Source organism: Ranitomeya variabilis, chromosome 2 (assembly GCF_051348905.1).
Source record: "Ranitomeya variabilis isolate aRanVar5 chromosome 2, aRanVar5.hap1, whole genome shotgun sequence".
NCBI classification, from domain to species: domain Eukaryota; kingdom Metazoa; phylum Chordata; class Amphibia; order Anura; family Dendrobatidae; genus Ranitomeya; species Ranitomeya variabilis.
The window spans coordinates 268104241-268644373 of NC_135233.1; the positions used below are offsets into that span (position 1 = coordinate 268104241).

The window sequence follows — 540133 nt, forward strand, 5'->3', positions numbered from 1 at the left end:
AGACAGCTCTCTCCAGCGACCAACGATCAGGGGAACGACTTCGGCATCGTTGAAACTGTTTTCAACGATGCCGAAGTCCCCCTGCAGCACCCGGGTAACCAGGGTAAACATCGGGTTACTAAGCGCAGGGACGCGCTTAGTAACCCGATATTTACCCTGGTTACCATTGTAAAAGTAAAAAAAAACCACTACTCACCTTCTGATGTCTGTCACGTCCCCCGCCGGCGGCTTCCCTGCACTGAATGTGTCAGCGCCGGCCGGCCGTAAAGCAGAGCACAGCGGTGACATCAAAGCGGTACCTTAAGCCTCCAGAATTGTGATCTTATCTTGGTAGATTCTATGGAATTTTTTTTTGTCTGGTCCCAGATGATGTTTTGTTTTCAATGGCTAGAGAGTCAGGAGGCCATCGGTCAGTTGGCAGCCGAGTTGAGCTGAATTGTAGTAAGTAGGGATGAGCAGTATGACTGAATAGTAGTAATATGGGAAAAATCAACCAATAAAATCCAACTTTTATTTGGTCTTTGCGTGAGTTTTCAGGATTTTAGTGCACCAACCTTTGTTGAGATGACATTATAGTTGTTGAGCATTGGTCTTGCATCAGATAAAGCAGAAAGGTTTATTGAAATCAGTCCTTTTCAAGACCATTCAGAATGGTAGGTGCAGTATTTTACTTAACCACTAGATGGTGGTATTGCCTTATAAATTAATGCTTATAATCTGAATGCTGCTACTTCTTGGCTAAATGCTCAGTGAGCCCATGATACAGACCTGGGCAAGCAGGAAATTCCCCAGTCTGATAAATGTTGTGCCCACAGGAGGTAATAAGATATAGGATAAATGCTAGGATGCACGTCCAGCAGGCAATTAGATAAAATGAGGCAAATCAAAGTTGTAGGTGTCTTATCTGTCTGTGGTGTCTTGGATGCAGATGCATTACCCCCAATGGACACTGCAGAGAGAACCAGCATTGTTAGGCTCCGCTGCAGGAGTCCCACAACAGTGAAAGGGAACTTGACATGTCAAAAAGCGGTATTAACCAGCAGATATATGGGGCTAATCTGTAGGTTAAAGGGGTTCTAGAAAAATGGAATAAAATAACCAATAAATATTTAAGCATTTTTCAAAATACCTTTATTATTTAGCAAAAATGTATGCTTTATGTAATGCACTCTCAGGACACGCAGTAGGACGGGCAGCGTGATGAACAGCGGTCAGGTCAGGGCAGCGTCCTGTCAGGCATGGTGAACCAAAAAAGCAAAATGGGGGCACCACGGTCAGTGGGACTCAAACCTAGGCCCAAGGACCATTGTAAAGCATATAGAGAGAGAAAAGGGTAGGCCTAACAAAGCGGGAGTCACCACCATATAAATAACAGGATAACAACTTTATTTCACACATATGCAAGAGACAGAACATTTAAAAACATTAAAAACAAAGGGATGTGACATATCCCTAAGTGAACCAAAAGGCCCATAATACGGCCACAGCACCGCACCACCCTCAAAAGGGTATTATTTACACATGCCCAAAATAATGAATAGCCTATCCTAAAAAATAGTTTGATGGCTTGAAATAATGGCTGAAAATAACCGGCTCCCCCAATGCTCACCAACACCAAATTGCAAAGGTAAGGTGCATGCCTAATGATGACATGCAATCTGGAAAAAGACAAAAATGCACATAATCCTAAGCATTATATGTAATCAGACTTGGACAGCATATAATAAGCTGACATGGATGAAATACCCACCAGAAAATAAAGGACCATGACCTGGAGCACGAGGGTAAAATAGAACAGCCAAAAGATTCCACAGAATGCTTACACGGGCATGTGCACCCTAAAGGAGGTTAAGTGCGGGCAGCAGACACCCAACGCGTGTCGCCACACTGCGGTGGCTACGTCAGGGGTGATGTCTGCATGCCCTGCCTCCAGCTTAAATACAAGTCACAAATGACTTACCAATATTCAGCTGTGTGGGCGGCCTGAAGGGCCGCATGGAGCAGCGGTGATGGCGTCTGTTTACCTGCCGGGCCCGGCATGTGGTTACTGCGCACGCGCCGGCGTCCCAGAGCGGAAGTGTGAGCTCCGCTCCTGGTCGCCGTAGCAACGCGTACACAGCGGCAAAGAGCGCTTGCGCTAGGGGACTGAGATAAAGGACAAATACTGTGAAAACAGCAGGGGCCTGCCTAACATATTAATTTGCAGCGGAAAATCCTACCACTACTTGGCAGACCAAAAAGCCATGGATAACCTTAATAGATAAAAGGAGAAAAACGTGAAAAGAGTCTTTTGGAAAAGGGGCTCTCTTTTTGCCCTACCAGTGGGCTTGACAAATTTATGTTTATCAAGGATGTGTATTTATTTTGCAGGCAGCTCACCTTTAAACTCTTGTATCATCGTCCCTCTGCTCTAGATGACTTGCCCATTGCTGACCGACTCGTTTTGAGGGATCTCCTAGAACTTTTGGATGAGGGAGAGGAGTGCCAGCCCAGAAGAAAGTTCACTGGAAGGCTTCCCTTACAAGCCACTCCCCCGTTTACTTTGTTCCCGGCAGTACAGAGTTTCTTCAACGCCGTGTGTAAAGAGGTACATGATCTCAAACTGGATAGTACGAGGGGGAGAAATATCAGTCAACAGGACCAGGTGATTTTGGCTAAACTGGGCTCCAATCGGGACTTCGTTATTCGCGAGGCGGATAAGGGGGGCAATTTGGTCATTTGGCCTGTTGATTTGTATATCCAAGAAGCCAGGCGCCAATTGGGCAATACTGAGTGCTACCAAGTGCTTCCCTCAGACCCCACTTATGTTTTTCAGGCCAAGTTGAATCGCTTACTGGAGGCTGCATTCACACGTAGTATCATTAATAAACGTGAAAGGGATTTCTTAACCAACCAATACCCTAGGACTCCCACCTTCTACATGCTTCCCAAGGTGCACAAATCCCTACAGGCTCCTCCCGGTAGGCCCATAGTCTCTGGGATTGGTGGGTTGCTTGAAAAGCCGTGTACTTATGTTGATTTTTTTCTTCAACCTATAGTTGTGTCCCTCAAGTCATATGTCAAGGATTCTACATCCCTTATCTTACAACTTCAGGACCTTGAGATTCCGCCAGGGGCGTGGCTTGTCACGCTTGACGTCGAGTCTCTGTACACGTGTATTGGACACGATTGGGGTATAGGTGCTGTATCGTACTTTTTGGACCTGAAGACTACGGGAGATAGAGGACATGATTCGTTCATTTTGGATCTTTAGCATTTTGTTTTGGATCAAAACTACTTTGTGTTCGATCGTGTCTACTACAGGCAAGTAAGGGGGACGGCCATGGGGGCTCGTTGTGCCCCTTCTTACGCCAACTTGGCCTTGGGTTGGTGGGAAACTACAAGGGTATATGGTTTGGAACTGTTCTCTGAGTATGTCATGAAGTGGTCACGTTATATTGACAACGTTGTGTTTATTTGGACAGGCACTCTGGAATTGTGCAATGAATTTGTGAGCGCTCTAAACGATAACCCTTGGAATATTCGTCTTTCATCACATTACTCCCAGACGGAAATTGACTTTCTGGATCTAAAATTGCAGGTGAGGGGACAACATATCCAGACAACACTTTATCGGAAGCCAACGGCTACGAATAGCCTCCTCCACTTTGATAGCTTCCACCCCCTGCATTTGAAAAATGGTATTCCCAAGGGTCAATTCTTAAGAATTAGGAGGAATTGCAGTGAGCACGAGGAGTTTACCAGACATTCCCGTGAGCTCACTGCACGCTTCCGAGAGAGGGGTTACCCAAGGCGGATTATTTCCCGGGCCTACATGACAGCCAATAACAGCAATAGGGATGACCTGTTACAGGGCAGGCACAGGATCAGTGACAAGCCGCTGGGTATAATTACAGCTTTTAATAACCAGTGGCAAGACCTACGGGGGATCCTGTCCAAATACTGGAGTATCTTACAGAGTGAATCAAAACTCCTCCCCCCACATTGCCCCCCAGCCTAATCTGGTGGCCAGAAGGGCCAGAAGTCTTAGGGACCAACTTAGCCACAGTCATTTCCAGCGGCCGGTCACTAGGCTGGGTAGAGGGGTTAGACTCAGGGGCACCTTTCCGTGTGGTAACTGCAGCATCTGCCCCTTTACCAGTCGTGATGAAAAAGTGATGGTGCCTTTTTTGTCTTCACAGACGCCCACTAAGACCTACTTTAATTGCAGGACTCGGAATTTGGTCTACGCGTTGGTGTGCCCTTGCCCTAAGGTCTACGTGGGCCAAACCACGCAGGAACTCAGGAGACGTATGCAGCAACACTTCTCCAGTATCTCTACAGCACAAAGGGACAAGTCAAAGGGGAAAACCCTTACATCAGTAGCGGCACATTACTTGGCTCAACATAATTCACAGTGGGCTGGCACGAAGATTTTGGGACTTGAATCAGTGAATATGAACATGAGGGGTGGAAATATTACCATTGAACTTCTAAAACGGGAATCCAAGTGGATCTTTGACCTGAACTGTGTAATTCCCTTTGGCATTAATGAAGATCTACTATTTTAAAAGCATGTTCATATGTTTATTGTTTTAAGTGATGTTTTTGCCCCTCAATGTACTCTGTTTTCAGTGATTGCCTATACTAGGCATTCTACTGCTCTATTTATGCTTTCTTACATATTCTCTTCTAAGGGCATTTGTGTGATCTCTGTGCCTTTTGCCTATTGAGTGCACGATGTGGCCCCCCTCCTTCTCTTCTTTCCTTCCCCCCCCCCTCCCTTCCCACCTTTTGTTTCCCCTGTCGGGGGCTGCGTTTTCATCTTTATGCACTCCTGTGTACTTTTTCTCCTTTTATCTATTAAGGTTATCCATGGCTTTTTGGTCTGCCAAGTAGTGGTAGGATTTTCCGCTGCAAATTAATATGTTAGGCAGGCCCCTGCTGTTTTCACAGTATTTGTCCTTTATCTCAGTCCCCTAGCGCAAGCGCTCTTTGCCGCTGTGTACGCGTTGCTACGGCGACCAGGAGCGGAGCTCACACTTCCGCTCTGGGACGCCGGCGCGTGCGCAGTAACCACATGCCGGGCCCGGCAGGTAAACAGACGCCATCACCGCTGCTCCATGCGGCCCTTCAGGCCGCCCACACAGCTGAATATTGGTAAGTCATTTGTGACTTGTATTTAAGCTGGAGGCAGGGCATGCAGACATCACCCCTGACGAAGCCACCGCAGTGTGGCGACACGCGTTGGGTGTCTGCTGCCCGCACTTAACCTCCTTTAGGGTGCACATGCCCGTGTAAGCATTCTGTGGAATCTTTTGGCTGTTCTATTTTACCCTCGTGCTCCAGGTCATGGTCCTTTATTTTCTGGTGGGTATTTCATCCATGTCAGCTTATTATATGCTGTCCAAGTCTGATTACATATAATGCTTAGGATTATGTGCATTTTTGTCTTTTTCCAGATTGCATGTCATCATTAGGCATGCACCTTACCTTTGCAATTTGGTGTTGGTGAGCATTGGGGGAGCCGGTTATTTTCAGCCATTATTTCAAGCCATCAAACTATTTTTTAGGATAGGCTATTCATTATTTTGGGCATGTGTAAATAATACCCTTTTGAGGGTGGTGCGGTGCTGTGGCCGTATTATGGGCCTTTTGGTTCACTTAGGGATATGTCACACTCACATCCCTTTGTTTTTAATGTTTTTAAATGTTCTGTCTCTTTCATATGTGTGAAATAAAGTTGTTATCCTGTTATTTATATGGTGGTGACTCCCGCTTTGTTAGGCCTACCCTTTTCTCTCTCTATATCCTGTCAGGCATGGTGACTGCACAGTCCTCTGTTCTGTCCACCTGACAGGACACTGAGTGGAGCCGGAGTAACGGGAAGATAAAGGTGTTTATCTGACTAAAGGCTCATACCCATCTGTGAGGGGAAAAAAGGTCCGATTTCCGGACCGAAAAAATGGTTGAGTGTAATGCGATTTCAATGCTTTTTTTATTATTATTTTCTCCACGGAACATCCGTATGACATCCGTATGCAATGCCATCTTAACATGAGGTTTTACATGCAGCCATTCTCTCAATGTAAAAGCTCATGTTAAAATCGCATAGTAAAATACAGCTGTACACATCGTTTTAAAACCAAATAATCTTCAAAACAAACCATAGATTAAAAGTTGGCAGATGCTGCGTACAGTATAGAATAGATATACACACACATATATATATACACACACATATATCTATTCTATTCTTACTGTCAGTGTGATTTTACTGTACACCGCGCTGAATTACCGGCTTTTCAAAGGACATGAGTGCTTAAAAATCGGACAGCACTCGCATGGTGCGAGTGCTGTGCGATTTTTTTTTTTTTTTTTTTTTTTTTTTTTTTTATTATTTATTTATTTTTTTCTCCTCGCACCCATTGACTTGCATTGGTGAGTCTCATCCGAGATACCTCAGCAAATCGCTTTAATTTTTTCTCAGTCCGATTTTGGCTGAGAAAATCACAAATGAGATGTCACCCATTGAATAACATTGGTCTGAGCGCAATCCGATTTTTTTTTTTTTTAATCAGATTGCACTCATCCGTTTTTCTCACAAGTGAGTATGAGCCCTGAGAATGAACATTCATCTCAGTGAGCCTGACAGTTTGAGTGCATCTGTCTCCTGTGTGTCTGTGTCGCGCAGTCCGTCCTGCTGCATGTCCCCTGAAATCTAAGATGGGCTGCACAATGATATATGGCAGTTGCTATTTTTGAAATCCTGACAGTGCGCACAAAATAAAGCATACCTTTTACTAAATATACGTATTTTGAAAAAGTTTCATATTTAAATGTGTATTATGTATTTTATTTCTCGGAGAACCATTTTAATAGGTTTTCGAAGCCATGTAGCCACCGCACTGGACGCCTGGCTGCCAGGAGGAAATTACCTTTATTCTTCCCAGCAGCTTAGGCTGCTTTCACACATCAGTTTTTTGCCATCGGGCACAATCCGTCGAATTTTGAAAAACGGATCCTGCAAAAATTGCCACCGGATCTGTTTTTTTTCAGTAGACTTGTATTAGTGACGGATGGCCTCACGTTTCATCCATTTTTCGCCAGATTCCGTTGCTGCCCGTTTATTCGCTGTACACAACAAATGGACATAGTGACGTTTTTTGTGTCCGTCGTTTGCTATAATGGAAGCCTATGGCGCCGGATCTCTCTCTGGAGCAGCTTAAACCGCACACTGACTGACTGCCGGCTCAGTAGTGTGTCTATAGAGACCGCTGTCAGTCAGCGTCAGTGTAGTTTCCCTATGCCTTGAGTGGGGACTAACCGCTCCTCTATGACCGAAAGCTGGAGGTAGCTGGGCTTTCACTGTGGTGGCCGCATGGCTTCAGAACACTATTATCCTGCAGATGAACACCATATATATAATAATTTAGTTCTTCTATTTTCAGTGAGAAAAAGGGGCAGGGGTAAATCACACTTTTATATTGTTTTTAATTAATTTTTCACTTAACTCCTTCACTTGCGGTCAATTTTTTTTGTTTTTTGCTCTCCTTCCAAGAGCCATAGCTTTTTTATTTGTCCATCGATATGGCCGTATGAGTGCTTGTTTTTTGCGGGGCGAGTTGTAATTTGGAATGACGCTATTGATTTTACCACATAGTCTACTGAAAAACCCGAAAAAAAAAATGCAAGTATGGTGAAATTGCAAAAAAAAAAATGCAATTCCACAGTTTGTTTTTAATTTTTTTTTTATTTACAATTTTCAATATATGGTAAAACAGACCTGGAAATAATGATTCCCCATGTCTGTATGAGTACCCAGATAAAAAAAAAAAAAGCAACAAACAAAACTATACATTTTTTGTAAGTTGTGAAAAAAATTCAGAAATTTGTTAAAAAAATAAAATAAAAATAAAATAATAATACAAATATTTCCTTTTGTCAACATTTTCCGAAAACGGTAATGTTTTCATTTTTTGGGATCTGGGTCTGTATGACAGCTTGCTTATTTTTTGCACTGACGTTCACAAGAGGATTGTGATAACTTTAACAGACCCCTGACAACCTATAGGCGCCCTGCGATCACGTGACTGACGCGCTTCCTGTCTGCGCGTGTTGAATGCCATTGTCAGTGATTGACAGTGGCACTTAACCCCTTCACCCCAAAGCCTGTTTTCACCTAAGTGACACGGCCAATTTTTACAATTCTGACCACTATCACTTTATGAGGTCATAACTCTGAAACGCTTCAACGGATCCTGGTGATTCTGAGATTGTTTTCTCGTGACATATTGTACTTCATGATAGTGGTAAAACTTCTTCGATATGACTTGCATTTATTTGTGAAAAAAACAGAAATTTGTCGAAAATTATGAAAATTTAGCAATTTTCAAATTTTTCTTTTTTATGCCCTTAAATTAGAGAGTTATATCACATAATATAGTTAATAAACAACATTTCCCACATGTCTGCTTTACATCAGCACAATTTTGGAAACATAAATTTTTTTTGTTAGGGAGTTATAAGGGTTAAAAGTTGACCAGCGATTTCTCATTTTTGCAACAAAATTTGCAAAACCATTTTTTTTATGGACCACCTCACACTTGAAGTGACTTTGAGGGGTCTATATGACAGAAAATGCCCAAAAGTGACACCATTCTAAAAACTGCACCCCTCAAGGTACTCAAAACCACATTCAAAAAGTTTATTAACCCTTCAGGTGCTTCACAGGAATTTTTGGAATGTTTAAAAAAAATTGAAAATTCAACTTTTTTTTCACAAAATTTTTACTTCAGATCCAATTTGTTTTACTTTACCAAGGGTAACAGGAGAAATTGGACCAAAAAAGTTGTTGTACAATTTGTCCTGAGTACGCCGATACCCCACATGTTGGGGTAAACCATTGATTGGGCACATGGCAGAGCTCGGAAGGGAAGGAGCGCCATTTGACTTTTCAATGCAAAATTGGCTGGAATTGAGATCGGAACCCATGTCGTGTTTGGAGAGCCCCTGACGTGCCTAAACAGTGGAAACCCCCACAAGTGACACCATTTTGGAAAGAAGACCACCTAAGGAACTTATCTAGATGTGTGGTGAGCACTTTGAACCTCCAAGTGCTTCACAGAAGTTTATAATGTAGAGCCGTAAAAAAAAATTAATATTAATTTTCACAAAAAATGATCTTTATGCCACCAATTTTTTATTTTCCCAAGGGTAGCAGGATAAATTGGACCCCAAAAGTTGTTGTGCAATTTGTCCTGAGTACGCTGATACTTCATATATGGGGATAAACCACTGTTTGGGCGCATGGCAGAGCTCGGAAGGGAAGGAGCGCCATTTGACTTTTCAATGCAAAATTGGCTGGAATTGAGATCGGAACCCATGTCGTGTTTGGAGAGCCCCTGACGTGCCTAAACAGTGGAAACCCCCCACAAGTGACACCATTTTGGAAAGAAGACCCCCTAAGGAACTTATCTAGATGTGTGGTGAGCACTTTTAACCCCCAGTTGTTTCACTAAAGTTTAGAATGTAGCACTGTGAAAATTAAAAAATCATTTTTTCTTTCCACAAAATGATGTTTTAGCCCGCAATTTTTTTTCCCCAAGGGTAACAGGAGAAATTGGACCACAAAAGTTATTGTCCAATTTGTCCTGAGTACGCTGATACCCCATACATTGAGGGGAACCACTGTTTGGGCACACGGCAGAGCTCGGAAGGGAAGGAGCGCCGTTTGAAATGCAGACTTAGATGGATTGGTCTGCAGGTGTCATGTTGCATTTGCAGAGCCCCTGATGCACCTAAACAGTAGAAACCCCCCACAAGTGACCCTATATTGGAAACTAGACCCCCCACGGAACTTATCTAGATGTGTTGTGAGAAATTTGAACCAACAAGTGTTTCACTACAGTTTATCACGCAGAGCCGTGAAAATAAAAAATATTTTTTTTTCCATGAAAATTATATTTTAGCCCCACGTTTTTATTTTCTCAAGGGTAACAGGAGAAATTGGACAACAAAAGTTGTTGTCCAATTTGTCCTGAGTACACTGATACCCCATATATGGGGGGGGACCACTGTTTGTGCGCACAGCAGAGCTCGGAAGGGAAGGAGCGCCATTTGAAATGCAGACTTAGATGGATTGGTCTGCAGGTGTCATGTTGCATTTGCAGAGCCCCTGATGTACCTACACAGTAGAAACCCTCCACAAGTGACCCCATATTGGAAACTAGACCCCCCACGGAACTTATCTAGATGTGTTGTGAGAACTTTGAACCCCCAAGTGCTTCACTACAGTTTATAACGCAGAGCCGCGAAAATAAAAAATATATTTTTTTCCACGAAAATTATATTTTAGCCCCCATGTTTTTATTTTCCCAAGGGTAAGGCTGGTTTCACACTTTCATTTTTATCTGCATATAAACGCATGTAAACGCGGTAAAACGCATGCGTTTTTTAGACGCATGCGTTTTTATAGAAAAACACAAGAAAACAAGAAAAAACCAAAAAACCCTACCCCTAACCCTAACCTGAAATACGTGGCACTGAAATACGTGGCACTGAAATACGTTTATATACGTATATACGTATATAAGTGCCACGATATTTCAGTGGCCACGTATATAAGTGCCACGTATATAAGTGCCACGTATATAAGTGCCACGTATGTCACGTAAATGCCACGATATTTCAGTGCCACGTATTTCAGTGCCACGTATTTAAGTGCCACGATATTTCAAAGACGTGGCACTGAAAGACGTGGCACTGAAATATCGTGGCACTGAAAGACGTGGCACTGAAATATCGTGGCACTGAAATATCGTGGCACTGAAAGACGTGGCACTGAAATATCGTGGCACTGAAAGACGTGGCACTGAAATATCGTGGCACTGAAAGACGTGGCACTGAAATATCGTGGCACTGAAAGACGTGGCACTGAAATATCGTGGCACTGAAATACGTGGCACTGAAATACGTGGCACTGAAATACGTGGCACTGAAATATCGTGGCACTGAAATAACGTGGCACTGACATATCGTGGCACTGACATATCGTGGCACTGAAAGACGTGGCACTGAAAGACGTGGCACTGAAATATCGTGGAACTGTGACTGTCAGAAAATGTTCATTAAACGGTTAGGGGTGAGTTTAGGGGTAGGGTTAGGGTTTGGATCCCTTTATCACCTTGATGGTGGTGGGTGACTTTTCAGTGTGTGTTCTGTTTTTTTTCTATAAAAACGCATGCGTTTTTTACGCAAACAAACGCGTTGAGATCGGATGCCATGTCGCGTTTGGAGAGCTCCTGATGTGCCTAAACAGTGAAAACTCCCCAATTCTAACTGAAACCCTAACCCTAGCCCTAACCCTAGTCCTAACCCTAGCGCTACTTTCACACTAGCGTTTTTTTGCATACGTCGCAATGCGTCGTTTTGGCGAAAAAACGCATCCTGCAAAGTCATCTGCAGGATGCGTTTTTTCCCCATAGACTAACATTAGCGACGTATTGACACACGTCGCAAGCGTCGTGCGACGGTTGCGTCGTGTTGTGGCGGACCGCCGGCAGCAAAAAACGTTACATGTAACTTTTTTTGTGCCGACGGTCCACCATTTCCGACCGCGCATGCGCGGCTGGAACTCCACCCCCACCTCCCCGCACCTCACAATGGGGCAGCGGATGCGTGGAAAAACAGCATCCGCTGTCCCCTTTGTGCGGCGCTTGCACAGTATGCGTTGGTATGTCGGGCCGACGCAGCGTGACGGCCCCGTACCGACGCTAGTGTGAAAGTAGCCTAACGGGAAAATGGAAATAAATATATATTTTAAAATTTTATTATTTTTCCCTAACTAAGGGGGTGATGAAGGGGGATTTGATTTACTTATATAGCGTTTTTTGGGCGGATTTTTATGGTTGGCAGCCGTCACACACTAAAAGACGCTTTTTATTGCAAAAAATAGTTTTTGCATCACCACATTTTGAGAGCTATAATTTTTCCATATTTTGGTCCACAGAGTCATGTGAAATCTTGTTTTTTGCAGGACGAGTTGACGTTTTTATTGGTACCATTTTCGGGTACATGACATTTTTTGATCGCTTTTTATTCCGATTTTTGGGAGGCGGAATGAACAAAAACCAGCAATTCCTGAAATTCTTTTAGGGGGGGCGTTTATACCGTTCCGCGTTTGGTAAAAAGGATAAAGCAGCTTTATTCTTCGGGTCAGTACGATTACAGCGATAACTCATTTATGTAATTTTTTTATGTTTTGGCGCTTTTACACAATAAAAACTATTTTATATAAAAAAATAATTGTTTTTGCATCGCTTTATTCTGAGAGCTATAACTTTTTTTTATTTTTTTGCTGATGATGCTGTATGGTGGCTTTTTTTTTGCGGGACAAGATGACGTTTCCAGCGGTACCATGGTTATTTATATCCGTCTTTTTGATCGCGTGTTATTCCACTTTTTGTTTGGCGGTATGAGAATAAAGCGTTGTTTTTTGCCTCGTTTTTTTTTTTTTTTTACGGTGTTCACTGAAGGGGTTAACTAGTGATATAGTTTTATAGGTGGGGTCGTTACGGACGCGGCGATACCAAATATGTGTACTTTTATTGTGTGATTTTTTTTATTTAGATAAAGAAATGTATTTATGGGAATATTTTTTTTTTTTTTTCTTTATTTAGGATTTTTTTTTTTTTTTTTTTACACATGTGGAAAATTTTTTTTTTTACTTTGTCCCAGGGGGGGACATCACAGATCGGTGATCTGATAGTGTGCACAGCACTCTGTCAGATCATCGATCTGACAGGCACATTGCAGAGGCTTGCCGGCGCCTGCTATGAGGAATTCTCAGCAGACGCCGGCAAGCAGGGTCATCTCATGACCCGGAAGGAGTCCCGCGGCCATCTTGGATCCGGGGACTCCTTCCAGGTCACCGGAGCAGCGTGATCTCATCGCGCTGCTCCGGTGGGAGAGCGCAGGGAGCCCCCGTCCCTGCGCGACCCCCCTCTATGCCGCTGTCACTATTGACAGCGGCATCAGAGGGGTTAAATGCCTGCGATCGGCGACCGCGCTGATCGTGGGCATTGCTGCGGGGTGTCAGCTGTCATATACAGCTGACACCCGCACCCGATCACCGCGGCGCTCAGCGCGAGACCGCGGTGATCGATGCGCCGTACTAGTACTGCGGCTGGCACTAATGCAGTGCCGGCAGCGCAGTACTAGTACGGCGCATGTCGCGAAGGGGTTAACTGGCTAACTGTTAGGGTATGTGTCCACGTTCAGGATTGCATCAGGATTTGGTCAGGATTTTTCATCAGTATTTGTAAGCCAAAACCAGGAGTGGAACAATTAGAGGAAAAGTATAATAGAAACTTATGCACCACTTCTGCATTTATCACCCACTCCTGGTTTTGGCTTACAAATACTGATGGAAAATCCTGACCAAATCCTGATGCAATCCTGAACGTGGACACATACCCTAAGAGGCACTCGAATGCTGATTAAGCCATCAACTGTGGGAAAGATGCGAGCTCAGCGTGCAAGCCCACATCAAAGCAGGGATATGGCTGATGACGTAAATGGGTCATTGGTCGTGAAGGGGTTAATTATTTTAGTTCACATGGATTTGTTTGATTTCTTGAACTATATATTGCAGAACCCCAAATATTTTTTGTTGTGGAACACCCTAATCCTCTCCAGTGCTTAGTAAATAGCAGAAATAATAGAAATAAAAGGAGGTGGATGTTAAGCTGCCATGGTACTCATTGGCACCATGAAATCGTGTCATGGGAAGGGAAATGGGTGACAGAACAGTCACGATTTTGCCGTTAAAATGCTGCGTTCTTAAGTATTTAAGTGATGAACAGCGATCGGATCTAGCGCTAGAAGCAGTGCAGGCTGTATAACACAGCCAGCGCCTGCCTTGTACGAGCCTGCACCATAACCCCATGAGCCCATATTTCTGTTATATCACATACATTTCTTAGCAGTAGTCTTTTGTATAGGACAGCGCAGTCTGCTGTACGGTCATCAATGGCAATGTTACAGAATATAATCTCCTGATATATATTGTAGGCTGCATGCATAAATGAAGTGTGTATCTGGCCTTAGTCTTTTTATCTAAAAACATGGATTATTATTTATTTATATAGCACCATTAATTCCATGGTGCTGTACATGAGAAAGGGGTTACGTACAGAGTTATAGATATCGTTTACAGTAAACAAATTTGCAATGACAGACTGGTACAGAGGGGAGAGGACCCTGTCCTTGTGGACTTGCATTCTACGGGATAATGGGGAAGAGACAGAAGGTTAGGAGTGCTGCAGCTGTGGTGGTGGTGAGGCAACAGCTCTGGTGGTGGTGAGGCGGCAGCTCTGGTGGTGGTGAGGCGGCAGCTCTGGTGGTGGTGAGGCGGCAGCTCTGGTGGTTGGTGAGGCGGCAGCTCGGGTGGTGAGGCAGCAGAATGGCTATTGCAGGCTGTAGGCTTTCCTGAAGAGATGGGTTTTCAGGTTCCGTCTGAAAGATCCGAGGGTGGTGGATAATCGGACGTGTTGAGGCATGGAATTCCAGAGGATGGGGGATATTCGGGAGAAATCTTGGAGGCGGTTGTGTGAGGAATGAAAGTGTGGAGGAGAGTAGGAGGTCTTGGGAGGATTGGAGATTACGTAAGGGAAGATAGTGGGAGATTAGTTCAGAGATATAGGGAGGGGACAGGTTGTGAATGGCTTTGTAGATCAGTGCTAGTAGTTTGAACTGTATTCGTTGGGGAATTGGGAGCCAGCGGAGGGATTTGCAGAGGGGAGAAGCAGAGGAGTAGTGAGGAGAGAGGTGGATTAGCAGAGCAGAAGAGTTGAGGACTGATTGGAGGGGTGCAAGAGAGTTAGCAGGGAGGCTACAGAGGAGGGTGTTGCAGTAATCGAGGCGGGAGATGATGAGGGCATGCACAAGAGGTTTGGTAGATTGTGGGTTGGAGAAGGGACGGATTCTGGCAATATTTTTGAGTTGAAGGCAACAGGAGGTGGCAAGAGTTTGGACGTGCGGTTTGAAGGGCAGAGTTGAGTTACCCCGAGGCAGCGGATTTCAGGTGCAGGAGAGAGTGTGATGCCGTTTACCATAATAGATAGATGGGGTAGGGGGGATACGTGAAATGGGGGAAAGATGATGAATTCGGTTTTGTCTACATTGATTTTTAGGAAGTGAGAATTGAAAATGTAACAATTTTTTTTGTATACCAGAAAAATCAGACATTAGCTATTTTATTTGGTATGCAAAAAAAGTGGTTTTGATTTTCATCAGTATTCAGTCAGTATTTCAGTATTGAACATCAGTAATTTTGATGCATACAAAAAAACCTGCAAAGCTTTTTATGCCCATTACAATGTTAAAAATGGACAGGACGTGCATGGCAGTGTTGTGCCGTCCTAAATTTTCACAGACTTGGTAAGTTTGATATTCAGTTTTCATCCGAGTCGCATATGTCCCATTTTCTGGACATGTGGACAGCACTATAGACATTAATTGGTAAGTTTGCATTACTCCTATACCAACATATGCATAGACTCACTTTTTTTGGTTTATTCTTTTGTACCTTGTGCAAACAAGGGTACTGGCACCGTTTTGTTTTTTTTTGTTTTTTTTTTTGGGGGGGGGCTATTCATTTTGTTTATATAGCTTTCCACAGGCAGGCAGGTGTGTGAACATTTGGTCTTTCTCTGCCGTCATCTTTCTTTTATGTCTGCTGACATATAGTAAGGTGAACTACAAGCGTCAGGTCATCGCTATTACTGTTTGCAGTGAAAAAAGTGGCGAAAATGATCACATACAAACTTGATACTGTCGTGCTAAGCAGCTAGTGGCTGAACATGGAGGGGGGGAGATTTGCAATGATAAATATATCATTAAGAATTGCATGTATAATGTAATGCTCAGATAATCCCTTCAAAAATCATGGTAAATCAAACTTACACACAGGTATTTAAGATCAATACCTCTCTGTAAAACATTTTGTAGTATTTCTGCTAACGCTACAATTTTAAAGTTTGGCTGCAGATCTTATCATTAATTCACTAAACTTTCTATTAAAAAAAACAAAAAAAAAAACAGTCAGTTTATAATGCTACATATAGTTTCCACAGCAGACCGAGTATTCAGATAACAATTATGCATGTGAAACATAAAAAGAACAAAAAGATCTGCAGTTTACTGATATACTGTCCTTTTTATAGTTCACTGGAGGAAGGGAGGTTATCCTTGTACGGCTGGGGTCACACTTGCGAGTGCAATGCGAGAAACGTGCCCATCTATACCTCGTGACCAGAGAGTGCGGTTACATGTATTTCTATGCAGCTGAACGCTCCGGCCAGAGTGCTGGCGGCAGTGCCCGGTATTGATGCGAGAGACTCGCGCGAGTTTCTCGCACTCGCAAGTGTGACCCTGGCCTACCTCTGAGTGCCCCTGTGCTTACTGGTGTCTGCTATGGGGATCCTGTATCCAGAAGTAATTAGAAATGGGTGCTGGGCAGCAAGATGCTGTGAGTCAGTTAACTGATATAGTGTCCTTGTTATAGTTCCCCAATCTCTTTCTATTAAAAAGTGTCAATTTTATATGGGCAGAGCTGGGAGTTTTAAATCTTCTCTTGTGGTCTTCACTTCACATACCCTGACGAAGGGGAGCAGAGATTTTCTCACAATGTGTAGGTTATGGAAACCGCAGGACTTCATGGCTTCTTACAGGGACGTCGAACACTACTGCAGCATTCTCCCGCTCAGTTACCAGGGACACTACCGGCAGGTGTACCCTAGCCGCCAGACTTATTAGAATTACCAGAGGACTCACAGCGTCTTGCTGCCTCTCGTCCATTTTTTAATTATTTTTGGATACAAGAGTCCTACAGCGGACACCAGTACACACAGGAGCATTCGGAGGTACAAGGATAACCTCCATCCTCCAGTGAATTATAGCTATTGATATAGCTAGTAGCTGAGCAGAAATGATGGCCACAAATGATGTTGAAGATGTCAAGGAGACCGCTATGCATTAGTCACTGTGGTCACCAGACGAGCCGGTGGTGATGTAACAGTGTGGGAAGGTGGTTTAGTCAATACAGAACTGTTCTACACTTTGATAAGCCCCTACTACTTGAATAACATCATTAATCCAGTCATTGTGCCTTGGTACAAAAAATACAGGCCTTATTTAATCTTCATGGATGACAATGCTCGAGCTCATCGTGGTCACATCATTAGGGAACGTCTGCTGGTAACTTGGGTAAATCAAGTGGAGTGGCCTCCACTTTCTCCAGACCTGAACCCCATAGAAAATCTATGGGATCAGTTGAGTCACTGTGAAGAGGCTTGTAACTCAGTACCCCAGAACCTCAGTGAGGTGAGGGCTGTCCTTCAAGAAGAGTTAGATGCCATGCCTCAGCAGACAATTACTCAACTTGTGAACAACATGAGCCGTTGTCAAGCTGTAATTTACGTTCAAGCCCACATGACAAGTTATTGAGACATTGACATTTTTGGGGATATACCCACCACTGTTTTTGTCTTTTGTTTCAATGCATTGTTTGAGATGAAGACCTCACCATTGCATGCTTCTATATAAGTGCCCTACTTTCATGGCAAAATATCACTGTAGCATGAACTTTTTACGTTTTCCATAAATTTCGTCTGAAAGCCAAATATCCTTAACCTTTTTTGAGCAATGTAATACATTAGCATCCATAAGGATGAAAAAACGGTGTTTACTTAACCCTATCAATATACTGGAGATATTTTTTAAACATTTTTCTTCAGAAACAAAAAAATATCAGAAATGAAGACACATCATTAGCAGTAAACATCATGAAAGAACAGTGATAATAATGGAACACTAGTGAGTTCACACCTTTTGGATAAATTGTATCCAAAGTGAGCATTCAGAACACCTCTCTATCCAGAAGGTGTCTCCTTCAACTTTGAAATACAGAATCTTAAAAAAAATAAATAAAAAAATCCAGAAAATCACATTGTATGATTTTTACATAATTAATTTGCATTTTATTGCATGAAAAAAGCATTTGATTCAATGGGAAAACAGAACTTTAATATTTGGTACAAAAACCTTTGCTTGCAATTACAGAGGTCAGACATTTCCTATAGTTTTGGACCAAGTTTGCACACACTTCAGCAGGAATTTTGGCCCACTCCTTCGTACAGATCTTCTCCAGATCTTTTAGGTTTTGGGGCTGTTGCTGGGCAACATTGATTGTCAGCTCCCTCCCAAGATTTTCTATAGGGTTCAGGTCTGGAGACTGTCTAAGCCACTCCAGGACCTTGAAATTCTTTTTATGGAACTTCTCCTTAGTTGCCTGGGCTGTGTGTTTTGAGTCATTGTCATGTTGGAAGACTCAGCCATGACCCATCTTCAATGGTCTGAGGGATGGAGGTTGTTGGCCAAAATCTCGCAATACACGACCCCACCCATCCTCCCTTCCATACGGTGCAGTCGTCCGATACCCTTTTCAGAAAAGCACCCCCCAAAGTTTGATGTTTCCTCCACCATGCTTCACGGTTGGGATTGTGTTCTTGGGCTTGTACTAATCCTTCTTTCTCCAAAGATGGTGAGTGGAGTTGATATCAAAAAGTTCTAATTTGGTCTTGCTGACCACATGACCTTTTCCCATGACTCCTCTGGATCATCCAGATGGTCATTAGTGAACTTCAAATGGTCGTGGACATGTGCTGGCGTGAGCATGAGGACCTTGCGTGCCCTGCAGGATTTTAATCCATGATTGTGTAGTATGTTACTAATGGTAATGCTTGAGACTGTGGTCCCAGCTCTCCTCAGGTCATTTTTTTTAAAATCCGATACATTTTTATTAACAAAATTCAAATTAACAGAAAAGTGCAATTTTGTCAAAATAGAAATGTTTACATATTTCAAATTACTCCCTTACTCCCCACTCCCTCCCCCCTTATTATATATAGTCCTCAGGTCATTGACCAGGTCCTCCCATGTAGTTCTGGGCTGATTCCTGACTTTCCTCAGAATCATTCTTACTCCATGACGTGAGATTTTGCATGGAGCCCCAGACCGAGAAAGAATGACAGTTGTTTCTTCCATTTTCTAATAATTGTGCCAACAGTTGTTGCCTTCTCACCAAGCTGCTTGCCTATTGTCCTATAGCCCATTCCAGACTCGTGTAGCTCTACAATTTTGACTCTGGTGTCCTTAGACAGCTCTTTGTTCTTGGCCATGGTGGAGAGGTTGTAGTGTAATTGTGTGGACAGGTGTCTTATACAAGTAATGAGATCAAACAGGTGCAATTAATACAGGCAATGAGTGCAGTGTATGGGGGCTTGTTAAAGAAAAACTAACCAGAGTTCCTGCTGGTTGGTAGGTGATAATAAACGTATTTCATGCAATAAAATGCAATTTAATTATTTAAAAATCATAGCATGTGATTTTCTGGGGTTTATTTTTAGATTCTCTCTCTCACAGGTGAAGTGTACCTATGATCGAAAATTACAGACCTCTCCATTCTTTGTAGGTGGGAAAACTTGCAAAATCGGCAGTGCATCAAATACTTATTTTCCCGACTGTATATACAGTATATGTATTTATATTACAGTATATGTATTTATATACTTATACAAAATGTAGAATGAACATACAAAGTAAACACTGCATTGATCCTGCTGTACTGTGTGAATGAGGGGCAAACGAGCATTATTACTAGCATTATACCTGGTGTCTGGTATGAATATATAGCAATGCAGGTTTTGTCTTGTAATACTGATGTACAATATAACAAATTGTATTGCGGTACCGTGTTAGCCAGAAAAAACCATGTGAATACTTTTCTGCCCAATGATGACAGAAGTATCACTCCTAGAATACTTCTGTCATCATTGGGCAGAAAAGTAATCACATCGTCTTGTAATACTGTGATTCTTTGAACACTAAATGCGAATACTATGCATGCAGGAGATATATGAAATTCCACAAAATAAAACCACAATGATTAATATAACGGTCACATCATAGAGATGTTGAAAACACTGAGTTTGCTCATAGAAAGCTACCGCTGCTGAAAGTGCTCATAAACAACTGCTGGGGCTCCTCTGTTAATTATATGCACAATAAGTACTGTGCAAAAGTTTTATGCAAGTGTGGGAAAAATACTGCAAAGTTAGGTTATGGGCACACAGCGTCTTCTAGACACTTGCTTACCTCCTGAGTTTTTGGTCATTTTTGGAGCGGCTTTGATGCCAAAGCAATTTCTTTTCTCTTCATGTAATCCCAGACAGACTCGATAATAATGAGATCAGAGCTGTGTGTGGGCCATATCATCACTTCCAGGACTTTTTTTTTTCTTTAGGCAAAATATAGTTTTTAATGACATTGGTTGTATATTTGGGAATGTTCTGCTGCAGAATAAATTTAGACCAATTAGATGCCTCCCTTATAATATTGCATGATGGATAAGTATTAGTGATGAGCGAATATACTCGTTACTCGAGATTTCCCGAGCACGCTTGGGTGACCTCCGAGTATTTTTTAGTGCTTGGAGATTTCGTTTTTCTTGCCGCAGCTGAATGATTTACATCTGTTAGCCAGTATAAGTACATGTGGGGATTCCCTAGCAACCAGGCAACCCCCACATGAACTTATGCTGGCTAACAGATGTAAATCATTCAGCTGCGGCGAAGAAAACTAAATCTCCGAGCACTAAAAAATACTCGGAGGACACCCGAGCATGCTCGGGAAATCTCGAGTAACGAGTATATTCGCTCATCACTAATAAGTATCTGTCTGCATTTCTCAGCACTGAAGACACCAATAATTCTGACAAAATCCCCAACTCCATTTGCTGAAATGCAGCCCAAAGGTTCTTCCACCATGCTTCATTGTTCCTTACAGAATCATTGCTGTGCAGCTCTTCAGACCTTCAGCGAACAAACGGACTTCTTTTATAACCAAGTATTGCAAACTTCGACTCCTCAGTCCAAAGCCCCTGCTTCTATTTTTCTGCATCCCCAGTTTCTATACATATGAGTCGCTTGGCCTTGCCTCTACAATGAAGGTATGGTTTTTGGCAGCAAATTTATCATGAAGACCATTTCTGGCCATACTTCTCTTAACTGTAGATGGTTGTAGCTGGATCCCACTAGTTACTGCCAGATCTGCGCTGAGGGCACTCCTGGACATCTTCCTACTTCAATTGGAAGAATGAATGATGTCTTTTATCGGCTGCACTGAGTTTCCTTAGCCGATCATTGTGTCTATGGCCCTCAAACTTGCTCAGTTCTTGGTCTACTCAATGCTGAGAAATATAGGTAAACACTTATCCATCATTTAATACCCTTAGGGAGGCATCTGATTGGCTCCAAATTTAGTTTCAACAAGTTTTTATTTTATTTTCAAGATAAATCCAGAAAGCTTTACAACAAAATCCCGCGCAGGGGAATATACTTAAATATTATCAAATTCCAGAATAACTTTAATGGTATTTAAACAATACAAATAAACACATAGACAAAGACAGGTAAATGGAAAAAAACAAGAAGGAAAGGGGGGAAATAAGAGATCCATAACTGCATCATAGCGGTACCAATCAAACAATCAATGGTCAGGTATAAGGAGCAAGTCTAATAGAAACCATCGGATATTAGATTAGCCTCATAGGGATAATGCTAAAATTTGATCAAGATTACTGTTAGGATTCCTTTCAATCCATGGTCTCCACATTTTATAATATGTCTCCCAGGAGTCCTCTCTTGTAGCTTGTATTCGTTCACATAGCATGATAGTGTTCATCTTGTCAATTACTGGGGAGAGAGATAGGGTAGCTGTTTTCCATTTCGCTGCAATGTGCAGCTTAGCAGCAAGAAATAGTTGATTAACTAAATTATGAAGCTTGTTGGAGAAGCCCGGATATCTGGCCCCCAGTAGGAACACTGTTATTTCTAACTGGATCGCTCCACCATACAGCTCTTCTACAATAGATTTGATTTTTGACCAAAAGGCGGACACAACCGGGCAATCCCACCACGTATGCCTCAGGTCTCCCAGAGCGCCACATCCTCTAAAACACCGATCCGATATGTTTGAAAAGATAGCATGAAGCTTGCTCGGGACCAGATATGTTCTATGTAGAAGTTTGATAGACGTCTCAACTATAGAAGTCTGGAGACTGCCCTTAGTGAGGGAGCAACAACATTTTTGCCAATCTGATGGGGACAATATCTTATTGAAGTCATTTTCCCACTGTACCATATATTTCAGTTTTACATCTTCTGGTATTGCATTTAGGTTCGAATAAATTAAAGAGATAGCTCCCCCGCCCAGTGGGTCACTTAAGCATATTTGTTCATAACCTGATGGGCAGTGTGTGGTACCATGTCCCAGAATCTGTTCAGCAAAATGAAAAATTTGGATGATACGTAATATTTCAGAGCTTGGTGGAGAGTATTTTTGGATGAACTCTTGCTTAGTGAGTAGAGTGTTAAATGGAGAGGTAAGCTGTTTGAGGGTAATTAAACCTCTAGATGTCCACCAATTGAAAGGGCGAGGATCCAACCCTGGGGAGAAAGCCGGATTGTGAAAAATATGCGTCATTAAGGAGGACCTGGACTGCAGGGAATGTTTAAATCTCTCCTTCCTCCATAGCATCAGGGAGTGTGCTGTAAAAGGGGCTGACTTATGAATCCCTTTCGGGAGTCTCTGCAGCGTCCACATGAGGCCCGGAAGGGTAAATGGGGAAAGGAGGTGTGATTCGAGATTCACCCATCTGGGTGTGCTGTGTTTGTCTGCATTAGCACCTATTAGCTGGGCTAGTTGGGCCGCTCTATAATATAAGGTGAAGTTGGGTAGGGACAGACCCCCCCGTCTCCTGTTGATAAACATAGTCTTAAGCCTTATTCTAGGCCTCTTCCCCTGCCAAATGAATTTAGAAATCATGTTGTGGATATCAAGCAACGTTTTGGCGGGGAGAGGAATGGGCAAGGATCGAAAAACATACAGAAAACGTGGTAAGGAAACCATCTTGATGGCATGGAGTCTACCCAACCAGGATAAGGGCATGGATGACCATCTGGCAAGGTCCGATTTGAGGTTAGAAATTAAGGGAGCATAGTTCCATTTAAATAAAGTCGACCTATGGGAAGTTAGATTAATGCCGAGATAGGTTAAGTATTGCTCATTTCTGGTAAAGTTGAATTGCGCTGTTATGTTGTTTTGTGTGTCCCTGGGAGTGTTAATAAACAGGGCTTCAGATTTATCTACATTAATCTTGAGGCCTGAGACCAGTTCAAATTCATGGAGGGCGACAAAAAGATTTGGGAGTGTAATTATGGGATTAACTAAGGATAAAAGCAGATCATCTGCAAAGAGGCTAGCCTTGTAGTGGTCACCTTTAATTGTAGGTCCATTAATGTTAGGGTTAGTTCTGATGGCTTCCGCTAATGGCTCCATGGCTAGGGCGAATAAAGCTGGGGAAAGCGGGCATCCTTGCCTGGTGCCACGTTGGATGTTAATAGGGGTAGGCTGATTTGAGGGTAACTTTAGGTAAGCCGTGGGGCGGTCGTATAGGAGTTTAAGGCAGGAAGTGAAACCGCTTGGAAAGCCAAATTTCGCAAGTACTTCGAACAAGTACGACCACGACACCGAATCAAAGGCTTTCTCTATATCGAGTGCTAACAAGAGTAGGGGCTGTTTGGAGTGATTAGCTAAATGTATTAAATTAAGGTTCCTCCTAATATTGTCTGGACCCTGTCTTCTGGGAATGAACCCCACTTGATCCCGATGAATTAGGGTAGGCAGTATTTTATTTATTCTGGCTGTGATTATAGATGTAAAAATTTTTAAGTCTATGTTTAGTAGTGAGATAGGCCTGTAGTTTTTGGGGTAAAGGTGATCTTTCTTCGGTTTTGGAATTACAGTGACGTGGGCAACGTAAAATTCAGATGGCATTTGGGCTCCGTTTAATAAAGCGTTACAGAAGTTTTGTATATGAGGTATAAGTATGCTGTCCAATTTTTTGTAGTACTGCGCTGTGAGCCCGTCAGGCCCTGGAGCCTTATTTTTTTTTAAATTTTTGATCGTTGTTTTTATTTCTTCAGAGTCGATTGGAGCTTGAAGATGTGCTATATCAGAATTTGGGACTTTAGGTAACGTCAGGTCTTTGAGGAAATTCTGGATGCGAGTTGGAGAAGGAGGCCGTGGGAGGGAGTAAAGATTTTGATAAAATTGGTGGAACGTTTTATATATTGCATCAGGGTGGGCTGTGATACGGCCTGAAGAATCTTTAATGTGGGGGATATTATTCAGGAGCTCTCTACTCTTAAGTTTACGGGCCAACATGCTGCTTGGTTTGTTTGCATGTTTGTGAAAAGTAGATTTAGTCCAAGCCAGGGCTCTTTCTGATCTATTGGTTAGAATGGTATTGAGTTGTAATTTAGTTTCACGAATTTTCTTAATTAGATAAAGTGAGGGGAGGTTTTGGTTTGCCTGTTCTAATTTTGAGAGTTTATTTTCTAATTGTGATTGTAGCTCGGACCTTTGCTTTTTTTTGCTAGAAGCAATTTTAATTAGGGTCCCTGTTATAAATTTTTTGTGTGCCATCCACACATTTCCCGGGGACACCTCTGCAGTATTGTTGGTTTGGAAATATAGATTCAGCTCATCCTTTATGGAAGACAAAACCGATGGGTCTACTAGTTGGGATTCATTCAGTCTCCACCTGAAGAGTCTAGAAGAGGTAATGGCAAAGTTAAATGCAGACAGGACAGCATCGTGGTCTGACCAAGACGATACTATATGTCGGGAGAATAAAACCGAAGGGAGTGTTCTGGAGGATGCGAGATGTAGGTCAATCCTGGAATAGGATTTTTGTGCAGGTGAAAAGTATGTATACCCCCTCTGAGGGCCATTTTGTTCTCGCCAGATATCGGCCAGACAATTCACTTTCAGCATTTGTAGGATCTTTTTCCTGTCTATTTTTGATATGTCTACTCGATTCAGAGAACTGCTGTCGAGCGACGGGCTGAGAGTGAGATTAAAGTCGCCACACCAGATAAGGTGATGATATGAGAGTGAGGCTAACTTTGATAAGATTAAACGCATGACCCGAGTCTGAGTGGCCGTTGGCAGGTAACTATTAACAATGCATATATTTAGACCTTGCAGGGTTCCCATCAAGATAATGAATCTGCCCTCAGGGTCGGAATACGTGTTGGTGGGTTGGAATGGAAGGCTGTTTTTGATTAAAATAGCCACACCCCTAGTTTTACGGTCCCAAGTTGAAAGGAAAAATTTTGAATAGTGTGTGTCCAGGAATTTGGGTTGGGATGAATTGGAAAAATGGGTTTCCTGAATGCATATTACATCCGGATTGTGCTTCTGATAATCTAGAAAGGCTTTTTTGCGTTTTACAGGTGAGTTGAAGCCCCTGACATTATGGGAGAGCACCCTACACATGTTTGGTTAAGTGAGCATTGCTAAAAGAAGGCAAGCCATCATCCCCCACCCGACCTCGGCCTACGAATCCACCATCACAGTCAAAATCTCTAAGTAGAAACAAAGGGAAAGAGACAAACAGGGGGAGGACGTCGACACAAAACATAACATAAGTTTTCCAAAGGGCATTGAGCCCACAAAATATGGCGATCTGGGGTCCCATATTAAAAGGGACGCCAAAAATCACCAGGGTTGGGCAGCATGATACAACCCTTAGAACCCCAACCCTTGAATCATATAAGGTTGACTGTATAATAAGGGGATGGAGGGGGAGAGAAGGGGAAGGGAAAAGGGATGGGAGAGGGGAGAGAAAAAAAAAAAAAGAAAAAAAGAAAAAAAAAAAAAGGGGAGAAGAGGGAGGGAGGGGGGGAAGAGGATAAGAAGAGGGGAGAGAGGAGGGGGGGAAGAGGATAAGAGGGGGGAGGGGGGATAAGAGGGTGAGAGGGAAAGGGGATAAGAGGGGGGGAGGGGAAGGGAGTGGAAAAAAAAAAAAAAAAAAAAGGGGGGGGGGAGAGAGGGAGGGGAGGGGGGAGGGAAGGGGGATGGGGGGAAGGATGGGGAGGGAGGGGGAATTACAAAAGAAGGAGGGGTAGGGAAAAGGGAACTGAATAATGCATTAGTAGGTAATACAACTGTAGGTAGACCGAACATTAACTGCTAGGTGATTAGTCTAAATCCAGAGCAGGGCAAGTTCAACAACAGGCCCCATAAACATAACCTAGAAAAACATGAATGATTTTGGGGTTATCAAATCTTGAGTTATGCAGATCAGGTAATCTGAGTGTCTTGACTTCTTGTTCTGGGATGGGCTGTCCATTCCCTTGTTGGCCTGGGTTTTCTTTGCGGAAGCGAGGGAGTCTCTGAAGATAGTGGAATATTAGCCTTGATCAAGGCCTGGGTTCCTTCCTCTAGTGACCGGCATGTATAGAGCTGAGACTTGAAAGTGAAGATAAGAGCGAATGGAAAACCCCACTTGTATTTAATCTGAGCCTCTTGTAGGGAGGTAGTAATTGGCCTGAGGGCCCTTCTTCTGGCCAATGTAGAGGGCGCAATGTCTGCATAAATGTGCACTGAGTCTGGTAGGCCAGGTAAGGTAGGTTGGTTTCTAGCCGCTAGCAAGATCTGATCACGGGTCTCCTCATAGTGCATCTTTAGTATTACATCTCTGGGCATAACAGTAGATCTTGGTTTACCCAGTGCCCTGTGTATTCTTGTAATATGGAGAAGGGCCGGGTCTAGGTCAGGCAGGAGGGCTGTAAAAAGGGCTGCTGCTGTATCTTTAAGGGCAACCACATGTTCAGGAAGCCCTCTAATTCGAATGTTGCTTCTTCTGGACCTATTCTCATAATCTTCACATCTCAATTCCAACTCAGTAATACGGTCAGTATGTCGTTTGAGGGTCTCCTGGTCCTCCTCCAGTGCGTCAGAGACAACGTCCATTTTTTCCTCCAAATTGTTTGTGCGCTGTGCCAGGTCTTGCAGCTGGGATGAGATACCCTGCATGGCGGTGGTAAGCTCCTCTCTAAAGGTTTCTTGTAAGGACCTCGTGAGGGCGGCCGTTGAAATCATTGCTTCAGAGTGTGAGGAAGTATCGTCCCGCTCTGTACCCCCGTTACCCTGAGTTGCAGAGGCAGACGGAGGATTAGTTGCTGCAGCCATTTTGGAGGGGGTGCCGTTCGTAAAGAGGTCTGGGATGGTGCGGCCCGTCGGCTGTGCTGCGCCCCCTTTTCTCGGCATTACGGATTGCCCTGCTCTTAAAGACAGACCGCCCCCGAGAGGGGAGTTTTTAGAATGCTTCGGTCGATGGAAAGGGTTGAATGGGGTCCGTCGGGTAGCGGAGCTCAGCACAACATGTCTGTCATTGCCGTACTCTGCACATGCGCCCCGTCAATAAAGTTTTATCTATTTGCTGATTTCACTTATTTGCAAGATGAGCCTCATGTAGGGGATGGCCGCGTGGATTGGAAGCTACTGTTACAGCTCTCAGTGCGGTCAGTCCCGGCTATAGCGCCCACTGCTTTCTGCAGAATTGAAAAGCCTCGTTCTCAGAGCAGCAGTAGGATTCCGGGGGTCTCACACTAATTAGTTTGTGTTTGTGACTAAGCAACAGTAATTTCAGGGGGGAGGATCGTGTCACCTCTTCCTATAGCTGTATCATCAGAGCCCACAGGGACTTATACCTCCCAAAATTGCACACCCCTGCTGAGAAGTGAGCCAAGCCCCCAAAATCAGGGATATGATATACAGAGTGCAGGGGCTCCGGTGTGCTGGATTCGGGACCTCCTATCTCCGGCTCCTCTGATCTGGTCTGCAGCACTGAGGTGGCGCTAGGTGCAGACTATGGGCTCTCAGGGAACTTCACCTTCCTCTGTTAATGTCCCCTGTGAGTAGCCGCTCAGCCGTATCAGGTCACAGAGCGGTCAGGGAGACTTTTTTTTTTTTTTTCTCTCCCTCTCGTCGGTATGCTGTGTAGGAGGAGGGAGGGGGAATGTCTGCGGCAGCGATCGTTCTCTCTGGGTCTTCTATGCTCGACCGCTCTGCTGTGTCAGGCCACAGTGCAGGCAGGGAGATTCTTTACTTTTGCGGGGTGTTATGGAGGAGGGGGAGGGGGCGCTCCTGCTTGTAATGGCGGCGATTAGCGCCAGAATACAGTCCTAGAGACGGGGGAGGGGCCAGCACCTCTGCCGCTCTGATTCCCCGCAGGCTTCCTCTCCTCACCCACGTCTGACAGGGCTGGGATGGAGGAGGTGAGGGTGGGGGGACGATAAGGACGGGCGGTGAGGTAGTCCTCCCCTGGGTGAGTGGACCGGACTGCTGCAGCCTCTGTGTAATGCTGGCTGCTGGAGGACGGGCGGTCTCCCCCTGCGCCGCTAATGATTCCCGACTCACCGGACCTGCCGTTAGGTGCCGCGATCCCCCTCCCCTCCTCACGACTTTGTGCTCGCTTCCGGGGCTCTGCGGTGTGGTGCTCTTCTGTTGATGGAGCTCCTTCACTGAAGGGGCGGCAGAGGGAAACAATGATGGTGCCGTCTGACTGCGGCACCGCGTGTTCCTGCTTGCGCCTTCTCTGTGAGGTGCTGAGCTTCTCTCAGCGCTGGGTTCAGGTGGCGTCTCTTCACAGACACCTTGGGCTCTCCGTGGTGGAATTTCCAGGGGCTGGAACACGATTTTGGGGTCCCTAGGTACAAAATACTAGGGAGCTCTTGCCACACACGTCTGTTCCTCTCAAGCTCCAGGCCACGCCCCCTGATTGGCTCCAAATTTAATCTGCAGCTAGACCACATCCCTAAATATACAACTAATATCAATAAAAACTATAGCATAAAGAAGAACAAAGGGTCCTGGGAGTGATGAAACACACAGCCCTGATCTCAACATCATTGAGTCTGTCTGTGATTATGAAGAACCCGCTAGGACCGTGGGGTACTCGGTACCGGGTCGGCACAGTTCTTAAAGGGGATGTGTCACAGCAGCAGTGACCCGATCCATGGCCCTGGGCATCCAATAAAAGGGATTTAAATTGTGGTGGAAAAATAAAGTCTAATGCTCGTGACGCCACCTGTGGTTCTCGACCAGAGGTAGCTGACGCTGCTTAAAGGGGTCCACTAGGGCTGATGGTATTGCAGCAAGGTTGATACAGCTCCCCACAGGTACAGCTTGGTCCCCAGGGCTCCCAGTGGATTTGGTAAGGGATGATAGATGATGAAGTGCAGGAAAGAATTGGAAGACACCGGGTTGCAGTCTCTTTACCTTTTACTGGTGAAATTGCAGTCCAAAGCACAGGTTACAGGTGATCTTGAAATCTGGGAAGCCTGGAAGCTATTTGGAATCCCCCTAGCCAGGAGAGGTTGGAAGTCTTCCTTTCTGCACTGAATTCTAGGTTCTTGATGCATTAGCTTTCCTCAAGTCCCCCTCTCAATCTGTCCCTTAGATGGAACACTACCCGCATGGCAGGCAACTCGAGTCTTTTTACAGGTGTCCCTCTCTCGTGGTGACTCCGGGCTCTAATCTGTTGCTGTGCCTTCTGGTGTAGTTGTAGCCAGGAGACCTGCAATCTCCTACCCTCTGGTTTCTGCTGTAGGACATACAGTTCCCACACAACCTCGGACCCTGGGGTCTGGTTTCTTGCGCTCAAACATGGAGTGAGCCCAATCGCAGCTCCACTCCAGTTTCTCTCTCCTCATGTGCTTCCTCTCTCTTCACTGTCTCACACAGACTGACTTCTAGCTCCTCCAAGCCAGAACTTATAGGGAAGCTACCCTGAAAACGGGTCTAGAGCTCCCCCTTCTAGCCTGGAGTCAGAAAAGTGATTGTATGTAAGTGTTACCTGCCAAGGGGATTCCTTCTTGCTTCCAGGCATGGCATCACCCTCCCAGAGAGGCAGGCAATACTACTGTGACAACCGGATTCCTGGGGTGTCACGATTACCTGAAGAAATAGAAGAATTCGTACAAGATCCATCCACAGAAGATGCAGTAAACTTGTCTTTATTCAGCAAGTAGTAGGATGCGTTTCAGACCATTCAAAGCTTTTATCAACCATTGAAAGAGTGAACATACAGCATATATAAAGGAATCATATGGAAGTGACATTAGTTTGTGTTGAGAGAATAGTTTATGGATCTGAAATAAAAAAAAATATAAATTGATATTAAGCAAAAAAGTTCTCAACAGGCACCGATATATTGTGAAAATATCTTATGATTGTTTACAAAAATACATATCAAATCATATCATAATTCTAATGATTAAGGATGATATAATGAAAAATCATTCTTTAAATTGACAATCCCTGACATGTATTATATTAAATTCTATCGATATACAGTGAGCATTAGTACCATCCATCAATCGAGCCTAACTCCATAATAATTAATGATTCTCAATTTTGAATTACTTGATCAGCATATCTGTAATGTCTAAAAGGGAAAAAGGAGTTTTATATATCATATTAATCTACTAATCTCATATTCTTTGTTAGGGTAAGTTCACACTAGGTGTTTTTTTTGTTTTTTTTCGTCAGCAAAATTTGATCTCTTGGCTTTAATAAAGCTGCAGAAAAAAATGTTTCCTTGGTTTATTTTATGCATTTTGTGTGGCTGTTTTGGCATGCTAGATTTGTCTCTTGTGCATGCTAATAGGGTTTAGTGTTTTAAAAAAGTCCAATTCTATAGAATCAGGTTTTGGCACGAAAAACGATGCAAAACCTGATACCTGCGTTTTTGGTGCGTTTCTTTAGCGTTTTTCACCACCCATTCAAGTCATCGAGTGAAAAACACCGAAAGAAGTGACATGCTCTGTTGTGTAAAAAAAAAACCACGCAATGTGAAAAATCCTGATGACAAAAAAACAAGCTGTGTGCATGAGATTTTATTAAAAACACAGCTGAAAATTTACATTAAAAAAGTGCAAAAACGCCTAGTGTGAACTTAGCCATAAGCCCCTTTGAATCTAATGTCTGTCTATTAGTGATGAGCGAGTGTGCTCATTACTCGAGTTTCTCCGAGCATGTGGTCTTCACAATAACTGAGACACAGTCCAGTTTAACTTCAACATCAACAGCTTTACTCAGCGCATCCAGGGTATTTCCAGTATCATCAACAGGCAATGTTCTCTCTGTCCCTTTTCTTCTTTCCCTTTCAATAAGCTCATTACCGGAACAGACCGTACCTTTCGGTCCCTCAGCATCCTCTCTGTCCAGACCTTGTCTCGTGTGGGGGTGTCCTCAGCCGCTTCGCTCCAGATCTAAGGACCGCTGCCCGAGCAAAAATCTGCCACATGATGAGCGACCTGACCGTTCTGCTTAGCCTCTTAGCAAATACAGTCCCAGTAATATTGTATCCACTAGCACTGCTGCTGCTGTTCCTTCAGATGAGAACTGGCCCCAGGATGCTATAGTTTGGGTCTCACTATCCTTGAACATTGCATGGCACAGTGTTGCCCTGAGCTAGCCAGCCCACATGAGCTACACGGGTGCCCAGCCCCAACTGAACTGACCAGGATGACATCACTTACTTTATCCCACTGTGCCCCTCCTATGTTAACTATATCCTATCCTACCTAACACTGTGCTATAAGGCTAACCCTGTAATGCCCTCATCTAGTGACCAAACTAGAGTAATACTTCCCCTTTAAAATATACTCCCATCTAGTGGCCAACCCAGGGTAAATCCCTTTCCCTATATATAACAGGGATATTATACACATTTTTCATGACATTAAATATTCTTAAAGGGGTTGGGGAAAAGTGCCAAATACATTTAGCACGAATGGTAATACACATTATTAGTGTAGCAGTACCAAACTATAAAAGTGATAATACACCAGTGAGTGTAGCAGTATCACATTACATAAATAAAGGATATTTAGCAAAACATATTAGATAAATGTCACATCCCTACATATGATGTATATTCACTCTTGCAATTGTTGATTAAATCTTTGGATGGGCTGAAACTCGTCCCATTTGCCAAATAAAGACAAATGTACTCCATCATGTGTCCTTAGACTTTGGTAAACTTTTATTTGTTTCCACATGCAGCACCCACAATTGGCGTGACAGTTAACCTGAGTCATTATTTTACATCCACAGATGATATTTGGAACCTACCTCCTTGTCTACTTCATAATGGAATGCAGATTTATTTCCAGATTTTACACATAAATTGAGAATTTTAAGAATGATTATTCAGTCCTGGCAGAGAAAGAAGCAGATTTATCTAATAATATATACCGTATATACTCGTGTATAAGCCGAGATTTTCAGCACAATTTTTTTGTGCTGAAAACACCCCCCTCGACTTACACGATTCAATTGTCCATAACGCTGGTGGGGGAGCAGTGTAGCAGTGGCAGGAGCTGGCGGCTCTGGCACAGTGACAGCTGCAGCCCCCGGCTAACAGAAGACATCATACTCATGCTCTGTCCCTGCATCTCCTTCCCTGCACCTTCGTTGTCCCAGCTCTCCTCTCCTGATTGGTCACATGGTACCGCTCATTAAGGTAATGAATATGGACCCATCTCCACTCCCATAGGTGTGGAGCGCATATTCATTACTTTAATGAGTGGTACCACGTGACCGCTGAGCCGAGGAAAGGAGAGCCGCCAGCACAACGGAGATGCATGCAGGAGAGAGGAGGGCAAGTATGATGGGGCAATGTGAGCCATGCATACAACGAGGGGAAGGGGGGAAGCCGAGCCATGCATACAACAGAGGGAGCCACGCATATCAGGACAGGACAGGGAGAACCACACATAGCAAGACAGGGATGAGAGGGACAATGCATACCCGGCTTATACTCGAGTCAATAAGCTTACCCAATTTTCCGTGGCAAAAGTATAGTAAGTGCCTCGGCTTATACTCGAATATATACGGTATTACAAAGTTTCTCATTTCTGCGAGCTCTATTAATTTATGAAATAAAAAGCGAAGCAATGGTTGCTTTTTAAAAGAGTCTTTCATTATTTTTAACGATTAGCAGAATACAAAATGAATCTACAGGGTGGGCTATTTATATGGATAGACCTGGTGGACCATGTATCTGGATACACGTAAATAAAATGGGAATGGTTGGTGATATCAACTTCCTGTTTGTGGCACATTAGTTTATGGGAGGGGGAAAACTTTTCAAGATGGGTGGTTACCATGGTGGCCATTTTGAAGTCATCCATTTTGGATCCAACTTTAGAAATGGCCCACCCAGATGTATCCATACAAATGACCCACCCTGTATTAACATTAACACACTATATAATTTTTTTTTTTTTTTAATTCTCTTTGCAGCATTTTTTTTCCCACACTTAAATAAAACTTTTTGTACAGGACTGAATATACACTCATCAACAACGCTATTGCAAAACTAAGAAGGAAATGTCATAGAATTATGGAAATCACAGGATAGATAAACATATTAATAATACGCATATGATGAAAAATGGAAACAAAATGTTTAAAACACCAAGATTTATTCAGTATCGAGTATGAACGCCACCGTAGAAATACACGTACTTACATGACTTGGCAAGTTATCAATGATGTTATTAATGGTTGTCTGAGGAATGTTCTGCCAAGCTGAATGCACTTGAGCATGTAAATCATCAAAATCCGCAGTTGGCAGCTTCTTTTTCAATTTCTGACGACTAACGTCCCAGATGTACTAAACTGGAGACATGTCTGGAGACACAGCGGGCCATGATAGCACGTTTAAGCCATGCAGGCTGATTACAGTAGCATGAACAACATGCGGCCTGGTGTTGTCATGTTGAAAAACCGGCTGTACAACTGGTTCTATGATCCATTCTATTCTTCAAGTGAAATCGGACGTCACATAGCAATTTAACTGAAGTTTTTTTTTCTTTTAAGCCTTATCAACTAAAAGGATATCCCAGGGTTTTTTTTTTCTTAGCATGCCCCTGATTTCTTTATGGGCTTCATCAAATATTCTGATTACCCAGATTTCCTTGTACCTAAAAATGTATCCCTGTAGATGATACAGAGTGGCTGCCAAAAATGCTTCCCACAAGATCTTATCTGATTAGCCTTGTTCAAGGAAATGGTTCTTCAAGTCCTCCATCTGCCTAGAAAAACTGGAACAGTTGGAGTAATTTCATTTTGCCCGTAAGTCCTGAGGATGTCATTCTTTACTGAATAGGATAGACTATTTGTGGCGATTTTCTCACTAAAGATCTCTGTATTTACTTATTTGGGCCTCTGGAAATTAAGACATTCAAAAACAGAAGTGTTTCTGGCTAAGTGTCATAAAACAAATCTTAGACCCAGTAAGTTAATGAATTTTGTACTCCTCAATAAAACAAACATATTAGCTATGAACCTGAGCCAGAAGCCAATGTTTGGATGCCACTAGCTCATTGGTTCTGCAAAAATGAATGTGGCTTTCTATTTGCCCAGGAACGACTGTGCACATGATGGAGCAAAGGACTGTCGATCATGATAGGGAGTCTTGTTTGCACTTTTTTCTCATTTTTGGAGAACATATTTATACAAATAATTTAAAGCCATTTTATTTCTTAATCCTGGAACTTCTATCAACATACCAAAATAAAAACTAACTAACCTATTACAAAAAAAAATATTTAAGAAACTTTAAGTGGAATACCTTAGTCCGCTCTATTATGAGAAAACAAATCTATTTTGTCTTCAAACCTTTCAGTTTTGGGCAAACTAATCAATACTTCTGATGTTTTACCAGTTTGAGCATATTAAACTGGTAATATCATGGAATAGTGGCTGCAGAGCTGAATAAAGCTTAGTTTTTAATCCTAATTTTTTGCCTTCATTGTGGAGATATTATCCTGTAAAGTTTAGATGATAATTCATGATGCACCCAATGGTGCGGTACTATAGATTTTTTTCTGGGGCTGTGTACTTCTTCCTTACATGATGTTGACTAATCATAAGCTGGAGGCATCATGCAGGGGGGAAAAAAAGAAAACACCAGTAGGACAGAAGAACTGACAGCACTTTGAGAGGAGAGCTGCAGAAGTGTTTGTGATCACATTTAGCTCAGCTTCCCCCACACTGGCTGAGATCAAAGCTGAAGGTCTAATCACACTCAGCTCTGCTCTACAATACTCAGAAGCTGCAGGTATCAGGGCTGAGAGCAGAGCTGTGCCTCATAACATGTCACAGGAGAATGTTTGTTCTTTTGACCTTCAGTGGGCGTGTTCTTATTTACCCTGTATGAAACCTCCTGTCTATGATTGGACAGCTTCATGTAGGGGCAAAAGTTCAAGTAACCAGAGGAAAATCTCTGGTAATGCCCTGTTGGGTTATCATAAATTATAAACTAAACTTTGCAAGCTAATATCTCTGCAACGGAAATGAGAAATTAAAAAAAAAGTACATTTTATATCACTTCTGCGGCCACTTATTCCGTGATGTGGCCAGTTTAGTATGCTCAAACTGGTGAAATATCCTCTTTAAAAGCATATCAATATCATACACCTAGTTGTCAAAATTATAATACATCAGATCTCTTCATAAGAAATGTTATAAATATATGTACAGGTCTATTTATACAGAATTCACATTGGTTTTCTCTTACAACAGCTTAACGCTCTATAATCTTTAAATCCAACCATTGACCTTGAGTTTGAGGATAACTGGCAAGATCCTCTATGATTTTCTTTTATAATAAAAATTGAGCCTCACAGTCAAAGGGTTCACCTCCAGGTGATTCTATGCGTGTTTCTAGTCTCATAGACCAGGACGACCTTCTTGACATATGAGTACAATCTTCTGTTTTTATGTTTCTGATTGATGATTAGATGACTCCAGTACTCATCATATCTGCTCAGTGGTCACTTATTCATTGTTTCCATAGGAAGCAGGGGCATTCAGTAGAGCTCTTGGTGCTTCCAATCAGCCATAGCTTTAGGAGAAAACTCATTGTGTTATGAGAACTCTCACTCTCTCGGCATCGGTCACAAGACTGGATGGATGCCCATGATTTTATGAAAGGCACAAAATTAAATCATGAAATGAGTACTACAGGTTTCAAGCAAGTGTTCAAAGGTCAACCAGGGCTAAGCTGTGTTGGTGTGAATGGATACCAATGTAAAGCTTTTTCCCGACTCCTGCAGTTGGTGTCTTTTACTTTGTAAACATAGTTTGAGCTTCTCCTGGAAGGAGGAGGTTGTCATTGTGTACAGAATGGGATTCAGGGCACTGTTTATTGGCAAAATAAAGATGACCACCCAGGAGGTAATTGTACCTAGGAATAGAGAGAAGCATTACAGTGCATATCAAAATTTGAAGGAACCAAGCATACTAATCTTGTGGTAATGTAATAGGGTCAATTCATCAATACTGGTGTTATGTATGCCAGTCTTGATCCAGAGTGCGTTGAAGTAAGATGTGCCAAAATATTTACGAGAAATGTGCCTCCAACTGAATTTGGGGCATCCTTCAGCTGCCAAGCGACAGCATAATAAATGTACTTGGGTAATTTCTGACACAATTTACACTACTTATGATGGATTTGTTGGGTCGCACTTAGACACTTCCTTCCAATTTAACTTTTCAAAAATTTGACGTAGCTGGAGTAAAAACTCAAAAACCTTTTTCAAAGAGTTCCACACCAAATTTCTGGCATTAGCTGTTTATTAAATTAGCTCCTTTTGTGAAGTGAAATTATCAAAGTCAGACATTACATTTAAAAAAAGAACGATTGTTTGTGGCTTTTGCGTTCGCAAACTTTCACTTATGCTAGACAAGTGTGTACACTAACAACCTATTCAGCCACTGCAGTTTTGAATGTACCGGTAGTTTTTTTTTTTTTTTTAAGCAAAAGCAGTTTCAGTAAGAAGAAAAGTCACTTCTGTCTTTGGCTCCAAAACAGCAGCAACAACAGACAAAATGTGTTGCGTTTCCCCAAACGTGTGTAAGCCCACTCATTTCTTTAAAACATTTGAATTTCAGGGCTTACTCATATATGAAGTTTATTTAGGAGTGAAGTTCTTTGAAAGATTTTTGGCAGCTAGCGATCTAGATGTGTAAAGCAGCCTAAAGCTGTTGATACCACAGGTTACTATGCAGAGCACAGCAGTCTAGATGATTTTATCCTTGGCTGCTGAGCTCTGCACAGTCAGCGGCCGGGATCACATCTCTCAGTATGATGAAGTGAGCTTTGTCATCTTGGTCACCACCTATGCAGAGCAAAGCAGGCGCAGCTCATGACAAATTCATCTTGAATGCTAGACTATGGCTAGGGTTAGGGCTACGACGAAGGTCAGAGATAGAGGTATGTTTAGTTCTACGATATTAACACAGATTCATAGAGAAACACAAAAATACAATAAGAAAAGTAAATAGAAATAACAGCACAAATTCTTTTTTTCAAAATTTAAGGTTGGATTTCAGCAAAAAGCTGAAGAAAACTAGAGGGTCAAATCTCAAACTAAAATTATAGGAGTAATCGTGTTCTTGGGGATTAGGGGCAAGCACTGGACTGGTGGAAGCTACTGAAAAACAAGTAATGATCCACCGGTTAGGAGATGCAAAATACTTGCCTTGACCTGTGCACTGACAACCCTTGCTACACCACTTAGACTATATTATATTTCTTCCATTTCAACTTCACTTACACTATATGTTAAAGTTTTATTAATCTAAAGTAACACTTTGGGGAGAATACGGCAGATTTGAGGCACTATATAATGTTATCCTATACTGGATTTCTATTCACTATTTCGATCTAAGTTATATGATGATCTTACCTGGAATCTCTGCCTCTGTGAGTGAAACAGCCTTCAATAAAAAGATGGGAATCCAGCAGAGGGCATCGGTGAACACAATGAAGAAGAACCTCTTGGCTATGGTCACCTCTCGAGAGAGTACACTGCGCTCTGCTGTTTTGGCACCCGTCTTGTGAATAGAGTAAAACATGCTGCTGTAGGAAAAGACGATGGTGACAAAAGCCAACAAATTCAGCCCTGGCAGGAGAGAACACAGGTGTATTATGGTCTCGGCAGCATGATGTCCATAACAAATACTGTACAATACAAAATAGTAGAACTTTCTCAGCTTGTCCCCCTCATGGAGGAAATATCTAAAATATGCTTGTAGAAAGAAGAGGGGAACTGTTTTGCATAATATTCATAATTATACAAGGGTGTTTTAATCATCTTTCAAATAGCGATATACAGTATTTTTTTATTAGAGATGTCTATTTTAGTCATGTATAAAACACTTGTATTCCCTACAGAACAATACATCTGGATCATCTTGTCCTAGAATCTGTTCCTCTGTTTTTCTCCAAGAAATATATAAATAAATCGATAATTGGGTGTTACAAATCACCCTGTCAAAGGAGTGTGTCCATACATTGTGCGGTACTAGCAGGCAGTATGTTATGGACACCCCCTATCTTTTACAGGTAACACAGAACTATCAATTTATTCAGAATTAATGAGGAATGTCACATTGTAAAGTCCTCAGAAAAGATGCTCTACAACTATTTCATAGTGTTTGCAATTATTCACCAAAATAGCAAGTCAGAAGAGAATTGTAGAATATGGAAGTCAGTTACGGTATATTTCATTTTTAGAAAAAAGTGACGTGTTCAACTTCTTACAATCATTTCTAGCATCCATGTTCTAGTGCTGTTTAGATAACAGAATTCTGAGTATGTTGGTGAACTGTGAAGAACACATTACACAATCATGGACAAAAGTATTGACACCTTTGAAATTGTTCCAGAAAATGAAGTATTTCTCCTGGAAAATTTTTGCAATTGCACATTTTGTTATACACAATTATTTCCTTTGTGTATTGGAACAACACAAAAAAAACAGAGAAAAGAAAGGCAAATTGGATATAATTTCACACTAAATTCCAAAAGTGGGCTGGACAAAATCAAATTGTTAGCACTGTTCAAAAACTAGGGTAAACAACTTAGTTTCAAGCATGTGATGCTTGTCCAAACTCACCTGTGGCATGTAACATGTGTTGGCAATATTAAAATTACACATGAAAGCAGATAAAAAGGGGAGAAGTGGATTCAATCTTTGCATTGTGTGTCTGTGTGTGCCACACTAAGCATGGAGACCAGAAAGAGAAGTGAACTGTCTGAGGATTTGAAAACCAATGTTGTTGAACAATAGCAACAAATTCAAGGTTACAATTTCATCTCCAGAGATCTTGATGTTCCTTTGTCCACGGTGGGCAACATAATCAAGAAGTTTACAACCCATGATCTCAAACATATTTCAAGAAGCACCCAGAAATGGATGGAAACAAAGTGATGGAGTGTTCTGAAGTGGCCAGCAATCAAGATTCTGTGTCAGGCAGAAAGCGGCCGGCGACGATGGTGCTGCAGCTGCAGGGAACATGCGGAGAAGTGTCTGTGAACGTGCGGAGAAGTGAGTAGTGTGTGTGTATGCGTGTAGGTGGTGGAAAGGACAATGATGGAGGTGGAGGGGGAGAAGGCAATGATGGTGGTGGTGGAAAGGGCAATGATGGGGTGGTGGGGTAGGAGGCAATGATGGAGGTGGTGGAATGGGCAATGATGGGGGTGGGTGGGGGAGAAAGCAACGATGCAGGTGGTGGAAAGGACAATGATGAGGTGGAGGGGAGAAGGCAATGATGGAGGTGGTGGAATGGGCAATGATGGGGGTGGTGTGGGAGAAAGAAATTATGGAGGTGGTAAAAGGGCAATGATGGGGGTGGTGGGAGAGAAGGCAATGATGAAAGTGTGGAAAGGGCAATGATGGAGGTGGTGGAGAGGGTATTGATGTAGGTGATGGAGAGGCCAATTGTGGAGGTAATGGGTGGGTGCAATGATTGGGATGGTGGGGAGGGCAATGATGGAGGTGAGGGAGGGGACAATGATGGGATGCGGGCGGGAGGAGGACAATGAGGGATGTGGGGGATTGGGATGGGAGGGATGGGAGGAAGTTGGACTTATAATGACTTATAAACATACGAACAGGGGGAAGTGGAGGAAGATGTTAGATATGGATGTAAAATGAATTGGGTGGTGGAGGAGGATGCTAAGCCACCGATAGCATCACAATGAATTGTGAGATGGGGTGGACGCTATCGGGACTTAAAATTTATTGGGGAGTGGGAGAGGAGGCAATAGGGTACATAGGACACTTTATAATGAACTGAAAGGTGGGAGAAGATGCTGTCAGGGACTTGTACTGAATTGGGAGGTGGTGGAAGATACTCAGTGCCTGATAGCGTCTTCTCCCACCCCCAAATTCATTATGATGCTATCAAGTACTTATAGTCAATGATGGGGACACATGACAGGGACCAAGGCTCTGTGCACACGTTCAGAATTTGCAGGAGAAAATTCTGCTGCATATCTAATGTGTTGGCAGGAAGAAAATTGAGTAAAATACATTTATTTTTTTTCCAACATTTTTGCCATGCTTTTGTTTCGTATTTTTCCCCATTAGTACAGGTGAAATACGCTGCAAGAATTGACATTATGCAGATTTTAATCTGCTGCAAATCTGCAAGGAAAAAATATGTAGCGTGTGCATGAGACTTCAGGGATCTCATTCACTTTTCCTGTACTGTAAAACCTTGCACATTTTCCATGTGTACATTGCCTTACAGTTAATTGGGGAGAACCACAGACTGAATAATTTATTTTATTGGGAGTCTGTATTTTAGGCAATATGTATATTGCCTAAAATACAAAAGAAATCTGTCAGCTTTAACTTTAGGCCTTTTAGAGATCATTTCATCTTCAACTTGCTTCACTGTTCACAATAACATTTTTGATCAGGGATGCCCAAACTTTTTCATGCCACTGTCCATAAATTGTTCAATAAAAAATCAAATCGAATTAGAATGTGTCATGCTCCGTTTAGCCATACACGAGGATGCGGCCTAAGAGTAAGGCTAGATGGAGTGTTTTACCACCTAATCTGTGCGATTGATTGTACCATATTTTTCGGACCCCAAATTTTGGGGCAGAAAATAGCAGAAAAAAGATTTTTATAAGATGGGGGTCAGTCTTATTATCCAAATTTAAGGTATCTTACCTGAGAGCTAGCGGTGGTACAGCGGGGTCACAGAAGGCATGGTCCCTTCTCAGGACCCCAGCGGTGGCAGAAGTGGGGCACTGCTGCAGTCCCGGGGTGCGATGTTGCGGGTCGGGTTTCGGTGGCGTGGCAGAGCTAGAGTTGGGTCACATCCTCAGGATGTTGATGGCGGCAGAGGTGTGGAGATGCTGTGGTGGTGCGGAGTGCACCTGAGCAGGGTCCCTTCTTCAGGATGCCGGTGGCAGGAATGTGGCAGCGCCACGGCCCGGTGTCCACGGTGAGAAGAGCGTATCACCGGTTTCCCTGCGGCCATCTTCCTGAAGCCGTGGGATGCCGGAGGCTTCAGGAAAATAAGCGCTGGAGGCCGCGCGTGCGCATATTGAGATCTCTGCGTCCATTTTCCTGAAGCCTCCTGCAGCATCCTGAAGAAGGGACACTGCTCAGGTGCACTCTGCACTGCCCACCGCTGCAGCATCGCCACAAGCCTGCATTCGCACTATAAGATGGACCCCCCATTTTCCTCCCAAATTTTTTTGGGAAAAAGTGAGTCTTGTAGTCCGAAAAATATGGTAATTGCCTGGCGGTTTTGTGGATGAAACAGGTGTCCATCTGTGAAATCAAGCGCCTTTTTGACAATCAATTTAACTATTATGGGCCTAAGCACTATTCTGTCCACTGCTGATTTCCACCAGCTCAGAGAGGTCACAGACTGCTCCTGCCAGCGATTCTGCAGCTTCCACTGATGCCACGTCGACAAAGCAGTTTCTTCTCTTCCACTCTGCTCTGTTGACAGGGAGTGCATGACAATGTCATATTAATTGACAGCCAGCTCCCTTCTGACTAACTGCAGGAAGCAATCTGTCAATCAGCATAATGTTTCCAGTTATGCCCCGTCAACAGAGGTGTTCTGTTGACATGAAGCAATAAAATTGCAGGCAGGAGTGGTTCATGATTAGAGCTGAGTGAATTTGTTTGGATTTGGGTCCAAATACGATCGGCAGCGAATATTGTTTTTGCAATGTTCGTCGAATACAGCCGAACGTCAGAGTCAATGGGAGCAGAAATTACCGAATATGTTCAGAACCAATCATCAAACATATTCGGCAGGAATAGGGTACCAATATGGCATGAATATGGCAAACTCTATTCATGATTGCTTTTAGCTGGCGTCAGGCAAAAAAGCCACGTAAGTAAGGCACTATTACCTGATACCTGTGAAGTGATCTACATTTTGGTTAACAGGGTTTTCCAGTTTATAAAATCAGACATTCTTTTAGGGTTAGGCCAGATGGCGTGTCACTGAGTTGGCTATATTGCAGCCAAACCCTACCCATTTTTAAAGGGGTTTTCCAGGAGGTAGTTGCTAACTACTGTTACGATTCTGGATCATTATTTCATGGAACTCTGCATTGTGCCAGTTCTCTATTTTTCTTATAGAAAGGTATGAATAATTTGACAATGGGTGTTACCATTTGGAGGCATCCAACTAGTGCTGCTAATGCCGGGCTGTGTAGGGACATGCCCCCATGTTGTACCACCCAATTGTTAATACATTCACAAATTTCTATAGGTGACCACATCGAGTTCTGAGAAGTGATGTTGGGCTGCCAAACCAGATATGGATTGCCGCCAGTGCAGTTTTCTATTCACTATGAACTCATAACATCTTACCTAAGAAGATGCTGACAGAATATCCCCGGGCTCCTGATTTTTCTGTGCTATCTGACTGTAGTGGGAAGCACACCCCATTTCTTCCATAGAAATTGCCAAATGTGTCATAGCTGAAGAAAGGAATGACGGTGATGAAAAAGCCAAGAATCCAAATGGCCGCAAGTGCTCCTAAGGTTTGCGCACGTCCTGCTCGGAAGTGACTGAAAGGAAAGACGATGCATAGGTACTTCTCTAGTGTCATGTATGTAAGCATGAGAACAGAGACCTCAGAAGACAGCATGGCTAACGAGCCAACTAGTTTACACTCCCAACTCTCCATCCAGACCTGGGCATGTTTGTTGTATTCTCCCTGAAACTTTATATCATATGCACCTAGACAGAAGAGGTAGAAGCCCATCAGGCAGTCTGCACCTGTAGACAGAAAAGTAGTGTTAGAATTCAGCATTTTACAATGTGAGATTCTGTAAGATGTTCAAAAAATGTTTGTCAAAACTTGAAGAATAGTGGGGTAAATGGCAACTGAATAAAATGAACATGATGGCAATGAAAGCGTCTACTAGAGGAGTCTGCATATCTATAATATAGGCGCATGGTCCCCCTTTCTGAGCTAAGTCATCTGTATAGCTTCCCATGGATGGGTGTCTGTCGGGACCTATCCTGCTCAGCCCTTATTCACATTGATGTCGTTTGACACATGGTAAGGTTTTAATACTAGAGACAGGATAGGACCATCCCGATGGATACACCTTGTCGTGGTGGGATGGCTTTTATGCATTTTGATCAAAATAGTGTTAAGTAAGTACCCTATGTTATTTACATGTACTATTAACATTTACCTATTTATTTGCTGTAGGATATATGCTCATTTTGTTTTTTTGTTGGGTTTTGTCTGTGAAATGGCCACAGTGTGAACGTGTTCTTATTTATCACACGTATACCAGCTAATATTCAGGCTCATGTCTTTGGTTCTGCCGTTATCTCTATAATATTGTAATGTCTGCAGCTGAAATCCAGGGCTGACTCTTGAGTATTTGCCTTGGACATGAAGGTTTGCCAACCGTCCAGAAATTCCAGGACAGTCTGTAAAGATAGGGCACTTTATTGTCTGTAAAAAACGTCATATTAGAATTATTGGCTGTAGAAATGTATCACTTATCATAATAATTTATTGTGGTTTTCCAATGTGTCCATAAAAAATATTATCTGTCCGTGATTTTTTTGATAAGCTGTCCAAAAATAAGGTCAGGTTGGAAACCCTGCTGCAGGTATGTATGAGATACATGAGGTATGTATTATCTCTTTTATATGGCGTTCTTACATTTTGGGCTTAATTGAAGGACTCTCCATGCCAAATTCAAGGATAAAGTAGCATGCTATTATTTTAGAGGTTATTTTTCACCTTAAAAATGTCTGTAGCATTCTAATAGGGCTGCGGAAACTCCAAACACCATGCATAGGATGATTGAAGAGATTCCAAGTCTAAAATGCTGCTCCCTGTCTCCGTCTTATTATAGAGTCTTGAAAACTAACTTTAAAGGGGTATTTTGATCTTCATGTTATTAAGTTGCTGTAGTTCGTTAAATAGCATGTAAATGAGCAAGTTACTTGCTTTTTCGATCTATTGTTATTCTCCTGCTGAAAGCTTTTATTTTACATCGTGTACAGCTTGTTGCCATGGAGACTGATGACCAGAGCCTGGTCAGGTACGCACAGTCTGAGATGTTAATTCGTGTGTTCCTTTTGCAACAGTTATATGCTCTCCTACCTCCACATCTCTGTCAGCTCCTTACTGGTTATCAGTCTCACAAAATCACCTGCTCTCAGGCCATGTATTTTTTGCGGTTTTTTTGCGTTTTTTCGCTATAAAAACGTGATAAAAACGCGAAAAAAACGCTTACATATGCCTCCCATTATTTTCAGTGTATTCCGCAAATCTTGTGCAACTGTTGCATTTTTTTCCGCGAAAAAAATCGCATCGCGGAAAAAAAAGCAACATGTTCATTAAATTTGCGGAATTGCGGGGATTCCGCACACCTAGGAGTGCATTGATCTGCTTACTTCCCGCACGGGGCTGTGCACACCATGCGGGAAGTAAGCAGATTATGTGCGGTTGGTACCCAGGGTGGAGGAGAGGAGACTCTCTTCCACAGACTGGGCACCATATAATTGGTAAAAAATAAAGAATTAAAATAAAAAATAGTCATATACTCACCTTCGATGTCTTCCCGCCTCTCAGCGGTGCATGCTGCCGCTTCCGTTCCTATAGATGGTGTGGTGAAGGACCTGCGATGAAGTCGCGGTCTTATGATTGGTCGCGCGACCACTCATGTGACCGCTCACGTGACCGCGACGTCATCGAAGGTCCTTCACCACACCATCTATAGGAACGGACGCCGCTGAGGAGATCGGCTGTCTGCAGAGGGTGAGTATAACCATTTTTTAAATTTTTTTTATTATTTTTAAACATTCTATCTTTTACTATAGATGCTGCATAGGCTGCATCTATAGTAAAAAGTTGGTCACACTTGTCAAACACTATGTTTGACAAGTGTGACCAACCTGTCAGTCAGTTTTCCAAGCGATGCTACAGATCGCTTGGAAAACTTTAGCATTCTGCAAGCTAATTTCGCTTGCAAAATGCTAAAAAAACCGCGAAAAAAACGGGAAAAAACGCAAAAAAAAATGCGGATTTCTTGCAGAAAATTTCCGGTTTTCTTCAGGAAATTTCTGCAAGAAATCCGGACGTGTGCACATACCCTCACAGTTGGCATTTTCCAGAGCAGTTCTCATAATCACTGTTCAGTTGTTCAAAGGCATTTGTTATCTCTATGTTCAAAGATAGTGTAGACTCCAGAGCAAACACTGACCAACCATTAATATGTCACAGTAGCATAAGATCAGCAAGAGGAAACTGCCCAGAACTTTCACTCAAGTAGAAGTGCCTGGCTCCAACAACCAGGAGGTAAGCAGACTGCAGAGCTGTGTACTGCTGCAAACAGAACTTGAGAACAAGCCTTCAACAAGGGTTGCTGTTTTTTTTGGCAATACATGCAGTATGTGTATATACTCCATATGTATGCATTACGTGTATACTGTGTATGTATGCAGTTTGTGTATATACTGTAAATGTATGCATTGTGTATACTGTATATGAATGTATACATTGTGTTTATTTACTGTATGTGTCTATACTGTTTTTGTATATATGCAGCATGTGTATACTGTATATGTATATAGGCAGTGTGTTTATATACTGAATGTGCAGTGTGTGTCTATATTGCTTATGAATGTAGGCAGTATTTGTATACTCTACATGTATGCAGTGTGTGTATTTCGTGTATGTGTGTGCAGTGTGTGTATATTGTGTTTTTCATGTATGCAGTGTGTATATTTCATGTATGTGTGTGCAGTGTGTGTATATTGTGTTTTTCATGTATGCAGTGTGTGACTATATGTGATTAATGGTGCTATATAAATAAGTAAATAATAATGTGTGCAGTGTGTGTTTGCATAGTATTTTGTTTATATGCAATCATTGTATATACTGTACGCATATGTATGTATTGTGTGTATATACTATATGTGTGTGCAGTGTGTTTATACAGTTGCATGTATTCAGTGTGTCTATACTGTATATGTGTGTGCAGTGTGCGTATATACTGTTTTTGTATATATGTAGTGTATAATGTGTGTAAAAAAAAAGGCATGTGTGTGTGTATATATACAGGGTGGGCCATTTATATGGATACACCTAAATAAAATGGGAATGGTTGGTGATATCAACTTCCTGTTTGCGGCACATTAGTATATGGGAGGGGGAAAACTTTTCAAGATGGGTGGTGATCATGGCGGCCATTTTTAAGTCGGCCATTTTTGAACACAACTTTATAAATAGCCACCCAGGTGTATCCATATAAATGGCCCACCCTGTATCTATCTATCTATCTATCTATCTATAAACAGTGCCTTGCGAAAGTATTCGGCTCCCTAGAACTTTTCAAGCTTTTCCCACATATCATGATTCAAACATAAAGATACCAAATATAAATTTTTGGTGAAGAATCAACAAGTGGAACACAATTGTGAAGTGGAACGAAATTTATTGGTTATTTTAAATTATTGTGGAAATTCAAAAACTGAAAAGTGAGGCATGCAATATTATTCGGCCCCTTTACTTTCAGTGCAGCAAACTCACTCCAGAAGTTCATTGTAGATCTCTGAATGATCCAATGTTATCCTAAATGCCTAATGATGATAAATATAATCCACCTGTGTGTAATCAAGTCTCCGTATAAATGCACCTGCTCTGTGATAGTCTCAGGATCCTGTTTGAAGCACAGAGAGCATCATGAAGACCAAGGAACACAACAGGCAGGTCCGTGATACTGTTGTGGAGAAGTTTAAAGCCGGATTTGGATGCAAAATGATTTCCAAAACTTTAAACATCCCAAGGAGCTCTGTGCAAGCGATCATATTGAAATGGAAGGAGTATCATACCACTGCAAATCTACCAAGACCCGGCCGTCCCTCTAAACTTTCATATCAAACAAGGAGAAGACCGATCAGAGATGCAGCCAAGAGGCCCATGAACACTCTGGATGAACTGCAGAGATCTACAGCTGAGGTGGGACAGTCTGTCCATAGGACAACAATCAGTTGTACACTGCACAAATCTGGCCTTTATCGAAGAGTGGCAAGAAGAAAGCCATTTCTCAAAGATATCTATAAAAAGTGTCGCTTAAAGTTTGCAACAAGCCATCTGGGAGACACATCAAACATGTGGAAGAAGGTGCTCTGGTCAGATGAAACCAAAATCAAACTTTTTGGCAACAATGCCAAACGATATGTTTGGCATAAAGACAACACAGCTCTTCACCCTGAACACACCATCCCCACTGTCAAACATGGTGGTGGCAGCATCATAGTTTGGGCCTGCTTTTCTTCAGCAGGGACAGGGAAGATGGTTAAAATTGATGGGTAAGATGGATGAAGCCAAATACAGGACCATTCTTGAAGAAAACCTGTTGGAGTCTGCAAAAGACCTGAGACTGGGACGGAGATTTGTCTTCCAACAAGACAATGATCCCAAACATAAAGCAAAATCTACAATGGAATGGTTTACAAATAAACGTATCCAGGTTTTAGAATGGCCAAGTCAAAGTCCAGACCTCAATCCAATCAAGAATCTGTGGAAAGAGCTGAAAACTGCTGTTCACAAACGATCTCCATCACACCTCCCTGAGCTCGAGTTGTTTGCCAAGGAAGAATGGGAAAGAATTTCAGTCTCTCGTTGTTTTTAAAAACTGATAGAGACATACCCCAAGTGACTTGCAGCCATAATCGCAGCAAAAGGTGGTGCAACAAGGTATTAAGTTAAAGGGACCGAATAATATTGCACGCCCCACTTTTCAGTTTTTGAATTTCCACAAAAATTTAAAATAACCAATAAATTTCATTCAACTTCACAATTGTGTTCCTCTTGTTGTTTATTCATCACCAAAAATTTACATTTGATATCTTTATGTTTGAAGCATGATATGTGGGAAAAGGTTGAAAAGTTCCAGGGAGCCGAATACTTTCGCAAGGCACTGTATCTATACTGTATGTATACATACTGTATCTCTATCTATCTATCTATCTATCTATCTATCTATCTATCTATCTATCTATCTATCTATCTATCTATCTATCTGAAAATCCAGCTGTAGAAACATGCAACACAGACATGTTAGAATGTTAGAACTTGGTAGATATTTCAAGCAGATTTTTTTCGCTAAATCTCATGGATTTTTACAGTAAGTATACCATCCTCATCAGGTCTAAGAGACTTATTTAGCAATGTATACAGTCTATATTGGGAAATCTGGTGACAGATCCTCCTTAACTCATTATTCATGTGTGTACTGTTGTAAGGGGTTACAAAGAATGGTACATGCCCCTATCCCTTTAATCATGTCCTGGTTTTTGATGTAGTGAGAGTGTGAACACCTAATGTAAATGTGATTTCAATCTGCTATGTATACAGTGTTTTCCAACTGTTTACTGCTATATAAATGTTATATAATACTGTGTATAGTATAGTTTTTCCATAGTTTTATAGGGACAATGTAGTTCCTTAGTTGGGCCACTAGATGGGTGCATGACATCTTAGTATAATAAATAGTTGATTATAGGAGGAGTTAACTGGGGTAAGGCAGGAACAGTTTCCTGGTTAGAGGCAGAGGGGCTAGAGAGCCCGAACAGCTTGGGAGGGCCTTAGAGCCCGAGCTACTCAGTAGCTCCGTAATGTTCAAAGCTAGGAACCCAGCCATCCAGAGCCCAGTGTTCCAGAAGTACAGCCTTAGCAGCAGTGTGACAGCAGTAGTTGAACAGAGGCTACAGCGGAGGTCACAACAGTACCGTGATGCAGGTGGCTCTATAATGTGGCAGCTTACTGCATGGGCAGATGCCCTCAAGTCTGGGGTGAAACGGACAAAGGAACTCCTTAGTGTAGTGAATCTAAACAGGGAGGACGCTGCAGTACCGCAAGAGACGGTAAGACCTGGTCACGTACTGAAGGCCGTAGGAAGCAGTGCAGGGAAAGTGGAAAATGTGAACTGTTTGGAACCCTATGCTGATGTTGTATCTAATAAGGATGTGTTACGAAGAGGAAAAAGTAAAGTTCTACATTTTAAGTTACAACTGGACTGTGTCTCTGTTTGTGCGCAAACGTATGGAGAAGGCCTACAGCAACTCAGAGGAGATCCTGAAGGTGCAGAGAGCAAAAAGGCAAATACACTTAGTAAAGGACAGTCTTTGTATGCGAAGGGAGACCAGGGCGCGCAAGATCCGATATTCTCAGCCATGACTACGGCCCTGGCTCTCCCTCACACTGTGATACACAGCATTTCACTTGCTGTAAGCATTAGTTTAGCATGATGTTGTGATTCTTATGGATGTTGATGGGAACTCACAGCAGAGAGACTTGATGGACATGGCATGCTGGCAGTTTTCAGTGACTATGAATGATCTCATACAGATCACAAACAGGTTTCCAAAGCAGGTGACACAGGCCATCACCCAGACAAAGACCCGGAGAAGGATATTGGCCAACATGTTCTCGAAGGAAGATATGCCGTCACTATTGGGCTTGCAGCTGCGCACATGAGGAGCATGGCTACAGTACTGGAATTTTTTAAAGTATCTGCAAAAAGAATATGATAAGATTAAAGAAGCCATGCTAAAATTGTACTATTACATTCTCTATAGTGTTTTTACAGCCTTGATGCAACCACGTGGAGAAAACAAGGCACCAGAGACATCAGTCTTCTTGTGTTCTATGGAAGCCACTCTGCAACGAGAACGACAACAATCCGTGACGTTGCAGCGTCCTGGATAGCGATCTCGTTGTGTTTGACACGCAGCAGCGATCTGGATCCCGCTGTGATATCGCTGGTCGGAGCTAGAAGTCCAGAACCTTATTTTGGCGCTGATCACCCGCTGTCCATCCCTGGATCGGCGTGTGTGACGCCGACCCAGCGATGTGTTCACTTGTAACCAGGGTAAATATCGGGTTACTAAGTGCAGGGCCGTGCTTAGTAACCCGATATTTACCCTGGTTACCATTGTAAAAGTAAAAAAAAAACCCACTACATACTCACCTTCTGATGTCTGTCACGTCCCCCGGCGTCCACAGGGTTACATGCTGCTGCTCAGAGCCTCCTGCACTGAATGTGTCAGTGCCGGCAGTAACAGCCGTGATGTCACCGCTGTGCTCTGCTTTCCGGCCGCGCTGACACATTCAGTGCAGGAAGCTCTGAGCAGCAGCGCGTAACCCTGTGTACGCCGGGGGACGTGACAGACATCAGAAAGTAAGTATGTAGTGTTTTTTTTTTCACTTTTACAATGGTAACCAGGGTAAATATCGGGTTACTAAGCGTGGCCCTGCACTTAGTAACCCGATGTTTACCCTGGTTACCCGGGTGCTGCAGGGGGACTTCGGCATCGTTGAAGACAGTTTCAACGATGCCGAAGTCGTTCCCCTGATCGTTGGTCGCTGGAGAGACCTGTCTGTGTGACAGCTCCCCAGCGACCTAAACAGCGACGCTGCAGCGATCGGCTCATTGTCTATATCGCTGCAGCGTCACTGAGTGTGACGGTACCTTAAGTCCTAGGACTGTGGATTTCACCTTATATAGGGAATCTGACAGAACAATCCACCCTCCTATCTGTTCTATGGTCATTCCTGTGCTTGACAGCTCATTGGCATGATTACGCAGTCAGTGAGCTGTCAGTCAAGCAGATTACGGTGGGCCTGAGCGGGGAACAGAGCAAGAGGCTTGGAAGTGCTTTGACACTCCTAGAGCTCTCAAGCTGCATTTGCATACTCATGAAAACAAAGGTTTTTTCATTCAGGAGATAGCAGATTACATCAGGAAATATTGGGATGACATTTTCTTTCAGAGAACAACATGGCCATATCAACAGTTGGCGTGAGGGGTGGGGATCGTGCTGACATACTCCCTTTAATAAGCCACTGATTTCCATCTTCGAACAGCAATTACGTTTTATTTCTACTTACATGTGAGACAGGTTAACCAGACTGGAAAACATGCGGTTGTGGATATTTGGAATCTCTATATCCTCCATGATTCTATGAACGAAAAATTAATCTAGATGAGATAAATACAACCGAACACATTTCATCTGATGCAAGTTTATCAAATGTTTCCCTGTTACTTTTGGCAAAGTTTTCATTGCTGCCTGGTCAGTACACTGATTTAAAAAAAAAAAATAATAATAAAAAAAAAAAAAATGTAGTATCTGCCATCTTAACTTGGGTCCGCTGCACCTTGGTTAGTGCAATTGTTGGAGGCCTCGAACAGGTAAGCATCTCTGCCTGTATACTGTTTATTTTTCTTTTGTCTAGAATAGTGGAGGTCTTTCCTCTTATGGTGTTTTTTCAGTACACTGATTAACACACCATGGAATTCTACAGCAAATTCTACCCTGAGACTTGATCATCTAAACAATAGATCTGGACTATAATGTGGTATATGTGCAAAGTGTAAGAGCACGTTCACACTGTGGCTAGTTCATAGAATAGCCACAGTGTGAGTGTGCTCTTACACAATTTTCATGTATACCAACTTATAATCCAGCTCATTTTTTTTGTTTTGCTGTAGTCTCTTGCACTTTGTACAAATAGGGTAATGGCACCTCTTTCTGAGCTAAGTATTTCATCTGTATAGCTTCCCATGCATGGGTGTCTAAGTCAGGCCCTGTCCTGCTTTGCTCTTATTCACATTAACGTTGTTTGACAAATAGTAAGGTTTTAATATTAGAGACAGGTTAGGACCATCCCAATAGGTGCATTGTGGTGCAGGTGGATAGCTTTTATGCTTTTCTAATCAAAATTGCATTAACTTAGTACCATATGTATATATGTGTGTGTATATATATGTATATATATACACAGGGTGGGCCATTTATATGGATACACCTGGGTGGGCTATTTATAAAGTTGCATAAATAATGGCCGACTTCAAAATGGCCACCATGGTCACCACTCATCTTGAAAAGTTTTCCCCCTCCCATATACTAATGTGCCACAAACAGGAAGTTGATATCCCCAACCATTCCCATTTTATTTAGGTGCATATACATGGCCCACCCAGGTGTATCCATATAAATGGCCCACCCTGTATATGTGTGTATATATACAACAGTATTGCAGTATATAGTATAAATCATGGTCGCCCATGAATATCAGCCAAAGGCTGGGTTTCAATGTAGCACTGTCATGGCAGGTATGGGGGTCTTAAGCAAATCCTCGGGTGACATGGTAACCTATTGGCACTTCATGATGTCCCTCAGTTCACTTGCTTTAAGAGCCACTGTCAGAAATTGACAGCGGAATTTAAGAGGTAAAAGGGGTGGTCCAGCACTTAAAATGTATTTTATAACTATATCATTACACCCTAGCCACTTTTGTAATTTGCTTTGTAACACAATACCCTGCACTTCCCTCTATCCAGATAATCCCTAAAAGTGTTTTTTTACTTCACTTCTTGTGAGGTTTCGTTTACTAGGAGTCTCAAATGTGACATCATAGGCGGCTGGGGCTTCACACACTCTTTGCAGCGTCCATCGCCCCTCCTGGAACAGGATGTCAGTAGGAGGCAGCGCTGCAGTTACTTACTAGTTTCTTGCATCGCTGCTCCCTCTGAAGACATCCTGGATCCTGGGTGATGACGCTGTGGGAGATATGAGTGCAGCATCGGCACTCTGCTTCAATATCTGCTTCCGCCTTAGCGTCTGTGAAACAAGACGCTATCAGAGGGTGGAGATAGAAGCAGTGAGTGACATCAGTGCCACAACCTGATGACGAATCATTTGAGGTGGTGCTAGAAGCTGTGATGCAGCGATGGTGTCACTGCTTCTATCAGAAAATATGGCAGAGATCAAAACAGACTGCGAGGGCAGCACTTACATCTCCCACAGCATCCGTCACCTAGAATCCCGGTTGATTCAGAAGGGGCAGTGATGCAAGAAACTAGTAGCTGCAGTGCAGGCTCCTGATGATATCCTGTTCCAGGAGGGGCAATAAATGCTGCGAGCTGTGAGTGCAGACTATATGTGAGCCTAATTGGTGCTTTAAATTACATTCTACTTTACTGTGCACTTTATTACTTGCTGCTGCTACTGCTCCCCATTTGTTTAGAGGCTTTACTCTGCCCTGTCTTTTTAACTATATTTTTTTATCTTTGTTATTTAATAAAGTATTTCTTTTAATTTTAATGCTGTGTTTCTTCTCACTTCTTATCTACATGGCACCTACCATAGTAGATTATGTTGTTAATAAAGCCAGAGGTTACTAAGATCTGCCTGTCTGCAGGTACACAGCAATCATCAACTGAGTGTAATCCTGTACCTCAGTTTCCTGCTGTTTGTAAATAATAATTTGCCCCATTACCTTCAACAAAAAGAATTCTGTTTTAAATTCTTACGGCTGCTTCATGACTGGAGCTCAAATGCACCAACTACTACCACCATCATCATCTTCTGCCTAGAGGCAGTTGCTGTGCAAACATTGTATTGTGGAGTTTCCGCTGTGCATATAATTTGAGAAGGAAAGACTCTTCTCCTGACAGAAACCTTGGCCACAATAAGATACATCATATAAGGCCCTGTTCACATCTCAATCAAAGACCAATTAAAAAGTCTCCGTCACAGATTCTACTGTACAGTTAAAATATTCAATCTCCATTGTAAATGAGGATTATTAGCAAAATTTGCTAACATTCTGCTGTTTGAAATAAACCAATCGAACAAGAACAATGTAACTGCCTGAACAATATAATAAGTGGTTTCTAGTAATTCAGTGTAAAATACCACTTTCACTGACTACTGCAGTCTCAAAAATATTCAACCCCTTTATGAAAATGTCTTCACTACTTAGTAGAGAACTCTTTGGCTGTTAAAACATGTTGCAAAAGTAAGACATAGGCAGAATCTAGCTTCTAGCAGCATCCCTGAGGAATCTTAACCTAGTTCACGAATATTCTTGGCTTTGTGTACAGCAATGGCTTTCTTCAAGTCCCACCAAACATTCGATATGACTTTTAAGTTAGGTAACTGTGATGGTCACTTCAGAATATTTTGGGAGTTCTTTTGAAACCAAGCCTTAGTGGACTTTGAGTTTAGCTCAGGATCATAATCCTAATGGATGTCCATTTTCCGCACAGAAGGCATGACATTTTCTCCTAGAATTATATTTGATGAAGTCCATTTTGCGCTCCAAACACTGCAGATTTCAAGTCCCACATGAATAAAAACAGCCCCAGAACATCACTGATCCACCACCATGCTTCTCTGCAGGCAGGTGTTGTTTTCAGTGTTTGCTTCACTTTCCTCCTACAAACATGCTGCTGATTGTAGGCCCAAAAAGTTCCAACTTTTTTCATCAATCCACAGAACAGAATCTCAAAACATCTGACTTTTTATATGGTATTGTGCATATTGCAGCCAACTATTTTTGAACTTTGGGTCCGTAGACATGTTTGGCTTGGAATTCTGGTAGGGAGACTTCCAGCATTTAGTATGCTACATACTGTATGAACTTAAACCCTGTTACCTGCTGACACATAATCTTGCCAGTCTTTTGCAATTACTCAAGAGGTTTGGTGGCAGCCAATGACCATGTCCTCTTTCTCCTATGTCCAAGTAGTGTAGCCAGTGTTCCATTAGCTTTGAACTTGTGAGCTCTGCTTCCACCCAGATGTTTTGTATCCTTTTGTTCCTTTTTTGTGCAAGGCCATAATCTCTTCTCTTAATTAACTCTTTGCACAACATCATTGCCTACCCAAGCATGTTAGTGAACATGAGGACATTGCCTATGAAGAATCAGCTAAGAAGAGTCCTCAGGTTTCTACTCGAAGGTGGTGTCAGGCTAGGTATCATGTTTGCCGGAGGTCATAACAGCTTAAGAGGCTCTACTAAACATGCTCATCATAAAGTGAATGATTCATTTTGAGATTACAGTAGAAATTAAACATTGCATTTTGTGTTGAATATGGAGAACACTTGTTATATTAACTGTATTTTCCCATTTGTTTTAAAGCATACAGGAGAAAGCTTGTACATTTTGCACTCCATGAGAACGCATGAAGGGTTCATGTTTATGGCTTTGCCAGAAGTATTAATCCTAACACTAAGGGCCTGATTCATTACGAGTCTGTTTCGTATGCCAGTCTTAATGATGGGTGTACTGGAATAAGATTTGTCTAATTTAATAAGAAGTATGCATTTCCATGCACATTACCAGAACTGTTATGAAAATGCCAAAAGTAGCAAAACTGTTGTAAAACTCCTAGTTGCCTATAGGTTTAGTGCCTTTCGAAGTGTTTAATCCCAGAAATCTGGAAATTGGGGCCTATGGCTTTGTTCACATGTCCGTTTATCTTTTTAGTTTGTCTCATTCAGGACAGATAAACATCTCTAGGAAACATGGTATAATTGCTTCAGGACAAAAGCAGAGTGGCCCTATTAATTCATACAGGGTTTGTCTGTTTAGATCTGTATAGGGGGTCTCCATTGTCTCCTGACAGATGGATAAGGATTGTGCAGTGTGAATTCAAACATCAGACCCTTTTGTTATCTAGAAGGTATGAGGCTGCCAGAGCCATCTACAGCAGCTTTCTCCTATCTCGCCATTGATAACACACAAATGTTTGGTTGAGGAAGAGATGACGGTCAGCTGCCATTTATCAGATAAGTATGACCAACTTTATGCCTCTCTTACAAGGTTGGCCTTCTAATGCAATTCTACACCACGTTCCAAATTATTATGAAAATGCTATTTCTCAAATTTTCCTAAATGGTTGATGTAAATGAATTAGCATAATGTTCAAATCAGCCATTAGAGAAGAAACCAAATTTTATTTGTACAAATTTCTCAATGATAGTAGTATTTTTTTCAAAAATTGGTATGCACGATAGAGATTCCAAACATTTTATAGGCGGTAAGAGACTGAAATGGTCATTTGTTGAATTTACAGCATTTAAGAGATCACATTTACTGAAATCAAAAGCTTTTTCAATAAAAAAAAAATCTTAACAGACCTAGTTACATGATAACATAGGACCCTTCTTTGATATCATTTTCACAATTCTTACATCCAATGAACTTGGATGTTTTTGGAGAGTTTCTACTTGAATTTCTGAAAAGCTGCCCAGAGCTACTGTTTTCATGTGAACTGCCTCCCAACCTCCTAGACCTTTTGTTTTCAAAGGTTTTCAATAGGGTAGGGATCAGGGAAGAACGGTGGCCACACCATGAGTGTCTCGCCTTTTATGCCCATAGCATCCAAAGACTGCATGAAGAAGATTTTGCTACGGGTGGCATGGTTCTTCTTTTTGTACCATGGAAGAAAATGGTCAGTTAGAAACTCTATATACTTTGCTGATGTCATTTTCATACCGTCAGGGACCCTAAAAGGGCTTACCAGCTCTTTCCCTATGATTCTGGCCCTAAACACTATTCCATTACCTCCTTACTGACATTGCAATCTTGTTGGAACAGGGTGGTCATCCACCAACCATCTTCTAATCCATTGAAGAGAGAAAAAAAAAGTTGAGTTCCAGCTCCTTAAAACAATTCTTTTATTGAATCCAAATATAAAATCCAAATGTCCATGGTGTATGACTCCCACCAATAAGTGCCCAGGATGACAGAGCTTTAACGGCTACGCGTTTCGATCAGAATGATCTTTATCAAAGCCTTTGATAGGGCTTTGATAAAGATCATTCTGATCGAAACGCGTAGCCGTTAAAGCTCTGTCATACTGGGCACTTATTGGTGGGAGTCATACACCATGGACATTTGGATTTTATATTTGGATTCAATAAAAGAATTGTTTTAAGGAGCTGGAACTCAACTTTTTTTTCTCTCTTCAATGAACATTACGTCTGCCTGCAGCAGAGTTCCGTGCATCTGCGGTGATTACTGGTGAGCTGGCTACCTCCCTTTTTTTGTTTCATCTTCTAATCCACCCATCTGGACTATCCAGGGTTGCACGTCACTCATCAGTAAACAAGACTGTTTTAAAATTAGTCTTCATGTATGTCTGGGCCCACTGCAACCATTTCTGCTTGTGAGCACTGTTTAGGGGTGGCCAAAAAGTAGGTTTATGCAAAAATGCTGGAAGTTTCTACATCATGATGTTAATGGGACTCTAGAGGCACCAACAGCTTCAAATATCTGTTAGTTGCTTTGTAATGATATTTTAGCAGCCGCTCTCTTAATCCGTTTAATTTGTCTGGCAGAAACCTTCTTCATTATGCTTTTATCTGCACAAACCCGTCTTACTCTGTATCAAACACAAATCTCCAGTACCATGATCACACTTACATTTTGTGACTTATCTAATGTTTTCACACTTTCTCCAAGGCATTGCACTAATTTGATCCTTTTCTTCAGAAGACAGATCCTTTTTCTTTCAAATATTGCTTGAAATTAGGTGGTCTGCTTAATAATAGGGAACATCCTTCTTAAGTAGTTTTCCTTTAATTGGGCTCACCTGGCAAACTAATTATCATAGGTGTTTGAGATTGATTTCAGTGATCCAAAGATCTGTCCATGAGTTTATTTTAAAAACAAAAAATTACTTCTTTATGACACTTAAATCCAATTTGCATAATAATTTGGAAGGCGGTGTACAATTATAAATCTGGATACTAACAAAATGGGATGTTATTGAGCAGCAAACACTGATACAATATGACATCAAGTTTCTACTCTGAATGTTGAGTTGATCTTTATACATTTGAAGCTATAATAATAATAATAATAATATACTAATGTGCATTGTTGTCATCTAATGTGTGTAACATTTTAGAAGAATTATTAGGTCCAATGATTGGAGCCACAAGTGCTGTCGCCAATAACACAACCCACAAGGTGAGTCATAAGCCATGATTGTTGAAAGTGCGACACTCTGGACGATACAGATTCAGCTTGTCTGTACGCCTTTCAATCTCATGTTACAATGACCCATATTATAGTTTCCTCTCTAGATCAGCTGAGTAAAGGCGAGGGCAGAGTTCTTCACAGTCAAGAATCAGTAATTGGACAGTGCCATTTAATACCCTATATATCCACAGTGACATTATGATAAAATTGTGGCATTACTGATACTGTCAGTGACTTTTCCAGGTAGTATTAGGTGTCCTTGGAGATGAGGATTTGCTCTGAACATCATATACAATATCTGGGTTTATTCTACTCATATGGATCACAACAATGTCATACAAGGTCATGGTACTTACAGAGACTGAAGATTGGTCAAAAGATCAAACTGATTGTGGGGGATGTGGCTCAGAGGGTTGAAGGAAATATTCCTATAAAATAGAAACATGATAAAAGTAAGTACCCGCTAGTCACAGCTAGTCTGGGCAGCTGGGAGTTTCACAACAGCTGGAGCATATCTATTAGATATATTATACATATACCATATATTTATGTGTATGTTTTGTATTTTATTTTAATTGGCTTACAACCTAGGTTCTCACCCGGAAGTGCACACATGAAGGTGGGTGTAACATGTTGATGTATCCAGGACAGTGTATGGTTATGTTTGAGTAAACGTGTGCACAGCTGTGTCGTGGTGCCAAGGTAGGTTCCCAAACCATAGTAATATACAAAGAAAAGAACCTGGCACTCAACTTAGTAATAATGTTCAAGTGATTTATTCAGTGGTATGATAAGGTATGGCAAAACGTTTCGGTCACATAAGAGGACCTTCATCAGTTGCCGTAGGTGATAAATCTGAGATAATTTCAATCTAGGCAAAAAGCTTACACGGATGCAGCCTGGAAGGTGATGCTGCAGACGCGGGTCCACCGGTGTATGTTTATAGCCACAGGAGTGCTTTGATATAATTAATATAAAGAAATACTCCAGCTAATTGTTTTTTTCTTGTATAGTCTAGCAGAGACCATTATTGATGAAAGTAGAGGTTTTTGTGCAAGCCTTGTGTACACCTGTTTTAGTTATTGTGCCATGTCTGGGTTGTCAGTCATCTTAATGTCTTCTTCCCTCTGATATGGTTCCACTAATCATAGACTACTTTTCCCATGATGCCAGTCTAATAATGCTCAGATCTGTGACACTAGAGGCGTTATTGATTTTATTTACTTAAAGTATACAGCGCCATTAATTCCGCTGCGGTTTACAGACACTATCATCACTGTCCCCATTTGGGTTCACAATCTAAATTCCCTATCAATATGTAAACGGGAGTACCTAGGAAAAAGCCACGCCAAAAAGGGGAATCCATTTCATACTCTCAGGACAGAAATGTCACCCCCTTCCTATAATTTCTTGCTCAGGTGCCATGTTGTGGCATTAGTTATAGTCATGAAGTGGCTGACAGCCACAGTGGTAAGCGTTCTCCGTAAATAGAAAAAAAAATAACAAAAGGAAATATCATTATAAATAAATTCTTAAATACATTTAATTAACAAATCACAATCATTTTGTCTAGAGAGGTAATCGCTATAGAATTAAAATGGCCATCATCTTGTTGCATAGACAGAGACCTGTCCTAGAATGTTAGAACCCGACCTCTGAGCATGTGCAGAAGGGAACTGACGCTGTGACCTGGAGATACTTATGTTGTTATTCAGTACCTCTGCACCTGTGGTGCCTCCAGTAGTATCAGTGCAGCACATCATCCTACATATGAAGGAGGGCGGAGACTCTACTGCACATGCTCACAGGCCCCTGTCCTAACATTCTGGGACAGGTTTCTCGCTGTGAAATAATGTGGAAGCCATTTTAATTCTATTGCGATAACCTCCCTATACAAAACAATTGTGATTTGCTAATTAAATCTATTTAGGAATTTATTTATAAATTACATTTCCTTTTCATTTCTCCTATTCCTGGAGAACCCCTTTAAGGAATCTCCTCATCAAAAGGGTCTGACACATTCCCCTGAACACTTTTTACCAACACAGTCCACATTCCCAACAGAAAACAGGATTATACAATTCTAGATGTGTTCTCATGTATATCCTTTAATGTGGTGTACACGATACAGTGTATCAGGTGCTCCCTGAAAATACCTTTATAGGGGAAACTAAACAAAACGAGGATGAATCTACAGACACACAAGGAATAAGCTGGACACGCCTGTGGGAAAACATTTCCCTGGACCGGGACTCAATATGAAAGATTTAAAGTCTTAATACTGAAAGGTAATTTTGAGAAAAATAGAAAGAAAGAAAAATTTTGAAATGTAGTCTAATAAGAATTTTCAAGTCTTTGACCATAGGACTCCCCCCAGACGGACTAAGGATCACTGAACCCTTAAGTAGAGAGAGAGGACCCCACTCACCAGGAGAGCTTACAAACTAATGAAGAGAGAGAGAGCAATAGCACCCTGTTGCCTATGAGAGCTTACAAACTACTAAGATAGAACCCCACAATCTACTGAAGACAGAGAGAACCCTGCTGATCATTTTTGCTTACATGCTACAAATAGAGAGAGAACCCCGCTGATCATAAGAGCGTACACACTAGGTATCACTTCTAAAATACTTCTTTCTGTTTTGTGCATAAAAGTATTCACATGCATTTCTCCTATAATCCCTTTTTGTGAATGAGGAATACTGTATTTTTTGGATTATAAGACGCACTTTATTCCCCTCCAAATTTGGTAAGAAAATAGGGGTCAATAATCTTATAATCCAAGCTGAGCTTCCCGGGTGCTGGCAGCGGTGGTGTGGGGTCACAGAAGGTTGGGTCGCTGCTTCAGGAGGCCAGCGGCGAAAGCAGGAAAGGGGCGAGGCAGCGGTGCCTGCGATCTCAGAAGGTGTTGGCGCCGGTGAGCGGAGCCCATTTTCCTAATAGTATCCTTGTCGTGGGCTTCAGGAAAATTACCACCAGAGGTGGTGCATGCACAGATTGAGATCTCTGTAAAACAAGCTCCTGCCGCCGCCGGCCTCTTGAAGCAGCGACCCTGCCTCCTGTGACCCCGCTCCACAGCAGCCACCTCCCAGGCAAGGTGCCATTAATAGAAAATATAAGACACACCACCATTTTACGTCAAATATTTTTTTTTTCGTATTTTGCACACAAAAATTTTGAGTGCGTCTTATGGTTTGGTGTATATAATCTGCAAAATATGGTAATTGCTTTTTAAAAAATAAGAAAAAAATTCCCATAAATCCAGACACCTGTTTTACTAATCTAATTTGATAACCGTACATGTCACATCTATACTGCAGCCTGCTGCCACATTTTGCTTTCTATAGAATTTCTTGTTATGTTCTCTTTGACAAGGGTTGAATAATTGGGGTTGAAAAGACTGTCGAAAGTTAATTATATTGTTGTACAAAATACTTAATAAAAGAAAAAGTGGCAATGACAATGGACAGAGTAGTATAAGTTAATGAAAAAACCCATACCACAGCTAAAAATGCAGGAACACTAGCAGCAGAATGAGAACCACCACAGGCACCAGCAGTAGTAATGCTAATCATGAACCTACTTTTGCCTCCTGCAAGTACATTAGTGAGGAGAAAAAAGAGGGTATTATGGAATATGGTTAGTTGAAAAAGCATTCATACCACGTGAATTTTTTCCACATTTCTTTACACCCACAAAGTTACTAAATGTTTTTTATTTGGATTGTGTGTGATATATCAACACAAGGATAGTTCTGCATTTAGCTCCATCCATCTTCTCATCAACTGTGACCAGCTTCCCAGTCCTTGCTGAAGAAAATCATCCCCACAGTATGATACTACGACCACGTTGTTTGACGTTGGGCATGGTGTTTTCAGAGTGATGTGCTACAGTATGTTGATGTGCAACACCCGCTAGGGCCATGGGGTACTCGGAACCGGGTTGTATGGCTTTTAAAGGGGCGGTTACAGCAGCAGTGACCCGGTCCGTGGCCCTGGGTGCGCAATTAAAGGGGATGAGTGATGGAAAGGAATAAAGTTTATATAAAAAAAGGGGATTATTCATGACGCCACCTGTGGTACTCAGCCAGGAATGGCCAACGTTGCTTAAAGGGAATCTGTCACCTCATTTTGGCCCTTTAAACTGCAGCCACCAAAATCAGGGGCTTATCTACAGCATTCTGTAATGCCACGACAGGAAGCAAGGAAGAGGATGACATCGCATGAAGATGGAAGGCGCCGGACCCGGTTGTGATGCCCATCGGACCAGACCGCACCAGACCGCCCCCAGGTGAGTATAATCTAACTTGTTTTTCTTATCTTTCAGGTTACATCCGGGGTTTATCTACAGCATTACTCCTTTAAAGGGAGACCGCTGGGGCCGATGTTGATGCAGCTGGGATGGTTCTGCTCCCCTCAGGACAAGCGGGGGCCCCAGGGCTACCAGGACAGTCTATGAGGTGTTGTGGATGTTGAAGTGCCGGAATGATTGGAGGACACAGTGACTGTAGTTTCTTTACCTTTAATTGCAGATGCAGTCCAGGGCACTGGTGACTGGTGAACTTGGAGGTCCGGGCAGCCTGGAAGCATTTCAAGATCCAACTAGCCAAATGGATTTGGAGGCCTTCCCTCTGTGCTGCTCCCTAGGTCCTTGATGCCTTATGCTCTATTCAAGTCCCTCTCTGAGTCTGTCCCTTAAGTGGAACACTACCCGCATGGCAGGCAGCTCAAGCCTTTTACAGGTGTCACTCTCTCGTGTTGACTCTGGACTCTAGTTTGCTGCTGTGCCTTCAGATGTCAGTTGTGGCCAGGAGACCTGCAATCTCCTGTCCTCCGGATTCAGTTGCTGGGCATGCAGTCCCCACACAACCACGGACTCCGGTGTCCAGTCCTTTAGCACTCAGTCCTGGGGTGAGCTCAGTTGCAGCTCCACTCCCAGGCTCTCCTCACTTCTTGTCTCCTCTTCCTTCACTGTCTCTCACTGCACTAACTAACCCTGCCTCCTGACCAGAACTTATAGGGCAGCTCCCCTGAAACTGGGTTTAGAGCTCCCCCTTCTGGTCTGGAGTCAAGAAAGTGTTGCATGCTAGTGTTACCTGCCAAGGGGATCCCTTTCTGCTTCCAGGTATGACATCACCCCCTGTGAGGGAGGCAATGCCACTGTGGCAACCGGACCCCTGGGGTGCCACATATGCATTTAGCCCTAAGGGTTCTACTTTGGTCTCATCTGACCAGAGCACCTTCTTCCCCATGCAAGCTGTGTTCCCTACATGGCATTTTTCAAATTGCAAACGGGACTTCTTATGGCTTGTTTTCGTAAATGACTTTCTTCTTGCCATTCTTGTTCGGTGAGATGTTTAGAGCTTGCGCTATTTTTTTTTATTATAACTAGTGTTGAGCGATACCTTCCGATACTCAAAGGTATCGGTATCGGATGGGATCGGCCGATATCCAAAAAATATCGGATATCGCCGATACCGATACCCGATACCAATGCAAGTCAATGGGACACAAGTATCGGAAGGTATCCTGGATGGTTCCCAGGGTCTGAAGGAGAGGAAACTCTCCTTCAGGCCCTGGGACCTGGGATTCATATTCATGTATAAAATAAAGAATAAAAATAAAAAATATTGATATACTCACCCCTCCGGCGGCCCCGGCTCTCACCGGTCCAAGCGTCTGCCTCCGTTCATAAGAATGCAGGGAGTGAAGGACCTTCGATGACGTCGCAGCTTGTGATTGGTCACGTGAGCGGTCACGTGACCGCTCACGCGACCAATCACAAGCCGCGACGTCATCGAAGATCCTTCACTCGCTCATTCTTAGGAACGGAGGCAGACGCTTGGACCGGTGAGAGCCGGGGCCGCCGGAGGGGTGAGTATATCCCTATTTTTTATTTTTATTATTTATTTTTTACATGAATATGGATCCCAGGGCCTGAAGGAGAGTCTCCTCTCCTCCAGACTCTGGGAACCATACATTGGGAACTTCCGATTCCGATTTCCGATATCACAAAAATATCGGAACTCGGTATCGGAATTCCGATACAGCAAATATCGGCCGATACCCGATACTTGCAGTATCGGAATGCTCAACACTAATTATAACCTAACCCTTCTTTACTCTTCTCTACAACTTTATCCCTGACCTGTCTGGTGTGTTTATTTGTTTTCATGATGCTGTTTGATGCGTAATGTTTTCAAACAATCCTCAGAGGCCTTCACAGAATAGTTGCAGTCAAAATGAGAATATATTACACACAAGTGGACTCCATTTACTAATTATTTGACTTTTGGTATGAAAACATTTTCAAGGCACTGTATATGACACATCACTCATTTCAGTCAGATCAGGATGATGTTAACTCTACTAGCCACTCTGTCAGGTTGTTTTAGTGTTCAGCACAGAACGGTCTTTTTGATCACAAATGACTAATGACTCTTATTGAACGGGCTACTGGATACTACTGGGTTATCATCCATTTTTAAGTTTGAGGGAGGTCACTTTGTCAATAATAATGCTGTGTTTGTGTTAAAAAAAAGTTTTACAGTCCTAGGACACCTCAAACTTTGCAATACTGTGATTTGTGGCAGATCGATTGACTGCAAATAGAATATTTGGCAAACTTGGTAAATTCGAATTTCAAAACATATGTCCATATCTAGTACTGCACTTTGAATGCATGTACTGAAAAACAGCAGATACTTAGAATTACATCAGTATATGGAAAATTTCCAGAAACCCATCCAAGAGGAAAAAAATATTAAAAACAACAAAATTTATTAGATCATCTTTAAAAATATGATAGAAAAAGATGGGAGTGCTAGAGGGAATTATCCGGGGATATCACCCTTTCCTTTTTTTTGCATGTGCACTGCCTGGAGACTATGTCTGCTAATCCACTATACAGAGGGTGAGATGAAATATTTTTTCTCTTTTGTTGGGTTGAGAATTGCATCCAGTATGCAAGACAGGAGAAGTACTACTGCATAGTGTCCATATATACAGCATAAGGGCAGATAGTATACAGGACAGGAGAAGTGCTACTGCATAGTGTCCATATATACAGCATAAGAGCAGATAGTATACAGGACAAGAGAAGTGCTGCTGTGCAGTGTCCATATATACAGCATAAGAGCAGATAGTATACAGGACAGGAGAAGTGCTACTGCATAGTGTCCATATATACAGCGTAAGAGCAGATAGTATACAGGACAGGAGAAGTGCTGCTGTGCAGTGACCATATATACAGCATAAGAGCAGATAGTATACAGGACAGGAGAAGTGCTGCTGTGCAGTGTCCATATATACAGCATAAGAGCAGATAGTATACAGGACAGGAGAAGTGCTACTGCATAGTGTCCATATATACAGCATAAGGGCAGATAGTATACAGGACAGGAGAAGTGCTACTGCATAGTGTCCATATATACAGCATAAGAGCAGATAGTATACAGGACAAGAGAAGTGCTGCTGTGCAGTGTCCATATATACAGCATAAGAGCAGATAGTATACAGGACAGGAGAAGTGCTACTGCATAGTGTCCATATATACAGCGTAAGAGCAGATAGTATACAGGACAGGAGAAGTGCTGCTGTGCAGTGACCATATATACAGCATAAGAGCAGATAGTATACAGGACAAGAGAAGTGCTGCTGTGCAGTGTCCATATATACAGCATAAGAGCAGATAGTATACAGGACAGGAGAAGTGCTACTGCATAGTGTCCATATATACAGCATAAGAGCAGATAGTATACAGGACAGGAGAAGTGCTACTGCATAGTGTCCATATATACAGCATAAGAGCAGATAGTATACAGGACAAGAGAAGTGCTGCTGTGCAGTGTCCATATATACAGCATAAGAGCAGATAGTATACAGGACAGGAGAAGTGCTACTACATACGGTCCATATATACACCGTAAGAGCAGATAGTATACAGGACAGGAGAAGGGCTACTCTGCAGTGAATATGTGCACAGATACTGAGAATTACACACCTCAACACTATACTATTATATGCACAGCTGCACACTATATACTACAACCTCAATTCGAAAAAGTTGGGGCGCTGTGTAAAATTTAAGGAAAACAAGAATGCATTTATTTGGAAATCTCACTATAGATATACACTGCTCAAAAAAAATAAAGGGAACACTTAAACAACAGAATATAACTCCAAGTAACTCGAACTTCTGTGAAATCAAACTGTCCACTTAGGAAGCAACACTGACAATCAATTTCACATGCTGTTGTGCAAATAGAATAGACAACAGATGGAAATGATTGGCAATTATCAAGACACTCAATAAAGGAGTGGTTCTCCAGGTGGGGACCACAGACCACATCTCAGTACCAATGCTTTCTCGCTGATGTTTTGGTCACTATTGAATGTTGGTTGTGCTTTCACACTCGTGGTAGCATGAAACGGATGCTACAACCCACACAAGTGGCTCAAGTAGTGCAGCTCATCCAGGATGGCACATCAATGCGAGCTGTGGCAAGAAGGTTTGCTGTGTCTGTCAGCGCAGTGTCCAGAGGCTGGAGGCGCTACCAGGAGACAGGCCAGTACACCAGGAGACATGGAGGGGGCCGTAAGAGGGCAGAAACCCAGCAGCAGGACCGCTATCTCAGCCTTTATGCAAGGAGAAACAGGAGGAGCACTGCCAGAGCCCTGCAAGATGACCTCCCTCAGGCCACAAATGTGCATGTGTCTGCACAAATGGTTAGAAACTGACTCCATGAGGATGGTCTGAGTGCTGATATCCACAGATGGGGTTGTGCTCACAGCCCATCACCATGCAGGAAGCTTGGCATTTGCTACAGAACACCCGGATTGTCAAATTCGCCACTGGTGCACTGTGCTCTTCACAGATGAAAGCAGGTTCACACTGAGCACATGTGACAGACGTGAAAGAGTCTGGAGACGCTGTGGAGGGCGAACTGCTGCCTGCAACATCCTTCATGACCAGTTTGGCAGTGGGTTAGTAATGGTGTATGGTGGCATTTCTTTGGAGGGCTGCACAGCCCTCCATGTGCTTGCCAGAGGTAGCCTGGCTGCCATTAGGTACCGAGATGAGATCCTCAGACCCCTTGTGAGACCATATGCTTGTACGATTGGCCCTGGGTTCCTCCTAATGCAGGACAATGACAGACCTCATGTGGCTGGAGTGTGTCAGCAGTTCCTGCAAGATGAAGGCATTGAAACTATGGACTGGCCTGCCCGTTCCCTGTTGTGAATTCTGCTTCTGGGCTCCCTCCGGTGGTAGTAGGTGGTAATGCAGTTGTCCCTGGGTTGCAGTCCTGGTCAGGTGTGTCTGCTGATTGCAGTTCTGACTGGGGTATTTAGGTGTGCAGGATTCATTAGTCCTTGCCAGTTGTCAATTGTTGCTGGGAGGTGTTGGACCTCTTCTTGGTTCCTCCTGTCTTTCTGCCAAATCAGCAAAGATAAGTGTCTGGTTTTCTTTTCTGTGGCACACATGCTGTGTGCTTCATAATTCAGTGCTACTCTCTGTGTTTTCTTGTCCAGCTTAGATTGTGTCAGTATTTTCTCAGTCTTGTTGGATTCTCTGGGGTTGCAGATACTCATTCCACGTCTTTAGTTAGATTGTGGAATTTTTTGTATTATCTGCGGTGGATATTTTTGGAAGGGTTTTATTACTGACCGCCTAGTAATCTGTCCTATCCTTTCCTATTTAGCTAGAGTGGCCTCTTTTGCTAAATCCTGTTTTCTACCTGCGTGTGTCTTTTCTTCTCCTACTCACAGTCAATATTCGTGGGGGGCTGCCTATCCTTTGGGGGTCTGCTCTGAGGCAAGGTAGTATTCCTATTTCCATCTATAGGGGTATTTAGTCCTCCGGCTGTGTCGAGGTGTCTAGGGTTTGTTAGGCACACCCCACGGCTACTTCTAGTTGCGGTGTTAGTTCAGGATTGCGGTCAGTACAGGTACCACCGACTCCAGAGAAAGTTTCATGCGGCTCCAAGGTCACCAGATCATAACAGTACAACTGGCCAATAATGAGATAAATGCATCTCAGAAGAAGGGAAGAAAGGTGTTGAGCCATTTTTTTTTCTGTAGTCTGCTCTTCCCTCTTTATCTATGGGTGGCTGAGGAGTCTTGTAACAGCATGGATGTTCAGGAATTAGCTTCTCGTGTAGACCAGCTTGCTGCTAGGGTACAGGGTATTTCTGATTATATTGTTCAGACTCCTGCTTTAGAGCCGAAGATTCCTACCCCTGATTTGTTTTTTGGTGATAGGTCCAAATTTTTGAGTTTTAAAGACAATTGTAAACTGTTTTTTGCTCTGAGATCGCGATCCTCCGGTGATTCCATTCAGCAGGTTAAAATTGTCATCTCCCTGCTGCGTGGCGATCCACAGGATTGGGCATTTTCCCTGGAATCTGGGAATCCGGCCTTGCTTAATGTAGACTCCTTTTTTCAGGCTTTAGGATTATTATACGATGAACCGAATTCTGTGGATCAAGTGGAGAAAACCTTGTTGGCCCTGTCTCAGGGTCAAGAGGCGGCAGAATTGTATTGTCAGAAATTTAGAAAATGGTCTGTGTTGACTAAATGGAATGATGTTGCTTTGGCGGCAATTTTCAGAAAGGGTCTTTCTGAATTCGTTAAAGATGTTATGGTGGGGTTTCCCACGCCTTCCGGTCTGAGTGATTCTATGTCTCTGGCCATTCAGATTGATCGGCGCTTGCGGGAGCGTCGAACTGTGCGCGCTGTGGCATCGTCCTTAGAGCAAAGTCCTGAGCCAATGCAGTGTGATAGGATTTTGTCTAGAACGGAACGACAAGGATTCAGACGTCAGAATGGGTTGTGTTATTATTGTGGCGACGCTTCTCATGTTATTTCAGTCTGCCCTAAACGGACAAAAAGGATCGCTAGTTCATTTACTATCAGTACAGTACAACCTAAATTTCTGTTATCGGTGTCCTTGATCTGCTCATTGTCATCATTTTCTGTCATGGTGTTTGTGGATTCAGGTGCCGCCTTGAACTTAATGGATTTTGAGTTTGCCAGGCATTGTGGTTTTCCCTTGCAGCCTTTGCAGAATCCTATTCCTTTAAGGGGGATTGATGCTGCACCTTTGGCTAAAAATAAGCCCCAGTTTTGGACACAGGTGACCATGCACATGGCGCCAGCCCATCAGGAAGATTGTAGATTTCTGGTGTTGCATAATCTGCATGATGTTATCGTGCTGGGTTTTCCATGGTTGCAGGTACATAATCCTGTGTTGGATTGGAAATCTATGTCTGTGACTAGTTGGGGTTGTCAGGGGGTTCATAATGATGTTCCTTTGATGTCAATCTCCTCTTCTTCCTCTTCCGAAATTCCAGAGTTTTTGTCTGATTTTCAGGTTGTATTCGATGAGCCCAAGTCCAGTTCCCTTCCACCGCACAGGGACTGTGATTGTGCGATTGACTTGATTCCAGGCAGTAAGTTTCCTAAGGGCTGACTTTTCAACCTGTCTGTGCCTGAACATACCGCCATGCGGAGTTATGTTAAGGAGTCTTTGGAGAAAGGGCATATTCGGCCATCTTCTTCACCGTTGGGAGCAGGTTTTTTTTTGTTGCTAAGAAGGATGGATCCTTGAGACCTTGTATTGATTATCGCCTCTTGAATAAGATCACGGTCAAGTTTCAATACCCTTTACCTTTGCTTTCCGATTTGTTTGCTAGGATTAAGGGGGCTAGTTGGTTTACGAAGATTGACCTTCGGGGGGCTTATAATCTTGTTTGTATTAAGCAGGGTGATGAATGGAAAACTGCGTTTAATACGCCCGAAGGCCATTTTGAATACCTTGTGATGCCATTCGGGCTCACTAATGCTCCATCTGTTTTTCAATCCTTCATGCATGATATCTTCCGGACTTATATTGATAAATTCTTGATTGTATATTTGGACGATATTTTGATTTTTTCCGATGATTGGGAGTCTCATGTGGAACAGGTCAGGATGGTATTTCAGGTCCTTCGTGACAATGCTTTGTTTGTGAAGGGGTCTAAGTGTCTCTTTGGGGTGCAGAAGGTTTCTTTTTTGGGCTTTATTTTTTCTCCCTCATCTATGGAGATGGATCCGGTTAAGGTTCAGGCTATTCATGATTGGATTCAACCCACATCCGTGAAGAGCCTTCAGAAATTTTTGGGTTTTGCAAATTTTTAGCGCCGTTTCATTGCTAACTTCTCCAGCGTGGTTAAACCCTTGACTGATTTGACGAAGAAAGGCGCTGATGTGGCGAATTGGTCCTCTGCGGCTGTCTCTGCCTTTCAGGAGCTTAAACGCCGATTTACTTCTGCTCCGGTGTTGCGCCAACTGGATGTTTCTCTTCCGTTTCAGGTTGAGATTGACGCTTCTGAAATTGGGGCAGGGGCCGTTTTGTCTCAGAGGGATTCTGTTGGTTCTTTGATGAAACCGTGTGCCTTCTTCTCCCGCAAGTTTTCGCCTGCTGAACGCAATTATGATGTCGGCAATCGGGAGTTGTTGGCTATGAAGTGGGCGTTTGAGGAGTGGCGACATTGGCTTGAGGGAGCTAAGCACCGTATTGTGGTCCTAACTGATCATAAGAATTTGATTTACCTCGAGTCTGCCAAACGGCTGAGTCCTAGACAGGCTCGATGGTCCTTATTTTTTTCCCGTTTTGATTTCGTGGTTTCTTATCTTCCGGGTTCTAAGAATATTAAGGCTGATGCCCTCTCTAGGAGTTTTTTGCCTGATTCTCCTGAGGTCCTTGAACCGGTCGGCATTCTGAAAGAAGGGGTGGTCCTTTCTGCCATTTCCCCTGATTTACGATGGGTTCTTCAGGAATTTCAGGCTGATAGACCTGACCGCTGTCCTGTGGGGAAATTGTTTGTGCCTGACAGATGGACTAGTAGAGTGATTTCTGAGGTTCACTGTTCTGTGTTGGCTGGTCATCCTGGTATTTTTGGTACCAGAGATTTGGTTGGTAGGTCCTTTTGGTGGCCTTCGTTGTCACGTGATGTGCGTTCTTTTGTGCAGTCCTGTGGGACTTGTGCGCGGGCCAAGCCTTGTTGTTCGCGTGCTAGTGGGTTACTTTTGCCATTGCCGGTCCCTGAGAGGCCCTGGACGCATATTTCTATGGATTTTATTTCTGATCTTCCGGTTTCCCAGAGGATGTCAGTTATCTGGGTTGTTTGTGACCAGTTTTCTAAGATGGTTCATTTGGTGCCTTTGCCTAAATTGCCTTCCTCTTCAGAGTTGGTTCCGTTGTTTTTTCAGCATGTGGTTCGTTTGCATGGTATTCCGGAGAATATTGTGTCCGACAGAGGTTCCCAGTTTGTTTCTAGGTTTTGGCGGGCCTTTTGTGCTAGGCTGGGCATTGATTTGTCTTTTTCTTCTGCATTTCATCCTCAGACAAATGGCCAGACCGAGCGAACTAATCAGACCTTGGAGACTTATTTAAGATGCTTTGTGTCTGCTGATCAGGATGATTGGGTGGCCTTTTTGCCATTGGCCGAGTTTGCCCTTAATAATCGGGCTAGTTCGGCTACTTTGGTTTCGCCTTTTTTTTGTAATTTTGGTTTTCATCCTCGTTTTTCTTCTGGGCAGGTTGAGCCTTCTGACTGTCCTGGTGTGGATTCTGTGGTTGACAGGTTGCAGCAGATTTGGGCTCATGTGGTGGACAATTTGGTGTTGTCTCAGGAGGAGGCTCAACGTTTTGCTAACCATCGTCGGTGTGTTGGTTCCCGGCTTCGGGTTGGGGATTTGGTTTGGTTGTCTTCCCGTCATGTTCCTATGAAGGTCTCTTCCCCTAAGTTTAAGCCTCGGTTTATTGGTCCTTATAGGATTTCTGGGATTATTAATCTGGTGTCTTTTCGATTGGAGCTTCCGGCCTCTTTTGCTATCCATAATGTCTTCCATAGATCTTTATTGCGGAAATATGTAGTGCCCATTGTTCCCTCTGTTGATCCTCCGGCCTCTGTTTTGGTTGATGGGGAGTTGGAGTATGTGGTTGAGAAGATTTGGTATTCTCCTTTTTCGAGGCGGAGGCTTCAGTACCTTGTCAAATGGAAGGGTTATGGCCAGGAGGATAATTCTTGGGTTTTTGCTTGTGATGTCCATGCTGCTGATTTGGTCCATGCCTTTCATCGGGCTCATCCTGATCGGCCTGGGGGCGCTGGTGAGGGTTCGGTGACCCCTCCTCAAGGGGAGGGTACTGTTGTGAATTCTGCTTTTGGGCTCCCTCCGGTGGTAGTAGGTGGTAATGCAGTTGTCCCTGGGTTGCAGTCCTGGTCAGGTGTGTCTGCTGATTGCAGTTCTGACTGGGGTATTTAGGTGTGCAGGATTCATTAGTCCTTGCCAGTTGTCAATTGTTGCTGGGAGGTGTTGGACCTCTTCTTGGTTCCTCCTGTCTTTCTGCCAAATCAGCAAAGATAAGTATTATAGTTTATTAAGAACCATTAAAACAGTAGATAACTACACAAATATACTATATGATAAGAAAAAAGTTATTATTAAATAGTAAATAGTAGAAAGGCAACACTAGTGCCGCATAGGTATATATCCTGCTAGGGGACGAAAATAAGAGAAGGGGAAGTGTACCATAACAAAATACACAGTAATTAATATAATATAGTAATATAGATTATTAAGTGGTAACACACAACCAATAAGGCGTCTGACAGCAATACAATAATTGCTAACGAATAACAAGCAGGTAGAGGGGGACAAAGGATGTGCATGTAAGTCAGAGAAATGAATAAATAAATAAAGTGCCTCATGCAAAATATAGAATGTCAGCAAAACCCCTATATATTAATATTGGTCACAGCACATATGTGCAGATATACCGGGGAAGGTCCCAAAAGCTGCCATCGATAGAGCTATATACATACTTACAAAGATAGAGAGAAGGCACGCACATGCACATGCAAGGTCCCACCTTGTAACCGTACGCGGAAGGAGGAGCCCCGACGCGCGTTTCGCAAGTATTGCTTCCTCGGGGGGCGCCCCCCGAGGAAGCAATACTTGCGAAACGCGCGTCGGGGCTCCTCCTTCCGCGTACGGTTACAAGGTGGGACCTTGCATGTGCATGTGCGTGCCTTCTCTCTATCTTTGTAAGTATGTATATAGCTCTATCGATGGCAGCTTTTGGGACCTTCCCCGGTATATCTGCACATATGTGCTGTGACCAATATTAATATATAGGGGTTTTGCTGACATTCTATATTTTGCATGAGGCACTTTATTTATTTATTCATTTCTCTGACTTACATGCACATCCTTTGTCCCCCTCTACCTGCTTGTTATTCGTTAGCAATTATTGTATTGCTGTCAGACGCCTTATTGGTTGTGTGTTACCACTTAATAATCTATATTACTATATTATATTAATTACTGTGTATTTTGTTATGGTACACTTCCCCTTCTCTTATTTTCGTCCCCTAGCAGGATATATACCTATGCGGCACTAGTGTTGCCTTTCTACTATTTACTATTTAATAATAACTTTTTTCTTATCATATAGTATATTTGTGTAGTTATCTACTGTTTTAATGGTTCTTAATAAACTATAATTTTTAGCTTTGGTGTCCATTTTTCTTTTGGTATATCATATATTTTGATGGCGAAGCATTGACTTATAGTGCCCTCGTTTTAGGTTAACAGCAAAGATAAGTGTCTGGTTTTCTTTTCTGTGGCACACATGCTGTGTGCTTCATAATTCAGTGCTATTCTCTGTGTTTTCTTGTCCAGCTTAGATTGTGTCAGTATTTTCTCAGTCTTGTTGGATTCTCTGGGGTTGCAGATACTCATTCCACGTCTTTAGTTAGATTGTGGAATTTTTTGTATTATCTGCGGTGGATATTTTTGGAAGGGTTTTATTACTGACCGCCTAGTAATCTGTCCTATCCTTTCCTATTTAGCTAGAGTGGCCTCTTTTGCTAAATCCTGTTTTCTACCTGCGTGTGTCTTTTCTTCTCCTACTCACAGTCAATATTCGTGGGGGGCTGCCTATCCTTTGGGGGTCTGCTCTGAGGCAAGGTAGTATTCCTATTTCCATCTATAGGGGTATTTAGTCCTCCGGCTGTGTCGAGGTGTCTAGGGTTTGTTAGGCACACCCCACGGCTACTTCTAGTTGCGGTGTTAGTTCAGGATTGCGGTCAGTACAGGTACCACCATCTCCAGAGAAAGTTTCATGCGGCTCCAAGGTCACCGGATCATAACAGTTCCCCAGACCTGAATCCGATTGAGCACATCTGGGACATCATGTCTCTCATCATCCACCAACGTCATGTTGCACCACAGACTGTCCAGGAGTTGGCAGATGCTTTAGTCCAGGTCTGGGATCTGGGAGGAAATCCCTCAGGAGACCATCCGCCGCCTCATCAGGAGCCTGCCCAGGCGTTGTAGGGAGGTAATATAGGCACGTGGAGGCCATACACACTACTGAGCATCATTTCCTTGTCTTGAGGCATTTCCACTGAAGTTGGATCAGCCTGTAACTTCATTTTCCACCTTGATTTTGAGCATCATTCCAACTCCAGACCTCTGTGGGATATTAGTTGTGATTTCCGTTGATAATTTTAGGTTTTATTGTTCTCAACCCATTCCACTATGTAATGAATAAAGATTTACAACTGGAATATTTCATTCAGTGATATCTAGGATGTGGGATTTTAGCGTTCCTTTTATTTTTTTGAGCAGTGTATTTTATTTACAATAGAACCTAGAACACAAATCAGAAGATGAAAATTAGACACGTTTCCATTTAATTTAATGGCAGCAACACATTTCAGAGACCAACGGTCAATATCGAAAGCTTGTGATCTATGGATCCCTGGGTGGCACTGTTTTGTTTTTTTTAAAAAAAAAAAACATGATTCGGGCATGCTAATCACTTCATGAGCTCAGCAATAGTTCAGGGAATCATTTTCTGTGAAGACAGTTCACTGTGCAATCCATAAATGGAAGTTAAAGCTTTATCATACAAAGAAGCCATATATCAACACAATCCAGAACCGCAGCCAACAGTATGGCTTCACAGAAGAAGTTTATCGTGATGATGACCTGGCCACCTGCAGTCCAGACCTGTCACCAATAGAGAACATTTTGGCCCATTATAAAATTAAAAATCCAGCAAAGAAGGCTCCAGACTGTTGAGTAGCTTGTACCCTAGATCAAACAAGAATTGGCAACATTTTTCTCCCAAAACTCCAGCAATTGGTCTCCTCAGGTCTCAGACATTTACAGACTGTTGTAGAAAGAAGAGGGGATACCCACACAATGTAGACATGGCCCTGTCCAAACTATTTTGATAGGTGTTGCTGTCATTAATTTCTAAATGAGTTAAGTTTTCAAATGAAAAATGTCAAACATTCATCTTCTGATCTATGTTCTGCTGTGAAAAAAAATATGACTAGAAGATTTCCAAATCTTTGCATTCTTGTTTTTTTTTTTTTTTACATTTTACACAGCATCCCAACTTCTTTGGAATTGTGTTTGTATACACACTTTATACAATTATATCCACAATACTACACTATTTTCTGTTGAGAGAGGGTCGCGAGCCACATCCAGCTCCTGCCCCACTCACAGTAATAACATGCAGAGCCCCCATTACCAGTGTAATGACAGCCAAAGCTTTTCCATTGAAAACACACTTCGGCCCTATGCCAAGCTCCAGGGTTTCCTACCTTACCCCATTCAGATCTGCATTGCTACACACAATAGTCACCATCTGGAGATATGCTCTTAATTGCTGTTTGGTACACCTGGTGCTAATACACCAAGCTGGCAGACAGCCACAAGCAACACATCATGGGCCCGCAAGCTACACGTGGACTGTGAATACTGTGGACTCCACACTGTACAGGCAAAGGTCCACACTGACACACAGGACAGGGCAGGAGTCTAAGAGCTGCCCGGAGGGGTTTGATCACCAATGATGGCGGAGACGGACTTCCTGTCTACACATTAGTGCATGTACAAGACTGTCAGACTGGAGATCATATGACCCAAATTCTTAAAATGAAGGTGGGAGATCTATAGATGTAACTTAGGTGGTATGAAATACATTATACAGCGAGGGTTGGTGAGTAAGTTGAGTTTTCTTTAAGTAGAGGGGAATTGGTTTCCATTGAGAAACAGTGGCACAGGTTATATACAGTTAGGTCCATATATATTTGGACAGAGACAACATTTTTCTAATTTTGGTTATAGACATTACCACAATGAATTTTAAACAAAACAATTCAGATGCACTTGAAGTTCAGACTTTCAGTTTTCATTTGAGGGTATCCACATTAAAATTAGATTAAGGGTTTAGGAGTTTCAGATCCTTAACATGGACAAGAAAACACAGAGAATAGCACTGAATAGCATCACAAGGTATTCAAAATGGCCTTCGGGCGTATTAAACGCAGTTTTCCATTCATCACCCTGCTTAATACAAACAAGATTATAAGCCCCCCGAAGGTCAATCTTCGTAAACCAACTAGCCCCCTTAATCCTAGCAAACAAATCGGAAAGCAAAGCCAAATGAATTCTGAGGTATTCAGAGCCATACTGTGTGCTCAGATCCAGCCAAATGCAGCCAAACTGATTGGTCGTCGGTTCATACTACAGATGGACAATGACCCAAAACATAAAGCCAAATCAACCCAGGAATTTATTAAAGCAAAGAAGTGGAATATTCTTGCATGGCCAAGTCAGTCACCTGATCTCAACCAATTGAGCATGCATTTCACTTGTTAAAGACTACACTTCAGACAGAAAGGCCCACAAACAAACAGCAACTGAAAACCACCACAGTGAAGGCCTGGCAGAGCATCAAAAAGGAGGAAACACAGAGTCTGGTGATGTCCATGAGTTCAAGACTTCAGGCAGTCATTGCCAACAAAGGGTTTTCAACCAAGTACTAGAAATGAACATTTTATTTAAAATTATTGAATCTGTCCAATTACTTTTGGTCCCTTTAAAAACAGGGTGGCACATGTTAAGGAGCTGAAACTCCTAAAGCCTTCATCCAATTTTAATGTGGATACCCTCAAATGAAAGCTGAAAGTCTGAACTTCAACTGCATCTGAATTGTTTTGTTTAAAATTCATTGTGGTAATGTCTATAACCAAAATTATAAAAATGTTGTCTCTGTCCAAATATATATGGACCTAACTGTAGTATAATGCTCACTTTTAACATAACAAAAATGCAGTACCATCCTGACAGGAGCAACATATAGTGTGGAGGGGCTGTAGGGAGTTTTCCTGTGAGTGAGATATTGAGGGGACATTACATTTCACATGAAGGACACTGAGGGTATGATATTATACGTGGAACTATGGGGGAATCACAATGTGGGGGGGAATAATACTAGGTGTGCGGGGACTATAGAAATCATACTGTGTAGGAGAGAATGTCCTGTTGGTGCATCATACTGTGAGTGGGGCATCATACTGTGAGTGGGGAGTACTCTGTGCTGAAGGCACTGTGAGGACATAGTACTGTGTGTGGTGGTAGCTCTAGGAGACATGAAAAGGGGCATCATACTGTGTGGGACCCTAATAAATAATAATACATAATAATACATAATACACTAGGAGCAATATTTATGTGTGGGCACATATAGAGTACTGGATGAGGTTAGGGAAGTGGCTTGCCATGAAGTAAAAGTTGATGCAGTGTGTAACGCAGTATGTGTGTCACAGGGTTACCGCAACAGTGTGGAGCCAGAAGACTGCAGCATCTGTGTTTGTGTTTTCTTGTTTGTTGGGTTGGTGTACTATGATGCACTGAAGCGTCCCTCTTCCCTGGGTGGGGGAAGAGAACAGACAGAGGGCTAACTCAGGAGATAAGGCAAGGTTGGAGGCGAGTAGGGCGAGCTAGGGTGCCCCCTGTGTTAGGGACAGGGAAATAGCCCCTGGTCCCGGGTCCCCAGACAGCTGTGTTGTAACATTTGCTCTGAACGCAACCATTTTTTCTGATCCATTATGCTCTGACAGGGCAACTGCGGCAGCTCAGTCTGGAGGTGGTGGATTTACACATGGTGGTTTTGAAGCACCCTGATACATCTGATGTAGGACTCCCATTTCCCTAGCAAACCATAGTGGAGCCCAAGATCACTTTACCTGACAGGTTCTTTGGGGGGGTGTGATAAGTTTGCTGTGTTCCGGGAAGCCTGTAAACTGTACTTCAGGTTACATCTGGTTTCCTCAAGTACAGTGGAGCAACGTGTGTGGATAGTAATCTCGCTCCTCCAGGGGACCCCGAAATGTGGGCATTTTCTTTCAAGTCTGACTCTGTGTCACTTCAGATGGTGGAGGGGTTTTTCTTGGCACTGGCCCTTTTATATGATGACCCCTATTGCGTCTCCTTAGCCGTGTCCACACTGCGCTAATTTCAGCAGGAAGACTGGCCGGCAGAAGAATATTGCTCTGAGTTCCGGAGGTGGGCCAAGGACACCAGGTGAAATGACCCTGCACTCCATAGTCCATTCTGTGAGGGGCTCACAGTAAGGGTGAAGGATGCCTTAGCTCTATATGAGACTCCAGACTCCCTTGAGGCAGCCATGTCTCTGGTGTTCCGTGTTGATCGCCGTCTTCGCCAGAGACATAGGGAGTCACCTCTGTGTGCGGGAGGTCCAGGGTCAAGGGAGGTCAGCACTGAGCCTACTGTGGAACCTATGCAGGTGGGGGTGTAAGCGGCGAGTGTGTTTCAATTGTGGTAAAAAGGGCCATTCGTGGGTACGTGTCCCTCCCGATCATATAGAAAACAACTGCCAGGAAAACCAGGTGGCCAAGGTTGCTGGGAGGTTAGCAACCCGGGTGTCCTCATCACCTCTGTGGGTAGGACACAATATTTCCTACCAGCTATAATCCACCTGGGTTCGTTTAAGGTGGACGTGTCTACATTTCTGGACAGTGGGGCATTTAATTTGATCGATGCTAGGTTCGTCTAGGTCCCAGGCAACATCCCACATACTCTGTCCAGACCCATACCCAGAATCGCCATTGACTCCGCCCCCTTGAGACAGGGGCCTTTTACTCAAGTTGTCCGAGACTTACAGGGGAAGGAGCCCCTGGTCCCGGGTCACCCGACAGCTGTGCCGTGACAATGTGTTCCTTTTCAATTTGGGAAGTACTGTATATTACATGTACAATAAATGACCCTGTCCAAGGGCAATACTCACAATTGTTGTAGATCTTGTAAATTAGTAAACAGTGATGGCGGCAGGTCTACTATCCGATTAACAGAAAGATCTCTGTAAAAGGATACAGCAAAATAATTACACAGGTTAATTTTTGTGTTGTGAATGGTGTCTCCAATTTCAGTTCTCATCTAATATATTTTTTCAGAGTTACCTTTCCTTAATTTTCTGTAATACACAAAAGACATAAGTGAAATGCATTTTTGGCTATCAGTTTATGTGTATGAATATGCGGTCAAGGTCAAAGATCCTCTTTATAGCTGCTCTCTGCAGTGGCTAATAGACAGTGGCCCTTAACAGGGTACCTCCTCTAAGAACACAGAATTTATTAAAGGGAATCTTTCTCCAGGTTTTTGCTATTCCATGTGAGAGCAGCATGATGGAAGGGAAGAAACCTGGATTCCAGCGATGTATCACATACTGAGCTGCTTGCTACCTTTTTTATACAATCACTGTATTACCTGCTGCAGTTCTAGCAGTACTCTGAATGCCGAGCTATGTATAGCCATGCCCACACCACTGATCGCCAGCTTTCTGCCCATGAACAGTATACACAGAAAGCTGACAATCAGTGGTATGGACTGAGTTATACAGAGCTCATGAATATGGAGGACTACCTGGCAGCAGGTTTACTAGTCCTCTAGTGAGAATCTCCTGCTGACAAAACAGTGATTCAAAACTAAACTGAATGTGTTCACAGACAATGATTTCTGGAACATTTCTGACCCTATGCAGTGATTTTCATGACTGAATCACGCCTGTTTCTTAATGCGGTGCCGCATGATGGCCTGTAGATCATGAGCATCTAATATTGATTGTCAGCCTTGTCCTTTGTGCACATGGATTTTTCCAGAATACTTAAATCTTTTGAGGATATGTATTGTAGATTGTGGAATACTCAAAGATTCAAAGTCTTTGCAATTATACAAAGAGGAACATTTTTCAGAAATTGTGCTATTATTTTTAAACGCAATTGTTCACCAACTAATGATCCTCTGACCATCTTTGCTCATGAAAGACTCTGCCTCTCTAACATGCTCTTTATATACAGTCATGTGACTTAGTTGAAAATTGACCATCTGGCTGTTTTTCATTGGTACTGCTTACAGTACTTTTCCATCTTATGGTTTAACCCTGTCCCAACATTTTTGAGATGTGTTGCTGCCATCAATTTCTGAATGAGTTATTTTTTTCAAACGAAATGGAAAAATGTCTGATTTTCCACTTATAACCAGTTTTTCTAACCTGTTGCTAATAAAATATGGCTACAAGAAATTTCAAAATCATCATATTTTTCATTTATTAACCCCTTTCTGTCAGCTGACGGAATAGTACGTCAGCTGGCAGTATCCCCCGCTTTGAGGTGGGATCTGGCGGTGAGCCCACCTCAAAGCCGCAACATGTCAATTGTTTTCAACCACGATCCGCCCGCGCCTATTAACTAGTTAAATGCCGCTGTCAAACTCTGACAGCAGCATTTAACAAACGCTGCCGACTGCGCGGCCAGAAGTACGCGCACCGCTGACGCCCGTCACATGATCGGGGGTCATTGGTGCATTGTCATCACAACCAGAGGTCTCCTCGCAACCTCAATGGTTGTTGATGGCAGATTGCTATGAGCGCCACCCTGTGTTCAGTGCTCATAGCAAGCCTGTAATTCTGCTGCATAGAGGTGATCTGTGCATCTATGTAGCAGAGGCGATCGAGTAATGGATGCTTCTAGCCTCCCATGGAGGCTATTGAAGCATGCAAAAAAAAAAAAGTGTTTAAAAATATAAAAAAAAAAATATATATATATACACTCACCGGCCACTTTATTAGGTACACCATGCTAGTAACGGGTTGGACCACTTTTGCCTTCAGAACTGCCTCAATTCTTCGTGGCATAGATTCATCAAGGTGCTGGAAGCATTCCTCAGAGATTTTGGTCCATATTGACATGATGGCATCACACAGTTGCCGCAGATTTGTCGGCTGCACATCCCAAAGATGCTCCATACAAGGCAGGATGGATCCATGCTTTCATGTTGTTTACGCCAAATTCTGACCCTACCATCCGAATATCGCAGCAGAAATCGAGACTCATCAGACCAAGCAACGTTTTTCCAATCTTCTACTGTCCAATTTTGATGAGCTTGTACAAATTGTAGCCTCAGTTTCCTGTTCTTAGCTGAAAGGAGTGGTACCCGGTGTGGTCTTCTGCTGCTGTAGCCCATCTGCCTCAAAGTTCGACGCACTGTGCGTTCAGAGATGCTCTTAGGCCTACCTTGGTTGTAACGGGTGGCGATTTGAGTCACTGTTGCCTTTCTATCAGCTCGAACCAGTCTGCCCATTCTCCTCTGACCTCTGGCATCAACAAGGCATTTCTGCCCTCAGAACTGCCGCTCACTGGATTTTTTTTCTTTTTCGGACCATTCTCTGTAAACCCTAGAGATGGTTGTGCGTGAAAATCCCAGTAGATCAGCAGTTTCTGAAATACTCAGACCAGCCCTTCTGGCACCAACAACCATGCCACGTTCAAAGGCACTCAAATCACCTTTCTTCCCCATACTGATGCTCGGTTTGAACTGCAGGAGATTGTCTTGACCATGTCTACATGCCTAAATGCACTGAGTTGCCGCCATGTGATTGGCTGATTAGAAATTAAGTGTTAACAAGAAGTTGGACAGGTGTACCTAATAAAGTGGCCAGTGAGTATATATATATAAAAGTTCAAATCACCCCCCTTTCGCCCCAATCAAAATAAAACAATAAAAAAAAAAATCAAACCTACACATATTTGGTATCATTTAGTTCAGAATCGCATGATCTATCAATAAAAAAATGGATTACCCTGATCGTTAAACGGCATAGCGAGAAAAAAAAATCAAAAAGCCAAAATTATGTTTTTGGTCGCCGCGACATTGCATTAAAATGCAATAACAGGCGATCAAAAGATCGTGTCTGAACAAGTGTGGTATAATTAAAAACGTCAGCTCGGCACGCAAAAAATAAGGCCTCAACCGACCCCAAATCATGAAAAATGGAGACGCTACCGGTATCGGAAAATTGCGCAATTTTTTTAATTTATTTTTTTAGCAAAATTTGGAATTTTTTCTCACCACTTAGATAAAAAGTAACCTAGACATGTTAGGTTTCTATGAACTTGTAATGATCTGGAGAATCATAATGGTAGGTCAGTTTTAGCATTTAGCGAACCTAGCAAAAAAGCCAAGCAAAAAACCAGTGTGGGATTGCATTTTTTTTGCAATTTCATTGCACTTGGATTTTTTTTTCCCCTTTTCTGTTACAAGACATAGTATTGATGGAAAAATAAAAAAAGTTATGGCTCTGGAAAGAAGGGGAGAGAAAATAAAAACACAAAAAAAGCTACGGGGGTTAAGGGGTTAATATTTTACAAAACATCCCAACCTTTTTGGAATTGGTGTTGTAAAAACATTACTTATAAAAAGAGATTTATATATTATATTTGTATTATTTATTTATTTTACAGTGAGTGTATGTTGATTCTTGCAACTTCACTGGGGTGCCCATGGTCAAATTTTTGCTGTGGGACATGAATTAAAGAAATAAAGCAGAAAAAAGGCAGCTGTATTTACCAACGCAGGTCAGAAAACTAATGCACTTACAAGACGCAGCAGCCCCCATGATAAAGGCAAGGGGGATCACAGGTACAAAATATTGATGAAACAACCACTAGCACACCTACTAATTCATGGAGGGGGGTGGTTGTGTAGTATTAAAATTACACCCGGTAAGACTTGTGTGGGGCGCCAGTCACACAGATGGTGTGCACAGTGTCTGGCTCACAGCCTGTTAGTGACGCCCATACTGTAAGGGTAGGTGCACACATCAGTAAACGCTGCCGGTTGGACGTTGCGTACTTGCGCAGCGTCCAACCTGCAGCATCCAGATGTTACAGCATAATGGATGGGATTTCCCAAAATCCCATGTCCATTATGCCTCCAGAGATGCCCACGGATCACCCGCGGAGACAGACATGTGGCACGTCTTTTCAGACGGCAGCATATTTATTTATCTTGCAGAGACGTGAGTCTCCACAAGATACATTTTGCCTGTACAATGTATTGGAGGCGGTTAATCTGCACGGTTCAATGAACACATGCAGAATCACCTGCGTTTGATAGCCAGCAGCACCTTGGACGCAGCGGACATGTGCTGCATCCAAAGCGCTGCCAATTCCTGAACGTCTGCACATACCCTTAGATTAGGTGGGCTGCCCAGCACTATTTAAATACACCCCACAGGGACAGGCATTAATGGGCTTGGCTGCATCCTGCATGAAAATGAAAAAAGTGCAGTAAAATAAAACATAATTTGCATGAGATATTGGTCAATATTTTGGCCAAAATACACACGCTGATAACCCGCATCAAGGGTCCGCCTTGTTTTGAGAATCCCTACAGTATAATCAAGAGCAAAGCCACAGCAAAAGGACATAATACATTAGAAATATAGCAGAAAGAAGGTCTACACAACATTGATATCCACCAGTAACATGTTGTTCTGATAAACTTAGGTATTTGTAACGTAACATATATAAAAATATTAAACCCTCACACTCATAGTTCTATGACAAGACATCTATACTCACAGATCCACTAGTTTGTTCATTTGGGTTAATGCCCCTTGATGAATTTTGCTTATCTTGTTCCTGCGCAGGATGCTGTAATGAGAAAATGACAAGTGACTGAGTCACTGATAGATGAAGAAGCTGATTATTTTTAAGCACATGTTTTTATTAGGGCTGTCCCACACGTCCAGATAATTCCGGTACCGGAAACAATCGGTACCGGAATTATCCGTGTCCGTGTGCCCCTGCGTTTCTGGTGAACATCAGTGTGGCACACGTGTGCCGCCCGTGTGCCCACTGGGTACCACACGCACCGTGCTGGGTACCACACGTACTACCAGCATCTGGTGCTGAAGCCGCGATTCATATGTTCCCTGCAGCAGCGTTTGCTGCAGAGAAAATATGAATAATAGTGTTTAAAATAAAGATCTATGTGTCCCCCGCCCTCCCACCCCCTGTGCGCCCCCCCGCTGTTCTGAAAATACTCACCCGCTCCCTCGTTGGCTGATGCTGCTTCCTGGTCTGGCCCCATCTTCTCCTGTATGCGGTCACGTGGGGCCGCTCATTTACAGTCATGAATAGGCGGCTCCACCCCTATGGGAGGTGGAGCCACCTATTCATGACTCTAATTGGCGGGCCCACGTGACCGCATACAGTAGAAGGGGCGGCCAGGACAGAACACTGCGAGGGAGGCGGGTGAGTATTTTCAGAACAGCGGGGGGGGCGCACAGGGGGTGGGAGGGCGGCGGACACATAGATCTTTCTTTTAAACACTATTATTCATATCTTCTATGCAGCAAACGCTGCTGCAGGGAAGATATGAATGGCGGCTTCAGCACCATGTGGGGGGGACAGCGCTTACTGTAGCGCTGTCTCCTGCACGCCACACGGACTGCACACGGAGAAGGTCCGTGTGTGGTCCGTGTTTTACACGGACCCATTGACTTTAATGGGTCCGTGTAATACGTGCGCTCCCACGAACACTGACATGTCTCTGTGTTTGGCACACGGAGACACGGTCCGCAAAAAATCAATGACATCTGCACAGATGCATTGATTTTTATGGGTCTACGTGTGTCAGTGTCTCCGGTACGTGAGGAAACTGTCACCTCACGTACTGGAGACACTGACGTGTGAAACCGGCCTTATAGGGAAATCATGGGCCCCTCACCATGTTCCATGGACAACCATGTGTGTTCAATATTGAATCACAGCTCATTTAAAAGGAGGAAATAATAAAATATCCTAAAATTTTGCTTCTGAATAACAAACTGTGATTTTATGGAATACAAATGCTCTACCTAAAAAGTCATTAAGGTTTTATTGAGCTTTTTCTTTCCTAGAAAAAAACCCCACTTGAAATAGGCTCACATCTTGAGTCAAAACATTGTGTACCTTTATCATGGAATACATTATTTTCACCTGTTTTTTGCTATGTTTGGAGTTCGATCTTTTTTCTCCTATATGTTACCATAATTTCCATTTGCCAGTAGATTTGGAGGACCGCTCCAAATCTACTATATATACAACATATATACATACACACATATCTGTATCTTTATGCATAGGAGTGTGTTTTTATATATAGGTATGTGTGTGTGCATACAATTTCTCCCCTTGTGCAATGTGTAGCAGACAAGAGGGAATCCCTGATATTGGTAAATTGTTAAATCTAAAGACAACAGGCATAAATACAGTGTGTCCTTAAAGTCATGGTGCACTTTTGACCAGTCACAGGATCTTTTTATAGTTTACATTTTGGCGTCCTTTCTCTGGCCCAATCATATCAGACCTGTTCATGAGGAGAGATAACAAGAACTAATCAAACAACACAAACCGATTTAAGCATAAAAGGAGAATAGAGAGTCAAAACTAGCCAAAAGATGTACACAAAAACTTCTTTTTATTGACAAAAATCAATCATATAAATTAATGTGCCATATCATAATAAATACTTGATCATAAGGGTATTAAGTTACTGTATCCATATATACATCAAAAAGGGATCCAGATACTCAGACAGGACAAAAGTGAACAAGTTCAATTGTTTGAATAATATATATATATACACAAAGATGGGTTTGGCTTGTCTGCAGACATGGATTAAATCCAAATCATATGCTAATGTGCTGAGAGTCACCACATGTCCCCAGAACGCCGACAAGGTTTAACAGTTGGCGCTAATACGATTAAGTTTAGTTAAATTAAATTACCCATATGTGTCCGAACGTCCTGCAGAGATCCTGGATTCCGTTCCCCAACGCGCGTTTCGCGTGCAGTCTCACTCGCTTCCTCAGGGGGAAACCGATTTAAGCTGTTGCTGAGCCCCCAGTCAGATTAACCCCTGATAAACTGAACTCTGATTAATACACTGTCAGGTCTGTGACATCATGCAACCACAAGCTTATGCTGTGTGGTTTTCCATGCCAGTCGAGATGTGGACGGTATAGAGGAAAGCTCAGTGTGTTCTGTGGCTCGCTAAATTCGAACCCGTGACCAAAGTGCTACATGAATATCGGCGCATTTATAACGAAGCGCCACCACATAGGAATAACATTACTCGGTGGGATAAGCAGGTGAAAGAAAACCGGCAGTTTGGTGGAGAAACCCTGTTCTGGTAGGCCATCAGTCAGTGACAAGTCTGCAGAGGCTATACGGGATAGCTACCTAAGGACCCCTAAAAAATCTGTGCGTGCATGTGCTTGACAATTACAACTACGAAAGACTACAGTTCATAAGGTGTTAAAGAAACATCTCTGTTTACGGGGTACAAATTTTGGCTGTTGCACACTATCAAACCGGCGAATAGACCCAAACGATGCGCGTTTGCTACAGATATGCTTCATGAGATTGACAATGATGCAAGATTTTTGCCGAAGATTGTGTTTAGCGACAAGGTGTCCTTCCATAAAACAAAATCACAGACGTTATTCACTCTGTTACACCAAACGTCCTTACCCGTGTGTGGCAAGAACTTCCCTATCATTTGGATGTGTGTAGGGCAACAAATGGAGCCCACATCGAACTGCACTGAATAGGTATGAAACTGGGAGAGTTTTTCTTATATTTGGAGCAGATTTCACATTTCTATTTTTTTTGTTGCTTTCCAGTGACTGGTCAAAAGTGCACCATGACTTTATGGACACACTCTATATTGATACATTTCCTTAAACAGCTCTAAATCTCCTACTCCACATTTGGACAAAATGGTGGAACTGACTACCTACCACCATACCTCCCAACTTTTCAAGAACAGAAAGAGGGACAAATCAGGTGATTCACGTAGCGTGCCACACCCCAATCCATGCCCAACTACCAATTCTTTCTCCCCGGGCAGGAGGAGATGTCAGAGGGGTGCTGGCAGTGAAGGAAATTCTGCAGCCCCAAATCCAGGACTGTATCCAGGACGTTTGGGGCTAGGACAGGAGGCCCAAGAATCTCTTACCTTCCGGCTTTTGATTAGCCAGGGCTGGCATGACACTAAGTGTGCATCCTGCTCATCTTTACTTAGAACCTGTGGATGTATTTTTGCTCACTCGTTTACAGTAGGAGCTGCCAGAACGTTCTCATCTTTATGTAGCTTCACTATATGACATCTGGCTCTTTTGTGTCTGTAAGGCCGTGTTCACACATTGCTTAAATATTGTGTTTTGTGTTTTCTGCCGGTATCTGCACCAAACTTTGCAATAACAATCTTATTCCATTATTCCATTTTGCTGTATTATTTTATAAATTTTCCCTGCTTTTTTGGTGCAGATGTGAAAGTGTTTTGTAAGTATTTTTTATAGTAAGACGAAGCTTTGATTCTGCACCTAAAAAAGGAACTGCAGTTTTTTACATGAGGTTTTTTATGGTCTTTACAAGGCAACCTTCCAGAAAACCAAAAACATCAAAACCGCACAGTTCAGCAGCGTCTTTAGATGCACAGGGGCGCAGTTTTCATGAAATCACATCTTCTTTGCTTGGACAGTTAAACACAGCAGAATTTCTGCGCAAAAAACAGCAAAAAACAACTTGCGTTTCCGTGCGGTCAGCGGGCGCGTCAAAATGACGCATCCGCATACATCCGCATGTCATGCATACCCAATGTTAAAGATAGGTATGCAGGACACATGCAGAAGTAGGCGGACCTAAACGGAAGAAGTACAGAAGTGGGCGGTGCTTCAGGGAGGAAGTACGCAGCCATCCGCAAAGTCCCAATACGCAAGTGTGAACCTAGCCTTAGTGATACAGGTGCTTTTCATAAAATTAGAATATAATCAAAAAGTTAATTTATTTCAGTTCTTCAATACAAAAAGTGAAACTCATACTATATAGAGTCATTACAGAGTGATCTATTTCAAGTGTTTATTTCTGTTAATGTTTATGATTATGGCTTGCAGCCAATGAAAACACAAAAGTCATTATCTCAGTAAATATGAATAATTAACGAAAAAAACACCTGCAAAGGCTTCATAAACATTTAAAAGGTCCCTTATTCTGTTTCAGTAGGCTCCATAATCATGGGGAAGACTGCTAGCTTGACAGATTTCCAGAAGGCAGTCATTGACACACTCCACAAGGAGGGTAAGCCACAAAGGGTCACTGCTAAAGAATCTGGCTGTTCACAGAGTGCTGTATCCAAGCATATTAATGGAAAGTTGAATGAAAGGAAAAAGTGTGGTAGAAAAAGGTGGACAAGCAAACGGGATAACCACAGCCTTGAAAAGATTGTTAAGAAAAGGCCATTCAAAAATTTGGGGGGATTCACAAGGAGTGGACTGCTGCTGGAGTAATTGCTTCAAGAGCCACCACACACAGACGTATCCTGGACATGGGCTACAATCGTTGCATTGCTTGTGTCAAGTCAGTGTCACTCATGACCAATAGACAACGCCAGAAGCGTCTTACCTAGGCCAAGGAGAAAAGGAACTGGACTGTTGCTCAGTGGTCCAAGGTGTTGTTTTCAGATGAAAGTAAATTTTGCATTTCATTTAGAAATCAAGGTCCCAGAGTCTGGAGGAAGAGTGGAGAGGCCACAATCCAAGCTGCTTGAGGTCTAGTGTGAAGTTTCCACAGTCAGTGATAGTTTGGGGAGCCATGTCATCTGCTGGTGTAGGTCCACTGTGTTTTATCAAGACCAAAGTCAGTGCAGTTGTCTACCAGGAAATTTTAGAGCACTTCATGCTTCTCTCTGCCGACAAGCTTTTCGGAGATGGAAATTTAATTCTCCAGGAGGACTTGGCACCTGTCCACACTGCCAAAAGTAACAATATCTGGTTTAAAAACAACAGTATCACTGTGCTTGATTGGCCAGCAAACATGCCTGACCTTAATCCCATAGAGAATCTACATTATGGAGTATTGTCAAGAGGAAGATGAGAGACACCAGACTCAACAAAGCAGATGAGCTGAAGGTTGCTATCAAAGCAACCTGGGCTTCCATAACACCTCAGCAGTGCCACAGGCTGATCGCCTCCATGCCAAGCCACATTGATGCAGTAATCGATGCAAAAGGAGCACCGACCAAGTATTGAGTGAATTTACTGAACATACATTTCAGTAGGCCAACATTTCGGGCTTTAAAATCATTTTTCAAGTTGGTGTTATAAAGTATTCTAGTTTACTGAGATAATGACGTTTGGGTTTTCATTGTCTGTAAGCCATAATCATCAACATTAACAGAAATAAACACTTGAAATAGATCACTCTGTTTGTAATGACTCTATATAATATATGAGTTTCACTTTTTGTATTGAATAACTGAAATTAATTAACTTTTTGATGATATTCACATTTTTTGAGAAGCACCTGTATCTCCGGAGGTTGCGGCTTACAACTTTGTTGCCTACAATGATGTAGGTTGTTATTTCAATAACCGTGGAGATTAAAAAAAAAAAAAAAAAAAAAAAAAAACGAAAATGACATTTTTTGTAATTGTTTTTCATCATTAATTAGTAGAGGATGAAGAGCTACAGAGCGATGAAGATGCTGGAGTGTAGTGAGTATTGGAAGTCAGGACAGAGCAATCATGTTCCGGAACAAAGGGACTGACCCTTCACATTGGGATAGTCCCGCTGAATCTGGGACGGTTGGGAGCCATGCCTACAGCAACCATTAGAGAGAGCACAGTTATACAGCTACTTTTAATGGAAGCTGTAGAAATCTGCCCCTAGCTGTAGTTGCAAAAAAATATTTAAAATCCCTTGTACTTTCCAACATGGAGTTAGAGTCAGGCCCCATAGCAGTGCTGAGGTTTGCCTTTATGGTGAAGAATCAGCATCTAAAGTCTGACACAAGTATGTGTGTGTGAACATGGCCTTACAAAACAATCTGTTTAGTCTACACAACAAGTTAAACGGAATTTTGAGTTCTACAATGAAAAAACCAAACAGTGCACCAACCAGCATAAAGATAATTAATCAAATGAATCAGCATAGAGGGTTCATACAGGTCGTCAGATACACTATATGCTGACAATAATTACATACATTTACTATACCTTTAACGCCTCCTTCACACATCTGTGTTTCCAGTACGTGTGGTATCCATTTTATTTCACAGACAACACATGCATCCATTATAACTTATGCATATCTGTGGTTTTACACGGACCATGTATCCATGTAAAACACACGGAGACATATGTGTTTTTTCTGGTATTGTAGGGGATGTGATACTTTTTGCCTTGTTCCCCCAACCCCCTGTTCAGATGTCATGTGATCCTGCTACATTACTTAATGCATTATCACTATTCGTATTGAGTACCGCTACGCATAAAGCGTATTACTCTGCATTTATATACTTGTCTAATGTATAATATGTTTTGCCATAATTGCACATGTACTAATGTTAGGGAAAGAAAGTTCCCCGGGCCCGTATAGTATCAGGGGAGTAGTACCCCAAGTTGGCTACTAGATGGGGGCATCTTAGATATTAGGTATAGCATAGGGAATAGTTAAGATTGGAGGGGCACGATGGGGATAAGACAGTTAGGTCTTCCTGTGTCAGTTCAGTTGTGGCCTGGGCACCCACACAGCTCAAAAGGGAGCTGGCCCAGGGCACATCGTGCCCCGCAACCTTCTTCTAAGAAGAGTGGGTCCAGCAGTAGTATCCAGGGGACCAGAACTAAGAACAAAGAGTACAACAGCTATAGAATCAGCGGAGCAGCTGCTGGACAGAAGAAGGCTGAGCAAAGGGGGAGAAAGTGCACCAAGATGTGGCAGATTTTTGAGTGGGCCGCCATTCTCAGGACAGGTGCGAAATGGCAGGGAATGCACCCATGACAGGTAGAAATAGTAAACATTGAGGACACTGCGGGACCATATGTATGGACCGTCCCGAACGCAGGCTTAGCGACAGGCAAGGGTCAGAGACACCGATGCCCGATGCTGTAACAGTGTGTGCTCTGGATGACAAGTTGCTGAGTAAACATGTTGAAGTTGAAGTGAAATCGGACTGTGACTCTTTATTCTTGGAATCATCTGCAGCGGTAATTGTCCCGTACTGGGAAAACCCTGATGGTGCTGAGGAACAACACCGAGGTACTCAGAAAGATATACATGTTAGTATGAAGGGGGAAGGCCAGAGAGAGATAAGGGGATGGCTATCGGTCATGATGGCAGCCCTGGGCTCTCCATCATACAGCATCACGGATGTCAAGGGCCACTACAAGCCTATGGGTCTGTGAAAAACGCCTTCAGTGCACAGATGGCATCAGTGCACAGTCAATGTCCTGTCCATGTTTAACATTGTATAGTATAGGACAAGCTTTGTCATTTACTTATTTATCGATAACGGATAAACACTGATGACTGGTAAAAAGGGATACACTGATGGAAAGCACAGATGACACTGGTACCGATTCTTCACATACATGTTTTATACAGACTTGTGAAGGAGGTCTAAGGCCATGTTCACACATTCAGTATTTTGTCAGTATTTTCCATCAGTATTTGTAAGCCAGAACCAGGAGTGGGTGATAAACACGGAAGTGGTGACGTGTTTCTATTATACTTTTCCTCTGATTGTTCCCCTCCTGGTTTTGATTTACAAATACTGATGTAAAATACTGACCAAATACTGAACGTGTGAACGTGGCCTAAATGTGAGGTTCTTAGAGCACATTTTAATCAAATAATGTTGGCCCGCATCCCAAACAAGGCATCGTCCCTCAGATATACCTCTACAACAAACCTCACAGTCATAGGTATAGTAAATACACTCACCGGCCACTTTATTAGGTACACCATGCTAGTAACGGGTTGGACCCCCTTTTGCCTTCAGAACTGCCTCAATTCTTCGTGGCATAGATTCAACAAGGTGCTGGATGCATTCCTCAGAGATTTTGGTCCATATTGACATGATGGCATCACACAGTTGCCGCAGATTTGTCGGCTGCACATCCCAAAGATGCTCCATACAAGGCAGGATGCTTTCATGTTGTTTACGCCAAATTCTGACCTTCTGCTTTCATGTTGTTTACGCCAAATTCTGACCCTACCATCCGAATGTCGCAGCAGAAATCGAGACTCATCAGACCAAGCAACGTTTTTCCAATCTTCTACTGTCCAATTTCGATGAGCTTGTACAAATTGTAGCCTCAGTTTCCTGTTCTTAGCTGAAAGGAGTGGTACCCGGTGTGGTCTTCTGCTGCTGTAGCCCATCTGCCTCAAAGTTCGACGCACTGTGCGTTCAGAGATGCTCTTAGGCCTACCTTGGTTGTAACGGGTGGCGATTTGAGTCACTGTTGCCTTTCTATCAGCTCGAACCAGTCTGCCCATTCTCCTCTGACCTCTGGCATCAACAAGGCATTTCCGCCCACAGAACTGCCGCTCACTGAATTTTTTTTCTTTTTCGGACCATTCTCTGTAAACCCTAGAGATGGTTGTGCGTGAAAATCCCAGTAGATCAGCAGTTTCTGAAATACTCAGACCAGCCCTTCTGGCACCAACAACCATGCCACGTTCAAAGGCACTCAAATCACCTTTCTTCCCCATACTGATGCTCGGTTTGAACTGCAGGAGATTGTCTTGACCATGTCTACATGCCTAAATGCACTGAGTTGCTGCCATGTGATTGGCTGATTAGAAATTAAGTGTTAACAAGAAGTTGGACAGGTGTACCTAATAAAGTGGCCAGTGAGTGTATATAAGTGATGCAAGTTAAAATAATCTATTCCATGTTGCTCCCACAGTGTGTTGCTGTATTCTTCTCGTTCCCCTCCATCTGCATTACAGACACAGCTGCTTCACCAGTTCATTAACTTTGCATTGTACGGAGGTGCTAAGGTTCTGTGCACACAGCATTACTGTCCTACGTACAGCACATATGCTGCGTATATATATATATATATATATATATATATATCCATTCACATGATAGGGTGCAAAACATTTATTACATGCATCAGTGGACCTTTTTTGGACCAACTGTGCCGGAAAGCGCAGCAGTAAGCACTTTCCCTTATAGAGAGCTGACTTGGACTGGCCCACGGGAGAACAGGAGAATCCTCTGGTAGGCCCCCACGCCATCTATATGAATTATTTCACTATATACAAACAAAGGAAGCATCTCATCATTCATTTAAAAAAAAATACACAGTTTATTATTATATAGAAGCATAGGAAAATTAGTAAATGGGTGTAATAAAAGATTGATATGTTAATGGACACTGGGTTCCCAAGTCAGTGTTACTGGTGGGCCCTTGGCATCCCAGTTGGACACTGTCAGAGGGATACTGCAAAAGACATTTACTATGCCGTCTACGTTTATGCCCTATGAGCAATGTTTGCTACTGTATACCTATCTCAAAAACCAAAGGCAATAGTGTGGGGTTTTAGTAATAGGAGAGAACCAAGTGTCAAAACAAAAAACATTTATAAATTAACTTTTAATACATTTTTTAAAAAGGATCAAAAAATACCACAGTTCTCAAAAAAGGAATCAGTAAAGGGTCTCGAGGCAATGATCCCATGAAAGTTATCCACTGGGACATGCAACAATGGCACAATAAATTCAAAAATTGACAGTAATAGGAAAGATCTAGGGAAGATAGATTGTGCCAATCCCTGAAGGTAGCCCTTCCTATCAGCGGAGGTTGGCACCCTGGGTAGTGAAGTGGCACCCCCGCTCCACGTCGACTGACCCTCAATGACCCTCACCAGGACTCCTTATCAAAGCCACCACCAAACACCCGATAAGGTGCTATAGTGCAAAATCAACTTATTTGTGTGTTTCTTGATGCCTGATAACTACTGAGCTGTGCAGACAATAGAGCTCAGCATGTTAGAGACATGCAAAATTACCACATAACTAAAATCTGTCATGAGCCTACTAGGGCAATAAGTACATGTGATGAGAATAAGGGGGGGGGGTAGTGTATAATCTCTAATTAGAGAAACACTCAGAATATATAGATATATTTTCAAATAGGTTTCTTATATAACACACCCCAACACAGAAGAGATGGTCAAATGACAGATAGTCAAATATAGAAATTATGTGGTTTCAGGGGTACAGTGCCATTCTGTCTCCAACCAAAAGACACCACACGTCCTTCAATTAAGGAACAACACAAATTATTACAGGCAAAATAGAAAAACACACCTCAAAAGGGGCTGGTACCCTGTTTTTCTATTTTGCCTGTAATAATTGGTGCCGTTCCTTAATTGAAGGACGTGTGGTGTCTTTTGGTTGGGGACAGAATGGCACTGTACCCCTGAAACCACATAATTTCTATATTTGACTATCTGTCATTTGACCATCTCTTCTGTGTTGGGGTGTGTTATATAAGAAACTTATTTGAAAATTCATCTATATATTCTGAGTGTTTCTCTAATTGGTGATTATACACTAACCCCCCCCCCTCTTATTCTCATCACATTGGGATATTAGTGATAACAGAAGGATTAACCAAGACATACTTATTGCCCTAGTAGGCTCATGACAGATTTTAGTTATGTGGTCATTTTGCATGTCTCTAAAACGCTGAGCTCTATTGTCTGCACAGCTTAGTAGTTATCAGGCACCAAGAAACAGACAAATAAGTTGATTTTGTACTATAGCACTTTATTGGGTGTTTGGTGGTGGCTTTGATAAGGAGTCCTGGTGAGGGTTATTGAGGGTCAGTTGACGTGGAGCGGGGACGCCACTTCACCACCCAGGGTGTCAACCTCCGCTGATAGGAAGGGCTACCTTCAGGGATTGCACAATCTATCTTCCCTAGATCTTTCCTATTACTGTCAATTTTTGAATTTATTGTGCCATTGTTGCATATCCCAGTGGATAACTTTAGATCACAGCAAAGGCACACATAGGGTGTATATACCCAACAGAAAGCTTCAACTCTGTATGAACAAAGCTTTACCTTGCTTTGAAATTCACATGGGTTTATTCAAAATCAAGAGAAATATATTAATTTATTCATAACTCAATCTAAATTGATGGATGTTTCATATTCATACAGAAATGTATTGAAAACCTGCCTAGGACAAAGTCAAAGTAGGCAAGTGCTTTATCTAATATTCATGGCAATGACAAACAAACCTTTCATCTCTAAAAGAATTATGGAAAAACAAGATGGTGGACTACGTCATTTTTTTGTGAACATTTTCTAGACCTCTTTTTTGAATATTTTTTTAGGTTGTATGCTTTCTACTTTACTCTTACAAATTTATGAATAAGCAGACATCTGGGTTCGAGATGAGCAGATTTGCTCATATAATCAGCAAGCTACTCTCTCTTTCTTGCTCATGTGGAGTGTAAGCTATTATGGTCCGCAGGGTTCTCTCCTCTCCACCACACGTATTTTCTGATTAATTACAAGCTTTCCAATTTTGAGATTCACATAAATTTATTCTCCGCAAATTAAATTTTTTGAGAAATTTCTGCAATGTTGTCGAATTTAAATTTCAAAAGATTTGCTCATCTTCAATCTGCGTGTTATCAGTTGGGAGAGTCTCCTTACACAGTTTGCTTCTTTCCAAAAAACGGTGAAGGTATCAGCGTCTGTAGAAACATGTCCCTATTGACAAGAAGAGTGGTATCACATTCAGCATTGGTCAATTTACACTGGCCTTTCTAGGGGAAATAACAGAGGAGTAAAACAACACAAAGGTGAAAATTTAGAACTGTGGAAAAATATTGACATAGCGGTTCCTTGTGTAGGGATCATCAAAGGTAACACGTAACAGGTTTGCTGGCCATCCAAGATTCTAATATGGATGATAACCTGTTTTATTTGTGTATATACACAACAACTACTATTAGTACAGGTATAATTCAGGGAGCTGCAGTTACTGGAAGTTATCATCATGATATCCATAAAACCAGATGTGAAGTACAGGATGGCCTTCCTCTACTTCCTCACAATACAGAGGAATGTATTTACTAAAACTGTGATTCTGAGACAATATACTATAAAGTCTTAAAATGCACCAAATTAATCAATGTGGTTCATGCTGGTTCGATACATGTATACATGTGAAATTTTAAAACTATCCAGTCTAAGTTTACATAAATTATTAAGACCCTCTGGAGAGGGACAGAAGCGCATACAAAATAGGGCAATACCATGTGGTGGAGGAAAAGTGGCAGCGATGGTACCGCTTACCTGAAGGTGTTGTGTGCACACATAACACCTATAGAAGTGTGGAAAGCCACTGCTGCTGCCACGAGGCTGGAAGAGGGTTCTTCCAGATGTACAGTCATGGCCGGAAGTGTTGGCATGCTTGAAATCGTTCCAGAAAACAAAGCATTTCTTCCAGAAAATTATTGCAATTGCACGTTTTGTTATACATGTTTATTTCCTTTGTGTGTATTGAAACAACACAAAAAAAAAAAAGAAAAAAGGCAAATTGGACACCTCAGTTGGAATTTTGGACCACTCTTCTTTTGCAAACTGTTCCAGGTCTCTCATATTTGAAGGGTACCTTCTCCCAGCATCAATCAAGATCTCTCCACAGGTGTTCAATGGGATTTAGATCCGGACACATTGCTGGCGACTTCAGAACTCTCCAATGCTTTGTTTCCATCCATTTCTGGGGGCTTCTTGAAGTATGTTTGGGGTCATTGTCCTACTGGAAGACCCATGAAGACCATGTCCTTGGTTTTTGTACCTTGAGAAAGGCGCTGGTACGGCGCATAAGTTTGTTGGTATTAATAATAACCAATTTGAAAATCTCAAGGCTCTATTATACATCAATTGTTAGTTGCTTTACTTTGTACCAGAAAAATGCGGATTAATTTTGGCACAATTTTTGGTGCATTTGGTGCCACAAATTAAGCCACGTCCTCTTTCTGACCAGCAACGTCATAGAAAGTGTCTAGCAGACATCATAATTAAAGGGGTTCTCCACTACTAGGACAACCCCTTCTTGATCAAAATGTTTGGCCCCCATAAAATAAAACCGAGACTCACCTCCCGTGCTGGCGCCATTTCAGCGGTGTCTGCACTCTTGATCCTGGGGCTGGCATGCGGTTGTTGTGACACATAACACCGGTGCCCAGTCAGTTCCGGCATCACTGTCCCCAACTTCGGACAAATCAAATATGAAGAGGAAGTACGGGCTGCACTTCCTCTTCTTGCTCAAAACCACAGAAGGCAAGGACAGAGATGCCAGCACTGATTTGGAGATGGTGTCATGTGTCACCACAACAGCACAGGAGCCACAGGAGACAGAGTGCTGACACCGTGGGAATGACACCGTGGGAACAGCGCCAACATGGGAGGTAAGTGTAAGCTTTATTATTTTATTGGGACCAAGCGAGGGGTATCAGAAGAAGTTGTCCAAGTAGTGGAGAACGTCGTTAAGGTGCAAGTCGGGAAAGAAAGTTTTTGGTGCAAAATATGCTAGAATTCTGGTGCATTTAGCTTCCTAAATATTCTCTAGAGTTCTAAGAAAAGATGTTCCATACCTTTATGGTGAATTCAAGTATTTTCTAAAACAGACATGACAGGAGAGGAGTGATAACGGGTCTATTATACCTATTAAACCGATAAAATGCTATTGTTTTGCTGGTACATCACACAGTACCAGAGAATGTACATATTATGTATATCGGCAACAAGACAGGGTGGCATATAATCTAATTGACTTGATAGCCTTTAACCAACTGTCAATATGGTCATTAATATAAATCAACAAGAAAGTGTGCCCCATGTACAGTATGTCCCTCGTAAACTCATTCCCTGCCATGATCATATAAGAATATTCCATTCTCTTTTCTCTCCTCTTCCCTTTCTTATTTGGCAGCCCTCTCCCTTGGCCTCAACTCATTTGATTTTACTTAAAAACCCCTAAAAAAGTTCAGAAATGACACAAATAATGAACAGATTTTCACCATGTAGGCGTTGAATAGTATCAAGGTGAACTCATTTCTGTCCATTCTCTTTCCAACTCACCTTAGATCTATCAGCTACATGTTTGGCTTGTAGCTGGGGTTAGCAGTGCCAGCCTTACACTAATCAGAGACCTGGGAAATGTTTGCTGGACAGGCCAGATTCCTGGCTATGTAGAGTATAATAAGGATAGGAGATGTGTATAAAATGGTCTATCTGATTTTGTTACATTTACTGAGCAAACACACCTTATTTACACCTGGTTGTGATCCATATGGGTCGTTAGTGAAACGTCCATGTGTAAAACACAAAAAGTCACAAAACAAAGTCTATTGTGAGAATGACGATTCTGGATGCTCTAGGAAGAAACATGACTCCATGTGAAGAGCTATTCCGTCTGTTCTTCTTTTGCAATATTTCCCAGTAAAGTAGTGTTCAGAATTGACTATCTTTGGCATGAGGGAGTTTGGTTTCCATCAACCTTTTAATTTTTAGCTTCTAATTATATCTCTGTCAGTAAAACAGCACGTAGAAGATCTGAGTATAAACATAGTTTAGTGTTCGAATTCATGGACGTTGGTGTAGTGACTGCGCTGACGGTTTTACGACGATGTAAAGCAGTTGTTGGAAGGGAAGAAGCTGGCTGTGGGAATCAGCAAATACCGTAGGTTGCTGAATTACTGCCTGTTTATTTAGATGTGAGGGGTACTTTGGAGGGAAGACACTGATAGCTAGCCTGTTGATGACTAAGATAGAAAGTGACTAATTTGTTTGAAGTAAATAAAACGGTTCAAAATGGAGGGACAAGCTAACTTGGTGCCAAAGACATACATTTAAGAATGAGCTTTCACTCCTTCTTTGGTTCCTGAAATACAGCATGATAGTATCAGATGGACAAGCCTTCATTAAATTGCCCCAGTCCAGCTCTCCAAACCCATACCAAATCTTACTATTCTTATTTATAATGAATTCCGCCTCAGTTATATCTCCCCTTTACACATTTCTTAATTTAGTGCCATCCTACCACATATCAATGGTGGGGTTCTCCAGTTCTTGCAGCTTTTCTCCCAGCTCCACCACTTACCGCTTTATAAAGTCTATTCCTATATGACACATCCTTTTCCTGTAACTCTCCCAAGGGCTCTGCAAGTGACTAATCTGTAGATGCGCCATTTTATATAATATTTATTACGGTTCTGGTAATTTAATTTACAGACAATCACTAACAAGCCAGAATCTTTTTATCTCATTCAATTAACGAGACAGAAATAAAACCAGAAAATGTGTTTCAAGAATTTATTTTGAACCATAGTTTCCCATTTACAATCACATATGTAATACATAGATTATTTCCAGAGACACATTTTTCAGTCTTACTAAAAATCCCACAAACAAGCTGATGTAGATGAAACATTGGGTTTACTGAACCCTGTGATGGCTCAGGCTCTGATGATAAAAAATGCTTCTCTTTTATTGTAAGAAGTGAAAATCTAGAAGCGTCAATTATGATTTGATGCCTGTAGGTTATAATAATGATAAATCCATAATAGTTGCCATTGTGAATTTGCTAAATCTGTGGAGCTGTATTTTTCTCTAAGATATCATAAATGATTTACTATTATTCTGAGCCTATGTTTGAAAAAGATTTATGAAAGTTATTTGATTTTTCATGATACATACTTGGCAGAAGAGAGTCCAACAAATGCCCCTATGAGCAATGATAATGAATTGTTTTTTGTTATGGCAGATAATTGATGCCACTGAAGAGGTAATCCATGACAGGACATACCTAAAGCTCCACCATGAAGGGTAGAAGTCATATTACTGGTATTCCCTACAAAATACATGCTTTTTTTTCCTTTGTGCTTTGCAATACCTACTGTAGATAAATTATAGTGGCTTGGTAGAGTAATCACTTCCTTGGCTTTTTACCTATTTTGTTACATTACATCCTGTGTTTCAATATTTTTGCAATCCGATTTGTGTGTGATGCATCAGCACTAAATAGTCTAAGTTGATGATGTGAAGTGAGAAAAATATAAGCATAAATTAAATTTATGGGATCAAATAATTAAAAATTGACATATGAAGCCCCTAAAAATTGCTGGTGCTAGCAATTACCTTCAGAAGTCACATGCTTAGTGACAGGATGTCTGCTTGTGTGCAATCTAAGTGTCACATGTCTGTCAGTATATACACTTTACCTTTTCTGAAAGGCCACAGAGGCTGCAGCACCATTAGCAAGAGGCACCACTAACCAAACACCATGAAGACCAAAGACATCTCCAAACAAGTCAGTCACAGAGTTAAAAAGTAGAAGTCAGAGTTGGGTTAAAAACAAATATCCCAATTTCTGATGATCCTCCGAAGTACCATCAAATCCATTATCATCAAATGGAGAGAATATGGTATCATAACAAACCTGCCAAAAGAGGGCCGCTCTCCAAAACTCTCAGCCCAGGCAACAAGGGAATTAAACAGAGAGGTAGTGCAGAGACCAAAAGGTAACCTTGAAGGAGCTGCATAGCTCCCAAGCAAAGACTGGTGTATCTGTCCATAAGTCCACAATAAGCCATACACTCCATAGAGGTGGCCTTTATGGAAGAGAGTGGGCAGAACAAAAATTCTTTACTTACAATTTTTGTGTGTAAGGCTCATTTTGAGTTTGCCAAAAGACATGTGAGAGACTACCCAAATGTATAGAAGAAGGTGCTGTGATCAGATGAGACCAAAGTTAAACTTTTTAGCCACCAAAATGGCACCAAAGCAACACAGCCCATCACCCCAAGAACACCATCCCCACAGTGAAACATGATGATGGCAGCATCATGCTGTGGGGAAGTTTTTTGGCAGCATGGACAGGGAAAATGGTCTTTGTTGAGTAGAAGATGGATGGTGCAAAATACAGGGATATGCTTGAGCAAAACCTGTTTCAGTCTGTTAATGATTTCAGACTGGGACAGAGGGTTTACTTTCAACAAGACAGTGACACAAAACATACTGCTAAAGCAACACTCGAGTGTGTTAAGGGGAAACGCGTAAATGTTCTGGAGTGGCCTAAGTGGTCAATGCTCAGACCTTAATCCAATTGAGAATCTGTGGTCAGACTTGAAGATTGCTGCTCATTAGAGGAAACCACCTAACTTGAAGGAGCTGGAGCAGTTTTGCCTTGAGGAATGGCAAAAACTCCAGCGAAAAGCTCATAGAGACTTACTCAAAGCGGACTTGCAGCTATAATTGCTGCAAAAGGAGGCTCTACAAAAGTTCCAACTTTAGGGGGGTGAACAGTTATGCACAATGAAGTTTTCAGTTACTGTGTCCTATTTGTTTGCTTCACAATAAAAAGAAAACCCAATATTCACAGTTCTAGGCATGCTCTTTACTTGAACTGATGCCAAAGTGGTGAATACTACAGTAGAACAAGCCACTGTATGTTTCTGGGGAGTTGAATGGGGTTCTTGGGATATAATATATATATATTAGCTTACCGGTCTTCGGCTTGATCTCGAGCCATGGCGATTTGATGTATGGACTATCTGTAAGAAGATTGATCTTGTGCAAGCCTAAATAGGTCCACCAGGGTCTTCTCCGCAGTTATCTTGATAGTATCAAGCCATCGAGGTTATGGTCTTCCTCTTCACTTTGTTCCTTTTATTCTCCTGATCATGATGTCCTTTTCCAGTGATTGCTCTCTTCGTATGATGTGTCCAAACTAGGCAAGTTGTAACTTGGTGATTATTGCATCAAGTGACATGTCTGACTTGATAGAATATATCCTGAAGTTTTTGTTTTACAGCAAGGGGGAGACTTTCATACAATAATCATACAATAATCTCATGAAAAAAACCTCCTTAAAAATCAATTATTATTTAACTGTTAAAATGATTTCCTGATATCCTATGTTGACTGTCTAAGTTTTGTAATTTTGGCATGTCTTTTCTCCGATTAGAAAACTAGTCACCAGGCAACCTGAGATTTAATTACTTTTAAGTGGTTCCTTATATTTTATAGTAAGAAAGAGAACATCCATTGATCTTCCTTTACTTGTTACATTTCCATTGCAAAATCATTTGACCTTCCTTATTGGAATGGAAATGGTTTGAATATTCCTCTCACTGTATACCTTGAGAAATTGGGATCTTCATATTGTGCTATAGTTTTCATAGAGAGAATCGGATTACAAACTCAGCTTTCCTCAAAAGTCTGATAAGTTATAGGTATTATAGCATGTAGACTGTAGTGGAATTGCTTCTTCTGTAACTGACAGAACAATATCTCCTTCTATTACATCAGTCGTGACAATTCAGTGTCTAATTTTGCCCTCTTCCCAGTAACTTTGTGAAACAAATATGAGGATTAGTGTCATTTCCTCATACAAACACTTAAACTATGACTATAAAAAGAGAAATAGGTAATACGTGCAGTATAATAGTACATTTTCAATTTAGAATTACCAGACATATATGTGACAGTCGTCTAACAGCTAAATACACATTGCTCTTGTATAAAAGCTCCATAAATGTGTCATTGCTACTAATTCAGCTCATATCATAGCGTCACACTGAGCTTTGAGGATCCAACTTGTTCCCAGCATCTGATTCTCAATTTGTGTGTGTGCTGTCATGATCCAGTCCTGAGTTTGCTTTCAGCTGTCTTGTCTCTGGACTGATCATGCGGGAGTTAAACCGCTCTGCCTCGTTTTCAAGCTGCCTGGGCTATTTCAGTCCTGTACTTGTGTATGACTCGACCTGGTCTGTGGACTTCGCCCCTTGTTTTCCGTCTTTGATACCACGCTCTCTGACTGGCTTCGACTCTGGCTTGTACCCCAACTTCATCTTACATCTCACGTTTTGGTTACCATGTTCTCGGTAGGCTCTGACTTCTTGCTTGTCCCTGACTATGTGTTTGCTGTTATCTTTGGCACTTTGTCTCCCAACAGTTTTGGATTCGGCTTGTCTGACTACTCTTTCATTACCTGTGGCACCTGTGCTGCTGCTTAGTGTTGCTATGCTGTGTGTGCAACCTCTCTTCCCTCACCAGCACCCCCTGGTGGAGGTTGCACTATACTGCACTGCAGCACATTACATGTGCCTTATAGAATGCTTGTATTGTGATATTACCAGGTTTCATTTTGAGCAGAAAACAAATGTTATAAGGGATTTTAATATTGATGCCCTGACTTTAAGATGTGAGCTGTGTCCAGAAAGCCTTGCCCCAAAATTATAGACTGGTTTGCCTGCACTGAAAAACCTTTAAAACCACTATTTTGCAATCAAGAGTAGAAATAATTATATTTAAAGCACTTTGGTACTAAGTTGTAATTGATATAAAAATACAAATGAAAAGAAGACTTCTTTTTTGTACAGTTTACAGTGTGTAATTTATCAGAAAGTGGGAAAAGAAGCAAAACTTATCTGAGAAGGTTAGACCATGACAACCTCAAGGCTAGAAATGATTCTTCAGAGATCCAATGTTGCTCAATTTTTAAAGACAAAAATCACAATATTCTGAACAAAAGTGCCACCATTTAGATGCAGAGTTTTAATCTGTATACTGTAACTCTTAGTGACCAGGTGGTTTTTATACAATACATATTGTCCCCAGCATAAATAAGTGCACCCCTTTAACCCATTTCTGACATCTGACGTACTATCCCGTTGAGGTGGTGTGGGCCCGTATGACCACCGATGGGATAGTAGGTCATATGCAATCGGCCACGCTCACGGGGGGAGCGCGGCCAATCACGGCCGGGTGTCAGCTGACTATCGCAGCTGACATCCAGCACTCTGTGCCAGGAGCGGTCACGGACCGCCCCCGGCACATTAACCACCGGCACACTGCGATCAAACATGATCGCAGTGTTCCGGCGGTATAGGGAAGCATCGCGCAGGGAGGGGGCTCCCTGCGAGCTTCCCTGAGACCCCCGGAGCAACGCGATGTGATTGCGTTGCTCCGAGGGTCTCTTACCTCCTCCTCCCTGCAGCAGGCCCGGATCCAAGATGGCCACGGCTTCCGGGTCCTGTAGGGAGGTGGCTTCACTGCGCCTGCTCAGAGCAGGCGCCCGGAAGCCTGGATCTGTGCACTTCACATCGCCAATCTAACACAGTGCACAGCAAAGTGTCAGATCAGCGATCTTACACTATAACATGATGCCCCCCCCGGGGCAATGTTATAGTGTAAAAAAAAAATATTCACATGTGTAAAAAAAATTAAAAAAATTTAAAAAAAAATTCCCCCCCAAAAAATATATTGTTCCTATAAATACATTTCTTTATCTAAATAATAAAAAAAACAATAAAAGTACACATATTTAGTATCACCGCGTCTGTAACAACCCGACCTATAAAACTGTTGCACTAGTCAACCCCTTCAGTAAACACATACCACCAAACAAAAAGTGGAATAACACGCGATCAAAAAGATGGATATAAATGACCATGGTACCGCTGAAAACGGCATCTTGTCCCGCAAAAAACTAGCCACCATACAGCATCATCAAAGAAAAGATAAAAAAGTTATAGTCCTCATAATAAAGAGATGCAAAAATAATTATTTTTTCTATAAAATAGTTTTTATCGTATAAAAGCGCCAAAACATAAAAAAATGATATAAATGAGGCATCGTTGTAATCGTACTGACCCGAAGAATAAAACTGCTTTATCCATTTTACCAAACGCGGAACGGTATAAACGCCTCCCCCAAAAGAAATTCATGAATAGCTGGTTTTTGGTCATTCTGCCTCACAAAAATGGGAATAAAAAGCGATCAAAAAATGTCACGTGCCCGAAAATGTTACCAATAAAAACGTCAACTCGTCCCGCAAAAAACAAGACCTCACATGACTCTGTGGACCAAAATATGGAAAAATTATAGCTCTCAAAATGTGGTAACGCAAAAAATATTTTTTGCAATAAAAAGCATCTTTCAGTGTGTGACGGCTGCCAATCATAAAAATCCGCTAAAAAACCCGCTATAAAAGTAAATCAAACCCCCCTTCATCACCCCCTTAGTTAACAAAAAATTAAAAAATTAAAAAAATGTATTTATTTCTATTTTCCCATTAGGGTTAGGGTTAGGGCTAGGGTTAGGGCTAGATTTAGGGTTAGGGCTAGGGTTAGGGTTAAGGCTAGGGTTAGGGCTAGGGTTAGGGTTAGGGCAAGGGTTAGGGTTAGGTTTGGGGCTAGGGTTAAGGCTACAGTTAGGGTTGGGGATAAAGTTAGGGTTAGGGTTTGGATTACATTTACGGTTGGGAATAGGGTTGGGATTAGGGTTAGGGTGTGTCAGGGTTAGAGGTGTGGTTAGGGTTACCATTGGGATTAGGGTTAGGGATGTGTTTGGATTAGGGTTTCAGTTATAATTGGGGGGTTTCCACTGTTTAGGCACATCAGGGGCTCTCCAAACGTGACATGGCGTCCAATCTCAATTCCAGCCAATTCTGCGTTGAAAAAGTAAACCACTGTTCCTTCCATTCCGAGCTCTCCCGTGCGCCCAAACAGGGGTTTACCCCAACATATGGGGTATCAACGTACTCAGGACACATTGGACAACAACTTTTGGGGTCCAATTTCTCCTGTTACCCTTGGGAAAATACAAAAATGGGGGCTAAAATATAATTTTTGTGGAAAAAAAAAAGTTTTTTTATTTTCACAGCTCTGTGTTATAAACTGTAGTGAAACACGTGGGGGTTCAAAGTTCTCACAACACATCTAGATAAGTTCCTTGGGGGGTCTAGTTTCCAATATGGGGTCACTTGTGGGGGGATTCTACTGTTTAGGTACATTAGGGGCTCTGCAAACGCAATGTGACGCCTGCAGACCAATCCATCTAAGTCTGCGTTCTAAATGACGCTCCTTCCTTTCCGAGCTCTGCCATGCGCTCAAACTGTGGTTCCCCCCCCACATATAGGGTATCAGCATACTCAGGACAAATTGGACAACAACTTTTGGGGTTTAAGTTCAACTGTTACCCTTGAAAAAATACAACACTGGGGGCTAAAAAATAATTTTTGTGGAAAAAAAAAAGAATTTTTATTTTCACGGCTCTGCGTTATAAACTGTAGTGAAACACTTGGGGGTTCAAAGCTCTCACAACACATCTAGATGATTTCCTTAGGGGGTCTACTTTCCAAAATGGTGTCACTTGTGGGGGGTTTCAATGTTTAGGCACATCAGTGGCTCTCCAAACGCAACATGGCGTCCCATCTCAATTCCTGTCAATTTTGCATTGAAAAGTCAAACGGCACTTCTTCCCTTCCGAGCTCTCCCATGCGCCCAAACAGTGGTTTACCCCCACATATGGGGTGTCAGCGTACTCATGTTATGACAAATTGTACAACAACTTTTGGGGTCCAATTTCTTCTCTTATGGAGCGGCCCCCAAACGCAGGGCAGCGGGGTACTCGGTACCGGGTCCCTCGGTCTCGGTTCTAGGGGTGTCACGGTGGCCCGACCCGGTCCATGGCCCTGCTAAGGGGCACCCAAATAAAAGTATAGGTGAGAGTTTGTCAAGTGTTTGTGACGCCACCTGTGGTATTCAGTCAGGGTGACCGACGCTGCTAGGGGTCCGCTGAGGTGATGGAATGGCAGCTAGATGGTGTAACTTCCCACAGGTGAAGTATGTCCCCAGGGCTTCCCTTGATGAGTAGATGGTAATGGTATAGGTCGCAGTAAATGACGAGGACACAGGGTTGCAGTCTCTTTACCTTTTTACTGAAGGCTTCGGCATCCACAATCCAGAGCACTGCTAACAGGGCTGGCTGAGACCGGCTGGTCCGAAGGCACATCCAGAGTTCCCTTTGCAGGTGGAAATCAGTAGCCTTCCTACTAGCGCCTGTGTGTTGTAGTACTTCCCTGCTGAGCACCACGGGATAGTCCTCACAACTGTCGTGTATGTTTTTGTTCTCTCTCTCCGTCCCCCAGATGGTATGGATAGGATGCACCCGTATGACGGGGTAGGCCTGGAGTTATTTTATAAGGACCCTAGAGACGCCCCTCTCCCACAATTGCCTCCATTTTCTTCATGTAAAGGTGAGACATCCAACCTAGAGTTAACTGCCCTGCCATAGTTCAAAGTAATGCATAGAGCCTATTACTTCCTCTGCGTTCCGGCCGCCGGCTACGCGCCTCAGAAGGATGTTGCCGATCTTGGGGCACGACTCCTCCTGGTTCTATCTCCTTTGTGCTGTGATCTCGTTTCTCACTTCTCTACAATATACTTCGCTTTGTGTCCTTTCTTAGGATGCCGCCGCAATGAGATGCAGGCACGGCTTCGTAACGATCTGTCTTGTGCTAGGCCACTGTCAGGATCCCACCCCTGACAGGGACCTCCCTGAGTCTTCCCAAGCAACTCTCTCTCTCACTAGATGTTACCTGGGCAATACCCAGTCAGCTTCTCTCTAACTTCCTATCCGACTCCCAGTTTTACCAGAGTGTGAGGAGTGGCCTAATACATAGAACCTTTTGCTCCCCCTGGTGGCCGGAGTGTGAAGTGTAGTGTGTGACTGTGATACCTGGTCAGGTGAACTCCTTTAGTGCCATCAGACGTACCATCACTCCCCCTTATGGAAGAGCGACAATACTGCAACGACCAGGACTCTGGGGCGCTGCACTTACCCTTGGGAAAATAAAAAATTGGGGGCGAAAAGATAATTTTTGCGAAAAAATATGATTTTTTATTTTTGCGGCTCTGCATTATAAACTTCTGTGAATCACTTAGTGGGTCAAAGTGCTCACCGCGCATCTATATAAGTTCCTTAGGGGGTCTACTTTCCAAAATGGTGTCACTTGTGGGGGGTTTCAATGTTTAGGCACATCAGGGGCTCTCCAAACGCAACATGGCGTCCCATCTCAATTCCAGTCAATTTTGCATTGAAAAGTCAAATGGCGCTCCTTCGCTTCCGAGCTCTGCCATGCGCCCAAACAGTGGTTTACCCTCACATATGGGGTATCAGCGTACTCAGGACAAATTGTACAACAAGTTTTGGGGTCCATTTTCTCCTGTTACCCTTGGTAAAATAAAACAAATTGGAGCTGAAGAAAAATTTTTGTGAAAAAAAGTTAAATGTTCATTTTTATTTAAACATTCCAAAAATTCCTGTGAAACACCTGAAGGGTTAATAAACTTCTTGAATGTGGTTTTGAGAACCTTGAGGGGTGCAGTTTTTAGAATGGTGTCACACTTGGTTATTTTCTAACATATAGACCCCTCAAACTGACTTCAAATGAGATGTGGTCCCTAAAAACAAATGGTGTAAAAATGAGAAATTGCTGGTCAATTTTTAACCCTTACAACTCCCTAACAAAAAAACATTTTGGTTCCAAAATTGTGCTGTTGTAAAGTAGACATGTAGAAAATGTTACATATTAAGTATTTTGTGTGACATATCTCTGTGATTTAATTGCATAAAAATTCAAAGTTGGAAAATTGCAAAATTTTCTAAATTTTCGCCAAATTTCCGTTTTTTCACAAATAAACACAGGCAATATCAAATAAATTTTACCACTATCATGAAGTACAATATGTCATGAGAAAACAGTGTCAGAATCATCAGGATCCGTTGAAGCATTCCAGAGTTATAACCTCATAAAGGGACAGTGGTCAGAATTATAAAAATTGGCCCGGTCATTAACGTGCAAACCACCCTTGGGGGTAAAGGGGTTAAATACCAAGATTTTAATTAATATCTCACTGAACACAGGAACATTTTCTTTGCCCCATAACATAAAAGTAAGGTTAATAATATAAGTTTTACTACAAAATCTTCAGTTTTAGTAAAATTAGTTGATGCAAAAATGAATACACCCTACATAAAAAAATACTACATCTAGTATTTTGTATGACCTACATAACTATTAAGGACAGCATTGAGTCTTCTAGCCATGGAATGAACAAGATGGTGGCATATTGCAACATCTATCTTTTTCCATTTTTGAAGATCGACCTCTTCTAGAGCCTGGATGCCGGATGGAGAGTGATGACAACTTGTCTCTTCAGAATTCCCCATAGGTGTTCGGTTGGGTTCAGATCAGGACACACTTGGTGGTGGCAATGTCCTTATGTGGCGCTACATGAGTGCTGCAGATGTGGAGGAACTAAGGTTCATTGATGGTATCATGGGTTCACAGATGTACTACTCTATATTGAAAAAGAAGATGCTACCATCTCTCTGTGGCCTTGGTAGATGTGCACTTTTTCAACATGAATGCGATCAAAACACAGATCTAAAGCCACTGTTACATTTCTGAAGATGAACAAGGTGAAAGTGATTCAGTGGCAAAGTACGGTTAGGTCCATATATATTTGGACAGAGACAACATTTTTCTAATTTTGGTTATAGACATTACCACAATGAATTTTAAACAAAACAATTTGTATGCAGTTGAAGTTCAGACTTTCAGCTTTCATTTGAGGGTATCCATATTAAAATTGGATGAAGGGTTTAGGAGTTTCAGCTCCTTAACATGTGCCACCCTGTTTTTAAAGGGATCAAAAGTAATTGGACAATTGACACCAAGGCTATTTCATGGACTGGTGTGGGCAATCCCTTTGTTATGTCATTCTCAATTAAGCAGATAAAAGGCCTGGAGTTGATTTGAGGTGTGGTGCTTGCATTTGGAAGGTTTTGATGTGAAGTAAACATGCGGTCAAAGGAACTCTCCATGCAGGTGAAACAAGCCATCCTTAAGCTGCGAAAACAGAAAAAACCCATTCAAGAAATTGCTACAATTTTATGAGTGGCAAAATCTACAGTTTGGTACATCCTGAGAATGAAAGAAAGCACTGGTGAACTCATCAATGCAAAAAAACCTGGGCGCCCACGGAAGACAACAGCGGTGGATGATTGCAGAATAATCTCCATGGTGAAGAGAAACCCCTTCACAACAGCCAACCAAGTGACCAACACTCTCCAGGAGGTCAGCGTATCAATATCCAAATCTACCATAAAGAGAAGACTGTATGAAAGTAAATACAGAGGGTTCACTGCACGGTGCAAGCCACTCATAGGCATCAAGAATAAAAAGGCTAGACTGGACTTTGCTAAAAAACATCTAAAAAAGTCAGCACAGTTCTGGAAGAACATTCTTTGGACAGATGAAACCAAGATCAACCTCTACCAGAATGATGGAAAGAGAAAAGTATGGCAAAGGCGTGGTACAGCTCATGATCCAAAGCATACCACATCATCTGTAAAACACGGCGGAGGCAGTGTGATGGCTTGGGCATGCATGGCTGCCAGTGGCACTGGGTCACTAGTGTTTATTGATGATGTGACACAGGACAGAAGCAGCCGAATGAATTCTGAGGTATTCAGACCCATACTGTGTGCTTAGATCCAGCAAATGCAGCCAAACTGATTGGTCTTCGTTTCATACTACAGATGGACAATGACCCAAAACATAAAGCCAAAGCAACCCAGGAGTTTATTAAAGCAAAGAAGTGGAATATTCTTGAATGGCCAAGTCAGACACCTGATCTCAACCCAATTGAGCATGCATTTCACTTGTTTAAGACTAAACTTCAGACAGAAAGGCCACAAACAAACAGCAACTGAAAACCACCGCAGTGAAGGCCTGGCAGAGCATCAAAAAGGAGGAAACACAGCGTCTGGTGATGTCCATGAGTTCAAGACTTCAGGCAGTCATTGCCAACAAAGGGTTTTCAACCAAGGACTAAAAATGAACATTTTATTTAAAATTATTGAATCTGTCCAATTACTTTTGGTCCCTTTAAAAACAGGGGGGCACATGTTATGGAGCTGAAACTCCTAAACCCTTCATCCAATTTTAATGTGGATACCCTCAAATGAAAGCTGAAAGTCTGAACTTCAACTGCATCTGAATTGTTTTGTTTAAAATTCATTGTGGTAATGTCTATAACCAAAATTAGAAAAATGTTGTCTCTGTCCAAATATATATGGACCTAACTGTATGTCTCCTGAGCTGAACCCAATGGAACACTTATGGAGAACTCAGAAGAGACAAGTTGTCATCACTCCATCCAGCCTCTAAAAGAGGTTGTTCTTGAAGAATTGAAAAAGATAAATGTTACAATATGTCGCCAGCTTGTTCATTCCATGACTAGATGACTTGGTGCTGTCCATGAAAATCATGGCGTTAATACAAAATACTAGATGTAGTCATTTTTGTTGCAGGGTGTATTCATTTTTGCTTCAACTAATTTGAGTAAAACTGAAGATTTTGTAATGAAAGTTACAGAAATCTTGTTTTCATGTTACGTGTTAAAAATGTTCTATGAAACTCAGCTTTGTAAATTATTTTTTTATTCAGTGAGATGTTGATTAAAACCTTATTTTTCAAATAGGTGCACTCATTTATGATGAGCACTGTATAAATTACATAATTTTATAAAATGAAAATATTATTACATGATTTATGTTGCACAGTTTGTCCCCTGAGAGATCATAAAAGATATCTAGGGAACATATATATTTTTTTCTTTATTACTCATTCTTTCCATTATAACTGGGGGCATCCATAGGAATGGTCCTATGTATGGATGTTATGGATGAGTGTCATCCTATGGTAGCTTGGACAATGCTAATGCTTCTGTTTGCTGCATATTGCTCACTAAGCACTATGTAACTGACAAAGGAGCAGACAGAATTGGTAATAATCCATTTCTGTTTCTTCCCCATGGTCTCCAGCAATGTATGACAGCTGGGGACCATACCTACTCTTCCTAGATTGCAGAAGCAGGAGATTTACAGTACTTTGAGGTAAAAGCCCAGGACTAAGGGCCATAAATTGGTCATTACTGAGTTAAAGCAGTTGTCTGGCAGTAGAATATTTTTTTAGGCATGGATTGATTAAAAATAATGAATGGAGACATACTCGCCTTTTAGTACCTGTTGTTGATTCCAAACAAGGTGCTCTATAATGTCTACATTGCCTCCGGAAGCAGTGTCCGCCCCGTTCGGATGCCACAGCACCTCCCTACAATCCAGGAAAGTGTTCCCAGGTCTCTGTGGCGGTGCACCCAGACAATTGGCCAAAAATGGGCACCGCTGAATATTAGGACATCATTACATCCGGGAACCTTCATTACTAAATGTCAGGCAATTCTGCCTTTCTTGTGAAAGAGTGTGATGGACCACATCTACCTGCACCTTATTACTGTATGTATTGCAGTCTGTTACTTTCCAGTATTGGCGGATTCTTATTATGAGATCATCATAGATTAGCACTGATTGTAATCCAGCTTGTTTAAGCAAATTGTGCCTGAGTGTTATGTCAGTCAGGACTTTTCTATCGCTGGAGGTGAAAACTGACATGGTGCCTCCTCCACTCTCCCTCCAAAAAAAGCATGAAGCGATGAACAAATTGTACATACAAATATACATTAGAATGAGGAAATCATATGCATAAGTATATACGAGCATCCAACAATGAATGAACCACACACATAAATATATATCAGCTGCTAAGAAACCATATACATAAGTGTATACAATCATCCAGCCATAAAAAAGCAACACATGAATATATATCAGCAGGTAATGGTGAATAAACCATACACTGTACGTAAATACAGCAAATATTGCAGTAATCAGGGATCATCTTCCCCCATATTGTAATATCAGTAATCATCCATTCCTCCCACCCAGGTTTACTATCATATGAACAATAATTTGCAGTTATGATCCATCATGTGCTCTTCGCCATTCCCACTGCCCCCCACCAGTTGTCACAGGCAGTAACTATGATTACAAGCAGTTATAACCCAACATACACTGTTATTGCGGATTCATAATGTGCGAATATCGTTTCCCAATAATCATGTTGGTGTAAGCAGGCTGCCAATCACACGTTGACTGAGCTAAACACTAGTTTATTGCTCCAAATATTGTTTAGGTTGGCTTAAAAACCATTATTCTTGGCAACCCGAGCATGTGAGGTCAAGAACAATGCCAGTCTACTGTATATTCTCAGAACGATCTATTACGGTAAGAATTTATTACTAATTGTTCTGTCTGCATATTAAATGTCTAACCAGGTTGCTGAAAGACCACTGGTAGGCTACATTTAAATTAACGGCACAAGTCAGCTAGTGTTGACCTCTAATGTCCTCCCTTTGAGACCCATCAATTAATAATGTTTTATTATTGAACAACTACATTGCTGTCTGTTAATCCTAAAGGTTGATAAACTTGAAAATTTAACAAAGTAGAAGTGAACTTTTGTCTTTCTTAGGAGAATATTGATGTGTATATAATTATTGGGCAACTATTAGTGTGCAGAATTATTATGTAACTAAATGAAAAGCATACATTTTTCATCTCAATTGTTTATTTTCACCTGTTAAAGTGAGAATAATAACAAAACAACACAAAATTTACAAAAATATACATCTGTCATTTAAGCAAATATATCAGTAACCAATGTAGAGCTTCCTTTCCTTTCAATAATAAATATAAAAAAGTGGGAGTTCAATAAATAATTTTTCAATATGAAAGCTATAAAACGGGAAATCTGCAGTGGCAGGTATTCCCCCAATCTAGGCGTTACCGTTTGCTTCACTGGCCCTATTTTAAGTGTTTTATAGCTTTCATATTGAAAAATGATTTATTAAACTCCCAATTTTTGATATTTATCATGAGATTCCCCTCAATGGGGAAGAAACGCGTAGGGAATACATACACTATTTGAGTGATGGTAGGTACCCCATAGTAGCATATATCTGGGGACTGTCCTTGTCAGGACGGGAGCAATACAGGAGCACCACAGGGAAGAGTAGACCTCCCCCCCCCCATAAGCGAATACAAGTAGGCACATATTTTGCTCCTGTCCAGGGTGGATTTGATATGGGAGAACGAGATTTGGTGAGACCAAACCATTTTTTTATTGAGCACTGTTAAGCACACGCACTTTATGTTATGGTTTTATCTTTGTGTTGCTGTTGTGGATGGCCCAGATTTTAATTTAAGAGTTGTTAATAAAGGTTAGATTTTATCTTTATTCAGATAGGACCCTCATTACATTGTATTAATACCACGGGGGCAATTTATTAGTGGACAGACTAAACCACTAAAGCCGATTATCCTTAGGCCTCGCCCTCCATCATTACACAAATACACATTACCTGATCTGCTTCATCCAATAAGCAGTCCAGTTAATGTAGCTTTGAGTTGGAAAATCTGTATAAAATTAATGACAAGGTAAACACTCTCTTGCCTAATAATTCTTCACACATCATATTATATAATCCTATCCTATCATTAGATTTTTTTGTTAACTCAATGTACAAATAATATATTGACATGCGTGATTTTCATGTACCCTATGTTATACACTGCTCTTGTCTATATTTCCTACAGGCAACACCATACAGTTATATGAAAAAGTTTGGGTACCCCTATTAATCTTAAGCTTAATGTTTTATAAAAATTGGTTTTATTGCAACAGCTATTTCAGTTTCATATCTACTATATTATTGTCTAAGGGTCACTTCCGTCCTTCTGTCTGTCTGTCACGGATATTCATTGGTCGCGGCCTCTGTCTGTCATGGAAATCCAAGTCGCTGATTGGTCGCGGCAAAACAGCCACGACCAATCAGCAACGCGCACAGTCCGGAAGAAAATGGCTGCTCCTTACTCCCCGCAGTCAGTGCCCGGCGCCCGCATACTCCCCTCCGGTCACCGCTCACACAGGGTTAATGCCGGCGGTAACGGACGGCGTTATGCCGCGGGTAACGCACTCCGTAACCGCTGCTATTAACCCTGTGTGTCCCCAATTTTTTACTATTGATGCTGCCTATACAGCATCAATAGTAAAAAAATATAATGTTTAAAATAATAAAAAACAAAAAACTTGCTATACTCACCCTCCGTTGTCCGCCGAGCCACTCGCACCGGCCGCCATCTTCCGTTCCCGGCGATGCATTGCGAAATTACCCAGAAGACTTAGCGGTCTCGCGAGACCGCTAAGTCATCTGGGTAATTTCACAATGCATCCTGGGAACGGAAGATGGCGGCCGGCGCGAGCGGCTCGGCGGAGCTTCGGTGGATCCCGGGGGTGAGTATATAACTTTTTTATTTTAATTATTTTTTTAACAGGGATATGGTGCCCACACTGCTGTATACTACGTGGGCTGTTAGATACCGCGTGGCTGCTATATACTACATAGGCAGTGTTATATACTATGTGGGCTGTGTACTGCGTGGGCTGTGCTATATATTACGTGGCTGCTATATACTGCATGGGAAATGTTATATACTACGTGGCTGCTATATACTGCGTACATGGGCTGGGCAATATACTACGTGGGCTGTGCTATATACTACATGGGCTGTGCTATATACTACGTGACTGGGCAATATACTACATGACTGGGCAATATACTACGTGGCTGGGCAATATACTACGTGGCTGGGCAATATACTACATACTACGTGGCTGTGCAATATACTGCGTGGCTCTGTGCTGTATACTACATGGGCTGGGCAATATACTACGTGGGCTGTGCTATATACTACATGGGCTGTGCTATATACTACGTGGACATGCATATTCTAGAATACCCGATGCGTTAGAATCGGGCCACCATCTAGTATCCAATAACTGATGGACACAGTAATGTTTCTGCCTTGAAATGAGGTTTATTGTACTAACAGAAATTGTGCAATCTGCATTCAAACAAAATTTGACAGGTGCATAAATATGGGCACCCTTATCATTTTCTTGTTTTAAATACTCCTACCTACTTTTTACTGACTTACTAAAGCACTTTTTTTTGTTTTGTAACCTCATTGAGCTTTGAACCTCATAGCCAGGTGTATGCAATCATGAGAAAAGCTGCTTAAAGTGGCCACTTGCAAGTTTTTCTCCTGTTTGAATCTCCTCTGAAGAGTGGCATCATGGGCTCCTCAAAACAACTGTCAAATGATCTGAAAACAAAAATTATTCAACATAGTTGTTCAGGGGAAGGATATAAAATGCTGTCTCAGAGATTTAACCTGTCAATTTCCACTGTGAGGAACATAGTAAGGAAATGGAAGAACACAGGTACGGTTCTTGTTAAGGCCAGAAGTGGCAGGCCAAGAAAAACATCAGAAAGGCAGAGAAGAAGAATGGTGAAATCAGTCAAGGACAATCCTCAGACCACCTCCAGAGAGCTTCAGCATCAACTTGCTGCAGATGGTGTAACTGTGCATCGGTCAACTATACAACGCACTTTGCACAAGGAGAAGCTGTATGGGAGAGTGATGCGAAAGAAGCCGTTTCTGCAAGCACACCACAAACAGAGTCGGCTGAGGTATGCAAAAGCACATTCGGAGAAGCCAATTTCTTTTTGGAAGAAGGTCCTGTGGACTGATGAAACCAAGATTGAGTTGTTTGGTCATACAAAAAGGCGTTATGCATGGTAGCAAAAAAGCACAGCTTTCCAAGAAAAACACTTGCTACCCACAGTAAAATTTGGTGGAGGTTCCATCATGCTTTGGGGCTGTGTGGCCAATGCCGGCACCGGGAATCTTGTTAAAGTTGAGGGACGCATGGATTCCTCTCAGTATAAGCAGATTTTTGACAATAATGTTCATGAATCAGTGACAAAGTTGAAGTTACGCATGGGATGGATCTTTCAGCAAGACAATGATCCAAAACACCGCTCCAAATCTACTCAGGCATTCATGCAGAGGAACAATTACACTGTTCTGGAATGGCCATCCCAGTCCCCAGACCTAAATATCATTGAACATCTGTGGGATCATTTGAAGAGGGCTGTCCATGCTCGGCGACCATCAAACTTAACTGAACTGGAATTGTTTTGTAAAGAGGAATGGTCAAAAATACCTTCATCCAGGATCCAGGAACTCATTAAAAGCTACAGGAAGCGACTAGAGGCTGTTATTTTTGCAAAAGGAGGATCTACTAAATATTAATGTCACTTTTCTGGTGAGGTCAAATTTCGTTTGAATGCAGATTGAACATTTTCTGTTAGTACAATAAACCTCATTTCAAGGCAGAAACATTACTGTGTCCAACAGTTATTAGATATATGAAACTGAAATAGCTGCTGTTGCAAAAAAAACAATTTTTATAAAACATTAAGCTTAAGATTAATAGGGGTGCCCAAACTTTTCCATATAACTGTATATACGTAGTGATAAATCCAGTTACATATATATGGTAATTTCTATCAAATATTATTATCATTATTATTTATTTATATAACACCATTAATTCCATGGTGCTGTACTTAAGAAGGGGTTACATCAAAATACAAATATCACTTACAGTAAACAAAACTAACAATGACGGCTGATACAGAGGGAAGAGGACCCTGCCCTTGCGGGCTTACATTCTACAGGATTATGGGGAAGTAGACAGTAGGTCGAGGGTAGCAGTAGCTCCGATGGTGTTGAGGTGGCCGTGTGGTCATTAGAGGCTGTAAGCTTTTTTGAAGAGGTGGGTTTTCAGGTTTCTTTTGAAGGATGCAAATGTTGTGGATAACCGGATGTGTTAGGGCACAGAATTCCAGAGGATGGGGGATATTCGGGAGAAGTCTTGGAGGCGATTGGGTGAAGAGCGAATAAGCGTGGAGGAGAGAATGAGGTCTTGGGAGGACCGGAGATTACGTGAGGGAAGATATTGAGAGATTAGTTTGGAAATATATGGAGGAGAAAGGTTATGGATGGCTTTGTAGGTCAGTGTTAGTAGTTTAAACTGGATACGCTGGGAAATTGGGAGCCAGTGAAGGGATTTGCAAAGAGGGGAAGCAGGAGTGTAGCGAGGAGAGAGATTAATCAGGCAGCAGAGTTAAGGATGCAATGGAGGGGTGCGAGAGTGTTAGAAGATAGGCCACAGAGGAGGATGTTGCAGTAGTCATGGTGGGAGATGATTAGGGCATGCACAAGCATTTTGGTAGAGTGAGGGTTCAGGAAAGGACGGATTCTGGAAATATTTTTGAGCTGGAGGCGACAGGAGGTGGCGAGAGCTTGGATGTGCGGTTTGAAGGACAGGGCAGAGTCTAGGGTTACTCCGAGGCAGCGGATTTTGGGGACAGGGGAAAGTGTGATTTCATTTATTTTGATAGATAGATCAGGTAGGGAAGATTTTTAGTTCAGATTTGTCCACATTGAGCTTGAGGAAGCAAGAGGAGAAGAAGGAGGATATGGCTGATAGACACTCTGGGATTCTGGAGAGCAGAGAGGTGACATCTGGGCCAGAGAGGTAGATCTGAGTGTCATCAGCATCTAGATGGTACTGGAAGCCACAGAAACTTATGAGTTGTTCCAGGCCGAGTGTACAGAGCCTTGAGGGACACCAACAGAGAGGGGGCGAGATGAAGAGGTAGTATAGGAGTAGGAAACACTAAATGTGCAGTTGGTAAGGTATGAGGAGATCCAAGATAGGGCGAGGTCTTTCACCCCAAAGGAAGAGAGGATCTGTAGTAGGAGGCAATGGTCAACTGTGTCGAAGGCAGAGGACAGGTCTAGAAGGAGGAGTATGCAGAATTGTCTGTTAGCTTTGGCTGTAAGTAAGTCATTAGTAATTTTGGTCAGGGCAGTCTCAGTGGAATGGTGGGGACAGAAGCCAGATTGTAGGATGTTGAAGAGAGAGATGTAAAGTGAGAGGAAAGTTCAGCATGGTCGTGCTGCTTAAGGAGTTTGGATGCAAATGGGAGCAAAGATATGGGGCGATAGCTGGACATAGTGCTTGGCTCAAGGGATGGCTTTTTGAGGATAGGTGTGATTGTGGCATGTTTGAAAGCAGTAGGGAAGGTACCAGAAGTTAGTGATAGGTTGAAGAGATGGGTTAAGGATGGGATTAGTGTGGTGGTGAGGTTGGAGAGGTGGTGGGATCGAATGGGGTCAAGTGCACAAGTGGTGAGGTGTGATTTGGAGAGAAGATGAGCAAGCTCACCTTCAGTGATTTTGGAGAGGCAAGTTATGGGGTTTGGGCATTGGTCTGGTATACAAAGGGGTTGTGGTGGTTTGACAACAAAGATTTGCCTTGTTTGGTCAATCTTATTTTTGAAGTGCGTGGCAAAGTCCTCGGCAACAATTAGAGAACTCAGAGGGGGCAGTGGTGGGGGTAGGAGGGAGTTGAACAACTGTTTGGGGTTGTGGGATAAGGAAGATACGAGGGTTGTGAAGTAGGCCTGTTTAGTAGAGGTGAGAGCTGATTTGAATGCGAGTGTTGCTTGTTTGAGTGTAGTGAAATCATCTTGCGAATGTGTTCTCTCCAACGCCATTCTGCAATTCTGGATACTTGCTGAAGCTTTTTAGTGATGTTATTGTGCCAGGGTTGTCTATTGGTTCGTCGCACTCTGCTATGCATGACAGGGGCGACCATGTCTATAGCTGATGCAAGAGTGGCATTGTAGAAAGCAGTGGCAGTGTCTGTGTCATGGAGTGAGGATATGGATGCTCATCTGCTGCATATCTTCCAACAAGAAAAATGACTGAAGTACAATGGGTTGAGCCTTACAGTAGTCTATAATCCAAATAGAAGGAGAGAGGAAGGACTTGACATTAAAATGACAAAATCGCCAAAGTGACATCTTATTGTAATGAATCTCCATAAGACTAACCTTATCTGTTACAAGTTATTTCTATGAATTCTCTGTATAGTTTAGCACAGCCCTAATTGTGTAATGCTTTAACTATGTATAAAGACGGCATCACACACCTACCACGTCTTTCCTACACATTATAGACTAATGACTTGTCAAAATTTCACTCAGAACTCCCTGGAAATTCCTTGCACTCCTAAATCGTTTTAAGATGACCATATGACAAGTGTGAAATCTCTAGATCTTTATTTGACATCTACCAGGGATAAAGTTTGGCAAAGTAGTTATGACATATATCACATCGCAATCTTTTCTTCATTCCTTTAATGTTGTGAACTCAATGCAAACATCATAGCTAATAAAGCAACATTGTGCAGTGTTACTTATGTCAGATGGTTGATCACAGATTCTGGAGAAGGTTACCAAGGCAAAATAGTGCCACCATAATAAAATCAATCAAAGCAATAATAAGCAGTGATGTGACTACTAGTAAACCTTTACATGGGGATAAACAAGCCGTAAAGTACTTGAGATCTCAATAAATATCTAAAACAACAAGTGGGTGGAGGTAATAATCTGAAAATCATTGCAAGATGGAGGAAGTGGGACGTGTGTCACAATAAGACTTCTATAGTTGGTGGCCTTCATGATGGGCTGACGGTGTTGGCACCCAATGGTACACATATGTGAAGCAACTCTACATGCTTTCAACATGCACAGAGGGTGCTGATTGATAAGCAGGAACTAACTGTTGCTGGATGCTATGAACTTTTGCAGGTGTTATATGCCACCATTGTAGAAAGTAGTAAATATTTAGTGCAGTGTTTTAGCATGTCTGTCTGGGAATCATATCAGATACAAGACCCAGCATGATGGCAGTAGTGTAGTTAAACTAACTGCCAAGCTGTGTGCCCAATTCTATAACTGCCCAGCTGTGTTCCCAATTCTATAACTGCCAAACTGTGTGCCCAAGTCTATAACTGCCAAGCTGTGCCCAAGTCTATAACTGCCAAGCTGTGTGCCCAAGTCTATAACTGCCAATCTGTGTGCCCAATGCTATAACTGCCAAGCTGTGTGCCCAATTCTATAACTGTGAAGCTGTGTGCCCAATTCTATAACTGCCAAGCTGTGTGCCCAAGTCTATAACTGCCAAGCTGTACATCATAGACTGTAACCACTAAGCCATGGTCTGTAACCTGTCAAACTGTGTTGTAGGCTGTAACCTGTCAAATTATGCAATCACCAAGCTCTGTGAAAAACTTAGGACCATTGTCAGTAACCATTATGATTTGTGCCCATCTAATTTATTGCTAAAGTGGTTGTCCACTACTCTGACAACCACTTATCAATCCCTATGCTTTCTCCATGAAAAAAAAATAAAACACCGGTGCCAGTAGTATTCCAGCGGTGTTGGTACTGGCTCTTCCAGGGTTTGCATGACACTGTTAGGTCACGAGATCCTTGCAACCAATCAGCGCTGGCTTTACTCTCCTGTACTATGGATGAATCATATACATCGGGACTAAGTTAGAGCTGCTGCTCCATCACTTTCTACAGATGTATGTGATTTGTTCAGAGTGGAGAGTGAAGCCAGTGCTGAGTGGTCGAAGAGTTTGCATGACATCTAGGGAAAAGCCAGTTTTGACACTGCTGGAATGGCACTGGCATTGGAGGTGAGTGTAAGCATTATTATTTTATAAGGGGGACTCATGCGGATTGAGAAGGGGTTGTCCAAGTATTGGACAACTCCTTTAAGTTAGTTGGAACTAGAACTTAGCCAGAGTTAATGTACAACCCTCATAAGGGATCAGGTAACAGGCCACAAGGCTTTAAACCCATCCCTTTTGCAAACAGCTAGTGAAGAAAGTCACTAAGTAATGATTTTTTTCATTAATCATTAATATGCCCCCTTAATTACTTTTTTAGGCAATTGCATCGTGTGGAACTGAAATCGCAGTATCACATTGTGACTTAGGACCTAATGGCTTCCTATTGTATCACACTGCGACCTCCTGCGACTGAGACACAAAATTGCAAATGTTTCCAAATGTGTTGGATTTTCTGTCGCTGGTTGCAAGTTGCATGGAACTGTCTTTCCATAGACTACAACGCAAGTGACATGTGACTGCGATTTGGCCACTTTTCTTCCATACAAAATCCTAGCGTTGTGTAACAGCAAATTGCACAAATGGAACTTTTCTGAGAATTGATGTCGCTGTGTTGCCTTATTGTGTATTCAGTAGATATTTGAATTGATGCTCCTATTCCCCAAATTAAAATGCATACTTGACTTATCCAGCTATGACATGATACATTCTGTCCTCTTATGTGGCAGAAGTCAATAAGACATCCTTACATGAAATTAATCTATTAACAACTAGTAAGGAATTTGCTTTGGGTTCTGAATGTAGGGGGGAAAGTGCCAATAAGCCAATCTCACGTGTCCAAAATAATTAAAAATAGAGATTGAATAGTGAGTTACAACTCTAACTATCACTAGACATGTCATGATTTTTATGTTTGAAGACTTCTAGAAATAACAGACCCATAGAAAGAAAAATGGTCATATTCATATAAGAAATTACAGGTGGTGGTGGGTATAGACCGTGAAAAGTATTTTTATCACTTATTTCCGATGAGTTGAAGGCTGACTCGTTTGCTCTTGACATACAGTATATTTTAGGTGTCCATAAAATGCATTTTACTTTCTCTATTGATTGATAAGATTTGTACTTCAACTTTGACCCTTTAGAAATTTAAGAGTTATTTTATTACTTTTTAGTAGTGTTGAGCGATACCGTCCGATACTTGAAAGTATCGGTATCGGAAAGTATCGGCCGATACCGGCAAAGTATCGGATCCAATCCGATACCGAAACCCGATACCAATACAAGTCAATGGGACTCATGTATCGGACGGTATCCCTGATGGTTCCCAGGGTCTGAAGGAGAGGAAACTCTCCTTCAGGCCCTGGGAACCATATTAATGTGTAAAATAAAGAATTAAAATAAAAAATATTGCTATACTCACCTCTCCGACACAGCCTGCACCTTACCGAGGGAACCGGCAGCGTTCTTTGCTTAAAATTCGCGCTTTAACTTCCTTACGCGAAGTCCCGGCTTGTGATTGGTCGCGCGCCGCCCATGTGGCCGGGACGCAACCAATCACAGCAAGCCGTGACGTAATTTCAGGTCCTTCAGGATTTTAAAATTACGTTCCGGCGTTGTGATTGGTTGCGTCGCAGTCACATGGGCGACGCAACCAATCACAAGCCGTGACGTCACAGGAGGCATGTCGCATTTTAAAATGCGCGTGTGTCCAGCCTCCCGTGACGTCACGGCTTGTGATTGGTTGCGTCGCCCATGTGACCGCGACGCAACCAATCACAACGCCGGAACGTAATTTTAAAATCCTGAAGGACCTGAAATTACGTCACGGCTTGCTGTGATTGGTTGCGTCGCGGTCACATGGGCGACGCAACCAATCACAAGCCGTGACGTCACGGGAGGCTGGACACGCGCGCATTTTAAAATGCGCGCGTCTCCTGCCTCCCGTGACGTCACGGCTTGTGATTGGTTGCGTCGCCCATGTGACCGCGACGCAACCAATCACAACGCCGGAATGTAATTTTAAAATCCTGAAGGACCTGAAATTACGTCACGGCTTGCTGTGATTGGTTGCGTCCCGGCCACATGGGCGGCGCGCGACCAATCACAAGCCGGGACTTCGCGTAAGGAAGTTAAAGCGTAAATTTTAAGCAAACAACGCTGCCGGTTCCCTCGGTAAGGTGCAGGCTGCGTCGGAGAGGTGAGTATAGCAATATTTTTTATTTTAATTCTTTATTTTACACATTAATGTCGTTTCGATACCGATACCCGATACCACAAAAGTATCGGAATACCGGTATCGGAATTCCGATACAGCAAATATCGGCCGACACCCGATACTTGCGGTATCGGAATGCTCAACACTACTTTTTAGATATCTTTATTATATCATAGTACATAGAAATACATAGAGAAATACATAGAGAAATTAGTATGTTATGTTCCCATAAGTCCACCCCTTACGCTCCATAGAAAAGTACAATTCTCAATCTGCTTAGAAAAAGAGAAATGTATTTCATATGCAGTACATCTGAAATATATGTCAAGAGCACATACATCCATCTTCACCTCGTTTGACATCCGTGATAAAATTCATTTTTACCCCCCACTATCTGTTAGATATAAAGGACCCGTACAAAAAAAATGTTGTTTAGCTTATATGCGTGTTAATTTTAGAATGAAAAGTTATAAAATGTTGTCATATACTAATAATTTTTAATTTATTTCTGCTTGCCACCAGTGAATACAAATTCTCTTTTACAGACAACCAACTGCTGGTAACTGAAGGTTTGATACGGTGCGTCCTCTTTGGATACTCTGGCACAGTAGATGCTCAGAGGCAGCAAAAAGAATGTCTTTGGTGGGAGTTGGGATCTAAGGGGTAAGGTTTGTCCTCGTAGAGAGTGACATGAAAGGTCTAGCATTCCAGTATGACGAGACTATATACACACTGCCTCTACAGAGAAGAGGACTTGAACCCTAGTGCCACTTATTGGAAGTAGCAATTCTACAAGTCATTATCGATCCTGTAACAAACCTTGAAATATGACAGGCTAAAAGCCAAATCAAATGGCTTTTATCCTAAGTCATATTGCAAAGCTCGTTAAAGGGTTGATAATGACTTGTAGAATTGCTACTTCCAATAGGAGGCACTAGGGTTCAAATCCTCTTCATATTTAATGGTAGGTATAACCATAAAGATAAGAAAGCAAAGAACAATCATATAACTTTAATGATAGATTATGTCTTTATAGTATTTGTAAAATAAGTAAGGAATGCAGTAGAATTCATCATCTGCAACATCAGATATAACCCACAGGAAAATTGCCCCGTGTATAGGAAGCAAAAAATAACTGGGTCATACTCACAGGACCGTTATACACTCTTGAAAGACAGATTCCTGGATGGTATGCATCTGATTTCCCTCCAGGTCTCTAAGAACAAGAAAACTATAGTTTAGCGAGAACATTTTTGCATACCAGGGAAAGATGTGGAGAGAATAGCAATCTATACACAAGTGACTTATAATCATATTTTTTAGGACTCCTATACATCATGCACAAAAACTATATGATATTTTCTTTGTGATTACTTTAGTACATTAAAAGGTTTGTCCACTAATGGACCACTCCTTCTTGACAGTTGCAGTGTGGGGGAAAAAAATAAAAAAATATGTTCTTACCTCCTGGACAGGCCCTGCTCCTGTGATCTCCCCGGTGTCTCTCTGCGGCTGTTGACTGTCTGCAGCAGTTACTTGATAAAACCATGTCATATGAACACCAGGAGAGATCACAGGAGCCTCACCAGTCTTTGAAGTAAATATGCACTTTTTTATTTTTCTGCTCCCAGGACAGCTATTAAGAATGAGTTATTTATTAGGAATAAGTTGATCACAACTTCATTTATGCTGACAGCATTTACCTTTCTTCACTCGAAGTATTTTGAACAGCATTAAGACATTTAGGGGCTACAAGGAGGGCATCAGCGGTCGAGACTTACTATGGGGAAGCAGGCTTTATCTCTTATGGCAGCGTACGTTATTGGTATACAGGGTACATCTTATAATTAATTGCATTGTCTACGATTTGGTGCTGCCTATACTCATGCTGCAGGGATCTTTTTGTCCTGCTTCCCCAAGTCTTACTCTGTCTTCTACCCTCTCCTTTGCCAACCTTCATATCTCCTTCACAGTTCTTTAATTGATATCATGTATTTTTTGTCTGACATGCTTTATTGTGATGTTCTAATAGAACTGACTTGATTTATATTATCCTTTGGTGGATCTCGGTTTACTCCATTCTATTTCCAATTTGCTATAGTATTAGGAGTACTCCACTGTTGTAATTAGGTGCCTGCCATATGTTGGGAGAGCTGTACTTTAATATGCTGTCAGCCCCAATACAAAAAATTGTGTTTTTTGATTATTGTTTTAACATTGAAACATAGGCAAATTAAACATTTCTTGGATATCAGTTTTTAATGTCTTCACAACCTAAGACAAGGGAAATAAATCTGTACAACAGCAGGAAACTAGACCTCTAGACCAGACCTTAGCAAAGTGCAGACCGTGGGCCACATGCTGCCCTATGGCGGTTCTAGTTTGGCTTGCGGACCAAGACAGCAAAAAGTCTGAAAACAGTGGCCCATGATGCCCTCCACCGCCTCGTGTCCCAATATACATTGGTGGAGGATGGCGTTGCCCACCCCTTCTTCCACCAATCAGCATGTATGGCTGGGACCGCAGTCGCGATGACATCACTACATCGCGCCTGCTATGCCAAGCGTCATTAGATAAAAACTATTCAAACAATTAGTTTAAAAATGAAAAAATCTGTAAATTATAATGTTTACAATGGATACTTACAGCCAGTTAAGACGAGGCATTTCTGCACATAAAGAATTCTTTGGAATTTCACTAATAGAATTGTTCAGCATGTACCTGATTGAGAACAATGAAATATGATTATATTCATACTACTTTATGACCAACTCTCTTCATCTGTTGGCTCTCACTGAAACCTGAATTCAGGATTCTGACAGTCTCCCCTGCTGCCATTTCCCATGGTGGCTTACAATTCTCCCATTTCCCGAGACCCAAAAACAGACCTGGTGGTGGAGTCGGCATACTCCTGTCCCCACAATGCATCTTCCAGGTCATCCCCCCTGTTCCATCACTCTTTCTTTTCTTTTGAGCTCCACTTTATCAGGCTCTTCTGTCCCCTCTCCCTCACAGTAACAGTCATATATCGGCCCCCAGGCTCACCCACCCAATTCCTTGACCATTTCTCTGCCTGGCTGCCGCATTTCATGTCCTGAGAACTCCCAACCCCTATCCTGAGAGACTTCAACATCCCCATTAACAGCCCCACTTCCACATCTGCATCCCAGCTTCTATCAATAACCACTTCTCTAGGCCTCTCACAGCTCTCAACCTCTGAAACACACAAAGACGGTAACACCCTTGACCTGGTCTTTGTCTGGTTCTGTTCAATCTCCTACCTAAATAACTCACCGCTTCCCCTCTCTGACCACAACATTCTCTTCTTCACGCTCACAATTCCTTCCCCAGCCCATGGCTACCTACCACATATTCAGAAATTTACATGCCATTAACCCTCATACACTTACAGACTCCCTACAATCATTACTGTCTTCAATCTCCTCTTTTTCCTGTTCTGATCTGGCTGTACACCACTACAATGACACTCTCAGAAGCACCCTTGGCCAGGTAGCTCCCCTCACCCTCAGAACCTCCAAACACAGAGCAAAGCAGCCCCGGCTCACATCACAAACTTGATTTCTCCAGCGACGCTCTAGGAGTGCTGAACGCTTATGGAGGAAAACTCGCACACCAGAAGACTTCAACCACTTCAAATTTATGTTAAGAACCTATACCTCTGCCCTTCTCCTTGCCAAACAGACCTACTACACCACCCTGATCTCCTCACTATCCAACAACCCCAAGAAACTTTTTGACACCTTTCACTCCCTTCTCAGGCCAAAAGCACAAGCCCCTATTCACAGACATATGTGCTGATGACCTGGCCTCCCACTTTATACAGAAAATAGATAATATATGTCAGTAAATCCACTCCCAGCCACCAGGTGCAGTGACTCCCTGCATTTCTCCTGGCTCACTTTCCACATTTGATCCCATCACAGAAGAAGTCTCCAGGCTCCTTTCTTCTTGTCCGACTACATGCACTACTGACCCCATTCCCTCACATCTCCTCCAGTCTCTCTCTCCAGTCATCACTACCCACCTAACTACAATCTTTAATCTCTCCCTCTCCTCTGGCATTTTCCTATCCTCCTTCAAGCACTCTATCATTACTCCATTACTAAAGAAACCCGCCCTCGACCCATCCTGCACAAACAGCTGCAGACCAGTCTCCAATCTCCCCTTTATCTCTAAACTCTTGGAGCGCCTTGTCTACTCCTGCCTTACCCGTTACCTCTCCACTCATTCCCTCCTAGACCCTTCACAGTCCAGCTTCTGCCCCCTACATTCGACAGAAACTGCACTCATCAAAGTGACCAATGACCTTCTGACAGCAAAATGTAACGGTAACCACTCGCTGCTAATTCTTCTTGACCTTTCTGCAGCTTTCGACACTGTTGACCACTGTCTCCTACTCTCTAGGCTCCAGTTACTAGGCATTAAAGACACTGCCCTCTCCTGGTTCTCTTCCTATCTTTCTGACTGCTCCTTCAGTGTTTTGTTCACTGGCTCCACTTCATCCCCTCTTCCTCTCACTGTTGGGATACCTCAGGGCTCAGTCCTTAGCCCCCTTCTCTTCTCTCTCTACACAGCCCCAATTAGACAGACCATCAGCAGATTTGGCTTTCAGTACCATCTTTATGCTGATGACACACAACTATACACGTCAATCCCTGACATTAACCCCTGCTGTACTACAGAACGCCAGTGACTGTCTGTAAGCAGTCTCCAACATCATGTCTGCCCTCTATCGGAAACCCAACCTCTCCAAAACTGAACTTATCCTGCTCCCCACCATCTACTAACCTCCCTAAATCTGACATTTCCCTCTCTGTGGGTGGCACCATAATAACACCCTGGCAGCAGGCGTGCTGTCTGGGTGTTACGTTTGACACAAATCTGTCCTTCACCTCCCATATACAATCTCTTGCCCGCTCTTGCCGCTTACACCTAAAGAACATCTCTAGAATCTGCCCTTTTCTCACTATGGAAACAACAAAAACCCTCACTGTTGCCTTGATCCACTCCTGACTGGACTACTGTAACGCTCTATTAATTGGCCTTCCCTTTACTCGACTTTCCCCTCTCTAGTCCATCCTTAATGCAGCAGCCAGGGACATCCATCTGGCTAATCGGTACTCAGACATGTCCACTCTTCACCAGTCCTTACACTGGCTACCCATTCACTACAGGATCCTATTCAAAGTACTTGTTCTCACCCACAAAGCTCTCCACAGTGCAGCACCCCCTTACATTTCCTCCCTTATTTCTGTCTCTCAGCCTAGCTGATCGCTGCGCTCTGCAAATGACTTTCGACTAACCTCTGCACTAATCCATACCTCCCACTCCCGACTCCAAGATTTCCCCAGCGCTGCGCCAATCCTCGGGAAAGCTCTACCCCAAGAAATTAGGACCATCCACAACTTGCACAGTTTTAAGCACTCCCTCAAAACACATTTGTTCAGAGTGGCCTATCATATTCCCTAATCAAAGTCATTTTATTTGTAAGGGTGTGTGTGTGTAGCCCATTCACTATCTCTATCTATCCCCCACTCCCTCAAGATGGCTGAACCATCATTGTAAATACACACCTGTACCCTGTTCGGCCCACTAGATGGGGCCCATGACACCATATTGTAATAAGTGGTGTAAATAGTTAACCATAGGAGGAGCTAGCTGGGGTAAGGTAGGAACAGTTTCAGAGTTAGAGTCAGTAGGGGCCAGGGTGCCCAGACAGCTTGGAAGGGCACCAGAGCTCAAGCTACCCCTTAGCTCAGCAACATTAAGATGCAGGACCAAGCCATCCAGGGCCCACTGGGCTAGAAGTATAGCTGAGCAGTGGGCTTAGAGCAGTGTTGAAACGGAGGCTAAAAGCAGGGCCAGGACAGTACGGGGATGCATGTGGCTCCATAATGTGGCAACTTAACTCATGGGCTGATGCCCTCAGATCCGGAGGGAAACGGCTGAGGGAATCCCCAAGTGGATGAGTTTGGACGGGGAGGATGCTGTGTTACCACAAGAGGCGGTACGACCTGGGCGCATACTGAAGGCCATAAGAGGAGAAGCAGGGAAAGTGGAGGATGTGAACTGTATGGAATTCGATGCTGTAGATGTAACTGAGAAGGATGTGCTGCGAACAGAAGCAAGTAAAGTTTTGTGTTTGAAGTTAAAGCAAGACTGTGTCTCAATTTGTGTGCAATCGTATGAAAAGGGTCTGCAGCAGCTCAGAAGAGACCCGAAAAGTAGGGATAACAGAGAGGCAAGTACTCTCATAGAAGTACTTTCTTTGCATGTGACGGGAGGCCAGGGTGGGGTGCGCAAAGGCCTCTAACCTCAGCCACGACTTTGGCCCTGGCTCTCCCTCCCACAAAGTGCAAGAAATACTACCTTAAAGAGTTGATAGGATAGAGCCTTGTCACATGACTTAGGATAAAAGCCAAAAAACAAAATCTCAACTTGCAGACACTGTTTCGGGGTAGAGAGTTGTAGTCATCTTCCTCTCTGAAGAAACAATTTGCATATTTCCAAGAGGACCATTACAAGGCTTAAAAGTCTCTTCACCTTGGAATGTCAGGCTTCACATGTCACTCTCTGCAAGTTGAAGTGTTACCCCTTGGATTAAAGTTAATAATAAGTGATTTTCCATTTTCTTTGTGCTGCTAATAAATTTAAGAAATCAATGTAAAGTGCAGAATTTTTTCTATCAACTGTCAGAACTTTAAGCGTAAGTATTCCTACTGACTGGAGTTATATTCCCTAATGAATCAATCTTTAACAATGATTAAGTATAAGTAAAAAGACTTACAAGAAATACAGAGAACTCAGTCCAGTGAATGCTCCAGGATTGATGTTAGCAACTTTGTTATTATCTAATATCCTGCAAGAAAATACGAAAAAAAAAATGTAAATAATTCTGAAAAACAAAAATAGAAAAATTGTTTTGAGAAAAACAGCTATGATCAACTGCAGAATGTATAGCCTAAAGGAGTGCGGTAAATGAATCTAAGGAACGGGAGTCAATATTTGATGCTTCCTACATAACAACATTATCAGTACTACCTTACAGTAGTCCATCTTAAGGGAAATAGTTATTTTAGTGATTAAGTGTGGCAGAATGTCACATACCCATCCCACTTGCTGCATACGGGACTTGGATGTGACAGTACAGGGGACTCTGCTACTAACACTCACTGACCTATCATCTAGCATTAGGCTGACAATGAGCTTTGTGCTCCCCCTGGTAGCTCGCACATCTCATCTCATACTGCCACCACTCGCCTTTGCTTTGGTTAGCAAGATGCTTGCCTTGGGTAATACGCCAATCCTCTCACACCCAGCTTTTCCAATAACCTGGTAGGTACACTTCTTGCACTCTGGCATAAGAAGGTCACACAACCAGGGTACACTTTCCATCTTCAAGGTTGCTTAGAGCAGCAAGAAACAAACTTATTCAATTTTCGATTTAATATACAAAAAGAAATACAGTGCTTATAGAAATGACAAAAACTAGCAATAATTACATATACACAAGGCAAAGGATTAGAAAGCAAAAAGTTCTAAAGAAAGCCAACAGATTAGATCGGTGAGTGATTGTTTGCATAGGAGATCACCGCAGAAATTAGAACACGTGGTCTCACCTGGATCTCACAATGAGTTTTGGAGGAGATATTATAAAGAGTCTCTTGGTCATGTTAGAGGAGGAAGGCTAATTGTATGCATAATTTGGTTTAATCTGTGGTTGCATAAGGCTGAAAATCCCAACGTCTGAATCCACAGAGCTGAACAAGTTCCCGATCACAGATATATCTGTGGATGATGTTGATATTAGATTATTGATACGGCATGGAAATAAGGCAGTTCCATTACCATGGGAGGACTCGGATATGGGCTAGAGGCGACCCATCTACATTAGGGCACGTATCTTCTCCTTTGATGAAGCACCTATTTGGTAATAAGGACATTCACAGAATAAGTTTGCTCTTCCAGAAACTGTCAGTTACTAACTAATACAATTATCTATACACAGGAGATGCTGCCAGGCATCCTGTGATATTGGATTTATTTTCCTAATTTATAAAACAATCCTTGAGTAATGAATTGAAAAAAGCAGGATGAGTCAGCTGGACTCATCCTGCTTTTTTCCATTCTATTAGAACAATCTTCCATAGAACCTACAGTGATTAACTTCTTAATGGAACTACTCAAGTTGGTACTTACAGAGAATTATTTTCTATTTGAAGACACTTATTATTTACAAATCCAGGGCACAGCCATGGGGTCCAAGGTGGCCCCACCCTATGCGAACGCCTACATGTCTTATTTTGAATCTGAATTCATCTATTCTAAATCTCTGTATCATGCCCATTGCCAACTATGGCTAAGATACATAGATGTATAAATAATAATAATAATAATAATAATGATGTGTTTTGCATTTGGGGTGGTACACCTGAAAGTTTTGAATGTTTTCATAATCACATTAATTGTGTCTGGCCAGAATTGATATTTACAATCCACATTAGTCTCAAACAGATTAATTTTCTGGACACAACAATAATTAAGAATATGGATGGCACGTTGTCTGCTGACTTGTTCATTAAAAATACGGACTGTAATAATTTGCTTTTATATCATAGTTGCCATCCAATAGCAATTAAAAAATCTATTTCAGAGGATGAGGAGAATTGTCAGTGATCAAGTGACATGTCAACAAAGACTTGATGAAATGGAGACTAAGTTTCTACAAAGAGGTTATCCTCAAAAATTACTTATGGATTGCCGAACTAGGTCTAGCTCTACTCGGAATAGAAATACCTCACATAGAATCCCATTCGTCCACACTTTAAATATGTTTGCTTACAGACTACACCAGAAAATTTGCAAACATTGGCCTCTTTTACATACCAGTTATCCCGATCCTTGCGCTGCTTAAGGGCTCTCTGTAATTCACTGCAATCCGGTAAGTTTACCATCAATTTGGCTTGTGGTTCTATACTACTAATGGTGATTATTTGACTGCTAAGCTCTCCTGACTGCTATGAGATTTTTTGACTATGAATGCACTTTTACAGTTTTGTTATTTTTCAACTTTTTTTATTCTTTATTATTTCTGTTATTTTATTTGAATTATTTTTTCATTATTTTTTTAATTTTAATTTTTATATTTTATTTTATATTTATTTATATTTTATATTTTTTATATTTTTTTCATCCAGGATTTTCCAATGTTCTGTTTTTCTTTATTTGATCTATTTTTTCATACATGACTTCATATGGGTGCTTATATCGCCATACCTCCTATGTCTTGCGCAAGTTCCCATGCAGAATTTATAATCACTGTGACAAGCATGATTCATATCATTGATGTATTAAATACAATGAATTGCTACTTTCGTGTATTTTTTCCTATTGAACACTATATGTATTTTTGCCTATTAAATAACTAAGTGTCTTCACCGGGTGTTTTGTACATATATATCGATTTATTTATGTTTGTTTCTTTATTTCTTTGTTTCTATCCTAGTCTGATGAAGGTCTGATTGTAAGACCGAAACGTTACATGAATTTGCCAGATTGTTTATATTTGAAAGTATACCAAGAAGGCCGCTGGACCAGGGGCATGCAAACATTTTTGCATAAGTTTAGCAGTCGATAGAAATATTATTATTATTTACTAGTCTAGGGACACATCTAATGCTGTTACTATTTTGTGGGCACTCTATGGCACTATTATACTTATAAAAGTAAGTGCTGTGTTATGGAAGATATGGCCAATCCATCAAGTTTACATATTCTTTGCACTGAAAGCAGAATGATAAAATAAACTGCACACTCTTGTTTTCAGAATTCATCTGATGAGACACAGAGCTGTCATTATTCTGTTTTCCAAAATAGGAAGCCAATTTTAAAAAAAAGTCAGACTCCTAACATACACAGCCATCAAATTTTAACAAAGAAGGAAAAATGAAAAAGCTTTCATGTTAGAAGTCCAAAGTAAAATATGTACCTAAATAAAAATACTAGAAGAGGTGCCCAGATAAAAACGAGTTATGAAATGTTAATCAAAATTAGTGATGCACCTAGGGATGAGTTAATCAATTGGTCATGGTTATGGATTCATTAATTTTTTTCTTATTTTCCGGACCTTATCTGATAGCAAGTTATTTGATGTGCAAAAACAGCTGCCAGTCATTACAATGATTATTGACATAAAACATATGCAGAAATTCCCCTACAGAGTCTTTATTTTTGTTTGATATTTATAGGACTTTTCCTTGGCAAATGATGTGAAAACATTACAGGTGATTGATTTTTTTGAAATTTGAATCTGTCATCTTTCTCAAAATGTTCCTAAAAATTTGATTTGCTGTGAATTGATTCATCGTGAATCGCAAGTATTGCAAAGCCTCTAATTGCCTGGAAAGGGTTGTAAGATACTAGGACATCATTGATCCCGTTTTGAGTTCTTTAATGCAAACTGAGCCTGAGAAATGTGAAAGTGACCTTAGCATATCTGGTTATGACTAAATGGATAGTAACTGGTAGTAATCAATAGGCAGTTTAACAGAACATCACACTAACAGATTATTACGCTTTTTAAATTCTACAAATGTCCAGGAAATCATCACTTGACTGAAGGCAGATGCCTGCCTTGCTGGTGTTTTTACACAGGCGGTGTAGATGGAAAATGCCATGACTTGTTGACAAGTGCTGGTCCAAAAATTATCCTTCTTTGGGGAGCATCAAAAGGATTGTTGATTGTTAGAAAAAGAAGCTATAGCTTTTTAACAAGTCAACCAAAATATGTTCCAATTTTGGGATTAATAACAGGTTTGTGGGTTGCAAAATTAAGAAACGATGGCTTTTTTCCAAGGCATCCAAAAATGTTCCTTTTTTTTAAAGCAATACTGTCTTAAAAAGATTTGAAAATGTTATCCTTTTTGTGGGAGTCGGTTCAGGTTTATTTATCCTGTGCAGGGTAGAATTCCAGCAGCAATACTAAACAGCTATCCAACACTATGGACAAATAGGAGATCTGTGAGCCCAGCTTTTGGCAGCAGAAGTGGAATTTCAGTTTAGAATATGACAGCAGGCAAGGAGATGTCTGGCAGTGGAGGACTAGCACTGACAGTAATGGAAGCCGAAGTACAATATAGCTGTAAAACACAGTCATGCCAGCCATACATCTGCCAGTCACTATCAGCAGTGGTGGTGGCAGCCGCAGAATCTGCAACCACAGTAAGGGCAGAGAAAGACTGCCGTATAATTTGTGCGATGATTGCATTACACTGAACAGACTGGCCCAGCATCTCTCCTGACCTGAGCATGACAGCATGATGGATTTCTATGCAGCTGCCATGCTGAGGTCAGGAGAGCAGAGAGCCAGTACGAGGTTTGCGATGCGATCCTTGCACGAGTTTTATGGCAGTCTGTCTTTGTCCTAAAGAATAAGATGGGGCAGCAGTGTATAAACAGCACTGGCAGCCCCAGCAAGATTACTATACTTACACATATAACACAATGAATAGGTTAGAGATGCCCGGCCGAGCGGGGAGATCTGCAGTGGTGGCAACAGAGCAGTGTAGAACAAAATGGACAGCCAGGAGGCTGATGCCATCTAAACATTGGCATCAGCCGTAGGTAAATTAAAATCATCACTGATCCATAATTGACTTACTTTGGCAAATTGAAAGTTTTCCACATTTATGAAGGACAAACTAGTACACGTCTGTTTGTTAAAGGGAACATGTCAACAGAAAAAAAAACCACTATTGACCTGCAGATACGGCATTAATCTGAAGGTTAATAGCATTACTAACATGCCCAGCGCCTGCCTGTAGCTGAACGCTGCGGGGAGAAATTCGCCTAAAACTTTTCACAAGTAGGCAAAATTGATTTAACTTTTTTTCTTCAGCAGAAAAAAAAAAAATGTGCGGAGTGCCTTAAACTGGCTTTGGATTCTGGTACTTGAAGAATTAACTAAACATGTGTAATCAATAGGAAACAAACCGAACTGAATACAACCAGGGTATATTTAATTAGAAAACCACATTTTTTGCCATTATGGTTTACTCCAACTTATGGTCCCCTGATGAGCCCCTATACTAGGAGGGGGTGAAACGCGTTGGGACAAGGACACTGGGACCAAGAATGCTGTTTTTACCCAGATAAGTTTACCTATTACGGTGTTTCTAGCATGCTGCTGTCTAAATTTATATGATGACATATTTATGAGGCTTAGTAAGAAAAAGCACCTTGGTGTATTATGTTCCACTGAGAAAGGAACAAGGTGTTAATTATTTTTAAGCATGCTAGGCCAAGCTGTTGGTCACTGAGGTATATTACTGTGTGTCAATCTACCATATATGTAGACCTGAAATACAGGGACTGTATAAGCGCTGAATAACTTGTTTGCCTGTATACATACCATATTACAGTCAACAGACACTATTAATCTATAGAATACCCTGGTGTTTATCTATCTTTTTTTTGGCTGTATTATCACCTTTTTGAGCATAAATATATGCAGGTGTGGTCCACATTTGGTTGACACATTGTTAAAAATAACTAGAGCCGCATTTGATTGGCAAACCTTCCTTTTTTCTGGCCCATTGTTTAGGCAGAATTTTTTTTTAAAGGTTAAGATTACTCAGCTAGATCTGGTTTTTCTGTGTGCATGGTGTGGAGGGATTTGGGTTTGGGTAGTGGTTAGGGCGGTGTAGGGACATAAGGGACAGTCGACGTGGAGTGGGGGCTCCACATCGTGTGTTAGGGTGCCAACCTCCACTGTTAGGTAGGGCACAGGTCATTTAGGATCTTATTAGGGTCTTAGTAGGAATTTTTCATCTTATTTTTTTCTCCCCCTTGGCCCTTTTGGTCCACTGTACCGGCCCACCAACACCCAGCCCTACTCTCTTATGGTGTTAGTTCACATATTTGACTTTTTATTGATGTAATTTTAAATAAGAATAAATAAAGGTATTTTTTAAGGTATTTTTTTTTTTTTTGGTTTTGTAATCAATAGGAAGCAGGACCAGTTAATTTACTGAAAAGGACATTAAGTCCAGATAAAAAGGCATGTGAGCACTATCTGATGCAATCGTCATCAATGTGTAAAGTGACGCAGAAGGTTGTTTTGGCAACTTGCGCAATTCGAATAGCAAATTTTACGAATTCTCCAAGACTTGCGAATTTCATAAATTCAGCACAAACTCGATTTGCATCTAATGGATTTGCTGATCTCAAGGAAATATATTAAACAACTGATTCATAAAATAACTAAAGTAGCACCAGCATTTTGTACTTTTTGTCTTCTGTTTAAAGTTAGACTGCAAAAAAGCTTATTTTCTTCTGCATCTTTAAAGTCAAAAGAGGGTTATAGGGAGTTCTGTTACTGTTCCAATTTGTGTCCATTAAGGACAAAACTGATGCAATTGATAATACCCGTCATATATTCATAATGCAGCAATCTGCCTGGATTACACACAAGTATCACCTTGTTTAATATGTCTCGAGTGATATAGTCGCCAATAGCTGGTGGTTCTGCAGCTGCAATCAGAAAAGTACCAAAACTAGGTGTAATCATGGCATAAAAAGAAATGTAATAGAAGGCTGCTTTTTGGAGCAATTTGGCTTATGAACATAAAATGTACAAACTATACCAAATATACTAGATTTCCCAAATCTAATGGAATATGTGACAACTTATAATATTAGCAATAATAGATCACAAACTGACTCATAGTTCATTTAAATTTTGTGTTATTATTATATAAGAAATCAGATCTTAAAATAATAAAACAGATGGAATGATAAATCTTGAATTGCACTCAATACCCATGATGTCTGGTCAAGGAACTACAGAGGGAAATCAGACACAGATTTTAATGCTAGTTGATAAATTATACCGAAGTTGATTAAATAGGACGATTTCAGCCATTTGTCCAGTGAAATGTAACAATTTGCGATCATAGGTGAAATGATAGATTACCAGAATGTGATTTGTTTTCCTATTCATAGATTTGGCCACTTTAAGATTTTGCTCATATAATCAGGAATATGAAAATGAGGTCAGCATGAATACATTGTTACCAACGCACAGCCATTCCAACGAGTGAAGATCGCGGAACACGTCAGCCTTCAGACTCCTGATCCGGTTATCACTGAGGAAGCTAAAGCAAAAAAGCAATAGTTAGGGAGGCGAAGAGAGATTAGGAGGAAAACGGGGCAGAAAGAAACACCAGAGCCAGAAACAAACTATACAGATTCATACATTTGGGGCATATGCTGTGAACTTAGACAAATTATTTGGTACAGCGGATTTGCACATGCAGGGAGTCTAGATCTAGGCCTGTGCCATTAGATCTAGGAACAAGCCACTTTACACTTATTGTAGCCTCTTGGGTAGAACTGGTGGTTGACTGCCGGCTTCCTCTCTAAACCTGCTGTAAAGTAGTCATGTCTGCTCACATTATGTCCTAAGGTTGTAATGAAATTAATGGAAGATGTATGGAGGCTGTACATAGATGGTGGGTGGGGTGGGGCTCAGAATCATTACTTTGTATAAACTTCTGAATATCTTCTACTAGTCATAAACAATGTCTTAAACATGTTTTAGCTTCTTGCCTACTTTCCTACATGGAATGTGTCAGCAAGATCATCCCCCTCCCCCATCAATGGCCATGTAGGTCTTTGAAAAGTAAATCCACCAACATCTTTATGGTATACCTTATATCTGTTGCGGCATTCCTGACAAATTAGAGTTTACATCTATATGCAAATTAGGCATTACGTGTTCTGGATGTGACAGAGCACTTCTCCAACCTTTGTCTTCCCAGGTTATCTCCCTGCCTAGCACCAGCCTCTTTAGCTGGATTGATAGCTCACTGTTTGATGCCAGGCAAGAAAATCAGACAGTGAGCTTCGTAAGTGCCCTGTCACACCTTGAGCACTTAACACTTTATCTGCATATGAATGAAAACACTAATTTCTCATTAAAGCGGTTGTCTGGTCAAAACCGATAAGTCTGCAGTCACTCTGTGTGATTGCAGACTTATGAATCCCCCCAGCACACGCACTGCGGAGATTCGCCGGTTTTTGATCCGGGACTGGAGTGTATGTATCAGTTATACATTCTGCCGGCCAGTGGGTACAGCCTCGGTCAACATACACTTGTATTGAGTGAGTGTGCTCTTAGATTAGTGACACGGCTGGACGACTACAGGGCGCGACCTTGCTGCATACAAGTGTATATTGACCAAGGCTGCTCATACATACCCTTCGGTCTCAGGTCTGAAACCAGCAAATTCCTGCACAGTGTGACTGCAGACTTATCGGCTTTGACTGGACAATCCTTCTAATGCAGCAATAGATAGAAGACAAAAAGGTGTTAATGGACTTACATGACCTGCCTGTTCATATATGCTTATTTTTGGGGGGTTGGGGTAAAGGAGGGTTTATCTTAATGATAGATTCCCTTTAAATGTGATTCATGTAAGAATTTAGAGCCAAGCAGTCTGAGTCCTGGCTGACAGAATGATTACTAGTCTTTTCTTTGTGCAGTCTTATAAATAAATGAAGCTAATTAACACGGTTGATTACCTGTTTTTTACATTTTTACATAAATCATTTATTTCTGTAAAGCATCTAAATGCCTCTCACTGCCTTGACACAACATATGCGGTAACTCACGACAGCCGAATCATTGGATATATTGCCACTTACAGCATCTTTAGGTTGAAAAGTCCCGAGAATGTCAAGTGTGAGATCGATCGCAGTCTGTTGTTTTGAAGGAGCCTGGTACAAAAACATAGAATTGGAGCATTGCTATTTGGTTTTAATGAAATACAAGTCTAGATTTGCTTTAGGCAGAATAGCACAAGATTATTAAGTGTAGATTAAAGACAAGGAGATCGTTGCCAGGCTGAGTCACCCCATTGGGTCAGGTGATCAGCATTGCTTACTGTGCTCGGTTTGTGTGGCTTCAGTTCTACAAATGTTCTCAGGCGAATTTAAGAAGCAGATAAGGGAATTTACATTACTACTGTAAAATGATGTGTTTTAGGGTTGTGTAGCATTATACAATTGGTAAATCAAGGTGTGATGATGGACTGCCAACATTTTACAAACCCAAGTTATGAAGTTCTGATATGTATATGTTGCCAGAATTAGTAATTAAAGCTTTGTATTTGTTTCCATTCATTTAGTCTAGGCCTACTGACCTGTAGATACTCAATAGAGGACTGCAATCTTGCACTACTACGTTATAACGCATGACACAGGATGCGCTCGTGTTACGACCAGCAAGTTGTGTAACTGCAATTTGACAGTCATCAGAAACCCAGCCCTGATGGTAGTCTGCACTATTAATTGTGATATTTGTGATCTTACTGATGCACATCCACATCCGATCCTGTAGCCTTAACCTTTGGCGATGTTCACACGTTCAGTATTTGATCAGTATTTTACATCAGTACTTGTAAGCCAAAACCAGGAGTGGGTGGGAAATGCAGGAGTGGTGACAAGTATCTATTATACTTTATCTCCGATTGTTCCACTCCTGGTTTTGGCTTACAAATACTGATGTCAAATACTGACCAAATACTGAGCGTGTGAATGTGGCCTTAGTGTAAAGCTTTGACCGCGGCCAACCAATGTAACTCTACAAACCATAGCTCTGATGGATTTAGAGGGAACCTGTCACATGCATTTAGCATCCCGGACCTCCACCCTGCTGCTCTTCTGCCATTCTCCAGAATTTCTATCATGTCCCTCATGCCCATAACAGGTTTCGCTGCTTTAATTGCCTAAAACAACTTTTTTTTTCATAGTGAGGAAACATAACAGACAATGTAATATCGTAATGAAAGGCACATCCTCACAATGACAACCTTATGGCACTCATTGTTAAGGCATGCCTCAAAAATTTAAATGAGATCAATGCAAATATGTGATCTCCAAAAATAGGCTTTAATGCAGCCAGGAACCCTATGCTAATTACCCTCTTTCAATTATCTGTAATTACGACCTCCTGGACATGATTGATGTTTTCATACAATAAGAGTCCAGTCCCAGAGCTTGCAATCAAGTCTCCCCTATGGGTGTTATTGGGGTCCCTTATACAGTCATCCAAAACAATGTTTACACATAAAGGCTGAAAACCTGTCCTAATCATATCGAATTGATAGAGCCACTTGGACACCTCTGTTATTAAAGCGCTACTTGAGGATACATTGTTTTATGTCTATCGACTTGTGGAAACTGAAAATAATTAACTCAGCAGTAACTTGTTTCCATTCATTACAAGCAAAGTTCTAAGCTTTCATTATACAGTATAATTGAAAAATAGGTTCAGACTGATAGTGCTCTATCCATACTTCTATGCGAGTTCTGCACTTGTTCGGCCATAACCTAGAGACAAGTGCAGATTCCAGAAGTGGGACCTGGAAAGTTAGACATCCTCAGGATCTGCCAGAAATGTCTATCATGAGACAACACTTTAAAGTGCTCAATTACCATGTTCCGCTGTGTAAAATATAAACAGGCTATACCATGTTTGGTGCTGGCACCATTCCATCAATTTTCCAGTGTTGTTGGCGGCAGGTCTTCCTGAGCTGCTTCAGCTCTACAGTTGAGAGAATTTTGCAAAATTCGGTTCGAATTATAGTGGCCGGTGAATATTGTATTGGCAATTCGTCGAACAGAGCTGAACGTGATTGGGGTCAATGGGAGTAGAGTTGAGCAATTATGCTCGGAACTGATCGTCAAACATAAACTTGGCACGAATAGGGAACAAAAAAAGCATGAATATAGCAAATTCGGATTTGGCGATCGTTTCCGAACATATTCGCTCAACTCTACTCAGCTCTCACTTTTTCTTGTTGTCAGTTGCATCAGAAGGAAGTGAGCATGAAGGAGCCAATGACTGGCAGCAGGGCTCACATGGCAGAACAGCCACACGAGTCAAGGAAGACCCGATACTAACGGCACCAGCTCTGAAAGTTAGCAGAAGGTGTTCGTATTTTACACAGAGGAAATGTAGAAATTTTAAGAAGGGGGAGTAACAACTCTGCCGACTTCACTGCATGGCCTCCCATCCCCCACCTGCCTTACACACCAACTTACTCACTACTCTGGGCCATGCTGTGAGTTCTGTCTTCTGCCGGCTCCATGCTGTGTGCCTCTTGTCTCCTGCCTGCTCTCTACATACTTCCTGGCTGTGTGCATAGGGGGCAGCGCCGGTTTTCTCTGACTCTTATTGAGATTGTGTGCATTCTCCTAAGTTGTCCCCAGCCAATGGCCAAGAGGCATCAGGTACTTAAGGCATTCCCACCCCTGGGGGAAGGCCTGAGCAACTTACTTCCTCAGTTTCTCGCTGTTGAGGTGCCAGGTCCCGTCTCTATCTCTTGTGTTAGCCAGCCAGTGGGGTTTCGTACCCTGGGCTGTACCTGTGTTTTGTTACTCCTGTCTCTGCCACCCAGTGGGGCTTTGTACCCTGGTCAGTGCCTGTATCTCTTGTTTCCGCCATCTGTATCATTTCCGTGCCTTGTCTCGTACCTGTCCTTGTCTGAACTAAGTCCTATACCTGTCCATTTGTGTTCCTGTCTTGAGTCTTCCCTATTTCTCTGTGTTTTCTTGTGCTCACCCCTTTTGCTCTCAGCTCCGCACTCTGTGACCTTGCTCTGCTCTTTGCCCTGCACCCTGCGGCTTTGCTCTGCTCTCAGCTCTGCACTCTGTGACTTTGCTCTGCTCTTTGCTCCACACCCTGCAGCTTTGCTCTGCTCTCGGCTCTGAACTCTGTGACCTTGCTCTGCTCTTCGTTTTGCGCCCTGTGGCTCTTCTCCGCTCTTTGCTCCGTTTCTTGTGGTTCTGCTCTGCTCCGCTCCTTGCGATTTCGCGCCGCTCTCGTTCCGCACCCTGCTGGTCTTTGTCCTCCCTGAATCAGTCCCTGCTCCTACAGTCTGAACAGGTCCCTACCTGTTCCCATTTATCACTAACACCTGTTCGTGTTCCTGTGCCTTCTGAGTCAGTTCCTGTCCCTTCTTTCTCCGCCATGCCTGCCTGCCAGTGTCTCAGCCGTGCCCGCCTGCCATTGTTTCAGCCGTGCCTGCCTGCCGGTGTCTCAACTGTGCCCGCCTGCCTGCCAGTGTCTCAGCCGAGCCTGCCTGCCAGTGTCTCAGCTGTGCCCACCTGCCTGCCTGCCAGTGTCTCAGCCGTGCCCGCCTGCCTGCCAGTGTTCCGTTCCCCAGTGGGATCAGCAGCCACAGCCACACACTACCCTGGTGTGGTACCTGGCAGCTACCTGCCACACAAGCCTGACCTCACCATCAGAGGCTACAGTGAACACCAAGGTAGCTGCTTAGTTACGCCCCTTCCAGGGTAGTCTGGTTTGTGGCACAGTGGGGCAACATCCTCTTGCTCGTGCCCACCAGTCAGGGCGTGAGCGTGACAGAGGGTATCTGAATTATAAACAACTCCTTTAAGCTCTAAATAGCAGCCTATGGTTAGTGTTTTAAAATGAGATTAAAAAAAGTGCAGAATTGTGTGTTATTCCAACAGAGCGATTATTGTTTTTTTTTTGTGGTTACTCACAGTTTCTCCAAATCCTGGTATAAACGAAAGACACCATCTGGTAAAGATTTGATTTTATTGTCCTTCAGATCACTAAAGGAACAAAGACAAAAGTCACTCAAATCATCTTATACAACATATAACACATCACATCATTGCTCACAATAAGTTGGAGAAAACTGCGATGTCTTGGCAGACATTTTTAGATATTGCATTTTTTTTAGTCATATAGAGGTTGTCCATCTGCTTAAAAAGTTGTTTAAAGTTTTTGGAAATGTGAACTAATTAAAGGGGTTGGCCACTAATCCTTTATTCATGGCCTATCCTTAGCATAGCTTCAGGATGGCGCTGGTAACTGTTGGTTGGCAAGGGTACCAGGTGTCACACCCTCATTGATCAGATATTAATGGCCTATTATAAAGATAGACCATAAATAAAAAAAATAGTGACCAACTTCTTGAAACTCATTAACATACTTTGATTATGATGGCTGTTCCGATGTCTCCATTTACGCATAGGTGTGCTCCTCTATGACTCGCTCCGATTCAGAAAGGGAACTTTCCTCATCTGTGTCAGCAAATGACAAGATATCAGCCTGAAAAGGGCTGACTTTCCAGCTCACTTAAATAACTTGCCTAGCCCCATTTTTTTTTTATCTCTGCATCAACCATGATGGAAAATTAGGTTGCCTAATGAAATGAGCTACATAGACAACACTCTTCATCATGTGCCAACACATTTTAATGGTTAGGTGAAGAAGAATATGGTTTAATCTTTAAGGCAGACTACATTCCCTTTACAGACAACACTGCATCCTGTGGCTTGGTGTTAATGTTTCTGCCTCATACAGAGCAGGTCTTGAGTTTAAAACCAGGCAAAGATCTACAGCTAGCACTGTCAGAGGGCTGGTGGGGTCCCTTTCCCAAAGTGTAGAAGACACAACACATTACCTCCTGTGTTAATAACACTTTACACTTCATAGGATTTAACTTCAGCAGTAGACCCAAGCTACAGTACTTCCCAACCATGCCAGGTGCTGATGAGGGCCAGATCAATAATGGCAAAAGTCACCCTTGAATCACTACACTTAATACTTACAGAGCTGTCACATTCACAGATACTGGAGGGACAAACTGAAATTCCTGACTGGAACAGTTTACAATTCTCTTCTTACATTCACAGTTCTCAGGGTAGATATCCAACTCTGTAAAGATAAGGTATACATAAAGGTACCTTCACACTAAGCGACTTTGCAGTGAGAACGACGACGATCCGTGACGTTGCAGCGTCCTGGATAGCGATCTCGTTGTGTTTGACACGCAGCAGCGATCTGGATCCCGCTGTGATATCGCTGGTCGGAGCTAAAAGTCCAGAACTTTATTTCGTCGCTGATCACCCGCTGTCATCGCTGGATCGGTGTGTGTGACACCGATCCAGCGATGTGTTCACTTGTAACCAGGGTAAATATCGGGTTACTAAGCGCAGGGCCGCGCTTCGTAACCTGATATTTACCCTGGTTACCATTGTAAAAGTAAAAAAAAACACTACATACTCACCTTCTGATGTCTGTCACATCCCCCGCCGGCGGCTTCCCTGCACTGAATGTGTCAGCGCCGGCCGGCCGTAAAGCAGAGCACAGCGATGACGTCACCGCTGCTGCCAGCGCTGACACATTCAGTCAGTGCAGGAAGCTCTCAGCAGCAGCGCGTAACCCTGTGGACGCCAGGGGACGTGACAGACATCAGAATTTGCGTATGTACTGTTTTTTTTTTTAACTTTTACAATGGTAACCAGGGTAAATATCGGGTTACTAAGCGCGGCCCTGCGCTTAGTAACCCAATATTTACCCTGGTTACAAGTGAACACATCGCTGGATCGGCGTCACACACGCCGATCCAGCGATGACAGCGGGTGATCAGCGACCAAAAAAAGGTCCTGATCATTCCCATCGACCAACGATCTCCCAGCAGGGGCCTGATCGTTGGTCGCTGTCACACATAACGAGATCGTTAGCGGGATCGTTGCTACGTCACCAAAAGCGTGACGTTGCAACGATATCGTTAACGATATCGTTATGTGTGACTCAGCCTTTAGCTACTGATCATTATTTACAGAGTACGAAAGTGGTAGTCTGAGAATGGTCTTGGCCATTAGGTAATAAAAGGCATGGGTCCTTATCAACCATCATCGAGCGTGACAACACCAAACAGAGTAATTTGGAATGACGGTAAGTATTGGCCATGGGCCACCAACAAATCAAGATTTGCTTTGGACATACCAGTGTGGACACAACAGTAAATGCAATGCCATTGCTTGTTTTCCTATTGGAATGTGTACATTATAGATTCAGACAGAAGTCACCAAAACCAAGAAGTGAAACATGTTGAAACAAGGAACATATTGCAAAACAATGGGGAGACAAAGAGCGCAATAGGGTCTTATTCACGTTACACAGAGGAGAATATACACCAAATTTGCTCACCTGGTTAGGATGAGATTAGAGCATATAGATAGCGGCTGCTGCAGATCCACAGGTTTTCACCGACCAGGGGAAATAATGTCTTCAAGGGGAGATTTGTAGTTAAAATTCTGTGCTGCCGCTAAGATGAATTTCAGGAGAGTATAGTTGATTCACAGTGGTTTTATTCAATGCGTTTCAGGGGTCTCATGCCCCCTTCATCAGAAAATACCACCATGCAACAAGGAACATAAAATTTGTAAAACAAACCAGAATGTGTAGGTTCCCATTGCGTTAAGTGCAGTCCGTTCAATGCATGCGTTGAATGGACTGAGCAACGCAAGTGACTTTTAAAGATCGCGTTATGCGATCGCGCTAGCGCAGATGCTCCATCTGTGCTAGCGGTGACGGACCCGAAAACGCTGCAGACCGCGTCCGAGGGTCTGTCACAGAATGACGGCACATCGCTAACGCATGCCGATTATGACATGCGTTAGCAATGCGCTACATAATGGCAATTAAAGGGTGCGCTAACGCATCCGTTACATAGCGTTAGTGCCGCTGTGTAACGGATGCCGTCAGCGGATTGCCATTAACACAATGTGAACCCAGCTAATAAACTTTGGATATCTCAAAGTATTCCCATTTTGCTCTGATGTCCTCTTTAAACCCCTAGGCATTTCTCATGGAGATTCATCAGGTAGCCACTTGGAATGGCTTTGCAACAGCATTGAAGTTCTCAGAGGCACTGAGCTCTTGTTGGTTGCTTGCTTTCACTATGCACTCCAGCTTATTCCAAACCATCTCAATTGGTTTGAAATTGCATGATTATGAAGACCATATCATCTGATGAAACACTCCATCCCTTTCCTTCTTGGTCATAGCCATATTGGGCTTTTCTGCTTTCAATTTGGAATACATTAATACATACCAACACACTGACCAGCAAAGAACTCTCACAGCATCACCCCTTACCCTATATGGTTCAAAGTGGATACCAGACATGTAGAAACCATCCGCTCACCTTTTTTTCGTCTCACAAAGATATTGCGATTGGTACCAAAAATCTCAAATTTTGATTCATTACACTACAGTACAAATTTGCACTGATTTAATGTCTTGCCTTTGTGTTGCTTGGCCTAAACAAATCTCTTCATATTATTTGCAGTGCTCAGTAGTTCTTAGCAGGAATTTGCCTCTCACAGACTTCTCTAGACAGTTGATGTTGAGATGTATCTACTACTTGATGTACTTCAAAGTTCTATTAATTTTCCCAATTGACTGACCTTCATGTTTAAAGTATTAATGGATTATCATTTCTCTTTACTTTCTTGAGTGTTTCTTGTCATATTTTGGCTTTCAAAAGTTATGGAATATGGCTTAGCACTGTATGAAACTGTGTACCAAACTTGGCCCTGCAATACACACCTAATAGTCGCAAAAACTTTCTAAAGACTGGCAATTCCAAAAATAAACTATTGATGAAGCATAGCTGTTCATTGGGAGCCATTCCAGGTGACTACCTGATGAAGCTACTTGAGAAAATCGACAGGTTGTATAAGCTCCAAAATAAAATATGGAACAGCATCCAGTCCAGGTGAAAGATTGGAAAAAACTTTATTCCGCCATCATACAACGTTTCGACCAAATGGTCTTTATCAAGTATAACCAAAGACCATTTGATCGAAACGTTGTATGATGGCGGAATAAAGTTTTTTCAAATCTTTCACCTGTACTGGATGCTGTTCCATATTTTATTTTGGAGTTGCTACATCCAATTGGGCCTGTGGACTTGGAGCGTGCATCTTTTTTTCTGATGTTATGTCAGCTGTCTTTTTTTCTTAGGTTTAACGCACATTCTTGTTTGTTTTACACATTTCTTTACTCCTTGTTTCCATGCTTGTTCCCTTGCGGCTTTGCTGCCTTCCGTTTGAATATACTATGAGCTCATTCCAGTAAGAACATCCATTGCATGAATAGATTTGTCAAAACTTTTGACCAGTGCCATATATTGCTTTATTCTCAAACGAGTCAACGGCAACAGGATGCAAATGTATAGGCATCCATCTGTATCCTGTTAAAACGGTATACTTTTTTGCTTTGAGTAATAAAAATTCCCCAAATCCTTAGTTGCTATCAACTTGGTCACCCACTTCAACCCAACCCACTCAGTAGTCATACTAGAGAGGCCTCAGTTTTATTTCCACTGATTCTAATGTATACCACCCTTTAAAAGAGCCCCAACATTCTTGAAATCAACTAAATTGTTCTTTAGACATTGAGGAGCCCATCTCATGATTAATAGTGATAGTAATTCATGATAGTGAGTAATCAGGGGGTTGCTCATGTTTACTATTGCTTCATTCACATACAAAATCTTGGTTATCCCTTCTACTGAATGGTGGGGGTCCCAGCAGCCTGAACTCCAATTGTCAGTCTTCTATCCCCCATTTTATATATAGCTGATGAAGGTTGTTTAAGTTATAGTCAGTCATGAATGCAATTGCACAATCTCTAAATCTAGAATTATTTTTTGTATTCTCTCTAGTACAAGTAGGTAACTCATACAATGCTGGTTCTTGTCTCAAATGTCAGAGTATTGTCTCATTTGCCCCACGGAGACAGTTCACACTATGTGGGTTAGTCAGAACATATGTCTTCAGGAGTACTCCGCTCCTTAGCCTACTCAATTACTCCTTGATGGAGATGGGTGCAGGAACTCATTCTTCAGTGATAGTTGAGATTGAGCAAAATTATACTTTGTAAGACCTGAAAGTGCTATTGTGACTCCATCAGGTTTGACAGTGCTTCTTATAAAATGTACACTGTTATCTCTATATTTACATACAGAGATAACAGTGCCTTTGAATATGGGTACCGTCACATTAAGCGACGCTGCAGCGATAGCGACAGCAATGCCGATCGCTGCAGCGTCGCTGTGTGGTCGCTGGAGAGCTGTCACACAGACCGCTCTCCAGCGACCAGCGATGCCGAGGTCCCCGGGTAACCAGGGTAAACATCGGGTTGCTAAGCGCACGGCCGCGCTTAGTAACCCGATGTTTACCCTGGTTACCAGCGTAAAAGTTAAAAAAACAAACAGTACATGCTCACCTGCGCGTCCCCCAGCCTCTGCATCCTGACGCTGACTGAGCTCCGGCCCTAAGGCTACGTTCACATTAGCGGCGCCCGCCGCAGCGGCGGGCGCCGCAGCGGCGCCGCATGCATCATGCGCCCCTATATTTAACATGGGGGCGCATGGACATGCGGTGCACTTGCTTTTTGCGCCGCATGCGTCCCTGCGGCGCCCGCGTCGGGTCGCGGAGGACGCAGCAAGTTGCATTTTTGCTGCGTCCAAAATCAATGAAAAAAAGGACGCATGCGGCGCAAAAAGCTGCGTTGTGCATGTGTTCACATTTGCGATGTGCGTTGCGGCGGCGACGCTGCGGCGCACACCGCAAATGTGAACGTAGCCTAACAGCAGAGCGGTGACGTCACCGCTGTTGCTTTCACTTTCAGTTTAGGGCCGGCGCTTTAGTGTCAGGAAGCAGAGGCTGGGGGACGCGCTGGTGAGTATGTACTGTTTGTTTTTTTAACTTTTACGCTGGTAACCAGGGTAAACATCGGGTTACTAAGCGCGGCCCTGCGCTTAGTAACCCGATGTTTACCCTGGTTACCAGTGTAAAATATCGCTGGTATCGTCGCTTTTGCTGTCAAACACGGCGATACACGGCGACCTAGCGACCAAATAATGTGCAGACCTTCTAGCAGCGACCAGCAATTTCACAGCGGGATCCAGATCGCTGCTGCGTGTCAAATACAGCGATATCGCCATCCAGGTCGCTGCAACGTCACGGATTGCTGGCGATATCGCCTAGTGTGACGGTACCTTAAGGCTCAGGAGCTTATGAGGAAAGTGAGTAGTACTTAGGAGAAATGCACTGGCTAAGCAACCACAAAGTGGGGGTATGGGAGCTTTTGATTTTGCAGGACTGAAAACATCAGTTCCAGATCAGGAACTGACAAAAAGGGAGAGATCAATCAAGAGCAACTGGTAAGCAGCATCGTCTAAAGGCCCCGTCTCACATAGCGAGATCGCTAGCGAGATCGCTGCTGAGTCACAAGTTTTGTGACGCAACAGCGACCTCCATAGCGATCTCGCTATGTGTGACACGTACCAGCGATCAGGCCCCTGCTGCGAGATCGCTGGTCGTGTCGGAATGGCCTGGACCTTTTTTTGGTCGTTGAGGCCCCGCTGACATTGCTGAATCGGTGTGTGTGACACCGATCCAGCGATGTCTTCACTGGTAACCAGGGTAAACATCGGGTTACTAAGCGCAGGGCCGCGCTTAGTAACCCGATGTTTACCCTGGTTACAAAAAAAAACAAACACTACATACTCGCCTTTCGGTGTCCAGGTCCCTTGCCGTCTGCTTCCTGCTCTCACTGACTGCCGGCCGTACAGTGAGAAGTGAGAGCACAGCAGTGACGTCACCGCTGCGCTCTGCTCTCAGTGTACGGCCGGGAGTCAGTGAGAGCAGGAAGCAGACGGCAAGGGACCTGGACACCGAAAGGCGAGTATGTAGTGTTTGTTTTTTTGTAACCAGGGTAAACATCGGGTTACTAAGCGCGGCCCTGCGCTTAGTAACCCGATGTTTACCCTGGTTACCCGGGTGCTGCAGGGGGACTTCGGCATCGTTGAAGACAATTTCAACGATGCCGAAGTCGTTCCCCTGATCGTTGGTCGCTGGGGAGAGCGGTCTGTGTGACAGCTCCCCAGCGACCACACAGCGACTTACCAACGATCACGGCCAGGTCGTATCGCTGGTCGTGATCGTTGGTAAATCGCTAAGTGAGACGGGGCCTTTAGGGTACCGTCACACAGTGCCATTTTCATCGCTACGACGGCACGATTCGTGACGTTGCAGCGTCGTATAAGTATCGCTCCAGCGTCGTATACTGCGGTCACACGTTGCAATACACGGCTCTGGAGCGATAATTTCATGACGTATTTGCGATGTAGAAGCCGTTGGTTACTGTGCGCACATCGTATACAACCTGTGTCACACAATGCAATCATGCCGCCACAGCGGGACACTAGACGACGAAAGAAAGTTTCAAACGATCTGCTACGACGTACGATTCTCAGCGGGGATCCGGATCGCAGTAGCGTGTCAGACACAGCGATATCGTAAATGCATCGCTGGAACGTCACGAATCGTGCCGTTGTAGCGATCAAAATTGCACTGTGTGACGGTACCCTAACTGCTTTGTACAAATTAATAGGCTGGAGAGAGGTGGCCAGGATCTAATGAGTTAACTCCGTAGCCTGGACTGTAATGCAAATACTTGATTAGGCTCTGGTGGATGTTCTCCTTGGCGACAAGTTGAAAACAATGTATGATAGAAGCTCATGTGGAAGGAGAATGACAACAGATAGAAAAAGCAAGTCACTTGCAAACTTGGTTATTTTCATGCTAACTATACAACTTTCATAATCAAAGCACATGCTCTTTCACCTGACCCACAAATGCAAGTGTATGGGGTGAACAAGACATAGCTTTCTGCCGAAGAAGCTTACACTTTTTATTATTTTCTAATCTAACAATTGCCTGCAGATATAAATGATCTTAATTACAGGACATATCTTCTGTTCCATTTATTGGAAACATATCCAAACAGTCCATGTATTCATTGCTGACTTACCACATTCATATTCATGCATCTCCTCGTCCTGGTCTGCTTGATTGCCTCTGGCACTCTGGATGGTATCAAACAGTTTCGGCCATCCACTGTTATCCACTGTGAGCAGTAATGAATCATTAGCACAGTGATATACCGACAAACATGACATGATCATATTGGTTATATTTTTCAATCACCCACCTTATACAGCATAATAATTTGGTTTTCTTTGAATGCTCTTTATGATTCAGGGCCTTTGAGTGTGATTAATGAATACATGAATTCCACTATTCCACACATAAAAAATGTGAGGAACTTCATTAACATTTTTTGATAAAAAAAGGTAAAAGCCATCCAATTATGATGTAGTATGGATGGTCCCTTACTGTAATGACACACCTCTTCATGTGCCTAGCCAGGCCTCAACTGAACGGGGAGGGGGAGAGATAGAAACCAGGCTTAGCTTTAATTAAAACCTTTCTTCTAAAGACCACTTGAGACATCTTTCCTCATTAAACAATAAAAACATCTTTATGGAGGATTCACCATAAATTGCTGTTGCTTATTTGGCCACCAACTGTCACTTGGTGATATCCATCCTTATATGTATTTTATGTCCACTGAAAGTTTCCAGTCGAAGTGTCAGGAAAAGTTTATACTAATAATGAGACTCAACAAATCACATCTCTCATGGTTCTCCACATGAGCTGCCTACCTCCCGATAAATGACACAAAAGCTAGAGTGAAGGAGGGATTGCAATTTGCTGGCAATGCAATCTTCTCTCCACCACTGAGAGCCAAAGCATTCCATTTATGCTCTATCAATATATATCACTGCAGGGACTAGCAGAGAACCCATTACATAATGTTTCATGTATTTTCAACAGGAAATGATCATGAGTTGATGGCTATTATTTTGTGCACTAACGTGTGCACAGAAAGGTCAATTGACTGGTTTAGATTCACCCACAGAAGCAGCCACAATCTATATCTTGTATTGATGAGCCTAAGCAAAGCCGAGGCTGCTGTGTGGATGTGCTGCATGTTCCATGGTATATATTAGAAACCTGAAAAACTTTTGTAAAAGCAAATTAAGTGAATTTAGAATCAGAAACCGATGACAGATGAGAATGTATACAGCTTCTTGACATCCAGGAGTTCTAGAACAGACTATTATCCTGATCATTTGTAAATATACCCATAAAAACGCCACATACATTAAAAGTAGAGATGGGTGAATGCCTGGATGTTTCAGTCTGGCGGGTTCAGCCAAACAGTTTAAAAAAAGTTCAGTTCTGGTACCAGAACAGTACCCGAACCCAGACCTAATTCATTTGAATGGTTGGCCCGAACATCCAGTGTTTTCCACGCTGTCATGTACATGACAGCTCGGCAACACCTGCCTCTTATTGGCGGTAAAATAACTACCGTCGGTCAGAGAGCTGCAGTTCCCTCTCTGTCAAATGACAATGTGAGCCTGCAGTGGTGATCGGAGGTAAAACGTTTACCTACGATCACTGGCGTCAGCTGATGTGACTACTACTCCTATCAGAGTACGTCTGCTGCCGCTAATAACAGCAAGAGCAAGCAGTGACTGATAGGAGTATTCATCAGCCGATGCCTGCGCACTAAATTTAAAAAAATTATGTGGGATCCCCCCATTTCTGACAAACAGCCATGCTAAATCAGGTAGCTGGGGGCTGGAATTCTCAGGCTGGTAAGGGGCGATGGATATTGGCCTCTCTCAGCCTAAAACTAGCAGCCCACAGCCACCCAAAAAATGTGCATCTATTAGATGCGCCAAATCTGGCGCATTACCCAGGCTCTTCCCACTTGCCATGTGGCGGTGGCAAGTGGGATTCATATTTGAGGGGCTTTGAGTATAACTGTGTTTTTTATTTTTAACTAAAAAAGTAAAAGTGTGTTTTATTATTTCAAATAAAAGACTTTATTCTGGTTGTGTGTTTGTTCATAAAATAACTACAGGATTATAGATGACTCTCCATTTCTAAGCAGTGGGCTTGATGTCACTGGACAATAAAAAGGTGATGCCAACTCCACAAATATGAACCTCACTTGTTACCACCACAAGGCAATTCGGAACAGCCAGGAAAAGTGCCAGCATTGGCGCATCTTATGGATACGCCTCTTCTGGGTGGCTGTGGGCTGCTATTTTTATGTAGAAGAGGCCCAATATCTATGGCCCCTTACTAGCCCCCAGCTGTCTGCTTTAGCTTGGCCAGTTGTCAAAAATGGGAAAGATCCCATGCCGTTTTTAAAATTAGGATAAAATTAAGCACACCAGTAGCGCTTCAGAAACTGTGAATCCTGCAGCGGATACAAATACAGTGCCACCCTTCTGTATTAGTAGCTATAAACAGGTATATATATAAAAATAACCCAGCGCGGATTATTTTTATATATATACCCGTTTTTAAAATTAGTTACTTAAATCATTAAAAAAAAGTGTGTGACCCCTCTATTTTTAATAACTAGCAATTATAAAGCCAACAGCTGAGGGTTGCACCCCGCAGCTGTCGGTTTTGCCTTACTGGTTATCAAAAATACAGGGGAACCCACACCAGGTTTTTCTTTTATTATTTATTTAGAGCGCAGGCGTCGACCGATAAATACTCCCATAAGCCACCTCCTGCTCTTGCTGTTATTAGAGAAACAGTCAAAGGCTGATGGTAGTTGTAGTCCCATCAGCTGCTGCCAGTGACCAGAGGTAAACTTTTTACTTCCGATCACAGGTGCAGGCTTACTCTGTCATGTGACAGCGTGAGAACCGCAGTGCTATGATCGGTGGTATGAATCTTATGGCTGTTCAGAGCTGCCGTAGTTTCAGCGTGAGAAACACCCGATGTTCGGGGGGTTCCAAACCCGAACAGTAACATGGACTTCCTTGTGAAGTCCGTGTTTGGGATCCATGCCCGATCCACAAACTTTACTGTTTGGGTTCAGCTATCTCTAATTACAAGTCATACAGAAAACTAGGTATTTATTACAGCCATACTCTCAGAATGTGTTACAGGCTGTTCACTGTTAGCTTTTCCTAGTGGTATAATCACTGTATTTAGAAAATCAGCTCATTCTAAGGTGCCCAAGCATTAAATCACACATCACCTAAAATCAGGCCAGCCATCCCTCGTCCCAGGAAGAGATACACTGGTTTGACCATAATATGGTAATATTATGGCTCCCTGTCACACTGTAAGAGTGATGGACTGTTCTGCTGCGTTCCTACCCCTGAAGACAACATTCACATCATGTAAATAACATCATGCGTTTTATGTAGATAATGTGTCATGTTAAGTGTGAACTATGTACTGTGTTTTAGGGTCTCTTGTAACTAGACTGTTAATGTAGTAATGGAAGGTATTATATTGCATAGTGTTAGTGTAGGTTAAGATATAGATTAGGATCTAGGGCATAAGTTAAGGACAATAGGTTTAGAACATACTGTTATGGATAAGATACAGTTAATGCTTGGGTCTAGCACACAGTGGGAGTGGGATAATGTTAATCAAAGGGAGGGGCATTTACTGATAGAAAGATAGATATGGAAACACCATGACAAGATCAACTTGAGGAACAGTGGGCTGCTATGGCCAATATGTACAAAACGTTCAAGGCATGGGACACCGTACTGGAATCCCAAGCGGTCGCTCTTTTCATGTCGGGTGCCCAAAGTCTGGCATAGGGGCTGCCGGACACATCATGTCCTCTGGCATACCGTAGAAGATGGACAGGGACCCATATAGATGGAAGCTAGTGGATCCCGGTGCACTGCTGAAGTGTAATGAAATCCCTGGGGCTGATGGAGTCAGTGGGCTTAGGGATAGTCCAGGACGAACTAGTGGTAGGGCTGAAGATGTGTTGTGCTGAGGAAGTAAGGAATATGAAGTATTGTGCCCTATCCCACGTGTTACAACCTGATTAACTGATATTGACCAGTAAATGTTTTCTTGTTGCAATGAACTTGTTGTACCCTGAATTGTGTGCGGTGGCTCCTGAGGATGGAGGCCCGAAACAGCGGCCTACAAGGTAGTGTGATGAACACTTGGACTGGGACACTGTTTTCCTGTGAAGTGCCAGAGCGTAGTTTGACAGCAGCTCAGTCATGACTACCGCTCTCGACACCTTTACAACACTATTACCGGAATAATTAAATTTAGTGACAGATTGATATGTCACGAGCCTGTATGTGAAAGATTGTCTAGTGCCTTTGGACGCTGTCCATCAAGCTTAAAAAGGTTACTGTTTTGCAAAGAAAATTAGGACATATCAGTGCATGTTTTATAACAAATTTCCTCCAGTGCTTCTTTATGTGTTCACCTCACATTATTGTAAATTCAGGGCTACACTGCATGAGATTTTCTAATTTTACCAATTGTAATGGAATGGAGAGCAACAATCTGCATGACACAGCCCTGTAAAAGCTGCACAAATAAACCAAAAATAAAGTCAGGCTTGGATATCTTAGCATTTTACCTGTGGAAAACCTGTATGAGAATCATGTTGTGATAAGAGTCACACTTTTTGGCCTATTTGAGTCCACTGTAAACTTCTCACATTTACAGATTACTCCAGTAAAACTAGTAGTCTATAATTCCCAGAGTATATTGTCTCTTGGTCAAAGGATCAGTCATGTGTGACAGACACATTTTAAATGCATTGAGACAATTTTCAGAAGCCCATGCTAATATATGTGTATATTGTGCACAGAGATGGTGATGCGGAGCGCTGCAGAAATGATACATCATCTACTGGAGATTACTAACAAAACAATCTATATCTAAAACAGTCAAATAAAAACTTCCACATTGCAGTATATCGGGACTTCAGAGATAAGCTAAAATAATGTGTAGTCAGGATATCTGTGTGGTTTTAATGTGCATTATTATACATATATTTATTCTGTGCATTTAAGAAGAAACAATTTAATTATCTTTTTAAAAAATGGCATTATTTGAAACATTGCCTCTCAACCACCCTCCAGTGGATAAGAAATAAAGGAGCATGCAGAAAATGCCCATTAGCTCACGTTCCCATAATGAGTTTTTGACATTGCACATTTTCATTGCGTAAAAAATGCAGCGTCTTACAGTTCCCGCAAAGTGGATGGGATTTATAGAAATCTCATGCCCACTGTGCTTTTTTTAGGCTGCGTAAACTGACCTGAGGTGCATTTTTGAAATCCACAAGATTACAATTTTTCTTGAGGGTATGCTGAGTTTTATGTGTGAAATAGATATTGGCATGCACAGTGAGGTATTTCACTAACGGAGATGCCAATTGAGACGATTGGTGAGATCCCTCGTAGACTATGTAGAGAAATATCAATTGTACACTCCTTTTGAACGCAAACAAGATTTTCTTTATTAAAGTTCAAGACGAAAGAGCAACCTTTGAGTGTCGTCAATGCGTTTTGGCCAATTAGGCCTTTTTCATGACAGTTGCATTCAGAAGGTATTCTCTTCTAGACAAGGGTTTTCTCTTTGCTGGTGGTGCAATTTGTTAAGTCTGAAGGGTATTGTTCAAGAGTAGTGATGAGCGAGTGTACTCGTTGCTCGGGATTTTCTGAGCACGCTCGGGTGACCTCCGAGTATTTGTTATTGCTCAGAGATACAGTATAGTTTATCACCTCAGTTGCATGATTTAGGGCTTCCAGATACACTGAATACATGTGAGGAGTGGCTGTTTGTTAGAGACACTTGCCCCATATAGTGCTGCACAAATGTTGATTATGGCCCCATACAGACTCTTGCCCCATATAGTGCTGCACAAATGTTATGGCCCCATAAGATGCCCCATACAGACACTTGCCCCATATAGTGCTGCACAAATGTTATGGCCCCATAAGATGCCCCATACAGACTCTTGCCCCATATAGTGCTGCACAAACGTTATGGCCCCATAAGATGCTCCATATAGACACTTGCCCCATTTGCTGTTGCTGCGATAAAAAAAAAATCACATACTCACCTCTCCGTCGCTCAGGCCCCCGGCACTTTCAATATTCACCTGACTTCGTTCTAGCACCGCTCCATCTTCAGCGTCTTCTGCACTGATGTTTAGGCAGAGAGCGCGCACTAACCATGTTACCGCACCTTCTCACCTGAACGTCACTGCAGAAGACCCTGAAGAAGGAGCGGCACTGGAACGAGGAGCAGGTGAATATCGCACAGCACTGCGCTTCCCTCCCCGTTATACACACCTGCTCCTGGCGCTGTGCAGTCCCTGCTTCCCCGGCGCACGCAGCTTCTTCCTGTACTGAGCGGTCACCGTTACCACTCATTACAGTAATGAATATGCGGCTCTACCCCTATGGGAAGTGGAGCCGCATATTCATTACTGTAATGAGCGGTACCATGTGACCGCTCAGTACAGGAAGAAGTTGCCCTCTGTTTGTTTCCCACTGCTTTCTAAATGTGGTATGTGCTTCTGTAAAAATTGAAAAGACAGCGGTGCTCCTCCAAGGCAATATGCTTAGTATAAATGAATTTTTTAATAAAACCGTTACTCACCTGTAAAAGTAGTCTAGGCTCTACTCTGATCATCACTTGTTTGAGCATGAGTCTCAAGGTTGCATCTTCTTAATTCCAATGGTAATATGATTAGCAGAGAGAGGAACTATGGGAACCAAGGACTTTGAATCATGGAATTGAAACAATAATGTTTGTTGTTCCCACTAATGAAAACGGTTTTATTGATTAGAAATGACACAATTCAAAAGTGAACTGCTAACTTCCTCAAGCCAAATAAAACATACTGATATACAAACATTTATGACCCTTCATGACCGGAGATATTTTCGGTTTTGCGTTTTCGTTTTTTGCTCCCCTTCTACCCAGAGCCATAACTTTTTAATTTTTCCGTCACTACAGCCATGTGAGGGCTTGCTTTTTGGGAAACGAGATGTATTTTTGAACAACATAATTGGTTTTAAAATATCGTGTCATGGAAACGGGAAAAAATTTCAGTGTGGTGAAATTGCAAAAAAAGTGCAATCCCACAGTTTTTTTTTGTTTTGCTTTTTTACTAGGTTCACTAAATGCTAAAACTGATCTTCCATTATGATACTCCAGGTCATTATGAGTTCATAGACACCAAACATGTCTAGGTTCTTTTTTATCCAAGTGGTGAAAAAAAAATCCAAAGTTTGTTAAAAAATAAAAATTGCACAATTTTCCGATAGCCGTAGTGTCTCTATTTTTCCTCATCTCAGATTGGGTGAGGGCTTATTTTTTGCGTCCCAAGCTACCATTTTGGCGCAGATACAATCTTTTGATATCCCGTTATTGCATTTTAATGCAATGTCATGGTGACCAAAAAAACATAATTCTGGTGTTTTTACTTTTTTTCTCGCTACATCATTTAGCGATCAGGTTAATCTTTTTTTATTAATAGATTTGGCGATTCTGAACGCGACAATACCAAATATTGATTTTTTTTTATTGTTATATTTTTTAGTGGGGTGAAAGGGGGGTGATTTGAACTTTTATAATTTTTTATATTTTAAAAACTTTTTTTTCACTCTTGGCATGCTTCAATAGTCTCCATGGGAGACTACAAGCTGCCATAACCTGATGGTTCTGCTACATGCAGGCGATGATCAGATCGCCTGCATGTAGCAGAATACCTAACTTGCTATAAGTGCCGACCACCAGGTGGCTCTCATAGCAATCTGGCAGTGACAACCATAGAGGTCTCCAGGAGACCTCTGGTTGTCATGCCAACCCATCGATGACCCGCGATCACGTGACGGGGGTCACCGATGGATGGATTTCCGGTGCGATTACCAGAAATGCATGTTAAATGCTGCAATCAGCGGCATTTAACGGACTAATAGCTGTGGATGGATCGCGATTCCACTCGCGGCTGTTCCGGGCACATGTCAGCTGTTCAAAACAGCTGACATGTGCCAGGAAAGATGTGGGCTCACCGACGGAGACAACATCAAATGGATGGAGTCCAACGTGGGCCTACTATTAGGCTCAATGTCAGAAAAAGTTTAAATAATAGAAATGACACGGGTTTGATATCCATCACCCCCGCTAAACATCAAAATTCCAATTTTCATTACCAGTATGGCATATATAATAAAAACTGTTAAAATATAATAATTTTTATCACCATAATTAATGCATTTTACTTTTCTTTCTTTTGATTTTCTATTTTTTAGTATATATTGTAAGAGTTTGTACTCACTCCACTGCGGTTGAAGTAGGCACAGGAAGCAGTATTGCTGAAATATCCAGGCAAGTTTATTTAAACTTCTTAAATCACTCAGGATAGTAAACAAAAGAACAGCCTTTTCTGGCACAAAGTTTAAACACAAAGTTTAAAGCCCATACAACATATAGCAGGTCCTCCCGCTTAGGATAGGGTCCGGTTGTTTAGGCCCTAGCACAGACCAACACACAGGAGATCCACACATCTCCAGGTCTAGACACTGAATGAGACACTCGGTTTCCATTTTATCTGCCAAACCACGCCCCTGGGGTAGGGATATGTAAGCAGTCATTCCCACCAATCTTTTATGACTGCTTGTAAATCCCGGTCCTGGAATGGCCTAATAACTCTCTCAGCACTATATGTGCTGGAGCATGCTTTCTGAGCTCACATCACCGAAGCTACCAACCGCGATATGACACATATCTCCCCTCAAGAACCCATCTGGAGGCCATCTTATAATATGAAACAACTGCTCTATAAATGTTTGCTATAAAATCTGAAGAAGCTGACATGAACTAAATTGCATTCATTATAGTGATACAATAATTTCTATTTGATCAGTTTTTTATTATAGGCAGAATCTTACTGTCTAGTGGGCGTGATGGAGATCAAACCCACACATTTCTATTATTTAAATGTTTCTATACATGTATGTTTATTGTGGCCTTAGACAGAAAGTGGTTCACTTCCTAAATGCAGCGCCTCTACTAAATTAAACTCAATTTTTAATTTGTGTGAACAAGATACATGATCATTCTGATTCCTTGATTCCAAGTCCTTGCTTCCCACACTCCTCTATGTGCTTTTTTCCTTCTCTGCTAATACTAAATGTGATATGTCTGTGTCAAACTAAGATAACCCATCTCGAATGGTAGCTAATTTTACATATGTATACTGTAGTTGAGAAGCAACCCTCCATCCTGTGGCTGAAAAAATACTTAACGATTTTCACGTATAGTCACTCCATCAGATGCCCTCCGTTTTCCTTCTGCTGCCTCCACTGCTCACATTAGTGTCCAATTTGTACTGCTTCCAAGATTTAGTAAATCTAAATCACAACTCCCCTGCATTTCCTGTGCTATGGAATAGCAAAGGCAGAAGTGTGGTTTATAGGGTTGAGCGAAACGGATTGGTCATTTTCATAAGTCGCCGACTTTTGGCAAAGTCGGGTTTCATGAAACCCGACCCGATCCCAGCGTGGGATCGGCCATGCGGTACACGATTTTCGCGCCAAAGTCGCGTTTCCTATGACGCTTAAAGCGCCATTTCTCAGCCAATGAAGGTGCACGCAGAGTGTGGGCAGCGTGATGACATAGATCCTGGTCCCCACCATCTTAGAGAAGGGCATGGCAGTGATTGGCTTGCTTTCTGCGGCATCACAGGTGCTATAAAGGGGCATTCCCGCCGACCGCCATGTTACTGCTGCTGATCTGAGCATAGGGAGAGGTTGCTGCCGCATCGTCAGAAGCAGGGATAGCGTTAGGCAGGGTAAATTAAGCCTCAAACCGCTTGTGCTGTAGCAATTTCCACTGTCCAACACCACCTTTTCTTTTTGGGACAGTGGAGGCTCGATTTCTGTGCAACAGCTCTGTAGGTTATAAGGCTCCCTGATAGCTGCGTTGCTGTGTGTACACCGCTGTGCAAACCAACTGCTTTTTTCAAAGCACAAATCCTGTTGCTCCTTCCTTTCTACACAGCTATCTTGTTTGTTTGTCCACACTTTTGACTTTTGTGTGTAGCAGTCCTTTTTATTGCTGCCTGACATACTTTTCTGATATAACTGTAGGGAGATAGTAATTGTAGTACAGTCCCTTTTTTTTTTTTTTTTTTTATATCTCTTCAAGCCACTTTTTGCCACAGAAAATATACTCTAATACAGTGTCCCAGATTTATTCACAATTCTCCCAGAAAAAAAAATAAAAGTGGGAGATTAAGATTGGCAAATCTGCATTAGTGCCAGTCCTGTGTGTGGCATTTTTTTTTTCTGCCACAGAAAACCTACTGTGTAACAGTGGGCCTGATTTCTTCACAATTCTCCCAGAAAAAAAAATAAAAGTGGGAGATTAAGATTGGCAAATCTGCATTAGTGCCAGTCCTGTGTGTGGCATCTTTTTTTTTTCTGCTACAGAAAACCTACTGTGTAGCAGTGGGCCTGATTTCTTCACAATTCTCCCAGAAAAAAAAATAAAAGTGGGAGATTAAGATTGGCAAATCTGCATCAGTGCCAGTCCTGTGTGTGGCATCCGTCTTTGTTTTTCTGCCACAGAAAACCTACTGTATAACAGTGGGCCTGATTTCTTCACAATTCTCCCAGAAAAAAAAATAAAAGTGGGAGATTAAAATTGGCAAATCTGCATTAGTGCCAGTCCTGTGTGTGGCATCTTTTTTTTTTTCTGCCACAGAAAACCTACTGTATAACAGTGGGCCTGATTTCTTCACAATTCTCCCAGAAAAAAAAATAAAAGTGGGAGATTAAGATTGGGAAATCTGCATTAGTGCCAGTCCTGTGTGTGGCATCTTTTTTTTTTTTTTCTGCCACAGAAAACTTACTGTGTAACAGTGGGCCTGATTTCTTCACAATTCTCCCAGAAAAAAAATAAAAGTGGGAGATTAAGATTGGCAAATCTGCATCAGTGCCAGTCCTGTGTGTGGCATCCGTCTTTGTTTTTCTGCCACAGAAAACCTACTGTATAACAGTGGGCCTGATTTATTCACAATTCTCCCAGAAAAAAAAATAAAAGTGGGAGATTAAGATTGGCAAATCTGCATTAGTGCCAGTCCTGTGTGTGGCATCTTTTTTTTTCTGCCACAGAAAACCTACTGTGTAGCAGTGGGCCTGATTTCTTCACAATTCTCCCAGAAAAAAAAATAAAAGTGGGAGATTAAGATTGGCAAATCTGCATTAGTGCCAGTCCTGTGTGTGGAATCTGTCTTTGTTTTTCTGCCACAGAAAACCTACTGTGTAACAGTGGGCCTGATTTCTTCACAATTCTCCCAGAAAAAAAAATTAAAGTGGGAGATTAAGATTGGCAAATCTGCATTAGTGGCAGTCCTGTGTGTGGCATCTTTTTTTTTTTTCTGCCACAGAAAACCTACTGTGTAGCAGTGGGCCTGATTTCTTCACAATTCTCCCAGAAAAAAAAATAAAAGTGGGAGATTAAGATTGGCAAATCTGCATTAGTGCCAGTCCTGTGTGTGTCATTTTTTTTTTCTGCCACAGAAAACCTACTGTATAACAGTGGGCCAGATTAAATCACTTGTCTCACATATCCCCCCAAAAAATTAAAATAAAGGGAGAATAATCTTGCCAAACCTGTGCATCTGTGCGAGTGCTGTCTGTGGTATCTGTCAGTCATTTTGTGCCACAGGAACTATACCGTGATATAGTGGGCCTGATTCAATCCCTTGTCTCCCATATCAAAAAAAAGAGGGACATTTCTATTGCCAGTGTGTGCATCTGCGTCACTCCTGTTAGTGCCATATCTGCCAGCCTCTTTCTGCCAATCAAACTGTGTTGTTGTGTAATACAGTGAGCCTGATTTTTCACTGCATTCTCCCACACATAAAGAGGGACATTTCTATTGCCAGTGTTTTTATCTGCGTCACTCCTGTTAGTGCCATATCTGCCAGCCTCTTTCTGCTAATCAAACTGTGTTGTGTAATACAGTGGGCCTGATTTTTCCCTGGATTCTCCCACACATAAAGAGGGACATTTCTATTGCCAGTGTGTGCATCTGCGTCACTCCTGTTAGTGCCATATGTGCCAGCCTCTTTCTGCCAATCAAACTGTGTTGTTCTGTAATACAGTGGGCCTGATTTTTCACTGCATTCTCCCACACATAAAGAGGGACATTTCTATTGCCAGTGTTTTTATCTGCGTCACTCCTGTTAGTGCCATATCTGCCAGCCTCTTTCTGCTAATCAAACTGTGTTGTTGTGTAATACAGTGGGCCTGATTTTTCCCTGGATTCTCCCAAACATAAAGAGGGACATTTCTATTGCCAGTGTGTGCATCTGCGTCACTCCTGTTAGTGCCATATCTGCCAGCCTCTTTCTGCCAATCAAACTGTGTTGTTGTGTAATACAGTGGGCTTGATTTTTCACTGCATCCTCCCACACATAAAGAGGGACATTTCTATTGCCAGTGTTTTTATCTGCATCATTCCTGTTAGTGCCATATCTGCCAGCCTCTTTCTGCTAATCAAACTGTGTTGTTGTGTAATACAGTGGGCCTGATTTTTCCCTGGATTCTCCCACACATAAAGAGGGACATTTCTACTGCCAGTGTGTGCATCTGCGTCACTCCTGTTAGTGCCATATCTGCCAGCCTCTTTCTGCCAATCAAACTGTGTTGTTGTGTAATACAGTGGGCCTGATTTTTCACTGCATTCTCCCACACATAAAGAGGGACATTTCTATTGCCAGTGTGTGCATCTGCGTCAGTCCTGTCAGTGTCATATCTGCCAGCCTCTTTCTGCAAATCAAACAGTGTAGTGTAATACAGTGGGCCTGATTTTTCACTGCATTCTCCCACACATAAAGAGGGTCATTTCTATTGCCAGTGTTTTTATCTGCGTCACTCCTGTTAGTGCCATATCTGCCAGCCTCTTTCTGCTAATCAAACTGTGTTGTTGTGTAATACAGTGGGCCTGATTTTTCACTGCATTCTCCCACACACAAAGAGGGACATTTCTATTGCCAGTGTTTTTATCTGCGTCACTCCTGTTAGTGCCATATCTGCCAGCCTCTTTCTGCCAATCAAACTGTCCAGTGTAATACAGTGGGCCTCATTTTTCACTGCATTCTCCCACACATAAAAAAGGGAGATTTGCATTCCCAACAAGTTCACGCACACCTTGTACCTGGTTTTACAGGACCACATAACGGTTGTTAGTTTGGTAACATTTTTCCAAGAATGAGAAAGTCTGGTGGAAGAGGTCATGGCCGTGGGCGGTCATTGGCAGCTGGTAATGATGGTAGTGTTGGTGGTCGTGGAGCATCAGGTGGTCGTGGGAAAAGCAGTATAGCCCCTAAGTCTCGAGTTGTTGAGCCAGCGTCCTCGTCTGGCTACACAAGGCCTCGAAGGCTCCCTTTTCTGGGAGTAGGAAAACTGCTTTTGAAGCCGGAGCAGCAGGAACAAGTATTGGCTTTCATTGCTGACTCTGCCTCTAGCTCTTTCGCCTCCTCCTCGAAAAGTGCCAAATGTCAGAGCAGTGCATCGTCAGTGGATGCTTCCGGTCAGGAACAAGTCGCTTCCTTGTGTCCTTCACCCAGAACAACAGTGAAGGATGCGTCAGGCGACACAACTGGTTACTCCATGGAGCTCTTTACACATACCGTGCCTGGGTTAGAAAGGGAAATTGTTAACAGGCCATGCCCATTACAAGATGAATCGGACATGGAGTGCACAGATGCACAGCCACAGCCAGATTATTATGCTGTTCCTTTGACTCAGATCAGAACATTGCCCTCGCAGTGTACTGATCCAGAATCTGACCCCGATGAGACTATGGAGCCCCGTCATGAACGTTATAGCACCGGCTTACACGGTGACCCAGAGGAAGGTGCACAGAACATAGAAGAGGAGGTCATAGATGACCCAGTTGTTGACCCCGATTGGCAGCCATTGGGGGAACAGGGTGCAGGCGGCAGTAGCTCTGAAGCGGAGGAGGAGGAGCCGCAGCAGGCATCAACATCGCAACAAGTTCCATCTGGCAGGCCCGTATCTGGCCAAAAACATCTGGCAAAACCAAAACCAGTTGTAGGACAGCGTGGCCATCAGGTTAAAGTAGGTCAGTGTGCAATGCCTGAAAAGGTATCCGATAGGAAGAGTGCAGTCTGGAATTTTTTTAACCAAGATCCCAATGATCAGCGCAAAGTCATCTGTAAGAAATGCTCAAGGACCTTCAGCAGAGGTCAGAATGTTAAAAATGTAAATACAAGTTGCATGCATAGACATTTAACCACCATGCACTTGCAAGCCTGGACAAACTACCAAATGTCCCTTAACGTTGTAGCACCCTCTCACAATGAAGCTAGCCAGCAACGCGACATCCCTTCCCTCACTGTAAGCCCACCGTTTACCACACCACCTGCAGGTAATGTTGCGGTTTTGTCACAAGGCCAAAGCAGTCAGGGAATCACCAGGTTTGTGGTCGGAAAAACTGTATGTAGGGCACCATCAAGAATACCATCACCAACCCTCTCTCAGTCACCCATGTCCACCGGCACCCCCGCTAGTTCCACCGTATGCAGCTCTCCAGTCCAGCTCACCATACATGAGACTCTCGTTAGGAAAAGGAAGTACTCATCCTCACATCCGCGTACACAGGCTTTGAACGCCCACATTGCTAGACTAATCTCGTTAGAGATGATGCCCTACCGGTTAGTTGAAACCGAAGCTTTCAAAGCCCTGATGGACTACGCTGTACCACGCTATGAGCTACCCAGTCGACACTTCTTTTCGAGAAAAGCCATCCCAGCCCTCCACCAGAATGTAAAAGACTGCATTGTCCATGCGCTCAGGCAATCTGTGAGTAGAAAGGTGCACCTGACAACAGATGCATGGACCAGTAGGCATGGCCAGGGGCGTTACGTCTCCATCACGGCACACTGGGTTAATATGGTGGATGCAGGGTCCACAGGGGACAGTAATATTGGGACAGTTCTGCCTAGCCCACCGTCTAGGAAACAGTTGGCTGTAGGCGTTCATCCCCCCTCCTCCTCCTCGTCCTCCAGCAGAAGCGAGAGCTCATCCACAGACCGCAGTCGCACGACCACTCCATCCGCAGCTGCCACTGTTGCACACAAGGTGTCCAATTATGGAACAGCTAGTGGCAGGCGTCAGCAGGCTGTATTGGCAATGAAGTGTTTGGGCGACAACAGACACACCACGAAAGTTCTGTCCGAGTTCTTGCAGCAAGAAACTCAGTCATGGCTGGGCACTGTACATCTTGAGGCAGGCAAGGTAGTGAGTGATAACGGAAGGAATTTTATGGCTGTCATAGCCCTTTCACAACTGAAACACATTCCTTGCCTGGCTCACACCTTAAACCTGGTGGTGCAGTGCTTCCTGAAAAGTTATGCGGGGTTACCCGACCTGCTGCTGAAAGTGCGCAGACTTTGCTCTCACATCCGCCGTTCGCCCGTACACTCCAGCCGTATGCAGAACCATCAGCGGTCTTTGAACCTTCCCCAGTATCGCCTAATCATCGACGTTGCAACAAGGTGGAACTCCACACTGCACATGCTTCAGAGACTGTGCGAACAGAGGCGTGCTGTTATGTATTTGTGGGAGGATACACATACACAGGCAGGCAGTTGGATGGCAGACATGGAGTTGTCAGCTGTGCAGTGGTCGAAGCTCCAAGACCTGTGTCAAGTCCTTCAGTGTTTTGAGGAATGCACACGGCTGATTAGTGCAGACAACGCCGTAATACGCATGAGCATCCCCCTAATGCGTCTGCTGATGCAAAGTTTGACGCACATAAAGGAACAGGCGTCTGCAGCCGAGGACGAGGGAAGCCTTGATAACAGTCAGCCATTGTCTGCTCAGGGAAGTCTACAGGACGAGGTGGCGGGCGAAGAGGAGGAGGACGAGGAGGATGATGGGGATGACTATTTTTGGATGAGGAAGCTTCTCAGGGGGCAATAGAAACTGCTGGCGGTGCAAGGCCAGGTTCAGGGTTTTTGAGGGAGACAAGTGACGTTGATTTGCCAGAAAGTGCTCCTCAACCCAGCATATGCACTGACTTGACAACTGGAACATTGGCCCACATGGCGGATTATGCCTTGCGTATCCTCAAAAGGGACCCACGCATTATAAAAATGATGACAGATGACGATTACTGGTTGGCCTGCCTCCTTGATCCTCGCTATAAAGGCAAATTGCAAAATATCATGCAACATGAGAACCTCGAACAGATATTGGCAACCAAACAAGATACTCTTGTAGACCGTTTGATTCAGGCATTCCCAGCACACAGCGCCAGTGATGGCTCTCACACGAGCTGCAGGGGGCAACAGGGCAGAGGTGTTAGAGGTGCACAGATCAGAAGTGGCATAGGACAGAGGGGTTTTCTGACCAGGTTATGGAGTGATTTCGCAATGACCGCAGACACGACAGGTACAGCAGCATCCATTCAAAGTGACAGGAGACAACATTTGTCCAGTATGGTTACTAACTATTTTTCCTCCATTACCGATGTTCTCCCTCATCCGTCATTCCCCTTTGATTACTGGGCATCCAAAATAGACACCTGGCCTGAATTGGCTGAATATGCATTGCAGGAGCTTGCTTGCCCAGCAGCTAGTGTGCTATCAGAAAGAGTATTCAGTGCTGCTGGTTCAATACTGACCGAAAAAAGGACTCGTCTGGCTACCCAAAATGTTGATGATCTAACCTTCATTAAAATGAACCACTCATGGATTTCAAATTATTTTGCCCCACCTTTCCCGGCTGACACCTAGCTTTCCTGAAAAAAGGTCTTGCTTTGGGACTGGTGTTACTGACTGTTCCAATCTCTTAATTTGCAGCTGCTGTTTGTCCAGCATACGACATGTTTACACCTCCCTAAATGGCCTAACTCCCCCCACGGGGCCGTGGTCTCGCCACTTGTCGCAAGCACCCGTCAGAGTGCCGTTTGTCTGAAGAGGTGGGTGTGCCCACTTTTGGTCGACGACACTGGCACTGGGTCCCTCATAGTACAATGAAGTGTCTCTGGCGGTGGTGGCGCGCACCCAACGTCAGACACACAGTTGTAACATGAGGAGCCCTGGGCTTGTACCACCAGCCAGGAGAGAGTGTCCCCCCCAAGGTCAAACAGTGCTCTACCACTTGCAAAATTATCTGTCGCTGCTCCACCACTGTTTAGTCTATGCGCTGAAATCCTTCCATGCCTGGCACAGACAATAACAATTTGTTGACATGTATGATGCTATTTAAAATAGTCAGGGGCCCTGTCCTACATTTACACCAGTAAATACTTTGCGCCAAACTACAATGTCTGAAAGTCAGCATAGGAGCACACCCCTGTACCTAAGTATGCCACCCTTTTTTTTGGGGGGGGGGTTTGTTTTTGTTTGGGATACATTAACATCAATTTAGGTTTTGGGACTCGGAGTGCTTACTGTGTCAGACACTCCTTCCAATTGTCCTACGTTGACCACACCAATGCTGCCTGTGTACCCCTGCCACCTAATGGAAGCTGCACAGAGCCTATTTTATTATTTTAGGCCTAGGAAGTCTGTGTGCGGTCCCTCCTTCCAATTGTCCTCCACTGACCACACCAATGCTGCCTGTGTACCCCTGCCACCTAATGGAAGCTGCATAGAGCCTATTTTACTATTTTGGGCCCAGGAATTCTGTCTGCGGTCCCTCCTTCCAATTGTCCTCCACTGACCACACCAATGCTGCCTGTGTACCCCTGCCACCTAATGGAAGCTGCATAGAGCCTATTTTACTATTTTGGGCCTAGGAATTCTGTCTGTGGTCCCTCCTTCCAATTGTCCTCCACTGACCACACCAATGCTGCCTGTGTACCCCTGCCACCTAATGGAAGCTGCATAGAGCCTATTTTACTATTTTGGGCCTAGGAATTCTGTCTGCGGTCCCTCCTTCCAATTGTCCTCCACTGACCACACCAATGCTGCCTGTGTACCCCTGCCACCTAATGGAAGCTGCATAGAGCCTATTTTATTATTTTAGGCCTAGGAATTCTGTCTGCGGTCCCTCCTTCCAATTGTCCTACGTTGACCACACCAATGCTGCCTGTGTACCCCTGCCACCTAATGGAAGCTGCATAGAGCCTATTTTATTATTTTAGGCCTAGGAATTCTGTCTGCGGTCCCTCCTTCCAATTGTCCTCCGCTGACCACACCAATGCTGCCTGTGTACCCCTGAAACTAATTTAAAACTGCATAGAGCCAACTTTTTAAGTTAACACATACTACCTTTGTCTGTCTGCGGCGCCAATCAATCACGCTGCCCTCCACTGAAAAAGCTGAACTTCAACCTTCAGGCTCTCATTAAGTAGTTGTTTATATAAGACAGCAGTTGCCCTACTACTTTGGTTGGGTCCTAGTAATGGTGTCTGCCACTCCTTGGTGTTCTCCTCCTCCAGGTTTCCTTGTCCGAGCTTCAACCTTCAGGCTCTCATTAAGTATTTTTTAATGTCACACTGCAGTTGGCCTACTACTTTGGTTGGGGCCTAGTAACGGTGTCTGCCGCTCCTTGGTGTTCTCCTCCTGCTTGGTGTTCTCCTCCAGGTTTCCTTGTCCGAGCTTCAACCTTCAGGCTCTCATTAAGTATTTTTTAATGTCACACTGCAGTTGGCCTACTACTTTGGTTGGGGCCTACTAACAGTGTGTGCCGCTCCCTGGTGTTGTCCTCCACTGTATAAAGCTGAGCTTCAGTCTTTAGGCTTTCGGCCTATAGTATCAGATATTAAACTGCATTTGGCCTTCAACTTTGGTTGGGCCCTACTAACGGTGTGTGCCGCTCCCTGGTGTTGTCCTCCACTGTATAAAGCTGAGCTTCAGTCTTTAGGCTTTCGGCCTATAGTACCAGATATTAAACTGCATTTGGCCTTCAACTTTAGTTGGGCCCTACTAACGGTGTGTGCCGCTCCCTGGTGTTGTCCTCCACTGTATAAAGCTGAGCTTCAGTCTTTAGGCTTTCGGCCTATAGTATCAGATATTAAACTGCATTTGGCCTTCAACTTTGGTTGGGGCCTACTAACAGTGTGTGCCGCTCCCTGGTGTTGTCCTCCACTGTATAAAGCTGAGCTTCAGACTTTAGGCTTTCGGCCTGTAGTATCAGATATTAAACTGCATTTGGCCTTCAACTTTGGTTAGGCCCTACTAACGGTGTGTGCCGCTCCCTGGTGTTGTCCTCCACTGTATAAAGCAGAGCTTCAGTCTTTAGGCTTTCGGCCTATAATATCAGATATTAAACTGCATTTGGCCTTCAACTTTGGTTGGGGCCTACTAACGGTGTGTGCCGCTCCCTGGTGCTGTCCTCCACTGTATAAACCTGAGCTTCAGTCTTTAGGCTTTCGGCCTATAGTACCAGATATTAAACTGCATTTGGCCTTCAACTTTGGTTGGGCCCTACTAACGGTGTGTGCCGCTCCCTGGTGTTGTCCTCCACTGTATAAAGCAGAGCTTCAGTCTTTAGGCTTTCGGCCTATAGTACCAGATATTAAACTGCATTTGGCCGTCAACTTTGGTTAGGCCCTACTAACGGTGTGTGCCGCTCCCTGGTGTTGTCCTCCACTGTATAAAGCAGAGCTTCAGTCTTTAGGCTTTCGGGCTATAGTATCAGATATTAAACTGCATTTGGCCTTCAACTTTGGTTGGGGCCTACTAACGGTGTGTGCCGCTCCCTGGTGTTGTCCTCCACTGTATAAAACTGAGCTTCAGTCTTTAGGCTTTCGGCCTATAGTACCAGATATTAAACTGCATTTGGCCTTCAACTTTGGTTGGGCCCTACTAACGGTGTGTGCCGCTCCCTGGTGTTGTCCTCCACTGTATAAAGCTGAGCTTCAGTCTTTAGGCTTTCGGCCTATAGTATCAGATATTAAACTGCATTTGGCCTTCAACTTTGGTTGGGGCCTACTAACGGTGTGTGCCGCTCCCTGGTGTTGTCCTCCACTGTATAAAGCTGAACTTCAGTCTTTAGGCTTTCGGCCTATAGTTTCAGATATTAAACTGCATTTGGCCTTCAACTTTGGTTGGGCCCTACTAATGGTGTGTGCCGCTCCCTGGTGTTGTCCTCCACTGTATAAAGCTGAGCTTCAGTCTTTAGGCTTTCGGCCTATAGTACCAGATATTAAACTGCATTTGGCCTTCAACTTTGGTTGGGCCCTACTAACGGTGTGTGCCGCTCCCTGGTGTTGTCCTCCACTGTATAAAGCTGAGCTTCAGTCTTTAGGCTTTCGGCCTATAGTAGCAGATATTAAACTGCATTTGGCCTACTAGTGTGGTTGGGCCCTTAAAACGGTGTCTGCTGCTCCTGGGTTTGCTCCTCCACTGAACAAAGCAATGCCGCCTGTTTAGTCCTGTTACCAATTTTGAACTGCATTTAGCCTACTTTATTCTTTGGCCCTATATCTGTGTTTCCTCCTCATCCTGCCCATTGCCCAGCCACTGCTAGATGAGTCTGCTGGTACATTGACCCAGACCACTACATTCCCCTTGCACTCTACACAGCCAGAGTCTGACCCTGCTGAAAGTAAGGTTCCCCTTCCCACATGCTACACCATCTTACACAGGGACAAAGAGGAAGGTGCAGATGAAAGTGCAGGTTCCTTCATCAGGTGGGATGGCATACTCGTTGGCGACGTCACTGGCACAGGGCCCCTCAGAGTACGCAAAAGTGTCGCTGCCGGTGGGAGGCGCCCCCGCCGTGCAAACACACCGCTGTACTTTGAGGGGCCCTGTGCCAGTGCCAATGCCAACGAGTGGGCCCCCCCTGCTTGCTCAGGATCACAGCACTTGCAAACTTGACATACTTACCTCTCACTGCTCCACCGCCGTGACGTAGTCCACGTTTCCTGGGCCCACTAAAAACTTGAACCAGCCCTACCCCCCACAACTTTAGCCAAATGACCCCCAATTTCCAATGCCTATCTATTATTATAAAGTAAATTAAGATTGACAAGCTTCAGTAACAAGAATGGATGTTTTTGCCATTAAAATGGGCACTGTAGGTGTTTTCCTGGCCTCCACTCACTGCCGACTATGCTTCCCCATTGACTTGCATTAGGTTTCATGTTTCGGTCGATCCCCGACTTTTCGCGAAAATCGGCCGACTTCACTCGACTCGACTTTTGACAAAGTCGGGTTTCGCAAAACCCGACTCGACCCCAAAAAAGTAAAAGTCGCTCAACCCTAGTGGTTTACACTTCTCACTGTGGTGGCCATTTAGGAAGCAGGATAATCTATATATCAGCAATACAGCTAATAAAATTGTGGATTTTACAGAATGTGATATATGAGGCAGCCAGAATTGTAAGATTAGTGATTGGTAAGAGAAAGAGCCAATGTTCTTTCTGAAGTGATGTGCTCCACCTGTAATTTACACACACAAAAACAAATCTCCTTCTTACCACAGTTTTCCTCATCAGCTCCATTCGCGCAGTCTTTATGTCCATTGCAGTGTAACAGTTGAGGTAAGCACACTGACAGATTTCCACATGGAAACTGCCCCAAAGGACAGGTACCACTGTCTAGGTTTGAGGGTATCATTAAAGTGTCTGTAAATAAAAAAGACATTGGAGAATTTGATTAAAAAAATCAATAGTAATTTGATTAAAGCAGATTTAGCAGCTGGGTATTCTACCCTCCTTAAGGGAAGCATAATGCAACTATCAGTCCATACTCCTAGGAGCCACAATTGCAAAAAAAATGTTGTACAGTTCAGCTAATAAGGTTGGTGACGAAACCCGGGAGGATAGATACATATATACAGTGGACTTATGACTTGTCTGAATTCATGAGATCGGTCTTTGACAGGCTCCACGCTATACTTACCCATCATCCAGGCAATCACCACAGAGAATGGTAGGGGGCATGGGATACCTCACTAATAAACACAGAGGATGTTAGCTGGGTTCAGATTACGTTATAAGCAGTCCTTTAGATGGACTGTGTTACACCGCTGCATAACGTGGTGTAACGCAGTCTGTTAATGCTGCCATTAAGCCCTATTTCGGGTGCATCTCTAGCAGACGCCCTAAATGGGCGTGCGCTAGTGATGTGCCTTCAATGAGTGACGGACCTTGGGACGTGGGCTGCAGCGTTTCCGGGTCCGTCACCGCTAGCGCAGATAGAGCATCTGTTAGCTCTATCTGCGCTAGCGCGATGGCATGTCGGCACTTGTGTTAACACAGCCCGTTTAACGCATGTGTTGAATGGGCTGCTTTAACGCAATGTTTACCTAGCCTAATTACACTGATGAGCAAAAGGGTAACAATGTTGTGAACTTTTGACTTTCAGGCTCTATATCTCACCATGTACTGCTGCTTCAAACGTGAGACTGCCATTGTTTTATAGACAATCATTTTAGCTATGTCATACATAAACTTGACTTGCAAGTATTTCACATATGATTGGTTCTGCAGATTCTTGTCATGTCATTGCATTGTTACTGTTTTTCTCCTGATGGTGGCAAATGTTTTTCTTCCTGTATGCTATAAATTACAACCTGTTCTCACATTCCCTAATAGCTCAGTGTGTTATTAGGTTAATTCACAAGCGAAAAGTCACCGATTCAAATCAGGGAGCAGCCATGAAGAATATTTCCCAAGAAAAGAGAAACAGCAACATCCAGCTCTTCGATAGTGGTCTGTCGGCCAAGAAAATTGACAAACTGCTTCTTGTGAGTGCTATGACAGTTATAAGAATACAAAATGAAGTCTGCCCATCCATTGAAAAACCAAGAGGTGGACATCCAGGCAAAAATCGGAATCAACAAGTCAGCTCATCACAAGGTCTATAATTTCTGATATGAAAAACATGGCAGTGGACATCACTCATATGCTTCATAAGAGTGAGATCACAGACATCCATGCAAGCACTGTGCGAGGTACGTTACAGAAGTTTGGAATGGTGGCCCGAAAAAAGCCGAAGAAGCCTCGACTTCAGTATCATCAGAAGAAGCGGCAGCTCGAGTTTGCAAAAAAGTACAAAAAGTGGACAGTAGAAGATTGGAAACGGGTAACTTGGAGCGATGAGACAAAAGTCAATAGACTAGGGTCACATGGGTGCAAATGGGTCTGGAAGAAACAAGTGAAAATTGGGGTAATGGATCGAGAAATTGAAGGAACAGTCAGTTTGGTGGAGGAAGCCTCACGATATGGGGTTGTTTCACAGCCAAAAGCATTGTATACTTGACCAGGATCAATGGTGGTCTCACTGCTGAGCTATATGTGAGCATCCTACAAGATGAGTTACTTTGTACACTTGAGTATTATTGGCATGAAAAGGATGACATAGTGTTCCAGTAGGACAATGACTCAAAGCATACTTTGGGATTGGATAGGAAATGTTTCAATAATAATGAAGTGAAGGTGTATTAGGCCCCATAGTCCCGCACCTCAACCTAATTGAACACTTCTAGGTAGAGTTGAAGGAAAAGCTATATACATAACCGAGTGACCAGTATGCACCAACTTTGGGAACGTGCAGAAGGGACCTGTGATCAGATTTCAGTCGAGACATGTTTGACTTTGTCTTCAGGGGAAGGTGTACGAATGCGACAGTCATTGTCCATCACCTTTACACTATCATAATAAGTATTGTATGAAAACCGTCAGTCATGCCCAAGAAAATATAATTAAAAGATCCAAGGCAGGGCTGTTAAAGTTGAAGAGATAATTTGTTGGACTGCCTCATTTGTATGAGGTTATTTCGGGATGAATCTACCTTCTTCAAAGATTACCATACAGATCATACAACATGTACAGTGCCTACAAGTAGTATTCAACCCCCTGCAGATTTAGCAGGTTTACACATCTGGAATTAACTTGGCATTGTGACATTTGGACTGTAGATCAGCCTGGAAGTGTGAAATGCACTGCAGCAAAAAAGAATGTTATTTCTTTGTTTATTTTTTTTTAAATTGTGAAAAGTCTTTTCAGAGGGTCATTTATTATTCAACCCCTCAACCCACCAGAATTCTGTTTGGTTCCCCTAAAGTATTAAGAAGTAGTTCAGGCACAAAGAACAATGAGCTTCACATGTTTGGATTAATTATCTCTGTTTCCTGCCTTTTCTGACTATTTAAGACCCTCCCCAAACTTGTGAACAGCACTCATACATGGTCAACATGGGAAAGACAAAGGAGCATTCCAAGGCCATCAGAGACAAGATCGTGGAGGGTCACAAGGCTGGCAAGGGGTACAAAACCCTTTCCAAGGAGTTGGGCCTACCTGTCTCCACTGTTGGGAGCATCATCCGGAAGTGGAAGGCTTATGGAACTACTGTTAGCCTTCCATGGCCTGGACAGCCTTTGAAAGTTTCCTCCCGTGCCGAGGCCAGGCTTGTCCGAAGAGTCAAGGCTAACCCAAGGACAACAAGGAAGGAGCTCCGGGAAGATCTCATGGCAGTGGGGACATTGGTTTCAGTCAATACCATAAGTAACGTACTCCACCGCAATGGTCTCCGTTCCAGACGAGCCCGTAAGGTACCTTTACTTTCAAAGCGTCATGTCAAGGCTCGTCTACAGTTTGCTCATGATCACTTGGAGGACTCTGAGACTGACTGGTTCAAGGTTCTCTGGTCTGATGAGACCAAGATCGAGATCTTTGGTGCCAACCACACACGTGACGTTTGGAGACTGGATGGCACTGCATACGACCCCAAGAATACCATCCCTACAGTCAAGCATGGTGGTGGCAGCATCATGCTGTGGGGCTGTTTCTCAGCCAAGGGGCCTGGCCATCTGGTCCGCATCCATGGGAAGACGGATAGCACGGCCTACCTGGAGATTTTGGCCAAGAACCTCCGCTCCTCCATCAAGGATCTTAAGATGGGTCGTCATTTCATCTTCCAACAAGACAACGACCCAAAGCACACAGCCAAGAAAACCAAGGCCTGGTTCAAGAGGCAAAAAATCAAGGTGTTGCAGTGGCCTAGTCAGTCTCCTGACCTTAACCCAATTGAAAACTTGTGGAAGGAGCTCAAGATTAAAGTCCACATGAGACACCCAAAGAACCTAGATAACTTGGAGAAGATCTGCATGGAGGAGTGGGCCAAGATAACTCCAGAGACCTGTGCCGGCCTGATCAGGTCTTATAAAAGACGATTATTAGCTGTAATTGCAAACAAAGGTTATTCCACAAAATATTAAACCTAGGGGTTGAATAATAATTGACCCACACATTTATGTTTAAAATTTATAAAAATTTAACTGAGCAACAAAACTTTTTGGTTTGTAAGATTTATGCATCTGTTAATAAATCCTGCTCTTGTTTGAAGTTTGAAGGCTCTAACTTATTTGCATCTTATTAAACCTGCTAAATCTGCAGGGGGTTGAATACTACTTGTAGGCATTGTAAGTCACAATGAAATCAAAAAGTGTTTGTACAAAAGCAATATAAGCATCAACACTTTATTTATAACAGTTTAAAAGCATGCAATTATAATTAAAAAGGTGCCTCAAGCACAAACACTTCTTGATTTAAATGCGACTTACATGTCTTATGATCTGTATGGTTCTCTATGGTATGGAGTGTTGCCTTCTCTTTAGTTGAGCGAATGGGCTTGAGTAGTATGCTATTATTTCTTCAAAGATTGCAGCGCTAATAAGCTACATTTACCACCTTATTGAAATAACAAATTCTGCCTCCATACCACAGAAAAAATGGATGAGAGTCAGGGGACCTGGGAAGTACCTTGTAAGGCTTCATTCACATGCCCGTGTTTAAACATGTACATGAAAATGGTATAGATGTCATCATTGTTTTGGATCCATGTGTCGTCAATGTACTTGTGTTCGTTTTTGCCATGAGTATTTGGTCAGCATGTCTGTTTTTACCATCAGTGTGGTCATTCGTGTTCTTCATGGATGGATAAATAAATATATTGCGAAGAATCTCCTATCCTTTGCAATTCTAAATACATACAGCACATAGATGTGTGTTTTTTTCACTGAACCATATACTTGTATTGGCCATTTCCATACATGATACTTGAAAAAAATGGACATGTCTCGATGAGTTTTTCATGGATACAGGGTTTGTGGAAAAATATGGACATGTGAATAGCAATGTACATTGCAATGTGTAGGTGTTGTATCTGTGAAAAAATGGAGACCTTATAGAAGTCTTACAACTTTTGAATAATGTGCATTTCATTAGTAACAGCCGGCTGCTTAGTACTCTCTGAAAATCATACTAGTGAGAAGAGCGGGCTTATTTTTTTTTCTCCTGGTTTCTAAATGTTGGTTTACTGAAAAAAATATTGCAGAAAATACTTATAATTTGGCATTTATCCCACGCCATAAAATAAGAGTGCTCTTTGAGGAAGTCAGATCATACAAATAGTAAGAACAACAGGAAGTGAGCCCAAATAAGTAACCATGAGCTTTGGATTTCATGAATCTGGAAAAAAACTGTAGCAAATGAGAGGATGTGAACTTTACAGAAGGTTTAAAAGCTAAAATGAAAGTGCAGGTTACCTAACAACAGAAAACTGCTACAAACGTGTTCAGGACTATTATATGTAGATGAAATAGTAAAGCACATTATGCAAGCAGATAAACTGCAGCAATTATTCCTAATCTGACAAACTTGCGTTTTTTGTACGCACCCATATGCTGGCGTGGACTGTAATTTAAATTATTAATCGTAAAGGCTTTATAAATTTTCACTGCAATATTTATTACACCAATTCATCAAAAATAATCAGAAGCTAGCTTATACAATATGCTGCAGTTTATATTCCAACCTACCAGTCAGTCCAAATAGTCACAGACAAGAAGCAAACTTTCAGTTACCTGGCCTGCAGTCATAATCTGTCATGGTTCCACCCCTCAGGGTGTCTGGGATGCAGTTACTGACTGCTCAGTCATCCAATCTGGTACAGGAGCGTGCTTAAGCTGTCGGTACTTTGATTGACAGCTCAGTCATCCAGTCTGGTTCAGGGGCGTGCCGAGCTGTCCGTGTGTTGATTGACAGCTTGGCCGTCCAACCTGAGACTGGAAGACCCTGTTTTCAGGTGTTAACTGTCCCAGGTGATTGCCAAGCTACTTAACTTGGCTATTACTCTCAGGCCCCTGTCAGAAGTACATTCAGACACTGCTTTATTTGTTTTCACTGTGCCTTGCGATCTGTTTGTTGATCTTTTGTTGGCTGACCTTGGACCTTGTTCTGACCATCTGTCTGTTTAACCTCTTCTCTTGGTATTCTAACCTCAGAACGTTACCTGACTACGCCTTTGTCTCTTCCTTCTGTTTATGATGTACCCTCCTGGCTTCTGACCTCGGACTCCTTACCTACCCTATCTGATGGCTTGGCCGTGAGAGGTGACTCAGCATCACTGGATCTCATCCATTTCTTTTCTACTACTTGCTAGCCAGTTGAATGTGAGTTAGCAATTATGAGGGGGCAAAAAGAATATGGGATGACTACAAGATCAAACTACACAACATTTGTTATGTAATTTGTAATCATGGGAACACATGGACCTACTTATCTTGTAGACAACAGTGTTACCAACTTAGCTTTTTATTTTTTCTGTACCGTTTAACAAAAAAATCACAGACTGACAATATTCACAAAAACTTAGGTGCACCTCTGCGTTGTGCCTAAATTTTGCAACTTTTGCAACTTTTCTGGCTTGAAAACTTTGGTGAATCGATCCCAAAGAAGGTTGAATTTTACAGCTTTTGCTGCCCCAAGCACTAAGCCTAAATATGCCTCATATAAAGCACATTCACAATTTCCTTAATAATAATTGGTTGTTGTTAGACAGGTTCACATATTAGTTTCGCAGTCCAGGTACAGACCACGGTGCCAGGACTGTCCTTGGGACTTCTGTCTTTACCTTGACAACTTTATGAGGCTGTCGAGTTTGTGTCTGGAGACCTGCAGTCAGTCCATGAGTCATGGATCATGACACATGGCATGGATTTGTGAATGCAGTGTTATTTGTATTTTGAACATCCGTTTTTTTTCCTGTAATGGAAAAAAATGGACCATTATTCATTAGTATTTGGTCAGTGTCAGTTTTTACCAACAGTTTTCATGAGTGATTTTCTTGTATGCCAAAATATTTTTTTTCTCCTATTCATTAGGAGAGTGATCTGACACCTAGGATGTAAAATGGCGCTGCATTGGCAGCTCATCGTTTATACTAGATGTGATAGTCCTCCCTGTTTGACTGTGATGGATTATTTGATGTGATAGCTGCAAGATATGATGGGGAAGGTCGCACAGTTGTGCCTGACATCATTAGCCCATTCTTTGAGTTTGGCATTTTTTTTCAATATTTGCAAATCAAATTGCAAAGTGTTAGAATTGCTAATTTTTCCTGTAAAATTTAAAATTCAGTTTGAAGTCGATCCCCTGTGCATCAATCCCCTCATCTCTATTTCAAGCAGCTAACAGACCCCAAACAGTAAGCCACTTTCTATAGATACTTAAAGGGTAGATTAGCTTGATGAAGTGCCAATTATATTCATCAAAATTGAAACTGCAACACCAACTTGGAAAAGTTGTGGAATTCTGGAAATCACATGATCGATAGACAAGTTAATTATATGCAACGGATGATAAAGTGGAAACTAAATATTTTTAACACTTCAATTTAATCCATAGACCAAAAGAAACAAAGGACTACACTGTCTGAACAAAGCTGAGGCTGCTCCACTCCTGGAGCCAGGTGTTAACCCCTTCCCGCCGCGGCCCTTTTTCGTTTTTGTGTTTTCGTTTTTCGCGCCCCTCCTACCCAGAGCCATAACTTTTTTATATTTCCGTCAATATGGTCATGTGAGGGCTTATTTTTTGCAGGACGAGTTGTAATTTTGAACAACATAATTGGTTTTACCATGTCTTGAACTAGAAAATGGGAAAAAAATTCCATGTGCGGTGAAATTGCAAAAAAAGTGCAACCCCGCACTTGTTTTTTGATTGACTTTTTTGCTTGCTTCACTAAATGCTAAATCTGACCTGCCATTATGATTCTCCAGGTCATTACGAGTTCATAGACACCTAACATGTCTAGGTAATTTTTTATCTAAGTGGTGAAAAAAAATGCAAAACTTTGCTAAAAAAAAAAAAGCGCCATTTTCCGATACCCGTAGCGTCTCCATTTTTCGTGATCTGGGGTCAGGTGAGGGCTTATTTTTTGTGTATCGAGCTGACTTTTTAATGATACCACCTTTTTACAGATACGTTCTTTTGATCGCCCGTTATTGCATTTTAATGCAATGTCGTGTGTTATGATCCTTAGTGGTTGAGGATCACAAATTACTCCAGCTAAGTAACAAACATAGGACAACTCTAGGGAGGTGGCAAACTGGACTGACCGCAAATCTGAACCTATCCAAACACACTAGAAGTAGCCGGTGAACGTGCCTAAAAATCCTAGACGTCTCGAGCCAGCCTGAGGAACTAACTACCCCTAGAGAGAAAGAAAGACCTCTCTTGCCTCCAGAGAAATAATCCCCAAAGATATAGAAGCCCCCAACAAATAATAACGGTGAGGTAAGAGGAAGGCACATACACAGGGGTGAAAGCAGATTCAGCAAATGAGGCCTACTAATACTAGATAGCAGAAAATAGAAAAGGGAATCTATGCGGTCAGTAAAAAACCCTTACAAAATATCCACTCTGAGATTTCAAGAACCCCTACACCAACTAACGGTGTGGGGGGAGAAACTCAGTCCCCTAGAGCAACCAGCAAGCGAGGAAATCACATTTTAGCGAGCTGGACTAAAAATATAATGAACGCTGATAATCAAAAAATGATCAAACAAAAACTTAGCTTGTCTTGGAGAGACTGGGAGCAAGGTAGACACAAGGAATCTGAAGAGCACTGAATACATTGATAGCAGGCAAGGAACTGAGTATCCAGGTGAGCTAAATAAGAAACCAACCAAGGATAACGAACCAGCTGATGCTGCCAACCTGCAGAAAGACAAAACTACACAGTACCGCTTGTGACCACTAGAGGGAGCCCAAAAATAGAGTTCACAATAGTACCCCCCCCTTGAGGAGGGGTCACCGAACCCTCATCAAGACCCCCAGGGCGATCAGGATGAGCCGCGTGGAAGGCACGAACCAAATCGGCCGCATGAACATCAGAGGCGACAACCCAGGAATTATCCTCCTGACCATAGCCCTTCCACTTAACCAAATACTGAAGCCTCCGTCTAGAGATACGAGAATCCAAAATCTTCTCCACCACGTACTCCAATTCGCCCTCGACCAGCACCGGAGCAGGAGGCTCAACAGAAGGAACCACAGGTACCACATACCTCCGCAACAAAGACCTATGGAACACATTATGAATGGCAAACGATGCTGGGAGATCCAAACGAAAAGACACCGGGTTAAGGATTTCCAAGATCTTATAAGGAACGATGAAGCGAGGCTTGAATTTAGGAGAGGAGACCTTCATAGGAACATACCGAGAAGACAGCCACACCAAATCCCCAACACGAAGTCGGGGACCCACACCGCGGCGGCGGTTGGCAAAGCGCTGAGCCTTCTCCTGTGACAACCTCAAATTGTCCACCACATGGTTCCAAATCTGCTGCAACCTATCCACCACAGAATCCACCCCAGGACAGTCAGAAGGCTCAACCTGACCCGAGGAAAAACGAGGATGGAAACAAGAATTGCAGAAAAAAGGCGAAACCAAAGTAGGAGAACTAGCCCGATTATTAAGGGCAAACTCGGCCAATGGCAAAAAAGTCACCCAATCATCCTGATCAGCAGAAACAAAACATCTCAAATAAGTTTCCAACGTCTGATTAGTTCGCTCGGTTTGGCCATTAGTCTGAGGATGGAAGGCCGACGAAAAAGACAAATCAATGCCCATCTTAGCACAAAAAGTCCGCCAAAACCTGGACACAAACTGGGATCCTCTATCAGACACAATATTTTCAGGAATGCCGTGCAAGCGAACCACATTCTGAAAAAATAGAGGAACCAAATCGGAGGAAGAAGGCAACTTAGGCAAGGGCACCAAATGGACCATCTTGGAAAAACGATCACACACCACCCAGATGACAGACATTTTGTGAGATACTGGAAGATCCGAAATAAAATCCATGGAAACGTGCGTCCAAGGCCTTTTCGGAACAGGCAAAGGCAAAAGCAAACCGCTGGCACGAGAACAGCAAGGCTTAGCCCGAGCACAAATCCCACAAGACTGCACAAAGGAACGCACATCCCGCGACAAGGAAGGCCACCAGAAGGACCTAGCCACCAAATATCTGGTACCAAAAATCCCAGGATGACCCGCCAACACCGAAGAATGAACCTCGGAAATAACTCTGCTGGTCCATCTATCCGGGACAAACAGTCTCTCTGGTGGACAACGGTCAGGTCTATCCGCCTGAAATTTCTGCAGCACTCGTCGCAAATCTGGGGAAATGGCAGACAAAATCACTCCCTCTCTGAGAATACCAGCCGGCTCAGAAACTCCCGGAGAGTCAGGCACAAAACTCCTAGAAAGTGCATCAGCTTTCACGTTCTTCGAACCAGGCAGGTATGAGACCACAAAGTTGAAACGGGAGAAAAACAACGACCAACGAGCCTGTCTAGGATTCAGGCGCTTGGCAGATTCAAGGTAAATCAGATTTTTGTGATCAGTCAAGACCACCACACGATGTTTAGCTCCTTCGAGTCAATGTCGCCACTCCTCAAATGCCCACTTCATAGCCAACAACTCCCGATTACCAACATCATAATTCCGCTCGGCAGGCGAAAATTTTCTTGAAAAGAAAGAGCATGGCTTCATCACAGAGCCATCAGAGCTTGTCTGCGACAAAACAGCCCCTGCTCCAATCTCAGAAGCATCAACCTCGACCTGGAAGGGGAGAGAGACATCTGGCTGACATAAGACTGGAGCTGAAGAAAACCGGTGCTTCAGCTCCCGAAAGGCCTCCACGGCCGCAGGAGACCAATTAGTCACATCAGAACCCTTCTTGGTCAAATCCGTCAAAGGTTTAACCACGCTAGAAAAATTAGCGATGAAACGACGGTAAAAATTAGCAAAACCCAAGAACTTCTGAAGACTCTTAACAGACGTGGGCTGAGTCCAGTCATGAATAGCCTGGACCTTGACTGGGTCCATCTCCACAGTAGAAGGAGAAAAAATAAAACCCAAAAAGGAGACCTTCTGTAGTCCGAAGAGGCATTTTGAGCCCTTCACAAATAAAGCATTAGCACGCAGGACCTGAAACACCATCCTGACCTGCTTCACATGGGACTCCCAATCATCAGAAAAGACCAAAATGTCATCCAGATAAACAATCATAAATTTATCCAGATATTCTCGGAAGATGTCATGCATGAAGGACTGAAACACAGAAGGAGCATTAGAGAGTCCAAAAGGCATCACTAAGTACTCAAAATGGCCTTCGGGCGTATTAAATGCTGTTTTCCATTCATCTCCCTGCTTAATGCGCACAAGGTTATATGCACCACGGAGATCTATCTTGGTGAACCAACTGGCACCCTTAATCCGAGCAAACAAATCAGACAATAGTGGCAAAGGATACTGAAATTTGATTGTGATTTTATTCAGAAGACGATAATCTATACAAGGTCTCAAAGAACCGTCCTTCTTGGCCACAAAAAAAAATCCTGCACCAAGAGGGGAAGAGGATGGGCGAATATGTCCCTTCTCCAAAGACTCCTTTATATAACTCCGCATCGCGGCATGCTCTGGTATAGACAAATTAAAAAGTCGTCCCTTAGGGAATTTACTACCAGGAATTAAATTTATAGCACAGTCACAATCCCTATGAGGGGGCAGGGCACCGGATCTGGGCTCATCAAATACATCCTTGTAGTCAGACAAAAACTCAGGGACCTCAGAAGGAGTGGAAGAAGCAATAGACACCAACGGAGTATCGCCATGAATTCCCTGACAACCCCAACTTGACACAGACATAGCTTTCCAATCTAAAACTGGATTATGAGCTTGCAGCCATGGCAGACCCAAAATGACAACATCATGCAAATTATGCAGAACAAGAAAGTGAATCACCTCCTGATGTATGGGAGTCATGCACATGGTCATTTGCGTCCAATACTGAGGCTTATTCTCAGCCAATGGCGTAGCATCAATTCCCCTCAGAGGAATAGGAAATTCCAAAGGCTCCAGGACAAAACCACAGCGCCTGGCAAACGACAAATCCATCAGATTCAGGGCAGCACCCGAATCCACAAAAGCCATAACCGGGTAGGACGACAAAGAACAAATCAAAGTAACAGACAAAATAAATTTAGGCTGTATAGTACCAATGGTGACAGGTTTAGCGATTTTTTTTAAGTGTTTAGAGCATGCTGAGATAACATGAGTAGAATCACCACAGTAAAAGCACAACCCATTTTGACGTCTATGACTTTGTCGCTCAATTCTGGTCAGAGTTCGGTCACATTGCATAGACTCAGGTCTCTGTTCAGAAAATACCGCCAAAGGATGAGCAGATTTGCGCTCCCGCAAACGCCGATCAACCTGAATGGCTAAAGCCATAGAATCACTCAGACTTGTAGGGATGGGAAACCCCACCATAACATTCTTAACGGCCTCAGAAAGACCTTCTCTGAAATTTGCAGCCAGGGCACACTCATTCCATTGAGTAAGCACCGACCATTTCCGAAATTTTTGACAATACACCTCTGCTTCATCCTGACCTTGAGAGATAGCCAGCAACGCTTTTTCTGCCTGATTCTCAAGATTAGGCTCCTCATAAAGCAGTCCAAGAGCCAGAAAAAATGCATCTACATTAAGCAATGTAGGATCTCCTGGTGCCAGAGAGAAGGCCCAATCTTGAGGGTCGCCACGCAACAAGGAGATAACAATTTTAACTTGCTGAGCGGAATCACCAGAGGAACGAGGTCTCAGAGATAGAAATAACTTACAATTATTCTTAAAATTTAGAAACCTAGATCTATCTCCAGAAAACAACTCAGGAATGGGTATCTTTGGTTCTGACATAGGGCTATGAATAACAAAATCCTGAATACTTTGCACCCGTGCAGTAAGATGATCCACACTAGAAGTCAGAGTCTGAACATTCATGTCTGCAGCTGAGCTCAAAACCACCCAGAGTTCAAGGGGATGAAAGAAGCTAAACAGACTGCAGCAAAGGAAAAGCGGGAGGAAAAAAAAAAATGTACTCAGGTCTTCTTTTTATCCCACTTCTGCGATGCATTAAACACTTTTTGGCCTGCTATACTGTTATGATCCTTAGTGGTTGAGGATCACAAATTACTCCAGCTAAGTAACAAACATAGGACAAGCTCTAGGGAGGTGGCAAACTGGACTGACCGCAAATCTGAACCTATCCAAACACACTAGAAGTAGCCGGTGAACGTGCCTAAAAATCCTAGACGTCTCGAGCCAGCCTGAGGAACTAACTACCCCTAGAGAGAAAGAAAGACCTCTCTTGCCTCCAGAGAAATAATCCCCAAAGATATAGAAGCCCCCAACAAATAATAACGGTGAGGTAAGAGGAAGGCACATACACAGGGGTGAAAGCAGATTCAGCAAATGAGGCCCACTAATACTAGATAGCAGAAAATAGAAAAGGGAATCTATGCGGTCAGTAAAAAACCCTTACAAAATATCCACTCTGAGATTTCAAGAACCCCCACACCAACTAACGGTGTGGGGGGAGAAACTCAGTCCCCTAGAGCAACCAGCAAGCGAGGAAATCACATTTTAGCGAGCTGGACTAAAAACATAATGAACGCTGATAATCAAAAAATGATCAAACAAAAACTTAGCTTGTCTTGGAGAGACTGGGAGCAAGGTAGACACAAGGAATCTGAAGAGCACTGACTACATTGATAGCAGGCAAGGAACTGAGTATACAGGTGAGCTAAATAAGAAACCAACCAAGGATAATGAACCAGCTGATGCTGCCAACCTGCAGAAAGACAACACTACACAGTACCGCTTGTGACCACTAGAGGGAGCCCAAAAATAGAGTTCACAACAGTCGTGGCAACCAAAAAACGTAATTCTGGCGTTTCAAATCTTTTTCTCGCTACACCGTTTAGCGATCAGGTTAATACTTTTTTTAATTGATAGATCAGGCGATTCTGAACGCGGCAATACCAAATATGTGTAGGTTTGATTTTTTTATTGTTTTATTTTGGATGGGGCGAAAGGGGGGGTGATTTAAACTTTTATATATTTTTTATTTTTTCATATTTTTAAAAACCTTTTTTTTAACTTGTGCCATGCTTCAATAGCCTCCGTGGGAGGCTAGAAGCTGGCACCACTCAATCGGCTGTGCTACATAGCAGCGATCATCAGAACGCTGCTATGCAGCAGAAATGCAGGCTTGCTATGAGCACCGACCACAGGGGGGCGCTCACAGTAGGCCGGCATCAAGGACCTCTATGGTAACCATCCTGATGCAACGCCGACCCCGATCATGTGACAGGGTCGGCAATGAGGTCACTTCCAGCCGCGCGGCCGGAAGCGCCGGTTAAATGCCGCTGTCAGTGTTTGACAGCGGCATTTAACAGGTTAATAGCGGCGGGTGAATCGCGATTTCACCTGCCGCCATTACGCGCACATGTCAGCTGTACAAAACAGCTGACATGTCGCGACTTTGATGTGGGCTCACCGCCGGGGACCCGACATGCGCCGTACTAGTACGGGGCATGTCGGGAAGGGGTTAATCCCTTCCCAACCTGTGATGCCACGTAGGCATCATGAAAGTCGGTGCCAATCCGACCTGTGATGCCTATGTGGCGTCATGGAGGGATCGTGTCCCTGCAGATCGGGTGAAAGGGTTAACTCGAATTTCACCCGATCTGCAGGGACAGGGGGAGTGGTACTTCAGTCCCACCCCAGTGCTCCGATCCCTCCCCCGTGCTCCGATCCCCTCCTTCATACTTACCGAGCCTCCCGGTGTCCGTCCATCTTCTCCATGGGCACCACCATCTTCCAAAATGGCGGGCGCATGCGCAGTGCGCCCGCCGAATCTGCCGGCCGGCAGATTCATTCCAGGTACATTTTGATCACTGTGATGAACCTATCACAGTGATCAAAATAAAAAAAAAATAGTAAATGAACCCCCCCCCTTTATCACCCCCATAGGTAGGGACAATAATAAAATAAAGAAAATATATTTACTTTTATTTTTCCACTAGGGTTAGGGTTAGAACTAGGGTTAGGGTTAGCGTTAGAATTAGGGTTAGAAGTAGGGTTAGGGTTAGAAACAGGCTATGTGCACACGGTGCGGATTTGGCTGCGGATCCAATCAGCAGCGGATTGGCTGATGCGGATTCATTGCACTTTTCCATTAGGTTTACAATACCATGTAAACCTATGGAAAACCAAATCCGCTGTGCCCATGGTGCGGAAAATACCGCGTGGAAATGCTGCGTTGTATTTTCCGCAGCATGTCGATTCTTTGTGTGGATTCCGCAGCGTTTTACATCTGTTCCTCAATAGGAATCTGCAGGTGAAATCCGCTCAAAAAACAATGGAAATCTGCGGTAAATCCACAGGTAAAACGCAGTGCCTTTTACCTGCGGATTTTTAAAAAATGGTGTGAAAAAATCTCACACGAATCCGCAACGTGGGCACATAGAGTTAGGGTTGGAATTAGGGCTAGGGTTGGAAATAGGGTTAAGATTAGGCTTGTGGTTAAGGTTATGGTTAGGGTTAGGGGTGTGTTGGGGTTCGGATTGTGGTTAGGGTTGGGATAAGGGTTAGGATTAGGGTTAGGGTTGGGATTAGGGCTAGGGGTGTGTTGGGGTTAGGGTTGTGGTTAGGGGTGTGTTGGGGTTAGGGTTGTGATTAGGATTATGGCTAGAGTTGGGATTAGGGTTTGGGGTGTGTTGGGTTAGTGATGGAGTTAGAATTGAGGGGTTTCCACTGTTTAGGCACATCAGAGGTATCCAAACGCAACATGGCACCACCATTGATTCCAGCCAATCTTGCGTTCAAAAAGTCAAATGGTGCTCCCTCCCTTCCGAGCCCCGACGTGCGCCCCCACATATGGGGTACTAGCATTCTCAGGACAAACTGGGCAACAACTATTAGGGTCCAATTTCTCCTATTACCCTTGCAAAAATAAAAAAATTGCTTGCTAAATTATAATTTTTGAGGAAAGAAAAATTATTTTTTATTTTCAGGGCTCTGCGTTGTAAACGTCTGTGAAGCACTTGGGGGTTCAAGGTGCTCACCACATATCTAGATAAGTTCCTTGGAGGGTCTAGTTTCCAAAATGGGGTCACTTGTGGGGGGTTTCTACTGTTTAGGCACATCAGGGGCTCTGCAAACGCAACGTAATGCCCGCAGACCATTCCATCAAAGTCTGCATTTCAAAACGTCACTACTTCCCTTCCGAGCCCCGACGTGTGCCCAAACAGTGGTTTACCCCCCACATATGGGGTATCAGCGTACTCAGGACAAACTGAGCAACAAATATTGTGGTCCACTTCTCCTGTTACACTGTGAAAATGAAAAATTGCTTACTAAAACATAATTTTTGAGGAAAGAAAAATGATTTTTTATTTTCACGGCTCTGCGTTGTAAACTTCTGTGAAGCACTTGGGGGTTCAAAGTGCTCACCACATATCTAGATAAGTTCCTTGGGGGGTCTAGTTTCCAAAATGGGGTCACTTGTGGGGGATTCCTACTGTTTAGGCACATCAGGGGCTCTGCAAATGCAACGTGATGCCCGCAGACCATTCCATCAAAGTCTGCATTTCAAAACGTCACTACTTCCCTTCCGAGCCAAGACGTGTGACCAAACAGTGGTCTACCCCCACATCTGGGGTATCAGCGTACTCAGGACAAACTGGGCAACAACTATTGGGGTCCAATTTCTCCTGTTACTCTTGTGAAAATAAAAAATTGTGGGCTAAAATATAATTTTTGAGGAAAGAAAAATGATTTTTTATTTTCATGGCTCTGCGTTATAAACTTCTGTGAAGCACTTGGGGGTTTAAAATGGTCACCACACATCTAGATTAGTTCCATGGGAGGTCTAGTTTCCAAAATGGGGTCACATGTGGGGGAGTTCCAATGTTTAGGCACACAGGGGCTCTCCAAACGCAACATGGTGTCCGCTTACGGTTGGAGCTAAATTTTCATTAAAAAAGTGAAATGGCGCTACTTCCCTTCCGAGCCCTGCCGTGTGCCCAAACAGTGGTTTACCCTCACATATGAGGTATCGGTGTACCCAGGAGAAATTGCCCAATAAATTTTAGGATCCATTTTATCCTGTTGCCCATGGGGAAATGAACAAATTGAGGCTAAAAAAATTTTTGTGAAAAAAAAGTAGTTTTTCATTTTTACGGATCAATTTGTGAAGCACCTGGGGGTTCAAAGTGCTCACTATGCATCTAGATAAGTTCCATGGGGGGTCTAGTTTCTAAAATGGGGTCACTTGTGGGGTAACTCCAATCTTTAGGTACACAGGGGCTCTCCAAACGCGACATGGTGTCCGCTAACGATTGGAGCTAATTTTTCATTCAAAAGTCAAATGCCGCTCCTTTCCTTCCGAGCCTTGCCGTGTGCACAAACAGTGGTTTGTGACCACATATGAGGTATCGGTGTACTCAGGAGAAATTGCCCAACACATTTTTGGATCCATTTTATCCTGTTGCCCAAGTGAAAATGAAAAAATTGAGGCTAAAAGAATTTTTTTGTGAAAAAAAAGTACTTTTTCATTTTTACAGATCAATTTGTGAAACACCTGGGAGTTCAAAGTGCTCACTATGCAGCCAGATAAGCTCCTTGGGGGGTGTAGTTTCCAAAATGGGGTCACTTGTGGGGGAGCTCAAATGTTTAGACACACAGGGGCTCTCCAAACACGACATGGTGTCCGCTAAAGATTGGAGCCAATTTTTCCTTGTAAAAGTCAAATGGCGCTCCTTCCCTTCCGAGCCCTGTCGTGCATCCAAATAGTGGTTCCCCCCACATATGGGGTATCGTCATATTCAGGACAAATTGTACAATAACTTTTGGGGTCCAGTTTCTCTTTTTACCCTTGGGAAAATAAAAAAAATTGTTGCTAAAATTCATTTTTGTGACAAAAAAGTTAAATGTTAATTTTTTCCTTCCATGTTGCTTCTTCTGCTGTGAAGCACCTGAAGGATTAATAAACTTCTTGAATGTGGTTTTGAGCACCTTGAGGGGTGCAATTTTTAGAATGGTGTCACTTTTGGGTATTGCTGACCTGTAGAAGCGCAAGCACAGCGCGAAACGGCCGTCGTTTGCTCCTGCTCGCAAGAGCTCCTTTTCTCACTCCCCCGGCCATGAAGCTTTTTATGAAGATTGAATAAAGATTGCCAATTTTAGACCGGTGAGTGCCTTCATTTTTCTTGCATATACCACTTCAATTTATTCAGTAACAAGGAGAAGTGCATCGCACTGAAATACAAAATATACATTATTTTTCAGACTATCAGATGTACCTGCTGTGACTGTGGATGGGGGGTGGGGGAGCGGCAGCGGCAGAGGAGCGGGTCACAGGGGGTAGGAGCCGTCGGCTGCAGCTAAAGCCTGTGCCTGCTGTTAAAGAGAAATGAATATTAACTGCTCTCCACATCCATAGTGCCTCCCACCTCTATGCACTGGCCCGGCTCTGAGAGTTGGGAGGGACTATGGGCATGGATATCAGTGAATATTAATTTCTCGTTAATAGCCTGCACACTGTACTGTTAGCCGCAACAGCCTGCTACTGCAGCGGCTGGGCTATCACGTGTGCTCGCTACTAAAAGGGGGTGGAGAGCAGTGAATATTCATTACCTCATAGGTTGTAAGCTTGCCAGCAGGGCCCTCATTCCTACTGGTATCTGTTTTGAACTGTGATTTCTGTTATGCTGTAATGTCTATTGTCTGTACAAGTCCCCTCTATAAGTTGTAAAGCGCTGCGGAATATGTTGGCGCTATATAAATAAAAATTATTATTATTATTATTATTACCTTTAGTTGCATGCACACGTAATCGCCCAGCAGCTGTAGGAAGCCAGTGGCTGCGGCTAACAGTGTGCCTGCTATTAGATTAGATGAATATTCACTGCTCCTCACGCCCATAGTCCTGGGCGTGGGGAGCAGTGATTAATCTGGAAGCTGTCCTCGGCTTGTAAGCAGCGCATGATGTTACAGCTTACAAGCTGAAATCAGCTGCTGGTATCAGAACATAATGCTGCGAGGGAGCGCAGGGAAGGTAAGTAGATTGGCTTATTTTTTAATGTTTTTCTGATGGGGCCATGCATACCAGGATGGGGATGTAGGGACTGTACATACCAGGATGGGGATGTATGGACTATGCATACCAGGATGGGGATGAGGGGGCCAGGTATACAAGAATGGAGATGAGGGGGGCCATGTATATCTGGATTGGGGACATATATATACCAGGATGGGGGATATTAGTACAGAATTGGGGGACATTACCCCTGTAGCAGTGTCATCAGCAAATTCTCCCCCCCCCCACATAACAGCACGTCATGACCATATTTTTTTGCTTCAATTCTTTTCTCTCTTCCTCCTCTAAAATGTAGGTGTGTCTTATGGTCTGCTGCATCTTATAGTGTTAAAAATATGGGCTCTCATGGCTGGTTCTTGTCTGCAGTACAGCACCAAGGAGCCGCAGACAAGAGCCAGTGATGAAAGCTTGTAACAACACTAGGGGAGCATGGCTGAATGCTTGCCTTGCCACTGCAGGGGGCAGAGCTGCTGACTGAGTTCAGATAATGCTCGCTTGAGTGCTGGCAAAACAAAATATGACAAAGAGCTCAATATGCAAACTGAGGGGGCAAAACAGTGCACGGAGCCCTTTGCTATTTGCCATTTGCATTAAAAATATATATATATATTTTGCAACTAAACCACTAAAATCTACAAGATTGAGATTTTTATAGGGGCTTGGTAAGCTATATACTTGTATAAGTGGTTTAATTAGCATGCTGGGAGTGACAGACTCCCTTTAAATGTGACAAATCAGCTAATATGGAAGAAATGGTGAGGTGAAATATACAGGGTAAGTCTCCTCACTCTGACATGCCAGGCCTGACTTGTCACCCTCCGTAAAGAGAAATGTTACCCCTTAGATCCCACAATTGTATCTGTTACACAGGAATATTAATCCATTGTTACCATTTGCTATGTTTACAGTGTTGTGAAAATACAGGATGCGCCCTGTATATGGATACACCTAAATAAAATGGGAATGGTTGGTGATATCAACTTCCTGTTTGTGGCACATTAGTATATGGGAGGGGGAAAACTTTTCAAGATGGGTGGTGAACATAGCAGCCATTTTGAAGACAGCCATTTTGGATACAACTTTATTTTTTTCAATGGGAAGAGGGTCATGTGACACAGCAAACTTTTTGAGAATATCACAAGAAAAACAATGGTGTGCTTGGTTTTAACGTAACTTTATTCTTTTATGAGTTATTTACAAGTTTATGACCACTTATAAAATGTGCTCAAAGTGCTGCCATTGTGTTGGATTGTCAATGCAACCCTCTTTTCCTACTCTTGATACACTGATAGCAACACCGCAGAAGAAATGCTAGCACAGGCTTCCAGTATCCGTTGTTTCAGATGCTGCACATCTCGTATCTTCACAGCATAGACAATAGCCTTCAGATGACCCCAAAGGTAAAAGTCTAAGGGGGTCAAATTGGGAGACCTTGTTGGCCATTCAACTGGCCCACGATGACCAATCCACCTTCCAGGAAACTGTTCATGTAGGAATGCTCAGACATGACACCCATAATTGATGATATGGTGTGGTATATGGGGTACAAAAATAGTGGGTCCATTCTTCATCAATGGAAACCTTTAATGCCACTGCATATCTGAAATTGCTGCATAATGATGTGTTGCCAATTTATGCACTGAAGATGGCACGTTCCCTGAGTTTTTCCAGCAAGATGGTGCACCACCACATTATGGGTGTCAGGTCTGAGCATTCCTGCAAGGAATCTGACCCCCTTAGACTAGTATTTCTTCTGCGGTGTTGCTATCAGTGTGTCAAGAGTAGGAGAAGAGGGTTGCATTGACAATCCAACACAATGGGCAGCACTTTGAACACATTTTATAAGTGGTCAGAAACTTGTAAATAGCTCATGAAATAATTAAGTTATGTTAAAACCAAGCACACCATTGTTTCTCTTGTGAAATTAGCAATAAGTTTGATGTGTCACATGACCCTCCTCCCATTGGAAAAAATAAAGTTGGATCCAAAATGGCCGACTTCAAAATGGCCGCCATGGTCACCACCCATCTTGAAAAATTTCCTCCCTCCCATATACTAATGTGCCACAAACAGGAAGTTGATATCACTAACCATTCCCATTTTATTTGGTGTATCCATATAAATGGCCCACTCTGTATTCTCACAACACTGTAAACATAGCAAATGATAACAATGGATTAATATTCCTGTCTAACAAATACAATTGTGGGATCTAAGGGGTAACATTTCTCTTTACAGAGAGGGACAAGTCAGGCCTGGCATGTCAGAGTGAGGAGACTTAAAAGCTATGCATGCTCCTCTGGGAAATTAAATATGAAAATTGTCTCTTCAGAGAGGAAGAGAACTAGAACTCTAGCGCCACCTATTGAAAACTCCAATAGTGTAGGCAAAAATTTGATTATTATATTATTTTATTTCTATACTTTCTAGAAATGCTTTTGCATGTTTTCTAGTTCTTCTCACAATAAGCCTTTATAAAGGGAAAAGATTGCCATGACCGGCGTTCCCGAGCATGGTGCGATATACAATAATCATACTTAAATGGAAAATGTGCTTCCTTAATCTTACTTAATAAGGGTTTAACACTAAGCGGCAGTTTCACAGCTTAATGTAAGAAAATAGTGTATGTTCTCTGAAATTATAGAAATGATGGTCTGCGGTAATAGTTTGCTTGCACAATATATATTTTCGGGTATTGTCCTTGAGTACTATGACTAAGTCCATAATATTTGTATATATAAGTGTGTATGTAATTTGTCTGTATTCGCACAGCATGATTGACTTTCACTTATGTTATTTCTCTTCTCTAAAACGCTTCATAAATGTAATAACCACATACTATGCGCAAAATGATTATTTATATTTCATGTAAGGAAAATATAAACCTAGGAAGAAAAGTAAATATACATTATTCCGCTAAAGACGATAAAACAATCATTTTTCGATTCCCGTAGCAGAGAGAGAGAGAGAGAATGAGTGGTAGACATCAATTTCAATCAGTAGTGGAGAACAGTAATAGCTATAACAATGTACTTTGAAATTGTCATTTAAAGCAATTAGTACAAAGTTCTCCTTGAGGAAAAAAAAGAAGCTATTATCCCCGTGAACAATGCATGCTGACGGGGTCACTTATTAATGTATTATGTTAGTTAAATGCAAATAGGAATTTCTCAGATAAAAGCAGCACTAGAAGGGTATGTGCATTTATGCAGTTTTCAGGCAAATTTGGAGCAGGTCCACTCCAAATCCCTTGTGAAAAGAGCTAACAAAGCACTCAAAAGAATGAGAGACATTTCTAACTAAAAATGAGTTGCTGTTCACATGTTCGGGCTTTTGAGCATCTTTCAACTGCAACCATATGCTCCATATAATATATAATATTATTTCTTGATGAAAAAGCTCTTTTTTCACTTTTTCTGAGCTTTTGGAATTGCTCTTCCACACGGCTGTCTATGAGTTCAGACCATTCAATAAGAGAATGATGGTTTTTGAGCCATAGTCTTGTATTGCCTGTAGGAAATTCACTTTTTTTTCGTGGATTTTTGCACCAGTGTTCTGTTATGTTTCTGTTAACTCAAAAAAGATTACACCGTGGATAGACTCGACAGAAGCCACTCTGCTTATAACATCCTAAGGGCACCCAGATGTTCCCCGGAGTCTGTACATGTGGCGTTGTCCTCCACTAAGAAGCACTGCTTCTAGGTCCAGAGAGCCCTGGATGACTGTGCACGGAGGATATACACCTGAATCCATCAGGACACCAGTAAATATTAGCGTCCTCTTTGTTCTATGATGTTTATTTCCTCTCGCTTCCTCAAACTCAATGTGGACAAATCTGAACTCATCATCTTTCCTCCATCTCATAGATCTTCCATACCTGACCTATCTATCGGAATTAACGACCCTCGTACCCGAGGTCCGTTGCCACGGAGTAACCCTTGACTCTGCCCTGTCCTTCAAACCGCACATCTAAGCTCTTTCCACCTCCTGTCGCCTCCAGCTTAAAAATATCTCCAGAATCAGTCCTTTTCTCAACCGTCAATCTACTAAATTGCTTGTGAATGCCCTCATCATCTCCCGCCTTGACTACTGCAACATCCTTTTCTGTGGCTTCCCTACTAACACCCTTGCACCTCTCCAGTCCATCCTTAACTGCTGCCCGACTAATTCATCTCTCTCCTCACTACTCCCCTGCTTCCTTCCTCTGCAAATCTCTTCACTGGCTCCCATTCCCTAAGCCTATCCAGTTCAAATTACTAATACTGACCTCCAAAGCCATCCCTAACCTGTCTCCTCCATATATCTCTGAACTAATCTCCCGATATCTTCTCTCATGCCCGGACAAACATTCATTTGGTTTCTCTTCTCCCTCTACAGAGCCATATGGCTCAGTAGTACAGTACTAAAGGTGCAGTAAGGCTCTGTGCCAGTGTGTATGAGCCCTAAAGTGTAGCATTACATCGCACGCAAGATACGTGTGTAGCAGAATTCTGTACTTATCATTCCGTGTCCTCCTAATTTCCTGCAGAATCTTAAACAACCAGCAGGAAAAAGCCTCTTAATAACTTCCTTTACTCAGCAAGTGCTAAAAGTAATGACGTCAGTTATAAGAGGGGGGAAGATTGGTGCCATAAATCTTTTGGCATCTTTGTACTGCACATACTTCAAAACAAGTCAGACAGGATTCAGACTTTTTCATTAGGAGCTAGCAGAAGGAATTTTATTTATAGGGATGTCCATATGTCTCTCCCTCATTTATGTGGTCATTATAGTTTCTGCTGAAAGAAGCCATGCCACATGTGGCATAATTGTTCTGATACAAAGTACTATGCAAAAGTATTAGGCAGGTGTTGGAAAAATGCCGCAGAGTAAGAATGCCTTAAAAAATGAAAGTGTTAATAGTTTATTATTAATTAACAAAGTGCAAAATAAGGGAGCAACACAAAAATCTAAATCACATCGATATTTGGTGCGACCACCATTTGCCATCAAAACAATATTAAATCAGCAATTCTTCTAGGTACACTTGCACATAGTTTTTGAAGTATCTCAGCAGCAAGGATATTCCAAACATCTTGGGGAACTAGCCACAGATCTTTTGTGGATGTCATCTTGTATTCTTAACTGATTTGTTCTAATCCATGAAAATAGAAGGCTATTCCTGTGACTCACGCGCATTTTTTCTCAGATTATAGTAGTGCAAATTGTACAATTTAAGATAAATTTTGTAGCATGTATGATAAGTGTTTGGAGTGACGGTCAGATTACTGGTGATCAGAGCCTACAGTTTTAAGTATTTATATGTTTATGGCCAGTTTAAAAGGGGTTGTCCACTGCTCAAGCAACCCCCTCGCAATTACATTATTTCCCCTCGTAGAATAAAAACAGTTTATATCCACCTCTATTGCTGGCACTGTTCCAGGTTTCCCAGGGCTCTCGTGACATTATGTCATGCGAGCCCTGCAGAAAATCAGTAGCCACCAGTGAGATGTTTCACTCGCATTTAATTTGTTTCCTATGACTATATCTGAGGAACCAGAGCAGCTCTCAGTTCTTCCCATTGTCAGTTTTGTCCGAAGAAGTGAGCGTGACGCGGCTCATTAGCAGCTGCCGATTGGCTCCAGGGCTCACCTGACATAACACCATGCTATGATATTGCTGGAATGATGCATATAAGATGCTTTTACCCCTTTGTGGGTAATATTATAATTAAGAAGGGGCTGTCCGAACAGTGGACAACCCCTTTAAATCAATGTTAATCAATGGCAGTGTTCTGATAGTCCTGAACAGTATAATACAGTATATACACCAGCAGTTATTTATGTGACTGATTTATTACAAACTGTTTTTAGCACTATCTTATCTACTGACCATGGCAGCTTTTATTGCACGTGATATGTCATTTTTTCCATATCAGATGTAATACCTAGTGACCTCCAGGTTTTTTGTCTATTTACTTCTGTGCTTTTGGTTGACTGAACGATTTTATAAAAGCCAGGGACAGGGAATGTACGGCGGACACGATGACAGCATCTCATTGCACTTTCAGACCCAGCACATTTTATACTAATGAGTGACTAAAAGTCAAATCTTATCTGTTCCTCCGCATCCCCGATAATGTGTGTGTCTATTTCCTCTACAACAGGTTTTATTCCGCAGCAAACTCAAGTGTTTCTGTTTATCCGCGGCTTTTATTTGGTCTCTTCATGGCAGGAGGGGTAGGAGCAGATACAGTGCAGACGGGGTATATACAGTACGTGTGGCTGAAATTACCACACAGCGCGTCTATGGGAAGACGTCTCCCATATTGTAATAGGTATCACCAGATATTTAGCACAGCAAGTTTCTCATTGATACAAATGCAGATGGTGTGAAAATAGCTGCCATCTCTCATGTATAGGCTAAGTTCACACTAGGCATTTTTGCAGCGTTTTGTTTTTATGATATTTTTCAGCTGCATTTTACAGTACCAGAAAAGCCTATGAGATGTCAGAAACGTCATGCACACACTGTTTTTTTGTCATCAGTATTTTGTGCTTTGCATGTTTTTTTGGACGTAGGGCATTTTTCACCCATTAACTTGAATGGGTGGTGAAAAAACACTCAAAAAATGCAGGTATCATGTTTTTCTGTGTTTTATGTGCCAAAACCAGATTCTATGGAATAGGAGTTTTTTTCCAACACAAAATTTTATCAGCATGCACAAGAGACAAAAGGCGTGGAACAGTGTAGCAGCTCGAGGATTTTATGGCTGTGTTGAGTTTAAATTCTTATAATATAAGAGTAACATATAGGTATGATCAGCATAAGATCGACTTTCTGGACATCGGTCTGGAGTTGGATGCAGCCTCGTCCATTCACACTGATGTGTTTCGAAAGTCAACTTCGGTTAATTCGTTAATTCGTGCAAAATCACTACACAGCCAAGCCACCATTAGGGCTGAACCGGTCAGACTGATCTTGAAGATGAAGCGTATATGCTCTACGGATAATAGATTTGAGATAAAGGTAGATGATCTCAAGACTTGATTTGAACAGAGAAGTTATAGCAAGCGGTGTGTTCGATATGGGTATAATAGGGCAATATCTACCCCACGTAGCCATCTTCTATATCAGAATAAATGTAAGAAGAAGGGGGATGAGAAAATTTGCTTTATCTCAATATTTAATCATGAATGGGATAATATGAGAGCTGTCCTTAAAAGGCACTGGCCTATATCGAGTACAGAGGCCTAACTGGGACCTTTTCTAGCTGATCGTCCACTTATGACCCCATGTAGATCTAAAAATCTTAGCGATCTCTTGGTTAGAAGTCATTATGTTGCACCGTCTGCTAATCCCTTTGGAACAAGAGGACCTCTGAAGGGTTGCTACACCTGCGGCCACTCTCTTGCCTGCGCCAATGTCCTCCGCAGCACTTCATTTCACTCTGCAGATGGCAAGAAACAATTTCAATTTAGGGAGCATATCTCCTGCAGTAGTATGAATGTTATATACTACGCCACTTGTAGTTGCCCACTAATTTATGTGGGGCTTACATCCAGAGAACTTAGAGTAAGGGTGAGGGAGCATGTGCGGGACATTGGCGCGACCAGGACAGTGGCCGACCCCTCACAGTTAAAGACCATCCCTAGACATTTTAGAGCTGTTCACATCTGTGATCCTAAGGGATTTATGGTTAGAGGGATTGATATGGTTCACACTGGTATAAGGGGTGGGAATATCAAACATCTCCTGGCCAAATGTGAGCTTAAATGGATAGTTACTTTGGAAACAGTAAGGGTATGTGCGCACGTTGCAGATTTGCTGTTGTAAAAATGTGCACGGATTCTTCCTCTTTTGGCAGAAAACACAGTTGTAAACCTGTGCGGATTTGATGCATTTTTATATGGATTTTCAATAACAGTTTAATTTTCAAAAACTTTATAAGGGTATGTTCCTACAGTCAGTAAACGCTGCGGGTTGGATGCTGCATACATCTGCAGTGTCCAACACGCAACAGCCTGATGTTACAGCATAGTGGATGGGACTTTAAAAAATCCCATCTCCACTATGCATGTACCGGCGCCCGAGGCTTCCGTGGTGAGATGGACATGTGGCGCGTCTTTCCAGACTGCAGCATGTCAATTTATCTTGTGGAGACGCTCAGTCTCGACAAGATAAATGTTCCCGTACAATGTATTGAGCATGGTGATTCCGTACTGTTCAATGAACACATGCGGAATCACCTGCGTTCAAAAGCTGGCAGCACTTTGGACAGAGTGGACATGTGCTGTGTCTAAAGTGCTGTCGGTTCCTGACCGTGGGATCATACCCCAAAAAAAACTGGGTGGGCTCCTGCCTAATTTTCTTAACCAGCAGAGGGAAAGCCGATGGCTGAGGTTAATATTCTGGGAAGGAGCCAATAGCCATAAAGGTTCCCAGGCTATCAATATGAGCTCACATACGTTTGCTTAGCCTTTACTGGCTAGTTTACAGGGGAACCCCAGAAAAAAATTGACATGGAGTCCCCCTATAAAATCGAACCAGCAAAGGCTAGGCAGACAGCTGCGGGCTGATATGGCCTTGGAAGGGACTATGGATATTGGCACCCCGCCAGGCAAAAAACATCAGCTCTCAGCTGCCCCAGAAATGGCGCATCTTATAAATGTGCCAATTCTGGCACTTAGCCTCGCTCTTCCCACTTGCCCTGTAGCAGTGGCAAGTGGGGTTCATATTTGTGGGGTTGATGTCACCTTTGTATAGTCAGGTGACATCAAGCCCACGGATTAGTAATGGAGAAGCGTCTATAAGACACCTATCCATTACTAATCCTATAGTTGTATGGTAAATAAAGACACGGCCAGAATAAAGTCCTGCAACAAAAATAAAATAATAAACCAACATAAATACTCCCTGTCTGCCGTAGTCCATTTAATATAGAGTGTCCCACGATAATCTCCAGTGTAGAACAGCCACATCAGGAGATGTGACTGCTCTACATGGCCTCCGGTTATACAGAGAGCTCACCAGAGTTCGTGCTCTCACTTACGGCACTGCTGTGTGAGAATTTTCACATGCAGCGGTGCCGCAGATAATAGCACAAACTCAGTTGAACTCTCTCTCGGCGGCGCAGTGATACACTGGGGAGGATGTGATGTGACTGTTCTACATGTGAGATCGCCGTGGAACACTCGTTTTTTAATGGACTACATCAGACAGGATAGTATTGATAGTATTATATGTTGGTTTATTATTTTATTTTTGTTGCAGGAGACAAGGGTGTCGGGGAATTAGATGTTTGGTGAATATGAATGTTCTATGTTATTGTGTAAATGTGGTTTTTTGTTTACACTTGAACACAGTTGCCGGATGACGGCAATACTGTCCCATCATCGGTTCATGTTGTCACTGTAATATGTGACAGCAGACATAGCCGGATGGGAGCAGTAGTCCCTTCAGACAATGCCTGGCTACACACACAGACACCTGCAGACAGACACACAGACCCGCACACACACAGAGACACCCGCACACAGACACCCACAGATACCCACACAGATCCGCACACAATCACAGACACACAGAGACACAAACACCCACAGACACACACATAGATACACACAGACACCCACAGACAGACCCGCACATATTCTCCGCTCACACATAGTCTCCGCCCACACATTCTTCCTCCATCCTTTCTGCAGCATTTTTGGCACGCAAATCCCCAGCAAATCCGTAAACCTTTTTTACACCTGCGGTTTTGCTGTGGATTTGACTGACTCAATGGAAGTCAATGGGTGCAGAAACGCTGCAGATACGCAAAAGGAATTGAAATGCTGTGGAAAATAAAACACTGCGAATCCGTGAGGAATTTTCCGCAACATATGCACAACAATTCTGGATTCCCATTGATTAACATTGCTTGGGCAATACATTGTGGATTTGGTGCAATTCTGCGCAGAAAAAAATGATGCAGATCCGCAACGTGTGCACATAGCCTTAAACCGGATGGTATGAATGAGTCCCTGAACTTTGCTCCTTTTTTGTAATAGAAATCATGTGATCGACTAGAATTACTAATCCCCTCCTGTTGCAGTTTTTACCTGGTTTTATAATTTTGTGTTGCTTATGTGTTATTTATATGTTTTCTGATCTGTTCTTATTTACAGTCTTCTGCATCATAATTAGTACCCATAACTAAACCTTCTGATCCCATTTTTGTCTCATAGTATGAGCTAAGACAAGCCATATATAAAGTAATTGGTTATGAAGATCTATTACCTGAATTTACAGTTCTATATAGAAATGTGGATTTGAGGATTAAACAATAATGGACCAAAGGAATGTTGATGAGTATCACTGGAATGGGATATGGTCCACTTACATGAAATCCTCCTCCTTTCTCTGTGAATTGTTATGAGTAAATGACGGTGGAACTGTACTGATGTTTGCTCTGGTTGTAGTGCACATGCGCCCTCTTGGTCCCTGCATTCACCCCGCATCATTTGGCAACTCATCATCCTTGGCACCCAACTCGGAACTATGGCAAATGCCTTGCTCCTGCTCGCGTGCACTTGGACGCCTGGCCGGGTCACGAGTTTGTGGTGCGGCTGGCCACGGGCGCATGCGCTGCTAGTATACAACCTGTTAGCAAGCCGATCACGTGACTAACAATTGATCAGTTACCTGGGATACAAAAGGTCCTGTTTGGGAAGTACTACAACACCTCCCCTTGAGAAAGCATGGCGTATTATCGGACAAAACGTGCGTCGGGGGTCTTCAAAGATCTGTGTGGCGTGCCCCAAGCAATTGGTAAGATGATACATGTCCATACTTTTATGTGTACACATGATGGTTCTACATGACATTTTTGTGTGTTACCTTTTCTACCCGATTGTGTTAACATGCCTCTATAATTCTATTGATTCTTACTGTATATATTAAAGACTGCATCTTTTTATGGTAGATATTTACTTTTCTATTAGAGGCATTGTGTCACAAAAACGGTGAAGAAGTTACATGGTACATTTTACCAGTACAAATAATTATGTATTGTAATATGGGATTAAATTTTTATATATTGCTGAACGCCACTACTGTGTGTCCTTACTTTCACTTTTTATAAATGCTATGTTGTCTATTGTCTAAATGTGTTAAAGATTTTTGTACTTTTACATAAACACTCCTATGTTTCTCCTTTTTGAATATGCCATTTTTTGGAGTTTTTTTTTGTTTTGGCTAAGAATACTGTACTTTGTTCACAAATCAATATCAGACTGGGTTTTTGTTTAACAACCAAGAACTAGACTTAACATCATGTGTGAAGCCATTTCTATGATTTATTCAGGGAATATTCCATCTGGCAGACTTATATACATCGATATACTGGGTTTACCACATATTCAAGAAGAAATATTAGCTATGAAGTCTTGGTAAACAGCCCTGAATATTATGAAGTCATCTTCCTCTTTTAACAAATGGGTCTGGTACGTAAAAGGATGTGTAGAGAACATTTGTTTCTTTATATTTGCTTCTATACCTTATTTATGGTAATACTAGTGGAATGCTCCACTTCTTTTATACAATTTACACATGGTGTTTCTACTAAGTAAAGGGGTATTTTAAAGTGGAATTTGGTTATATGTTTAAAAAGGGATTGTTAGGTGGCGGGGGGCTTTTATAGTCAAGAGTAGGGTTGAGCGAAACGGGTCGTTCATTTTCAAAAGTCGCCGACTTTTGGCTAAGTCGGCGTCTCATGAAACCCGATCCGACCCCTGTGCTTGTCGGCCATGCGGTACGCGACTTTCGCGCCAAAGTCGCGTTTCAATGACGCGAAAAGCGCCATTTCTCAGCCAATGAAGGTGAACGCAGAGTGTGGGCAGCGTGATGACATAGGTCCTGGTCCCCACCATCTTAGAGAAGGGCATTGCAGTGATTGGCTTGCTGTCTGCGGCGTCACAGGGGCTATAAAGGGGCGTTCCCGCCGACCGCCATCTTACTGCTGCTGATCTGAGCTTAGGGAGAGGTTGCTGCCGCTTCGTCAGAAGCAGGGATAGCGTTAGGCAGGGTCCACTAACCACCAAACCGCTTGTGCTGTAGCGATTTCCACTGTCCAACACCACCTTCGGTGTGCAGGGACACTGGAAGCTACATTTTTTTTTTTCTCTCAGCGCTGTAGCTCATTGGGCTGCCCTAGAAGGCTCCGTGATAGCTGTATTGCTGTGTGTACGCCACTGTGCAAACCAACTGCTTTTTTCAAAGCACATATCCTCTTGTTCCTTCCTTTCTGCACAGCTATCTTTTTTGTTTGTCCACACTTTTTATTTAATTTGTGCATCAGTCCACTCCTATTGCTGCCTGCCATACCTGGCTTACATTACTGCAGGGAGATAGTAATTGTAGGACAGTCCCTGTTTTTTTTTTTTTTGTGGAAGATTAAGATTGGCATTTCTGCTACAGTGCCATCCCTGTGTGTGCCATCTCTCACTGAGTGGGCCATAGAAAGCCTATTTATTTTTTTTCTTGATTTGTGTTCTAAAATCTACCTCAACACAAAAACACTACATCAATCAGTGGGAGAAAAATATTGGCCTCAGTCAGGGCTTGTGTGCCACTCCTGTGTGTGCCATCTCTCATTCAGTGGGCCATACAAAGCCTATTTATTTTTTTGTTTTTTTTAATATTATTGGGTTTCTAAAGTCTCCGTGAAAAAAAAAAAAATACATAAAAAAACAGTGGGAGAGTAATATTGCCCTTTCAGCTTGTGTGCCAGTCTTGACTCCTGGGTGTGCCACCTCTCTCTCTCTAATTGTGGGCCATAGAAAGCCTATTTATTTTTTTGCTTTGTTTAATATTATTTGGTTTCTAAAGTCTCCCTGAAAAAAAAAAATACATAAAAAAACAGTGGGAGAGTAATATTGCCCTTTCAGCTTGTGTGCCAGTCTTGACTCCTGAGTGTGCCACCTCTCTCTCTCTAATTGTGGGCAATAGAAAGCCTATTTATTTTTTTGCTTTGTTTAATATTATTTGGTTTCTAAAGTCTCCCTGAAAAAAAAAAATACATAAAAAAACAGTGGGAGAGTAATATTGACCTTTCAGCTTGTGTGCCAGTCTTGACTCCTGGGTGTGCCACCTCTCTCTCTCTAATTGTGGGCCATAGAAAGCCTATTTATTTTTTTGCTTTTTTTAATATTATTTGGTTTCTAAAGTCTCCCTGAAAAAAAAAATACATAAAAAAACAGTGGGAGAGTAATATTGCCCTTTCAGCTTGTGTGCCAGTCTTGACTCCTGGGTGTGCCACCTCTCTCTCTCTAATTGTGGGCCATAGAAAGCCTATTTATTTTTTTGCTTTTTTTAATATTATTTGGTTTCTAAAGTCTCCCTGAAAAAAAAAAATACATAAAAAAACAGTGGGAGAGTAATATTGCCCTTTCAGCTTGTGTGCCAGTCTTGACTCCTGGGTGTGCCACCTCTCTCTAATTGTGGGCCATAGAAAGCCTATTTATTTTTTTGCTTTTTTTAATATTATTTGGTTTCTAAAGTCTCCCTGAAAAAAAAAATACATAAAAAAACAGTGGGAGAGTAATATTGCCCTTTCAGCTTGTGTGCCAGTCTTGACTCCTGGGTGTGCCACCTCTCTCTCTCTAATTGTGGGCCATAGAAAGCCTATTTATTTTTTTGCTTTTTTTAATATTATTTGGTTTCTAAAGTCTCCCTGAAAAAAAAAAATACATAAAAAAACAGTGGGAGAGTAATATTGCCCTTTCAGCTTGTGTGCCAGTCTTGACTCCTGGGTGTGCCACCTCTCTCTCTCTAATTGTGGGCCATAGAAAGCCTATTTATTTTTTTGCTTTGTTTAATATTATTTGGTTTCTAAAGTCTCCCTGAAAAAAAAAAATACATAAAAAAACAGTGGGAGAGTAATATTGCCCTTTCAGCTTGTGTGCCAGTCTTGACTCCTGGGTGTGCCACCTCTCTCTCTCTAATTGTGGGCCATAGAAAGCCTATTTATTTTTTTGCTTTTTTTAATATTATTTGGTTTCTAAAGTCTCCCTGAAAAAAAAAATACATAAAAAAACAGTGGGAGAGTAATATTGCCCTTTCAGCTTGTGTGCCAGTCTTGACTCCTGGGTGTGCCACCTCTCTCTCTCTAATTGTGGGCCATAGAAAGCCTATTTATTTTTTTGCTTTTTTTAATATTATTTGGTTTCTAAAGTCTCCCTGAAAAAAAAAAATACATAAAAAAACAGTGGGAGAGTAATATTGCCCTTTCAGCTTGTGTGCCAGTCTTGACTCCTGGGTGTGCCACCTCTCTCTCTCTAATTGTGGGCCATAGAAAGCCTATTTATTTTTTTGCTTTGTTTAATATTATTTGGTTTCTAAAGTCTCCCTGAAAAAAAAAAAAAACATAAAAAAACAGTGGGAGATTAATATTGCCCTTTCAGCTTGTGTGCCAGTCTTGACTCCTGGGTGTGCCACCTCTCTCTCTCTAATTGTGGGCCATAGAAAGCCTATTTATTTTTTTGCTTTGTTTAATATTATTTGGTTTCTAAAGTCTCCCTGAAAAAAAATAATACATAAAAAAACAGTGGGAGAGTAATATTGCCCTTTCAGCTTGTGTGCCAGTCTTGACTCCTGGGTGTGCCACCTCTCTCTCTCTAATTGTGGGCCATAGAAAGCCTATTTATTTTTTTGCTTTTTTTAATATTATTTGGTTTCTAAAGTCTCCCTGAAAAAAAAAATACATAAAAAAACAGTGGGAGAGTAATATTGCCCTTTCAGCTTGTGTGCCAGTCTTGACTCCTGGGTGTGCCACCTCTCTCTCTCTAATTGTGGGCCATAGAAAGCCTATTTATTTTTTTGCTTTGTTTAATATTATTTGGTTTCTAAAGTCTCCCTGAAAAAAAAAAAAACATAAAAAAACAGTGGGAGAGTAATATTGCCCTTTCAGCTTGTGTGCCAGTCTTGACTCCTGGGTGTGCCACCTCTCTCTCTCTAATTGTGGGCCATAGAAAGCCTATTTATTTTTTTGCTTTTTTTAATATTATTTGGTTTCTAAAGTCTCCCTGAAAAAAAAATACATAAAAAAACAGTGGGAGAGTAATATTGCCCTTTCAGCTTGTGTGCCAGTCTTGACTCCTGGGTGTGCCACCTCTCTCTCTCTAATTGTGGGCCATAGAAAGCCTATTTATTTTTTTGCTTTGTTTAATATTATTTGGTTTCTAAAGTCTCCCTGAAAAAAAAAATACATAAAAAAACTGGGAGAGTAATATTGCCCTTTCAGCTTGTGTGCCAGTCTTGACTCCTGGGTGTGCCACCTCTCTCTCTCTAATTGTGGGCCATAGAAAGCCTATTTATTTTTTTGCTTTGTTTAATATTATTTGGTTTCTAAAGTCTCCCTGAAAAAAAAAAAAAAAAAAAAAAAACAGTGGGAGAGTAATATTGCCCTTTCAGCTTGTGTGCCAGTCTTGACTCCTGGGTGTGCCACCTCTCTCTCTCTAATTGTGGGCCATAGAAAGCCTATTTATTTTTTTGCTTTGTTTAATATTATTTGGTTTCTAAAGTCTCCCTGAAAAAAAAAAAAACATAAAAAAACAGTGGGAGAGTAATATTGCCCTTTCAGCTTGTGTGCCAGTCTTGACTCCTGGGTGTGCCACCTCTCTCTCTCTAATTGTGGGCCATAGAAAGCCTATTTATTTTTTTGCTTTTTTTAATATTATTTGGTTTCTAAAGTCTCCCTGAAAAAAAAAATACATAAAAAAACAGTGGGAGAGTAATATTGCCCTTTCAGCTTGTGTGCCAGTCTTGACTCCTGGGTGTGCCACCTCTCTCTCTCTAATTGTGGGCCATAGAAAGCCTATTTATTTTTTTGCTTTTTTTAATATTATTTGGTTTCTAAAGTCTCCCTGAAAAAAAAAATACATAAAAAAACAGTGGGAGAGTAATATTGCCCTTTCAGCTTGTGTGCCAGTCTTGACTCCTGGGTGTGCCACCTCTCTCTCTCTAATTGTGGGCCATAGAAAGCCTATTTATTTTTTTGCTTTGTTTAATATTATTTGGTTTCTAAAGTCTCCCTGAAAAAAAAACAAAAAAAACAAAACAGTGGGAGAGTAATATTGCCCTTTCAGCTTGTGTGCCAGTCTTGACTCCTGGGTGTGCCACCTCTCTCTCTCTAATTGTGGGCCATAGAAAGCCTATTTATTTTTTTGCTTTGTTTAATATTATTTGGTTTCTAAAGTCTCCCTGAAAAAAAAAATACATAAAAAAACAGTGGGAGAGTAATATTGCCCTTTCAGCTTGTGTGCCAGTCTTGACTCCTGGGTGTGCCACCTCTCTCTAATTGTGGGCCATAGAAAGCCTATTTATTTTTTTGCTTTTTTTAATATTATTTGGTTTCTAAAGTCTCCCTGAAAAAAAAAATACATAAAAAAACAGTGGGAGAGTAATATTGCCCTTTCAGCTTGTGTGCCAGTCTTGACTCCTGGGTGTGCCACCTCTCTCTCTCTAATTGTGGGCCATAGAAAGCCTATTTATTTTTTTGCTTTTTTTAATATTATTTGGTTTCTAAAGTCTCCCTGAAAAAAAAAAATACATAAAAAAACAGTGGGAGAGTAATATTGCCCTTTCAGCTTGTGTGCCAGTCTTGACTCCTGGGTGTGCCACCTCTCTCTAATTGTGGGCCATAGAAAGCCTATTTATTTTTTTGCTTTTTTTAATATTATTTGGTTTCTAAAGTCTCCCTGAAAAAAAAATACATAAAAAAACAGTGGGAGAGTAATATTGCCCTTTCAGCTTGTGTGCCAGTCTTGACTCCTGGGTGTGCCACCTCTCTCTCTCTAATTGTGGGCCATAGAAAGCCTATTTATTTTTTTGCTTTTTTTAATATTATTTGGTTTCTAAAGTCTCCGTGAAAAAAAAAAATACATAAAAAAACAGTGGGAGAGTAATATTGCCCTTTCAGCTTGTGTGCCAGTCTTGACTCCTGGGTGTGCCACCTCTCTCTCTCTAATTGTGGGCCATAGAAAGCCTATTTATTTTTTTGCTTTGTTTAATATTATTTGGTTTCTAAAGTCTCCCTGAAAAAAAAAAATACATAAAAAAACAGTGGGAGAGTAATATTGCCCTTTCAGCTTGTGTGCCAGTCTTGACTCCTGGGTGTGCCACCTCTCTCTCTCTAATTGTGGGCCATAGAAAGCCTATTTATTTTTTTGCTTTTTTTAATATTATTTGGTTTCTAAAGTCTCCCTGAAAAAAAAAATACATAAAAAAACAGTGGGAGAGTAATATTGCCCTTTCAGCTTGTGTGCCAGTCTTGACTCCTGGGTGTGCCACCTCTCTCTCTCTAATTGTGGGCCATAGAAAGCCTATTTATTTTTTTGCTTTTTTTAATATTATTTGGTTTCTAAAGTCTCCCTGAAAAAAAAAAATACATAAAAAAACAGTGGGAGAGTAATATTGCCCTTTCAGCTTGTGTGCCAGTCTTGACTCCTGGGTGTGCCACCTCTCTCTCTCTAATTGTGGGCCATAGAAAGCCTATTTATTTTTTTGCTTTGTTTAATATTATTTGGTTTCTAAAGTCTCCCTGAAAAAAAAAAAAAAACATAAAAAAACAGTGGGAGATTAATATTGCCCTTTCAGCTTGTGTGCCAGTCTTGACTCCTGGGTGTGCCACCTCTCTCTCTCTAATTGTGGGCCATAGAAAGCCTATTTATTTTTTTGCTTTGTTTAATATTATTTGGTTTCTAAAGTCTCCCTGAAAAAAAAAATACATAAAAAAACAGTGGGAGAGTAATATTGCCCTTTCAGCTTGTGTGCCAGTCTTGACTCCTGGGTGTGCCACCTCTCTCTCTCTAATTGTGGGCCATAGAAAGCCTATTTATTTTTTTGCTTTTTTTAATATTATTTGGTTTCTAAAGTCTCCCTGAAAAAAAAATACATAAAAAAACAGTGGGAGAGTAATATTGCCCTTTCAGCTTGTGTGCCAGTCTTGACTCCTGGGTGTGCCACCTCTCTCTCTCTAATTGTGGGCCATAGAAAGCCTATTTATTTTTTTGCTTTGTTTAATATTATTTGGTTTCTAAAGTCTCCCTGAAAAAAAAAAAAACATAAAAAAACAGTGGGAGAGTAATATTGCCCTTTCAGCTTGTGTGCCAGTCTTGACTCCTGGGTGTGCCACCTCTCTCTCTCTAATTGTGGGCCATAGAAAGCCTATTTATTTTTTTGCTTTTTTTAATATTATTTGGTTTCTAAAGTCTCCCTGAAAAAAAAAATACATAAAAAAAGTGGGAGAGTAATATTGCCCTTTCAGCTTGTGTGCCAGTCTTGACTCCTGGGTGTGCCACCTCTCTCTCTCTAATTGTGGGCCATAGAAAGCCTATTTATTTTTTTGCTTTGTTTAATATTATTTGGTTTCTAAAGTCTCCCTGAAAAAAAAAATACATAAAAAAACTGGGAGAGTAATATTGCCCTTTCAGCTTGTGTGCCAGTCTTGACTCCTGGGTGTGCCACCTCTCTCTCTCTAATTGTGGGCCATAGAAAGCCTATTTATTTTTTTGCTTTTTTTAATATTATTTGGTTTCTAAAGTCTCCCTGAAAAAAAAAAAAAAAAAAAAAAAACAGTGGGAGAGTAATATTGCCCTTTCAGCTTGTGTGCCAGTCTTGACTCCTGGGTGTGCCACCTCTCTCTCTCTAATTGTGGGCCATAGAAAGCCTATTTATTTTTTTGCTTTGTTTAATATTATTTGGTTTCTAAAGTCTCCCTGAAAAAAAAAAAAACATAAAAAAACAGTGGGAGAGTAATATTGCCCTTTCAGCTTGTGTGCCAGTCTTGACTCCTGGGTGTGCCACCTCTCTCTCTCTAATTGTGGGCCATAGAAAGCCTATTTATTTTTTTGCTTTTTTTAATATTATTTGGTTTCTAAAGTCTCCCTGAAAAAAAAAATACATAAAAAAACAGTGGGAGAGTAATATTGCCCTTTCAGCTTGTGTGCCAGTCTTGACTCCTGGGTGTGCAACCTCTCTCTCTCTAATTGTGGGCCATAGAAAGCCTATTTATTTTTTTGCTTTTTTTAATATTATTTGGTTTCTAAAGTCTCCCTGAAAAAAAAAAATACATAAAAAAACAGTGGGAGAGTAATATTGCCCTTTCAGCTTGTGTGCCAGTCTTGACTCCTGGGTGTGCCACCTCTCTCTCTCTAATTGTGGGCCATAGAAAGCCTATTTATTTTTTTGCTTTGTTTAATATTATTTGGTTTCTAAAGTCTCCCTGAAAAAAAAAAAAAAAAAAAAAAACAGTGGGAGAGTAATATTGCCCTTTCAGCTTGTGTGCCAGTCTTGACTCCTGGGTGTGCCACCTCTCTCTCTCTAATTGTGGGCCATAGAAAGCCTATTTATTTTTTTGCTTTGTTTAATATTATTTGGTTTCTAAAGTCTCCCTGAAAAAAAAAATACATAAAAAAACAGTGGGAGAGTAATATTGCCCTTTCAGCTTGTGTGCCAGTCTTGACTCCTGGGTGTGCCACCTCTCTCTAATTGTGGGCCATAGAAAGCCTATTTATTTTTTTGCTTTTTTAATATTATTTGGTTTCTAAAGTCTCCCTGAAAAAAAAAATACATAAAAAAACAGTGGGAGAGTAATATTGCCCTTTCAGCTTGTGTGCCAGTCTTGACTCCTGGGTGTGCCACCTCTCTCTCTCTAATTGTGGGCCATAGAAAGGCTATTTTATTTTTTTTATTTTTTTTATTAGTATTTGGTTTCTAAGTTGTCCCTGAAAAAAAACATTTTATCTTATTTGGTTTCTAAAGTCTCCCTGAGAAAAAAAAAAAAAAATTAGGTGGGAGAATAATATTGACATTAGTGCTTGAGTGACAGTCCTGCGTGTGTGTCATCTCTGTGATTTTGTGCCACAGAAAACAGAGTGTGTAACATTGTGCCTGATTTTCCTTGTGGTCTCACCAACCTGTTAAGGGATATAGAAATCATACTGAAGTTATAGCTCACCGTGTAAGTTGTTTGACAGCAACAAATAAAGTTACTTTGGTTAATTTTTTAAAACAATGAGGAAGTCTGGTGCAAGAGGTCGTGGCCGTGGGCGTTCATTGTCAGCTGGTAATGATGGTAGTGGTAGTGGAGCATCAGGTGGTCGTGGGGATAAAAATATTCCACCTAAGTCTGGAGCTGTGGAGCCAGTTTCGTCGTCTGGCTACACAAGGCCTCGAACGCTCTCTTTTCTGGGAGTAGGAAAAACACTATTAAAGCCGGAGCAGCAACAGCAAGTTTTGGCTTACATTGCAGACTCAGCCTCTAGCTCTTTTGCCTCCTCTTCTGAAACTGGTAAATGTAAAAGCAGCGCGTCGCTTGTGGATGTTCACGGTCAGGGACAAGTCGCTTCCTTGTCCTCCTCAGCAAAAACTACAACAAGAGAGAAGGATGCAGCAGGCGACACAACGGGTCACTCCATGGAGCTCTTTACACATACCGTCCCTGGCTTAGAAAGTGAAACACTTAACAGGCCATGCCCATTACAAGTAGATTCTGACATGGAGTGCACTGATGCACAGCCACAGCCAGAGTACTATGCTGCTCCTTTGACTCAGACCACCACATTGCCCTCTCAGGGTACAGATCCACAATCAGACCCTGATGAGACTATGTTGCCCCGCCACGAACGCTATACCACAGACCGACACAGTGACACAGACGAAGTTGCACACGAGCTCGAAGAGGAGGTAATAGATGACCCGGTTGTTGACCCCGATTGGCAGCCATTGAGGGAACAGGGTGCAGGCAGCAGTAGTTCAGAAGCAGAGGTGGAGGAGGGGCCGCAGCAGGCATCAACATCGCAACAGGTTCCATCTGCCGGGCCCCTATCTGGCCCAAAACGCGTGTCAAAGCCAAAACCTGTTGGAGCACAGCGTTGCCATCCGGTTAAAGCTCAGTCTGCAATCCCTGAAAAGGGATCCGATGCTAGGAAGAGTGCAGTCTGGCATTTTTTTAAACAACATCTGTTGTGAATTTGGATTCTGGGCTCCCCCGGTGGCTACTGGTGGAATTGAACTTGTGACATCATCTTCCCTGTTCACCTGTTCTGATTAGATCTGGGTGTCGCTATATAACCTGGCTTCTCTGTTAGATGCTTGCCGGTCAACAATGTTATCAGAAGCCTCTCTGTACTTGTTCCTGCTCCCAGACATCTACTAGATAAGTTGGACATTCGTCCATGTTTTGTTTTTGTATTTTGGTTCCAGTTCACAGCTGCAGTTTCGTTACTGTGTCTGGAAAGCTCTTGTTGATCAGGAATTGCCACTCTGGTATTATGAGTTAATGCCAGAGTCCTAAAGTAATTTCTGGATGTGTTTTGTTAGGGTTTTCTACTGACCATGAAAGTATGCTTTCTGTCTTCTGCTATCTAGAAAGCGGACCTCAAATTTGCTAAAACTATTCTTCTGCTGCGTTTGTTGTTTCATCTCATATCACCGCCAATATATGTGGGGGGCTTCTGTCTCCTTTTTTTGGGCATTTCTCTAGAGGTGAGTCAGGTCTTATATTTCCCTCTGCTAGCATTATTTAGTTCTCCGGCCGGCGCTGGGCATATAGGGATAAAAAGTAGGACATGCTACCTGGCTACTTCTAGATGATGCGGTAGGTTTAGTTCATGGTCAGTATAGTTACATCTTCCAAGAGCTTGTTCCTATAGAGGCTTATGCTAGTTCTCTGGCCATGGAGATCATGACAGTTTGACCGGCCCACTAAAGGGTTAAAATCCTTGGCTGAGAAAGGAGAGAAATAAGAAGTCTGCTGAGAGTTTTTTTTTTTTTTTTTTTTTCTGTGCTCTTAATTGGATCACTTGCCAGTCTGTCTATGCTGCAGTCTTTCTTTTTTTTCTCTCTCCTTATAATCTTTGAATGGCTTTGTGTTCACCTGTTAATAATGGATCTTCAGAGTGTAACTGCAGGTTTGAATAATCTCACCACGAAAGTACAAAATTTGCAAGATTTTATTATTCATGCTCCGGTATCTGAGCCGAGAATTCCTTTGCCGGAATTCTTCTCAGGGAATAGATCTAGCTTTCAGAATTTTAGAAATAATTGTAAGCTATTTTTGTCCCTGAAATCTCGTTCTGCTGGAGACCCTGCACAGCAGGTTGGGATTGTGATTTCCTTGCTCCGCGGCGACCCTCAAGACTGGGCTTTTGCATTGGCACCAGGGGATCCTGCGTTGCGCAATGTGGATGCGTTTTTTTTGGCCTTGGGCTTGCTGTATGAGGAACCTCATTTGGAACTTCAGGCAGAAAAAACTTTGATGTCCCTATCGCAGGGGCAAGATGAAGCTGAAATTTACTGCCAAAGATTCCGTAAATGGTCTGTGCTTACTCAGTGGAATGAGTGTGCCTTGGCGGCTACTTTCAGAGAGGGTCTCTCTGATGCCATTAAGGATGTTATGGTGGGGTTCCCTGTGCCTGCGGGTCTGAATGAGTCCATGACAATGGCCATTCAGATCGATAGGCGTCTGCGGGAGCGCAAACCAGTGCACCATCTGGCGGTGTCCACTGAGAAGACGCCAGAAAGCATGCAGTGTGATAGAATTCTGTCCAGAAGCGAGCGGCAGAATTTTAGACGGAAAAATGGGTTGTGTTTCTATTGTGGGGATTCTACTCATGTTATATCAGCATGCTCTAAACGTATTAAAAAGCTTGATAAATCTGTTTCCATTGGCACTTTACAGTCTAAATTTATTTTGTCTGTGACCCTGATTTGCTCTTTGTCATCTATTACTACTGACGCCTATATCGACTCTGGCGCCGCTTTGAGTCTTATGGATTGGTCCTTTGCCAATCGTTGTGGGTATGATTTAGAGCCTTTGGAAACTCTTATTCCTCTGAAGGGGATTGACTCCACCCCATTGGCTAATAATAAACCACAATACTGGACACAAGTGACTATGTGTATTAATCCGGATCACCAGGAGACTATTCGTTTTCTAGTGCTGTATAATCTACATGAGGATTTGGTGCTGGGATTGCCATGGCTGCAGTCTCACAACCCAGTCCTTGACTGGAGAGCTATGTCTGTGTTGAGCTGGGGATGTAAGGGGACTCATGGGGACGTACCTTTGGTGTCCATTTCATCATCTATCCCCTCTGAAATCCCTGAGTTCCTGTCTGACTATCGTGACGTCTTTGAAGAACCCAAGCTTGGTTCACTACCTCCGCACCGTGAGTGCGATTGTGCTATAGATTTAATTCCGGGTAGTAAATACCCAAAGGGTCGTTTATTTAATCTGTCTGTGCCTGAACATACTGCTATGCGAGAATATATAAAGGAGTCCTTGGAAAAGGGACATATTCGTCCATCGTCATCTCCCTTAGGAGCCGGTTTTTTCTTTGTGTCAAAAAAAGACGGCTCTTTGAGACCATGTATTGATTATCGGCTTTTGAATAAAATCACGGTTAAATATCAATACCCATTGCCGTTGCTGACTGATTTGTTTGCTCGCATAAAGGGGGCCAAGTGGTTCTCTAAGATTGATCTCCGTGGGGCGTATAATTTGGTGCGGATCAGGCAGGGGGATGAGTGGAAAACCGCATTTAATACGCCCGAGGGCCACTTTGAGTATTTGGTGATGCCTTTTGGTCTTTCTAATGCCCCTTCAGTCTTCCAGTCCTTTATGCATGATATTTTCCGCGATTTTTTGGATAAATTTATGATAGTGTATCTGGATGATATTCTGATTTTTTCGGATGACTGGGACTCTCATGTCCGGCAAGTTAAGAGGGTTTTTCAGGTTTTGCGGTCTAATTCTCTGTGTGTCAAGGGTTCTAAGTGCGTTTTTGGGGTTCAGAGAATTTCCTTTTTGGGATATATTTTTTCTCCCTCTTCCATTGAGATGGATCCTGTCAAGGTTCAAGCTATTTGTGATTGGACGCAGCCCTCTTCTCTTAAAAGTCTTCAGAAATTTTTGGGCTTTGCCAACTTTTATCGTCGATTTATTTCTGGTTTTTCGGATGTCGTTAAGCCATTGACCGATTTGACTAGACAGGGTGCTGATGTTGCTAATTGGTCCCCTGATGCTGTGGAGGCCTTTCAGGAGCTTAAGCGCTGTTTTTCTTCTGCCCCTGTGTTGCGTCAGCCTGATGTGACTCTTCCTTTTCAGGTTGAGGTCGACGCTTCTGAGATCGGAGCTGGGGCAGTGTTGTCGCAGAAAAGTTCTGACTGCGCCGTGATGAGGCCTTGTGCCTTCTTTTCCCGTAAATTTTCGCCCGCTGAGCGGAATTATGATGTTGGGAATCGGGAGCTTTTGGCCATGAAGTGGGCGTTTGAGGAGTGGCGCCATTGGCTCGAGGGGGCCAGACATCAGGTGGTGGTATTGACTGACCACAAAAATTTGATTTATCTTGAGACCGCCAGGCGCCTGAATCCTAGACAGGCGCGCTGGTCATTATTTTTTTTCTCGGTTTAATTTTGTGGTATCGTACCTACCAGGTTCTAAGAATGTTAAGGCGGATGCCCTTTCTAGGAGTTTTGAGCCTGATTCACCTGGCAACTCTGACCCCACAGGTATTCTTAAGGAGGGAGTTATCTTGTCAGCCGTTTCTCCAGACCTGCGGCGGGCCTTGCAGGAGTTTCAGGCGGATAGACCGGATCGTTGTCCGCCTGATAGGCTGTTTGTTCCTGATGATTGGACCAGTAAAGTCATCTCTGAGGTGCATTCTTCTGCGTTGGCAGGTCATCCTGGAATTTTTGGTACCAGGGATTTGGTGGCAAGATCCTTCTGGTGGCCTTCCCTGTCACGAGATGTGCGAGGCTTTGTGCAGTCTTGTGACGTTTGTGCTCGGGCCAAGCCTTGTTGTTCTCGGGCTAGTGGATTATTGTTGCCCTTGCCTATTCCTAAGAGGCCTTGGACACACATCTCGATGGATTTTATTTCAGATCTGCCTGTTTCTCAGAAGATGTCTGTCATCTGGGTGGTGTGTGACCGTTTTTCTAAGATGGTTCATTTGGTTCCCCTGCCCAAATTGCCTTCTTCTTCCGAGTTGGTGCCCCTGTTTTTTCAAAATGTTGTTCGTTTGCATGGTATTCCTGAGAATATCGTTTCTGACAGAGGAACCCAATTTGTGTCTAGATTTTGGCGGGCATTTTGTGCTAGGATGGGCATAGATTTGTCTTTTTCGTCTGCTTTTCACCCTCAGACTAATGGCCAGACCGAGCGGACTAATCAGACCCTGGAGACATATCTGAGGTGTTTTGTGTCTGCTGACCAGGATGATTGGGTTGCTTTTTTGCCATTGGCGGAGTTCGCCCTCAATAATCGGGCCAGCTCTGCCACCTTGGTTTCCCCGTTTTTCTGTAATTCGGGGTTCCATCCTCGATTTTCCTCCGGTCAGATGGAATCCTCGGATTGTCCTGGAGTGGATGCGGTGGTGGAGAGATTGCATCATATCTGGGGGCAGGTGATGGACAATTTAAAGTTGTCCCAGGAGAAGACTCAGCTTTTTGCCAACCGTCACCGTCGTGTTGGTCCTCGGCTTTGTGTTGGAGATTTGGTGTGGTTGTCTTCTCGTTTTGTCCCTATGAGGGTCTCATCTCCTAAGTTTAAGCCTCGGTTCATCGGTCCGTATAAAATATTGGAGATTCTTAACCCTGTTTCCTTCCGTTTGGACCTCCCTGCATCCTTTTCTATTCATAACGTTTTTCATCGGTCGTTATTGCGCAGGTATGAGGCACCGGTTGTGCCTTCCGTTGAGCCTCCTGCTCCGGTGTTGGTTGAGGGTGAGTTGGAGTACGTTGTGGAAAAAATCCTAGACTCCCGTGTTTCCAGACGGAGACTCCAGTATCTGGTCAAGTGGAAGGGATACGGCCAGGAGGATAATTCTTGGGTCACTGCATCTGATGTTCATGCCTCTGATCTGGTTCGTGCCTTTCATAGGGCCCATCCTGATCGCCCTGGTGGTTCTGGTGAGGGTTCGGTGCCCCCTCCTTGAGGGGGGGGTACTGTTGTGAATTTGGATTCTGGGCTCCCCCGGTGGCTACTGGTGGAATTGAACTTGTGACATCATCTTCCCTGTTCACCTGTTCTGATTAGATCTGGGTGTCGCTATATAACCTGGCTTCTCTGTTAGATGCTTGCCGGTCAACAATGTTATCAGAAGCCTCTCTGTACTTGTTCCTGCTCCCAGACATCTACTAGATAAGTTGGACATTCGTCCATGTTTTGTTTTTGTATTTTGGTTCCAGTTCACAGCTGCAGTTTCGTTACTGTGTCTGGAAAGCTCTTGTTGATCAGGAATTGCCACTCTGGTATTATGAGTTAATGCCAGAGTCCTAAAGTAATTTCTGGATGTGTTTTGTTAGGGTTTTCTACTGACCATGAAAGTATGCTTTCTGTCTTCTGCTATCTAGAAAGCGGACCTCAAATTTGCTAAAACTATTCTTCTGCTGCGTTTGTTGTTTCATCTCATATCACCGCCAATATATGTGGGGGGCTTCTGTCTCCTTTTTTTGGGCATTTCTCTAGAGGTGAGTCAGGTCTTATATTTCCCTCTGCTAGCATTATTTAGTTCTCCGGCCGGCGCTGGGCATATAGGGATAAAAAGTAGGACATGCTACCTGGCTACTTCTAGATGATGCGGTAGGTTTAGTTCATGGTCAGTATAGTTACATCTTCCAAGAGCTTGTTCCTATAGAGGCTTATGCTAGTTCTCTGGCCATGGAGATCATGACAAACATCCAATTGATCAGCGCAAAGTCATCTGTCAAAAATGTTCTACTAGCTTAAGCAGAGGTCAGAATCTGAAAAGTCTCAATACTAGTTGCATGCATAGACACTTAACCACCATGCATTTTCAAGCCTGGACTAACTACCAAACGTCCCTTAAGGTTGTAGCACCCTCGGCCAATGAAGCTAGTCATCAACGCAACATCCCTTCCGTCACTGTAAGGCCACCATTTTCCGCACCACCGGCAGTATCTGTGCAGGTTTCTTTGCCAGCCAAAAGCAGTCAGGGTCAGGGAATCACCAGTTTTGTAGGCGGAAATATTGCATCTAGGGCACCGGCGGAAACAATACCGTCTCCAACCGTCTCTCAGTCTGCCATGTCCACCGGCACACCCGCAAGTTCCACGATCTCCATCTCTCCAGTTCAGCTCACACTACATGAGACTCTGGTTAGAAAAAGGAAGTACTTATCCTCGCATCCGCGTACACAGGGTTTTAACGCCCACATAGCTAGACTAATCTCGTTAGAGATGATGCCCTACCGGTTAGTTGAAAGCGAAGCTTTCAAAGCCCTGATGGAGTACGCTGAACCACGATACGAGCTACCCAGTCGACACTTTTTTTCCAGAAAAGCCATCCCAGCCCTGCACCAGCATGTTAAACAGCGCATCGTCCATGCACTCAGGCAATCTGTGAGTACAAAGGTGCACCTGACTACAGATGCATGGACCAGTAGGCATGGCCAGGGACATTATGTTTCCATCACGGCACACTGGGTGAATGTGGTGGATGCAGGGTCCACAGGGGACATCAATTTCGGGACAGTTGTGCCTAGCCCACGGTCTAGGAAACAGTTGGCTGTAGGCGTTCGCACCCCCTCCTCCTCCTCCTCCTCGTCCTCCTGCAGAAGCTACACCTCTTCCACAGACCGCAGTCGGCCAACCACTCCATCGGCAGATGACACTGTTGCACACCAGTTGTCCCATTATGGGCCAGCTACTGGCAAGCGTCAGCAGGCTGTATTGGCTATGAAGTGTTTGGGCGACAACAGACACACCGCGGAAGTTCTGTCCGAGTTCTTGCAACAAGAAACGCAGTCGTGGCTGGGCACAGTAGATCTTGAGGCAGGCAAGGTAGTTAGTGATAACGGAAGGAATTTCATGGCTGCCATCTCCCTTTCCCAACTGAAACACATTCCTTGCCTGGCTCACACCTTAAACCTGGTGGTGCAGTGCTTATTGAAAACTTATCCTGGGTTCTCCGACCTGCTCCTCAAAGTGCGTGGACTTTGCTCACATATCCGACGTTCGCCTGTACACGCCAGCCGTATGCAGACCTATCAGCGGTCTTTGAACCTTCCCCAGCATTGCCTAATCATAGACTTTGCAACAAGGTGGAACTCAACACTGCACATGCTTCAGAGACTGTGCCAACAGAGGCGGGCTGTTATGTTTTTGTGGGAGGATACACATACACGGGCAGGCAGTAGGATGGCAGACATGGAGTTGTCAGGTGTGCAGTGGTCGAAGATACAAGACATGTGTCAAGTCCTTCAGTGTTTTGAGGAATGCACACGGCTGGTTAGTGCAGACAACGCCATAATAAGCATGAGCATCCCCCTAATGCGTCTGCTGATGCAAAGTTTGACGCACATAAAGGAGCAGGCGTCTGCACCAGAGGAAGAGGAAAGCCTTGATGACAGTCAGCCATTGTCTGGTCAGGGCAGTGTACAGGACGAGGTAGCGGGCGAAGAGGAGGTGGAGGGCGAGGAGGATGATGGGGATGAGTATATTTTTAATGCGGAACCTTTCCCGGGGGCACTGGAAATTGGTTGCGTGTCAAGGCCGGGTTCTGGTTTTTTGAGGGACACAAGTGACGTAGATTTGCCTGCAACTGCCCCTCACCCAATCACAACCGGAGATTTGACAACTGGAACTTTGGCCCACATGGCGGATTATGCCTTACGTATCCTAAAAAGGGACACACGCATAACGAAAATGATGAACGATGACGATTACTGGTTGGCCTGCCTCCTTGATCCACGCTATAAAGGCAAATTGCAAAATATTATGCCACATGAGAACTTGGAACTAATATTAGCAACCAAACAATCAACTCTTGTTGACCGTTTGCTTCAGGCATTCCCAGCACACAGCGCACGTGATCGTTCTCACACGAGCTCAAGGGGGCAACAGACTAGGAGTGTTAGGGGTGCACACATCAGAAGTGGCGTTGGACAGAGGGGTTTTCTGACCAGGTTGTGGAGTGATTTTGCTATGACCGCAGACAGGACAGGTACTGCTGCATCAATTGAAAGTGACAGGAGACAACATTTGTCCAGTATGGTTACTAACTATTTTTCATCCCTTATCGATGTTCTCCCTCAACCGTCATTCCCATTTGATTACTGGGCATCAAAATTAGACACCTGGCCAGAATTGGCAGAATATGCATTGCAGGAGCTTGCTTGCCCGGCAGCAAGTGTCCTATCAGAAAGAGTATTCAGTGCTGCAGGTTCAATATTAACCGAAAAAAGGACTCGTCTGGCTACCCAAAATGTTGACGATCTAACATTCATTAAAATGAACCACAACTGGATTTCGAAATCTTTTGCCCCACCTTGCCCGGCCGACACCTAGCTTTCCTATGAAAAGCTCTTGCCTGTGAATTACTTTTCTAATGTCTAATTTGCTGCAGCTGATTGTACAGCATACGACATGTTTACACCTCCCTAAATGGCCAAACTCCCCACATGGGGCCGTGGTATCACGACTTGGCGCAAGCACCCGTGAGACTGCTGTTTGTCTGAAGAGGTGGGTGTGCTCGCTTTTGGTTGATGGCATTGCTACTGGGTCCCTCATAGTACAATGTAGTGTCTCTGGCGGTGGTGGTGCGCACCCAACGTCAGACACACCGTTGTAACATGAGGGGCCCTGGGGCGGTCCCGCCGGCCTCAAGAGAGTTCCCCCCTCCCCCAGCTCAAACTGTTCTCTACCACGTGCAAAATTATGTCGCACAGCTCCACCAATCTTTAGTCTATTTGCTGACATCATTCAATGTCTGGCACTGACAATACAAATTTGTAGACATCTATGATGCAACTTAAAGTAGTCTGTGTCTGTGTCCTATATTGGCACCATTAAATAGTTACTGCCAAATTACTATGTCAGAAACTCAGCAGATGAGCCCACCCCTGTACCTAAGTATGCCACCTTTTTTTTTTTTTGGTTGTTTTGCGAGACATTAACATCTATTTATATTTTGGGAGTACTGGGACAGACACTCCTTGCAATACTCCTCCACTGACCACCAAGCTGCCTGCCCGTGTATCCATGTAACCGATGTAAAACAGCCATGAGCCTATTGTTTGTTATTTTAGGCCTTTGATAGCCTGTCTGCGGTCCCTACTTTAAATACTCCTCCACTGACCACCAAGCTGCCTGCCCGTGTATCCATGTAACCGATGTAAAACTGCCATGAGCCTATTGTTTGTTATTTTAGGCCTTTGATAGCCTGTCTGCGGTCCCTACTTTAAATACTCCTCCACTGACCACCAAGCTGCCTGCCCGTGTATCCATGTAACCGATGTAAAACAGCCATGAGCCTATTGTTTGTTATTTTAGGCCTTTGATAGCCTGTCTGCGGTCCCTACTTTAAATACTCCTCCACTGACCACCAAGCTGCCTGCCCGTGTATCCATGTAACCGATGTAAAACAGCCATGAGCCTATTGTTTGTTATTTTAGGCCTTTGATAGCCTGTCTGCGGTCCCTACTTTAAATACTCCTCCACTGACCACCAAGCTGCCTGCCCGTGTATCCATGTAACCGATGTAAAACTGCCATGAGCCTATTGTTTGTTATTTTAGGCCTTTGATAGCCTGTCTGCGGTCCCTACTTTAAATACTCCTCCACTGACCACCAAGCTGCCTGCCCATGTATCCATGTAACCGATGTAAAACTGCCATAAGCCTATTGTTTGTTATTTTAGGCCTTTGATAGCCTGTCTGCGGTCCCTACTTTAAATACTCCTCCACTGACCACCAAGCTGCCTGCCCGTGTATCCATGTAACCGATGTAAAACAGCCATGAGCCTATTGTTTGTTATTTTAGGCCTTTGATAGCCTGTCTGCGGTCCCTACTTTAAACACTCCTCCACTGACCACCAAGCTGCCTGCCCGTGTATCCATGTAACCGATGTAAAACTGCCATGAGCCTATTGTTTGTTATTTTAGGCCTTTGATAGCCTGTCTGCGGTCCCTACTTTAAATACTCCTCCACTGACCACCGAGCTGCCTGCCCGTGTATCCATGTAACCGATGTAAAACTGCCATAAGCCTATTGTTTGTTATTTTTAGGCCTTTGATAGCCTGTCTGCGGTCCCTACTTTAAATACTCCTCCACTGACCACCAAGCTGCCTGCCCGTGTATCCATGTAACCGATGTAAAACAGCCATGAGCCTATTGTTTGTTATTTTAGGCCTTTGATAGCCTGTCTGCGGTCCCTACTTTAAATACTCCTCCACTGACCACCAAGCTGCCTGCCCGTGTATCCATGTAACCGATGTAAAACTGCCATAAGCCTATTGTTTGTTATTTTTAGGCCTTTGATAGCCTGTCTGCGGTCCCTACTTTAAATACTCCTCCACTGACCACCAAGCTGCCTGTGTATCCATGTAACCGATGTAAAACTGCCATGAGCCTATTGTTTGTTATTTTAGGCCTTTGATAGCCTGTCTGCGGTCCCTACTTTAAATACTCCTCCACTGACCACCAAGCTGCCTGTGTATCCATGTAACCGATGTAAAACTGCAGTATTTTGCTTATAAAAAAGAAAATACTGGAGAGATATCAAATGCAGACATTTTAACATTAAAAACAAAAACACATACAACAAAAAACTGGTACAGTACAAAAATTGGCCACCAGCTACAAAAACTTTCTCCTGCAAGTAGGTAACTGAAAGGTTTTTTTCCATTGAAAACACAGATATGGCATCCACCGAGTGTTGTCCTGTCGCGTCTTCTTTATATTATTGCCAAGAAGCTGCAACTGAATAAAGCTGAGCTTCTACCTTCTGCCTCTTATTAACTGCTTTTTTTAAAAAAAATTGTCCACCAGCTACAAAAACTTTCTCCTGCAAGTAGTTAACTGAAAGGTTTTTTTCCATTGAAAACACAGATATGGCATACACCGAGTGTTGTCCTGTCGCGTCTTCTTTATATTATTGCCAAGAAGCTGCAACTGAATAAAGCTGTGCTTCAACCTTCTGTTCCAAATTACCATTTTTAAAAATGCCATTGGCTGTTCCGGCCTACTAAAGGTGTCTGTCTGCCCCTGCCTGGTGTTGTCCTCAACTGAATAAAGCTGACCTTCAACCTTCAGTTCCAAATTACCATTTTTAAAAATGCAATTGGCTGTTCCGGCCTACTAAAGGTGAATGTCTGCCCCTGCCTGGTGTTGTCCTCAACTGAACAAAGCTGAGCTTCCACATTCTGGCTTTCGCCCTATACTATCAGATATTAAACTGCATTTGGCCTACTAGTGTGGTTAGGCCCTTGAAACAGTGTCTGCTGCTCTTGGGTTTGCTACTCCACTGAACAAAGCAATGCCGCCTGTTTAGTCCTGTTACCAATTTTGAACTGCATTTAGCCTACTTTATTCTTTGGCCCTATATCTGTTTCCTCCTCATCCTGCCCATTGCCCAGCCACTGCTAGATGAGTCTGCTGGTACATTGACCTAGACCACTACATTCCCCTTATACTCTACACAGCCAGAATCTGACCCTGCTGAAAGTAAGGTTCCCCTTCCCGCATGTTATACCACCTTACACAGGGACAGAGAGGAAGGTGCAGATGAAAGTGCAGGTTCCTTCATCAGGTGGGGGGGCATACTCGTTGGCAACGTCACTGGCACAGGGCCCCTCAGAGTACGCAAAAGTGTCGCTGCTGGTGGGAGGCGCCCCCGCCATGCAAACACACCGCTGTACTTTGAGGGGCCCTGTGCCAGTGCCAATGCGAACGAGTGGGCCCCCCCTGCTTGCTCAGGATCACAGCACTTGCAACGTTGAAATACTTACCTTTCCCTGCAACACCGCCGTGACGTAGTCCGCATTTCCTGGGCCCACGAAAAACTTGAGCCGGCCCTACTCCCCCCACAACTTTTGCCAAATGACCCCCAATTCCCTATGCCCAACTATTATTATAAAGTTAATTAAGATTGACAAGCTTCAGAAACAAGAATGGATGTTTTTGGCATTAAAATGGGCACTGTAGGTGTTTTCCTGGCCTCCACTCACTGCCGACTATGCTTCCCCATTGACTTGCATTGGGTTTCGTGTTTCGGTCGATCCCCGACTTTTAGCGATAATCGGCCGACTGCACTCGACTCGACTCTGGACAAAATCGGGTTTCACAAAACCCGACTCGATCTTAAAAAAATGAAAGTCGCTCAACTCTAGTCAAGAGGTCTCCATAGCAGAACTTTGCATTGAAATTTCCTCTTGCATTGATTTTCAATACAGATTTTTTTATGTATTACATTGTTAGATAAAAAAAAAAAAGATTTAGAAATCCTTACAAATTATAAATTCTACATTTCACAGGGAATCTGGCATTAAAATCAATTCTTCCGAACTGCATATATGGGCATGCAGAAATCCATTGACACCTTTATATGTTATATTTACCTGCAGATATAGAGTTGATCTGTTGGTAAATAGCATAAAAATCATGCCTGCCTTACTGCAGCATGGCTACAGGGAGAAAATGAACTTATATCTTACCTGAAGCCACCAGGGATGCCAACTGTCCAGAAGAGTTACAAACAAAGGTTTCTGCACCGAATATTAAGTTCTGTTTTTCTATTGCATCAAATACTTATTTCATGTAATAAAATGCTAATTAATTATGTAAAAATCATTCAATGTGATTTTTTGTTTTTAGATTCTGTGTCTCACAGTTACAGATGAAGTGTACCTACGATAAAATTACAGACCTGTCCATTCTTTGTAGGTGGGAAAACTTACATATCGGTAGTGTATCAAATACTTATTTTCCCCACTGAAAATGGGATTTAAAGGCAGAACCACACTGCCACAAAGCAACAGTGCTAGCCACTGAGCCACCATGCTTTCCGATAAAACTTAATGAAGGACCACATACATGCCTTCAGCCTGTGAATATAGTGGCATTTACAGAAAGCATAGCTGCCTAATACATAGCTATAGTGGCCAGCAATGATCCTTTTCCTCCAGCAAGAATCACCTTCATGGAAGTGACCATCAGATCCCTGTTTAAAGCAACCCTCCATCCACTGAAAGGTGACTATACATTTCTCATCTATAGTTACCCTACTTGTAGCCCTCCATTTGGCTTCTGCTGCTTCTTCCGCTCAGAACAACATTGTGTTCCTCTCGATTCCAAGATGCTCACCACAGTGGTTAGCGCAGTGGTAAGCCTTAAGGTACCTTCACACTCAGCAACTTTACAACGAGAACGGCAACGATCTGTGACGTTGCAGCGTCTTGGATAGCGATCTCGTTGTGTTTGACACGCAGCAGCGATCTGGATCCCGCTGTGATATCGCTGGTCGGAGCTAGAAGTCCAGAACTTTATTTGGTCATCAGGTCGGCGTGTATCGTCGTGTTTGACAGCAAAAGCAACGATGCCAGCAATGTATTACATGGAGGTAACGACCTGTGAGAACGATAAGTGAGTCACCGTTACGTCACAGGATCGCTCCTGCATCGTTCTGGAGCTGCTGTGTTTGACGTCTCTACAGCGACCTAAACAGCGACGCTGCAGCGATCGGCTCGTTGTCTATATCGCTGCAGCGTCGCTAAGTGTGACGGTACCTTAAGTCATGCCTTTCCAGCATCTCCTGTTTTGGGGTAAGAAAGGAAGAGGAAGCATTTTATAGAATTACCATTTTGCTCTCCATGGTGTCCGTGGTTCTGGTGGCATTTATATGTTACCGCCATGTTATTTTTTAATTTTGCCACCATCGAAGTTGAACGACAGCATTTTGTTAACAGGTATAAAATGTTTTTGTGATGACCCTTTCATTTACATACACTGCTCAAAAAAATAAAGGGAACACTTAAACAACAGAATATAACTCCAAGTAAATCAGACTTCTGTGAAATCAAACTGTCCACTTAGGAAGCAACACTGTTTGACAATCAATTTCAACAACAATTGGAAACAATTGGACAACAGATGGAAATTATTGGCAATTATCAAGGCACCCTCAATAAAGGAGTGGTTCTGCAGGTGGGGACCACAGACCACATCTCAGTACCAATGCTTTCTGGCTGATGTTGTGGTCACTTTTGAATGTTGGTTTTGCTTTCACACTCGTTTAACTAGAACCACAGTACTCAAGATAATAATGTGGCACCCCAGGAGTTGGGGTACCGCAGTAGTGCTGCCTTCCTCTAGGGGGGGTAGTGCTATGTCCGGAGACAAGTAGGATTTCCTTTGGTAGGTTTACACACACACACACACACACACACACAACACCTTCCAATTCCAGGCCAGGAGGGGGAGCTCAAAACCCTGTTTTAGGGCAGCTTCCCTGAATAAAAATCCTGGTTTGGAGGCGGAGTGAGCTCAGTTTGGAGTAGGAGTCTGTGTGCAAGGACAGACAGGACAGGAGTACAGAGGAAAGTGAGAGCCCAAAGAGGTCACGAGCAGGCCTCTGAAGGGCTTAAGCGCGAGGAGCCGGGAACCAAGAGCCCGAGGCTCAGGTGGACTCTACGTCACAGAGCAGAACCGGAGGGCATAGTATTACCAAAACGTTGCCCACAATTACCTGTGGCACAGCAGCACTTAGGAGCCCAGAGTCACCAAGAACGGACCCCAGAACCTACGGCTCGAGCTGCCTGCCATACAGGTACCTGTCCTAGGACAGCAGAACGATTAAAGACCTTGTTGAGACACTAAGTGGCAGCAGGGACTTAGAGACAGAAAGCGCAGAGTGGTAGGCTCCCACCTGACTTACCCAGGGGAACTTGCTTGTCTCTGGACTGCCCGGACTTCTCTGCCTGCCCTGTGGTCTGGTGCCCTGGACTGTGGCTGCTGAAACTAACAGTAAACGAGGTAAAGAGACTGCAATCCTGTGTCCTCATTCTTCTCTGCACCTCTCACTATACCACCATCTACACACCGGGAGCCCTGGGGATATACTTCACCTGTGGGAAGATATACCATCTAGCTGCCATAACCTCACCCCAGCGGACCACTTAAAGCAGCGTCGGTCCCCACTGACCGAACACCACAGGTGGCATCACGAACATAAACTCTATCCCTTCAAAGACCTTTCCCTTTTACATGGACACCCAGGGCCATGGACCGGGTCGCCACCGTGACATCCCCCTGTGAACCGCAGGACCCGATACTGAGTACCCCATGGCCCTGGCGGGCGACCCAGTAATATAAAATCAATGAGTATAAATTATAATAAAAATATCTTTATAATTAATTATATAAGATATATCAAGTGTGCAGCAAAAAAAAAGTGGTGACCACCCAGTAAAAAGTGAAACCAAGGCCAATGCACAAATTAAAAGAAGGAGAAATACCAGACAGGAATCAGTATAATATTAATTAATTTTTATTTATATCTATGGCAATAAGACAAATCACAGTAAAAAGTTTTAAAACCACAGTGTGCACTCTCCAGGATGCATAAAAAATATAATCAATCATTAAATTCTAAAATAAATAAATGCCCTCTCAGTAGATTGTTAAAAAATCCTGATTTTCGGATAAAAAAACAAGTGTGTGAGAATAAAGTGTTGAAATTAAATAATTATATAAGTACATATGTGCTCCAGGTGCAAGCGCTAGCAATAAAGTGTCAAAATAACAGGTACATCAGTACCCAATGTGCAAAAAGTGCAACATAGAATCAAAACCAAATGCCAGAAATGCATAGAAGACCAGAACAAGTGTGTTAACGAAAGTGCCAATAGAAAAGTATAAGAACAAATATCACAATATACAGGATACCTTGAGGGGTTTAAGATCCGTGTGTGCACACGCGCCCTGACGCGCGTTTCGGCTTGACTTCCTTCGTCAGGGGGAAGCATGTCACTCGTGGTAGCATGAGATGGACTCTACAACCCACACAAGTGGCTCAGATAGTACAGCTCATCCAGGATGGCACATAAATGCGAGCTGTGGCAAGACGGTTTGCTGTGTCTGTCAGTGTAGTGTCCAGAGGCTAGAGGCGCTACCAGGAGACAGGTCAGTACACCCGGAGATGTGGAGGGGGCCGTAGGAAGGCAACAACCCAGCAACAGGACCGCTACCTCAGCCTTTGTGCAAGGAGGAACAGGAGGAGCACTGCAGAGCCCTGCAAAATGACCTCCAGCAGGCCACAAATTGGCATTTGCCACAGAACACCAGGATTGGAAAATTCACCATTGGCGCCCTGTGCTCTTCACAGATGAAAGCAGGTTCACACTGAGTACATGTGACAGACATGACAGAGTCTGGAGATGCCGTGGAGAGCAATCTGCTGCCTGCAACATCCTTCACCATGAGTGGTTTGGCAGTGGGTCAGTAATGGTGTGGAGTGGCATTTCTTTGGAGGGCCTCACAGCTCTCCATGTGCTCGCTAGAGGTAGCCTGACTGCCATTAGGTACTGAGATGAGATCCTCAGACCCCTTGTGAGACCATATGCTGGTGCGGTTGGCCCTAGGTTCTTCCTAAAGCAGGACAATGCCAGACCTCATGTGGCTGGAGTGTGTCAGCAGCTCCTGCAAGATGAAGGCATTGAAGCTATGGACTGGCCCGCCCTTTCCCCAGACCTGAATCCGATTGAACACATCTGGGACATCATGTCTCGCACCATCCACCAATGCAACGTTGCACCACAGACTGTCCAGGAGTTGGATGATTTAGTCCAGGTCTGGGAGGAGATCCCTCTGGAGACCATCCGTCGCCTCATGAGGAGCATGCCCAGTGTTGTGAATTCTGCTCTTGGGCTCCCTCCAGTGGTTATAAGTGGTAGTGCTGCTGTCTCTGGATCGCAGCATTCATCAGGTGTGTCAAGTTTTTGCAATCCTGACTGGGCTATTTAGCCTTGCTTGACCCTTTAGTCAGTGCCAGTTGTCCATTGTTCCTGGAGGATTCACATCCCTGCCTGCTCTCTCCTGCTTTGCTGTTCATTTCAACAAAGATAAGTTCTGGCCTTGATTTTTGCTGTTCACATGCTGTGGCCTTATTGTTCAGTTCTTTTCCATGTTTTTGTCTTGTCCAGCTTGGTCTGTATAAGGATTTGTTTAGCCAAGCTGGTATCTCTGGAGATGCAGATATACCCTCCATATCTTTAGTTAGCTGTGGAGATTTTGTATTTTCTGTGGTGGATATTTTCTAGTGTTTTAATACTGACCGCATAGTATTCTGTCCTATCCTTTCTATTTAGCTAGAAGTGGCCTGCTTTGCTAAATTCTGATTTCAGTCTGTGTATGTTTTTTCCCTCTCCTCTCACAGTCAATATTTGTGGGGGGCTGTCTATCCTTTGGGAATTTTCTCTGAGGCAAGATAGTTTTCCCTTTTCTATCTCTAGGAGTAATTAGTCCTCCGGCTGTGTCGAGATGTCTAGGGAGTGATAGGTACATTCCACGGCTACTTCTAGTTGCGGTGTTAAGTTCAGGGTCTGCGGTCAGTACAGGTACCACCTTCTCCAGAGTACGTCTCATGCTGCTCTTAGGCCACCAGATCATAACAGCCCAGGCATTGTAGGGAGATCATACAGGCACGTGGAGGCCACACACACTACTGAGCATCATTTCCTTGTCTTGATGCATTTCCACTGAAGTTGGATCAGCCTGTAACTTCATTTTCCACTTTGATTTTGAGCATCATTCCAACTCCAGACCTCCATGGGATATTAGTTGTGATTTACGTTGATCATTTTAGGTTTTATTGTTCTCAACACATTCCACTATGTAATGAATAAATATTTACAACTGGAATATATCATTCAGTGATATCTAGGATGTGGGATTTTAGTGTTCCCTTTATTTTTTGAGCAGTGTATATATATATATATATTATATATACACAGTATATATATATATATATATATATACTCCATTGTTTTCATGTCTAATAATAAATAAACATAATGCATACTATACATAGCACATAAATAAATATATAGGAGTACTGTGCCTTAGCTCTAGCTCCAAGGAGCTGCCATGTTAGAAGGCATGCCGAGTATTACAGGCAGTCCAGGTAGGGAACCTATGAGGCAACAATTTACATATGGATGCATATACTATACACTATAGGTAGTGGTCAGATGAATGTTTTTACACTCCTTTTCACTTCAAAAGACAAAGTAAGCAGAATGTTACCCTTTAAAAGCTGATGATTTATATAAAGAACGATGGAAATTAAAGGAGTAAAACAAATGGATAATTCAATAAAACAACTAGTGTACTCCATTTTTGCATTTACAACGATCTTTGCAAGTGCTCAGATCGGCATTTCACAGCAATGGTGTTCAGTTTTAACAATACAATCCATTTGGCCCAAATGATATCCAAGTGAAACAAGTCAACGGCACTCACCCACCTTTTTTCTTAGTCTTTATTTGTTGCAAGTGTTACAGGTAGCTACGCTGTATCAAATTTTTCATTGGAACAAAAAATTGGGCACCTTAAAATTCAACGTGTTCAATCCTTTGTTGTCAAACAACAGTGGTTAGGGAATGCCTGGTGACCGCTATACCGTGTAGTGACCACTGCCGCATACTGCAGATCAACCCTTTTCTAATGAATAGTTCATGCCACTACATGGTTGATGGTGTTATGATGTTCAGCTTCGCAGCTGCTATGGTCTGGCCACCTCCGGCATCACCAACATCAGCTGATTGGTGAGGGTGCATGGTGTCAGACCCCTACGGGTCTTATGCTACGGACAGGTCATCAAGATGAAAGTAGTGACACACCCTTTTAAGGCTTCTCTATTTATGACCAATAATAAATGATTGTTTTATCAATGATCTACTCCAGTTTTATATCCAGTTTTTATCGTTTCAATTTTCATTAGAAATAATGATGATAATGGTTTAGCATAAATGGGTCTTTAAGGAGGAGAATTGAGGCATAACGCCTAGTGTACTGGAAGCTGTAAATATTTCTAAGGCCTTTCTCACAGTGGCATATAACTAGAACGAGTGATATCCGATGTTTTATCGGATTGAACTCACACCAATGTTATACTATGGAGCAGTGTATAAATGTGTTTTTTATATACATCAAATTGGTCTGTGGAAAAGATCACGTGCAGCCATTCAAGTCTATGGATGCATGGAAAATATTGGACTGCACACGGATGTCATCTCAGTAGAGTCCAAGTTACACAAACAATTGGGAAAATGGAAAAATTAAGTTCTCAGTTTTTGATTCTTCACCTCATCTGTGATACGGATCACAGTAAACTGACACTCGGATCAAACTCTGATCAGCGCTGGAGCCGAGTGTCATCACCAAAATTGAGAGGAGAGAATCATCACTAGTGTTGTCGAGCTCTACAACTGTCTAACCAACTCAGTTTCCCTGATTAGTGCAAGTATGGAGACGTTTTTACCTACAGGATATACAGTACACTATTATGACTTTGAAACACTGTATTAAAGCAATACTTGAGTGGAATGGATTAAAAAAGTGTTAAATGGACTGAAAACCTATGTAGGATCAGAACAATGTACTTCAATTTGATGTTTCATAGATTAAATTTTCAATTGTGGGATTTAGCGGTGCCTTAAAGGTGCAGAGTGACCGACCCAACTTCTGTTTTCTGAATTTTGAAGATAACAATGAAAAGCTTATTTCTACACTCGGGAGAGAAAAAAAAAACAGATTTTATCTAGGGCGCATCATGGCAGTGAATAAGAGAATGTCACTGTTTTGTTGCCCGATAGAAGATTTCTCTGTTTGGCTCCCGTGCTGTAGAACACTTCACCGTCAAAGCAATTTGTGCGACATATAATCCCAGTGAAATATCTCATTGTGTCAGTAATGCACAGAAAGCCATAAAACTCTCCAAATCAAAATCCCCAACTGTACACAGACAGCACAAAGCAGAAACACACTGGGGGATATTACACTAGTGGAGACTGCGCCATGTCCACTAATGTATCAGGGAGTATGGTATCGGGACATCTGTGACCCTCTACTGCATTCCCCTGTGGAACCGGACAGGAGATAAGAAGAGGGAAGAGCACAGGGATTGGATGTATGGAGGATAGCAATCATCTACATACCGTATTTTTTGGACTATAAGACGCACCGGACCATAAGGCGCACCCCAAATTTGGGGTGAAAATTGCATAAAAAAAAGATTTTTTATAAGATGGGGGTCCGTCTTATTGTCCAAATTTACAGTATCTTACCTGAAGGCTGGCGGTGGCAGAGCAGGGTCACTGGAGGCATGGTGTCGGCAGAGGTGGGGTGATGCGGTACGGCGTGCACCTGAGCAGGGTCCCTTCCTGCTTAGGCAGGCGACGCCACGGCCTTGTGTCCATGGGAGGGTTGCAGCACTGGTTACCGGCAGAGGTGCTGGGATGAGGAGGTGCTGGGATGAGGAGGTGCTGGGATGAGGAGGTGCTGGGATGAGGAGGTGCTGAGATCAGGAGGTGCAGGGATCAGGAGGTGCTGGGATCAGGAGGTGCTGGGATCAGGAGGTGCTGCGATCAGGAGGTGCTGGGATCAGGAGGTGCTGGGATCAGGAGGTGCTGGGATCAGGTGGTGCAGGGATCAGGAGGTGCTGCGATCAGGAGGTGCTGGGATCAGGAGGTGCTGAGATCAGGAGGTGCAGGGATCAGGAGGTGCTGGGATCAGGAGGTGCTGGGATCAGGAGGCGCAGTGACAGGTATGGTGTGAGAGGGTCCCTTTCCCCGGTAAGGTGATGCAGCAGCCCGGTAAGCAGCAGAGCCGGGTGAATGCTGTTGTTATCGGTGGTGGCGGCCATCTTCCGGGGGCCGCGCGTGCGCAGATGAAGCGCTCTGCTTCCCGGGGCTTCAGGAAAATGGCCGCGGGAGGCCGCGCGTGCGCAGATGGAGATCGCGGCGGCCATTTTCCTGAAGCTAAGAACTTCAGAAAAATGGCCGCCGCGATCCCCATCTGCGCACGCGCGGCATCCCGCGGCCATTTTCCTGAAGCCCCGGGAAGCAGAGCGCTTCACCTGCGCACGTGCGGCCCCCGGAAGATGGCCGCCACCACCGATGACAACAGGATTCACCCGGCTCTGCTGCTTACCGGGCTGCTGCATCACCTCACCGGGGAAAGGGACCCCGCTGACTGCGCCTCCTCATCTCCGCACGTCTGCCGCCGCACCTCTGCCGCCGCACCTCTGCCACCACACCTCTGCCGCCATGGGTAAGCCTACATTTCGACTATTAGACGCACCCCCCATTTTCCCCCCTTTTTTGGGGGGGAAAAAGTGCGTCTTGTAGTCCGAAAAATACGGTACATTAAAAGGGATCTATTACTAAGAAAGTAACCAAAACTGTACTTTTTTGTATCATCAATGATGTGGGTATATCTTCTGTTTTTCTATTAGCCAATATTTTTATGTATTAAGAACTAACAGGAATTACAGATGTGGAGTTATTATTACAGATATACTTTTTTTGCTGTTGCATACCATTAACCCATTATCTACCAATGTCCTTTTTTTGGGACGCCTAATCTTTAGCTTCTAGCAGCTATGATTTTATAATTTTTATAATTAGGTCCAATTTTTGGTGTAGTGTTTGTAAAATGAATGTTTTCAAAATAGGAAATCATGTCATTGTCATTTTTAATTGAATATTGGGACGCCCTTTTCTGAAAAATGCGTACTTTTGCAAATTATGTTTCTGATTCATTAGGACCCAAAACATTAAAAATCTGTCATTAAAAAAAAATAAAAATAAAAATTGCTAATTTGGCAAGTAATGGGTTAAGTAGAAATTAGTCCATTTAATGCCTGCTGCATGCACTTTAGCAATATAGAACATTTCCTAAATAAGATACTACTGTGCTAATTATTTACGGATTTAAGTCTCACTATGTTTATTGATTTTTGAAAAGTAAAAGTGTATATACTATCCTTTCCCATTTATTTTCAGAAAGGCTTCAAACATTAAAAAACACACATTTCATTACTTGCTTATCCTTCACTGTAAACGCTGTGTAAAAAAGAATAATTAAAATTCCAGTTGTTTGTGTGCCAAAATGGTACCAATTAAAACTGCTACTCATTCCGTAAAAAAGGGGGGAAAAAATTATTTGTCCAGTAGAAAGGATTATAATAATGACTAACATTTTACTATTAGTTGAATCATATAAGAAGCTTGGACATAATGCCTATAGCTTATGATTTTTTTTTAATTCATTGTATCTGAATTTACGGTATCTTGGGGCTATCACATATCAGTAAAGATCTATATATCGGTTACATTTTATAAAATCATGGAGGCACAACAAAGAATTTTGGAGGCAGAATAGCTGCTACTACTACTAGCATTTTCTTCCATTTCCTCCTGTTCTATTTCTTCCATATCCACGAGTGTAGCCAAACACAGCAGTATATTGGTACTGTAGCCTTGCAGCGTTGGGGTCTTGGGTTCAAATTTTTGTATGCTTGTGTGGGTTTCCTCCGGGTTCTCTGGTTTCCTCACACAATCCAAAGACATACTGATAGGGAATCTAGATTGTGAGTCCCAATGGGGACAGTGATGTAAGTAATAATTATGATCGTGCTATACTGTATAAGTGAGAAAAATAAATAACAACACAGACTTTACTGATAAAGCAAATTTCAGTGAATATTGTAATATAAATTTAATGAAAATAAGGAGATAAAGAAACTATGCTTGGACAGCCACATCCTAAAATTTAATATTTGTATTCGGTAATAAAAAAAACACAAGATACAGGCAAATTAAAACTAATTAAAAACATGCACAAAACCAATGTGCCCCAATGAGAATATCAGTTTAACTCAAATAATGAGGCAAGAAGCTCCCTTACAGGAGGTATCGGTAAATATCCAAGGAAAACCAACTGGACTGTTAGGCAAACATGTGACCAACACTTGCAAAAACTACAAGAAAAAAAATATATAAACAATAAAGGAAAAAAATAGCACAGCATCAAATATCACATGATCAGTACCAGTAATAAGAAAAATGAGAATCAACAAATTGGAAAATACCAGTCCAGGGGAGAGGATAAGGAAGTTAAATTGTAAGAAAAATTTCCTGTGAGGGACAAAGAAATCCTCAAGTGTATAGCTGAAAGTCAGCTTCCTCAGGGGGTGGACTTGTTGTAAGTGCATCTGTGTTTTATTACACATCTAGTAACTAAAGTCACAATCAAAAAATGTGAAAGATTTATCAGAAAAAAAAGGAAAATAGGATGGCATAACCTGGGGTGTATAAATTCCTACCCGTTGCTCCGGGTCTTCCTGACAGCTAGTGTAACGTGATATCAGGTGCGTCCACAGGGAGGTCGGCATGGGACGTGCTACTAAGAGAGGGTCGTATGTGCATGAGTAAATGACCCACTGGCAAAAGTGTGAAGGAGTTTCTTGTCTCATTATTTGAGCTTAGACTGATATTTTCATTGCGCCACTTTGGTTGTGTGTATGTTTTAAATTGGTTTTATTTTGTCAGCATCTGTTTTTTCGTATTACTGAAGAAAAATCTTACATTTTGGGATGTGCCTTTCCAAGCATAGTTTTTTTCCTCCTTATTGCTGTGATTCTTTACTATGCAGTGAGCACTCTCTACTATTTTGGTGGCGCCCGCATTCTCCAAACTAAGTATGTGTGTAAATAAGTTAATGTAATAACAATAAGTCGTTAATTTACTGCGACACTATAGACTTTTCATAGCAAAAATTCCATCTTTAGTACATTTGGACTCTGCGGAGGAGCACATAAGTCCCCATAATATAGACCTGAGGACACTTAGTGCGCTACTTTGTGCACTCCTAAAAGCTGTACTTATGCAAATTCTACACCATTCGTCTTTGTCATGTTTGATGAAGATCATTGAATATTTGAGGATAAAATGATCCAATTAAGAACCGTGTTGGTGTGATAGTCCTACAGCTATTATTTTCTGATGGGAGAAGATTAAGATGTGGCATCATGTTGATACAGCAGGATGCATAAGCATTTCCTTTCATGCCCTTGTAAATAACCTGCTCTTGAAGTGGACTCAGCTTGAACTTCCCACAGATAAATCTGCCATATTTCCTGAGAGTTAATCAGACAATTCTGGGTTTGCAAATCTTAGTTAGTAAATTCTCAGCTTATTATCACAAAACCTATCTCCAAAGAAGGTTTGGATCGAAGGTGACAAGTAATATTTCACTGTAAGAAGCAAAAGGTGTCCGACACATTAACTTCTGTAAAGGCATGATAATAATACCGAAAGACGACTCGAATTTCATTGTGTCAGCTAAAATAAAGGAGGTTCATCTTTGGAGAATATTTTCTACTGTCTACATTCTTTTTAACATATACCGTATTTTTCGTTTTGTAAGACGCTCCAGATTATAAGACGCACCCCAAATTTTGAGGAGAAAAATAGGAAAAAACTTTTTTTAATAAATTGGTGGGGCATCTTATAATCCATGCGTCTTATTACTTACCAGGGGTTGTGGCTGTGGTGGATCAGGGTCCCAGGGTCGTTGCTGGAGGCAGGAGTGGAGCATTGCTGCAGGCTGGGATGAGGGGTCCGCAGGGGGTCTCCGGTGCTTCAGGGGGGCTCCTGTGCTGCAAGCTCGGATGAGCGGGTCTGCAGGGGGGCTCCGGTGCTGCAGGGGGGCTCCGGTGCTGCAGGCTGGGATGAGGGGGTCCGCAGGGGGGCTCCGGTGCTGCAGGGGGGCTCCAGTGCTGCAGGGGGCTCCAGTGCTGCAGGGGGGCCCCAGGGCTGCAGGGCTGTCTCCGGGGCTGCAGGGCTGTCTCCGGTGCTGCGGGGGCTCTGCCGACATATTGTGAAAGGCCAGAGCCCCCCAGCAGTTCGTCCATGTGTTTCTGTATGACTGACTCCGGGAAAATGGCCGCCAGAATCTCGAGAGATGAGATCTCAGCGCTGAAATCTCATCTACCGAGATTCCAGTGGCCATTTTCCCGGAGTCAGTCATACAGGAAATAACGCATGGACGAACTGCTGGGGGGGGGGCTCTGGTCTTTCACAAAATGTCGCCAGAGCCCCCCACAGCACCGGAGTTTACAGCATCACCCGGGGCAGCAGCGGGCGACAGCGGTGGCGGGCGGCAGCAGTGGTGGCGGGTGGCAGCAGCAGCAGTGGCGGGCGGCAGCAGCAGCGGTGGTGGGCGGCAGCGGCGGCAGCGGACACCCCCTCATCCCAGCCTGTAACGGTAAGCGGTATATCCGCTTTGTAAGACGCACCCCCATTTCCTCCCCAAATTTGGGGGAAATAAAGTGAGTCTTACAAAGCGGAAGATACGGTACATCAGTGAATCAAAATGGCAAGTTTAAGATTCAGAATTTGCAAACCTATTTTGCCTTAATCATTAACAGGTAAATTGATAAATTTGAAGGTGTTGTCTCGTCTTCTATAATAGGTACATTGTAAAGTTCTTGTAAAAATAAGAAACTTTTCAATTTACCTCTTCCCTCTTATTTCGCTCTCAAGAATGGAGGGACTTAATTTTTTTGTGTACTTTTTCATTGCCTAAGTTTCCAGCCACTTAAGAGTGGCCAATAACATAGGCAAAAAGCACACGTGGGTAGGCTGTATGCTTTAGAGCCTGCAAGCGCTGGTCTGAAGTTGGTGGGATCACTTCATTCAGACCATCTTGCTGGTCTGAACTGTTAATCTTCATCAGTGGTGCACTCCTGAAGAAAATAAGATGAGACAATCCCTTTAGTTAATTGACTTCTAGGAATGGCTTGAGACTTAAAGATTATTCCCAACTTTAAAAGGCATCAACTTATCAAAGGATAATTGATATCTTGCAAATATATGGGGGTCCAGAAATGCCCTTTGGGAAGGAGCAGTGGCCACGCATCTTTGCCTCTCCATTCATTCTTTTTGGTTCCTGGAGGTTTCAGAAACAATTAATCACATGAGCATCAACCGCTCCATTCAGACAGCTAATTTCAGTGCCCCGTTCTGGAGTCCCACTCATAGGCCCCCCATGGATCCTCAAGTTATCACCTTATTATCATTCTTGTATAGGGGATTACCTTTAATTTTGAGAATAACCCCTCTAAGGCCGGCCTCACACTAGCAAGTTTTACGGACGTATGAGTGCATAAACTACATCCGTAAAATTCGCATTACACACGGCCCAATGATTCCCTATGTCCCAGCTCCTATCAGCCGTATTTTACTGATCCGTATTATACGGTCTTGTACGGCCGTAGAAAATCGCAGCATGCTGCGTTTGTCGACGTATTGCGCAAAAAAATCGCCAATAAAAGTCTATGGGGGCGAGAAAAATACGGATTCCACACGGACCAGCAGTGTGACTTGCGAGAAATACGCAGCGGTGTTAGTGAAAAGCCGGTAATTCAATTGCCGGCTTTTCATTTCTCCTTCCCAAACCCGACAGGATATGAGACATGGTTTACATACAGTAAACCATCTCATATCCCTTTTTTTTTGCATATTCCACACTACTAATGTTAGTAGTGTGTATGTGCAAAATTTGGGTGCTGTAGCTTCTAAAATAAAGGGTTAAATGGCGGAAAAAATTGGCGTGGGTTCCCGCGCAATTTTCTCCGCCAGAGTGGTAAAGCCAGTGACTGAGGGCAGATATTAATAGCCTAGAGAGGGTCCATGGCTACAAACATCTGCCCCCAGCCACCCCAGAAAAGGCACATCTGGAAGATGCACCTATTCTGGCACTTGGCCACTCTCTTCTCACTCCCGTGTAGCGGTGGGATATGGGGTAATGAAGGGTTAATGTCACCTTGCTATTGTAAGGTGACATTAAGCCAGATTAATAATGGAGAGGCGTAAATTATGACACCTATCCATTATTAATCCAATTGTATGAAAGGGTTAAAAAACACACACACACATTATTAAAAATTATTTTAATGAAATAAACACACAGGTTGTTTTAATATTTTATTGCTCTCTCAATCCACCTGAAGACCCTCGCTTGGCAAAATAATAAACCAACAATATACATACCTTCTGATGAACTGTCACGTCCCACGAAGTAAATCCATCTGAAGGGGTTAAATCAATTTACAGGCAGGAGCTGTGCTAAAGCACTCGCTCGTACCTGTAAACCCCGGGTGCTGAAAGGAAAGTTGGGTGATCTGTACTTACATTGAGTCGCGGTGAGGCGCCCTCTGCAGGATGAACTCACATGAACTCGAGCGTGGGAACTTTTCCAAGGCTGCAGTTCATGAGAACATCCAGCAGAGGGCGCCTCACCGCGACTAGAAAGAAATGTACAGTGTTTCATATGATCAATACAACAATCCACTGTATAAATAATGGTTTGGCCACTTATTAGGCCTTCATCAAAACTATAATGGTAAAAAAAAGTTATGTATAATATGTACAATGCATATGTTCACATTAACTTATTTAAATAATGAAGACATTCACTAATCTGTTGGCTGAGAAATTATTACAAAAGATATTGGCTTCCAATTATATATATGTATATGTCAATCATTAGAGGATAACATGATGAAGAAGTCTGTAATACTTTGAAACTTGTAGACTAAATAAAGTAAACTGCCATTACCACTTGGCCTGACTTGGATCTATTATATTGTTGATGAGCTGCGCGATTCATCCACAAATCCTTCTTAACTGTATTACACTGTTGTAACGCAGACAATCAGAGGGCCTATCACAGCCAGTAGAAAAAAAAGAAATGGGCCGGCCAAGGCATACCTTTTTTTGCTTGTACAGCGTAGGGATAGGCGATCAGAGTGCACATAGTGCCACCCGCACGAGCTCTTAGTTTATGAATCACAATCCAAAAATTCAAATGATATAGAGAAATGCTGTACCTACTCTGATATATTGAAATAACAGGTTTGTTTCTGTCTTTCTATTACATTTTTGGGAAAACTTGACAAACACTACAAATTTGAGTTTCAAAAGATCTGATCATCTATAATCACACTGTCACAACTCTCTCTTTTCAGGTGTCCCAGGACAAGGGGATCCTTGCCAGTCCCTAATGTTGGGGGCGCCTTAGCTAGCCCTATTCCCCGGATTACTTCTGATGGAGAAGACACCAGGGCCACATACCTTGCCTTAGCTCCTGAATCCATCCTCAGTCTGTACCCTCCCCAACCCAGGGAAGAGAGGAGTAGTACCATAATACACCAACCAGACTAACAATGTAATACAAACAGGGGTAACAAAAAATACCAAATATACTCACACATGTAACAGAGGAATGCACCAAGCAGTGAAGGATGGGGTTACACCAAAGTAGGAAAAGAAAGGGAATTATCACACACTCAAAGCCTAGCAAAAGTCACAGATAAATCCACCAAACACCTTCTCCAATAACAACCACCAACAACCTCCAGCCATGCAGCATAAGCTACTCTGACAATGAGTGCTACCCAGGACCCAGATTATATAGGAGATGGGAGTGGCTAACAGTGTACAGCTGAGTACCTTAATGCAGGAAAGCTTCCAGGAGCTCTCAACTGAGCAGATTAATTCCTGCACTGCTAACAGAAACCTGTACCATTTAATATGAAGGTGAAGTGCTTCTAATCAGCGCAGGTGTAGGAGAAATCAGACGCTGCAGGCTTCTGGCTCCTCTCTGTTGCAGTAAACCCACGACACACACAGCGCCTGACTCTATACTGCAGATATATGGGACTGGCTTCTCCAGCCATAAAACCTGTGTGAAATTGGCTTCACCTTGTACATGAGGCCTCAGGCAAATGTAGATCACTTTGTCACACAAAGCTGTTTTTTTCTTGCGGTACATATAAAAATATATTTTTCTGGACTTTTTTTTCCATTTTAGGTCACATTAGACGCGCTGTATAGGTTGAAGAACTCCTGTAAAAGCAGGCAATTATCAGTGATGGAAACCACTATATGGTGGTCTGCTCATCCTCATTTCCGAATTTTCATTTTCTGACATTCAGTGAAGTACCATAGTAAAAGGATTCCTGACTCTCATGAGAGAACATATTTCTATTCTGTACACTGCTAATTCATTCCTGTAATATGTGGATGGATTTGTACCTAAATTGGGCAAGTCTAGTACCAAAATGTCATTATTAATCACAAGTATGAGTCAGATGAAAAATACAGATACCAGATAAATATAGATCAAAGCGCAGAATTGATGGGATGGAAAATAACAAAGTAACCACAGTTATTGGATTGGTGATATATCCTGGCTTTTTACAATCTAGGTAAGGCACTGTTTAGATCTAGCTTTTCCCGATGTTCTTGTCTCCTATGTTAGGCCCACTTTAGGCAATGGATAGGTTTTGCAGACATGGTGAATGTGGGCTGGCGAGTGTAAACAGATATCTAATTACAGACAATTAGTCCTGGAGACTAGGAAGCATAATGGTATTTAGATTTTCCATTAACCTATTGCACTCCATAATAATGAATGCTCAGGTTTGTGCGTTGTGTAAATAGTTTCTTATAATAACAGCATGTGATCTTAATCCACACCGCACATGCTCAATATCATGATCTGCCCGCTGTCTAAACACAGAGCTCGGAGCCCACCAGACCTGACACACACTTGTATTTTACTGCTGTGAATTCATGCCCTGTATTATACCTCCGTCATTTACAATCATCAACAGTCTGGTATAGAAATATTTTATTACTGCTCTAAAAAGCTGCAGATAGTTGTATAAGACACAATTCTGACCTCATACGAGGAAAATATTAAGCGTGAAGGATCAGTCTGAAGGACGCAGCTCTGAAGCACATTATGGAATCCGTGAGATCTACTCGGCTTTAACACTTTGGGTTTGGTCAGGCGGCTAATGTGCATGCAACGAGCACCATACAGTTCACACTTTGATGGTCCTGACAAACACATGTAACGCTTGACGTGAAGTCTGACATTTTTGCTGTCTTGTTCAGAGTCTCTCTGTGCTCTATTTATTTCTTCTTAACCATCCAGCCCATAACAAGTATGACTTCCATATTAGAAATGGTTTGTACATTTATTATTATTGGCTGATGTCGTACGCTTCATCTAAACTACAACGCTATTGAATTCTTGATGCAGAAAAGTATTAACTCGTATTGTATTTGCCAACTGTCCCTGAACATTCAGGATGCACATGGAAAATTGAAAGACAGCTCAGTGCCCGATGAGTTGCCAGGTTCTGCTGAAGCCTCCTGAAACGTTTGGCCACCTCACGTCCTTCTCTGTGCATCAGATTTTTTGCCCAGATTTTGTAGGATAAAACATTTGCTACCTATTATTACAAACAAACCAAAAGACGATGGTCTTATTTTACTGCCCCCTTAATGAAGCCAACCATAGATAAAATTCTAGTTAAATTTTATTTAAAGACAATAGAAACAATTAACATACGTTTTAAAAAAAGCTACCTGCATATTACATCAGAACAATACCCCATGGTGGAACCATCGAGAAAAACAGACAGCAATATCAATTAAATAACAGCAGGCGTCCTGGAAGAAGCAGAAAGGAAGAAACGCGCGTTGGGGCACTGGGGAAACTACGGAATTACGGACACCACGGGATATTCATACATAGGTAACTTTGCATTTATGGTTACATATTACTGGACCTGAGACATTGGAGTCACCTGTATATGCTGATTACAACGCTACTGCACTCTATAATACTATTGCACTTTATGAATCGCACTTATACCGAAATCACTTGAATATAGATATAGAAAAGGATGCCGTTAGCACCTAATAAGGGATCTATGTGTTGCATGTGAGTTGGTGGGTTTGAATAATTGGTACATGTTGCAGTTTGGTTGTTTTTCAGTACTTCTGTTGTTATTTCATTGGTATTGCTGTCTGTTTTTCTCGATGGTTTTCAGTTAGCCATTAAAAGGTATCAACCACTGAGGACTCTCAATTCTAAACATTTTAGTAAAAGTGTAAACTGATGTGTTGAGGAGTGGAACACCTCAGTATGCCACATCCACAGCACATCCCTGACAAAGGCCACAACAAAATCTCTCCATTTCAGTGCAGATTTCATTACAGATTTTCTGCTGGAGAATACACACAGAGCTTAGGCTCTGTATGGACACGCTCTTAGACCTACACCTGTGACTCTCTAGCATCCTGCTTCATATATCGTAATCACCTCATCATATAAAGATCCAAGCAAACCTGCGCCAATATTTACGTCCAGAATGTTAGTGGTATTCACTTATTAGGAATATAATTTTATTGGTCATGAGAGGCATTTGTCCTGACTGCATGTTTGCAGCTCAGATCTTTGATCTGTGTTGCAGGTCAATCTACTTAAAGGGGTTATCCAGTCAAACTAACCAGCCTGCAGTCACTATGTGACTGAATACTTCTGAATTCTCACATTGCACATAATTTACGCTGTGAGGGTTCTCCGGTGTGGGTAACGGCAGTAATATGATCGTAAGTATATGATATACATACTCCCGGGCACATTACAACTAGACTGTTTTCAGCCTTGCTCAATTCACTTGCAATGAGCGAGGCCGTCCATCTAGTCAGAATGTAGTTGGGAGTGTGCATATCGCATACTTGTGATCACATGATCGCTGACACCAGATAATCCTCTTCGCTCACAGTGCATGTGCGTCACCCGTCAGGGCAGTGGGGTACTCGGTACCGGGTCCGGTCCTTAAAGGAATGTGTCATGGTGGCGGCGACTAGGTCCGTGGCCCTGGGTGCCCATGTTAAAGGAAAGGTCTTTAAAGAGATTTGTGAGATAATAAGAGTTTGTGACTCCACCTGTGGTATTCGGTCAGTGTGGTCTGACGCTGCTTAAAGGGGTCCTCTGGGGTGATGTTATGGCAGCCGGATGGTATAACTTCCCAAAGGTGAAGTAGGTCCCCAGGGCTTTTGATGAATAGATGGAGGATGTTGAGTGGTGCAGTGAAGAACAAAGGACACTGTTGTGCAGTCTTTTTACCTGGTTTACTGATGGTAGCAGGTAGCCACAGTCCAGGGCACCAGATCACAGTTACAGGCAGGGTCCCGCCGGCATGGAAGCGAGTTCAGAGTCCAGCTTTATCAGGTGTAGTTAAAAGCCTTCCTTCTAGCGCTGTGTTATAGTCCCTTACTGCCTATGGCTTTGTAGCAAGGTCCTCTCAGTTATCTCTGCCCTTTGTTGAACTGGGACAAACCCGTATGACAGGTGACTCGAGCCTTTTTACAGGGTCTCTGTCATGACCCAGGCTCTCTGTGTCACTGTGTCTCCTGGGTGTTAGGGCGAACAGGTGATGTATAATCCAGCTGTCCTGCCGGTTTCTGCTATGTGTCTTAGAGTCCCACAAAAGCCTCAGTCTTCTGGCTACCGGTGTCTGCGCTCTATCAGGGATGTAGCCCAGTCACAGCTATTCTCCCCTGTTGTCACACTCCTGTGCTTTGCTCTCCGGCATGTTAGCTGAAGGCTGTTCTTCCTTCTGTATCTCACTATCTAGGAGCTACAGCACCTTAGGCTGTACGGCCCCTCACCCGTCCTTCTGCCTCAGACTGCTCCAGTCTGCTGTCCAGCACCAACTGTCTAAATCTTCCTAACTGCCTAGCAACTGCCCAACAACTAACTCCTCCTCCTTACCAAAGAGAGAGCAGCTCCCCTGAAGTTGAGTGTAGAGCTCCCCCTTCTGGCCTGAAGTCAGAATGGTGTTGTATGTGCTAATTACCTGTTAAAAGGAATCCTCCATCGCTTCCAAGCGTGACATCACTCACCCCATGAGGAAAGCAATGCCACTGTGACAACCAGGACCCTGGGGCATCACACATGCGAAGTGAAGATTCAGAAATCCAAGGTTACATATAGTGACTGCTGAATTGTAGTTTAAGACAACACCTTTAAAGTAAGCACACCCATCTATATTTTTTATTAAATGTGTGTACACATGCATTCAATATAGTGTGAGTGTATTAATATACTCACCTACCGGTGCTCTCTCCGGTGTCCAGGGCTGTTCTGCTCTTCCTTTCCGTGACATCACCGCTCTGCAGAGACTAACAGAGTCACGCTGTGCTCTGTGTGACCCAGAAGTGGCTTTAACAATGTAAGTCTATGGAGACTTCCGGCTCACACATAGAGCATAAAATAAGCCAGCTAATCGGAATTGTAGTGATGTCACTGAGAAGCGAAGACGAATGGCGCAGAACATCGGAGAAAGCGGCGGTAGGTGAACATATTAATACATTCACACTACATTACAGGCACATGTACATTCATCTAATAATAAAAGTATATATGGGAGCACTTTTTTAATTAGAATCATACTCTTTTGGAAACATCAGGACTGCAAGAGGGTCTTCCAATTAAACTGTTAACTAGGGTTGAGCGAAACGGATCGTTCATTTTCATAAGTCGCCGACTTTTGGCAAAGTCGGCGTCTCATGAAACCGAGCCGATCCCTGTGTGGGGTCTGCCATGCGGTACGCGACTTTCGCGCCAAAGTCGCGTTTCAATGACGCTAAAAGCGCCATTTCTCAACCAATGAAGGTGGACGCAGAGTGTGGGCAGCGTGATGACATAGATCTCAGTCCCCACCATCTTAGAGAAGGGCATTGCAGTGATTGGCTTGCTTTCTGCGGCGTCACAGGGGCTATAAAGGGGCGTTCCCGCCGACCGCCATCTTACTGCTGCTGATCTGAGCGTAGGGAGAGGTTGCTACATCTTCTTTGGAAGCAGGGATAGTGATAGGCAGGGTACATAAAGCTACAAACCGCTTATGCTGTAGCGATTTCCACTGTCCAACACCACCTTTTGATTGCAGGGACAGTGGAAGCTACATTTTTTTTTCCTCAGCGCTGTAGCTCATTGGGCTGCACTAGAAGCCTCCCTGACCCTGATAGCTGCGTTGCTGTGCCTGTGTGTACGCCGCTGTGCAAACCAACTGCTTTTTTCAAAGCACAAATCCTGTTTTTCCTTCCTTTCTGCACAGCTATCTTGTGTGTTTGTCCATACTTTTGTGTGCAGCAGTCCTTTTTATAGCTGCCTGCCATACTTTTCTGAGATAACTGCAGGGAGATAAATATTGGCAAGTCTGCCTCCGTGCCATTGCTGTGTGTGGTATCTGTCTCACATTGTGTGGCACCGAAAACACTGTGTAATACTTGGCCATTTTTTTTTTTTTTTGGGTACATTCTCCCTTTTCCAAAAAAAAAATTAGTGGGAGATAAATATTGGCAAGTCTGCCTCCGTGCCATTGCTGTGTGTGGTATCTGTCTCTCATTCTGTGCCACCAAAAACACTGTGTAATACTTGGCCATTTTTTTTTTTTTTGCTAAATTCTCCCTTTTCCCCAAAAAAAATTAGTGGGAGATAAATATTGGCAAGTCTGCCTCCGTGCCATTGCTGTGTGTGGCATCTGTCTGTCATTGTGTGGCACCGAAAACACTGTGTAATACTTGGCCATTTTTTTTTTTGGGGGGGGTACATTCTCCCTTTTCCAAAAAAAAAATTAGTGGGAGATAAATATTGGCAAGTCTGCCTCTGTGCCATTGCTGTGTGTGGTATCTGTCTGTCATTGTGTGGCACCGAAAACACTGTGTACAATACTTGGCCATTTTTTTTTTTTAGGGTAAATTCTCCCAGAAAAAAAAAAAAAATAGTGGGAGATTAAGATTGGCATTTCTGCTTGAGTGCTGGTCCTGTGTGTGCCATCTGTCTCAAATTATTGGGGCACAGAAAACCTAGTGTGTAACATTGGGCCTGACTTTCCTTTCAGTGTCAGGCACCTATAAAGGTATATATAAATCCTACAGAAGTTTGAGTTCACCTGATAAGTTGTTTTACAGTAACAAATAGCGTTACTTTGGTTACGTTTTGCAAACAATGAGGAAGTCTAGTGGAAGAGGTCGTGGCCGTGGGCGGTCATTGTCAGCTGGTAATGATGGTAGTGGTGGTGGAGCATCAGGTGGTCGTGGTAAAAGCAGTACAGCACCTAAGTCTCGAGTTGTTGAGCCAGGTTCGTTGTCTGGCTACACAAGGCCTCGAACGCTCTCTTTTCTGGGAGTAGGAAAACCACTTTTGAAGCCGGAGCAGGAGGAACAAGTATTGGCTTTCATTGCTGACTCTGCCTCTAACTCTTTCGCCTCCTCCTCGGAAAGTGCCAAATGTCAGAGCAGTGCATCGTCAGTGGATGCTCCCGGTCAGGAACAAGTCGCTTCCTTGTGTCCTTCACTAAAAACAACAGTGAAGGATGCGTCAGTCGACACAACAGATTACTCCATGGAGCTCTTTACACATACCGTTCCTGGGTTACACAGTGAAACAGTTAACAGGCTATGCCCATTAGAAGTTGAATCGGACATGGAGTGCACAGATGCACAGCCACAGCCAGATTACTATGCTGTTCCTTTGACTCAGACCAGAACATTGCCCTCGCAGTGTACTGAGGCAGAATCAAAACCAGCGGAGACTATGGTGCTCCGTCACGAACGCAATACCACCGGCTTACACGGTGACACAGACGAAGTTGCACACAACATAGAAGAGGAGGTCATAAATGACCCATTTGTGGACCCCGATTGGCAGCCATTGGGGGAACAGGGTGCAGGCGGCAGTAGTTCTGAAGCGGAGGAGGAGGAGCCGCAGCAGGCATCAACATCACAACAGGTTCCATCTACCGGGCCCGTATCTGGCCAAAAATGCGTGGCAAAACCTAAACCAGTTGGAGGACAGCGTGGCCATCCGGTTAAAGAAGCTCAGTCTGCAATGCCTGAAAAGGTATCCGATAGTAGAAAGAGTGCAGTCTGGCATTTTTTTAAACAACATCCAAATGATCAGCGCAAAGTCATCTGTCAAAAATGTTCAACTACCTTAAGCAGAGGTCAGAATCTTAAAAGTCTAAATACAAGTTGCATGCATAGACATTTATCCACCATGCATTTGCAAGCCTGGACTAACTACCAAACGTCCCTAAAGGTTGCAGCACCCTCGGCCAATGAAGCTAGTCAGCAACGCTACATCCCTTCCCTCCCTGTAAGCCGACCATTTCCCACACCACCTGCAGTATCTGTGCAGCTTTCGTCGCCAGGCCAAAGCAGTCAGGGAATCACCAGGTTAGTAGTAGGAAACACTGCATGTAGGGCACCGGCAAGAATACCATCTCCAACCCTCTCTCACTCACCCATGTCCACCGGCACCACCGCTAGTTCCACGATCTCCAGCTCTCCAGTCCAGCTCACCCTACATGAGACTCTTGTTAGGAAAAGGAAGTACTCATCCTCGCATCCGCGTACACAGGGTTTGAACGCCCACATTGCTAGACTAATCTCATTAGAGATGATGCCCTACCGGTTAGTTGAAAGCGAAGCTTTCAAAGCGCTGATGGACTTGGCTGTACCACGCTACGAGCTACCCAGTTGGCACTTCTTTTCTAGAAAAGCCATCCCAGCCCTCCAACAGCATGTTAAAGACCGCATCGTCCATGCACTCAGGCAGTCTGTGACTACAAAGGTGCACCTGACAACAGATGCATGGACCAGTAGGCATGGCCAGGGACGCTACGTGTCCATCATGGCACACTGGGTGAATGTGGTGGATGCAGGCTCCACAGGGGACAGCAATATTGGGACAGTTCTGCCTAGCCAACGGTCAAGGAAAGAGTTGGCTGTAGGTGTTCGCCCCCCCTCCTCCTCCTGCAGAAGCGAGAGCTCGTCCACAGACCGCAGTCGCACATCCACTCCATCCGCAGCTGCCACTGTTGTACACCAGGTGTGCCATTATGGGACAGCTAGTGGCAAGCGTCAGCAGGCTGTATTGGCAATGAAGTGTTTGGGCGACAACAGACACACCACGGAAGTTCTGTCCGAGTTCTTGCAGAAAGAAACTCAGTCATGGCTGGGCACTGTACATCTTGAGGCAGGCAAGGTAGTGAGTGATAACGGAAGGAATTTCATGGCTGCCATAGCCCTTTCCCAACTGAAACACATTCCTTGCCTGGCTCACACCTTAAACCTGGTGGTGCAGTGCTTCCTGAAAAGTTATCCGGGGTTATCCGACCTGCTCCTCAAAGTGCGCAGACTTTGCTCGCATATCCGCCGTTCGCCTGTACACTCCAGCCATATGCAGAACTATCAGCGTTCTTTGAACCTTCCTCAGCATCGCCTAATCATCGACGTTGCAACAAGGTGGACCTCCACACTGCACATGCTTCAGAGAGTGTGCGAACAGAGGCGTGCTGTTATGTATTTGTGGGAGGATACACGGGCAGGCAGTTGGATGGCAGACATGGAGTTGTCAGGTGTGCAGTGGTCGAAGCTACAAGACCTGTGTCAAGTCCTTCAGTGTTTTGAGGAATGCACACGGCTGGTTAGTGCAGACAACGCAATAATAAGCATGAGCATCCCCCTAATGCGTCTGCTGATGCAAAGTTTGATGCACATAAAGGAGCAGGCGTCTGCAGCCGAGGAAGAGGAAAGCCTTGATGACAGTCAGCCATTGTCTGGTCAGGGCCGTGTAGAGGACGCGGTAGCGGGCGAAGAGGAGGAGGAGGACGAGGAGGATGATGGGGATGAGTACTTTTTTACTGAGGAAGCTTCTCCTGGGCCAACAGAACTTAGTGGCGTTGCAAGGCCGGGTTCTGTTTTTGTAAGGGAGACAAGTGACGTAGATTTGCCTGTAACTGCCCCTCAAACCAGCGCAACCGCAGATTTGCCAACTGGAACTTTGGCCCACATGGCAGATTATGCCTTACGTATCCTCAAAAAAGACCCACGCATTATTAAAATGATGAGCGATGACGATTACTGGTTGGCCTGCATCCTTGACCCTCGCTATAAAGGCAAATTGCAAAATATTATGCCACATGAGAACCTCAAACAAATATTAGCAACCAAACAAGCTACTCTTGTAGACCGTTTGATTCAGGCATTCCCAGCACACAGCGCCGGTGATGGTTCTCACACGAGCTGCAGGGGGCTACAGGGCAGAGGTGTTAGAGATGCACAGATCAGAAGTGGCGTTGGACAGAGGGGTTTTCTGACCAGGTTGTGGAGTGATTTCGCAATGACCGCAGACAGGACAGGTACTGCAGCATCTATTCAAAGTGACAGGAGACAACATTTGTCCAGTATGGTTACTAACTATTTTTCAGCCCTTATTGATGTTCTCCCTCAACCGTCATTCCCATTTGATTACTGGGCATCCAAATTAGACTCCTGGCCTGAATTGGCAGAATATGCGTTGCAGGAGCTTGCTTGCCCAGCAGCTAGTGTGCTATCAGAAAGAGTATTCAGTGCTGCTGGTTCAATATTAACCGAAAAAAGGACTCGTCTGGCTACCCAAAATGTGGATGATCTCACCTTCATTAAAATGAACCACTCCTGGATTTCAAATTATTTTGCCCCACCTTTCCCGGCTGACACCTAGCTTTCCTATAAAAAGGTCTTACTTGTGGACTGGTCTTACTGAGTGTTAAAATCTCTTAATTTGCAGCAGCTGTTTGACCAGCATACGACATGTTTACACCTCCCCCAATGGGAAAACTCCCCCCACGGGGCCGTTGTCTCACTCTCGACACTTGGCGCAAGCACCCGTTAGTTACAGTGCTGTTTGTCAGAAGAGGTGGGTGTGCTCGCTTTTGGTCGACGGCACTGCCACTGGGTCCCTCATAGTACAATGTAGTGTCTCTGGCGGTGGTGGTGCGCACCCAACGTCAGACACACCGTTGTAACATGAGGGGCCCTGGGGCGGTACCGCCGGCCACAAGAGAGTCCCCCCCCCAGCTGAAACTGTGCTCTACCACGTGCCAAATTATCTCGCACAGCTCCACCAATGTTTAATCTATGCGCTGACATCATTCAATGCCTGGCACTGACAATCAATACCAATTTGTTGACATCTATGATGATAGTTACAGTAGTCTGGGTCAGTGTCCTATATTGACACCAGTAAATACTAATTTACTGCCAAATTACTTTGTCATAAACTCTGCAGATGAGCCCACCCCTGTACCTAAGAATGCCACCCTTTTTTTTATTTATAGTTGTTTTGCGAGACATTAACATCTATTTATTTTTTGGGAGTACTAACTGTGTCAGACACTTCTTGCAATACTCCTCCACTGACCACAATGCTGCCTGCCTGTGTATCCATGTAACCGATTTAAAACTGCCATGCCTGCCTATTGTTTGTTATTTTTGGCCTTTGATAGCCTGTCTGCGGCCCCTACCTGCAATACTCCTCCACTGACCACAATGCTGCCTGCCTGTGTATCCATGTAACCGATTTAAAACTGCCATGCCTGCCTATTGTTTGTTATTTTAGGCCTTTGATAGCCTGTCTGCGGCCCCTACCTGCAATACTCCTCCACTGACCACAATGCTGCCTGCCTGTGTATCCATGTAACCGATTTTAAACTGCCATGCCTGCCTATTGTTTGTTATTTTAGGCCTTTGATAGCCTGTCTGCGGCCCCTACTTGCAATACTCCTCCACTGACCACAATGCTGCCTGGAGTGCCTGCCTGTGTATCCATGTAACCGATTTTAAACTGCCATGCCTGCCTATTGTTTGTTATTTTAGGCCTTTGATAGCCTGTCTGCGGCCCCTACCTGCAATACTCCTCCACTGACCACAATGCTGCCTGGAGTGCCTGCCTGTGTATCCATGTAACCGATTTAAAACTGCCATGCCTGCCTATTGTTTGTTATTTTAGGCCTTTGTTACTTACAATACTACTTGCAATACTCCTCCACTGACCACACCAATGCTGCCCGTGTACCCCTGGAACCTATTTAAAAGTTCATAGAGCCTAGTTATATATTTTATTTACTATTAATAAGGCCATGATGGACTACGCTGTACCACGCTACAAGCTAACCAGTCGACACTTCTTTTGCGAGAAAAGCCATCCCAACCCTCCACCAGCATGTAAAATACCGCATTGTCCATGCACTCTGGCAATCTGTGAGTACAAAGGTGCACCTGACAACAGACGCATGGACCTGTAGGCATGGCCACGGAAGATTACATGTCCTTTAAGGCGCAATGGGTTAATGTGGTGGATGCATGGTCCACAGGGGACAGCCTACTAAGTCTGTCTGCAGTCCCTAATTCAAATTGTCCTCCACTGTCTAAATCGGAGCTTCCACCTTCTGGCTTTCGGCCTATAGTATCAGAAATTAAACTGCATTTGGCCTTCAACTTTGGTTACGGCCTACTAACGGTGTCTGCCCCTCCCTGGTGTTTGTCCTCAACTGAATAAAGCTGAGCTTCAACCTTCTGGCTCTCATTAAGTGCTGTGTTTTTAAAAATTGGTGGTTAGGGCCTACTAACGGTGTCTACCCCTGCCTGGTGTTTGTCCTCAACTGAATAAAGCTGAGCTTCAACCTTCTGGCTCTCATTAAGTGCTGTGTTTTTAAAAATTGGTGGTTAGGGCCTACTAACGGTGTCTGCCCCTCCCTGGTGTTTGCCCTCAACTGAATAAAGCTGAGCTTCCACCTTCTGGCTTTCGGCCTATAGTATCAGATATTAAACTGCATTTGGCCTTCAACTTTGGTTACGGCCTACTAACGGTGTCTGCCCCTCCCTGGTGTTTGTCCTCAACTGAATAAAGCTGAGCTTCAACCTTCTGGCTCTCATTAAGTGCTGTGTTTTTAAAAATTGGTGGTTAGGGCCTACTAACGGTGTCTGCCCCTCCCTGGTGTTTGCCCTCAACTGAATAAAGCTGAGCTTCAGTCTTAGGCTTTTGGCCTAAAGTATCAGATATTAAACTGCATTTGGCCTATTAGTGTGTTTGGGCCCTTAAAACAGTGTCTGCTGCTCCTGGGTTTGCTACTCCACTGAACAAAGCAATGCCGCCTGTTTAGTCCTGTTACCAATTTTGAACTGCATGTAGCCTACTTTATTCTTTGGCCCTATATCTGTTTCCTCCTCATCCTGCCCATTGCCCAGCCACTGCTAGATGAGTCTGCTGGTACATTGACCTAGACCACTACATTCCCCTTGCACTCTACACAGCCAGAATCTGACCCTGCTGAAAGTAAGGTTCCCCTTCCCGCATGTTATACCACCTTACACAGGGACAAAGAGGAAGGTGCAGATGAAAGTGCAGGTTCCTTCATCAGGTGGGGGGGGCATACTCGTTGGCGACGTCACTGGCACAGGGCCCCTCAGAGTACGCAAAAGTGTCGCTGCTGGTGGGAGGCGCCCCCGCCGTGCAAACACACCGCTGTACTTTGAGGGGCCCTGTGCCAGTGCCAATGCGAACAAGTGTGCCCCCCTGCTTGCTCAGGATCACAGCACTTGCAACGTTGAAATACTTACCTCTCCCTGCTCCACCGCCGTGACATAGTCCACGATTCCTGGGCCCACTAAAACCTTGAACCAGCCCTACCCCCCACAAATTTGCCAAATGACCCCCAAGTTCCATTGAACAACTATTATTATAAAGTTAATTAAGATTGACAAGCTTCAGAAACAAGAATGGATGTTTTTGGCATTAAAATGGGCACTGTAGGTGTTTTCCTGGCCTCCACTCACTGCCGACTATGCTTCCCCATTGACTTGCATTGGGTTTCGTGTTTCGGTCGATCCCCGACTTTTAGCGATAATCGGCCGACTGCACTCGACTCGACTGTGGACAAAGTTGGGTTTCACAAAACCCGACTCGATCTTTAAAAAATGAAAGTCGCTCAACCCTACTGTTAACGTCTACTTATAGTACTCGACAGGAAGCCATCTCCAGTTACTCCGTCCCATTTTTGAGTAAAGGAAAATGGGAATTCAGCTTTCAGGAAAAGAGTGGAATTAAGCCTTTTTCTCAATCACACACACCACTGTCTTGCATGCCCGGGAAAAATGAAAAAATATTCACAAGATGCTACCGCTTTGCCCCATTATTACACGTGCTCTTCCACTGTGTACTGCGTTTTTCTTGACGGTGGTAATGCTCCTAGATCTGTGCTGCTCATTTGCTGGGAATGTCCCAGTGGACAGATTTTGGGAAAGGAATACCATCTTCCCAGATAGGTTTATTGTCAGTAATCTAACAGCTTTGGGTATGGTCTGGGCAGCGTTTAGTGCAGCTCACTCTTGGCCAAGGTGTGGCATGCTAAGTAGGTGCTACATAAAAGCTGCAGCGGATTTCCTTTGTATTGTTAAAAGTTCATTACAAATCGCTTGCTTATTATAAATGGGTGCACAGTTTCTGCGTAACCACACATCCATTAACAATAAGCAAGGAATTTCCAATCAATTCCTAATACAGTTCAAAGCCTTTAAATGAGCCACATTTTTCCAGCTTTTATTCAGCATAATAATTGTATAATATTAGACTAAACGGTGAAAATCCTAGCAATGGTGTGAAAATATTTAGTATTTTACTGACCATAGTAAGATTAAAATCATTTATTAAGCTTTTTCATGTTTCCTAATTTATAAGCGCTTCCCAACAGAAAATGCAAGGTCAACATCCTTAAAGACATGGAATGCTGTAGAAATGGTATTTATTTTAAAAGACCCAAGGACATAGTTTACAATGAATGCAGCAGCTTATTACATATATATCAGATCCTGTTTTTATTGTTACCTACAGCAGCAAAAAATGATTCATTGTTCTCGCTGCATAGGAAAAATATCCCCATAGTGTTTAGCTCTTTGTAGAATGAATAGTACAACCATTGACACAACAGACAAATAACTAAAATACGGTACATCTACTGCACAGAGGATTTTGATCCTTACTTCTGATATTGTCAGTGAATAGATGCCTGTCAAGATGTGTTCCTTTAAACAAGGGTCAATGACAAGTAAAATGAAGACTTTCAATACAAGTATGATCTCATACTGGAATCATGCATGTCTTTTCCCATAATACATTTCCCTCAAAATTATTACAAGGTAAACATATAGGAATATTGAAGTGAGAAAAATATTTTATGAATTTTCTCCATTCTATACTTGGATGAGAAAATGTTATCATTCTCCTGTAAAATGATGATTGGACAGTGGCTCTCAAACTTTGAGGCCTCGATAATGCAGTGACAGCTAGGTGTCATTTTTTAACATGGAAAACTGGCACCAAACAACTTATGACATACCTTTTTAAGCTTACTTGGCAGACCAGAAGTGCACAGCTTGCAAAATCCTTTGTGCAACACCTAAAACGATCAGCGTTACACAAAGTCCAGTCCAAAAAGAAAAAAAAAGGTGGCATTTTGTGATGCAGTAAAGCAGTCATTTCTTTATTTAATACAAGTAGTACATGAATGCAGAGAAGCAGGTGCAGTGGAGGACGATGGCCAATTGGCATCGATCAGATGCTTCTACAGGTCCAGGTCTATACAGTGTAACGTGCCTAGCGGGTGACAAGGCGACAAAGATGGCAGAATCCCGCAAGACTCCGGAGGGAGTGACCGGAGAAATATTGGAGCCAGACCAAGTTGGCGTGACAACGGAAGTGGCAGGAGCCTGTGGTCTCGAACCGGCTGCTTTCCCGGAACCACCAAGGCCTGAATCCAGGCCACGGACTTCACCGCTGTGGTTCTTGCGGACAGGTGAGCGGACTGCAGGGCCAAGGCTGGTCAAAACAAAGAAGGAGGTGAGCCAGGACCAGGGCTGGAGACTTGCTAGTGGGCCCGCTAGTTGCAAGGTACCAAGAGTTGGCATCCCGGAGCAAGGTTTTTACATGTGACCAGCAGAGGAGATGGGGGTCCACAGAAGAGTTTTGGACCCGTCACACCATCTTGTTCAACTAGTGGGCAGTAGAGAATGAACACTTGCCTTGAAGACTGCAAAAGCTGACCACTGGAACGAGAGTCATGTTCCTCAAAATGGAATGGCAACATCGCTGGTATGTGGTGGCTGTAATCCGAGAAGGAACTAGTGGGCAGTAGAGAATGAACACTTGCGTAGAAGACTGCAAAAGCTGACCACTGGAATGAGAGTCATGTTCCTCAAAATGGAATGGCAACATCACTGGTATGTGGTGGCTGTGATCCGAGAAGGAAGGGAGCAGGATGAACCCTTCTTGAGAAAAGCACTTGCCTGGGAGAGGCTTCTCAAGGAGGCTCAAGATGGGGCTACCACCCCCGAGAGATTGGACTTTCCTTGGGGTTCCCCACCTCCTATGCAGAAGTAGGCAGTGGTGCAGGTGACCCTGGGGGCTGTCTTCCATTTCAACAGGATTTCTCTCTGTAAGGTGCAGTTGTGCTTGTTGCATAGGAAGGAACCACTGAGGAACTATTGTGTGTTCCTGAGGGCAGGAGGCTTTAAAGTGTGCTGGGGATCCCGGTGTTGGCCAGAACGGTTAGAAGAGTTTATGTTTTCCCCCTCCCAGTTTGTTTGTGCGCATGCTTGTGTATTCCCCTGCTAGATTAAAGGGAACCTGTCACCTGAATTTCGCGGGACCAGTTTTGGGTCATATGGGCGGGGTTTTCGGGTGTTTGAATCACCCTTTCCTTACCCCCTGGCTGCATGCTGGCCGCAATATTGGATTGAAGTTCATTCTTTGTCCTCCGGAGTACACGCCTGCGCAAGGCCAGCGGGTAAGGAAAGGGTGAATCAAACACCCGAAAACCCCGCCCATATGACCCAAAACTGGTCCCGCCAAATTCAGGTGACAGGTTCCCTTTAAGGGATTATGAACTCTTAAAGGGCACAAGACCCTTTCTGTCCCCATTTACTGTACTATTAAAAGGAACTGTTACCAGCAAAAAGGGGAGGGGAAGAAAGAAATGACTGATGATCTGGACAGGTCAGGGTTCTATGGACTGTATCCCGCTATGGGCTGTGTTAATTACACCACTGTTTTAAAGAAGGGATTTAGACGGTATGGACTATGAAGAGTCTTCATCATGGTGGAGACAAAGAAGTCTTGGCTGTAGGGAGCTTGGCAAATATGGCCGGCATCCTGTACCCCTTCCTTTTCCAGTAACCCTAGCGTTATTTTCATCTTGGCCAAAAAAAGAGTACTGGTTGTTTACCCTGCTAAACCCATGCTACAAGGAAAACCTTGCATCTCTCCTTTCTGAGGTGGAGAGGTCTACTAAAATGGTGTTATACGAGAAGGCCATTCTGGAAAATATGGTGAAAAAATTCAAATCACACAACGTTAGTGGCAGAGGGCAAGCTTCCTTGCCCAACTAAGGAGCAGAGGTGAGGGAGACCCACACCAGGTACAGTAGAGGCACGGTTAAACTGTCAAAAGCCTGGGTCAATTTCATAACATCTTATCAGCGTCTAGACCCTGATGACTGAGTATTTTTGACAAGGTGAGAAAAGTTTTTAAAGATGGTCAAGCAATACCTGGCTGACAAACCAGCGCACTCCCTAATTCATCTGCGATCTTCAACTATTGGTTCTCAAAGATGGACACCTGACATGAGCTGTCACTCTATTATTTGAAGGTGTTGTCCTGCCCTGCTGCTAGCATCTTCTTTGAGCGGGTTTTAGGGCCGCTGGGAGGTCATAACAGACATACGCCTTTGGCTGTCAACAGAATATGCTGACAGGCGTACTCTGATAAAAATGAACAAAACCTGGATTATCCCCGATTTTTCCACACAACCAGATAACAACAGCACATAAAGTGTTTTAATCTTTAATATTTGAATGAGACCCGCCAGTTGTTGCTTTCAAGGGACTATGGATGACTGCATGACCCTCCGTATATTTTTTGTTCTGACTTTGCACTTTATGCTAAGCCTTTATGAGTATAGAAGTGCCACAACTGCACTTTCTTAATTTTTTTTATGAGACACTCCAGTTGGTGCCTTGAAGGGTGTATGGATGAACCTGCTTGAATTTTTTGGCAGGCTTTTCACTTCGTGCATAGCCTTTATGAGTCTAGAAGTACCAATACATGACAATATGAACAGAATATGTATGAGGCCTCCCTTTATGTCTAATTCATGGTGTATGAGTCCCTCTTCCATCAAATTTTTGGCATGCTTCTTTCATAAAAAAATTGGAAATTTCAGCGTAATTTAATAAAAATTTACATTTTGGTTTATTTCATTTATAATTTTTTTTAAACACTTTTAAAAATGTGCCTTATATACAAGTCATTATAAAGGAAAGAATGTTTCTTAACATTTTTTTCCCATAAACACCATGGTTCTCAGCAGCGACCTGGGAGTCCGAGATGCTTCCAGGTATCTTCCCTGAGATATTCTCCTTCCATTCAGTACTTTTTCCATCCGTTTCAACATTTTCACTTCTCCCTTGAAAAATATTTAGAATTGAGAGTCCTCAGTGGTTGATACCTTTTAATGGCTAACTGAAAAGATGGTAACAAATTGCAGGCTTTCGAGTCTACTCAGGTCTCTTCATCAGGCATAGACTAATGCAAAATCTGAAGAATCTTATATTTATACACAACACAGCACAGATATAATGCCATAGATAAGACATGTGACATGAAGCAGAACTATCAATATGTGAGAGTGATAAAAAGTTGAGTCCATAAATACTGGAACAGTTCATAGATAAGGAGTGTGGATGTTTTATTTTATTTATGTCCTCTGATTGGGGTCTGGTTCTGTGATGTGATGCCCCCACAAGGTCTGAGGAGCAAATTCCTTAATTGATGTAAAAAGACATAAATGCACTATGTATCAAAGGTCGTCATCAGTTTATACTCCCAGACCCTTCTGTCTCTGTAAGAATTGAAATTACCCTTTAACCCCTTTATCCCCAAGGGTGGTTTGCACGTTAATGACCGGGCCAATTTTTACAATTCTGACCACTGTCCCTTTATGAGGTTATAACTCTGGAACGCTTCAACGGATCCTGATGATTCTGACATTGTTTTCCAGTGACATATTGTACTTCATGATAGTGGTAGAAATTCTTTGATATTACCTGCATTTATTTGTGAAAAAAATGGAAATTTGGTGAAAATGTTGAAAATTTCGCAATTTTCCAACTTTGAATTTTTATACCCTTAGATCACAGAGATATGTCATACAAAATACTTAATAAGTAACATTTCCCACATGTCTACTTTACATCAGCACAATTTTGGAACCAAATAATTTTTGTTAGGGAGTTATAAGGGTTAAAAGTTGACCAGCAATTTCTCATTTTTACAACACCATTTTTTTTAGGGACCACATCACATTTGAAGTCACTTTGAGGGGTCTATATGATAGAAAATACCCAAGTGTGACACCATTCTAAAAACTGCACATCTCAAGGTGCTCAAAACCACATTCAAGAAGTTTATTAACCCTTCAGGTGTTTCACAGGAATTTTTGGAATGTTTTTTAAAAAATGAACATTTAACTTTTTTTTTCACAAAAAATTTACTTCAGCTCCAATTTGTTTTATTTTACCACGGGTAACAGGAGAAATTGGACCCCAAAAGTTGTTTTCCAATTTGTCCTCAGTACGCTGATGCCCCATATGTTGGGGTAAACCCCTGTTTGGGCACACGGGAGAGCTTGGATGGGAAGGAGCACTGTTTTGCTTTTTCAACGCAGAATTGGCTGGAATTGAGATCGGACGCCATGTCGCGTTTGGAGAGCCCCTGATGTGCCTAAACAGTGGAAACCCCCCAATTCTAACTGAAATTTCAACCCAAACACACTCCTAACCCCAACCATAACCCTAACCACACCCCTAACCCCAACCCTAATCCCAACCATAAATGTAATCCAAACCCTAAGTTTAGCCCCAACCCTAACCCTAACTTTAGCCCCAACCCTAACTTTAGCCCCAACCCTAACCCTAACTTTAGCCCCAACCCTAACTTTAGCCCCAACCCTAACCCTAACTTTAGCCCCAACCCTAACCCTGTTGTGAATTTGGATTCTGGGCTCCCCCGGTGGCTTCTGGTGGAATTGAACTGGTGTCTTCATCTTCTCTGTTCACCTGTTCCCATCAAGATGTGGGAGTCGCTATATAACCTTGCTGCTCTGTTAGTTGCTTGCCGGTCAACAATGTTATCAGAAGCCTCTCTGTGCTTGTTCCTGCTCCTAGACAACTACTAGATAAGTTGGACTCTTGTCCATGTTTGTTTTTGCATTTTTGTTCCAGTTCACAGCTGTAGTTTCGTTACTGTGTCTGGAAAGCTCTTGTGAACAGGAATTGCCACTCTGGTGTTATGAGTTAATGCCAGAGTTTTAAAGTAATTTCTGGATGGTGTTTTGATAGGGTTTTCAGCTGACCATGAAAGTGTCCTTTCTGTCTTCTGCTATGTAGTAAGTGGACCTCAAATTTGCTAAACCTATTTTCATACTACGTTTGTTATTTCTTCTTAACTCACCGCCAATACATGTGGGGGGCCTCTGTCTCCTTTCGGGGTATTTCTCTAGAGGTGAGCTAGGACTAATATTTTCCTCTGCTAGCTTTATTTAGTCCTCCGGCTGGTGCTGGGCATCTAGAATCAACGTAGGCATGCTACCCGGCCACTGCTAGTTGTGCGTTAGGTTTAGTTCATGGTCAGCTCAGTTCCCATCTTCCAAGAGCTAGTTCCAATATATGCTGATGCTATGTTCTCTTGCCATTGAGATCATGACAGTTTGACCGGCCCACTAAAGGGTTAAAATCCTTGGCTGAGAAAGGAGAGAAATAAGTAGTCTGCTGAAATTTTTTTTTTTTTTTTTTTCTCTCCTTCTAAATCGTTGAATGGCTCTGTGTCCACCTGTTTGTAATGGATCTTCAGAGTGTAACTGCAGGTTTGAATAATCTCGCCACGAAGGTACAAAAATTGCAAGATTTTGTTTGTCATGCACCTGTATCTGAGCCGAGAATTCCTTTGCCGGAATTTTTCTCGGGGAATAGATCTGGGTTTCAGAATTTTCGAAATAATTGCAAATTATTTTTGTCCCTGAAATCTCGCTCTGCCGGAGACCCTGCACAGCAGGTCAGGATTGTGATTTCCTTGCTCCGGGGCGACGCTCAAGACTGGGCTTTTTCATTGACACCAGGGGATCCTGCGTTGCTCAATGTGGATGCGTTTTTTCTGGCCTTGGGGTTGCTTTATGACGAACCTCATTTGGAGCTTCAGGCAGAAAAAACTTTGATGTCCCTATCTCAGGGGCAAGACGAAGCGGAAATTTACTGCCAAAGATTCCGTAAATGGTCTGTGCTTACTCAGTGGAATGAGTGCGCCCTGGCGGCGACTTTCAGAGAGGGTCTCTCTGATGCCATTAAGGATGTTATGGTGGGGTTCCCTGTGCCTGCGGGTCTGAATGAGTCCATGACAATGGCTATTCAGATCGATAGGCGTTTGCGGGAGCGCAAACCAGTGCACCATCTGGCGGTGTCCACTGAGAAGTCGCCAGAGAGTATGCAGTGTGATAGAATTCTGTCCCGAAGCGAGCGGCAGAATTTTAGACGGAAAAATGGGTTGTGTTTCTATTGTGGTGATTCTACTCATGTTATATCAGCATGCTCTAAGCGCACTAAAAAGCTTGGTAAATCTGTTTCCATTTGCACCTTACCGTCTAAGTTTATTCTATCTGTGACCCTGATTTGCTCTTTGTCATCTATTACCACGGACGCCTATGTCGACTCTGGCGCCGCTTTGAGTCTTATGGATTGGTCCTTGGCCAAACGCTGTGGGTATGATTTAGAGCCTTTGGAGACTCTTATTCCTCTGAAGGGGATTGACTCCACCCCATTGGCTAATAATAAACCACAATACTGGACACAAGTAACTATGCGTATTAATCCGGATCACCAGGAGATTATTCGTTTTCTGGTGCTGTATAATCTACATGATGATTTGGTGCTAGGATTGCCTTGGCTGCAATCTCACAACCCAGTCCTCGACTGGAGAGCTATGTCTGTGTTGAGCTGGGGATGTAAGGGGGCTCATGGGGATGTACCTGTGGTTTCCATTTCATCATCTATTCCCTCTGAAATTCCTGAGTTCCTGTCTGACTATTGTGATGTCTTTGAAGAATCCAAGCTTGGTTCGTTACCTCCGCACCGAGAGTGCGATTGTGCCATAGATTTGATCCCGGGTAGTAAATACCCAAAGGGTCGTTTATTTAATCTGTCTGTGCCTGAACATGCTGCTATGCGAGAATATATAAAGGAGTCCTTGGAAAAGGGACATATTCGTCCATCGTCATCTCCCTTAGGAGCCGGTTTTTTCTTTGTGTCAAAAAAAGACGGCTCTTTGAGACCATGTATTGATTATCGGCTTTTGAATAAAATCACTGTTAAATATCAATACCCATTGCCGTTGCTGACTGATTTGTTTGCTCGCATAAAGGGGGCCAAGTGGTTCTCTAAGATTGATCTTCGTGGGGCGTATAATTTGGTGCGAATCAGGCAGGGGGATGAGTGGAAAACCGCATTTAATACGCCCGAGGGCCACTTTGAGTATTTAGTGATGCCTTTTGGTCTTTCAAATGCTCCGTCAGTTTTCCAGTCCTATATGCATGATATTTTTCGCGATTATTTGGATAAATTTATGATTGTGTATCTGGATGATATTCTGATTTTTTCGGATGACTGGGACTCTCATGTCCAGCAAGTCAGGAGGGTTTTTCAGGTTTTGCGGTCTAATTCTTTGTGTGTGAAGGGTTCTAAGTGTGTTTTTGGGGTACAGAGGATTTCCTTTTTGGGATATATTTTTTCCCCCTCTTCCATTGAAATGGATCCTGTCAAGGTTCAAGCTATTTGTGATTGGACGCAGCCCTCTTCTCTTAAGAGTCTTCAGAAATTTTTGGGCTTTGCTAACTTTTATCGTCGATTTATTGCTGGTTTTTCGGATATTGCTAAGCCATTGACCGATTTGACTAAGAAGGGTGCTGATGTTGCTGATTGGTCCCCTGATGCTGTGGAGGCCTTTCGGGAGCTTAAGCGCCGTTTTTCCTCTGCCCCTGTGTTGCGTCAGCCTGATGTTGCTCTACCTTTTCAGGTTGAGGTCGACGCTTCTGAGATCGGAGCTGGGGCAGTGTTGTCGCAGAAAAGTTCTGACTGCTCCGTGATGAGGCCTTGTGCCTTCTTTTCCCGTAAATTTTCGCCCGCTGAGCGGAATTATGATGTTGGGAATCGGGAGCTTTTGGCCATGAAGTGGGCTTTTGAGGAGTGGCGCCATTGGCTTGAGGGGGCCAGACATCAGGTGGTGGTATTGACTGACCACAAAAATTTGATTTATCTTGAGACCGCCAGGCGCCTGAATCCTAGACAGGCGCGCTGGTCATTATTTTTCTCTCGGTTTAATTTTGTGGTGTCATACCTACCGGGTTCTAAGAATGTTAAGGCGGATGCCCTTTCTAGGAGTTTTGAGCCTGACTCGCCTGGTAACTCTGAGCCCACAGGTATCCTTAAGGATGGAGTGGTATTGTCAGCCGTTTCTCCAGACCTGCGGCGGGCCTTGCAGGAGTTTCAGGCGGATAGACCTGATCGTTGCCCACCTGATAAACTGTTTGTTCCTGATGATTGGACCAGTAGAGTCATCTCTGAGGTTCATTCTTCTGCGTTGGCAGGTCATCCTGGCATTTTTGGTACCAGGGATTTGGTGGCAAGGTCCTTCTGGTGGCCTTCCCTGTCACGAGATGTGCGAGGCTTTGTGCAGTCTTGTGACGTTTGTGCTCGGGCCAAGCCTTGTTGTTCTCGGGCTAGTGGATTATTGTTGCCCTTGCCTATTCCTAAGAGGCCTTGGACGCACATCTCGATGGATTTTATTTCAGATCTGCCTGTCTCTCAGAAGATGTCTGTCATCTGGGTGGTGTGTGACCGTTTCTCTAAGATGGTCCATTTGGTTCCTCTGCCCAAGTTGCCTTCTTCTTCCGAGTTGGTTCCTCTGTTTTTTCAAAATGTTGTTCGTTTGCATGGTATTCCTGAGAATATCGTTTCTGACAGAGGGACCCAATTCGTGTCTAGATTTTGGCGGGCATTCTGTGCTAGGATGGGCATAGATTTATCTTTTTCGTCCGCTTTCCATCCTCAGACGAATGGCCAGACCGAGCGGATTAATCAGACCCTGGAGACATATCTGAGGTGTTTTGTGTCTGCTGACCAGGATGATTGGGTTGCTTTTTTGCCATTGGCGGAGTTCGCTCTCAATAATCGGGCCAGCTCTGCCACTTTGGTGTCCCCGTTTTTCTGTAATTCGGGGTTTCATCCTCGATTTTCCTCTGGTCAGGTGGAATCTTCGGATTGTCCTGGAGTGGATGCTGTGGTGGAGAGATTGCATCAGATCTGGGGGCAGGTGGTGGACAATTTGAGGTTGTCCCAGGAGAAGACTCAGCTTTTTGCCAACCGCCACCGTCGTGTTGGTCCTCGGCTTTGTGTTGGGGATTTGGTGTGGTTGTCTTCTCGTTTTGTCCCTATGAGGGTCTCTTCTCCTAAGTTTAAGCCTCGGTTCATCGGCCCGTATAAGATATTGGAGATTCTTAACCCTGTTTCCTTCCGTTTGGACCTCCCTGCATCCTTTTCTATTCATAACGTTTTTCATCGGTCATTATTGCGCAGGTATGAGGTACCGGTTGTGCCTTCCGTTGAGCCTCCTGCTCCGGTGTTGGTTGAGGGTGAGTTGGAGTACGTTGTGGAGAAAATCTTAGACTCTCGTGTTTCCAGACGGAGACTCCAGTATCTGGTCAAGTGGAAGGGATACGGCCAGGAGGATAATTCTTGGGTGAATGCATCTGATGTTCATGCCTCTGATCTGGTTCGTGCCTTTCATAGGGCCCATCCTGATCGCCCTGGTGGTTCTGGTGAGGGTTCGGTGCCCCCTCCTTGAGGGGGGGGTACTGTTGTGAATTTGGATTCTGGGCTCCCCCGGTGGCTTCTGGTGGAATTGAACTGGTGTCTTCATCTTCTCTGTTCACCTGTTCCCATCAAGATGTGGGAGTCGCTATATAACCTTGCTGCTCTGTTAGTTGCTTGCCGGTCAACAATGTTATCAGAAGCCTCTCTGTGCTTGTTCCTGCTCCTAGACAACTACTAGATAAGTTGGACTCTTGTCCATGTTTGTTTTTGCATTTTTGTTCCAGTTCACAGCTGTAGTTTCGTTACTGTGTCTGGAAAGCTCTTGTGAACAGGAATTGCCACTCTGGTGTTATGAGTTAATGCCAGAGTTTTAAAGTAATTTCTGGATGGTGTTTTGATAGGGTTTTCAGCTGACCATGAAAGTGTCCTTTCTGTCTTCTGCTATGTAGTAAGTGGACCTCAAATTTGCTAAACCTATTTTCATACTACGTTTGTTATTTCTTCTTAACTCACCGCCAATACATGTGGGGGGCCTCTGTCTCCTTTCGGGGTATTTCTCTAGAGGTGAGCTAGGACTAATATTTTCCTCTGCTAGCTTTATTTAGTCCTCCGGCTGGTGCTGGGCATCTAGAATCAACGTAGGCATGCTACCCGGCCACTGCTAGTTGTGCGTTAGGTTTAGTTCATGGTCAGCTCAGTTCCCATCTTCCAAGAGCTAGTTCCAATATATGCTGATGCTATGTTCTCTTGCCATTGAGATCATGACATAACCCTAACTTTAGCTCTAACCGTAACCCTAACTTTAGGCCCAACCCTAACCCTAACTCTAACTTTAGCCCCAACCTTAACCCTTATGGAAAAATGGAAATAAATACATTTTTTAAAATTGTATTATTTTTCCCTATCTAAGGGGGTGATGAAGGGGGTTTGATTTACTTTTACAGCAGGGTTTTTTTAGCGGATTTTTATGATTGGCAGCCGTCACAAAATAAAAGTTAAAGTTTATAACGCAGAGCTGTGAAAATTAAAAATTTTTCCACAAAAATGATATTTAGCCCCCAAGCGTAACAGGAGAAATTGGACCCCAAAAGTTGTTGTGCAATTTGTCCTGAGTACGCTGATACCCCATATGTGGGGGGGACCACCGATTGGGCGCATGGCAGAGCTCGGAAGGGAAGGAGCGCCATTTTTGGAATGCAGACTTTGATGGAATGGTCTGCGGGCATCATGTTGCACTTGCAGAGCCCCTGATGTACCTAAACAGTAGAACCCCCCACAAGTGACCCCATATTGGAAACTAGACGCCCCAAGGAACTTATCTAGAAGTGTTGTGAAAACTTTGAAGCCCCAAGTGTTTCACTACAGTTTACACCGTAAAAAAGTGAACACCGTAAAAAAAAAACGAGGCAAAAAATGAAGCTTTATTATCATACCGCTGAACAAAAAGTGGAATAACACGCGATCAAAAAGACGGATATAAATAACCATGATACCACTGAAAATGTCATCTTGTCCCGCAAAAAACAAGCCACCATACAGCATCATCAACGAAAAAATAAAAAAGTTATAGTCCTCAGAAAAAAGCGATGCAAAAATAATTATTTTTTTGAAAAAATAGTTTTTATCGTACAAAAGCGCCATAACATAAAAAAATTATATAACTGAGGTATCGCTGTAATCGTTCAAGAACAAAACTGCTTTATCAATTTTACCAAACGTGGAACGGTATAAACGCCCCCTCAAAAAGAAATTCATGAATTGCTGGTTTTTGTTCATTCTACCTGAGAAAAATTGGAATAAAAAGTGATCATAAAATGTCACGTGCCCGAAAATGGTACCAATAAAAACGTCAACTCGTCCCACAAAAAACAAGAGCTCACATGACTCTGTGGACCAAAATATGGAAAAATTATAGCTTTCAAAATGTGGAGATGCAAAAACTATTTTTTGCAATAAAAAGCGTCTTTTAGTGTGTGACAGCTACTAAACATAAAAGCCCAATATAAATAGTAAGTCAAACCTCCCTTTATCACCCCTTAGTTAGGGAAGAATAATAAAATAAAAACGTTATGGTTGGGGTTAGGGTTGGGATTAGGGGTAGGGGTGTGTCAGGGTTAGGGGTGTGGTTAGGGATATGGTTAGGGTTGGGATTAGGGTTAGGGATTAGAGTGTGTTGGGGTTAAGGGTGTGTTCGGGTTAGGGGTGTGGTTAGGGTTATGGTTAGGGTTGGGATTAGGGTTTTGCAGTCCAATTTCTCCTGTTACCCTTGTGAAAATAAAAATTTGGGGGCTAAAAAAATAATTTTTGTGGGAAAAAAAAGATTTTTTATTTTCACGGCTCTGCATTATAAACTGTAGTAAAACACTTGGGGGTTCAAAGTTTCCACAACACTTCTAGATAAGTTTCTTGGGGGGTCTAGTTTCCAATATGGGGTCACTTGTGGGGGTTCTACTGTTTAGGTACATCAGAGGCTCTGCAAACGCAACATGATACCCGCAGATCATTCCATCAAAGTCTGCATTCCAAAAACAGCGCTCCTTCCCTTCCAAGCTCTGCCATGTGCCCAATCGGTGGTCCCCCCCACATATGGGGTATCAGCATACTCAGGACAAATTGCACAACAACTTTTGTGTCCAATTTCTCCTGTTACCCTTGGGAAAATACAAAATTGGGGGCTAAAATATCATTTTGGTGGAAAATTTGTATTTTTTTATTTTTATTTTTGCATTATAAACTTTAGTGAAACAATTGGGGGTTCAAAGTTCTCACAACACATCTAGATAAGTTCCTTTGGGGGTCTAGTCTCCAATATGGGGTCACTTGTGGTGTTTTTCTACTGTTTAGATACATCAGGGGCTCTGCAAATGCATTGTGATGCCCACAGACCATTCCATCAAAGTCTGCATTCCAAAACAAGCCTCCTTCCCTTACGAGCTCTCCCATGCACCCAAACGGTGTGCCCCCCCCCCCCACACATATGGGGTATCAGCATACTCAGGACAAATTGCACAACTTTTGGTGTTTTGGTGTCCAATTTCTCCAGATACCTTGGGAAAATTAAAAATTGTGGGCTAAAAGATCATTTTTGTGGAAAAAAAATGATTTTTTAATTTTCACGGCTCTACATTATAAACTTTTGTGAAACAATTGGGGGTTCAAAGTGCACACCACACATTTAGATTAGTTCCTTGGGTGGTCTAGTTTCCAAAATAATGGGGTCACTTGTAGGGGTTTTCCACTGTTTAGGCACATCAGGGGCTCTCCAAATGTGACATGGCGTCCTATCTCAATTCCAGCCGATTCTGCGTTGAAAAAGTCAAACGGTGCTCCTTCCCTTCTGAGCTCTGCCGTGCTCCCAAACAGTGGTTTACCTCCACATATGGGGTATCAGCGTACTCAGAACAAATTGCAAAACAACTTTTGGGGTCCAATTTCTCTTGATAACCTTGAGAAAATAAAAAATTGGGGGCAAAAAGATCATTTTTGTGAAAAAAAATATAATTTTTATTCTTACGGCTCTACATTATAAACTTCTGTGAAGCACTTGGGAGTTCAAACTGCTCACCACACATCTAGATTAGTTCCTTAGGGGGTCTAGTTTCCAAAATGGTTTCACTTGTGAGGGGTTTCCACTGTTTAGACACATCAGGGGCTCTCCAAATGTGACATGGCTTTCTCTCTCAATTCCAGCCAATTTTGCATTGAAAAATCAAATGAAGCTTCTTCCCTTCCGAGCTTTGCCATGCGTCCAAACAGTGCTTTACCCCCACATATGGGGTATCGGCATACTCAGGACAAATTGGACAACAACTTTTGGGGTCCAAATTCTCCTATTAAATGTTCATTTTTTTTAAACATTCCAAAAATTACTGTAAAGCAGATGAAGAGTTACATGTGGTTTTGATCACCTTGAGGGGTGCAGTTTTTAGAATGGTGTCACTTTGGGGTATTTTCTATCATATAGACCTCTCAAAGTCTATATAAGTGTGAGGTGGTCCCTAATAAAATGGTTTTGCAAATTGTGTTGTAAAAATGAGAAATCATTGGTCAACTTTTAACTCTTATAACTTCCTAACAAAAAAATTATGTTTCCAAAATTGTGCTGATGTAAAGCAGACATGTAGGAAATGTTATTTATTAAATATTTTGAGTGATAGAACTCTCTAATTTAAGGGCATAAAAACTAAAAGTTTGAAATTTGCGAAATTTTCTCAAAATTTCTGTTTTTTTCACAAATAAACGCAAGTTATATTGAAGAAATTTTACCACTATCATAAAGTACAATATGTCACGAGAAAACAATCTCAGAATCACCAGGATCCGTTGAAGCATTTCAGAGTTATCACATCATAAAATGACAGTGGTCAGAATTGAAAAAGATGGCCTGGTCAGGAAGTCGAAAACAGACTTTGGGGTGAAGGGGTTAACAGCATCTATTTTGGGGGTTTTGCCAACCAGTTTTTTTTGCTTTTGGTGGACGCCAAGTTGGGTACCTGGGAGTACAAATGACATTTTACCTAGTGCTGCTTTCTTTGGATGTTTGTTATACTTATGGTTACTTAGAGAAATACTGAATCTGTATCACACTTGCAAAAAAATATGTAGATCAAGGCAGCTCATCTAGCGAAAAGAAAATTTTATTCCCCCATGCGACATTTCAGCTCCAATGAAGTTTTCACGATGCTCGAGAAAAGCTCATAGCTGATGCTGCTTGAGAAAAGTTCATTGGAGCTGAAACGCCACAATGGTGAATAAAATGTTTTTTTTCAGTGGACGTGCTGCCTCACTCTCAATATTTTTGGCTATAGGCTACTATTGGATCAAGTCCCTCGATGCATGTACCCCCTCTTTCAGGTTGCCAGTACAGCTGCCTTTCCTTGAACTTCCAGTATCACACTATCTATGCTGCTTATGGTGTTACATAGAAAAATGAATTGTGAGAATATTTAAAGAGTGCCAGATAACATATATTATAAATGTACTGCCAAGAACATAACTTGAATGGAAGGCTACTCACATTTACTGACATAATATATACATTGGAACCAACACGTTACTGTCAGCTTTAGGCAAAATCATGACAGTAGCCAAGTAGATCTCATTTCCTGATAAAGACCTTGCAGGCCTTGCATGGACATCTAAAACTAAAGCAAGTTACAGTATTTTGTCCTATGGTGGCAACAGAATATCCTTGGGTTAATCCTCAGAGATATTTATTGAGATGGTTGGGAATTCACACTCCTTGAGACAGTATATTCTACATTTTACAATAAAGTATCAGAACATTACATCTAGTTCTTACAAAACTTTTTTAGAGTATAAGTGTTGTGCACTCAAAAGAAATATTTTGAGCAAATTAGTGACAAATACAATCTAATGTACCCTGTAGGGTCAATGTACACACAAGTTGTGTATTTTTTTTTTATTAAAAAGACATTACAGTATTGCATTCCATAAGAAACAGGAGTAGTACGATTTCTGCAAATGGATTTTTTAAAACCTTGTCCGAAAAAAAACTTGCTTCGTGCTTTAAATTGATAGGAAGCACAATCAAAGAGTATTGCATGCGGGTTTTTAATGTGGATATTGGAGCCGATCCTCTTCAAAATCCATATCTAAAAACTCTGTGTGATAACAACCCAAGTCCTTCCTTTATCATCTCTTTTGAATCAACTTTTGGCATTAGCTTAAAATCTGTATAAAAAAAAACTAGTGGCAGTTAAAAAAAAACATCTTGTGAAGCTTCAGCGGATGAGACATTTTGAACAATTTGAGAAGTAAATGCTTGCTGGAGTATTCAATAAAATTGTTGACAGGAAATCCAGCAAAGATATCTGCTCTCATGAACACAACTTCTCAGATATTTCTAGTTCTGAGAAACTCGTAAAATATTTATACACATATTTTTGAATGCTACTTTTGGTTTAATGGTCATTTCAGACCATAAAGAAAGACTAATTTTAGCAATTGTTCTTAGAAGCTCTTTATCAGGTTACATTTATCAAGTAATAAACACAGAGTGATGTATAGTTTCTATATCTGGAATCAATTATGGGAGACCAAAGGATTCTAACTCCAACCATTACAATGACCTTTTAAGTCTCCTAGAAGGCTATTCTGCCATTATTGGGAAGGCTTGTGCTTCATCTCAGGAATGCAGATAGGCACAGATACAGGAGCATCAATTTCTTCACATGGTCATTGTTTCAAAGGTCATCTTTGTTTGGATACAGTTTATGTTATTCGGCACGATCAGTTTTAAAATTCACATACACTTCATTAGTGATTTTACTTCTTTATGTGCTTGTAATTTGTTCATCTCTATTTGCCTTATTATAATGTAATGTATGCTTTAGACGTAGATTTCTTAGAAGTGGAACATTTGAGATGTTCGAAAATGTTTTTAGTGAGCAACAAAGAGTCAGGCTAACTAGCAGAATCAGAAAATGTCACCATAGTTTGGATGTCCATCAGCAAAGACTGGACACAGTCAGAAAGCAGTCTCCCTCGTTTTGTAAATTATTCAATGAGTGGAAACAAGAGAAGGGCAAATTTATTCTAGTAGTAATGAAATCAACTTGATACAACAATAATCCCTATTTTTCAGCATCATACAGATTTATTTGTAACTTGTTCTGTACAAATTGACAAAAAAAATGCAGCTGTAGAGGACAGGCAACTCGAAATCTAATAATTCTTGCCTCATTGCTCAAATCACCATCCGACCCACTGCTTGCTTCTCACCATCTGTCCCTCAGGGCCTCTTCTTTTCACAGTTTGCTGAATTTCCATGCCTTTTCCTTGTAAGCCAGGACTCATGAGGATAACTACTTCTTGGAGGTGACTGCACGCTGTAAGGTCATTGAACACATGTTGATGATATTGCGACCTTAAGATATGCATGGACATTCAATGCTTGTTCGTGGCCGGAAGTCCCGGTTTATAGTGAAGAAGCCGAATGTTGCATGGCAACTTAGTGATTGCCGCTGATGCCTGACAGAACTGCCTTTAGTGAAACCTGTATCCAAAATTGATGTTTCACTGTTCTCCCCATGGGTTTTCCCCAGGTTTCTGCTGTCTACTCAATGACACCATATTCCAGTTATGTCTGATCTGTGTCACTGACTTTGACACTAATTTGGCAATGTCTACTTTCTTTAGGTTACCCCACTCAATTTCTACTTGTCTTATGTTCCACAACTCATTGTATTTCTATATTGTTTCTTATTGTCGCTGCACATGGCAAATGTACTTCTAACATATTCCCGTGTGCGTTGGTTCAACCTACACTAGACATTATTTAGGGGATTAATCAATTGACCAATCTAAAACAGAACTGTACTTTCAACAAACTTTGCATAAATCAAGAGTACAGACGATTATAAAAAAAACCCAAAACTTTGTAATATCAGAGAAATCTGACTCCTTCCTCATTTATCAGCCACTTCTTCCCATACCCCTTGCCTCCATATCTTAACAAAAAGTACCTCAAGTCTGTCATGCTCAGAGGAGACAGACTGCAGTTGTCATGTAACACAGCCCATTATCCTTTATGCGGGGAGGAGGAGTGAGCAGCTTTATAACAAGTGTTTTACCGCACATCAGAGATTGATTCAGGTCAAAACAGCTCAGCTCTGCTGTATAATGCCCTCCATGCTGCTGCAGCTCCTGACTTTGTGAGCTTAAAAGTGAAAGAACCCAGGAAACCTTCCCTTTGTAGTACTTTATATACAGAAGGAGAAATCACCACAGCTTGTCTCCTCCTGCCGGTCTGAGTTTATTGCAAGTTACAGATAGAGCATGGGGAGGGGAAAAATGGCGAGAATACAGGATATCAATCACACAATGGCAAGAAATTGAGTTATTTCTCATGTACACACACAGGAAGGCTTAGTCTGAGAAGTTAGTTGAAAGCACAGTTACCCTTTATGGCACCAAAATCATGGGCTTGTAATAACGGAAAATAAAGTTCTAAAGTGTATTTTTATTCTTATTGTTTTTTTCCACAGAGGAAAATAAGCTGTATACATTTTCTATAGGCACTGCATTGCTTAAATATTAGAATGAACAAGCGCTAAAATGCTTGGATGCTTGTTATTCGAACCAAGCAATTCCTAATGCTTCGATGCTCGTTTCAAGAAACGAGTATAATGGGGTCAATGGGAAATCCTGCGGACCCTAAAAACTAGCTAAGACAAGACAGTAGCAGCAGGGCATAACAACTCTAATGCATGGAGGGACAGATAGTGCCAGGTGTCCAGCTTTGAGACTCAATAGTTGAAGATTGCAGCGGAATTAGGGAGTACTCTGGTTTTGGTGGCCAGGTGCATGGCGGTGTCAGTTCTTTTATAACCTGGGATGAGGTAATGAGGCCAGTTAATCACAGCAATGCCACTACCAAGATGGCTACGGCATCACAGTGACTGGCAGGCAACCCCTGCATGCTAATTGGCAGCGTAACAGGCAACAAACATGTGGGGTGGGGATTCTAGCATTCAGTCCGAGCACGAGTCAATGCTTGACGAGTACCGAGCATATACGAGCACCCAGATACTCGATTAATATCCGAATATCACCGAGCAAGTTTGCTCATCCCTATTAAATATTCCCTAACTATTATAATGTATTAGAATGTCTCAGATTAATGTACTCTATTTCTATACACCAGCTAGCACTAGTATTAATTAGGTGCCAAGTGATTAAAATGGGTTTTGCAGTGAAGGCAAAGAAGGCAGCGAGTACAACATAAATCCCCCCAGTCGGTAAACAGTTTACATTTCCTGGTTACTCCGTCTTCCACTGTGGTTAATGTTTACATGACAGCTTCACCTGAATTCACCCAGTGCAAACCACAAAACCATCTTCTATTTTCACATTGCGTATACTACAACAATAACTTCAAGTCACAATTACATTAAAATTATAGCCCCGAACTTCTGCCAATATTATTCTAATTATTATGTTTTAACATTGAAGAATCACTCCCATGAATATATTTTTCTCTAAATCTTTGCATGTGGGTTTGTAGTGTACGGTCAGTGTGTAAATATATTCACGTAACTCCATCTTCTGCGGTATCCAGCGCCATTACACTTCTCTTTTTTCTGTGACGTCACTGCTCTTCAGACTATCCAGCTCACTCTATACATGAGCTGGAAGTCTCTTTTTACAATGTAAACCTATAAAAACTTGTTCTGATGCTTCAAAGACTGTAAAAGCCACTTCCGGGTCACGCAGAGTAGTGCGAGTTTGAAGAGTGGTAATGGTACTCAGAAGAGGACCTAAATGGTGCTGGATGCCACAGAAGATGGCAGTAGGTGAGTATACTGGCACACTGACAGGACATTACATATACATATACATACACATACACATACACATGTATACGTTCAAGGAAGGAAAAGAAAAGTTCATGGGAGGTTTCTTTAGGTACCAGATATAGGCAGGTTAGCAAAGATTTTATAGTATTTTAGATCGTCTTGACCTGCAATTCATCAAAGTGTTTTTGCGATGTTGTGTCTTACTACCAACATAAATTTTGCAGCCAATCTACAGCAGTCACATGGCTAGTCATGTAGGATGCATCAGGTAATGGGTTATTTTTATTGTTTTATGGTATTTTTTCCCTGGCCCAATATTTTCTAAACTAAGAAAACCTCTTTAAAGAGAACCTGTCAGCAGGATTTAGCCATATAAACTAAAGGCATGGCCATAATGGCACTATAATGCTGATTAATCCGATACCTGATGTTATGTGATCTGCTCAGTGGCTGATGAATACTCACCTTGTGAAGTTTTCATAAAATTATGTCTTGTGTGCTTTGGGGCAGGACGTGAGGGCAAGGTTTTCTTCTGGCTTCTTCTCCCCACCAGTGACCTGCCTCCTTTTTAAAATTCTTCACCTCTGCCATCATTGTGTGGGCGGTGCATGTGCAGTATGAGTCGGCGTCCTGTTTGCAGGACTTCAATAAAATGGAGCCGGATACAAAGCATGCGCAGATCGAGATTTTGGCTCATTAAATTTTTCACAGAGTGGAAATCTCGATTTGCACATGCACCATTCCCAGCGCCATTTTATTGAAGTCCTGCACACAGGACTCAAACGGCGCATGTGCTGCCCACACAATGATGGCGGCACAATAGAAATTTAAAAAGGAGGCAGGTCACAGAATTATCAGTGACTTGTACAAGAAGGAGAGGAGGCTGGTGGAGTGGGGGTGGGGTGTGAAGAAACAGAAGAAGACCCTGACCCCACATCCTGCCCTGAAGCACATAAGACATAATTTTATGAAAACTTTACATCAGGTATCAGATCTGCACTGCTAATTCCCAGGAACATAGAGGATGCAAGATGATTATAGTAGATAGTTTTTTTTTTTACTAATAATCCACACATTTCGTGGTCAGACCAACCCCTTCCTCAAGATGAATATTTTATTAAAAAGTTTCTTACAGAATTTAAATATTGTGATAAAGCCTGCCTAAGTCAAGCCACCATTATACACTTTATGCAGAATTATTAAGCAAGTTGTATTTTGATCACATGATACTTTTTATACTTGTTGTCCTACTCCAAGCTGTTCAGGCTTGAGAGCCTAATACCAATTAAGTAAATCAGGTGATGTGCATCTCTGTAATGAGGAGGGGTGTTGTCTAATGACTTCAAAACCCTATATAAGGTGTGCTTAATTATTAGGCAACTTCCTTTCCTTTGGCAAAATGGGTCAAAAGAGAGATTTGACGAGCTCTGAAAAGTCCAAAATTGTGAGATGTCTTGCAGAGGGATGCAGCAGTCTTGAAATTGCCAACCTTTTGAAGCATGATCACCAAACAATCAAGCGTTTCATGGCAAATAGCCAACAGAGTCGCAAGAAGCGTGTTGGGCAAAAAAGGCGCAAAATAACTGCCCATGAATTGAGGAAAATCAAGCGTGAAGCTGCCAAGATGCCATTTGCCACCAGTTTTGCCATATTTCAGAGCTGCAACGTTATTGGAGTAACAAAAAGCACAAGGTGTGCGATACTCAGGGACATGGCCAAGGTAAGGAAGGCTGAAAAACTACTTCCTTTGAACAAGAAACATAAGATAAAATGTCAAGACTGGGCCAAGAAATATCTTAAGACAGACTTTTCAAAGGTTTTATGGACTGATGAAATGAGAGTGACTCTTGATGGGCCAGATGGATGGGCCAGAGGCTGGATCAGTAAAGGGCAGAGAGCTCCACTCCGACTCAGACGCCAGCAAGGTGGAGGTGGGGTACTGGTATGGGCTGGTATCATCAAAGATGAACTTATGGGACCTTTTTGGGTTGAGGATGGAGTGAAGCTCAACTCTCAGACCTACTGCCAGTTTCTGGAAGGCAACTTCATCAAGCAGTGGTACAGGAAGAAGTCGGTATCGTTCAAGAAAAACATTATTTTGATGCAGGACAATGCTCCATCACATGCCTCCAACTACTCCACAGCGTGGCTGGCCAGTAAAGGTCTCAAAGAAGAAAAAATAATGACATGGCCCCCTTGTTCACCTCATCTGAACCCCATAGAGAATCTGTGGTCCCTCATAAAATGTGAGATCTACAGGGAGGGAAAACAGTAAACCTCTTGGAACCGCTCATGCGCAGAGCAATCCGGCTCTCCTACTGGAACCGGAACTATACGCCGGCCATGTTCTTTATAAACAGGAGCACACTATCTCGTGCTCACACTCCAGCAGTGGACGTCGCGGCAGCACATGGGACACAGATACTCCATAGGCCATATACATTATCCACGCTAGCGCGCCTTGTCTTCATGAGATTATACATCGCCTCTCATTAAGACCTTGTCTCCATCTCCACATTTATTTTTAAGCAGGCTACGTCCCTCAATCCATTGGATTTCTTTCCTGAGTAACCTTTAGCTATTATTACTGGTAAGATCTAGCCACTTTTTTTGCAATATCACTTCGGCCTCACTTGCAGGCACCTTACAACCATCATCACAATTCTTTTTTCTGTAGACTCACACAGCCGCTTGTTACCACTACATATCCCTTTAAAACGGTATGTTGTTTTCATCTTAAGATATGTCGCACTGTGCCTCGAGACGTGCTCTTCCTCTCTATGGTTCTTCTATATTCATCTGAAACGCAACCACCATTGATTTGGATTAGCTTATCTTTTGATTGGTTCTTGTACATACTGTGTTTTTCTTTTGTTTTTCCTTTTTTTCATTGTTATCCCATTCATGTTATTTTTATACTGTACATGTTTGTATACACTTACAGTGATTGATGAAGGTCCTGATTTGGGACCGAAACGTCTTTGCTATGCTTTGGGATCAATAAATCTACGGTTATGCTTCACCGCTAAGTTGAGTGCCGGGTTATATTTCATTTGTCACTAATGGTTTGGGAACCTACCCGGGCACCACATGGTTGTAGTGCACACGTCTCTTTATCAATCATAAAGAAAGGTGGCTATATTGGCAATGGTCACTAATTTTTTGGGGTTTTGTTTTTGCATGTCAGAAATGTTTATTTCTAAATTTTGTGCTGTTATATTGGTTTACCTGGTGAAAATAAACAAGTGAGATGGGATTATATTTGGTTTTTATTAAGTTGCCTAATTATCCTGCACAGTAATAGTTACCTGCACAAACAGATATCCTCCTAAGATAGCCAAATCTAAAAAAAAAACACTCCAACCTCCAAAAATATTAAGCTTTGATATTTATGAGTCTTTTAGGTTGATTGAGAACATAGTTGTTGATCAATAATAAAAATAATCCTCTAAAATACAACTTGCCTAATAATTCTGCACACAGTGTATGGGTTTATAATGGGCTTCTATAATTCAATTTAATCATAATATAACTAAAAAGAATCAATAGTTTCAATATAATAATTACAATAATGATAAATATAAAAAAGACGTATTCCCCAATTTAAAGATATGTACAATTATATATACAATGCATATTAAAAATAGATAAGCAAATGAGTAGGTTTATAAACAGACGTGCATACATACTAAACTGCTGGAAAATACATTACTGATAAAACCAAATATGTGAATTGGAGAAGAGATTGTGAAAAGAGAAACTTGTAAATTATTATTTAGGAATGGAAAGAATGTAGGGTTGCGTTTGTTGTACTTGGCTTATATATTGTTACGGAGGCCTGGATGGATCAAAATTGACATTGATGCATCAGCCTGCCATACTGTGCTACGACAATAGTTCTCAAAAATCCAAAGGGTAAGTATATAGTTCATATTTCATATTTGTCTAGTGGACTGCAACAAACTTGTGCACACAACGGTCAACCCATTTCATCCCTGAACAACAATAGAGAAGTTTCTCCTTTCACAATCTCTTCTCCAATGCACATATTTGTTTTTATCCGGATTGTATTTATCCAGCAGTCTAATATATCTGCAAGTCTTAAAAACCTGGAAGTGATTATCAATTAAGGTGTGCCCATAATAAGATCACCACGTAACCTCATCTAATCTGATAAGTTAGCTAAGTATCAGTTCACAGGTTATATGTCACAAAATACAAATGTAAAAGGCCAAAATATAAAGGAGTCAAATAATCATGCAGTAACCAGAAATACCCCAAAATAATCATACAATATAGTTGAACATATTAACCATAATACATATAAATAAAATATGTGTATAAATAAATCCTTCAAACTACCTTAGGCTAGATATTTTGCTCAATATAAATATGCAGAAATGATGCACGGGTGACCAGGGGCTGGCTGGCACTTTTCAGCCTGGGGGGCAATCACAAGGCAGTGGCCCTTCAGTTGCAGTGGCCCTCCATTTCCCTGCTTACCTCTGGCCATTGCATTAAAGCAGCAGACATAACAGGCTTTAAAAACATGCTGGTACAGAGATATGGGAACAGAACTGAGCTTGCTGCATAGATATGGGAGCAGAACCGAGCTTACTACAGAGATATGGGAGCAGAACCGAGCTAACTACAGAGATATGGGAGCAGAACCGAGCTTACTACAGAGATATGGGAGCAGAACCGAGCTTACTACAGAGATAAAGGAGCAGAACCGAGCTTACTACAGAGGTAAGGGAGCAGAATCGAGCTTACTACAGAGATAAAGAAGCAGAACCGAGCTTACTACAGAGATATGGAAGCAGAACCGAGCTTACTACAGAGATATGGGAGCAGAACCGAGCTAACTGCAGAGATATGGGAGCAGAACCGAGCTAACTGCAGAGATATGGGAGCAGAACCGAGCTTACTACAGAGATAAAGGAGCAGAACCGAGCTTACTACAGAGATAAGGGAGCAGAACCGAGCTTACTACAGAGATAAAGAAGCAGAACCGAGCTTACTACAGAGATAAGGGAGCAGAACAGAGCTTACTGCAGAGATGTGGGAGCAGAACGGAGCTTACTACAGACATATGGGATCAGAACGGAGCTTACTACAGAGCAGTGGAGTAACTACTAAAGTTATGGGCCCCGCTGCGAACTTTCAAATGGGGTCCCCTCATGCCAAAATATATAGATGAATTAGAAATGGCGACACACGCAAACGTCATCTGCATTAGTAATACATGCACCATTACATAATTAGTTGTAGGCTGGGTTCACAAGAGTGAAGTTTACATTCTGTATACACAGCACAACCTCCAGCCTAGTGGAGGGTATCCCTCCTGTAAACCCAGCCTGACGGGGACATATAAATGGAAGTGTGCTCCTCTAAACCATGCAATCACTGCCAATCCTCCAACCGTAAGTGGTGAATTTCCAGAGCTGGGAAATGGGAGTTCAATATTAGAACATGTCAACTTTAGTTCCTGTCCCGCCTCAAGGAAGTATGGCAGACAGGTGTGATAAGACTATTAGAAAAACTACTGCCACACACACGGCAGCAGGGCTGCCACTAGAAATTTTGGGGCCCCATACTGTCAAAATTTTCGGGACCCCCTTGAGACTCCGCCCAGGCTCCACCCCAGCCCCGCCTCCACGCTCCACCCCTCAAACTGTCCACAGTCCCACCGCTCTCTCTTGGAAAAATTCCACTTCTCACCTATCACACACTGACAGTTCCCATCACCAGATCACACATATAGCCGGCAGCTTTTGTTTTGGCCAAAAGATTTTTTAAGCCACCAAAATGACAAGGTAGACACTTTTGCCCGGGCCCTACTCTACTGTAACCTATTAAATATTTGTTAAAATATGCAATACAATTTAGGTATATTTTTATTTATTTTTCAATTTTTAAAATGACCTATAATACCACATACAAGGAACAACTACCACAACACCATGACCAGACACCATATTATCACCACAGTGACCTATAATACTATCTACAAGGCACAAATACCACCACACCATGACCAGATGACATATTACCACCACAGTGATCGAATAATATCAAATACAAGGAACAAATACCACAACATCATGACCAGACCACATATTACCACCACATATTGACTGAATACTACAATACTGATCAATAATAAAAAAAACCCACAATACTATCACCATAAGTGCCAGTATTCACAGGAGATCTGTACTTAGTATGCAGTGTCTGTGTACAGGTAATACAGTGATCACCAGTGACATTATACACAGGAGCTCTGTATATACTATACAGTGCATAGTGTCAGTGTATAGGTAACACACTGACTCACCAGTGACGTCTCTAGGTGAAGTCCTTCATCTTTCATCCCGCACAGACCGCCATCACTTTATCCAGCCAGGACTCGTCTCTGCAGGAAATAACACCGTTATCTCGAGTTCCACTTGCAGAACACATTACTTAATTTTCCCAACTTCTACATTACACCACATGAAGAAGGCGACGTAGTGTCACTCTACACAGTAACAGGACCGCCCCTCCATTTAAAACAGTGTACTCAAAAAATAAAATAAATACATCACTGCAGTAATAATATCCCTTAATTAGCCCCTATGGTAATAATATTCCCCATCCTGGCCCGTGTATCTCATTCCTGGCTCCAGCCATATGTTCTCCCATCCTGCCCTAATGAGTATCCATCCTGCCCCATATGATCTCCCCATCCTGCCCCATCTGTCTCCATCGTATGCATCCTGCCCCATCCGTCTCCAATCCTGCCTCCAGTGTCTCCAATCATGCCCGTATCACCATTCTGCCCCATCTCCAATCAAGCCCCCAGTGTCTCCAGTCATGCCCCAGTGTCTCCAGTCATGCCCCAGTGTCTCCAGTCATGCCTGTTGTGAATTCTGCTCTTGGGCTCCCTCCGGTGGTTGTTGGTGGTAGTGCAGTTGTCTTGGGGTTGTAATCCGGGCAGGTGTTTCTGCTGATTGCAGCTCTATTAGGTATTTAGGTGTGCAGGATCCATGAGTCTGTGCCAGTTGTCCATTGTACTTGGAGGGATTGCATCTCTCTCTGCCTCCTCATGCGCTGCTGCCAATTCAACTAAGATAAGTGTCTGGTTTTTCATCTCTGTGCACACATGCAGTGTGCTTTGCAATTCAGTGCAATTTATTGTGTTTTTGTCCAGCTTAGACTTTGTTTGGATTTTTCAGTCATGCTGGATTCTCAGGAGATGCAGATATACTTTTTATGTCTTTAGTTAGATGTGGAATATTTGTATTATCTGCTGTGGATATTTTTAGGATTTTAATACTGACCGCTTAGAATTCTGTCCTATCCTTTTCTATTTAGCTAGAAGTGCCTCTTTTGCTAAATCCTGTTTTTCTGCCTGCGTGTGTCTTTCCTCTTATACTCACAGTCAATATTTGTGGGGGGCTGCCTATCCTTTGGGGTTCTGCTCTGAGGCAAGATAGAATTCCCAATTCCATCTATAGGGGTATTTAGTCCTCCGGCTGTGTCGAGGTGTCTAGGAATTGTTAGGTACACCCCACGGCTACTTCTAGTTGCGGTGTTAGTTTAGGGTTTGCGGTCAGTACAGGTACCACCTACTCCTGAGAAAGTCTCTCATGCGGCTCCGAGGTTACCAGATCATAACAGTACAACTGGCCAACAATGAGTTAAATGCATCTCAGAAGAAGGGAAGAAAGAGCCATTTTTTTTTCTGTAGCCTGCTTTGTCTTTTCTTCCCTCTTTTCCTCTGGGTGACTGAGGAGTCTTGTGCTAGCATGGATGTTCAGGGATTAGTTTCTCGTGTAGACCAGCTTGCTGCTAGGGTACAGGGTATTTCTGATTATATTGCTCAGACTCCGCTTTTAGAGCCTAGAATTCCTACTCCTGATTTGTTTTTTGGGGACAGGTCCAAATTTTTGAGTTTTAAAAACAACTGTAAACTGTTTTTTGCTCTGAAGCCTCGTTCCTCTGGTGATCCCATTCAGCAGATTAAAATTGTCACCTCCCAGCTGCGTGGCGACCCTCAGGATTGGGCATTTTCCCTGGAATCTGGGAATCCGGCCTTGCTTAATGTAGATGCCTTTTTTCAGGCTCTAGGATTATTATATGATGAACCAAATTCTGTGGATCAAGTGGAGAAGACCTTGTTGGCCCTGTCTCAGGGTCAAGAAGCGGCAGAATTGTATTGTCAGAAATTTAGAAAATGGTCTGTGCTGACTAAATGGAATGAGGATGCTTTGGCGGCAATTTTCAGAAAGGGTCTTTCTGAATCTGTTAAAGATGTTATGGTGGGGTTTCCCACGCCTGTTGTTCTGAGTGATTCTATGTCTCTGGCCATTCAGATCGATTGGCGCTTGCGGGAGCGCAGAAATGTGCGCGCTGTGGCGTTGTGCTCAGAGCAGATGCCTGAGCCTATGCAGTGTGATAGGATTCTGTCTAGAACGGAACAACAAGGATTCAGACGTCAGAATAGGTTGTGTTTTTATTGTGGCGATGCTTCTCATGTCATTTCAGTCTGCCCAAAGCGTACAAAGAGAATCGCTAGTTCGGTTACCATCGGAACTGTACAACCTAAATTTCTGTTATCTGTGACCTTGATCTGCTCATTGTCGTCATTTTCTGTCATGGCGTTTGTGGATTCAGGCGCCGCTTTGAACTCAATGGACTTTGAATTTGCCAGGCGTTGTGGTTTCCCCTTGCAGTCTTTGCAGAACCCTATTCCTTTAAGGGGCATTGATGCTACACCTTTGGCTAAAAATAAACCCCAGTTTTGGACACAGGTGACCATGTGCATGGCGCCAGCCCATCAGGAAGATTGTCGTTTTCTGGTGTTGCATAATTTGCATGATGCTATTGTGCTGGGTTTTCTATGGTTGCAGATACATAATCCTGTGTTGGATTGGAAGTCTATGTCTGTGACTAGTTGGGGTTGTCAGGGGGTTCATAATGACGTTCCTGTGATGTCAATCTCATCTTCCTCCTCTTCTGAAGTTCCAGAGTTTTTGTCTGATTTTCAGGATGTATTCGGTGAGCCCAAGTCCAGTTCCCTTCCACCGCATAGGGACTGTGATTGTGCTATTGACTTGATTCCAGGCTGTAAGTTTCCTAAGGGCCAACTTTTCAACCTGTCTGTGCCGGAACATACCGCCATGCGGAGTTATGTTAAGGAGTCTTTGGAGAAAGGGCATATTCGGCCATCTTCTTCACCGTTGGGAGCGGGATTTTTTTTTGTTGCTAAGAAGGATGGCTCCTTGAGACCCTGTATTGATTATCGCCTCTTAAATAAGATCACGGTCAAGTTTCAATACCCTTTACCTTTGCTTTCCGATTTGTTTGCCAGGATTAAGGGGGCTAGTTGGTTTACTAAAATTGACCTTCGGGGGGCATATAATCTTGTTCGTATTAAGCAGGGTGACGAATGGAAAACTGCGTTTAATACGCCCGAAGGCCATTTTGAATAACTTGTGATGCCATTCGGGCTCTCTAATGCTCCGTTTTTCAGTCCTTCATGCATGATATCTTCCGGAATTATCTTGATAAATTCATGATTGTATATTTGGATGACATCTTAATTTTTTCCGATGATTGGGAGTCTCATGTGAAACAGGTCAGGATGGTATTTCAGATCCTTCGTGATAATGCTTTGTTTGTGAAGGGGTCTAAGTGTCTCTTTGGAGTGCAGAAGGTTTCTTTTTTGGGCTTCATTTTTTCTCCCTCATCTATAGAGATGGATCCGTTTAAGGTTCAGGCCATTCATGATTGGATTCAGCCCACATCCGTGAAGAGCCTTCGGAAATTTTTGGGCTTTGCTAATTTTTATCGCCGTTTCATAGCTAACTTCTCCAGTGTGGTTAAACCCCTGACCGATTTGACGAAGAAAGGCGCTGATGTAACGAATTGGTCCTCTATGGCTGTCTCTGCTTTTCAGGAGCTTAAACGCCGATTTACTTCTGCCCCGGTGTTGCGTCAGCCAGATGTTTCTCTTCCGTTTCAGGTTGAGGTTGACGCTTCTGAGATTGGGGCAGGGGCCGTTTTGTCTCAGAGGAATTCTGATGGTTCCTTGATGAAACCGTGTGCCTTCTTTTCCCGTAAGTTTTCGCCTGCTGAACGCAATTATGATGTCGGCAATCGGGAGTTGTTGGCTATGAAGTGGGCGTTTGAGGAATGGCGACATTGGCTTGAGGGAGCCAAGCACCGTATTGTGGTCTTGACCGATCATAAAAATCTGATTTACCTCGAATCTGCCAAACGGCTGAATCCTAGACAGGCTCGATGGTCCCTGTTTTTCTCCCGTTTTGATTTCGTGGTTTCGTATCTTCCGGGTTCTAAGAATATTAAGGCTGATGCCCTCTCTAGGAGTTTTTTGCCTGATTCTCCTGAGGTACTTGAGCCGGTCGGCATTCTGAAGGAAGGGGTGGTCTTTCTGCCATTTCCCCTGATTTGCGACGGGTTCTGCAGGAATTTCAGGCTGACAAACCTGACCGCTGACCAGTGGGGAAACTGTTTGTTCCTGATAGATGGACTAGTAGAGTGATTTCTGAGGTTCATTGTTCTGTGTTGGCTGGCCATCCTGGTATTTTTGGTACCAGAGATTTGGTTGGTAGGTCCTTTTGGTGGCCTTCTTTGTCGCGTGATGTGCGTTCTTTTGTGCAGTCCTGTGGGACTTGTGTGCGGGCCAAGCCTTGTTGTACCCGTGCCAGTGGGTTGCTTTTGCCTTTGCCGGTCCCTGAGAGGCCCTGGACGCATATTTCTATGGATTTTATTTCAGATCTTCCGGTTTCCCAGAGGATGTCGGTTATCTGGGTGGTTTGTGACAGGTTTTCTAAGATGGTTCATTTGGTGCCTTTGCCTAAATTACCTTCCTCTTCTGATTTGGTTTTGTTGTTTTTTCAGCATGTGGTTCGTTTGCATGGTATTCCGGAGAATATTGTGTCTGACAGAGGTTCCCAGTTTGTTTCTAGGTTTTGGCGGGCCTTTTGTGCTAGGCTGGGCATTGATTTGTCTTTTTCTTCCGCATTTCATCCTCAGACAAATGGCCAGACCGAGTGAACTAATCAGACTTTGGAAACTTATTTGAGATGCTTTGTGTCTGCTGATCAGGATGATTGGGTGGCTTACTTGCCATTGGCCGAGTTTGCCCTTAATAATCGGGCTAGTTCGGCTACCTTGGTTTCGCCCTTCTTTTGTAATTTTGGTTTTCATCCTCGTTTTTCTTCGGGGCAAGTTGAACCTTCTGATTGTCCTGGTGTGGATTCTGTGGTTGACAGGTTGCAGCAGATTTGGGCTCATGTGGTGGACAATTTGGTGTTGTCTCAGGAGGAGGCTCAGCATTTTGCTAACCGTCGTCGGTGTGTTGGTTCCCGGCTTCGGGTTGGGGATTTGGTCTGGTTGTCTTCCCGTCATGTTCCTGTGAAGGTTTCTTCCCCTAAGTTTAAGCCTCGGTTTATTGGTCCTTATAGGATTTCTGAGATTATCAATCCGGTGTCTTTTCGTTTGGCCCTTCCGGCCTCTTTTGCCATCCATAATGTTTTCCATAGATCTTTATTGCGGAAAAATGTGGTGCCCGTTGTTCCCTCTGTTGATCCTCCTGCTCCTGTGTTGGTTGATGGGGAGTATGTGGTTGAGAAGATTTTGGATTCTCGCTTTTCGAGGCGGAGGCTTCAGTACCTTGTCAAATGGAAGGGTTATGGCCAGGAGGATAATTCTTGGGTTTTTGCCTCTGATGTCCATGCTGCTGATTTGGTCCGTGCCTTTCATCTGGCTCATCCTGATCGGCCTGGGGGCTCTGGTGAGGGTTCGGTGACCCCTCTTCAAGGGGGGGTACTGTTGTGAATTCTGCTCTTGGGCTCCCTCCGGTGGTTGTTAGTGGTAGTGCAGTTGTCTTGGGGTTGTAATCCGGGCAGGTGTTTCTGCTGATTGCAGCTCTATTAGGTATTTAGGTGTGCAGGATCCATGAGTCTGTGCCAGTTGTCCATTGTACTTGGAGGGATTGCATCTCTCTCTGGCTCCTCATGCACTGCTGCCAATTCAACTAAGATAAGTGTCTGTTTTTTTTGTCTCTGTTCACACATGCAGTGTGTTTTGCAATTCAGTGCAATTTATTGTGTTTTTGTCCAGCTTAGACTTTGTTTGGATTTTTCAGTCATGCTGGATTCTCGGGAGATGCAGATATACTTTCTATGTCTTTAGTTAGATGTGGAATATTTGTATTATCTGCTGTGGATATTTTTAGGATTTTAATACTGACCGCTTAGAATTCTGTCCTATCCTTTTCTATTTAGCTAGAAGTGCCTCTTTTGCTAAATCCTGTTTTTCTGCCTGCTTGTGTCTTTCCTCTTATACTCACAGTCAATATTTGTGGGGGGCTGCCTATCCTTTGGGGTTCTGCTCTGAGGCAAGATAGAATTCCCAATTCCATCTATAGGGGTATTTAGTCCTCCGGCTGTGTCGAGGTGTCTAGGAATTGTTAGGTACACCCCACGGCTACTTCTAGTTGCGGTGTTAGTTTAGGGTTTGCGGTCAGTACAGGTACCACCTACTCCTAAGAAAGTCTCTCATGCGGCTCCAAGGTTACCAGATCATAACACATGCCCCCGTGTCTCCAGTCATGCCCCAGTGTGTCCAGCGTTCTGCCCCAGTGTGTCCAGCGTTCTGCCCCAGTGTGTCCAGCCGTTCTGCCCCAGTGTGTCCAGCCGTTCTGCCCCAGTGTGTCCAGCGTTCTGCCCCAGTGTGTCCAGCCGTTCTGCCCCAGTGTGTCCAGCATTCTGCCCCAGTGTGTCCAGCGTTCTGCCCCAGTGTGTCCAGCGTTCTGCCCCAGTGTGTCCAGCCGTTCTGCCCCAGTGTGTCCAGCCGTTCTGCCCCAGTGTGCTCAGCGTTCTGCTCCAGTGTGTCCAGCCGTTCTGCCCCAGTGTGTCCAGCATTCTGCCCCAGTGTGTCCAGCGTTCTGCCCCAGTGTGTCCAGCGTTCTGCCCCAGTTTTCTGCCCCAGTGTGTCCAGCGTTCTGCCCCAGTGTGTCCAGCGTTCTGCCCCAGTGTATCCAGCCGTTCTGCCCCAGTGTCTCCAGTCATGCCCCAGTGTCTCCAGTCATGCCCCGTGTCTCCAGTCATGCCCCAGTGTGTCCAGCATTCTGCCCCAGTGTGTCCAGCGTTCTGCCCCAGTGTGTCCAGCGTTCTGCCCCAGTGTGTCCAGCCGTTCTGCCCCAGTGTGTCCAGCGTTCTGCCCCAGTGTGTCCAGCCGTTCTGCCCCAGTGTGTCCAGCCGTTCTGCCCCAGTGTGTCCAGCGTTCTGCCCCAATGTGTCCAGCGTTCTGCCCCAGTGTGTCCAGCCGTTCTGCCCCAGTGTGTCCAGCGTTCTGCCCTGGGCCCCCGGATCGCCGCTCAAAATAAAAAAAAAACAAAAACACAAGTTCTGCTTACCTGCCGCGCTCCTGCTCTCTCCACGCAGCTGAAGCGTGCATTCGCCGGCGACTGACAATGACGTCAGACGCCGGCGACATGCACGCTGCCGCTGATGTCAGCTGCCAGCCTCAGATTGGCTGGCGACTGTTAACTATTGACGTGCGGGCAATAGCTTTAAACAGCTGCAGCGCCGGCCGCCGCTAAGGGCCCGGTTCAGCCTGCGGCTGCCGGTAGGGGCCCGGTGAGCAGATGAGAGGGGGCCCAATGCGGGCCCCCTCTGCCCACCGGGCCCCATACGCCAGTCACGGTTGTAATGCCCTGATGGCGGCCCTGCACGGCAGTACATACTGGCAGAAGTGTGAGGGCATTAGTGCCTGTGTATGGACATGTTAGTGCCTCTTAGCTTCTGGCAATGTTTTACCTCAGCTCACATTTGGGCCATACCATTGTAAAACAGGTAGACACATTTACCCACTGACCCTACTATTCATAAGGAACTGCTGTCTACCTCTTAGTTGCCCACTGTATATAGTCAGGGTGGGAACCCTTCAGCTGCCCCACAATATGCAGGGAGTAAAACCAGTACAAAGTATGGCAGCCTCCCTGCAGAGCTGTCCAGGGCCGTACTGGAACAAAAAAGGAGCAATGCCACACAAACCCCACCAGCCCACAGACTATAACACTCCCCCCACACCCGATCAGTGGATTTTCCTATACTGTGTTGTGCCCTTCAACGCTCCTCTTAAAGGCGTTATTTGAAGAGCTATGTGTGAATGCCGTCGCAGTGCGCACGATTGACCGCTTCTTTAGAGCGCCAGTTCTCGAGATCATGGGGGTCCCAGCGGTCGGACCCCAGCAACTACAAAGTTCTCGGGAAAGGGGTTACTTGGTATAATCCATTTAAATGTGTTTTCCAATATATATATATATATATATATATATATATATATATATATATATATATATATATATATATACATTATTTTCTCATAGTATTCCTGAAAATAATAAACCAATATTAACCCTCCCAAGGACCAATGTCGCCTATCCGAGAACAGGACAGGAGAAGTGGTACTGTGCAGTGTATATACACAGGACAGGAGGAGCGGTGCTGTGCAGTGTATATATACAGGACAGGTGGAATGGTACGATGCAGAGTATATATACACTCACTGGCCACTTTATTAGGTACACCTGTCCAACTTCTTGTTAACACTTAATTTCTAATCAGCCAATCACATGGCGGCAACTCAGTGCATTTAGGCATGTAGACATGGTCAAGACAATCTCCTGCAGTTCAAACCGAGCATCAGTATGGGGAAGAAAGGTGATTTGAGTGCCTTTGGACGTGGCATGGTTGTTGGTGCCAGAAGGGCTGGTCTGAGTATTTCAGAAACTGCTGATCTACTGGGATTTTCACGCACAACCATCTCTAGGGTTTACAGAGAGAGTTCTGTGGGCGGAAATGCCTTGTTGATGCCAGAGGTCAGAGGAGAATGGGCAGACTGGTTCGAGCTGATAGAAAGGCAACAGTGACTCAAATCGCCACCCGTTACAACCAAGGTAGGCCTAAGAGCATCTCTGAACGCACAGTGCGTCGAACTTTGAGGCAGATGGGCTACAGCAGCAGAAGACCACACCGGGTACCACTCCTTTCAGCTAAGAACAGGAAACTGAGGCTACAATTTGTACAAGCTCATCGAAATTGGACAGTAGAAGATTGGAAAAACGTTGCTTGGTCTGATGAGTCTCGATTTCTGCTGCGACATTCGGATGGTAGGGTCAGAATTTGGCATAAACAACATGAAAGCATGGATCCATCCTGCCTTGTATGGAGCATCTTTGGGATGTGCAGCCGACAAATCTGCGGCAACTGTGTGATGCCATCATGTCAATATGGACCAAAATCTCTGAGGAATGCTTCCAGCACCTTGTTGAATCTATGCCACGAAGAATTGAGGCAGTTCTGAAGGCAAAAGGGGGTCCAACCCGTTACTAGCATGGTGTACCTAATAAAGTGGCCGGTGAGTGTATATATAAATATATACAGGACAGGAGGAGTGGTATGATGCAGTGTATATATACAGTACAGGAGGAGTGGTACTGTGCAGTGTATATATACAGGACAGGAGAAATGGTACTGTGCAGTGTATATATACAGGACAGGAGAAATGGTACTGTGCAGTGTATATATACAGGACAGGAGAAGTGGTACTGTGCAGTGTATATATACAGGACAGGAGGAGTGGTACTGTGCAGTGTATAGACTCAGTGCCCACAGCCTAGCCATCGAATGTGGCCGACACAGGCAGAACTACAAGCCCAGGGAGGAAAGACTGTGCCAACACTGTGATCAGGAGGCCATAGAGGACGAAACCCACTTCCTGCTACACTGCTCCAAATACTCAGCAGTGAGGGACACTCACTTCAGGAGACTCTCACATCTCTTCCCAGATTTCATCACCATGAAGGAGGAAGAGAAGACATATATCCTGCTGGGAGAAGAAGAGAGAGCAGTGGAGATAGCAGCGCGGTATGTGAGCGAATGTCATAGACTGCAAGAAAGACAGCCATGATGCCATGGACTATAGCCCCCACAATGGATCTGCCCCCATCCACCTTCCCTACAGCTCCTACCCAACATCCCCACAGTCCCTATTCCTATTGCCTTTATACACTTGCTTTGGCAAAACTGATGTGTATTTGGTCCTGCCAATAAAGCTTCTTTGAATTTGAATTTGAATTTGTATAGATACAGGACAGGAGAAATGGTACTGTGCAGTGTATATATACAGGACAGGAGGAGTGGTACTGTGCAGTGTATATATACAGGACAGGAGGAGTGGTACTGTGCAGTGTATATATACAGGAGGAGTGGTACTGTGCAGTGTATATATACAGGACAGAAGGAGTGGTACTGTGCAGTGTATATATACAGGACAGGAGAAATGGTACTGTGCAGTGTATATATACAGGACAGGAGGAGTGGTACTGTGCAGTGTATATATACAGGACAGGAGGAGTGGTACGATGCAGAGTATATATGTATATATATATATATATATATATATATACTGTATATATATATATATATACACAGGACAGGAGGAGTGGTATGATGCCGTGTATATATACAGTACAGGAGGAGTGGTACTGTGCAGTGTATATATACAGGACAGGAGAAATGGTACTGTGCAGTGTATATGTACAGGACAGGAGGAGTGGCACTGTGCAGTGTATATATTCAGGACAGGAGGAGTGGTACTGTGCAGTGTATATGTACAGGACAGGAGAAATGGTACTGTGCAGTGTATATATACAGGACAGGAGGAGTGGTACGATGCAGAGTATACATATATATATATACCGTATATATATATATATATATATATATATATATATACATACAGGACAGGAGGAGTGGTACGATGCAGTGTATATATATACAGGACAGGAGGAGTGGTACTGTGCAGTGTATATATACACAGGACAGGAGGAGTGGTACTGTGCAGCGTATATGTACAGGACAGGAGAAATGGTACTGTGCAGTGTATATATACAGGACAGGAGGAGTGGTACGATGCAGTGTATATATTCAGGACAGGAGGAGGGGTACTGTGCAGTGTATATGTACAGGACAGGAGAAATGGTACTGTGCAGTGTATATATACAGGACAGAAGGAGTGGTACTGTGCAGTGTATATATACAGGACAGGAGGAGTGGTACTGTGCAGTGTATATATACAGGACAGGAGGAGTGGTACTGTGCAGTGTATATATACAGGATAGGAGGAGTGGTACTGTGCAGTGTATATACACAGATACTTAGATTTACACCACGCAGGCAATACATATCATAACAGGGCAGCACCAAATATTTAAGGGCTTGTCCACTACTAGGACAACCCCTAAATGTTCGGCCCCGATAAATTAATAAAGCCTATACTCACCTCCTGTGCCAGCGCTGTTCCCACAGTGGCTGAGATGTGGTGTTGTGACAAGTGTTGCCCGGAACCAATCAGTGCTGGTGTCACTGTCTCAATCTTCGCACAAACTGAACATGAAGAGGACGTCTGGGATCAAGCAGCTCATCCTGCACTTCCTCTTCATGTTCAGCTTGTCTGAAGGCAGAGACAGTGACACCAGCACTGATTGGTTCCAGGCATTACGTGTCATAACACCACATAACAGCCACTGTGGGAACGGCGCTGGCACGGCAGGTGAGTATAGGTTTTATTAATTTATCGGGGCCGAACATTTAGTTTAAGACGAGGTTGTCCTAGTGGGAGACAATCCCTTTAAGTAGTGGACTCTTTATTAGCCCATATTCTCGGCCATATTCTCGGAGTCCACCGCACACACACAGGGAACCGTGGAATTACCGGGGCTCTGGCCTGTCGCAAAATGGCAGCGCCGGACACCCACGCAGCACTGCTGGGCACCGGAGACACCCGCAGCACCGGCCAGCAACCGCCAGGCACCCAGAGACTCCCGGCAGCAGCACCGGACATGCACCAGCACAAGACCCCCCACACCATCATGCCGCACATCAGAGCCCACCTCATCCTGGCCTGCAGCATCACCCCACTCCTGCCTCCTCCAGCAACGACCCTGAGACCCTCCCTTCACTGCACCCACTACTCCCAGTAAGCAATAAGATGCATGGATTATAAGAAGCACCACCATTTTATTAAAAATAATCCAAAAATACGTGTGTGTGTGTATGTATTATATATATATATATATATATATATATATATATATATATATATATATATATATATATATATATACTAGATGGTGGCCCGATTCTAACGCATCGGGTATTCTAGAATATGCATGTCCACGTAGTATATTGCCCAGCCACGTAGTATATTGCCCAGCCACGTAGTATATTGCCCAGCCACGTAGTATATTGCCCAGTGACGTAGTATATTGCCCAGCCACATAGTATATTGCTCAGTCACGTAGTATATTGCCCAGCCACGTAGTATATTGCCCAGCCACGTAGTATATTGCCCAGTCACGTAGTATATAGCACAGCACATGTAGTATATTGCCCAGTCACGTAGTATATAGCACAGCCCATGTAGTATATTGCCCAGTCACGTAGTATATAGCACAGCCCATGTAGTATATTGCCCAGTCACGTAGTATATAGCACAGCCCATGTAGTATATTGCCCAGTCACGTAGTATATAGCACAGCCCATGTAGTATATTGCCCAGTCACGTAGTATATAGCACAGCCCATGTAGTATATTGCCCAGTCACGTAGTATATAGCACAGCCCATGTAGTATATTGCCCAGTCACATAGTATATAGCACAGCCCATGTAGTATATTGCCCAGCCACGTAGTATATTGCCCACGTAGTATATAGCAATGTGGGCATCATATCCCTGTTAAAAAAAAAGAATTAAAAAAAAAAATCGCTATATACTCACCCTCCGTCGGCCCCTCGGATCCACAACAGGCCTTTCCCGCTCGCGACGCTCCGATAACCCCTCCATGCTGCGGTCTCGCGAGATGATGACGTAGCGGTCTCGCGAGGCACACACATATATATATACACATACATACACACATACATACATGCACGCACGCACACACACACACACACATAGACACACACACACATATATATACATACATACACACATACATACATGCACGCGAAGCGCACACACACACACATACATAGACACACACACACTCACTCACACATACATTATATAGGTGAAACCGCGACTGCGGTACGTACATTATATAGGTGATACCACTGTGTGTAATATACTGCGACCGCTGTCTGTGTGTGTGTGTATGTGTGTAATATATATATATATATATATATTACACACATACACACACACAGACACACACACACATTTGTACACACACACAGCGCCTGGCCTATATGGGCTATACATAGCGGTCGCAGTATATTACACACAGTGGTATCACCTATATAATGTACGTACCGCAGTTTCACCTATATAATGTATATACAACAGTCAATATACATTAGACAGGTCAAACTGCAAATGCTGCATATACTTAAAAAAGTTTTCATCTTGGTTCTCACCTGAGATAGGGGAGGATGAGGAGGGTCCACTGTCCAGCCAGCATCGGAGGTGCTGAGGATGTGGGGCGGATGCCGGCCGGGGATTGGTGAGGAGTGCTTTGTTCTCTGATGCTGGTTCTGGCCAGGGTCAGACACAGTGAGGCTCAGGCGTCTCTGCGTGCGGTGGCGGCCTTTTCAAACCTTTGCACAGGCACTGGTGCGTGCACTCTCCTGTTTGCCTTCACTGACAAAGGCTGCAGCCGTGTACACAAGCACGAACGAGGGCCGTGCTCATGTGGGCCGCCACGGCCTTGGTCAGCGCGTTCACCAAGAGAGCACGCACCAGGGCCTGTGCAGAGGATTTAGAGGGCCGGCGGCCCATTTTGTAGCTCAGCGTGCTTAGGGGCCCCTTAGCACTCCGGGCCCCGCTGCAACCTCTATAGTTACGCCCCTGATAGTGGTATACCATAGGCACAGATACACAACATTATATACACTGGATGGATCAATCCTGCACCTGGCCCTGGACATACATGCACTGTATATATACAGGGCCATGTATATAGCATGTGATGTCCAGTCACCAGGTTCAGGCTTGATCACTCCAGTGCTGGATTCTGTAGACAGTCTCTGCTCACTCTCAGTATAGGGAGATTTATTGCAGGAGCCTGAACTTTCCTGCAGTCTGGTGACCCTGGAGCCGATGACCTGGCACTGACAGGGTGAAAGTTCAGACCCCTGCAATAAATCTGTGAGCATCAGCAGAGCGGCCACTGATACTATAGGGACCGGCCCTGGACTAATCGGTAGGTGAGCGGCAGCGTCCGCCTCCTCACCACACACAGAGCTGAAGGTACTACTGTACTCACTGATATCTGAGCCATCCACATGCAGATCTCCAGTAGTTACATGTAGCAGTGTCCCCTATCTACCTCAGCAGCCGGCCGCACACACAGGGGGCAAGGGGCGTGTCTGCTCCACTGTGAGGCAGCTGCCAGGACATATACAACACAGCGCCAGCCACCAGCAGCCCGAATCAGCTGCTTGGTGACCGGCCCGGGGGGCACATGCCCCTCTGCCACCCGGCCCAGCCCGCGCCTGCGGGTGACACGAACAGCAAGGTAGAGATGGGTAACCAAAGGGTAATCCACAAAGTAGACAGGAAAGAGAGTGTATAAGAAAGCTGTATCATAAATGAAGGAACCTGGGAAATCAGGTAAAATATGAGATGAGGAATGAACCCACACAGTATCACTACCACTATGTGGCTTCTTCAAGAAGGAAGGTGAAGCTTCTAGATTAAGGTAGATAGAGGTATTTATTTATACACATTTTAGATTTATATGTATTATAGTTCATATGTTTAACTACACTACAGACCAAAAGTTTGGACACACCTTCTCATTTAAAGATTTTTCTGTATTTTCATGACTATGAATATTGTACTTTCACACTGAAGGCATCAAAACTATAAATTAACACATGTGGAATTATATACTTACCAAAACAGTGTGAAACAACTGAAAATATGTCTTATATTCTAAGTTCTTCAAAGTAGCCACCTTTTGCTTTGATGACTGCTTTGCACACTCTTGGCATTCTCTTGATGAGATTCAAGAGGTAGTCACCGGGAATGGTTTTCACTTCACAGGTGTGCCCTGTCAGGTTTAATAAGTGGGATTTCTTGCCTTATAAATGGGGTTGAGACCATCAGTTGTGTTGTGCAGAAGTCGGGTGGATACACAGCTGATAGTCCTACTGAATAGATTGAAAGAATTTGTATTATGGCAAGAAAAAAGCAGCTAAGTAAAGAAAAATGAGTGGCCATCATTACTTTAAGAAATGAAGGTCAGTCAGTCCGAAAAATTGGGAAAACTTTGAAAGTGTCCCCAAGTGCAGTGGTAAAAACCATCAAGCACTACAAAGAAACTGGCTCACATGAGGACTGCCCCAGGAAAGGAAGACCAAGAGTCACCTCTGCTTCTGAGGATAAGTTTATCCGAGTCACCAGCCTCAGAAATTACAGGTTAACAGCAGCTCAGATTAGATACCAGGTCAATGCCACACAGAGTTCTAGCAGCAGACACATCTCTACAACAACTGTTAAGAGGAGACTTTGTGCAGCAGGCCTTTATAATAAAATAACTGCTAGGAAACCACTGCTAAGGACAGGCAACAAGCAGAAGAGACTTATTTGGGCTAAAGAACACAAGGAATGGACATTAGACCAGTGAAAATCTGTGCTTTGGTCTGATGAGTCCAAATGAGAGATCTTTGGTTCCAACCACCGTGTCTTTGTGCGACGCAGAAAAGGTGCAGGGATGGACTCTACATGCCTGGTTCCCACCATGAAGTATGAAGGAGGAGGTGTGATGGTGTGGGGGTGCTTTACTGGTGACACTGTTAGGGATTTATTCAAAATTGAAGGCATACTGAACCAGCATGGCTACCACAGCATCTTGCAGCGGCGTGCTATTCCATCCAGTTTGCGTTTAGTTGGACTATCATTTATTTGACCCCAAACACACCTCCCGGCTATGTAAGGGCTATTTGACCAAGAAGGAGAGTGATGGGGTACTACGCCAGATGACCTGGCCTCCACAGTCACCAGACCTGAACCCAATCGAGATGATTTGGGTTTAGCTGGACCGCAGAATGAAGGCAAAAGGGCCAACAAGTGCTAAGCATCTCTGGGAACTCCTTCAAGATTGTTGGAAGACCATTCCCGGTGACTACCTCTTGAAGCTCATCAAGAGAATGCCAAGAGTGTGCAAAGCAGTCGTCAAAGCAAAAGGTGGCTACTTTGAAGAACCTAGAATATAAGACATAATTTCAGTTGTTTTACATTTTTTTGTTAAGTGTATAATTCCACATGTGTTAATTCATAGTTTTGATGCCTTCAGTGTGAATGTACAATTTTCATAGTCATGAAAATACAGAAAAAATGAGAAGGTGTGTCCAAACTTTTGGTCTGTACTGTATACACACATGGCAAAATATATATATATATTGTATCAGTATATATACTGTATGTATATATATATATATATATATATATATATATATATATATATATATATATATACATATTAGCATTACTGCTGCAGCTGTCCAAAGTCTAACATTGTTTTTTTTTTTTTCATTTTGTGCCTCTCCATTCCTAAGACATGGCCCCCTCATCCCTGTGTGTAGATGTTGCCTTTTTTGCTAAATAGGAGTGGTCCTCAGACGTCTCTGTAGTAATATTCCTTATAACCATGCCAAGTTGCATATAAAGACTAGATTTATTTGCAGAGAATAAGGGAACATCTCTAAGGAACAGTGAAGCATAGGAACAAAAAATAAACACAGCCATACTCCCGAGAACGGCATCATATACAATAGTGGAAACATCCAACATCTATATATCGTATATACTCGAGTATAAGCCGACCTGCGTATAAGCCGACCCCCCTAATTTTGCCACAAAAAACTGGGAAAACTTAATGACTCGAGTATAAGCCTAGGGTGGGAAATGCAGCAGCTACCGGTAAATGTCTAAAGTAAAAATAGATACCAATAAAAGTAAAATTAATTGAGACACCAGTAGGTTAAGTGTTTTTGAACATCCATATTGAATCAGGAGCCGCATATAATGCTCCATACAGTTCATGATGGCCCCATAAGATGCTCCATATTAAAATATGCCCCATATAATCCTGCATAAAGGTTAATATTGGCAACCTAAGATGCTTCATAGACACATTTGCCCAATATAATGCTGCACAAATGTTGATTATGGCCCCATAAGATGCTCCATAAAGATATTTGCCCCATATAATGCTCCACAAACATTGATTATGGCCCCATACAGACACTTGCCCCATATAGTGCTGCACAAACGTTATGGCCCCATAAGATGTCCCATACAAACACTTGCCCCATATAGTGCTGCACAAATGTTATGGCCCCCATATAGTGCTGCACAAATGTTATGGCCCTATATAGTGCTGCACAAACGTTATGGCCCCATATAGTGCTGCACAAACGTTATGGCCCCATATAGTGCTGCACAAACGTTATGGCCCCATATAGTGCTGCACAAACGTTATGGCCCCATATAGTGCTGCACAAACGTTATGGCCCCATATAGTGCTGCACAAACGTTATGGCCCCATATAGTGCTGCACAAATGTTATGGCCCCATATAGTGCTGCACAAACGTTATGGCCCCATATAGTGCTGCACAAACGTTATGGCCCCATATAGTGCTGCACAAACGTTATGGCCCCATATAGTGCTGCACAAACTTTATGGCCCCATATAGTGCTGCACAAACGTTATGGCCCCATATAGTGCTGCACAAACGTTATGGCCCCATACAGACACGCCCCATTTGCTGTTGCGGCGATAAAAAAATAAAAAATCACATACTCACCTCTCCGTTGCTCAGGCCCCCGGCACTTTCAATATTCACCTGCTCCTCGTTCTGGCGCTGCTCAGTCTTCAGCACTGACGTTCAGGCAGAGGGCGCGCACTAACCACGTCACCACGCCCTCTGACCTGAGCGCCACTGCAGAAGACGGAGCGGCGCCGGATTGAGGAGTAGGTGAATATCGCACAGCGCTCCCCTTCCCGTTATACTCACCTGCTCCTGGCGCTGTGCAGTCCCTTCTTCCACGCAGCTTCTTCCTGTACTGAGCGGTCACCGTTACCGCTCATTACAGTAATGAATATGCGGCTCCACCTCTATGGGAGGTGGAGCCACATATTCATTACTGTAATGAGCGGTACCATGTGACCGCTCAGTACAGGAAGAAGCTGCTGGCAGTGCCGGCGCCGAGGAAGCAGGGATGTGCAGGGACCACGCCAGGAGTAGGTGAATATAATTAGACAGCCCCCGCTCCCCCTCCCCTGCCGACCCCTGGGTATGACTCGAGTATAAGCCGAGAGGGGGACTTTCAGCCCCAAAAAATGGGCTGAAAATCTCGGCTTATACTCGAGTATATACGGTATATTGTCTAAGGGGCACTTCCGTCTGTTTGTCTGTCTGTCTGTCACGGAAATCCTGTGTCGCTGATTGGTCGCGGCCGCCAGCGACGGGCACAGCCTGGCCGATAATTAGTCCCTCCATACTTCCATCCAGTCAGTGCCCGGCGCCCGCTCCATACTCCCCTCTAGTCAGCGCTCACACAAGGTTAATGGCAATGTTAACGGACTGTGTTATGCCGCGGTGTAATGCACTCCGTTAACGCTGCTATTATCCCTGTGTGACCAACTTTTTACTATTGATGCTGCCTATTCAGCATCAATAGTAAAAAATCTAATGTTAAAAATAATAAAAAAACAAAAAACCTGCTATTCCCACCTTCCGTCGTCTGCCGATGGGCGTGCGGCTGCCGCCAGCTTCCGTTCCCAGAGATGCATTGCGAAATTACCCAGAAGACTTAGCGGTCTCACGAGACCGCTAAGTCATCTGGGTAATTTCGCAATGCATCTCTGGGAACGGAAGCTGACGGCAGCCGCGCGCGCATCGGGACAGCTTCGCTGGACGCTGGAGGTTGAGTATATAACTATTTTTCATTTTAATTATTTTTTTAACAGGGATATGGTGCCCACATAGCTATATACTACATGGGCTGTGTCATATACTGCGTGGCTGCTATATACTATGTGGGCAGTGTGATATACTGCGTGGGCTGTGTTATATACTGCGTGGGCTGTGCTATATATTACGTGGGCTGTGTTATATACTGCGTGGCTGCTATATACTATGTGGGCAGTGTTATATACTATGTGGGCAGTGTTATATACTGCATAGGCTGTGTTATATACTGTGTGGGCTGTGTTATATACTGTGTGGCCACTGTTATAAACTGCGTGGTCACTGTTATATACTGCATGGCCTGTGTTATATACTGCGTGACCTGTGTTATATACTGCGTGGCCTGTGTTATATACTGCGTGGGGTGTGTTATATACTGCATGCCCTGTGTTATATACTGCGTGGCTGTGTTGTATACTGCGTGGGCTGTGCTATATATTACATGGGCTGTGTTATATATTGCATGGGCTGTGTTATATGCTGCGTTGGCTGTGTTATATACTGCGTGGGCTGTGTTATATACTGCGTGGGCTGTGTTATATACTGTGTGGCCACTGTTATATACTGCGTGGCCACTGTTATATACTGCATGGCCTGTGTTATATACTGCGTGACCTGTGTTATATACTGCGTGGCCTGTGTTATATACTGCGTGGGGTGTGTTATATACTGCATGCCCTGTGTTATATACTGCGTGGCTGTGTTGTATACTGCGTGGGCTGTGCTATATATTACATGGGCTGTGTTATATATTGCATGGGCTGTGTTATATGCTGCGTTGGCTGTGTTATATACTGCGTGGGCTGTGTTATATACTGCGTGGGCTGTGTTATATACTGCGTGGGCTGTGTTATATACTGCGTGGGCTGTGCTATATACTACATGGGCTGTGTTATATACTGCGTGGCCTGTGTTATATACTGCATGGCCTGCGTTATATACTGCATGGTCTGTGCTATACATTACATGGGCTGTGTTACTGTATATACTATGTGGCTGTGTTATATACTGCGTGGCTGCTATATACTACTTGGCTCCTATATACTACATGGCCTGTGCTATATACTATGTTGCTGCTATATACATACATACATACATATTCTAGAATACCTGATGCGTTAGAATCAGGCCATCATCTAGCTGAATATATCAGTATTAAAAATGAGCTGATATATTCTCTGCTGATTCCTAAAAGATTTTCCGGATTTAGATGGAATAAAAAAAGAAAAATGTAAAGCGTAATAAAAATCAATTCTGAAAATACCCACTGATGGGATAATACTAGGTAGTGGCAGCTCCAGGGTACTGTAGATCACCTTTTATTCATTGGAATAGGAACTGATTTGCAGTACCCGGGAGACTTCTATGCTTGGCCAAGGTTCATGTGTCACAGATGCATCCTACCTTTTTTTGTGCCATCTAGCCTCTAATATATCAATAAAACAGTTCTTCCCTTACAAAACAGAGGCACAACGCTTATGTGCCCATATATAACAGGCCATATCTAAAGTTGCCCTGCTCAACTCCCCTGCCCAAGGCAAATTACACCACCTTAAAGTAGCATAATAAAATATTAAGTACAGTGCCTTGCGAAAGTATTTGGCTCCCTGGAACTTTTCAACCTTTTCCCACATATCATGCTTCAAACATAAAGATACCAAATGTAAATTTTTGGTGAAGAATCAACAACAAGTGGAACACAATTGTGAAGTTAAATGAAATTTATTGGTTATTTTACATTTTTTGGGAAATTCAAAAACTGAAAAGTGGGGCGTGCAATATTATTCGGCCCCTTTAGCTTAATACTTTGTTGTGCCACCTTTTGGTGTGATTACAGCTGCAATTCACTTGGGGTATATCTCTATCAGTTTTATACATCAAGAGACTGATGATGATGAAGGACAAAAGTCCGAAACGTGCGTAGGGGTGCAGCAGATAGGACGTGGCGACCCTTCCCCCTCTTCCAAGGTAATACTCAGGATTAGTATCATTGCTATAATTTTTTTCCCTTGCACTGTGCACCTTAATTTTGACCCTCGGTGTTGTTGCCATATGGAGGGTGTTGTTACATTGGATTGATGTGATATAAGCACATTGCACTTTTTTGACAGTTATATATACATGTATGTATAGCACATACTATGTGCATTTTAGGTGTGTTTTATAATAGTATATTTTTGCACTGTTGCACTTTCCTTTATTGCATTTTTTTATATATCCTGAAGTAAACCTGATATATATATGGGAGGGTCTGCCACTATGAGTTATTTGAGCTATTATATGGGTTGACTCCATGTCCTATTATGCGCACCATTGTTTGTTTTTATATACTTATATTGCCATATAAATTCAATAAAGGCATTTTTTTAAATCTATCCCCTGTATGGTGTCTCTCTGGGGATCCATTGTCTGGTTGTTGGGCTGTTCCCGTGGCTGGGCAATATACTACATGGGCTGTGCTATATACTACGTGGCTGGGCAATATACTACATGGGCTGTGCTATATACTACGTGGCTGGGCAATATACTACGTGACTATACAACGTGGGCTGCGCAATATACTACGTGGGCTGCGCAATATACAACGTGGGCTGCGCAATGTACAATGTGGGCTGCGCAATATACTACGTGGGCTGCGCAATATACTACGTGGGCTGCGCAATATACTACGTAGGCTGCGCAATGTACTATGTGGGCTGCGCAATGTACTGCGTGGGCTGCGCAATGTACTACGTGCGCTGCGCAATGTACTGCGTGGGATGCGCAATGTACTGCGTGGGATGCGCAATGTACTGCGTGGGCTGCGCAATGTACTGCATGGGCTGTGCAATTTACTGCGTGGGCTGCGCAATGTACTGCGTGGCTGTGCAATATACTACGTGGGCTGTGCTATACACTACGCATACATATTCTAGAATACCCAATGCGTTAGAATCGGGCCACCATCTAGTCTATTACATGACCTGTTTGCCAATGATAACAGAAAGGCTACAGAAGGAGGCCCTCAAAGTTAGGTCTGGTAAGCACATAGCACCCAAGTCAATCACTGACTATATCCTATAAAACCCTTAAAATAAAACATCTGTAAGTGGAAGCGATCACTGCTTCTCTCTGAGGAACCTGGTTTAAACACAAGATTATATATTGAGAAGTGTGGAACAGTCAGCATGGAAAACATTCTGAAAAGGTAAGCAAAACTATAGAAAGAGCCAAGCTGTCTTCAGGCAAAAACTGCCAAGTGTCTCTGCCTTGCAGCTATAATGCACAGGTGATTTAGACTTTGTTTTTCAGCACATATAATTTATTATTGTGGAAAAGAAATTTCAATCAATGATGGAGCAAACTTTCCTTATGGGGAACTATAATGCTGGCTGATTTCTGACAAAGTGATAATAACATGACAGAAAATTCACTAAAAAAGAACAGTCATCTCAAAAGCAACGATTCTCACCCTTTCCCATGAGATACCATTTCCTAATAATCCTGTTTTTTCTTGTTATATCCAATAACAGTGCAATGTATTGATCACACAGCAGAACGCTCTGTGTTTATTCCTAGGGGACTTAGCTATACTGGATTTTTTTTTTACTGTTAAAGATAGAAATGAAAAAATGTTGCATTTTGCAGTATATAGTCCTCATCATAAATGAGTACACCACATCAGATTTGTTAGTAAACCTTTAGTTTCCTTTTAGGATCAACATTTTTTATGAGATACCATGCTACAAAAAACTCCCACTAATGTTAGCCACTGATTGCAAACAAGATTTGTTATTTTGAACACCCAAAAAAGTAATTTTTCTGACAAATTAATACAAGATCAATATTGCAAAATGAGTACATCCCAATGAAAATTTTAGGAGCAAAAACTGCACAATTCTAGTGAACAAGAATTCAACCACAGGTAAGTCCAACTATTAAACAGGTGACCAGCAAACAGTTGACTATAAAATTACTATGCTAATTACTTAACAATGAAAATCCCTTCCCATTTCATGCTGTCAACCATGGTACCACATGGAAGAGAAATGTCAAGACTTGAGAAAGAAAATAATTTGTTTACACAAGAAAGGTGTTATGAACGTGTTCACACACTCACAGGGGGAGTGGTAGAAGGAAAGAACTTACAAAGAGAGCTGCCATAGAGGCACCCAACTGGTCCCTGTAAAGACTAGGAAAGTCCATAGACACAGCTAAAAAGACACCTCCTTAGATCTGGCTCCCTAAAAAGCTGTTGAGGGGTTTCACGTACCTCCTGAGGAACCAGAGGGGAGACTGCAACACAAATCCCTCAAAACGAAAGGAGAGTGTGCAGGGAGGCACGAATACTTAGGGTAAGAAGCTATACATGTTCACATAGGAAAGACAAGGTAAAAAACAGAGAACCCAAAAATAAACGAACTAAGTGAAAAACCTCCCAGACCCCCAAACATAAAAGAAAGGGAAGGGTGCTGGGGAGGTGGACTCACAGTCAGACCGCAGGAAAAGCAACGGAGGTTAATCAAGCAAGATAACCCCTAGTTGAGGAGCTGGAACTTCTAACACCATCTACATAGAAGTAATGCCAACAAAGTCAGTGACAGGCGATTATATAAAGCCCATCTCAAAATGTGATAGGACAGTACCAAAAGAAAAAATGGAAAACACCTGAAGTGAAGCAAACCAAGTAAAGGAAAACAAGGACAAAAGAACCCTCAGTATTTGGACAAAGATAAATTGGGTCGTGGCTCAACAGAGAGGGAAACAGTCCACACAGCAAAAGGTCACCAGATCAAGTAAAAAAAACAGCCATGACAAAATGTTAAGGCTCCAAGGTGATCAGCAAAGCTTTAGTTGTCAGTCAGAAATCTACAAAGATTGAACTGCAACTATCCCATTGAGATGTTCAGTCTGACCATGGAAGTTAACACCTAAACAAGAGAAATTTCACTGCAGTTATCTAAACAAATTGAAAGTCAAACTGGGGTGAGCGTTTCCCGTGACACAATATGACATATACTGCAGAGGATTGAAATGCAAGGGTGTCATCCACAAAAAGAAGCCTCTCCTAAAGTCCATGCACAAAAAGCCCACCTACAGTGATATATGGATTAAAATCATACCTTTCTAAGGGGTGTACTCATTTATGCTTAGTAATGTGTATAACACACAATTTATACATTTGTGATGATCAGAGATTTAAGAAGGAAGGCACATTGAATAACTTGTAAGAGTAGAAGCTTGTACTGAAGAGCTGCTCTTCCATTTCTAAATTGGGAAAGGAGGTTGCAGCCATATTCAGCCATTTGGTGGTCATGGATCAGTTCCGTAGTAAAATCTTGCCTTACGCAGGCATGTACTATTAAGGACAGAGAATGAACTTCAATCCAATATTGCAGCCAGCATGCAGCCAGCGGGTAAGGAAAGGGTGAATCAAACAGCCGAAAACCCCGCCTCTATGGCTGAAAATTGTTCCCTCCAAATTCAGGTGACAGAGTCCCTTTAATCATTATAGGACAGATTATGCACACTTAAAATGCACCAAATTCATGCCATCATGCTGAATGTTAATTTTAGAGCATTTTTAGACACTTTTGTCTAACATTACACATCCTAGTAGTTGACTTTATTTGCAACAAAATTCAGTACCAAACTTGTGACCCATCTTGTCACACATCAAACCATAGACCCTTGTGTGAAAAGCCAAATCTTTACCCAATAAGCCATGCCTCTTTGCCATAGTGTCTAAACACACAATTATTAGAACCTGAAGACCTACCTCTTCCGACAAGCCTACAATCTGCAGTAACCAAAAATCGACCAAACCACTGCACGACCAGCTCTACCCTCTCCTACTGTATCCTCACCCATCCCTTGTAGATTGTGAGCCTTCGTGGGCAGGGTCCTCTCTCCTCCTGTACCAGTCATGACCTGTATTGTTTAAGATTATTGTACTTGTTTTTATTATGTACACCCCTCCTCACATGTAAAGCGCCATGGAATAAATGGCGCTATAATAATAAATAATAACAATAATAATTAGTGATGATGGGCGAATGTGCTGGGATAAGGTGTTATCGGAGCATGCTCGGGTGCTAGCCCAGTGACTTCAGTGTGCTCAAAAAATATGTTCAAGTCCCCGTGCCTTCATGCATCATGGCTGTTTGACTGCAGCAGCACATGCATCGATTGCCTGTTTGCTAAGCAATCCATACATGTGTTGTGGTTGTGAGACAGCCACGAGACATGCAGGTGTGGTGACTCAAACATATTTTTCGAGCAAGTCGAAGGCACTCAGTTAGCACCCGAGTATGCTCCGATAACACCTTATCCCGGCACGCTCGCTCATCACTAATAATTATGTAAAATAGCTAAAATACCACACAGCATGCAGAATTCTGTAGCATTTCTCCCCATTGTAACTGTCACATATACTAGTTCATAAAGGAAAGCACTCCTACACTGAAAGGGTATTATCCGCACGACATTCCACACGTATGCTTTCCTTTTTGCTGTTCCTTACGTGTAAATGCGTCATATCTCTACACAAAAAAAAAAGGAAATGTGCATTAAGTTAGATACATTAGAAATAGTAATAGAAAAAGGCTGTAACCGTACTTTACAAATCAAAAGTGACAAATTCCATAAAGCACCAGACATCCGATATTCTGTAGAAGAAAAAGTATTCCATATAAAAGGAGTGGTTATGAATGCTGATTCACGTCCTCTCACACATGGTTACATTGTTGTACATCCTCTAATAGACTGTGATTAGTTTTGTATTGTAGACTACAGAAAAATGGAAATGTTCTCTGAACAATGCAGGGCAACGCACAAAACAGATGTATCGGAAACAGGGCTGAAAACCTCTCGCGCAGCAGAAAAGTCTTTGGATACAAGTTTTCTTTTACTGTTCTAGAATCATTCTTGTAGGAGAGGATCGACAAACAATTTTATTGCTTAGGGACCAAGAGTAATAAACAATTTCTTTTTTCAGCTGTGTTCCTATGAATACTTGTAACATCAGCAGTGTGGACATAATTTATGTCTGTTAGTTCCATTATGTCACAAACTATTTAGTTATTTATCGGATTAAACAATGTGCGCTGCTAATGAGAAACGGGAAAATAATTCACACAGAGGAGCATAAAACAAAAGCATAAATTAGGAATGTGGTATTTGTAAGAGGCTCTGACAAAAGTGAGAAGGAGAAAATTTAAGGCTGGGATTTGTCAGGAACTGAGACGCTACGGACAAGTGGTATTTAAAGTGACAAAATTATTGGCAGAGATCTGTGCTGTTTTCAGCACGTGTCTTTTAGAAAGAGTTGTGTTTCTTAAAGTGGCAGTAGAGTCTTACAGCCTTTCAGGTACCAGAGACTTAAGCCCCCGTCTCACTAAGCGAGATCGCTAGCGAGATCGCTGCTGAGTCACAAGTTTTGTGACGCAACAGCGACCTCAGTAGCGATCTCGCTATGTGTGACACGTAGCAGCGACCAGGCCCCTGCTGTGAGATCGCTGGTCGTGTCGGAATGGCCTGGACCTTTTTTTGATCGTTGAGGTCCCGCTGGGTAGCACACATCGCTGTGTTTGACACCTTACCAAGGACCTCGTTGACGACTCAGACACTGAATCGTCATAATAGCTCCCATGTGACATCGTTGTACAGGTCGCTACAGGTCGCTGGTGAGATGTCAAACAGTGAGATCGCAGCAGCGATCGTTGGAAGATCTCACTGTTTGACACCTCACCAGCGACCACATAGCGACGCAGCAACGATCCCTGACAGGTCGTATCGTTGTCGGGATCACTTTAGCGTCGCTAAGTGAGGCGGGGCCTTAAGTCTGATGGCTACCTTGGCTGTCCTAATATAGTTACACCCCATTGTAAACCGTTTTCTTTATTTATTGCTGCTTCTTTGGCTTTAAGTCTTACAAACAAATCTAATCACTCTTGCTCCATAGTTATATTCATCGCTCTCCAGAGAGTGATAATGGGAATGGTTCTCCTTGCGGAGTTGCCAAGCTAGCGAAAGGAGACTTATAGGCCATGTCACGTATGTAAACAGATTCTTACGAGAGGAAGAAGACAGGAACTTTAGTGCCAGCTATTGGATGCAACAATCGTAAAAGTCAATATTGACCTTTTAATAAATCTTGCCACCTGACTTAGAATAAGAAGCAATACCAGAAATGATATTTGCATAAAAAAATTCCTAGTAAAGCATTGCATGGCCTTTAAATATCGTTACACCAACTTGGCACTCTCAACAAGTTGAAATATTCCCATTTCAACCCTTTTGTCAGAGAACACTTATCTAACAAATTTAGATCTCCTGCTTTGGACTGATGAGGGGTAAACACCCCAAGACACGTGTCTACAAATAGAGCGGTTTTCATTCTCAGCCATTTAGCAAAGATCAAGTGTAGCATCCTTTGAATTGAATTTGAATTGCTAGACCCGGACTAACTTAGTAGATTGATACAATGCACACAGGGTGGCTGATCCAGCCATCCAGCTAGGTAACCCTGACCGTTATGATCGAAGCCATTAGGTCGAATAAGTTTTAAAGGTCTTGGTGCAAAGTGCCCTTGTGTGTCTGAACTCACTGGGTATAGGACACCAAATTAGATCTCCTCCTGTGTACTATGAGAGGGCAAATACTACAAAACACATGCCTGCAAATGGAGCATATGGTTTGGCTTTTTATCCTAAGATATGTGGTACGGCTTTTTGAAGGATTGATATTGACTTTTAGAATTCAAGTCCTCTTTCCCTTTGAAGAGGCTGTTTGCAGACAGCTATAGTGTGTTTCTCACTTTGACACACATAAATAGCCAAATAGAAAGGCCCAGATAGGCTATGTAAGCCTGGATATTGTGGTCATCATCGTCAGTCTATTTCTGCTTCTTTCCCTTACAGTTGTCAGCTACTTGTAGCATTAGCTCTCAGCTTTATAGATTTGCAATGCATGACTTAATGTAAGTGAACGGAAGTGCTAGCACATGTAGTGTTGGTAGACTTCTAAGCTTGTTAACATGCACCCATAAATTAAGTTAAGACTTCCTGCAATATCTGGTCACTCAACTGGCCAATAAAAAATGTGGCAAAAACATGAAAAACACTCAGATGCATAAAACCTTCAAGCCCATGTTGTAAATTTTAGCATAAAGACTACTACACATTAAGGCTGCCGTCACACTAGCAGTATTTGGTCAGTATTTTACATCAGTATTTGGAAGCCAAAACCAGGAGTGGGTGATAAATACAGAAGTGGTGCATATGTTTCCATTATACTTTTCCTCTATTTGTTCCACTCCTGGTTTTGGCTTACAAATACTGATGTAAAATACTGACCAAATACTGATAGTGTGATAGCAGCCTAAGGAAACATATAAAATGTTTGGTGATAAATTCTATTACTTTATTTTATGGACATAAGATTTGCATTTTACATTTTTTGTTTGGATGTTACATAGATTTTCCCAAATGCCTATTCCATGAACCTCTTGATTTCATCATCAATACTGGGACCGTACAGTGAACAATATCTCCAGTGTGTATAATAATACAATTTATTAATTGAATCTCATCATGTTGTATGTAAATACCGATTCCCTAATGTGGGGGTAGAGGCCATTTCTTCATACTTTAATAGCTGTATAATGCTCTCCATGTCTTGTGCAGCATTTCCGCCCACGATGAGTATGTAAGACTAGGCCGTGTTTATCTACAAATATCATTATTCAGGTAGAAATTGCACTGAGACGATTTTCAGCAACAAAACTAATTGAATTAAAGAATGGATTTGAGTCAGAAGCTGGACTGATGTCACCGCGGAGAGCTAGCATAAGCATTATTATTACAAATGACAAGCGAGGAACTTTATGCATGTTCTCATATCAGAATAAAATTCAGATGCACAGATGACAATTTTTACTTTTGCTTTAATGTTTTTATGAAAAAAATAATTATAGGGAGTACATAGCCTTAACTTAAAGGGCTTTTTCTTTAAAAACATGTATAATTGTCTTATCTGCTCACCAGAACAAGATCAGGGCGAGACTCTCAGTAATCAGTTATTTATCACCTATTCTAACAAAGGAGATAAATGTCTTTATTGGTAAAATTCCAGTAAGGGCTCATGCAGACAGTATAATATGGACAAGTGCTATCCGTCATGTTGAGGCCATACACATGTCCAATTTGCGCATGCACGATTTGCCTCTGATAATCAGATTGAAGTCGACAATTCAAGTCTATGTATCCCTCGAAAACATAGGACCACACACAGACAGACAAATGAGAAGGTGGAGAAACATCTTTCCTCCACCTCCAAGAAAATTGGGTCGCACTCTGATCACCTTCTGTTCAAACTCTGATCAGCGGGATGGAGGTGCATTTGTTTGACAATTCAGAAGAAACAAAACTCCACCTCCATGTCATGTAACAGAACCTGAATGAATTCTTGTTTCTATTTTCTTCATCAAGTTTTTCACCAAAAGGACAATTTCTCTTCTGTAAAGCACTGTGCCAGAAACCCTAAGATTTCTTGCCCATTTCTCTCTTTTATCCGGCCACTCATGAATAAAACAAACAGCAAAACTCCTTTCCCACTTTTATTGATCTTAAATGGATGCAGAATATTAAATAGTTTGAGGCACCTAGTCCTTTATCTGCCCAAGTCAAATCACCGTGCTGAGCAGTTGAGCACAGTTACTTTAAATGACATAAGAACCCTGGACTGAAATTTCCATAGACCTTGTTACAGTTTTCCAGAGGCTCCAGGGTGATCTGGGTCATGGTAGACCATTTTTTACAAGATTTCTAATCTTATTCTGTTACCTCGTCTTCCCACTGTTCTACAGAGGGCCTACTTTGTTCTAGTTCCATGGCCTTCTTGCTTGGATAGTCATGGTATGCAGTTTGTATCCCGGTACCGGAGGACCCTCTGTAGAATACTCAAAATCTCGATAGGCTTCTCTTCTGCTTATCACTTCAAAGTAATAGGCAAACTGTGAGGTCAATCGGACAATGGAACAATGCACATCATCAACACAATTGACCAGATTTGACCACAATGATTCAGCTTGAGTCTTTTCAGAAATCATTACCCACTTCATTTTATAATTATACAATAAATCAACATACTGTTTCAATTTACCATTAGCAGCAATATCAGCAAAGTCATCAACAAAAAGCTAATTGTTAAAGGGAACCTGTCACCCCCAAAATGGAAGGTGAGCTAAGCCCATCAGCATCAGGGGCTTATGTACAGCATTCTGGAATGCAGTAGATAAGCCCCCGATGTATCCTAAAAGATGAGAAAAAGAGGTTAGATTACACTCACCCAGGGGTGGTCCCGGTCCGGTCCGATGGGTGTCACGGTCCGGTCCGGCACCTCCCATCTTCATCAGATGACGTCCTCTTCTTGTCTTCACGCTGCGGCTCCAACGCAGGTGTACTATGTCTGCCCTGTTGAGTGCAGAGCAAAGTACTGCAGTGCGCAGGCACCGGGCCTCTCTGACCTTTCCCGGCACCTGCGCACTGCAGTACTTTGCTCTGCCCTCAATAGGGCAGACAAAGTACGCCTGCACCGAAGCCGCAGCGTGAAGACAAGAAGAGGACGTCATCGTAAGAAGATGGGAGTCGCCGGACCGGATCGCGATGCCCATCGTACCGGGACCGCCCCTGGGTGAGTATAATCTAACCTCTTTTTCTCATCTTTTAGGATACATTGGGGGCTTATCTACAGCATTACTGAATGCTGTAGATAAGCCCCTGATGCTGGTGGGCTTAGTTCACCTTCGATTTTAGGGGTGACAGGTTCCCTTTAACCATTAATTAATTGTAATAGCGGGATCAACATAATCATAGCTTTTTCACAATACACCATGTTCCAAATTATTATGCAAATTATATTTTTCTCGGATTTTCCTAAATGGTCGGTGCAAATGACAGTCAGTCTAATAAAAGTAATCACCCGTTAGAGTATACGTCAAATTTTATTGAAGAAACCTCCCAATGATAACAGTATAATCTCAATAATGAATCAAAACTCAAAATGCACTGTTCCAAATTATTAGGCACAGTAGAATTTCTAAACATTTGATATGTTTTAAAGAACTGAAAATGCTCATTTGTGGTATTTGCAGCATTTGTGAGTTTTTGGAGAGTTTCTGCTTGTATTTCTTTGCATGAAGTCAGAATAGCCTCCCAGAGCTGCTGTTTTAATGTGAACTGCCTCCCACCCTCATAGATCTTTTGCTTGATGATACTCCAAAGGTTCTCTATAGGGTTGAGGTCAGGGGAAGATGGTGGCCACACCAAGAGTTTATCTCCTTTAATGTACATAGCAGCCAATGACTCAGAGGTATTCTTTGCAGCATGAGATGGTGCATTGTCATGCATGAAGAAGATTTTGCTCCTGAAGGCACATTTCTGCTTTTTATACCATGGAAGGAAGTTGTTAGTCAGAAGTCAGAAACTCTATATACTTTGCAGAGGTCATTTTCACACCTTCAGAAACCTTAAAGGGCCCTACCAGCTGTTACCCCATGATTCCGGCCCAAAACATGACTCATCCACCTCCTTGCTGACATCGCAGCCTTGTTGGGACATGGTGGCCATCCACCAACCATCCACTACATCCATCTAGACCATCCAGGGTTGTTCGACACTCATCAGTAAACAAGACTGTTTGAAAATTAGTCTTCATGTATGTCTGGGCCCACTGCAACCATTTCTGCTTGTGAACACTGCATAAGGGTGACCGAATAGTACGTTTATGCACCACAGCAAGCCTTTGAAGGATCCTACACCTTGAGGTTCGAGGGACTCCAGAGGCACCAGCAGCTTCAAATAACTGCTGCTTTGTAATGGTATTTTGGCAGCTGCTCTCTTAATCCAATGAATTTGTCTGGCAGAAACCTTCCTCATTATGGCTTTATCTGCATGAACTTTGTCTGTTCTCTGTTTCAGTCACAAATCTCTTCACAGTATGATGATCACTCTTACGTTTTCGTGAAATATCTAATGTTTTCATACCTTGTCCAAGGCATTGCACTATTTAACGCTTTTCAGCAGCAGAGAGATCCTTTTTATTTCCCATATTGCTTTAAACCTGTGGCCTGCTTAATAATGTGGAACATCATTTTTAAGTACTTTTCCTTTAATTAGAATCACCTGGAAAACTAATTATCACATGTGTTTAAGATTGATTTCAGTGATCCATTGAGCCCTGAGACACAATACCATCCACGAGTTTATTTGAAAAACAAAACAATTAAATCTTTATGACACTGAAATCCAATCTGCATAATAATTTGGAACATGGTGTATGAAACAAAAGTACAGTGCCTTGGCAAAATATTCATACCCTGTGGACTCTTCCACATTTTTTCACGCTACACCCACAAACTTAAATGTATTTTATATGGATTGCATGTGCTATACCAGCACAAAGTATTTATGAAATGTAAAGGAAACTATACATGGTTTTCTAAATATTTTAAAAATATATATCTAAAAATCTGATAAAACGCCTACTGTACTGAAACAGCAAAACACAGCCCAGTAAGTGACTGGAATCAGAGTCTCTCAAATAGGCACATACACACATATATTTTTATATTTTTTTTCTAGACAAAATATCCTTTCAGTCCTCACCTTAACAATTGAACATGATCAGTGACTAAATGACAAATATTTAGGCGAGACCCTTATCTTGGTAGTTTCCATTAGTTTCCATTAGTGGAGAAACATCTCAATTATTTGTTACTTCACAGAGCAGCAAGATAAACCCCATGCATGCACTTGCTTTCATCTAAAATAGATTTTAGTCAGTTAAAAAATAAGAAGCAGCTAGATGGATGATATAGTTTGCAGTCTACAAGATATGAAAGCATTTTGGTGGTCTACTACACAACCCGATCATTCATTAGACCGGGTGACCTAGCAACTGAAGCAATTATGTTTGATTTCATGCTGTGAATGACTAAGGATAGATCGTCTCACACTCCGCTCAGTCTTGCAGCATTCACCGTTGTACAATACAGTAACTATTTTGTTTTCACATTGAGGTTTATTAACAACTCTAAACAGTATTACATGAAGATCGTGAAGATGATACAAATAAAATGATTAAAAAAATATACAATGATAATTATAAAATTAATATAGAATAAAGAGCTAAGAGATTGGAGTAAGACTATTCATGGGTCCAAAGGTTCTGCTATAGCCTGTCCACCCTTGCCCATAAGCACTATTTGGATTCAGCAGTCCTCCATGAGCCAGAAAGTAGGGCAGTTCTATGCTGCCCATATCCTGGTGGGTTTGAGTCACCATTGTATTACATGGTCGGCCATACGTTTTACGTTCTTCATTTAAAACCATAGGTTCCGTGCAACCAAAAAGATATACTGGTCCCTGTTGAATTTGTTCAGTGAGTCTACTATCCCAACATGGCATAACAATGAGTCTTACAGTAAAAAATCAAAAGAAAATCCGTAATGTATTGCTCTCACTGTAATGAATCCCCAGCTATGATTATGACTATTTTTTTCATGCAGATGCAGGGGATGCCCCCTTGTCACTGTTCTAGGTATAGATGTAAAAATAATTCCTACATGACTCGAAGTTGAAGAGACGAAGACTGGAGGAGGCCAGAAGATTTGAAGACCGGAAGATCCAAAGTAAAGACTGGTGGAGCAGGGAAGGAGCTGTGGTTGCAGATCAGGAGAGTTGAAGACCTAATACAAGTGTGTATAATATTAAAGGTTTAAAAAACAAGAAAAAGTATCCAGTAAAATGGTGGCCAGTTCGTTTTTGTACAAATCACAAAAAAGTTGGGTTGTAGAAAAGCCATATTTCTAATAAAATTTGAGACAAATTCAGTTTGCTATGAATTGGTTTGCTCATATTTAGTAGCCGTAAATCAGCTTCTATGAAGAATCCTCTTGTATCCTGACTTTTGAAGCTGTAAAACAGCTGGATAATCCTGTATATTCTCAATGACTAGGCTTTACATTGGTACAGAAGCTGCATTATAAATAGAAGTTTAGACTTCTGGAAGGCCGCCGATATGATAAATGGTTTACAAATAATTGATGCTTGTGAAGCCGGTGCTTTTGGATTCACCTAATTTATAGAGGTAATGCTTAGTAACAGAAAGGTTTATACATCAAACAGAATGTACTTGATTTATTCTGCATTTTCTATGTTTGATATTAGTTGCTATCCCACAACTTTATGTGGGAGGAAACTCGGTATCATTCAGCTGTAGTCTCCTGGGGTGCAAGTAAAATCTCTGTACAGAAGTAAATGAACATGAAGGCTTGCCGTGTCTCCAACTGTGAATTCCATCCACCACTTTCTGTCTGACAGGTGTGTTTCCGAAGACTTCAGACCTCTATAAAACTTCAAAAAAAGGTTGGTTCTTGACTTTCTTTTCTGGAGTCTATGCACCATACTGTACACACTTACATAGGCAAACAAATTATGCAATACATACATATCAGTAAAAGAACAAGGGGAATAACATAGGAGTGTGGAAAAAAAAGTAATATAATTGGTAAGTATTAAGTATATAAAATGATGTCACACTACAAACTATATGGGATAGTATTGGCTTAAAAAGGGACAGTCGGTAAATATTGACTGAAGAACTAAAAGAGGCAAACCGATCATAAAAACCCTGAATAAATGAGAGTATACCAAAATAAAAATATACTTTATTGAAAAACCAGGAAGGCAACAAGGGAATATACAAAGACAAAAGTCGAGCACACCCAAGGTTTATAAAAGGCAATATATCAAAAGGGGAGTCATATTTATATAGTGTGCTATAATGCCAATAATTATGCAAAATGTTACATAAAATTAATTATATATATATATATATATATATATATATATATATATATATATATATACACTTCCATCTTTCTGTCCTTCTGTCTTTCTTTCTGTCATGGATATTCATTCGTCGCGGCCTCTGTCTGTCATGGAATCCAAGTCGCTGATTGGTCTCGCCAGCTGCCTGTCATGGCTGCCGCGACCAATCAGCGATGGCCACAGTCCGATTAGTCCCTCCCTACTCCCCTGCAGTCAGTCCCGGCGCCCGCTCCATACTCCCCTCCAGTCACCGCTCACACAGGGTTAATGCCGGTGGTAACGGACCGCGTTATGCCGCGGGTAACTCACTCCGTTACCACCGCTATTAACCCTGTGTGACCAAGTTTTTACTATTGATGCTGCCTATGCAGCATCAATAGTAAAAACATCTAATGTTTAAAAATAATAAAAAAAATAAAAAATCATTATATACTCACCTTTCCCGCTCCTTGCGATGCTCCGGTGACCGCTCCATGCAAGTGGCAGGTTCTGGTGGCAAGGATGGTCCGCGACATCATCGCAGGTCCTGCGCACCTGCGCGAGAAGGACCTGCCGTGACGTCACGGTCATGTGACCGCCACAAGGTCATGTGACCGCGACATCATCACAGGTCCTGCGCGCCTGCGCGAGAAGGAGGCGACAGGACTACAAGGGGCCCTGGAAGGTAAGTATATGTTTATTTTTTATTTTTTAACCTGTGACATACGTGGCTGGGCAATATACTATGTGACTGGCCAATATACTACGTTGTTCTGTGCTCTATACTACGTCGCTGTGCAATATACTACGTGGCTCTGAGCTGTATACTACATCACTGGGCAATATCTATATATATAATTGTCTAAGGGTTTTTCTGTCTGTCCTCGAAATCCCGCGTCTCTGATTGGTCGAGGCCACCAGGCCTCGACCAATCAGCGACGGGCACAGTATCGACGTAGATGTCATAATGGTTGCCATGGCGACGATGATGTCATAAAGGTTGCCTCGACCAATCAGCGACGGGCACAGTCTGCCGCAAATTCTGGAATCATCATTGTCCATATACTACGGGGACATGCATATTCTAGAATACCCGCTGCGTTAGAATCGGGCCACAATCTAGTACTACATAACTGGGCAATATACTACGTGGCTGGGCAATATACTATGTCACTGGGCAATATACAACGTAACTGGGCAATATACTACGTGGCTCTGTGCTGTATACTACGTCGCTGTGCAATATACTACGTGGTTGGGCAATATACTACGTAGCTGGGCAATATACTACATGACTGGCCAATATACTACGTGGCTCTGTGCTGTATACTACGTCACTGGGCAATATACTACGTTACTGGGCAATATACTACGTAACTGGGCAATATACTACGTCACTGGGGAATATACTACGTCACTGGGCAATATACTACGTCACTGGGCAATATACTACATGGCTGGGCAATATACTACGAGGGCTGGGCAATATACTACGAGGGCTGGGCAATACACTACGTTGGCTGGGCAATTGTCATGATCTCTGCAGGCAGAGATCATAGCAAGCCTATAGAGGGACAAGCTCTCGGAAGATGGAACTATACTGACCATGAACTAAGCCTGCCGCGCAACTAGAAATAGCCAGGTAGCATTTCCTATTTATCGCTAGATGCCCAGCTCTGGCCTAAGACCTAAATAGCTAGCAGAGGGAAATATAAGACCTGGCTCACCTCTAGAGAAATATTCCAAAGAAGACAGTAGCCCCCCACATATAATGACGGTGAGTTCAGATGAAACAACAAACGCAGCAGGAAAAATAGTCTTAGCAAATTTGAGGTCCGCTTACTAGATAGCAGAAGACAGATAGTATACTTTCATGGTCAGCAGAAAAACACTAACAAAACACCATCCAAAGATTACCTTAAACTCTGGCATTAACTCATAACGCCAGAGTAGCAATCCCTGATCAACGAGAGCTTTCCAGACACAGTAACAAAACTTCAGCTGTGAACTGGAACAAATAGGCAAAACAAAACATGGACTAAAGTCCAACTTATCTAGTAGTTGTCTAGAAGCAGGAACAAGCACTGAGAGGCATCAGATAACATTGTTGACCGGCAAGAAACCACCAGAGAAATGAGCTTAAATAGCGACACCCACTACTGATGGAACCAGGTGAAACAGGAAAGAGGATGACAAGTCCAATTCCACAAGCGGCCACCGGGGGAGCCCAGAATCCAAATTCACAACAGTACCCCCCCCTCAAGGAGGGGGCACCGAACCCTCACCAGATCCACCAGGGCGACCAGGATGAGCCCTATGGAAGGCACGAACAAGATCAGAAGCATGAACATCAGATGCATTGACCCAAGAATTATCCTCCTGGCCGTAACCCTTCCAGTTGACCAGATACTGGAGTCTCCGTCTGGAAACACGAGAGTCCAAAATTTTCTCCACAACGTACTCCAACTCACCCTCAACCAACACCGGAGCAGGAGGCTCAACTGAAGGTACAACAGGTACCTCATACCTGCGCAATAACGACCGATGAAAAACGTTATGAATGGAAAAGGACGCAGGGAGGTCCAAACGGAAAGAAACAGGATTAAGAATCTCCAATATTCTATAAGGGCCGATGAACCGAGGTTTAAACTTAGGAGAAGAGACCCTCATAGGGACAAAACGAGAAGACAACCACACCAAATCTCCAACACAAAGCCGAGAACCAACACGACGATGACGGTTGGCAAAACGCTGAGTCTTCTCCTGGGACAACTTCAAATTGTCCATAACCTGCCCCCAGATGTGATGCAATCTCTCCACCACCGCATCCACTCCAGGACAATCCGAGGATTCCACCTGACCGGAGGAAAATCGAGGGTGAAACCCCGAATTACAGAAAAACGGGGACACCAAGGTGGAAGAGCTGGCCCGATTATTGAGGGCGAACTCTGCCAATGGCAAAAAAGCAACCCAATCATCCTGGTCAGCAGAGACAAAACACCTCAGATATGTCTCAAGGGTCTGATTAGTCCGCTCGGTCTGGCCATTAGTCTGAGGGTGAAAAGCAGATGAAAAAGACAAATCTATGCCCATCCTAGCACAGAATGCTCGCCAAAATCTAGACACAAATTGGGTACCTCTGTCAGAAACAATATTCTCAGGAATACCGTGCAATCGGACAACATTCTGAAAAAACAGAGGAACCAACTCAGAAGAAGAAGGCAACTTGGGCAGAGGAACCAAATGGACCATTTTAGAGAAACGGTCACAGACCACCCAGATGACAGACATCTTCTGGGAAACAGGCAGATCTGAAATAAAATCCATCGAGATGTGTGTCCAAGGCCTCTTAGGAATAGGCAAGGGCAACAGCAGTCCGCTAGCCCGAGAACTACAAGACTTGGCCCGAGCACAAACGTCACATGACTGCACAAAGACTCGCACATCTCGTGACAGGGAAGGCCACCAGAAGGATCTTGCCACCAAATCCCTGGTACCAAAAATTCCGGGATGACCTGCCAATGCAGAAGAATGTACCTCAGAGATGACTCTGCTGGTCCAATCATCCGGAACAAACAGTCTATCAGGCGGACAACGATCCGGTCTATCCGCCTGAAACCCTTGCAAGGACCGCCGCAGATCAGGAGAAACGGCCGACAAAATTACTCCCTCCCTAAGGATACCTGTGGGTTCAGAATTACCAGGAGAGTCCGGGTCAAAACTCCTAGAAAGGGCATCTGCCTTAACATTCTTAGAACCCGGTAGGTATGACACCACAAAATTAAAGCGAGAAAAAAATAAAGACCAGCGCGCCTGTCTAGGATTCAGGCGTCTGGCAGTCTCAAGATAAATCAAATTTTTGTGGTCAGTCAATACCACCACCTGATGCCTAGCCCCCTCGAGCCAATGGCGCCACTCCTCAAACGCCCACTTCATGGCCAAAAGCTCCCGATTCCCAACATCATAATTCCGCTCAGCGGGCGAAAATTTGCGAGAAAAGAAGGCACAAGGCCTAATGACGGAGCAGTCGGAACCTTTCTGCGACAACACTGCCCCAGCTCCGATCTCCGAAGCGTCAACCTCAACCTGAAAAGGCAGATTCACATCAGGCTGACGCAACACAGGGGCAGAGGCAAAACGGCGCTTAAGCTCCTGAAAGGCCTCTACAGCATGAGGGGACCAATTAGCAACATCAGCGCCTTGTCTGGTCAAATCAGTCAGTGGTTTAACGACATCCGAAAAACCAGCAATAAATCGGCGGTAAAAGTTGGCAAAGCCCAAAAATCTCTGAAGACCCTTAAGAGAGGAAGGCTGAGTCCAGTCACAAATAGCTTGCACCTTGACGGGATCCATCTCAATGGAAGAGGGAGAAAAAATATACCCCAAAAAGGAAATTTTCTGGACCCCAAAAACGCACTTAGACCCCTTCACACATAAAGAATTAGACCGCAGAACCTGAAAAACTCTCCTGACCTGCTGGACATGAGAGTCCCAGTCATCAGAAAAAATCAGAATATCATCCAGATATATTATCATAAATTTATCCAGAAAATCGCGGAAAATATCATGCATAAAAGACTGGAAAACTGAAGGGGCATTAGAAAGACCAAAAGGCATGACCAAATACTCAAAGTGGCCCTCTATACGAGCAAACAAATCAGTAAGCAATGGCAATGGATATTGATACTTAACAGTGATCTTATTCAGAAGCCGATAATCAATACATGGTCTCAAAGAGCCGTCTTTTTTTGAGACAAAGAAAAACCCAGCTCCCAAGGGAGAAGAAGATGGACGAATATGTCCCTTTTCCAAAGACTCCTTTATATATTCCCGCATAGCAGCATGTTCCGGCACAGACAGATTAAACAAACGACCCTTTGGATATTTACAACCCGGTATCAAATCTATGGCACAATCGCACTCACGGTGCGGAGGTAACGACCCAAGCTTGGGTTCGTCAAAGACGTCTTGATAATCAGAGAGGAACTCAGGGACTTCAGAGGGAATGGACGACGAAATAGAAACCAAAGGTAAGTCCCCATGAATACCCTTACATCCCCAGCTCAACACAGACATTGCTCTCCAGTCCAAGACTGGGTTGTGAGACTGCAACCATGGCAATCCCAGTACCAAATCGTCATGTAAATTATACAGCACCAGGAAACGAATAATCTCCTGGTGATCCGGATTGATACGCATGGTTACTTGTGTCCAGTATTGTGGTTTATTATTAGCCAATGGGGTGGAGTCAATCCCCTTCAGAGGAATAAGAGTCTCCAAAGGCTCTAAATCAAAACCACAACGATTGGCAAAGGACCAATCCATAAGACTCAGAGCGGCGCCAGAGTCAACATAGGCGTCCGTGGCAATGGATGACAAAGAGCAAATCAGGGTTACAGACAAAATAAACTTAGACTGAATGGTGCCAATGGAAACAGACTTATCAAGCTTCTTTGTACGCCTAGAGCATGCTGATATAACATGAGTAGAATCCCCACAATAGAAACACAATCCATTCTTCCGTCTAAAATTCTGTCGCTCGCTCCTGGACAGAATTCTATCACACTGCACACTTTCTGGCGTCTTTTCCATAGACACCGCCAGATGGTGCACCGGTTTGCGCTCCCGCAGACGCCTATCAATCTGAATAGCCATTGTCATTGACTCATTCAGACCTGCAGGCACAGGGAACCCCACCATAACATCCTTAACGGCATCAGAGAGACCTTCTCTGAAAGTTGCCGCCAAGGCGCACTCATTCCACTGAGTAAGCACAGACCATTTACGGAATTTTTGGCAGAAAACTTCAGCTTCGTCTTGCCCCTGAGATAGTGCCATCAAAGTTTTTTCTGCCTGAAGTTCCAAATGAGGTTCCTCATAAAGCAAGCCCAAGGCCAGAAAAAACGCATCCACATCGCGTAACGCAGGATCCCCTGCTGGCAATGAGAAGGCCCAATCTTGAGGGTCACCCCTGAGCAAGGAAATCACAATCCTAACCTGCTGAGCAGGGTCTCCAGCTGAACGAGACTTCAGGGACAAATAAAGCTTACAATTATTTCGGAAATTCTGGAAGCTAGCTCTATTCCCTGTGAAGAACTCCGGCAAAGGAATTCTCGGCTCAGATACCGGAGCATGTACCACAAAATCTTGTAAATTTTGTACTTTCGTGATGAGATTATTCAAACCCGCAGTTACACTCTGGAGATCCATTATTGTCAGGTGCACACAGAGCCATACAGAGATTAGGAGGAGAGAGAGAAAAAAGACTGCAGCAAGGCAGACTGGAGGAAAAAAAAAAAAAAAAAAAAAAATTCCAGCAGACTTCTTATAACTCTCCTTTCTCAACCTGGGTCTTTAACACTTTACGGGCCGGTCAAACTGTCATGATCTCTGCAGGCAGAGATCATAGCAAGCCTATAGAGGGACAAGCTCTCGGAAGATGGAACTATACTGACCATGAACTAAGCCTGCCGCGCAACTAGAAATAGCCAGGTAGCATTTCCTATTTATCGCTAGATGCCCAGCTCTGGCCTAAGACCTAAATAGCTAGCAGAGGGAAATATAAGACCTGGCTCACCTCTAGAGAAATATTCCAAAGAAGACAGTAGCCCCCCACATATAATGACGGTGAGTTCAGATGAAACAACAAACGCAGCAGGAAAAATAGTCTTAGCAAATTTGAGGTCCGCTTACTAGATAGCAGAAGACAGATAGTATACTTTCATGGTCAGCAGAAAAACACTAACAAAACACCATCCAAAGATTACCTTAAACTCTGGCATTAACTCATAACGCCAGAGTAGCAATCCCTGATCAACGAGAGCTTTCCAGACACAGTAACAAAACTTCAGCTGTGAACTGGAACAAATAGGCAAAACAAAACATGGACTAAAGTCCAACTTATCTAGTAGTTGTCTAGAAGCAGGAACAAGCACTGAGAGGCATCAGATAACATTGTTGACCGGCAAGAAACCACCAGAGAAATGAGCTTAAATAGCGACACCCACTACTGATGGAACCAGGTGAAACAGGAAAGAGGATGACAAGTCCAATTCCACAAGCGGCCACCGGGGGAGCCCAGAATCCAAATTCACAACAGGCAATATACTACGTGGGCTGTGCAATATACTACATGGACATGCATATTCTAGAATACCCGATACGTTAGAATCGGGCCACCATCTAATATATATATATATACATACAGTACAGACCAAAAGTTTGGACACACCTTCTCATTTAAAGATTTTTCTGTATTTTCATGACTATGAAAATTGTACATTCACACTGAAGGCATCAAAACTATGAATTAACACATGTGGAATTATATACTTAACCAAGAAGTGTGAAGCAACTGAAATTATGTCTTTATTCTAGGTTCTTCAAAGTAGGCACCTTTTGCTTTGATGACTGCTTTGCACACTCTTGGCATTTTCCTGATGAGCTTCAAGAGGTAGTCACTGGGAATGGTTTTCATTTCACAGGTGTGCCCTGACAGGTTTAATAAGTGGGATTTCTTGCCTTATAAATGGTGTTTGGACCATCAGTTGTGTTGTGCAGAAGTCTGGTGGATACACAGCTGATAGTCCTACTGAATGGACTGTTAGAATTTGTATTATGGCAAGAAAAAAGCAGCTAAATAAAGAAAAATGAGTGGCCATCATTACTTTAACCCCTTTAATGACCTTGGCATTTTCCATTTTTCCGTGTTCATTTTTCGCTCCCCTCCTTCCCAGAGCCATAACTTTTTTATTTTTCCGTCAATTTGGCCATGTGAGATCTTATTTTTTGCGGGACGAGTTGTACTTTTGAACGACATCATTGGTTTTACCATGACATGTACTAGAAAACGGGAAAAAAAATTCCAAGTGTGGTGACATTGCAAAAAAAGTGCAGTCCCACACTTGCTTTTTGTTTGGCTTTTTTGCTAGGTTCGCTAAATGCTAAAACTGACCAGCCATTATGATTCTCCAGGTCAGTACGCGTTTATAGACACCTAACATGACTAGGTTATTTTTTTATCTAAGTGGTGAAAAAAAATTCTAAACTTTGCTAAAAAAAAAAAAAGCGCCATTTTCCGATACCCGTAGCGTCTCCATTTTCATGATCTGGGGTCGGTTGAGGGCTTATTTTTTGCGTGCCGAGCTGGCGTTTTTAATGATACCATTTCGGTGCAGATAAGTTCTTTTGATCGCCCGTTATTGCATTTTAATGCAATGTCGCGGCGACCAAAAAACACTTAATTCTGGCGTTTCTAATTTTTTTCTTGCTACGCCGTTTAGCGATCAGATTAATGCTTTTTTTTGATAGATCGGGCGATTCTGAACGCGGCGATACCAAATATGTGTAGGTTTGATTTTTTTTTTATTGATTTATTTTGATTGGGGCGAAAGGGGGGTGATTTAAACTTTTTTTTTTTTTTTTTCACATTTTTTTTACTTTTTTTTTTTTTACTTTTGCCATGCTTCAATAGCCTCCATGGGAGGCTAGAAGCTGGCACAACGCAATCGGCTCGGCTACATAGCAGCGATCATAAGATCGCTGCTATGCAGCAGAAATGCAGATGTGCTATGAGCGCCGACCACAGGGTGGCGCTCACAGCTACCAGTGATCAGTAACCATAGAGGTCTCAAGGACCTCTATGGTTACAATGCAGAAGCATCGCTGACCCCCGATCATGTGACGGGGGTCGGCAATGCGCTCATTTCCGGCCGCCCGGCCGGAAGCGCCGGTTAAATGCCGCTGTCTGCATTTGACAGCAGCATTTAACTAGTTAATAGCAGTGGGTGAATCGTGATTTCACCCGCCGCTATTTCAAAACAGCTGACATGTCCCGGCTTTGATGCGGGCTCACCACCGGAGCCCGCATCAAAGCGGGGCTTCTGACCTCGTATGTACTATCCCGTCCGAGGTCAGAAAGGGGTTAAGAAATAAAGGTCAGTCAGTCTGAAAAATTGGGAAAACTTTGAAAGTGTCCCCAAGAGCAGGGGCAAAAACCATCATGCGCTACAAAGAAACTGGCTCACATGAGGACCGCCCCAGGAAAGGAAGACCAAGAGTCACCTCTGCTTCTGAGGATAAGTTTATCAGAGTCACCAGCCTCAGAAATCGCAGGTTAACAGCAGCTCAGATTAGAGACCAGGTCAATGCCACACTGAGTTCTAGCAGCAGACACATCTCTACAACAACTGTTAAGAGGAGATTTTGTGCAGCAGGTCTTAATGGTAAAATAGCTGCTAGGAAACCATGGCTAAGGACAGGCAACAAGCAGAAGAGACTTGTTTGGGCTAAAGAACACAAGGAATGGACATTAGACCAGTGGAAATCTGTGCTTTGGTCTGATGAGTCCAAATTTGAGATCTTTGGTTCCAACCACCGTGTCTTTGTGTGACCAGAAAAGGTGAACAGATAGATGGACTCTACATGCCTGGTTCCCACCATGAAGCATGGAGGAGGAGGTGTGATGGTGTGGGGGTGCTTTGCTTGTGACACTGTTGGGGATTTATTCAAGATTGAAGGCATACTGAACCAGCATGGCTAATACAGCATCTTGCAGCAGCATACTATTCCATCCAGTTTGCGTTTAGTTGGACCATCATTTATTTTTCAACAGGACAATGACCCCAAACACACCTCCAGGCTTGTAAGGACTATTTGACCAAGAAGAGTGATGGGGTGCTACGCCAGATGACCTGGCCTCCACAGTCACCAGACCTGAACCCAATCGACATGGTTTGGGGTGAGCTGGACCGCAGAGTGAAGGCAATATAAGAATATAAAGACATAATTTCAGTTGTTTCACACTTTTTTGTTAAGTATATAATTCCACATGTGTTAATTCATAGTCTTGATGCCTTCAGTGTGAATGTACAATTTTCATAGTCATAAAAATACAGAAAAATCTTTAAATGAGAAGGTGTGTCCAAACTTTTGGTCTGTACTGTATATATATATATATATATATATATATATATATATATATATATATATATATATATAAATATGTATATCAATATGGTATATGACCAATGTAACAAGTGCAGAAGTAATACTATATATAATTTTAATGCAGATAAGCAATCAAGTGGTAATGTAGGCTATACTCACTCTAATGGAAAAGAGTAATCAGGAGACTTAGGGCCTGTGCACACGTTGCAAATTTAGTGCAGATCTGCAGCATTTTTTTCTGCTGCAGAAACGCTGCAGATCTGCACTGTGATTTACATTACAATGTAAATCAATGTGAAAAAAAAAAAGCTGTGCACATGGTGCAGAAAAATCCGTGCAGAAACGCTGCAGATTTCAAAGAAGTGCATGTCGCTTCTTTTGTGCAGTTCTGCAGCGTTTCTGCACCCCTCCATGATAAAAATCCGCACTGGTAAAATCTGCACAAAAACTGCATCAAATCTGCACCTGCGTTTTCTGCCAGGAGATGCAGATTTAGTGCAGAAATTTCTGCACCACATTTCCTACGTGTGCACATAGCCTTACAGCTGAGTGGCGCCCACTCCGACGCGCGTTTCGGTGAGAGCCTTTGTCTTTTGTACAGAAGTAAATGAACATGAAGGCTTGCAGTGTCTCCAAATATGAACACCATCCACCACTTTCTCTATGACCGGTGTGTTTGCCAAGACATACAAATTTCTATAAGACTTCCAAAAAAGGGTGGTTCTGACTTTCTTTCTGGAGTCTATGCATCATACTACAGTATACATACTTACATAGAAAACAAACACATTCTGCAATCCATACATATGTAGCATCTCCCCTGACATGACAGTTTATGCACACTACAGCAATAGCATAGCTTCAGATTACACACATTATTTTGTAGTTCCAAGTTTCGGTGCTAATTAGTTTCTCCGTGTAACCCTACATCTTTAAAATTGTGGGTTTTTTTGTTTTTGTTAGTTTTGAATGGCAGTGATTATTTTATTATATAATGTTTCCCATTTTTTTCAGCACATTTTAAGTAGGTTGAAACTGAAAGAAAACAGCAATTGTTTTTGTGTTTTGGGGTCAAAATGATGATGTTCTTAGTGAAGGGTTGATTTGAACTTTTAAACATGTATACTGTATATATATTAAATATTTGTAATTTTGTATTAGTTAGTTCCTGGGAATGTGAACCTATAATCACCTGATCACTTATATGATATACTGCAATATTGTAGAATTGCAGTCTTTGGTAAAATTGAGGCTATCTTATGAAACTAAACCATAAGCTAGGCTTCTTTGAAATACAAGCACAGCAGACATTGGTCCCTTCAGTGAGCGCCCGGCTACAATGACAATATCACTGCAATCTGCCATCACAATTAAGTGGGGTTTAAGGGTGATGGATAGGACACCCCCCTCCCATTTCCAGTTGCTTAAAGGGGTTGCCCGGTCCAAATTGATAAGTCTGCAGTCATTCTGTGTGATTGCAGACTTATGAATCCCCCCAGCACATGCACTGTGTGCTGTGGGTATTCCTGGAACAAGGCCGGACGCTCTTGTCAGCCAGGCCCACTGGCCAGCCGCAGCACTAGACAGGGTGCAGCCTTGCTCATTACAAGTGTATGGCTGAAGGCCATGCCCACTGGCCGGGAGTGTGTATATCTCATACATACCCTTTTGGTATTGTTCCCTTACAATTCCCTTCTGGACTAATGTTCAAACTCTAACTAAACACATTTTTTATCTGACTTTAACATTAAGTCTTGTAAGCCCCCCTTTCAGATTGTTAAAAAAAATAATAATATCATAATCCAATGCACATTTACTATGTATCTGGTTTAACTTGTTTTCCTTGATGCATTGTTATATGTTCATATATTCGCCTTTTTTATTTCTTTTCTAAAAAATATTATATTCTGTGAAACATAAAAATGTTTCAATAAAAATGTACAATTTAAAAACAAGAAGCTTTTCTCCTTCTTCCCGAGGTTTCTCGGTGCAGGCTGTAATCTTTCCTTCGTGCCGGATACTATGGGAGCATTTTATGGGACCAGCTCTATCAGAAGAAACTTTCCAAAAAGATTGTATAGCCATTGTGACATTAGCTCTCAAATAAAGGAAACCAGGTTTTGATTTGTGCAAACAATCTGCAAAGTTTCTATGCTGATTTTCTGGCAAAACAGAGTTGCTCCTTGTGTCTATGCAGGTAATTTGGAGCGATATCACAAGTAAACGGGTACTCCAGTGCTTAGGAAGATACATAGAATGAATCACTGCTGAATTTTATCATATAAATATTTGGTTTTAAAAAACTTTACAACAATTCTGTAGGTTTTTCCCAAGCAGGTGAAAACAAAATCATAAATTCTTTCCTTCATATTTCTTAATGTTGCAATTAAAATGTTAAAACCAAATAAACAAAACGAAAACAAAATGTGCATCAAACTAAACATGAGGTTATGTTCACATGTTCACTATTAGGTCAGTATTTTACATCAGTATTCCTAACCCCAAACCAGGAGTAGGTGATAAATACAATCTGAAAAAAATAGAATAAAAAGATTGGCAGGAATAAAATGGTACCAATAGAAATAATAGATCAGCCCACAAAAAAAAGCCATCAAACATGTCTATTGACCGAAAATTAAAGAAGTTCTTTTCTTATGTTATTCATTTTCAGAAATTGACGACTGAAGAAAATGTTCTTTTTAAATAAACACATTTCCTTTTAACAGTAAAAATACTATATACATTTAGCATCAACATAACTACACTGACCCATAGACCAAAATTGCCATGTCATTTTTCCCACAAACTGAATTTCGTAAAAATAAAACCCTAAAATCAATAGCAGAATTGCTGCTTGTTTTGTTTGTTTTTTTTTATTTCAATTTCATCCTACTTGATTTTTTCCCCTTTTACAGTACATCATATGGTAAAATTACTATTGATATTAACAAGTAGACAACATTAAGGGTATGTGCACACGTCAGGATTTCTTGCAGAAATTTTCCTGACAAAATCCGGACATTTGCCAGAAATCCGCATGCGTTTTTTACGCATTTTTTGTGCATTTTTTTTGGCGGATTTTATGCAGATTTTTTCCTTTTTTTTCCTGACACTCCAATTTAATGGGAAATCCGCAAAAAATCCGCAAAAATAATGATGCTTCTTTTTCCATGTGCACAAAAAATGCAGAATGCATTCTAAATGATAGGATGCATAATGTATGCATTTTTTATGCGGTATTATAGCGTTTTTATCGGGGAAATCCGCAAAAAAAACTCAAAAATTCCTGAAGAAATCCTGACATGTGCACATACCCTAAATGTCGACATCTTCCAGGGTTAATCTTTTGGGGTAAAAAATATAATTTGCTTTTCATTGCATGCATTTTCTACTGTATATTACATGTTAATGCTATGTCCATGGTGAGTGAGCAGGAATTTTGATGCAGATGTTCGTCCTACATCTCAGTCTGTTTCTTGTTTGGTTTAGAGAGTTGCCTTATGAAATGCCCATACATTCCATCAAATATGGATGAATCAGAGTGGTCTAGATCCAGCAATTAGATGTCAGATATCCACATCTGGTAATTGACTGACTGAAAAATGCTGATATGTAGTGTTGAGCGATACCGTCCGATACTTGAAAGTATCGGTATCGGAAAGTATCGGCCGATACCGGCAAAGTATCGGATCTAATCCGATACCGATACCCGATACCAATACAAGTCAATGGGACTCAAGTATCGGACGGTATCCCTGATGGTTCCCAGGGTCTGAAGGAGAGGAAACTCTCCTTCAGGCCCTGGGATCCATATTAATGTGTAAAATAAAGAATTAAAATAAAAAATATTGATATACTCACCTCTCCGACGCAGCCTGCACCTTACCGAGGGAACCGGCAGCCTTCTTTGCTTAAAATGCACGCATTTACTGCCTTCCGTGACGTCAAGGCTTCTGATAGGTCGCGTGCCGCCCATGTGACCGCGACGCGACCAATCACAACAAGCCGTGACGTAATTTTCAGGTCCTGAATGCCTAGAATTAGGCATTCAGGACCTGAAAATTACGTCACGGCTTGTAATTGGTCGCGTCGCGGTCACATGGGCGGCACGCGACCAATCACAAGCCGTGACGTAATTTTCAAATCCTGAATGCCTAGAATTAGGCATTCAGGACCTGAAAATTACGTCACGGCTTGTTGTGATTGGTCGCGTCGCGGTCACATGGGCGGCACGCGACCAATCACAAGCCGTGACATCACGGAAGGCAGTAAACGCGCGCATTTTAAGCAAAGAAGGCTGCCGGTTCCCTCGGTAAGGTGCAGGCTGCGTCGGAGAGGTGAGTATATCCCTATTTTTTATTTTAATTCTTTCTTTTACACATTAATATTAATCCCGATACCGATTCCCGATATCACAAAAGTATCGGATCTCGGTATCGGAATTCCGATACCCGCAAGTATCGGCCGATACCCGATACTTGCGGTATCGGAATGCTCAACACTACTGATATGTTAATCTGGGTAAAAATGATAAACTATCCCCTAATTGTTAATATGGTCTAAAACAGGTATCAAAATAAAGGCTTGCAGGCCAAAGCCAGCCCGCCACATCATTTTATGGCACAGGGTACAGCCTGTGCTTAGCAGAGAGATGAACGCCAGCACAGGGAATGCGTGCCATCTTTGATTCTGAGCTATGATGCACAACTCCACACCATTTTGTGCAGCAACTCAGTTAGTGGTACAGCTCAAGAACTCTACCCAGGAACAAGCTCTGAGGGCCCTACATATGCAGATCTCTGAGAACCCTACCAAGGCACATCTCTGAGAGTCCTACAAAGCACCTCTTTGAGAGACCTATCCAGGCACTGCTCTTAGTGGCTTAACCAGGAACAGCTCTGAGAGCTCTACCGGCACCGTTTTGACAGTCCTACCTTTACACAACTTTGAGAGCCCCATCCAGGGCAAAAAGGGTTTCAATAATAAACACTAAAACATTTAGTTTATAAAAATAAATAACAGACACAATGTCAGGCACTGGCACACAGGAAAGATCTATGCGTTTTGACCTAAATCTTAGTCATGAGCTTGACATAGGTCGAAACGCGTAGATCTTTCCTAACTGTGTGCAAGTGCCGAACATTATGTGTTTGTTATTTAGTTTTATAACTTCCCAATACAAGTTATTTTTTAGCCATCTCTGCCCATTGCTGGATCTTTCCTTCCTCCTTTTCACCGAAATTTGTGGCTGCTCACCTCAGTCCATGCAGGGTGTTGGTCAGCACAGGGGAGAAATCACATACATACCGGTAAGCTGACCACTCCATTCACTTTCTGCTATAGGATTTGTGTGCTATCCCTGCATATATGCTATTGTAATAAGTAGGGAAATATTTGTGATGGGTTATTTGCACAGGGCCCGCTCTTTATCATCACATTGATGACCTCTAGCTAATGCATATGGTGGTATGTATACGTTAAATGGATGCTATGTAGATATTACATGTTGCAAAAAACTATAATTTTAATATATACATTTTTTATTTTGCAGGGAATCGTGCAGTCTTCTTCATTCCAAACATTATTTTTGCATTTATGATTGTATACGAGACAGAAGCCAAAAGGACACTGGCTAATATAACCTTATGGGCACATTTAGCTAATAAGTCAGGATGTCTCCTGGTGTACACACAGTGAGATGTGTTGGCCAACCTAGAACAGTACAGTGCTAAGTAGCATTCTACACCTAATATAAAGAAGATTTGATTGAATAATGTGTTTATTATGTATTTTATTGGAACACGTTATTGTACTTATTATGTATATTCCTCAGCTAAGAAAATATCATCGGTATGTCTACACGTGTCAGATATGCCCCAGATTTTCTGTCCTGAAATTCATGATGTATTATAGTACCAACATTTAGGATTAGAATTTTTACAAAGTGCCATCCACACAAAAAAAAATCTAAAAAGGAAATTCCCCAGTGCTTTTGATTTGTCATTTGCAGTTCGTCAGTTTATGCTGTGGATTTTCACCATGTTTTTCACCCAAATTTTGCTTCTAGTCTGACAATTCCTGTGTGAACACATACAAAAATAGTCTTCTGGGAATATGAAAAATTAGTATAGCAGTAAGAATATAGTCATTAAAAAAACTACCATTGTTCACCTTTTAACGGGAACCTGTCATCTCCCTAGATGATCCCTCTATGTATGTCCTAACAAGCCCTGTGGTACATACACCCAGCTTCAGTAAGCATTGCAGGGAGCCAGAGATGCGCACAAAGCCTGCATTGACGTCACTATTGCAAATAATGTCACTTACCTGCACAGGGGCATAATTACACGATTAGTGTTACTACTAGTCTGTAGAAAGCAATGCGGCCATAAATAGTCACGCAGTAAACAGCTTATGCATAAATCAACAATGCACTCAAATGGGCTTGTTAGGAAGGGTTTAAAGGAATCAATAAGTCCATGGTAGACATTTGGAGGGCCTGGGGAAGCTGTCCTTTTAATCGCCTGCTGCTCTAGTGTCAATGCCCCAGTTAGTCTCTGCCTATCTTAGCATTTTACTGCGTATTTATGTGAATGTACAGTTGAAACCAGAAGTTTCCATCCACTATATAAAAAGACACATCTGCATGTTTATCTCAATATCTGACATGAAATCAGAATAAATCTTTCCCGTTTTAGGTCAATTAGGATTACCATAATTATTAACATTTGCCAAATGCCAAAAAAATGAGAGAGAGAAAATGTTTTAAGTAATTTTTACTACTTACTGCAAAGTCAAAAGTTTACATACATTTCATTAGTATTTAGTACCATTGCCCTGAAATTGAATGACTTGGGTCAGCCGTTTGGGATATCCTTCCAGAGGCTTCTCACAATAGTTGGTCGGAATTTTGAGCCATTCCTCCTGAAAAAATGGTGTAACTGATCCAGGTTTGTAGGTCACCTTGCTCGCACCTGCATTTTCAGCTTTGCCCATAAATTTTCTATAGGCTTGAGATCAGGGCTTTGTGATGGCTACTCCAAAACACTGACTTTGTTAGATGTTGCTTCCATAATGCCACATAATCTTCTTTTCCCATGATGCCATCTATTTTGTAAAGTGTACCAGTCCTTCCTGCAGCAAAACAACCCCACAACATGATGCTGCCACCCCGTCTTTCACAGATGGGATTGTGTTCTTAGGCTTCCAAGCTTCTCCCTTTTTCTCCAAACTTAACGATGGTCATTATGCCCAAAATGTTCAATTTTAGTTTCATCAGACCACATGACGTCTCCAAAAATTAAGGTATTTGTTCCTTTGTTCATTTGCAAGCATTAATCTGGCTTTTTATGTTTCTTTTGGAGTAATCGCTTCTTCCTGTCAGAGTGGTCTTTCAGCCCATTTTGATACAGTACTCGTTTCACTGTGGATATTGACACAATCTTACCAGCTTCCACCATCATCTTCACAAGGTCTTTTGCTTTTGTCCTTGGGTTTATATGCGCATGTCAGACCAAAGCACGTTCATCACTGGGACACAGAACCCGTCTCCTTCCTGAGCGGTATGACGGCTCGACATTTCCATCTTGTTTGTACTTGCTTATAATTGTTTGTACAGATGAACAAGGCACCTTCAGGTATCTTGAAATTGTGCCCAAGGATGAGCCAGACTTGTGCAAGTCCACAATTCTCTTTCTGATATATTGGCTGATTTCTTTTGACTTTCTCATGATGCTACAAAGAAGCAATGTGTTTCAGGTGTGCATTACAATACTTCCACAGGTGTGTCTCTAACCCAGATGTTGCCAAAAAACAGAAGCTTCCAAATACATGACATCATCATAAGGACAGTCTAGAATTGTTTTAAGGCATAGTAATTTTTAGTGTATGTAAACTTTTGACTTTGCAGTAAGTAATAAAAATGCCTTAAAACATTCTCTCTCTCGTTATTCTGGCATTTGGCAAATATTAATAATTATGGTAATCCTACTTAACCTAAAATGGGAAAGGTTTATTCTGATTTCATGTCAGATATTGAGAAAAACATGCATATGTGTCGCTTTATATAGTGTACTAGCTGTACTACCCGGCTTCGCCCGGGTTAATGACTGCTGTTAGCAAAATAGAATGTGTTAACAAAAATTTATTCTGCACACAAAAACCACAAAACAAATAGATAGAAATGTAATTATTAAAAGGCAAAAACTAAGCAAATAGAAGCATTTCACAACATATATTAGCTTTGTTATACTGAGAATGTCTTTGTTGCCTATATTAACCAATCAGAGCTCAGGTTAATTAACTGTAGCAAAATAGAAGCTGAGCTGTGATTGGTTGCTATTGGCAGCCTGATAAATCCCCAGCCAACAGGAAGCCCTCCCCCCTGGCAGTATATATTAGCTCACACATACACATAATAGACAGGTCATGTGACTGACAGCTGCCGTATTTCCTATATGGTACATTTGTTGCTCTTGTAGTTTGCTTATTAATCAGATTTTTATTTTTGAAGGACAATACCAGACTTGTGTGTGTTTTAGGGCGAGTTTTATGTGTCAAGTTGTGTGTGTTGAGTTGCGTGTGGCGACATGCATGTAGCGACTTTTGTGAGATGAGTTTTGTGTGGCGACATGCGTGTAGCAACATTTTGTGTGTTGAGTTGCATGTGACAGGTTAGTGTAGCAAGTTGTGTGCAGCAAGATTTGTGCATGGCGAGTTTTGCGCGTGGCGAGTTTTATGTGTGGTGCATTTTGAGTATGTGCAAGTTTTGTGTGAGGCAACTTTTGCATGTGGTGCAACTTTTGTACATGTGGCAATTTTTCTGTGTGTGCAAGTTTTGCATGAGGTGAGTTTTCCATGAGGTGAGTTTTGCACGTGTGGCGAGTTTTGCGTGAGCCTAGTTTTGCATATGGCGAGTTTTGCATGTAGCGAGTTTTGAGTGGTGACTTTTGTGTTTCGACTTTTATGTGGCGAGGTTGGTGTGTGTGTGTGGTGAAATGTGTGCTGAGGGTGGTATATGTGTTCAAGCACGTGGTAGTGTGTGGCGCATTTTGTGTTTGTGTTCATATCCCCGTGTGTGGTGAGTATCCCATGTCGGGGCCCCACCTTAGCAACTGTACGGTATATACTCTTTGTCGCCATCGCTCTCATTCTTTAAGTCCTCATTGTTCACATCTGGCAGCTGTCAATTTTCCTCCAACACTTTTCCCTTCACTTTTTCCCCATTATGTAGATAGGAGCAAAATTGTTTGGTGAATTGGAACGCGCGGGGTTAAAATTTCACCTCACAACATAGCCTATGACGCTCTCGGGGTCCAGACGTGTGACTGTGCAAAATTTTGTGGCTGTAGCTGCGACGGTACAGATGCCAATCCCGGACATACACACATACATACATACACACATTCAGCTTTATATATTAGATATACCTGTATGTAATCTCCTGTATATAGTATATACCTGTGTGTCATCTCACCTATATATAGTATATATCTGTGTGTCATCTCCTGTATATAGTATATACCTGTATGTCATCTCCTCCTATACATAGCATATACCTGTGTCATCTCCTCCTGTATATACTATATACCTGTAGGTAATCTGCTCCTGTATATAGTATATACCTGTGTGTCATCTCCTCCTGTATATAGTATATACCTGTATGTCATCTCCTCCTGTATGTAGTATGTACCTGTATGTCATCTCCTCCTCTATATAGTATATACCTGTGTGTCATCTCTCCTGTATATAGTATATATCTGTGTGTCATCTCCTCCTGTATATAGTATATACCTGTGTGTCATCTCCCCTGTAAATAGTATATACCTGTGTGTCATCTCCTGTATATAGTATATAGCTGTATGCCATCTCCTCCTGTATTAGCCCTCGTTCACACGTTATTTGGTCAGTATTTTTACCTCAGTATTTGTAAGCTAAAATGGCAGCCTGATAAATCCCCAGCCAACAGTAAGCCCACCCCCTGGCAGTATATATTAGCTCACACATACACATAATAGACTGGTCATGTGACTGACAGCTGCCGGATTCCTATATGGTACATTTGTTGCTCTTGTAGTTTGTCTGCTTATTAATCAGATTTTTATTTTTGAAGGATACCAGACTTGTGTGTGTTTTAGGGCGAGTTTCGTGTGTCAAGTTGTGTGTGTTGAGTTGCGTGTGGCGACATGCATGTAGGGACTTTTGTGAGATGAGTTTTGTGTGGCGACATGCGTGTAGCAACTTTTTGTGTGTCGAGTTGCATGTGACAGGTTAGTGTAGCAAGTTGTGTGCAGCAAGTTTTGCGCATGGCGAGTTTTGCGCGTGGCGAGTTTTATGTGTGGTGCCTTTTGAGTATGTGCAAGTTTTGTGTGAGGCAACTTTTGCATGTGTTGCAACTTTTGTGCATGTGGCAATTTTTCTGCGTGTGGCAATTTTTCTGCGTGTGCAAGTTTTGCGTGTGGCGAGTTTTGCACGTGTGGCGAGTTTTGCATGTGGAGAGTTTTGCGCGTGGCGAGTTTTGAGCGGCGACTTTTGTGTTTCTACTTTTATGTGGCGAGGTTGGTGTATGTGTGGTGAAATGTGCACTGAGGGTGGTATATGTGTTCGAGCACGTGGTAGTGTGTGGCGCATTTTGTGTGTGTGTTCATATCCCCGTGGTGGTGTGATTATCCCATGTTGGGGCCCCACCTTAGCAACTGTACAGTATATACTCTTTGGTGCCATCGCTGTCATTCTTTAAGTCCCCCTTGTTCACATCTGGCAGCTGTTAATTTGCCTCCAACACTTTTCCTTTCATTTTTTCCCCATTATGTAGATAGGGGCAAAATTGTTAAAATTTCACCTCACAACATAGCCTATGACGCTCTCGGGGTCCAGACGTGTGACTGTGCAAAATTTTGTGGCTGTAGCTGCTACGGTTCAGATGCCAATCCCGGACATACATACATACATACATACATACACACACACACACATTCAGCTTTATATATTAGATGGAAACTTCTGGTTTCAACTGTACCTAACATTATAGCTGCAATTGAGTGAAGAATGATTGTAAGTGATAATCTGAGTATTGGGGCTACACCTACATTTCCCCCGTTTTACTTTAATACTAGATATGAATTTTGCAAAACAATATTGTAAGGAAGTAAATTACACAATTATGTTGCCTTTATGAGAAAAGCAGATGCTGAACTGTGGTGTAAGAACTGCTTATATCCATGCCACATACCTGGTGTACGGATTTACCAATGGTGGGCATGGAGAGAGCAGAGTATTCACAGTGTGTGCGCTCTATTTCTGAGCAGCCGAATGAGAAGAGAGCAGGACCTGTGTCGGCAAAACACAATGACTGTGAATATAATGATACTAGAGCTACAGACAGTGTTTTGCAGGAGTGACCCCAGTAATAGGTGTATGCAGGAGAGGGGAGGTCTGAGAGTTCTCATAGTGTGCTCTACCTTCTACAATCATTGTGAGAGCAAAAGCGGAGTCTGCACAGCTCTGTCTCTGTCCCTACATTGAAAGAATAGTTCAGTTACTTTTTAACAAGTGAGTAATGGTAATAAACACTAGGTAAAAAAGCACATTGGCAATCAGATAGCTTATCAGTTATCACTTCTATGGGGAACTCCCAACATGCACTGAGAGCTGTAGAAATTCAGGATCAGCTGCCACATATGGGAATTTCATCTAAATTTCACCAGTATCTACCAGTATGTACATCCCTGGGATGCAAACACCAGTGAATGCAATGATGGAACAAAGAGCTGTCAGTTCCTTCTTCCACAATTGAGCCGGTGTGTCTGAGAGCGCAGCATGTGTGATGACATCACTATATCGCGCCAGCTATGCGGAGCCTAGTACACTGCACAGACCAGACCACCGAATGAACAAGGTAAGGTGAGTTTTCAATTTTTTAAATTGTCAGTACTTCTGGGAAACTGTGACGACATTGTACTTTGTGGGGGCAACATACTACATTGAGACATCATACTGTGTGTGGGGTCTTTGTGGAAACTTCATACTGCATGGATGGCTGCGTGGGCACATCATATACTGTGTGGGGGTCTTTGTGGAAACTTCATACTACATGGATGGCTGCATGGGCACATCATACTGCATAGGAGGCTGTGTGGAGTATGTAGTATGATGACCAAATATAGCCCCCCACACTGTATGATGTCCCCAAAAAGCCGTCCACGCAGTCTTATAATGTGTTGGAGCATTATACTGCACACTCAACACAGCCCCACATGCAGTATGAGGTCTACACACAGATTTGGGCCCTGATAGACAATATTGTGGCACCCCAAGAGTTCGGGTACCACAGTAGTGCTCTCGGGGAGGGTAGTGCTATGTCTGGAGACAAGTGAGATTCCCTTTGGTAGGTTATCACACACACAACACCTTCCAAATCCAGGCCAGGAGGGGGAGCTCAAAACCCTGTTTTAGGGCAGCTTCCCTGGATAAAGATCCTGGTTTGGAGGCGGAGTTAGTTCAGTTAGTACAGACAGTCTGTGTGCGCGAGGACAGACAGGGACGAAGCACAGTAGAGATACAGGACTCCAGGAGGGGACTAGGAAGGCCTCTAGGAGGCTTTTGTGGACTATAAGACACAGAGCAGAACTGGAGGGCATTGAATTGCATGGACTTTGCCCATATTTATCTGTGGCACCGCAGCAACTTGGAGCCTAAAGTCACTGTGAAAGGACCCCAGTAGGCACGGGACAGAGTATCTCACTGCCCTGTGGGGGCGTCGACTTTGGCATCACGAACAGGATTTCGTGCCCTGGCATCGCCAGGTACTGTGTGCCAGTGACTGACAGTTTGGCACCAAAACTGCCATCGCCGTGCCGCATGGAGTGTGAGGGGAAGGAGGAGACATACCTTCGTGGGCAGAGCCAACCGGAAATAGCAGGAAGAGGAGAGGAAGAGGAGAGAATGAGAGAATGAGAGAATGGCCAAAAGTGAAGACGCCGTACAGTGATGCCAGAAGTGAAGACGCTGCAAAGTGCCGAGCGGCGCACTGGAGGAACCGCTGCAGACTCCAGAGAGGAGGCCTGGCTTGTACCAGGTTAGCGAGGGGGAAGAGCCATGTCCGACTCAGGGGGAGGATTGGCGGAGGACGCAGCCGCAGGCCCCATAGCACCCCCAGGCCCCACAGCTGACGCACCCGCAGGCCCAGTGATGCTCCCAGGCCCCATGGTGGAAGCAGCCGCAGGCCCCGTACCGCTATCAGGCCCCGCAGAGCTCGCAGCTCCCAGAAGCCGGCCGGACACGGCCAAAGCTACGGCGCCCATCATGCCCCTCTCCATGCCGTATATACCTGGAGCAGCATGGCTCCCACAGTATTCCGGAGAGTCACATACATTAAATGACTTTAAAGAAAGGCTCTGCAGCCTGTTTGAAGTTTATATTTTAACAGCGCATCAGAAAATTAATATCTTAACTGGCCAACTCATTGGTGTGGCCCTGAGAGAGGTAAAATCCTGGCCAGATGTGGAGAAAAGGACTGTGCAGCAGATGTTTGCTAAGCTAAAAATTACCTTTGACACCCGCACCGCTGCAGAGATAAAAATAAAGTTCTTCGGGTGTAAGCAAAAAGCACAGGACAGTATACGGGACTATGCCCTAAATTTGCAGGAGGCGCTCCGGGCTGTTAATCAAATGGATCCTAACAGTGTACAGGATGGAGATAAACTTTTGAAAGAGCAGTTCATTGAGGGGCTCCTGTCCAGCACCCACAGGACTCAGTTACGCATCCTGGCCTTGCAAAACCCTGACCTGGACTTTGCGCAATTTAAGGACAGAGCCATCCGCGTGCTATACGAACCTCCACCCAGCCGTGCAGTGCCTCTTAAGCGTCCAGCCCTCACGTACCACCAGGAGGTGGCATCATATCCTCAGGTCCCCATTGAAGCTGATGCACAGGTCTTAGAGGAGTATTCTTCTACAGGACTATGCCTCCAGGTGCAGGAGCTGACCAAGAGTGTTGTGGCATTAGCCCAGACCGTACAGTCTCTACAGGAATCCTCTAAGGAGAGAATCAAGCTGGCTTCCAGAGGAGGATGTCCCCTGGCGATGACAGAAGAGGATCCCACCGACCAGAAGGAAAGACGACAGCCGCTATCACCAGGATGGATGACCCATCTGCCGCCGCTGCAACCAGGCAGGACTCATTGCAAGGTACTGTCATTTAAATGAGCGACCCCTGGGGCAGAGGCGAACCCCCAGGAATAGGACGACCAGGCCCACACAACTGGCAAGCCAAATATGCCGGCGGACAACCAATTCTCCCCATTGTGATCGACGGCATCCCAATGAATGCTTTGTTGGACACCGGTTCACAGGTTACAACCATGCCTTACATCCTTTATAAGCGTTATTGGGCCGATACAGACATTACCAGTGGTCCAGATAGTGATTTAACCATAGTTGCTAGTAATGGTCAGCCTTTGCCGCAGGTGGGATACAAGGAGGTCACCATTAAAGTGGAGCGGGTAGAATTAAAATCCCAAGGGATGGTGATTGTTGATATTGATCGACGTGAATGTAACCCTATGATGACCATTGGTACAAAAGTTATTGAAAATTGTCTGGCCGAGGTTATTGTCTTGTTACAGCAAGTGGCAGAAACTGCTGGTTCCAGTGAGCAGAGAGTCCTGCAAAAGGAAATCAGAGCCCTGGTACAGAGACAGCAGGTAGAACTATCTGGTGGAGAAATTGGCAGAGTCACAGTGAGTGATCCAATCCCCATTGCAATACCCCCCAGGAGTGAAATGTTGATATGGTGTCGGGCAGCAATAGGTATCAGAGGTAAAGACTACCAGGCACTGGTAGAACCTGTGTGTTAAGAAAGTAGGCCCACAATCCTGACAGCCAAGGGTGGCTGAAGTCCGCAAGGGGAGGGTACCAGTTCGTGTTCTCAACTGTGGGGAGAAGGAGGTTCACTTAACCAGATATGCCATGATTGCCAAACTGTTTACTGTTGATTAGGGTTGAGCGAAACGGATCGGTCATTTTCATAAGTCGCCGACTTTTGGCAAAGTCGGCGTCTCATGAAACCCGACCCGACCCCAGCGTGGGGTCGGCCATGCGGTACGCGATCTTGGCGCCAAAGTCGCGTTTTGAATGACGCCTTCCCCGCCATTTTTTCAGCCAATTAATTGTGGGCAGCGTGATGACATAGGTTCCGGCCCGGTTTCTGCGGCGTCATAGAGCCATATTACCGTTTGGGCTGCAGTGATTTCCGGAGTCAAATACAATATATGCACGGAGGGGGGGGGGGGGAGAGAGAGAGAGAGAGAGAGAGAGAGAGAGAGAGAGAGAGAGAGAGAGAGAGAGAGAGAGAGAGAGAGAGAGAGAGAGAGAGAGAGAGAGAGAGAGAGAGAGAGAGAGAGAGAGAGAGAGAGAGAGAGAGAGATTTAAAAAAAAAAAATCTTCACTGGGTTTCGTGTTTCGGCCGAAACCCGAGTTTCCACTGTGGTCGGCCGATTTCACTCGACTCGACTTTTAAGACAGTCGGGTTTCACAAAACCCGTCTCGACCCTAAAAAACTAAAGGTCGCTCAACCCTACTGTTGATAACAATGTGAACCATTGGTCCCATCCAACCAGGCAGCGGACAATGACTCTGCAGATCAAATGGAAGATTGGTGTCAGAAACTACACGTGGGCACTTCACACCAGAAACCCCTTCCCGACATGTGACGGAATAGTACGTCACATGTCGGGACCCCCGCTTTGATGTGCGCTCCGGCGGTGAGCGCACATCAAAGTCGCGACATGTCAGCTGTTTTTTACAGCTGACATGTGCGCGCAATAGCGGCGGGTGAAATCGCGATCACCCGCCGCTATTAACTAGTTAAATGCCTCTGTCAAACGCAGACAGCGGCATTTAACTACTGTTGAGGAGAGCCATAAGATCAAATACTTAATTAACCTCAACACATAAGGTAATTGAGGGAAGCAACCTATAACATGTATTGTTTAACCTTACATAAGTTTTCCTCAGACAAAGTAAGACACTTAAGATGGCTGCCATCTCCTATACCAGAGCCGTGTGGTCTGGTATCCAAGATGAACAATGAAGACACTGAAGATGGCCGCCATTTCCTGTTTCACCAGACCGTGTGGTCTGGTATCCAAGACGACGCCCACCCTGATGACCTCATGGATCTACCCACAGCGACGCCCAACCTGATGACCTCACGGACCAACCCACCTTGATGACCTCATGGATCCGCCCATGGACTTGCTCATGCCCAACCCACTAACCAATGGAATACATCCGATCACTCCCATTTCAGAGCTAACCGAGCCCCCTTACAGGAGATATATAACATTGTGTTTGACTAATAAATTTCTTCTTGGAGCTGAGCCACATATTGATCAAGGAGAGTTACAGCTGACTGTGTCTGGTGTATTTCTTTAGTGCACATGATCAATATCCATTAGGCCAGGAGTAGGCAACTAGAGAATTGAACATAATATTAATTGTTCAACCCTAATACTACCGCATCCGGCCGTGCGGCCGGATATGAGCGCATCGCCGACCCCCGTCACATGATCGGGGGTCGGCGATGCTCCTCCATTGTAACCATAGAGGTCCTTGAGACCTCTATGGTTACTGATCGCCGGTGGCTGTGAGCGCCACCCTGTGGTCGGCGCTCACAGCACACCTGCAATTCTCCTACATAACAGCGATCTGATGATCGCTGTTATGTAGCAGAGCCGATCGGGCTGTGCCTGCTTCTAGCCTCCCATGGAGGCTATAGAAGCATGGCAAAAGTAAAAAAAAAAAGTTTTTAAAAATGTGAAAAAAATAAAAAAAATATAAAAGTTTAAATCACCCCCCTTTCGCCCCAATCAAAATAAATCAATAAAAAAAAACCCCAACCTACACATATTTGGTATCGCCGCGTTCAGAATCGCCCGATCTATCAATAAAAAAAAAGCATTAACCTGATCGCTAAATGGCGTAATGAGAAAAAAATTCGAAACGCCAGATTTACGTTTTTTTGGTCGCCACGACATTGCATTAAAATGCAATAACGGGCGATCAAAAGAACGTATCTACACCAAAATGCTATCATTAAAAACGCCAGCTCGGCACGCAAAAAATAAGCCCTCACCTGACCCCAGATCACGAAAAATGGAGACGCTACGAGTATCGGAAAATGGCGCAATTTTGTTTTGTTTTGTTTTTTGCAAAGTTTGGAATTTTTTTTCACCACTTAGTAGTGTTGAGCGATACCGTCCGATACTTGAAAGTATCGGTATCGGAAAGTATCGGCCGATACCGGCAAAGTATCGGATCTAATCCGATACCGATACCCGATACCAATACAAGTCAATGGGACTCATGTATCGGACGGTATCCCTGATGGTTCCCAGGGTCTGAAGGAGAACCATCAGGGCCCTGGCCCTGGGAACCATATTAATGTGTAAAATAAAGAATTAAAATAAAAAAATATTGCTATACTCACCTCTCCGACGCAGCCTGCACCTTACCGAGGGAACCGGCAGCGTTGTTTGCTTAAAATTCGCGCTTTAACTTCCTTACGCGAAGTCCCGGCTTGTGATTGGTCGCGCACCGCCCATGTGGCCGGGACGCAACCAATCACAGCAAGCCGTGACGTAATTTCAGGTCCTTCAGGATTTTAAAATTACGTTCCGGCGTTGTGATTGGTTGCGTCGCGGTCACATGGGCGACGCAACCAATCACAAGCCGTGACTAGGGTTGAGCGACCTTTAGTTTTTTAGGGTCGAGTCGGGTTTTGTGAAACCCGACTGTCTTAAAAGTCGAGTCGAGTGAAATCGGCCGACCACAGTGGAAACTCGGGTTTCGGCCGAAACACGAAACCCAGTGAAGATTTTTTTTTTTTTTTTTTTAAATATCTCTCTCTCTCTCTCTCTCTCTCTCTCTCTCTGTCTCTCTCTCTCTCTCTCTCTCCCCTCCGTGCATATATTGTATTTGACTCCGGAAATCACTGCAGCCCAAACGGTAATATGGCTCTATGACGCCGCAGAAACCGGGCCGGAACCTATGTCATCACGCTGCCCACAATTAATTGGCTGAAAAAATGGCGGGGAAGGCGTCATTCAAAACGCGACTTTGGCGCCAAGATCGCGTACCGCATGGCCGACCCCACGCTGGGGTCGGGTCGGGTTTCATGAGACGCCGACTTTGCCAAAAGTCGGCGACTTATGAAAATGACCGATCCGTTTCGCTCAACCCTACTGATAACAATCCGCTGACTCACCTGGAGACAGCAAAACTAGGTGCCTTGGAGAAGCGATGGATGGCTCGGTTGTCTAATTATGACTTCACTATCAAGTACCGTGCAGGGCACAAAAATGCCAATGCATTATCCAGAATTCCCAACCTACCAGATGTAGGAGAGGATTCAGAGCAACTTGAGGAAGTAGAGCTGCTAGCTTTCCATCGCCCTGGAGCGACTCAGTACTCACATTATGTGAGAAACAGGCACAAAAACAAACAAGAAGCCACGCTGAACCAGTTGCCCCACCATGGATGGGCAGAAACTCAGGACAGTGACCCCGCAGTCCGTCTGGTGAAAGAGCTGCTGACGCAGGCAGATTCGCACCATGGTCCAAATGATCTGCAGGAGAGGCAACAACTGTGGAAGGAGAAAGGCAAACTATTCATCTACGATGGTAAGCTGTGCCAAAGAAACATCGATCCATGCACTCATGAGTTAGTCTGGCAAATAGTGGTCCCAAGACAAGATGCGCCAATGGTTCTGGAAGCATACCACGATGGAGCAGGACACTTCGGATGGAAGAAGTTGGAGATCCTGTTACGTGGAAGATTTTACTGGATTGGCATGAGAAAAGTCTTAGAAAAGTGGTGCCGAGAGTGTGGCCCATGTAACATGCGCAGGAAGGACCGTGACAGCCAGAGGGCTCCCCTATAGCCCATAGTCTCCAAACAGCCACTTGAACTGGTGGCCTTAGACTATGTGAAGCTAACTCCACGCCGGTCGGGTTAAGTCTACGCTGTGACTACTGTGGATCACTACTCCAGATTCCTGGTAGTTGTACCTGTCAAGGATCAGACAGCAAAGACAGCAGCCAGAGCCTTCCAACAGCACTTCTGTAGACCACATGGATATCCTGAAAAAGTACTTACTGACCAAGGACCAGCCTTTGAAGTGGAAGTATTTCAAGAATTCTGCAACCTGTATGGATGCAAAAAGATTAGAACCACACCGTACCACCCGCAAACCAACAGAATGCGTGAAAAGATGAACCAGGTGGTAATCGATCTGTTAAAGACCTTGTCTTTACATGAAAGGAACTTATGGCCAGAGATGTTACCAGACTTGGTAGACTTGTACAACCACATTCCAGTGAATTCCACCAACTGTACTCCATCATACCTGATGAGAGGAAGATCTAGTAAACTACCAGTTGATCTAGACATGGGAGTCCTAACCCCAGAAAATACCTCACCAGATACAGATTGAGATACTGAGAGACAAGAAAAATACTGTCAAGTACAAGAATGTGTAGAGAGAAGTCTATCACAAGCGAGACAAAAGCAAGAGAGAGACTATAACCAACGTGCCCCTGCAATTTCCTTGTCATCAGGTGAACAAGTGCTCAAATGTAAAAGGAGATTGCACAAACTTGACAACCAGTGGGAAGCAGAACCGTATACCAGCCTACCTTCAAACTTCGACAACACGAAAGACTGCCTTATTAGTAAAGATGGAGGAGAACCTTTGACTGCAGTATCCAGAGACCATCTCAAATATGCACTGATAAATTGAGGAACAGAGAAACAGACCCAGGAACATCTCCACAGATGGAAGAAGAAAAAAAAAATTCACACTGTTCTTGGAGATTTTCCCCAGTCTTGGACTCAAATACACTCACCGGCCACTTTATTAGGTACACCATGCTAGTAACGGGTTGGACCCCCTTTTGCCTTCAGGACTGCCTCAATTCTTCGTGGCATAGATTCAACAAGGTGCTGGAAGCATTCCTCAGAGATTTTGGTCCATATTGACATGATGGCATCACACAGTTGCCGCAGATTTGTCGGCTGCACATCCCAAAGATGCTCCATACAAGGCAGGATGGATCCATGCTTTCATGTTGTTTACGCCAAATTCTGACCCTACCATCCGAATGTCGCAGCAGAAATCGAGACTCATCAGACCAAGCAACGTTTTTCCAATCTTCTACTGTCCAATTTCGATGAGCTTGTACAAATTGTAGCCTCAGTTTCCTGTTCTTAGCTGAAAGGAGTGGTACCCGGTGTGGTCTTCTGCTGCTGTAGCCCATCTGCCTCAAAGTTCGACGCACTGTGCGTTCAGAGATGTTCTTAGGCCTACCTTGGTTGTAACGGGTGGCGATTTGAGTCACTGTTGCCTTTCTATCAGCTCGAACCAGTCTGCCCATTCTCCTCTGACCTCTGGCATCAACAAGGCATTTCCGCCCACAGAACTGCCGCTCACTGGATTTTTTTTCTTTTTCGGACCATTCTCTGTAAACCCTAGAGATGGTTGTGCGTGAAAATCCCAGTAGATCAGCAGTTTCTGAAATACTCAGACCAGCCCTTCTGGCACCAACAACCATGCCACGTTCAAAGGCACTCAAATCACCTTTCTTCCCCATACTGATGCTCGGTTTGAACTGCAGGAGATTGTCTTGACCATGTCTACATGCCTAAATGCACTGAGTTGCCGCCATGTAATTGGCTGATTAGAAATTAAGTGTTAACAAGAAGTTGGACAGGTGTACCTAATAAAGTGGCCAGTGAGTGTACATCAGGCCATAGTGATACCTGTCTTAACTTTTCCCCAGCAGGAAATACAAGAAGAAGTGACTCAGAAGCATCCTGAACAAGAAGAAACTCTACACCAGCAGGTTCAAACAGCCAATGTCACCCCAGCAGTGGAACCAGAAAATCCACCCTCTGCTATTGGTGAAACTGTCAGACCTATGGTGAATCTGAGAACTCGCAGACAATTACCTAGTATACCTACACAATGCAGGTCAGCTCATAGTACATCAACTAGTGGGTACACTACAACAAACATGGTAGACCAGGAAGTACGTAGGTCTACTCGTAGCACCAATGGTCAAATCCCAGCTCGTTATAGGGACTGTCAATTGGTGTTACCAGTTTAAAATGTTTGTGTTACAGGTTAAAAATTGACATTACGGTAATGGACAGTGATTACCCAAAAACTTTTATTGTAAATAGTTTGGCACCCTCAAGGTGCACCCTCGTTCTGCCCACTTGCTGGCGTGGGTAGAGCCTTCTTTGCTTCAGCAGACTAAAGACAAAACTGTCTGGTGTGGTGAACACTTGGTCAGGATACTGAAGCCCGCCCAAGACCTATGTTGGGGGTTTTTGACGAGTCCCGGTATCGGTACTGTTTAACTTATGGACATGGACACCCTGGTATAAGGCCAGATATACTTTTAGAAATTTGTTTGCAACGTTCAAGAACCGTGTCTCCCGCAAGGGATGAAAAAGTTATCAACCTGTTTTGATGTGTTTTCAATGTATTTACAAAACTGTCTTTTTAACCTGTTGCTTAATGTTTCCTTTTCCCATTCCAAAAGTACTGGATTTAACGGGGGGGGGGGGGGGGGGGGAATGTGGCACCCCAGGAGTTCAGGTACCACAGTAGTGCTGCCCTCCTCTCGGGGAGGGTAGTGCTATGTCTGGAGACAAGTGAAATTCCCTTTGGTAGGTTATCACACACACACACAATATCTTTCAAATCCAGGCCAGGAGGGGGAGCTCAAAACCCTGTTTTAGGGCAGCTTCCCTGGATAAAGATCCTGGTTTGGAGGCGGAGTTAGTTCAGTTAGTACAGACAGTCTGTGTGCGAGGACAGACAGGGATGGAGCACAGTGGAGATACAGGACTCCAGGAGGGGACTAGGAAGGCCTCCAGAGAGTCAGTGCGCAGAGAATCCGGGAACAGAGCAGAACTGGAGGGCATTGAATTACATGGACTTTGCCCATATTTACCTGTGGCACCGCAGCACCTTGGAGCCTGGAGTAACCATGAAATGACCCCAGTAGGCACAGCTCAAGCTGCCTGCCATACAGGTACCTGTCCTTGGACAGGAGAATGAATAAGGACTTTGCTTAGGACACTTAGTGGCAGCAGGAACCTCAGTTACAGCAAGCGCATAGTGGAAGGTCCTACCTGACCAGCCAAGGGGATTCCACTTGTCTCTGGACTACCCAGACTTCTAATTCACCTGTTGCTGGTGCCCTGGACTGTGGCCTGTCACCCACAAGTAAACCAGGTAAAGACTTACAACCTGTCTCCTTCATTTATTCACCGGCCTTACCATCTGCGCCACACACCATAGGACCCCTGGGAACCCCGCTTCACCTGTGGGAAGTGTAACATCTGGGTTGCTGCAACATCCCCCAGGGGACCCCTCAAATGTAGTGTCAGTCCCCCTATTGACCAAACTCCACAGGTGGCGTCACGACAAACTTTGAACATTTAATCCCTTTTAACATTGATGCCCAGGGCCACGGACCGGGTCGCAGCCACTGTGACATCCCCCTTTTGCGACCAGACCCGGTATCGAGTATCTCACTGCCCTGTGGGAGCGTCACTATCACTTTGTGTAAATCACAGGACAGCATTTCTAGTATGATCACATGACTGGAGCAGTTTGTATTGGGAACTGATTGACTATGGATTTCAGTAGATAAGCTAGCACCCATCAAATTAGATGTATAGAAAGAGAAGGGGGCTAGCTTAGCTGTTAAAATGACCCCTTCACACATAGCCCTGACCAATGCTGTCCTCCGCCTAATATGAACCACAACATTAGCAGCTGACACCTGGGACTTGAGCTTATATATTTATTACAATGGTAACCAACCAGTTGCTAGCGGGCACTTGACATTCGGTTCACGGCTGTCTCCCGCAGCTGTGGTAGACAAGTGAAAGCTGCTTGTAAAATGCAGAGAAGAAAGATGAAGAGAGATCATGAGAAGACGCTAGCAGTGTTGTGTCTTGCTCCTCCTTGCTGAGGTGAGATGTCACCCTACTCTGCTGTCTTCTTTTACTAGATCCCATCCCCTCCCTCCTGCTGCTCATGCTGTCCTGTCACCACATTCTTGTTACTTGCTTCCCACTCGATATAGTTACATATAATATAGATCAGTCCATAATGCTTTCCAAGTGGGAGACCAACCATAAAATCCTATAAATGTGTGCACAGGCTTACAGTACAAGTGGTACATTATAAAGGCGTACACAACATGCACACTATTGTTTTACAGCGTAATATTTGGCTATGTGTCAAGTGTTGCTTCTTATATGGAAAGTAAAGGCCGGAGAAAAACCGCCGCCCCCTCTCCTGGCGTGGGCGGAGGCCAGCATGACAATAGTTGGAGGGGGTGGGGGCATGGTTTTAGTGAGGTAGGTTTGAGGTCATGGTGGCTTTTGTCAGTTGGGGGGGGTCTTTAAAGTTGGTTCTAAATTGGTCTGGGGGATCCACTGGGATATGGATTTCTCAAGTGGTAATAAAATATGGTTTTGATCTGGTGAATTTTGGTGGGGATTTATGGCAATGGATTGTCGGACCATGGAACCCTTGGGGTTATGGTGCTCCCGATTTATATTTTGGTGATCACCAGATTTTGGGAGCTTCAAGTACCCTCCCAGTGTTTTTTATATTATCTATGTTTTAATATTGTTCGTTGTTTAAATAAAGGTTGCGGTGTCCAAAATTATCCAAAAATACGGTGCTTTCGTTTTAATTTTGGGGTTTGTAATTGTGGGAGGTTATTGGGTGTGATGATTTGATATGCTATGTGGGTATCAGTTTTTGTGTATATTTATATTTTACTTATTTTCATGGTGTTCTCTTGTAGGATGAGTTGTTATTTGCCATCTGATATTCTCCCCACAGTTCTGCATTGTTATCTCTACACAGATGTCAGTGAATAATGTTGTTTGCTAATATGCTAATGACATGTTGACCTAGCTTGTTGAAACAATGAGCCCCTGCGACCCACCCCCCTGACCTGTGAATGAGGAGAGGGACTTGTAAATATCAGGGAGGTGAGACAGAGATCAGATCCTGTGTGAAACCATGATGTGAAGACAGCACGTCAGAGAGAGAAAGATAGTTGGACTTTTTTTCTGTAACTGAACTGCATTCGTGTTCTGGAATATTTTATCCTTTGTGTGGTGGATTGTATATGGACCTTTCGTACTTTTGCCTAAATAAAGGTCTTGGGATTGTTCACTCTTCGCTGGCTCTGTTGATTGTGTGGTACCGGAGAAGGACTCCGTGACATTGGGGTTAAAAAATATGGGAGCTATCCCACCGGAAACATCGACAATATCAGTGTCACGTGGCTGGCGATATCTCAGAGTAGACTGTGGCAGGCCAAGGACCATCTGCCTTCTGATAGCATACATCTCTGTCTTTAATCACTTGTTTGCTATAAGAAGCACATATTTATAATTGTTCCTTCAGATGTTACATAGCTACTCCAGATATTAACAAATTACATAACTTATTGATTCAAGCATGGTGACCTCTCTTTTTGGCTGCACAACCCATGCAATAAATCTCCCACACTATCAGTTTTGCCTGCAGTGTTTCTGTCTCTATTGAAATATAAGAGGAGCATGATATAATATAAATGTCACTTCTCGGGATGTCCAGCACATATATAAAACAGTAAACTAAAAATGCAAACCCCCCCAAAATCAGTATGTCCATGCTGTTAATTTGGAGGCTACAGCGCCTGTCTTCTGGCAAGGGTCATATACTGCTAAGGATCATGAACTCAGCAGATTCATCTAGTCCCTCTCCCTGCCTCTGTTAAGCCACATTTTTGTCTGGCACTGTCATGTGTCTTATTATGTGAGTGTTTGAAGTATAAGAAAGGACCAGGCAAGTAATGCAGAGATACACTGTATATTATTTGTAAGACATGGACCATATCCAGTGCCTGGGGAATGAAATGCTGAACATAAAACACAAGGTTCAGACAGAATCAGTATAAAAAAAAGCATTAGGTCAGGATAGTGCATGAGGATGGACTTCCAGCCATGCGGCAGCCACTGCGCTAGGGTTTGATGTGGCAGCTGGGCTGCACAATCTTAGGATAAGAGACTCATTCGGAAATTGCCTGTTAGCAGAGATAGGGAGAACACAAAGTAGGTATAAAGAAAGTGTAACACTATCACAACAGAATATTAAAGAAACAGAGAAATAAAGCAATGGCAGGGAATGCTGAAAAGTGGAAATGATGAGCCGTGGAGAGCAAAGTTCAAGAAACAGGAGACAATAGGAGGTTTGAAGTCCAGGTAAAATTCGGATGTGATAGCACTTAGTGTCTAAGGGATGTTCTGACTGGCAGGAAGATAATAAATTTGGTAACAGGCTGTCATGTAGAAGCTACACTGATTGTTAACTATTAATAGTGAACGGATTGCCGCACATTCTGGAATCAGGCTTTGTGAATATTGTGCTCAAATACTATACAATATTTGTCACTGCCACAAAAAAGAGTGGTATAGCCAATACACAGATCAGAGTGTAGCAGTTCTTTCCCTTATCTACAGTCCATATATACCTTTTTCCCAACCCTGTATGATACCTCTTATCAAACACAGCAGACAGTCAATTCCCTGGCATGAAGGAAACTTGGAATAAATTGCTCTGTAATAAGATATCGTAACATTATACAGCTTTATAATCCTAGAGGAGTAGTTGGTTGCTGGGACCACAAAAATTACTTGCATAGGTTTGCCTTCGATCATACAAAGAAGAAGACTCCCATTGTATTTTGAATGTGTTTTGATAGTAATTTATATGATACTTTTTGTTTTGTCAAAAAATGCTATTATCCATTGGGGAAAATAAATATTTTATACAGTGCCGATTTTGCAAGTTTTCCCACCTACAAAGAATGGAGAGGCCTGTAATTTTTATTGCAAGTAATTCTGGCTCTCACAGACCGGTTCGTTTTTTTTGTTGTTTTTTTTTTTCAAGAAGCCCTCCTACTCTGTGCTTGTTACCTGTATGAAAGACACCTGTCCACACACTCAATCACACTCCAACCTCTCCACCATGGCCAAGACAAAATAGCTGTCTAGAGACACCAGTGGCAAAATTGTAGACCTGCACAAGGCTGGGATGGGTTACAGGACAATAGGCAAGCAGCTTGGTGAGAAAGCAACAACTCTTGGCTCAATTATTAGAAAATGGAAGAAACACAAGATGACTGTCAAACTTCCTTGGTCTGGGGCTCCATGCAAGATCTCACATCGTGGGGTAAAGATGATTCAGAGATTTAAGGTGAAGAATCAACCCAGAACTACCCAGGAGGACTTGGTCAATGACTTAAAGAGAGCTGGGACTACAGTCTCAAACATTACAGTTAGGCCTTCTTCGCTCGTCTGTTTTTTTTTTTTTGTCTGTTTGTGGTCCATTTTTTAAGGGCCGCAAATACGGACAAATGCACATACATTGTATTCAATGGTGGTGCGCGTGTCAGTTTTTTTCCCATTGACTGTGCGTCTGCAGCACCCCAGGTAGCCGGTTGCTGCAGTGATGTTGCCTTCCCTTCGGGGAGGGTGATGTCATGCTTGGAGGCAAGGAGAATTCTTTCTATCATGTAAGGCACTTACATTCAACACATCTAAATCTAGGCCACAAGGGGGAGCTCAGGACCCGGATTCAGGGGAACTTCCTTAGACTTTGTTTTTCCTGGTCTGGAGGAGGAGACAGCGAGTTGTTGAGGAGTGAGGAGAGTAGAAGGAGGTCTGGAACAGATGTAGAGGCTGAGCAGCCACAAGGGAGCTACAGCCTCTGGAAAGAGAGATAACAAGAGGAGTTGAATTGTGAAGGAGCTTAGAGGGAAGAAGCACAGTGGAGGAAAGGGCTCAGGAGGGGAACAGCGGAAGGACACCCTGCCAGAGTGCAGAGGCCGGGTACTGGGAGCCCAAGGTCGTGTTGTTCTCCAGGACGTGCGACAGAACCGAAGGGCATAGTGCTATATGTCAATTGCCTCTAACAAGTCTGAGGTGAAGCAGTGACCTTAAGAGCCGGGTCATCTAAGAGATCCTACAAACAGGCTCAAACTGCCTATCGTACAGACATCTGTCTTATGACAGGAGGGAGGGGACCCTATCAGCAAGCTTTAAGCTGCAGGGACCTCGCCATCTGGCGCAAGTAAGAAAGGCTTATGGACTTCACCTGAAGTGGGATCCCTTATTGCCTCCAAACCGGCCGGACTACGGCTACCTTACACCTGGTACCCTAGACTGAGGACTGCTACCATCGGTAAACCAGGTAAAAGACTGCAAACTCTGTGTCCTCCACTTATTCGTCAGCATACACCATCTTTGCCACACACCTTGGGAGTCCTGGGGATCCCACTTCACTTGTGGGAAGAGTTACCATCTTACTGCAACAACATCACCCCAGAGGACCCCTTTAAGCAGCGTTGGTCCCTACTGACTGAATACATGAACAAGAGATGTTACAAATCCCTTTAAAGACCTTTCCCTTTAATTGTATGCCCAGGGCCACGGACCAGGTCGCAGCCACCATGACATCCCCTTTAAGACCGGACCCGGTACCGAGTACCCCGCTGCCCTGGTATGGAGTTCCATGTCCGTGTGAAAAACCCAGATATGTCTTTTTTTTTGCGCAGCACGGACAATACGTGCTGCACACGTGCAGACTGATGTTACATGGCAGCATGCCATGTACCGTTGCATGGGAAAAAGCAGTACAGTTTGGGCTGTTCCCAGGTGCTGGCCGGCTTCTGGAGGTAGCTCTTATCATTGTCTCCTGCTCACACTGAGATCAGCGCAACCATAAGACAATAATGTGAGCTGTATTCAGAAACAGCTGTGTAACTCCTGTGTAAAATAAAGAGTTAAATAAAAAAAAACTGTGCGGGCTCATGCTCTATTTTCATAACCAGCAGAGGGAAAGCCCACATCCGGGAGCTGATGTTAATAATCTGGGAAAAGGGGCAATATTCCATAACATTCCCAGGTTATTAATAAGAGCTCACAGTTGTTTGCTTAGCCTTACCTGGTGAATTTACGGGGAGACCCCAGAAAAAGAAATGATGGGTCCCCCTATAAATTCAAACCAGCAAATGCTAAACAGACAGCTATGTGTTGATAAAGCCCTGTTTTACACATTTAAAATAAAAAAACATAAGAAATAATCACCTTAGACCCATTCCATTCAAGCCCTTGTCCCCTGTAAAAGACAGAAAATATTAAATAATCTTAATACTCACCTTATGCCTAATCCTTAAACGCCCATGTCCCCTGCAAAAAAACCAAAACTAATAAACAGCCATATCCCTCACCTTTCTGAAGTGAAGATTAGCAATGATGAGACCATTCACTCTGAAAAGCAGGACACAATGAGCTGCTGCGAGTGCAGTTCACGGTGCTCGTGGTGATCTCATTGAGGTCACTGCAATTCATCATCCCGGCTCACAGTGATGTCATCGCTCATGACTGAAGCTGCGCTTGCTGCACCTCAGTGTCTCCAGGTTTTCAGTCTGGATGGTCACATCATGGCACTGGTCAAATTGTATATCAGATATCGCGATGGATTACAGCGTGGGACATTATTGCTAATCTTCACTTCGGACAGGTGAGGTATATGGTGGTTTATTTACTTTTTTTTTTTTACAGGGGACATGGGCATTGGTGGATTAGGCATAAGGCAAGTATAGTGGTTATAATGGAAAAGGCATACGATGAGTGTAACTTTATTTTTTAATAAAGGTGTAAAACAGGGTGATTTGTTTTATTTCAAATAAAGGATTTTATTCTTGCTGTGTGTTTATTTCAATAATTACTATGATGTTAGTAATGGGGGCATTTTATAGACACCTCCCCATTACTAACCCCTGGGCTTGATGTCACCTGACAATACAAAGGTGACATCAACCCAAACCCTTTTATCCTACTTGCCACGGCGACAGGGCAAGTGTGAAAAGCAAGGCAAAGCACCAGATTTGGTGCATATTAGGGATGTTGGTAGCCTGGGGGGAGGGGGCAAAATCTCTGACTCCTTCCCAGGCTATTAATATCAACCCACAGCTGTCTGTTTAGCCTTTGCTAATTTGCATTTATAGGGGGGACCCATCATTTATTTTTCTGGGGTCCCCCGTAAGTTCTCCAAGAAGAAAATAGCTGTGAGCTCTTACTAGCCTTGGAACCTTATGGGATAATTCCCCTTTCCCAGATTATTAACATCAGCCCCAGCCATGGGCTTTCCCTCTGATGCTTATGAAAATTGCGTGGGAGCCCATGCCATTTTTTTTTACATTTAATTCTTTATTTTACACAGGTGTTAAACAGCTGCTTCTGAATACAACTCTCATTATTGTCTCCTGGTTGCGCTGATCTCAGCGTGAGCAGGAGACAATGATGAGAGCTGTGTTCAGCAGCTGGCCCGTGTCTGGAAACAGGGCAAACTGTGCCTCTGGTTTCCATGGGCCAATACGTGTCTCACGGACAGCATATTAATGTGAAACATGGACACATGTACACATAGAAATGGATTAAAAACAGACATTTATGTCACAAGGATCTCACATACGTACATACGGATGGCACACGGACCACAGATCTTACCAGTACTGGTTTTTCCTGTACAGCAATCACCAGGACTTGTGAAAGAGGTCTTAGTAACTCACTATGCCATCATGGATTAAAATCGTGCAGGATATGCAAGGTTCTCCTGCTCATGCCAGCACATAATGAGGCCTATTTGAAGTGGCCAAAGACCATCTGAATGATACAGAGGAGGCATGGGAGAATGTCATCTGATGAGATGAGGCCAAAATAGGTACTTTTTGGTATCAACTCCACTCGCCATGTTTGGAGGAAGAAGAAAGAGGAGGTAAAACCCCAAGAACGACATCCCAACCGTGAAGCATGGTGGGTGGGGGAACATCATACTTTAGGGGTGCTTTTCTGCAAAGAGAACAGGATGACCACACCGTATTGAAGGGAGCATGGAAGGGGTCATGTATCATGATATTTTGGCAAACAACTGCCTTCCCTCAGTAAGAGCATTGAAGATGGGTCATGGCTGGGTCTTCCAGCATGACAATGACTGGATACATAAAGCCAGGGCAACTAAGGAGTGGCTCCATAAGAAGCATTTCAAGATCCTGATGCATCTTAGCCAGTCTCAAGACGTGAACCTGGAGCGGCCCCCAAACGCAGGAAGGCAGGGTACTCGGTTCCGGGTCAATCGGTTCTGAGGATGTCACGGTGGCCCGACTCGGTCCGTGGTCCTGCTAAGGGGCGCCCAATAAAAGGTGTAGGTGGTGGTGTAGGTCGCAGTAAATAACGAGGACACAGGGTTGCAGTCTCTTTACCTCTTTACTGAAGGCTTCAGCATCCGCAATCCAGAGCACTGCTAACAGGGCTGGCTGAGACCGGCCAGTGCGAAGGCACATCCAGAGTTCCCTTTGCAGGTGGAAATCAGTGCCTACCTACTAGCGCCTGGGTGTTGTAGTACTTCCCTGCTGAGCACCATGGGGTAGTCCTCACAACTGTCGTGTATGTTTCTGTTCTTTCTCTCTGTCCCCCAGATGATATGGATAGGACGCACCCGTATGACGGGGTAGGCCTGGAGTTATTCTGGGACCCTAGAGACTCCCCTCTCCCACAATTGCCTCCGTTGTCTTCATTAGGTGATTTAGGTGAGGCAGCCAACCTATAATTAACTGCCCTGCTGTTGGTTTGAAGTAATGCGTGGAGCCCAATACTTCCTCAGTGTTCCGGCCACCGGCTACGCGCCTCAGTAGGATGTTGCCGATCTCGGGGCACGACTCCTACTGGTTCTATCGCCTTTGTGCTGTGATCTCGTTTCTCACTTCTCCACAATAAACCTCGCTTCTTGTCCTTTCTTAAGATACCGCCGCAATGAAGTGCAGGCGCGGCTCCGTAACGATCTGTCCTTTTTGCTAGGCCTCTGTCAGTATCCCACCCCTGACAGGGACCCCCCTGAATCTTCCCAAGCAACCTCTTCTCTCACTAGGTGTTGCCTGGGCAAAACCAAGTCAGCTCTCTGCCTAACTTCCTATCCAGCCCCCAGTTTTACCAAAGTCTGAGGAGTGGCCTAATACATAGAACCCTTTGCTCCCCCTGGTGGCCGGAGTGTGAAGTGTAATGTGTGACTGTGATACCTGGTCAGGTGAACTTCTTTAGTGCCATCAGATGTACCATCACTCCCCTTAGTGGGGGAGCGACAGTACTGCAACGACCAGGACTCTGGGGCGCTGCAAACCCAATAGAACATTTTTGTAAGGAGATGAAACTCAATGTTGCCCACCGATGGCTTCAAAACCTGAAAGACATGGAGAAGATCTGTATGGAGGCATGGGCCTAAATCCATTCTGCATTGTGTGCCAACTTGGTCAAGTACTACAGAAAATGTTTGAACTCTGTAACAAACATTTCTGTACCAATTATTAAATTCTGTTTTTCTATTGTATCAAATACTTAGTTCATGCAATAAAATGTAAATTAATTATGCAAAAATCATACAATAAGATTTTCTGGATTTTGTTTTAGATTCTCTCGCACAGTTGAAGCGTACCTACCATAATAATTACAGACCTCTCCATTCTTTATAGGTAGGAACACTTCCAAAATCGTCAGTGTATCAAATACTTATTTTCCCTACTATATAATATTGTACGGCTTTATTCCAAATCTTATGTCAATTAGTGAGTGTGAAGAAACCAGATTATATCTTAATTACCCAGACTACAATGTTTAGCAAACCAAGAAGAATTTACTTTTTATCTGTATGTTGGCTTTTGGATTTAAGTGTTGATTTCTGATAGGTCATGAAAACATTGTTTATATAAGCCTGGAATATTGACTTGTAAGCTGATATTTGATATAACATAGTCAGGCCCGGCTCCAGGTTTTGGAGATAGACAGCATAGTACAACTTCCGTGAGGGTGACACTGAACAGCAGGACCAGACTGGGACAAAAAAGCAGCCCTGACACACAAACCCCACCAGCCCACATACTCAAACACTCCCCACCCCCAATCAGTGGATTTTGCTATACTTTGTCATGCCCTTCAACACTCCTCTTAAAGGCGCTATTTGAAGAGCCACATGTGAATGGCGCCGCAGTGCGCATGGTCGACCACAGGTCCATTTACATGGTGCTCTTTAGAGGGGGTCTCAGTGGTTTGACCCCAGCGATTGGAAATTTCTCGGCATAGGAGATTACTTGGGATAATCCATTTAAATGGGTTTTCCAATACTTTTATTATTTTCAGGTTTTTTTATGGGAAAATAAAAAACCAGTATTGACTAGGGTTGAGCGACTTTTATTTTTATAGGATCGGGTCGGGTTTCACGAAACCCGACTTTCACAAAAGTCAGGTCGAGTGAAATCGGCCAATCCTATAAAAAAGTCGGGGTCGGGGTTGGCCGAATCACGAAACCCAATGCAGTGCAATGGGATACTATGGTTCCCAGGGTCTGAAGGAGAGGAAACTCTCCTTCAGGCCCTGGGATCCATATTAATGTGTAAAATAAAGAATCAAAATAAAAAATATTGATATTCTCACCCTCGGACGCGCCCTGGTACTAACCGACAGGCTTCCTTCCTAAGAATGAGCGCGTGAATGACCTGCGGTGACGTCGCGGCTTGTGATTGGTCGCGAGCGGTCACATGGACAAGCCGCGACGTCATCTAAGGTCCTTCACGCGCTCATTCTTAGGAAGGAAGGCTGCCGGAAAGAAGCAGGGCGCGTCCGAGGGTGAGTATATTCCTATTATACTCACCCTCGGACGCGCCCTGCTTCTTTCCGGCAGCCTTCCTTCCTAAGAATGAGCGCGTGAAGGACCTTAGATGACGCCGCGGCTTGTCCATGTGACCGCTCGCGACCAATCACAAGCCGCGACGTCACCGCAGGTCATTCACGCGCTCATTCTTAGGAAGGAAGCATGCCGGTTAGTACCAGGGCGCGTCCGAGGGTGAGTATATCAATATTTTTTATTTTGATTCTTTATTTAACACTTAAATATGGATTCCGATACCGATTCCCGATATCGCAAACATATCGGAACTCGGTATCGGAATTCCGATACCAGATTCAGAAGATCGCCGACCTCATGGCCGACCCCACACAGGGTCGGCGACTTCTGAAAATGGCCGACCCGTTTCGCTCAACCCTAGTATTGACCCTTCAAAAGACCAATGTCACATCTCTGACAACAGAACAAGAGGAATGATACTGTGCAGTGTATATATACAGGACACGAGGAGTGGTTCTGTTCAGTGTGTATATACAGGACAGGAGGAGTGGTACTGTGCAGTGTATATATACAAGACAGGAGGAGTGGTACTGTGCAGGGTATATATACAGGACAGGAGGAGTGGTACTGTGCAGTGTATATATGCAGGACAGGAGGAGTGGTACTATAAAGTGTATATATGCAGGACAGGAGGAGTGGTTCTGTGCAGTGTATATATACAGGACAGGAGTAGTGGTACTGTGCTGGGTATATATACAGGACGGGAGGAGTGGTACTGTGCAGTGTATATATACAGGACAGAAGTGATACTGTGCAGTGTATATATACAGGAGGAGTGGTACTGTGTAGTATATATATACAGGAGGAGTGGTACTGTGCAGTATATATATACAGGAGGAGTGGTACTGTGCAGTGTATATATACAGGAAAAGAGAAGTGGTACTGTGCAGTGTATATATACAGGAGGAGTGGTACTGTGCAGTGCATATATACAGGAGGAGTGGTACTGTGCAGTATATATATACACAGGAGGAGTGGTACTGTGCAGTGTATATATACAGGACAGGAGAAGTGGTACTGTGCAGTGTATATATACAGGAGGAGTAGTACTGTGCAGTGTATATATACAGGATAAGTGGTACTGTGCAGTGTATATATATATATAGGACAGGAGAAGTGGTACTGTGCAGTATATATATATATATATACACACAGGAGGAGTGGTACTGTGCAGTGTATATATACAGGACAGGAGAAGTGGTACTGTGCAGTGTATATATACAGGAGGAGTGGTACTGTGCAGTATATATATATATACAGGAGAAGTGGTACTGTGCAGTGTATATATACAGGACAGGAGGAGTGGTACTGTGCAGGGTATATATACAGGACAGGAGGAGTGGTACTGTGCAGTTTATATATGCACGACAGGAGAAGTGGTACTGTACAGTGTATATACTTCAGCAGCCGCCCAGTCAAGGCCCCCAGCACCTGTATATAATTCAGCAGCTGCCCAGGCCCCCAGCACCTGTATATACTTCAGCAGCCACCCAGCTGAGGCCCCCAGCACCTGTATATACTTCAGCAGCAGCCCACATCCCCAGCACCTGTATATACTTCAGCAGCCGCCCAGCCTAGGCCACGAGCATCTGTATATACTTCAGCAGCCTCCCAGGCCACCAGCACCTGTATATACTTCAGCAGCCACCCAGCTCAGGCCCCCGGCAGCACCTGTCATGTATATATACAGTGGCTACTGGATTATATACAGGTGCTGGGGACCTGGGCTGGGCAGATGCTGAAGTATATAATATACTTCAGCAGCTCAGCTGCAGCCTGCAGCCGCCCAGCCCCAGCTTGTCAGAATACAGCAATATCATTGCATCATTGCACTCACTCAGGTGCGGTGCTAGGAGCTCCTCTGGAATCTGCCTGATACCTTCAATGCTGCAGCCAGGGGTGGGAGAGCAGAGCAGGAGAATGTGCTCTCTCCGCCCATAAAATGTCACGCTGCGTTCTTAACTCCTATGTGCCTGCCTGCACTGACTGAGATGCTTGTGTCAGCTCCCACTGCCCGCACCTGTAAAACTGCCGTGCCCGCAGATTTAAAGGGCCGGTGGCAGGAAAAACAGTGGGCAAGCGGCCAGATGTTTCCCAGACAGTGTTAGTGGGCCCCCCATCTCGCCAGGGCCTTGACACTTGCCCGGGTGCTGACGCCGGCCCTGGACATAGTGTTCTCTTATCCTTGATGAATAGTTAGGTCTACTGATATGCAAATTATACATTGTCTAACCCAGATAGTTTGTTGACTTTTAAAACAAAGGAAAATCTATGCAAATAGATTACATAAGCAAACAAGGCAACTTGGTCGTCACCATTCTTCCCCTTATCTGTGAGGGTGGAATGAAGGTCACTGGGTAAATCTAAAAAAATAGGTTACATGTCTCTGTATAAAGACTCAGAGACTGAGAGACTAAGAGAGCGAGACAGCCAGAGATTCTGCCAAAACACCCAAAAGGCGAGAGACAGCTGGAGAGTCTGCCAACCATCCAAAGGACCAGAGACAGGACAGCGGCCAATTAATCATGGCACCATCATGAGGGAAATAGATCTACCATTCTACAGGAAACAACCTAGGGGTTGTCGGCTCCAGTTGGAATGACAGAGAGCTGCTCCATTGACCATCGCTGAACCATGGATACATTTTGAGAAAGCCCGGATTGGGAACCGCTGGTAACCTGAGGTCCATGGAGAGAGTTACATAGTTACATAGTTACATAGTTATTAAGGTTGAAGGAAGACTTTAAGTCCATCTAGTTCAACCCATAGCCTAACATGCCCTAACATGTTGATCCAGGGGAAGGCAAAAAAAACCCATGTGGTAAGAGTAAGCTCCATCATGGGGAAAAAATTCCTTCTCGACCCCACATACGGCAATCAGACTAGTTCCCTGGATCAACGCCTTATCAAGGAATCTAATATATATACCCTGTAATATTATACTTTTCCAGAAAGGTATCCAGTCCCCTCTTAAATTGAAGCAATGAGTCACTCATTACAACATCATACAGCAGAGAGTTCCATAGTCTCACTGCTCTTACAGTAAAGAATCCGCGTCTGTTATTATGCTTAAACCTTTTTTCCTCCAGACGTAGAGGATGCCCCCTTGTCCCTGTCACCGGTCTATGATTAAAAAGATCAGCAGAAAGGTCTTTGTACTGTCCCCTCATATATTTATACATTAACATAAGATCAACCCTTAGTCTTCATTTTTCCAAACTAAATAGCCCCAAGTGTAATAACCTATCTTGGTATTGCAGACCCCCCAGTCCTCTAATAACCTTGGTTGCTCTTCTCTGCACCCGCTCCAGTTCAGCTATGTCTTTCTTATACACCGGAGACCAGAACTGTGCACAGTATTCTAAGTGTGGTCGAACTAGTGACTTGTATAGAGGTAAAATTATGTTCTCCTCATGAGCATCTATGCCTCTTTTAATGCATCCCATTATTTTATTTGCCTTTGTAGCAGCTGCCTGACACTGGCCACTGAATATGAGTTTGTCATACACCCATACACCCAGGTCTTTTTCATTGACGGTTTTGCCCAGAGTTTTAGAATTAAGCACATAGTTATACACCTTATTACTTCTACCCAAGTGCATGACCTTACATTTATCCCCATTAAAGCTCATTTGCCATTTATCAGCCCAAGCTTCTAGCTTACATAAATCAGCCTGTAATATAAAATTGTCCTCCCCTGTATTGATTACCCTGCAGAGATTAGTGTCATCTGCAAATATTGAAATTCTACTCTGAATGCCCCTACAAGGTCATTAATAAATATGTTAAAAAGAAGAGGGCCCAATACTGACCCCTGTGGTACCCCACTACTAACCGTGACCCAGTCCGAGTGTGCTCCATTAATAACCACCCTTTGTTTCCTATCCCTGAGCCAACTCTCAACCCACTTGCACATATTTTCCCCTATCCCCATTATTCTCATTTTATGTATCAACCTTTTGTGTGGCACCGTATCAAAAGCTTTTGAAAAGTCCATATACACTATATCTACTGGGTTCCCTTGGTCCAGACCGGAACTTACCTCTTCATAGAAGCTGATCAAATTAGTCTGACATGATCGGTCCCTAGTAAACCCGTGCTGATACTGGGTCATGAGGTTATTCCTCTTCAGATACTCCAGTATAGCATCCCTTAGAATGCCTTCCAGGATTTTACCCACAGTAGAGGTTAAACTTACTGGCCTATAATTTCCGAGTTCAGTTTTTGTCCCCTTTTTGAATATTGGCACCACATTTGCTATACGCCAGTCCTGTGGTACAGACCCTGTTATTATGGACTCTTTAAAGATTAAAAATAATGGTCTATCAATGACTGTACTTAATTCCTGCAGTACTCGGGGGTGTATCCCATCCGGGCCCGGAGATTTGTCAATTTTTGTGATTTTTAGACGCCGCCGTACTTCCTGCTGGGTTAAGCAGGTAACATTAAATTCGGAATTATTATCACTAGTCATATTGGCTGCCATGGGATTTTCTTTTGTAAATACTGATGAAAAAAAGTCATTTAGCATATTGGCTTTTTCCTCATCCACCATTTCACCCAGACTATTTTTAAGGGGGCCAACACTATCATTTTTTAGTTTCTTACTATTTATGTAGTTAAAGAATATTTTGGGGTTATTTTTGCTCTCCCTAGCAATGAGTCTCTCTGTCTCAATCTTTGCTGCCTTGATTTGCTTTTTACATAATTTATTTAATTTTTTGTATTTATTTAATGCCTCCTCACTACCTACTTCCTTTAATTCTCTAAATGCTTTCTTTTTGTCACTTATTGCACCCCTTACAGCTTTATTTATCCATATTGGTTTCCTCCTATTTCTAGTATGTTTATTCCCATACGGTATATACTGTGCACAGGTCCTATCCAGGATGCTAATAAACGTCTCCCATTTTCTTTGTGTACTTTTATGTCTCAGGATATCATCCCAGTTAATTGCACCAAGATCCTCTCTCATCCGTTGGAAATTTGCCCTCCTGAAGTTTAGTGTCCTTGTCACCCCTCTACTACACATCTTATTAAAGGAGACATGAAAACTTATTATTTTGTGATCACTATTCCCCAAGTGACCCCCAACCCTTATATTTGATATGCGGTCTGGCCTGTTGGTTAATATTAGGTCTAGCAGTGCCCCCCTTCTTGTTGGGTCCTGAACCAGTTGTGAAAGGTAATTGTCTCTCATAGTTGACAAAAACCGATTACCTTTACTGGAACTGCAGGTTTCTGTTCCCCAATCTATTTCAGGGTAGTTGAAGTCCCCCATAATAATGACTTCTCCTTGAGTCGCAGCTTCATCTATATGCTTAAGGCTACGTTCACATTTGCGGTGTGCGCCGCAGCGGCGTCGCCGCATCGCAACGCATGCGTCGTGCGGCCCTATCTTTAACATTGGGGACGCATGGCGCCGCATGTACATGCGTTGTCATGCGTTTTGGTGCGTCGTACGCCGCATGCGGCGTTAGGGCGCACCTGCCAGGGCGCGGCAAACGCAACATGTTGCATTTTTTGGGCGGCGCAGACTTTTTAAAAAACGCATGCGTCGTGTTTGCATCGTGTTTGCGTCGTCGATGCGCCTTTTTTCCCATTGACTTGCATTGACAACGCAGACGACGCAAGTACTTGCGTCGTGATGCGTTGTACGACGCATGCGTTTTTCTTTCAAAAATGCAAAACATTGTCTAGACTTTGTCTAGACACTTAAAAAAAGCACTATATGTATAAAAAAAGGGGGGGGGGGGTTTGCCATTGTCTTTCACAGAGCACACAGAGCAGACCGAAGAGAGGAGCAACCTGCTTTCCAAACCTGTAAGTATATATTTCTCTTTGCATAATTTTTTTTCTGTGTTTTATTTCTTGTTTTTGATTTAATTTGTGCAATGTTTGCTCTGTGATATTGTACGGTTATGGCACTGTAGGTTGTTATTGAATACTAACATTTTTTTTTAATGTGTTTCTGATATATGCTGGCGTTTCTTGTGTGCGGCCTTGCTGGGTTTGGATTGGTTTTGGATTTAGTTTTGGTTGTTCTTGTGTCATGCGGATGTTCAATGCCTTTTTTTTGTAAGATTTTTTATTGTAAAATTGGTGGTGCATGTCTTTTTCTGGCTTCTATTGTTGGGGTAACCGTATGGCGTTTTCTAGGCTCATGTCTTGCTGTGTTTTATTATGCTGTTGGCATTTTTTTTTCTTTCCTTGAGTGTCTTTTCTTGCTGGTGGGGGGCTACATTTATGATGTTTCATTTGTATTGTATTGTTCCGTGCTGCTATATGCCATTATATGTTCAATTGTATTATGGTTACGTCGTTTTCTGTATGGCTTCCATATATATATCTCCTGTCTTGAATGTTTCCATAGCCAAGTGTGTAGTTAAATTTTTTTTTTTTTTTGTTTGGGCCCTTTTTTCAAAATTTCTTGTGTTCTCTTTTCTATTTGACTATGGTTTTTCTTTTGGTTGCTGTATATTGTAACAGCGGTTGTCCCGTAATGTTTATTGCTTATTATCTAGAATGGTATTTATCGCCTTTTTCAGATGTATTTCTGTGGTAGATGTCACCAGATGGTGTTGTTTTGGATCATGTCTTGTTGCTATTGTAAAGTATGGCGTGCAGTTTGCTATTTCATTGTGCCTTTTTTTTTTCTCTTTATTTTTTAATTTTTTATATTTTAAAATTTGGACATAGGTGTCTATTTTTGCTTAATTTTGTTTGGGTCTATTCTTGTATTGTTTCTTCTATTGTCTTCTCTTGCAATGTATGACGTTGTGGTGTCGCTTTTTGAGTTTGCATTGTCCTATCAGTCAACAGTCAATTGTGGTTGTTTTAATGTTTTATTGTATGTGGCATTGTTAGCTTTGGATGTGATTTTTTGCTCATTTTTTCATTGCAGAGCAAACTTCCAATGGCGAGTGACTCAGAGCATAGCCAATCGGCGAGGGGGAGTGCGGTGAGTAATTATGTCCATTAGCTTACTAGTCGCTGCCATTTGTAGCATTGTCACTAATTTTTGTATACATTTTTTTACAGGCTTCTTCAAGTGAGGGGGAAGGCACACAGCGGGAGCAGGGAGATCGGTGCCAAGATGTGGCGTCAGGCCGGCAAGTGAGTATTTGTTTTTGTTTTTTTATCTTTTTTTTTGGAGTAGCATCCTGCTGGGAGGAACATTAGGAGCAACCTGGTTTCACTAGGGCTGTTTACTAAGCTTAATTACATATAGCTTTTCAGGGCAGCAAGTATTTGGGGGAAGGTAACATACAGTTGAACTCCCTGCACAAAAACATATACATACATCAAATGGCAAAGGATAGGGCAAAGGTACAAATCATGCCACGTGCTGATGATGGTTGTTTATATTTGCCTATTTGTAACCTTTTTGTTTTCTATTTTTTCTAGGTTTCACAACGGGACCACAGGGAGAGTATTGATGTGGAGCTCCTGATCTCCAGCATCCAGGAGCGTGGCCCGTTGTGGGACAGCCGTGACCCCCGGCACATGGACCAGGTGGTGTCGAGGCGTTTGTGGGCAGAGGTGGCAAAGTCGCTGTGGGATGGCTTTGACAGTGCCTCAGCGAAGGACAAAGGCACCTTTAGTGAGTATTGCTGAGACGCTGCTATGACCCATCTTGCCAGGATAAACACAACCGTGTGTGATGCTATCAACGCCTAAACTTTGCATCACACACGGTTGTTTTATCCTTTTAAAATGCGACATATGTAACCTTTTTTTTTGTTTGCATTCACAGTGAAAAAGTTGAGGACCAGATGGCGATCCATAAAGGACCGTTTCAATAAGGGGCTCCGTGCAGAGGAGGAGCAATCGAGGAGTGGTGCTGCTGCGGCCAAGTCGGTGCCCTACAAGTACAACAGGGCACTACAGTTCTTAAGACCAATCCTTGGCCGCCGACAGTAAGTATTTTGTCCACATACCATATTGCACATTGTACATTGCCCAGACACATAACATATTGCACAGCCACATAGTTCATTGGCCAGCCACGTACATTGTGCATCCACACACATAGTATATTTACAGGCCACTATATCGCAGCCACATAGTACACGTTCTAGCCACGTATCCACATAGTACATTTCCCAGGCACATAGTGTATTGGCCATCAATGTAGTCAGCGTAGCATATTGGCCATCCACGGTAATTTTTTTAGGTTAAGCAAGAGTCCTTGTAGTTCCTGACAGGTTCCGTTCTGAGTCAGTGTAGTTCTGATCGCAGGAATAATGATGACGTCTCGATCACATGATCCTAACGTCATGGACATTCCTGCGATCAGATCAGCAAAGTCTGGTTTTTATTTTTTTTTAATTCTTTTATAGACCTTAAATTTTATATTATTTTTGCAACATAGCCAGCATCTTGAAATTAGTTTTTCACACAATAATTTTTTAAAAATATGACAGGGGTATGCATTGCCTTTGGCAGAGGGAATGTACAGTCATTTTCTGCCGTCGGTATGTCCATGATTGTTATCGTGAGCCCTAATGGTCAGCTGGCGATAACAATCAGCAATTTATTATAGGCCACACAGACTGAGAGACAGGGGATTGTAATGTTTTGATGTGTCATGTAATTTTTTTGACAGGAGTTGGCGTATGTGATAGGTTATTAATTGAAGAATAATTTTTTCATTATCTTTTCACAGGACACACAGCAGCACCCTCCAGCGAGCTCCCCCCTGTGAAGCGGAACTTCATGGATCGCCATCTGAGCCGTCACAGCCATCCCACAGCGACAGCAGGCCTGCACCACCATCATCTGGAGAACCGGCTGCCGGTACGTCAGGTTTTCCCCTGCCCGAGGCCTCTGGCGCACCTTCGTTCGGGTATTCCCGACAGCGCCAGCGGGCCTCGGACAGGTCAGTCATGCCTGAATTTTTGCACTTGGGCACGGTGTTCCAGAACGGTTTCAAGGCGTTGAGAGATGAAATGTCCAGTATGGGACGGCGCCTTGAAATCCTGGAAGCCGAGCTCACAAATCCGGCAAAACATTTCTTTAGCACAATGGCAAAAGGCATGGTGGAAAACCTTACGCCGGAACTCCAGATTTCGGTGATGCAGGACTGCAACAATTCTTACGTGAGGGCTCTGCAGCAGGCTCGGGTCGTGCAGTCAGCGACACTGCCCGTAGTGCCGTCGCTGGCTAGCATGACTCCGACTCCTGCTGCAGAGTCACTCCAGCCACCCCACCCTGGTCCAAGTGCCGAGCGACGCCACCACAGGCACCATAGCAGTGTGCCGCCGACTCCTGCTCCTGCCAGGCCCTCATCCTCCCGCAGCCATCATTCTAGGGGAGATCGGGGAAAGAAAAGAAAAAAAAAAAGAAGCAAGAGGACACGCACTGAGGCTCTGGCTGCTCCAGTACAAACAACAAGTAGACATAGGGGCTCTAGCCGCAGTAGGAGCAGCCAGAGCCAAACAAGAACCTCACAAAGGCTCGTGTTGCCTCCTCCCTCCCCTGCAGAGGTGGCGGTTTGCTCCCCATTAGACCTGCCATCCAGCCTCCTGGACTATAATAGGTCAACATCCTCCTCCTCCTCGTCGTCGTCATCATCCTCATTTTCCGGTCCCCATTCCGAAAAAGATACCTACCATTCCCCCTTTGTGGCACATGTTGATACCCCCTAAGTTTATTTCCCCTTTTTTTTTTTCTGTTTCCCCCAAATAAAAAACTTTGGTTTAAATACAACAATATTTGTTCTTACTTTCATGTATACTTCTCAGCAAGTCACACCGTGCGCCGTCTACACATATTATGTGTTTCAAACAACTCATATGCAATGTCAGACACTATTTTTACCATTTTTATTTTGCCTTTTTTGGTGTGTCTCTCATTGCTGTATGAGGTGTTTACAAACAATAAAGTGTATGAGGTGTTTTCAATCACTAGGGTATGTGTCCACGCTCAGGATTGCATGAGGATTTGGTCACGATTTTTCATCAGTGTTTTGTAACCCAAAACCAGGAGTGGGTGATAAATACAGCAGTGGTGCATATGTTTCTATTCTACTTTGCCTCTAATTGTTCCACTCCTGGTTTTGTATTACAAATACTGAAGAAAAATCGTGACAAAATAATCATGCAATCCTGAACGTGGACACATACCGTAAAGGTACCTTCACACTTAACAATGCTGCAGCGAAACATATAATGATGCAGATCACTGCAGCATCGCTATTTGGTCGCTGGAGAGCTGTCTGTGTGACAGCTCTCCAGCGACCAACGATGCCGAGGTCCCCGGGTAACCAGGGTAAACATCAGTTTGTTAAGCGCAGGCCGCCGCGCTTCCGATGATTACCCTGGTTACCAGTGTTAAATGTAAATAAAACAACAGTACATACACTCAGAATTGCGTCCCCCGGCGTCCGCTTCCCTGCCCTGACTGAGTGACGGCCCTAACAGCAGAGCGGTCACATCACCGCTGTGCTGTGCATTCACTTTCCGGCCGGCGCTCAGTCAGTGCAGGAAGCATACGCCGGGGGACGCGAAGATGAGTATATGTACTGTTTTTTTTGTAAACTTTCACACTGGTAACCAGGGTAAATATCAGGTTACTAAGCGCCGCCCTGCGCTTAAGCCGATATTTACCCTGGTTACCAGTGTAAAACATCGCTGGTATCGTTGTTTTTGCTGTCAAACACAACGATACACGGCGATCTGACAAACAAATAAATATGTTATATGGTATGGTAGAAATTTTGTCTTTGAAGCAGGGTAGAAAACATAAGAAAATTTTTTTATTAAAACACAACATTTTAAAAACAAAGGGTTCCAAGTTTTTTAGATAAGGCACATTACATTGGTGAACTATTTTTAGCATAGTCACACCAGAATACAGTCCAACAGTTTACTACACCATATTATCTTGCCATGACAGACGGCCAACATCTGACACAAAATAGGCCGCAAAACGATCCCTCATCTGCGCAATTTCCACACTTGTCCTCAGAGGATGATCATGGAAATCGGGCAATGGGTTGGCTATGGTTTCATCGAGATCAACGTTCAGTCTCTCTTTGGCCAGAATAAAATTGTGGAGAACCACACACGCCTTCACCACCTCATCCACTGTCTCAGTTTTCAGATTAATGGCGGATCCTAATATCCGCCATTTTGAGACAAGGATGCCAAAGGCGCACTCCACAGTCCTTCTGGCCCTGGATAGTCTGTAATTGAACACCCTTTTCGTATGGTCCAGGCCCCGACTTGAGTAGGGTTTCAATAGGTTGGCAGACATTTGGAATGCCTCATCCCCAACCACAACAAATGGCATCGCAGGGCCTTCGGTGTGGGGAAGAGGTCGTGGCTGGGGGAAATTAAAATTGTTAGTATATAATTTTTGGCCCATATCCGAGTCTTTGAATGTGCGCGAGTCATTTGAACGGCCAAACGCACCAATGTCGACTGCAAGAAAACGGCAGTCCGCACCGGCAATTGCCATAAGCACAGTAGAAAAGTATTTTTTGTAGTTGAAGAACATGGATCCACTTTTCCCTGGCTTGGTAATCCGAATATGCTTTCCGTCCACCGCGCCAATGCAGTTTGGAAACGAACACTCTTCCTCAAATTTCTCGGCGTTGGCCAACCAGATATCGCTTGTAGGGACGGGTAAAAATTCTGCACGGAGATTATCCCACAGAGCGCGGCAGGTCTCAGCAATAATCCCGGAGAGAGTGGAGACTCCAATCCGGAACTGAAATTGAAGGGATCTCAAGGTCTCTCCGGTAGCCAGGAAACTGCCAAGAAGATAAAGAAATTACATTAAAGTACATTGCAATTTATAAAAGTACATTGACCATACCACCCCCAAAAAAAATTAAGAAAAAAAAACAAAGGGAAGAACATATCTCAGTCATTCGAACAGCTACGTACCGTAGAGTCACCAGAAGCCGCTCCTCTGCGGAAATAGCTCTCCGAAGCTGAGTATCCTGCCTGGTAATGGATCCTTCCACCCGACGAAGAAGATACCGGAAGCTCTCCTGAGACATCCTGGTGTACTCGAAGTATTTCTCCAGGTTCTCATTCAGTTCGCCAAACAAACTATGGTATGCTCCACGGCTCTCCCGAACTTCCAAAATAGGGTGGATCCAAAATCTGCGACGACTCCATCTCCGTTTTTCTCTTTCTCTTTGATGAGCACAGGCAACAGCATAGGCATGAGCCAAGGCTAAATCCATCTCCATATCCATGACGATACTGTCCATGGGACGCTCCATCATGAATACCAGCAAAATGGGAGGAATTCATGTCTGCCATGGTATATATACACAATTACATAAACACCAACCCTCTTCTAGCCATTGGTGGTCCTTATCTATTGTGTAGACACTTTTTTTGGTGGGTGGGATGAAGAATGACTCACTGCACAAAAAAACGCATGCGGCGCAAAACGCTGCGTTTTTTATTGAAAACGCAACTGCGTTTACAAAAAACGCAGCGTTTTGCGACGCATGCGTTGAACGCATGCGGCGAAAAACGCAGCGTTGTGCATGCGGTTTGCTGCGTTTTTGTTTGCGTTGTGCGTTGCGGCGACGACGCTGCGGCGCACAACGCAAATGTGAACGTAGCCTTACAAGGATATTCTCCATTGCTTCCATTATTTTTGGAGATTTATAACAAACCCCTATCAGTAATTTATTATTTTTTCCCCCTCCCCTTATCTCCACCCACAGGGACTCTACATTTTCATTAGATTCACCTATATTATCACGCAGGATGGGTTTTAAGGTCGATTTTACAAACAGACACACCCCACCCCCTTGCTTATCTGTACGGTCATTTCTGAAAAGGCTATAGCCCTGCAAGTTAACAGCCCAGTCATGGCTCTCATCCAGCCATGTTTCAGATATCCCCACCATGTCATAATTATGTTCCAACAACATTAGTTCTAATTCGTCCATTTCGTTGGCGAGGCTTCTGGCATTAGTATACATGCACTTGATGTTCCTCTCTGTACCTCTATTCTTTCTTAAATTACTAACTGTTCTAACCTCACCCCCCATGCCTCCGCCACCCCCAACTTCCTTATTTGTGCCCAGGTCTCTATCTGCACTATCTTCCCCACCTATAAAATGAATACCCTCCCCCCCATTCCCTAGTTTAAACACTCCTCCAACCTTCTAACCATTTTCTCCCCCAGCACAGCTGCACCTTCCCCATTGAGGTGCAGCCCATCCCTAGCGTAGAGCCTGTAGCCAACTGAGAAGTCAGCCGAGTTCTGCAGGAACCCAAACCCCTCCTTCCTACACCAATTCTTGAGCCACTTATTAACCTCCCTAATCTCCCGTTGCCTCTCTGGCGTGGCACGTGGTACAGGCAGTATTTCAGAAAATACCACGTTGGAGGTCCTTGCTTTCAGCTTGCAGCCTAATTCCCTGAAATCATCTTTAAGGACCTTCCACCTACCTCTAACTTTGTCATTTGTGCCAATGTGCACCATGACCGCTGGGTCCTCACCAGCCCCTCCCAGTAATCTGTCCACCCAATCAGCGATGTGTCGGACTCGAGCGCCAGGTTGGCAGCACACCATTCGGCGATCCCTGTCTTTGTGACAGATTGCCCTATCTGTTCCCCTAATAATTGAGTCCCCCACTACCAGCACCTGTCTAGCCTGCCCTGCTCTCCTATTTCCCTCCTTACTGGAGCAGTCACTCCTCCGGCTTTCAGAGGACATGCCTGGCTGCAGCAGTGCTACCCCTGTACTGGCACCCCCCTCATCTGCCAACTTAGCAAACTTATTGGGGTGTGAAAGATCAGGACTAGCCTCCCTGGCACTCTTCCCTCTACCCCGCTTTCTGAATGTCACCCAGCTACCTACTTCACTGTCCTGCAGCTCCATCCTACCATCCCCCTCCTCATCTATCCCATTGAGCGTCTGCTCTGTGAGCAGAAGACTCCTCTCCATATTGTCTATGGATCTCAGTGTTGCCAGCTGCACATTTAGATCCAGTATCTGGTTTTCCAAATGCACAACATGCTCACATCTCGCACAGCAGTATGCACCCTCGACCGGCTGATCAAGGACTGCATACATGTGGCAAGATGTGCACTGGATGGCATTAACAATTGTGGAGCACATTTCCTAATGGGGATTGCACCAGACAGAAACGTCAGATGAGCCAGGTTGTGACTCTTGTCAACTGGCCTTGTACCTTGTATGGACTCAAGGGACTGTCATCTTCCTACGCTTGTCGTTACCTCCTCTCTGTGTGTGTACCACAAGTGGAGTAGCTGACCTTGGGAGCCCTGAAGTAACATCTGCCATTATCCCGGCGGGTCAGGGTGAGACTCTAATGTGCACCATCTTGGGGAATTTTGCTGGGACTGTTCTATGTGTTATCTGCCTGTTCTGTGGTTCAATAAAGCATTGCCACACTGTTTTACCCTCACCATGTGTTGTCTGAGTAACGTTATGCCCACATTAACAGGAGAGCGGGCGTTAAGCGGGACGATCCCTGATCCATGTGGTTCCGGCTAGTGGACCTGGGCACCCACTGACCTTCAGTCTCCACAGTGAGATATCAACCTTATGGTTCATGCACATGTTATAAGAGTAAGGATTCCATTGAGGTTTACAAGGGCTTCCAATGCACCTCCATATGCCCACAATCTTATAGGGATGAAATACAGAGGATTTTTCTTTTCAATCCTGTACAAACCCTTCTGTCATGATTCACACCGTGACTGTCCACGATATGTCACGGATCCCACCGTGCTGCCGCCAATATGTCATGGATCGGGGTGACCTTTGGCCAGTACATGGCTATCACATGTGCAGGAGGGCTTATCTTAGTTATCCCTCCACTGCTATAATGTGATGAAAACATACACAAGGCTATTGACCTTTCAATTTACCGCAGGGGCTTATTTTAGGTATCCCACTGCTCTACAATTTAACACAAACTGCAGGGATTTATGTATATCCCGCATTACAGCTCCACTTGAGAACTTGCAGCTCTCTGGCGCCCCCCTTGCCCTCAGGTCAGATTAGGTACTGCACCTGGGGTAATTAGTCACCAGAAAGGCTGCCTGCTATGTACTGGCTATTGGGTACGCTGCAGCGAGGGCAATATAACTACTCCCACTCAGGCAGGAATAATACTTATCAATGCCGACCGTTGCTACGACTCCCAAAGGTACAGTACCAGGTATTCTGCCACCAGCCTCGATTAAACAACCCAAATCAGTAGCGCAATTCACTTCAGAGGCTTAGGGTATGTTTTAGAGCAAGAGAACAACACTAGTAATTTAAATATTTTACTCCATAAAAGAACAGGCAGTGTTTATAAAAGGTATATAAAGATGTTACAATATGAGACAATTTAAAGTATGTACAAAGCAATTATAAAATAACATGGATTAATGAAGAAAGATAAGAAAAAGATCATTTCACGAAACCATGCTGGTAGGCGGAGCCAAATATCCCAATTCATGAGAAGGTCTGGCAGCAACAGCTCCTCAGGCAAGACTGAAGGTGGGGTTGAGTGCCAGGCTTTATAGTCGCCGGCTGGTGACATCACTTAAAATGGCTGGTTTCCCTGGACCCTCCCCTCTCCTCAGACATACAGATTTCAACAGCAATTCTTATAATTCTCATATCTTCGCTCGAGAATCCGGCAGAGTCCCAACACACCCCTCATTCATCTTGTATTAAAAGTAGCTTTCTATTGAATCCAAAAGTGATCTGGCTATTCCGCTTTGTTTGGGAGAAATCCATTTCTCAGGTTCTGTTGGAGTTAGACTCCAGCAAGAGGCCCCATTGTGAAGCGCTATTAAATCACATTCCGAATATGCATCCATCTTTTTTTTATCATTGATGGGGCCCGAATTATTCCCTTTATACTATCTCCCAAAACTACAAAGGAAAGCACATGTTTCTTGTGGACAAAGCCAGCTTGGGGCTAATTAACATTCCTGGCTTGGAGGAGGGGTAGAGCAGAGAGGAATAGCTTCACACCCACACACATCAGAAGCAAAGAGAGAAGGGGGGTCAGAGCCCACAGCGTGCATGATAACAGGGAAAATTAAAAATCCTACTCCATTTTATACATTATCGTGACACCTTCATGTTCCATTGGACTTCAGACTTAAGAGTCATATAAGCTACGTGTATTGGGCTCTTCCATAGACAAAGTTTCTATCTTAGAAGCATCAAATTGAGCTATCTGCCATAGGAAAAAATCAAAACCATTCAGAGTATTTTTTATAATCTTTCACTACATTTTGGTAAATGAAAACCTCCTCAATATCCATAAAGGGCAGAACAACAACAACAAAGCCTTTGGGAGATCATATACACATAATAATGTGACCTTACATTAATTACTGATTGTGCCTGTACAGTATCAGAATACAGAAGGAAAAATAATGTTGTTAACAGCTCGAAGAGACAAACCTCCACTTGAGAAAAAAAAGAATTGTATCTCTCTGTACTAAGATACAGCCACCAAGCCAGAGCTTGCAGCCATCAATCAATCTGGAACTGCACTGCTAATAATAGACACCGCCATACATTATCAGGAAATGTCACAAGTAATATAAATACACAATCTCTGCCACAGGGGCTGAGGACTAGATTATGCATGAACGTAAAGGTACCGTCACACTAGGCGATATCGCCAGCAATCCGTGACGTTGCAGCGACCTGGATGGCGATATCGCTGTATTTGACACGCAGCAGCGATCTGGATCCCGCTGTGAAATTGCTGGTCGCTGCTAGAAGGTCTGCACATTATTTGGTCGCTAGGTCGCCGTGTATCGCCGTGTTTGACAGCAAAAGCGACGATACCAGCGATATTTTACACTGGTAACCAGGGTAAACATCGGGTTACTAAGCGCAGGGCCGCGCTTAGTAACCCGATGTTTACCCTGGTTACCAGCGTAAAAGTTAAAAAAACAAACAGCACATACTCACCTGCGCGTCCCCCAGCCTCTGCTTCCTGACACTAAAGCGCCGGCCCTAAACTGAAAGTGAAAGCACAGCGGTGACGTCACCGCTGTGCTGTTAGGGCCGGAGCTCAGTCAGCGTCAGGATGCAGAGGCTGGGGGACGCGCAGGTGAGTATGTACTGTTTGTTTTTTTAACTTTTACGCTGGTAACCAGGGTAAACATCGGGTTACTAAGCGCGGCCCTGCGCTTAGCAACCCGATGTTTACCCTGGTTACCCGGGGACCTCGGCATCGCTGGTCGCTGGAGAGCGGTCTGTGTGACAGCTCTCCAGCGACCACACAGCGACGCTGCAGCGATCGGCATTGCTGTCGCTATCGCTGCAGCGTCGCTTAGTGTGACGGTACCTTAAGTTACTACAGATCACACATTGTTAGCAGCTCAGTGTATAAGTATGAAAAATATAAAAGCAGACAAATTAGTTTGAAAGCAGTACAATGAATACCCCTTAAGGATATTGATTATTTAGATTCGAAAATGGACCCAGGCCAGTGGAGCTTAGTCCCGAATTGCCAATATAGTTTAACAATCGGACATCCGGGAGTAAGTCCACAGGGATGCCCAGATCTTCACAAATATTTAGAATTGAGAGTCCTCAGTGGTTGATACCATATGGCATTTTTCTGTGATGTGTTGTGGATAAATATATGATTCTTCAGAATTTCTATTAGTCTATGCCCGTTGAAGGGACCGGAGTAGTCTCAAAAGCTTGTAGTTTGTTACCATCTTTTCAGTTAACCATTAAAAGGTATCAACCCCTGAGGACTCAATTCCAAATATTTTTCTATCCACTGGCTAACACGGTACCAAGATATGAATTTACGCCATTTTAATTTTCTCGCAAAAAAGGTGAAAGTCCTTAACATATTCAGATATATTAAGGTACAATGTAGGAACAAAATAGAGTCCCTTACTAAGTAGTGTCATCTCTATTGTACTCAGTTGTCTAGAGGAGAGGTTAATTATTCTGTTATCTAATTGGCATATGTGTCGCACACTAATGACACACTGAAGACACATGTTTTGCTCCTGGTAGACAATAAAAATGAGCGGACCAGTGGAAATTTGGGTTTGTCACATTTGGCCGAACTTTAGTTCAAAGTTCGGTTTGGATACCAGAACTTGACCCTGGACTCGAACTCCACATAAGTCAATGGTGACCCAAACTTTGGTGCTGTAAAATGGGTTTAAGAGCAGGGCAATTGCACTAAAAACAAATGTGGATAGGGAAAATTACTTCAAATACCATAGAATAAAAAATATAAAATAATAATCTTGATCCAGGAGTCAGAGGACCAAGTAGAGGGGAGGAGCAGTGCCTTACATGAGCATTTTACGTTACTTGTTTGTAAATAAATGAAAAAAAAATTACTTGGGGTTCTCCCTCTTCAATAATCAGCCAGGGGAAAGCAGACAGTTGTGAGCTGGTCTTATTATGCTGAGAAGGGGCCAATATCCATAGATCTTCCAGACCTACAGTATGGGTATGCCTGCCTTGCCTTTGCTGGTTATTATAAATGGTGGGACCCAGCAAAAAAGTAAATGTGCCTGTGAGTGATTATACCCCCTTGCTAAACACATATTTTGACAGTACACTTACTGCAGGGCAGGCCAGCACCTCTAAGGCATAAAGAGCAAGCTCAGGCTCTCGCAGTTTGGAGACCCAGAAGTTAAATGTGGCAGATCCATCACTTAGAACCTGGAGACATTTGGACAAGTATTCTTCCACCATGTTGTTGTAACACTGCCTGCTGCCAATATGAACCATATCAGATGGTGGTGCAGGATGTTATGGTGTGCTGAGCAAGATTTTCCACATTTTGGCTGGTGCTCCAGCCAGGTTGATGACTTCCTCCTCCTCGCCTGATCTGTTCTTCCACTGTCAGGTGGAAATGCACTACTGTGCCTCTACATAAGACCCCAACCCGAGCTGTAAGAGAGGAAAAAGAGCTTTTATTATACTCACCTGCAGGCGGTACCGTCTGTGGGGTGCCATCTTCTTATGGTCGAGGTCTTCTTTCTCATTTCGTGTGGATGACGAGTCCCTGTGTCATCCACATAGTCTCATTGACAGGCATAATATTCTGCCCTGTTGAGGGCAGAACAAAGAACTGCAGTATGCAGGCGCCGGTAAAGGTCAAAGAGTCCTGGAGCATATGCACTGCACTACTTTGCTCTGCCTTCAACAGGGCAGAAAAAGTATGCCTGCGCAGGAGAGCGATGCCAAGGAGACTGTGTGGACGATGCAGGGACACTTCATCCACAAAAAGCAAGAAGGAGGATGGCGATCGTAAAAAGATGGGAGGTGCTGGACCAAGAGCATTAACACCCCTCAGACCGGACCACCCTGCAGGTGAATATAATAAAAGTTATTTTTTAAGGTGGTGGCCTTACTTCACATTGGCTATACAGGTGACAGGTTCCCATTAACCCCTTTTTGACATCGGACGTACTATCCCGTCGAGGTGGGGTGGGCCCGTATGACCACCGACGGGATAGTACGTCCAGCGCGATCGGCCGCGCTCATGGGGGGAGTGCGGCCGATCGCAGCCCGGTGTCAGCTTACATCCGGCACTATGTACCAGGAGCGGTCACGGACCACCCCCGGCACATTAACCCCCAGCACACTGCGATCAAACATGATTGCACTGTTCCGGCGGTATAGGGAAGCATCGCGCAGGGAGGGGGCTCCCTGCGTGCTTCCCTGAGACCCTCGGAGCAACGCGATGTGATCGCGTTGCTCCGACGTCTCTTACCTCCTATCCCTGCAGTCCCCGGATCCAAAATGGCCGCTGGGCTGCATCCGGGTCCTGCAGGGACTACTTCTGGGTCCAGAGCAGGCGCTGGTAAGCCTGCAGCGCTGTAAGTCAGATCGCTGATCTGACAGAGTGCTGTGCAAACTGTCAGATCAGCGATCTGTGATGTCCCCCCTGGGACAAAGTAAAAAAGTTAAAAAAAAAAAAAAATTCCACATGTGTAAAAAAAAAAAAAAAAATTCCTAAATAAAGAAAAAAAAAAATATTATTCCCATAAATACATTTCTTTATCTAAATTAAAAAAAAACAATAAAAATACACATATTTAGTATCGCCGCGTCCGTAATGACCCAACCTATAAAACTGTCCCACTAGTTAACCCCTTCAGTGAACATCATAAGAAAAAAAAAAAAAAGAGGCAGAAAACAACGCCTTATTATCATACCGCCGAACAAAAAGTGGAATAACACGCGATCAAAAAGACGGATATAAATAACCATGGTACCGCTGAAAACGTTATCTTGTCCCGCAAAAAACGAGCCGCAATACAGCATCATAAGCAAAAAAATAAAAAAGTTATAGTCCGCAGAATAAAACGATGCCAAAATAATTATTTTTTCTATAAAATAGCTTCTATCGTATAAAAGCGCCAAAACATAAAAAAAGATATAAATGAGATATCGCTGTAATCGTACTGACCCGAAGAATAAAACTGCTTTATCAATTTTACCAAACGTGGAACGGTATAAACGCCTCCCCCAAAAGAAATTCATGAATAGCTGGTTTTTGGTCATTCTGCCTCACAAAAATCGGAATAAAAGCGATCAAAAACTGTCACGTGGCCGAAAATGTTACCAATAAAAACGTCAACTCGTCCCGCAAAAAAACAAGACCACACATGACTCTGTGGACCAAAATATGGAAAAATTATAGGTCTCAAAATGTGGAGACGCAAAAACTTTTTTGCTATAAAAAGCGTCTTTTAGTGTGTGACAGCTGCCATTCATAAAAATCCGCTATAAAAAACACTCTAAAAGTAAATCAAACCCCCCTTCATCACCCCCTTAGTTAGGGAAAAATAATAAAATTAAAAAAATGTATTTATTTCCATTTTCCCATTAGGGTTAGGGTTAGGGCTAGGGTTAGGGTTAGGGTTGGGGCTAGGGTTGGAGCTAAAGTTAGGGTTAGGGTTGGGGCTAAAGTTAGGGTTAGGGTTGGGGCTAAAGTTAGGGTTTGGATTACATTTACGGTTGGGATTACACTATGTTCCAAATTATTATGCAAATGACATTTTTCTCTGATTTTCCTAAATGGTTGGTGCAAATGACAGTCAGTCTAATAAAAGTAATCATCCGTTAGAGTATACATCGAATTTTATTGAATAAACCTCCCAAAGATAACAGTATAATCTCCAAAATGAATAAAAACTAGTGTTGAGCATTCCGATACCGCAAGTATCGGGTATCGGCCGATATTTGCTGTATCGGAATTCCGATACCGAGATCCGATATTTTTGTGGTATCGGGTATCGGTATCGAAACAACATTAATGTGTAAAATAAAGAATTAAAATAAAAAATATTGCTATACTCACCTCTCCGACGCAGCCTGGACCTCACCGAGGGAACCGGCAGCGTTGTTTGCTTAAAATTCGCGCGTTTCCTTCCTTACGTGAAGTCCCGGCTTGTGATTGGTCGCGTGCCGCCCATGTGGCCGCGACGCGACCAATCACAGCAAGCCGTGACGTAATTTCAGGTCCTTCAGGATTTTAAAATTACGTTCCGGCTTTGTGATTGGTCGCGTCGCGGTCACATGGGCGACGCGACCAATCACAAGCCGTGACGTCACGGGAGGCTGGACACGCGCGCATTTTAAAATGCGCGCTTGTCCTGCCTCCCGTGACATCACGGCTTGTGATTGGTCGCGTCGCCCATGTGGCCGCGACGCGACCAATCACAGCAAGCCGTGACGTAATTTTAGGTCCTTCAGGATTTTAAAATTACGTTCCGGCTTTGTGATTGGTCGCATCGCGGTCACATGGGCGACGCGACCAATCACAAGCCGCGCGCGTGTCCAGCCTCCCGTGACGTCACGGCTTGTGATTGGTCGCGTCGCCCATGTGACCGCGATGCGACCAATCACAAAGCCGGAACGTAATTTTAAAATCCTGAAGGACCTGAATTACGTCACGGCTTGCTGTGATTGGTCGCGTCGCGGCCACATGGGCGGCACGCGACCAATCACAAGCCGGGACTTCACGTAAGGAAGGAAACGCGCGAATTTTAAGCAAACAACGCTGCCGGTTCCCTCGGTAAGCTCCAGGCTGCGTCGGAGAGGTGAGTATAGCAATATTTTTTATTTTAATTCTTTCTTTTACACATTAATATGGATCCCAGGGCCTGAAGGAGAGTTTCCTCTCCTTCAGACCCTGGGAACCATGAGGGATACCGTCCAATACTTGAGTCCCATTGACTTGTATTGGTATCGGGTATCGGTATCGGATTGGATCCGATACTTTGCCGGTATCGGCCGATACTTTCCGATACCAATACTTTCAAGTATCGGACGGTATCGCTCAACACTAATAAAAACTTAAAATGCACTGTTCCAAACTATTAGGCACAGTAGAATTTCTAAACATTTGATATGTTTTAAAGAACTGAAAATGCTCATTTGTTGAATTTGCAGCATTAGGAGGTCACATTCACTGAACAAAAAGCTATTTAACTCCAAAACATCTTAACAGGCCAAGTTACATGTTACCATAGGAACCCTTCTTTGATATCACCTTCACAATTCCTGCATCCATTGAGTTTCTGCTTGTATTTCTTTGCATGAAGTCAGAATAGCCTCCCAGAGCTGCTGTTTTGATGTGAACTGCCTCCCACCCTCATAGATCTTTTGCTTGATGATACTCCAAAGGTTCTCTATAGGGTTGAGGTCAGGGGAAGATGGTGGCCACACCAAGAGTTTATCTCCTTTAATGTACATAGCAGCCAATGACTCAGAGGTATTCTTTGCAGCATGAGATGGTGCATTGTCATGTATAAAGATGATTTTGCTCCTGAAGGCACATTTCTGCTTTTTATACCATGGAGGAAAGTTGTCAGTCAGAAACTCTATATACTTTGCAGAGGTCATTTTCACACCTTCAGGAACCTTAAAGGGCCCTACCAGCTGTTTCTCCATGATTCCGGCCCAAAATTTGACTCCTCCACCTCCTTGCTGTTGTTGCAGCCTTGTTGGGACATGGTGGCCATACACCAACTATCCACTACTCCATCCATTTGGACCATCCAGCGTTGCTCAACACTTATCAGTAAACAAGAATGTTTGGAAATTAGTCTTCATGTATGTATGCCCAATGCAACCATTTCTGCTTGTGAACACTGTTTAAGGGTGGCCAAATAGTAGGTTTATGCACCACAGCAAGCCTTTGAAGGAGCCTACACCTTGAGGTTTGAAGGACTCCAGAGGCACCAGCAGCTTCAAATATCTGTTTGCTGCTTTGTAATGGCTTTTTAGCAGCTGCTCTCTTAATCCGATGAACTTGCCTGGCAGAAATCTTCCTCATTATGCCTTTATCAGCAAAAACACATCTGTGCTCAGATACAGCCACAAATCTCTTAACAGTACGATGATCACGCTTAAGTTTTCGGGAAATGTCTAATGTTTTCATCCCTTCACCAAGGCATTGCACTATTTGATGCTTTTCAGCAGCAGAGAGATCCTTTTTCTTTACCATGTTACTTGAAAACTGTGACCTGCTTAATAATGTGGAACATCATTTTTAAGTAGCTTTCCTTTAATTAGAATCACCTGGAAAACTAATTATCCCATGTGTTTAAGATTGATTTCAGTGATCTATTGAGCCCTGAGACACAATACCATCCACGAGTTTATTTGAAAAACAAAACAATTAAATCTTTAACACACTTAAATCCAATTTGCATAATAATTTGGAACACAGTGTAGGGTTGGGATTAGAGTTAGGGGTGTGTCAGGGTTAGGGGTGTGGTTAGGGTTACCGTTGGGATTAGGGTTAGGGGTGTGTTTGAATTAGGGTTTCAGGTAGAATTGGGGAGTTTCCACTGTTCAGGCACATCAGGGGCTCTCCAAACGCGACATGGCGTCCGATCTCAATTCCAGCCAATTCTGCGTTGAAAAAGTAAAACAGTGCTCCTTCCGTTCCGAGCTCTCCCGTGCACCCAAACAGGGGTTTACCCCAACATATGGGGTATCAGCGTACGCGGGACAAATTGGACAACAACTTTTGGGGTCCAAGTTCTCTTGTTATCCTTGGGAAAATTTGGGGGGCTAAAAAATCATTTTTGTGAAATATTTTTCTTTATATTTTCACGACTCTGCGTTATAAACTGTAGTGAAACACTTGGGGGTTCAAAGTTCTCACAACACATCTAGATAAGTTCCTTGGGAGGTCTAGTTTCCAATATGGGGTCACTTGTGGGGGGTTTCTACTGTTTGGGTACATCAGGGGCTCTGCAAATGCAACGTGATGCCTGCAGACCAATCCATCTAAGTCTGCATTCCAAATGGCGCTCCTTCCCTTCCGAGCTCTGCCATGCGCCCAAACAGTGGTTCCCCCCCACATATGGGGTATCAGCGTACTCAGGACAAATTGGACAACAAATATTGGGGTCCAATTTATCCTGTTACCCTTGTGAAAACACAAAACTGGGGGCTAAAAAATAATTTTTGTGAAAAAAAAATAATAATTTCACGGCTCTGCGTTATAAACTGTAGTAAAACACTCCGGGGGTTCAAAGCTCTCAAAACACATCTAGATAAGTTCCTTAGGGGGTCTACTTTCCAAAATGGTGTCACTTGTGGTGGGTTTTAATGTTTAGGCACATCAGGGGCTCTCCAAACGTGACATGGTGTCCCATCTCAATTCCATTCAATTTTGCATTGAAAAGTCAAACGGCGCTCCTTCCCTTTCGAGCTCTGCCATGCGCCCAAACAGTAGTTTACCCCCACATATGGGGTATCAGCGTACTCAGGACAAATGCACAACAACTTTTGGGGTCCAGTTTCTTCTCTTACCCTTGGGAAAATAAAAAATTGGGGGCGAAAAGATCATTTTTGTGAAAAAATATGATTTTTTATTTTTACAGCTCTGCATTATAAACTTCTGTGAAGCACTTGTTGGGTCAAAGTGCTCACCACACATCTAGATAAGTTCCTTAGGGGTCTACTTTCCAAAATGGTGTCACTTTGGGGGGTTTCAATGTTTAGGAACATCAGGGGCTCTCCAAACGCAACATGGCATCCCATCTCAATTCCAGTCAATTTTGCATTGAAAAGTCAAATGGCGCTCCTTTCCTTCCGAGCTCTGCCATGCGCCCAAACAGTGGTTTACCCCCACATATGGGGTATCAGCGTACTCAGGACAAATTGTACAACAATTTTTGGGTCCATTTTCTCCTGTTACCCTTAGTAAAATAAAACAAATTGGAGCTGAAATAAATTTTGTGTGAAAAAAAGTTAAATGTTCATTTTTATTTAAACATTCCAAAAATTCCTGTGAAACACCTGAAGGGTTAATAAACTTCTTGAATGTGGTTTTGAGCACTATGAAGGGGTGCAGTTTTTAGAATGGTGTCACACTTGGGTATTTTCTATCATATAGACCCCTCAAAATGACTTCAAATGAGATGTGGTCCCTAAAAAAAATGGTGTTGTAAAAATGAGAAATTTCTGGTCAACTTTTAACCCTTATAACTCCCTAACAAAAAAAAAATTTTGGTTCCGAAATTGTGCTGATGTGAAGTAGACATGTGGGAAATGTTACTTATTAAGTATTTTGCGTGACATATCTCTGTGATTTAAGGGCATAAAAATTAAAAATTGGAAAATTGAGAAATTTTCAAAATTTTCGCCAAATTTCCATTTTTTTCCACAAATAAACGCAGGTAATATCAAAGAAATTTTACAACTATCATGAAGTACAATATGTCACGAGAAAACCATGTCAGAATCACTGGGATCCGTTGAAGCGTTCCAGAGTTATAACCTCATAAAGGGACAGTGGTCAGAATTGTAAAAATTGGCCTGGTCATTAACGTGCAAACCACCCTTGGGGGTAAAGGGGTTAAGCAAAACTTGTTTTGCACAGTATTGTTTCTAAGTGAAAATACTGAGTTGACAGATGAGTAAAATTGTTGTTATCTGCTACGAACACAGAGATGACAAAATAGACATTTCTGGATAGTGGTCACTAAATTATTATGGTTTTACATCCTTGAATTCAACTATAATAAGTCAGAATTTGTGATCTGTGGCTGTCCCTTTATCACTTGATCCTTACATACGCTTCATTACATTTCTTCCAATAACTTTTGCCACAGAAAAAATAGTTGTGCTAGAATCCAGGCACTGCTCCTTAAGGTGACAAATCAGTTGGTGTCACTTTTATTGACTACCATAAACATTTGTATAGCTGCGTTATATACTATAAGAACTGTATAAACTGCAAGAGGCAAATATTGATTCTGGAATCATTATATACATATCAGCAAAGATATAAACCATAAGCACGTAGAAATAACTGTTTACAAGGTGATGTCCCTAAAACCAGCTGCTGAAGGTATGTGCCTCAACTGACCTCATTAAAAGGTGCGCACCTACCTTTGGGATAACTGTGGAGGTAAAGGTGTTCTGAAGTGAGGAATTTGTGGTCTAAAACATCAGCAGGCTACTAAATAAACATAAAGCTAAATAGATTGCACAGCCTTTGGGATTTCAGCTGTATTGCTGAAAAAGTCTGAAGTCTGAAATTTTGGAGGCAGAGAAGGAGGTCAATACTATATCTTAAAAGCCATTTTGATAATCTTAACCCCTTAAAGACCAGGGGTATTTTTGTATGTTTTGCTCCTCTTGTTCCCAGAGCCATAAATTTGTTGTATTTGTATTTCTGTCAATATGTCCATGTGAGGGCTTGTTTTTTGCGAGACGAATTGCACTTTTGAATGGCACCATTGATTTTACCATATCGTGTACTGAAAAATGGGTAAAAAAAAAAATCTGTGTGCAGTGAAATTGCAAAAAAACTGCAATTCCACAATTGTTTTTTTTTACCATGTTCAGTAAATGCTAAAACTGACCTGCCATTATGATTCTCCAGGTAATTGCGAGTTCTTAGATACCAAATATGTATAGATTCTTTTTTATTTAAGTGGTGAAAAAAAATCCAAAGTTTGTAAACATTTTATAAAATTGTGCAATTTTCTGAGACCCGCATTTTTCGTGATCTGGGGCTGGATGAGGGCTTATTTTTTGCACACCAAGCTGCCGTTTTTATGAATGACAATTTAGGGTGGATACAATCTTTTGATAACCCATTATTGCATCAAAAGTTCACATACCCCATTTCTTAATACCATGCATTGCCCCCTCTAACATCAATGACAGCTTCAAATCTTTTGTGGTAGTTGTGGATGAGGTTCTTTATTTTCTCAGATAGTAAAGCTGCCCACTTTTCTTGGCAAAAAGCCTCCAGTTCCTGTAAATTCCTGCACTGTATAGCATGAATTGCAAGCTTGAGATCTCCCCAGAGTGGCTCAATGATATTGAGGTCAGGAGACTGAGATGGCCATTCCAGAACCTTCACTTTGTTCTGCTGTAGCCAATGACAGGTCAACTTGGCCTTGTGTTTTGGGTCGATGCCGTGTTGGAACGTCCAAGTACATCCCATGCGCAGCTTCCGGGCTGAGGAGTGCAAATTTGCTTCCAGTATTTGCCTATAACGTGCTGCATTAATCTTTCCTTCAACTTTGAACAAGTTTCCTGTGCCATTGTATCTCACACATCAAATATCAGTGATCCACCTCTGTGCTTTACAGTAGGAATGAGGTTTCTTTCATCACAGGCCTTGCTGACCTTTCTCCAAATGTAATATTTATGGTTGTGGCTAAAAGGGTCAATTTTGGTCTCATCACTCCAAATTGCCTTGTTCCAGAAGTTTAGAGGCTTGTCTCTGTGCTGTTTTGCGTATTGCAGGTGAGATACTTTGTGGCATTTGCGCAGTATAGGCTTTCTTCTGGCGACTCGACCATGCAGCCCATTTTTCTTCAAGTGCCTTCTTATTGGCATCATGAAACAGCCACATCGCTAGTTTTCAGAGAGTCCTTTTTTCAGCTGATGTTTGTGGGTTTTTCTTGGCATCCCAAAAAATTTTCCTGGCAGTTGTGGACAAAATTTTTGCTGATCTACCTGACCTTGGTTTTGTTTTTACAAAGCCCCTGATTTTCCATTTGTTAACCACAGTTTGAATGCTGCTAACTGGCATTATCAATTTCTTGGATATCTTCTTGTATCCCTTTCCTGTTTTATACAGTTCAACTACCTTTTCCCGTAGATACGTTGACAATTCTTTTGCTTTCACCATGACTCACAATCCAGAAACGTCAGTGGCTGGATGAAAGATGCAAGAGTCTGTCTGGATCCCAGAAACTCACTCAGCTTTTATGTACACACACTGATTACAAGCAAACAGGTCACAGGTGAGGATGTTACCTTTAGTAGCCATTCAAACCCATTTGTGTCAACTTCTGTGCATGTTATCAGGCCAAAATCACCAGGGTATGCAAACTTTTGATCAGGGTCATTTGGATGTTTTAGGTTGTCATTATGATTTAAAAAGAGAAAACACAGTAGTTTGACCATAAATGGCTTCACTGTTATGACCCCAGTGGACAGGGTCTCAGAGGAACGTGTAAGTCTGCGAAATACAAAAATCCTGCTCATAGGGCTGTGGTAACTGGGTTGACCAAATAGCTACTCCTAACGCCAACACTAGAAGTAGCCGGGGATCATGCCTACGGTGATCGCTAGATGACTCGCGCCAGCCGGAGAATCTAAATACCCCTAGGAGAAGAAAACAAAGACCTCTCTTGCCTCCAGAGAAAGGGACCCCAAAGCAAGATACAAGCCCCCCACAAATAATAACGGTGAGGTAAGAGGAAATGACAAACACAGAAATGAACCAGGTTCAGCAAAGAGAGGCCAGCTTACTAATAGCAGAATAAAGCAAGATAACTTATCTGGTCAACAAAAACCCTATAAAAATCCACGCTGGAGATTCAAGAACCCCCGAACCGTCTAACGGTCCGGGGGGAGAACACCAGCCCTCTAAGGTCAGGATACAGATTGGAACAAGCTGGACAAAAATACAAAACAAAACAAAAGCAAAAAGCAAGGAAGAAGACTTAGCTTGAAATACAGGAACCAGGATCAAAGGACAAGAGCACAACAGATTAGCTCTGATTTCAACGATGCCAGGCATTGAACTGAAGGTCCAAGGCGCTTATATAGCAACGCCCCAGAACTAACGGCCCAGGTGAGGATAAAGAAAAAGACAGACGCTCCAGCGTATTCACTAATGACCACTAGAGGGAGCAAAAAGCAAAATCACAACACTTCACACAACCACTAACCATGAGTGGAAAAAAAAGTTTTGACGTTAGTCATATTCTCTGAAAAAGGGCCAAGAAAGCAAAAATTCTGCTGGGGCATGTAACCTTTTGAGCACAACTGTATACACATGTGTATGTGCAGTGCATGAGAATATACAGTATATACACACACGTGTATGTGCAGTGCATGTGAATACAGGTCCTTCTCAAAAAATTAGCATATAGTGTTAAATTTCATTATTTACCATAATGTAATGATTACAATTAAACTTTCATATATTATAGATTCATTATCCACCAACTGAAATTTGTCAGGTCTTTTATTGTTTTAATACTGATGATTTTGGCCTACAACTCCTGATAACCCAAAAAACCTGTCTCAATAAATTAGCATATCAAGAAAAGGTTCTCTAAATGACCTATTACCCTAATCTTCTGAATCAACTAATTAACTCTAAACACATGCAAAAGATACCTGAGGCTTTTAAAAACTCCCTGCCTGGTTCATTACTCAAAACCCCCATCATGGGTAAGACTAGCGACCTGACAGATGTCAAGAAGGCCATCATTGACACCCTCAAGCAAGAGGGTAAGACCCAGAAAGAAATTTCTCAACAAATAGGCTGTTCCCAGAGTGCTGTATCAAGGCACCTCAATGGTAAGTCTGTTGGAAGGAAACAATGTGGCAGAAAATGCTGTACAACGAGAAGAGGTGACCGGACCCTGAGGAAGATTGTGGAGAAGGACCGATTCCAGACCTTGGGGAACCGGAGAAAGCAGTGGACTGAGTCTGGTGTGGAAAGGCGTGTGCAGGAAATGGGCTACAGGTGCCGCATTCCCCAGGTAAAGCCACTTTTGAACCATAAACAGCGGCAGAAGCGCCTGACCTGGGCTACAGAGAAGCAGCACTGGACTGTTGCCAAGTGGTCCCAAGTACTTTTTTCTGATGAAAGCAAATTTTGCATGTCATTCGGAAATCAAGGTGCCAGAGTCTGGAGGAAGAATGGGGAGAAGGAAATGCCAAAATGCCTGAAGTCCAGTGTCAAGTACCCACAGTCAGTGATGGTGTGGGGTGCCATGTCAGCTGCTGGTGTTGGTCCACTGTGTTTCATCAAGGGCAGGGTCAATGCAGCTAGCTATCAGGAGATTTTGGAGCACTTCATGCTTCCATCGGCTGAAATGCTTTATGGAGATGAAGATTTCATTTTTCAGCACGACCTGGCACCTGCTCACAGTGCCAAAACCACTGGTAAATGGTTTACTGACCATGGTATTACTGTGCTCAATTGGCCAGCCAACTCTCCTGACCTGAACCCCATAGAGAATCTGTGGGATATTGTGAAGAGAAAGTTGAGAGACGCAAGACCCAACACTCTGAATGAGCTTAAGGCCGCTATTGAAGCATCCTGGGCCTCCATAACATCTCAGCAGTGTCACAGGCTGATTGCCTCCATGCCACGCCGCATTGAAGCAGTCATTTCTGCCAAAGGATTCCCGACCAAGTATTGAGTGCATAACTGAACATTATTATTTGATGGTTTTTTTGTTTGTTATTAAAAAACACTTTTATTTGATTGGACGGGTGAAATATGCTAATTTATTGAGACAGGTTTTTTGGGTTATCAGGAGTTGTAGGCCAAAATCATCAGTATTAAAACAATAAAAGACCTGACAAATTTCAGTTGGTGGATAATGAATCTATAATATATGAAAGTTTAATTGTAATCATTACATTATGGTAAATAATGAAATTTAACACTATATGCTAATTTTTTGAGAAGGACCTGTATATACAAACATGTCTATATGCAGTGCATGTGAATACTTGTGTATGTGCAGTGCAATATAAGACCCTGTCTTATTTTCAGAAGAAACACAGTATTAATGTGTATTTTCCGTATGTGTATTGGTGCAAGATCCCTTCTGTCAGTGAATTTGAGCTCACTATACATTATTTGGAGGCATGCATAAAATACTTTTCATTATATTGCCACAATCCCCTTTACAAAGTACACCTGTGAACTAGCAGCATTCTCTCCCGACCTCTGTTTTATAGAAATTTGTATTCAGAAAGACCTAGCGACTTCGGGATGATCTCTGCATTGTGCTATACCTATGATATTACTCCTAGAAATATTTAACGGACAAGTGGCTGTTACTATTTCCATTGTCAAAGGGGAGTGTACATATAAAATTGGCAATGATTGGATAGTGTGAGTGTAGAGACAAGCCCCCAGCTGGTAACTCCCACTAGTCTCGGCAATGATTGGCTAGTGTGAGAGTTGTGATGCAGTGACCCCTGTTACTGCTAGGGGGCGCTGCATGTGCTGTGTCATAATGGTTGAACTAGCCACTTCCTACCTAAGGGAGTGGTTACAAGTATATAATGTGACCCTGTGGTCACATGAAAAAAGATGGATGGACCTGAGTGGTCTGTGTGCCAAGTCCTGGAGGGCCCCTGTGTTGGGAGGTCCTGGCAGTAGGACTAGATCCCTGAAGAGCACATGGGGGAGGCCTTGGATCTGGGGGCCTGTGTGTTGGACGGTCCCAGATGGGGATGGACGTCCTGAATAGCGCACGGAGAGGACGCGTGTGCAGAGTCCGTGATGGCACTGCGTTTGGGGAAGCTACAGCCCGTCTGAGGATCTGGACTGTCAGGTGCCCTGGTGAGCAAGGCATTGCCCGGGACGGTGATCCCAGTTTGGCAACTTCCCTGAGAGAGTACTGACAGGAGTCAGCGTATGGAGCAGGAGCTCCTGGAAGGTAACCCAGCGTATGAGGAACCATCACCCATGGTAACTGAACGGAGTAAGGTCCAGCATGATTAGATACTGCAACCGTAATGTCATATGTTGGTGCCTGTTGTGCTCCATGGACATTAATGGACTTTATGGCGTGCGGTCACCCACGATAACTGGACACAGAGATTCGGCGTGTTTAGTAACTGCATTTCAAAGCCGTATACTATGATGTGAAGATTGATGTAAAGACTGTTTGCTTGTTGTTCATATTTCTGTGGCTGATGACTCCATAATAAACCACATGGACTGTTAAAGTGAAAACCCGTGCCTGACTACATTAATCTGCTGCCAAATGAGTGTCCCCCAATGCACTCAGTAAGTGCAATCTTACAGAGTGTAGAGACACGCCCCCAGCCGGTAACTCCCACTTGTAGGTTTATTCCTGATCTTCCAGTTGGAATAACAGAACAGTATCAGGCAGAGTTCTATGAACATGAGCTCCTGAATTGTTATATGATGGGGGATGCTGTCTGACCGATAAGATGACATCATTAACCAAAGAATAAAAAAATCAAATATGAGATAATTACATACATTGAAAGAGTATTTCTGAGCAGTTAAAAGTGAGACACCTCTGTAACCTTCTTATGTATGCAGACGGGACATGATATCATACAGGACAGGATGTCATATGTCTGCAAATAGATTTCTATAGATTATAGTTGTGTATGATGCACACAGTTCAATGTAAACTGTATCATTCATGATGCATTTGTATTAGTGAGAGGGAGACTATTCCCACTCTCATACAGTAATGGGATTGTGATTACTAACAAAAATATTTTAAGTGTAATATTGGACTACAAGAGGCTACATTTGCAAGAGCATCAATGTACAACATAGAGTTAGGTAATACTTTCAAGGGCCAATATTAAAATAAAATATAATGTTGTCACTCAGGACATATTATGATCACCTACTGTATATAGGGGTTATTAGTACATCTTACTGTTATAATTGTACAAGGCCACAGGCTCAAAAAGTCTGCTTTGGACAGACTTGGCACAAGCCACTCCGTCTAGCAGATTCCAGAGGTATCCCGACCTTCCTCCTTTTATTTGTTAGAGAGGTATTTCCATCTCCAAGAACTTATCTCAATACGTAGTAGGTGTAATAATAATAAATAAATAAATAATAGCAAATACCTCCAATTAGAAATGTAGTGTGGTATCCCGGTACCCGTTCTACTGCTGCTGAATGAGACAGTTGTTGTGTGGCAGTAGATTTGTTCCAGTGTGTCAGGATTAGTTTGGGCACTGTGAGTGAGGAGATGTAATACATTGCATTGTATACCGACGACTCTACTGGCCAGTGTGTATATGAAAGTTAACTGATTATTCTCTTCACAACAAGCTGCCATAGAAGCGGCTGAGAGGAGCCTCCCAGCTCAGGGCTCACACAAGACTTCCTGACATAACTCCCAGCTCAGGACTCTTACATTTTCTGAGGTAACTTCCAGTTCTGGGAGGTTCAAGCTGCGGAGAACTGGTAATGAGTAATGATTTACATCTGTTAGCCAGCATAAGTACATGGGGGGATTCCCTAGCAACCAGGCAACCCCCACATGTATTTATGCTGGCTAACAGATGTAAATCATTCAGCTGCGACAAGAAAAACTAAATCTCCAAGCACTAAAAAATACTTGGAGGACCCCCGATCATGCTTGAGAAATCTCGAGTTAAGAGTATATTCGCTGATCACTAGTTGTAATAATGGATACCTAAGCTACTGCAATGTCCTGTACACAGGGAAAGGGACATAGCAAATCAGAAGAACTATACTAAATTTCTAGTTCGAGGTATTTGTTAATATTATTATTACTACACTTATTACATATTGGAATGGGATCTTGGAGAAGGGAATACCCTTTTAAACTGAGTGCCGCTATTCAAAAAACTACAACTTGTCCAGCAAAAAACAAGCCTTATACAGTTATGTCAAGTGAGAATTAAAAAAAAAAAAGTTATGACTCTTGGAAAAAATAAAAATAAAAGCGCAAAATCAAAAACCGTCCAAAGAGCTAAGGGTTTAAAATTGTTTGTAATTGTCTGTCCCAGAGAGCTTTAGAGAATTAAATTGGATCACACAGTTTACTTTTAGGACCCCTATTCCCATAAGTTTGGTTTTGGTTTGGACCAAAGGTAATGAAACAGACATCTGATTTGGTTGTTGTCGGTTGGTGATAATCAGATATGTCAGCACATATTCAAAAGAAACAAGCAATCTAGGTCACCCTCACGTTACATACTGTAAGATCAGCAATAGCTGGGGAAACCCAATAGCAGATGACAAGATGTGAATAGTCAGAAGCAATCTGGATTAGAAAATTCCAGGTCAATAAGTTACAGAGCCAGTTTCAAAGCTCAGATCTGTGACTGAACCTACTGAATGTTCAATCAGTACATTCAAGTTGTTAACTTAAAAAAGATTCTCCCATATAGGCAAACCTTCAATCCCCCTAACACACACCCTCAGCCATTCACTTCCCATAAGCCAAAATCATGTCCACTGATTCTGGAATGCAAAATTAATGATAATTATTTTATTTATATATTGTCAACATATTCCGCTGCACTTTACAATTAAGCGGTGACATATATAGACAATAAATTCAATGCAATATAGGACAGTTAAACAGTTACAGGAGGAGTAAGGGTCCTGCTTACAATCTACAAGGAAATATGTGGGGACACAATAGGTGAAAAGTGCTTGTTTTCTCAGGTCCAGCAATTATAAAAAATAGGGGTTAATCTTATCATATAAAGCTGCATGATCCAGTCATCAGCCGTTGTTGATTAAGTGCAGTTATCATGTGCATGGAGGGTGTGGAGACAGATGAATAGGAGGGAGCAGCTTCTGAACAATATTTAGAAACAGGGAACAGGGAAGAGTTAGGTTAGTGAGTTAAGGTGATAGGCTTGTTTAAAGAGATGTGTTTTTAAAGCACTCTCAAACACATGGGGGCTAGGGATCAGTCAGATCGTCTGGGGTAGTGCATTGCAGAAAACTGTTGCAGCATGAGAGAAGTTTTAGAGACAGGTGCGAGGTTCGGATAATGAAGGATGTTAGTCTCAGGTTAGTTGCAGAACGGAGGGAGCATGTAGACTGATAGACAGAGATGAAGGCGGAGATATAGGGTGATGCAGAACTGTGGAGAGCTTTGTGGGTGAGTTTATATTGTATTCTGTAGCGAATGAGCAACCAGTGTAATAACTGGCACAAGGCTGGCTGCCACATTTAGGGTGAATTGGAGAGGAGAAAGTTTGGTTAGTGAGAGACCAATCAATAGAGAGTTGCAGTAGTCCAGATGAGAATGAATAAGCGCGACAGTAAGAGTTTTAGCAGTTTCAAAGGTGAAAAAAGGTTGAATTCTGGAAAAGTTTTTAAGATGCAGAGCCATGAGAAGACCAAGTCCAGAGTATTTCAGTCTTAGTGTGTAGTAGAGTTAGTAAACTGTGAGAGACCCAATAAGGAGGTTAGAGAAAGGAGATAAGGGCAGATGGAGAGGGAGGGTCATCTGGAATGTTAAAGTCCTCCATGATGAGAGTGGGAATATCACAGACAGTATAGAAAGTGAGGGAGCTAGGTACCAAAGTGATCCATGAACTTATAGGAGTCTGGAAGGTGATAACCAACTGCCACTTTCAGGGAGAAGGCTTTGAAGAATCTAACAGTGTGGATTTCAAAGGAAGGAAGCATAAGTGAGGGTACTGGAGGAGATAACTTGGAAAGCACATTGCAATGAAAGGAGCAGACCAACACTTCCACCTTGCCTGTTCTCAGGTCTGTGAAAGTTTCAGCCCACCAAACGAGAGAGCAGCAGCGGCGGTGGTGTCTGACTGCTGGATCCAGGTTTCTTTAAGAGCCTGAAGGTTAAGGAAATTAGGAAGGAAGAAATTGTGAATATAAAGTAGTTTGTTACATGCTGAAAGTGGGTTCCAGAGAGCACAATTAAAAGAGATTGGAAAAGGGATGCACTGAATATTAATAAGATTAGAAGGGTTTCTATATGCAACTGGGAGAGAGTTATGAATACTAGCAGAGGGAGACTGTGGGTTGGGGGAGATGTCTCCAGAGACTAATAGAAGGAGAAAAAAAGAATAAGAGCAGGTGCTGAAATGACTTGTATGAATTGTTTTTGTTCTGTATGGTGGTAGTGGATGGTTTGGAGTACGAAATGTCAGTAGAGCTTCAGAGTTATAGATGGGAAAGGGGAGAAAGGAGGGACTGATGTGGAGAGAGTGCACAGAATGTGTAAGAGGATGGGAGACTTGAGAGAAAGCAGAAGTTAAAACAAAAATGAAGCAGAGTGATATGACCAATAAATAATGCAATATAACTGACCAAGAAGCATGATTCTTTGAATATCTGGCATAGCTTACCTGCCTCTTGTCTTGTCCAAGTGCCATGTATAACTGCCATTACACTTTAAAAATATTGCACATGTACCCCAAGCACACGTGTACACACTAAGGCAGATCTGAGTATATAGGAAGTATCTGCTTGGATCTTGGACCAATTTGCCTTGTTGAATAATTGATCATTTTGCTGGAGACCAGAGCAGATATTACTTCGAAAAATTGAGGCTAATAATTAAAAGGATGGTCCAGTACCTAATATGTCCTTTATGAATATCGATATTTAGACCCTAAGCACTTATTCAATTTGATTTATGATAAAATACCCTCCACTTCTACTTATCCAGCTAATACCTAATGTGTCTTTTTCCTTCACTTCACGTGACATTTTGTTTGAGAGAAGTCTTAAATGAGATGTCGTCAGGAGTCTGGGGCTGCACACAGTTTTCTACAGTGTCTACCTCGCCCCCTGGAACAAAATGACACAAAGTGCTGTTCCCTAATGAGGATTCATTTTAGGGCAGTGATAAAAGCTGTGGGGCAGCTCTGGGGTCATTCACTCTGCTTCTATCACTGCCCCTGATGACGTTTTGCTTGAGAATCATCATAAAAGCTGCAGGGCAGTGCTGCAGTCACTCCCCCTGCTTCTATCACCGCCCCCTGATGTCGTCTCCATTCACAGTCAGAGCCTGAGGTCAGTGGGGACACAAATATAGTGCAAATACCTCAGTCACTTCTTCCACAGTAAATTAAAAACAAGCACATTTAGAGATTAGATGTGTAGGGAGAATGCTAGCAGTTTTTATTAAAAAGCAAATTACAAGAAGTGCTTAAGATGTAAAAATAGATATTTATAAAGAAACTTTTAGGTACCTCTTTGCCTCATAATCATGTTATAAATGTAGCAATAAAACTGTACAATTGGTAACACAAGACATCTGCCCCTGGACTCCTTTCCCGTCCTTAACACTAAGGGCGCCATAGCAGGTCCCTAGATTTCTTCTGATGGTGAAGATGCCTGGGTAATGTACCTTGCTGTATTCCTGAATCGGCTCTAGATCTGTCCTTCTCCCCACCCAGGGAGGTGGGGAGTAATAGTGTATGAATATGCACAAACCAGACAGAGAAGGAAGGACGTACAGGGATAAAGGAAAAATACCAATCATACAAATATGCACTCACAGACAGCAGAGGGGAACACCGGGGAGAAAAGGAATGTAAACCAAATAGGAGAGGAAGAGGATTTGCAAAAAGATAAAAAAAATTACAAACAGTCCCAGAACAATACTCCAAATGCCTCTACCCACAACTAACTCCTCCACTCCTCACCAGGCAGTATAAGACTTAACACTGACAATCCTGATTGCCAGAAGCTGAGTATATATAGCAGAGAAGAGTGGCTAATAGTGCACAGCTGAGGTCATCCAAGCAGGAAGGCTTCAGAGACTCTAAGCTGAACAGTTTAACCCCTGCACTGCTAACAGAAACCTGCGCCATTTAATATGAAGGAGATGTGAATCTAATCAGTGCAGGAGTACCTGAAATCAGATTCATTAAAAATCGGTCATCCTCACTAATTATTGTAAATATTTCATGGTGATATACTGGGATAACAAGCACTTCATATTAAGGACTTAAAAATCTTTTTGTTATCAGTATATTTCAACATGAGGATTTAATAGTTATTTTAAGCTAGTTTCTGTTTCATTTTCTTGAAAAAATAATAAGAAAGCTACATTCTCCTAATACTTACAGCATATACTTCTGACCTTTAAATTATTCCTGACATGGTAATACTGCGGTATGAACTCTAATTAGTGATAAATATATAGTATTTGCGCACCGTGAATTTTATGAAGCAGTAAATTCATAACACAGAAAGGCTGTTATAGCTAGAAGTCAGGTTCCCTCCACATTACGCCTCTAATGGACGGCTTCAAAGTTTAGATCAATATTCTAGGTGTAGAATGCCACAATCACAAATGCCAATCTGCAGCCTTTTCAAGCTGCCATCTGGACAAAATGTAATCACTTCTTTGCTGCCTTTACTCTGCAAAGTGCCGGTGTTACTGTACTAAAGCCCTACACAATTTTTAGATAGCAGTCAGCTGAGCAATGGTTTGTCCGACAGTAATCTCTCCTGACTCCATGGACAGGAAGCATTCTTGTGTTCTCAATGAGAGAACCACTGCCAGACTGTTTTGGCAGCTGCATAATTCTCAGAGAACAAACCGATCGGCCATCTGAAGTCTGGTGTGCTGGGTCCTTAAAGAAGTTGTCCACTATTTGGGAAAACTCCTTGTCATACCCCACATTTGGCTCCAATAAAATAAAAAAAGCCTATACTCACCTCCCATGCCAAAGTTGTTCCCGCGGTGTTGGCACTACTTCTCCCTGTGCTGTTGTTGTGACACGTGAGCCCTGCGGTCAATCAGCTCTGGCGTCACAGTCTCTGCCTTCTGTCCAATTGAACATGAGGAGGAAGTCAGGTTAGCTGCAGCCCAGACTTCCTTTTCATTTTCAATTCTCGAAAATGTGGGGACAACGAAGCCAGCACTGATTGGGCGCCGGGTTCACGTGTCAGAAGCTTTTTTATTTTATCGAGGCCAAACAATTAGATCAAAAAGGGGTTGTCCTAGTAGTGAAAAACCCATTTAACTCCCCCTATATCGTCACATTAGACTCTCTGCAGATCCAGCCATTGTTGGTGGGTTCAGCTTATTTTTGTCTAAAGTGTCTGGGTGCCTGAAGTTGTAAGATCTGTGCACTACAGAACTATTTCTCAATTATATCCAGGACATCTGGATATGGGATGGACCCTCATTTATTAGCACATGACCCAAACTACATGGCCCAATAAAATACACAACGCATTATTTTGGTGTGAAAAGTCCACAGCTTTAATGTAAAGTCACATGACTATAGAAAGAGTCAGGTAAAATGTAAGGCAAGTATAGACTGCAATTCATGGATAGAGTGAGATCCCAGAGCTGCCTGCCATATAGTAATCATCAGGCAACAATGCAGGGGTAGCACACTGACTTGCCACAGTAGAAAAGCCAGTCCACTTCAAGGGCTCCAATGACCCTAATAAATATCCTCATTCCTGTGCTTAACAGCCAAGTTGCCTGTAGATGATGTTATCACATCTTTCAGGCTGGCCACCAAAGCCAGAGGCGTATGTGTGAGTGTGATGCACCCCACACTGGGCACTACATTGGGAACGGGACATGATTTTCCTGTAAAGGTGCAAAGATGTGACCGTCCAGGTTGAGTACCACTGGGGAATGAGATGCTGCGAGCTCAGCCTCAGTGACATCATCAAGGTTACCACAGGTCACTAAGACTGTGTTCCCATCCGGACACCTGAACTGCGGGGACCTTGGTGAGATCACCACTCAAACAGTGAGAAAAAGTCTTAGGGTGTGGCAGCGAGTTCACTGGGAGAAATGTTTCACTGGTGTACATAAAAATCACAGGGCCCCATAGCCAAAGTTATATTTGGGCCTCCCCACACCTCTAAAAATATATATACAGTATTTCTATTTTTTTTACATATATTACATATAATGTATCCGTTAGCATTCGGTTCTGCTGGTTCCAGTGCAGGCATACTTGAAGTCAGGTGACAACTAGTGTCAGCTATGTCAGTGAATAGAACGTAGCAAGACGTGGCTGACATATTGGTCGTTATTGCTGGAACCGGCAGAGTGCAACATTTAGATATGGTAGTATGCTACAAATAAAGTAGGTAATGGTGTAGCAGACTGCACTATTCCATACAACGGTATCCTGTAAAAGCAGCTGAGCCTAACGGTCGATCTGCCAGTGTAAAACTGACAGGTCTCATGCAATGCAGTACATGTGTATTGCAATGCATGAGACCACTGATCAGAAAAATGAAAATTGAAGTCCCATACAGGGACCAATTAAACAAGTTAAATGTTTTAAAACTACTTTAAAAAAACAAAACAAAACAAATTAAAAAATATATATATATTAAACCAATAAATAAGTATATTTATATAAAAATAAAAAAACCCCACAGGTTTGGTATCGCCACTTCCGGAATTACCCGACCTATAAAATTGTTACACTGGATAACCCATTCAGTGCACAATGTGGTAAAAAAAAAAAACACACACAACAAGGATAAAAAAAGCTGCTTTTTCTATCATATCGCCGAACAAAAAATGTAATAAAAAGGGATTAAAAAGTGAAATGGAAATAAAAATGGTAACATTTAAAAATGTCATCTTATCCCACAAAAAACAAGCAGCCATACAGTTCAATCAGTGGAAAAATAAAAAAAAAGTCATAGCGCTCAGAATCAAGCAATGCAAAAACAATTCTTTTTCTGCTATAAAATAGTTTTTATTGTGTAAAAGCAGCAAAACATAAAAAATATAAATGGGGCATCACTGTAATCATACTGACCTGAAGAATAAAGCTGCCTTATCAATTTTATCACATGTGGAACCGCAATAAAAAGTAAAACCCAAAACACAATTCCTGAATTGCTGGTGTTTGTTCAGTCTGCCTCCCAAAAATCGGAATAGAAAGCAATCACAAAAACGTCATGTGCCTGAAAATGGTACCAATAAAAACATCAACTCGTTCAGCAAAAAACAAGCCATAACATGACTGTCAGCCAAAATATGGAATAATTATAGTTATTCAAGTATGGCGATACAAAAACTTGTTTTCGTTAAAAAAAGAAATAAATAAAAATAAAAAGCATATTTTAGTGTGTGACAGCAGCCAATCCTAAAAACCCACAAACCCAAAGAATAAAGTAATCTAATCGCTTATACTGCATGAGGAACGGTGTAAAAATTAAATAAAACCAATTCTTCACCTGCGGTCGATTTGCTCATTCTGCCTCCCAAAGGTTGCAGTACGGCTCAGCGTACATTTATCCTGCGCTCTACGCTGAGCTTACACCAGGGTTTCCATGTAAATCTCTGAAACACATGATTCATACGGAACCCCGGTGGAAGATTCACTGTAATGAGGCAGATGGAGGCACTGTGGATGCCATCTGACCTATGATCCAGTGGTATCCATCTTTTTAGGCGTGCATAAAAGCATGGTCTGCCACAGTTTTGTGCATCTCTGAACAGAAGGACAATGCTGAACAGAGGACAGACAGAGTCCAGAGTAATTCTGCTGCCTCATTATAGTGACTCGCTCACACGGGGGTCTCATTTGAATCACGTCACTCAGAGATTTAGATGGAAAACAGAAAGTAAGTGCTCAGTGTAGAGTGCCAGATAAATGTGATCCAAACGTTATGTAAAATGTTCCCAATAAAAACAAACTCAATCCACAAAAAAGAAAGCCCTCACTCAGGTCTGTCATCTGTTAACAGAAAAAATAAAGGGCTACTGGTAGTACAAAGGCTCTGTATAGCACCTTGCCCCCAAAAGAAATTCAATTAATTCTGTGCTGCCAAATCCAAATGCCCCCCATCCCTTCTGAGCCCCATAGTGTGTATAAATCACATTTAGCATCTACATGTTTAGCATTTCTGTAGCGATGAGATAAGACCTAATTTACGGTACTGGTCACTGCAACGTACCGGTCACTACAACGGTAGTTTGCAATTTTCACTCAGCAACATCCACTGATGTTTGTTTCCAGAAAACATTTATGGAGTCAAAATAGTCACTGCACAGGTAGATAAATTCCTAGAGGTATGGAATTTCTAAAATGGGGTCACTTGAGTGGGAATTCTGCTCTTCTGCCACTTAGGGTCTCTGTATATGTAGTCCGCAAACTATTCTACAATAATTTGTTTTCCAAGAGTCAAACAGCGCTCCATCTCTCCCGAGTTGAGTCAAAACACAACTTCAATCTGCAAAAGTGCACAATTATAGAATAACTAGCTATGGTGATAGAGGACTGTGGATTTAATAGTGCTCTGCTAGAGTTCTTTGGCAACAAACCCCTGTAAGTGGCTGGTGATTCAGAAGAGCAGAATAGTCATTAACACTGCCATTCATGCTGGCTACGTGGATAGTACAACCTACAATACTACCAACACCAATTTTGGAACAAATCAAGCCAAGCATGTTACTTAAAGCAAGGACCACCAAGCAACAACTTTGCCTACCTTGGAAACATCATACAAAGAGATCAATTAATCGAGAAGGACAGCATGGTCAGAGAAATGGAAGGAACAAGGAAAAGAGGAAGACCAGTAATCCGCTGGTTTGATACTATCATGATAATGACAGAGAAGACCCTGGTGGACGTATCTAGGCTTGTTTGAGATTGATCTTCCTACTGATCATTCATCCATTAAGTTGCCATGGTTCGAGACCCTCCAACAAACAAACAAAAAAAACCCAATGATACAAACAGAACACCATCGTCTGACAATTACGATTAATGTGGGAGTGGGGACAGGGGAGTGTATGACAGAGACCCTGGGTTTTACATTTCCTACCCACAACTCTGCATTGTAGTCTATGGTCCAATATGTAAAACAATAGCACTTTGGAAATCTTTGCAATTTTGCTTTGGATGCATATTTATACTCTTTAGGAGCTAAATTATGTCACATTTTACCAGAATTTCTTTTTTTATAAAAATAATGAAAAGTGAAAATAGACGAACAGAAAATAGAATTCCACTGCAAGTATTGCAACACTACAGATACTGATTGGAGATAGATAGATAGATGTGGGGATATGGTTTATTATATCACCGTCATATTATTCCAGCAAAGAAACAACTTGCAGAAATGATTGTATGGCTTGTTATTTATAGTCGTCGTGTATGTTTCCTAAGAATAGCCCTTAATCAGATAGGATTGTTTTATAGCTGGGAAGGGGGAGAATCTTTTATCCGCTATCAGATGTTGTTTAGAAAGCAGCAATTATATTGTGAAAAATGCTGGGTTGGAAAGTCAATGTCTTGTGTTGCGGAAATATATCACATCAAGTAAAATTGAATCTTCACTGGAAAAAGAACTTGATAAGAGAAAACCTTTATCCCATGCCAATCTTCAATTTGCTCCCTGTTACCTTCTATAAGATATTCAAGGGGTTTGTAGGTTTCACTTAACACGAGTGATGCTCTCGGTACTGCATTAACCTTAAGACAACTCAATGCATAGAGAGCAGGAGGATGACGACTATTGTGGCAAAGCCGTCAGACTCATTCACAGGAACACTGAATGGATTAACACTCACAATACATCACATGTCTGCACCATATGGTTTGTCAGTGCTGTGCACCAAGCACCCCTGTTGTAGTAAGTGTCAAGGAAAGACATCGACATGACATCTACTACCTGATTTGATGAAGGTCTGTGGTATATCTCAGCCATATGTAACTTCTCAGCACTACTATAGCTCCATCAATCCTGTAGTATACGGCTATAGAGCTATGATGTAAAAGTAACTGAAAGTGAAGATCCACCTTGTAGCCTCTTCAAGGAATACTGTAGGGAATTGCTTCCACAGTAATGTAATTACCGGGAATCTTACTCTTGGGCATAGCAGCGATTCATTTCACAGCTCTACAGTCTTTATTAAAAGCGCCTTTGTCTAAAAATAAAGGACAACTTCCATATTATTATAAAATTACACCAAGTCCTACTAATTTATAATTTATTAAATTGCTATATTGTAATTACACAAGCTCTTATGCATTAGAGTAAGCAGATTGTTGTAGGAATGTATATTATATACGTAGTCTATACGGTGGAATGTCACTTGAGTCCCACTTCTTTACCCACCTTCGTAAACTGCTATTCATTTACTAATATGTATCACTATGTACTATTACCTTAATTGATGCTGAGAATGTCATTGTAGCAAACTGCATTGCAACTTTACCATAATTAGTATTCGTAGAACCTGTCTGCGGTAAAATGATGCCAACCAGCCAAAGAACTCAGCCTACCAATCAACTAACCCACCAACCAACCAACCAGATGAGTAATATCTGCATACAGAATGCAAACAAGTGAAGACTAAAAGGTTTTTCCATTTTTCAGATTCTCAGACACATTACATCAGAGAATAAGACATGTGGAGATCAGACCTCCACAGAAGTTGTGAGACCTTTTTAGCCCAAAATGGCTGTACCATGAATATTTACCCATTAGTGATGAGCGAATGTGCTGGGATAAGGTGTTATCGGAGCATGCTCACGTGCTAATCGAGTGTCTTTGGTATGCTCAAAAATAGGTCCGAGTCCCTGCGGCCGCATGTCTCATGGCTGTTCAACAGCAACAACAGATGCAGGCATTGTCTAACAAACAGGTAATCCATGCATGTGTTGCAGCTGTCAAACAGCCACGAGACATGCAGGTGTGGGGACTCGAACATATTTTTCGAGCACAACGAAGACACTCGGTTAGCACCCAAGCGTGCTCGGATAATGTCATATGCCAGCACATTCACTCATCACTATTACGCCTCATATGAGCACATTCGCTCATCACTATTACCCATCCATAGGATAGATGATAAATATATAAATCATTGAAACCTCCTCTGAATCCAAGAATGAGGGGGGAACATAGTCCCCTGTGTAAATGGAGTAGTAGAGAGCATGTTGGCAGTGAGCATGTGCAGCCAGAAGTGTAATGAATGGAGCACTGGTTGCACATGCTCCCTACGGCTTCATTCAAACTCTACCCCAATCCTCATGGTTGGTGTAAGATTCGGAGGTCGGAGTCCAAAGCAGTCATCCATACACATTCACATTGTGAATAGATGACTTTCTGTATATTGTTTATGACACAATTGTGCTGCTGCAATTTTTCTACCTTTTCCCTTCACACTCTCTTAATTTAACAGGGAATGTGCCATCTCACTGGCAAAACCATGTGGCTATGATGATCATCTGCATGGTTTGGCAGGTGATAAAGTGACTGCGTAGAGCAGTGTTCCCCAAGTCCAGTCCTCAAGAGCCACCAACAGGTCATGTTTTCAGGATTTCCTTAGTATTGCACAGGTGATAATTGCATCAGCTGGACAGGCAAGCATTCAATCACCTGTGCAATACTAAGGAAATCCTGAAAACATGACCTGTTGGTGGCTTTTGAGGACCGGACTTGGGGGAACACTGGCGTAGAGAAACAGTAGAAAGTCCAGAGTGACTCAAGGCTGACTAAGCCTTAGTGTGAATCACTCTGATCATAACAGGTAGACTTTAGCTGATTATATTATTATTAGATACCGGGAATTGTGAGGTCAAAGCGTCTAAAACATATGCCGGAACGTGTAAAAAAAGAGGAAGACATTAACTTAACTAATTATCTGACCTTTCAAATATACAGTGCAACAATAGTTATTATATGCACATCATTATTATTAGATAGGACTATAAAAAACGGCGCTTGCAACTTCCTAAAAATAAATATTTGGATTATTATACCTGTATATCATTAGCGGCACACCGGTAAGTCTTGGCATCGCTGGTGTACACAATTATAGAGATTCTACCTCCTGGCATTCAGGTCTCAGAGTCTATAGTTGGAGGTAAAGTACTTTTCAGTAAAGTGTCCTTCAACCCTCAGCTGCACCGGTACATTGAAGAAGAAGGTGATTGTTTCTCAATGTAACATCAATTCTATTTTTCAGAAAATTGATTTATAATACGGTAATTAATAGCATATTATGGCGTTCAGTGTTCTCAATGAACTCTTCAGTAAAGCACAACATAAAACCAATACATCACATCATCTGGCACTTAGCTCGGTATCACAGAAGAAGACATAGCTCTCCTTGTAAATACAACATCTGCTAAAGTGGCTTTATACTCGAATAGTCATCCGATTACCGAAAAACACATTTATATCCAATTCCTAGAGAACTGGAAAAAAACAAACAATACATTTCTAGAGTACATACATTTTCTCTGTACTAGGCAAAAGAAAATAATATTCATTATGTCTCTTCTATGAATGAACGGAATGAACGCCTACAATGGATGTTCTAAACCCAACTTGCGAAAGTGAGTAGTACCGAGCAGTGTTAATTAGGCGATAGTTGTGGTAGATAATAGAGATCTTCTTATACACTGGTAGGATTAGGCATAATTAAGACCTTTGATAGCATTAGATGAAGCTTTGTGTTATATCAGTGATGATTACTTTTCATATGTAACTGAATATTCAGCCATAAAGTGTTCCAGCTGACAGCGAGACTATGGATCCCAACCACCCTGAAGAATCTGATGGGATTTAATCGTGATCTAGGTACTACGTGTGATTTACGATAACTGGAAGCGTTCGGTTCCATAACACTGGCCTGTGAAGCGGAAGGCACAGGTGTGCGACCTTGGTGAACACACACTTTCCACATGCGTCATCTAGATACCACTTCATCTAAATTTGCCTTCAGTGCACAAAAAGGATGCAGATTATAACAATGGAGATCCGAGTACAAGTGGTTTATTCACAAACTATAGAAAAGTGAAAACGATCTACAGAAAATCGATAGTGGGACAGCAGGATACCCGTGTGTGGCAACATTACACAACCTTGTCATTGTCAGACACATCAAGATACGAGATTCTTGGGTTTATCTTGTGTATAGTATACACAAACTTGTTATTAATACAGGATGTTATGGCAGAGGATCAGACAGAATATAAAGGGAGAATAGTAGTACTTGAGCCTTCGTGTCTATATTCTGTATATGATACATATCTAAAGATCCATCAGCATCTTGAGGAGCAGGGCGCCTTCTCTAAAAGTCATTCTAAGCAGGTAAGGAATGTTGAAGAACTTACCTGCAGCTCCTAAGAGCAGAGAAGTAAGAGCGAGCAGGAGAAGCATCCTTATGTCCCTGTGTGAGCTGCCAGAGACTGAACTCCTAGATGGTAGGGGATAGAAGAGGAAGGAGGAGGGTGGGAGGCTCCGGCAGATCCCTCTCCAGCCCTCATAGTACAGAGGTCTGCAGAGCAGCACCGGGGTATTACCACTACTGTTATCATTACCACTATTGATAATTCTACTACAAAACGATAGGGCACGGATAATGGATGCTGCCAGGTTACATATGAAATGTCACGGTTACATTGGTTGCCTGCATGCATTATATTCTTACTGTCCATGGAGATTGAAAAATAATTTCTACAATGGAAATAAATACAAGGATGTTGAGTATGGCATAATACAATGTATACAGCAAGCATGTTGGCTATAACATGAACATAACACGAATGTAACACTGTATAAATGTTGTAAGACTTAACGACGTAAATACAATTATCAGATGTAGGAGTTACCATGACTACTTATTCTATAGATCCCCCTATTAGCCACAGATACCAGAGGCATCATACTGTAGGATGAAGCCCCATTAGTAAGCCCTGGGGACGCTGCATGCTGCAGTACAGTTCTGATCAGGTGTTGGTAAAGTGATTTTCCCAGTTAAGAAAGTGATAACACATTCATAGGATGGGTCTCATTACCAAGAATCCCACCTGTCTTAAGGAAAAAGGGGCTGCAGCACTGGAGAAAATGCTGCCTAAGGACCACAAGCTGAGCCTAGCTTGGACACCCTTTAATCTCAGGACATGTAGAGGGGCTTGACAGCTGAACCCCTGCCGATTACCCAGGGACTGTAGTCCTGCTTTCAAATATTACCAAGGAAACACATTTATGTAAAATTTGTATGTCTTCCCCTACGCTCCAAAGACATACTAATGGGGGATTTGGACTGTGGGCCCCCCTGAGGGCAATGAGTAAGGAGAGGATCTGTATAATGCGCAGAATAGGTTGACTCTATAAAAGCAAGATAGATAACTACTGTATTTCATCTCACACTAAGGAGGAATTTATGGATATGTCCAGTATGTGTTACTACATTTGCAAAATTATGTGTTATCTGTGTTTTGTACTTGTTTGTGTGAGTGAAGTTTATTCTTGGCACCTAGAAAGTGACACTGTTCAAGGGTGATAGTTAATATGCAAATAGTCTTTTCAGAGCAGAGGAGAGCTTGAACTCTAGCGCCACCTATTGGATGTAACAATTCTAATAGTCAATATTGATCCTTAACAAACCTTGCCATATGACTTAGGATACAAGCCAAACCAGACACTGTATTTGCCGACACATTTGCCCCTCAGCAGTGCAAAGCATGAAATCTATGTGATGCACCTGCAGTGCAGTTTAGTGCCCCCTCCACCAGGCGGTGCTGGTGAGGGAAGAGAGGTTGCACACTCACAGTGTAGCAACACTAACCAGCCACACAGGTAACAAAAGAGTGGTCAGACGAGCAGAGTCAGAAACTGTCAGGAGCAGACGTACCAGGGGTAGCAGCAATGAACAAAGTCGGAGACAAGCCAGAAGTCAGAGCCAAATGGGAGCGCAGTATTCAAAAAGAGAGACATAAGACGAAGTCGGGATACAAGCCAGAAGTCAAAGCCAGTTGGGGAACGAGGTATCAGAGACAGAAAGCAAGAGGCGGGGCACCAAGATTAGGCCGAGTCACACACTGTAAAGAAAACCACCAGACGAACACTAAGTCAGGGATAGGGAACAGGTCTCACACAAATACGGGAAGTCAGAGACAGAAGGATCACCAGGGTATACGAGTCAGCTGCTTTAGCCTGTAAGCATGAACTATCACTGACGGTAGCCAGCAGACTGCAGAGGACTGAAAAAGCCCAGCCAGCTTCAAAACAAGGCAGAGGGCGTTAACCCCTGCATGACCAGTCCAGAGAGAGGATAGCAGAAAACAAAATCCAGATTGGATCGTGACAATCTGATTTGGTTGGATGAGAGGCCTCTGACATGGGTCTCAAGGCTACCATCTCTACTGAGTGACTGAAATGCCAGAGTAAAGAGGCTTATAAGCTATACAATGATTCTCTGGGAAATTACATTTGCAAATTGCTTTTGCAGGGAGGAAAAGACTTGAACTCTAGTGCCAACTTTTCAAAGTAGCAACCGTTAAAGTCAATATTGATCCTTTAATGAGCATGTCATAAAACAGGATAAAAGCATTGCATGGCCTATAAGACTCCTCATATCGACATGTCAGGCATGTGACTCTCCAAAAGTACAGATGTTAGCCCTTAGACCTAGGGCAGAGGCCTCTCTTCTAGCCAAATAAGACCTCTTGCTTTGCACGATTGAAGGACAAACACCCTGATACACATGTCTGCAAATACATGCAAATAGTTATGTGCTAAAATTTGCTAAATGGTCAACGTTGACTTTTACGATTACTTCTCTAATAGGTATCACTCGAGTTGAAGTCCGCTTTATTTTTGAAGAGCCAATTTCCACATTTAATTTCCCAGAGGATTGTTGCATGGCCTGTAAGTCTCCTCACACTGGCATATCAGGCAAGTCTCTCTCCACAAGGATCCTGAAAAGCACAAGGCATTATTGCAGACAATAAAGAAGTTTTGGGATGATGAGATGGAGCACCACAATACAGGACTGGAACTTGATGCCGAACGGGCTCCCGCTTATTTTCTGCTGAAGAACGCCATACAAATGAGATGTCGAGCTACGGTGTATTTAATCAGAACGCATATAAGGAAAGGAGGCCTAGTGTGATAGAATACATCCTGATGCCAGTTGTTTTGCTTTCTTTTAAATGCCTGGGTAGTTGAAGGCTTAATCTTGTCATGAATCTCCTTGTTGCTTTCACTTGCCTTTCATATTAAGAAAGGTGTTAACCAGTGTCAAAGTTAGAATGGATTACTACTTTTGTTTCTTTATTGTTTAGCTTTTACAGTTACGTTGTGAAATATTCATTGATTTCTGGATCCTTTGTTGGTGATATTTGTTTATTGCTTAATGGTAAAGGAAACATATGGTAAATTATAACAGTAGAACTAAATAAAGGACAATAAAAGCATTTCAAAAGGTGATAAAAATGTTTGTGATGTGCACAATGAAGGGAAAAAAATCTAAATTTATAAAATCAAATTAAAAAAAAAGAATGAAACATCTTCTTGTACATGATAAAAATATTGTGTTAATGTACAATCTTAACCCATAAAATACACTGCTCAAAAAAATAAAGGGAACACTTAAACAACAGAATATAACTCCAAGTAAATCAAACTTCTGTGAAATCAAACTGTCTACTAAGGAAGCAACACTGTTTGACAATCAATTTCACATGCTGTTGTGCAAATGGAATAGACAACACATGGAAATTATTGGCAATTATCAAGACACACTCAATAAAGGAATGGTTCTGCAGGTGGGGACCACAGACCACATCTCAGTACCAATGCTTTCTGGCTGATGTTTTCGTCACTTTTGAATGTTGGTTGTGCTTTCACACTCGTGGTAGCATGAGACGGGCTCTACAACCCACACAAGTGGCTCAGGTAGTTCAGCTCATCCAGGATGGCACATCAATGCGAGATGTGGCAAGAAGGCTTCCTGTGCCTGTCAGCATAGTGTCCAGAGGTTGGAGGCACTACGAGGAGACAGGCCAGTACACCAGGAGACATGGAGGGGACCGTAGGAGGGCAACAACCCAGCAGCAGGACTGCTATCTCCACCTTTGTGCAAGGAGGAACAGAAGGAGCACTGCCAGAGTCCTGCAAAATGACCTCCAGCAGGCCACAAATGTGCATGTGTCTGCACAAATGGTTAGAAACCAACTCCATGAGGATGGTCTGAGTGCCCAATGTCCACAGATCGGGGCTGTGCTTACAGCCCAACACTGTGCAGGATGCTTGGCATTTGCCACAGAACACCAGGATTGGCAAATTTGCCACTGGCGCCCTGTGCTCTTCACAGATGAAAGCAGGTTCACACTGAGCACATGTGACAGACGTGAAAGAGTCTGGAGACGCCGTGGAGAGCAATCTGCTGCCTGCAACATCCTTCAGCATGACCGTTTTGGCAGTGGGTCAGTAATGGTGTGGGGTGGCCTTTCTTTGGAGGGACGCACAGCCCACCATGTGCTCTCCAGAGGTAGCCTGACTGCCATTAGGTACCGAGATGAGATCTTCAGACTCCTTGTGAGACCATATGCTGGTGTGGTTGACCCTGGGTTCCTCCTAATGCAGGACAATGCCAGACCTCATGTGGCTGGAATGTGTCAGCAGTTCCTGCAAGATGAAGGCATTGAAGCTATGGACTGGCCCGCCCGTTCCCCAGACCTGAATGCGATTGAACACATCTGGGACATCATGTCTCGCACCATCCACCAATGTCACATTGCACCACAGACTCAAGGAGTCAGCGGATGCTTTAGTCCAGGTCTGGGAGGAGATCCCTCAGGAGACCATCCGCCGCCTCATCAGGAGCATGCCCAGGTGTTGTAGGGAGGTCATACAGGCACGTGGAGGCCACACACACTACTGAGTAACATTTCCTTGTCTTGAGGCATTTCCACTGAAGTTGGATCAGCCTGTAACTTAATTTCCCACTTTGATTTTGAGCATCATTCCAACTCCAGACCTCCATAAGATATTAGTTGTGATTTTCGTTGATTATTTATAGGTTTTAATGTCCTTAACACATTCCACTATGTAATGAATAAACAATTACAACTGAAATATTTCATTCAGTGATATCTAGGATGTGAGATTTTGGTGTTCCCATTATTTTTTTTGAGCAGTGTAGTTTCATTCATTAAACATTAACCTATTCCTAATTTTTCACTGCAAGACTTAATAGCAGATTAGCCGCTGCGGATTCGCAGCAGTTTTCCATGCGTTGTACAGTACCATGTAAACGTATCGAAAACGAAATCCGCATTGCACATGCTGCGCTGTATTTTCCGCAGCATGTCAATACTTTGTGCGGATTCCGCAGCGGTTTACAACCTGCTCCACAATAGGAATCCGCAGGTGGAATCCGCACAAAAACCGCAGGAAATCCGCCGGTAATCCGCAATGGATTTTACCTGTGGATTTTGCAAAAACAGTGCAGAAAAATCTGCGTATGAATCTGCAACGTGTGCACATAGCCTTAAACTTCCCACAAATAAACCTTTTTCTCTTTTATTATTCAACAAAGTCATGTCATCCCCTATTTGCATTCTTTGCTTTCATTTAATATATTTATGAAATAATCATTTTGAAGGTTGGTGGAATTTCTATGGTTCCAGAAACTGCAACACAAATGTGTAATACTTATTGAGTTGTTTCTTATAAAGACTTCTAAAGTCTCTGTTTACTTTTACACAGCAAGATAGTTTAAAAGAACCCAATGTCTAGAAATGAATGTGTATATTAATCAAGAAATGCAGATTGTTGGCCGACAGAATTTTCTGCATGATCTTCAAACAGCTTTGTGGAAATCCCAAGGAGGAGACACAGGTTAATCTCCTGGTGATCAGATACATCTGAGTGGTGGCCACAGTATGCTACACCCCAGATTTCTCAATCTCCTGCACAGCAGGCAGGTTTTTGCAGCAGACAGTTGTTTTACAGCCAGACACAAGAATTAGAGGGAGGAGGGAAACACGGTTAATCTCCAGGATAGCACAGAGATTTATTTTTTGTTTTTTCTCAATTTTAATTGTAAAGTGAGACAGAAAAGGGAACAATGAAAAGGAGATTAACTGCTGGGATTTTGGCTGAATAAAATAGCATAGATCTATATGCTATTAGTCCCCTATGTCATGGCTGCATGCAATTATGTTAACCATACCTCCCAACTTTCGAGGAAGGGAAAGAGGGACAAAGTCAGCTGCGGCAAATTTTAGGCCACACCTCTGACCACACCTATTTCACAACTAGTCATGCCCCAACCACACCCATTTAGCACTTCTGATCACAATGTTTTGTAAACAATAATTATAAACAAAAAAAAATATGGCCACACATGACGCTCCATACTGTATAATGGCCACACATGATGCTCCATACTGTCTAATGGCCCCAAATGATGCTGCATACAGTGTTCTGGCCCCACGTGATGCTCCATACAGTATAATGGGCCTACATGATGCTGCATACTGTATAATGGCCACACATGATGCTCCGTACTATATAATGGCTCCACATGATGCTCCCTACTGTATATTGGCCACACAGTGCTCCATACTGTACAATGGCCACACAGTGCTCCATACTGTATAATGGCCACACATGATGCTCCATACTGTATAATGGCCACATGATGCTCCATACTGTATAATGGCCACATGATGCTCCATACTGTATAATGGCCACATGATGCTCCATATTGTATAATGGCCACACATGATGCTCCATACTGTATATTGGCCACACAGTGCCCCATACTGTATAATGGCCACACATGATGCTGCGTACTGTATAATGGCCACACATGATGCTCCATACTGTATAATGGCCACACATGATGCTCCTTACTGTATAATGGCTCCACATGATGCTCCATGCTGTATAATGGCAACACACAGTTCTCCATACTGTATAATGGCCACACATGATGCTCAATACTGTATAATGGCCACACATGATGCTCCATAGTGTATAATGGCCACACATGATGCTCCATAATGTATAATGGCCACACAGTGCTCAATACTGTATAATGGCCACACATAGTGCTCCATACTGTATAATGGCCACACATAGTGCTCCATACTGTATAACGGCCACACACAGTTCTCCATACTGTATAATGATCCCACATGATGCTCAATACTGTATAATGGCCACACATGATGCTCCATACTGTATAACGGCCACACATGATGCTCCATACTGTATAATGGCCACACAGTTCTCCATACTGTATAATGATCCCACTTGATGCTTAATACTGTATAATGACCCCCCTCCTGTATGCATGGCTCATATTCCCCCCTGTATGAATGGCTCATATTCCCCCTCCCCCTGTATGTATGGCTCATATTTCCCCCTCCTGTATGCATGGCTCATATTCCCCCCCTATGCATGGCTCATATTTCCCCCTCCTGTATGCATGGCTCATATTCCCCCTCCCCCTGTATGCATGGCTCATATTCCCCCCCTGTATGCATGGCTCATATTTCCCCCTCCTGTATTCATGGCTATTTTCCCTCCCTATGCCAAAAAGAATAGGTCTATAGACCACAATAGAGTATAATCCATATATATTTTATTTGAAAAACAAATACAAACACAAATAACAAGATAAAAGAGAACCACAGGAAGCCAATATGTGGGACACCACAGGCCCAACACACCAGGAGAATAATGATGTACAGAGATATATAGAAGTCACATCAGTGCTATAAGGCGTGTGTATAAGCAGGCTCAAAGATATATGCAACTGCTTAATGCTGAAGAAGCACTTCACTTGAATCCCATAACTAATGGCTAAGGTGCACAGTGCATAAAGTGCAATGTTACAAGAATTATATATAGGCAGGCTAGACTAAACGTCTGTGCAACAGCTTAGTAATAAGGCACTTCACATAGCAAATAAATAAGGTGCACGGTGCATAGAAGGCCAAATGAAGCCATAAGCTTGGGCAATATAGCTTATGTGGATACAAGCGTTCTGTACTTACATAGTATACCTGGGTGTAGACAGCCGGTGGGTCCCCGCCGCCCCAACGCACGTTTCGTCGAGACTTCTTCAGGAGGCGTGCATTGGGGAGGGGGATCCAGCTATTTAAATAGGTGCCGACCAATCAAAAAAATGAAACATCACTCATTAGTAAAAGATGCGGTGCATCTGCCACTGGATATACGGCTTACAGCCGTTCACGTCATGTCCGATAGCGTCGGCGCATGCGCCGCATCCACAGACACCGAAGAGGCCAACACGTGACCGGCCATGGAACGCAAACACAAGGTGCCGTCATGGAGACGGCACCCAAGTGTAGCGCGCCGGGGGCCGCCCACAAGATGACCCGGCGCTGCGGATGAGGCGCATGCGCACATCGGACAGGAGGAAGAAACAGGACCGAGGAAACTAAGGAGCAAATGCTGCATTGAAGTGGTGAGAGTTAAAGACAACTACACAGTGCAACCCTACGCAGTGAATAATATACAGTACTTAGGGTATTCAAGGGGCAATAAGTTACCATATATTACCCAAAAATAACTACATGTGTGTAGTGTAGAACGTGGGGATAAAATTACAGAGCAAAATATGCAGTGACATCATATTAAATAAAGTGCGGTAAGTGCAAAATTTAGAAAACATAATCATCAGATGCCCCAAAATCTGGTGTTTACAATAGATGAGAATCATTAGAAAAGTTATACAATGCGAGACATGCATATTGATATTATAAATACACAATACATGTATATATAGAAATATAAACACACACATACATATATATAAATACTTCAAAAAAATATATACATACACATAAAAAACATGAGGATATATAGTGCAGAAAAATAAAATGGCGATAAGTAGCAATATTCAGCAGCATTGCTCCGTCCAAGGGAACACTGTCCTCCCCATCCAACCGCATCTCTAGGTGCCAACCAGAATATATGAAACATAGATCGATTAATCGGAACTATAGAATAAAAATATGACAATGAGTAAAAATAAAATGACTAAATACATTGATCAATTAAAAAGAACCCCACCCCCATAAAAAACGTGAAAGATGTCTCAAAGAAATGATCCGAACCCGAACCCCTCATTTAAACCACCAGGAGCCACTGTATTAAGACGATATATCCAGCGGCTTTCAACCCTAGCCAATGCTCGAAACAAATCTCCGCCTCTTGGACCAAGGGAAACCTGGTCAATAGCCTTGATTTTAAGTTTGTTGGCATTACACGCATGATATTGGAAAAAATGTCGGGGCAGTGTTTTTAAAGTACTGGGATCTTTGACCTTTTTGGCCTTCTCTATATCCAGCACATGTTCTCTTGTCCTGATTTTCAGTTCACGGGTTGTCATCCCGATATATACCTTGTTACATGGACATTGTGCGTGATAAATTACGCCTATAGACGCACATGTCAGTCTATGGCGAATTTTGAAAGATGGACCACCCTGAGGATTGGAAAATTCTTTGCTTTTGACATGATTCTGGCAACCCTTACAGAGTGCACAGGGAAAGAAACCATGTGTGAAGTCACTTACTTCTTTCATCCTACTCCTATCAGGAGAATAATGGCTTTGAACTAACAAATCCCGAAGATTATCAGATCTCTTGGCTGTTATTAATGGCCTATCAGATAGTATAGTGCTCAAAATGGGGTCAGACCGCAAGATTCCCCAATGTTTGTTGATGATTTGAACAAACTGTTTCCACTGACTATTAAATGGGGTAATCAACCTCACCTGCTTATCATCTTTGTCCTTAGATGTAGTTCGATATAGAAGATCATTCCGAGGGGTTGAAGCTGCTCTTTTGTAGCCCCGACGAATTTGTCGGTGGCTATAGCCACGTTCTCTAAAGCGACAATATAGTTCACGAGCCTGACTCCGAAATTTATCCTGATCAGAGCAAATGCGCTTAATTCTTAAATGTTGTCCAATTGGAATACCATTAATGGTAGACTGAAGGTGTGACGAGCTTGCATGAAGTAGAGTGTTAGTAGCGGTAGGTTTCCGATATACATTAGTTTCAATCAGTCCCTGCTCAGAGACACCAACATCTAGATCCAAAAAATTCACCTGTCGACCATAAGAGAAAGTCAGTTTGATGTTGAGATTGTTCCTGTTCAACTCAGCCATAAACTCGTTCAATTGATCAACCGACCCCTCCCAGATGAAGAAAACGTCATCAATATATCTAATCCAGTGGTGCACCTGATCGATATGCACCACTGGATCAGTAAGAAAGACGTCCCTCTCCCAGGCACCCAAAAATAGATTGGCATAGGACGGGGCACAGGCGGCCCCCATGGCGGTACCCTGAAGCTGGAGATACGTCTGACCAGCAAACATAAAGCAATTGTGCGTAAGTATGAATTGAAGTAACTGTAAAATAAAATCAGCCAAAAGTTTATCAACATCTCCAGCCTCAAGGAACCAGGAGACCGCCCGCAGCCCATCCTGATGCCTAATAGAAGTATAGAGGCTCTCAATGTCAGCCGTCACGAGAAGCATACCATCATGGACAGTGAGACCATCAAAACTGCGTAACGCTGCCGTGGTGTCTTGAATAAATGAAGGGAGAGTACTCACCAGGGGTTTGAGATAAAAGTCGATAACTTTGCATGCTAACTCACAAATTCCTTCATTGCCGGAGACAATAGGTCTCCCCGGCGGATTTCTAGGGTCTTTGTGGATCTTGGGGATAAGGTATAGGGTAGGCATCCTTGGTTTTAATGATGCCACCGTATCCAACAATTTTTTTGGAATGACTCCTATTTCAAATGCATGCAAAACAATCATCTCAAGATCATGTTTGAACTCATTCAAAGGATTGTAATACAGTTTTCTATAACAGGCTTTATCACTCAGTAGTCTCAGTGCCTGTTTCTCATATAGATTATTAGGCCATATGACCACATTCCCCCCTTTATCGGCCTGTTTGATGGTCACATCAGTCCATTTTTGGATTTCATTGATGATTAGGTGTTCACTACGACTGGTATAGAAATGTTTAGTAGAGCACAACTGTTCAATGTCTTGGGAAACCATTTTAACAAAAACGTCAACTGCAGGACATGTACTAAGTGGAGGGAATTTCTTAGATTTATTGAGTAGGTGAGTGGGAAAATTACTCACCGGAACAGAGTTTTGTTCCTCCAATAGAGATTCCAAGATAGCTACTACTTGTTGATCCTCAGTCAAATCTGACTGAAACGTGGAAGAAGATTTTTCATGGTACCTTTTGAGGATCAATTTGCGGGCAAAAAGATGGACATCCTTTACCGCTGTGAAGGAATCAAGAGATTTAGCGGGAGAGAATGTTAATCCCCGTTGCAAGAGACCCTCCTGTGCTGGAGTCAAAATCCGATCAGATAAATTAATTACCTTGGGTTGTTCATTTTTTGGGCCCTGTTTTTTGGAATGGCCATGATTACTCCATTTCCCACCAAAGCGAGTTTTCACATTGTAGGAACGTGTTCTGTCAACTTCTTGTATAGAAGCTTGACTAGTTGACAGAACACGTTCCTACAATGTGAAAACTCGCTTTGGTGGGAAATGGAGTAATCATGGCCATTCCAAAAAACAGGGCCCAAAAAATGAACAACCCAAGGTAATTAATTTATCTGATCGGATTTTGACTCCAGCACAGGAGGGTCTCTTGCAACGGGGATTAACATTCTCTCCCGCTAAATCTCTTGATTCCTTCACAGCGGTAAAGGATGTCCATCTTTTTGCCCGCAAATTGATCCTCAAAAGGTACCATGAAAAATCTTCTTCCACGTTTCAGTCAGATTTGACTGAGGATCAACAAGTAGTAGCTATCTTGGAATCTCTATTGGAGGAACAAAACTCTGTTCCGGTGAGTAATTTTCCCACTCACCTACTCAATAAATCTAAGAAATTCCCTCCACTTAGTACATGTCCTGCAGTTGACGTTTTTGTTAAAATGGTTTCCCAAGACATTGAACAGTTGTGCTCTACTAAACATTTCTATACCAGTCGTAGTGAACACCTAATCATCAATGAAATCCAAAAATGGACTGATGTGACCATCAAACAGGCCGATAAAGGGGGGAATGTGGTCATATGGCCTAATAATCTATATGAGAAACAGGCACTGAGACTACTGAGTGATAAAGCCTGTTATAGAAAACTGTATTACAATCCTTTGAATGAGTTCAAACATGATCTTGAGATGATTGTTTTGCATGCATTTGAAATAGGAGTCATTCCAAAAAAATTGTTGGATACGGTGGCATCATTAAAACCAAGGATGCCTACCCTATACCTTATCCCCAAGATCCACAAAGACCCTAGAAATCCGCCGGGGAGACCTATTGTCTCCGGCAATGAAGGAATTTGTGAGTTAGCATGCAAAGTTATCGACTTTTATCTCAAACCCCTGGTGAGTACTCTCCCTTCATTTATTCAAGACACCACGGCAGCGTTACGCAGTTTTGATGGTCTCACTGTCCATGATGGTATGCTTCTCGTGACGGCTGACATTGAGAGCCTCTATACTTCTATTAGGCATCAGGATGGGCTGCGGGCGGTCTCCTGGTTCCTTGAGGCTGGAGATGTTGATAAACTTTTGGCTGATTTTATTTTACAGTTACTTCAATTCATACTTACGCACAATTGCTTTATGTTTGCTGGTCAGACGTATCTCCAGCTTCAGGGTACCGCCATGGGGGCCGCCTGTGCCCCGTCCTATGCCAATCTATTTTTGGGTGCCTGGGAGAGGGACGTCTTTCTTACTGATCCAGTGGTGCATATCGATCAGGTGCACCACTGGATTAGATATATTGATGACGTTTTCTTCATCTGGGAGGGGTCGGTTGATCAATTGAACGAGTTTATGGCTGAGTTGAACAGGAACAATCTCAACATCAAACTGACTTTCTCTTATGGTCGACAGGTGAATTTTTTGGATCTAGATGTTGGTGTCTCTGAGCAGGGACTGATTGAAACTAATGTATATCGGAAACCTACCGCTACTAACACTCTACTTCATGCAAGCTCGTCACACCTTCAGTCTACCATTAATGGTATTCCAATTGGACAACATTTAAGAATTAAGCGCATTTGCTCTGATCAGGATAAATTTCGGAGTCAGGCTCGTGAACTATATTGTCGCTTTAGAGAACGTGGCTATAGCCACCGACAAATTCGTCGGGGCTACAAAAGAGCAGCTTCAACCCCTCGGAATGATCTTCTATATCGAACTACATCTAAGGACAAAGATGATAAGCAGGTGAGGTTGATTACCCCATTTAATAGTCAGTGGAAACAGTTTGTTCAAATCATCAACAAACATTGGGGAATCTTGCGGTCTGACCCCATTTTGAGCACTATACTATCTGATAGGCCATTAATAACAGCCAAGAGATCTGATAATCTTCGGGATTTGTTAGTTCAAAGCCATTATTCTCCTGATAGGAGTAGGATGAAAGAAGTAAGTGACTTCACACATGGTTTCTTTCCCTGTGCACTCTGTAAGGGTTGCCAGAATCATGTCAAAAGCAAAGAATTTTCCAATCCTCAGGGTGGTCCATCTTTCAAAATTCGCCATAGACTGACATGTGCGTCTATAGGCGTAATTTATCACGCACAATGTCCATGTAACAAGGTATATATCGGGATGACAACCCGTGAACTGAAAATCAGGACAAGAGAACATGTGCTGGATATAGAGAAGGCCAAAAAGGTCAAAGATCCCAGTACTTTAAAAACACTGCCCCGACATTTTTTCCAATATCATGCGTGTAATGCCAACAAACTTAAAATCAAGGCTATTGACCAGGTTTCCCTTGGTCCAAGAGGCGGAGATTTGTTTCGAGCATTGGCTAGGGTTGAAAGCCGCTGGATATATCGTCTTAATACAGTGGCTCCTGGTGGTTTAAATGAGGGGTTCGGGTTCGGATCATTTCTTTGAGACATCTTTCACGTTTTTTATGGGGGTGGGGTTCTTTTTAATTGATCAATGTATTTAGTCATTTTATTTTTACTCATTGTCATATTTTTATTCTATAGTTCCGATTAATCGATCTATGTTTCATATATTCTGGTTGGCACCTAGAGATGCGGTTGGATGGGGAGGACAGTGTTCCCTTGGACGGAGCAATGCTGCTGAATATTGCTACTTATCGCCATTTTATTTTTCTGCACTATATATCCTCATGTTTTTTATGTGTATGTATATATTTTTTTGAAGTATTTATATATATGTATGTGTGTGTTTATATTTCTATATATACATGTATTGTGTATTTATAATATCAATATGCATGTCTCGCATTGTATAACTTTTCTAATGATTCTCATCTATTGTAAACACCAGATTTTGGGGCATCTGATGATTATGTTTTCTAAATTTTGCACTTACCGCACTTTATTTAATATGATGTCACTGCATATTTTGCTCTGTAATTTTATCCCCACGTTCTACACTACACACATGTAGTTATTTTTGGGTAATATATGGTAACTTATTGCCCCTTGAATACCCTAAGTACTGTATATTATTCACTGCGTAGGGTTGCACTGTGTAGTTGTCTTTAACTCTCACCACTTCAATGCAGCATTTGCTCCTTAGTTTCCTCGGTCCTGTTTCTTCCTCCTGTCCGATGTGCGCATGCGCCTCATCCGCAGCGCCGGGTCATCTTGTGGGCGGCCTCCGGCGCGCTACACTTGGGTGCCGTCTCCATGACGGCACCTTGTGTTTGCGTTCCATGGCCGGTCACGTGTTGGCCTCTTCGGTGTCTGTGGATGCGGCGCATGCGCCGACGCTATCGGACATGACGTGAACGGCTGTAAGCCGTATATCCAGTGGCAGATGCACCGCATCTTTTACTAATGAGTGATGTTTCATTTTTTTGATTGGTCGGCACCTATTTAAATAGCTGGATCCCCCTCCCCAATGCACGCCTCCTGAAGAAGTCTCGACGAAACGTGCGTTGGGGCGGCGGGGACCCACCGGCTGTCTACACCCAGGTATACTATGTAAGTACAGAACGCTTGTATCCACATAAGCTATATTGCCCAAGCTTATGGCTTCATTTGGCCTTCTATGCACCGTGCACCTTATTTATTTGCTATGTGAAGTGCCTTATTACTAAGCTGTTGCACAGACGTTTAGTCTAGCCTGCCTATATATAATTCTTGTAACATTGCACTTTATGCACTGTGCACCTTAGCCATTAGTTATGGGATTCAAGTGAAGTGCTTCTTCAGCATTAAGCAGTTGCATATATCTTTGAGCCTGCTTATACACACGCCTTATAGCACTGATGTGACTTCTATATATCTCTGTACATCATTATTCTCCTGGTGTGTTGGGCCTGTGGTGTCCCACATATTGGCTTCCTGTGGTTCTCTTTTATCTTGTTATTTGTGTTTGTATTTGTTTTTCAAATAAAATATATATGGATTATACTCTATTGTGGTCTATAGACCTATTCTTTTTGGCATATATCAGTTTGAGTTCTATGTCCCTCTTTCCATGTTCTGGACATTTATATACATTAAATTTATTTTCCCTCCCTGTTATGACCCCAATGGCGAGGGTCTCAGAGGAACGTGGAAGTCTGCAGAATACAAAAAACCAGCTCATAGGGCAGTGGTAACTGGGTTGACCATATATCTACTCCTAACGCCAACACTAGAAGTAGCCGGGGATCATTCCTATGATGATTCTAGATGACACGCTCCAGCCGGAGAATCTAACTACCCCTAGTAGAGGAAAAACAAAGACCTTTCTTGCCTCCAGAGAAGGGGACCCCAAAGCTGGATAGAAGCCCCCCACAAATAATAACGGTGAGGTAAGAGGAAATGACAAACACAGAAATGAACCAGGTTTAGCACAGAGAGGCCCGCTTACTGATAGCAGAATAAAGAAAGGTAACTTATATGGTCAACAAAAACCCTATCAAAATCCACACTGGAAATTCAAGAACCCCCGAACCGTCTAACGGTCCGGGGGGAGAACACCAGCCCCCTAGAGCTTCCAGCAAAGATCAGGATATAGATTAGGAACAAGCTGGACAAAAATACAAAACCAAAACAAATAGCAAAAAGCAAAAAGGCAGACTTAGCTGATATAACTGGAACCAGGATCAGTAGACAAGAGCACAGCAGACTAGCTCTGATAACTACGTTGCCAGGCATTGAACTGAAGGTCCAGGGAGCTTAAATAGCAACACCCCTAACTAACGACCCAGGTGCGGATAAAAGGGATGACAGAAAAACCAGAGTCAAAAAACTAGTAACCACTAGAGGGAGCAAAAAGCGAATTCACAACAGTACCCCCCCCTTAGTGAGGGGTCACCGAACCCTCACCACGACCACCAGGGCGATCAGGATGAGCGGCATGAAAGGCACGAACTAAATCGGCCGCATGAACATCAGAGGCGACCACCCAGGAATTATCCTCCTGACCATAGCCCTTCCACTTGACCAGGTACTGAAGCCTCCGCCTGGAGAGGCGAGAATCCAAGATCTTCTCCACCACGTACTCCAACTCGCCCTCAACCAACACCGGAGCAGGAGGCTCAGCAGAAGGAACTACAGGCACAATGTACCGCCGCAACAAGGACCTATGAAATACATTGTGAATAGCAAACGACACAGGAAGATCCAGACGAAAAGATACAGGATTAAGGATTTCCAATATCTTGTAAGGCCCAATAAAACGAGGTTTAAATTTGGGAGAGGAGACCTTCATAGGAACAAAGCGGGAAGAAAGCCATACCAAATCCCCAACGCGTAGTCGGGGACCCACACCGCGGCGGCGGTTGGCAAAGCGCTGAGCCCTCTCCTGTGACAACTTCAAGTTGTCCACCACATGATTCCAGATCCGCTGCAACCTATCCACCACAGAATCCACCCCAGGACAGTCAGAAGGCTCCACATGACCCGAAGAAAAGCGAGGATGGAAACCAGAGTTGCAGAAAAAAGGCGAAACCAAGGTGGCGGAACTAGCCCGATTATTAAGGGCAAACTCAGCCAACGGCAAGAATGTCACCCAATCGTCCTGATCAGCAGAGACAAAACACCTCAAATAAGCCTCCAAGGTCTGATTGGTTCGCTCCGTCTGTCCATTAGTCTGAGGATGGAAAGCAGACGAAAACGACAAATCAATGCCCATCCTACTACAAAAGGATCGCCAGAACCTGGAAACGAACTGGGATCCTCTGTCTGACACAATATTCTCAGGGATGCCGTGCAAACGAACCACGTTCTGGAAAAACACAGGAACCAGATCGGAAGAGGAAGGCAGCTTAGGCAATGGAACCAAATGGACCATCTTGGAGAAGCGATCACATATCACCCAGATAACGGACATGCCCTGAGATAGCGGAAGATCAGAAATGAAATCCATGGAGATGTGTCCAAGGTCTCTTCGGGACAGGCAAGGGCAAGAGCAAACCGCTGGCACGAGAACAGCAAGGCTTAGCTCGAGCACAAGTCCCACAGGACTGCACAAATGACCGCACATCCCTTGACAAAGAAGGCCACCAAAAGGACCTAGCCACCAGATCTCTGGTGCCAAAAATTCCCGGGTGACCTGCCAACACCGAGGAATGAACCTCGGAAATGACTCTGCTGGTCCACTTATCCGGGACAAACAGTCTGTCAGGTGGACAAGACTCAGGCCTATCCGCCTGAAATCTCTGCAACACACGTCGCAGATCCGGAGAAATAGCTGACAAAATAACTCCATCTTTAAGAATACCAACAGGATCAGCGACTTCAGGAGCATCAGGCACAAAGCTCCTAGAAAGAGCATCGGCCTTCACATTCTTTGAACCTGGTAAATACGAGACAACAAAATCAAACCGGGAGAAAAACAATGACCAGCGGGCCTGTCTCGGATTAAGGCGTTTAGCAGACTCGAGGTACATCAGATTTTTGTGATCAGTCAAGACCACCACACGATGCTTAGCACCCTCGAGCCAATGACGCCACTCCTCAAATGCCCATTTCATGGCCAACAACTCCCGATTGCCCACATCATAATTTCGCTCGGCAGGCGAAAACTTCCTAGAGAAAAAGGCACAAGGTTTCATAACAGAGCAACCAGGGCCTCTCTGCGACAAAACGGCCCCCGCTCCAATCTCTGAAGCATCCACCTCAACCTGAAAGGGAAGTGAGACATCGGGCTGGCACAAAACAGGCACCGAAGTAAACCGGCGTTTCAACTCCTGGAAAGCCTCCACGGCAGCAGGAGCCCAGTTAGCTACATCGGAGCCCTTCTTGGTCATATCCGTCAAAGGTTTCACAATGCTAGAAAAATTAGCGATAAAACGACGGTAGAAGTTAGCGAAACCCAAGAACGTCTGAAGACTCTTAACTGACGAGGGCTGAGTCCAATCAAGAATAGCTCGGACCTTGACTGGGTCCATCTCCACAGCAGAAGGGGAAAAAATGAACCCCAAAAAGGGAACCTTCTGTACACCAAAGAGACACTTTGAGCCCTTGACAAACAAAGAATTTTCACGCAAAATTTTAAAGACCAACCTGACCTGCTCCACATGTGAATCCCAATTATCAGAAAAAACCAAAATATCATCCAGATAAACAATCAAAAATTTATCCAGATACTTCCGGAAGATGTCATGCATAAAGGACTGAAAAACTGAAGGCGCATTGGAGAGCCCAAAAGGCATCACCAAGTACTCAAAATGACCTTCGGGCGTATTGAATGCGGTTTTCCATTCATCACCTTGCTTAATGCGCACAAGGTTGTACGCACCACGAAGGTCTATCTTGGTGAACCACTTGGCACCCTTAATCCGGGCAAACAAGTCAGACAACAGCGGTAAAGGATACTGAAATTTGACAGTGATCTTATTTAAAAGCCGATAATCAATACAAGGCCTCAAAGATCCGTCCTTTTTTGCCACAAAAAAGAATCCCGCACCAAGAGGGGAAGAAGACGGACGAATATGTCCTTTCTCCAGAGACTCCTTGATATATGAACGCATAGCGGTATGTTCAGGTACCGACAGATTAAACAGTCTTCCCTTAGGAAATTTACTGCCAGGGATCAAATCTATAGCACAGTCACAGTCCCTATGAGGAGGCAGTGCACTGGACTCAGACTCACTGAAGACATCCTGATAATCAGACAAATACTCAGGAACTTCCGAAGGCGTAGAAGAAGCAATAGACACAGGCAGGGAATCCCCATGAATACCACGACAGCCCCAACTTGAGACTGACATAGCCTTCCAGTCCAGGACTGGATTATGGGTCTGTAACCATGGCAGCCCTAAAACAACCAAATCATGCATTTTATGTAAAACCAGGAAACGTATCACCTCGCGGTGTTCAGGAGTCATGCACATGGTAACTTGTGTCCAATACTGCGGTTTATTTGCTGCCAATGGCGTAGCATCAATACCCCTAAGAGGAATAGGATTTTCCAATGGTTCAAGAATAAAACCACAGCGCTTAGCAAATGACAGATCCATAAGACTCAGGGCAGCACCTGAATCTACAAACGCCATGACAGGATAAGACGACAGTGAGCAAATCAAAGTTACAGACAGAATAAATTTAGGTTGCAAATTACCAACGGTGACAGGACTAACAACCTTAGCTATACGTTTAGAGCATGCTGAGATAACATGTGTAGAATCACCACAGTAGTAGCACAAGCCATTCCGGCGTCTATGAATTTTCCGCTCATTTCTAGTCAGGATTCTATCACATTGCATTAAATCAGGTGTCTGTTCAGACAACACCATGAGGGAATTTGCGGTTTTTCTATCACATTGCACCGAATTAGGTGTCTGTTCAGACAACACCATGAGGGAATTTGCGGTTTTGCGCTCCCGCAACCGCCGGTCAATTTGAATAGCCAGTGCCATAGTATCATTCAGACCTGTGGGAATGGGAAAACCCACCATAACATTCTTAATGGCTTCAGAAAGGCCATTTCTAAAATTAGCGGCCAGTGCACACTCGTTCCAATGTGTCAGCACGGACCATTTCCGAAATTTTTGGCAATACACTTCAGCCTCGTCCTGTCCCTGAGACATAGCCAGCAAGGCCTTTTCTGCCTGAATCTCAAGATTGGGTTCCTCATAAAGCAAACCGAGCGCCAGAAAAAACGCATCAATATCAGCCAATGCCGGATCTCCTGGCGCCAGCGAAAAAGCCCAATCCTGAGGGTCGCCCCGTAAGAACGAAATAACAATTTTTACTTGCTGAGCAGAGTCTCCAGATGAACAGGGTCTCAGGGACAAAAACAATTTACAATTATTCACGAAATTCCTAAACTTAAACCTGTCTCCGGAAAACAGTTCAGGAATCGGTATTTTAGGTTCTGACCTAGGATTTCTGATAACATAGTCTTGTATGCCCTGCACACGAGTAGCCAGCTGGTCCACACTTGTAATCAAGGTCTGGACATTCATGTCTGCAGCAAGCATAGCCACTCTGAGGTAAAGGGGAAGAAGAAAAAAAAAAAAAAAAAAAACTCAGAATCTTCTTTCTTATAATCCCTCTTCTGCAATGCATTAAACATTTAATACTGGCCTGGCAAACTGTTATGACCCCAATGGCGAGGGTCTCAGAGGAACGTGGAAGTCTGCAGAATACAAAAAACCAGCTCATAGGGCAGTGGTAACTGGGTTGACCATATATCTACTCCTAACGCCAACACTAGAAGTAGCCGGGGATCATTCCTACGATGATTCTAGATGACACGCTCCAGCCGGAGAATCTAACTACCCCTAGTAGAGGAAAAACAAAGACCTTTCTTGCCTCCAGAGAAGGGGACCCCAAAGCTGGATAGAAGCCCCCCACAAATAATAACGGTGAGGTAAGAGGAAATGACAAACACAGAAATGAACCAGGTTTAGCACAGAGAGGCCCGCTTACTGATAGCAGAATAAAGAAAGGTAACTTATATGGTCAACAAAAACCCTATCAAAATCCACACTGGAAATTCAAGAACCCCCGAACCGTCTAACGGTCCGGGGGGAGAACACCAGCCCCCTAGAGCTTCCAGCAAAGATCAGGATATAGATTAGGAACAAGCTGGACAAAAATACAAAACCAAAACAAATAGCAAAAAGCAAAAAGGCAGACTTAGCTGATATAACTGGAACCAGGATCAGTAGACAAGAGCACAGCAGACTAGCTCTGATAACTACGTTGCCAGGCATTGAACTGAAGGTCCAGGGAGCTTAAATAGCAACACCCCTAACTAACGACCCAGGTGCGGATAAAAGGGATGACAGAAAAACCAGAGTCAAAAAACTAGTAACCACTAGAGGGAGCAAAAAGCGAATTCACAACACCTCCCCCTGTATGCATGGCTCATATTCCCCCCTGTATGCATGGCTCATATTTCCCCCTCCTGTATGCATGGCTCATATTCCCCCTCCCCCTGTCTGCATGGCTCATCTCTCCACCCCACCCCACACCCCGCTCCCATCTTGAATGGCGCGGCTTACCATCCTCTTTCATCCCCCTACCCTGTCCCCCCATCATTCCGTCCCTCATACTTACCTGTTCCTCACAGCGTGGCCGCGCTGACATCCCTCTCGCTCTGTCCCGACTCCCGGTGCAGCACCTTCTTCCTGCGTGAGCGGTCATGTGATACCGCTCATTAAGGACATGAATATGCGCATATTCATGACCTTAATGAGCGGTACAACGTACCGGGATTTCCAAAAATTGTAAGGAGAGCTTGATGATCTGTGACAATAGTGAAGGGAGGTCCATAGAGAAATAAGTGAAAGTGTTCACATCCCCAGACGACTGCCAAGCTTTCTTTTTCAGGTTGTGAATACTTTCTTTCGGTGCTTGTTAAACTTTTACTTGCATAAGAAATGATATGGGGACTTTGATTGTCATTCTTGTATTGTGCTAAAATTGCTCCCAGTCCCACGGGGCTGGCGTCCACAATCAGTTCGGTTCGAAGAGCTGGATCAAAATAGGCCATGGTGGTTGTTGAGCAGAGTTCATTTTTAATTGTTTCAAAAGAGGCCTGACAGTCTTGGGACCATTGAAAAACGCAATTTTGTTTCGTAAGTTCCCTTAATGCAGTGCTGATTGTCGAAAAATTTGGAATATATCTAGCACAGTAGCTTGCCATTCCAAGAAAAGAGCGCACTTCACTGGCATTCTGTGGAATTGAAGCTGCTCTGATGGATTCCACTTTCTTGGGATCAGGTCGTACTCCTTCCGCCGAGAAAATGTGACCATAGAACTCCAATGAATTTTTGTCAAATTCGCATTTTTCTTTGTTTAAAGTGAGTCCAGCAGAGAGCAGACATTCAAAGATAGCATATAGAGCACGATTATGTTCAGCTTGAGTTTTCCCAAAAACCAGTATGTCATCACTGTAATTAAAGGCATTTGGAATATGTTGAATGACGCTCCTTATCGTATCTTGAAAAATTTCCGCTGCTGAGCAGACCCCAAAAGTCAATCTTTTGTATCTTCTGAGACCCACATGGGTGGAAAATGTTGTTAAGTATCTGGATTCTGGACTCAATTCTAGTTGATGATAGCCCTTATTGAGGTCAAGCTTTGAAAAAACGGTTGCTCCATTTAATAAATGAATAATGTCATCAATTGTGGGTGAGATGTGTCTTTCCCTTTGAATAGCAGTGTTGGGCAGGCGCATGTCAACACACAGTCTTACCTGCTCTGGAGTCTTTGGTTTTGGAACTACCACAAGTGGAGAGACCCACGGAGTGGGACCAGAAACAGTTTCTATGACATCATCATCCATGAGTAATTGGAGTTCCTTTTCTACCTTCTTTCTCAGGTGAAATGGAATACGCCTGTGAGCCTGGGCTACTGGACGAACACTGTCATCCACATGAAGATGCACTTGAGAGTCCTTTAATTTTCCTAATCCACTAAATAGGGAGGGAAAACTGTTCACCATGGCTTGTACATCCAGGTCCGCAGGGTCGGTTATGGTATGAACAATCTGGATGAGTCCTAGCTTCAAGGCAGTGTGATAGCTGAGAAGACAGCCTCCTGATCCTTGTAATGTGTGAAAGCATTAAGCTACTTACGGGTAGCGGCATTTTTCGGAGGCCCATGACAGCACCACGAGAGAGGGGATCCGCCCCTTTAGGAACAGGAAACCCACAGATACAAAAGGGCGGCACCTCTCCCATGCATCAGTTGGATTACAGAGCCTGAGAGGACTAACCGCAGTTAATGACAAGCAAACACAAAATTGCATACAATTAAACATAATGACTTTTAATAAAGTAATACACGTGAGAAGATAACATTCCTTCTTTAAGTTATTTGGTTGATTATAAACCCAGGATGTGCAACCCCACGTGAAAAGGGAGGGAACTAAGGGTGCTGTCATGGGCCTCCGAAAAATGCCGCTACCCGTAAGTAGCTTAATGCTTTATTCGGACTCCCATGACAGCACCACGAGAGATTTACAGAGATGTAAGCCATTTTTAGGGAGGGACCACAGCCTGTAGCACCCTTAACCCGAAGGTGAGATCTGAGGAGAACCCCAAGTCTAACCTATAGTGCTTAAAGAAGGTAGAAGGGGATGACCATGTGGCCGCCTTACATATCTGGTCGACCGACACTCCAGACCTCTCTGCCCAGGATGACGCCATGGCTCGGGTGGAATGTGCCCTCAGATTCTGCGGAGCTGGACCCCCACCTGTCGTGTAAGCAAGAGAGATAGCCTCCCTAATCCATTTCGCTAATATGTATTTAGATGCTCTAGCCCCTTTCCTTGGACCTTGGTAGGACAGGAATAGTGCATTATCCTTCTTCCAATCATTAGTGACCGAGATATATTGAAGAAGGCATCTCCTGACATCTAAGGTATGGAGCTCCCTTTCTTTAGGGTTAGAAGGATTAGGGATAAACGAAGGTAAAACTATCTCCTGCGATCTGTGAAACTGGGATACTACTTTTGGTAAGTAGGCTGGGTCCGGTCTAAGGATAACTCTATCCTGAAGAAATTCTGTATACGGGGGATTTCTAGAGAGCGCCTGGATGTCTCCTATTCTGCGAGCTGATGTTATGGCTATTAGGAAAGCTGTTTTAAGAGACAACATCCTGACTGAGGCTTCATTCAACGGCTCAAAAGGGGGTTTTGTCAAAGAAGAAAGGACCAGATTTAAATCCCATGGTACCATTTTGTTTCTATACAGTGGTCTAATTCTACCGACCGCCTTAATGAACCTCGACACCCAGTAGTTACCCGCAATGTTACATGAGAACAGGGCTCCAAGCGCTGAAACTTGTACCCTTAATGTGCTTGTGGAGAGTTTTAACTCTAACCCTCTTTGCAAAAATTCCAATATTTGACGTATTGGTACACCATCCTTAATATTAAATTTTGAGGAAGTTAAGAACTTTCTCCAGGTTCTGGAGTAGATTCTTGTTGTTATCGGCTTCCTACTTCTTAAAAGGGTATCGACTAATTTAGGAGAGAAGCCTTTATTTTCTAACAATGACCGCTCAAACTCCAAGCCGTCAAATGAAGTCCCTTTACTTGTGGATGGAGTATCGGCCCCTGGGAAAGCAAATTTGGGATGTCTGGGAGTACCCAGGGATCGCCCACTGACATCATCCTGAGCCATGAAAACCAGGTTCTCCTGGGCCAAAAGGGAGCAATCAGAATGAGTCTCGCCCGATCTTCTCTGACTTTCCTCACCACTAGAGGTAGTAGGTTCAGTGGCGGGAAGGCGTAGGCCAGAGAAAAATCCCATTTTATGAGGAATGCGTCCACTGCCAGTGGATTTTCCCTGGGATTTAAGGAACAAAAGTTTTTTACTTTTTTGTTCTCCCTTGTGGCGAATAGGTCCACCACCGGTTGACCCCACAAACGGACAATCTGTCTGAAGATGTCTCCATTTAGAGACCATTCTCCTTGCTTTAGGACATTGCGGCTGAGAAAGTCCGCTTTTATGTTGTCTTTTCCTGTGATGTGCAGAGCAGTCAAAGATTGTAAATTCTCTTCTGCCACCCGGAGGAGACGATCTGTGATCTGCATCAGAGCCTCGGAGCGTGTCCCTCCTTGATGATTTATATAGGAGACTGCCACCCGGTTGTCTGAGAGGATCCTGACGTGGTGGCCCTGTAGATACATGAGGAGGTTTTTAACCGACAACTCGATTGCTAATAATTCTCTCTGATTGGAAGAGGACGTTGAGTATGGTTCCCACTGGCCTTGCACTACAATGTCATTCATGTGAGCCCCCCAACCTGAGGAGCTGGCATCCGTAGTCACAACTCGGGACACATCTATCATCCAGGGAACGCCTGCTGACAAATTATCCCTATCCAGCCACCAATTTAGGGATTTGAGAGTCGCTGGTTCAAGCGTTATTTTTTCTTCTAATACACCCCTCAAGATCCTATCCTTAACCAAAATCTCTTTTTGGAGGGATCTAGTGTGAAAGTGTGCCCACCTTACCGCTGGAATGCATGATGTGAGGGACCCCAACAGGGACATAGCTTGCCGCAGGGTCATAGAGGGTGTATTAACTGCTTTTAGAACCTGATGCTGAATCTGAGTTAATTTATTTTCTGGAAGATAACACTGTTGTGTAGTTGAATCTAGTAATAGGCCCAGAAACTTCTGAATTTTTTGAGGCTGTAACCGAGATTTTTCAAAATTAATTATCCAGCCCAGGCGTTCCAACTTAACTCTAGTTAGCTCCAGTTGGGACAAACAGTGTTCTACAGAGTTACCTACTATGAGGAAATCATCAAGGTATGGGACAATAAGGACATTAGATTCTCGCAAGTGAGCCATCACTTCCGCCACTATTTTTGTGAATACTCTAGGGGCTGATGTTATACCGAAAGGAAGAGCCCTGTACTGAAAATGATAAACAACTCCTCCCATTAACACTGCTACCCTCAAAAACTGCTGGAAATCCACATGAATAGGTACGTGGTAATAGGCATCCTTTAAATCGACTACCACCATAAAGCAGTTTTTGAACAGTATCTTTATTGTTGAGCTGATGGACTCCATTTTAAAGGTATGCTTAACCAAATAACTGTTAAGATGTCTGAGATTTATGATGGTTCTATACGTGTTGTCGGGCTTCTGAATAAGAAACAAGGGAGAATAGAACCCTTTCCCTCTATCAGCCTCTGGAACCTGTGAAAGGACATTTTTTGAACAGAGAGACCACACCTCTTCTTCCAGAGCAGACTGCTCTAGGGGATTAGAACGCAATGGAGTCAACATAAACTTATCCTGTGGGGTATGGCAGAACTCAAGAGTAAGACCCCGAGAAATAGTATCTTGCACCCAGATACTATTCGTGATCTCTGACCACTCTGAACCAAAATGTAAAAGTCTACCCCCCACCGGGGCTCCTAGTCATTTGTCCTCCTTCTTCCTTTCTTTTGAGGAACGACGGAACATATATCCCGTACCTCGTCTACGTCTGTCATCCCACCTAGACCGATCCCTTGAAGGTGAAAAGGTACGCTTCCCTCCGCGACCGAACCTTCTTTTATTAAAGGGACGACGGTAGGACCCCAGCAGATTGGGGAACTTCTTTTTGTCATCTCCCGCCTTCTCTAGGAGTTCGTCTAAGGTGGGCCCGAATAGGTACTCCCCTTTACAAGGAATGATACAGAGTTTTGACCTTGATTGTATATCGCCTGGCCAACATTTCAGCCAAAGAGCCCTCCTGGCCGCATTCGAGAGACCTGCTGCTCTAGCAGCCATTTTGACAGAGTCAATAGATGCATCTGATAAGAAAGCAGCCGCTTCTTGGATCAGTGGTAAGGCAGTCAAAATAGAATCCCTTGATGCACCTTCTTTTAACTGAGTCTCTAACTGTTCCAACCAGACCATCATTGATCTGGCTGTACAGGTTGAAGCCACCGCAGGCCTTAAAGAACCGGCCGCCATCTCCCAGGTACTTTTTAGAAAGGTGTCCGCTTTTCTATCAAGGGGGTCCTTAAGGGTCCCCATGTCCTCAAAAGGGAGAGAGGCCCGTTTTGCCACTTTGGCTATTGCCGCGTCCAACTTAGGGGCTTTTTCCCAGTTGGTGACTGCAGGATCATCGAATGGATATCTGCGCTTCTGCGCTGGAGGTAAGGAACCCTTTCTTTCGGGTTTTTTCCATTCTTTATTGATGAGATCCTGGATTTTTTCATTGAGCGGGAAGACTCTCCGTTTTTTCTGCTCCAACCCACTGAACATAATTTCCTCCTTGGAAAGTTGGGGTCTCGGTTCCGTTATGCCCATCGTTCCTCTGACCGCCTTAACCAGCTTATCCACTCGATCAAGGGGTAGACAGAAGCGGGCGGTGTCCTCATCCGAGGAAGAGGATGACGCAGCTGAACCGGAAAAAACTTCCTCCTTATCCTCTTCCACTGAAGAATCGGAGAGTAACGGAGCTTTGGACTTAGAGCTTCCTCCTTGAGAAAGATCCTTTAAGGATTGTCTGACCTCCATTCTGATCATTTCCTTCAAGCTGGTGGTCATAGTAAGGGATTCCTCCGCTACCTGAGGGGGGTAAGTAAAGCAATCTAATCCCTGTAGATATAATGCTCTCCCCCTCACCCCTTTCCTGAGACCTCACCGTCTGCTGGATACAGGGCCCACATAATTTTTTAGGGCACGAATCAGGTAGGGGAACCCCGCAGATACCACATTCCCTGTGTTTCGCCTTCCCGGCACATTTCTTCCCCTATAATGGAACATATGAGGGGAATCGTGTCACTGGGTGAACTTTCACGAAGATCACTTACCAGCGCTGCCCAAAGAAAAAGTACCGGAATACGAGGGGGATTTCCACTGGCTGATGCTCCAGACCCCTGTCTGGAGGTGCTCTTGTGGCCAGACTCACTACTCCTCCTGTCGCGATCCTTCCCTTTGGGCTTCTGGGACACCTCTTGCAGCAACTGCACGTGCTCGTCCTCCATCTTCACCATATGAGGCCAGAAGCAAGGGATCACGATCCGGAGTTCCTTTTATAACCCCTCCTCCGGTCAGCAGCTGTGCCTAGCGCTCCCCTGATTACTTCTTTCGGCCTCCCCCTGGTGCAGGCGGTAAGCCCTGGGGCTCAGAACGCCGGCGACGCTATTACCGGTGGGCGCCGCCATCTTGGATTCACTGCGCATGCGCAGGACCCCGGAAACCCGGAAGTGACCGCCGACTCCTCCCCCGGCGTCACCCGGGCTCCCAGCGCTTCAGTATCGGCGCACAGAGCGGCGAGGACGCCGGACAGAGCCGCATCACCCCCGGATGGCGCCCCCGAGCACCGCCGCATACCTGAGACCCCAGCCACCACAGAAGGAGGAGACCCAGGGGACATACTCACCCGGCGCTGGCCCGGAGACAGGACACCACCGGTGGCTGCTCCCTGCTGGAATGTCGCCACATGCAGCCCTGCCAGGACCATTGCGACATCTACCAGGAACCCCGCACCGGCCGAGGTAGGAGACCCCCTCGCTACCTGAGTCGGCCGGCCGGCCTGGGATCCTTTTGTGAAATCTGCAGGATCCCGTCCCGTTAGGAACAGGAAACCAACTGATGCATGGGAGAGGTGCCGCCCTTTTGTATCTGTGGGTTTCCTGTTCCTAAAGGGGCGGATCCCCTCTCTCGTGGTGCTGTCATGGGAGTCCGAATAAAAGTGGTTTTCTGCCTATTTTCTTTATAGCTAAGTTCAGCATCAAATTGTCCCATTGTAACTAAAGGTGTTTTAGATCCATATGGAAAGATTTTAGTATGCACTTGCTGTAAGACTGGCTTTGTTTTCAACTGTTCATAAGTATTGCTGTCTATGATATCCACCGAAGCTCCTGTATCTATTGTAAAGGTGACATCCGTGTTGCAGATGGTGAGTGTAATACATGGAGACTGCACTGAGCCAGTGACAGAAGTTGTGAACACATACAGGTCCTTCTCAAAAAATTAGCATATAGTGTTAAATTTCATTATTTACCATAATGTAATGATTACAATTAAACTTTCATATATTATAGATTCATTATCCACCAACTGAAATTTGTCAGGTCTTTTATTGTTTTAATACTGATGATTTTGGCATACAACTCCTGATAACCCAAAAAACCTGTCTCAATAAATTAGCATATCAAGAAAAGGTTCTCTAAATGACCTATTACCCTAATCTTCTGAATCAACTAATTAACTCTAAACACATGCAAAAGATACCTGAGGCTTTTAAAAACTCCCTGCCTGGTTCATTACTCAAAACCCCCATCATGGGTAAGACTAGCGACCTGACAGATGTCAAGAAGGCCATCATTGACACCCTCAAGCAAGAGGGTAAGACCCAGAAAGAAATTTCTCAACAAATAGGCTGTTCCCAGAGTGCTGTATCAAGGCACCTCAATGGTAAGTCTGTTGGAAGGAAACAATGTGGCAGAAAACGCTGTACAACGAGAAGAGGTGACCGGACCCTGAGGAAGATTGTGGACTGAGTCTGGTGTGGAAACATCCAGAGCCACCGTGCACAGGCGTGAGCAGGAAATGGGCTACAGGTGCCGCATTCCCCAGGTAAAGCCACTTTTGAACCATAAACAGCGGCAGAAGCGCCTGACCTGGGCTACAGAGAAGCAGCACTGGACTGTTGCCAAGTGGTCCCAAGTACTTTTTTCTGATGAAAGCAAATTTTGCATGTCATTCGGAAATCAAGGTGCCAGAGTCTGGAGGAAGACTGGGGAGAAGGAAATGCCAAAATGCCTGAAGTCCAGTGTCAAGTACCCACAGTCAGTGATGGTGTGGGGTGCCATGTCAGCTGCTGGTGTTGGTCCACTGTGTTTCATCAAGGGCAGGGTCAATGCAGCTAGCTATCAGGAGATTTTGGAGCACTTCATGCTTCCATCGGCTGAAATGCTTTATGGAGATGAAGATTTCATTTTCCAGCACGACCTGGCACCTGCTCACAGTGCCAAAACCACTGGTAAATGGTTTACTGACCATGGTATTACTGTGCTCAATTGGCCTGCCAACTCTCCTGACCTGAACCCCATAGAGAATCTGTGGGATATTGTGAAGAGAAAGTTGAGAGACGCAAGACCCAACACTCTGGATGAGCTTAAGGCCGCTATTGAAGCATCCTGGGCCTCCATAACATCTCAGCAGTGTCACAGGCTGATTGCCTCCATGCCACGCCGCATTGAAGCAGTCATTTCTGCCAAAGGATTCCCGACCAAGTATTGAGTGCATTACTGAACATTATTATTTGATGGTTTTTTTGTTTGGTATTAAAAAACACTTTTATTTGATTGGTCAGGTGAAATATGCTAATTTATTGAGACAGGTTTTTTGGGTTATCAGGAGTTGTATGCCAAAATCATCAGTATTAAAACAATAAAAGACCTGACAAATTTCAGTTGGTGGATAATGAATCTATAATATATGAAAGTTTAATTGTAATCATTACATTATGGTAAATAATGAAATTTAACACTATATGCTAATTTTTTGAGAAGGACCTGTAGTTCTCAGCCACAGACATTTCTTCTATATCCTGATTTACCATTTTTATATTTGCAGGCTTTGTCATTGGCAGAGGAGACTTGTTGGGCGCTGATTTGCAGACAACTGCAAAATGGTTCCCTTTTCCACATTTGCTGCAAGTTTGTCCTATAGCTGGACATTTGTTCATGTGGTGAGGGAAATCTTGTCCACATCTATAACATTTCTTCTGTTGCGGGGCTTGCTTGCCTTGTGCACTGTTATGTTTGAGATTATGCACATGTAAATTATCCCCATTCTCCATTGCAGTTGCCTATCTGCTATTTCTATAGCACGGGCCATCTTGAGTAAATCATGCAGAGAGAGATCCTGCTGCAGAGCTTTACGCCTTATGTTATTAGACGAGCAGGTGACAATTACTTGAGTTAGAATTTCATCATCTACGTCAGTAAATGCACACCCATGTGCTAGTTCTTTTAGCCGGGTGACATAGGTGTCTATGGATTCTTCTGGAAGCTGCTTAGCAATCCTGAACTTGTATCTTTCATATCTGATGTTTTGTTTAGGGTTGAAGTAGTCAGTGAGAGCTTTGGAGCAGTTGCTGTACGTGTCTGTCTCCGCTGCTGGTAATGTGCTGTATATGTCATAGACTTCTGTGCCCGCACATTGCAGGAACACGGCTCGCTTTCTTTTATCATCCTTTATATCTATTGCTTCCAGGAAATTCTCAAACCGATTTAACCATTTTCTCCAGTTATGAGAGAGATTAGTGACATCAGTCATATCAAACTGTGGGAACGTGTGCAAGTATTCAGCCATGATGGAGTCTCTCAGTGGTGCTGGCGTGTGAAGCAGTAAAGCAGGGGTCAGTACTCACAGCAGCAGGTGATTACATCCCATCCTCGTCGCCAGTTGTAGCATCCACACGGTGTAAGGAGTTTAAGAGAGAGTAAGTTTTAACTGTAGTTTATTCTTCTCCTCTTTTCCTCCAGCACACACCATAACATCTTCTCCTCAGGCTATAACAGAAACTGAAACTCAACTCAACTCCCGCCCACACACTTTCTTAAAGAGACAGATCTAATTCTTATACATTACAGTTATAAGAATCAGATTCTGTGATCTGTGATCTTTGCATTTGATGGTCACAGCTCCCATCTCTCCATCCTTGTACATAGGCCTGTGCACAGATCACAGCATCCACTCTTTCTCTGGGTCTACACCCTTGGAAAGCAATAATTACCTGAATAGTCAGTGCATATTAGGAGTTGTGCTTTATGCTAGCTGCCGTAGCGGAGGTTTCTGGCCCTTTCTTTAGGCCCGTGGACAGTGATGATTTCTAGGTAGGGATGGCCTACACACTTTGCACTGAGGGAACATTTAACTTGTTAAATAATAAAAAATAAATGAGTGAAGGGAACCCTAGAGCATATTCCAAACACTGCAGAACCATGACTGAGTTCTGGCTGCACTGGTGCTCTACGGCAGTAAAGGGCATTCCCACCCCCAAGAGCCGATCCTAAAATGTAGCATAGTTTTTGTCACAGCGGCAACTAGCATGTATCCTCAGCAGGGCCATATTTGCCACCAGGTACCCAAGGGCAAGTGCCTAGGGCAGCAGGTAAAGGGGGCGCCGCCACCATGAAGGCAGATTTAAAAAAAAAAATCACCTTCCCTTTTTCTCTTACCTCTGCAGGATTGAGTATAAAAGCCGCCATCTTTATTGGGGGAAGGTGTGAATAGGCAGCACAGCACCGATCGCCTCCCTTCCCCGATGGAGGAAGATAAATGATAGAGGTGAAGGACCTGTGATGACATTGTGCCCATGTGACTCTTATGGGTGAAGCATGCTACAGATTACAAGTGAAATGTTTTCTTGGGCAGGAAGCAGTAGAAGAGGCACTGGTGACAGATAATTAGGGAACAAGGGTACATGAGGTTGCAGGCTGTGTGTGGGGTACAAACAGGGAGTGAAGGCTATATGTGGGGGTACATGTGGGGGTAAAGGCTACATTGGGGTGAATGCTTCATTTGGGGGTGCAGGCTACATGTGGGGGTGCAGGCTATATGTGAAGTACATATAGAGGTGCATGTGGGGGTACATATGTGGGGTTCATATAGGGTGAAGACTACATGTGGAGGGACATATTTGGAGTGCAGACTATTTGGGGTTACATATGTGGGTGCATTCTAAATGTGAGGCTACGGGGTGATTGAGGGGGTACAAATGGGGGGTGCAGGCTACATGTGGGGGTACATATGAGGGGTGCATGTTGCATGTGTGGGTACATATGGGAGTGCATTCTACATGTGGGGGGTGCAGGCTACATGAGGAACCATGTATGGGTGGTGCATGTATGGGTGGTGCATGGTTGTCCATGTATGGGTGGTGCAGGCTACATGTGGCAGTACATATAGGGCGTGTATGCTACATTTGGGGATACAAGTTATATGTAGGGGTACATATTGGGGTGCAGGGATATATGTGTGGGTGCATATGGGGTGTGCAGGCTACATGTGGGGGTACATATGAGGGGTGCATGCTGCATATGGGAGTGCATTCTACATGTGGAGGTACATGTGGGGGCTGCAGGCTACATGTGGAACTACATATGGGTGGTGCAGGCTACATGTGGGGATACATATGGGTACAAATTAAATGTAGGGGTACATAAGGGGGTGCAGGCTATATTTGTGAATACATATGAGGCGTGCAGGCTACATGTGGAGGTGCATATGGGGAATACAGGCTGCATGCAGTGATACATATGGGGGTGCAGGCTACATGTGAGGGTACATTTGGGGGTGCAGGCTACATATGTGAGCACATACGGGGGTGCATGCTACATGTATGGGTACATATTGGGAGTGCATGATACATTTAGAGGTACATATGTGGGCGTGCAGGTTACATATGGGAGTGCAGGCTGCTTGTGAGTGTACATATGAGGGTGTAGGCTACATGAGGGGGTACATATGGGGGGGTGCAGTGTATATGTGGGGGTACATATTGGGATAGATATGAATTGTGCAGGCTACATGTGGGGTGCATGCTACATGCTACTACGTGATTAGTGATGAGCGAATACTCCAGTTTTCCAGAGCACGCTGGTGGTCTCCAAGTATTTATGACTGCTCTGAGATTTAATTTTCCTTACAGCAGCTGGATGATTTACGACTGCTAGCCAGCGTGAGTACATGTGGGGGTTGCCTGGTTGCTAGGGAATCCCCACATGTAATTAAGCTGTCTACTAGCCGCAGATCATCCAGATGCGGCAAGGAAAACTAAATCTCCGAGCAGTCATAAATACTTGGAGACCACCCGAGCATGCTCTGGAAAACCCGAGCAATGAGTATACTCGCTCATCACTAGTGGGGATACATATGTGGGGTTGCAGGCTACATGTGGAACTATATAAGGGTTCTGGCTATATGTGGCAGTATATATAGGGGGTGCATGCTACATGTGGGGGTAAATATGGGAGTACAAGTTACATGAAGGGGTGCAGGCTACATTTTAGGGTACATTATATAAGAGGAGGACAACGGGAGTATATATAGAAAAGTAACAATTTTATTGAAAAACACAATTAAAAACACACACATTTAAAAGACACCAAATGAATGTACCAGGAATCCATATTATATCCCATTTTAACAACCAACCATTGGAATGTACAAAGAGAAGATGTGCGGTAACTCCATGTAATCCTACCAAGTGGACCCAGTTCCCAATGACCACCCTATATCCGCAGTAATACATATAAGCCTGTGCAACTATGAAGTTAGAAAAGGTGCCAATACAAGAACCTGATCCACAATGGAGACTAACATGGAGAGTGCCCGGAGGAGCAGCAAGAGTAACAAGCCATGCGGCATAAAAAAATCCACCTCCCAGAGCACAAGCACAATCTTACCCACATGAGGATCCCTGGACTGAGCGTCACCCCCGACGCACGTTTCGCTGCTATCCTAGCGGCTTTCTCAAGGGGAAGTGTCATTTCCTCAAAACACCTAACCTTATATCCTGTAGGACCTGCGTCACATGACAGTCATGTGACCGGATATTTAAACCACTGCTTGTATCAGCGCATGTGTCCACCACTCTCCGCCCCGCAGCCCCGAGGGCCGGCCCACGTCTGAAAAACAGTGAATGGCAGCCAGGTAACCCCAGCAACCAAACAGCCACTCACAGACGCACCGCGGCCGGACTTCTGTGAGTGGCTGTTTGGTTGCTGGGGTTACCTGGCTGCCATTCACTGTTTTTCAGACGTGGGCCGGTCCTCGGGGCTGCGGGGCGGAGAGCGGTGGACACATGCGCCGATACAAGCAGTGGTGTAAATACCCGGTCACATGACTGTCATGTGACGCAGGTCCTACAGGATATAAGGTTAGGTGTTTTGAGGAAATTACACTTCCCCTTGAGAAAGCCGCTAGGATAGCAGCGAAACGTGCGTCAGGGGTGACGCTCAGTCCAGGGATCCTCATGTGGGTAAGATTGTGCTTGTGCTCTGGGAGGTGGATTTTCTAATGCCGCATGGCTTGTTACTCTTGCTGCTCCTCCGGGCACTCTCCATGTTAGTCTCCATTGTGGATCAGGTTCTTGTATTGGCACCTTTTCTAACTTCATAGTTGCACAGGCTTATATGTATTACTGCGGATATAGGGTGGTCATTGGGAACTGGGTCCACTTGGTAGGATTACATGGAGTTACCGCACATCTTCTCTTTGTACATTCCAATGGTTGGTTGTTAAAATGGGATATAATATGGATTCCTGGTACATTCATTTGGTGTCTTTTAAATGTGTGTGTTTTTAATTGTGTTTTTCAATAAAATTGTTACTTTTCTATATATACTCCCGTTGTCCTCCTCTTATATAGTTCCTATTGGGAGTTATACGCACAGGGGTGGGGACATTGTTCCTGACCACCTGTTTTATTATGAGTCTGGGTGTGGGTGGAATGCTAATTATTTCTGTGTTTTTCACAGTAGGTCCCAGCATTATAGAAATGGACTTTAGAGCCCGTGACGGTACATGGCTCACGCAAATTGATAATGTTTTTAATGACACCAATGAATTGGGCTTGGAGGGAAATTCTAAAGGACTACAGGAAACAGTGGCCACATTTAAAGATCTGTTAAGAAAACGCACCAAGGTCTGGTGGAACCATGCGTTTTTGGAGAGATATCTCCAAAAGGGACTCATTCCGAGGGGTTTGAGAGTACAAGTATTCCCATCTTTCCCTGTGGAGGATGGTGACATTAGGGAAAGGTGGGAGGAATGTGCCAGTAAATGTTCCATGGGATTTATGGGGATACTTAAAGATATGAATGCTAAATCTCTGAAGGAAATGGAAGTGGAGATAGAGGTACTACAATCCACAATTAAGAAAGAGATGCCCAGTGAAACCCTGAAGAAATTTACCAATGATGTGGATAAGGAGGTCCAAAAGTGGGTGGAGGACATCCAACAGATAAAGTCCAAAAAATTCCAGCGGGACATCAATGACAAACAAACTAATAGAATGTATAAGTGGAGAAATGGAAATGAACGCTCACGTCCCTATTTCCGTAATGAGTCACGTTCCAGATCACGATCTGCATCATATAAGTCAGCAGAAAATGGCCATGGAGGAAGAATGGGCTTTCGAGACGGTAATAAGGATGGTGCTCAGGGGACTGACAGGATGACCACTAGACAAAATACCAAGAAGGGGTCAGTGGCGAAACAGTCGGGTGGTCAGCCCCAGGGGGGGCTACAGGTAATCAATTTGTCCCACCATGTCCTCTCCAATAGTCAACTTAGGGTACTGGGTAGAGGTCTTTCGTTTTCACCTACTAATGGCTTTAATTTTTTTACAGCCTTAAAAGACCTCCACCTTTTTTCTCGGAAATTAGTGTTGAAGAAATTGCACTCTGGGGCAGGACATGGATCGGAATCCCCGGGTTGCACTGAGGAGGAGACTCTCCGGATTTTGGAGGAGCTATTGGAGGAGCAAACAACTACACTGAGAGGTGAGTTTCCATCGGCAATATTGCCCAGATCCACGAGTTTTCCCCCCTTGTCTCTCTGCCCCGCTGTGGAGGTATTTACCAAGTTGGTAACAGAAGATTTTAAAAAACTTTCGACGCGGAGGCAATTCGATAACCTGACAAATGATGAGAGAGAAGCGGTTAGGCAGTTACAATCTATGAAAGATGTGGTCTTTAAGGCGGCAGACAAGGGGGGAAACATTGTGGTCTGGCCGGTGGAAAAATATGAAAAGGAAGCATTTAGACAGCTCCGTAATAATAATATTTATGTAAAGCTCTCCTTTAATCCGGTGGTCTCCTTCTCGGGGCAGCTGCAGAGGATACTGTACCAGGCATTTGAGGATGGGATCATAAATAAAAAAGTTTTGGATGGTCTGATGGTTGATTTTTCCCAAGGTCCCAACTTTTTACCTCCTTCCGAAGGTCCACAAAGACCCAGTCAACCCCCCTGGACGTCCGATTGTGTCAGGAATGCAGGGTCTGTGCGACCCCGCATGTAAGTTTGTAGATTACTACCTAAAAGGTTTGGTGGAAACTTTACCATCCTTTGTCAAAGACACAACGGATGTCCTTACCAGGGTTGACGGGGTCTTTGTGGAGCAGGGGACCCTTCTGGTAACAGCTGACGTGGAGGCCCTGTATACCTGTATCGATCACTTGGATGGTCTACGGGCGGTTCGCTTCTTTCTGGGGACCTCCGACCTGGACGGCCCTCTGTGTGAACTTATCCTTGAGCTGTTGGAATTTGTCCTTACGCATAATTTTTTTACTTTTAAGGATACATTTTACCAACAAAAGCGCGGCGCAGCCATGGGTGCGGCCTGTGCGCCCGCGTATGCCAACCTCTTCCTGGGGTATTGGGAGAGGTTGGTTTTTGGGGACGCGGGGGCACAGGCCGCCGACCATGTGCTGTGTTGGCTGCGCTATATTGATGATGTTTTGTTTCTTTGGCGGGGGACGGAACAACAGCTCAGGGATTTTATGGCTGTGCTCAATCAAAATTCTTTTAATATCAGACTTACCTACAGATATGACTATAATACAATCGATTTTTTGGATATCTGTTTGAGGGTGGATTCTGATTTACTTATTCAAACGGATGTATTTCGTAAGGAAACGGCGGTTAATTCGCTTGTACATGCATCTTCGGGGCACAGCCAAGCCACGATTAGGGCCGTCCCAGTCGGACAGTTCCTCCGGATGAGGAGAATTTGCTCGACTGATCAGACATTTGAACAACAGGCTGATGACTTGAGCAGACGCTTTCAACAAAGGGGTTATAGTAGACGTTGTGTTCGATACGGGTATAACAGGGCTAAGAGAACCCCACGTGATCAATTATTGTATAATAAAAAAAGGAAGGAGGGTGGTGACAAATCAATCAGATTCATATCTGAATATAATCATGAGTGGGATAACATCAGAGCCATCCTAAAAAAACATTGGCGCATTTTGAGCACCGAGCCCTCCTTGGGTCCGTTTCTATCCGACTGTCCACTAATGACCCCACGGCGGGCCAGAAATTTAAAAGACATGCTGGTCAAAAGTCACTATATGGCACCAACTACTAGCCTATTTGGGGCATCAAGACCAATTAGGGGGTGCCATACATGTGGCCACTGTCTGGCCTGCGCCAATGTCCTTCGCAGTACCTCCTTTCACTCTTCAGATGGAAAAAGAGAATATCAAATTAGGGAGTACATCTCTTGCAGTAGCGAGAATGTGGTGTACTATGCCACGTGTGGCTGCCCACTAATATATGTGGGTTTGACGTCCAGGGAACTGAGAGTGAGAGTGAGGGAACATGTGCGGGGCATTGGCGCAGCAAAGACGGTGGAGGATTTGTCTGAGTTAACCACCATTCCCAGGCACTTTAGAGAAGTCCATAATTGTGACCCACGGAGTTTTAAGGTGCGTGGGATTGATGTGATACATATGGGGATAAGGGGAGGCAATGTCAAAAAAATGCTGGCTCAACGGGAGTTGAAATGGATTGTCACCCTGAATACAGTTAAACCATATGGTTTAAATGAAGCTCTAAATTTTGCCCCATTCCTGTAATGTCTGAGTGATTTATAAGCCTATGGAAATTTATTGTTGTGGTTTTTCCCTCCTTTCTGTTGTTTTCTCTTCTCTTTTTTTAACGTTGTATTTTTCTTATTTGTTTTGTATTTAGTGATTTTATTATATTACATCTAAATATCCTGGTTGAAGAAGGATGCATCCTAATCTATCATGCTAATGATGACATCATACTTCGCTGCAACTGCGGAATTGGAATATTGCTTAAATTGCGTTTTTTGGGTTTTTTTTGTTATAATGGGCATTGTACAGACTGTATAGTTGCGGTGTTGAATAATAGAATATAAAATTATAAGTTTGTGGTAGGGTGCAAATTATAGGCTGCAGTGCGCGTGTGCTCACTTGCCTCCCCCCCCCCTTCACCTCCAAAGTCCGGCCGCGGTGCGTCTGTGAGTGGCTGTTTGGTTGCTGGGGTTACCTGGCTGCCATTCACTGTTTTTCAGACGTGGGCCAGCCCTCGGGGCTGCGGGGCGGAGAGCGGTGGACACATGTGCCGATACAAGCAGTGGTGTAAATACCCGGTCACATGACTGTCATGTGACGCAGGTCCTACAGGATATAAGGTTAGGTGTTTTGAGGAAATGACACTTCCCCTTGAGAAAGCCGCTAGGATAGCAGCGAAACGTGCGTCGGGGGTGACGCTCAGTCCAGGGATCCTCATGTGGGTAAGATTGTGCTTGTGCTCTGGGAGGTGGATTTTCTAACGCCGCATGGCTTGTTACTCTTGCTGCTCCTCCGGGCACTCTCCATGTTAGTCTCCATTGTGGATCAGGTTCTTGTATTGGCACCTTTTCTAACTTCATAGTTGCACAGGCTTATATGTATTACTGCGGATATAGGGTGGTCATTGGGAACTGGGTCCACTTGGTAGGATTACATGGAGTTACCGCACATCTTCTCTTTGTACATTCCAATGGTTGGTTGTTAAAATGGGATATAATATGGATTCCTGGTACATTCATTTGGTGTCTTTTAAATGTGTGTGTTTTTAATTGTGTTTTTCAATAAAATTGTTACTTTTCTATATATACTCCCGTTGTCCTCCTCTTATATAGTTCCTATTGGGAGTTATACGCACAGGGGTGGGGACATTGTTCCTGACCACCTGTTTTATTAGGAGTCTGGGTGTGGGTGGAATTTTAGGGTACATATGGGGGGTGCAGGCTATATGTGGGGGTACATATGGGGGGCGCATGATACAGTTGGGGGTACATATGGTGGTGCAGGCTGCATGTGGGAGTACATATGGGGGTGCATGCTACATGTGGGGACACATAAGGGGGTGTTGGCTATATGTGGGAGTATATATGAAGGGTAGATATGGGGGTGCATGCTACATGTGGGGACACATAAGGGGGTGTTGGCTATATGTGGGAGTATATATGAAGGGTAGATATGGGGGTGCATGCTACATGTGGGGATGCATATGTAGGGTTGCAGGCTACATGTGGAACTACATATGGGTGGTGCAGGCTACATGTTGGGGTTCTGGCTAAATGTGGGGTACATAGGGTGCAGGCTATATGTGGCATTACATACAGGGGTGCATGCTACATGTGGGGGTACATATGGGGGGTGCAGGAAACATGTGGAGGTAGTGAGGCAGTGACCCTTGTCACAGGTAGGGGTCACTGTTTATGCTCCACGCACGGAGGCATAGTGAGGTCATGATGGGGTATTGCAGTCACAGGTGTAGCTGTGATTGCAATGGTGAAGCAGTGACAGCTGTCACAGGTAAGGGTCGCTGTGTATTCTCTCCAGGTTGTGCATGGAGACATATGAATGTGTGGTTTGAAACTGTCTGCAGTATGTTAGTGGTGCAGTCCGTTTAATTTCCGGTCTGGGTTTTCCATGTGGCAGGAAGCAGGGTAATGCCCCGAAACAGTGTCTGCAAATTGAGATTCTGGTTTGGCTTTTATTCTATCATGTGACAAGGCTTGTTAAAGGGTCGACATTGACTGTTAGGATTGCAACTTCCAATAGGTGGCACTAGAGTTCTAGTCCTCTTCTTCTCTGAAGAGACAATTTGCACATCTTGCTCTAGAAATGCATGTAACCGCACCCTCCTGTCCCGAGTGCCAACAGCAGTGTCGGGTATTGATGCGAGAGACTCGCGCGAGTTTCTTGCATTGCACTCGCAAGTGTGACCCCGGCCGAAGCCTGAATCGGTTCTCCAAGGTCCGTTCTCCTGTCCCTATGTCCGTTTCTGGAGATTCTTCAGACGTGTTTGATGTAATGGACATATTGGACTCTAAGAAGGTTCTAGAAAGGAACTTCTATTTGGTGGGCTGGAGGAGTTTTGGTCCCAAGGAGAGGTCTCGGGAGCCCACAAGGAATATTAACGCCTCTGCCATTTTTGAGAACTTCCTCTGACCGTCTGGCCAAGAAAGGAGGGGCCATAAGGGGGAGTTCTGTCACGGTGGCAACTAGCATGTATCCTCTTTGCTGACCCACTCAGTGTGTAGTCTTTTCTTGCGGCAGTCCATGCCACTGAAATAGTTTCTTCCTGTACTCCTCTGTGTTGCTCATGCTGCATGTGGAATCTATCTAATCTTAGGGGGGAGAGGTCAGACTCTGCAAGAATTTAGTCCTGCTGTGTCCTACAGAGATTTGGTTCCCTGGAGTACCTTTTGCCAGCAGGTCCTATTTTAGGCAGTTCCACCCACCACTCCTTGCTCGAACATGTTTCCTGCTCTGTAGGCCCATGTGTATGCATCCTCCTGTTTTCAGCTTCCCGCTAAAGACCCCACGAGTTTACCTGTCCTGCCTGACCTCTCTGCTCCTCACCTTGGGTTACGTTTTCTGATCCTGTGCTGCCTACCCCAACCTCGGACCATCTAACTCTGCCTCGCCCCTTTGTTCCATGCACACATGCCTCTGACCATCCAGTCGGCTGCTGCAGTCCTTGGGACTGTCCTGGAGTGATACCTGACGCCTACCTGCAGTGATATCTAACCTCACGATCAGAGGCTCTAGTTAACACCGAATAGTCGCTTAGTCACGCCCCTCCAGGGTAAGCCAGACCTACACACCAGTGTTACATTCCTTCTGATATGCTATGTCACTTACCCTATGTGCAGGGCATTGCAGTAGCTTAGGTATCCATTGTTATGATCACTCATATATAACATTATGAAACATTTGCCATTTATAATCACTGAAAAAAGCTTTTTATAGGAGAAATCTTGTATTTATCAGCAACACACATAAGCAATTGCTACCAATAGAACTATTGCTATAGTTTTACATAATTTTTGATGAATCTACCACACATCTAGAACTAGTACTTAGTGTTGCAGTAAGTATCGACTCACCATTAGTGCAGATTAGTGTTACATTCTTCATAGTAATGTAAAAATGCCACCAAATTTCCCAAATACCAGCCTATCAACAGAACAGATTGCCAGTCAGGGCAGCTGGTGAATTTGGCTAATGTTGTCGATAGTGTATGGGCAAATTTATAGAGGAAAGTTACAAGCCAGAACTATTTCTCCTCCACCACCCTTAAATGGCAAGGCTCAATATGGTCTTTAAATGTCCTAAAATGTAAATCATGTGAGACAGTTTGAAGGATCTGAATCCTCCAGTTTAAAAGCTAAGCACTACTAATAAGTGTCACAATGTGTACTAACACATAATATAGCATAATTTTCTCATATCCTTAATAAAACATAGTGTATAAATATGATAAAAAAAAGTTTGACCAATGTTTTGCTATGGTTTGAGATTAAGAGTTGTAGTACTAATAAACCATGATTGATGGAGTAATTTAATGATAAGGCTTCAAGCGAAACATGCAAATGGAAATTTTAAAGTAGAGGATATCTGTTGTGAATTTACCTTTTGGCTCCCTCTAGTGGCTACTAGTGATTTTACTCTGGGTATGTCCGTCATCCCTTGTATGCTCACCTGGGTCGTTAGGTCAGGGGTGTTGCTATATAAGCTCCCTGGACCTTCAGTTCAATGCCTGGCAACGTTGATATCAGAGCTAATCTGTAGTGCTCTTGTCTACTGATCCTGTTTCCTGCTTGATTAAGCTAAGTCTGCTTCCTTGCTTTTGCTATTCGTTTTTGTTTGCATTTTTTGTCCAGCTTGTATATAATCTGTATCCTGACCTTGCTGGAAGCTCTAGGGTGGCTGGTGTTCTCCCCCCGGGCCGTTAGACGGTTCGGGGGTTCTTGAATCTCCAGCGTGGATTTTGATAGGGTTTTTGTTGACCATATAAGTTATCTTACTACATTCTGCTATTAGTAAGTGGGCCTCTCTTTGCTAAACCTAGTTCATCTCTGTGTTTGTCATTTCCTCTTACCTCACCGTTATTATTTGTGGGGGGCTTGTATCCAACTTTTGGGGTCTTTTCTCTGGAGGCAAGAGAGGTCTTTGTTTTCCTCTTCTAGGGGTAGTTAGCTCTCCGGCTGGCGCGAGACATCTAGCGACCAACGTAGGCATGTTCCCCGGCTACTTCTAGTGTTGGCGTTAGGAGTAGATATATGGTCAACCCAGTTACCACTGCCCTATGAGCTGGATTTTTGTACTTCGCAGACTTGCTGATATCTCTGAGACCCTCGCCATTGGGGTCATAACAGTTTGCCAGGCCAGTATTAAATGTTAAATGCATTGCAGAAGCGGGATTATAAGAAAGAAAGTTCTGAGTTTTTTTTTTTCTCTCTCTCATTTTTTTTTTCTTTTCCCCTTTACCTCTGAGTGGCTTGTGATTGCTGCAGACATGAATGTCCAGACCTTGATTACAAGTGTGGACCAGCTTGCTGCTCGTGTGCAGGGCATACAAGATTATGTTACCAGAAATCCTATGTCAGAACCTAAGATACCGATTCCTGAACTGTTTTCCGGAGACCGATTTAAGTTTAGAAATTTCAGGAATAATTGTAAATTGTTTTTGTCCCTGAGACCCTGTTCCTCGGGAGACTCCGCTCAGCAAGTGAAAATTGTTATTTCTTTTTTACGGGGCGACCCTCAGGATTGGGCTTTCTCGCTGGCGCCAGGACATCCGGCATTGGCTGATAGTGATGCGTTTTTTCTGGCGCTCGGTTTGCTTTATGAGGAACCCAATCTTGAGATTCAGGCAGAAAAAGCCTTGCTGGCTATGTCTCAGGGCCAGGACGAGGCTGAAGTGTATTGCCAAAAATTTCGGAAATGGTCCGTGCTGACCCAGTGGAACGAGTGTGCATTGGCTGCAAATTTTAGAAATGGCCTTTCTGAAGCCATTAAGAATGTGATGGTGGGTTTTCCCATTCCCACAGGTCTGAATGATTCCATGGCCCTGGCAATTCAAATTGACCGGCGGTTGCGGGAGCGCAAAACCGCAAATTCCCTCATGGTGCTATCTGAACAGGCACCTGATTTAATGCAATGTGATAGAATCCTGACTAGAAATGAGCGAAAAATTCATAGACGCCAGAATGGCTTGTGTTACTACTGTGGTGATTCTACACATGTTATCTCAGCATGCTCTAAGCGTCTTACTAAGGTTGTTAGTCCTGTCGCCATTGGTAATTTGCAACCTAAGTTTATTCTTTCTGTAACTTTGATTTGCTCACTGTCATCGTATCCTGTCATGGCGTTTGTGGATTCAGGTGCTGCCCTGAGTCTTATGGATCTGTCATTTGCCAAGCGCTGCGGTTTTGTTCTTGAGCCATTAGAAAATCCTATCCCTCTTAGGGGTATTGATGCTACGCCATTGGCAGAAAATAAACCGCAGTTTTGGACACGGGTTACCATGTGCATGACTCCTGAACATCGGGAGGTGATACGTTTTCTTGTTCTGCATAAGATGCATGATTTGGTTGTTTTGGGTTTGCCATGGTTACAGACCCATAATCCAGTCTTGGACTGGAAGGCAATGTCAGTGTCAAGTTGGGGCTGTCATGGAATTCATGGAGATTCCCTGCCCGTGTCTATTGCTACTTCTACGCCTTCGGAAGTTCCGGAGTATTTGTCTGATTATCAGGATGTCTTCAGCGAGTCTAGGTCAAGTGCATTGCCTCCTCATAGGGAATGTGACTGTGCAATAGATTTGATTCCAGGCAGTAAGTTTCCTAAGGGAAGACTGTTTAATCTGTCGGTACCTGAACATACCGCGATGCGTTCATATATCAAGGAGTCTCTGGAGAAGGGGCATATCCGTCCTTCTTCTTCCCCTCTTGGTGCGGGATTCTTTTTTGTGGCCAAAAAGGACGGATCTTTGAGGCCTTGTATTGACTATCGGCTTTTAAATAAGATCACTGTCAAATTTCAGTATCCTTTGCCGCTGTTGTCAGACTTGTTTGCCCGGATTAAAGGTGCCAAGTGGTTCACCAAGATAGACCTTCGTGGTGCGTACAACCTTGTGCGCATTAAGCAAGGAGATGAATGGAAAACCGCATTCAATACGCCCGAAGGTCATTTTGAGTACTTGGTGATGCCATTTGGGCTCTCTAATGCACCTTCAGTTTTTCAGTCCTTTATGCATGACATTTTCCGGAAGTATCTGGATAAATTTTTGATCGTTTATCTGGATGATATTCTGGTTTTTTCTGATGATTGGGACTCGCATGTGGAGCAGGTCAGGATGGTTTTCAAGATTTTGCGTGAAAATTCTTTGTTTGTTAAAGGCTCAAAGTGTCTCTTTGGTGTACAGAAGGTTCCCTTTTTAGGGTTCATTTTTTCCCCTTCTGCTGTGGAGATGGACCCAGTCAAGGTCCGAGCTATTCATGATTGGACTCAACCCTCGTCAGTTAAGAGTCTTCAGAAGTTCTTGGGTTTTGCTAACTTCTACCGTCGTTTTATCGCTAATTTTTCTAGCGTTGTTAAACCGTTGACGGATATGACCAAGAAAGGCTCTGATGTGGCTAACTGGGCTCCTGCTGCCGTGGAGGCTTTCCAGGAGTTGAAACGCCGGTTTACTTCGGCGCCTGTTTTGTGCCAGCCTGACATCTCACTTCCCTTTCAGGTTGAGGTGGATGCTTCGGAGATTGGGGCAGGGGCCGTTTTGTCGCAGAGAGGTCCTGGTTGTTCTACTATGAGACCTTGTGCCTTTTTCTCTAGGAAGTTTTCGCTGGCAGATCGAAATTATGATGTGGGCAATCGGGAGTTGTTGGCCATGAAGTGGGCATTTGAGGAGTGGCGTCATTGGCTCGAGGGTGCTAAGCATCGTGTGGTGGTCTTGACTGATCACAAAAATCTGATGTACCTCGAGTCTGCTAAACGCCTGAATCCTAGACAGGCCCGCTAGTCATTGTTTTTCTCCCGTTTTGACTTTGTGGTCTCGTATTTACCAGGTTCTAAGAATGTGAAGGCCGATGCTCTGTCTAGGAGCTTTGTGCCTGATGCTCCTGGAGTCGCTGAACCTGAGGGTATTCTTAAGGAAGGAGTTATCTTGTCAGCTATTTCTCCAGATCTGCGACGTGTGTTGCAGAGATTTCAGGCTGGTAGGCCTGACTCTTGTCCACCTGACAGATTGTTTGTGCCTGCTAAATGGACCAGCAGAGTCATTTCCGAGGTTCATTCCTCAGTGTTGGCAGGGCACCCGGGAATTTTTGGCACCAGAGATCTGGTGGCCAGGTCCTTTTGGTGGCCTTCCTTGTCAAGGGATGTGCGGTCATTTGTGCAGTCCTGTGGTACTTGTGCTCGAGCTAAGCCTTGCTGTTCTCGTGCCAGCGGGTTGCTCTTGCCCTTGCCTGTCCCGAAGAGACCTTGGACACACATCTCTATGGATTTCATTTCGGATCTTCCGGTGTCTAAGGGCATGTCTGTCATCTGGGTGATATGTGATCGTTTCTCCAAGATGGTCCATCTGGTTCCTTTGCCTAAGCTGCCTTCCTCTTCTGATCTGGTTCCTGTGTTCTTCCAGAACGTGGTTCGTTTGCACGGCATTCCTGAGAATATTGTGTCGGACAGAGGATCCCAGTTTGTTTCCAGTTTCTGGCGATCCTTTTGTGGTAGGATGGGCATTGATTTGTCGTTTTCGTCCGCTTTTCATCCACAGACTAACAGACAAACGGAACAAACTAATCAGACTCTGGAGGCGTATTTGAGGTGTTTTGTCTCTTCTGATCAGGATGATTGGGTGACCTTCTTGCCGTTGGCTGAATTTGCCCTTAATAATCGGGCTAGTTCTGCCACCTTGGTTTCGCCATTTTTCTGCAACTCCGGTTTCCATCCTCTTTTTTCTTCGGGACATGTGGAGCCTTCTGACTGTCCTGGAGTGGATTCTGTGGTGGATAGGTTGCAGCGGATCTGGAATCATGTGGTGGACAACTTGAAGTTGTCACAGGAGAAGGCTCAGCGTTTTGCCAACCGCCGCCGCGGTGTGGGTCCCCGACTTCGTGTTGGGGATTTGGTATGGCTGTCTTCTCGATTTGTTCCTATGAAGGTCTCCTCTCCCAAGTTTAAGCCTCGATTCATTGGTCCTTACAAGATATTGGAGATCCTTAATCCTGTATCCTTTCGCCTGGATCTTCCGGTGTCGTTTGCCATTCACAACGTATTTCATAGGTCCTTGTTGCGGCGGTACGTTGTGCCTGTGGTTCCTTCTGCTGAGCCTCCTGCTCCGGTGTTGGTTGAGGGCGAGTTGGAGTACGTGGTGGAGAAGATCTTAGATTCTCATCTCTCCAGGCGGAGGCTTCAGTACCTGGTCAAGTGGAAGGGCTATGGTCAGGAGGATAATTCCTGGGTGGTCGCCTCTGATGTGCATGCGGCCGATTTAGTTCGTGCCTTTCACGCTGCTCATCCTGATCGCCCTGGTGGTCTTGGTGAGGGTTCGGTGACCCCTCACTAAGGGGGGGGGGTACTGTTGTGAATTTACCTTTTGGCTCCCTCTAGTGGCTACTAGTGATTTTACTCTGGGTATGTCCGTCATCCCTTGTATGCTCACCTGGGTCGTTAGGTCAGGGGTGTTGCTATATAAGCTCCCTCGACCTTCAGTTCAATGCCTGGCAACGTTGATATCAGAGCTAATCTGTAGTGCTCTTGTCTACTGATCCTGTTTCCTGCTTGATTAAGCCAAGTCTGCTTCCTTGCTTTTGCTATTCGTTTTTGTTTGCATTTTTTGTCCAGCTTGTATATAATCTGTATCCTGACCTTGCTGGAAGCTCTAGGGTGGCTGGTGTTCTCCCCCCGGGCCGTTAGACGGTTCGGGGGTTCTTGAATCTCCAGCGTGGATTTTGATAGGGTTTTTGTTGACCATATAAGTTATCTTACTACATTCTGCTATTAGTAAGTGGGCCTCTCTTTGCTAAACCTAGTTCATCTCTGTGTTTGTCATTTCCTCTTACCTCACCGTTATTATTTGTGGGGGGCTTGTATCCAACTTTTGGGGTCTTTTCTCTGGAGGCAAGAGAGGTCTTTGTTTTCCTCTTCTAGGGGTAGTTAGCTCTCCGGCTGGCGCGAGACATCTAGCGACCAACGTAGGCATGTTCCCCGGCTACTTCTAGTGTTGGCGTTAGGAGTAGATATATGGTCAACCCAGTTACCACTGCCCTATGAGCTGGATTTTTGTACTTCGCAGACTTGCTGATATCTCTGAGACCCTCGCCATTGGGGTCATAACAGTTTGCCAGGCCAGTATTAAATGTTAAATGCATTGCAGAAGCGGGATTATAAGAAAGAAAGTTCTGAGTTTTTTTTTTTCTCTCTCTCATTTTTTTTTTCTTTTCCCCTTTACCTCTGAGTGGCTTGTGATTGCTGCAGACATGAATGTCCAGACCTTGATTACAAGTGTGGACCAGCTTGCTGCTCGTGTGCAGGGCATACAAGATTATGTTACCAGAAATCCTATGTCAGAACCTAAGATACCGATTCCTGAACTGTTTTCCGGAGACCGATTTAAGTTTAGAAATTTCAGGAATAATTGTAAATTGTTTTTGTCCCTGAGACCCTGTTCCTCGGGAGACTCCGCTCAGCAAGTGAAAATTGTTATTTCTTTTTTACGGGGCGACCCTCAGGATTGGGCTTTCTCGCTGGCGCCAGGACATCCGGCATTGGCTGATAGTGATGCGTTTTTTCTGGCGCTCGGTTTGCTTTATGAGGAACCCAATCTTGAGATTCAGGCAGAAAAAGCCTTGCTGGCTATGTCTCAGGGCCAGGACGAGGCTGAAGTGTATTGCCAAAAATTTCGGAAATGGTCCGTGCTGACCCAGTGGAACGAGTGTGCATTGGCTGCAAATTTTAGAAATGGCCTTTCTGAAGCCATTAAGAATGTGATGGTGGGTTTTCCCATTCCCACAGGTCTGAATGATTCCATGGCCCTGGCAATTCAAATTGACCGGCGGTTGCGGGAGCGCAAAACCGCAAATTCCCTCATGGTGCTATCTGAACAGGCACCTGATTTAATGCAATGTGATAGAATCCTGACTAGAAATGAGCGAAAAATTCATAGACGCCAGAATGGCTTGTGTTACTACTGTGGTGATTCTACACATGTTATCTCAGCATGCTCTAAGCGTCTTACTAAGGTTGTTAGTCCTGTCGCCATTGGTAATTTGCAACCTAAGTTTATTCTTTCTGTAACTTTGATTTGCTCACTGTCATCGTATCCTGTCATGGCGTTTGTGGATTCAGGTGCTGCCCTGAGTCTTATGGATCTGTCATTTGCCAAGCGCTGCGGTTTTGTTCTTGAGCCATTAGAAAATCCTATCCCTCTTAGGGGTATTGATGCTACGCCATTGGCAGAAAATAAACCGCAGTTTTGGACACGGGTTACCATGTGCATGACTCCTGAACATCGGGAGGTGATACGTTTTCTTGTTCTGCATAAGATGCATGATTTGGTTGTTTTGGGTTTGCCATGGTTACAGACCCATAATCCAGTCTTGGACTGGAAGGCAATGTCAGTGTCAAGTTGGGGCTGTCATGGAATTCATGGAGATTCCCTGCCCGTGTCTATTGCTACTTCTACGCCTTCGGAAGTTCCGGAGTATTTGTCTGATTATCAGGATGTCTTCAGCGAGTCTAGGTCAAGTGCATTGCCTCCTCATAGGGAATGTGACTGTGCAATAGATTTGATTCCAGGCAGTAAGTTTCCTAAGGGAAGACTGTTTAATCTGTCGGTACCTGAACATACCGCGATGCGTTCATATATCAAGGAGTCTCTGGAGAAGGGGCATATCCGTCCTTCTTCTTCCCCTCTTGGTGCGGGATTCTTTTTTGTGGCCAAAAAGGACGGATCTTTGAGGCCTTGTATTGACTATCGGCTTTTAAATAAGATCACTGTCAAATTTCAGTATCCTTTGCCGCTGTTGTCAGACTTGTTTGCCCGGATTAAAGGTGCCAAGTGGTTCACCAAGATAGACCTTCGTGGTGCGTACAACCTTGTGCGCATTAAGCAAGGAGATGAATGGAAAACCGCATTCAATACGCCCGAAGGTCATTTTGAGTACTTGGTGATGCCATTTGGGCTCTCTAATGCACCTTCAGTTTTTCAGTCCTTTATGCATGACATTTTCCGGAAGTATCTGGATAAATTTTTGATCGTTTATCTGGATGATATTCTGGTTTTTTCTGATGATTGGGACTCGCATGTGGAGCAGGTCAGGATGGTTTTCAAGATTTTGCGTGAAAATTCTTTGTTTGTTAAAGGCTCAAAGTGTCTCTTTGGTGTACAGAAGGTTCCCTTTTTAGGGTTCATTTTTTCCCCTTCTGCTGTGGAGATGGACCCAGTCAAGGTCCGAGCTATTCATGATTGGACTCAACCCTCGTCAGTTAAGAGTCTTCAGAAGTTCTTGGGTTTTGCTAACTTCTACCGTCGTTTTATCGCTAATTTTTCTAGCGTTGTTAAACCGTTGACGGATATGACCAAGAAAGGCTCTGATGTGGCTAACTGGGCTCCTGCTGCCGTGGAGGCTTTCCAGGAGTTGAAACGCCGGTTTACTTCGGCGCCTGTTTTGTGCCAGCCTGACATCTCACTTCCCTTTCAGGTTGAGGTGGATGCTTCGGAGATTGGGGCAGGGGCCGTTTTGTCGCAGAGAGGTCCTGGTTGTTCTACTATGAGACCTTGTGCCTTTTTCTCTAGGAAGTTTTCGCTGGCAGATCGAAATTATGATGTGGGCAATCGGGAGTTGTTGGCCATGAAGTGGGCATTTGAGGAGTGGCGTCATTGGCTCGAGGGTGCTAAGCATCGTGTGGTGGTCTTGACTGATCACAAAAATCTGATGTACCTCGAGTCTGCTAAACGCCTGAATCCTAGACAGGCCCGCTAGTCATTGTTTTTCTCCCGTTTTGACTTTGTGGTCTCGTATTTACCAGGTTCTAAGAATGTGAAGGCCGATGCTCTGTCTAGGAGCTTTGTGCCTGATGCTCCTGGAGTCGCTGAACCTGAGGGTATTCTTAAGGAAGGAGTTATCTTGTCAGCTATTTCTCCAGATCTGCGACGTGTGTTGCAGAGATTTCAGGCTGGTAGGCCTGACTCTTGTCCACCTGACAGATTGTTTGTGCCTGCTAAATGGACCAGCAGAGTCATTTCCGAGGTTCATTCCTCAGTGTTGGCAGGGCACCCGGGAATTTTTGGCACCAGAGATCTGGTGGCCAGGTCCTTTTGGTGGCCTTCCTTGTCAAGGGATGTGCGGTCATTTGTGCAGTCCTGTGGTACTTGTGCTCGAGCTAAGCCTTGCTGTTCTCGTGCCAGCGGGTTGCTCTTGCCCTTGCCTGTCCCGAAGAGACCTTGGACACACATCTCTATGGATTTCATTTCGGATCTTCCGGTGTCTAAGGGCATGTCTGTCATCTGGGTGATATGTGATCGTTTCTCCAAGATGGTCCATCTGGTTCCTTTGCCTAAGCTGCCTTCCTCTTCTGATCTGGTTCCTGTGTTCTTCCAGAACGTGGTTCGTTTGCACGGCATTCCTGAGAATATTGTGTCGGACAGAGGATCCCAGTTTGTTTCCAGGTTCTGGCGATCCTTTTGTGGTAGGATGGGCATTGATTTGTCGTTTTCGTCCGCTTTTCATCCACAGACTAACAGACAAACGGAACAAACTAATCAGACTCTGGAGGCGTATTTGAGGTGTTTTGTCTCTTCTGATCAGGATGATTGGGTGACCTTCTTGCCGTTGGCTGAATTTGCCCTTAATAATCGGGCTAGTTCTGCCACCTTGGTTTCGCCATTTTTCTGCAACTCCGGTTTCCATCCTCTTTTTTCTTCGGGACATGTGGAGCCTTCTGACTGTCCTGGAGTGGATTCTGTGGTGGATAGGTTGCAGCGGATCTGGAATCATGTGGTGGACAACTTGAAGTTGTCACAGGAGAAGGCTCAGCGTTTTGCCAACCGCCGCCGCGGTGTGGGTCCCCGACTTCGTGTTGGGGATTTGGTATGGCTGTCTTCTCGATTTGTTCCTATGAAGGTCTCCTCTCCCAAGTTTAAGCCTCGATTCATTGGTCCTTACAAGATATTGGAGATCCTTAATCCTGTATCCTTTCGCCTGGATCTTCCGGTGTCGTTTGCCATTCACAACGTATTTCATAGGTCCTTGTTGCGGCGGTACGTTGTGCCTGTGGTTCCTTCTGCTGAGCCTCCTGCTCCGGTGTTGGTTGAGGGCGAGTTGGAGTACGTGGTGGAGAAGATCTTAGATTCTCATCTCTCCAGGCGGAGGCTTCAGTACCTGGTCAAGTGGAAGGGCTATGGTCAGGAGGATAATTCCTGGGTGGTCGCCTCTGATGTGCATGCGGCCGATTTAGTTCGTGCCTTTCACGCTGCTCATCCTGATCGCCCTGGTGGTCTTGGTGAGGGTTCGGTGACCCCTCACTAAGGGGGGGGTACTGTTGTGAATTTACCTTTTGGCTCCCTCTAGTGGCTACTAGTGATTTTACTCTGGGTATGTCCGTCATCCCTTGTATGCTCACCTGGGTCGTTAGGTCAGGGGTGTTGCTATATAAGCTCCCTGGACCTTCAGTTCAATGCCTGGCAACGTTGATATCAGAGCTAATCTGTAGTGCTCTTGTCTACTGATCCTGTTTCCTGCTTGATTAAGCCAAGTCTGCTTCCTTGCTTTTGCTATTCGTTTTTGTTTGCATTTTTTGTCCAGCTTGTATATAATCTGTATCCTGACCTTGCTGGAAGCTCTAGGGTGGCTGGTGTTCTCCCCCCGGGCCGTTAGACGGTTCGGGGGTTCTTGAATCTCCAGCGTGGATTTTGATAGGGTTTTTGTTGACCATATAAGTTATCTTACTACATTCTGCTATTAGTAAGTGGGCCTCTCTTTGCTAAACCTAGTTCATCTCTGTGTTTGTCATTTCCTCTTACCTCACCATTATTATTTGTGGGGGGCTTGTATCCAACTTTTGGGGTCTTTTCTCTGGAGGCAAGAGAGGTCTTTGTTTTCCTCTTCTAGGGGTAGTTAGCTCTCCGGCTGGCGCGAGACATCTAGCGACCAACGTAGGCATGTTCCCCGGCTACTTCTAGTGTTGGCGTTAGGAGTAGATATATGGTCAACCCAGTTACCACTGCCCTATGAGCTGGATTTTTGTACTTCGCAGACTTGCTGATATCTCTGAGACCCTCGCCATTGGGGTCATAACAGATATCCTGTTGTATTTCGTATGTTCAGAGAAGAACACTTAATGAACATTTTGCAAGAGATCCACTTTTTTTATGCACATCGCTGTTGTTCCTTATCCCAAATTTACACGTCCCCATACACGCAGCTGTATATAGAAACTTAAAAGCACCAAATAGCAATAAATCATGAAAAAATGTACTATATTGGGACTAATCTCTGAAATCTTTCTCTTTATGTGAAAGTTATTTCTTAAACAATTACAGGTAAAGGAACTTGGATCAAATGATTGGATTGTCCTTTCAAAAATAGGTCACATGGGATATAAGCAGGAACATTCCTAGAATTTTAGATTTCCTTTAGATGCCAACTTACCAAAGTGAAGTGGTACTACCTAATGGCTATGTCTACTTTCTATAATGAAAACAAAGGAGAAACAAACTGAACATGTGGTGCATGAAGGGTACAGAAACATGATTTGGAAAAGTGAAAAGCTTTTATTGGACAAACAGGGTGAAAAGTGGCACTACAAACAAAAGAGTGCCCAAACTTATATATATCAAATATGCAATGCTTAATATCAGACAATGGTAATCACTAAAGGACCACAATAGAGATAATTACTGTATATGACACTGATTGGGTAGGCAACCTGATGTAATTGCAATATTCAGCATAAATAGATGGAGTTATAGGATGTGCTATATTAAGCCTCTAAATAGCTCAATGATGTAACACACAGAGTATATCATATATACCATGTGAAATATAGAAAAAAGACTGTGTCTCTAAGTGGGGAAAGGGTATGTAGACTAGACAGTCTGCAGCAGAAGGGGGGGCTGTAGCCAAATGGATGGATGAGACAGTAGACACTGATATCCTACAAAGAAGCAGAGTGCATGAAATGTTACCTGGGTCATCCTGGGATCAAGTGCGGTTCACGCCCCGACGCGCGTTTCGAAATATGTCCTTCGTCAGGCTGTAGCATCCGTCATGAACCAGGAGGTTTAACAAGGTAGATGAAGCCAATAAGAGGAGACCATGGAGGTTTTAATTGTCCGATGTCTTTGGCATGTTGCATATGAGGTCTAATTTGCTGTAAGAAATCAAATAGATGCTTTCGAGAATTACAGTCATGGGCAATGGAAAAAACTCTACTGTAAGAAAACCCTACATTACATGAAAATGATAATTATACACATTAAGCAAAAAGGTCATCATATCTGCAATGTTCACACAAAGACACATTTTATACAATTGTTACCAGTCCAACACCTTTTCCAACGTAACCTGCAGCTCAATGAATATGTTAAGAAGATACTAAATAAAAATGCTCGGGTATATTGAGCCATGGTTAATGGAGCATACAGCAGGCATCTGAATGGATATATTGATATAACTTCAGCTATGAAAAGAATGTATACAATGCCTTCCAGACATCAATCCTCACATTCATTATTTTCGCATCCCTTCACATAATCTGTTTAGCACATTTTATTGTACTACATGTGTCGGAGAGGAGGTCTTCATAAATGTGTCTTATACAGTGAAACATTTTAGAAGTTGTTTTGTTTTATTTATCCTGATTGTACATACCTAACATGGTCAGCACTTATCTAGATATATTTTATTTGTGAAAAACAATAAAACAGAGAATAGTTACATGAGTAGGTTGAATAAATATCATTAAATACAGCTATACAACAGTATAACATGTGAAATACATACTATAGTACCTACACACATACTTCCATTTTTATTAAATTTTTATACAACTGCACCTATAGTCATCTATGGTGCTATTCTGTACTAATTTCATAAGGTTCCGGTGTGTGGAGGTCCAATCTCCTGTACATATCCCTGGGGTGAGCTTTGGGAAAATGACTGACAGAGGTGGCGCATGCGCAGATTGAGATCTCAGGAGATGAGATCTTGGAGGAGATCTCAATCTGTGCATGCGCCACCACTATCTATCCATTCACAGTCCTATCCATCTATCCATTAATTTACACATCGATCAATCAACCCATTTATCGGTCGGTCCGTCTGTCCGTATTAACTGAATTATTCATCTGAGAGTCCTTCAGTTTGGCCCCAGGTGTATATTTCCATTCTTCAGCTGTGGAGCTTGTCTATAAAAGGTGTGGGCACCGGGAAACCAGGGTCCATGGTAATAACACTAAGGACAATAACATTACTTTTGAGCATTCATAGCATTGTATTATTAGAAGGTTTGGCATCATGCCTCCACTTGGGTATATTAATACAAGATGTTGCTAACTGTTCGTATATACAGTGACAGATGACACTTTACGGCTATACATAATTTGGCTATATACAGAATATTATTACTATTACGATGTACCTGTTAATTATATAGTCCATGCTGATGTATTTAAAATACTAATTTCGGATCAAGAATCCAATTTATGGTTTGTGAACGAGTGTTTTTTGTGTTACTCTTCTCGAATTGTATATTGAGGAAAAGTACTTTGATCATTGTCGTAGTTTTCGACTACTGTTTTTCTTGTAAAATTCTTTTCTCTTTAATAAAAATATATTTACCCAAAGAATCCAATTTATTCCCAAAAACTCAGATATGTTCTTTCAGTCTGGCCTCATTATTACATGAGTAGGTGAATGTATATGGAAGCATTATCTTTGTCTTGCTCTAATTATAGAACTCATGTCGGTCATGGGCATGGAAACCTTTATATCTACATGAAACTATCATTCATAGTTGGGATTCTTTTGTTTTAATACCCACCGAGCCGTATAACTCATCAGTGTAGATTTCTGCTTCTTGCAATAGGTTTAACCCCTTAAGGACTAACCTATCTTGGGCCTTCAGGATGAAGCATTATTTCTCTCTTTTTTTTTCACTGTTACCACTTCTGGTTACTTGCGACTTGATGATCACCTTTGTGTTTAGATCTTTTTGTTTCAACGGTGAGTAAAAAAAAAAAAAACCTAGAAAAGTTTTTTATTTAATTAACATGTTATCTTTATTCTGCAGTTCAATACGATTACAGTGATACCCAATTTATATATAATATATGTATATATACAGTATATTGTGGTAGATCGGCTCACTTGGCTGCACAAAGAGGTAAACACGGGTACACTGCGGTTTTAAGAACTTCCTTGGGTTTTTTGTAGGCAGGATAAACCAAGGTGTAGTAAAGAAAATACAGCCCTCTGGGCAAAACAAGAAAACAAAACAAAATGGTGGCAGAACAAACAGTCCTTCTGTGAGTGAGATTCCTCCCGCTCACGGCTGACAGAACTCACACTGTTCAGTTTCTCAAGTCCATGAAGCACTATCTTGCAGTGCTCCTTCTCCAGGCAAACACACTGAACACTGAGAGTTTTTCCCTTCAGCCATTTAAGCCCAGACCATGTGACTCCTCCACCACATGACTGATCACATGACTGTGACCTCACAAGGGTCCTGTCAGCACACAGTGGTGCTAGCTCTGTAGCTGGAGATATGGGGGGACAGTCTCACACCCACTCTGTGAATGTCCCCCTAAAAACCAGCCCATAACATAACTTAACCCTCACAACACTTACTGTGTTGGAGGAAATACAACTCTGGATTTTATATCACTGACACCATTAGGCGTAGGGAAACATATCTCCTCTCTATTACATTACCAGTGACTCTGTCACAATATATATATATACTACTACATTTGCAGTGATAAATCTTTTTACAACATTTTTGTGGATGTGATATCACATTTTGAGAGCCGTATTTTTTTCCTACACTTTTTTCTATGAGGAATTGTTCTCCCATAATAGAGCACCATTTCTATTGTACCAAGAGATCAGTGAATAAATTTGATTGGAAATGAATCCTACTCACACTTTTTAAATTTCCATACTTGCCAAAATACAGATGTTTTGTAGTGTGCTTTTGAAACCATTGAGCAAAATGTCAGCCACTAGCCTCCATTTTTCTAAATAAAAAATGGCCATGAAAAGGTCAACAACTAAAAACAATCCGTATACTCACCTTACTGCTCACCTCTCTGGCTCCTCCGATCCCCCACCTCTCATGCAACTTCTGATCCCCCACCTCTCAGGCTCAGCCAGGATTTCCTGCTTTTGTGATCCCCAGGCGGGTTCTTTAAACGTCACGGCCCATAACATGATGGTATGATACCGTGTCCTTTCCCACACTTGTGTATATTACACTTCTGGGCGCCATGAACTCCAGAAATTCTGGGTTCCAGTGCAAGCAGTGGGAGATCGGAAGATGGGGAAAGGACTGGACAGAAGGCGGTGACTAGTGGAGGGCCTGGAGAAACTGGAGTGGCTGGTGTGGTTATGCAGAGGCAGGAGCAGAACAGTAGAGAATTAGGATGAGGCAGGCAAAAAGATGCTTGGCAGTTTAGGGCTGGCAATGGCAGCAGCAGTACTATCTGTAGCATTGTAAAAAAAGCCAATAAGTGTGTGGCTGGCATTGTGTGTAATGGCTGCAGCAGGAGCAGCATGATAGAAAATTTAGATTGGGCGGCAAGAAGATGTTTGACAGTTTAAAATCAGCAAAATCAGCCCCAGCATCAGTAGCACTACAGCATTAGTGATGAGCGAGCACTAAAATACTTGTTACATGAGTCAAGCAAGTCGTAATGCTTGGGTGCTCGACCTGAGTAACGAGTATTTCCAGCGACCTTTCCCCAGTGATCTGGAGGCAGGGCTGGACTGGCCATCGGGCACTTCTGGCAAATGCCAGAAGGGCCGGTGCCAGTAGTGGGCCGCTCAATCCGCCTCCCTTCCCCCCCCTCGCCGTCGCATTCAACTATACCGGCGTATAGACGCCGGTACAGTTGGATGCAATGACGGAGGAGAGAGCGTCTACAGACGCTCCCTCTCCCATCATTCCCCGCTCTGCCTGTGACACCGCGGGTGCGCGATGACGTCATATCATCGCGCACCTGCTGTTTCCCGGGCAGACTGCAGCTGCTGAGACATTAGCAGGAACCAGGAAGCAACGCTGGCAAGAGGAGAGGTGAGGAGAGTGTTTTTTTTTTTTTTACTGGACTGTGGGCCATTCTCGGGGGGGGTGGAGGAAGAGAAGAGATGCGGGCTGTGCTCTGTGCTGTATACTACTGTGTGGGCTGTGCTATATATAGTGCCCTGTGGGCTGTGCTATATACAGTATATTGCTCTGTGGGCTGTGCTGTATATATTGCTCTGTGGGCTGTGCTGTGTATAGTACTCTGTGGGCTGTGCTGTATATATTGCTCTGTGGGCTGTGCTGTATATAGTACTCTGTGGGCTGTGCTGTATATATTGCTCTGTGGGCTGTGCTATATATAGTACTCTGTGGGCTGTGCTGTATATATTGCTCTGTGGGCTGTGCTGTATATAGTACTCTGTGGGCTGTGCTGTATATATTACTCTGTGGGCTGTGCTGTATATATTGCTCTGTGGGCTGTGCTATATATAGTACTCTGTGGGCTGTGCTGTATATATTACTCTGTGGGCTGTGCTGTATATAGTGCTCTGTGGGCTGTGCTGTATATATTACTCTGTGGGCTGTGCTGTATATAGTACTCTGTGGGCTGTGCTGTATATATTGCTCTGTGGGCTGTGCTGTATATATTGCTCTGTGGGCTGTGCTGTGTATAGTACTCTGTGGGCTGTGCTGTATATATTGCTCTGTGGGCTGTGCTATATATAGTACTCTGTGGGCTGTGCTGTATATATTGCTCTGTGGGCTGTGCTGTATATAGTACTCTGTGGGCTGTGCTGTATATATTGCTCTGGGCTGTGCTGTATATATTGCTCTGTGGGCTGTGCTGTACATAGTGCTCTGGGCTGTGCTGTATATATTGCTCTGTGGGCTGTGCTGTATATATTGCTCTGTGGGCTGTGCTGTATATAGTGCTCTGTGGGCTGTGCTATATATAGTACTCTGTGGGCTGTGCTATATATATTGCTCTGTGGGCTGTGCTGTGTATAGTACTCTGTGGGCTGTGCTGTATATATTGCTCTGTGGGCTGTGCTGTATATAGTGCTCTGTGGGCTGTGCTGTATATGGTGCTCTGTGGGCTGTGCTGTATATATTGCTCTGTGGGCTGTGCTGTATATATTGCTCTGTGGGCTGTGCTGTATATATTGCTCTGTGGGCTGTGCTGTATTAGAAATAAGCAAAGTCCTGCTCACCATACTGACATTCCCAAGGACTCGGAGCACGGAACCGCTGTGTCAAGGCGTGGACGAACAGGAGAAGAAAGGAGATCCAGCTCAACGATGCAGTGAAAAATCCATAACTTTATTCACTTCCAATAGTATAGTGTAAGGATAAAACATCAGCGTGCAATAGAATAAAATCCAAGATCAACGCGTTTCCGGTGGCACAGCACCCCTAATCATGATAGTGCTCTGTGGGCTGTGCTGTATATAGTGCTCTGTGGGCTGTGCTGTATACTACTGTTTGGTCTGTGCTGTATACTTCTACGTGGGCTGTGCTGTTGTATACTACTGCGTGGTCTGTGCTGTATACTACTGCGTGGTCTGTGCTGTATACTACTGCGTGGGCTGTGCTGTATACTGCTGTGTGGGCTGTGTTATCTACTACATGTGCTGTGCTATATTATGCAGGCTGTGCTGTATACGATACGGTTTGTGCTATATACTATGCGGGCTTTGCTATATACTATGGGGAGTATATTATATTCTATGGGGGAGGCCATGTTATGTACTATGTGGCTGTGTTATATACTATTGTGGGGGTATATTATATTCTATGGGGGAGGCTGTGTTATATACTATGGGGGGCTGCATTATATTCTATGGGGGGCTACATTATATATTATGGGGAGGTGGGCTGTATTATATTCTATGGGGGGTTACATTATACTCTGTGGGGTGGCTGCATTATACTCTGGGGTGGCTGCATTATACTATATGTGGGCTGCATTATACTGTATCGAGGACTATGGGGAATACGTTATACTATATGAAGAACTATGGGGTGCATTATACTATGGGAAGTGAATTGTAGTACATGGATGACTATGGCGGTGCATTATACTATATGGAGCACTATGAGGAGTGTATTATACTATGTGGAGGACTGAGCAGTGTATTGTAATATGGAGGACTATAGGAAGTGTATTATACTATATGGAGGACTGTGGAGCACATTATAATATATGGAGGACTATGGGGTGTATTTTACTAAACAAGTAAATTGCTGCATATTCAGATTGTTTTTGCTGGAACAAAAATCATTGTTCTCAGCAGCACATCGCGGGTGTAAACTGTAGATGTGCTGCTGATAACATGATACTGTATGGTGATCTGTTAGTGATCTATTAGTGATCGTTCTGTCCCATCATTATTCCTCAGCTGGTGGAAAGAGGCCGGGAAACAAGCGTTGAACAACTTCAGTATTGTCGATCAAACTCATTTAGCGGCCTGAACTCAGCGCACGTAAATACAACAGAAATGCTTTTGTGTGATGTGCAATATGTTAGCATTTTGGGGCCCATTTTAAACTTTACCTAGGGCCCCACTTTGCCTAAAACCGGTCCTGCCTACAAGTGTAAAAAGATATTATACAGTCACCATGTGACAAGTGGGCCTGTGTAACTTCAAATGCCAGGGCTGAATTTTAGTCCCAGTCCGGCCCTGTCTGGAGGGGTCTAAAAATTGCTCAAATCGATGGAAACAGAGCTGAAATAGCATGGGAACAGCATGGGGGAGAACCCTGGAAGCATCTCTGATTCCCAGGTCGCTGCTGGGAACATTGTTGTCAGAATAATACACTACTTTTACGGACTGAGACTAAAAAGTACAAAACTGAACATAAAATGTATTTTACTGGAAAAATGTAAAGAAACATTCTTTCCAGGATAATGACTTGTATATAAGTCAAAATAAATAAGAGAAAAAAAATGTCTCCTACCTGCTGGAATCTTCTTTTGATTAGCTGTCCTGATGCAATGTTATCTTTGCAGCATGATCCTCATGTAATATCGCACCAGGCTAGCTACAGTTATCAAAAGACACACAAATGCAGGGAAGTATGAAGTGGTTCTTTGCTACTGTACTTAGTCCTACGAATTGGTTTACACCAGCTATCTATTTTTTTACATAGGTACTCAAATCTACATAAATCATCACCTATTCACTGCATAGGTAATAATTATCAAATCAGTGAGGGTCCAAACAAGCACAAATTCATCCTAATTGTGACATAGTCACTGGTAATGTAATAGAGGGGAGATATGTTTCCCTACGCCTAATAGCATCAATGATATAAAATCCAGAGTTTTATTTCCTTCAGCACAGTAAGTGTTGTGAGGGTTAAGTTATGTTATGGGCTGGTTTTTAGGGGGACATTCATAGAGCGGGTGGGAGAGTGTCCCCCTATATCTCCACCTACAGAGCTAGCACCGCTGTGTGCTGACAGGACCTGGGTGAAGTCACAGTCATGTGATCAGTCACATGGTTGAGGAGTCACATGGTTTGCACTTAAAGGGCCACTGTCACCCCCTCCAGCCGTTATAAACTAAAAGAGCCACCTTGTGCAGCAGCAATGCTGCAGTCTAACAAGGTGGCTCTTTTAGTTTTTGATTCATTTATTAGCTCAATAAAGCGTTTTATAAATTGGCCACACATACCAGATATTATACCTGGAGGCGGTCCGAAGTGTCCTGTATGAATCCCCCAACTGCCGTCATTCTTCTCTTCAGGGCCGATGGTACCCGCCCCCTTCGCGTTGTTGCTTCTTAAATCCGGCGCCTGCGCTGTGCGTGCCTGCCTGGGGCCTGCGCAGTGTTCATTATCAGTAGCAGCTCAGATGCAGGGTGCCTGACTGCGCAGGTGCGGGCAGTGCGGCCGCCCTGTTACTGAATCCCCGCCCCGCACTGTGTTATTCATTATGCACAGTGCGGGGCTGGCATTCCTGGGCATGCGCACTGCGCTTGTCAGACGCTCCCCCGGTCCCCCGCCTTCCAGCATTGCCCGAATATACAGGTTTCATTGCCGACGTTTGGAACAGCCACAAAGAACAACGCTGGAAGGCGGGGGACCGGGGGAGCGTCTGACAAGCGCAGTGCGCATGCCCAGGAATGCCAGCCCCGCACTGTGCATAATGAATAACACAGTGCGGGGCGGGGATTCAGTAACAGGGAGGCCGCACTGCCCGCACCTGCGCAGTCAGGCACCCTGCATCTGAGCTGCTACTGATAATGAAGACTGCGCAGGCCCCAGGCAGGCACGCACAGCGCAGGCGCCGGATTTAAGAAGCAACAACGCGAAGGGGGCGGGTACCATCGGCCCTGAAGAGAAGAGTGACGGCAGTTGGGGGATTCATACAGGACGCTTCGGACCGTCTCCAGGTATAATATCTGGTATGTGTGGCCAATTTATAAAACGCTTTATTGAGCTAATAAATGAATCAAAAACTAAAAGAGCCACCTTGTTAGACTGCAGCATTACTGCTGCACAAGGTGGCTCTTTTAGTTTATAACGGCTGGGGGGGGGGGGTGACAGTGGCCCTTTAAATGTCTGAAGGAAAGAACTTTCAGTGTTTGGTGTGTTTGCCTGGAAAAGGAGCACTGCAGGAGAGTGCTGCATGGACTAGTGAACCTGAACAGTGTGTGTTCTGTCAGCTGTGAGCGGGAGGAACCCCGCTCACAGAAGGACTTTGTTTGTTCTGCCACCATTTTGTTTTGTGTTCCTGTTTTTCCCAGAGGGCTGTATTTCCTTTACCACACCTTGGTTTATGCTGCCTAAAATAAACCAAACGAAGTTCTTAAAGCCGCAGTGCACCCGTGTCTACCTCCGTGTGCAGCCGAGTGAGCCACTCTACCACATAATTTATGTTACAAAAGTAATGTAAATTACAACAGAAATGTATTCCAGTCTCTAACTCAGGAGCTGAAAAGATGTGCCAACTTGATTGAGAGTTCAGCACGTCTCTTAAAGAAGTTTGCAAATCTTACTCTAAAGCACTGCACATCAAGACTGGAGTGCACAATACCAGTCTTTATGAATTGGGACCATAAAGTAAGAGCGAATTTGAAGTTTAAAGAGAATAAAACAAGAAGATGTTGGTGCTATCTACACCTCTGTGATATACTTACATTCACTAGATGACTAACTACTTCACTATTACTTTGAACCTACTGCCTTTTCACAATCTCACTTTAAAGGTAAGCAGACAGGTAGGAGCATCTGAATGTATCCATAAAAGTACAACTTGCATGTTCAGAACAGGTCACTGTCCATTATTTATCCCGCTATTTTAGCAGTCAATGATTACTACTACGCTTTGGAGCTCATTCCATAACTTTACTTAAAGAGTGCATAAAAATGTATTCTGGTATTTTTCTATGACTCTTATCTTGCTTTCAAAAAAGTAATTTTACCAATAATGGCAGGCTAACATTATTTCTGTGTCTAGAACTAAGTGCTAGGTGTGCTCACAAAAGACGTAATAGTATATAATAATGCCAAATCATGGACATAAAATGTTCCTAACATATAAATACTGTATAAGTACTCTAATTTAAGGAACAAAGTAATGCAAGTTAACTGGGATAACAGCACATACATAAATGGATATAGAGACATTATTTCATTTCTATTAATTGTGAGGCAACTCTTCTGGTTCAGAACAAGAGATGGTGTAGCGGGGCCAGGGATGGTTTGCTGTGGGCTGGAACTGAGTTGTCTTTGCCCTGAAACCCCTCTTCTAAAGAAGTCTGACTTGTGTCTGTTGTGGAGTTTGTTCTTTACTCACTTGTCGTTTGGGAGTCGTTGTTACGTCCCCGTCCATGTGACTGGATCCGGCTACAGACATGATTCCCGGTTCAGCTTTACTGTGCAATTCAGTTGCACACAACTGCAGCATATAAATTGAGACAGTGTCCAGTGTACTATCAGTCCTTACCTACATTCTGCCTGACCTGCCCCCGCCTCAACCTTCACTGATGGTACTAGGGATCTTCTATCTGGCAAAACAACTTCCCTGAGGCCCACCATACGTCCCTTCTGCTGAGATCCAGTTGACATCTTCCTTACAGGGAAGACAGAGACATGGTACTCAATGACTCTTCTGGGCCTAGGCCCAAGACTGCCCTGACATCCTTACAAACCCTCAGATGTGTCCTCATACTGTATGGAGACTTGGCACTGATAGAACCTTTTGCCTCTACTGCATCCACCATCTTAAAACCTGTTAACACAGAAGTGTCTCGCCTTTCCTCTGAACCCCAATCACACACCTGACTCTGACTTGACTAGACTCCACACTGTACTGACTAGTGGAGCGCCCCCACACCGCCGCAGGGCCGAGGGGTACCCGGAGCCGGGCCTCTGGGATCTCAGGCCTGGGGTTGTCACGGTGGCTAGACCCGGTCCGTGGCCCTGTCCGTCAGTGGGGGACGTCCGGTGCAAATAAGTGATGTTATAACGGGGGTGTAGCGGTGCAGTTGTGGGGTGCAGGTCGCGGTAAATAACGAGGACACCAGGTTGCAGTCTCTTTACCTCTTTACTGGAGATCTCTGAGTCCTCAGTCCAGAATACGGTTCACCAGGCTGCGCAAGTCCGGCCGGTCCAATGGCACCTCCAGAGTTCTCTTCACAGGTGGAAATCAGTGCCTTCCTTCTTAGCGCTATGTGTTGTAGTCCTTCCCTGCTGTGCTCACGGAAAGTACCTCACAACTGTTGTGTCTGTTTCTTAAGTTCCCTCACAACTCGATTAACTGGTCTTCTGCTAATCTTCCGTCCCTTCCTGATGTTACAGTAAGAACGGCACCCGTTTGTCAGGTAGGCCTGGAGTTCTTCCGGGACCCTAGAGACGCCCCTCTCCCGCAATTGCCCCCCAAGACTTCATAGGTGATATGTGGTAGACAGCCCGCCTGAGACTGACTGTCCTGCCGCTGTTTGGAGTATGGCTTAAAGCTGTATATTATTACACTCCCTCGGCGTTCCGGCCACCGGTAATGCGCCTCAGCAAGGTGCTGCCTCTTTCAACAAAACCCCTGCTGGTATTCTCCTTCTGCTTGATCTCGTTTCTCACTCAGCACAATCTATCTCGCTTCTAGTCCTTTCTTGGGCACCGCCGCTATGCTGAGCAGGCACGGTCCCGTTACGTTCTTTCCAATGCCAAGCCCCTGTCAGGATCCCACCCCTGACAGAGGCCCTACTGTCTCTTTCTCCGCAACACCCTCTCTCACTAGGTGTTGCTTCGTTCAATCCAGTCAGCGTTCTCCTCTAACTTCCTGCCTGACCCCCAGTTTACCCACTATGGTGGGGAGTGGCCTAATGAATAGCGCCCTTAGCTCCCCCCGGAGACCTTGCTGTGAAACATATTGGTGTCTGTGATACCTGCTCAGAGGAACTCCTTCAGTGCCATCGAACGCACCATAGCTCCCCATAGTGGCGGAGCCACAGTACTGCAACGACCAGGACTCTGGGGCGCTGCACTCCCCCCTGGTTAAACACAGTACTCCGGGACTGGGAAGAAAACAACAATACAGGTTAGCAAAAAGACATACAATTTTGTTGAGTGCAAAACAATAAGTATACTTGAACAGGCTTCCCATTATGGGAGGTGAGGACACTTTAACGTTACAAAACATAATTAAACATCATAGCAACAGGCTACAATTAACTCTCATTTACCCAACCGGGTATTCTACTAAGTGCAAATTTATGAACAATAATTTAACGTTGCCTTCAAGGAACATACACTCCTAGCTCGCTAAAGGCCTTCCCATAATCACATTACAGGGCAAGTTAACTTTTCATTCTCCTACTTTGAACCTGCAGGACCACCTGTCCCTATGGCACCAGACCTACTGCCTCTCCTTTCTTTTACAGGACCGCCCCGTTCAGCCAGGGCCTACTGCCTTTCGCTACTATACATGGTATAGACATAACATTCCTTTCAGTTTGAGAACATGGAGCCCACTCTGCTTGGCTCCTATAAGGACTCACTCACTAACCCCTACGGGTTTACTTTCTGTCCTTAGTAACGAACTAACTTTCTATGGGGACGCAGGGTTTACCTTCTATCCTCACCTTCATTATTACTTCTTCACTTTCAGTTAAACGGAACTCTACATCTACCCCTACGGGCTTTCTGCATCTTTCTTTTCAAAGAACATTATCTAGGTTTCACATTTTAAACAAATTAAACACACATAACTTTTCCATGAAAAACAGTTACATTTCTTGCAAAGCATCATCATGACATTACTGTTCTAAAACAGTATCACTTTCAAGTTCAATTCTCACCTCCCCTTTAAGAGGAGATCAAGTCTTTCTGAGGTAGCTCTTCTTCTCAGCCTACCAGTCCATACCAGGGCTCCGGAATGGCATCTTCGCAAAGTGTCTTTAAGTAAAACCAGGACGGGTTTTAGCAGCAAAACAGCAAGGAAATAAACAGTTAACTATCTACAGTTTCAGGTTTCCGAGGTTTAGTTGGACGGCTTCCAGGGCTGCACCTGGCACTTAACCCTTCTTGGCCTGGGCAAAGTGAGGTCCAGGGTTACACCCAGTGCTGGACAAATGCCGTTAATCCGTCTTTCATGTACGATTAAATCATGAGCAGCGATGGAGGTCTGCGCAGCTTGAGTATGGGCATCTGCTGCAGCAGAGGTAGCGGCTGCTGCAAGATCAGTCACTGGAACGGAGTCAGCAGCTGTGGCACTAGCAGTCACTGGAGTGGTGTCGGTCGTCAGGGCAGGGTGGCTCTTCCTACCTGCTTCAGATGCGGTCCCTCCGGTGCCGGTCTGCTCCGTCTCCTCTGGGGTCTGGAACGCTGGCTGCGGGGCCTTGTTCTGCGACGCTGTCATCTCTGCTTGCAGCACCTCGCTTTCCGGCAGGGCCTTGCTTTCCAGCTTCGGAGCGCTGGGACTTCTTCCCTGCTCCGGACCAGATGAGGCTGCCGACAGATGTCCGGTGAGGCTCCTGATGATGGCCTTCTTCCACCCGGCCTCGGTGCTCAGCTGCGTCCGCCGGGGTCGGTCGCTGAGCTCGTCCACTCCGGCCTGCAGGAATTCAGCATCAGCGGTGGAGGCCTGGTTGCGGTGCCCCTCCGGGTGGCTGGGGGAGTCCTCTGCTCAGACCCCACGCTCCGGCTCCGGGCGGCTCGCCATGGCGTTCTCCATGTCGCTCGCTCCTTCTTCCTGGTCCTTTTCCCGCTCTCTTCTTCGTGGGCGGTTTCGTTTTCGTTGTCTCTGCCCACCATTAAGGATCAGGAGGCGGATCTCGGCTGCTGACGGACACGTCCTCAAGGGGCCGAGATATTTAGACTGGGCGGCCATTGTCTTTCGCGCTCTTCAGCTTGTTCACGCCCACTTCCACGCCCTTCTTCTTCTCCTGCGCTCTCCTTAGCGCTGTAATGGCGGCGGTTTTGGCGGGAACTTCTGGCGGCAAGTGGCAACACACAGTCCTTGTAATAAAGCACAGTCCAAGCACGATAAATCACAGTTCCTAGGCACACATGACCCGATTCTTCAGGTTTAAGTAGATCCTGTTCGTGACGCCAAGTTCTGGAACGCCCCCACACCGCCGCAGGGCCGAGGGGTACCCGGAGCCGGGCCTCTGGGATCTACTGCATCCACCATCTTAAAACCTGTTAACACAGAAGTGTCTCGCCTTTCCTCTGAACCCCAATCACACACCTGACTCTGACTTGACTAGACTCCACACTGTACTGACTAGTGGAGCGCCCCCACACCGCCGCAGGGCCGAGGGGTACCCGGAGCCGGGCCTCTGGGATCTCAGGCCTGGGGTTGTCACGGTGGCTAGACCCGGTCCGTGGCCCTGTCCGTCAGTGGGGGACGTCCGGTGCAAATAAGTGATGTTATAACGGGGGTGTAGCGGTGCAGTTGTGGGGTGCAGGTCGCGGTAAATAACGAGGACACCAGGTTGCAGTCTCTTTACCTCTTTACTGGAGATCTCTGAGTCCTCAGTCCAGAATACGGTTCACCAGGCTGCGCAAGTCCGGCCGGTCCAATGGCACCTCCAGAGTTCTCTTCACAGGTGGAAATCAGTGCCTTCCTTCTTAGCGCTATGTGTTGTAGTCCTTCCCTGCTGTGCTCACGGAAAGTACCTCACAACTGTTGTGTCTGTTTCTTAAGTTCCCTCACAACTCGATTAACTGGTCTTCTGCTAATCTTCCGTCCCTTCCTGATGTTACAGTAAGAACGGCACCCGTTTGTCAGGTAGGCCTGGAGTTCTTCCGGGACCCTAGAGACGCCCCTCTCCCGCAATTGCCCCCCAAGACTTCATAGGTGATATGTGGTAGACAGCCCGCCTGAGACTGACTGTCCTGCCGCTGTTTGGAGTATGGCTTAAAGCTGTATATTATTCCACTCCCTCGGCGTTCCGGCCACCGGTAATGCGCCTCAGCAAGGTGCTGCCTCTTTCAACAAAACCCCTGCTGGTATTCTCCTTCTGCTTGATCTCGTTTCTCACTCAGCACAATCTATCTCGCTTCTAGTCCTTTCTTGGGCACCGCCGCTATGCTGAGCAGGCACGGTCCCGTTACGTTCTTTCCAATGCCAAGCCCCTGTCAGGATCCCACCCCTGACAGAGGCCCTACTGTCTCTTTCTCCGCAACACCCTCTCTCACTAGGTGTTGCTTCGTTCAATCCAGTCAGCATTCTCCTCTAACTTCCTGCCTGACCCCCAGTTTACCCACTATGGTGGGGAGTGGCCTAATGAATAGCGCCCTTAGCTCCCCCCGGAGGCCCTGCTGTGAAACATATTGGTGTCTGTGATACCTGCTCAGAGGAACTCCTTCAGTGCCATCGAACGCACCATAGCTCCCCATAGTGGCGGAGCCACAGTACTGCAACGACCAGGACTCTGGGGCGCTGCACTAGTAGACCGAGTATTTGTTAGTGTTCGAAGATTTAGTTTTCATCGCCGCAACTGAATGATTTACAGCTATTAGCCAGCCTGGGTACATGTGGGGGTTGTCTGGTTGCTAGGGAATCCCCACATGTGATCAAGCCAGCTAGTAGTTGTAAATCATTCAGCTGTGGCAATGAAAACTAAATTTCCGAGCAGTTACAAATACTCGGAGACCACCTGAGTGTGCTCGGGAAAACCCGAGCAACGAGTATACTCGCTCATCACTATGAAGAAGCGATAGCTTCTTAGAAGCCATTGAAATATTATCCCTTTAATAGGGACAAGTGTACTATACTTTTTTGAATGTGAAAAACTAATGCCCTCTCAACTGCAAGTGAAAAAAATACTCACTTTTTTGTCATTCACAAATGGTTTGCTAGCCACAAAATCATTAGACAATTACAAAGGCTTTTTATCTAGCCTGTTGTGAATTCCGCTCTTGGGCTCCCTCCGGTGGTTGTAAGTAGCACTTTTGTGAATTCTGCTCTTGGGCTCCCTCCTGTGGTTTTGAGTGGTATAGCTGCTTCTTGGATTTAGCATCAGCAGCTGCTTCCACTGATCGTCTTTCTGCTCGGCTATTTTAGTCTGGCTTTATCCCTCAATCAATGCCAGTTGTCACTTGTTCCTGCTTGGAGGCACGGCTCTTTTGGATTTCCCTGACACTCTGACCAGTTCAGCAAAGATAAGTCCTTGCCTGTCCTTTTGCAGTCCACTTGTTGTGGACTTATTGTTCAGCACATTCTATGTTTTGTTCATTTGTCCAGCTTATCAGTATGGATCTATTCAGCTAAGCTGGAAGCTCTGGGCTGCAGATTTTGCCCTCCACACCTTTAGTCAGGTGTGGAGATTTTTGCATATCTCTGCGGTGGACTTTTTCTAGTTTTTATTACTGACCGCACAGTGTTCTTTCCTGTACTATCTATCTAGCTAGAAGTGGCCTCCTTTGCTAAATCTTGTTTCATACTACGTATGTAATTTCCTTCTCCTCTCACAGTCATTATTTGTGGGGGGCTGTCCTATCCTTTGGGGATTTTCTCTGAGGCAAGATAGCTTTCCTATTTCTACCTTTAGGGGTAGCTAGTTCTCCGGCTGTGACGAGGTGTCCAGGGAGTGACAGGAACATCCCACGGCTACTTCTAGTGTTGTGTTAAGATCAGGAACTGCGGTCTGTATAGTTACCACCTGCTCAGAGCTAGTCGCATGTCGCTCCTAAATTACCAGTCCATAACACTAGCCATCCAAAAATTATCCCCTTATGTCTGGAGACAAAAGGGTGGCACTGTTTTGAACATAAAATGTTCTGGCTTGTTATCAAAAATGCTTTTAAAAAATGAGCCCTATTTTTAGAAATGTTTCTTGAGGGTACAAAAACATGACTGTACATTTCCCTATATCAATAGTACAATCAAGCACCATAAAACACAGTGGGAAGGCAAGAAGTGTGTGGCTGGTGTTGCTGTTCAGTGGCTATGGCAGAAGCAGCATGTTAGAGAATTTAAATAGTGTGGTCCATCAACAATGGTGGTAGCAAAATGGTTTAGACGACAGTCAAATGGTATGGCCAATTTAATCATTGTTATCAGCCATCGGTGCAGAAAAGTGTGCACTGATACATGCCTGATTCATTACGATAAAAGTTACATCTTTTACTGTTGTTGCTGATAACTTAATCCACTTTGAAATGACAAATCCACTGCACTGAATACTGGTTTTGACATGACACCAGAGGCTGGACACGACAGTACTCTGATAGCAAACTAGGTCAGTTCTTGCCAATGGTCCAATTTGTTGACCCAGAAATCCATGGGATCATGGCTCAGGGTATTTGCCTGAGAAATGATGCAGTCTAGGTATGGCTGAACCTGGCTGTTCAGATTGTGCGTCTGTGTTTGCAGATGTGCACAAGGTTGTTGCAATGGCAGTAAAATCATCTGATCCATCATATTAAATATATTATAGGTGTTGCTGCTGCTGAATTGGCTATTTCTTGTAGCCCTATCGTTGGCACAGGTGGGCTAACGTTGCATCTGCTTGGATTGCAGCAGGGTCTACTGGTCAATTGTATGGGTGGCAAGTAGTGTTGAGCATTCCGATACCGCAAGTATCGGGTATCGGCCGATATTTGCTGTATCGGAATTCCGATACCGAGATCCGATACTTTTGTGGTATCGGGTATCGGTATCGAAACAACATTAATGTAAATATGTGTAAAAGAGAGAATTAAAATAAAAAATATTGCTATGCTCACCTCTCCGACGCAGCCTGCACCTTACCGAGGGAAGCGGCAGCGTTCTTTGTTTAAAATTCGCGCTTTTCTTTCCTTACGTGAAGTCCCGGCTTTGTGATTGGTTGCGTTGCAGTCACATGGGCGACGAACCAATCACAGCAAGCCGTGACGTAATTTCAGGTCCTTAAGGATTTTAAAATTACGTCCCGGCTTTGTGATTGGTTGCGTCGCAGTCACATGGGCGACGCAACCAATCACAAGCCGTGACGTCACGGGAGGCTGGACACGCGCGCATTTTAAAATGCGCGCTTGTCCAGCCTCCCGTGACGTCCCGGCTTGTGATTGGTTGCGTCGCGATCAACCAATCACAAGCCGGGAGGCTGGACACGCGCGCATTTTAAAATGCGCGCTTGTCCAGCCTCCCGTGACGTCCCGGCTTGTGATTGGTTGCGTCGCGATCAACCAATCACAAGCCGGGAGGCTGGACAAGCGCGCATTTTAAAATGCGCGCGTGTCCAGCCTCCCGGCTTGTGATTGGTTGACCGCGACGCAACCAATCACAAAGCCGGGACGTAATTTTAAAATCCTGAAGGACCTGAAATTACGTCACGGCTTGCTGTGATTGGTTGCGTCGCCCATGTGACTGCGACGCAACCAATCACAACGCCGGAACGTAATTTTAAAATCCTGAAGGACCTGAAATTATGTCACGGCTTGCTGTGATTGGTTGCGTCCCGGCCACATGGGCGGCACGCGACCAATCACAAGCCGGGACTTCACGTAAAGGAAAGAAAAGCGCGAATTTTAAACAAAGAACGCTGCCGCTTCCCTCGGTAAGGTGCAGGCTGCGTCGGAGAGGTGAGTATAGCAATATTTTTTATTTTAATTCTTTCTTTTACACATTAATATGGTTCCCAGGGCCTGAAGGAGAGTTTCCTCTCCTTCAGACCCTGGGAACCATCAGGGATACCGTCCGATACATGAGTCCCATTGACTTGTATTGGTATCGGGTATCGGTATCGGATTGGATCCGATACTTTGCCGGTATCGGCTGATACTTTCCGATACCGATACTTTCAAGTATCGGACGGTATCGCTCAACACTAGTGGCAAGTGTTTTCTCTGTGAAAGCTTTGCAGACGAGGAAACAGAGCTTATCCTGGAAGTAAGGCACTCCGGACTCCCTTTCAGAAGCCGGTAAAAATACCCAATTTAGGTTTTTTAGCAGATGTCTAATAGTCTATCCAATAGACATCGCTTTTCTTCATGTAAACACTACAACGGTCCTCTCAAAAGTATTGCCGTAACAGCTTGCCATTCTTGCCAGCAAGACTGAGGGACAGATTTTTTCGCTACTGTAACCCTACTGCAAAAATTAGTTGTCATTACCAGCATTGTAGCCATCATCATTTTTGTTCAGACTATAAGTTTTGTCCCTTGCGTGTACCAAGTTTGTGTCCTCCTCCGATTCCACTCACTTCTCTTCTTCCTCCTTAAAATCCTGTAGCTTGTGACATGGACCTTGAGGGTCTCCAAAACACAAAAGGTGACATTGAACAAGTGCAATTTGATTTTCTATCTCCATTCACTCTTGAATCTCATTGGGCATTTTTTCAGGATTAGGGGGATTAGTGAGATAATGACAAATTATGTGATAAAATCTGTGGAAGTAAAGAGTACACAGAATAGGGGGATAAAAAGTAAAAAATATGATAAGGCTCACCTATGGGATAGTGTGGTAACCTCTGGTTTCAAAGATCCAACTGCTGCTGCTTCGTGGCTGTGGGAGACCCCCCAGGTAAAACTCACCAGAAGAATAACACTTAAAATAGACTTTGCAGCTTGAAATGGTTTCAAAAATAGTAGATGATGGTTTTTTTATTGGACAACCAGTTTCCATGCCATACTGGGGTCATTTTCGAAAAAAATGAAACAACAAGCCTATTTTAAAGTACTGGTAGGGCATGGTTTTCCACATAAAATCTATTGAAATAGGCCAACATTTTCTGGCCATAGCCACTACCTTTCTCAAGAGTGTACATTTGCAAAAGAAATCTTGCAGTACTGACTTCAAGATGTGCCATGCATGGATGATGGGTTAGTTTACCTAACCATTATGCAGCCAGTATGGTCTAGGCATTGTAGCTCACAACTCCAAGTTGAAGTTCACGAGGAACCAGCCAACAGGCAGGTTGCCTCTTGATGCACAGCCACAGAAAGAGATAGATTGCCATCACCTGGCGGTGGAAACAGATTCATCCTGTGCCAGATGCTGTAGTTCATCGCTGCCGCTCAAAACTTTCACCAGTTGTTACCCTGCGTTCTGTTTTTAATTGTTTCTTTTATATTTTTTATAGTTCCTACGTGTCTCCCTTACATTTATGTTTGATTGATGATTTGGTGCAAAGAGATCTATGGACAAGTGACGACGATGATCTGATTAAGGACACTTTGATAATCAATGGACATCATCTAATGTTACAATAGTAAATAATATATGATCATTGTATCCATTGTGCCATTTGTGATTTTGTTTTATTTTTGTGTTATATTATGTTTGTTTGTTATGTGTGCTTTCCCTGTTCCCCGTTTAGCCTTGGTGATATTGTTTAGGAGATAATGTAATGTGGGCTAACAGGGGCTGCACCTGGGTGATCGCCTTTATTACTGCGCGGCTGGGTAAGTTGCCTCCCGTACCTGTACGCGCTCATCGGCGGGGCACTGCGCCTCTGGATGGCCTTCGGTGTCTGTTTGTGGCTGTGGTGTCCTTTCAGGACCTGCGGTCATGTGATGCCGACGCCATCCGGCGTCGCGGTTGCCGGGGAGATGTGCGCGTCACTTCCGGTCGGGTCCGCAACTTCTGGTTTTCGGCCACACATGGCTGGCTGGTATTTGAGCGGCGCAGGTATATAAGGTGGGACACTTAATGTGATAGCAGGCCCCCTTTGAAGAAGGAAGGTCCGAAACGCGCGTCGGGGCGGACGGACAGGGCCACTGGGAGTTTCTTGTGCCGGGCATCGCCTACTAGCAGGTAATTATGGTTATGCTATGGAGGTGTGGTGGGTGCCCTTAGTTCAGCAATATGCTGATATTGAGTATAGGCATGTCTTGGTGGTAATTGCGGTTGACCCTTGGCCTTTTGTCTAGGGGTGTGCATAGTGTATTATACTCTGCCTATATGTGAGCTCTTAATTCTGGTCTCACTTATTTCCCAGTGTCCTGGTATGTTCTGACACATTCAACAATCCACAATGCATATTATCAGCGTTTGCATATCTCCCTCTTGTTTGTTGTATTCATTTGGTGTTTGACCTTATGTTTGGTCATTTTAATCAATAAATTATTCTATATCTGTTTGACCCTGTAATCATTTTGGTGTGTGGATTGTGATGACTTCAAGATGTGCCATGCATGGATGATGGGTTAGTTTACTTAACCGTTATGCAGCCAGTATGGTCTAGGCATTGTAGCTCACAACTCCAAGTTGCAGTTCACGAGGAACCAGCCAACAGGCAGGTTGCCTCTTGATGCACAGCCACAGGAAGAGATAGATTGCCATCACCTGGCGGTGGAAACAGATTCATCCTGTGCCAGATGCTGTAGTTCATCGCTGCCGCTCAAAACTTTCACCCAGTGAGCTGGGAAACTTATTTGTTGTCCCTGGCCATATTTCCTGTTCCAGGTATCTCTAGTGCAGTGCATTTTGAAGCTCAAAGACAAGTCCAGAGAGCGGCTTACATTCTCCTGCACCTGAAAACAAACTGAGCGCCCCTATCTGCGAGGAATCTGACCTTTCCCGGCACCTGCACACTGCAGTAATTTGCGCTGCCCTCAACAGGGCAGAGAAGTACACCTGCACAATAGCATGATGCCAAGCAGACTGTGTGGATGATGCAGGGATGCTTCATCCACAGGAACCAAGAAGGAGAACGGCATTACAAGAAGATGGGAGGTGCTGAATCAAGAAGAGTGGCACCCCTCGGACCAGACCGCCCTGCAGGTGAGTATAATAAAAGTTATTTTTTAGTTCTTCCAGGTTGGGTTCGGGCCAGATATACAGCATTATGGAGTGCTGTATATCAGCTCTGAAAGGCGGTGGCCGTGTAACACCCCAGGGTCCTGGTTGTTACTGTGGCTTTGCTTTCCTCATGGGGAGAGTGATGTCACGCTTGGAAGCAGGGGAAGATCTCTTCTATCAGGTAAACACAAACATGCAACAGTTCACACTCCAGGCCAGAAGGGGGAGCTCTGATCTTTCTTATGGGTGTCTACCCTATATATAAATTCTGGTCTGGAGGGAAAGACAGACAGTTAGTGCCGGACAGCAGACTGGAGCAGTCTGAGGCAGGAGGACATGTGAGGGGCCGTGCAGCCAGAGGTGCTGCAGCTCCTGGATAGTGACTTAAGAAGGAAAGAACAGTTTGTAGAGAGCATGCAGGAGAACGAAGCATAGGCGAGTGATACCAGGGGAGGACAGCTGCGACTGGGCTACCTCCCTGGCAGAGCGCCAACACTGTAGCCGGAAGGCCGAGGTTGTGTCGGACTTTAAGAGGCACAGCAGAAACTGGCAGGACAGCTTGATTAGATATCACCTGTCCGCCCTAACACCCAGGAGGCACAATGGCACACAGAGCCCAGGTCGTGATAGAGACCCTATAAAAAAGGCTCGAGCCACCTGTCATACGGGTTCGTGTCCTACCTTCATGGAGGACAGAGAGGAACTGTGAGGACCTTATCAGAAGCCATAGGCAGTAAGGGACTGCAATACCACCATGCTAAGAGGAAGGCTTTCATCTCCATCTGGTAGAGGGGACTCTGAACTTGCTTCCAAGCAGGCCAGACCCTTCCTGTACTTGTGATCTGGTGCCCTGGACTGCGGTTGCCTGAAGCCTACAGTAAACCAGGTAAAGAGACTGCAAATCTGTGTCCTCATTCTTTACTGAACCATTCACCATCTTCACCTATACATCGGGAGCCCTGGGGACCTACTTCACCTGTGGGAAGTTATACCATCTAGCTGCCTTAACATCACCCCAGTGGACCCCTTTAAGCAGCGTCGGTCCCCACTGAGCGAATACCACAGGTGGTGTCACAAACACAAACTTTATTCAAACCCCTTTAAAAACCTTCGATTTAATATGGGAGCCCAGGGCCACGAACCATGTCACCGCCACCGTGACATCCCCCTGTGAGTACCGGACCCGGTACCAAGTACCCCACGGCCCTGACGGGCGACTTAGCCGCATCTCATGTCAGCCTAACCTGGTGACAGGTTCCACTTAAGGTCTGATACCTTGGTCAAAGTTATCTGAGCACAGAAATCTCTAAGGGTGCCCAAGCTTTTCCATCTGCCCATTTTCTGTTTTGTAACTTTTAAAATGTAAAACATGACTATATATATATATATATATATATATATATATATATATATATATATATATATATACACATATATTTTTTATTTTTTTTTGCCTAAAATACAAAAGAAATGTGTAATCTTTAAATCAGTTGTCCACTACTTGGAAAACTCCTTCTTGGCTTGTTGGCATTCGCTCTCCCCAGGGCTCCCGTGCAGTTGTTGTGACATGTGACCCTGGCGTCCAATCAGCGCTGGCGTCGCTGTCCCTGCCTTCTGTTGAATTGAACATGAATGGGAAGCCAGAGATCAGCTGCAGTCCGGACTTCCTCTTCATGTTCGATCTGTCTGAAGGCGGAGACAGTAACGCCAGAGCTGATCGGGTGATCGGAGTCACAACCAATGCATGAGAGCCCTGGGACCGTGAGTGTTGACACCACTGGAATGGCACTGGCAAGGAAGGTGAGTATAGGCTTTTTTATTTATTGGGGCCAAACATTTAGATCAAGAAAGGGTTGTCCAAGTAGTGGACAACCCCTTTAACTTTAGCCCTTTTAGAGATCATTTTACAATAACAGTAATTTTGATCCAGGGTGCCCAAACATTTACACGCCACTGTAGTATGCTTGTTTTGTCTCTATAAATTTTGGACAGCTTGATAAAAATCCTTTATAATCTCCTAATCATTGTGTTATTAGCAAACCAGAAGCAGACCCCCCCCCCCTGAAAAATATTGTATAACTAATAGTTGAAAGGCCAATACTTCATCATATTCAAAACAGTATATCTGCTTTGTCTCCCTAATTAAAGGAATACTTTTGGACAGCTTATGAAAAACTATGGCTTTTTCATTTAGCAAAGAAAAAATGACCCCCCAGGCAAGTGTCACTTTTCCAGGCTCTTACCTAGAGGTGCTATGTGTCCTGCCTTTCCCAGCAAGGAAGTTCTTTGTCCTGCCAGCTTCATTGCGATTTTTTGGCATATGCACAATACACAATCCGATAGAAATGTTCACAAATCCTTTGTTTACTTGTTTGCAGCACGGCCATCCAATTATTCATAACCTGTGCAGATTACTAATAAATAATGTATAACCCAGAGAATAGACACAAACATGTTCAGTAAAAATACATTTTTTTTTATTAATACATAACAATAAAATCTATATATTTATTAAAACATTGAAGAAACATTTAGGAGGGAATAAAAAATCATATTCAGGGAAATCACAGGAAAATATATAGAGAGTGGGTATAATCAATAGATGGCATTAACCCCTTCACCCCGAAGACTGTTTTCACCTTCCTGACCGGGCCAATTTTTACAATTCTGACCACTGTCACTTTATGAGGACATAACTCTGGAACTCTTCACTGTATCCCACTGATTCTGAGATTTCTTTCTCATGTCATATTGTACTTCATGATAGTGGTGAACTTTCTTTGATATGACGCGTTTGTAAAAAAAAAACATTTGGCAAAAAGTTTGATAATTTTGCAATTTTCAAGCTTTTAAATTTTTATGCCTTTAAATCAGAAAGTCATATCACAAAAAAGAGTTAATACATTACATTTCCCATATGTCTACTTTACATCAGCACAATTTTTGAAACAATTTTTTTGTTAGCAAGTTAAGGGTTAAAATTTGTCCACCAATTTCTCATTTTTACAACATTTGCAAAACCATTTTTTTAGAGACCACATTATATTTGAAGTGACTTTGAGGGGCCTATATGACAGTAAATACCCAAAAGTGACACCATTCTAAAAACTGCACCCCTCAAGGTGCTCAAAACTACATTCAAAAAGTTTATTTACTCTTCAGATGTTTCACATGAATTAATGGAATGTGGAAGGAAAAATTAAACATTTAACTTTCTTTCACAAAAAAATTCCCTTTAGACCTAATTCCAGAAGAAAATGGACCATACATTTTGTTGTGCAATTGCTCCTGAGCATGCTGATACCCCATATGTGGGGGGAAACCATTGTTTGGGTGCATGGCAGGGCTTGGAAGGGAAGGAGCGCCGTTTCACTTTTTGAATGTAAAATTTTCTGGCATAATTAGCGCACACCATGTCATGTTTGGAGAGCATCTGATGTGCCTAACCAGTGGAAACCCCGGACAAGTGACACCATTTTGGAAACTAGACCTCTTATGGAACTTATCTAGATGTGTATTGAGCGCCTTGAACCCCTAGGTGCCTCATAGAAGTTTATAACGTTGAGCCATGATAAAACAAAAATAAAACACATTTTTCCCCAAAAAATCTTTTTTTAGATCCAAATTTTGCATTTTCTTAATGGTAACAGGAGAAATTGCTCCATATAATTTGTTGTGCAATTTCTCCTGAGTTCATCGATACCCCATATGGGGTCGAAAACTACTGAGGCACAGTGCAAAGCTCAGAAGGGAAGAAATGGCATATTACAGTACAGATTTTGCTGCACTTGTTTGAGGGTGACAGGATTCTTTGGCAGAGCCCCTGAGGTGCCAGAAAAGCAAAAATCCCCCCATAAGTGACCCCATTTTACAAACTAAACCTCCCAATGAATTAATCTAGGGGTGCAGTGATTATATTGACACCACAGGTGTGTCACAGACTTTTATACCATTAGGCAGTGAAGAAAAAATAATTTACATTTTTACCACCAAGATTGTGTGTTAGCCCCATGTTTTATATTTTCATACTGGGAAATTGGTAAAAATGGCACCAAAATTTGTGCCACAATTGCTGATGAATGTAGAAATACCCTATATGTGGATGTACGGTACTGCTTAGCCACATGGTGAGACTCGGGAGGGGCGGAGCGCTATTTGCCTCCTGGAGCGCACGTTTTCCTAAGCTAGTTTGCGGATTTCATATAAAGAGCCCCTAAGTGCTAGAAAAGCAGAATAATCCCTCAAGTGACCTTATTTTGGAAATGATAACCCTTTGGGAATTTATCTACAGATGTAGTGACGATTTTGACTCCATGGGTATGTTTCTACCATAACCCCCCAAGCACCATCTTCTCTGTCTTGGTGCTACAGCTCTGGCAAAAATTAAGAGACCACTGCAAAATGTTCAGTTTGTCTGATTTTTCTTTTTATAGGTATATTTTTGAGTAAAATGTAAATTGTTCATTTAGTCTATAAACTTCTACGAATTTCCAAGCAATAAGTTTTGTATTTTTTTCTGACAAAGAAAAATGGTCAAAATTAAAAAACAAAACAAAACCGTGCTTTCAGACCTCAAATAATGCAAAGAAAACAAGTTCATAATCATTTAGAAACCACAATACTAATGTTTTAACTCAGGAAGAGTTCAGAAATCAATATTTTGTGGAATAACCATGATTTTTAATCACAGCTTTCATATGTCTTGGCATGCTTTCCACCAGTCTCTCACACTGCTCCTGGCGCAAAAATGTAAGCAGATCTTTGTTTAATGGCTTGTGACTATCCATCATCCTCTTGATTACATTCCAGAGGTTTCCAATGGGGTTCAGGTCTGGAGACTGGACTGCCCATGACAGGGTTTTGATGTGGTGGTCTCTTAATTTTTGACTCAAATCTTTGCTTCCCTCCCTATATCCTATAACTCATAAACTTTTCTAGAATCTGACTTTTCCTTACCTTTGACATGGCAAAAGCTCTTATTGTTGCTTTATCAGCACTACTGCAACTTTTCAGTTATCAGTCTCCCTTTTACTAAACTCTTCTTTTTCCAATCTATCCTGAAAACAACAACCAGGGTGACATTTCTATCCAGCTGCCTCATCCTGTGCCAGTGATTGAACTTGTTGCCCATACACTACAGATTCCAATATAAATGTATCATTTTCAGCCACAAAGCTCTCCACAGTTCTGCACCACCATATATCTTCGCTTTCACCTCTGTCTACAACCCTACTTATGCTCTCTGTTTTGTTAATGATCTAAGACTGACATCCTCTATAATCCAAACCTTACACTCCCATCTCCAGACTTCTCTAGAGTCGCTCCAGGGCTCTGGAATGTTTCCCCTTCCTAACTTTTTTCCAGAAATCTGGTCCCTTTTATCACCTGTTTCCACCCTGCTAAAGCACCCAATAACACTTTGTATGTGGACATATGCACATATGTTGTTGATGACTAGCCAATGTGCTGAGCATCAGTGGAGAAAATCACTTTCAGCAGAACATTTCATCCACTATAAGTCTATGCTCAAAGCTTACAACTCTGCTCCTTATCTGGCCAAACAAAAGTCTACTTCACCACCTTCATCACATCACTAGCTGACAATACAAAATGACTGTTCAAAACTTTACACTTCCTCCTAAGCTCTAAAGTCCAGGCCCCCATCAAAAACCACAGTGCTGATGAGCACCATTTGTTTCCTACAAAAAAATCAACAATATCCATCAGGACATTTTTGCACAATCCCCTCAGAGCCTGGATTCCCTTCCCTCTTGCACTTCAATCTCATTTTCCACCTTTAAACCTGTTACAGAAGAAGAAGGTACCAGAGTCCTCACTTCTTCTCTCCCTACAACCTGCACCAGTGACCCTATTCCCTCACATCTTCTTTTCAGGCATTCTTCCCAGCTGTCACTACCCACCTAACTAAAATATTTAACCTCTTTCTTTTAGTATCTTCCCCTCTTTATTCAAACACGCCATCATAATCCCTTTGCTTAAAAAGAAATGTCCCTCGACCAGAACTACACTGCTAACTACAGACCTGTCTTTAATCTTCCCTTCATTTCTAAACTCTGAGGGTATGTGCACACGTCCGGATTTCTTGCAGAAATTTCCTGAAGAAAACCGGAAATTTTCTGCAAGAAATCCGCATTTTTTTTTTGCGGTTTTTTTGCCTTTTTTTAGCATTCTGCAAGCGTAATTAGCTTGCAGAATGCTAAAGTTTTCCAAGCGATCTGTAGCATCGCTTGGAAAACTGACTGACAGGTTGGTCACACTTGTCAAACATAGCGTTTGACAAGTGTGACCATCTTTTTACTATAGATGCTGCCTATGCAGCATCTATAGTAAAAGATAGAATGTTTAAAAATAATAAAAAAAATAAAAAAAATGGTTATACTCACCTGCAGGCGTCCGTTCCTATAAATGCCGGTGTGGTTCAGGACCTTCCATGACGTCGCGGTCACGTGAGCGGTCACATGACCGGTCTCGACCAATCACAAGACCGTGACATCATCGCAGGTCCTTCACCGCACACCAGCTATAGAAACCGAAGCGGCAGCATGCAGCTGAGAGGCGGGAAGACATCGAAGGTGAGTATATTATTTTTTATTTTAATTATTTTTTTTTGACCAATTATATGGTGCCCAGTCCGTGGAGGAGAGTCTCCTCTCCTCCACCCTGGGTACCAACCGCACATAATCTGCTTACTTCCAGCATGGTGTGCACAGCCCCGTGCGGGAAGTAAGCAGATCAATGCACTCCTAGGTGTGCGGAATCCCCTGCAATTCCGCATTTTAATGAACATGTTGCTTTTTTTTCCGCGATGCGATTTTTTCGCGGAAAAAAAGGCTTCATTTGCACAAAAAATGCGGAATACACTGAAAATAATGGGAGGCATATGTTAGCGTTTTTTTCACGTTTTTATCACGTTTTTATAGCGATAAAACGTGAAAAAAACGCGAAAAATACTGAACGTGTGCACATGGCCTTAGAATACTTGGTCCACTCTTGTTTAATCTGCTATCTCTCAGATAACTCTCTTCTTGATACTTTGCTCTCTGCTCTCTTCCACTCTTTGTACTCTAATGAAAATTCCCTTATTAATGTCTCTAAAGATCTACTAACAGTTAAATCTAATGGCTGCTGACTGCTGCATTTGAAACTATTGATCACCAGCACATACTCACTATGCACTGCTCTACAGGTCTCAAAGAAACTGAACTCTCTTAGGCCCCTTTCACACATCAGTTTTTTACCGTCAGGCACAATCCAGCGAGTTTTGAAAAAAACGGATCCGGTAAAAGTTGCCGCCGGATCCGTTTTTTTTCTCATAGACTTCTATTAGTGACGGATTACGACGGATGGCCTCTCGTTTCATCCGTTTTTCGCCGGATCCATTTGAAAATTTGTTTTCCGGCGACTGGAGAAAACGGACATAGGAGCGTTTTTTGTGTCTGTTGAAAAAACGGAAAGTGACAGATCTGTTGCGGTCCGGCGTTTGCTATAATGTAATCCTATGGTGCCGGATCCATCAAATGATTGAATCCGGCGACAAATTCCATTTTTTTAAACTAAGCATGCATTTTCCATTCCGGGGTCTCCCTCCCCAGAATATAATTAGCCAGATCAGCTAGTCGGATCCAGCTAAAAACCGGATCCGTCGTATCAGTTTTTCCCAATTTGCGACAGATCCGTTTTTTTTTCAAAATTTGCTGGATTGAGCCTGACAGCAAAAACCAGATGTGTGAAAGTACCCTTAGTTATCATCCTAAATCTGTGACCAGTCCTTCACTGTATCTTTTGCCAGATTTTATTTCTCTAATCTTCCCCTTACTATCGGTGTTGAAGGGCGGAGTGCTCAGTCAGTAAACTAACATAGAAATAACAAAAGACTGACTGGCGCAGATCTAAAAACATCCGCCACAACATCTGACTTCCATTTCTAAGACTTCTCTAGTGCTGCCCCAGTTTTCTGGAATGCACTACCCCAAGCGATCTGACTAATACATAGCACCCATATTTTTTATGTGTAATTTAAAAACGCATCTCTTTAGACAGGCCTATCACCTCACTTCACTAATCTAACTCTTGCCTGTCCCTCTTTCTAAATTTTTATTTCATCCTTTCTACTCATCATCAGTCTCCACGTTCTCCATATACCCAATAGCACTTAATAACAGTACTTACACAGATACTGTCTGATGATGGATCACACAGCTTATTTGAAATGTCCTATTTATTGTAATGATGGCTGGACCATATGTGACAAGTACTTTATACCTGTTGTGTCCTCCTATTTCTTTATAGACTGTAAGCTTGCTAGCAGGACCCTCACTCCTCCTGTAACTGGAGAACTCTGTGTTACTTTGTGATGTCTTTATTGTCTGTACATGTCACCGCTTTATTGCAAAGTGCTGCAGAATATGTTGGCGCTATAGAAATAAAATTTTTATTATTTATGACTGGTACACACCAGGTTCTTTGAATACTTCTGTTTATTATAATGATGGCTGGAGTGTAAACTACAAGTAATTTTTGCCTTTTTAGTTTCTCCAATTTCCTTATAGTGATGGGCGAACACCCCGTAAATCGGGATCGGCAGGTTCGCCTGAGTTTTGTTGTAAAGTTCGAGCTCGGGGCCGGAGATGATGCGAACTTGCGTCCGAACCCTGAGCTTGGACTTTACAGATATGGGATGGGGCATGGGGGCTGTAAAACAATGCATAAAATTAATAATAAACATTATAATTATACTTACCGGTCCAGCGACGCATCTTCTCGTCTCGCTGTTTCCAGACCGTATCAACTTCCGGGGCCTTTGAAAAAGAACATACTGTTCGAAACGCGTAGCCTGCTGCTACACATTCTCCTGTGAACCATGTTTTTGGACTTTGCATTTTATCTTCAATAAATTTGATTATCTTTGGAAGCTGGATTTTTCTCCTGTTTTGCCCTATTGCTCCACGTGATGACTGCACGTTATCCGGGCTTCCCCACAACACATGCCTAGCAGGTGAGCTGGTTTTCATTATTTTTATTTTCTTTGACTTATTTTAATCCTTACTTGTTTGGCCATATTAATTAATTACAATAAAAGTGAAGTTTTAATCACATTATCCCTTATGTTGGGTCCATTTACCCTCTGGGTAATCTGTTAGTATGATTCCTCATCCCTAAAGGGTTTTGTTACTCTATTGAAAAACACGTTCAGCACACGGATGGCATCAGTACAGTGTGTGCGGTTTGTGTTTAACATTGCAAAGTATGGGAGAAGCTTTGTCATTTCTTTATCCATCTGCAAAAATCTCTGATGACTGATGGTAAAAACGGACACATGAATGACACACAACACTGATGACACTCGTACCATTTTTCACCTGCATGTCTAATCACGGATGTGGGAATGAGGCCTAAAAACGATACTAAAAATTTTTCAACCCATATGTAAGGAAAAATGCTACCATTAAACTACATCTCATTTTCAGAAAAACATCCCTCGTATGGCTATGTCGAATGGATGAAACGCAACAATAGAAACATGGAAGCAAGCCCTTTTTATTGCCCCTAGGGGACTTCAAATGGTAATCATTTTATTGCTGGTTCTGTACACTGCAATACTACGGTATCTCGGTATTTATATGAATATATATGATTTCCTATGAAGCCGAGCAACAGGCCTAGTTTCAGCAGGCATCCGGATGTCATGGCCACTTGATGGGGTTAGGGCTAGTGGAACGCACCGAGTAATGAGAGATAGATACGAGGTGCATTCGCAGCCCGGGGTCCACCGTGCAGAGATACCTGCTGCTAAGTAATGGCGGATGGACACTGAGCTCACACGTGGGTTAACCTCACCCCGTGTGAAATGTAAGCGACCTCTGTTGCTTCACCGAGTCGCGCTGTATACAGAAAACTGTCACCCTAACTAGGGTTGTGCTTGCTCTGGAACTCTTCTGTGCTAACCGCACACATGAAGGAACCAGATGCTAAGCCAAGGCTAATTGCCGCCACTGACGCTAGCTGCCTGCCTGAGTGTACAGCCCCAGAGCTAAACAGACTTTCCACATATGACTGAGTGGTAGAGTATCCACTGGCAACAGCCAAATACAATTGATACTAGCGCATGGCCGTGTGGCCATGCAAACCTTTTATAGTTGTAGCTTCTTCAGGACCTTCCTAGTAGGACCAATAGGAGCTGCAACAGGACCTGAGCATGTGACCCTCGACCTCCAATGAGAGGTCTTCCCTTGGGCATGCTCCGAAGGAGAAAAGCAGGACTGACCAGTACTGACTACAATGGCAGAGCCTGGAAGGGCAGCAGCAACCAAGTGCACAGTATTTGCCCAAGCCAGATGCTGGGACCGACGTCTCCGCTGAGCAGGCTCCACTGCGGCTGGAGAAGAATGGGAGACCACAGCGGAGATGGTTCGAGATTTCCACTGTGCAGCAGAGGGAACTCGAGACCTAACAGATGGGAGCTGGGAAGGCTGCAACAGCAGCATTTAAATAGTTAACCAGCAGTGACTGGAGCTAGGTTTGGTTGCTTCTGTTAGGGTATAGGAAAGCCAGCAGCTGCGATGTATGGAGCAGGCTCAGCTACTGAGACTGCCCCATACACCCACACCTGATGAGTGATGTACATGTATGTCTAATGACAGAAAAGAGTTAAAACCTATTTTAATAGGTGGTGGATTTTACGTACAGATGGATGTACATTATGGATAGTAAAATATTGTTCAACATGACAGGAGCAGATCATAAATAAATTCCAGTGGTGTGCTTTTACTGATCATCCATGGTTTATCGTATGTGAAAGGCAGTTCACCATGTTGTTCTGGCGGCTTCTATCCATTAGGTGAGTGGGAATCTGGGGGTTGAGTTCTCCATGTTTCCATCCGTAGCACATTGTAGGCTGTATCAGTAAACTCTGAAGAACATGTTTTATGCCTTATATATTTATTGGCTCAATGATCTGGCAATATTTCAAATGATTTGCAGACTTGTGATCTTCCATTATCTTTACATCCTTGTAAAACCAACAGCTGTGCCCTTAATAGCATCAACATAACATCTCATTCCCTGGGATCCTGTAAATTCATTAACGCTGAGGTTTGTCAGGATATAAATAAATCCCTCTTTATAACGCCCCTGAGTCTAATAGAGCCATCTATGACATTTATATGGCAGGTTTTACGATATGGATGCATAGCCTGTGTGTGAATGGTCTAGTATCTGTCGATTATTCAATTTCATGGCACTGTTTTATGTAACGCTATTTTATACATAATGTGCAAAACTGCTTTTCGCCGGTTTTACATACCATCTTGTAAATCTAATGTGTTTAGAATTTTCTAAATGATGTGTTCCTAAAGTGTCTTTATTGGCTAAGGCTCAGTTAACTGAGAACTAATGGTGTAATATATACAGCATTAAGACTCCGCTCATGAGTCTTTACATTAGGATTCTTGTAGAAATCCCGCAGAGACCAATGGGGCTCTTCTCCGGCTGATCAGTTTTTTCTTTAGCTAGTAACCAACTACAGCCAAGCCCCTCAGCGAATTTGGTGGGGCTTAGCAATATCTGCCCTACTGCACAAAGGGCACAGCAGGAAGGCTTTCGGCCAGAAACAAGACCGTGAGGAGGCGAAGGGGATACATCTGAGCTCTTAGAACATAATCCTCACAAGAAAAAGTCCCGGACCCGTAGATGTGCATTGTATGTGCGAAACGGCTGTCATCTGTTACTTTTCTACCATATGTTCACCTGTATTATGTAAAATCCAATAAAAGACATTGAAGGACGGTGAGTGCCATTTGCCACTTGAGGATATGGACATTCGCTTTGGCTTATTCTGTGGCTGGGCACCTGTATGTTCTGACCCGGTACAACTTAGATAGTTCAGGACTAGTGCAGCAGTGGCGGTCTACTCCTACTCACATATGAGATTTACAAGGAGCTTTTAGAAGACACAGAATTTTGATACATGTATAGGGAATATAAGCAATCTAAGGCTTTTTCATGCAAAAACCATTGTAGCAACTCTGCTGGCATCACGGCATGGCCTCGCATCTCTCACACTATCTTACCCACTGCTCAAGGTCATGATGTGGTTTCTGTTTCATGCCAGCTCCATGTTCTGTGTCTCTGCTCTCTGCATGCTTCATGGCTTTGTGTATAGGGGGGGGGCCTGAACTCTCTGGTTCTTATAGGAATCAGGTGCATCTGTCTAATCTGTTCCTGACAAATTACCAAGAGGCCTCAGTATTTAGTGCAGCTCCACCCAGTGGTCTGGGCCTGTGCAATGTGTTAGCTCAGTTTGTGTTTAGTTGCTGAGTTTGCCAGGCCTTGCTCTGAGTTACTCCCTCTCTGGAGGCTTTTCTCTGTGCTATTGCCTTGGTCTTGTTGTCCGCCCTCCAGGAGGCAGAATATCCTGGTCCCTGTGTCTTTGTCCTTGTTTCTTGTCTTGTTCCATTTTCTTGTCTGAACTTAGTCTTATCTCGGTCTCCTTGTCTGTGGCTTCCTTCCCTGCTGTGTCTTTCCTCGTGTTCTCAGTCTGCTTACACTCCGCACTCTTGCAGCTCTGTACCTTTGTGGCTTTACCTCTGCTCCACACTCCTGCGGTTCTGCTCCTTTCTACTCTGCTTATCTTCTGCTGCTGTAGTTATCCCTTGCTGCAGCTCCTCTCCACATTCCTTGTGGCTCCGCTCTGCTTTGCTGCAGAAACCTCTCGCTGCAGCTCCTCTCCATATTCCTTGCGGTTCTGCTCTGCTTAGCTTTTGTTGCTACACTATCTCTTGCTGCTCTACCATTCCTATCCGCAGCCTTGCGGTTCTCTTCCTGTGTGAACAGGCCCCAACCTGTTCCTTCGTTCTCCTTTCCTTCTGGCTTGTTTCCGTACCTACATCTCCAGTGTGAACAGGTCCCAACCTGTTCCTTCATACCTCATTCCTTTCTGCTTGTTTCCTTTCCTGCACCTCCTGTGTGAACAGGTCCCAACCTGTTCCTTCATATTTCATATCCATTCCTGCACCTCCTGTGTGAACAGGTCCCTACCTGTTCCTGCACACTACATATCCATACCTGCACCTCCAGTGTGAACAGGTCCCTACCTGTTCCTTCATAAACCACATCAACCAGTCCTGTGTTCTCTGCCGTGCCTTTCAATCCAGTGTGCCTTCCAGTCCTGTTTTCCTGCCGTCCTAGCCAGTCCTGTTTCCTGCCAGTCCTGTGTCTCTGCCAGCCCTGTGTTCTCTGCCGTGTCTCTGCCAGCCCTGTGTTCTCTGCCAGCCCTGTGTCTCAGCTGTGCCAGCCTACTCGTCTGAGTTTCAGTCGTGCTCTTCTGTCAGTCCTGCCTGATGCCCGCACCAATCCTGGTGTTCCAGTCTCCCAAGTGGGATCAGCAGCCACAGCCAGACACCACCCTGGAGTAGCACCTGGCAGCTGCCTGCTGCACAAGCCTGACCTCACCATCAGAGGCTCCAGTGAAAACCCAGGCAGCTGTCATAGTCACCCCCCTTCCAGGGTAGTCTGGTTTGTGGCACAGTGGGGCCACAAACCCCCCGAGCTCACGCCCACCAGTCAGGGCGTGAGCGTGACAACCATACCAAGAAGAATAAATTCTGAACTGTTTCCACCTTTAAGCTGTATAAATTCAATTTAAAACAAAGTGTTTTTTTTTCTGGTGGTAAAAGTGAAATAAAGAACTAAAATAATGTGGCTGCATACCCATGCACACTCTTAAACTAATACTTTGTTGCAGTAGCCTTTGAATTTATAACAGCAATAATTATTTTTAGGAAGCGGTCTGTTAGCCTGGTATATCTAAAATTGTTAATTGTTGCTCACTCTTCCTTGCAGTAGTGCTCCAAATCTGCCAGTTTGCAAGGTCATCTCCTGTGTACACCACCCTCTTCACATCAACCACACATTTTTAATTAGTTTCAGGCATAGGCTCTGGATGGGTCATTCCAAAATTAGGATCATCTGCTGTTGCAGAATAGTTTTTGTTGATTAAGGTGTATGCTTAGGGTTGATGTCATGCTGAAAAATGATAATCTTCTTTATATTCAGCTTTTGTAGCAAGGACCTGAAGGTTTTTGAAACAAAATTGACTGATATTTGGAACTGTTCATTATTCTCTCCATCTTGCTTAAAGATGCAGTTCCAGTTGGCCAAAAAAGCCAAAAGTATAATGCTTCCTCCATCATGCTTCACTGTGGGTATGGTGTTCATTTGGTGATGTGCAGTGTTGGCTTTTGTGTCAAACAAACCTTTTGGAAGGTCAACCCTGATCTCATCACACCTTAAAACATTTTCACACACTCTTTTGGCAGACTTGATGTAAGTCTTGGCAAAACATAGCAGCCTTGGATGCTTTTCTTTGGAAGAAAAAGCTTTTGGCCTGCCAGCCTTCTTCACAGGCCTGACATATGAAAAATATTGCAGAATATTGTGACATGTAGTACACAACCAGTACTTGCCAGAAATTCATTCAGCTCTTTTAATGTTGCTAAAAGCCTCTTGGAAGCATCCAAGACCAATTTTCTTTTTGTCTTTTCATCAATTTTTGAGGGGCAATCCGGTCTAGGTAATGTCACTGTTCTGCCAAATTTAAGCCATTTCTTGAAGATAGTCTTTGCATTGTTTCATGGCATATCTAATGCATTGGAAAAATGTTTGCATCTTTCTCCTACCTGATGATTTTCAATAATGACACCACTTTCATGGACAATGGCTTTTACTGTAGAATGCATCTAAGAAAATGTCAGGATCAGGAAAATCTTATTAGAAAAGCTAAACTTTTTATGGGGTCAATCAGAATTACTTGATGGCTGCTGTGTACTGACTAATATTTAATATGATTTTTTATATGGTAAAACCCTGACATTTTATCAATGAAAACATTTATATAACCCAATTCCATAAATTTTGAGATGCTGTGCAAAATGTAAAGGTAACAAGAATGCTACAATTTGGAAATCTCTAGTTACCATATTTTATTCACAACAGAACATAGATCACAGATCAAAAGTTGAAAGTTAGAAATGTTTCCATTTTATTTAAAAAAATTAACCTATTTAGAAATTTAATGACAGTAACGCTTCTCAATAAAACTGAGACAGAGTTATTAAGAGGATGGAAAAGTGGTACTAATGAAAAACATCTATAGGGTCAATTTTCGTACATGATTGTTAAAAAAAAATATATATATTAAAAAGTTTCTCAGAAGCAAAGTTGGTCAAAGATTCCTCAATCTGTGAATAATTGAGTCTAAAAAGCATAGAACAATTTTTGAAAAAAATGTTCCGCAACATAAAATTGCAAAGACTTTGAATATCCCACAGTCTATAATACTTAATATTGACAATATATTCAGAAATTCTGGAGAAATCCAGATGCACAAGGGACAAGATCGATAGTCAATATTGGATGCTTGTGATCTACTCACCTGTTATGATCCCTAGTGGCGGAGGATCACAAATAGATCAGCAAGTGATTAAACTAAGGACGAGCTCTAGGGAGATGGTAACTGGACTAATCGCAAATCTGAACCTATCCAACACAACTAGAGGTAGCCGGTGAACGTGCCTAAAAAATTCTTAGACGTCTCGAGCCAGCCTGAGGAACTAGCTACCCCTAAAGAGAAAGAAAGACCTCGCTTGCCTCCAGAGAAATAATCCCCAAAGATATAGAAGCCCCCAACAAATATTAACGGTGAAGTAAGAAGAAGGCACATACATAGGGATGAAATCAGATTCAGCAAAAGAGGCCCACTAGTACTAGAAAGCAGAAAATAGAGCAGGGGTCTATGCGATCAATAAAAAACCCTTACAAAATATCCATCCTGAGATTTCAAGAACCCACACACCAACTAACGGTGTGTGGGGAGAAACACAGCCCACTAGAGCAACCAGCAAGCAAGGGAATTACATTTTAGCAAGCTGGAACAGAAAACATGATAAACACTGCTGATCAAAAAATGAGCAAACAAAACTTAGCTTATCCTGGATGGACTGGGAGCAAGTCAGAAGGAATCTGAGTAGCACTGATTACATCGACAGCCGGCCACAAGTGGAAGTAAAACAGAGCTATATAGGAACCTCCCAGAGGATAACGAACCAGCTGATAGCCAGAGACCAGCAGGATAACAAACAAAGCCACCAGGGGGAGCCCAAAGCAAAAGTCACACAATACCACCAGTGACCACAAGAGGGAGCCCGAAAACAGAGTTCACAACACTCACCCTCATACAGTATAGGACTGCATTAACAGGCATGATTCAGTCATGCTAAAAATCATGCAGAAATCATTGTCTGTGAACACAGATAATCGAGCAAACCACAAATGAAAGTTAAAGCTCGATCATGCAAGGAAAAAGGCACATATCAACACAATCCAGAAACACTGCCATCTTCTCTGAGTGAAAGCTCACTTAAAATGGTCTGAAGCAAAAACTATTCTAAAGTCAGATGAATAAGAATTTAAAATTCTTTATGGAAACCAGCGATGCTGTGCCCTGCGGACTCAATGGAGTAGTGGACTAGCAGATTATCATGGCACAGCTCCTGCATCTTTGATGGCATGGGATTACATTAGGGCCTATGGCATTGGCAGCTTACACATCTTGATAGGCACTATCAATGCTGAGCATATATAGATGTTTTAGAACAATATATACTCCCATTCATACAATGTCTATATTTCAGCAAGACAATTCTAAACCACATACTGCATTTGTCACTCCATCATGGATTCCTAGAAGAGTTTAAGTGATGAAATGGCCACCTACAGTCCAGACCTTACACTATTAGAATCATTTGCTGTGTTATGAAAAAAAAATCCAGCAAAAAAGTCCCAGGAAGGACTGTTGAGCAGCTAGAAGTTTACATTAGGCAAGAGTGGGACAACATTCCTCTCCCAAAGCTCCAGAAATTGATCTCTTCACTTTCCAGACATTTACAGGCAGTTCTACAAAAGAAGAGGGGATGCTACACTATGATAGACATAGTTCTGACGCACCTTTCTTGACATGTGCTGTCATAAGCATAGCTAAGGCGGGCAAGCATAGCATCTGCTCCTGCCCAGCTAGCAAGGGTGCACTGTCAGGCCGCCTAATGTGGCTATCCGAGTTGTCTCTAAGGCGATGGAATTTTGATGCCTCTTGAGTGGAATTTGCTCATTCTCTGAGCCAGTTGTCAAACTGACACCCAGCACAGAGCATGAAAAGTGGGGGTTCTCGGCACTTAATTGTACTTGCATCTTTCAGGAGCATATAAAGTAGAAGCCCTGACTGTCTGCACTTCCAGGGTCAGAATGACATCAGCAGTGTCATCAGATGACATGATCACCTGATGATGCTGCTGACATCACTCCTGCACCAAAGAGGAAGAGGACAGGAGGCAATAAGGTGAGCGCTCCAATGGAGCTGAAGATGCAGAACTGTTTGGTGGAAGAATTACTGGATGATACAGAGAAATTTTTGTGGACACTAAGAAGGAAAGTTTGTGAAGGGATAGTAATGTAGGAGTTTGTGTGGACAGTATGAATGAGAAAATTGTAAGGTGACAGTATGGGGCGGGGTGAGAAAAATGTGAGGGGGCAGTATTGAGGGAATAGTGTGAAGGTACAGTGTGGGGGGAGAAAAATGTGAGGGGGCAGTATAGAGGGAATTGTGTGAAGGTACAGTGTGGGGGGAAAAAATGTGAGGGGGCAGTATAGAGGGAATTGTGTGAAAGGACAGCATGGTGGAAAGTGTAATTGGAAAGTATGGGGGGAAAGTGTGGAGGGGGTCACAGTATATAAACTGGGAAGCGTGGGGAGGGCCAGTGTGAATGCACAGCAAATAGAAAAAGTATGCAGAGTAGGAGAGTGTGAGGCTGACTCAATATAGAGATTGGGCAGTTAAAGGGGGACACTATGTGAAAAGACCAAGTATGGAAAGGGAGCAGTGTGGTGGGGACTCCTAAGATAGGAACAATGTGATGGTTACAGCTAATAAGTGCAGACAGTTGTGATTATCATTTGCAAGGGCGGAGAGTGAGGAGGCAATATTTTACAGGAGAGGGTAGTGTGGAGGGCATGTAACATAAAAGGGACAGTGTGAGGGTCATATATTATGCAGAGAATACAGGGAGCGCCAATCACTTATTCAGTGGAACAGCATAGGACAGATTTTATTCCAGAGCATTATAATCACACTGTCATTTTTAAGAGTAACATGTCAGAATATGCTGCAGAAGATTGAAAAAGACGAAAGTCTGCAAAGAAAAGCTGTGGATGTAAAATGTCATCATGGCGTCTGGACAAGACGCAGAGGAAAAGAAAGAATTATTCCAATCATCGAAAGGTGTCATTTTTAATGTACTTGGATGTAAATATTTGTGATTCAGACTGTGTCTTATCAGTACTGTGGTTCCTGAATTGTCAACAATCTGATGATAGCAGTTAAAGGGGTTTACCATGAACATGTATACAGATCGAGAAAGAGTACTTAACTATGAACCGTTTAGGTTCTTATAGTTAGCAATTATGACACAGGTTAGAGATGCAAGCAGACTTGGTTAGCATCTATGCCCATGTGTTTTAATTTCCATTTCTGAATGAGCATTGTTTTACCCTCAAGCACATTAAGGCATGTGATAGTGAAGTAAGTAAGTCTCTTGAAAAGATCAATGTACATTAAAAGCCTCATTTACCATGAGCAGTACCAATATTTCTTTATAATTTAACAACTTCCAATAACAAACTCTATTCAGTAAAACATTGGTAGCTATCTGCCTGTGCGATCACGGACCACTCTTGCCAGCAAGCCTGCTGCTCACATAAATCAAGTAACTTTTCATCTTTTGGGCTGCTTTGTCAATGAGATGTGACTTCCGGCATCATATTGATTGACAGCTGGCTCACTGCAGTTATGCATTTGTAAGCAGTCTGTCAATCAGCATGATATCACAGTCACACCCAGTCAACATAGAGCGGAAGAGAAGCAGTTTCTCTGTCAATGTGATATCAACTGATGCGGAAGAATCGCAGGCAGTAGTGGTCTATTACCGCTTTGAGCTGGCAGAAATTGTCGGTGGGCAGTACAGGTAGGTAGTTAGCAAGTACTTAAGCCCATAAGGAAAATACATTAGTCCAGAATAACCCCTTTAACAACTATCAGTATTTCATACTATTGTTATGGACATACTGGGAGTTGTAGATACATATAATTAGTGATGAGTGAATATACTCGTTACTCGAAATTTCTCAAGCATGCTCGGAGTCCTCCGAGTATTTTTTAGTACTCGGATATTTAGTTTTTCTTGCCGAAGCTGAATGATTTGCATCTGTTAGCCAGCATAAGTACATGTGGGCATTCCCTAGCAACCAGGCAACCCCCATATGTACTTATGCTGCCTAACAGATGTAAATCATTCAGCTGCAGCAAGAAAAACTAAATCTCCAAGTACTAAAAAATACTCGGAGGACCCCCGAGCATGCTCGAGAAAATCTCGAGCAACGAGTATATTCGCTCATCACTACATATAATACATTTGTATATGGGGCTCACCTGACATTGCAATTGATTGCTGTACTAAGCTTGGTGATAAATTCATGTACTAATGGTGTTTCTGGTGATGTATTCCTGTACTGATGGTTGTTCTGATGCTGTATTTCTGTAACGTTGTGTTTCTGGTGATGTATTTTTGTACTGATGGTGGTTCTTGTGATGTATTCATGTACTGTTATTGGTTCTGATCCTAGTTCTGATATACAGTACATATGTAGAAATTAATTACGGTACTTGTCAAATAATGTCTATATTAATAAAGTATTGTACCATCTGACAAGTGAATGGTTACTACACCTGTATGTATGTTAGGACTATTAATTATAAAACTAAGCACTGTGAGATGCCAAATCCTAACAGTGAGTAATATCCTTACTGTCAGGATTTGGTTTCACTTGCCGGTTCCACTCATATGCAATTTATATAATTACAGTCACTTGCCAACTAGCTTCTCGTCCTGCTTCTCTTATTGAAGCAGGGGCTGTAGTTTTTCACTGAACTTAGAGAGACTTAGGAACAGCAGCTAGTTGGCATATGACATATGGCAAAAGTATGCAAATCGCAATGTGAGCAGTGACATGATGACTACTCAAACAGCTGAAGCTGTATATAGGAGGGTGCTCAAAATGGAATTTTTTGACCCCGGGTGCAGGAAAACCTAGGTTGTTGCCATCAATTTCGAAATGAGTTATTTTTTTTAAATAACACAGAAAATGTTGTAAATTAAATATGGCTAGGAAATATTTCCAAATTTCATTGATTTCCTTACAATTTTACAGTGTCTCGACTTTATTGGAATTGGGATCTTGTATATTTTCTCAGTTTAAGCTGTTATGAGACAAAATAGTATGAAAATAAAGTGCTTTGAACAAAGTTTAGAGAGCAGAATACAATGTCCCCAGCCTATTGCCAAGAGGCACCTGGTACTTAAGGCATCTCCACCAATGGGAAGATGCCTGAGCAACGTTCTCAGTTTGTGTTCAACTACTGAGTTGCCAGGTCCTGTACTGTTTCTGCCACCCTGGGGGCTGTATACCCAGGTCTGTACCTTGAATCCTTACCTCTACATGACCTGTCTTGTTTTCGCCACCCTGGGGGCTGAGTACCCAGGCCTGAATTCTGAATCCCGAACTTGTACCTTAGACTGTCCTTGTAACACCCCAGGTAACCAGTTGCTACAGTGGTATTGCCTTCCTCTCGGGGAGGGTGATGCCATATTTGGAAGCGAGGAAGGATCCCCTTTAGCAGGTAACAAGAACATGCAACACTGTTCTGACTTCAGGCCAGAAGGGGGAGCTTGAGACCCAGATTCAGGGGAACTTCCCTATATATTCTGGCTAGAGGAGTTAGTCTGTAAGGGGGACAGAGGAAAGAGGAAGCAGACAGAGAGGGTCTGAGAGAGGAAAGCTGGGGCCGTGCAGACACGTGGATCTGCAGCTCCTGGAAGGAGAGAGACACAGAGCAGTCTGTAGGAGACTGATAGGGGAAGAGAAGCACAGGAGAAGTAAAGAGCTGGAGGGAAGCTGCGACTGAGCTCCCTCCATGCTGAAGCGCAAGAATACCGGTAGCCAGAAGACCGAGGTTGTGGGGGTAACTATATGCACCACAGTAGAAACTGGCAGACAGGAGATTGCAGGCTGCCTGCCCACCATTAACACCCAAAGGCACAGCAGCACATAGAGTCCAGAGTCATACTTAGAGGCACCTGTAAATAGGCTTGCACTGCCTGCCATGCAGGTAGTGTCCTACTAAAAGGGACAGAGAAAGTGAGGACCTTGTGGAAGGCCTAAGGCAGCAAGGGACTACAACACAGCAAAGAGAGGAAGGCTTCCAACCCCACCTGGCTAGGGGGATTCCTGAATTGCTTCTAAGCTGGCCAAACCACACCAGCACCTGTGATCGGTACCCTGGACTGTGGCTGCCATGCACCAGTAAAAAGGTAAAGAGACTGCCACCTTGTGTCCTCTAGTTCTTTCTGGCACTACACCATCTTTATCTACTTCACCGTGAGCCCAGGGGACCCTGCTTCACCTGTGGGAAGCCATACCATCCCTGCTGCCATAACATCACCCCAGTGGACCCCTTTAAGCAGTGTCGGTCATCCCTGACTGAGTACCACCGGTGGTGTCACGAACACTACTACCATAGACTTTATTTCCATATACTGTGTGCCCTTATATTGGACTCCCAGGGCCACGGACCTGGTCACTGCCGCCGTGACACATCTCTTTAAGAACCGGCCCAGTTCTGAGTACCCCAAGGCCCTAGCGGGTGCTCCATCCTTGTCTGAATTAGTACCTATCCCTGAACCTGTTTGTATCCTAGTCTGGATCTCTCTCTACCCTGCTGTCTGTCCTTGTTCCTACTCCTTATGCTTGCAGTATCTGAACCAGCACCTATCTCTATTGTTGTCTCTGAACAACATTAGCGACCTCGGTATACAATTGCTACTTCAATGTAAGTACCTGTGTGAATCTGGCCCTGTCTTCTGTTCAGCACCTGTAGCTCTGCTTCTGCTCTGCACTTGTCTGTTCAGTTAGAACTGGGTCCTATATGTTCCTGTATTCGTGCCTTATTTTTCTGTGTGCCAGTCCTTCCTGAAACTGTTCCTTGTGTGAACTGGGTCCTACCTGTCCCTTTCTTCCAGTCGTACCTGCCTGTGTCCAAGTCCTTCCCGAAACTGTTCCTACTTGTCCAATCTGAATTGGGTCATACTTGTCTCTGTATCCCACTCGTACCTGCCTGCGTCCCAGTCGTTCCCAAAACTGTTCCTGTGCCTCCAGTCTGTGCCTGCCCACTCGCCTGTGTCAGCTGTGCCTGCCAGATTATCAACCGTGCCCACCTGCCTGTCAGACCGTGCCCACTTGTACATCACCCACACTCGCCAGTACTTACCTGTCTATACATCAGCTGAGCCAGACAGTATATCTACAGTACTTGCCTGCACCTGTCGTTACAAAGTTCTGTCCCCCTGGGGTCGGATGCTACTTCCAGATGCCGCCCTGGAGTGGTAGCTGGCAGTTACCTGCCGCACAAGCCTCACATCACCACTAGAGGGTCCAGTGAACACTAAGCTAGCTGCTTAGTCACGGCCCTCTAGGGCAAGTTTGGTTTGTGGCACAGTGAGGCCACAATCCTCGCTCGCAGTATCCAGTCTATGCACAAGCGTTACAATTTATTTATAGTTTAATGACTTCCAATAACCAATTTCATTCAGCAAGACACTGAATTATGAAATGTGACCTTTTGTAAACTCTGCATCATGTTCAATGTGGCTAAATAATGGAATTTTCCTTAATAAGTATCTTCTGCTGTGATGCTTTGTATCTGTCAAACAAGAAGACGAAATGATAAGCCAAGTTTGACCTATTTTGCACTGACTTACATCTCTTCCCAGCAGCATCCATGTGTCACCAACTTGTCACACTGACCAGACTTCCTATTCGTGGCAGTGCACTGATACTACCCTGCTCAACACTTTTTATCAGTTTGTTACCCCTACCCTAGTCCATGGGAATACCCCATTCACAGACACAAGAGCTTCGTTAGCAGTGGTCTGGGTTATCTCTCTATGACTTGATGTAAACATTCCTTTCTGCAGTCCTACTAGACATTAATTATGTGAATGGGGACCCTTCAGACCTTATTAACACAACACTGGGGAATTTTACCAAAGCTTTCTATTTTTGAATGCGTAAATCTGGCTTTATTTGAATGATTGATTCATTCCGCTATGCATGAGAATTGACAGCCTCCAACACTGCAATAATAAAAGTCAGTAAATGGCTTCCTTGCAGATATATTGTGCATCTGCAGCCTCTGAATAGTAATACAAGGGATGAAATGAAAAATATGATATGAATCCATCTCTCATCATTATCTGCCTGTCTTTGTATGACTGTGATAAATACAATAATAAATGTACCAACACAGGAAAGAAAAAGAATGCGTGTTAACTCCTTTGTTACTGGAGCAGCCATGGATTAGTATCTGCGCAATTTAATGTTTTCGTCCAAATATTCCATTCTCCATAGAAATGGAAAAGCTTTGATTTGGAAACCTCCTCCTCTCCTCAAGTAAAATTCTTGCCATTTGATAATAACAGATGAAGCATATTGATGTGGAAAAGCTGGGATGATGGTGATGGAGTGTATAGTTTTAAGAGATTGTTGTAAATGTTAAGAGAATCTCGCTGTATTTATAAAAGGTCATATGTATTTCAGTGATGAATTTTGCTGGTATGTAGGGCTACTAACCTTTTTTCTATGATACAGAATGTTTATATATATATATATATGTATATATATATAAATATAAATATATATATATATATATATATATATATATACAGTGGCTACGGAAAGTATTCAGACCCCTTTACATTTTTCCCTCTTTGTTTCATTGCAGACATTTGGTAAATTCAAAAAAGTTCATTGTTTTCACATTAATGTACACTCTGCACCCCATCTTGACTGAAAAAAACAGAAATGTAGAAATTTTTGCAAATTTAATAAAAAAAGAAAAACTGAAATATCACATGGTCATAAGTATTCAGACCCTTTGCTCAGACACTCATATTTAAGTCACATGCTGTCCATTTCCTTGTGATCCTCCTTGAGATGGTTTTACTCCTTCATTGGAGTCCGTGTTTAATTAAACTGATAGGACTTGATTTGGAAAGGCACACACCTGTCTATATAAGACCTCACAGCTCACAGTGCATGTCAGACCAAATGAGAATCATGAGGTCAAAGGAACTGGCCAAGGAGCTCAGAGAAAGAATTGTGGCAAGGACCAGATCTGGCCAAGGTTACAACAGAATTTCTACAGTATTCAAGGTTCCTAAGAGAACAGTGGCCTCCATAATCCTTAAATGGAAGAAGTTTGTGACCACGGGAAGTCTTCCTAGACCTGAACGTCCAGCCAAACTGAGCAATCGTGGGAGAAGAGCCTTGGTGAGATAGTTAAAGAAGAACCCCGAGATCACTGTGGCTGAGCTCCAGAGATACAGTAGGGAGATGGGAGAAAGTTCCACAAAGTCAACTATCACTCTAGCCCTCCACCAGTCGTGCCTTTATGGCAGAGTGGCCCAACAGAAGCCTATCCTCAGTGCAAGACAAATGAAAGCCTGCATAGTGTTTGCTAAAAAACACATGAAGGACTCCCAGACTATGAGAAATAAGATTCTCTGATCTGATGAGATGGAGATATACCTTTTTGGTGATAATTCTAAGCGGTATATGGGAGAAAACCAGGCACTGCTCATCACCTGCCCAATACAATCCCAACAGTGAAACATGGTGGTGGCAGCATCCTGCTATGGGGTGTTTTTCAGCAGCAGGGATAGGATGACTGGTTGTCATTGAAGGTAACATGAATGCTGCCAAGTACAGAGATATCCTGGATGATAACTCTTCCAGAGTGCTCTGGACCTCAGACTTGGCCAAAGGTTCACCTTCCAACAAGACAATGACCCTAAGCACACAGCTAAAATAACAAAGAAGCGGCTTCAGAACAACTCTGTGACCATTCTTGACTGGCCCAGCCAGAGGCCCAACCTAAACCCAATTGAGCATCTCTGGAGAGACCTGAAAATGGCTGTCAACCAACGTTCACCATCCAACCTGACAGAACTGGAGAGGATCTGCAAGGAAGAATGGCAGAAGTTCCCCAAATCCAGGTGTGAAAAACTTGTTGCATTATTCCCAAGAAGACTCATGGCTGTTCTAGCCCGAAAGGGTGCTTCTACTCAATACTGAGCAAAGGGTCTGAATACTTATGACCATGTGATATTTTAGTTTTTCTTTTTAATAAATTTGCAAAAATTACATTTCTTTTTTTTTCAGTCAAGATGGGGTGCAGAGTGTACATTAATGAGAAAAAATGAACTTTTTTGAATTTACCAAATGGCTGCAATGAAACAAAGAGTGAAAACTGTAAAGGGGTCTGAATACTTTCCTTACCCACTGTATCTGCTTGCACAGTAATACAATAAATACTGTCAATCACTGAATAGGACAGCCCACTTCAATCTTATGCATACAAATACCAGGAATTTTTATTAATGAAACACAAGTTTTACTGAAACTTTTCCACAAAAATGTATATAAATCTGACCAGCTTCTTCTACTCTATATCATCCTGCTTGCAGACCAGATATCATTTTCAACATAACAAGCTGTTACTGCAGGCTCAGACAATGGCACAAGTAGGAAATGCTGGGGGCACAGTGACAGGACTCTTTTCAGGGACAAGTCAGGAACTAGAGACTCCAGGTCCCTCTCTTTGGATATCACAGCAGAAGTTGGGTAACAGCATGGTAATGATGACTGGAGCTCTGGAAGAGTGAATCTTCAAACCACCCTGTCGAAGATATTACTTCCCATATTGGTTGTCTTATAAGTGATCCCAAATACAGTACCAGGGACAACAATCATCATAATCGTGGATGGGCAAACAAAGGATATTGCAACAGCCCAAAAATAGGTTTTTGAATAAAATTGCACATAATTGTTTAAAATAGACACTTCAATCAATGAAAAGAATGATCTGTGATAGTGATGGCCTCCAATGGTTCATACAGTAATAGTAAGAAATTATAAACGGCTGCATTCTGAAGCTCTGTTAACATTTCAGATGTTTGGATTCAAGACAATAAGAAGCTCATATACTTTTTATTGCGCTCTTTACAGGTATAAAGTGGTCTTAATAAAAAAAAGCGATTCTACATTCAGATTCTGAAGATTTGTAAGGTGTTTTTCAGACAAGTGCTTCGTTTTTTGGATGCACAAATGCTGAAATTCCAAAGGCATCCAATGCTCAGATATGTATATACAAAAACTGTGACATGTAGGCGGCAGCGAGAATGGACTCTGGAGGCTAAAAATATAAACAGATAATATAAGAGAGAAACTGATGGCCAAACATATGCTAAATTTAAGCAGATAAAAACATAGTCTTAGTAATCACAACGGCATTAAGTTTAAGGGTATGTGCACACGTTGTGGATTCGGCTTAGGAATTTCTGTTGTGGATTCTGCCTCTCCTGGCAGAAAACGCACCTGCGGTTTTTTGTGCGGTTCTGCAGCGTTTTTTTGTGCGGTTTTGCTGCGGTTTTCTTGCGGATTTGCTGCGGTTTTTACCCCTGTGGTTTTCTATAATGGAATGGGTACAAAAACGCTGCAGATTCACAAAAAAGAATTGACATGCTACTTCTTGAAAACCGCAGCGTTTCCGCAGCGGATTTTCCGCAAAGTGTGCACAGCATTTTTTTTCTCATTGATTTACATTGTACTGTAAATCAATTGCGGATCTGCAGCGTTTCTGCACTGCAAAAAAAGCGGATCTGCAGAGAATCCGCAACGTGTGCACATACCCTAAGTGTGCATGGCAAATATTTGCTATAAATGCAAGCTGGAACAGTAGAAGTATAAAGTAGGGTTGAGCGAAACGGATCGGACAAATTCAAAAGTCGCCGACTTTTGGCAAAGTCGGATTTCATGAAACCCGACCTGATCCCAGCGTGGGATCGGCCACGCGGTCGGAGATCTTCACGCCAAAGTCACGTTTCGTATGACGCGTTCAGCCCCATTTCTCAGCCAATGAAGGAGCGTGGGCAGCGTGATGACATAGGTGTCAGGGGCTTGCACGGGGAGGATTATTTCCCATTGACTTGCATTGGGTTTCGTGTTTCGGTCGATCCCCGACTCTTCGCGATAATCGGCCGATTTCACTCGACTCGACTCTTGAGAGTCGGGTTTCGCGAAACCGGACTCGATCTTAAAAAAGTTAAAGTCGCTCAACCCTAGTATAAAGCTTTTTTTTACCCTTTAAATAGTCCAGTATGAAGGTTTATAAGCTTTACTGGAACTACTATACAGGGCTGGAGGTGAGTGTACACTGTTTTTATTTTAATTGGGTCCTGAATTGATTATGCTGGGGGGTTGTCTAGTAGTGGGGAAGCTTTGCAAATTTTTTTTTGCATATGAGAATATCACGAATGAAACATTGATGATAAAAACTGAAACATTGAGCAAACACTGATGAAAATCAGATCCACAACACTGATCAAACATCGACCATTTGTTGCATATATGAAAAATCCCTGATACTTCAATGAGGCCTAAAACTAAGGGTACCAACACCTGTTAGGTGCCACAGGTAAGTTACAGGTGCTGTTAATTACACAAATTAGAGAAGCGTCACATGATTTTTCGAACAGTGCCAATACTTTTGTCCACCCCCTTTTTTATGTTTGGTGTGGAATTATATCCAATTTGGCTTTAGGACAATTCTTTTTGTGTTTTTTCATTTAAGACAAATTAAATGAAGATAATAATACCAAAGAATTTGGGTTTGCAATCATTTTCAGGAAGAAACTGAGTATTATCTGACAGAATTGCAGGGGTGTCAATACTTTTGGCCACAACTGTATGGGTTCATAAGTGCTGTTACCTTAAGTAACTCCATATTTTTCTTGTAGAAATCATTAAGGTAATATGTTAATTACCTGCAAGAACTTTGTGGTGCGTGCAGTTCACTGGCCTCACTCCTTGCTCACTGCCTGGCTCCTGGATTTCACTGGCAGGTCAGTCCAATCTCTGTCATCTGCCAGCTCTGGACGCTCCAATAATTGTCTATTTAAATGCCAAAAATAGCTGCATACATTTCTCAGCCTTTTGCGGCAGGCTTGTTGGGAAATAAATAGAGTGGAGATGTGTGTGCCCCATTTTGGGGATTACTGGGGGTTGGGGCAAATTTTGGGGTTCCCAGTGACCTTCAGCTGGAAAGATAACTATTTTGAGAAAATCCCTTCAACTGGAACGGTCTTTCTATGCTAGGTGTATGTCACTGACCGTGTAAAAAAAGGGGTATTGTGGTGCAACTACTACTTAAACTATAACTGGAATAATATAATACATTCACTTCAGTTTTCGATTCCTGCAGCTAGACGGTTCCTCTGTTTCGTGGTGTCACTTACCTGTAGTACTATGCAGGAATGAAGGTCCTACCTACCATGCGTCACTTTGTCTATCCCTCAAGTGTATTGTATTTCAGGCTGCTAACTGCTGGGATGCTGAAGGCTGTTCACAACAGCGGGAGGCCATCTCTTCTCCTTTACTGGCCCCACTCCTCTCTATGGGCCGGTTCGACTTCTCCTTTGCCATCAATATTTTCTTCTTACAGTGCAACTCATGAACCAAGATGCAAACACTCTCCGCATGAGTGCAACAAAGAGGACTACAGATGTCCATCTGGTCTGTCCTTAAAAGCTTTCGCTTGAACACAGCTTGGCTCTTCTACTTTGTTTTTTGACATTACCTAGCCCCAGGGCCTTTGGCTATAAATAACATGCTCTATCCCATTTCAACAAAACTTTATGCTTAGCTTGTGCCCTAACACACACCTACCATTTTGTAAATTATTTAGGTATTTTGAGTAAGCAGCCTGTAAAAATAAATAAAAACCCATATGCAGTACCTGGAAACTGAAGTCTACAGTGGAGGAGTAGCCAAAGTACATATATACGGAAACAGAACTATGTTCATTACATAGACACAGGAACAGAACCAATCTTGCTACACAGATACGGTAGCAGAACACAGTTTACTACATAGATACGGGAACAGAACTGAGGTTACTACATATATACAGAAACAGAACTGGATGTCAGAAAGTTAAGCGTGTGACTTGGAAATTGCATGTTCTCCTCTTAGTTTTGCCTTATTTATAAAAAGCATGTGGTGTATTATAAAACAACAACCTGTCAACTATAGAAAAGTTACATAGAAAAAAGGCCCTTCTGCACATATTTTCTAAAAACTTTTGGAAACTTTATTTTCACACTGCATATATGAAGTATTTATGGAATTCCTTGGTCAGAATATCTGAACCTAAAGGGACAATTTATAGGATTTCACAGTTAGATAGTAACAAATGGGAGGCTCTGGTTTATGGTGCTGTCATCAGTACTGTAGCAATGAGTAAAAGCTTTTTTTATGCCATTGTGAATAAAGTATATTTCTTCTTTATTAATAGATAGGCATAACAGTGTTTAAAAACTGAACGTTTTTCAGCCCTGAACAAGGACCTTCATCAGATATAAACCAACTGACATTGATATATGCCATATCCACGAAGGTTTGGAAAGAAAGTTTTATTCCTGGCTGCATTGCTGATGACAGCACCATAAAGTAGAGCGAGACAAACTTACTACATAGATACGACAACAGAACAAAACCTACTACATTTGCTATTACCTATTTCCACAAGATGGTTCCCCCTTTTGTTTGCAGGTTCTGGCTGAAGGAAAAAGACAGCAGTCAACCAAGAATATTTTTTTGTGCTATGCTTATTTACATAGCAGTCCAGATGAGTGAACTAATCTACAAAACCTATTATACAATCCTGCTTATGAGAGCGATTTTCTAGTCATTCTATTCTATATATTATTTATAGGATTTGACTCTGACCAATATTGTGTTATACAATAATATACTCAGAGTATATTTGAGTATATATCAGTTTTCACACATCGGATGGTCATCATGTGACCATTCCGTGGGAAGTATGTACTGTATACTTATGAGCATGTGTCAACCTCTTTCTCTTCAGTTTCTTTCAATTGAAACCTCTAAAAAAAAGCAGAAGAGTTATACCATGGGATTGAATGAGTAAGACAACAGCGTATATTTTACATAATATTAAGATTCTGCAGGTTAGAGTCAAATCCTATAAACATCCTGTACACCCCTTTAAGATGTACCTTTACACAGTCAAAAGGTAAAGTATAGCCACCCCTATTGTAAAAGAAAACACAAATAATCCATCTAAAACAGCACTTAATTCACATAGAATTGCATAGACTTATATACAGGAAACCTGGATACAATTAAAAAAGTGGTATGATAGTGTCAGCCAACACTATCAATGGGTTTGGCTGACACACTAATGTTTTTGGAGGTGCCAGCCAACTGATTGCCTGGGGAGATGTCAATCAGGCATGTCTGATTTCGGACTGCTAGTCTCTTTGTTCTCCTGGCAATAAAACACCAGCAGAGATGTTTGTTGTTTATTTTCTCAGAGAATACAGGGGCATTTGGCCAAACGCTACTGGGTGTTACAGGGAAAGCCGAGATGGCCTTTTGCCAAATGATCTGCCGAACCATCGTTTGGCTATCAGCCATCTAAAGTGTATGGAGGCTTTAACCACTTCCCAGCTTCTGTTGTACAATGCATCAAGAAGTGCGTTCCTGCATACCGCCGTATATTCAGAGTCTGTAAAATCATCAGCGGATATCAGCTATATATCATAGCTGACACCCTGCAGTTATGGCCAAGATCGTTGCTAGCACGAATTGTTTGTGGTTGTTTAACTCGTCTGATGCCATTATAACAAATAACAGTGGCATTTTGCTGTCTCCACACAAGGCGAATGGAGGTACAGCTGATTGATAAGGTACTGTGAGATTTTTTTCCCATCTCCATATCCAAGGTGAAAAGCAGATAGGACCAGCTCGGACTCGGCGTCCGTAGACACGAATGTAGAACCATAGTGTGGGTACAAGTCAAGACCTGGTTTATTCAAACCCAGATACAGAAGTAATACTTGTTGGTAAGATACTGCAACTTTCTCTGAAGCAGCAGACAATCGGTTGCTGCTGGTCAGAAATTGATAACTTCAAAAGCCCAGCACAAGTGACAGCAACTCAGGCTATGACATGGCTAGAGCAAGTGACCCATGAACCGCAGTGTGAAGCCACGCTCAGTTTGAACCAACTTAATTGGATTGAACAAGAGCAAGTGGTAAACAAATAATGACCAGGAGATGGCGGCATAGAAAGATAATACATTTAGCAGGTAAGAAGCAAATGCAGAACTTATTTTCTAGGATATGCAAACCAAACAGCTGAATAATAATTATATCTGGGGAAACAGCATACTCCCTGTCTGAAATTCCATTAGAGATTTTGCTATTGAACTACTGTCCTTTGAATATTGATCGAAAATCTGTAATGATAAAGGAATGTTAGAATGCAACAGTAAACACTTAAACATATTGTTTTATATTCAATTTTTCCTGTTCCACCTCAAATTCTGCTTCTCGAGTTTGTTCTTGGTTTATTCCAGTACCCGCAGATCCGCCAGACCCTCTTGCTCCTTCCTCTCCATCTTCTTTCTTGTATTCTCAGGGTAGAAGCATTTGATCTCTGCTTGGACTTACCGCTGTTCTTGTTTTTTTTCTTTCACATGTCCCTGTAGTCTTCCATCTGTAGCTCCTCCAGGTAGTGGAGCATTTGTTGGGATTCTTGGTCTCATCCTCCTGCTCCATGTGCATGGTATTAGCGAGTAGCAGGTATTGTGCCCTATTCTGGGCCTCCTCATCAAGCTTGCACAGCTTCTTGTTCTTCTTGAGTATCTCCTTTTGTCTTCTTTCATAGCTAGCCTGCATTACCTTCTTCTTGGTTAGGACTCGCGCCAGGTGCTTAATGCAACTGAAGTTGTGGTTGGTCATGATCAGGGACAGGCCAGAGGGGTCCTCAGAGGGCATTATTAGGTCCTGGATCAAGTCGCTGGTGATGATCTTGAAGGTCCCAGGCTTGTGACCCCGTGACGGCACTGATGTGGCTTTACTGTGTTCAGTTTTCCCTTTCTTTGCTGTCGGAGCCTCATTTCTAGCTTGTTGCTTCATCCTCAACAGACTCTCATCTATCTCCGAGCTCAGAGCCTTGGGAACCGACAGATACAGAACTGATCAACCCAATAATGCTCTCCTGCAGGTCTACACTTGGCCTGCTCCACTTACAGCGTTTGCTGCTTGGTGTACGTTGAAGAGAGTTGAATCTGGACAAAGTTTGTTCTCGCCTGTTTGGGAGACTTACCCTGGTAGCTCGGAATGGTAAGGCAGAAACTCAGTGTTTGGTTTCATCTTTAAAAAAAACTCACTGTCCATTATCTTGACAAATGTTCTATCTTCTACTGACAAGGCTAGTTTATTGTCATCCTTAGTTTTATGAAACACTGATCTTCCCAAGTGGTCAGTGTAGGGGGGAGGAATGGTGTCAGGCAGCTGTATGAGGTTTGGAGATTTCTCTTTCACCTCGTAGTAATAAGGACACGTCTTACAGAAGGTTGTGTGCCCATCCCCATGCACGTAAGTTCTAAAGAAGTCAACTCCTGGTCGATCCACGCATACATACTGTATCCTATGACTACCCATCCCAAGTCCAGGCTCTGAGCAAAAATTGTTGGCATGGTTGTGATGGACCAATTACAATTGGTTGGAGTGGGTAAAAAACATGATATTAACCAAACGCGTTTCAAACACAGTCAGAGTTTAAATGCGTCCAGTAAACAACATGCTTTTTACCTACTCCAACAATTGCAACTGGTCCACCACAACCATGCCAACAATTTTTATTGTGACCTAAATAAAGATTTACTGTTTTACCTTGCTGTAGCTGGATCTTCATTTCTACTCATGCACATTGCCTCCACGTCCAGCAGAGACAAGATCCCGTGCTACACTAATGGAACTCACAAATTCCTCTCTAAGTGTGGGCTGAACCAACTTTTTTTTTACAAAAAAAATGAGATTACACAGGGGGGGGGCATCATGGGAAACCCCTAAAACTCTACAAGTTGGCAACCAACCAGTAGATACAAAGCATCAAATCAACTCAATAGCTTTTATGCTGGAATACATGAGATGAAATAAATAATTTCTCTAGTTCTATCTGAAAAGTACTTGAGTCTCATGGGCAGGGCCAGACTGGCAATTCTGGCAAATGTCAGAAGGGCCTGTCTAATGGTGGGCTGCCTTGCTGCTGTGTTGTTAACAAAATCTGTGTTCTCAAGACACCCATACTGTTAAGAGTTGTGACGGAGCACAAAGTCGATAACTCCATTACTTACCCCACCAGGCCACCGGTATCATTAGAAATATTGGTCTTGTAAAAAATCTTCCTTTCTTCCATCCAGGGTAATATTAGTAATATATCCCAACAATTGCTTGGGGACGGGGACAGCATGGGCCTGTGTGATTTCAATTGCCAGGGCTGAATTTCATCCCCGGTCCGGACCTGCTCATGAGTCACAAGTTATATATAAAGTCAGAGAGCACAAGTGTCAGAGTCAAGGATGACAGGGATTTCCATTTGTGAACGAGGTTTTCTGGTTCTTCTTAGACCAGCAGCATCTGTGACACATATATAAATATACCTGCGGAGTGTTTGTTAGTGATGACGATGAATAGGAAGATATTCTGAAGCCTCAGAGATGTTTCCCTTGGTATTTTAGTTATAAAGTAAAAGCATCGCCCCTGGACTTAAGAAGGAAGTGTGTGAAGTGACCGTTCAATCCCCAGCCACTGGGGACAAGAGCTAAATAATCGCACTGTTGTTTTAGAAGTGTTACTCATTTCGCTAGACTGTGAAAATGCTAAAAGGAAAACGTCCAATTCATATAGCCCATTTACCGATGCTATTAAAAATGAATGTCAGTAAACAAACCTATCCCACAAGACTTTTCAACAATGATTAGATATTTATCGACATTTCACTTTTCTGTGCCACTTGCAATGTCTGAGATTAGGCACACATGGCTACCATAGGGTGCGTCCACAGAGTCACTACAGTCCAATAGAGTGATTTCACAGAATGGAAAACGAGTCAAGATGGCGACAATGACAAAAATCAACAAGGTCAGGATAGCCAGGTCCAGATAGGTCAGGTAGAGATATCCTTGTGCCCTCACCCCATACAGCACATTCCTCTTCTAGTTCTCCACTTTTGTTACGATAAAATAAAAATAAATTTACTCTTGCCTCACCCTGCTCCGATGATGAGTGATGTTCTCATCTTCCTTCTCCCTTGTAGCCTGAGGCTCATGTCATTGTGCCACCTGGTGCCCTGTGCGAGTTCCAGATGGCTAGAAGACCACAGATCTAAAGTTGCTTCTGGCTTACAAAAGTGAACCAATAACTTTCTGCTGCACCACAGTTTTTCAAATTTATCTACTGCCCAAGGATACATAGTTCAAAGTTGGACAGGACATTGACAACTAAAGTACCGGTGGTCTTCCCTGTTTCTGGGAAAGATGGCAAGTATGAGAATAGTCAGGGACTGCCACACTATCACCCCCTGTATGAGAATAGTCGATGGCTGCCACACTATCACCGCCTGTATGAGAATAGTCGGGAGCTGCCATACTATAACCCGCCTGTATGAGAATATTCAGGGGGCTGCCATACTATCACCGCCTGTATGAGAATAGTCGGGGGCTGCCACACTATCACCGCCTGTATGAGAATAGTCGGGAGCTGCCATACTATCACCCGCCTGTATGAGAATATTCAGGGACTGCCATACTATCACCCACCTGTATGAGAATAGTCGGAGGCTACCATACTATCACACGCCTGTATGAGAACAGTCGGGGACTGCCATAGTATAACCAGCCTGTATGAGATTAGTCGGGAAGTGCCATACTATCACCCTCTTGTTTGGAATAGTTCAGGGAGTGCTATACTATCACCCTCCTGTATGAGAATAGTCGGAGGGTTGCCATACTATCACCCGTCTGTATGAGAATAGTCGGGGACTGCCAAAATCACCCGCATGTATGAGAACAGTCAGGGACTGCCATACTCTCACCCGCCTGTTTGAGAACAGTCGGGGACTGCCATACTATCACCGCCTGTATGGGAATAGTCAGGGACTGCCATACATTCACCAGCCTGTATTAGAATAGTCGGAGACTGTCATACTATCACCGCCTGTATGAGAATAGTCGGGTAGTGCCGTACTATCACCCTCCTGTATGAGAATAGTCGGTGGCTACCATACTATCACCGCCTGTATGAGAAGAACCGGTGGCTGCCATACTCTCACCAGCCTGTATGAGAAAAGTCAGAGAGTGCCATACTATGACCGGCTGTATGAGAATAGTCAGGGAGTGCCATACTATCACCCGCCTGTATGACAATAGTCGGGAGATGCCATACTATCACCCGCCTGGCTGTAGGACCTGCGATCCGATCCGCGCATGCGCCGTTGTTGCCGCCTATCATTGGCCGCCTCTCGGCATGTGAGACGTCACATGCTCAGAGCCCGGCCCATATTAAGGTCCTTCTCGGCCCCGTTATTCATCCCCTTGAGAAAGCAGCCACCTATTCAAGCGAAACGCGCGTCGGGGGTCCCTCCATTCCGGTTCCTGCCCGGTGTCCTGTGTGCCCACTACATTTGCGGTAAGCATACCCCACAGTGCCTACTAGTAGTGACTTTTGGTCACTTGATCGCACTTATATTCTAAGTTGTGTCTTGCGGCTTTATACTTTATTAGTCTGCCGTGGTCTGCAGACAGATTGATTTTCTGGGCTCCGTTCACCCGGGGGAGAACTTGTCTCCATCCTTATGCACTTTATATGTATCTTATATATGCCTCATATTTATGCAGTTTATGTGTGTATTTACATTTTGTATTAATAATAAATTTGAATACCCAGTATACTCCTGTATCCTCTTTGTTCTCATTATTAGCATGGAGTGGGTAGCCTCCTCTGCAGGCTTTGGGTTACTTTACACTATTTGGTGTTAAATAGCCCTCTGTTGTTTTCTGTGTTGAAACATGTGTTCTGGTTCTGTTATATGTATGAGAATAGTCAGGGACTGCCACACTCTCACCCGCCTGTTTGAGAACAGTCGGGGACTGCCATACTATCACCGCCTGTATGGGAATAGTCGGGGACTGTCATACTATCACCGCCTGTATGAGAATAGTCGTGTAGTGCCGTACTATCACCCTCCTGTATGAGAATAGTCGGTGGCTACCATACTATCACCGCCTGTATGAGAAGAACCGGTGGCTGCCATACTCTCACCAGCCTGTATGAGAAAAGTCAGGGAGTGCCATACTATGACCGGCTGTATGAGAATAGTCAGGGAGTGCCATACTATCACCCGCCTGTATGACAATAGTCGGGGAGTGCCATACTATCATATCACCGCCTGTATGAGAATAGTCGGCGACTGCTATACTATCACCCCCTGTATGAGAATAGTTGGAGACTGCCATACTATCACCCACCTGCATGAGAATAGTCGGGGACTGCCATACTATCACCCGTCTGTGGGAGAATAGTTGGGGCTGCCATACTATCACCACCTGTATGAGAATAGTCAGGGGCTGCCATACTATCACCACCTGTATGAGAATAGTCGGGGGCTGCCATACTATCACCCGCCTGTATGACAATAGTCGGGAGCTGCCATACTGTCACCCGCCTGTATGAGAATATTTAGGGACTGCCATACTATCACCCACCTGTATGAGAATAGTCGGAGGCTACCATACTCTCACACGCCTGTATGAGAACAGTCGGGGACTGCCAAAATCACCCGCATGTATGAGAATAGTCAGGGACTGCCATACTCTCACCCGCCTGTTTGAGAACAGTCGGGGACTGCTGTTATGATGACCTGGTGGTTAGGAGCACTAGGAATGACTTGATGAGCAAACTAGTAATACAGGACAAGCTCTGGGAAGTGGGAGCTCTGCTGACCGCAACCCCTAAACCTATCACAACAACTAGAAATAGCCGTGGAGCGTACCTGACTCTGCCTAGACGCCTCTTCACAGCCTAAGAGCTGACTACCCCTAAAGATAGAAAATAAGGCCTAACTTGCCTCAGAGAAATTCCCCAAAGAAATAGGCAGCCCCCCACACGTATTGACTGTGAGTTAAGATGGAAGTCACAAACACAGGAATGAAATAGGTTTCAACAAAGGAGGCCAGACTTAACTAAACAGACTTGAGGATAGAAAAGGTATCTTTGCGGTCAGCATAAAAAACTACCAAAAAAACACGCAGAGTGTGCAAAAGAGACCCCACACCGACTCACGGCGTGGAGGTGCCGCTCTGCATCCCAGAGCTTCCAGCTAGCCAGGCAGAATCATGATAGCAAGCTGGACAAAAAAACAGTGGTAAACAAATAAGCTAGCAGGGACTTAGCTTTTGCTGGAGTAGACAGGTCATCTGAAAGATCCAAGAGCAAACTGAACCAGTACTAGGACATTGACAGCTGGCATCAAGTAACGATCTAAGTGGAGTTAAATAGAGCAGCCAGCCTAGGACTAAACGCGGTCAGCTGAGGACAGAACCTCAGAACCAGCAGCTCCACTCACAGCCACCAGAGGGAGTCCATGGACAGAACTCGCCGAAGTACCACTCATAACCACCGGAGGGAGTTCGAGAACAGAATTCACAACAGACTGCCATACTATCACCGCCTGTATGGGAATAGTCGGAGACTGCCATACCTTCACCAGCCTGTATGAGAATAGTCGGAGACTGTCATACTATCACCACCTGTATGAGAATAGTTGGATAGTGCCGTACTATCACCCTCCTGTATGAGAATAGTCAGTGGCTACCATACTTGTTATGGACCTGGTGGTTAGGAGCACCCGGAATGACCTGATGAGTAAACTAGTAATCGGAACAAGCTCTGGGAAAGTGGGAACTCTGCTGACCGCAAACTCTACTCCTATCACACAAACTAGAAATAGCCGTGGAGCGTACCTAACTCTCCCTAGACGCCTCTTCACAGCCTAAGAGCTAACTACCCCTAAAGATAGAAATAGAAGCCTAACCTTGCCTCAGAGAAATTCCCAAAGGTAAAGGCAGCCCCCCACATATATTGACTGTGAGTTAAGAGGAAAGTCACAAACACAGGAATGAAACAGGTTTTAGCAAAGGAGGCCAGACTTCACTAAAAATAGTCAGAGGATAGAAAAGGGAACTATGCGGTCAGCACAAAAGACTACAAAAAAACACGCAGAGTAAGCAAAAAGACTCCCCACACCGACTCACGGTGTGGAGGTGCCACTCTGCACCCCAGAGCTTCCAGCTAGCAAGGGAATATCATGATAGCAAGCTGGACTAGAAATTAGCAGTACTAAGAAATATATTCAGGAAGCAGTAACAACAAATGAACTAGCAAAGACTTAGCTTCTGCTGGAGTACACAGGTCCTCAGAGAAGTCCAAGAGAGATCTGAACCAATACTGAAACATTGACAGCTGGCATCAAGTAACGATCTGAGTGGAGTTAAATAGGGAAGCTAGCAAGCAATAAACGAGAGCAGCTGACAAAGCCAACCTCAGTGACCAGCAGTTCCGCTCAAAGCCACCAGAGGGAGTCCAAGAGCAGAACTAACCAAAGTACCATTCATGACCACAGGAGGGAGTCCGAGAACGGAATTCACAACAGTACCCCCCCCTTGAGGAGGGGTGTTGTGAAATTGGATTTTGGGCTCCCCCGGTGGCCACTGGTGGAATTGAACTGGTGTGCATCATCCCCTCTGTTCACCTGTTTCCATCAGGATGTGGGAGTCGCTATTTAGCCTTGCTCCTCTGTCACTTCCATGCCGGTCAACATTGTAATCAGAAGCCTTTCTGTGCATGTTCCTGCTGCTAGACAACTCCCAGCTAAGTTGGACTTTAGTCCTTGTTTGTTTTTGCATTTTGTTCCAGTTCACAGCTGTAGTTTCGTTTCTGTGTCTGGAAAGCTCTTGTGATCTGAAATTGCCACTCTGATGTTATGAGTTAATACTAGAGTCTTAAAGTAATTTCAGGATGGTGTTTTGATAGGGTTTTCAGCTGACCATGAAAGTGCCCTTTCTGTCTTCCTGCTATCTAGTAAGCGGACCTCAATTTTGCTAAACCTATTTTCATACTACGTTTGTCAATTTCATCTAAAATCACCGCCAATATATGTGGGGGCCTCTGTCTGCCTTTCGGGGAAATTTCTCTAGAGGTGAGCCAGGACTATATTTTCCTCTGCCAGGATTAGTTAGTCCTCCGGCCGGCGCTGGGCGTCTAGGGATAAAACGTAGGCAAACGCTACCCGGCTACTGTTAGTTGTGCGGCAGGTTTAGTTCATGGTCAGTTTAGTTTCCATCCTTCCAAGAGCTAGTTCTTATGTTTGCTGGGCTATGTTCTCTTGCCATTGAGAACCATAACAGTTTGACCGGCCAAAAAAGGGTTAAATTAATTGACAGAGAAAGGAGAGAAAAGAGAAGTCTGCTGAAGATTTTTTTTTTTTTTTTTTTCCCTTCAGTTCTGAGTGTGGTTGTAATTGAATCTCTTGCAAGTCTGCCTATATTGCAGCCTTTCTCTCTCTCTCTCCTTCTAATCCTGGAATGGCTCTGTGTTCACCTGTTTAAAATGGATATTCAGAGTTTAGCTGAAGGTTTGAATAATCTCACCACGAAAGTTCAAAATTTACAAGATTTTGTTGTTCATGTTCCTACATCTGAACCTAGAATTCCTTTGCCTGAATTTTTCTCGGGGAATAGATCTTGCTTTCAAAATTTCAAAAATAATTGCAAGTTGTTTTTGTCCCTGAAATCTCGCTCTGCTGGAGATCCTGCTCAGCAGGTCAGGATTGTGATTTCCTTGCTCCGGGGCGACCCTCAGGATTGGGCTTTTGCATTGGCTCCAGGGGATCCTGCGTTGCTCAATGTGGATGCGTTTTTTCTGGCATTGGGGTTGCTTTATGAGGAACCTCAGTTAGAGCTTCAGGCGGAAAAGGCCTTGATGTCCCTATCTCAGGGGCAAGACGAAGCTGAAATATACTGCCAGAAAATCCGTAAATGGGCTGTGCTTACTCAGTGGAATGAGTGCGCCCTGGCGGCGAATTTCAGAGAGGGTCTCTCTGATGCCATTAAGGATGTTATGGTGGGGTTCCCTGTGCCTGCGGGTCTGAATGAGTCCATGACAATGGCTATCCAGATCGATAGGCGTCTGCGGGAGCGCAAACCTGTGCACCATTTGGCGGTGTCTACTGAGAAGACGCCAGAGAATATGCAATGTGATAGAATTCTGTCCAGAAGTGAACGGCAGAATTTTAGACGAAAAAATGGGTTGTGCTTCTATTGCGGTGATTCAACTCATGTTATATCAGCATGCTCTAAGCGTACTAAGAAGCTTGATAAGTCTGTTTTAATTGGCACTTTACAGTCTAAGTTTATTCTATCTGTGACCCTGATTTGTTCTTTGTCATCTATTACCGCGGATGCCTATGTCGACTCTGGCGCCGCTTTGAGTCTTATGGATTGGTCCTTTGCCAAACGCTGTGGGTATGATTTGGAGCCTCTTGAAACTCCTATACCCCTAAAGGGGATTGACTCCACCCCATTGGCTAGCAATAAACCACAATACTGGACACAAGTAACTATGCGGATTAATCTGGATCACCAGGAGATTATTCGCTTTCTTGTGCTGTATAACCTACATGATGTGTTGGTGCTTGGATTGCCATGGCTGCAATCTCATAACCCAGTCCTTGACTGGAAAGCTATGTCTGTGTTAAGCTGGGGATGTAAGGGGACGCATGGGGACGTACCTGTGGTTTCCATTTCATCATCTATTCCCTCTGAGATTCCTGAATTCTTGACTGAATATCGTGATGTTTTTGAAGAACCTAAGCTTGGTTCATTACCTCCGCACCGGGAGTGCGATTGTGCCATAGATTTGATTCCGGGTAGTAAATACCCTAAGGGTCGTTTATTTAATCTGTCTGTGCCTGAACATGCTGCTATGCGAGAATATATAAAGGAGTCCTTGGAAAAGGGACATATTCGTCCTTCGTCATCTCCCTTAGGAGCCGGTTTTTTCTTTGTGGCTAAGAAAGATGGCTCTTTGAGGCCGTGTATTGATTATCGGCTTTTGAATAAAATCACGGTTAAATATCAATATCCGTTGCCACTGCTGACTGATTTGTTTGCTCGCATAAAGGGGGCCAAGTGGTTCTCTAAGATAGATCTCCGTGGGGCGTATAATTTGGTGCGAATTAAGCAGGGGGATGAGTGGAAAACCGCATTTAATACGCCCGAGGGCCACTTTGAGTATTTGGTGATGCCTTTTGGTCTTTCAAATGCCCCTTCAGTCTTTCAGTCCTTTATGCATGACATTTTCCGTGATTATTTGGATAAATTTATGATTGTGTATCTGGATGATATTTTGATTTTTTCGGATGACTGGGACTCTCATGTCCAGCAGGTCAGGAGGGTTTTTCAGGTTTTGCGGTCTAATTCCTTGTGTGTGAAGGGTTCTAAGTGCGTTTTTGGGGTTCAAAAGATTTCCTTCTTGGGATATATTTTTTCCCCCTCTTCCATCGAGATGGATCCTGTCAAGGTTCAGGCTATTTGTGATTGGACGCAACCCTCTTCTCTTAAGAGTCTTCAGAAATTTTTGGGCTTTGCTAACTTTTATCGTCGATTTATTGCTGGTTTTTCTGATGTTGTTAAACCATTGACTGATTTGACTAAGAAGGGTGCTGATGTTGCTGATTGGTCCCCTGCTGCTGTGGAGGCCTTTCGGGAGCTTAAGCGCCGCTTTTCTTCCGCCCCTGTGTTGCGTCAGCCTGATGTTGCTCTTCCTTTTCAGGTTGAGGTCGACGCTTCTGAAATCGGAGATGGGGCGGTTTTGTCGCAGAGAAGTTCCGATTGCTCCGTGATGAGACCTTGTGCTTTTTTCTCGCGTAAATTTTCGCCCGCCGAGCGGAATTATGATGTTGGGAATCGGGAGCTTTTGGCCATGAAGTGGGCTTTTGAGGAGTGGTGTCATTGGCTTGAGGGGGCTAGACATCAGGTGGTGGTATTGACTGACCACAAAAATCTAATTTATCTTGAGTCCGCCAGACGCCTGAATCCTAGACAGGCGCGCTGGTCGTTGTTTTTCTCTCGGTTTAATTTTGTGGTGTCCTACCTGCCGGGTTCTAAGAATGTTAAGGCGGATGCCCTTTCTAGGAGTTTTGAGCCTGACTCCCCTGGTAATTCTGAACCTACAGGTATCCTTAAGGATGGAGTGATATTGTCTGCCATTTCTCCAGACCTGCGGCGGGACTTGCAGGAGTTTCAGGCGGATAGACCTGATCGTTGCCCACCTGGTAGACTGTTTGTTCCTGATGATTGGACCAGTAAAGTCATTTCTGAGGTTCATTCTTCTGCGTTGGCAGGTCATCCTGGAATCTTTGGTACCAGGGATTTGGTGGCAAGGTCCTTCTGGTGGCCTTCCCTGTCTCGAGATGTGCGAGGCTTCGTGCAGTCTTGTGACGTTTGTGCTCGGGCCAAGCCTTGTTGTTCTCGGGCTAGTGGATTGTTGTTGCCCTTGCCTATCCCAAAGAGGCCCTGGACGCACATCTCGATGGATTTTATTTCGGATCTTCCTGTTTCTCAGAAGATGTCTGTCATCTGGGTGGTGTGTGACCGTTTCTCTAAGATGGTCCATTTGGTTCCCCTGCCTAAGTTGCCTTCTTCTTCCGAGTTGGTTCCTCTGTTTTTTCAAAATGTGGTCCGTTTGCATGGTATTCCGGAGAATATCGTTTCTGACAGAGGAACCCAATTCGTGTCTAGATTTTGGCGAGCATTCTGTGCTAGGATGGGCATAGATTTGTCTTTCTCGTCTGCTTTCCATCCTCAGACTAATGGCCAGACCGAGCGGACGAATCAGACCTTGGAGACATATTTGAGGTGTTTTGTGTCTGCAGATCAGGATGATTGGGTTGCTTTTTTGCCTTTAGCGGAGTTTGCCCTCAATAATCGGGCCAGCTCTGCCACCTTGGTGTCTCCTTTTTTCTGTAATTCGGGGTTTCATCCTCGATTTTCTTCTGGTCAGGTGGAATCTTCGGATTGTCCTGGAGTGGATGCTGTGGTGGAGAGGTTGCATCAGATTTGGGGGCAGGTAGTGGACAATTTGAAGTTGTCCCAGGAGAAGACTCAGCTTTTTGCCAACCGCCGGCGTCGGGTTGGTCCTCGGCTTTGTGTTGGGGACTTGGTGTGGTTGTCTTCTCGTTTTGTCCCTATGAGGGTTTCTTCTCCTAAGTTTAAGCCTCGGTTCATCGGCCCGTACAAGATATTGGAGATTCTTAACCCTGTGTCCTTCCGTTTGGACCTCCCTGCATCTTTTTCTATTCATAATATTTTTCATCGGTCATTATTGCGCAGGTATGAGGTACCGGTTGTGCCTTCCGTTGAGCCTCCTGCTCCGGTGTTGGTTGAGGGCGAGTTGGAGTACGTTGTGGAAAAAATCTTGGACTCCCGTGTTTCCAGACGGAAACTCCAGTATCTGGTCAAATGGAAGGGATACGGTCAGGAGGATAATTCTTGGGTGACTGCCTCTGATGTTCATGCCTCCGATCTGGTCCGTGCCTTTCATAGGGCTCATCCTGATCGCCCTGGTGGTTCTGGTGAGGGTTCGGTGCCCCCTCCTTGAGGGGGGGGGTACTGTTGTGAAATTGGATTTTGGGCTCCCCCGGTGGCCACTGGTGGAATTGAACTGGTGTGCATCATCCCCTCTGTTCACCTGTTTCCATCAGGATGTGGGAGTCGCTATTTAGCCTTGCTCCTCTGTCACTTCCATGCCGGTCAACATTGTAATCAGAAGCCTTTCTGTGCATGTTCCTGCTGCTAGACAACTCCCAGCTAAGTTGGACTTTAGTCCTCGTTTGTTTTTGCATTTTGTTCCAGTTCACAGCTGTAGTTTCGTTTCTGTGTCTGGAAAGCTCTTGTGATCTGAAATTGCCACTCTGATGTTATGAGTTAATACTAGAGTCTTAAAGTAATTTCAGGATGGTGTTTTGATAGGGTTTTCAGCTGACCATGAAAGTGCCCTTTCTGTCTTCCTGCTATCTAGTAAGCGGACCTCAATTTTGCTAAACCTATTTTCATACTACGTTTGTCAATTTCATCTAAAATCACCGCCAATATATGTGGGGGCCTCTGTCTGCCTTTCGGGGAAATTTCTCTAGAGGTGAGCCAGGACTATATTTTCCTCTGCCAGGATTAGTTAGTCCTCCGGCCGGCGCTGGGCGTCTAGGGATAAAACGTAGGCAAACGCTACCCGGCTACTGTTAGTTGTGCGGCAGGTTTAGTTCATGGTCAGTTTAGTTTCCATCCTTCCAAGAGCTAGTTCTTATGTTTGCTGGGCTATGTTCTCTTGCCATTGAGAACCATAACAGAGGGGTCACCGAACCCTCACCAGGGCCCCCAGGCCGATCAGGACAAGCCAAATGATAGGTACAAACTAAATCGGCAGCGTGGACATCGGAGGCAGCAACCCAGGAATTATTCTCCTGACCATAGCCCTTCCACTTAACCAGGTACTGAAGCTTCCGTCTCGAAATACGAGAATCCAAAATTTTTTCCACCACATACTCCAACTCCCCCTCAACCAACACCGGAGCAGGAGGATCAACGGAGGGAACCATAGGCGCCACGTACCTCCGCAACAACGACCTATGGAACACATTATGGATGGCAAAAGAAGCTAGAAGGACCAAACGAAATGACACAGGGTTGAGAATTTCAGAAATCTTATAAGGACCAATGAAACGAGGCTTAAACTTAGGAGAAGAAACCTTCATAGGAACATAAAGAGAAGACAACCAAACCAAATCCCCAACACGAAGTCGAGGACCAACACAACGACGGCGGTTAGCGAAACGTTGAGCCTTCTCCTGGGACAACGTCAGATTGTCCACTACGTGAGTCCAAATTTGCTGCAACCTGTCCACCACAGAATCCACACCAGGACAGTCAGAAGGCTAAACCTGCCCCGAAGAAAAACGAGGATGAAAACCAGAATTGCAGAAAAAAAGGCGAAACCAAAGTAGCCGAACTAGCCCGATTATTAAGGGCGAAATCAACCAATGGCAAGAAGGTCACCCAATCATCCTGATCAGCAGAAACAAAGCATCTCAGATAGGTTTCCAAAGTCTGGTTGGTTCGTTCGGTTTGGCCACTTGTTTGAGGATGGAAAGCCGAAGAAAAAGACAAATCAATGCCCATCCTAGCACAAAAGGACCGCCAAAACCTAGAGACAAACTGGGAACCTCTGTCTGACACAATGTTCTCCGGAATGCCATGCAAACGAACCACATGTTGAAAAAACAATGGCACCAAATCAGAGGAGGAAGGCAATTTAGGCAAGGGTACCAAATGGACCATCTTAGAAAAGCGATCACAAACCACCCAGATGACAGACATCCTTTGAGAGACAGGAAGATCTGAAATAAAATGCATGGAAACATGCGTCCAAGGCCTTTTCGGGACTGGCAAGGGCAAAAGCAACCCACTGGCACGAGAACAGCAGGGCTTAGCCCGAGCACAAGTCCCACAGGACTGCACAAAAGAACGCACATCCCGTGACAAGGAAGGCCACCAAAAGGACCTAGCCACCAAATCTCTGGTCCCAAAAATCCCAGGATGACCAGCCAACACTGAGCAATGAACCTCAGAAATAACTCTGCTAGTCCATCTATCAGGGACAAACAGTTTCTCCGCTGGACAACGGTCAGGTCTATCAGCCTGAAACTCCTGCAGCACCCGCCGCAAATCAGGGGAGATGGCAGACAGAATTACCCCCTCTTTGAGAATACCAGCCGGCTCAGGGACTCCCGGAGAATCAGGCACAAAACTCCTAGAAAGGGCATCCGCCTTCACATTCTTAGAACCTGGAAGGTATGAGACCACAAAATCGAAACGGGAGAAAAACAGCGACCATCGAGCCTGTCTAGGATTCAACCGCTTGGCAGACTCGAGATAAGTCAGATTTTTGTGATCCGTCAAGACCACCACGCGGTGCTTGGCTCCCTCAAGCCAATGTCACCACTCCTCGAATGCCCACTTCATAGCCAGCAGCTCCCGATTGCCAACATCATAATTACGCTCAGCAGGTGAAAACTTTCTAGAAAAGAAGGCACATGGCTTCATCACAGAGCCATCAGAACTTCTTTGAGACAAAACAGCCCCTGCTCCAATCTCAGAAGCATCAACCTCGACCTGAAAAGGGAGCGAAACATCTGGCTGACGCAACACAGGGGTCGAAGAAAAACGGCGTTTCAGCTCCTGAAAAGCCTCAACGGCCGCAGAGGACCAATTCACCACATAAGCACCTTTCTTTGTCAAATCAGTCAAAGGTTTAACCACACTAGAAAAATTAGCGATGAAGCGACGGTAAAAATTAGCAAAGCCCAGGAATTTCTGGAGGCTCTTCACAGATGTAGGTTGAGTCCAATCATAAATGGCCTGAACTTTAACAGGATCCATCTCGATAGTAGAAGGGGAAAAAATGAAGCCCAAAAAGGAAACCTTCTGAACTCCGAAGAGACATTTAGACCCCTTCACAAACAAGGAATTAGCACGAAGGACCTGGAATACCATTCTGACCTGTTTCACATGAGACTCCCAATCATCCGAAAAGACCAATATATCATCCAAATATACAATCATGAATCTATCCAGATACTTGCGGAAGATGTCATGCATAAAGGACTGAAACACAGATGGAGCATTTGAAAGCCCGAATGGCATTACCAGGTACTCAAAATGGCCCTCGGGCGTATTAAATGCTGTTTTCCATTCATCGCCCTGTTTAATACGCACAAGGTTATATGCCCCTCGAAGATCTATCTTGGTGAACCAACTAGCCCCCTTAATCCGAGCAAACAAATCAGACAGCAGAGGCAAAGGGTACTGAAATTTGACCGTGATTTTATTGAGAAGGCGGTAATCTATACAGGGTCTCAGAGAACCATCCTTCTTGGCCACAAAAAAGAACCCTGCTCCCAACGGTGATAAAGACGGGCGAATATGCCCTTTCTCCAAGGACTCCTTTATATAACTCCGCATAGCGGCGTGCTCTGGCACAGATAAATTGAAAAGTCGGCCCTTAGGAAACTTACTACCAGGAATCAAATTTATAGCACAATCACAATCCCTATGAGGGGGTAGGACACTGGATTTGGGCTCATCAAATACATCCTGGTAATCCGACAGAAACTCAGGGACTTCAGAAGGAGTGGAAGCAGAAATTGACACTAATGGAACATTGCCATGTACCCCTTGACAACCCCAACTAGACACAGACATTGATTTCCAATCCAATACTGGATTATGAACCTGTAGCCATGGCAAACCCAACACGACCACATCATGCAAATTATGCAACACCAAAAAGCGAATATCTTCCTGATGTGCAGGAGCCATGCACATGGTCAACTGAGTCCAGTACTGAGGTTTATTCTTGGCCAACGGCGTGGAATCAATTCCCCTTAATGGAATAGGATACTGCAAAGGCTCCAAGAAAAAACCACAGCGCCTGGCAAACTCCAAGTCCATCAAATTCAGGGCAGCGCCTGAATCCACAAATGCCATAACTGAGTAGGATGACAAAGAGCAAATCAGAGTAACAGACAAAAGAAATTTAGGCTGTACAGTACCAATGGTGACAGACCTAGCGAACCGCTTAGTGCGCTTAGGACAATCAGAGATAGCATGAGTGGGGTCACCACAGTAAAAACACAGCCTATTCTGACGTCTGTGTTCTTGCCGTTCATTTCTGGTAAAAGTTCTATCACATTGCATAAGCTCAGGCCTCTGCTCAGAGGACACCGCCAAATGGTGCACAATTTTGCGCTCACGCAAACGCCGATCAATCTGGATGGCCAAGGACATTGATTCATCCAGACCAGCAGGCGTGGGGAATCCCACCATAACATCCTTAAGGGCTTCAGAAAGACCCTTTCTAAAAATTGCTGCCAGGGCACACTCATTCCATTGAGTAAGCACAGACCATTTTCTAAACTTCTGACAACATATCTCCGCTTCATCCTGACCCTGACACAAAGATAGCAAGATTTTCTCTGCCTGATCCACTGAATTCGGTTCGTCATAAAGCAATCCAAGCGCCAGAAAAAACGCATCTACATTAAGCAATGCAGGATCTCCTGGCGCAAGGGAGAATGCCCAGTCTTGAGGGTCGCCACGCAACAAAGAAATAATAATTTTTACTTGCTGAATGGGGTCACCAGAGGAGCGGGGTCTCAAAGCAAGAAACAGTTTACAATTATTTTTGAAATTCAGAAACTTAGATCTATCCCCAGAAAACAAATCAGGAATTGGAATTCTAGGCTCTAACATCAGATTCTGAACTACATAATCTTGAATGCTTTGTACTGTTGCAGTGAGATGATCCACACAAGAGGACAGACCTTGAATATCCATATCTACACCTGAGTCCTGAACCACCCAGAGATTAAGGCTGCGTGTCCACGTTCAGGATGGCCGGCGGTATCGCCCCCTTCTGGGACGCGATGATGCCGGATGTGTTAACTGTACACATCCGGGATCATCGCCCCCCTCCCATAGGGCCCTGTGTTATGCCTTGCGGGGACGCTGCGTCCCCGCAAAGTGTACGGACTGTTATGGTTCTCAATGGCAAGAGAACATAGCCCAGCAAACATAAGTACCAGCTCTTGGAAGGATGGAAACTAAACTGACCATGAACTAAACCTGCCGCACAACTAACAGTAGCCGGGTAGCGTAGCCTACGTTTTTTATCCCTAGACGCCCAGCGCCGGCCGGAGGACTAACTAATCCTGGCAGAGGAAAATATAGTCCTGGCTCACCTCTAGAGAAATTTCCCCGATAGGCAGACAGAGGCCCCCACATATATTGGCGGTGATTTTAGATGAAATGACAAACGTAGTATGAAAATAGGTTTAGCAAAATTGAGGTCCGCTTACTAGATAGCAGGAAGACAGAAAGGGCACTTTCATGGTCAGATGAAAACCCTATCAAAAATACCATCCTGAAATTACTTTAAGACTCTAGTATTAACTCATAACATCAGAGTGGCAATTTCAGATCACAAGAGCTTTCCAGACACAGAAACGAAACTACAGCTGTGAACTGGAACAAAATGCAAAAACAAACGAGGACTAAAGTCCAACTTATCTGGGAGTTGTCTAGCAGCAGGAACATGCACAGAAATGCTTCTGATTACAATGTTGACCGGCATGGAAGTGACAGAGGAGCAAGGTTAAATAGCGACTCCCACATCCTGATGGAAGCAGGTGAACAGAGGGGATGATGCACACCAGTTCAATTCCACCAGTGGCCACCGGGGGAGCCCAAAATCCAATTTCACAACAGTACCCCCCCCCTCAAGGAGGGGGCACCGAACCCTCACCAGAACCACCAGGGCGATCAGGATGAGCCCTATGAAAGGCACGGACCAGATCGGAGGCATGAACATCAGAGGCAGTCACCCAAGAATTATCCTCCTGACCGTATCCCTTCCATTTGACCAGATACTGGAGTTTCCGTCTGGAAACACGGGAGTCCAAGATTTTTTCCACCACGTACTCCAACTCGCCCTCAACCAACACCGGAGCAGGAGGCTCAACGGAAGGCACAACCAGTACCTCATACCTGCGCAACAATGACCGATGAAAAACATTATGAATAGAAAAAGATGCAGGGAGGTCCAAACGGAAGGACACAGGGTTAAGAATCTCCAATATCTTGTACGGGCCGATGAACCGAGGCTTAAACTTAGGAGAAGAAACCCTCATAGGGACAAAACGAGAAGACAACCACACCAAGTCCCCAACACAAAGCCGGGGACCAACCCGACGCCGGCGGTTGGCAAAAAGCTGAGTCCTCTCCTGGGACAACTTCAAATTGTCCACTACCTGCCCCCAGATCTGATGCAACCTCTCCACCACAGCATCCACTCCAGGACAATCCGAAGATTCCACCTGACCAGAAGAAAATCGAGGATGAAACCCCGAATTACAGAAAAAAGGAGACACCAAGGTGGCAGAGCTGGCCCGATTATTGAGGGCAAACTCCGCTAAAGGCAAAAAAGCAACCCAATCATCCTGATCTGCAGACACAAAACACCTCAAATATGTCTCCAAGGTCTGATTCGTCCGCTCGGTCTGGCCATTAGTCTGAGGATGGGAAGCAGACGAGAAAGACAAATCTATGCCCATCCTAGCACAGAATGCTCGCCAAAATCTAGACACGAATTGGGTTCCTCTGTCAGAAACGATATTCTCCGGAATACCATGCAAACGGACCACATTTTGAAAAAACAGAGGAACCAACTCAGAAGAAGAGGGCAACTTAGGCAGGGGAACCAAATGGACCATCTTAGAGAAACGGTCACACACCACCCAGATGACAGACATCTTCTGAGAAACAGGAAGATCCGAAATAAAATCCATCGAGATGTGCGTCCAGGGCCTCTTCGGGATAGGCAAGGGCAACAACAATCCACTAGCCCGAGAACAACAAGGCTTGGCCCGAGCACAAACGTCACAAGACTGCACAAAGCCTCGCACATCTCGAGACAGGGAAGGCCACCAGAAGGACCTTGCCACCAAATCCCTGGTACCAAAGATTCCAGGATGACCTGTCAACACAGAAGAATGAACCTCAGAAATGACTTTACTGGTCCAATCATCAGGAACAAACAGTCTACCAGGTGGGCAACGATCAGGTCTATCCGCCTGAAACTCCTGCAAGGCCCGCCGCAGGTCTGGAGAAACGGCAGACAATATCACTCCATCCTTAAGGATACCTGTAGGTTCAGAGTTACCAGGGGAGTCAGGCTCAAAACTCCTAGAAAGGGCATCCGCCTTAACATTCTTAGAACCCGGCAGGTAGGACACCACAAAATTAAACCGATAAAAACAACGACCAGCGCGCCTGTCTAGGATTCAGGCGTCTGGCGGACTCAAGATAAATTAGATTTTTGTGGTCAGTCAATACCACCACCTGATGTCTAGCCCCCTCAAGCCAATGACGCCACTCCTCAAAAGCCCACTTCATGGCCAAAAGCTCCCGATTCCCAACATCATAATTCCGCTCGGCGGGCGAAAATTTACGCGAGAAAAAGGCACAAGGTCTCATCACGGAACAATCGGAACTTCTCTGCGACAAAACCGCCCCAGCTCCGATCTCAGAAGCGTCGACCTCAACCTGAAAAGGAAGAGCAACATCAGGCTGACGCAACACAGGGGCGGAAGAAAAGCGGCGCTTAAGCTCCCGAAAGGCCTCCACAGCAGCAGGGGACCAATCAGCAACATCAGCACCCTTCTTAGTCAAATCAGTCAATGGTTTAACAACATCAGAAAAACCAGTAATAAATCGACGATAAAAGTTAGCAAAGCCCAAAAATTTCTGAAGACTCTTAAGAGAAGAGGGTTGCGTCCAATCACAAATAGCCTGAACCTTGACAGGATCCATCTCGATGGAAGAGGGGGAAAAAATATATCCCAAAAAGGAAATCTTTTGAACCCCAAAAATGCACTTAGAACCCTTCACACACAAGGAATTAGACCGCAAAACCTGAAAAACCCTCCTGACCTGCTGGACATGAGAGTCCCAGTCATCCGAAAAAATCAAAATATCATCCAGATACACAATCATAAATTTATCCAAATAATCACGGAAAATGTCATGCATAAAGGACTGAAAGACTGAAGGGGCATTTGAAAGACCAAAAGGCATCACCAAATACTCAAAGTGGCCCTCGGGCGTATTAAATGCGGTCTTCCACTCATCCCCCTGCTTAATTCGCACCAAATTATACGCCCCACGGAGATCTATCTTAGAGAACCACTTGGCCCCCTTTATGCGAGCAAACAAATCAGTCAGCAGTGGCAACGGATATTGATATTTAACCGTGATTTTATTCAAAAGCCGATAATCAATACACGGTCTCAAAGAACCATCTTTCTTACCCACAAAGAAAAAACCGGCTCCTAAGGGAGATGACAAAGGACGAATATGTCCCTTTTCCAAGGACTCCTTTATATATTCTCGCATAGCAGCATGTTCAGGCACAGACAGATTAAATAAACGACCCTTAGGGTATTTACTACCCGGAATCAAATCTATGGCACAATCGCACTCCCGGTGCGGAGGTAATGAACCAAGCTTAGGTTCTTCAAAAACGTCACGATATTCAGTCAAGAATTCAGGAATCTCAGAGGGAATAGATGATGAAATAAAAACCACAGGTACGTCCCCATGCGTCCCCTTACATCCCCAGCTTAACACAGACATAGCTTTCCAGTCAAGGACTGGGTTATGAGATTGCAGCCATGGCAATCCAAGCACCAACACATCATGTAGGTTATACAGCACAAGAAAGCGAATAATCTCCTGATGATCCGGATTAATCCGCATAGTTACTTGTGTCCAGTATTGTGGTTTATTACTAGCCAATGGGGTGGAGTCAATCCCCTTCAGAGGTATAGGAGTTTCAAGAGGCTCCAAATCATACCCACAGCGTTTGGCAAAGGACCAATCCATAAGACTCAAAGCGGCGCCAGAGTCGACATAGGCATCCGCGGTAATAGATGATAAAGAACAAATCAGGGTCACAGATAGAATAAACTTAGACTGTAAAGTGCCAATTGAAACAGACTTATCAAGCTTCTTAGTACGCTTAGAGCATGCTGATATAACATGAGTTGAATCACCGCAATAGAAGCACAACCCATTTTTTCGTCTTAAATTCTGCCGTTCACTTCTGGACAGAATTCTATCACATTGCATATTCTCTGGCGTCTTCTCAGTAGACACCGCCAAATGGTGCACAGGTTTGCGCTCCCGCAGACGCCTATCGATCTGGATAGCCATTGTCATGGACTCATTCAGACCCGCAGGCACAGGGAACCCCACCATAACATCCTTAATGGCATCAGAGAGACCCTCTCTGAAATTCGCCGCCAGGGCGCACTCATTCCACTGAGTAAGCACAGCCCATTTACGGAATTTCTGGCAGTATATTTCAGCTTCGTCTTGCCCCTGAGATAGGGACATCAAGGCCTTTTCCGCCTGAAGCTCTAACTGAGGTTCCTCATAAAGCAACCCCAAGGCCAGAAAAAACGCATCCATATTGAGCAACGCAGGATCCCCTGGAGCCAATGCAAAAGCCCAATCCTGAGGGTCGCCCCGGAGCAAGGAAATCACAATCCTGACCTGCTGAGCAGGATCTCCAGCAGAGCGAGATTTCAGGGACAAAAACAACTTGCAATTATTTTTGAAATTTTGAAAGCCAGATCTATTCCCCGAGAAAAATTCAGGCAAAGGAATTCTAGGTTCAGATATAGGAACATGAACAACAAAATCTTGTAAATTTTGAACTTTCGTGGTGAGATTATTCAAACCTGCAGCTAAACTCTGAATATCCATTTTAAACAGGTGAACACAGAGCCATTCCAGGATTAGAAGGAGAGAGAGAGAGAGAAAGGCTGCAATATAGGCAGACTTGCAAGAGATTCAATTACAAGCACACTCAGAACTGAAGGGAAGGAAAAAAAAAAAAAAAAAAAATCTTCAGCAGACTTCTCTTTTCTCTCCTTTCTCTGTCAATTAATTTAACCCTTTTTTAGGCCGGTCAAACTGTTATGGTTCTCAATGGCAAGAGAACATAGCCCAGCAAACATAAGTACCAGCTCTTGGAAGGATGGAAACTAAACTGACCATGAACTAAACCTGCCGCACAACTAACAGTAGCCGGGTAGCGTAGCCTACGTTTTTTATCCCTAGACGCCCAGCGCCGGCCGGAGGACTAACTAATCCTGGCAGAGGAAAATATAGTCCTGGCTCACCTCTAGAGAAATTTCCCCGATAGGCAGACAGAGGCCCCCACATATATTGACGGTGATTTTAGATGAAATGACAAACGTAGTATGAAAATAGGTTTAGCAAAATTGAGGTCCGCTTACTAGATAGCAGGAAGACAGAAAGGGCACTTTCATGGTCAGATGAAAACCCTATCAAAAATACCATCCTGAAATTACTTTAAGACTCTAGTATTAACTCATAACATCAGAGTGGCAATTTCAGATCACAAGAGCTTTCCAGACACAGAAACGAAACTACAGCTGTGAACTGGAACAAAATGCAAAAACAAACAAGGACTAAAGTCCAACTTATCTGGGAGTTGTCTAGCAGCAGGAACATGCACAGAAATGCTTCTGATTACAATGTTGACCGGCATGGAAGTGACAGAGGAGCAAGGTTAAATAGCGACTCCCACATCCTGATGGAAGCAGGTGAACAGAGGGGATGATGCACACCAGTTCAATTCCACCAGTGGCCACCGGGGGAGCCCAAAATCCAATTTCACAACAACGGACATGCTGCGATCTGAAAAGACGCGCAGCATGTCCGGAGTCGCAGGCCCGCCGCGTGCGGGTTTCCACGCATAGTGGACACGGGATTTTAAAAAATCCCCTCCACTATGCTGGAACATCTGGACGCTGCGTGTTTGACGCTGCAGCGTCAAACACGCAGCGTTTACTGACCGTGGACACATACCCTAAGGGGAAAAGAGAGACAAAACACACTGCAAAGAAAAAAAAATGGGTTCAGAACTTCTCTTATCCCTCTTTTGAGATGCATTAACACTTTGTGGGCCAGCTGTACTGTTATGGACCTGGTGGTTAGGAGCACCCGGAATGACCTGATGAGTAAACTAGTAATCGGAACAAGCTCTGGGAAAGTGGGAACTCTGCTGACCGCAAACTCTACTCCTATCACACAAACTAGAAATAGCCGTGGAGCGTACCTAACTCTCCCTAGACGCCTCTTCACAGCCTAAGAGCTAACTACCCCTAAAGATAGAAATAGAAGCCTAACCTTGCCTCAGAGAAAATCCCCAAAGGTAAAGGCAGCCCCCCACATATATTGACTGTGAGTTAAGAGGAAAGTCACAAACACAGGAATGAAACAGGTTTTAGCAAAGGAGGCCAGACTTCACTAAAAATAGTCAGAGGATAGAAAAGGGAACTATGCGGTCAGCACAAAAGACTACAAAAAACCACGCAGAGTAAGCAAAAAGACTCCCCACACCGACTTACGGTGTGGAGGTGCCACTCTGCACCCCAGAGCTTCCAGCTAGCAAGGGAATATCATGATAGCAAGCTGGACTAGAAATTAGCAGTACTAAGAAATATATTCAGGAAGCAGTAACAACAAATGAACTAGCAAAGACTTAGCTTCTGCTGGAGTAGACAGGTCCTCAGAGAAGTCCAAGAGAGATCTGAACCAATACTGAAACATTGACAGCTGGCATCAAGTAACGATCTGAGTGGAGTTAAATAGGGAAGCCAGCAAGCAATAAACGAGAGCAGCTGACAAAGCCAACCTCAGTGACCAGCAGTTCCGCTCAAAGCCACCAGAGGGAGTCCAAGAGCAGAACTAACCAAAGTACCATTCATGACCACAGGAGGGAGTCCGAGAACGGAATTCACAACACATACTATCACCGCCTGTATGAGAAGAACCGGTGGCTGCCATACTCTCACCAGCCTGTATGAGAAAAGTCAGGGAGTGCCATACTATGACCGGCTGTATGAGAATAGTCAGGGAGTGCCATACTATCACCCGCCTGTATGACAATAGTCGGGAGCTGCCATACTATCACCCGCCTGTATGAGAATAGTCGGGGAGTGCCATACTATCATATCACCGCCTGTATGAGAATATTCGGGGAGTGCTATACTATCACCCCCTGTATGAGAATAGTTGTAGACTGCCATACTATCACCCGCCTGCATGAGAATAGTCGGGGACTGCCATACTATCACCCGTCTGTGGGAGAATAGTTGGGGCTGCCATACTATAACCACCTGTATGAGAATAGTCGGGGGCTGCCATACTATCACCACCTGTATGAGAATAGTCGGGGGCTGCCATACTATCACCCGCCTGTATGACAATAGTCGGGAGCTGCCATACTATCACCCGCCTGTATGAGAATAGTCGGCGGCTGCCATACTATCACCCCCTGTATGAGAATAGTCGGGGGCTGCTATACTATCACCGCCTGTATGAGAATAGTCGGGGGCTGCCATACTATCACCGCCTGTATGAGAATAGTCTGGGGCTGGCATAATATCACCACCTGTATGAGAATAGTCGGGGGCTGCCATACTATCACCGCCTGTATGAGAATAGTCGGGGACTGCCATACTATCACCCCCTGTATGAGAATAGTTGGAGACTGCCATACTATCACCCACCTGCATGAGAATAGTCGGGGGCTGCCATACTATCACTGCCTGTATGAGAATAGTCTGGGGCTGGCATAATATCACCACCTGTAGGAGAATAGTCGGGGGCTGCCATACTATCACCCCCTGTATGAGAAGAGCCGGGCGCTGCCATACTATCACCAGCCTGTATGAGAAAAGTCAGGGAGTGCCATACTATGACCGCCTGTATAAGAATAGTCAGGGAGTGCCATACTATCACCTGTCTCTATGAGTATAGTCGGGGACTGTCATACTCTCACCCGTCTGTATGAGGATAGTTTGGGCTGCCATACTATCACCACCTGTATGAGAATAGTCGGGGGCTGCTGTACTATCACCCGCTGTATGAGAATAGTCGGGGGCTGCCATACTATCACCGCCTGTATGAGAATAGTCGGGGGCTGCCATACTATCACCCCGTGTATGAGAATAGTCGGGGGCTGCCATACTATCACCGCATGTATGAGAATAGTCGGGGGCTGCCATACTATCACCGCCTGTATGAGAATAGTCGGGGAATGCCACACTATCACCGCCTGTATGAGAATAGTCGGGGACTGCCATACTATCACCGCCTGTATGAGAATAGTCGGGGGCTGCCATACTATCACTGCCTGTATGAGAATAGTCGGGGGCTGCCATACTATCACCCCCTGTATGAGAATAGTCGGGGGCTGCTATACTATCACAGCCTGTATGAGAATAGTCAGGGGCTGCCATACTATCACCCCGTGTATGAGAATAGTCGGGGGCTGCCATACTATCACCACCTGTATGAGAATAGTCGGGGGCTGCCATACTATCACCCGCCAGTATGACAATAGTCGGGAGCTGCCATACTATCACCCGCCTGTATGAAAATAGTCGGGGGCTGCCATACTATCACCCCCTGTATGAGAATAGTCGGGGGCTGCTATACTATCACCGCCTGTATGAGAATAGTCGGGGGCTGCCATACTATCACCGCCTGTATGAGAATAGTCTGGGGCTGGCATAATATCACCACCTGTATGAGAATAGTCGGGGGCTGCCATACTATCACCGCCTGTATGAGAATAGTTTGAGACTGCCATACTATCACCCGCCTGCATGAGAATAGTCGGGGACTGCCATACTATCACCCCCTGTATGAGAAGAGTCGGGCGCTGCCATACTATCACCAGCCTGTATGAGAAAAGTCAGGGAGTGCCATACTATGACCGCCTGTATAAGAATAGTCAGGGAGTGCCATACTATCACCCGTCTGTATGAGAATAGTCGGGGACTGTCATACTCTCACCCGTCTGTATGAGGATAGTTTGGGCTGCCATACTATCACCACCTGTATGAGAATAGTCGGGGGCTGCTGTACTATCACCCCCTGTATGAGAATAGTCGGGGGCTGCCATACTATCACCGCCTGTATGAGAAAAGTCGGGGGCTGCCATACTATCACCCCGTGTATGAGAATAGTCGGGGCTGCCATACTATCACCGCCTGTATGAGAATAGTCGGGGGCTGCCATACTATCACCGCATGTATGAGAATAGTCGGGGGCTGCCATACTATCACAGCCTGTATGAGAATAGTCGGGGGCTGCCATACTATCACCGCCTGTATGAGAATAGTCGGGGGCTGCCATACTATCACCCCGTGTATGAAAATAGTCGGGGGCTGCCATACTATCACCGCCTGTATGAGAATAGTCGGGGGCTGCCATACTATCACCGCCTGTATGAGAATAGTTGGGGGCTGCCATACTATCACCCCGTGTATGAGAATAGTCGGGGGCTGCTATACTATAACGCCCTGTATGAGAATAGTCGGGGGCTGCCATACTATCACCGCCTGTATGAGAATAGTCGGGGGCTGCCATACTATCACCGCCTGTATGAGAATAGTCGGGGGGCTGCCATACTATCACCGCCTGTATGAGAATAGTCAGGGGCTGCCATACTATCACAGCCTGTATGAGAATAGTCGGGGAGTGCCATACTATCACCGCCTGTATGAGAATAGTCGGGGGCTGCCATACTATCACTGCCTGTATGAGAATAGTCGGGGGCTGCCATACTATCACCGCCTGTATGAGAATAGTCAGGGGCTGCCATACTATCACCGCATGTATGAGAATAGTCGGGGGCTGCCATACTATCACCGCCTGTATGAGAATAGTCGGGGGCTGCTATACTATAACGCCCTGTATGAGAATAGTCGGGGGCTGCCATACTATCACAGCCTGTATGAGAATAGTCGGGGGCTGCCATACTATCACTGCCTGTATGAGAATAGTCAGGGGCTGCCATGCTATCACCCCGTGTATGAGAATAGTCGGGGGCTGCCATACTATAACGCCCTGTATGAGAATAGTCGGGGGCTGCCATACTATCACCGCATGTATGAGAATAGTCGGGGGCTGCCATACTATCACCGCATGTATGAGAATAGTCAGGGGCTGCCATACTATCACTGCCTGTATGAGAATAGTCGGGGGCTGCCATACTATCACTGCCTGTATGAGAATAGTCGGGGGCTGCCATACTATCACTGCCTGTATGAGAATAGTCGGGGGCTGCCATACTATCACAGCCTGTATGAGAATAGTCAGGGGCTGCCATACTATCACCGCCTGTATGAGAATAGTCGGGGGCTGCCATACTATCACCGCATGTATGAGAATAGTCGGGGGCTGCCATACTATCACCGCATGTATGAGAATAGTCAGGGGCTGCCATACTATCACTGCCTGTATGAGAATAGTCGGGGGCTGCCATACTATCACTGCCTGTATGAGAATAGTTGGGGGCTGCCATACTATCACCGCCTGTATGAGAATAGTCGGGGGCTGCCATACTATCACCGCATGTATGAGAATAGTCGGGGGCTGCCATACTATCACCGCCTGTATGAGAATAGTCGGGGGCTGCCATACTATCACCGCATGTATGAGAATAGTCGGGGGCTGCCATACTATCACTGCCTGTATGAGAATAGTCGGGGGCTGCCATACTATCACCGCATGTATGAGAATAGTCGGGGGCTGCCATACTATCACCGCCTGTATGAGAATAGTCGGGGGCTGCCATACTATCACCGCATGTATGAGAATAGTCGGGGGCTGCCATACTATCACCGCCTGTATGAGAATAGTCGGGGGCTGCCATACTATCACCGCCTGTATGAGAATAGTCGGGGGCTGCCATACTATCACAGCCTGTATGAGAATAGTCGGGGGCTGCCATACTATCACCGCCTGTATGAGAATAGTCGGGGGCTGCCATACTATCACAGCCTGTATGAGAATAGTCGGAGGCTGCCATACTATCACCGCCTGTATGAGAATAGTCGGGGGCTGCCATACTATCACAGCCTGTATGAGAATAGTCGGGGGCTGCCATACTATCACCACCTGTATGAGAATAGTCGGGGGCTGCCATACTATCACTGCCTGTATGAGAATAGTCGGGGGCTGCCATACTATCACTGCCTGTATGAGAATAGTCAGGGGCTGCCATACTATCACCGCATGTATGAGAATAGTCGGGGGCTGCCATACTATCACTGCCTGTATGAGAATAGTCGGGGGCTGCCATACTATCACTGCCTGTATGAGAATAGTCGGGGGCTGCCATACTATCACAGCCTGTATGAGAATAGTCAGGGGCTGCCATACTATCACCGCCTGTATGAGAATAGTCGGGGGCTGCCATACTATCACCGCATGTATGAGAATAGTCGGGGGCTGCCATACTATCACCGCATGTATGAGAA

At 43.5% G+C, this 540133-nt stretch overlaps 2 protein-coding genes across 2 annotated transcripts; one reads left to right on the top strand and one right to left on the bottom strand.

Annotated features, from left to right (window-relative positions):
• Nucleotides 1–33432: 33432 nt before the first annotated feature.
• Nucleotides 33433–405134, bottom strand: LOC143805494 (relaxin receptor 1-like). Its single transcript, XM_077284937.1, has 18 exons — nt 405060–405134; nt 172628–172774; nt 151299–151394; nt 144236–144341; nt 143159–143230; nt 139292–139363; nt 137668–137739; nt 130374–130445; nt 126212–126286; nt 124716–124781; nt 83912–83983; nt 79279–79350; nt 58479–58550; nt 51232–51303; nt 49625–49854; nt 42672–43082; nt 37719–37934; nt 33433–36214 (listed from the first exon to the last, which is right to left on the bottom strand). The coding sequence occupies exons 1-18, from the start codon at nt 405103–405105 to the stop codon at nt 36027–36029; spliced, it is 2157 nt and encodes a 718-aa protein (XP_077141052.1). The 5' UTR covers nt 405106–405134; the 3' UTR covers nt 33433–36026.
• LOC143805493 (uncharacterized) lies at nt 364983–367721 on the top strand. Its single transcript, XM_077284936.1, has 4 exons — nt 364983–365105; nt 365397–365592; nt 365746–365908; nt 366658–367721. Exons 2-4 carry the CDS (start codon nt 365496–365498, stop codon nt 367637–367639), a joined length of 1242 nt encoding a protein of 413 aa, XP_077141051.1. The 5' UTR covers nt 364983–365105; nt 365397–365495; the 3' UTR covers nt 367640–367721.
• Nucleotides 405135–540133: the final 134999 nt, after the last annotated feature.

Bases quoted from the DNA above. Each gene is read 5' to 3' on its own strand.
- LOC143805493 (XM_077284936.1), top strand. From the start codon at position 365,496: ATGGACCAGGTGGTGTCGAGGCGTTTGTGGGCAGAGGTGGCAAAGTCG. The intron at 365,593-365,745 runs GTGAGTATTGCT...TTGCATTCACAG, and splicing joins GAAGGACAAAGGCACCTTTA to TGAAAAAGTTGAGGACCAGA. The intron at 365,909-366,657 runs GTAAGTATTTTG...ATCTTTTCACAG, and splicing joins CCAATCCTTGGCCGCCGACA to GACACACAGCAGCACCCTCC.
- LOC143805494 (XM_077284937.1), bottom strand. From the start codon at position 405,105: ATGCTTCTCCTGCTCGCTCTTACTTCTCTGCTCTTAGGAGCTGCAG. The intron at 143,231-144,235 runs GTAAGTATTAAG...TTGTTCCTTTAG, and splicing joins TCTGTGAATGTGACAGCTCT to TGATCTGAAGGACAATAAAA. The intron at 139,364-143,158 runs GTGAGTAACCAC...TTTTTGTACCAG, and splicing joins TACCAGGATTTGGAGAAACT to GCTCCTTCAAAACAACAGAC.